The 549,808-nt window shown below is 40.1% G+C and overlaps 2 protein-coding genes across 7 annotated transcripts; both read right to left on the bottom strand.

Annotated features, from left to right (window-relative positions):
• Positions 1-192,852: 192,852 nt before the first annotated feature.
• Positions 192,853-485,989, bottom strand: NELL1 (neural EGFL like 1). 5 transcript variants are annotated; one of them, XM_063332728.1, is made up of 20 exons: positions 485,761-485,989; positions 481,433-481,561; positions 460,189-460,339; positions 445,213-445,383; positions 424,540-424,636; positions 418,504-418,576; positions 418,177-418,259; positions 412,586-412,720; positions 411,623-411,725; positions 408,159-408,232; positions 401,349-401,448; positions 391,932-392,060; positions 342,760-342,897; positions 308,058-308,180; positions 260,693-260,788; positions 213,035-213,175; positions 203,730-203,923; positions 198,059-198,235; positions 196,094-196,318; positions 192,853-194,844 (listed from the first exon to the last, which is right to left on the bottom strand). In XM_063332728.1, the coding sequence occupies exons 1-20, from the start codon at positions 485,807-485,809 to the stop codon at positions 194,794-194,796; spliced, it is 2,439 nt and encodes an 812-aa protein (XP_063188798.1). In that variant the 5' UTR covers positions 485,810-485,989; the 3' UTR covers positions 192,853-194,793. The 5 variants fall into 5 exon arrangements, with proteins under 5 accessions (XP_063188798.1, XP_063188801.1, XP_063188799.1 ...); XM_063332731.1 differs by having other exon boundaries at positions 213,035-213,109; XM_063332729.1 differs by having other exon boundaries at positions 342,772-342,897; positions 485,761-485,960.
• Positions 485,990-495,328: 9,339 nt separating this feature from the next.
• SLC6A5 (solute carrier family 6 member 5) lies at positions 495,329-529,618 on the bottom strand. Of its 2 annotated transcripts, none has more exons than XM_063332095.1 (16): positions 529,446-529,618; positions 528,751-528,754; positions 528,089-528,227; positions 526,601-526,732; positions 526,112-526,285; positions 525,125-525,266; positions 524,569-524,701; positions 522,305-522,439; positions 519,276-519,379; positions 516,130-516,254; positions 510,119-510,231; positions 509,700-509,831; positions 508,544-508,643; positions 501,992-502,092; positions 497,906-498,073; positions 495,329-495,484 (listed from the first exon to the last, which is right to left on the bottom strand). In XM_063332095.1, the coding sequence occupies exons 3-16, from the start codon at positions 528,156-528,158 to the stop codon at positions 495,329-495,331; spliced, it is 1,785 nt and encodes a 594-aa protein (XP_063188165.1). In that variant the 5' UTR covers positions 528,159-528,227; positions 528,751-528,754; positions 529,446-529,618. The 2 variants fall into 2 exon arrangements, with proteins under 2 accessions (XP_063188165.1, XP_063188164.1); XM_063332094.1 differs by lacking the exon at positions 528,751-528,754 and adding an exon at positions 529,174-529,181 and having other exon boundaries at positions 529,450-529,618.
• Between the last annotated feature and the right edge of the window lie 20,190 nt (positions 529,619-549,808).

The raw sequence follows: 549,808 nt of genomic DNA, 5'->3' as shown, positions 1-549,808 counted from the left end.
GGAGAGAAGGAGAAAAAGTTAAAAAATAGCATTTATAGGAGCAAGCAAGGTGAGCGTGTGCAGGGCTACCTGCCTTAGGGAAGGCAGTGTGATGGTCATAGGCAGAAAGGAAGGTGACTAAGGCGTTTCTGCAATAACCAACCCTCCCAAAGCACGCACAGGTTTTCCCAGATTCTTGCGGCTGTGCGCTGGCTGATACCATCTCACAGCTGAGCTGCGTGCTTCAAGGTGCTGCTGTCTGGAGATATGGATGTCTGTGCTGGCCTGTGCTGGCCGCAATGGATGTAGTAACACTAATATATAGAAACATGGAATCATCTAGGTTGGAAGAGACCTTTGAGGTCGTCAAATCCAACCATTAACCTAAGACTGCCAAAACCGCCACTAAACCATGTCGTTAAGCACCAGACCTACCCCATCTTTTAAATTCCTCTGGGGATATGATTCAACCACTTCCCTGGGCAGCCTGTTCCAATGTTTGATAACCCATTCTGTAAAGAGATTTTTCCTAATATCCATCCTAAACCCCCCCTGGCACAACTTGAGGCCATTTCCTCTTGTTCTCACTTGTTACTTGGGAGAAGAGACCAGCCCCCACCTCACTGCAGCCTCCTTTCAGGTAGTTGTAATATATGCTGAAAGGGAGCCTTTCTCATAAGAGGTAAATTAAATAGTGGATGATATCAGCCTTGATCCAGTACTACTTGATACAGTCTTGTTTTTAATTCTAACAAAAATGAGTGGGCTGGTAGCTCTTGGTTGTTGCAGCCCCTCAGTTTCCTTCTCATTTCACGGCTTTTCCACGCAACTGCATGAGATACAGTGACCGTATGGTTTCCAGCCTTCCCCAGTCTCTAGCCCTAGTTGATCCCTATCCCAGATCCTGTCTGAATAATGTAGTGCTTATCTCCCCACCCAGGGGAACCCTTGTGTGGAGTTGCCAGGGCTGCCCCAACTGGCCTGTCCATCCCAGCCGCAGCTCAGGCTGGGCATACAGATTAGTCGTGTGAGCTCTGTGAACATGATGAGCATCCAGGAGCAGCAGGAGCTGTGAAATGCACAGGCATTCAAATGCTTGACCACATCAAACAGAATCGGAAGGATCAGGCAAAAAGTAAAAGTGACAAATTTAAGCAGAAATGATGTATCTAAAAATCAGTGCTTTATAGGTAACATAAGAAGAATAATGGTAGGATGAAATCAATATGATCTAGTAACTTACGTACACATCCTAAACAGGGAAGAGCAAAGCCTGTGGGGGAGAGAGAGTGAAAAAAAAATAGAAGCAATAAATAAGAAAAACGTAATATCAAATTAAAATGTTCATTGGCTGGGAAGTATATTTAAAATTTTAGGGGAATAGATGAAAGCTCTCAAAATGCAAGGTGCTGCTTTGTTTCATCTGGTTTCAAAGCGGCCTACAAGTGCCAAAAACATAATTTGTTTTTTTGCTGTAGGAAAACCAAAGTGTAACACAAATAAGTCAGTGCATAATTCTGCAATTTCTGCAGAGCAAATCTGCTGTTTGAACACTTTTTTGGTGGCTACCTTTCAGAATATTAATTCTCCTTTCCTGTCAAACTGCTGAATTCGTAAGAGGAACTATGCCATCTCCAATAAAAGTCAAGTCTCTTTTCTTGAGATCTTGCTGTGTCTATAATATAGTTCTTCTTATGAATTGTAAATTGTATTGTTTATCAGAAGAAAAACTAGTTTTGCCTTCTAACTATGCCCTTTTGGATTTCTATTCAAGTGCATAATATATGAGGAAGTGTCTCATTTGTCACGTCTTGTTTCCCTCAATTTTAAAAGTTCTACTGGTTCCCACTTCAGTTCAAATGTGAAAAGAGGCATGAAGATAGCATGGTAGTTACTTATCCAGTAATTACTAATTGGATCGTTTCTGAAATCCTCACGTCTTACTGTATTGATTGTGAAGATTTCTCCTGATTGTTGAATTCATTATGTCTCCTATTAATGAGCATACAATATATAGTTTTGGATGGTTCCCTTTAGGTTAAATCTTCATGTAAGTCAGTCTGCTAAGATAGCTGGTATTGGCATCCCTGTCAAATGCTTGAAATTAGTGGGCTTATCCTTATCATCAAACATAAAAGATGAACACACAGACATTTGTTGATATGTATTGTAAAGGAGAGAAAGTGATATTTGTGTGATATGGTACATAAACTCTGGTACTGCAAATATATCAGTAGGTCTATTTTTCAAGAACTCCTGTTGTTGGTTTTTTTTCAAACTATACCTTTAAGTGTAGAATAACCTTTCCTTTTCTTGGACTAAACTTGGTCCTCAATTTTCTCACAGTTTTCCAGCACAATCATACTCAGCTTCTCAGAAGCATAGTCCATGCTTCACAATTTGAAATTGTGCGTGAATCAAGAAATGAGCCAGTATAAAACACCCAGCACTTTTTGACCTGGCTTTTAAAACCAGTCGTTTGCACAAGGACTCAGGGATCATATTTTCCTTCGTGCCTTTCCGTGGGTTACTGAAGGAGCTGCAGCATTGGGATTTGCAAGTGTAGAGGTCTCGCTCTGAAGCGGCTCATACTCTGCCCCATCAGTTCCAACGGGTGCATTAGAGGAGTGAATGTGACTTTACATAGGAGGGGTAACACCCTCTTTCCTGATCCATCTCTACCTTAATTAAGATAAGTGATGCCAATTAATTTCTCAATTCACATCTGTATGTTTTGATAGAAGTCTTGAATGATATTACTACTGTGAGTATCAAGGTCATTTACTCTTTGATTTTCAAGCAGTCTTTGGAAATAGAAGCAAAGCCTTGTCCAGTATCTGTAAGTACAACAGTTCTTAGTCCATTTTTGCCTGATGTTCTCCTAAAACTTGTCTGACTGAAGCTAATGGAGTAGGCGTTAGTTAATCTCTCCGTTAAAATTACTGAGGAAAAGTTTCATAAAAATTGGCCTTTCAGTAATAGGTCTGTGGCTTCTGATGTGATTTAATTTTCCTGGGTCTGACATATTGAAAATTAAAATAGAATGACATTTTTTAAAACTGTCAGTAATTGCTGCTCTTATCAATCATTAGCCAATGAGGCACCATTTGTATCAGCTAACTTTGCCTTGGCCTGCTGCAGCTTTTTCCTTCATTTCCTTTGTACTTTCACAAAGTAATGAAGTTATTAAGCTTCATCCCTCCATTTCTGTTTGTAAAATTGATATCCTCCCCACACATTTCCTGTCGTGCTCAAATGAAAGCTGAAACAGGCAGAGCATTACTCTTTACCTTGCACTTATCAGCATCCACTCAATTTTTAAATATTTCTGTCTGCTTATGGTTTAGTATCTCCATATCACAGCCTTTAAGAAATGCTAATGGTCTAAGAGTCCATCATTGTTTTTCTATCTGCATGCCCCAGAACTCATGTTTAAAATATCTTCTTCTTCTTCTGTTATAGTGGTTTTTAACCAGACATCTGAAAATCTTTGTTTTGAATTTATTTTCAAGATATGCTTTGCTGCCAGATTGGGGCTCATACTCACTAATTCAGCACGTTGTTGTCAGGGTCAACAGCAGTTGCAGCACTTACTTTAATCAGCCTTTCTTAACGCTAATCTTTTTAGCGGTGTTATCAGACAGTGGTGAATTGATTATTAGTACTCTTTTACTGTGGTACATCTTACTAAATCATACAAGAGAGCTTCCTCCTCCAAAGACCAGCAACTTTTGTATAATCCTTTCCTGAACTATAGTCAGCGTCCTACGCTGCTTCATGAGCTCTTCTTTTACATTTTGAGGAACCCGTTTCACATGTCTCCCATAAGCTTTCACTAATTTTTTCTTGTTTGTGTCATTCTTTGGTTTTAAAGCTAGGACATAGAACAATGTGATTCTTTCTATTGCTTTTCCATCCCAAGAAATTCTAAAACACAGTTATGTTCCCCACTGTTATTATGTGGTGCATCGAGTACAATCACCATGACTGCATACTATATGAGAAGCTAGATTTGAAACTTCCCCTGTGTGGATTCCTAACGATGACCCTTTCACCGCTGATTTTAATCCATATAAAAACCAGGCCCAGACAGTGATGGGATAAGCATTGCCATGAACTGCTCTGGGTTGTTCAGCCCGAAGAAGAGAAGGCTCCGGGGAGACCTTATTTGTCCTTTCAGTTCTTAAAGGGGGCCTGCAGGAAAGATGGGGACAGACTTTTTAGCAGGGCCTGTAGCAATAGGACAAGGGGTAATGCTTTTAAATGAAAAGAGGAAAGATTTAGACTGGATATAAGGAAGAAAGTTTTACGATGAGGGTGGTGGAACATTGGCCCAGGTTGCTCAGAGAGGTGGTAGATGCCCCATCCCTGGAAACATTCAAGATCAGGTTGGACAGGGCTCTGAGGAACCTGATCTAGTTGAAGATGGGGGGGGGTTGGACTAGATGACCTTAAAGGTCCCTTCCAACCCAAACCGTTCTATAATTCTATGATTCCATAACAGTTCCCCTTGTCACTACTCATCATTACTTTTGCTCGAAACAGTCCAGTGATATCTATCAACTCATATCTATCAACTCAAGTTTCAATGATAATGTTATTAACATCAGGAGCACTGCTCCCTGTTTTTATACCGTACATCTCAGAAGCTGCTTAGCTAGCAGGTAAGGGGTCTGTCAGGAAATAGGGTCCTGGGTGAGTTGTATGAAAAATGTGTCAGAGACTTTTCTTATTTTTATTACACCTGTTGTGAACTTGGCCAAATGATCTTGGCTTTATGCAACAAATAATTTCCAGTGATAGGTTTCATGCTACTATCAATTTGCCAGTGAAATCAGTTGGTTCAGCAGGGTGTAGACATATCTGAGCCAAATTCAAGAAAACAGCTTGGCTGAAGCCCTGTTTTGCTTGTTTCAAAATGCAAAGTAACCAGCAGGAATCATGAGGAGGTACAGGATTCACAATTGACTTAGTTTTACGGTCCATAATAGCGTTGTATTTAACTCCTGCCAGAGTAACTTGACCTTAGCTTAGTTTTTCTCTCCTACCTAAGTTTGTACCTTGATCTCTCCCACCTTGTATCTATCTGGGTTATCTTAAAACCTGAACTACCTCAGGTACAATTTAATGGCTCCCAGGTATAAAAACCTAATCTTTTCTCTTGCTAATTCTGATTTTTCACTTTTGCGAATTCAAAAGGCACCTCTTTGATGTGGTTTAGTCAGCGTTGTCCTTTGGGAGCTTCACTTGCAGACCACCTGCTGTGTTGTGGCCATGACTAGGAGTAAGGCCTTTTTCTGAAGGCGAGAGGCACATATAGATATCTCCCAGTACAGACCCTGGCTGAGACTTAGATACCAGAATTGGCAGGGTGGTGGTTCTTATACATGACAGGTATACTCAATAGCTAGGGATCATTGGGCATATACATCTAAAAGACAGATTTAGGTGTTCAAAGTGTAATTGAGAGAAGGAAAAGTAACAGGTTAAGATAAACCACAGAACAAGATATTAATCCAGAAGGTACTCTTTTTAATGGAGACTTTCTATTATTTTAAATTGTTTTTCTTAATATTTCAGAGTGAAAATGTTTTCTTCTCTGTATGTAAAAACATAACCCAAGAAAAACAAGTTCTTCCCTCTCTCTTTCACACTTCACAGCTCTTATTTTGTTCTTTTCCTGTTACATTCTCACACTTGTACACAGAGTTAAAATTATGTGTAATCTGAATAATAATTCATGTAGGTTTACTGCTGTATTGTGTACAGTGTTTTATGTCAGTGATTTCCGAGCTCTTTTTTACCAGCTATTCCTCTGGCATGTAACTGAACTTTGTGTTCTCCACCTCTGTTCTCTCTTCTCATGCCGCTGGTGCTACCTAGCTCTTCTTGCCCGCCTCCAGATCCCTTCCCTTTCCACTTGATTCTGATATCCCCTTTCTTCCATTCCTTCCCTTATCAGCCTTCCATCTTACCCTCAGGTTCATTTATCATTCTCTTCACAGCCAGCTCAGAATATCTTTTCATCTTCTCGGAGTTCCAGTGCTTTTCTTTTAAGAAGGAAATGAAGGTATGGCAACAGTACAGGAGTTTTGCTGCTTCCATGGCTGCCCTTCTGCTTTTCCTGCACAGCCACGTATTGTCCCTTTCGCTTCCCAGCAAAACCAGATTTCCTGCTGTCTGAAGCAGAGATGGCTGGTTCAGGGGATAGGTGGTGTCACAGTAGTCTCCTGGTGTCCAGCAGCTACCCTTGGGGAGCAGCAAGTATTTTCTGTCACTTTTGAATGCAACCCTGTCTCTTTGTCTGCAAGTGTTTGACATTTAACATTTGAATATATAAAATGTTTCAGCATCAGACTACTGTGGGCTGTTGCTGATACTGTCGTCCTTTGTTCCCAGCACAGTCCCTTTAAAGTGTTACGATATCATTCACCGTGAATAAATATTTATCTATTTGAATCTAATGATAGTGTAATTCTATGGACCTAATCCAGAAATGTTTAGTTTATCCATTTTCAGACAAAATTTGCACTGAAGTTAATGGCTCGAGATTTTTTGTTACTATTATAATGCCATTGAAAAAGAGAAAAAGCTTGTCAGAAGCATTTGCTTTTTAGATAGCAATGTATCTCTTTCTTAGATGAGGAGAATCAACCAGAAAACAAATATAATTGAGAAGATCTTTCGACATTGCAGGCATTACACAGTGAATGGAAATGCTTTCATATAAGGGTTTGATATGACAAGGTACAAATCATTTTCATTGCTTTTAAATTAGCATCTTATGTTCCCAGAGGCTTTGTCTTGGCTTTAAAGAGCACAAAGAAGAATACTGTCCCCAGAAAAAGCTATCCTATGTAATTTCTTTCTTCTTTACTTGCAATCAATCATTCTTTCAGCGAGGCTGATCTTACGTGCTGCTCCTTGGTCGCAGGGTACTTCTTGCCATATGACACCCATGCCTGTAGCTCACCATAATGTGATCATCCAATTTGCTAGGTTTAGTCATCTGTGGCTGGGTTCTTGAACACGGTATTTTGATTTGGTTTAATGTGAAGAAATGTGTTCTTCCTTTTCTTCGTTGTTAAATGCTTTTCGAGGAGTATTCGAGCCTTGTCTCTTGCTTTCACAGCATACAGCGGTGTGTAAGGAATGGAATTGCACTGCAGTACCTCACAGAGCTCCCTTGAATTGCTCCTCCTGTAGGCACACTAGTTAGGAAGGTGTGCGAAGGTCTCATTTAGGGAACATTCGGCAATAATTTTTCTCTCTATTTCAGCCATGAATTAGAGATTCATAGTCACTGACCTTTTTGGTCTCAGACCTGGAACAACAGACATATCATTCAAACCGAGAGTCCAACGTTGATTTTCAAGAGCTAATGTTCATCATTTGAAGCTGATGCTTTTAGTAAGAAGTTTACTATTCTTGAGATTCTTTTTGTTCTAGAAAAAGGATTTCTCTCATTCTGGCCGAAGCAAGAGAAAATTAGCACAATGAAATTGCGTAGGTCAATGACAAGGGTATTAACCCGGCAATGGAGAAATGCCAGATCACCAGAAATGGTGAGTTAGAGCTGTTGCTTATGAATATCTCCTACCCCACAGAGTCTCTTGGTATTAAAACTGTTTTGTTCTATAGACTTGTTGATGACAGAGTCAAGGTTAAGGAAGCTGACTGTAATCCACTGGTTTGGGCATTCATCTGGCAGATTGGAAAACCAACTGTGTGTACCAGCCCCACAGGCATAAAGCTTTGTGTTAGAAAGGCAGGAGTGAATTATGGATGACTCAAACACAGTACAGAAAATTACATTAGCATATGTTACACAGAGAGGGTTAAGTATAATTGCAGTAGCTGTACATAGAAAAGTATAGATGGGTAGAAAAACAGTGGGCCAAAGGCCTGCTGAGTAACCTCAGTGTGCTTGGAGAAACGGATTCCAGGCTTCCTTTGGTTTCTATAATCTGAATGTTTGCCTGGCACACTTTTTTGCCAAAGCCCAGTATGTAGCACAGATGTGGGGTTAATGATCGATTCATATTAGTCCTCGGATGAACTCTAGGATTAGACAGTTCAGATCTATGCCCCCAAATGCTCACAGACTGAATAAAAATCCTTTTCTTCCTTCACATGGTAATTTTTCAAGCTCTCAGTGGTTGCAGGGTGGAATTGTAGGGACGATCAACCAGGTTGCCACAACTCTACATTTGCTGGGGCACTAGGGTGTGGAAAATAAATACACGAGGCTAGGGAATTTTTGGAACCATGATAGAAAGGTATCTTAGTGCAGTTGTCAGTCTAGAATATGTATAGCTACCGCCCATCCAGCAGAGACTTCGTCTGAAATTGAAATACCTCAGACTTTTTGAGGCTTTTTTTTTAAGGGCATATTTTAAGTAAGTCCTTTTAAAAAGTCTTCAGCTTTTAGTTTACCTTCAGATAAGCTGATTTCAACCATCTCTGAGTACGTTATGTCCCTCCACTACCTATTGTTTCTTGGTGTAACAGGAATATTCACCAACCGTTTCTTTGGAAAGTGAAAGCCATTTTGACAGCAGCAATACAACTTTTGACTACTGACTTATGGGTTATGGCAATCAGCAAACAATGCTGGTGTAATCATGTAAACTTGATGCACTCCTGCTTTTCTAAAAATTCTTATTACCAGCATATTAGAGGAAGCTGGTGTCTTTGCGCATAGTTCTATAAATACTCTGGTGTCTGGGTGAATTCATTAGACTTATATCCTTTCCTGTCTCCACTTCCCTAGACTCTCTGTTTTTCTCATAATCCCTCAGAAATATTAGTTCTAGTCTTATCAGTGCTTAACCGTGTGTTTTGTTACTTGTTAGCTAGCCTTGTGTTTTGTGTTTTAATACCAAGAATACCTTTTAAACTGCATGACTGCGTGACTCTCATTCACCCTGTGTTTGTGTTTGCTGGAGCGCTTCTATTGTTTCAACATCCTCCTTATACAAGAATGTTTCCTGGTTTCTTTATGCTGGAAGAAAGTTATTCATAGATAGAAATCTTCCTCTCCCATCTTTCCTTCTCTCCCCACCTCACAGCCACTGCAATACATTAATGGAGTGCTTCTGTGAATATCAAGTGTAGAAGTTGTAGGGTTCAGCTCTAGTGCTTCCTCCCCACAGTAACCCAGCTCTATATAATAATATAGCTCTGTGTAGTAATCTTGCTGAAATTTATTGCTTACCAGGGGAGCAAGAGCTGCCTGCGCTGTGGGGCTCCAGGTTCTATCGCAGCCCTAGTCAGACTCCTTTGTGTATACGATTCATATAGTTACTATTCATTCTATAAATTAATCTGCTATATTCTTTTAACAATGGAAACTAAATGCATCACGCCAAAATCAAATCAATGTCATCCGTATCAGTCACCAGGGGTCTCTTGATCTCTTTCTAGCAAGGATTTTGTTATTCAGACATTCCCCACAAGCTGTCAAATGGTCAAACTCAATAACAACTAATAAAGCAGGCACCCCTTAAAAATTTCCCCAGGGAATCTTTCTAAATTGAACAGGGAGTAATAAATCTTGTAGTGTCAGTAATGGTGAAAATGTTAATTTGGTTGGCTCAACAATGTGCCTCCTCAAGTGAAATTTCAAATGCTGTTCTGGGAAGGTGGCTGCTACTTGAATTCACTCTGATGCTCTCTGCCTGCAGCACCAGCTTCAAGTCTACGGCAAGGGCTGTCTGAGATGGGCTGTGCGTGCGACACAAGAATGTTCTGGTGATCTGGTTGCTTTCTCAACCTTTTAAATCTCAGCTATCCTGAGTTATAGTGATGCCCTTAAATGCAAGTTAGATGACAGGGATGAATGTGCTGATAAGACTTTCTCAGATGGCTGATACAGTCCCTAGCATGTAGCAGAAATCTGTCCGTCTGATAATCATAGCATGAGTCTGATTTACTGTACCACACAGAGCCGGTTTAGCACTAGTATCAATACCATCATTTTCTTTATTATGCAAACTGGGAAGAAAAGGGGATTTATGGTGTAAATTTAGTCTATTAAGGGCATTTCTGTGAATAAATTGTACTAGATGTTCTTTTCATCCTTTTTAGCACAGATTTTTTTCACAGATGTCGTTTTTGGGCATTAGACAATTTTTTTTCTCCTGCTGTTGTGAAAGGAGAACTGCAAGTACTGACATTAAACATTTGGAGAAATTTGTTCTGTTCTTTTTATAACAAGTGAAAGCAGTCCTGACAGAACTCAAACCTTCCAGTGACTTAAATTTCTATTTTATTGTGTTATTTCTTAGGTGCTTGATATTGTCCTAAGGAAACTAACTAAGAGACTTTTTCCAAAGTCCCGATTGCATACTCAGTCCATATAATCATGCTTTTATTTTTTCATATATTTAAAAAAATTTATATCTGCAGTGGAAACAAAATGGCAGCATGAGTTTTTAACAAAATTAAGCATGACTACTGAAATGTGTCTTTTCAATATAAATGTGTGACATGAGATGACAAGTGCTAAAAATTTCTGATTACGGGATGTTAATTTCCGGGCTTTGGTTGGGCACCAGAGCAGCCTAGAGATGGTACAGTTAAGGACCTATGTGGCCGCTTTGAGATTCTTATTCATATTTTTAAAAACTATTTTATTCATTCCATCCTGCTAAATTGAGGAAGATTTCCTTTTCTTAGCTGTTTAATCCACTTTAGGGTTTATTTAAGCTCTTTGGGGGTGGTATAGGAAAATAGTTAATTTGCATACTAGGTAGGCAAGGAGACCTTATAGTCTTTAGCCACCAGCTTTGGTAATCAAGAACCAGCCCTGCGCTCACCGTGATGCAGACCTGCCCTCCGTGTTGCATGGGAGCCCGGACGTCCGGACCGCTGCACTTCCTTTCCTTTCCCTTTATAAATGCAGAAAAGAAGAAAAACCTGAGAGTTTGGAGGAATGCGGAAGCAGGAGGACCCAGAAGACACCAGACAAACTTGTCAGGGCTGAGGATACCACCAGCCCTGCCTGCCCCTGCCCTGCTTGGCCATGGGCCCCACCAAGATGAGCCTGGCTGATGTCCCAACCTGGCTTTGGCCCATCCCCATGGAGGTGCCCGATGACTGGGCCTGGGGCTGCCCTTCAGATCGTGTAGGGTCCCCATTGTGCACCCCGAGTGTAGCTGTGCAGATAAAGCAGGCGTTACTTAAAATCCTCTCCTCACGGGCAGGAAACTTGAGGAAGAAAACACTGTCCATCAGGATGAGCACAGGCAGAGTCTGGATGCTACCCCAGATCTCTCATATACGGGCGAAGGTCGCTCTTCCTCACAGATTATCTGTCATGGTTAGCACGGGCATCTGTTGTCATGCACATGGTGCCAAGCAAGCTGTTTCGGTGAGCGGCTCTGTGGAAATCGCAGCGCATGCACAAACATATGAAATTGTGCATATACAAAGTGAAAAATACATACATTTCAAAATACAAATAGATAAACTGTTGTGGTTTGAGGTAAAACAGAACCAATTTCCTGTTCAGTATTTCAGTTAAGCCTCTTCTAACTCACCGAACTCTCTGAAATTAATGGCATATTTTTAAGACAGTAGTCTGCTCCCAGAATGATAAGACATAGATATAATGATAAAGACACAGATAAGGTAAGATAAGATATAATTATGCCAAGGAATGGTATACAGAGAGGCTCCTGCTTATACTTATTGCTATAACAACCAAGGCTAGCAAAATTAATTATTTGCCCTGTTGGAGGGTCAGAAGCAGAAAAGTGTAGAGGGGCCGCACATGTGGGGAGGAGGGGACAGGACAGGTGACCCCAAACTGACCAACGGGGTATTCCCGACCACCTGCATCACGCTCAGTATAAAGCTGAGGGATCAAAGGGTCAGCTCTTTCTTCAACGGCTGGCGTCCGGGGAGGACTCTGTCTGTTCATCTGCCTTTGATCCTGACCGTGTGTTCCTGAATCCAGATCTAGAATCCAGTTCCCATCAATCGCTGAGTCCAGCCTGGGACTTTTCCAGTGCCTGCTGGTGAGGTGATTGTCATCCTGGGAGCTGGATGTGGGGTTTGTATGTATCGTATGTATTTCATGATTTTCTTTCTTTTTGATATTATTATCTTTTCTTTTTATTATTTTATTATTAATATTTTATTAAAGTAGTTTAGTTCCTTTTGAACTCACACGTCTCTTTCTCTCTCCCTCCTCTCCCCGAAGGGAGGTGCTTTCCCTTCTCTGGAGGGAGAGAGGTCAGAGAGCATCTGTCCCTCCTTTCAGTGGCCAAACCATGACACAGAGTTAAAACTACTTTTACGGCAGGTAAACCTCACTGAGACGGACTCCGGTTTGGGTTTTTTTTGTGGGGGGGGTTCGGTTTGGTTTTTTCCCCCCACCGAGCCGCCGGCCACCCCAGCGCTGCTCCGCGCTGCGGCGGGGCCCGCGCCCGCGGTGGCTGCGCGGCTGTGTCGGGGCGGGGCCGGCAGGGGGCGCTGTCCGCCCGCGCTGGGATGTTTCCTCCGCGATCGAGCGGGGCGCGTTTGGGGCGGGGAGGGTCTGACGGAGCCCCTTTCCTGGCAGGCGTGAGATTGAAGGTGACTTTTAAGATTAATTGTTGATACAGTGTACCTAAGGCTCCCGCTTTGCAGGGTAAAACTAAACGCTCCCTTTTGTTTTCAAACATTTTGAAGGACTGAGGTGGCTCAAGGATGATGAATAATTCTAATTCCAACAGAAACCCTATAATCTTGCCACGTTTCTCAGGCTGAGAAGGGAAATGGTTAGAAAGAATGAACCAGGTTAGGAGTTCACCTGCTGGAAAGCGGCTCTGCAGACACCTGGGAGTCCTGGTGGACAACATGTTCCCATGAGGCAGTAAAGTGCCCTTGTGGCCAAGAAGATGGTCTCCTGGGGTGCATTAAAAACAACATGGCCATCAGGTCAAGGGAAGTCATCCTCCCCCTCTACTCTGCCCTGGTGAGGCCACAGGTGGAGTACTGTGTCCAGCTGTAGGCTCCCCAGTTCAAGAAAGGCAAGGAACTGCTGGAGAGTCCAGTGGAGGGCTACAAAGATGATCAAGGGACTGGAGCACCTCTCTTATGAGAAAAGGCTGAGAGACCTGGGTCTGTTTAGCCTGGAGAAGATTGAGAGGGTGCCTCATCAATGCTTATCAATATCTAGCAGGCGGGTGTCAAGAGGATGGGGACAGACTCTTTCCAGTGGTGCCCAGCAACAGGACAAGGGGCAACGGACACAAGCTAGAACACAGGAAATTCCATCTCAACATGAGGAAAAACTTCTTCAGTTTAAGGGTGCCAGAGCACTGGAACAGGCTGCCCAGAGAGGCTGTGGATTCTCCTTCTCTGGAGGTACTCAAAACTCGCCTGGATGCATTCCTGTGCAACCTGCGCTGGGTGACCCTGCTCTGGCAGGGGTTCGGACTAGATGATCTCCGAACGTGCCTTCCAACCGCTGCCATTCTGTGATTCTGTGAACACTGACTGTCATACACAGAGCAGGTTCTGTTTCCAGAAGACGCCATGAAAAGCCTGGTTGGTGGGCTCATTTATTTATATTTGCACCAGAGAATTCCAGAGCCCCCGTGATGAAGTGAGACTGCCTGCTGTTCGGTGTGGCGTAATAAAAATCCACGGAAGAATAAGATGGTCTTTGCTGCAGAAAGCTCACAAGTATCTGTGTGCCATTGGGCCGTGTCCCTGGGTAAGGACCAGCTGTTGGAGGGGAGGGTGTTGCAGGTACTGTCCTGGGTGCTTTGTCATTTGTCACCTCTGTTTATAGGTGACATTGCCGATGTCTTGCCTTTGCACAATACTACTCTGAGGTGCTAAGCTGTAATTTACTTACTAGGGATGTACATAATTTGGGATGTACAAGTTCTTTTCCTGTTTTATTGAAGTTTTTCTTGATGGGGGTCACAAGGCTTGAAACTTTAAACTTCTTCTGTTTAAGTGTATATAAAAATAAGTAGCATATAGTGAGGCTTCATTTTCAAATACTTACTGGCCATCTATAGGAATGCAGCATCGGAGGAAAGCCCCTACATCGTTGATTCCAGCTGTCTGCTATTGCAAGCAGGTTGATTTTATCATCTGTTTTACAAAATAGTACTGATTGCTGCATGCTGGCAGTCATCTTTTACAGGTGTAGCAAAAGCAGAAAAAGGGAAAAAAAATATTGCAGAGTGCTATTCTTGGCAAGAAAGTTTCATGCATAGTAAAGGAGAGTGTTGGGTTTCTGCTCAATTTTTTGCTATGTTGCTACCTTTAAATGAAATCAGCGTTGGTTGGGATTGCTTTTCATGACAGGCTTTGTAGTGCGATGCTCCATCTTTTGCACACAGGGTACTCACAGAGATGTCACCAATAATAAAATATTAGCAAAACCCTGTGAGAAAGAATGTCCCAATTTTCTGGTAGCATGATACTACAGAAGGCTTCCTATTTGTCTCCTTACCATGAAATCATCAATTTGAGATCATCATCAACTTCTGTTCGCCCAGCCTCCAGCCTTTCATCTGAGACACAACAGTTTTGCTGTGTACTTTCACCAAGTGATTTTCTGCAACTGAAATTTAAAGTGACCCCTGTATCTCTCAATGTAGACCACAGCAAAGAATCAGGGTTAGTTGTTGTTCTGCCATTGTAGAAGCTGGATACACATGAGCGGGGAGAAAACAATAAAGGATAAATATTTACTTTTAGTTGGGGGAATCTTACCTCTGTGCACCAACTCTTGTCCATACTTGGTTATATTTTTAGGCATTTTTTTGCCCTCAATTTTAATCCTATCTGAGCATTTCCCGGATGTTGGAATATCTTTATGCTCATAGTTTTCTCTTGCTTTTGGTTCTGCAGCAGAGTTTTCTCAAAGTTTTGTTGTTTCATTTTTGAGAAATCCTGCTGTGCATTTCAAAGAGGTATTTCCAGTCTTCCTCAGGCTGTTTCATCAGCAGCTTGAAATACAGCAACAGCAAAGATTACAGGCTCTGATCAGACAAAGCAAGCATGGCAAGCACTGTAATGTCAGAAAGGGCACAAGCATCACTAAATTCCAATACTACAGCAGCTCATTGATTTAAAATATACTATTGACAACCTGTTTTTTTTCCACACTTGCTCTCAGGAGTAGTCTTCAATAACATTTATTTACAAGTTTAAGATCCCTTGCTGTGTATTTTTATGCCCGAGTACCTTAGAGCTCAGTTTGCAAACACTGTATCCTAAGTTTCTATCTTCCAAGTTCGGGTATGAATGCTGGCATTAGTTTATCACAATGTATGTGTTATATGAAACGGGAAAAGGTTATTGTCAACAGGTTAAATGAGTGCAGTTCTTTTAGACAACGTATCTGATACTGTCCAGAAACAAACCGTGCATTCATAGAAGCAAATTGGTTTCTGTGAGTTGATATATTTATATTATTGTCTCAAGCAGATCCTTAGTGATCTGCTATGTCCTCAAACGTTGTTGTGCTTTAGGGGATTATTTTTTTTTTCTTAGAATAATAGATTGTTGGAGGCTTGGCACAGATGTAAATGCTGAAGTCTCTGACATGACCCTTTCAAGTTACAGACTTTAGAGGCAAAAGACCATTAATATAATTACGCCCCTGTTGTGCAAAGCACAAAAATGAAGAAAAAGGGAAGTCTGTGCTCAAATAAGTAATCATCTGCTCCAAAAGTCAGCAGATTGCTGAATGTTAGAAAATGTCTGGGGATTTTTTTTTTAAATATGTAGCTGATGGTAAATCCTCTTGAGAAATTAAGGCACTGAAGATATTTCTGGATGCAAGGAAAAAGCAACATTGAAAGGCAAGTCCGCAACAGGCGGCTCCATGTTGAGGCTGAGGAAGCAGCGAGTTGGACCATTTATCACACAGCATGGCAAGGGAAGGAAACGCGGGTTTGGGTGCTCCGCTTCCCTTACCTGGCAGAAGGGGAGTGGGGCTTCTGTGCTAAGATTTTGGCAGACTACCTAGAATGGGTCTGTAGAAAGAAACTAAAATTGCCTTTCTTTTTCCCAGCTAGGAAGAGGTGCAAACACGTGCATTGCCACCTTCTTCCTTTAATGTCAGTTCCTTCCCATGGAAATGAGTATTTAAAATATTTACCCCTGTTCTAAATATAAAATTTTCTGGTTTGGTTTTGATGCTCTTTGAGAAGTCTACTACAAACTGCCTACAGCTATGGAAGTTATCTTGCTCAAATTGCAAGATGGAAAAAAATTACCCTTAACCAACTTCAAGATGAAATCATTTCAGATTTGGACATAAAAACAGGGTGTGTAGAAAGTATACATAGTCTCTTTATTAGCTTGAATATCAGTAGAAAAATAGTTGCCATTTGCAATAATTCCGTTCCTTAAATGATAAAAAGCTTAATTTACACTGCTTATGTGCATGAGAATTGGGGAATTCTGGTGTTGAGTCACTTATATTTTTAGAAGAGTTAAGCTTGTCAGTGCCTACCTCATTTTCAAAAAGGGAATTTAGGTTCCTAATTCATCAGTGTGCTTATTAAAATTTTACTATAAATGGCTTTTCCAAGCACACAGTGGCTTTGGAGTGCGAGTGTCTCCACGTTACACGCATATTTCTGAAAATCCTAGAAAAAAGTAAAGATGTCATTTAAGTGGACCACCCACCTATCCTTTCCTTCAGGAAGTTCAGCTGAATTGTTTTTGATTAGATTAGATTAGATTTTGACATTTAAAAACATTGCAGCATAATCTGCTAAGTATTACTCAGAAGCATTTTGTACAATGAAACCTTAGTTGCTTGCCAAGGTATTTTCTAATGTAGATTTATGGCTGTACTGAAATCTAATCTAGAAATATTCTGGAGAAATATGTACTTTGTACTGCTAAAAAAGTATGCCCTATTAATAAGATAAAGGTTTTTCAGTCTTCTCAAAGTCAGAAAAGGGAGAGAGTAGGTCATGTTTTTAGATATGGGATCAGTTTGTCACTACTGTTTCCCATTATACTGAACTGGGAAAAATGCTTGGTTCTGACAACCTGCAATTAGAGATTACAATTTGCATCTTGTCTCAGGCAGTGGTGATTTACATGGCAAAAAAAAATTATTGTTTTTATTATGTTTTGTTCTGTACAATAACCTGACCTGTGCCCTTCTTCAGGCAACACAGAGCTGAGACATTGAGGGTAGATTCTCAAGGGGAATTCGGTTGCTGGAGTACTAACCTACTGATTCCTCACTTTTCATACCCAGAGGGCTATCCGAGTTCACAACCCAGAGATAAGTATATAAATTCTGTCACCCAATCCTTGGATCTAATATTTACCTAAAAAATGGATTTATGAAAGTGAGCATGCAGAAATGGCAGAACAGCTAGGTGATGGGGAAGGCTAGCAGAGAGGATGGCCCAGATGTCGGTGCCTTTGGGGAGATCCCTGTCTCTCGTCGCCCTCCCCAGCTTCTCTCTACTTTTAAGAAACAAATATTAATTTCCTCAGGGACTTTAATTCATTTTGCTTTTATCCCATGTGAATTGCAAGAATTTATCTCAAACTAATGACAAATATTTTTAATTTTTCTATGCAAAAAAGATCTCCACAAGGAAAGATTAAGAATCCCTTGTCTTGTGGTTTCCAGTGGGATACTGTCCTGCGGGTAGGGCTGATAGGTCCAAGTCTTATAACATGATGAAGCTTTTTGATCTGGATTGTCCAGTGCCTCAATAAATATTTTAATGACTTTACGGAGAGTTCCTCTCCTCTTTCATTGCTTGAGCATGCTCAGAACATATTGTTTAGGTCCTATAGGTGAGAAAGGAACAGGAATGTCTGTGTTATGAATCACAGTGGTTTTTTGGTGTGAAGTGTCCACAGACTTGCACTGGAATATGTAGATGGGAAAACAGAAAGGGATTCAGCCTCAGGGTGGTCAGAAAAACCCTTATCCACCATTCATTGATGAAGTCTAAATGAAGCCAAATAGACATCACATATTTTTCTGGTTGGGTATTGCAGTGATAGAAGATGAAACAAAGCATCAACACAAAAAATCTTCAATTATTTCAGACACCAAGAGAGTAACAAATTTATTTATTTTTTTTCAGAAGCATCTTGCTAACTGCTACTGGAAGCCTTGCTATTGCTAAAATTACTCAAATCTGATATTTTATTTAGTCACTGAAATGACATAGTTAAGTAATTTTTTTCTTCTTACTGTGATTGGGTTTGCTCCCTGGTAGTTCACATTGTTAGTTTGGTGTTATTTAAGCCTGAACTATATCTGAGTTACACCAGTCAGTTACACCAGGATTTGACTTGAAAACTTCAATTGAATTTACACATCTTACTCCATTAAGTATAACTTAAATTCTGTATCATTAACCTAAGGGGGAGAAACCACACTCCACACCTGAGAACATTTTTTTCTTCCTTATATACTTAGTACCAGATTTCAGTGCTGGTGAGTTCTCAATTTTTTGTACATAAAATGGAAAATACGGATCAGATTGGTACCCTACCCTCATATTTTGGGGATCTGAGATCCAGAATCGGATTTGAGTGCTGACCTTTTTAAATAATGCCCTTTCTGATTTTGCATTTAAGAGAAAGGACTGTCCTTTGGATATTGCTGTATATCTCTAGAGTGGATGTGTTTTCTGTGCTGTCTGTGGTGATTCCTGTGAAATGCTATTAACAGCAGGAGATTACTCTGTGAAGTTTATGATGGTAGTCTTGCTGATACAAGCAGATACTTTCTATTACATTAATGTTCCATTTAAATAACAGATTGCCAGCCACAAACTTTATATATCTTATTCTGCATACAGGCAATATATGGGTCTCTGAGTATGGTTTTGTAGATTCATTTAGCACCTAATGACTTTTAATGAAAGATTTTTTTCAGCATCTCTTTGTAAGGCTTGTGATGCAATGACTTTTCATAGTGCTTCATAGAAGAGGTATTTATAATTTTCAAAATAGTTATGAAAGTCAGATATTAGGTTTACTGAAGCATACTGCACTAGAGGGGGTGAAAAAAAAGGAAAAATAAAAGTGAATTAGGTCGGTAAACCTTGCGTATAATTCAGTACAGCCTCATGACATTTCATCCTGCTCTTTTTCCTGAAATATATGAGCTAAGCTGATGAGCTCTTTCTGCTCAAAAGCACAGATGCAGAACTAGTCAAATATCCTTCCAGCTACGCATCTCATCAAAACCTATTTGACAAAATACCTAATCAAGGCCACTGATTTTTTCACAGTTCCAGAAGAATGGAAGTAAGTGTGAGGAGAAATCAGTTCTCCCACGCACTAATGTTGAACAGGATGCAAAAAACATTTGTGTGACTGCCTGTGTTGGGCTAACCAGTATGAAGATCTACTGCTTATGTTACAAATCTATGCTTCATTTCTGCTTTAGTAAACATAATGGAGGTGGGTCATGGGGAAATTTATCTGAGCAGAGCAGTCAAGAAGAAGGGAAGCAACGTGAGGGATTTGCATCTGACTTTGGGAATCTAAACCAAAACAGACAGACATCTGTTAAACAGAAAACTAATGGCTTGCTCTTCAAATGCAGACTGTAGTTAGGGTAGTTTGGAATATTACACCAGACTGTGAGCCTAAATAAGTTTAACTGGAAAAACTGGTGGTAATGATTTTCTAGCATGTTATTAAAAAACTCTTCAAAGATAGGGTTTTAATATAATTAAAGTATTAGATCACATTTGTTGGTTGCAGATGGAAAGCAGCCTGTTTCTCAATCGATTTAACTTGTGTGCTGGTGAACTGGGAGAATGCAGTACAGGAGTGAAATATTGTTTAGGAATATATAAGTTGAAATGGTCTCAGTATTATCAAACTGCCAGAACTAAAATTGGAAAGAACTGACAAATATTAGTGGGATGCAATATTTAAATTATTATTAATCATTATGTTCTAGGGCATATTCATCCTGAGCTTACACCAGGATTTTCTTATTGAGCCTGCTACTCAGAATTTTTAGTTAGAATTTCTTGTATCTCTTCCATCCTATTCTGTGTCAGGTAACTCATACAGACCACCACCAAGGACAGGGCATAAACCTACATGAACTGTTGGTTTGGTTTAGTAAATAATATATTTTTCCTCTCCGGCAGCAAATGCTTCCAGAGCGTATGGAGTGAAATGGCAAAAAAAGACAAATGGAAAAAAATTCTGTAGCAAGTAGCAGTTCTGTGAGATAAATTTATCATGGAAAATTCTTGTGTCTCTTTTTGCAGACCATGAGACAGCAGGTAGGTATTATTAAGATGAAATGTTTAATAGCTTCTTCCTCTATTAAGATCCTTCATAACCATCTACAGTAGGTGACAGGGCCTAATGACTATTGTTCCCAGTGGAATTTTGAACCAAGAATTTACTTAAGGTATTAACTAGTGAACCTGCGCTTCAGATTGGGCTTGCTTTGCTGGACTACACTTACTTCATAAGAAACCTGAAAAGTTGTACTGCTCATGACATTTTTGTTATATATTTTCCCTTTTTCATTTCTTTCTTTTTTTGTGAGCTTAAATATGCCATGAACTCATGCTTTTCCTTCTGTGTGTCAGGATTTGGACTCTGGTCCTTTGACTGCCGTTGGCTTTCAGAGTAGCTGCAACTGATTATACTTCAGTATGTTTCTTTTCCCTCTTCTGCCAGAATTCAGATTTACTCAGCCTTGTCCAGATACCAAGCTGAAGTAACGATGAATTCATAACTTGAGTTTGACGGGCTTCACATTCAAGATCCAGTAATTAGATAATCCTGTGATTAAATCTCAAAAGGTATTCCACCTAGTTAAGTGCCTCATGAGCTGGAAAGACTGGATGAAATCCAGTAGGAGATGTCATTTTCCTTTAGAAGGAAGATAGTCTCACCCTACTGTTTCCCTTATATGTAGTAGCCTGTAATTGCAAAAGAATTATGTTCACCTTTCTTTCCTGTCTTAGAGTTGAGACCCACATTGCCCCATTTTCTTGCCTAGTTTAGGTGTCTGCGGTTAATGGGGTATACACGTGGGCAGTGCTCTTCAGCCATCCTGTTGAGTCTGGATTGTTGTACAGGAATGAACTCAAGATTCACTGGGCCAGTAAGATAACAGGAGTATGAACATAGCTTCATGGGCAGGGCACTACATGATAGATGGATAGCTTGAGTTCTGCTCTAGGGATTCATATTTTATTCAATGCTGTTTCATCATCTCCCCTTTCAACTGTGTTTTAAAAGGAAAAGAATAGTCCCTGCTTAGCTGTTTCAAAGACAGGTCACAGACCCCTTCTTTCAGGAAAGGGCTAAAAGCTGTGGATCTGCAGTGGATAAAAGCATTTTCCTGCAAAAATGCGAAGCACAGAGTAGGTCAGGGTCACATTTCAAATGCGTCCTCGTGCTTAGTGTTGCCTAACCCAGCTGCTTTCAGAAAGTGCCTCCTCCCCCACCTTCCCCCATGGCATAGAATAACTTTCTCAGGACCCTGAGAAGGCTCAAGGAAAGATCATTGACTCTACCTTTCCCTTTTTCGACTGTCTTTCTCCCTGGTAACCATGTGAAAAGTTTACGCTAGTTACTGAGGTCAAATCATTCTGGAAGAAGGCAGCATGAGGAGGACCCAAGGCTCCACTGTGTCCTATTCTTGTGGCAGCAGCTCAGGGAAGATGGGCAGTCTCTCCTGCTCCTCTTCTGCCCGCCTGGCTGTGCACTGGCCACACCACCACCACTGGCAGATCTCTGCTTACCCACTGAGGTAGGGTAGCAGTGAAACTGGACTGTGAGAAAACAGTTTACACAAGAAAAAGGCAATTTTCAAAAGAAATCTCTTTGTGAATGGGGTTAGAAGGCCTGAAGTTATAAATGGGAGGCCATACAAGTCCTCTTTAGAGCAAGTTTGTCAAGAGTTTAGTTTTCTCGATCTCCGGGCAATAAGCGTCCCAGATGAGAGCTGCTGTGCAAGACCTCTTTTGCTGGAGCTTAGGTGTGCAAGAATTTTTGTGCAGGATAGAAATAGATAGTCTGGATGGTTATGCTAGAGGAGGGCTGGTGAAATGGAAGATGAGATGAATAGCTATAGCAAGCCTCAGAAGGGGAAGTGTGTGAATTTGAGAGAGAGTGGACACAGAAAACAAGAAGCTGGAGACAAGAAGGACTGGATTACCTTGAGAACAACCATAATGTTAGTGTCTAGCTTTAGTACCACACATTTTAAGCCCATTTTGAGGTACTTCAGCCTCTGTGCACTGCTTGTGGAGCAGTGGCACCTCAGGCAGGTATCTGGAGACTTTTCAGAGAGCTGGACATGTCCAAGCACAAGTTTGACTGTGGAGTGCCTCCCTTGCAAGTGCTTACTCTCCTTTTTAGCCTTGGCTGTGATACCACGGAAGAGGAAAAAAAAGCTGAAGGTAAACCAGAAAAAACTGGTACTACTTCAGTAGCGCATATTTTCATTGTTGGTGTGCCATCTAGTGCTGGTTGCTGTTCAGCTACTGGTTACTTTCTTCAGGTTTTTGTTTTCCCTAATACCCTTCAGGCACTGCCCAGTGCATGTCCTCCAGCCTTACAAAACCCAGTCACGGTACTTTGTACTTGTGTTATGTGATGGAGAGCAATTTTTTACTATATTTTTTCCAAACCAAGCCTCCCAAAATTAGATATTCTGCCGTCTAGCAGAGAGGATAAGGCTAACACATCATCTTCAACCTGATAGCTGACCTACATCTTGTAAGCAAGCAAAGAATGTCCATTTAATTGACTTTGTTGATGTGTTGAGGGGCTCTGTCTGCACTGCAAAGCAGTATAAGCAGTATGAGAAAATGAGTTGTAATAGTTCAACTGACATTCATGTGTGACTGTGTAGGTCATCAGGATATTCAAATGAAAGCTGAGTGACTTGAAGTATGATAAATAAGAAAAGGTTATTTCGTTGAGCAAATTCTAACTTCACTGTGCTTTGAGTTAGACTTTAAATAGTTACCGTAGGATAAAGTGCGTGGTAACAGACAGTGAAGGACAAAACTGCAGATTTCTTCTAATTTACTTTGTATCGCAAAATATTTGCATTATTGCATGAAACAATGCAAGGGGATGTGATGGCCTTGCAGCATTTTTATGATACTACCAAAGATATTTTCTTCTTCTTATATATGAAGGACCTCTGACAGAAGTGTAAATATATAAATTCAAATATTGATATAGATATAAGTGTAGTGATAATGAAAGTAGCTGTTGGGACTCCACTGTTTTTGAAAGCTGGTAGAATATTCTGGTGATGACAATTGCATCCTGTCTGTCTTTTTGCATAGGGCTGGAGAACAGTCTGGAGTGATATAATTTACCTTGTTGTATCATTGGAGAAGGGTGTTAGAACATGCTGCGTCTGCTTGTGTGAGCTGTGCTTGTGCTTTAGTTTTGCTCCCTTGTAGGCTCTTCCTCTTATCTTGGAGGTCGGGAAAGAGGAAGGACAGTGGGAAAGGAAGATAGACATTTCTAGCTGCTTAGTATCAGTGCATGGTAAAAGAAACATAAAATATAGAGATTTTTTTTTTGTCTGAATATATGTATTTGTAAAGATTTGAAGAACATTTGACTTTTTTTTTATCCCAGTTTCCATACAGGCATAATGATGAAGATAGCTTCACGGGTGTAAATAAAAATACGTGAAATAAAATAATGTAAAATACATGGTCCTATTACTCATAGTGTGTGGGTAACAACCTCAAAAAGAGAACATCATCTCTGAAATTTGCTGGTTCATGATTTTTTTTGGTGTCAGGTGTTCTACCTTTTGGGCCAGATTTTCCTTTTTGGGTGCTGTATTTCAACTATTTGGTAAAGTATAATGCATTGAATCCCTTTCAGTTTTTTGCATTTTTATACAGTTGCTTTCCTTCTATCTATTTATAACTTCTTTTTTATCAGAAAAGCAAATGCTTGACGTCTTTTCTTACCCTAATTACTAACAATTTTTGATACTAAAATTGTAAAAGGCAGGTGCAGATTTTATGATACTTCATGAATATTTGGCCTGAAACTCAGATAACAATGGTAAGATCAAAATCCAGTTTTAACAAATTTCCAATATATTTTCAGCATGTCCTTGATCCTGTCATCTGATATTGCAGTTGTCTCCAATGAGTAGACGCACGTCACACCATGGTTTAAATAACATATTGCCTGATCCTCTGCTTCATTTCTTTTCTGTACACGGAGAGGGCTCTGAACCGCTTAATTCCAGTTGAGGCTTTCAAAGGCATTATAGGACTTGTAGTACCACTGTATCTCAGGTAACGTAATCTTACCTGACTCATGGAACTGAGAGAGAAAAGGATCCCTGAGGTCATCTGTGTTTTCTCACAGTGAATACAGTATTGTCTTCTTATTTTGAAGAAGTTTTTTCTTTCGGGTATTACAATTGCCAAACAAAAATGCCTCTAAGCCTTCCTTTCTGAGATTATTCTGTAAATCCATGCAATTTACAATCAGGATTTTTTCTCGGGCTGAAATTTTTTCCCATTTCACCTACATACCTTTATTATGCCAAGTCCTACTCTTTTTTTTGAGTAAATATAAATCCACGCGTATATCAACAGTGATTTCCCTGTTTACCCTTCCCTTACTCTTTTCCTGAATCTGATGAAATGGCAACATTTTGGGGCTCCGTTTCCTGCATTTTGGTCAGCCCCAGTGCAGATTTCATCTTGATAACTCCCTTGGCCCCTTTTAGGACTCGCTGCTCGATTCAAGCCAGACAGACACTTGTTTTGCACAGTCGTTTTTTATACTTTGGAAACTGAGTCCAGCCCAGGTCTTAATTAGCAATGACATATTCCCTGAACTCTTGGTTGGTAAGCAGCAGATAAACAACTCTTGGTTGGTAAGCAGAAGATAAACAGCAGTTGCAGCATTCTTGGCTAGGAATCATGCCCTCAATGCCTATGCTTGATACGCAGACATGGTCCCTAAGCTGCTTATGCTCATGTCCATCTGCTGATATGGCAAAGTGCCTTCTCACAAGTTGTTTGGACTCTTGCCTTGAGGGCAGAGGTGCCAGGCAATGATCAGCAGCCTGCATGACAATGCAAGCGTCATTTCTTCTAAAAGAGCAGCTCCTTTAAGCAATTACTGTATTACAGGCTGCTACCATGGGCCTCTTAGAGCATGATTACACCTGTTGAAAATTATGTGCCAAGAAAAGAATACATGAACCATGCCGGAGAGCAGTCCAATCAGCGCGGCGTCATTTTTAGCTGCCAAGGAGACAGGTTGCGCTGCCGCAGGGGTACAAAACCTCATCAGTAGTTCTCAGGGTGTCAAAAAAAGATCTCAGCAGGCCAAAACTGCCTGGAGGCATATCTGAAACAGACAGTACGATGGCCCCAAGCAGCAACTGAAGCAAAATAACAGTAATAGAACCTGTGTGAGAGCTTTCCTCACAGAATCAGTAATTAAATCAAGAAAAAACAGGATAGTCTTGTGTTAACCCTCTTCAAAGAAAAATAGAAGACCCTGACCTGATTCTTCCTGCTGAATAAACACCTGTGATGTGGGCTATAAAGGAAAAGATACAGCAGGAAAAGAAGATAAAATTCATTTTTCATAGGCATAATTAGGTAACCCTACAGAGTGGTGGGACTCAGTATAGCAGTACTGAACTATTTTGCTAGCAGAAAGTTCAAAGGACAAGGTCTATGCAAGTGCAATAGAGGCGTAAGCACTGAGCAAGCCTGGTGGAAGGCAAATCCACTTTCAGTCTCTGTTTTGTCCCAGCAGTCCTGAACTTCCCCTCCATTTGGGGTACAGTATCTGCATGACAGAGGAGCAATTCTGTCAGCTGGGGTTACTAAACCCACTCCTCTTTTGTCTTGAGTTGTTTTTAGATCACCACAAGCCACTTGTTTTGGGAAGGGGTCCAGAAGCAGCTTGTGACACATTCTGCCAGCCTCATGCTATCCAAAGGTCACATCTTTCAAAAATGAGCTAGGATTTTTTTGACCAAAACTATTTTTGGGGAAATGATGTTTCAACAACTTTTATAAGCATTGTTCCAGTTAGCTCCTGTCAGAAATGGAAAGCTGTTATAAAAAATATTTTAGTAGATCTTAAATTCAAAATTACTTTTTTGTTTAACTCAATGATCAGAATATTTTTCTTTATTTTTAAACTGCATTGCAAAACATTTTAAATGGAAGAGATTTTGGCCTGGCTAGTAATTTTTATAATTTTAATTGTCTGGAAAGTTCATGAAATATTCATCTGAGAGAGGCTTGAAACAACATTTCATTTTTATTTTTCTTATACAGCAGAGAACTAAAAATCAGTTGTATCTGCACTGCTCAGCATTAGCCTCCAGGTAATTTTAAATCTCCTTTGAGTTGCTGGAGTGGACAAAAGGACTTGTGAAAGCCTCTGTGTGTTTCCAAGGAAGTACAATGAGCTGAAAGGCTGTTACCAGTCTGCTCTGGTTTATATGCAGCTGTCACATTCTGTGTCAGGTCTCATTGCGATCAGTGGGAATTCTGCCATTAACTTCATTAGGACCAAGATTTGCCCTAAGCCCCAGCTGATATTTTGTGTACACCACTGGAGTTATTCTGTTTTCTGCCAGCTGATCATTTTGAGTGCCAGATCAAGAGATTTTGGCAAAGACTGGCGAACAAAGGCTGTTGATTCCTTATTACGGGAAAGTTTTGGGTTTGAGATAGGTAATAGTATGCCTTTGGATCTGTACTGTACTGCTGAGTTCAGAAACTAGTCTCTTGTGTGTTGACTCATGATGAATGCCAGATCCTTGGATCTTTGACACCTGCAGTTAACATCATAAATGGCAAAAAAAAGCCTGTGAATGTGTAGATAATGTAATTTAAACAAAGATTGGACTTTGTGTGAACCTTTCCCTGTAATTCGAAAGAAATACAAAATGACCTCCATAACAAAAGAATATTCAACACCATGTAAATAACCCATTTCATTTCTTCTGCATGCTGTCCAAAAGACTCTGGATTGGTATTTCAACATCATGTCGTAGTTTCATTGACTGCAGAACTAACTTATATATTCATCAGGAAGCAACTTAGTCAGGAATTGTTCCAGACGGAAAGTAGAATTTACCTCACTCACTACACAGTTTTAGTGTGTTAATCTAAAATTATTATGAGAAAAACAATGTGAATAATTACAGCTCTACAGTGAAATGCTATCTAGCAGCTTTATTCTGCCCTTGGATCTATATGTATCAGCCTCACTGATAGCAATATAATTGCTGTATACAGAAACCTAGGGATAAGATTTGGTTAATGATGTTTTCTTCTTACACAAGATATATATCCCTGCAGGTTTTTTGGCTGCCCATGTCTTATGGTAGTAGAGCTGACACAGAAACTACGTGCTGGTCTCTGTGCCAGCCTCTCAGGAATGATGTTGGTACACAAGGAGTCATTGCTCATGTGACTAGCACCAGTATTATTCTGTTCCTCTTGGGTAGTTGAAAACAGAAGGAGATTATTGTAGTTTGAAAAACCTGAATCTGATCCAAAAGATAACCTTGGAGAAGGTGAAAACACTTCAGGTTCTTCATTGTACAATTTTATGTGTCAAAACCCAGTGCAACTTTCATTGAAGGCAACAAGGCCAATTGCACTGCTATGGTGGGAAGAATATCAGGCTTTGGCCTTCCCTCTGAGATCAACCAAAAGTATAATTTAAGGGTGACTGTGGCAACGTGAGGTACTTATGATCTACTAAAATTTTAGAAAAACATAAAAAAATATAACAGCAGCCATTGTCAGATCCATCCAGGGCAATAACTTCTCTCTGACAGTAGTCAACAGTGTGTGTCCAGGGGAGAGTATAAAGGCAGAGCAGATGGTGATACTTCATAGGATTTTCTCCAATATTAAAGGAGAAACTCAAACTCAGTGACACAGAACACAGAGAGTCAAAAGAGTAACTATTTTCAGTCTCTCATCTCCTAGTTTGAGTTCGAAATAGCAGAACATGACAGCTCCATATTCCATTACCACTAGCAGCTAGTTCAAAGCCTGAGCCGGGGTAAAATTATGTGCAAGGCATGTATCACACTCCACCTTGTGTGAAAAGACTGCACTGAAATGCTTTAAGATTTAGGAGGATATTGGATGCAGATTAAAAGGCCTTTTAAACCAACAAACAGAGACGTTCCCTGGGTGCCTGCAGTCCTTTTCAAATATGCCTGACAATGAATTCCTCCTCGGTTCATATTTGTGTTTGTTTTACACACAATCAGAATTTCATACAGTAATGAAATGCTGCAGTCCAGCATTTTACCCTGAAGAAAAATATTTACCATTAAAAAGAGTATTCATAAAACTTTTACTTCCTCATGTTTTTAAGGATCCCTTGCTAATTAATAAGCTCCATTAGTAGAAGATTTAGTTCTTTTAAAATGAAAGCTAATATCAAGACCTCTGTTGTTGCTCGCTTCTCTGCATTTTACTCTTCACCAGTAGGACTCAGAATGAGACAGACATTATAAGCTTTCTTGTGAGTCACAGAGCCTTTTAGCTGTAAAGAAAGCTGAAAGCAAAGAATGTGAGAAACTGATGGCTTTCTCAGTGTAAGTAAGAAAAATGGGGAGAAGGGGGGAATGTAAAGGATGATGTTTCAGCACTGATGATACTAATCACTCAGTCCCCATTTCCCAACTGAGCTGAGCAGTTGGATTGAGCAAGTGCAGATCACCCCAAAAATGGCACAGGGGAGAAAGCCAACAAAACCTCTTTTTTTTTGTCTGTGGGATACAGATGGAATTTAGATGCCTGGGGCTAGGAGGCATTTTCCAGTACCATTAAAGCCCTAGAGACACCTACTTTCTGAAGTGTAGCATTCTTGAGGTTTTTGAACATAAACACTAGCATGTTTGTAGAAATCAAAGAGAGAGGAGGATGAGATGCCTGGAACACCGGCCTTGCTCTGCTGTGATCCAAAAGGAAGGTGCAAAGGTTCCCCAGTTCTGTCTAAGTCTCTGAGTGGCATGCATAAGTGTCCTTCAGGTATAAGGCTTGCTTCAAGACTGACATACAATTTACTACTTTCTGTCAGACCGGCAACTGTATGCTTTACCTGATTTTGAAGCTTGCTCACAGTATGGTTTCTGTTTTCTTTAGCTGGTGACTGGGCAATTTAAAATACACAGACAATTGTGGAAACAAAACACAAGCCTTTTGATTTTCTTCCTAGCTGACTGACCTGTCTTCTACTCTACGTTTGTTTTGATCCTCTGAAGCTTGAATTTATGGCCTCACAGTAGTTTGTCTTCTACAGAAGGCATCAAGTATGCTTTTTTCCTTACTGCATTAGCCAGTGATGATGTACTCTGTGTGGCAATAAGATATTGACGGAAGTCCCTCCTGTTGAAGTGGGAAGCGTACTCAGGTTTCTTGTTTCCTGGATAAATGCTTTATGTTGATATTCAATAACTGAGGTCCAGCATCAATTAAGTGTGTTTTTTGATGAAGCTGACTGTATGAAAATTGTAACTGCAGGATTTGAATTACTTCAAAGGGTTTGAATTATTGATTCAGTCAGTGACTTAGAGTATGTCTACATGATCAACTTAACTCAGGAGTCTGTTTTTAAAGCAAATCCACCACTAATCTCTCCCTTTACCATGTTTTAGTGTCCAGGCCAGGCCAAACCGCAACACCGTGCTATGTTTTGTACTGTGGAGTAATCTCTGAACACACATTTCTTCCCTTCCCAGTGAAATTAAAGTAGTAGATATATTCAAGAATTGCACCTAACGTGCTGTAGTCATTAATGAGTATCCAGGTTTAGAGTTCCTCTGAAAGAAAACTCTTGAAACTTGTGTAGCGTGGATGTCAGTTCTCCAGCAAGAATTGTTTTGCTCTACAGGTATGTTCCTGTTGTGTTGCACAACTTGTAAATGCAGACATAGCCATATGCTGAGCTTTGACCTTCTTCTCCTTTATCTCTATTGAAGAAACCTGGGGAGGAGGAAGAAAAAAAATAAAAGACAGCAGAAGGAACGATGGAAAAAGGGAAGAGATAGCACTTAAGTAGGCAAAAGAGCACTGCTGACTGGGGTAGGTGAAGACATGGATATGGCCACCTCACAGAACATGGAGAAGAGAGAGAAATAGAAAGAGAAATAGAAGAATTATTCCTTCTTTCCATTAAATGGATTTAAGTCCTTTAAAAAACACACGGCTAAATATATTTTCAGTCCATTTCAAAAGGAAAAGTGGCAAAAGCTGGCAAAAAAGATTTCCTAAAGCAGCATTCACAGATGTGGTTAGGGAACAGGAAACATTCAGCTCTCAAGGACTTTGATTAATAAGAAAACCCGATTGCATTCTGGGGTAGGAAGTCTCCTCCTGGTGAGCCTTACAAGCAATAGCTTGCAGTCACCTGCAATTGTTGCAAAAGCAGGCTAGAGAGTTAGCACTGAGGGTGAGTGAGTGAGTAATTAAGTAAATAAATAGATAGACAGACAGACACCACTACCCCCACCAACTATGCACTCTGCTATTCTAATAAAACAAGAATATCCTAAATGAGCCATGTTTATAAGTAATTATGGAGTTACGGCTCTTTTAACTTTATTAAGGTAAATATGTAGAAGCAGAATAATTTTCCAAAAACACCCCTCTTAAATGTCATTAGAGAATTTCTTTTTCAATATTCAGAAGGAATGAAAAAGCAGTGGGACTATTGAGAAAGAAATCTGGGGGAGGTTTGTGCTGTTTGTGCAAGGATGCTTCTAGAAAGGGAGCTTTACCAGGCGATTACTGAGGAATGTGGGGAGACAGGTAAGCAACTTGGGCTACTTAAGGTGATAGCATTATAGAATATTTTTCTAGTTGGTATCATTACTCTACCGGCTACAGATAAGCTAAGTGGAATTATTCCACAATGCTGTTTGTTGTAGGTGCCGCTGAAGTCAACATATAGATAGCTGGTGCTGATATCTGACGTGTGTTTTTTGGCTGAAGCTCAAGGATCAATTTTCTGTCCCATTTGGAGGGCTGTGTGATTTTACATGAGATACTGTAAGTGAGGCCAGAATGTTTGGTTGCTCTGCCAGGAAGGAAGAACAATATATATTTATGCTGTCTTTGTTTTCTTAAAGCAATCTCGAAAACATTGGCGGTCTTTTTCTTGGGAAAAGAAATTTTGTGTTCTGGTAAAAATATTAGAGCAGGTTATCTAGCTACATGTCTCTTCGTCTTTGCAACCTTGGTATACTTGGTTTTATCATGTTTCTCTTATCCTGTGTGTCTGCACACTTCCTTCCCAAACTCATAGACATTTTTTGTGAGATACAACTGAAATATACTTGTGCTATCAGAAAAGGAAATTATTCCCACTTCTAAACAGACAACAGTATGTTAGTGTAAAGGAAGAAAAAGTGCCGATAATTGATATATCCAAAGGAAGGGCACTATGTTACCAAAGTGTATGCGGCAATAAAAACCTGCTGGGTGAGACTGTTTGGTAAGCCTTGTTATCTTCTTGGAAAGGAAACACCAGTGATATGCTGGATACACACAGTGTGGCTACGCTTGTAAAAATTAAAAAAATAATCAGCAACAATTAAGTTGGAATAGCAGCCATTAACACAGCATCTTCATAAGGCAAGCTAATGAAATAGTTAAATTCTAATAAATATTGCATACCAGACCACAAAATATAATCCCAATTGTCTAGTCTCTGAAAAGACCAAGAACGATGATATTATTAAAGAACATCTGTCAGAGGCTTAACAAGTCTGGATCCTTCTTAGTTACTCATTAAAGCTCCATAAAATCTCAGAGAGTTTAAGAAGAAAAAACAAACTAATCCTGTGCAAATTAAAGCAGAGGATGCCAGTATGATGAAATTTATACCCTTTAATGCAGCAGTTACTGGTAGAATAACAAAAAGTCACCACTCTGGGTGTTTGGGTGGAGTAGTTCAGCTTCAGGCAAAACTTGCCTAACAATTGTAGTAGGAAACTGTTGTTATGGGGGTTCTTCTGGACTACAGGTGTTCCTCACTCACTGTCAGACTTTTGCTAAGCTCCTTAACACAGCCGTGCCCACCCAAACTATGCACGTAGTGAAACTCAATCTGTTAGTCTTTATCTGCAGCTTCCAATTCTAGCTCTAATCAGAACTGAAACTGAATCATCCGTGGTATTTAGATTGAATTAGGACACCACTTTCTCTGACTTTTGAGAGGGACAGATATCATCCTGAATTGTGTAAGCTTTTTATCTAGAGAATGTTGTAGATGTCTGAATTGTAATTTTGTGTGAGAGCAGATTACCATAGATAACAAGGTGATTTTTGCACTTCATCAATATTTGGAAAAAAAGGAAGAAATGAGATGTGTTCTCGAGCTGTAAAAGTATAGAATGCTACCCAGTGAATTAAAAGTTCTGCTGGTTTGGACTGCAAAATGAATTGTCCTTGTAAGTAGTTCTGGGTGAGAGACAATTGACAATAGTAATAAATTCTATCTTTTATCGCATACAAACCTGAAGAGAAATAATTTATTCTTAACACAAGTGTCCAGGGAAGGAATTTTCTGAACTTTCGCTTATACTTTGAGAAATCCACTGGTTTTCATCCCATTAAGAAATAACTATGAGTCAATGATCTTGTCTCTGCATTTTGTATTAATTCAAAATAAGAATTTGGAGGCCAATAAGTAATATCCATTTTTCAATTGCTTCAGATTAATTTGGAAAATATTAGAGGACAAAAATCTAAAAACCCCTTAGATGAGGCATTTGGTAAAGCATGATGGGTGGATTATTTTTTTTAATTATTTTTTTCATTCTTTTCTTCTGTACCCTGCAATTCTGGTGCTGTATGCTTAAAGAGCAAGCAGGTGCTGTCAGAGGCAGCATGGGGCTTGGGCAGGCATGACTTGTGTGAAGGTAACAGCGAGGCAGAGCTCTGACTCTGCTGGGCAGGATTTGGTCCTGAAGTTTGGTCTGAATAGCACTGTCAGTACTTGGTTTCAAATCTCCAATTCCAAATTACATTCTTTCTTACAATGAAATATCCATCGCTCAAAAGCCAGACTGTAATTTGTAAGACAGTTGATGAAAAATGACACAGAAAACAGTTAAGTCACTGTAGCAGCCACACCAAGCAAGATAATGAGATTCCGCTGAACTGGTATGAGAGATGAAATGCTTTTCCATTCTTTACTCTTCTGCTGTCTGGATATGTATCAGGAAGGAAACCCTGCAGTTGCATGAGTTGCCTTCCCAAAGAGAAGTGTAAAAGAGGAAAGGTGATCCCTTCCATTTTAAAGAAGCAGTAACTGTTCAAAGAGAAGTCTAGAGGTGCTCAATGTTGGTCTGTTCTACCCACCTCTAGTCCTTTTCTCTGTGCTGGGGAAGCCCAATGTTCTTACCAGTCCTGCCCAGTTACAGATGTTGAGTATTTCTAGTGTCAATAACGTGGATCCCAGTTTGGTCCTAGTTCAAATTTGCCTAAATTGTCTCTTGTTCCCAGAAGAATCAACCCTCTGAGGTGGGAAGTGGAATATTCTTGGGGTGTTTCATTTTAAGTTCTACCTTCCTGAAAGTAGTACACTTGAGAAGGGATCAACGTTGGCACTTTCCACCCTCTGCAGTCCCCCAGTGCTCTCTCCCAGCAATGCATCTCTCTGTGCTCTTCTGTTGTCAGAGCATTTTACGCTCATCTCCATATCCACTTCAAGAAAGCACAGCCCCGGATTGCTGTAACACAGTCCTTACTATTTTATTTTTTTAAGGATCAGAGGTGGAGAATCCCAATATCCTACCTGGTAAGCAGGCATCATGTGGGATACTGTGTTTTGACACTTCCAGTCTCCATAGTTAATCTTACAGGTAGCCTGTGACTGATCATTCACTCATTCTGTTATGTTCATAGGGGTATTTGTGTGTCCTTTAATGCAGACATATAAATCTAGGGGGTTTGCATACTGAGGGCATCTTCCCCAGCATTTGATGCAGAAGAGTTACTGTTATTGTCTACAGACACTATAGAGGCTTTAACCACAGTGCCTTCTTTTGGAAGCCTCTCATATCTTTCTACATGAGAAAATCAAATTGCTTCCTTATTCAGAGTGATGACAACAGGAACTACCAGTAGCTGGATAATGACTATTCTATAGATGAGGCTTTCCTTCTCTCTTTCTTACCTTTCCGAGATGAACATTGGATAAAAGAGTTTCTTAGGGGGCAAGTGGATCCTATCTATAGGTAAAAGACAATCTCCTCAGCCTGAGTTCCTAGTGCTGTGATGCTCCATAACAATGCAGTTTAAATCTCTGAAACAATAATGTAATCGATCATTCAACCATACAAAGAATTGCTTCTTGTCTCGGCATGTGAAAAAATATCTTTCCTGTCTGAAAGCTTTCTAACCCGATACGATTTCCACTTGGCCCAAATCACAAATGGAACAAGACCTTGTAGAAAGCATTCTGCCAGCAGCCCAACTGTTTGTGACACAAAAAGTCCAGACTGAGCAGGTTTCCTGGCAAATGGAAATTTGGCACAGAAAGTGTACATCTCTGTATGACTGTAGGTCATATAAAAGTTTATAGCAGTCACGTGGTTCCAGCAAGATGCTCAAGTTAACAAATTGAGTCCTTCAGACTTACCTATAAAATTTTTAAAGAATAGTCCTATACTGAATATATTCTGCAAGCTAATCTTGGTAAGAGTGATACGGGTCACACGCAAAGAGAGAATCTGCAATGCTGAAGAGAGATGCAGACCGTCAAGTGATGAGGTTACTGCTATGTTATGGTTGTCAAAATCACGAGAAACTAACACAAAACCCGAGAAAATAAAAAGTTGTGTAGCCTCCTGCATTCAGAAAGCCTAATACTCCTTTGGGTAAAAGTCCCATGGCATTTACTGCAGCACTAGGGGTGTTAGGGCTACTGTTGTAGCCAGGGCAATCCTATTCACGAATTCTTGCCTTTATCTTTTCTGAATATTGACTTCTCCATTTTGTGTAGTTGTCAGTAAGTGTTTATTTACTATGTACAGCTGCTTGTTAAACACCAAGTAGTCATCCTGGTGATGGGTGAAGGTATCTTTTAATCTCTTAGTAACCTTATGTTATGCCATATAAGATTTGATTGTTTAATGAAATGATTTGAGAACACTGGCTTGAAGATGTTCCAGAAGAACAAATTTGATTATAATCCTTATCATCTTCTGCCTCCCTTTTAATTGCTGCATTTTAATGTAATCTCTTGGAAATCTGAGGAGATGTGTGTGATTTCCCTGCTCAGTACTCCTGCTCCCATGTTGTAAAACGTATATATTTATATGTATGTATAAAACAAACTATTTTTTTCTCATCTTCCTTTCTGAGTCTTTGTCTCACATCAGCCTCAGCTGAGCTCTAGGAATAATATATATTAGGCAATTGTTGTAGTTGAATCAGCAGGCAGAGTATATCTAGGTTTAGAGGTGTGTTGGAATAGTGAATTTATATTTCTTTGTTGACAGAGTGGCAAATTAAAAGCTGTGGAGAAAATGAAATTTAGAACATATAGCAACGTTAATGTAGGTTCAGTTTGAAAAACTAAGCTATCTGAATGTTCCTTCGAGTGCCATAATTAATAGCAGCTTACATTTATATAGCACTTTTCCTCCTGAAGCACTTTCATGCACACACGCGATACATGCAGGAATTATTAGCCATCTTTGGAATGAAGAGGTGGTTGAGGGCCTTCCTGGAGCGCAGAGAAGAGGAGATATTTTCATTCCATAATTTCACCCCTAATAAAAAAGGCTGTGACATTTTTGACTTAAACCCCAGGTTTTCAAAAGCACTCTCTTTAATGGGGGCTCAAATCAGAAGGTTTTTGTTGATGTTGTTTATTTTCTTATTTCATATTTAGATAAATCAGCAGGAGGGAATCTCATCCAAATATAGATGCACAATACAGACTTTATTCTGCAGAGAACCAAGGGGTGGGTAAATATTGTGATAAACATTTAGACTTACGTTTCCATAAAATCTCAACTAGTATTTAGCCCATAAGGTCAGAGAAAATGGACGTGTGCTAACTCTATGTCTTTCTGTGTGTTTTGGCTAAAGAGACCAACAAACCTAACAGGAAAAAGAAGGGAGGAGAACAAAGTTTACTATGCCAAAAAGTCATATCGAGTGTGAAGCTGTTGTATTGTTGGAAAACTTTACTAGCTCTTAAGACCTAACAGTTAAGGTTTGAGAGCTGTAAGAACACAGGACTGAAGGGACAACTGTGTTACTGAGCCTCATTGTCTCTACAGTGGATAAGATGTTAAGTCTAGAAAGGTCTAGTTTCTCCCCCAGTCTTCCTTGTATACAAGAAGGAAAAAATATCCTTGCCATTGCCTTAAACCAGTTCAATTTTCAGCAGGAAAGTGTAAGCCTGAAAATCAGGCACAGCAAGAGAGGAGGAGAGGGAAAAAGAGACATTCTAGCTCCCTTGCTAGGGTTTAGCAATGACGCGGAACATACTGGGTGAAATACTCTGACTCTGTTGATGGCACCAGCATTTATTCAGTGCTAGTTTCAATGAAAGTCTGTAAGGCTCTGTTTACTTCTGGAACAGTTCCTGGCATTTACCAAGACTGCAAGGATATTGTACAAAACCCACAACGAGAGAGCACTCTGGCAGCAGTGTTGCATATCCCACATCTTTCAGAAAGAATCATAAACCACAGTCCCAAAAAGAGGCATTTTATGACTTTTCAGACTCTTTATGTGTTCTCAGGTAAACATTTGCACAAGGAACTATGAGCAAAACCATCGGATTTATCAAAACAGTCGATAATCTCAAGAATGCAGAAAGCTGTATGGGTTGTTAGAAGGTGACAACATAGTCTTCCAGATCTACTCTACCTCTTTTTTCTTACATGGGAGCAGGAATAACATAAAGCAACACAGACAATTTCTAGGAGAATGATGAAAGGGAACGATAGCTTTTAATTTTATTGTGGCAAAAATCCTTGCCTTGACCTTGTCATCGCTGACGTTTTAGGCTGCTATTCTTTCACTTTGACTTATGCCTTCTCTGTGCTGATAATGTAACTTATGAACTTCCAGTTCTCTCTAGCCTTCTGATAGAAAAATTTTCATGAAAAAGTTTCGGGATTATTAATCCATTTTTCACTTGTAAGCTTTGTGTTGATAATTGTCGTACTCCTTCTGAGGTAGTCTTTGGCAGCCTTAAAGTTTGGCAGTCTTTTTTAAAAAAAAAGAATCTGAAAAGCAAATGAGTTTGTTATTCAGGCATTTTTTATTCCTGTTTCTCCTGGGTGTTGTTTAATTACATTATTCATCTCAGTACAAGTCATAACAGTAGATCTCTGATCTTTTAGGAATAAACAACAACCAAGAGGCAAGTGTCTTACGTGTGCACAGATCAATGTATGTGTTAATCTGTAGCTAGCTATTTTGTCATTTGTGAGCAGATATACCTGCAAGGATAGTCATAATGAAGATCAAGTAAGGGGAGTTTTCCTGTGCTGGAGAAATCATAGCATATAGAAAATATACTAAGATTGATCCTTTAAATTGCCATAAATTCCATTACATTTCAGGGAAGATAATGACGACGTGAAATTGGGTTAGATGCAGCACTGGAAGAGATAGCGATCTTATCACTGGAGCCTGAATGGTTTTATTTGAACCCATTTATCATTCTCATTAAAATCACTGTAATGAGAAAGAAGCTCTGTTCTATTTATAATCTTTCTTGTCAGACTCTAGCACGCAGCATGTGAGAAAGAAAGCAGCAAAGCACAATACTGCATCTGTTTTCACTGTTGCTTGCTCACTGAGAGAAAGAAGGGAAGAGTGATGGGTCGCCACAGTGAATGTATGTTCTAGATCTGCGTGCAGCATGGTTCAGCCATCCAAAGTGGGTGGCTTTAGCATCGGGGAGATAAAATGGTGGCACGTAGATTGATAACTGACAAAATAAAGGGTTAAATATATGACCATATGAAGTTGCAATCTTCCCTCTCATTACTTTTTCCAAGAGTGTCATGCTGGTGTGGAAAATGCAAAGTAGAGAGAGCCCTGGGGGATGAAGTCTTTCCTTTAGAGGAAAAGACTACATATCCTGTGGAGGGAATGTAAAGTTTCAAATTTTGTCCACCTGGGGACAAGCCAGTTATACAGCGTCATCTGAATAGCTTGCTTTCCTATTCAAATAAGTTCAACTTTAACATAGCCAAATACAATATTATGCATCTAGGAACAGTGAATGTAGGTCAAATTGCCAGACTGAGGGACGGTGTTCAAGACAGTATTGCCTCTGGATATATTGTCTCTGACTTTCAGGTCATACTGGATAATCAAACAGCCATGAACTCCCTGTGCAAAACTCCAGCTATGAGAACATATGTTGAAAGGGTTTATGAAGAAAGAACTTTCCTTTGGGAATTAGGAAATTATATTACCTATGTGTATGGCATTTTGGGCTATTGTGTCCAGCTGTTGGGCTACTATGTCCAGTTCTGTTGTTCAGAAGGATGCCAAAGTTGCTTTGGTTAAACCTAAAAAAAGCAGTCTATCGAAGAGAACTTTAAAAGGTGACCTGATCACATCTGTGTATTACATGGGGAAAGACTTCAGCTGATTGCAAGTGCAGCATAATCTACTGGCTGGAAGTTGATGTCAGACAAAACTCAGGTAGAAATTATGCTCACATTTGAAAATGAGTTTATAAACTTAAAAAAGCTATTATAGGATCTTATTCAAAGATTGGTGATTTTTCTAGTGATTTGCAATCTTCAGCGAATCAGTGATCATTTTGAAAATATATATTTCTTCCTTTTCTAGAAATTAGCATAAGTGACAGTTATATGTCATGCATTATGCAAGAACATAGATTATTTGAGTGCTCGTAGGTGGTCCCTCTTGTCTTCAAAATGTCTGTCATTAAATTTACTGTATCTGCAAGGACCAATTGTAGGCACAAGATGGTATAATATCATCATATAAAATCAATGCTTGTACTGACATTAAGGTCTGGTGTGAAATCTTTGTGCATGAAAGGGACACCTACCAATTTAAAGAGCAATGAAAATCTAGTGGTGCCTTTTCACATTAGGACACTGAATAGCTATCTGATTGTGTGTCTAAGAACTCTTGAATAAAAGTTTTCCTGTTAAGTGCTCAGACCACTTGGGAAAATTGGCACAAAATGTCGTATGTCTTATAAAGACAAATAGACTGGAACATAAGATTATCCTATTTTAGGCCACAGAGTAGTAATAGCAGTAGGAACATGAGGAACAGAGCCCCAGGAACATGACTCCGAGTCATTCAGCCATCCTGGATAAAAACTTTAAGGCAGTTGCATATTTGCTGAATGTGATTTTGTCCAGGTTAAGAGAGTTTCCAGTTGCTGAGAAATCTGTCTTTGCTGGAGAATAGCTCAGAAGTCAATATATACCCTTCTACGTGCCTTGAGTTACCTAGTGCCTTCTGAGGACATGCATTTCAATGTCAATACAATGTTTGTTGCTTTGCTTTGGAAGAGATCTGCAAGAAATGATTTCATCTAAATACAATGCAAATATCTATTTAAAATACTCTGAAGAAGTGTAATAGAAAATATTTTACCTTGCACATTTATAATTTTATTCTGTCAAGAAAGGTTCATGTGTGTGCATATAAGTGAAGCAGAAATTTTGCTGGTACCATGGCAACAATCTCTCCTTATTTTATAGAGTGAAATCTTGTAGCTTTTTTCATTGTAATAGAGTAATTTTGCCTTTTTTTTTTTTTTCATGAGAACAGATACTTTAGGCTGATTCTGCTCACCCCACTCTCTACCCTCTTTCTCAGTGAACATATCAGTTTCCTTCATGTACATCATGTAACCCTGGACAGTTTGAAAGGCCTATTTAAAAGATAGGCTTAAATGAAAAGTGTTAAGAAACCCCCAAATATTGAATGTCATCTGCCTCATATACGTGGGTCTTGGGCTTTTTGAATTTTCCCTTAAGATAATTAGTATATTAAACTATACAGAACAAAAGCAGAGGAGAGATAAAGGCTAAATTTAGCTTGAAGTCAAGGGTCAAGTGCGAAGAGAACAACTTTATAGTGTATGGTGTTCCTGTCATGTAAATATTCTGTTTATTAAATACTTTATCTAGAAATATGGAGTTGTTACTCAAAAAGAGAGCCCAAATTCCAAACAAGCTGGGACAAACGTAAAATTTGGCAATGGTATCAATAATTTCAAAGGTCTGTGGGAATAAAAATCCTTACAGAAAATAAGCAGTGGTTGGTTGCTATTCCAGCTTTCTAAAAATTTCCCCAGAATTCACCTTTGACAAAGAGTATATATCTGAATTTCACAATACTAAGGAAATTTAGTAATGACTCAAAGTGGAAGTTTTCTAATCATAATATACCCTTCCCTTCAATTATAGGTATATTGCATAATGCCATTATCCTGCTTTGTATTTATATACAACTGCCTAATCCTCAACTGGAGAAACTGGGCTCCTAATTTAAAATTATTCCTACTCTTATTCATTTAGAGTTTTGCAGTCTGAATTTGAGTCAGAAAGGCAAGAAATGTCTGTGTTCCTGTTGACAGGACTTGTAGTATCTTGCTAATTCAGCTGCTCTATACACCTTATGTGCATGCTTATATCCTTTCTTGGATTGAATTTCTGAATACATTACTAGTTTTCATTTCTAATATAATTAGCTACTCCACTGCATTTGCAGCACTCGCTGAGTTGATGGTAAGAGAGAGGATGGAATGGCTGGAAAAGGATATTGTACCTTTGCTAGGGGAGGCTTACACAGAATTCATTTAGACTGTGTAAATGAAAGGCTAATCTGACTCAGGGAACTGTGTAAAGCTTAAAATTTCTTAAAATATCCCCTTATTCTTGCTAGTAGATTTGAAGTGGGAGAGAAAGAGTGTAATATAGAGATCAGCCTGAAAAGTAAATATGGGGAGAAAGCCATTAAGAATGGATGAAGCACAGAAAACAGATGCTGAGAAATCAGCCAGCCTCGTAAAAATTTCCACAGTTTACAATGAATCCTACCCAGTAAAAGAAAAAAAAAATAATTCAAAGAATATTTCCCAGCAAATTATAAACTAGATGCATTTCTAAACTACATGCATTTCTCTGGGTGAGGACCTTAAAATTTGCTGTGGATTATAACCCAGTCCATCTGTACCTTGTGGCTGAAGGCAGGCATATATGTTTCAGAGCCACTGCAGTCCTGGGCAGAGAAAAAGATGCACCACTGAGACACCGGGAAGCTTTCCACTTGGAGAGTAACAAAAATGTTCTCTAATTAGAGTTGAAAACCTTGCTCCAAAAGGGTCATTATTTATGGTGAAAGTCACCCATGTGTAAAGGGCTGATGCACCACTGAAGTCCCAGTGCGAAGCTTTAATGGGATTTAAGTTGTTGTATAGGCCTTGTGAATTTTTAGGTAAACATATTGAGCATCTGCTGCACAAATCCAATGTCGGAGAAGGAACCAAAATGATTGAACTGAATAAAATAATGCATTCTCAGCTATTGTTCCTGATTTTCAAGTGCATCCTTGTACAAATAAGATAACAGCCAGATATTGGCTGGAGGCCATTACCAATAATGTCTCTGTCAAAGAGTGTATCTGTATCACATTATGATGAAATATGCTCGGTTTCATTTTCAAATATTAATTTCTTCCCATACATCATTGAATTTAGGAAACAATGCTGTAAGTCAGCATCAAAATGTCTGTGCAAATGATGATCCAGTGTTTCTCCATTTGTAAATTACTCTATTTGGATTAAGACCGGTGCTTTCAAATTGCCTGTGACAATACACTAATTAATAGATTGAATGCCTCTTGCTTAATAAAGAATTTAAAAATGTAATGATTATATATATTTAGTCAATTCTTCCACTGCATCATGCTTAGCTTGATTAAAATTAATTTGAGGGAAGAAACTGGATGGGTTTTAATTCTCTTGAATTGTGGCTATTACCTGGAGTGTATTCTGTGACAGTAATTCACAAACAATTCCCGGAGTAAGGGCTGGGACATTGACTCTCTTGCTTCTTTCACTATGACCTACCTATGTTCCTTTATTTCAGGAACCAGAACTCGTTTTGATTGCTCCTTCGTTTATAGTAGGGATTTTTCTCTGTTGATAAAGCTGTGGAAAAACAGATATATTTTTCTCAAAATTTGGGATTAGCAATTAATTTTTGCTATCTTCAAGTGAAAAATGAGATGCTACCCCATGGTTAGAGTTCTGTTCTGGGAATGATGCTTGTACAGATCTATTTCAGCTTGTCTGCAGACATTTAAGTCAAGTTATTTAAGACAAAATTTTTATATGTCTTCTATTGCTGGGTACCTAACAAGAGACTTCTAGGATAAACAGATTTTCGGAGATATTAAGAATAGCCGCTTGTTTACTATGTCTATGTCAGCAAGTGATGTGTACTGCAGGCAGCAGCTCTGTGGAACAGAGGAGCTAATGTCCATGCTTGAAGAATTTCAGGAGGTTCTACTTCACAAAAGTCTAATTCTGGGTCCCAGGGAGGGAATGAATGTAGGTGGTTCGATGTTCCTAGGTGTCCTCCTGGAGTACACCTTTGGCTTTATTTGAACCCGAAGAAGGACCAATTCATGCAGACCAAAACCACACTGCAGCGAGTGAAAGAGCAATAAATAGGGATGTTTAACAGATGGGCATCAAATCTGCTCTCCTGATGTACACTAAAATGCTAATGCAGAGGTGCCCTGTGTGTTGCATGTTTCTCACCAATAAAAAGAGGATTAGTGCAGTGCAGTGTACCTAGGTTTAATGGTAGAGGCTTTTATTTTGGTGGTGCTTATGGTCTCTTTCTTATAAGGTCGTTAGTTTAGGAAACATAAGATGATTTAGAATGGCAACATGTTTAAAAAAAGATAGCATTTTCATCAGGCTAACTGGTAGAGTTAGAAGGCAGACACATTGGCGTATAGTCTTTTATTGGGTCATGTTTGGAGATGTAAGTATTCAACCCTAGGGATCTAGGTTTTTGGTAAGTACCGTACACTGGTAATTTTCATTGTCTTAAAGTGGATCCATCGGTGCCAATTATTGCTAAAAGGTAGTGGAAAAGCACTTCAGGTTGCACCCAAGGCATGAGGGAAACATTTTGAAGACATGGGTCTAAACACCTCGAGACAGAAATACTTCCTACAAAAAAGAATTTTGTTGAGCAAAATACCGTGGTTTTAAGCAGCACCTTTCTGTCTTGAGAAAGAATATGAGCAGCCCAAAATATTCTGTATTGTTTACTGTTAATAACAAATGATGGCATCACGCATTTACCAAATCACCATAATTTAAATGAATGATGATGTCCTCAAACCAGGACAATAGTTTAATGCATTCTTCACCTCCACGTAAACCTGCAGCATTCTTAATCAGCAAAAGATTATGTTTACCCCAGGGTTATTTTGAATAGATGTTTATGGTATGTCAATGCACTGTACCAACCAATCAATGAAAACAAATGTGTTGCTGTATATATATTAAAAAAAAAAAAAAAAAGCAGAGAAAACATGAGTAGTATTTGCAACTAATTCCATTCAAGAATATACAAAGAAATCACAAGTCTCAGTTTTCCTATATAGTCGCAATTAGCACAGTCATGGCAGATGTATAAAACTGAATTGTGGCTCTGAATTACCATAAGCTCAAGAAAAAAAAAAAAAAAGGCATATTAAGTGTGAGCAACATAAGGTGTGAAAATGGGGAGGAAAATAAGGAAGTTGTATGTGGATATAAAAGAGAACTTAGGGAACCATGTCTGATAATGAGTTAAAATATAGCTAATCTGAATAATGAAACGGGTTACTGAGAAATCAGACTTGTTCACTTCCAGTACATTTAAATTAGGGTAAGAATGCGAAGTAGCAGGGAAAATCTCCACTTTTCATAATCTGGTAAAATAGGTGGGTGATTTAGCAAATACTCTTGCGTTAACAGCAGGAAAAGTTGTCCAGAGCTATAAAGTGAGCACAATAGGGTTAAGATGAAATGTGCTGAATGGATAAGTCTTTAAATCTCCTGTGTGGTTTGTTGAGGTGAACAGAATACTACTCATGTACAAAAAGCAGTTTAGATTAAATGTGTGACAAAAATATAGATTGGATAGGAAAAAGTTTTGTTAGCTGAAAATCTATAGTGCTAATTTACCCAAAGAGATCAGCTCCCTATAAACATTGGTTTTCTCGGCAGTGTTTGGTTATTTTTGATCAATAACTAAACATTGTCTATAGAAGCAGCAGGTTTTAAATATTTTTCAGCTAGGTAATTCTAGTCAAAGTTATAATTACTGCACTTGGAGATTCATTCAGGTTGTCTTAAATGGAAAGTTTTGGATTTGAATGTATTTCTGCTTCAGTAATCTCTGAAAACACCAAAATAGCTAAGTCTACAATCCACTTATTGTGGATTTCAGTGGAACACTTGCAGTGTTGTCATATTGTGTTTCTTGTGTAAAAATTGTCATATTGTGTTTGTTGCGTAAAATTAAAAAAAACCATATTGTTTGCCTTGTGATATAGTAGTTAATATGGAGAAGTGCAAAGAGCATAGGCATTTGTCTTGATTTTCAGTCTCATATTTTTGAATTTTGTACTTCTATAATCCCTATTTGCATAATAGAAAAGATGTCGCAAAAAAGGGTTTGCCTTTGTCTATATTAATTATTGGTTAAATCACATTTTATATTATTCAGTATAGAGACAAGTGAGAAAGATACCATTTTGTCTTGAGAGCTTGTATATTGGGATTTATGTCTGGGTTCAGTAAATGCTATTACATTATCAACTTTGTGCATGCCATTCCTCATGAGAAAATATATAATACCTTTTATTGCTGTGAGACACTCGGAGTGCTCCAAAGTATGATGCATTGTGCCAAAGTGTAGTATTTTTATTACTTAAAGTGTAGGAAATCTTATATAAAAAAAAAAATCTAAACTGTTTCTTTGATGTTACTTTATACAAATATTCACAAACAGTCCAGTACAAGATCTTTTTACCTAAAGCAGAATGGAAATTAAACAAAGTGACAACAAGGCTTGGAAACAATCAGCAATGAGAAATCTGGGTGGGTTTTTTTTTATTATTTTTTAATTGTATTCTCAGTTTAATGTCTTTGTGTTCAGATATTAACAACATACCAAACTGAGGAAAATGCAGAACAAGGCCACGAGAGTTCTGTGTATCTTTAATGACCAGAGGCTCCATTAAATTAAATGGGAGCATTATATGGAGCTAGTGGTAGATAAAAATCTAATTACTTTTGGCAATGTGCTGGTATCAGTGAAAGGAAATATGAACACAAAGATAAGATACAAAATGTTGAAGTTGATAGAATGCTGTGATCCTCTGGGGAACTCTGATGTTACCTTTATTTATGGTGGCGCTCTGATACTTACCAGGGATAGTACCTCAGAAATAAAGAAGTACGTTTGTCTTGTCCCATGGAACTCCACGGCAGTTCTGCTGCCTTACTGATTATTAGAAATCCCTCTTTCCTTTTCTTCCCTGTCCCTCTCAGCAGCCAGAATAGTAACTGAAGTTGAATATTTTAAAGATCATGGCCCAAATTGCTGCCAAATAGTGATAAAAGAAGCAACGGAGGCCCATTTTGTCCTTCGAGCACTTGTAAACTTTTGACACTTACAGCCATCTAGCTGCAACCGTGGAGAAATGATGTGAACAGAAGTAAGCCAGAGCAAATCAGATGGAGAACACCTAGGCTAGATGTGGAATATGGATCCCAACATTTAAAAAAAAATACGATATGGGAATGGAGTTTTCTCAAGTGCTGGAGGAGAAAATGAAAGAAAGGGTAAAGCTTGTGTTTCCCTAAACACCTATTCCATCTTCAGACCTTGCAGAATTTATGGTAGGGAAGAGAACAGGTCTATGTGTGAAAAACAGAAAAGCCTGTCCCTCTCCCCCACCATTTTTTATTTTTTCAATTGCTTTCATTAAATATAGTGGGTAAGCCCAGTGGTATGTATAATCATGGAAACAATTTTGGAATTGCACAGAGCACATCAAAAGCTTGCTCAAAGCGTTGCTTTGAAAAAAGCGGATTCTAAAAATTATGTTCTGCTCAGAGAATGGAAGCCTATGCATAAGTTATGTGATCTGCAAATTAATGAGTTGCACAGTCCAGGCCAAGAATTTCTCATGAAATGTTGATGACTCATGAGTAAAATAGAGTAAATATCAGCCTTCATACAGACACATGCTGGTAAATTTTGTAACATTACAGACTCTCATATGTCCTGAAATTTTGCCAAAGTCTTCTTGTCCTGTATTTAGCAAAGTGTGTCATGTTGTACCAGAGGACTGTTCCTCATGGGAGTTCACCTTCTCACACCAGAGCTGTAGTTGTTCTAGTATCTTCTGAAATTGATCTTGCAGTCTTTTGATTTTCTCTTCAGCAGTCTTAAGCAGAGTGACAGGAGTATTTAGTTTTATCCACCACCATGCTACATTCTACTCCAGCTCAAAATTTGCAACATATGGCCTTGAAAAATAAATTTCCCATACAATTTTTTTTTTCCCCACAGGCTCATTACCTTCCACTTCTCAATGCTGAATGCTTAGTGTGCCCATGCTTCAAGTCAATTCAAGCCATTCCAAATTTTATTGCCCTCTTGCTTTGTGTTGACTATTCTTCTCTTTGTTAAACTCATTACCAAATGCAGTTACCCTCCATCCCTGCTCCTTTCTTCTGATGGCTGACAGTTTCAGTTGATAATGTTTGTTGTGTACAAATGTAGCGGTCAATTTTCTGTAACCCCCCCTTTTTTTTTTCCCTTGACCACTAATTTACCCATGTTGTTCATCAACAATAATGTACTTATTAACTTCTCATTTAGTAATCTGTGGTTATTTGTCATTAATACTTTGTGAGTATAATTATATAACACTTTCTCAATTATACCAGACTAGCTTGAAATAGAACCTCTTCGTGGTTCCATTCTGCTTGTCCTTTTAGTATGCTAATGCTTACGATAATTTTGCTTGCATGTTTACAGGCTCCATGGTTAGTGCTTGCTATGGACATAGAGCTTGGGAGTCTTGAGATGTCATGTCTTGGTTATCCAATTGTTGTATGGGTAGAAAGGAAAATGTAAGTGGAGACTCTATAGTAAAATTATTAATATTGAAGATTGAGAGGTCTGGGTAAGAAGTTACTTTTAGTAAACGAACATTCCTTTCTGACTAAAAGCTGACAGCCTGTGATTGTTTCCAACTCCCCTCTTCTGAGCTAAGAGAATACTGAGCGTGCCACTACTGTAGACTCCATCAAGAGCCTCCATATTGTCATGTTATTTACTGTTTGATTCCTTGGCAGTTAGCACACTACTTAAGGAGTCCTTCCCTCCCAGGGGTGGATACTTGTCCTTTATTAACATTGACATGATTATTTTTCCTCACCTCTTCCTTTTCTGAAACAGTATGTAGGTTTCGTCCCTCCAATCACTTGGGAGAGAGCAGGGGAGCAGAGAGGGAGATGCTGTCCAAATGTTCTCTCAGTATGATCATAGTTAATAAAGTTTCTGTCTGACCTGTCCTAAATTCTACTTGCATTATGATGCACTTAGGGTCCCCAGATTCTCCAACATAAGAAAATTATACTTTATGATTTACTATAGGAACTCTGTTTATATATAGTGCTAGCTGTATATCAGGGAGAAATTTGGAAGATGTATAGCTCATGTTACTCTCTTACAGAATTCTTCCTGTATAGGTGATAATACCTATCAGATTTTCTGAGTATCTGAATGAGTAATAACTTCAGGATACTGAATCAGGTGAGGTGCTGAAATACAGGGGAAAAGGAGCAGTTTAACTCCAGAATACAGCAACTAGTATAAGAGTAATGCTTTTCAAAAAAAAATATTTGTTACAAGGTGTTGTAGCATTAAAGCTTTCTAAGGTGTTGTAGCATTAAAGCTTTCTAAGGTTCTAGGTTAGCTGTCCATGCTTAGACATCCTCTCAGTTGTTGACATTGGTAAGAAATGTTCTTTTCTGGCGATGTTAGCATCAATCCTAAAATTCTTCAGTGTTATGGTTGTATGGTCTGCACTGATGATGATTTCTTAATAACTTTTAATTGTTCTGTGTACAAACCTAGCATCAATTATCTGTTGAATACAATTCATAAATGGTTGAAAATACATTTGAATTTTATGGCTAGGTCAAGGATGTGCCATTGAATTGCACATCTTAATCTGATTAAATGCTCATCTTATTACCTACATTCATTCAGTCTCTGTTTCCTTATGTTCTTACTGTTTCTTATATTCTTACATGAATACATTTCAAGATCAGTTTGTTTGTCAATTCCATGTTATATTCCGGATAGCTGTAGGACACTTAAGTGTATAAAGCTTGTATTTTGGAAGAAGCGTTCTTTTATTGCTTTTGCTTCAATGGATTAGAGTAACTTTCACTCTAGTCCTTTGAATAGTTTGGTAAACTAAACTGAAAGCTGTCCTTTAAACTGTGGTCTCTCTTGGTGGGGAAAAAGTTGATAAACTTGTGAGGTTGTGTTTTTTCCTCCTAATTGCATTATTCAGCTGTTAGTAAACTCCGGGAAGCCCAGTATAGAAACTAAACTGAGAGAGATTAGAAATGCACTATGAGACTAAGATCTTAATTTCTTATGGAAACTTGTAATATGCTGTGTTTAAGCATGGAATCCTTTGAGGATTAGCCTGCTGGACAACACTGATAAGGAACTATGGAGCTCGTGATCACTTCAGGAATTCCGTCACCAATTTATTGTTATTTTGTTAGGTCTTAGCTAACTGCCTGCAGCTGCCATTTCATCCTAAGAATCTGGAAACTCTTCACTGAGGGCTGCATATTAAGTTATCATGTGTGGTGTGGGAACTGCCATAAAAAAAGGAATTGTGATTGATGTGGAGAAATTATTTAGTGAGGTATGTACATAAAAACTCATTTTGCTTGACTAGGGAAATTAAAAAAAAAAAGGGAGAAGTAAAAGATGACTTCTTGCAGTTTCATAATGCCACCAGATTACGTTTACATTGCTGGCAATAATGTGAGCCCTTATTGTGTAGATGTAGGCTTAGCCTGTTTTGCCTTACCTATTCATGTTATGCCAGTCCATCTCTTCTTACAGTATGCATCGTGTTTAGCTATCAAACCTGAGTTTTCATAATTTGGATGAGTGCACAATAAATCACAATAACTGTATACTTACTTCATGTTCTTGTTTAGAATACGCTCTATGTAACTGGAAGATGCCACAACTTATAGTAGTGGTACAGGCCAATATTGCAAACATCAAGAAAACTATTTGCTTAGCATTTCTAAAAATCACATTGATTATTCTATTGTATGGTATGTGTAATCTCAATATCGATAGCCACCTGAGGACTGAAAGCAAACTAGGGAAGAAGTTATTACAAATGTCAAAGTGCTTTCAAAACAGTCGTCAGTGGATGGAAAGTCTCCAGAAGCTAGTACCATTCAGCAGAATACAGACATTTCTTGAGCTTAGCAGAAACACTGAAAGCTGTTAGTCCCTTTTTTTTTTAATTCTAATCTCTTACCCTTGTGTAATGGACTTGAACTGACATTGGGGAAATGAAAGATAAATCAAATGCATTTTCTGTCTTTTCATCAAAGCAGTCCTTTGGCAAATCAAGTGTGGGTCTTCCTTGACCCATTTCCACTTGCAAGTTGCATCTTCAGGCAATGAATTCATGCCAGTAATATTTCAATGAATGCCAAGCTGAGAATAACTGTGGTATTATGGAACATGATTAAGGACTTTCTTTGATTTCCCTTGTCTTTAACTTCACTGGAATACTGGAAAAGTACCGAACCCAAGAGCTGATACAGAGCTGACAAAGTAATGAATCACCATTTCCATCTCTATCAAATTTTAAGAATTAGGAATGACTGCTTGATTCCCTCTTCTAGAGAAAATACAGCATCAGAAGGACATTAAGTCAAGACGGAAATTTGGAGGAGATATTTCTGTTTAAATAAATCTGTTCTGTAGGAGGGGGACATGAGGACATGGTTAATTTTCTTTCTGTGTAACAGCCTGATAAATGTCATGATGCTTCATGTTAGCTAGCAGATGAGACCTGTGTTATCCTGTTTACCTGTTATAGTACAAGGCACACAGCACATTTGAGCTCATTTTATAGAATATGCCAAACTCTATTGACTTAATTTAAGAAGACTGGTAACAAATAGCTAAGGTTCTGACATCCAAGCTCTCTTGAATAGTCACCACTTGGCACTAGGTGCTTGCTCTTATTTGCCTTGTTTTGCATAAACCAGTGTTTTATTTATTATTTATACTGGAGAGTTTCTGTAAATCTTTAAAGGTTCTCTTTATTGATATACTACAAGTTCAATTACTAGTTGCAAATAATAGTACAAATTCCTGATAAATACATACTTTTTTATCCCTGAAGTCAGTCTCTTCTAGTAGTTATATATTCTGACCCCCAAAAGATCTTATGACTCTTTTGATCTTCATAGTTTTGAATGTGTAGCTTACAAGGAACAATGTTCTTGTGGTCCACTGCCTTCACACTTCTGTACTGGCCAGGTCTGTACAGATATGACTTGAAGCAATTGAGGACAACCTCCAGAGTCAAGTTGCCACGTCGGCCTCCACAGACAAGCGTCACAAATCTGTCTCTTTACCTTATCTCGTGTTATACGTTTAGCCCACCCATAAGCAGAAAATGTTCAGTTATTAATAGTCTGCAATTTCTAGCTCTGCAATATTTGATAACGTCTTCCATCAAATACATATGAAATGATTTAAAAAATAAGAAAAAGTCTGCAACACTGATAGCATAGATTCAATTGGTATGATGTTGGGCCATTTGCAAGCAGTTTGATTCCAGGCATGTGAAAAATAAAAATGGCCACTGGCTTGACTAACTTGTGCCTCCACAAAGCCCAAGCAGGAGATCTAACTGCTCAGGACTTGAGTTCTTGCTCTTTGCATCCTCACAGCCCTAGTGATAATTGCCCGGATTTGATCTCTAGTGTTGGCCCAGTGGGAAAATGGAAGACTTTAACAAATAGATGGAAGGACCTGAATTAGGTTTTGTTTTTTTTTTCTAAATACATAGATCAGCAAGCATCATAATTTCCGTAGTAAGGCCAAGAATTTTTAAGCAAATTCTAACAGTTTTTCTTATCTTTACCCACATCAATTTTTGCATGCAAATATAATTTGAGGAAGCACAGACTTGACAATATTCCAACACAACTGTAGAACAGGGGAACCTACAAGCAAATATATATTAACAATGCAAATAAGTGTGCCAGGACTTTCTGGTTCTTTCAGAAATGAATCACACTTTTATACTACATGCTATGTGAGGGTTTGAAAAACACTCTGATTTATTTCAAAAGCTACAGGGAAGCGATCAATTCCCCATCATTGGACAGTTTTCAGATTCAGCTGGAGAGGGTGCTGGGCCATCTTGTCTAGACTGTAGTTTTGCCGAGAAAGGTTGGACCAGATGATCCTTGAGGTCCCTTCCAACCTGGTATTCTACGATTCCGTGATTTACCCTTGGAGCAGCAATGCAATATCTCAGAGACGCCTTTGTGTAACTTTCCTTGTAGTTTAGACTGTAGGCATACTTCATATGTTGACCATGCTTCCAGAAGGCCCACCAGAGATACTTTTCATGTTTTATGTTTTTGTAGGATGCTGTGATGATATTTTTACAAGGAAGTAGGTCAAATACAATTGTAAAATCAGGCTACCCGCTAGGTGGCAAAGAGAGACAGTGATTTGGAATGTATTTCTGCACATGGGAAAAAGAGGGTGAAAAGCAGCCAGCTATAGAACCAAGTTTACAAAAATATATTGTGTTTTACTGCCCTAGCCTTTTGGAGTGAGACTGAGTTTTAATAATTGTGATTCTGAAAGGCTGGAAGGAGCAGATTGATTACGGCAGTCCAGACTAGGGAAGAAGGCTATCTGTATGTAAGGAAAATGATCTAATTTCAGTTTGTCCATCTTAGTAACCTACTTGAAAGGTGTTTAGTTCTTCAACTAATTTCTTACAAATTGTAATATTCAGCGTAGAGGACCATGATGCTGTGGTCCGCTCAGCTGAATTGTTGAAGGCTTACGTTTTTTAAAACAGTAATATTTTTAATGAAGAAATTCCACTAGCCACACTACAGAATATTGGAAATATGGGCTATCTCTACTGCAGTTATTAGAGTTATCATAGAAATCCAGTGCTGGAGGTAAAGCAATATATATTCTGTGCATTTACAGCCCACACCCGAGAGGTACTTCCTTGACCGTGCAAGGTCATACCCCAAGAATGTGAAGTGGGAGCTTTCATAATGAAAACAATACAAGATTTTGGGGGCTTTTTTATTATTATTTTTTAGTGTTTTTCTATACCAACTCAAGGCTCAGCTGAGGTTTCCATGGGTTTGGATGTAAGGTGATTGTGACATGATAGTTATTATAAAACAGCAGCTATGTCGATCAGTCAGCATTCTTTTTGTTGCACTGTCCAAATAAATTATTTTTAGGTTTAATTGTAACTTTCCCTTGGAAGGAAAAGAAAGTAAGCTTTAGTTGTGGAATGTAAACACAGCACTACTATTGATATTGATAAAATTGTATCGTTTTTTGCAAAATTCAGCTTGTGTTTTGGGTATTTTTCCTCTTTGTAAGGTAATAGTGAAGCTCAAGAAATTTTATTATAGGAAAGGGGAGGAAACCTTATAGTTAGTTTCTCTGTACTTTCTCTTATGAAATTCTTTTTGCATATTCTGAAGAGCCCTAATATCTCAATGAATTATAATAGGAACTTGAAATTTGGAAGAGCCAAATAATCCTGGCATGCAGCTAGTCTTTTGTTCAGAAAAAAACCACCCTACTTCTCAGGAGAAATTTTGAGGTAGTAAAAAAAGTTTTGCACCTCATATATTTAAGAACATTAGGTTTATGTTTATAAACTTATTACATAGAGAATGGCAATAGAGCATGGTGGGAACAGATCATGGAGAAAGAGAAAAATAGTCTTAAAAGAAGATGATGTTTTGAGTGAAAAGATGTCATGAAGTTTGTTTTATGTCTTTTATGGTGAGGCACAGGAATAGATAGTACTTCTCACTATCTATTGAGGGAATTTCTGTGCTAGGAAGTTTAAAAAAGTGCGTTTGATGAGGAACTTGGAAGAAGAAAGATGAAAGGACTTTTCTTTTTCTAGGAAAAATGTTGATAGTTCAAGTGTAAGGAAGCTAGTAAGAAGAAAGGCAGAGGAGGGAAAAAAGGACTATGGAGATAAAGAATATGGAGGATGGCAGCAAGACGAAAGCTGAGACGTTTAAGTCAGTAGGTCTATGTATAACTTTTCAGCTAAATATGAGGAGTTTGATACTGATATGGGAAGTGTCAGAAAGCCTCGAAGACATTCAGACAAGTCAAGGTGAAAGGATGATTCGATGGGAATGGAAGAGCTGCAATTTGAACAAAATAAGGAAAAAAGTAGCAAAGGCAAGAGACTTCAGCATTTGACACACAAGACAATGTAGCTTGATTATAGAATGTGTGCATAGCAGAAGAGGAAGACACTCCTTTTAGAACTGTCGAGGAAAAAAATTGTTTATTTGATAGAAACAGTGCCTGTGTGGAATGTAAAATTCAAGTACAAAATTTCACTGTGCCTGAAGAAGAAATTGCTTGCTGAAAAACTCTCCCATATATTATGCAGAATTAACACAATAACTTTAATCCTGTTGTGACAAAGAAAAGATGGTTTATTATAGAGAGGATTGTTTTGGAAAGGCAGCTTCAATTTTCTTGCTAGATAAGAGAGAAAATGTTCTCTTGGCTTCCCACTGCTCTCTGAGCATCCAACAGAAGTGAACTAATCAAAGAGAAACCCTAAAATAACAAGAATAAAGCTTGTGTGAAAACTCATTCTTCTGTATAAAATATAAGAAGTTGTTCTTTTTTGAGGAATAACTATAGAACAGTATTAAAAATGTGTATCATCCAACTGGATTCATCAATATCAGATTCAGTAGATTTTTTTTCCATAACGGTACCTTGAAGAAAAAAAATCTCTTCCTAAATATGAAAATATCAACTACATAATTCACACTTACTCAAAGTTTTCTTATGTCTAGGAAAATAATTTTTTTTCCTTTGAAAGCAAATTCTTTGCTTATTTTACAGGCTCTTTCACCTGCTTTCATGTGGTTTGTTTATTTCCTTGATGACTGTTTTGTTCAAATGTCAGTCAAGATCTGGAGGACAACCAAGTTTCCCTATAATGTGCTTCTTCAGTAGAGAAATTTAAAATGCGCAGCCTATTCTTGACACTCCTCTAATGAGGAGATAACCTGAAAAAGTCCAAAAAGATACTTAGAAGCATGGTTCCGGAATTCCAGATATGCTTTGAATGCTGATTTCTCCTCAGGGTGCAGCAGCTCATTGGAGAACTAAATATTCAGGCCAACACAATCAACCTAACAGCGTGCTTTACGTCCCTTCACAGAATTGTAGAATCATAGAATCTTCATGATTGGAAAGGACCTTTGAGATCATCGAGTCCAACTATACACACAAAAAAAACCCCAAAAAAAACCAAAAAACCAAAAACCAACAACCTACAGTCTCTGCCCTTTAGAGCATGCCCTGAAGTGCCACATCTAGACGTTTCTTAAATGCCTCTAGGGATGGTGACTCAACCCCCTCCCTGGGCAGGCTGTCCCAGTGCCTGACCACTCTTCAGTGAAGTAATTCTTCCTAATATCTAATCTAAACCTCCCCTGCCGCAACTTCAGACCATTTCCTCTGGTCCTGTCATTATTCACCTGGGAGAAGAGGCCAACACCCACCTCTCTCCAGCCTCCTTTCAGGGAGTTGTAGAGGGCAATGAGGTCTCCCCTCAGCCTCCTCTTCTCCAAGCTAAACATGCCCAGCTCCCTCAGCCTCTCCTCATATGACCTGGTCTCCAGACCCCTCACCAGCCTGTTGCTCTCCTCTGGACACGCTCCAGCACTTGAACACATCTAGAGGATAAGTAAGGTATAAATTTGTGACTGAATGAATACTTACAGAAGCCCCCTGAAGTCATATTTGAATTTGACTTTACATCTCACTTAATTTAATTGAACTGTGTTTTAAAATAGGTAGGCAAAGATAACTTTTCCAGATTGCTGAAGGGTACTCAGGAAAACTAAACATGCCAATGTTTGTGAGCTTAAGCGAATAATTAGGGGAAGACATCTGATCGTACTTTCTACCTCCGATTTAGTCATATCATGTGACTAGAATCATAACTTACAGGGACTCTTAAAAGCTACTAGAGTGATCTAAAACTTTTCTCTGAAAATGTTCAGTTGTCGGAGTCCAATGATATAGCTCCAGGTAACGTACAGTATTACAGACAGGCTGATAAGTGTTAAAAAATATTTAATAGGACATTTTTGAAAAACAATAAAATAATAAAGAATCCCCCAAAAGCGTTGTTTCTAGGTAATATCTATGTGTGACTTTAACGTCTATACTCGGCTTATGGTGGAGCTGTGGCAGTAAAAGTCCCGTTGATCTCTATGGTACTCATTCTAAATACTGTTACAGTATTTATATTTGAAAATAGTGATGACGTGCTTTGCCTTAGAAGAATAACTACATAAATGAACATCTTAAAACCTAATCTTCGTCAAATGAGTTTTAAAACAGCTAGCAAAAGAGCTTTCTGGATTGTTAATATTGATTTTGCTATACATATTGGAAAAACACAGACATTCCAAGGATTAGAATCATGCTGGTACTATGAGAGTTTTGTTTGTTTAAGGTAAAGGACAGCCATCTCACAATGTGATCTCTGGCAAAATAGTGGATGCATTGATACAGGACTCAATTTATAAAGACTTAAAGGACAGATATATAATTAAAACACAAAATTTGATAAGAAAAGTCTTTTTAGTCAGGCAGAAAAGTCCAGGAAAAACAAAAGGCTAAAACTCAAGAGACAGAATTTTGAGAAAGTTATTCTGTGTATATTTTAGATGGTGAGGATAATTAAAAGTGGGAGCAGGTTATGAAGAGTTCTGATGTATTTTTTAATCACTGGGAAATAGTAAAATCAAGACTGGTTATATTTCTATAAGAAAATATCTTGTTCAAACTCAACTGTTGGACTGTGAAGCTGAAATTAGTGCATGAAAATCAGCTAGCACTAAACAGGAGGCTAGAGTACATAATTAAAATGGGATTTTCTGGACTTAAAAGGCTGTAATGTGTGAAAAAGAAGCATTGCCATGCCTGTGAACTGAGTGAATTAATCCCCTTTATACTCTTATATATATAGTAAGCAACAGTTCTGGCTTCAGCCTCACATTAATTTATTTTCATGACAATTCTTATCTGTCGGAATAATTCAAACGGTGAAAGTTAGTGTTCGAAGATGCCTGGTGTTCTTTGACTTTTTATGTTTAATTTGCAGTGGGAATACAACTTTTTTTTTTTTTTTAGTAGTTGGTACTAAACCAGTCATTTTGTAGAGAGCTGAGCTGAATTCCATTCTGTCAAAAATTGCAATTTCAGATTTGGACTGCAAAATTGTTATTTGTAATGGTGCAAGAAGTGCAATGAGCACAGGCTGACTTTCAGATCTTGGGGATTCTGTGTGCTAGATATGACATTTAGAAAAATCATTTGTTTTGCAAGCCTATCAGATTTGATGTGGAGTCACTGGGGGGAGAACAAAACACAGAGCCCTGTGAAGTAATTTCTGACACAGTGCTTTTCTTACTTGAAACACATTTTGAAGCTAAAACTTTGCTTTGTTGTGCTGTTGAAGGGCTACTGCCATTCAAACGATGCTAAGCTGCTACTGTCAGAGCAATAGGCAAAGGCAAAGAGATGCTGTCTCCAGCACGTGCCTAGACGTCCTTCTGTCCTGGCAGTGCTGAGGAGATCAGTGTCTTCCTCATCCCTAAGCCTTGCCGGGTTTCACAAGCCAGGCATTTCAGTGCCCACCTCAGCTGTAGAAAACACTTGATGAAATCTGTTGGAAAAGCTCTGCCAAGAGCATGCCTGGAAGGCGTAGGGGTAAGAGCATTCCTGCTGCATGTGGGAGACCCAGTCTGATTCCCCTTTGCTGAAGTGGGTTGTAGCCCCTATCGCCAGTCACCAAGAGAGTGCCCTCCCCCTTGCAGCACAGGTTGCATCTCAGTCTCAGATGACTGTTCGTATCTGTTACTGGTTTGTGAGTCTCTCTTTCTTTACTTATGGACTAACCCTTCAATTGCCCTTCCCGGATTTAAGAAAAAGAAAGCAAGCTCACTTGAATACACATCCTTAAGTCCTAAAGCTGATCTATGCCCTGCACAGCATTTGTTAACAGCATGTACAGGGCTGCAGTTGTTATTTTCTGGTCATCCTTGCACAGCTGCTGAGTTGTGTTGTGTCCTGAGTGTGCGTTATCACACTTTGCACAAGCCCCTAATTTTGAAGTCCTCGCTGTTTCCGTGCATGTTGTAAGGAGGACTAAATACTTTGCTCTGGATTCCAGTTAGTGTAATGTCGATCCCAGCACGTAAGTCCTGGTGTGAACCTCGTCCTTCAGCTTGTGTATGCTTTCATCTGATCATCCATTAAAAGCTGTGACCTGGAATAAACATCGTAAGATACACATTATAGCCCAGCAGACCATAACAGTTGCATATAAAACATTATAGTATATCATGAAAACATTTACAACTAATTAGTTTAAAGCAATCGACTACCATAATTATCATCTACTAAATAATTAGTATTAATTACTTAGAGGATTAATTAGTTTGCTTCTGAAGCACTTTGAAGATGCAAAGCAAAGTGTAACTGCCATGTATCGTGACCTATGTTCCCTTACAACTGAATATACCATATTGTCTAAAATGTGTCGTCTTGTTTATGCAAAATTGTATTTCATTAGGCCAGTATGTGGCAGCATTATTGACTGGGCCTACAAGGATTTTGTTGCTATGAAACCCATTCAGAAAAGTGGCTCCTTTCTCCAATCTAAATGAGTGATCGCAGCTCTCCTGTGGGGAGATCTGAGACTCGGAGGAGAATGCAATTAAGATTCATCACGCGTTGGGAGTGAAGTTCATCCCCGTGCATTGATCTGTAATATATTTTTATATGCATATTAGCATTAAGAATCTAATTACTACATACTGAGAGCAAAATTCACCCCTGGAAGAATTAACTATAACCAGTTCAAAGGTGCTGTTCAAGAATCCCTGTAGCACTTGGGCCCCACAAAGCCCCACATTAAAGTTCCTGATTTTCCAAAGTACCAAATGCCAAGATCTCTTAATAATCTTAGTGGGAACAGTGGCTGCTTTTCAAAACCCCTGCATCCAGGGCCCTTTGAGGCATGAGGGACATAGACAGCTTTGCATAGGCTCTGGATTTATCTAGTATGAAACAGAAATTTGGGTATGTGAGATATCCATTGGCTTGTCAGTGCTTCTTGGCAGGTATACAAGACAGCACAGAACTAAAATAACTGCTTAATTGTGATTTTCTTTCGCATTCCATGTATATAAGAAAGCAGGATGATGGGCAATGCTGAATGTTAGACATCTGCAAAGGTTTGTATGTTGACTTCTAAAAGCAGTAGTTTTCTGAAAATTTAAAATTATCTCACTTGTCCTTTCCACAAATGGAAAAAAAAAAAAAGTAATTAAATCCCATTGTACATGATGGCAAATTTACTGCATTAATATTAAAGAATGATTAATGGAGTTATAAATCTCTAAAACCAAGGAATGACAAGGAAAATCCCATGATAAATCTGTAACTTCAGCAACATTGACAGACAGCGTTATAACTGGATGTGGCAACAGTCTTGATCAGTTTATTGTCAAGAGACAGAGGCCAACTGCAGTATATTCTTTGATATGAAGGGTCAGCCAGTGACCTCCAGCTCTTTTAAATATTTTTAGAGCAATTATGTTAATGCTTGTTCTTAAGCACCAAAACCCTTTATGACAGTTACATTTATCCTTTCTAAAAGTATGTCAAAGTGCACCTTTTGTATAGTAACTACAGACAAGTGATGAGCTATTCATCAGGAACTTAAACCTCAGTGAAGAAGAGGTTTAATCAGCTGAATATGATGTTGGCATTAAAATGCTACAATCCTTAAATATTCCCTATTTCCTTCATTTTTTTGGTGCTGAGGATTAAAAGCACAAAAAAGTGTGTACTGCATGTGGCAGGAAACACTGAGGCCCAGTGTTAACATAGCATGTTTCTAACATCACTGAATTATATATCAGTTGCAACTGTATTTTTTTTTTTCCAAGTGAAAGCATACTGTGAATTCACAGGGAGTTCTGATTTTACTTATGGACTTTTTATAGCTCTGAGGAATTCATTAAAAATGTTTGTAACCCTTTGAAGTCCTACATGTTCTACCATACATAATTACTAAAACATAAACTTGTTCTTTGCTTTTTCCTAGTTTCAAGAAAGGCTGGTTATTTAATTTGGAAGTTTATAGAGACCATAGACTTAGATCATGGATCACGTAACATAGCTATCAAAAAATAAATGCTGAATATCTGACAGAGAGAGTATGTGAGCTGTTCACAGTACAAATTCTATGTAGCTAAACTGTGTACTATGTATTTTGAAAGTAATTAATACATTAGAATTGCTCTAAGTGATGAGAAGACTTACCCTAAAATGGAAGTCACAACTGAAAGCCCTTACACATTCATTATACGTTCTCACGTGCCTGTTCTTGGAGCATTTCCACCATTTTATTTCAAATGATAGACACTCATCAAGTTCTAAGGTCTCTGTTCCAATGGCAACAGCATCTACAGAATTAGATTCTCTCTAATTAACATGTTTGTTGGCAGTTTCTATAGTGAGATCCAGAACTGAATAGGACTGAAGATGAATATGTTCCATCCTTTTCAGAATAGCTGTTTCTGGCCACGGCTGATTTGCTGTGGCAGGAAGGAGAACTGGTCCAGGTTCTGCCTCTGGTGTGACAATCCTCTGGGTAAAATAAATAATCTGTCTTCAAGGCCATCAGATTGATTTCATCAATAAGCATTTCCTTTGCTTTTATAACAGGTAATAAAGAAGGAAACTATTTCTGGTATTCGCAAATTCCCTGCTATCTGAAGCATTACAGGTTCTTCAGTGAGAGCGATAACAAAGAAACCTGGCGGACAATGGTTTTCAGAGACTGCTTGCTGCTTCTGCTGAGGAGGTAAAGATATTGTATATCATATCTTTGAGTCACATAACTGCTGAATGTAAATCAGCATCACTACCTCATTCATCAGCATGATGTCTTTAATTGTGGAGCTGGAAGATTAATTTACAATGTCTGGAAAATGGCCCAATTTTCAGGGGAAGCATTTGTATTAAATGATCAATGCACTAATGAAAAAGTGATTGTACGTAACCCTTGGATCTTATTTTGATCCCAGAAAAAAAGCAAAGACTATAGCCATGAATAGCAACTATTTTTATTCCTATAGGTTCCTGGATCCATTAAGATTATCATGGTAATTAAGTGTTACATCATTGTACCTGACATCAAGTTCATTCATATGAATTTTTGTCGATCGAACAAAAAAAAGGACAGTATATTAAATACTAAGCTATGTTAAGAACTGGACAGCATTATTTTTTTTTCTTGCCTGAAGTCTTACAAACCTAGAAGCTTTGTTCTCAATTACTTAACTGTTATTAAAATGTCTCTTTTCCTTTTGTGACTCCCCAGTAGAAACAAGACAAACTCTGAAGATGGATCAACAGTAAGACATGCTTTCTTTTGACAATTAGTTGCAGTGACTTGGTCCTTCAGTCTGGTCCTGTCCATAACTGCATCTCCAGAATGTATGTTTTACTGTGATTAAAGCATATACAAATAACAACCATGTCCACATATGCCAGATGAGACTAGGAAAATATTTTCCTTATTTTTTCCATTTTAGAAAGCAGAACAGATAGCAGGATTCGCCTGAAAACCCCTTTCGTATCACTGGTGTTTCTTTAGTCATCCAAGCCTACATTGTTGTTCTTCTTTCATTTCAGCCGGTCTGAAATCCCAAAACGTTTCCAATACATAAATAAGCAGAGGGAGGAAGGAAGAAAGAGTGAAGTAGTATGAGTAAAAATCCATGAAACAAATCATAATAAAAGATTGGACAACTTCCATTGGCTTTGAAGTTTTTTATGATCTGTTTTTATAAACTGAAATGTTCTGGACTTTCTACAAGTAGACTGGAAGCCTTTTTCTGTTAGCAAGACCATTAGTGGCTATAGAGACACAGGCAGAGTTTACTGAAGAATAAAGGGTATATCTCTGCAATTAAGTCAGTCAGCTTCTATCTTACCAGCAGATAATAGAGTTTTTCTGGGCTTGGATTGCTCTAACCTTGCAGGAGAATCATATAAGAGCTGTATGGAGAACTCACAGTGGCTTGACATTATGAATCTTGGTCTCTTACAGGAGCACAGTCCACAGAGCTACCACCATCAGCACTTGCTTCTCCTCCCAAAAAGGAAGGCATTCAAATGCAGACATTAGTCTTCACTATGTAATAGTTATTTTGAACAACATAAGATCGTGCTGAGAAGTGTTTTCTATGAATCTGAGTCAGAAGAGACCTTTTCTCCTTTTTCTTATGGAAATATAATTCTACACAACATGATGTTGTCCCAGATATTTTACTACTGTTGGGAAAAAAATCACAACAGAACAGACTGGATGTGTATCTACTGCCTTTTGAGAACTGGTTGCAGTGATTCTGTCCCAGTGGATAGTCCTGTCCAAAATGAAACACAGGATATTCCATCTGAACATCAAGAAATGCTTTTTTACTGTGAGAGTGACCAAGCACTGGCACAGGTTGCCCAGGGAGGTTGTGGAGTCTCCATCCTTGGCAATATTGAAAAGCCATCTGGATGTGGTCCTGAGCAACTGGCTGTAGGTGGGCTTGCTGGAGTGGGCAGAGGGTACCAGATGACCTCTGGAGGTCCCTTCCAACCTCAGCCTTTCTGTGGTGCCTTCAAAATACTTTGCGCCTTACCTGAATGTTTCTATAGCAGCAAAAGCTTTTATTTATTTAGTTTGGAGATTGTTACTGAGAAAAATAACATATTGTTTGTAGCTGATCCTTGCTTAACAAAGTTGCTGTTAAGTGTATTAATCATATTGTTTCAGAAGGTATGGAATATAAAGAAACAGCAGCAGAAGAGCTGTAGCTGTTTATGACACCATCCTTCCAATTGTCTGCTGGGTGTCTTCATAGACGGTAGTATGGTGTGACATCTTTCCCTTGACACATTAATAAAGCAATATTTTAACATACATTCTTCACTCTTAAGCCTTCTCCTGATAGGAAGGTTCCTGACAACAGCTTGAAAGTTACTTCTTAGTGGTTTCAGAACCACTTTCATCACATACTGAACAAATGGCTCCAGAAAGATCACACTTGTGTTGTCGCCTTCAAGTTGTTGTTTCAAATGGATGGGGAGGATGTTAATGGTGAGGATAACATGATCCTAGTGGGCAGTAGAAAGGACAACATCTGTCTTTTTTCCCCTGCTGCTTGCAAATGCTGTAAGCACAAAGGCTTTTTGGTGTTTTTCATTATGTCCCTGAAGCACATAGAAAAAGGAGTTCCAAGTTTTAACTTCCAGCTTAGGTAACTATATTAATTGACTTGCTTCCTCAAGTTGACTCAAAAGTTTTCCACTTTTTGGGCACCAGAAAAGGGGCTTTATAGATGTTTACAAGGGATCCATAATGGATGTTCAACACTGCTGAACACTTGTTCAAAGCCTTTTAGCGTCATTTTTGGGATACAAGTCATACAAGTCACACTGAGTTTTTGTGTGGGGAATTCTAGATTCAGCTCTCAGCGAAACTGTTTTTCAAATGTTACTGTATGTTTGGATCTTAAAATTAGACTGCTTATAAGATAGGAAGAGAAAAGCACAAAAAGTATTGGAAATCTGAATTACCTTCTATTTTGTGTTGACATTCTTCTTGATTATTCTTTGCTTTAGACGCTAAATACACATATAATTTTCCCAATGTCATCTCTGTTTTCTCTTCTTCATTTGGCCCTTGAAGGCTGCTGGATCGGAGAAAGCTCAAGTTTTCTTATCATTCAAATTGCAGAACATGTGGAAAGCAAATCAGCTTCCATTGCTAGTTAGCTAACAGCGTGGGCTCAAGCCTGCATTTCCCTTTCGGTATAGACATACTTTGTGCTTCCACCTCACTAACACTGCTGCAGTCGTATCAGACATACTAAATGATTGTGAAAAAAGAGTTAAAGAGACTTGTTCCCTGCTCTATGATGTTCATTTAAGCAAAAAAAATAATAGTGTGTAACACATTCTGTCAGTCAACATGCAACAGTACAAAGAACACAATACCAGGCATTTCAGACTGTGCTGAAACCCATCAGTATTTTCGCAAGTGTTTTGTTTTTCACTTTTAGATTAACTGGCTTATATTATAGTGTAATGGACCTCATTTTGCACTTTGCTTTATGATAATTTCAAAATTTTTAATTTTTTTTTCTTTAGTAGTTCAGGATTTTATAGACTGGTTGTCTGGTCTAATCAATTCTTATCACATTTTCTCACACCTTTCAGTAGCCACTTAGCCGTGTTTTGTACACAAATTTCTCTCAGTTCCCCTTTGCAATTCAGTCCTATTAGCTGTATATATTCTTGTTGCGCTAACATTCTCCAGTTCAGTAGCGTTTTTCATGTATCAAGACAGAACACTGGAATGCGGCACGCTAAAAGAAATTCTCTTTACCTTGTTAAAAATGTTGTTGTTTGGCTCAGTTGTGCCTTCCATGTCCAGAGTCTTCCTCTCTCAAATTTCTCCCATCGCTACACAGAGTCCTTTAGCCAGATACATCCATTACCTTCTCCAGATTCTGAAATCATACAGCTCCCATTTAATTTTTTTTCAAATATTTTCCTAATATGGATTCTAGGCATCCTGAGTTAACAGCTAACGCTGGCTTCATTGCATAAGCTAGTTGCACGCATCTGGCTTGCAGTGTGTTCCTGGTAACTGTTTTATTTTGTCTCATTCTCCTGTACACATCCTACCTATCTTGTCTTTTTCAGACTGTGAATTTTTGTTTTGTTTGACTTGCTCAGCAAAAGTTTTTAGGGATTTTTTACTCAGCCTGGAATGTGTAGAGATTAATAATTATTACCACATAAAGCCACTTTCAGTGTGCTCCCCAAAATATTTTGGTTTATTTGTAGTTGTCTGTTAACTATATTCTTATGCTTATATATAAAACCACTAAAATGATGTTCGAGGTAGTGCAAGCATTTGATCTAAACAGTTACTTCTTTGCTGTAGCTACAAAGAGGGTTCTCTGACAGGATTTAAGAGAATGAATCCTTTGCGATTCCTAACCCTAAAATAATACTAACACAGTATAAATATATTTATAAAATTGGCAAAAGCTTTTTATAGAAGGTTCTAATAATTTTGTGAATGTTTAGGGATTTTCCTTCATCTAACGATGTGAACAATGTCTCCATGAGTCATCATCTGCCTTGGGAGAAGTTCTAGCCAGTGGCAGTGCTATCCAGTCAACTATCAAATGAAATAATGAGGTCCTCTTCATACACATTCTTCTAGGAATGAGTCAGATGTCTGGCCTTTCATAGAGAAAAGGTAAATAATGCAAAGCAAACAATTATCACCAGATAATACCATTTCTAAAAGGCTCCACATTTTTGTTTGAAACTTTCATTAGAAATGTATCAGACTTTTTCATGATTATGATTAACTATCTTCAAGTTTTGGACGCAGTCTCTGTGTAGAGTAGATAGAACTATTAAAAATACAGCACAAGATTTTACTACATGAATGTTAATAGAATAAGGCACTTAGAAACGAAAGGAGCATTAGAGAAAATATAGCTGTAATTTACAGGAGGAGGCATAACCTTTTAAAATTATTTGGCTATTCACTGTAATAAATTATGATAGCCTTGACAATTAGAGAGGATATCCCAAGTTACTAAGAATTCTGCTATCATTTGACATTACAAAAACCTTTTCTCCCACTGCAAGATGTGAATACAATTTCCTTGACCATCACTGGGAATTGCTGTGGTCTGCCATGATGGAATAAGACCTGCCACTTATGAAATCATATGGTACCTTTGCTGTAGTATGTCTGTAAGGTCTGAAAGGGTAGCATAAGCTCTGATACACCATGAGAACCCCCCTAAACTTTTGAGAAAAATAGTTAGCTAGATCCTAGATGCAAGGAAAAGCTGTAAAGTCTACCTGCTGCCTGAAATAGACTTTTTGTTTCAAATCAAATTTTACTTTCCCCCATTCCAATATAGTGCATGATACAGACTTATAACAGACTGAGCTGTCACCCAAACTGGGGCTAGGGAACTGCCCCAAATCATCCGTACCATTAAACTAGTTTTATTAAACTAGTGCAGACATAGCCTGGAAGTATTCACCTGACTTCAGATAGTGAATATGTTGTTTTAAAAAATCAAGAAAAAGTGAGGGACATACCTAGTAAACTTTGTATCTTTGCACACTATAAATAATTGCAACTTACATGCATTTTCTTGAGTGTTTGCATACTCTCTGGATTTGCATTTTTACCTCAATAAAATCTATCACTTCGACCTAGCAAGCATGTGTTCTGCTTTGCATTACCTACAAACTGCATTGACTTATTGTAAGTATTCTCCACTGTAGCCGATACAATTTTACATATTATAAATCAGGATGGAACTTGACTTTATGTCTGTCTACAGCTGTAATATTTCCTACCTAATTGTCACCTACAGTGCAATTATTTTATCCAGGGCTTCTTTGGATTTACTTCTATTGGGCTCACAAACATGGGTACTGCCTAGTGGAAGGTATATTAGCTATATGACGTACATGAATCTTTTCCTCAAACCACTCAGAAAAGCATGGTTTTCTCTGTGTGATATTGTTTTATGTTGGTCAGATAGTATGCTAAAAATAATGCTAAATACTTTCCAATTATATCACTAAAGTTTAAGTAATAACATGAATATGATGCCTAATAACTTGTTGAATATTTTCTATTATTTATTTCATGTTGATTAGTATATATTGTACAGAATCTTTTTATTTCTGTGACATATGGCCACCATTTTGTTGTCCACTTTTTAAATTTCAGCCACCATGCCCTGCATTCTTCTGTTTATTTCAGTTCTGCCAAGGTAAATCCAATAAATGAACAAGTAAACGAAGAACAACTTGTGAAACAATGTAAAAATCTTATATTTTTGTTTTGGAAAATTAATTCCTATGTGCAGTTTGGCATCTTTATAACAGACAGTTACAGGAAACCAAAAAACCTGCAAGCTTTAGTGAAGTACTTTAGCTGTCATGTGTGCTACTTTATAGTATAGGTTCTTTGATGGTAATGTTAAACGGAAATCATCCTTTAATCATTTGGATGGGTAGATCCAGATTCTCTGTACACTCTACCCATGAAGATCTACATGAAGCTGACATGGTGTGAATCACTATGAGAACTGGGTGAACATAGATTTTTTATGATGTTTTCTCTTGAGTGTTGCAAGGAGGTTATAGAAACACAGTGTTCTGCAGTTCCATTTTCTATGGCTGTAATTGTCACAACCAGCAATAAAAAAATTGTTAATATTGTCTGCCATTGAGCAGCAATATATAATATTCCAAAAGGCTTTCTAGAGCACCTGCTTAGGATGTAGAAACAATTATTTTTAGCTTGACAGTTATGGATTTGTAACAAGAATACCACCTTTTTACAGTTTATGCAAGTAAGTTTTCTAAATTCATATTGAAAAGAGCAAGGGAATGTATTCTGTGGGCAAACAGATTTCATCTTATGGCTGTTGCCCTGGTGAAATATTTTCAGTAAATCACAGTCTTTATGCCGTCCTTGGATCTTCTGCAATCTCAGCTGCCACTGCGGTATAATGTACATTGATTTCTGTTTGGTATTCAGACAGAGGGAAAGCTGTTTAATCATTTGGTTTCTGACTTGTTAATAAAAAATCTGTCGTCTTTAATAAGTTTATTTTAGATAAAACTACAGTCTCTGCCACAATTTGACATACTTTCTTATGTTTTTTAAAGTAACAAATGATGCTGAGGATGAGACAATATCACTGTAATTTCTTCTTAGCAAGTGAGTGCCTTTGTGATTTGCAGTGCTGTTCAACCTACAGAGAATGAAAGCTATTTAATCATTCTCCATATGAATTGTAAATAAAGTTTTACAGTTGTCCCACATCGAGGGAAATGAAAGAAGAAAAAGGAGAGAGAGACCTTTGCTCATTATAAGAAAACCTTTTCTAATAGTGCAGAACAACATGTCTATTCTAGAATGTGAACATCTTTTGTATCACTAACAGTTTTCCACCCCATCGCATCTCATTGATATTCTGCTTCATTAAAGTCTCATGATAGAAAAGTTATTAATATGCAGAGGTAATTTTATATCAGATTGGGGAAGAAAGCCCCAAGTCTAATAATATAATTATTGATGTTATATGATGGGAAATCACTAATATGATTAGAAGTGCCTGACAGATTTTAGTAAGAGATTTGATAAAGTCCACCTGGGTTTGGAGGAGTCAATTGATTCAAGTCCCAGCTACTGTAGGGAATAGGGAATGGAGGAAGCAGCAGGGTTGGACTCCAATTAGAAGAGCATAAATCAGTTTGTTTTAATGGGTCTGCAGCTGGTTTGCACTTTGTAGCCTGACTGTTCTCTGCGTTAAAGAAATTCCTCCAATTTAGCACTTGGTTCTGTAACAATGATTATGATCTATAAGTACAGATAAGACTTTGTCAATAAGATAATGCATTATATTTTGAAGTATTCCAGGTTAAAGTTTTCATCAACATCTACTGTTCCACATTTCATTGACCATAGAAGAAAAAGTAGTTCATAGAGCCGAATAAATTCCTTTTGCAGGTCTGCCAATGTCAACCTGGGAGATCTACAGTGAAATTGTAGGACAGCAACTGATCCAACTAAGAGGAGTTTTAGACAAAAAGTATTTAAAAGATTTGTTCAGTGTGAAGGCATAAGAATTTTGTTGTTTTAGATGTTAAACACGCATCAGCTCAATGGACCAGAATTCTTCAGGCATGTATAAGAATAATTTTTATACAAAACATCTCAGAGTGTGTGAGCTAATCGCTTCCCAGAGGTATATTTTGCATAGCTTCTACGTTGCATGATGTGCAACAACTTGACTGAAATTGCAGAATTTTCTAGATTTTGTGAAATCTCACAGGGAGTGAATTTCTGCCACTATTGTCATGCAGGTGACAAAACGGTTACTTAGAAATGTCTTAACATATTTTATATTTTTAGTTTAGATGCTATCGAACACTCCATACACATATGTTGTGTTTCTCAGCTGGAAATTTATAACACAATATACTTGGCATTGTGGAAACTTTGTCAGATTTGTGTAATGTAGTTGTGTTAGAAATCAGTTAATGGAGAACCAGGTTTCACAGTATCCATTTATAACAAATCAGAGAGAGGCAGATTAACAGGGGGGAAGACAAAATTGAATATCAGAATAATATAGCAAGGGAAGAAATTAGATATTATTGTCTATAAAAGGCTGGATAACTGGATATGTTTATTTTCTTTGTATTATCAGAACAGATTAAGAATAACCTTTCTCAATTAATTGAAATTGTATCAACGTAGTTCAGTTCAACATAAGACAATATTATCTCTGACTCCTTCAGCCTACACCCACCAGTTCAGTGAGAAGTTCACAGGCCTGTCCTTATAATGTAGGCCACAATATTTATTACTACTTTTTTCTCAAGAAAGATTAAGAAAATGGTATACGTTCCTTCTGTTATTGTGCATTTATGCACTTAAACTCATCAACTGCTTCTTAGTGATAAACAAAATAGTGCGCAGGCATGGTCTTGGACTGTTTCCCACAGTTGCTAAGTTTTAAGCACAGCTCTCGGCATGGTCTTATATTGTCACAACGAAGAATCTCCCAGACAATTACCAGACTCAGTCTGAGGATGAGCATGAGTTAGGGACTATCTACAACAGGTATTTTGTCTGCAACCTTTTGGTTTCGGAAGGTAAGAGAAATTAACTATACAGACATGAGTCATACTGTGCCAGATAGGTTCATGTCCATTTTGTTTACTAGCGTAGATGAGGCAACATAGCTACGAGATTCTAACCAGGAGAACAGCAGTGCAGCTTCTTGTAAGTATCCAAGGGTCGTGATTGAAAAAACATTGTCGTCTTTGAAGATCAAAAAAAACCCTAAAGCAACTGTTTGTTTGAAAGCAAAAGATTTCAAAAAGTAGCCTTTTGCTTTGTAATGGTCTGTGGCTCTTTTTTCGTTTCCCACCACCTTGGTTTAAGTTTCTGGTTCTGCATTGATGCACCCTTATAATTATGGACTTATGGAGATGGAGTAGCTACCAATTATGACATAATATGCATATAGCATACAGAAAGAACAATATTATACAAAAAAAAAAAATCCGCATCAGCGTTTTGGACATCTGTTTAAGAGATGCTTGCCTTTGATAAAACCCTCTTCTCTGCAGAGACTGAACCTCCTGTTCCACTTAAATCCCATTTGCATTTCCTGTCTACAAAGAGTGAATTTCAGATATCTGATTGAAGAATCCTCTTTTATTTCAAAATTATGAAATCTAAGAGATATAATTCCTATTATGATCCTTTATTTAAACACTTACTTCACCCAATTGGTCTGGTTGCAATTGTAGAAGGTAAGTAAAAATCACTAGATTTGGTTTTCCCTGGCCTCTCCTTTTGCTATCACATAACTGTTGTTTCAATTCCAAATAATGAAAAGTCTCTACTTGTGTTTTCCTTCTGCTGCTGCTGATTCCACTGTCACTTGATCTCAGATAAGCAGTTCTTTGGACTTAGTGGACATGGCCCTAGCTTAACAAACAAACTGAAAATAAGCCTATATTTTTCCTGCCAAACTCAAGGCGTGAAAGAAGGGGTCAGAGAGTCTCTCAGCTTTGAAATGATTCTGCGTGCTTTTCAAATGTTACAGTTTGCATCTTAACTCTCTCAGCTCGACGGCTAGCAAAGGAAATGCCTCTTCACAGTTGGAAAACAGTATAACATGAGCAAGCAAGGATCCAAATTTGAAAGTGAAAATAAAAATTTGCATGCTAATCCTGGAGACCTCGGAGTTTATTTCCTCCCCAAACAGAAATAATTGTAAGAAACCAGACTATTTGGGTAAACCTCTGCCGAGAAAGTGTGTCAACGAATGATTCCTGAAACATGTGTTTGAAAATATCATACTGAGGAAATATGACATGACTGTGAAGAGCAATTATTTTGCTAAAAATTGTTAGTTTATACCACTGTGAGATATGTGTAATAACTGTGGATCGTATCTTCACCTAGAGACAAACTTCATGCACTGCAGATTAGGGGACAAGGAAGAAAAAAGATGTTTTCAGGACACTTACAAAATTTCTTAATCCTTGGGACATCTTCAGCCTGTGGGAGTTCTGTCAGGCATCCCTTGAGTACAGCATTTTGAAATGCATGACAGATTGTAAAGCCATGCAAAGGTTTCCTACCTATTGAACAAAACCTGAGGATTAATTTCTTTCATGTTTCCTGCAGAAGTACATCTTCTAGAATTAATATCATCAGAGGCAGATACCTGTTTCCTTTCATTCTACTGTCGTGCACCACTGTAAATAGCCTGGCTCTGTATTCTTGAGTACCTCTTCACAGGTATTGGAAAGCTGCCGTTCAGTCCTTCAGTAGTTGGCTCTTCTTCAGGCTGAACAAGCCCTGTTCCCCAGCCTCTCCTCATAGGGCCTATGCTCCAGCCTCCTGACTAGCCTCATGGCCCTCTGCTGAATTTTCTTCAGTTTGTCGACATCTTTGCTGAATTGGGAGGTCCAAAGCTGGATCGAGTATTCTAGATGCAGTCTAAAATGTTCCAAGTGAAGGGGGACAATCACTTCTCTTGATCTACCGGTGGTGCTTCTGTTGATACAGCCCAGGATGCTGTTGGCTTTCTTTGCTGTGAGAGTACCTGGCTGACACATGCTCAGCTTGCTGGATATGTGGAGCCCCAGGTCCTTTTTGGCAGTCAGTACAGAGCCTGTTTTGTTGTTGCAAGGTATTACTTCTTCCCAGGTACAGGACTTCGCATTTATCCTTGCTGAATTTCATGATGATCCTCTTGGCCTATTCCTACAGCATGTCTAGGTCCTTCTCAATGGCAGCCCTGTACACCCTGCCAATGGGACTATCAGCTGGTCCCCCATTTATAGTCATCTGCAGATTTTCTGAGCTCCATCATCTCTTCCTTATTATTGGAGGAGGTGAGTGAACAATAGTAAAGATGTCACACATGAGAGGTCCAAATACAGCCCCCTGATGTACCACTTTCGCACACTGTAGACCCCTACCAAGTGGTCTACCCCATCCAGGTAGAGAATTACCATTAACTGCTACCTTTGAACCCATCCAGCCAGCCACTGATTTAACTCTTCTAATTGTTCGCCTGTACAGACCATAATGTCCTAACTGGGCAACCAGAGTATAGTGGGAGACAGCATCAGCTCTTGTGACAGTCAAGGTAAATGACAACCACAGCTCTCCCCTTGTACACAGATCTAGACATTTATTCATAGAGGGCAATCAGGTTGATCTGACATTTTTTACCTTTGGTAAACCCATGCTGACTGTTACTGATCACCTTCTTCCCCTGGATGTGCCCAGAAATGTGCTCCAAAGAACTTGTTCCATGATATGCTGCCTGTGTTCAACACCATAAATTCAGAAATTCTTTATCACAACCAAAAATGAGGCATATGCTTAAAAGATGAAGGTGTCATATATCTATTATCCTTCATTTTTTGGATACTTCAATAATGCAGGTGCTTCATGTATGATATTTTCTGGTCCAGTAGTCAGCAACAATGAAAGCTAGGTAATTGAAGCGAGTGTAATATGCCACTTGTCACTATCAAAGCTTTATAATTTTGATGCCTGGGAATCTCATATATGGGCTCTCATATCAAACAAGCAGATGCCTTCCTGCTGGAAACAGGGTCAGAGTTTGCATTGAAATCCTAAGGGTGTATATGGGTGTCCTACTTAGTGCCAGATGGCTTCTGAATGATATTTACCTAAGCTCTCTTTTTTATTGATATTTTCCAGACAGCAAACATAACTGAAAGTTCTATCCCTGTGACTCCAAGTTATTGTGGGTGATTGTCAGTCTGATGCAGAAATTCTCTGTGCCTCACTGATTCACCATTTTTGAAGTACAATACAAATTCTGTGGTCTTTGGGGCATGTAATTTCTGTCTCCAATTTCTGAAAATAATTTCCACCATTGGAAGAGAAAGAAAGCAGTAATTTTCATGTTGTCTTCCCCAGTAAGTATGAAAACACAGTTTATGCCATTAAGGTTGTGACCAAGTATCCCTAAAAGCCCAAATAATAAAATTTAATAGTCTTTCTCAGGGTAAGTCAACCAGAGAGTAAATCCAGATGGTAATTTAGCACAGTTTCTGGGATGCTGGAAGTTACAGTGACTGGAATAGTCCCTTGATGCAAGTCCTGTGACAATTACATTTTCTTTTTCATGGCACGTTCCTTCACTGCGATTTCCTTTTCCAAATATCATTTTCCCCAACATGGGAGACAGTGAGCTCTAGCATATGGATTTCCCAGTGTTTTTCATTGTCCAAGGGGCAACCATGAGTCATCACAAGGCTCCATGAAGAATTTATTGGCAGAGATTCAGTCTTCAGTATTTGCTTGTGCACAGATACTGATGGTGGATGAGTGGTCTAAAATGTACTTCTAAACCAAGGCAGACAGGCTTAATGTTTGTTTTTTTTTCTAAATCACATGTAAAGATAATTGTGGCAGGTATCCATCCATATGCTGTCTGAAATGAGGTGAGCAAAGATGCTGAATGTGGGTACTCCGGCAATTTTGTTTTGGGAAGGTTTCCACTTAATAGATCTGTGCCTGACACAATTGCTTTTTTATGTATGTTAAAAATAAAACCTGTGTATCTCAGATTTACATATACCTTTTTTTCTGTAGAACATAATCTACTGGTATGTCCCGTCAGAATATTTAAGATACACCACTTTTGCCTCTAGCAATGGCCTGAATTCATGTCTGCCATATATCCCTTACAAATATTAATTGGTGTTACTCCAGGGATGAATTTGGCTGCTCAGTACTGAAACGAGCCAGTTGTTCATCTGGATGGATGTGCTTCCTTGATCACTGGCCAATGCCTAATGTCTGAAAGGCAAATGAAACTTTTCCTTATAAAGCTGTTTAATGGTATCATAGGTTTGTGGGGAAAAGACAATATATTTTCCTATGCCCATTAGTGTTACTGATGACTTTTTCAGGTGAAAAATAGAAGCATAAATTTTCAAAGCAAAATACATAGTGAGAGCAATTGTTCTGAGTTAAATCCTTTCTGAGAGAAAGAGTGGGAGGAGTCAGAGGCAGCAATGGTAGAGGCAACAGTGAGGCAGCCACTTGGCCAGGCCCATATATATCCCTTAGATTTGAGGTAAAAAGACTTTGGGAGCCCAGGTACAGCCCTCAGTGACCTCTAGGAATTGCTGTGCACCTACAGCATAGTCTACATAGAACAGTAGTTTGTCTTTATGTGAGCCAGACTCAGGAAGCTGCTGTTATACCCTTTCAAAACAAAACCATCTCCAGATCTGCAGCTAGAAATAGGTGAGGTTTTGATCACAGCCCTGCTGCCCTCCTCATATTTAGATTTTTTTTTTACAGATTTATGATACAATCAAAGGCACATTTCTCGCATAGATAATAGCATTTGGTGTTCTATAATGCAGGACTAGTGGCTGTTTCTCAGCTCAAAATGACTCAAGAATACTCCTCTTCCCAGACTGGTGAAAAAATTAGATTTAAACAAAAGAAGTGAAAAACACCTGAGGAGCATGAGCTCTCGGGTGGGGAGCTACTAACTACCAGATCTCCCAGCTGATTCTAATGCCACCTTCTGTCCAGTTACGCCTTCTGCTAACGATCTCCCGTTTCATTTCAGCAGAAAAGCAAACAGGTGAGATTCAATCACTGAGGTGCAGCTATCGGATGCAGCATTCTGGACGGAGCAGTATCTCATCAGGCTGCCATATGTAGAAGCAAGCTCTAGGAGAGTCATCTTGCTCGTGAGGTATGTTTAGTACGGGTCAGGGCTGCTGAAGTTAAGGCAAATTTGTCTCTTTGAATAGTTTGCCTGTTAAGCATAAAGCAGGAAGGGAGTCCTGAATTGCATTGTTATCATACCATAATGTACTTAAGGAAAATTGAACAGCATTGTTGTGTGCTAAGAATGTGGAATTATATGCAGGAGTGGATTTCTTCCAGCTCTATGGTTTCCCAATATATTTTTGGTGGCAATTGTCTTGCAAAAAGGACCAGAAGCAATTGTGATATTTTCTGAAAGAAGCGATAAAGAAAAGGTTTGTTAGCAGTTCTGTTGGTCTCTGTGTGTATTCAGTTGGTGTAACAGCTGCTGGTCTCTCTTACTTAACAGTAATTGGACAGGTGACCTCTGAAAATTAGAAATGGGAGTTATTATAACTACTCTAGCTGAGGCTGTAGCACACTTCTACTGTCTTTGGTATAGAGAGAAGTCAATAATGTGTTATTTAATAGGGGCTGGGAAGAACCTGTGTTCCTAAAATGTTTGGGATTAAGACTATCAACAATTGTGATCTGATAAAGGACAGTAATCCTGCCTTTTATGCCTGTCAGTGTTCACTTATGGGTGGTTATTATTGTTTGCATTGCAGCATTACCCATGTATCCTAGCTCTTAAGACCCACTCAGGCTACATGCGATAGAACATACCAAGCGGTCCTCGCCTCAAAGGGCCTGAAAACTAAATAATTCAATGAAGCAGAGATGGGATGTGGTCTTTTGGAGAATGCGATGTATTTTTCTCATCTTATGTCCCTATCTCAAGTGAACAAACTATTTTTTTTACGACGCTGTAGCTTATGAAGTTCCTTTTTGTAGCTAATGATTCATGTAAATGCTAACATGCAGTAAAAAAAAAAATCTTCAGTTCAAACTGCGATTTGACTGTTTCATTCTTTCTGCTGTGTAGATCCTATTAGGAGACCCTTGATGAGGCAAAGAACAAGTTTGGGATGTGCAACGGCCCTCCATCAGGGCAGACTACAAAGATCCTGCTCTTTGAAAGGCCCCTACACAAGTTATGCTTAGAATAAACAGAACAGTTGAAAGATAGGTATGAAAATAGCTTAGTGGCTGGTTTGTTTCTGATGTAAAGAGTGATGACAGAGGTGATCGTTCTGAAAGAGGAGAGAAATTTGGTATTGTCCCTTTTGATGCATAAAATGCATGCAAGATTGTTTGAAAAGTGCAAGCTGATTAGTAGAAGGAAATTCGCAGTAATTGTAGTGAAATGAAAAGAGGAAACAAGACAAGAGCATTGGAAAGAATACGTTTAATTGTGTGTAATTACTTGATGTATATTTCCATCAGGGAAAGAAAGGGAAAGGAGCACAGTCAATAGTGTTGATGTGACAATTACCCTAAAATGATTTTCCCAAATGACTGAACTTTGCATGTTCAAAACTACTGTGAGTTCTTTCTAGCTATGCCTGAAAATGGTCATAAAAACTTCTTTGCTGTGATCAGTCAAAATGCTCTGCCACCTCCTTCATCACGTGCATTTGTTTGTTTGGACAAAATGAACTTTCTTTTCTGGTAATGCTCTGCAAGCATGTTAGGTACAATACAAGTTTAACAAAATTTTAACCATCAGTATATAGGTAAAATATTGTATGTTGTTCTGTGTTGCAAACACGCGTGCAAGTGTTGTATGACGGAGCTGCTCAGTAGTACAAGTTTTTGACTCATCAAGTTTTCTATCTTGGAAAAAATTGCAGCCTGGTTTGAAATAAAAACACATGTATGGCAGAGGGAAAAGTAGAAGCAGACTAGAGGTGAGGCAGGTTTCCCAGCACTAATTCAAATATTTTTGCCTCTAAACAAGTAATCAGACTATGCTAAATAATCAATTAAAGCTCGCATCCCATCTATCATTTTAATCTATACACCCCATGGATAATAAAGCTTAGGGGTATGATAACATTCTACTTTTAACCACTTGTTATGCTGGAGAAATTCTTATGAACAGCTTTCAGTTTGGATTTAGGGTTAATACAAGGTTAATACAATGTCTTGCAGCGACAAGGGAATATGTATGGTGTTGTATGATTTGGGACAGGACATGGGAATGCACTTTCTGAGTCATGAGGGGATTTTTTTTCTTTCTTTCTGATACCATATAATAAGCACATTATACATTTCTAAGGTGGTGAAGAAAATATACAGTACTACTACCCAGAGATGGTGGAATCTAAATGTAGATAGGTGTACAGTTGACAAAGTAGGGATCTCATCTTGTGCACTGACTTCACTGGGCATCGTAGTTAGCAATATTGATTGGAACACCTTGTGACTGACCATGCTTTCTTCTTCCTTGTGCCTTCCAATTGCATTTAATCCAGAAGAAAAGCTCTCCTGAGACTTGTATAGAAGTTGCATTCTGAAGGACAGCCCTTTGGTCTGTGGGCATTCTCAGCCTGGTTCTGGCCAGCACAGTGGGATAGCGGCAGCTATGTAGGGTCTGAAATACGGGTAAACTCTTTGCCTGCCTGGTGTGAGCCCTGTAGTGAGCTGCTACCTCCCTCTGAGCAGGGAGCAGTTTAAAACTCCCTAGACTGCAGTAGTGCTGTTTATCACAACTGAATTATATTCCAAATCCTGGGTGCCTTTTCAAACAGGCATCTGAATGCCGTGTTACCAAACTTAAGCATAATTGCCAAGCTGTGTGCAGATGTGAGATTTTGATGCCTGTCCTGGCTTATGAAGGTTGAAAGTTTGGAAGATCAGGTCTAATTCTGCTGTGGTTCACCCCCTCCCCACCCACCAAAGGCACGTGTTTCCAAAAAGATACATTGCAAGGAGTTATTTTCTGCCTACGGACCAAATGTGTCTTACAGCAAAAGCTGAAATAGAGTTATTGGGGAACTTAATAGACAATATATGCATCTTCCCTTTTCTGCATCTAAAGAGGTGACAAGAGCCCTGGGAGAATACCAATTGATGCCACCGGAAAGTGTTTTGAGATGCCTGTTTTTCCCTGCTGGGCCTCTGCAGCATACAGTGAACTGCATAAATATACCCTGACCAGAGAATTTGGCCCAGTATTTTAGATAACTGTACATCTGTAGCGTATCATTTGGTTGAAGAAGAATGCTGTGGAAACTTCCAAGTGTTTATATGTTTGAGAGAACACATGGGGCTCCAGAGTATTTTTCAGTGTCTTAGCTGACCAGGGAAATATTCCAATTTAAGAAAAATATTACATAACTTCTTGTTTCAGTGATATCGAACCTGTTACAAATGCCGTCTCATTCTCTAGGGAAGCCATATCTCATCTGAATATGACACTCCAAAAAATACAGAGGGCCTACTGAGAGATCCAATAGTTAAATCTGCACTTGTGAAAAACCTGCTGTGCAGGTAACTCTTCAAAGTGAACATCTTTCTTTCTCCCAGCCCGTGATGTGCAGATCTGGAGGAAAACTGAAAATAACAAATCTGTTACGGTGTCATAAAGTATCTTTATTGTCATCTTTAAGGATGAAATATCTCAGAGATACAACTCAGAAAGAGTTGATTGATGTGTCAGCTTTGAATGGGAACGAGTACGTCAATTCTCACGTGTATGTTCATGTGGTACCTATGTGATTTTTTCCATAGCATGATGTTTAGCTTACACCTACTTCAGAGTGACACTGTGACCGCCTTTTCTCTTGAGGTCACTGGTTTGGCTGTAACTAAATAGCTGAGAGCGGGTTGCAAGTGAGGGGACCACTGCAGCAGCATCCTGTAACCCTGTGGGAGAACACGCTTGCTGATGGGATCCTGGTGTTGGGCTGCGTTCCTTCTCCTGTCACATGCAAGACAGGCTTCACCATGGGGCTTTGGAGGGTGGAATTTTACAGTGTAAAATTTCAGTGTAAAACCCATCCATCAGCCTTAAGTAGGAATTTGGAATGGGCATCATCTGGTCAAGGTGATTTTTTGCCTTCTAGTCCTGTAGTTTTCATCAAAATTGATCTGTTTGCATTGTTAAGGACAAAGGGTTCACTTCAGAAACTGAGCCACATTTCTCAAATTCCTCACTGAGATTGGCTTTGCCCTGAGGTAACGGGGTCAAGTTCCAAGATCTTATTAAAATAATAAACAAGTAAGAGTTAAATGTCAGTGCTGCTAAATTACTACAGCTTCGCAAGGCTGATTAAGAGCACATCAAATCAACTTCCTACCATGGCATTGAAAATTGTTATTGTAAAAAACACTGTACGAAATTTGACAAAAATGTCTTGTTTCAGTGTGCAAACTCAGTTCTTTCTTAACCTTGCATAAGCATGTGGAAGGAACAGTTGTTTTCCTTTTAACCAGGACTCTTATTGATAATCCACCAAGAAGTGGGACATCAGCCCTGCTGGCAAAATAAATAAACGAGTCATTATCAGGGACTGATGGTGAACTTATCTATTTAATGATATATAGGAGGAATTAAATGACTTTTTTCAGTTTACCAGATAATACTTTCTCCTTATATATTGCTACTATTTAAAAAGCTATTGTTTACACTTATCTCTTAATATGTAACAGTGTCAAGATTACAAAGATTTAATAGATCAGTGATTCCCATATCATAACAACTTCTGATAATGCTTCACCTTCACTCTGGAGACTTCCAATAAGGAAGAGAAAAAAGTGGGAATCTGGAACTTCCCTTCTAAGAAATGTTGGTAATAATAACATGCGTCGACGAACTTACGCAATATTCATACAGTAGTGAAGCTGCTGTTCTTGTAAAACTTCACACTGTCATCTTTCTCCAGGACTCTTTGACACACATAGCTGCAGTTTCTGTACCGCTAGAACCCAATAATGGAGGTTGGCTGAAGCCTTGGGTACCCCCTGGGAAGCGATGCACTGGTCTGGTGTAAGGAACTGATCAGAGAGAAATAATCAGTGAATGAAATACTGTACTAGTTACTCTGCAATGTGTGTGAGATCTTCCTGGTAGCTTTCAAATGAGTATTCTTATCTTCTCTGTAGTTGTGAACTTCGAGGGCGGGGGGGGGGGGGGGGGGGGAGTAAATCACTTTCTTCTTATGCCTCAAAAAGCCATCTTCCTTCTTTAAGCCCAAGGCAGACATTCATGCTTTCTGGATTCAGTAAAAAAGGCTGATTCTCCTGCCTGTGAATGTCTGTACTCTTGAGATACTTGCTGTTGTAATTGATCTCCAAATAGAAAATAATAATGGGGAAAAAGCTAGATAAGGATGGAGGAAACTGATACTATCCTTCTGAGGAAAGAATTGAACTCCTAAATGAACTTGGGACTGTTCCTCAGCATCTTTTAAAAGCCTATCAATGTGTCCATTCTTAATCATGGCTATGACTCCTGTGCTGCGCAAGAAAATTAGGAGTAAATTCTAAATGGCAAATATTGAGGAACCAGTCCAAGACTTTAAACGTATGAATGCAGAATTACTTCTCTGTCAGAATGAGTTTCCTTTACTATAATGCTGTTAAAGATTTCCCAGGCCTACTAATGTAAGTTTAATTCAGTATGAATTATTAGCTATGTTCTAGTCGTGTTTTGTTTGGCAAACTTTGCTCTCTGCAATACTAGTGCCCGAACGGGTTCATTGGTGGAATTTACTTCTGCAGATGTGTATTTTCTTCAGGTCTTATCTGTTTTCACAAAGAAGAAATACACCAGATTATCACAGATGGGCATGTAGCTAAAAATGGGTAGTATTTTCCTGTTCAAATACAAACAATATAAGTATGTTCCTAGAAAAATGGAGACGGAATTTTTTAAAAAAAAAAAAAAAAGGGGGGGGCGCAAAACAAACTTAGGTCCTCAAAAAAAATTATTGTCTTCTGTGCTGCATCTCTGTATCCCTTTTTTTGTTATTTCACTATGATGGAACATCGTGCAACTGAGTGGGGAAATATTCTCTAGTTCAGAGTGTAGTTGAGTAGAATCTGACTTATTTTGGGCTGCACAAAAAATGTGAATATAAATCAAGGAATTAACAAGCCCAAGAGAAAAGACGACTTTCCAGGTCCCAGAGTGCCAGTTCTGGAAAGTTTATTGTTGTAGAATTTCCAGCCAGAATTTACAGACTCGAGAGTTTTAGATATTTTGGATGCGTTTCAGATCAGCAGAGTCTGCTTGGCATGCTGTCTGCTCCTATGGCAGCATTTACTTTTATGGCATTGTTTTGTACAAGAAACAAGATGGCCTGTCTCAGGAAACCTCAGCAGCTGTATTTTAGCAGTAGCATTTCCAAGAGGAAGACCCACCGCTACTATTCCCTATATCCATGGGTCAGTGTCTGTGCTGAAAATGGTTTGAAAGGATGTACAAATGAAAGGCCTATTTTCCATAGGCTGTAGGTATCAGCTCAGCTGCCGGTCACCTTTAGTACGTGTAGTGTTACGGTTTGTGGAAGTGAACTACAGACTTGATTACTCATCTTTCTGGCTCCTCTTTTTCTTTTTTCTCTACTTATTGCTCTGAGATCAGCAGGTGAACTATGGGGGCATGCAGCTCACAGAGCCCTGGGGAAGGAATACTATTAGTGGGAGTTCAGCAATTATACTTTACTGTGAGACCTGGAGTGGTTTCTTTGTGGTGGTTATCTTAGGAAGGTGCTCACTAGGGGATCCACATGTTCTTACTCACAGGCTTCTGAGGATGACACTTGCTAGCAGGGCCAAAAAACGCACAGGTTCACCGAATGCGAGCAGGTTTTTTTTGAACAGGCAGCGTAACCTGCTCTAATTGCATTTCTTTTTGTCTATAATTGGCAGAATTCATCCACCAGGGTGTTTCTTTCTCAATAGTTTTGGCGAGTAGACCCACTCTAAGATCTCACTTTTCTTATCTTTTCTAGGGTTCATCCAGTATTGAGTCCTTAATGCTGCATTTCTATGAGAATGACTGTCACCAAAGGTACTGTGAAACTTGTGATCTCTTGCCTTCCTACTCCCTCCTCTTTTCCCTAATCTGTAAAAGTTTTTAGCCATGATACTATTTCTATTCAGTTCATATCCTAAGAAGCATTGTAAGTGCTGTTTGCTGGGTGGGAGTGCTGAAGCTGTTGACCATGCTATTTTTAGATGAACTCTGGCATTCCTCAACTAACTGAAGTTAGACGCCATGAATTTTCTGCACGTTGTGAAGTAAAATGCAAAATCACTTTCAAGACTTACTGCAAAGCCTTCCACAAAATCCATTACTTAAAGGCAGAGATAAAAATATAGATAGTATATTCTTCTGAGATAGATTCTTCCAGCTGAGATAATTTTGCAAGGCTACTGCTAGGGGAGAAGTGGTGGTTCAACGCCCCAGGTGGATTGAAAGCAGCCTTGCTGTGAGCAGCTGCCGAACCCGGAGAGAAGATCTAGGTGCTTGTTAAGCTACTGAAAGGTGGATCTGACAGCGGCTCCTCAGGAGTATAAAACCATGGGAAGCATACGGTCTTTTGAGAAAAGGATAGTTGAATGTTCAGTAGTTCTTTCAAAGTGACTTTTTGTGCCAAGGATGCTCGATATGGGATGACGTTAGGGATAAAAAAAACGGAGAGGATTAATTGTGTATTGTGAATGAGGGAGGGCTGTGGTGTTCAAAATTGGTTTCTGCTTAGTTGTTAGGATGCAGAGATGTTAATTTTCCTACACTGGGATTTCTTCGGGCTGGTGATGCCACTTAAAAATGTTTACTCAAGCCTGAAACTAGTACTATGGTTATCTGGGGCTTATCTTTTGTCTTTTATCAGGTTAGTTTTAACATATATCCTAGGCCTTGGTCTCTTATCTCTAGGAGGAGCCGGTGGTTCTATTAAACAAATCAAAATCAGTCTCATAATATGATCTTTCTTTATTAAAATTTTTTTCCTGATGTGCCAAGTTGCTTTTTTGTTTCTTTCGGTCCCTCAGTGGCATAAGGGGGAAAATTCTTTTTAAATAAATGGATCTGGGCTGAGACTCTAATGCCTGTCCTTTTTCTGCTGGACTCAATTGCTTTCATACTTATTTTTACATTCTCTTTTCATGAAGAGGCACTGATGTTGTAAAGCATGTCCCTTCTCCTAAGATTCTCATCAGTGAGGAATTATATTAAAGTAATGAGGCAGAAATTAGCTGGAATTCAAGAGTTATAAAAAGGGAAATTGACAAAAATGAGGAGGTTTTCGCTGAGCACAAGTATCTAAATACAGTGTTCATATAATAGCAATAAAATACGATCTAGTGATGATATATCTGCAGAAGGAAATGATATCTGGATATATTTCCCATTTTCTTACTGTGATAGAGGAAATTGCAAGAAATTCATTGCTGTCATCACAAAATGATTCTTTCTGTTTATGATTGCTCTGCTTAGTATTACTAAAAATTAAAATTGGTTTACTGAAAAAGCATGCTATGAATAAGTCACAGCTCACTCATCTCCAAAATAGCACTATTACATATCCTGAACCTTGGGAAAGCGTGTGGGAAGGTGAGGGGGAAGGTGAAGCAGTGCAGTGAGAATATCTGTTTCTTGTCTGCTCCGTCTCCCCGTTTTCACTCGGAAATAACATAAGACAGTGTTCCTTGCTCTTTCCTTTCCCCTGCAAATGACTCCAATAATCACAGTGATATCAACCTAGCATCAAAGCGTAGGGTATTCATAATTACTGGTTCTGTGGATATTTAAAATGTGTGAGCTAGCTGTTTCTTCTTTACAGAAGCAGCAGAGAGGGGATGTTTATCCAGCCATTCTTGATCTTGTTCAAATTGTATTGCAAAAAAGAGCTCGATGAATAGCTCAAAAATCAGCTACTAAAATCCCTGCCTTGCAAACTAAATGGTCATACTTCTACGTTCCATGTGTGATCTGTAACAGATCTTGCGTATTGCATCACAAACACTCCTCAAAATAGTTTTAAAACCTTCATTATTATTGATAAAATATTATTATATAATAAAATATTATTATTAATTTATTTGTTACATGAATGTTTTCTGGAAATATCTGTGAATCTTCCATTAATGAAACAAAAACATAACTATGTGATTTATCTGACCAATCGCAATTGGAGGAAGCGTGTATGTTTAAGTACATACAAAAAATCAAATTGGGAAATATTAAAGTTGAAGGCAACTCCACATTTTGTCCTTGTGAGAACATAGAAATGACACATTTCTACACCTATAAACTATGCATTGTATGATTATAGGTCTAGTCCTCAGAGGTACGCCTACCCCTACCTACATGACGAGATACAATTGGGACACCCACTGTGCTATCTGGTTTCCCTTGGAATTAAACATGGGCACTCAGGGAGGGAGAGAGCCTCGACAAAGTTTTAAAGGTATCTTGATGTGAATGACTAAGAGGTGGTACCTCATGAGTGAACCCATAGTATCAATTTTCACAACTACAGGGCAATTTATTTTTATTCTTGCAAGTCATGAATCAGGCTAGAGTCTCATTTGGACCTCATTACATTAGAGTTACCTATACCAAATAAAGAAGATCAATAATTTGAATGTAGATGGAGGTGGAGCAATTCATAATTCTTGTGTTTCAATTGACTGAAGAGGAACTGTAATGAGAAATGAGTAAGTGGAGTGAAGGGAGTTAAACTACCTACTTCTGATCCTGGATTTCCTGTAACATAGGTGAATAAATTAGAGTGTCGTAGTTAGGCAGTGTACTGTAAAGCTAAAAATGTGTATACAGTGCACTGCCCACCTAGTAAGTTTAACAAAAACTCTGCACACCATTTCCCAAAAGCTCATAATTTTGTCAAATCAAGGCCTTTTTTTCCATAATGGTATGCCTGTCTCTCAGTAGGGACTATCATGGTGACAGATTGGAGCTCTTTAAATTTTCAGTTATTTAGGTTAAAGTGTTGCCCAGAAAATCTCTGCTTTTTTTTCTTATAATGTGGAAAGTATTATTTTTATTCTCATCACAACAAAAATGAGTGAAGTATCCTACTCAAGCATCAGAACAGATAATGGTAAATTATTAAATAGAAACCATTCTTGGATAGAGGCAGGAAATAGAAAATTTTGGACCAAGTAGTGACTATTTAGAGGAAACAATTTGGCAACCTCAGTTACAGTAACTACTGTTACCCTATTATAGTAAATTTATGGAAGATATATTTTCATGCCCACTTATAGTGCTACACCTAAGTAGGGCCACTACTAAACAGAATGACTCTTACAGGTAAAATGATGGATATGTTTGGAACAGGGCTGCATTTCTGAATCTATTAAAATACTGTGCATTATATTTCATGCTTCTGAATCATTTTGTTAAAATATGATATTACAGCATGAGTACCAGTGGCACCGTCCTTATCGTTTTAGCTAGTGTTGAGCAGTTCCACATAAATATTCATGAGGAAAGTCTTTCTTTCGCTCACACTGAATCCTTGTCCTCTGCTCTGGATTTGATTTCCAGCATGGCTGGGTGTCAAGTCCAGTGTAGTTCTCCGCACAAATTGTCAAGTCTATTATGGGAATGTGGTTGTTGTGGGGTTTTTTGCAGAGAACTTCAGTCCTGATGTACCTACACGTGTGTACACAGTCACCTATGTCTGCACCCACGCAGCGAATATGCATATGTGTAGGTGAATGCATATCCATTCATAGGTATAAAATATACATAAATATTTTTAGTTGTTTTAATATGCACCTGTCTACATGTACCTGAACGAATATGGGCAATATGTGTGGTTTTGGCTGGAGTGGGGTTGACTCTCTTGCTAGCAGCTTCTGTAGTGCTGTATTTTGGATGAAAATGGTGGTGGTGGCGCACTAATGTTTTTGGCTGTTCCTAAATGGTCAGGGCCTTTTTTGTTCCTCACACTGCCCCACCAGTGAGTAGGCTGGGAGGGCACAGAAGCTGGGAGGGGACACAGCCGGGACAGCCGACCCCAACTGACCAAAGGGATATTCCATGCCGTATGATGTCATGCTCTGTATACAAAGCTGGGGGAAGAAAAAGGAAGGTGGGGGGGACATTTGCAATGGTCACGTTTGTCTTCCCAAGTAACTGTCACGTGTGCTGGAGCCCTGCTTTCCTGGAGATGGCTGAACACCTGCCTGTGATGGGAAGCAGGGAATGAATTCCTTGTTTTTCTTTGCTTGCCTGTGTGGCTTTTTGTCTGCCTATTAAATTGTTTTTATCTCAACCCATGAGTTCTTCCTCACTCTTCTGATTCTCTCCCCCATCCTAGCAGGGGGGAGTGAGCGAGCGGCTGCGTGGCCCTGGCTGCTGGCTGGGGTTAAACCACAACAAGCATACACGTGTTTGTCCCTACACGTATGTGACATACTTAGGGCTATCTAAAACAGAGGGTTGTACCAGGGTGCAAACGTCACGCTCATTGAAGGAACACCTTCTCAATTTCACTATTTGCCCTGCCACATTTGATATCTTTTTTGGTAATTTAAAGTGGAAGAAGTTAAGTCCTATACATTGCCATGTGGTATAGCCATGCCCTACCACAAGGAGTGAGTGTGTGAAGAGGAATGCAGGGATAAGAAGCAACCTTTCTGCCCTGAAGGGAGACGGAGGAGGAAGACTTGAGTAGCTCCTCTCAGTGGTCACATTTAGCAGCTGGAACAAGGGCTGAGAGGAGATGTCGAAGGATCTGATGTGTACAATTAGAAATGATGTGTCTAGGGAAGATACTGCTAAATACTGTCTTAGCTGTGCACTTATGGCTCCTCTACTGTGAAAAGCTTGTGCTTTAAGTAAACAAAGATTCCTTTATTCTTTAATTTTGCCTTGTAGCAAAATCTGATTTACTTATCCTTCAGATAAGTAATTTTTGCAGCTTCATGGTGGACCACTTTTTCAGATCCCACAATGCTAATGTTAATATGGCTTATTTCTGTGTAACGAGGTCTGACTTACAGTTTCATAACACAGTAAAATAAGTATTTTCCAGTGATCAGCAGTGGATAAAAAATTCCCTTGGCAAGCAGCAAGATAGTGCAGGAGGGCACTTAAAAACAAATGTGGGCCTGAACCAGCTTGTAGTCATAGTGATATTTGTATCTTTACAAACAGTAGTAGTAGCTGAAGGACACAGGCAGGCAGTCTGTAGGTAGAAATAATACCATTTGGTAAGATTTTATTTTATGTGAATAAGCATAATCACCAAATGCATATGCCTGTGTATATGTAGATAGAATAATTTTAAGATTAAATTTCCAAAAGCAAAAAGTAAAGTGGCACTTCTATTATACTGACTGACATTTCATTATTTAAATGCCTAATGTGCATTTTGCTTTTGGATAATTAGTTGTCAGTTTGCAAAAGCAATTACGTTTTAAATGTTACCGGAGTTTTTCCAAAGGGAAACAGACTTTTTATCTTGTGGCTGAATTGGTATTCAGATCTAAGTAGAGACTTGCACAAAATGCATTTTCCTCAGAGGGCTATGTATTGGCAAACAATGGTAACACATGGGCAAGATTCTTGTCTCTCAGGGTAAAGAAAAGATAAATAAGGCTTTATAATCAAGTTTGCTTATGCTGCCATGCCAAGTACAAACTGGCTCTTCCTCATCTGATTAACCCCATACTACATGAACACATTGTTTCTTATATACCTGCAAAACTTTCCTCAATGTTATGTGGATGCAAATGGTTTTGCTTCAGTTCTTGCAAAGTGGTTTCTCCCGTGTGGCTTAAATGTGTTCTCGTCATTCCGCCTTCGGTTATGTATTTCCTTAAATTATTCTACTCTTGTCCATTTTTGATTCCTAGGGAAGATTATTCTTTACCCTTCAGTGCACATTTATACGTAACAGTTCAGCTAGAAGATATGAGCATAAATGAGGGAAGTTAAAACTATCGTAGTAACATTTAAATAACAATAAGCTTTTTTGCTCTATAGGACACCTTGTAGGTGTAACTGTCATGCGGTACGCGGGCCCCATCAAAACACAGTAGAGCTGTGGACCCAGTTATAAATGTAGGGAGACTCCTGAGAATTTACTTGTAATAGCCTTTGAAAGGCACAAAGGTGCAGCTTTGTGTTCAGATGTTTTCCCATTATTCAGAAGTAGCAGCATCTCGATTGCCCCCTGAGGAGGGCTTGGTGCACTGGCAGTAAAGGAGCGCTCGGGGCTCAGACACGCACAGCGAGCAAGCATGGCAAAACAGGCGAAGTCAGAGCTGCGGTACATGTAAATGCAGTATTCAGCCTAGCATCTCAGGAAGCTGTGTATAGGGAACTGGTTTTTCCTCATCTGGCATTTTTTCCCTGAGACTTCAGAAGTGATTCTGTACCACTGTGGGATAAAACGGAGGCTTTTCAAAGCTTTCCATGAGAAACAAAATGGAAAGCATATCTAGTGGTAAATACAATCCTCTACGATGTCAGATATCCAAGTCAAAGTTACATGCAAGTTGGACTTGAATTTGGCTTTTTTGGGTATATTTATGCCTTTATCTGTCCTCTTGGAGTTTTTCCATTTACTGCAAATTGATATTCCTTGGGCCAGAGAATACAAGTGAGATCGATAAGAGCACTTACATATGAACACTCAATTTCTGCATTCTCCCAGGTATAGAAGGTTTCAGGACTGTCCTAATAATCATATGGATTTTATAGTATTTCAAGAAGGCATTGGTTAAATATGAGGGGTTCTCTGCCTATGATACTCTTTTTGCTTGTCACAGAAATGGAGTTGAAGGCAGCAGCTTTTAAACACCCTGCTGTGCCCCAGACCAGAAAATGGAAGCTTGCCAATTAAGATTGTTTTGGTTTTGATGAACAAACTACCTGGCGGTGTTGAGGCAGGCTGATGCTAGCTATTATATTACCGGGCAAAGCGGGGTGACATTCTTAACGTCTGAGTTTGTTAGGACTTTATGTTTCTTTCTCATTGGAAAGGTGACAGCATCAGCACTGTGTACACGATCGGCATAGTGCTGAGGCATGAATAGCTGTTCTGTTGCTCCTAGATTTTGCTCGGAAACATGTTCCCTAAGGACCTGGTTATGCACTTGAATCTTGCTGGGCAGAGCTCTGGGCTTCCTCTAGGAGTGTATGCCTAAAATTGATAATGAAACTTCATACTTAAGTTTTGTTGTGGGATTTGGGGTCCTCTCCTCTTGTTGTCTTGTGACGTCTGTAAGGGAAAATTATATGAAAGCAGGCAAACATCTAAACTATTCTTAATTATCATTTGCAGAGGCAGTATAAATAGTGATCCTAGCTATATTCCCACTTTATAAATGATGTATATAACTGGGTTAAACAGACTCACACACCATGTTTGTTGGTCAGTTACCTCTTAAATTATGTATATTTTCTTAATTAGAAAATGCAATTTTTCTTCCACACATAAAGCCTTTTCTTTTTCTCCAAACGTGTACTTAGTATATCTGAAATGATTGCTTGTATTTGTAGACAGAAGCTAAATTGAAAAGTTTTCCTATTAAGTGTGTATGTTTCTGTAATCAGCGAGACAACTTTATTTCTGTACGTATGGGATCTCTCTCACTACGGACTGAGGAATTAGTGGATGTACACCATTCCTAGAGAAGGAAATCCTGAAAACCAAATGTGCTCATTCAATCGAGAAAGAAATCTGCATATTTATTAAAAGAGCAGAGAATGGATGTTATAAAGTTAATATTATCCTCAGGCTCAGTTATTTGTGAATTTACTGCAATTCCAGTAAGAAGGTTGAATTGTCTAGGAAAATGCATTCTTGCACGACACCTTTAAATACACAAACATGAAATCTCATTTTTACAAAAATAATTGAATGCCACCATGAAAACATTAACTAAAGATGTCAATATTTTTACATTTGTTTTCCCAACAAACAAAGTGAAAATTACTCTGACAACAATGTGCATGATGTGTATGATGGCTGTCTCCTCTATGAATCTTACCTTTGGAAATGTCCTTGAAAAATTTACAGAGTAAAGGTTTGCCACCTTTGCTTGCGTAAGCTGATGTTCCTTCTTTAGCACTGCTGTGTTTATACTGATTGGTACCCAATAATTTAGTACTGGATTCTTATTGTGAACAGCACTGAAACAAATGATGAATTCATCCCTAGCTTTTAAACGTGTGCTCAACCTCATACACATTTGAATGTTTTGTCCAGAATTCAGACTTAGTCATGAATCATAACAAACAGCAGTATGAATTGGCAAATAATATTTTTATTTCTTAAAAATGAATCTTCCCCCCCCCATAATTTCCGTTTATAATTATACTTGAGTTGGCAACTTCAATGTCCAAGACATTTGAAGAAAAGATTATGTATTTTATTTCTTCTTCTTTTCAGTGCAATCTGTCAGTTTACCAGACTTACATAAGTACCTGCATTAGCGGAGGGGGCAGAGGATCACCACAGGAAGGGAAGCTTGTAAATTGCATTGTACAAGCAAGATTCTGAAAACAAAATCAAATGCCATTTGTAATTGAAGGTTGACTCTTTCTAAGTGTTTGTTACTATACTATGGTACATAGTGCATGTTCATAGTACTATGGTACGTAATACCATAGAAATATAATTATCAATATTATAATTGTCTACTACATAAAATACTAGAAAAGCTACGGGATGGAGCTGATGACAGATTGTGCTGGCATTAAGCCAGGTTATTTTGAGACACACAGGGAGTTTTTGCTCTCCAGTTTATACTCAAGTCTATCAACGTGCTCTATCTAATGCCTGTGTTTGTTCAGGGTCACTTAAATCTGTATCCCCCCCAATCTCTTAATCACTTGCATCTGCATGTGCATGTCATCTGGAGAAGACTTCATTCATATTAGGTTTGCTCAGAAGTCTTTGCATTGTGTTTCCATGTTTTCTTCATGGTTTTCCTCATCCCTCTCTTTCCTCAGCACCTTTGATAAACTTAAGGTTCATCCATTTCAGAGGCTTTGAACAGGACGATACCATCTTGTATGTTTGACAGTTGTTTAGAACTCAATCTTATCAAATTATTATGCAGTTCCGTTATCCCTGTCCTTCCTCTGTAGTATATTAAGTTTTTATGGAGAGAAAAGAGAACATGCAATGAATTAGTTTTAGCAGTTAATCTCTACTTGCTTAAGTGCAAATTAAAACGTATTTCACTGTAGTGCTGTAGGTAAAAGTGTTGAGTCTCCAAATCACAATGTCTTTACAGTTGTTTCAGTGAAACTAGTATCTGAGTAGCCTTTCATTATTTTTACACTGGGCAAACGTGCTTAAGTTACAAGCAGTTACCAACATATTCTTGTTTAATGTGGATATGAAAAGCTGCTATATAAGTGTAAAGTATTTGGATTAACTTTCTTTTCTCATCCCTTTGGATTTCCTGCTGGCTTCCATGCTGTACCATATTTTTTTGCTCTCAAAGGGGGTGACCGGTTGTTCCACAGAGGCTACAGATTTCTCTCGAGGGATAGAAGATTGTGGTGCTAAATCCGCCCTTGAGTTTACTCCTACCCTGCTGACTGCTATACCTTTAAATTAGCTTTCTTTTGTATTTCTTTTAAAAGTAATATTTTCTCAGGGTCTCCCATACCCCTCTCTGCCAGAAGGCTGTGCCATAATCTGACTACACCAAAAATTAAGAAATTTATTCTGATTTCTTGCTGAACTTTATTATGAATGTCCTGTACCTATTTACATTAGTACTGGTACAAATATATTTGAGCAAGTAAAGATATTATACCCCTCAGCCTCCATTTTTATTGACTAGTCAGATCAGTCTTTTTTAGGTTCTGCTCCCAAACAGGATTGTAATTACCTTCCCAATTTAAGCACGTGTTTATGTTTGCGTCCTGGTTTCAGCTGGGATAGAGTTAATTTAGTACACTTTATCTATTTGTAAAACAGTATTCCAGGTGAAATCTAATCAGTGTTTGAGTTGTACTGATGTTTCCAGTTCTGCTGTATAATATCTTTTCTTTACTGTTGAAATACCAGTGATATAAAAGTAATAAGTAGGAGATGCTTTTCCGAAAGGACAGTACTTTCTGTTCAGTTTTTACAGCCACTTTTGCAGTTCTTGGTAGTTTTTGCTTATTTAACGGTCTCTCTCTTCCATAGCCATCTCAGATCAGTGAGTTCCCAACTTATAAAAGAAGCTTGGGGTTTTTGACCAGAAGTTGATGTGGCACATTGTATGTTTGAACTTAACTTCTGTTTTAGAGTTTCACAGCACAAGATATTAATTCTCTTGAAGACTGGGAATACCTCTTACCTGCTTATTGACCGCAAATTCTGTCAGGACGTTCCTACTTCTTGTTTCAAGACCAAGAATGGAAATTTACAGTCTTAAAAATCCAGTACTTAACGTCTTCAATTGCAGACAGATATTCCCCTTTTAGCTCTATTCACTGTATTTCCTCATGTTTATTTTTAGTTGTGTTTGTAATCCGTATCATTTCCAATCTTGTCTGGCACTGTAAAATAGTGATCTGGACAACTATAGTGTCATTAGTTTGACCTCAACAGAATGCAAGAATTTAAAAGAGATCTTGAAGGAAGAGATAATGAAAGCAGTTATAGGCTTGTTATAATTGCTGTGGTTGAAGGATATGCACCAGACAAGTTGTAATTAAAGAAACAGAGATAAAGAAAAAAGGGTAGAAAATGAACTAAGGATTTGCCAAAGATAGATTGTGTCTGAATAATCAAACAGCTTTAAGTATGCTAACTGATTTTCTGAGAAATGCAGTAGATTAAATCTATCTGGACTTCAAAAGTTTTATGACTCCTCTGTCTAGAAAATCAATTGTCGTTTTGAAGTCTGCCGCCGTGAAACCCACAAAGCAAGGAGGTTGGAGCTGCTTTCTGCTTCTACCTTGGCTCAGGTGCGGTGGAAGAAGAAAATGACTGTAGTTGGAGAGGAAGGTTATGTCACCTCTCACTGTTACTTTGGACACGTATAGGGCCCAGGGTCTGTGTTAGTTATTTTGTGCTTATGAGTGCACTTATTCTCTTCTGGGGGGACTACGGTGAATGTTTTTGAGTAATATATCAGTTAATCTGAAGTAGTACCTTAGTAAATAATTTCTTGGTGCAAGGCATTCAGTCGTATTCGTGATAGAAAGTATCCAGTTTGTACTGAAAAAAAAAAAAAGAAACTGCTGTTCCTTCACCTTTGTGCTTTGTCCTCTAATCATTTCTTATTTCTGTGTTAGTCCCCTTTCTCCTGTTCAAGGAAGCAGAGTTGCATAGCCGATGTCCCAAGACCCCCTTCGCTGACTAATCTCATTTTAAATCCTATTACTGTGTCATAATCAGAGACCTAGTCCTACCTCAGTGGTACAAAAACTATTCATTGCACCGTGTTTCTCTAGTATGTTTTTTTCAAAACTTCTAGTGGTGGAATCCATCTCCCTTCTCAGTGAACTATTGAAACTTTTACCTATGGTCATGGTTAGGAAGACTTTATTTTAGCATGTATTCCAAGTGTGTGCATCAATTTGTGTCCATCAATTTTTGGCCTTGTCCAGATGAATACAGTGAACAGTTTATCCCCTTCCTCTTTGTGTCAAGCTTTTAATACTTGGTGCTGTCTCCTCGATCATGTATAGTCTAGACTAGACTGAGGGTTTTTCCTGTTTTCCCTTGTATACGTTCCATCTGTGCTAGAATTTTGATTATTTTTGGTGCTCTTCCATTGATTTTCTTAAATAGATTCCCACATCTTTTAAAGTGAGATGTCCCAGTCTTGACCCAGGACTTCAGGCAAGACCTTATAAGTATCGTGTAGAGTAGAAGGGCTACTTTGACTGGTTTGTTTTTATTTATAATGCTACTTTTGTGCCATGTCAGAAGAATTACGCTTTTCTCAAGCACAATACTACTGAAAATAAGTAAATAAAATATAGCTTGCTTACTATGGGACTTTTCCCCAAGCTTTCACAAAGATTTACAAATACTGCACTAGCAAAAATGACTAACATGAAATTGCACAGCTCAAATCCTTCAGATTTACCAAGGACCCCAAACCCTGTTGACAAATGCTATTTACACAGTCCCCGCAATTTATTACTGATAATGAAACCATAGAGAGGCATAATGTACTGTCAGACTAAAGTAAGATTAGTTGGCTCAGCATTTCCATACCTGCCAAATCCTTGATCAGCATTGCTATCAATAATTCTCTTCACTGGCATTAAAATGCAAGAAATACACGAGGTATCATAACAATAGAGCATAACTTCCCACTAACAAATACAATTAAATAATTTTATTACAAGAAAATAAAAAAGCAAATACAGAAGGTGTGTTGGGAAAGTGAAATACACTGTTTTACAGGAGGACTTAACTAAATATTTCTACTGTGTTCACTCCCTGTTCATCCGCACATCTCCCTGTTGTGATGGCTGCAGATGTACTAATAAGTAGAAATTACCTTGATGCATGGTCTATAAGCAGAAACAAAGGGGAAAAAAATCAATTTAAGGAAGTGTACCAAAGATGTTGCAAATCTTGTACTTTTTTCCAGAAGTTAAACCCAATACTTTATCTAGAAGCAGTTGTAAGTTTTCCTCATACCATCAGGTGCTGTACCGGCCTAAGAGGACAGTTTCTCCCAGTCCAAGTTATATTTGTAACAAACTCTGTATTTGTACTAGCCGCTGGATTCATGCAACTTAGAATTTCTTCCTTTCTGTTTTATCCTTTCACAAATCCTCCACTTTGGAGAATAAAAGTTCACCAAACTGTCAGGAGCATTACAGCTTGTATGGCGCTCTGGTTCTTTTGTTGACAGTCCCCATCTTTGCTCTGAGAAGCAGTATTAGCTTCCCAACAGAAGCCGATGAAAGTGGTTAAGTCAAGGACTGTCAAGTACAACGTGACAGACAGGTGAGTTTCTGCTTGGGAGTTTGCCCCTGGGAGTTTGAGGGAATAAAGTTTGAGCAAAAAGGAAGCAGGCTGGAGGATCTGGGTCTGCACAATGCCAGCATATCCCTCTGGAAGTCATTTGTTAAGCTCTTGGGGCTTATTAATTTTATCCTCCTCGCAGACACAACGTTGTTAATGTGGAGGAACTTAACAGAGTTGCTGGGACATGATATCTAGACAGTTCACCTAAATGTTTGAGTCACCCTTGCGACCTTCTCAAAAAGTCCCCCATCTGCAGATTTCCCGTTTAAGCAGCCAGAACCCTGGACGCAGACGACTTTGCTGGATCATTTAACTTTGGTTGCTTTGCCCCATCATCATTCCCTGGAACCTCAAGTGGCACTAGGGACAGAAGTGCTTCACAGAGGAGAAAACAATCGGTTTTAACCTCATTCTCTCAGATTAACCACAATGCACAGAGAATAACGGGCTTCCATGGGCTCAGAGCATTGCGTGTGATGAGGGAATGATGTCAGCTGCTGCTTGGGCTTCTAGAGTGTTAAGATTATAGCTTTTAAATAGCCTGGTACACCAAACCACACTTAAATAACTGAAAACAGAAAAATCCTTTTAAACAGCATTGCAGTATGAACTAGACTTGGAGATACATATAACTTCCTTAACATGCATTAATTACTAAAATATGTCTGTCTCTTGGAAGCAGACACTGGGCTGTTTGCAAATGTGTACGTTTAACTGTGAGTTTCTTGTTCTTTCGTACTGATATTCTTTGTAGATTGCTGTGGTTTTGCTATTTTAAGAGAGTATTGATTTAATGGGGCTCCCTTGTCATCCACGTACCAAGGATGTCAGAGAGAGAGAGGACCGTATAGTGAAAATCCAGTATTATTCTCAGGAACGCTGTGTGAGGAATATAGTTGCTCTCCTGGTAAAAACGTTGATCCCAGAGGCACACAGAGGATGTGCCTGCACTCCCCATGCAGCCCCTGGGTCACATAGCCAGGCTAAATCCTTGGGCAGTGCTTGTATCAGGCAGTTACTGCATCACTGGGTTTCGTTTCGCGACTAGGTTTTTGATCGTCTTCAAATAAGGCAAAATATAATCTGTCTGTGAGTGAACCTGCAAACTGAAGTCTGTTCTGTAATAAGGTTGTGCCAAAAAAATGACAGGTGCCGTTTTACAAGGTGCTGAGCCCACTCCTAGCGTAGTTTATGGCTTTCTGTTCCCACTGTAATCAAGACTGAATATATCAGCATTACACAGAAGAGCTGGGCTCCACTCAAATGCAGTTTCAATCTCAACTCCCTTTTGATGGATTGTTTTTGTTTGCGAATAATTCTATTTATTATCCCAAGTCCTTAATAAACACTGCATCTTCATTCACAGCCTCTTAATCTTTCATGCGATTGCATCTTGATGTGATTCTTCAGCCTTGTTCCTTATTATGTTTTATTATATCTGCTGGATTGTACACCGACTGGAAATAAAACGAACTCAGTGAGCACGTTTCAGACAATCCTTTGCTACCCAGTCTACGGTCTTGGACAGTAGCTCAAAATACGTAGGATCTTATTATGTTCTTCAGTTCACTTCTCGCAGCCGAGCTGAGGTAAATCCTTAAAGTGTAAATAAAATGCAGAAAATTACTACCAGACAGATAGAACAATATAATCTCAGAAATTAGAATTTGTTTCCAAGTTCACTGTCTAGCAGTTACTAGAATTCCTCATATGGAAAAAGCATTTACTCCATATTGCTTTAATAACTTGCAAGACCCTCTGCAGGGAGTTCATATACTCACTTCATATTAGAATTCTCAAAACCTTGCTGTATAGTAATATGCTCATACTCTCCCCCAAAACTAGATTAAGTAAATAAAATTTAAGACTTTTTTTTCTTATCTATTTCTTCAGCAAAATAGTAATGCTGGCAGGCTTGCTTGTTTTGTCTGTATTAATGCAATCTTCCCTTGCTGTGTAACGCTGATGAATAAATCACTAAATGTGTAACAGCATCTATTTACTCTGAATTGGCAACATTTTAGTCCAGACAGGAAAGGACTATTCTTGGGTATTTTTTTCCTTCTCCTACTGTCTGAAAAGAAATTAATTGTATTGTGTGCTGCCATTATAGAAATATGTAAAATTACACCTTAAAATAAAGTAGCGGTGTATTTTCTAGTCTCAGTGTGAAGGTATTTAGGTTCTAGTTTGCAAGTAAATTGCTTTTCTCCCTTTTGTTGCAGGGTGCCAGGATTGTAACAATTCTGTCAAAACAAGGCCTTTAATTACTGCACCTTTGTGATGATAGGTTATTAGTGTCCAGAAAATTCTTGACAGATTACATGAGAAACTCAATAGAATAAAAAGTTTAATCATCACTAAAATGTGAACAAAACGGATTCCAAATCTGATGGACCTGTCGTAGGAAAAAAGTTATTAACTTGATTTTTATAGCTTTTGCTTGTCCTTATGTTCTTACTGTACCAGTGACAAATGTATCCGGTGTACCAACTACTATTCTACAGGAATACAAAGGGGAAAAGGAAGGTCTGTTTTAGACTCTTTGAAGTCTATTTAATTCATAGCAGTGCACGTGAAGTCAGTGAGTCCGGAGGAACTCGCTGTCTTGCAACTCTCTGCAAGCTTCTGTTGAGTACAGCTGTTTTAATTCCTTACAATGAAGCACGGCCAGTTTTATTTTTAAAATAAAGGCTAAACAGTACATGATGCCAAATATGAAAATGAATAGCCACATTAATGAATTCTGCTTTTTTCTTCTGCTTATGAATTGGCCAGAAATGGGGATCACTTCATTGTATGAAATTACTGCTCACAACATTTGGACAATACTTGATCTGCTTGAAAAAGGTCTTTTATGACTATTTGGTACTTGGTTTTTGCATGTGATGTGGGGTTATATTCTGATCTCAGACTTGTACGAGCGTTGGATTCTGTAAACTACTAAGTCTACAAATTTTAATTTCCTGTGTATATAAACACCAGTTCTGTAATGCACTAAAATATGCTGATTTTTTTTTTTTTTTAAGCAAATGGAAATACTATTCTTGCTTTTGGAAGGACCACTCTGGTTTATTAGCACCTGTAAGAAAGCATGAGATACTTCGTCGTCCCCCTGTCTTTTACTTGTCATTTAGTTTTCATATGTAGTAAAAAGGCTGAAAAGGGAGAACAGTTGCAATTTCTAGTAAATAAATTGTCCATGATGAAATTCTGGTTTATATTGAGTAAAGTAATTTATCTTTACAATTTAGCTACATTTTTCTTTGTCATTGGTCCTAGTAAAAATTTTCACCCAGAATTTTATTATAGAGGGGAAAAAAAATATAAATATAGATTTATAGAGAGAGAAACAGCAGGAAAGCAAAGATAAAACAACTGGTCATTAAACTTTCAGAGTGTGTTACTGTACAAATACAAAGCAGTACCAAAAAAGTGCACTTAAGTACATTAAGTCAATGCCAAAAAGCCCCATCTGAAAAGCCAGAAGAAAAACAAAACTTTCATTAAGCATGACATTTGTTGCCAATGTTACCTGCCATAATATCTTTCTCCCTGTTATATCATATATTCTGTGAGCATGCAGGGAGTATACGTGGGCTGGCATTATCCAATATCTTATGCCATTTGTGGACTGGGAAAAAAGCTGGATGAACTTGTGCTGACAATGACTGTTGTGGAACGGGGACAAGTCCATACGGGGATGGGTCACTGTGAGCAGGTGAGCTTGCTCACATTTTTTCTTCTCTATTTTGAAGAACAAGATCTGTCTTTGTTTTCAGGCTGCATGTTCTACAGAAGACAGAAAGTTATCAAAAGTTTCAGAAAGGTGAAAAGTTGTGATGTTTCAGGCAAGGCTTGCTATGCCAGTGATATATAGAGAGGAAATTTTTAGGAGCCTGAGGACAGAACAGATTATTAGAGGGGAGAAGGGTCTAATGGTTTGCAGAAATGGACCTACCAGCTACTTTGATAGACTGACTAGGACTTCTGCTCCATGAAAAATTTACAAGCATTGCCTTCCAGGATTACAGAAAAATCGGAGAACTTTGATGAAATGCTGAACTAAGCAGAGGGTGATTGATAGCCAGAGACTGCCACTAACCCTTCTCCTTGCAAAAGCAGCGCAAGTTTCCCTTGAAAGGACAGAAGAGAGTGGCTAACAGTTGAATTCTGGATGTTTTACTGCCAATGACTTCCTTAATTTATGTTCAGAGTGAATTTTATTCATGCCCCAAGGATCTAGCAGGTTCGTAGAGCTCATAGAAGAGAGACCACTGGTACCTTGTAACTGAAGCAGTTAGAATGAAGTCAAACTGATGAGTCCAGTAAAATGTAAACCCTGATAGTAAGGATATAAATAAAAGCTAGTGCATTCGTGCAACCCATTCACAAATTGCAGGTTATTTGCAGATAGTCATGCTTATAAGACGGATGACTCCATAATCACTGATAATGGTAAAACTAGTACTATGAAAGCAGGCATGCTGGTTTTCTTTATTCTTCCTCATACTCGTGAGATGGTTTTGAACACCTGTGAGGTTGGAGAGAAGACTTTAGCAGGGGAGCTTGGTGGAAAAGGGGAATCAGGCAGCAGGAATATATTGTATGCCTTATATGCCTTTAACTGAAACTGAACCTGCTTGCAGGAATATAATGATCTCCTTAACAACGCAAGCATTTCATATAAACCAGGAAATTCCCCTCTCTTTGACCCATAGCTTCCTAAGCAGTGGGCAGATGTGGGCAATGTTTCCTGTGTTACACTCGTGCCTGCGAATTTTGGGGCCAGACCAAGATTCCTCCTGGCACAGAGGCATCTCAGAGCACATAGCAGGTCAGCTTTGCGGGGTCTTTTTGTTGACATCAGTTGGAGAAGGACAAGTATAGTCCCCTCTAAGATTTCTTTTAAAGACTTTTCTCACTGTGTATCTTGGTCAAGATCAGAAAAAAGGAGGGATCTTCTGCAGTCACTCGGGTCTGGGTAGTGTCAGGAGTTGTCCTCTGCCTTCCAACCACCTGAATTTCCATTTCTGAACAACTTCTTACTGTTCTTAATTTTACTGTGTGGTTTCTGAAGTACACAGTCTGCTCCTGGCTTTGGAATTGGACATCCTGGATGACTCATTGTGCCAAAATAACTTTGTAATGGTATATGTTATTTCTTCTCCGTTTAAGACAGGATAATGGGAATATTAATTCCATGTATTTGTGAGCTCCCTGACTTCTTTTTGACCCTTTAGTGGGACACAAGATCCAAAATTGATGTTAGCAGTGAGGAGACAATAAGGAGTAGGTGAGTGATGAATGGAACACCAATTAGTGTAACATAAACTAACTGAAAAGCATAGGGAATAGAGGGGAAAGGTAAGTAAGCAGTAATATGTGGAGGGTAAATGATCTGTGGGAACGCCATGGAAAGACTCTGTATTTCATTGGAATAATTTAGTACAGCAAAATTTCACATGCTGGTCCTTTAAGAGTGTTAATGTGCTTATGACAAAAGCTACTCATCTTACAGAACAGAGCACTGACTGATCTCAGTAGGGCTATTCACATAAGCAGGATTTATCCACCAATCTCCTCCTTTCTTTGAATAGTAATATCGTACAGTATTAACCCTGAGTAAATGTCAGATGATGATACTTTTGTGGCTTCTTTAGGTAAATATTTCATGATGTATTCTAGTTTCTGTTTCTTTTCTCGGACGCTTCAGATGTGTTTTATTTTGCTTTGTTGCTCTATGCTGCTGCTAGCTTCCTTTGGCTTCTCTTTTTAACATTATGTCCAAATAAAATACTAATACTTTTAAGAAAATTACCTGTACAAGCAGATTTTGATGGCAATTGCTGTGAAAATAGTTTTATCCATTTGGAAGAAGCACTTTGCAAATTGCCAGGCTATTTCAGTAAAACTCGCTTAGCATCTCAGTGAGTGAAATGATAGGCTTCATTTTTTCCTGTTTCCAGTGCTGAAGAGTGTAGACTACCTAATTTGAACCTTTAGATAATTAATAATAGCCTTATATCATTAATAATTATATGCGTGTTTAAGCGCTACTTTCTCTTTTTAAACTGTTGGCCATCTTTAATTAATACAGGTACAGCAAAGAGCACTTTACTGACATTTAACTAATCCACACAGTGCTGCAGTGATATGCTGGGTAAATTACATCTTCTAAGGTTATAGAGTTTATATTAGGACATAGTAGCACTTGGTAACAATTGATGCTCCAGTTTTGAGCTCCAGTGTCTATATAGAGGTTTGAGGGGCAGGATTTTTCTTCTCTTGAATAACAGACTTTGGGTATTGCTATCAAAATAAATGCTTTCCTCCGATTTTCAGTGTCGGTAACCGAGTGACTCGAAATGGTATTTGTTTGATTTGTAACTGTGATTGTTAATTGATAAGTCTGTGATCAAGTTTTAGTATTTTATCTGTGTCTCAGACACAGAGACAGTTTTAAGAAATACATGGCAGAAACAGAAGCACAAGTTTATTTGAGAAATGTGTGGTCTCTGTCTATTCCTTCACTTTGGCTAGGTTAACAAGTTGAGAGAGAAATGCTCGGGTAACTCTGGTAGTTTAGTCTTCCTCATAAAACTTTTTGCTTTAAATTTCCTTCATCGTGACAGGTCTCTTGGGCTTTCCACCTCTTCCCCCTTGTTTAAGACTAACAGAAAAGTCCAGGCATCTATTCTTTCCATTTTTCTCAAAGGTATCACTGAAATTAAGTAGACTCACCTCAGCTGAAACTAGTGGAATTACTGCCACAACTCTTCTTAATGGGTTGTGTCTGTGCTGTGTACCTCAATCCACAGACTCACCTCTTCTGAGCCATTCTATGCTATGCAATGCATCACTGCTGTTTTACACTAGCAGTTTCTTATTAACATCCAATTTAAGGGAGATCCACACTTGGGGAACTTATCCTTTCCTTTATGAGATAATTATACATAAAGCACTTAGTGCAGAAAAGAACTTATTTTTTTCCTATCTGGAGCTGAGGTGCTGAGACTGCTAGACTGTTACTTGTAGGGCTTTATGCTTAAAAAGCAAATCCGAAGTAAGTTGAGACATTTTTCAAAATTTGTTCTCTTTATATTAAAAATAAGCAACACGATACTTAATTTATCATTATGTTTTTTGATTAAACTAATAGTTGTCTTTGACTATGTCTTACAGATTTATGTTCCTAGTAAGCATGACTAAGCCAAATTCTCTGTTTGCTGAACACCAGTGCTTTCAATTAATTTTATGCAATTGTAGCTTTGCATAGTTGTATTTTAAGGCTAGACTATTTAAAGAAACATCAGGGAACTTCAAATTTAAGGTCCTCAGTTTTCCTCCCTTCTAAAAATCTGTCATGCTCTAAACATTTGACTTCAGGCTTCGTACACATATGTCCTTGTTTTAAATTACTAGCCACAAGCAAATAAAAATGAAACTTACAATGTAATCTAGTTTACCAAGCAATTGTTTCACTGCAAGGCACAGGTGTTAATCTTCCACAATCTGAGCAGTTAATATCATTAACTATTAGAGCAGTGATTGTTGTTGCTCACTATCCCTCTTCAGATGCGTATTGAGACTGCTTTTCTTTTTTTTCTGGATATATTATATGACAGAACCATGCGCTTTTTTTTGATAAACAAGACCTTGAGATCCTCCCTGTCCTCAGTTTCTACTGAAAAAGCTGTACTTTTTTAGCTCCTGTGCTTTTCTTCCCTGTTGAACTTTTTTCCCTCCCCACAGTTAAGGTAGAAGGCAAAAGGAAACTACCCCTGCCTGCAAGCCAACTCCACTGCTCTCTGTCTGTTAAACACCTTTATCGCTGGCTTTTTGGCCTTCTAAACCTTTTGCAAAGTCCAGTTGTGTCCTTTCAGAGAAGTTCAGTGGTTGACAGTCGGATGAGCTTTGGTGCCAGAAGGCTCACTTAGAACATCAACTGCTTCTGCCTATTATTTGGAACACATGGCTTTGAAACAAGGTCTGCGAGCTCTGTACTGCGCTCCTATTACGCTTCTACAAACGTCAACAAACACTGACACACACACAGCAGAAAACCAAGTAAAACAAATTGATTTACATTTTGGAACACCAGGCAAGTCTATGCTAATATTTAGGGTCAAACCTGAGGTCACCCTCAGGGTTTCCATGCCAGGTAACGCAGCAGTTTCCCTATGCAGATTTTGTCTTTGGGCCAAAGCCAGCCATACTGTGATGGCCAAGCAAGGCCAGCCCAGGCAAAGCAGGAGGAGCCATCTGCAATTTGCTGTTTTCCCCTTCAGAGATTGGGTGGGGTTGGAAGATGGATGCAGAAAGCTGGGATTGTTCTGTACCATTCCTGTGTGTGAGATGTACAGTGCAAGCGTCCTTCATAAAAGGATGGACGATGGAAGAAGCTGTTTCAACACTTGACCTCTTGTCTAAAAAATTAAATAGAGTTTTACAGCCTTGAGAGAGCAAATGCCTTAGGGTAAAACTTGGGGATTTATAGTATTACGGGAAGGCAGATAGGAGTTGAATAAGATTTCATAATGAAGCTGAAGGTCAACATAGTCCAACACTGATCCTTCCTTACAAGTGTCAAATCACATATAAACTCCTTTCCTTCCTGCCTATTTTTGGCTCCATATCCAGACATATGAAAGATATAGCTGGCTGTGATTCATCTGGAACTGAGTAACATTAAAATACAAAGGAAGATAATCTTCTAAAAAAAAAAAAATCTTTTCTGATTATTGTGTTCATCCAAACAATTTCACTGAAAACAAACGGTGTTCAAATTTCACAGGAAGTATTTAAAAGCTTATAAGACTAATCAATAAATGTCAATTAAACAGAGTTTTGGTAGAGGTTTTTGTCCCTATGGTTTGAAAGAGAACATCCGTGCCCATAAGTATAATGTCTGTATGTTGTTGACAGTAAAGTTTCAATGGATTTTAATTTCTCTAATTGCCCCTCCATTATTCAAGAATCTTAGATAACAGACTGTTAAATTCTCTTTACTAATTTTGTCCTGGACTAATGTTGTAAGGTACTTAACTCTGTTAATTAAAGATACCAGCCAAGTACAATGCTTAAGAATGATGCTGCCAGTGACATTCTCTAGTCTAAAGAACCAGGCTAAGGTTTTTAACCAACTGCTCTCTAAATTCTGTGGCCAATTACTAGATACTGAGTTATAACAGAGTAGAAGACCTTGTCTGCATATCTGGATAGGAGTCATGCATAAAAAGCCAGATTGAGAGTGAGCTCGCTTGTTAGAAGAAAGCTATTGTTTAATCAGGGTAGGTTATATTTTGCCCTGTCTATTATTTCTTTGTAATCCTCTTGAAGTACTTGTCACTCAGCTCCTAAAATAATTTTCTTTATCTATATTTGATACTTCTGCTTCCAAATTGCTTCACTGGCTTCTTTCAGGTAAGTCCTAGTTGATAGTAGACTTATTGCCAGGTTCACATTCCTTATCCCTCAGCATGAAGTGTGTGAACAGCTTGATCAGTTTTCAGCTTGAATCTTTTTTGTCCCTTATTCCTTTGCCATGCGTGCCTTATACCTGGAAGTGGTTTGCAGTCTTATTGCACCAGTGTCTGACATTCATTTAATCTCCTCAAGATTCAGTCCTGCCAACTACCCCAAAGCAGACCCAGACGTAATCTTCTATTGAGGTTATTGTCAGTAATGCTGTCTCATTTCATGTTTTTGCAGCTCCAAGCACAATTAGGTTTCAATCTTGACTGGCACCTTTGGGCACCACAGAACACGTATAATGCACAATAAGTGAGAGGATGGATATTTCTTCTTTTTTTTTCTTTAATAACTCTTGTACTTCTATCACAGCGTGATCATAAGCTAATGAGAAACACTAGATGACAAATCCAAAATTGATTTTTTTTGCCAACAGAAAAGGGATGCTGCTTTGGTAAAAGCTCTGTAAGTGACCTGTAAATCCTAATACTTTTAATGTGTAAGACAGCTATGAATGGCCGGGTACACTGTCAATGCACACAGTAATATACAATACAAAACATATTTGACCTTATTAGTCACTCCATATGGCTAAAAATTAGTGTTGGATCACAGGATGTTATTTGAGAATGAACACTATAATTCTGCACTGTAGCATATTCTAATAATTTATTTCCAGAGTCAAATTTGTGGCAAACGTGACTTAATGTGAATGAAAGATAATAGCTTAACAGCCTTTTTTTTGTTGTTTTGTTTTGTTTTTTCCAGCTAAAACCTTCTGAAGACTCATGCAGATGTGCTTGTTTTCTCTCTCTAGCAGTCTGTGTTCATCCTTTTCTCCACCTTTAGCCTTTTTAAAGTTCTCATAATTTCTTGTCTTTAATTGCTTTTAGTTTTTCTAAGTTCCATAGCTTTATCATGACAGTCTTCTGGGACGATTGCTCTGCTCGCAAATATGGGCCATCTACTGTCTATGAACTGAAATATTTACAAGGGAGAATACTGAATCCTTATGAGAGTTGAGTTCTATAATAAAACAAAAGCTATGTCATAAAAGTAACTGCCATGCATCTTTCAATAGGTCAGCTGTTCTCTGTTCACTAATATATCTTTGCTGATAACTTCTGAAACACTGTAACCCTCTAAGGCACTTCAAACAGCTCACAAATCAGCCTTCCACTTTTTACTGTTTCTTCCTTTTCTCCACAAACGAGAACTTCTCCCTGTTTGTTCTCTAAAATTTGTCTGAAATTGCGTTTGCAGGCTGGCGTGAGACCGTTTTCAGTGTAAGGTAAACTGAAGTTCTTTCTTGAATCTTTGTTGAGGAAATGGTGCAATTTAAATCTGTTGGAAGAACTGGCTTTCAGAGGAAGAAATACTTGAAAACAGTATGTGCCCATTACGTATATAAATATATGCACACACTGACATGTGTGACGAGCAACTGCTCTATAACTGTTATTGAGCTGCCAAAGCAAGATTTCACAATGCATTGAAAGACAAGCCATGAAAATCAGGAGCTGTTGTGGGGTTTTGTGGTTTTGTTTTGGTTGTTTGTTTGGGGTTTTTTTTCTTGGGTTTTGGTTGGTTGGTTGGTTTCGGCTTGTGTGAGTTGTTGGTTTTTTTTTTTGGCAGAATGTATAATCAATTAACAAACTGATATGATAATAAATTTTAATATAGCCTTTAAAATAATGACCTTGCCTGAGATAGACAGCGTTGCTTAAGGAAATTGCTGGTTATAGTCACTGTATGAAGAAATGGAAGCTATTAGGAACAACCTACCTCCTAAGAGCAAAAAGAAGACAATTCCCATTAAATGCACCACCACTCAGAAGTTTCACTTTATAGGAGTTAGAAATTATGTCCTTGTGGCACAGAAGACAAAGAAAGGCGAGTGGCCTTTTGGAGGGGACATAAAGTAGGGACAAAAGACTGCATTAGCTCTATCAGCCAATGTCCACAGCTGCTGATGGGGTTTAGAGCTGCTGTTTACAGAAACATTCTGATTTCAGGTACCTGTCAGATGCTTAGGGTTCTATTTAAACCAGGCTACAGGTTGTTGTGTTGAGGGGATGTTGGTTTCATTTTTTGTTCTTGGAGTTTTTTTACAGCTCTTCCAAAGTTTCCATTTATTTACTAAAATCTAATCTGGAGATATAGAGACAGTGCCAGATAATAGAGGTTTTAGTCTATTAAAAGAAGAGCACAGTAACACATTTCTATACCATTTTGTGATTTGTGTATGTCAGGCATGCACTGTATTGCAAACTGTTTCTGGTATTAACCACTATAGGATTCAAGCTGTATTTGTTTTGTCACACAGACTTATTCCTGCTATTAACTTTTGGATAACACCGGTGCCTCATATAATGAAAAATAATGGCCTAAACAAAGGACTCGGAATAGTTTGCTTCTGGAAGAATCCAACTGTAGAAGGGAAGAACATCACACTCGTTTTGCCAAGTATTTTCTACGTTGCTCTTTAACTGTGTTCAATTTATTTTGTGGGGTTTTTTTTGGTTTTTTTTATTGTAAGGATGCATAAGAGAAAAATTTGTATGAATACCTTTTTTATAAGTCCTCCAGTCTCTAAGGATCTGAGCTTTTGATATGGTTGATTGTAACCTTCTATTGGATAAATTAGGTTTGATGGTTCAACTCTGCAATGGATCACTGCATATGCAAATCTAATATGCTAAAGAGAGAATAGCCTTTTCAGGGATTTTTCCATTCATTTTCTTTTAAAATAGCAGAACTGGTGAAACTACTACCTGTCAATTTGTGTAATACGTCTACAGTTGTGTATTTTTTTAATCTTATTTCTGTGCTGTGATATGCTTCTGCTTGTTAATTGCATAAATGCCCGTGCGCTGGCAATTCTATGAAGAGAAAGGGGGGAATGTAGAAATGCCCATTTAAAATAGCCAAAGAATTCCCTGTTTATTTCTTCCATTCTAAAACCGCAGTTATTTTTGAAATGGAACTGTTCGCCATTGATTAAAAATGTTGAAGCTGAAAGATCTGGAGGCTGCTGTTCTCTGTCTATGAAATCAGTAAAGTCAGCAGCAGCAGCGCTAGTTTCCCTCATGTTGTTCTGCTAATGCACCTTAATCTGTCCTGGGGGACCTGAGCTAATCACGGCTTTTCTGTTGAGGCTGTCAGCAGGGATTTCAGTCGCTGCTAGTGCTCTACAGGTTTCCAGATTTGGACGCTTGCCTTGCTACAATAAAGTCATTAAAAAGACAATGCTCATTAAGTTTCTTCATAAAATACTATTCTAGATCTAGAGATACCATTGTCAACTATGCGAATCCAGGTCTTGATCTGTGTCGCAAGGTGCTCGTGGCGGGAGACGTGTTGAGTTACTGGACTCAGCAGCTCTGGGGCTTCTCTAATTTATGCTAAGTCAATTCAAGCCTCAACCTGTTGAGAACTCGCAGAATCTTTATTTGCTCTGCTGCTGATTTGCCCTTATCATCGAGCTGAAGGCTTTAGATCTAGGAGGAGTTGGTCTAGGATTGTTCATGTAATTTTATGCCAGCTTAAAACGGAGCACCTTCGCATCTGGTGAGATCAGTCTATGTTCCACTGCTCTGCACCGTTTGGATGGTACCGAGCATCTAGAAAGTGCAAGCAAGAATCTGATCTCGTATAAGTAAGCAACAACTTTAGTAATGAAAGCTGTGCAGGTAACTAATCTCACATTTTGTGCTAATTTTAAAATAATTGTGACCTTTGAACATTTACCTTTATGCTATTCATAATTGACTTAAAGCAAGTACTCTCATGCAAATAAGATAGCAACCTCTTGAATTATTTTCTAATGCATCTTATGTTAATCATCTTACCACATTTTTTAAAGTGAGGAATTGGTAGGATTGAATTTATTTACATCAGAAAATATTTGGGCTCTTGAGAGTGATGGCAATATCCCATCTACGACCAATTTGGAGGCAATACCCTTCTAGCTGAAGCTGATAGGGCTTTAAGAAAACCCTGTTGACTTATCCGAGCTCAGGATCAGGCCCTTTTATTTTAGTGCTGAAAACTGACTCCTGAAATGTATGTAACCTAGAACCCCCAAGATTATAGGATATATGACATTTCTTCTGCTCTGTCCTTTTCCAAAAAGATGATAGAACTGAAACAGAATTAACTGCTTCATAATTTCCCATGTGGGGAGGGGGTCGTTGTCCTGTAGAGTTACCGTGTCCGTTCACTTCTTGATTGCTAGATGAAGGATATAGAAGGAAATGGAAAGAAAACGTTAGGTTGTTCTGAAATTTTAAGGATTTATTTCTACTGGAATAGCTCCTAAAAACCATTGACAAAAGTATGCTTCAAGAATGCTAATTTCAAGGCAGGTAGCTAAAAACCCCAAAACACAGATATATACTGTAAAAATAATATCAGCTTTGGATGATTTTTAAATTCTCAGATTTGTATGCGGCTTTGGACTCAAAGAAAAAAGCAGAAATGGTTCATAAAGAATACTCATTTGTTCTTTTGATAATCTCAAAAGTATGCTACACAGCTTGCAAATAGTAAGGAAGGTGCAATCTTTTTCGAAGAATAGGAATTCAATCAGGGAATCCAATGTCAGAAAAAATGCTAAATTTAAAAACTCACATGCTTGAATAGCACCATACTTAGGGCTAACCGGGAAAAACTTGAAGTCTTTCTTTTCAGGAAGAGTGGACTGGAAATGGCTTTTTGGAAGAATTTGCTGAAGCAGCTGTAAGCTATAAGCCCTGGCAAAATGGAATAAGAGATACGTGGAAGAAGCCTAAGATAAAAGCAAAAGATCCAGTAGAAAGGTTAGCTGTATGGGTGAAGTGATTGGCAGCAACTCAGAAGTTCTGTTTGTATTGACAGATGTGAAATTTTACAGCCACTGTTTCCATACCACTGCATAACTGATACGATTCTTGTGCAAATTTCTGCTTCTTAGTATGCGCATCATTTTAATAAATACATCTCTTGGCAAGTTTCGCTTTCTAATGGTTTTTGAGGTTCATAGCAATTAGAATTAATTTGCCTTTCAGGATATCTCCCTCCCTCTCCCTAGTGCCCTAAATAAAGCAACTAACATATGGCGTGTGCAGCAGATGGACTGACGGTCACACGTAGACAGCTGTATATATTTGACTTGCAGGTGCTAATTGATTTTGCTGTGAAACAAAACCTGTCTGATGTCTTTGGTTCATGAGAGTTTGTATTCTTTCTTTGCTGCACGAGAGCTTTCTAATCACGTTCTCTAGCATCATACCTGATCCTCAGGGCTTTGTACCTTTTCAGGTCTGTGGGTTGCTACAAAGATGTTGATGCACATGAGAAATACCTTAATGGGTCAGGGCAAAGGAGCAACTAACTCCCCAGTCACCTCTGATGGGTGATCACCAGCAGATGCTTAGGGAAAGTGTATCAAAATCAGAACAAATTTATAGTGATTGTGCCTTGTACAGCTTCTCAACGTCCAGCAACCAGCAGTTCAAGAAATTCCTGAGCCAGAAATGTCACCTGGACTATGATATTTAATTGGACCTAATTTTCATGAATTTGTCTCATTGGATTTTGGGTTTGGGTTTTTTTTGACCACAGTTGTATTTTCTGGTTTTCATGATAGCTCATGGCAGTGCCCCAATTCATTTGTGTGGAAGAAAACATTTTATAGTTTCTTTTAAGTGTGCTGCCTGATACTGAGGTACTACTCAGTTATGTACTGTGAGAGAAGGCAAATAAGCATACCTCAGTCAGCTTTTCCAGATCATTCATGATTACATAGATCTCCTCAGCACTTTGAAAAATCAATTTAATTGTTCATCAGAGAAGCCATTCCATACCTTTGATCATTTGTGTTGTCATTTTATGGTAATGTTTCAAAGAATGTATTACAACTAGAAAAACACAAGTACCTATAAGGTAGCATTATCAATGTATTCTGTTTTGTTCTCTATTCCTTTCCTAAAAAATTATATCATCATTGGAATTTCTTCTGAACGTTCAGACTGCATATCTAGAGATTCATGCAGAATGTCTTCAAGAACTCTTTTCCACAAGAAATAATTAATTTGAGCCAGTCATTCTATATATGGAGTTAGCCTCTGATAATTTTTTCCCATGTTTAGTAATCCAAATTTACTGATGAGCAACTTCAGTTTATTATTAGCCATTCAAGTATCATGAGACCCTTCTGTGACTCTTCACACTCAGCTTTTAAATTTTATTGTCTGCGGTAATTCTCTATCATTAGTAAACTTCACCACTGTAACTTTCACTCCCTTTGAAGTTTTTTCAAGAGATGCCCCCCAAGACCCTGGTTTCTTGATGATCTCCTTGTTTTGTGAAAACTATTCATTTATGCATTTTATTTTTTGATTGATTTTGACCCTCATGGTTGTTGTGTACATATGAAAAATCCTTCTCTCTTATCCATTGTCTGCTTAATCCATTGTCTTCTCAAAAAATATTTGGCATTCAAAGTATTCTATTGAAATCTACTCATCTTATTAGTATGACTACTGACTCCTTCAAACTTCAAGAGATTTGTAGGAAAGAACTTTTTTCTACAAAAGCTTTGTTCGCTCTTTTCCATTATATCATGTCTATCCACATGTCTAATAAATGCGTTTTTGCTTGTTACCCTCTGTTCTTCTGAAATTGAAGATCATTTAAGTGGTGACTTACATACCACAGGTCGTTGCTTGGAAGTTTCATATTTGGGTTCATAAGATGAAGACTATGGAGTAGTCCAGGGGATTTTTTTAATTGTTCGTCTTGTTGATTTGATCTTAAACCACTTCTACTGATAGTTGCTGTTTAAGATGGCTCTTTTACTAAAGTATCTTTGAATTCTGTGATAGAGGAATCTCACTGGTGCCTTTAGTGAACACTAGTGCAATAAATTGATTTAGCTTTTCTGCTTTTGCATTATTTTTGAGTGCTCTTTTTATGCGTTGGTCTTCAAATAGCCCCGCAGGGGAGAATTCCTTTTTCTGAAGTGTTGTGAGAGAAGGTTGAGTATAAAGTAAAGGGGATGCGGCTGTTTATGCTTTGTGTTTTGCTGCTCAACAGCTTTTTCAGTCTGACATATCTGGTTCCGTTTTAAATTAATCAGTTAATCTTTTCTTCTGTTTCTTTCATTTTAGCATTTAACTTTAATGATTGAAATGCTATTTAATTTTATAGTTTAAGTGGTTTATCTCATTTTTGGTCTTGTTTTACTCATTTCTGAAATGAGATATATATCACCGTAAGCAGATGAAACCCCATAACTAACTCCATGCTGCTGTATTTTATCCCGTAAGCTGTTTATTTTATTTTTATTGTAACTATCTAGTTTTTGCATAGCTCTCCTTTTTATATATATATATTTTTTTATATTTAAGATAATTTTTCGTAATCTTAAGAGTTGGAAGGGACCTCTAGAGATCGTCTAGTCCAACTCCCCTGCTAGAGCAGGATTGCCTAAAGCACATCCCTCAGGGCTGCATCCAGGCGGGTCTTGAAAATCTCCAGAGAAGGGGACTCCACAACCTCCCTGGGCAGCCTGTTCCAGTGCTCTGTCACCCTCACCGTAAAGAAGTTTTTCCGTGTATTTGAACGGAACTTCCTATGTTCCAGCTTGTGCCCATTGCCCCTTGTCCTGTCACTGGGAACCATTGAAAAGAGCCTGGCTCCGTCCTCCTTAAACCCACCCTTTAGGTACTTGTAAACAAAGCTAGTCCTTAGTTTTCAAGCTATTTTTTCTCTCTCCTTCAAAAAAAAATAAAATTAAATATTTCATAGTCATTATTGCCGAATGACTTTTGTAAGTTACATCCTACAAGAAGCTTTTGCGTACACTGTACTGGCTGTACACTATTCAGCAGGGATTGTTCTTCTTCCTATGGGTTCTCTGGCTAGTACAGTCATTTAAAAAAAAAAGTCATAGAAAAAATGTTGAAGAAAAATTCTTTATGATGTATAAAAAATCATATGGTACACATTAATATCTGACATTATTTTTTTGTAGTTTACCTGGAGATGTATTTACTGATTTTATACCCTCTCTGATGTTCCTTTGAGTTTCCTTGTTAGGGTCCCATTCTGATTAGGTATTTTAGTACCACAAAATTTCTGATTTGGGCACTGGTTGGCAACCTTCACGGGTACTGTATTTTAATATATTCGCTTATTTACATTGCTTGACAATAACTATTCTTTAACTGTTGTTTGTCTTTCTCCTTTGTCAGTATGATCTGTACTTTCGCTTGGACTTAGGTTTTTTTCCTGACGTTATAACCCTTTCATTAAATTCCTGGGGTACTTTTACCATTAGTATCTTTGTTTAAGGATTCTTCTTGATACTAGACCTTTTAGACACCTAACAGTTGTATTGGATATGCTTGGTCTTGGCTTAGCTCCCTATTTTTGCATGTCTTGCTAAATTACAGTTTCTTAAGAAGTGTTCTTCATTATTTCCTACCTTAGTTGGTTTATTCCATTTGCTTTTTTTTTTTTTCCTGAGGTAGAGTTTTTATCACTTCATTACTAGAAAAGTACCTCATCTCAACCTATATGCTCCAACTATCAACTCTTTCAGTCTCTCCCATATTCATATTCCAACTTTATAAAAAAGCAAAACCAAAAAAATGCCTTTTCTATAATCTTTTAAATGCTAGTGCTCTGATTTAGTTTAGGCAGCCTGCGCCTTTTGTTTTGCTTTTTTTCTGTTGAATTAAAATTATTGAAATTAAAATTAGTTGATAAAACACAATCCCTGATATTTAAGGATTCATGGGGGGGTGTGTGTGTGAGTATTTCCACAGACAGCATCAGTAGCAAGTTAATCTCACTAGAAACAGGATAAATTCTTACATGCTAAGGTATCTGCTTGTAACTTCATTGTGCTGCTGGGAATCAGGAAATAGTATACTTTAATCTTACCCTGATAGTGACACTGGGTCCTAATATTTCAGCTTTTCAGATCTAGGTCGCTATCATAGTAGCACCTTTGCTAGGCAGTGTGTCGGGACAGTCTGTAAACTGATTCATTTTCATCCCCAGCTAGATGAAATACAGCTTAACTCCAAACAACAGAGAGGTGCTGATTTACAGCAGGCAGAAGCGTAGCCATGTATTTCAAATGTATTTTGAATACTGAGGCTTTCAAAACTGAATGCCTATATTTTTCAGGCCTCCTTGAATGTGCAGAGTCTACAAAAATTCAGGATCGTACAGATTGCAGTATCAGAGGAAATGGTCCCAGCTGCCTGCTCATTCCTTTAGTCGTCTGTAGTCATCCAAAACACACAAGGGTGACCATATAGACCATATAGGTGCAATAAGGATACTTATATTTCAAGACTATATCCTGCCTGGTCTTTCACATATATTTGTTGCTTGTACTGTCTATAGATTTAGAAACCAGCAGCTCAGGGTTCCTGTTCTGAGCCTTTGTGGGACTTTGTGCGTACCATTGGTCTCGCAAGGATGGCGCTCTCCCAATGCATCTGTTTCTTTTCTTTGAGTCATTATAAAGGATATCTCATCAGGGAATTATGTGGACACCTGAAAAAAGGAGGGAATATTCTTCTGGTGTGTGGTGTAACTATGATTTGCCTCAACTTAGTGCTACAATGAGGTAGCTAGGTTGTTTCGTTTCGAAACAACGAAAGACAAAAAGAAGAAAGAAAAAAAGAGAGAGGAGAGGAGGAAAGAAAGGGAAATTAATACAAACCAAAACCAGTGTGGAAGTGAACCTGGAAAAAGGATTCTTTGAGGAAAAGAAAAAAGGAGAAAATGCAGGTCAGAAAGAAGGGACAGATGAAACTTGTACATCTGTCACTTTAGTAGCTGAATTTCCTGTAAACTTCCATTGAGATCCGATTAGCTCTGCAGGGAGCAATCCAAGTGGGAAAGCATTAGATGTAGCTGAACTTGTGATAAATCCTCCTGCAGCCAAGCATTAGTCAGAAATATACTGATCTAATAACAAGTCATGATTACAGTTTAATCCTGACTGGTACTTTCAGAATTACAGATAAAATGGATCGTTTAGTGTTGACTTTTACAATTCCCCAAGGTAACAGTATGGGGTTCTCGTTAACTAAAGGAATTATTCAATTTGCGGCTGAAGCCATATAACTGCATGCTCTTTCAGGACTGGGATCATTAGTATTGTCGCAGAGGTGTATGCGAGTGACTTCTAAATCAGGTACTAGTCACATGCCATATAGTAAATTCCTAAGCATCTTACTTAACATTTTTCCAGATGTGATATTAAGTTTTAAAACTTCAGATGGCTTTTTGATTTCCAGTCTGGGAAGAATCCTTCCTGCTCCACCTTTCCAGATGTGATAGGCATTGCTCAAAGCCTTCGTTCCTCCAGTGCCCGAAAATAGAGATGGAATATAATGAATCTCTGGTGTTCTTCATGATGTTGGGAGTGATGAATAAGAGAAAGTAATAATTTATATTTATGGTTGGTTGTATGCCTTAAAAAAAAAAAAAGTGCCACTGATCATTAGAGATAAGATTGCTTCTTTTCTTGTCTTGCATGTGGGATCTAGACTACACCTCTTTTGATTTGCTGTGGTTAGGGTCTGTTGGTTTTTATGGGTCAGCAAAAGAGAACATTAGGGAACCCATTTGCTTGAAAATTGAGATTTAACTGCTCAATTGTCTCTCGTATAAAGTATTTTTTGAATTAAAATTCACATTTTTCTCATAAAACTCTTGGTTTTCTATCTTTTTACCAAAAAATAAGCCCTTTCTGGAAGATATAGGATAAACCAAGTCTTCTTGAGTGACTACACGTAATTTTAAGCAGCCTGTAAGATTTAACTGAATTTATTTTGTGCTATAAACAGACATTATTGTTGAATGCTTCCTGTGCATGTATGTTTGATTTCTACAAGGGTTGCATGCAGTATACAGTCTAAGATTGTAGAGACACTTAGTATTAGACTTATTAGTAGAAAGATTCGCCCAGGATGTGCCATGTCCCCCGGAGGTTAACTGATTTCTTTGCTCCCAGTTGGCACCTGGGAACTAACTGACATGCACACGTTGAATCTGGTCCATGGGACCAGCGCGTCGGAGGAAGAATGGGCCAATGGTACAGAGGGATCCAGACGGGTTGAGAGGTCCGCTGAAGTCCTGTCTCGTGTCTGTTTGATAGTAGAATTACACTGGCTTCAGTAAAGCAAATCTTAATTTAAAATTGTGTAACTGCAAATCGAGTCACATACATGGCTGTAATCAATATAGGTGGGGGTTTTTCCATACGGACATTTAAATGTTTATTTGCTTATTTATTATACTAAATGTATAGAATGTCACTTACAATATAATTTTTTTATTTAATTTCTTAGTGGTGGTGGCAGCATTCCTGCTGTCTCATAAGGTAGTCTGTTTTCAACATAAGCACTGTTTAATAACAGAATGTTTAAAATAAGAATACATACAGCCTGTCTTTCCAACTTTTGTGCTTTTCAGCGTTAAGCAACAAATTGTTTTTTAAGATGCTCATGGCAACAATTGTGTTGCTACAAATATATGAGTGGATAGAAAGCATAAACCAATTTTTTAAGGTACAAGTTCATCTGAAAATCTCTTCAGTGAATTTCACATAAGAATAAAAAGAAAGCAAAAGGACCCCGACTCTCGAATAGGTTATTCCTATGTTGCACACTTTGACGCATTTGTCACTGTCTGATGAAATGACCCTATGCACCGAATAAAAGATTAATTTTTCAGACATTTTCTTTCATAGCCATAGTTCTGAAGGATGAAAAAAACAAAGTGCTGAGAATTATAATGTATTAGCCTAACTGTGAAATATTTTTTCTAGTATGAAGTATCCAGGATTCTGATTTTGCAGGATGATTTACATTCAACTGTAACGTGGCCTGTTGCAAAATTGCTCTAATAGGAGTTGCAAATATTTGTCAAGGAAAAGGGATGAATTAAGAAATAAAAGCCTATTGATGAAAATCCAGTGCCGTGGATGAAAATGTAGATCCTAGAGTCCAGATAAGCTGCACCTGAGCATCCTCTCCTGAATGTTCCACCACGTTCAGGTACTCAATTAAATTGCAAAAGATGACATCATATCTCTGGAAAGCCAGCTGCTCTGTAGCATTACTCAAGGAAACCCATTTAGGTGTGAAGGCATCATAAACATTACTCCAGCAGCGGGCTTCTGGTGATATAATCTCTCCTTTTGTAACCAACAGTAATCTTTCTTTTAAAGGAAACCTCTGATGTCAGACGTTTGTTTTAGCAACAAAATAAATACTAATTATGTGTTTATGTCTGAACTTCATCCTTCTGCTGTAGTAGTGGTTTATCTTGCAGCTTTTTTAAGTTTCCTCCAGCAGTCATTTTAAGGAATGTTTTGATATTTTGTTATAAACATAATTATTTTAGATAATCAAGAATGATTTTTTTTTTTTTAAAAAAAAATGAATTGAAGCAAATAATAAAATAGTTGCTCTAAGAACAGCTATGCTGCTGTTAATTTCCTAGGCACTTCCAGAAACCACCTGTCATAGGGTGGATTTGAGTTGTCTTCTGGAGTAAGTTGCCTTCCTGTATATAGATATAGCATAAAGAAAAAATACTAGTTTAGATTAGACATGAAACTTTTAGACAGCTAAAGCTGAGCCTGACTTTCAATCATTATGTTAAGAGTAGTTCTTCTTGTTGTTCCAGAACCTTTGATTGCTTCGCAACTACGTGTGATAGAAATGTATTTAAATCAACCTTTTTCGATATTCTTATTTCAGCAGCTGAAGGGCTGCCATTTGTCAAGCCTTTTCACTAGCAGTGCTGGTATAAATTCTTTTATGCCTATGTTGATGCCATCAGAGGAAGAAGGTAGCTGGCAAGCTCATTAGTTTGGAGATGTTAAAACTTCATATAGGATCAAGATATGAGATCTCATAGAGAGGTTCAGGGAAGAGAAATCCACTATGGGTTTCTATCTACGCAGAGATGATCTCTTGATCTGCAAATAGTGAAAGTACTTGGGATATAATACAGTGTGATTGCCTTCCCTAGCATCCTCTCTTGGCACCTGGTACAGACAGGATCCTGTGTTCCGATGTGCTGTGGCCTGGGCTACAGGATCTTTTGTTCTGATGTGCTGTGGCCGTATTCCTGTTTTTAAAGAAATTGGACCTTGTGAACATAAGAATTAACAGCTCTAGATGTGACTTCCAGATCAGTAAAGACAACAAAGTGAAGGCCTGGATTTTTCCCCTGAGAAAACTGATTTCTAGAAGGTGTGACAAGGCTTGAATCTTGCCAGATTCATATGGAAATAAATCACATGGGAGGTGTCCGTTGCTTTTGGATAGGCTGCAAGGACCACTCAAGCCATCTGTTCACAAACTCCCTTCCGATGAGTGCTCTTCATAGTTCTCCCTCCTGCAGCCAGTGTATATTCCCTTTTGAAAGGGCAGACCTCATTGTGGCATTTGTGGGAAGCGTGGAAAAGTGTGTGGAAAATGCCTGAGTTGGCAATTAATTTGTTTCCCCCTTGCTTGGATCAAAGGCTTCTGTAATTTCCCGTGGTAGAAATGATTTGCTGTTACAGAGATCCATCTAGTAAAATCGAGCTGGTGTGTTCTTGTGCGCGCACGTACGGATGTACATCTATACCCAGCACACAGGCATGGACTCTGTTCTTTCCTGTTGTTTTCCCTAATGTGTTTTGAGGATGAAGTTATACCAGGGTTTTTTTGTCTGTCTTGTTTATAGAGAGATGCTGAAGATTTTAATGGATCTCTGTGCTTTGTAGACTCCTTTTTAATACGTTGTTAAAAAAACAACCAGTGCAGATTGTTGGAAACACAGAGTTTCAAAACCTGATTTTATTCTATGTGTCTACAGTTTGCAAGCATAACATAGAAACAAGTTGAACAAATATGGCCTTGGTTCAGCTACAAACATTAGTGGTTTTAAATGCTCTTGATGACCTAACAGCCAAATATACAGGGTTCCTAAATCCCTCAGTCTCCTTCAAAAATCCTTGTTCTCATAATACTCGTTATTAAAAAGTAGTGACTACGTCGGTTAAACTGATGGTTTTGATAAGCCTAGATTGAAAATCAAGTTTATCGTCACAGACTTTGAAGCTAGGATTTAAAATATCCATAGGTTTCTGTTGTTTACTCTAAGCTTCTGATTTTTCTGACTCTCTCACCAGTTCAGCAGACGTGCTTCATTAGCTCCACTAAGCGAGACTGTTCAGGTCAGGTGTTTTGGGTCATCTGGTTCAGGGTATTGTATACAAGGTAAAAGTATATACAAGGTATTAGTGTGCCTGTCAGAGAGAAGTCAACAACAGCGAAAAAGCAGAGGAAGTTATGAAAAGAACGTAAGCTGCTCTCAACCTGCCACCATCACCTCATTTGGAACTGTTCCTGTGAGGAACATCATTAGCAGGGTTTCTGCAGGCAAAACTCTACTTAAAAGGATTCCTTAGGTCCCTTAAGGTAAAAATCTTAAGAAAAAGGCAGCTAAATGCAGAGATATCTGCTAATGAACATCTAATATGCTGGATAAACAATGATTTGTTATACTCAAAATTATTCTTATAATCGTTAACTAAGGTACTTTAAGTTAAGCATCCAACAGTAATGCTCACTGCAGATAAAACACTGCAGTTTCTGGTACTGGTGTTTTTTAAGGTCTTTTGTAAAATCACGTGTCTTTGCTTGTACATTGCTCATAGGTTGCTCTTAGCTAAAGAGTTCATATCATCTTCTCAGTAATCTCCAAACAAGTAGTTGAATTCAGGTGGTTTTTTTTCCCCAAAGAAAAAGGTATCAACCACTGTCAACTGGTGCACACTATTCCAGTATTAAATATTTTTATGTTCCTGCCTTGTCCACAACAGAGAATATTCATCATAAACCTCACCACTTTTCTAGCGGTCGGTTTCCCTGGTAACAAAGCCGATGATACAAGTTTCTGCTGCAAATTAGACCAGGGCAAATATGGAGCCATATTACTGACTTAATTTGAAGCTATATTCTGACGCACCTGGAAATAGAACTGGTGTTACTAACAGTAAGCGATCTCTTATTTAAAGCTTTTTTCACCTCAGGTAGCTAGTTCATGACCAGTGAGCCACCAAATAAAACCCCCACCCACTCCATGCCTCCTTCTGTCTTTGGACCCCTGGCTCTTTACCCTGTCAAATGATTAAAATGCAAAGCATGTCCAGTAATTTGAAAAGGCTTGTCTTTGTTCCTGGATCACTGCCGTATTGGTCCCAGGATAAGGCCTTTTAGCATGTCTGTAAGGAGGGGAGGGTATGTGTCTGTTCTGACTAGGATACATTAGGTGAGGATTTCTCTCAGACGTAACCTAATTCCCTTCCACATTCTTTCTAGAGAGCCAATCCTCACATAATCCTATTAAAATTAGACTTATAAGGCATAACTACCAATGAGACTTAACAAGGTTTTGGTGAGATTTATAGTAGCAAAATTTGAGGCCCCAGCAATTTATGTCCTCCTGCCCTGTTTCCATACCACCTGGATGTTTACCCAGGCTTCAGGCATGCCTTGTCAACTGACCCTGCCATGTGTCAATAAAATGCCTTCATTTAATTCTCTGTCCCTTCCATGCGTAGCAGCTAGCCCTTCATTTCTTATCCTCTGCTCTCTCGGCTCTGACTTAGAGGAACATTGGTTCAGGTCTTCATTTTATGATTCTTTACTTGCTTTTTCACATGCTTTTGTAAGCAGTGGAATACCATTTGGCTTCATGTCAGCAGCTGCTGAATTGAAGTTGCTCTATTCAATCCAGACTGCTCAAAAGAATAGCCAAATAATAAAACAGCACATGGTCTATGCTTAGCAATTGAATTTGCTCACTTCAGCTTGTAATCTGTAGCTGCTTTTGCATGATGCTGCTAATTCAAACATCAGCACTACTTGAGCTTCGTTTCATGTTTTTTTGATAGGCCGGCTATTTGGAGTTTATAGAATTACTTAACTCAATTTTGTTGTACAAATGCTCAAGTTATATCTTGACTCAACGCTGCACTGAATAGAAGCCAAGATTAGAAATATTTGTAATTGCAATACCATCGTTTCCATCTAAATCACTGCCCATCTAAATGAATACATGCTGCAGTGCACGATGCATAGGTATGCAGAGGTATAGTTTCAGACTCTGTGCAAATTCAAGCATTTCTGCATATTTCTGTATCAGCTACACTCATTCAATTGTTTACAGTTTACTTCACCACACCATAACAGCTGGAGACTTGCTTTGCTTTAAAGAACATACAGTAACTGGGAGAAGTATCCGGGCCTGACACACACGTGAAATGCTGCCATGCTCTCAGGGCTCCAAGCCAGCACCAGAATGGCTGCTGCAGCGTCTCCTGCCTTGCCTTTTCCCCTGCTTGCCAAAATTAGGCTTGCGTGAGTGCCAACATCTGGTGCAAGCCATACTGTACCTTGGATCTGTGCCTTGCCACCACCTGGAGAAAAGGCTAGATTAAGGCCTGGAATTTTGTGAGCTGTAGGGAACATAACATTTCTGTCTGTGTCTGCTCCTCTGTGTATTTCACATTAGATAATAAACTGAGAGGACTGCATGTATCTAAATCTAAACTATCTACTTAATGATGAAACTTTCTATAAATTAGTCAACAGCAGCTAGCAGTCCAACCTAGTGGCAACAGATGGACTTCATGGTGCTTATTCCAAATTCTTTGCTACTGTGCTGCTCCCTCCAAATTCCGTTCTGGTGGTGACCTCTCTGTTTTAAATACAAGCACAGTTGCTTTCTTTTTCCTAATATTTGCTTGGTTGCTCCATCCAGAGAATTCTATTGCAAGGGATTGCAAAGGGCTTAGTCTGCTGCTGGACCACTGTATCCTCTCTGGCTTCGTTGTCCTTCCAGTATGCTGGCTTTTGAGCAAGCATCCAGCTTCTCCTCTGTATTCTCAAATTTGATGAAGGATTTTCTCAGCGCTATGACTGTATTTCTTCTTTGGAAGGTTTCTCATTTGTCCTTTCTGGTTGCATCTACATTGCCATATGCCCTGCAGTGCTAATCCCCTCATCATTCAGACCTGGCACGCTCCCTGTCTATGAGTCAGGGTCCTTTACAACAGAGTAGGTAATAATAAAAAATGGGCCCTGACATGGGCCTGTTGTAATGGTAATAAATCGTTGTTTCGCCTACCCACAAATATGAAACCATGGAACTCCACCGCTTCTGTTACACTAGCTTCACTTTTTGGTTTTGGTGTGGGGTTTTTTTAAGTTGTTTTTTTTTTGGGGGGTAGGGGGTGGGATGGGTGTTGTACTGACCCACTTGATGGCTAGGAATTTTGTAAGCTTTCTTGTGTCTCCATCTGCATGTTAGTTGCCCAACCCTTGGCAGCAGCGCACAGTTACCGTTGGTATTCGCAGCTCCCTGAGCATGGTGATCACTCAGCTGTTGAGCTGATAGCTGGGAGAGCAGTTCACATTTGTGCTCACTATTTGAATTCTGCTGCTGGGAAGTGGGCTCATTGCCTGAGTCCAGTATGGTGGCTTTCCTGTATCTTACAAAAGGGATCTAGAGTTTCTCTATTATGCTTATTGTCTAATCCGAATCCAGGTGGCCTGAATGCCTCCTTATCTCTGTGCCTTACGATGCTTGTTGAAGAGACAGCATTAGTAGTAAACACAAAGCACATGGAATCAGACAGAAACTGGGCAATCTGAATTTAAGTACTAGTTTTTCTATCTTACAAAATGTATTAATACCATTGTAGTTTCTTGTCAAACTATCCCTGGGGGTTTTGGGGGCCTTCCTTGGGCAGTGAAGGAGCTATACTCTTTGCACATAATCTGCTGTTCCTTACATGTGCCAGAAGCAATAAAACATATTATTCCAGAATATCCCAAGAAAGTATTGAATCTGATATTAGACGGCGCTTGTGAAAAATTTCCTGTGGCATGCTGAACAGTAGGGCATGCTCCTTAAAATCTCAGTGTGTCTCATGGATGAGTACAGTGCAAATTGAATCATCCAACAGAAAGGCAAACCCTCCAAAGACTATACTATTCTTATTCTGTGGGCAGGCCGTTCTCCTTTGTAACCAGCTAATGAGGAGTTATCTCTCAAGTAGGTCACTTCAGTTAATGCCATACCATGGACACAACTCCAAAGTAGATCAGATACCGAGAGAGAGAGATTTAATTTGTTCTTTGCAAGACTCTGAAGTAAATGAGTACATTAAAACAGATTTTATAAAAGAAAAAAAAAATACACAGTATTATCACAGAACTGATTTTGCTAAAATAAATCAAAGTGTAAGGAAATTTAGATAGGATTAAGCATGAAAAACTGCTATGCCATTTTAAAATTATTTGGTACAACACAGAAAAAAATAACACTGAGATTATTTCTCTTGTTCTTGTAAAAAGAAGATCCACTTCTGTGAGCATCAGACTTGAAACATTCCTAGAGTATCTGATGTAATCAAAGGGATGGGAATGATTTACTGGCATTTGCAAGTAGATGTTGTGCTCTCCTCATTTACAAAATCTTCTCAGATGTTGTACTTCAAACCCTCTCTGGATATTTGATTCTGTGAACGGCTGCTGAACATTCAGATTGATTGCTTCTCCTCCACATACTGTTGAAGAGTTCATTTATGCTTCTGAAATCTGGTGTGGTTTATATCTGAGTGCCAGCCTGAGCCTGTGTTCAAGCACAAAGCCATTCTGTAGATTCAACACGCGTCCATTTTGCTTGGGCCTAAACCTGTGGTCAGCAGCAGACCTAAGGAGGCCTTGAGGGCCCAGAAGAGGAATAGGCCAAGAGCCCTGAATGAAGGTCTTCAGAGTGTAAAGGGGCTGGACATGGCCTGGCCAAGTCTTCCACCAAGTATCTGTTACAGTTGGGTAGTAACACTAGATGATCGGTGTTGGGGTAGTTAAGTTAGGCTCCATCATCCATCAGCATAGCATGCAGATGATAAAGCACTCAAACGTGAGGCATCCTTTTGCCAATGAAGTGGACAAATGAAGCATGACTAAGGGTGTGTGCAGTCCTTTCGCACCTCGGTCTGTGCTCACACAGACCTTGGCATGTGGCATGGCCCACCTTAGTAGCAGCAGTGGTTGGAGGTACCGCCATGCCTCTGGACACCGGACAAAATATAGAATCATAGGATAGAATCAAAGAATCATCTAGGTTGGAAGAGACCTTTAAGATCATCGAGTCTAACTATTAACCCAACACTGCCAAAGCACGACTAAACCATGTCCCTCAGCACCACGTCTACCCATCTTTTAAATACCTCCAGGAATGGTGATTCAACCACTTTTCCTGGGCAGCCCATTTCAATGCTTAATAACCCTTTCAGTGTAAAAATATTTCCTAATATCCATCCTAAACCTCCCCTGGTACAACTTGAGGCCATTTCCTCTTGTCCTACCACTTGCTACTTGGGAGAAGAGACCAATTCCCACCTCGCTACACCCTCCTTTCAGGTAGTTGTAGAGAGCAAGAAGGTCTCCCCTCAGCCTCCTTTTCTCCAGGCTGAAAAACCCTAGCTCCCTCAGCCACTCCTCACAGGAGTTGTTCTCTAGACTCCTCACCAGCTTTGGTGCCCTTCTCTGGACCTGTTCCAGTGCCTCAATGTCTTGCTTGTAGTGAGGGGCCCAAAACTCAACAGAGTATTTGAAGTGTGGCCTCGAATGTGAAGGTAGGGGAAGCATGCTCAGCAACCCACATGTGTAGAAAACGTGGATTCTTTCAATACCTCCTCAGAGGCAGCATGCAACAGGCGTATCTTCTGCTGGTTCCTTGCTGAGCTTACCTGGCCCAGGTCTTCACGTGGCTTAGCTATTCAGTTGGCTCAATAATTTAAAAACTGGAAAATAGTTCCCAGTACTTTTCCAAAATCTTCATGCTGGCATGAAGTTTTCTTTTAAAAGCAGTTCTAAAAGAATTTATTTATTTATTTAACCATTTATTTTTAAAGGCAACGATGCAACATTTAACAAAAGGGCTGGTTGACAAGATGCGGTAAAGAACTTCTTCAGCCCCAGCCAGTTTGTGCTTGGTAGTAATATGCAATGCTGGGTTTGGTTTAGCGTTAGAGCTAAACAGAAGGTCCTGTAACTCCTAGAGATTGGGTCAACTCTTAACTGTGGCTTTTATCTCCAGAGCAGTCATGTAGAGGTGCATGCCTAAATATAAACCTATATAAACAATGAGGCAGCAAACATAATAATATATCATTTCCCTTTCCTTGGCACAAAGTCTCATCTTCTTAGATGAAGGAAGATTAGATGGATTTTCTACCAAGATGAGTTGAAATACAGCAAGACCTCAGTGTCAGTACTGCCCAGTTGCCAGAAGCGCTTGGCTCATCCATACTGGCTGGGGCTGGAAATCCCCTGCCCAGGGCGGGAGATGAGCACGGTTTGGCCTTTGTACTGGTGCCAGGTTGACCAGAAAGCTGCCACCCCTTGGGGATTGCTGCCCCCCACACCAGGGAGACAGTCCGTGAGGCTGGAGCTTCTGTGGTGGAATATATGTCGGTCACAGGAGTGCAGGCTGTAGAGGGCTGTAAAAAAATGGTTGTACAAGGCAAAATAAAAACGGGGAATGCCTCTGTAGAATTTATTTCATTAGTCTAAATTTCAGTACTAATTGGTTCCAACAAATTAAAGCAGACTCAGAGACCCTAGGTCCACACAATTTCACATTGTGGGTTTCTGGGGGGAGGTTGTGGTTGGTTTTGTTTGTTTGGGGTTTTTTTTGGTTCTGTTGTTTTGATTTGTTTGGGGTTTTTTTATAATTTTTTTTTCTTATTTGCAAGGAATAAGGAAATGTATTTGAAGCTGCAGAATTCTTATTATTCTTAATTTTTTTTCACCAATTTGGTTGTATCAAAAATAACGCCACGTTAATAGAAATAATTGGAGCGCAATCTACCCTTCTCCTCAACAACTTCTAGCTAGTAATTTTTTCAAGAATATTTTTCCTTCTTTTTTTTCTTTCAAAAAAATTAGAATCAACTCAAGCTAAAGTGGTAAGAATAGTTCTTTCATTTCCTCTTGAAAAACCATAAAGCCTGTAGTTATTTTTAGCCAAAAATATAATTTTTCTTAAATAATAGTGATAAAAAGCAGGGATTGGTGTGGTTATTTTAACTGCTGTGATGCTTTGGTGCATGGTTTGATGGGGCTTTTAGACTCAATCAATATTGCCACACTACTGAAATGGTTCTGGCAGCTAACGCAAAACTACACACTTTTGAAGTCCTTCCTTCACTTTTTCCTATCTTACTTCATATAAAAGATTTTTCAAATCTTATAATTAGCTAAAATGTTTGCTAACTAGATACTCATTTGGAAATTAATTTTATGTTATGCAAAATGTAATTAAAAATGTAAATCAATAAAATGCAATTGTCGATGGCCATTTTATAACTTTAAAAGCTAACTAATCAGTAGCAAATAGAAGCAGCAATTTTTAATGCATTCAGTATTATTGCAGAGGTTCTCAGGCAGGGGACATTAATTTTCACATTAGAAATGGGCTGTTGGAGAAAATGTAACATTTTAAATGTAGCAGCGCTTTCTTTCAAGGAAGGAAGGAAAGTTCAGAATTTTTACTTGACACAATGGTAGATTAGTTTAAAAGTTACATTTTATACCACCGCATTTCAATACAGGAAAACTTACGGATAAAATTCTTTGTTTCCTTACGAAATATGAAACAAGCTCTTTTGTAGAGTCTTCTGCCGACTGGAATCCTGAAATAATGTGTCATTAATAATAATGTGACACATTAATAATAATGCATCATTAATAATGTGTCCTTGTGTCAGGAGGATGGGGCCAGGCTCTTTTCGGTGGTGCCCGGGGACAGGACAAGAGGTAACGGGCACAAACTTGAGCATAGGAAGTTCCATCTAAACATGAGGAGGAACTTCTCTCCTTTGAGGGTGGCAGAGCCCTGGCACAGGCTGCCCAGAGAGGTGGTGGAGTCTCCGTCTCTGGAGACATTCCAAACCCCCCTGGACGCGTTCCTGTGCCACCTGCTCTGGGTGACCCTGCTCTGGCAGGGGGTTGGACTAGATGATCTCCAGAGGTCCCTTCCAACCCTATGATTCTATGCTAATGGAAGTCATTTAAACACAGCAGCCTATTCAACCGTGCAAGTGGGTGCCTGGTTTTTAATTTTAGCAATGGGACAAAATCTAGCAATGGAAAAAGTAAACGGGGAGGCAAGTTGTAGGGGTGACTCTGTTTCGCAATGAGGCTCCACAATAGCGTACGTTATCGTGTACTTCGTCTGCCTGAGTAATACTTTGCACAAAAGCCAGTTAACTGATTTCTCTGTCCAGGTTGGTCTTGTGTTGCTTTGCCGATCCCAGGGACCCCAGGGCTTTGAGGTTTAACACTGTGCACTCTTACCTGCTTGTGGAGATCTCCTGTTCACAGCCACAGACAGTCAACTTCTTGTGTTCTTTTGCCTAAAGCTGTCCTCCGTTGCTAAACAGGTGTATTTTAAGGTGGATATTCTAGCAAGTCTTTCAGCATATATTTTAGGTGTATCTTCTACAGAATGTCCTTATGTCCTGTGTTTTGCTGTGAGCCCCAAGTGCCCTTATTTGGCCGCTCATTTAAATGCATGATTCAGAGCATATTGCTGTTACTTATCTCTTTTTTCTTTCTTTTTCTTTTTTTTTTTTTAAGACTTCAGAGTGTTTCATTGCAGTTTTGTGCAATACTGGTAAATGTAAAATCTATTCTTTTATTGCTTCATTTTTTGACTGTCAGCACTACCACTTTGTTCTCTGATACAGGCATGTAAGAGCACAGAGCTACCCTCACTGCCAGTTCTGTTTGAAGGTTTTTAGTTATTATTTGCAGTCCAGCAGCATCAGTGGATCTCAGAGGGAGCTCCATTGCATCGGATACAGAACAAATACAAAGACATATTTTGCTCCCCAAAATACGTAGTCTAAAGGAAGTCTACAGAAAGAAGTCAGGTAGGCCTAGATTGCTGTCCCGATGGGGTTTTTCCAGTGATCTTTCAGTAAGGTGATGCGTGCCTCTTCTGGCTGGAAAGCAGTGTGGAGCGCAGTGAAATGATCTCCCTACAGGCAAATTTAGACACATGCTTAACATGCAGAACAGAGTTCAGAAACTGATGTTGATACTGCTCCGCCGGTGTGGAAACCGACACCCAGTTATTTGAGATACGAAGAAGTGATGGATCTACGTTTTCCTGGTTTTTCATTTCCAGTTCTGAAAACACCTAATCTTAATATCTCACTAGCCTTATAATAAACTCCAAAAATCTACTACTACCCTTTAATTAACAAGAGAGAAAATTCTACTATTTTTCTCTGGTATAATTGCTCTTCCCAATGAAGCCTGAATAAAGCCTGAATTCTGAATAATGTTGATATATTGGCTCACTTAGAAAAGCTTTGTTAGCAGCTGATTGCTTATATAATCTCCTTGGCAATTTTTTACATTTAGGTTGTCCTTATTTTGTTACAAGAAAAGAACATAGAGGTTTTTACTTCAATTGGCTCCATTAATTTTTGTAAGTCATTTGGACAGCAAGGTATTTAACCAACCTCCTATGCAGTTTCAATGAGACCCTATTTCTAAAGAACCTAAATTGAGTGCTTTTAGTCTGAGGCTTAAGGCTTTCATTAGAAACAGGCCACGTTACCCGTGAAAGATTAATGCTCATATGAACAAGAAGGGGTAATGTAATCAGGAACAGTAGTCTTATATCATCATAAAAAATGGGCCTTACTAAAAATCACAATAAAAAAGATTCAGATTTAAAAAAAAAAAACAAAAAAACCACCACTGGTTCTTTTATCATTAACAACAAATTAAAACTAATTACTTTCTAATCACAGAAAAACACAGTCTGATGTTCCAGTCATACTTTGTGGTGATTATAAAGGCAGGTGTGGAGCAATGGGAATGCTCAAATAATACACGTGAAAGACATGAACGACTAGAATTAGTTCTGTGTGTTGTGCTTATTTTCTTTCATGTTTTCCAATCTGTATGGAAGTAGGAGGATTTCTATGTCTCTTTTTTTCCAAAGATGTTCTCTTTGGAGAAGTACATTTTGGTGATTTGTAGCCACACAGCATTTCAGCCAAATAATTTGAAGATGTATTCAAGCTGGATACATTTCCCTGAAATTCTAGGAACGGTAATGATAGAGAAGGTAAAGAGCAACTACAAAATTCCTCATGCTCATTCATAGAATCATAGAATCATAGAATCATTCAGCTTCCTTTTGTTAAATTTTCTAATATTATGTTGGAGAATGAAGAAGCGTTTGAAACAGCCAAACAAGCAAAAAATCCAAATCAAAACTTTGATTACAGTTTGCTGCAAAGTTTCTTTCTAATCAGTGTGCTTTTGATTTTGCTCTACATGGTATATAATATTTTGCTGAATATTTACTTTTCTTTTTTTCTCTATGAATGCTTTTCCAGTGACACTGTTCATCCAAGAAAGGTCAACTTTTCTGTCCAAGCAATATCTTCTTGACTCCCAAGTAGGGAAACCACTTCCTAGGGGAAAAAAGTCTGGTCCAAAGACCAGATTTTAGAAAAGCCACTTTACTAAGCTGATCATTAAATATAACAAAATATCAATAGATATTGCGTTAAAATGTGTAAGAGATATAATTTTATAAACTTAATGGAATGGGAAAGTCCCTTATGCTGGATATTTTAAGAGGTTGAGACACACTAGTATGTAGTAGGGTGTCATTGCACCTGCAGGTGGGAACCTCAGCATGGATAGGAGTTCAGTGTCCGAGGAACCCTGCTCCAGGATAGATTGCTTCTCTGGTTATGTGACCAGCAATATAAGGCATTTTATTCCAACTACGGTAAATGGATGTAATAACGGGTGTGGGTTGTGGCTTTTTTTCCTGGGTGTTTCTAAGCAGTTTAATTTGACCCTTCTGTTGGGTGGTTTCCTAAACCAGTCAGCTCTAAGTGTGGAGGTAAAGAGTTCGTTCTTCCTACAATCGTTTGCTTAGGCTTTCTTTGTATTCTCCATCCCCTGATATCTCTTTTTGACTTAATTTAAACTAATTTTTTTTACTTATAAAGTGATACATTATAAACACCTTACTAATCTACAATCTACAAAATCTACAAAAGTGAATTTTCTCTGCTGTTACGTGTGTATATTTCTAATTGATTTTTAGAATACCAACAAGGTTTTGATTTTACATTTGCACGGCTTCTAGCATAACAGAATTGTGGTATATGGCTTTGATTTCTAGATATTTCTCAAGATCCGTGGTCCTTCCATAGAGAGATATTCCTAACAGATCATCTGGCATTTTTACATGAGTCAAGCTCTCACTTCAGATCAAACTGTGTTTGTGCTATTCATGCAGTGCCAAAGATTATAGCTGAAGAGAGGCATGGATTCTGCCAGGAGCTGTCTGAGGAAGGTGCCAGAAGGATGCATTAGTGTAGGACCCTCTCTCATCTCAGTATAGGAAGTATGTTGGGAGTGAGTTCAATTGGCTAAACTGTGCTGAGCTCCATTGGTCCTCCTACATCATCTCCTCTCTGCCATCTTTTCTTCCGTAGCCTAAACTTATGGCCAGACATGCAAAGACCAACTCTGGTAATCCTGTCTTTCACAGACTTTAGTGGAGTTTAGGTGCAAAAGAGAAATTATTTTGCTATTGTATCTTTTGTGTTCTTTGCCCCCATACTGCATTATATCCTTATTGATCACTAAATAACTTAGGCTGGAGGGGACCTCTGAGGGTGGTCTAGTCCAACCTCTTGATCAAAACGGGACCAACTTTGAAATTAGAGCGGGTTGCTCAGGGCCATGTCCTGGTCGGATTTTAAATATCTCCAATGGCAGCGTGGGAAACCAGCTCTTCACCGCTCCGACTGAAAACACTTTGCCTTATATCTAGTTGGCTTCCCTTTGCTATAAATTGTGGACATTGCCTCTTGTCTATTCTCTGTGTGCCTATGAGAAGGATCTGGCCCTGCCTTCTCTCTATAATCCTCCTTCTGGCAGTGGGAGACTACTGTTAGATACCCTCTTAGTCTTTTTTTCTTAAGGCCAACCAAACCCAGCTCTCTCGTTGTACCTCAGGCACTCCAGACACCTAACCATCCTCATGGCATTCTGTTGGACATGTTTTGCTTGTACTGGGACAATTGGATGATATACTGTCCTAACTGGACAATATTTTGCTAGTACTTTTCAGTATTTCATAACATCCTTGTCAATCTGTTCCTCCAGTCCAGATAAATGTAATCCATGTCTCTTCCCACTCACAAGGCAAGTCATTTCACCATGGAAGGCAATCAGATTGATCAGGCACAAGTTGCTGTTAGTAGATCCATGCTGGCTGTCCCCAGTTACCCTCTTGTATGACAGGTCTGTGGTTCACTTTATCTTCCTTCTTGCCTTTCTTAAAGATTAGCACGATGTTTGCCTTTTCTTTTTCTTTTCTTTTTTTTTTTTTTTTTCTCCTGAGTCATCAGGAACTCTTCCAATCTTTAAAATGTGGAACTTTTGAAAAAGTGTTTACTGAACAATGTGCAATTTCAAGCAGAGTAACTGGGTGAATGTATTATTAATAACTCAAGCAATCCTCTAGGTGCAGGATAACTGTGTTATCTATGCTATGAGGATCACATATACTGGATCCCAACATCAGATATTTTATGTACTAAATATGTGGAATTGAATGAAATGTGTAGAGTTTTTTGCATGAAGTTTTCCATTGTTACTTCTCGCTTTCGTAATTCTACTTGCATTTCAAGTACTCAGACATTTTATGAATCAACTGCAAGATCTTTTTTGAGGTTACAGGGTCATGATTTAGGATTTAATGACATCTGAAATGTCACACAGAAACAACAACTTTGGCAACGCTGACTTAAGGTAAAAAGGATGGAGAATAGAAAGGATTCTCTGTCACAGCTAAAATCCACAAAAGAGAAATTCTTCTCTTTTCAGTTTAAATTTCATGCGGCCTTACAGTTGTTTTGACTCTTTTTAGCTGGGCACTGCTGTAAGGAGCAGATTTAGTTCATGCCATAAACTTGGTAAGTTATGATACTCTCAGCGTGCCAAATCCCCGTTAAATCCATGTCTTTTAAGCTCTTTTGTAATTTTAAAATTCTCAATAAACATCACACAAAGCAATTACCAATGGACCATAGTTGTTTTTTTAAAAATAAACAATTATACTTGAATGTTCATTTCATAAGTGTCTGGTACTGATAAAATATTAAAAAAAAAATTTAAAAAGCCCACAACAAAAAACCACAAACCACAATCATGATTGGGATTAGTTGTCAGGCAATTATGTATTTAAGTAATTAAAACTATCATCCGTTACATTGAATGCTCCAAAAATTCAAGCATAATTGATGTCGGTCTTGTCCAGAAGAGTAGGTTTTGTCTCCAATGGAAGACAATATTATTCCCAGATTTGAAAATTAACTGTCTGGCTTTTACTGCATCCTTTTCTTCCCTCAGCACTGCGTCCCCACCCCCGCCAAACAAGGATGCAAATCCTAAGTGGCTTGAAAATAAACTGTGCTCTTAAGCAAATGTAACTTGAAATGTAGTAAAGCATTTTCAGATGCTTCCCAGATCCTATCCCTGTGTAGTATTATAAAGAGCACAATGATATAATTTTCTTGAAAACGCTAGAAGTGGTGAACAAGAATTTGCATAAACAAATGAAAGAAACTAGGTTGAATGTCAGAACATAAATGCAAATTTTGACCAAGAAATCAATTTCTTCTTTGGTTGTATTCATATGAAACATACCAAAAGTAGAAAGGTTCTCAATGCCAGCTGCAAATAGAAAAAACACTGACAGCAATTTCAGACTTGTGTGTATAGCAGTGAGCTGTGAGACATCGAGACGACACTGTTCTGTCCATGTTTTAGAAATGCCATCTGGGGTTGGAACCTGCGTTCACATAGAATTTTCAGAGGGCCTGCACTCAAAAGGCTTTTGCTAATTGGTTTTATTAATATGCTATCTCTCTGCATTCCTCGCCTAACTGAGGAGATCCACCTTTCTCCAACCCACCTTACCTGGCGTTGTGCTGATTTAATCATGGTGTATTAGAAACACAGAACCCAAACTCGAGTGAGTAACGAAACTCCCAAAGATGTGAAATACTGCAGAGGATAGTGGAGTTAGTAGCAAAATATCCCTGTTGGCTTCGCTCTAACTGTTCCTCCAAGCAGATGCCAAGTCGGTGCCTGCAGTACTAACTGTCTGGGTGAAAATTTCATGTCCATACAGTATTATGAAGAAGCCTGCTGAGGACAGTCCTGCCTTTCTTGAAGTCAGTAACTCATGTGTAGCATTAAACAGAGGTTAATAAAGTAATTACCTACCTTCAGTTATTTGCTTTAATTTCTTTGTTTCAAAAATAAATAATAATTTAGAAAATGAACAAAACCATGGAAACCATTTGATAGTGAGAAGGTGGTTGTTGAAGATATAAATAGAATTATGAAGGTTTCCTGTAGCTCTTGATTTCCATGAAGGACAAAAAATATTACTTCATTGAAATTTCCCCTATTTCTGTGTACTAAAACTCAGTAGGAATTTAGCTTTCCACATGGCTTCATTTGATGTTTTGTGAGATAGATATATCTGCATATTAAGATACTGTATTGAAAGATAAGTGAAGCGTGCTACTGCTGTAGTGCCAGCAAGGGACCATCATTACTGTTTCATCAGTTTTCAATATGTTGTATATAAGTTAGTTTAACTTGGCTCTTCGTAACTTTTTTTAAATTTACATTAAAGGAATGGCCTCCCTTTTAAATAGTGTAGTATGCAGATAACAGGATTTCAGTTTCTTCTCTTTAAAAAATCATTAGTGGCAAAATAATCTTGCTATGTTGTCATAAACACATATCTCATTAGCAGCTATATGTTTATATATTTAAAACGGCTAATAGCTTGCAATGTGATCATTATGGCTAATGCTCTTGAACTGTATCCATCTGATCTTTCATTACCTTTCTCATAAACTCCAATAACCACCCAACCAAATATCAGCCCCCATACACAAAAGTACATGAATTAAATTAAAATTTACATTTTCTGGTATTTTTTTCAAGGCGCTTGCTTTCCAAACTTATCTATCCTGCATTCATTAGAACCGTAGTGTGGTTTAAACAGCCTGTAAGCAGCCCTTATCTCCAGGGAGTTTGAATGGCTGAGTAATCTAACTGGACAGTTAAGGATTTTCTGCCTAAACTGACTGATGTTAATTTTAATAATCCTAGACTTTTTTCCCTTAATGTTTCAGAGAGTTGTTAGCAGAGTTCAGCCCTTTTTTTCCACCATTAGGAATAACTCTGTATACCTGCTGACCCGTAGGGTAAGGAGCTGCCTCGCGTGAAAAAAGGTGCGATGATGGTAGTGTAAAAGAAGAGGGATGATTTCACGCAAGGACTTTTGCTTTTAACGGCATATCTTCAGTGTCTGTTTTATTATCTGTGTCCCAGTGGATCAAAAGTGTTTTTCAAATTCCCAAAGTTAAATATTAAAAAAAAAAAATAAAACTGAAATTATACAGTACAGTTTATATGCAGGATGAATTTGAAAGCTTTTGTCGACAGGTCGCTGCTGTGAAACACGAGATCCAGAACCAGCATATTCTTAAGGAGATGAACTATGTTCATTTGTAGTCACTGTAAGTTTATATTCATCTGCCTAAAGAAAGGGAGTTTAATGTTCTTCAACCCGAGTAACACATAAAAGTACTTCTGACAACAACAGTTAGTCATAAGATTGATATTACTTGTGATCTTTTAGGATGAAATTCGCTTCTTTAGATTCCAGAAATTGGCTCAAATTTCATCCCAGTACTCCTGGAGTGTAGAATAATTGAAGCAAAAATTCACACTGTGTTTCCATGCAGGCAACAGTATGTGTCTCTTTTTAGGACAGCGCAGGTACAGGGATATGCCATTCATCCCACTTTTGCGGTGATAGGCTTCACGATAGTATTAGGTGCAAATGTCCTGCAGGCGATTGCTCATCTGCCTTTTAAAAAAAATAATAAAAATGAACACATAGGCCTACACTTATGATTGAAAGTGAGCTTATACAAAAATGGCATGTCCTTAACAGTATATGCATTCAGAGTAATTCTCTGATTCTGAACCATATTTGGCCTGTTCATTCAATAATGACTTTATGCTATTTTTCTAGTTCTATGAGTTACTATTGAATCGATTCATTTTAGCCAGTCAACCTTCAAACACAGAAATATCTGATTTTGGAAGACCAAATTAGTTTGTAGATTGGCTCACACACCAAAATTGATAGTTGAATTCAGATCGCAGTCTTCTATATTATTTATTCATGCTTTTAGAAAGTACCCAGCAGGACTCTAGGCCCTGAGTGTGTAAACTTATAAAATGAGTTAACCTGATTTAAGACATGAAGAGGAAAAATAAACTACGAATTGTCATATCCACACACAGTAATTTTTTCTCCAAGTACAAACCTAAATGTATATATAGGGACCTAACCTGCATATAAAAATTGTCAGCTTTCATGCTACATATATATTAATTTATGTCATGAGGATCTAGCAGTTTGTGCTTAACAATGTATATCCCCGTGATGTTAATTTTTTAGATTTTTTCCAGTTTTAGGATTGTGTACTTTAGTAGCTCTAAGGATCATAAGTATTAGGAGCAAAAAGTTTTCTCCACTGTGTTTTAACCTTGATGTTCAGTGAGTAGAAATGGGAGTAATGTGTTGCATGATCTTCTTCAACCTTGTATCTTTTTCAAACCCGGGGCTGAAATTCCACTTTTTTCATATCAATTTGTTCTGCTACAAATGGAACTAATTTGATTGTAATTTTTATTTACTTTGTAGAAGGAGGTTGCACTTCTTAATCATGTATCATAGAAACTCATTAGTTTAGAATGAGTTTTTAGCTGAAGATGAATTGGCTAAGAATCTGCTTTATTCTATCATTGAGAAAGAACATGTTCTTGGTGTCTCTCACACCTGTAAGTGCATTTTCTGACTCCTCATTTCTTCTCTAATTACGTCTTGATTGTGGGGTAAATTCTCTAAGCTGCATTGGAAGGAAAATCATTGTCTTTTTATCCTCTCTGTGGGGAATTCATTCCACTTGTTTACTGATGTGTGTGGCAGACTGAATAAAATGATTCCTAATTAGCATATATGAAATAATCATTGGTCTATCTGGAGTCATAATTAATGCATTAGGAAGAATTTACTGAGTGTCAAGGAGAAAGACATTAGCATAAATGAGCTTATTTTAGATGGGCTGCAATTGAGACACTACTTTCCGGTAAGAATGTTTACCAAAATTAAGCAATAATAACATATCAATTTACTAAGAACCATTAGCGTGCATGATCTGAACTATTAACTTCTGCAAAGAAGCTCCAGCCCTGCTTTGAACACCTCGCTAGCCGAAAGATTTTGTTGCCATCCTAATAAAGTCCCAGCAGCACCAAAGGGTGTGGGATGAGGAGCAGAGACAGCACAAAGCGGCTTTCTTTAATATGCTCATGGACCTTCGGAAAAGCAGATGCTCCAGAATCTTGTTATTATCCTACCTGGTAACTCTGAGGCTTTATTGATTAAAGCATGTTCCTACTGAGAGTGTAACCTGTAGGCAATAGCGAAATGAAGATTATCCTTACACAGGCAAAGGTGTTTTAAATAACTTTAATTTCCATATTGATATTCTGTGAGTGGGGAAGTGAAAAACTGTGATAGACTTTAACTATTTTCATTCCTTTTGTCCTTAGTCAGTCGTCAGGCATCTGATAGCCTGAAAGTAGATTTTAATCTTTAGAGGACTCTGTACATTGAGTGAGGAATGAATGCACTACCCAGGGAAGAGGTGAGATTCAGGAGACTAAAAATAGGCTTAGTCTTGTAGGCCTTAAGTTTACAGAATTTATATATAATATTTCTTAGCATAATCATCATGATACTTAACATTTAAGAGATGTCATTGCAGATAGAGCCTGGCAGTGAGTCTGTAAATCGTTGCGTTTGGCCCAACTTCAAGCATGAGGAACTGACTGAAATCTGTTAAAACTGACTTATCTGACTCCAACAAGAGTCACTTTAGTCAAGCTAGTGTCAACTTAGTAGAAGTGGACTCCAGTATTGCACTTGCTTCAAGAAACGGTAATCCATTACAGGATTGTAAATTTACAGCAATCCACCAAATTCATGTAAAATTTTTTAAGAACAATCCTAACTACCGTCATTAATTCACGCGGCGAAAGCAACAGTCCGGTTGATGTCTCCTTCACTGTCCCCAGCTTCTGTACCTCTTTCCTTGTGTGCTTCCAGTAAGACAAATCACTGTTTCGTACTTCAAATCTTTGCAGCAGTTTTTGCTTCATATTCTTTGCTATTGACTCTTAAGTGAAAGACCCCACATCAGCAGTATATTGGCGAGGCTACTGACGGTGACAAACCCACAAAACGTGCCTAACCATCTATATAGTTAGCAAAGCATAGTCTTTTTACAGCTAAATTAGAACAGACAAGTGTTTTGTCAGTCATAATAATATTTGTGCCTCACTAAGTGGTATGCAAGATGACTGCTAACATGGGAAAATGCCTCTTTTGGTTAATGAGGTCTTTGTTGTTATAGTCAGAACACCCAGTATATTGATTTGGTGTGGTATTGGCTTTCAAAAATGAATTGAAAAGCGGCATTATCGAGAGGGACTCAAGAAAGGAAGAAGGCAATCCTAATAATGCACCATGGTTCAGATGAATGCAGCCATTTGGATTATTGAACAAATCAGTACAAAATGTAAGAAAAGACAGGGAAACTGTCAGAGTCAACAGTACTGGAAAAGAAAATCTGTTCAGGCTTTCTTCCTGACACCTTTATTGCCTTCATAGACATATTTAACAAAAACAATCTTCCCTGACCTTTTTTCTAATCAAGTTGTGAGTCTTTATGCTGAGGAAAAGCGATTGTGATATTCCATTTCGTTTGTGGCTTTTCTGGGGGAGATACCATATCTACCAGCATGTCAGAAGCTCCATTTCCAGAATTACATGCAAGCCATTGTAACAAGTGCTGTTAAAAATCACCATCTACAATGCTGACATTTTGGCCCGGTGATAAATGTTGTAGCAAAATAAGACTTTTTCCTCCAGAAAGGTCAAAGCCAAGGTAATCGATTAACATAGCACCTGCTTAAGGAAGACCGTTGGTGCGTTGGAATAAAGAATGGTCTTCATTTTTCTTTTGTCCTTTCATATAAGATTATTATTTTTTGCATCCATAAAGTAAACTAAGAAGGAAGAATGGAAAGGGATCCTTAGGCTTGATCCTGCCCATCTCTGTAACTGCTGAGTCCCAGAAACACCATGGGCTGTGTTTCTTCATATCACTTGGTCTGAGTCCTGTTCTGCAGCAGCAGCAACAGGCCTATTCGTTTCCAGCATCTACGTAAGCTGCTTCCTTAAAATATCTTCAAGAGATTAATGCGTATGGAAGAAGGATTAAAGAGAGTCTTAGTTACCAAAAGAAGGGTAATGGTCCTCCAAAAAGCTTTCTTTGTTCTTCCCTTCCCCTCTCCTCTTCACATCTTAGCCAAAAAGCTCTCTCTGCCATTGTTCTCACTTCTGAAGGATATGCCGGTATTATGATGGGGGCGAGCTCTTCTGTCTCACTTTTGCTACTAAAAATTTAGGAATTCATCCACTGGGTTTGCTCACCTTGAATGTTTTCAATTCAGTAAACAACTGACAAGTTATGAATTTTTAGGCACAATCTTCCCAATAGGTGGATACAACCTAACTCCAGGTACTTGGCACAAGAATCAGAACGCGCCGTTGTACATTCCTGTTTCGCACTGACTTTCTTTTTAATTGCAGTTTTCAGACACTGCTATTGCTGGGTATTTTTTTAATATTATTTCCTTGCTTTAATGTGTTCTGATGTATTATTCTGAGAATCTTTGACTTTGCTGCCTGAAGCTAGGATGACAGGTGTGGAGAATTATCCTCAGAAAATGTAAGACTTTTACATTAAAAAAAAAAAAATAAGCATTTTATTCAGAGTAGTGAAGATGTCACGCCTCACTTGTGGGAGACTGTTATGGGTTCTCTGTGTAAGATTTTCCTGTCCCAAGAGGAGCTTTAACAGATCTTGTCATTACTGCTGTTCTGTATTCAGAATGATACCCTTATCCTCTCTGCGCCCATTCTCTGACAACGAGCATGAGGATCCCCCTCCTCGCGGTAACGAGAGCATTGCTTTGGTAATTCTGCTCACTCCTCGTCTCTGCGCTCTCCTCACCCCAGCTGAACAGCAGAAGATGTCACACAAAAGGCAGCAAACTTTTTACTTCAGGAGAGAACTAGGACATGATTTTGTTTAGTCCATGCACAAGAGAGATGGTGAATGAGGGATTCTGGGTGGCAGGAGTAAAGAAGCAGCCATACAGGCATCCACAAACCTTTGTCGATCGGATACAAAGCAAGTAAATACCTTTCCAAACAGTGGCTGAATTTACCGCTGCCATTAAGTCGACTCGCAGGAGTTGCACCCGTTTGCAGCTTTTGACCCTGGAGATGGTATCTCTCTTAAAGACGTATGTATTTCTGCTAATCTGACTTCAAACCCCAGCGTTCTCATTTGATTCCACATTCACTGCGTAATTGCGAAATAAGAATGAAAATGCTTTTTATAATGTAATTCATAAAGCAGCTTATGGCCTTGCATAATTAAAACAGCTAAACGGAAACAGCTCACTGCACTTTGAAATGCATACTAAGCTAACCAGAAATTTATCAGCGAGAGCAGTGTCTATGAGGCTGGGGAAACTTTGGAAATGTTTGATAACGGTGCAACCTAAATTAGTCCAGGAGGTGCATAAAATTAGCAGTAATTATTACATGAGAGTTGTATCACTGTATCATCATAAATGGCCTATTAGATCTGGCAAAAAGCCTTTCAGTTTATAAGCAAATTGGATCGGTTCTGCATTTGGTTCTCTGGCTCCCAACTGCTTTTAGCTATATGCACGTTGATCCTGCGCTTCCAGGCTGTTTGTTTTTTAAAAAAAGAAACTCAACAGTGATTGGACTCCGATACCTTGTTTTTAAGAGGCCTAACCGTATATGCGAGTGATGTGAGAAAATTTGCATGATTGACTAGAGCTTCCTCCATCCCATCAAATTCACTTCTTTCCTGCACGGCTAAGGAGACAGAGAAGACACAAAAGCTTTGCTGCTGTGACTAATTAATTAGGAACCACGTAGAAGACTGCAAACTGAAACTTAGCGGTGTACTTACCATGAGCTAGTTGGACTCTCGTCTTGACGTGTCAATCTTTGAAGCGTATTTTCAATGTATAATGCAGCATTAATTAACACGATTAAATGTTTAACTAATCACTCAAAGTCATTATTTTTCCTGCTTCCAGTATGAAACTGGAGAAACTGGGACATAGACCTTGTCAAGTTACAGTGTACCCAGAAATCAGGACCTGCTGTTTCTCAGCCCGGTATTCCTGAGGTGTTGCATACCATTCTTCTCCTTCCCCTTCCCAACGGGATGCCGCACAGCGTCTCCCATAGCTTTATATGTCACTCTGAGGTTAAACAGCACCAGGGAATCCAGTTCTCTGTGGTCTGCCACCATCTCAAGGCTCCCCATGAGGTTAACCGGCCCGCTCAGAAGCTACCGACAGCCTGTTCCCATCTGTGGGTCTCCACTCCAGTTTTTACAGGCAGCTGCGTTAGTCTTTTTTGAGACATGAAGATTCAGAGAGCAGCTGTACTATTAAATCCTGAATAGTGTGGTTCTGAACACACAGATATTTTTTTTTTTTTTAAATTAAGCCCATTTTCATGGAAATGGGAGGTTTTGTTCTTGGAAAACAAATAAATGGTGTATTCCCCCCCTTCACCCCCCTCAGTGTGCTGTCACAATTCATGAAAATTCTTCTTCTTCTGTCCCCCTCCCAGTTAATGGACTCTAATTATCATGCATATGAGGGATATGAACTTCCAGCATAAATGGGTGGATACTGACAATAAAAATCCTACACTGCTTTCAGTGAATGCTGTGCATGTGTCACCTCCCCCCATCATTAATTTTCAAGCACTGAGATTGCAGTAATTTCTGCTTATAAGTGGCATGTTGATGTGTTTATTACTCCGCAGTTGAGTTCAGGGCTGTTTCTCATCTCTTTTTGCAGTGCTCATCACCACCTCAGTAGCTATAGACTAACAAACCGAGGCCCCACCTAAGACCCAGAGGAGCTGGTGCCTGGGGAATTGTTGATATCAACCAGCCGTTCAAACAAACTTTCTCTGTTGCTAATTCTTCAAGCAGTCACAGTCTTTCAGACCTTAATATGAGGGCTGTATCATGGAATTTGAGCTTCATATTAAGCATTTTTAAGGATTATTCTGTTTCAAACAGTGATTCCTTATTGTGTTTTAATTGTGTGTTCTTTGGGAAATGCTGCAGTCGTATTCCTGGCTGTCCTAGAGCTCCAAGTGTTCTCATAAATGTTATAGGGAAGATACCGGTCTTAAAAAAAAATGTGGTGAGGCACGGCGAAGAGGGATTACGCTACCTCCGTTGTAACCCTTCGCTAGTTTCCCAGATATTTGATGCATCATCTGTGTTCATTTCCCAGTAAGCGTTAGCCACTGTTGAGCCAGCACGGGTTCTGTGCAGGCCTCGGGTGCGCAGGACACTGTAATTGCTGCAATGCTACATTGCCTTCTGCTAGAGTCTTTCTGTTGCAGAGGTCTCTCTGCTGGCCTTGGCAGAAGAACCTGGCCTAGCTCCATTGCTACCATATGGCAACCGGTTGATACACAGATGCCTCTTAGTCCGTGCTGCAATGGGATGGTGGACTCCTCTGTCAGTCCTCCGTGTTAGCACATATTGAAAATTTGCTCAAAAGCCTGGACTCCGAAGGATGCTTAACCTTGATTTGCGAGTGCTGCTCTTAATTCCAGACTGTTGGCTGGAGAGACAGCCGCCCTCCAAAGCGAAGCCCCGCTGGTAACGCCAGCCCTCTGTGGATGGCAGAGCGGGGTCCGTGCCCCTGGCTGACGAGGCAGCTGCTTGCCTCTGCCATCAGGGCAGGTGGGGCACAGGCTGTTCCCGAGGCACCCATCTGGATGGCCATCAGGCAGATCATGTTGTGTCCGTGAACAGACCTTGAGCTTTTACTCTCTGTAGCCATTGATTTCCAAGGGGATGTGCTAACCCTGCGCTGCTTTGCTAGCAATCAAAACAAAAAAGAGCTAAGGTCTGCAACTGAGAAATCTGAAAGGAAACCTAAGCAGCACATTACGTTTTAGAAGAAACTTCATGCTGTGGCTTTCATTGGGATTTTATTGGAGTTTGAATTGCTAGTAAAAGAAGAATCACAGAATGGGAAGTGAAGTCAGGCGCTGGAGCTGGAGCACAGTTCTCACAAATGAATTTTATTGCTAGATGTTCAAACAGGACTGATCTGAAAAGTACCAGAAGATCATTACCATTCACAGATTGTTGATAGCATCTTGGTTTTAGAGACTGATTCTGTAGGATCCTTCCTGAGTAAATTGCACGGAACTTATTTTACTGCTCCAGAAGGCTAAAGGACAGAGGCAGCTCTGCCAGGCCTGGAAGCAGAATTTTGCAGGGGCTCAGGAGATGGAAGCCTCAGGGCTGGGCCAATAAATCCACAATGGCATTCTTCAGTACTGTACAACTTCGTCGATAGCTCCCCCTCGGATGGTTTTAGGGGGACAAAGCTGTTTCAGTGGTAACGGATGGGATGGGAGCACTTCAAAAACAGCATATCCCATCTCGACGGTTGTCTAAGTTTAAGATTCCAAGGTATAATAGGCAATTTTAAAAGTTTACGATTTTCACCTACTATGATTACGCATTCCCATTCCAGGATTCTCCCACATACAAATGGAAAATTATTGCACTCTTAGTTCAAAAAGCTGAAAAAAAAATACAACACGGTTTTGGATAATTTTGTAAGCCAAATTAAATAATTTACATACATGGGCAAACATATGTCCACCTTCACAATACATAAAAAAAACCTTTGAAAGAACAAAATGGTATGAAGTTGCTGTGACTGGCCCACACAATGTAATTGTTACGATTCTGGCAGTTCTGTACTCGGAGTGGTACTCCAATATCGTCTCATGACACCTGAAATTAACTCAGGAGCCTATAAAACTATGTAGCAAACAATGACTGCCTTGAATATGAAGACGAGAGGCGATGGTTAAGACTGGACAACCCTGATTTTTTGTTACTGTCACGTAGCAGGCATTCCCACGCAATTAATGATAGTCAGGTGGTGCTCAGCACGTCTGAAAATTAGTCTTCAAGTGTAATTTCTTTTCTAATTAGAATGAACACATTTCTGGGATTTCTGGGAATTTTAAAATGAGATGCAGCAAAAAACCCAGTAGAACAACCATCTTCTCGTGACCCCAGAAACAAGTAAACTTTCGTAGCCGGCTCTAGGATTAAGTAATTAAGTTATTTTGCAATACTTTTATGATAGTCAGAAAACTTTAAACTTTGCTTATGAATAACGGGCAAATTATCGATGAGGCTTGAGGTGCTTGAATAAATCACGCTATTTTGTAGTTTTTGGGAACCAAGAATGGAAACGTGTTTCACTTCTGTCCTCTCCTCTCAAGCAGCCTCTTTGCTTCCCCACCTCCTCCCTCACCCCCAACACTACAAGACTCAAGAAGAGGAAGGCTTGGGACTTTGTAAATACTCCTTGCTTCATCCTAAATACAGTATTATTGGATATCTTATCGTGTACAAGAAGTATGACCCCAGTTCTGCCTTCGTATCCTAGGTCTACCACAATAAAAATTATCTCCTTACATTTCACGTAGTATCAGGAGCACAGATGGGCGTAAAAAGGCTGAATCTGACTTTCTCCCTGTCTTCCCTCTCACAGAATCAGAGAGTATAACAGGTTAGCGAAAATGCTGGATGGAAGAAGAGAAAAAAGGACTGGTACTCTAGCAAAAAAATAATGGCACGTGAAATATTGTGTGGTTTCTGAGGGGTGGAGTCTTCTGCACAAAGAGGTGTGAGGTTTCTGAGATAGGTGAAGAAAGACGAGAAGGAGCAGGTTTGTAAAGAAATCACCCGTAGAATCTGTGCAGACATAAATGTTATCTAAACCAAATCCAAATTTAGAAAATGGTTTTAATCACCATCTCCTCCATAGAATTTGTGTATTTCAGATTTTAAAGGGAGTATTGTGTAGCACTCCTCTTTAGAGCTTACTTATATACTTTATGTGTAGTAGTCCAAAATTAAAACCTTGCTGTCCTGTTCCTCTGCAGTTTGGAAGGAATGGAGATTATTCTTCCTTTTCATTCTTATTTTCAGAAGGTTGTCAAAATCTGAGAAGTGAGAACAAGGGGATCTGAATTTGGTGCTTGATTTTGCCACTGATTTATTTACTTTGGAAACTTACTCTATTCGGTGCCTCATTTTGCCATTAAGGGGGGGGTTCAGTGCATCCGTACTTCATATTGCAGATAGCGATAGTTTATTATGTGTTATTATTACTACTATTTACTATCATCTTGTGATTCTTAGGTAGAAGGCTGTATTCAGATACAAAATATTACTTCTCTGCAATTATTATTTCCATGCCAAAAGGCTACAGATAAGCTCTGTGGAGCCAAATCGCAGTGTTGTTGGCCCAGCTGTAGTTAGTACTGCATGTCACTGTAGAGAAAAAAATTGCACTTCTTGTTCTTCCTCCTACAGAACTCCTGATAAACATTTCAAATGGCAGTGGTGTAATTATCTTTGATTAGTGACTGTGCTAACTTTAAAATAAAAAAAAGTAAAGTAGATGTTGATTACCAAGCACTAATGTAGTGCTTTCATGCACAGCTATAATTCTACTCATGAATATACATTAATCTTATGCATCAGTTGTTATCTTTATCTATAATCAAAAGACACTAACCAATGCGGCTTCATTCTGATTTATGAAACGTAGAGGAAGCATAGCAATGACCACAGCGCAGGGTATTTCTGGATGATATAAAATCTTTAAATGTCTTTCAATCTTTGCTGTTTGAAATAAACCTTGCATTATTTTTTTTTCCACAATCAAAATGTTCCGGAATAAACTGTTGCAGGGAAGGTAGCAACCAGAATAACAGTGAGAGAGAAGAGAGTGCAAGGGAATGTGAAAACAGAGGCTAAAAGCAGCAGGGCTGGGAAATTATGTCTGTTGGGGGAACCAGGTAGTGCCTTCCTCTATGGTACATAAATGCTTAGCAGGAAAAAAATCTCCTGGAGTAATCTGTGGAGGAGGGGAGAAAGTGACCTACAGGTGAAAAGGTACGAAAATAAAGTGCTTGGGTTAGGATTTATATCATGTAATGGCGATATATCTATTATTATCAACATCTGAACTAATCGTCAAATTTCTTTTCTAGTCAGAGGAAAGGAAAAGCTACTTATAGAGCACGATTCGTTTCTTCTTGGAATTAATATGTAAATACAAGCAGATGAGTTATGCTCCAGAAATGCTCATTTCTCTCCGCTGACTCTCATGTGAGTTTACTTGACTGGCCAAAATGCAGATGGCTGCAGTTGGGGACACCTAATTCTCATTCTCAGGCTCCTCCCCGGCTCCAACACTCTTACTGTGGTTGTTGTAAAGTTAAAAAATAGCAATGAAAAGGCTGCAATTAAAATCAGCAGGTTTCACGTAAAACCTTGAGTGACAACAGGTTCTAGAGAGCTTCTGCTCCGCTGCCATTTTCCAGTCCTTTACTGCATCCTAGCTCAGCGCCGTGCAGGCTGAAATGCTGGGCTTGAAATAGCGTGTGCTGCTCCTGCGAATTTCCAGATCAGATATAACTGTTGCATCCAGCGTGGTGGGGGCTCCCGAGGGACTCGAGTGCTGCGGGGCTCAAAAACCCAGAAGAGCTCGTTGCCATAGTAGCCTCCCGTGGAGCATTTGCTCCTTTGGTTGCTTTTCTGATACGTCTCAATCTTGTGCTGTTTCAAAGTTAGTTTTTATTCTGTAGTAGGCTGTATCACATTTGATTGAACCTGTCAGATCTCCCTAATCAATTTTTTAAACATCAGTTTTGTTGTGTGATGTGTTAGGGAAATCTTAAATGTTTGACTCTCATTGGAAAGGTGCTTTTTTTTTTTTTTTTTTTTGCTTTTCCCTTCAAACAGTCACAGAAGAGAAGGTAAGAACAAGAGCTCAGTGAAAACTAATCTGGGAAGAGTACAGTCAGCAGATTAAGGGGTCTGTTCTGAGTCTTCATTTTCCACTCTCATTATTCTGACTGATCTTTGGCAAAGCAAGGCAGGCGTGTGGGCTGTATTTCCAACCCGAATTTTTTTCGGCAGCCGTGCGGCAGACTCTAAGATGGCAATTGATTGTAGCACTGTACAACTTAAACATGTCTGTGAATGGCAGTAACTGTGCGACTACTCCCCTGGGTTTTCTAAAACAGATCTCAAAGTTTCTTACGTACGCTCTGTGTTTTCCCGCGGAGCTGAATCTGACAAAATGCTCTCTTTGCAGTGACGATGCTCGTAGTGCTCATCGTTGCGGTGGGGACAGAGACACAGGACTCCTCCTCTCCTTCAAAGAACAGTGCAGAAAGGTGTTTGCATTTCACAGTGTGTTGCTTCACCACCCAATTCAGTCCCATCCAGCTGCTGTATACGAGAAATGATCATTTCCGTCACTCTGAAGGAGTAAAGCCAACTGCCTCATCTTTTCATATGGGTGTTCCTTGCACCTATCCTATTGAAGTGCAAAATGTCATGTTATTGCTTCCCCAAAAGATACTGTGAGTAATTCTGATTGATAGCAGAGGGAGGGGAAAATATGGTTTCAAAGCAAGTTCTGCTAGCTGTTTTGTGACAATGTAGATTAAAAAGTATTTACAAGGAGAGCAGTGGGATTTCCTCTACCGGCATGATTTGGCTCCACGGTTTTAAGTGGACTTGGTGTTTCGCAAGGAGAAATCAAATTGTTTTGTACTTGTCTTTAAAAGGGGCTAGACCAAGAAAGTAATGAGGTAGAATTGGGAAGCGCAGTGGGTTCAAGGTTACTGGCTGCATATGTTTAATCCATCAAGATAAGCCCAGGAAGCACTTGGTTCTGATTTTTCTTTCGGTCATGTCACATCTATTTGCTAACTCTGAATGCAATAGTAAGACTCCTAATTTAAATGAATATGAAATGAGTTTCAGGTCTTATTCACAATTCTGACTTCACAGCTCAGGCCCGTCACTACTGAAAGAGTGAAGAAATGCACAAGAATGATTCATTCCTAAGAATAAAAGCCCACAATGAAAACCCAAGCCAGCAGGTCTGTAGGATGCTTGAGCCTGGGCCAGCATACTAGCTTATCTTTGAATTCAGCAAAAATTGCCTTTTTTTCTGGGTGACATCCAGGACACAGCTTTTCAAGGTCAGAGGACTGCTAAAGCTCATCCAGCCATTCTCTTTCTTAAACATTTTGAGAGATGGGAGGGAGCAAAAGGAAGCTATTGCCTTTGTGACATTCTCAGTTTGTTAAACTAGATTCGCAGTTACATCTGGCCCCATTTTTAGACTTCTTTATTCTTCCCAGACTTCCAATTTAAACCAGTGACTGAAGGCAGCAAAATGCCAGTTTTACAGCAATGACAAGAGAGCTGAGTACAGATAGTTTTTCATTTAAAATCATCCTACGCCCCCAAACTGGATTCGCTTTGGGCCTGAATCCATTCTGAATAAGATTCTTGACCTTTCTGAGATTATCATGGTGTGGGATGGACAGGTTTTCTCAAATTCATTGCATTCTACGTGTAAAAAGAATAAGGTACAGATGCTTTGTTGGAGTTACTGTTTCTGGGAATGTAGTTTTAAACTGCTCCTAATCTGATTTAATATTCACACGGACAATGTATTTCCTTTGCCTGCAAAATACAGTTGTACCCATGCAGCTAATTTGATTTCTAAATATCTTGTAAAACCAAGCAGAATTTTTCTTCCTTCTTCTCATTAACTGAATTCAGTATGTAATTGTTGATATTTTCTACATGGTGGCAACATGCCTGTAATGATGGGGTTATGACACTAGCTCAGTTGGATTTAAAATAATGCTTTACAGTCAGTGGCTTTGAAATCAGCATAGCGAAAATAAAGAAGATTAAAACCAATTGGACTTCTTTTTTTCCCCAGTTGCCATAATAAAGCCTGATATTGCCTGACACAGAGCACTGACATAGAGCACTGCAAAGCCTGACCTCGCTTCTGTAGGCGCAGGGGAGTTTTGGACTCAAGAAAATGGTGCACATTTGCTCCACTATGGAGAACAGAGTGTGTTATCCCCTGGGGCTCGACAGAAAGACCTGCTTTTTTTGTGTGCCAAAAAAGGAACAGAATTACCGTGTCCTCTAGTATATGGGATGTCAAGTTTTCTCGCATAACAATTAGTGCAAACAAAGGGATAAAAATAAATAAGCAAAGGCTGTAGGTTCATAAATCGGTGTCTTAAAGTGTATCAGTTAACAATAGTTCAGTGTTAGACCAAGAGTATATATATGAATGCAATTTGACTTGTAACATTGAACAAAGCCTGGTTATTTATGAGCCAGAGAGGCAAAACTCATAACATAATTGCACTTGCAAAACAAATGTGCTATTATTTGACTAACGTTCCTTTCGAGCTACCCTTCCTGAATAAGCAAGTAGAATATTTATACATTCAAATCTCTGTGTCTAATTGTGTTTGTGCGTGTAGTTACATACTGCAATTACTGTTCATTGATGCTATGCATGCATTTTTTAAAATGTAACTTCATAAATTCACATCTCTAATTTTATTGCCTCTCACAGATGTATCTGGGGCTTGTGAGTATATATAGATCAATGACTTCTAAGCAAAGGTGGCAGAGTCAGAACCACTGGTTTCTCTTCAAGAAAGAGTCATTTGGTAAATGAATAAACCAAGAGAAAGGTCAGCTTAAGGACTGACCATTGCACACGCAAGTGACCTAAAGAATGCTCATATGAAGAATCAGGAGAGACTGAGCCTTAAAGTTTGGGATGGGTTTTGGTAGTAGCTGGGATTTTTCCTCAACTAGTGGCAATTCGTTAAGCTCTGAGCTTCAGATGACCCTGAGTCTCACCACACAAGCATATATGCTCAGGCCTCTCATGTGGGGGTAAAACCCACAACATTTCCCCCTTTAAAATTTAGGTCTTTTTTGATTTACCCATTATGAAATTGTAGGTAGTACATAACTAATCTTCATACCAAAAATTTACCTTTTGCCCTCAAGCAAATAAGGTTGGATTTTGGTTTAAAAACACACATCACTTTAGAGTTACAGTTCAGGGACTGTACAGGATGATACTTGGACTCCAAAATATAGAGTAAAAATTAAAATAGTAGCTGGTGAGGTATAATAAGGCAGAGCACTTTTTAAAATGGCGTTAGTCAAGATAATCAAGATATGATTCTAGGATAAGATAAACTCTGAAGATGTACTTTAATTCCAGTACTTTAAAAAGTAATCAAGTCTGTAAATTAAAGGTTAAGGAGGAGAGAAGTGATTTGAAATCTGAAAGACTGCAAAGTCACCAACAACCAGAACAAGACATGGAATTCTTAACTAAAACCAAGCTATTAAAATTTGGAAAGTGCAGACTCTGGACAGGTCAAAAGAGTAAATGAAAAGCCTTTATGCCAAGTTGTAGCCGATAAAAATGATGTCATCAAAAATCTTCAAGCTTCCTTTTTTACTTCTTTTCTCTTCTTTAACATATCTATGGCTATAATAATATATATAACTAACCAAGGAATATTAGTGTTTCTGAATCTTTTGAAAGTCATCAATCCTCGCTCATAGATCTACGTGAACAAAAATCTGAATTTCTGTTCACGTTGTCTTTAGCGTTAGAGAAGGAAAATTTCAAGGGGGGAAAAAAGAGTTCATTTCTTGTCACCTACTGACTTCCCCTTTTGTGACTGAAAATCTTTAATTCAAGCTTGGACGTCTCTATTCACTTCTATTATGCTCCTGGAAAGACCTATGTTTTTCATTTATTGCTGAGCACGAGCACGCCAGAGGGGCTATTTGGATCACAATGTGAAAATTTCTCGATGTATTTTCAGAATCAAGTTGCAAAAAAAAAAAAGACAATCAGTAGAGCTAGTTAGGGGAAGAGTTTCTATGATGTGCTTCGTGGGAGTAGGGTGAAACCAGCCAACATCATAAAATTACTGAAAAATCACCAGCAAGTAACCTCTTTGATCCCTTTCCATCAGGATATGTGCAATCTGGACTACTACAGCCACCTATGCTCATTTTCCTAAAGCATAATATTGGGGTACATGCTATAGTATTTATCAAAACATATTGTGATATATGAAATAAATTTCAGAAACGCATTTCAGTAGACAGGAGTCCAAATCACTGTACGTAATCATTTTAAATGAGTCTAGAAATACAGAGGAAGTCTCTGTTGGTGCATGGGGAACCACCTTATCAGCATTCAGCAACACACAGATCCCAATTACTAGAGAAACCCTTGACTCCATTTGATGTACACACACGAAGGAAACCGTAGTACTGCAGAAACCACTGCCTGTAACTGTGGCTAGTGAATTTTCTTGTAAACGCAGAATGCACAAAGCTTGACTGATATTTTTTTTTAAATGGCTAAATCCAAAATATAGATTCTCCAAAGCCTTCTCAGAGTCTAACTGGTTAAGCCTGCAGAGTCCTACTTGTCCGCTAACTAGGATACCTCAGTACTCATCCAATGAGCCAACATAAAAGTCTTTTCTTTAGTGAGCAGCATGGTGCTTAATCTCCAGCAGGATTCAGAAATGAAATTTTCCCTTCTCCATAACACCTGCAAAGACTGATCAAATGAATACTCTTAGAACAGAAAGCCAGGCGAGACTTCATACTGAACACAGGGGAAAGGAAGAGGAAACGTGCTGTGTATTTCCCTTCTTTTTTACTTACAACCTGGTGTTTATAGCTTCTACCTGGAGGATGAGAAACTGAGCTTCAAATCCTCCTATTGTTTGTTTAAAGCAGGAGGCTGCTTCTAGGAGCATGCGCTTGCACAGTCTGAGATAAAGTTCTTAAAATTTCTGCTATCAAAGCCTTCCTGCAGACCTGTGCTTCTTAGGAGGTGAAACTTAAGCCCATCTCCTTAGGATTCCCTGCCAAGAGTTTAGATAATTGAGAGTGCCAGCTTCTCTGGATTAATACAATTTTAGCACTTGTATCGGGAAGATTGTGGCGTGGACAATAGCGGGGCACTTAGGGTTAGGTGTGGTGAAACTGTGCCTAGATCTCTCACATGTCACTGAGATTGCTTTATTCCCCCATCAGTAAAAATTCAATTGGTGTCTCAAAGATTTTAACTTATACAACAGTTCATGGCAGGAAATACAGAAAAACATTTCCGATATAAATTACAGGTCGAAGGGGAGTGAACAAAATGCAAAATGAAACGGCTTAGGACACAGTGGTGAACACACCTCTTCATGCATAAATTTTTTATCTCAATGATCGTGAGAACCAGGATGCCTTCAGCATGTGATCTCTCCTCTAAAAAGATGGAGCTGTCATAGTTGCCTAAGACCTGATTTGCTTCTGTTTGAGATGGAGGATGCAGTCAGCTCCTGCACGACCCACTTCTGCTTAGCTCTGGGTTTGGAACATCCTGAGAGAATAGCAGGACCATAAGGATGCATCTAGATTCTGTGCTTATTTCCTTTCTCAGCTGGAAAGAAAAATAAACCTTTAAAGGGACTCTGTAATTAAGCATAAGGTAGAAATCACAGAATCATAGAATAGAATCATTGTAAAGGTCATCATCCAACCCCCCTGCAATGAGCAGAGACATCTTCCACTAGATCAGGTTGCTCAGAGCCTCATCCAACCTGACCTTGAATGTTTCCAGGGATGGGCATCTACCACCTCTCTGGGCAACCTGGGCCAGTGTTTCACCACCCTCAGCGTAAAACATTTCTTCCTTATATCCAGTCTAAATCTTCCCTCTTTTCATTTAAAACCATTACCCCTTGTCCTATCACAACAGGCCCTGCTAAGAAGTTTGTCTCCATCTTTCTTATAAGCCCCCTTTAGGTACTGAAAGGCTGCAGTAAGGTGTCTCCAGAGCCGCCTTTTCTTCAGGCTCAACAACCCCAAATCCCTCAGGCTGTCCTCATAGGAAAGGTGCTCCACCCCTCTGATCATCTTCGTGGCCTCCTCTGGACCCGCTCCAACAAGTCCATGTCTTTCCTACACTGAGGGCTCCCAAGCTGGACGCAGTACTCCAGGTAGGGTCTCACCAGGGCAGAGAAGAGGGACAGAATCACCTCCCTCGGCCTGCTGGCCACGCTTCTTTTGATACAGACCACAATACACTTATATTTCTGGGCTGAGAGTGCACACTGGAATCTCATGTCCAGCTTTTCATCCACCAGTAGCTCCAAGTCCTTCTCAGCAGGGCTTCTCTCAATCCCTTCATCCCCCAGCCTGTATTGATATTGGGGGTTGCCCTGACCCAAGCGCAGGCCCTTGCACTTGACCTTGTGGAACCTCATGAGGTTCACATGGGCCCACTTCTCGAGCTTGTCCAGGTCCCTCTGGATGGCATCCTGTCCCTCAGGCATGCCAACGGTACCACTCAGCCTGATGTCACCTGCAAACTTGCCAAGGGTGCACTCGATCCCACTGTCTATGTCATTGATGAAGATATTAAACAGTACTGGTCCCACTTGTCACCGATCTCCATCAGGCACACAAGCAGAGAGAGTCAGGAACATAAGGGCGAATGTCAAAGGGCACTGGTGCCCTCAAACAGCATTTATACTCTTTGTACTTTATCTGGTGCTCGTCACAAATATCACATCATAATCTAAAAACTACTATGGTCTTCTCAAAGAATTTTTAATATCAGAAGAGGAAAATTTTCCCAGCTTGGGCCTCCGTTCCCCATCAGAAAACAGACGTATGGCTTGCACTATGCAGGAAAAGGAATGTACCCCAATAGAAACTGTGAACATTGTTTGCTTGCATTTATAATTGCAAGGTGGAACAGATGGTGACAAGTTAGTTGAATGTGAACAGTCTATTGAAATAATCTAAATTGTTGAGCTATTCTTCTATAGAAAGTGGTCTATGCACCATTCAAACAAATTGAAAGTAGCCTTCACGTTATTGAATCAGTTGGAATTGCCTTACTTTGTGAGTTATTCTGGGCTTACAGGGTTTTGCAGAGTATAAGCTGTTTCATTTTGGTAGCTGTGAATGCTCCAGAGCCAGGGAAGAAATCTTGCAAGTTAACAAAAAATCCATAACCGTTCTACTCTCTGACTCATTTTGCTGTAGAAAAACTTCTGGGCAGATATCTAATGAGATTAACAGCATTAACAAAAATGTCATGTCTTCAGTTTTAAGCCCAAGGACAGTCTGCTCTTATCAATAGGCTCCAGATCTGCAAGGCAAGGCAGTAGCCCAGATCCAAACAAGCTCCATCAAAAACATTGTTTTCTACTTTTGTTAACGTAGTGTGTTTACCCTCTGCATTTTGAAAGCAGGTGGCGGAATGTCTTTGTGTAGGCATGGCATTCAAAAGGAGAATAGGCTGTTTGATTTTGGTGTGACAGATTAAACTTTCAGAGTCTCCACGCAGAAGCAGGTAAGACACTGACAGCTGCTTACGAAGGTCCTACTTCATGAGCAGACCTCGGTATAAGGGACCTAGGCTCTCCTATACAAAGCGAGAAGAAAATTGTACTTGCAGGACCAGCATGCATGATAAAAAACTCAATTGCATTGAGCAGAGAGCTATCTGAGACAATCTCTAAAGATCTTAAGGAGAGGCTATGTCTTAAATCCTACCTAGGAAAGTAAGGAGGGCTTTGAGATATAAGGAGTTACCGGGAGGTAACTTGCTGATGATGTAATAAAGCAGCTGGTTTTGTGATAAACTTCCATGTGTGTGTTTCCATGTGACAATTTGGTGAATGCAAGGTAGTTTATTTCTTTTTCATGCTGTTATGCCTCTCTCCGATCAGGGATATAAACACTTAATTTTTCTATTATTCCACAGTAGATGTTTCTGTGCTTGTGCCGTTTTACTGTCTTCGATTCCTCTCCTGCATGCAGTTAGGTGTATAAGTGGCTCCCATCCCTCCTCAAAAATGAGAGAGGTGCCAACATTACCCCTCTACCCACATGCCACAATGCTCATCTGATATTTTGATATCCCTTTTCTTACCTGGTCAGGAGCAGAGATTTGAACCAAGTGGTCCAATACTAAAATGAATGTCCCAACTATGACATCACACATGATTTTGTACGGAAGTCACACAATCATAGAATGATTTGGGTTGGAAGGAACCCTAAAGATCATCTAGTTCCAAGCCCCCTGCCATGGGCAGGGCCACCTCCCACCAGACCAGGCTGCTCAGAGCCCCGTCCAGCCTGGCCTTGGACACCTCCAGGGATGGGGCAGCCACAGCTTCTCTGGGCAACCTGGGCCAGGGGCTCACCACCCTCACAGGAAAGGATTTCTTCCTAATATCTAATCTAAAACTCCTCTCTTTCAGTTTAAAACTGTTACCCCTCATCCTATCACTACACTCCCTGATAAAGAGTCCCTCCCCATCCTTCCTGTAGGTTCCCTTTAAGTACTGGAAGGGGCTATATATAAGGTCTCCCCGGAGCCTTCTCTTCTCCAGGCTGAACAACCCCAACTCTCCCAGCCTGTCTTCATAGGAGAGGTGCTCCAGCCCTCTGATCGTCTTTGTGGCCTCCTCTGGACCCGCTCCAACAGGTCCATGTCCTTCTTGTGTTGGGAGCCCCAGAGCTGGACACAGTACTCCAGGTGCGGTCCTTTTGAATATCTCCTTTAGAAATGACTCTACTGAGTATTTAACCAAGTAGCCACTGGAAGCTTACTGCAACATCCAGAGCCAGTGCAGTAATTTCTGTTTTCACCTGCAAATTGCATGTGAACAGAGGAAAAATCTCAAATATTTATTTCATCAGTCTTTAACTAGGAATTACGCATCTGTTTCTTATACATGGAACTGATAATTTGTAAGATGAAAAGAGGGAATGAGTTGGAGATAGAAACCTGTTGTTTCAGTCTTAATCCATTTATACTTTAGAGCTTTTTATTTCCTGTGTTTCTGTGGGCATGTCGAGTACTTGCAAAAGTACACTAAGGTTTCAAAGTTAAGGTGGAAAACTTCCCGAATTACTGCTCAAAAAGAGCGAACAAGTATATTGGCATATTCAGCTATTTTCTAGTGACACATAATTAATCCTTCATTGTGAATGGCTAGCAAAGGTCTAACATTACTAATCTTTAAATAATGTACAGCATATTCTTACAGAACTGTAAGGACATATATAAATTTTGCATACTGCGTTCGTTTAGCCTGTTAAATTGCATTTAGCAGTGGTCAACAGCTGTAGTATATGGCACTCTGCATATATTTAAAATAACTAGTATTCTTCCTCTTGTCACTTTTGACTCCGAGTTAAATGGAAGCAGGAACGAGCCCCAGATAAGTAGATGGTTTCTTAGTACTGTGTGTTTAGAAAGGGGTGAAATTCCTTCCCCTGTTGTCATTCGTATTTGCTCTATGTGTGCCAGGAAGACTACCTGTTAACAACCCTTGTCCGAGCCCAAACAGATACAAAATGTAACATTCCTGTATTTTGCATATATATGTGTGTGTCTGTGTGGTTGTGTGTGTAAATAAAATTATCTTCAGGCTCTTTCTTTTATCCTGAATACAAAAATGCCTGTGTTGCTCAACTGATAAGGTAAAATGCTCTTTTAAAATTCACATGCAAAGGTTTTTTGAGATATCTCTCAAGAATAAACACACATCTTTGGCCACTGGGTTTAATAAACATAGGGAAAACATCAGTTTGCTAGCCTGTAGGACATTCTAAGTCTGCATAAAGAAAAGGTGGCTTAACTTATCATCATAATTGCAGTTTCTTGACTAAAAAAAAAATAATACTGTGAAATGTAACACAAGGGCTTCTTATAAGGGCTCGTTTTTCCTTTTAGAAGGAAAGGAACCCTACTGACTAGTATGATTTGTTATAAATGCCTCTGTCATTTGAAGAGCTCTTCTATAGATATTTCAGACACACATTCCCCTGAAAACCCACCGAGTTGTGTTTTTTAAAGAAATGCAAGCATTAGAAACAAGAGATACTTTCAGGCACCCTTTTGGTTTGGTGCCGTTACACACACAGCTCTGTGTGTTACACCAGGGGAAGGATGTTAACATGAATGAGAGCAGAGAATAGAAATGCAATAAAAATGGAAATTAAATAAAAACAAGATTAGATCTATTTAATAAATGCAAAGCCTGGGTCCCTTCAATCCTGGGAGCCAAAGTAAGGATAGAGAAAGGCAAGTCCTTCAATTATTCATGGATACACATCAGCAGCAAGCAATTACTGCCTTTGGTTATAAGGATTCAGTTGGCATTGAGCACTTAAACCAGATGTCTTTTTCAAAAAGAATCTCTATAACTTTGACAAGACATTAGCACCTATCCCTAGTTATCTCCTTATTGGATCCAAGCTGTCATCCAGGAGAACATTTGTATTACAGTTGTGATCAAAATAAAATATAGTGAGTTACATTTGTGTTTATGTAGAATAGTGGTCCCTATGCACATATGCCTCCTCTTTGCTGTGGTTTAATCGTAATTTCATTGCAACAAGATTCAACAAGGAATCATTTTAGGAGAAAACTCCATTTGTCCCTCCCTACTGTGAAGGTCTGATTCAATCTTCTTCTCTCTTACAAACTGGATAATTGTAAAGAGGCCAATGATTCAGACTTCTCGGAAGAACGTATGAGTATCTTTAAATTGCCACAAAGAGTATTCCATAAATACATGAAGGGAGAGAAAAACAAAAAACCTCTCTGCTTATTGAGAGCGATAACAAAGGAAATTAGGTTCAGTTAGTCATTTAAATTCTCCAGTATGTTTTTCTTTCCAATGTATTCGCAGGAGATTTGCATTTCTTTCTGTCTCAGAGTACCTTATCTGTCTCTCTAAGCTTTTGTTTTCACCCTCTGTTTTCTTTATATCCAACTTCAGTGTGCTTTGACACTCCTTTTCAAATAAAAATGTAAAACATTGGATTAATGAATTAGATGAAGTGTTCAGCTTACTATCTGCTCCTGTCTGTTGTGAGTTTAAAACTTTATTGGGAATGCAGAATTAAATAGAGATATTAATGAGGTTTACACAGAATCATCCTTCCTTCTTCCAGAAGTGCTCTATAAAGTCCAGCGGGAGGAGCAAGGTGCTCCCAAAGGCAGGTCTCATTTAAGACTACGGGGATGACAGGTGTACACTTTCCTTTACCTTATATTCCCAATCTTTGTAGACAAGCGTGCAGATGCAAAGTAGACAAACGTGGCCTGGGGCAACACGTAGCATAACAAAGCAACCTGCTTTGTGAGAATTGCAGGATGGAGTTTCAGCTAACGTGAACTCTCCTGGCTGCGGTGACAGTCACAGGTCCTTCTACATGAGGAAGGCTCCTCAGCGGAAGGCATGAAGGAGCTTATATTGTGTTGCATACATTTTACTGCCTCTAGAGGCAAAATTCACTCAGTTTGGCTTTCTTTACTTTGCTGTTTCCAAGTCAGGCCACTTCCTGAGGACAGAAAAGTACATTTTAATATATTCTAAGCAGGGCCATGAGGACCCAAAGATAGTTGCCACTGTTGTCTCCTCCTTCAGCGCTACTGAAATAATAAAGGTAGAGTGTTGAGCTTAAAGGCTAAGTTATTGCTTTGTAGAATAGAAGAATACACCTCTCACAGTCAAAAGCATTGCATATTTTCAGCCAGGTAAGGTTTACCTCTCATCCAAAATCGTAAGGTTATAGACAAGTGCTAAAGATTGTACTTATGAAACTGTTGAAAAAATCGGTCTCAGCTTGATAGACAGGTAGACCATTTGGTATAAGTGATTTTTCTTTTAATCTTGCTTAGGACCACAAGGAACACAATATCAGCCAGCCAAAGCAGATATTTAAGCACCTTCAGAGCATCTGATGGCTTGTGTCATGCTGAGTGAAATGGAAAATTGCTACTGCTAAACCAGAGGTCTATAATTCTGTCTCCAGTTTTAAGGCAAGAATACCAAGTTTTTAGATTGACTAATGAAAAGGGTGACAGGTCACAAATAGCTTGTACTGTCAGTTAAATGACACCCAAAATAGGCCAGGTATGTCAGAGGGATGTTATTCCCGGCTCTCATTTAATCCTTATGGACTTTTCCATGGAAGTTTAATTAATACCCCTGGTAAACACAGGGCCTGGCAAAGGTCATTTGAAATATTTACTCTTGTTAGCAACTCTATTGCAAAGGATGCATGTTCAATATATTCTGCCTGAACTATTTCAGAAAAATGTCATTTGGGCTTTGGGGATAGACTGCTGCCTCATTAAGGTTAGCGAAAAGGGAAGGCTTGGTTCTCCTGGAGACTGAAGCAAAACAATGCATTTTTTTTCCCTTCTAGTTCAAAATAGCAGATCTTTAAACCATAAGAAATTTGAACCTACTGTATTAACAAGCATAATCCCGGAATTTGATTAGTAAACTCTTATAAAAAAACCACCCAAACCAACTAACAAATTAAGATCTGTTCAATAAACAATACGGATCAAAACTTAGTCCAAGTAATAAAAATCTATGAATGTAATTGAGAAAATTGTTGGGTTGCAAAAGGCAATGCCACAGTAATATACACTTCAGGTCCCAACGCATTCGTGACTGTGACACCTCGGTGACTCACAGCAGCTGTGAGTAAGTGAAACACAAAGGTTATAATCTGGGTCCCTGAGAAAAAACTGTAGTTAATCTGTCTGGAGTCCCACCTCTCAGAGACTGTAAATCTACTGGATTAACAAATTAAAATCAGGGGATGCAATAGTATTTTACCTGCCCCGGGAAGTCTATATGCCCAGATAGCCAAGTAATCAAACACAGTTTATAGCCCATATTCCTTCTGCCTCAAGCCGTTGTTTGTTACCTTGGAGAGAATCAGCACAAAGATTGGTTCCTCCCGTACAGACTTCCCAAGTACATCCTCTCTGCAGCTTGTTTCTACCTCTGTGCTCTGGCACAATAAAGGTAAAACCACTTTTTTTTTCTTTTTCTTTTTTCTTTTGGAGCGTATCCTTTCAAACAATAAATGAGCATCCAAGAAAGCAACACTTTGCATTTGAAATATAAATCTGGAGGGGGAGAAAAAAAAAGCAACAAATTCAATCCTCCTCTTCTCTAGCAGAGAATACTGCTTTTGTCTTAGTGAACATCCTTTATCATTCAGATATGCTGCCGCAGCACTCAGCCATGCCAAACATCTATTCAAAGGGAATTCCTTTTGATTTTCCTTTTATTCCATACCTCATACAATGTTCCAGGACAGCAATCATTATCTGAATGATTATTCAGCTGGATAGTCCCACCATTATCTTAATTGTTCATCCAACCTTGATGCAATTCTTGCAACCACCGCTGCTTATTTCAAAACTCCCTTTTTGGCTACTGGGTGGAAATAAAAAGCTTTAACCTTGGGCTAGAAAAAGCGAAGGAAAAATCTTATATTAAAGATTTAAAGGATATTAAAAAGAGTGGAGAGAAGAGGGAGGAGCAAATGATGTGGCTATTAGTAACCATCTTCAATCAATTTTAACACTGAATGAATAGATACTGTAAGATGCTGATACATATGCATATTCTCAAGCTAAAGGCTTGGAATGTTTTATCTGAGATCTTCCCTACTTTTGTAGGAAAGGATATATCTGTTATATATATGTATTATATATATTTAGTCATGGGTATTGCTGATGGTTTTAAATGTATCATCTTTTATGAAAGGATCATCTATTAAAAAGAGCATAGTGCTCCTGACAACTTTTTAGTTTAGTTTAGTTTTGAGTTAACAGCTTATATTGATGAAAAATCCCTCTGCAGGCATATCTGCACCGATTCATAGAATACAGAATTGGGAGCAAAGGAAAATCTAAGAAAAGACTGGACAATCTGCAGAAAATTTGGAACCAGTAGGATTAGCTGATTAAAAAAATATTACTGCCATAACTGTATCTTATGAAGAGGGCAGGTGTGCTCTTTCTCATCACTCATAGTGTGCCAACTACTACATTCTTCTAAATGTTGCCCTTTATGTTCTTCCAGTTTATAGATTGCCGTCGTGAAGGAGCACAAGGGAGGTGACAGCAAGGTGGGTTTTTTCCTTCTCTGATATATTTTAGTAACAGCTTCGGCAAAACAGCAGTCTGTGGAAATTTACCTACATTATTCTGCTGAAGTCAAAGCCTCCGATATCTTCCCCTGCGTGCACATACATGTGCAGCCTCTCCTAGCAGGACTGCAAAAATGCAAATGTAGTTAGTGTACCTTTCCCGGGGGAGGTACGGGACGGAGCTACAGCCTCAGGCCACCTCGTTCTCACTGCTGACGGGTACCCAGCAACAGGGCGTCTGGAGCATCTTCCCACCAAGACAAACAGCACCTTAGGAAGCAAAGAACAGGGAATCTCTGAAGCAGGTGATGATATACTCAATAGGGAATGCTTTCAGAGAGAAAGAAGTCACCTTTGCATCCCACTCAGATCTCGGGCTGGGTGAAGCTGAGCCAGGCACGAGGACTATGCCCAAAAAACTCTGGTGTCAAGTGGGACTGCAGCCAAGCCACCTTGGTTATAACGCTCACACGAGTTTGGTGTTGGAATCAGTGTGAACTGTTTGCAAAATGGTTGGAGAGCACAGAATAATATTTTTCTTACATGATTCTGCTTCTTTTCCCCAGTGTCCTTCAAGGATTTAGCTGACTGAAAGACTGAGCTGTGATAAGCAAAATAGTGCTGATGACAGAGTGAATGGAACCTACAGATCCCAGTAACAATCTTAGAGACACCACACGTATTGTCCCAGAAGTGTACTCTTACTTTCTCAGAAATTTGTCCAGGAGAAGAAAAAAAAAAAAAGAAAATAATAATTTATTGATTTACCTATTGAGATGGTAGTTTCCACTGAGGATGGCAGAGAAAAGCCATAGCCTATACCCACATCAGCTGCTCCACTGAGCTGCACCCGTGCAGTCATCAGATTTTGGCCACAGAGTATGCATGGAGTTCGCTTGCACGTCTGTTGCCAACTGGCGTTGCTCCGCGTGGGTGCTAAGTCTGGTGCTTGGGGACTCACGCATGTGTTAAGCCCTGGTGATGTGCGTGCACGGGGCTTGGGCACGCCGTGGCACGGGCCTGTATTGCTGCCCAGGTTCTGACAGATGAAGAAACAGATTAGTGCAGATAACGCCTCGTGCACCCCAGCACCACAGGAAGCCGTTAATCCAGGTACGATTCACTCTTCCTTAAGGGAAGATTGCCTCTGCAGTGGTGCAGTCTCATTTCTTCACCCCCTTTCCCAACTCACACCTTGCTTTCTGAACAACTCCATAGAAAATGATGACTTAAAAGAGGTGGCATCTCTGCATAACATTTTGTCATTTTCTCTAATTTTCTGTCTCTACTTTTCTAATCACTGCCAGTGAGTGCTGTCTTCAAGTCTCAGTTGCTCTATTTTTTGTCTAAGCCTACACAAGCTATTTCTACAGTAGTCTTCTGTTCATTTTCCCATTATTTCTTAGCTCAAACTTTCCAATTATTTTGTCTTTAGTTAAAAGACTTCGCTGCTTCAAATTCACCCTGGGCAACTTCATTATTTTTCTTTCCAGCTATCTATCCTGTGTCAATTACAGGACCGTTTTTTGCTATGTTACCAAAGCAGTGATACTCCAGTCCAGCTTTCTAACACCGTGATAATGGTGTTTAACTCACATTTTTCTTAATTGCTCGTGGATTTCCATCTAATTTCTGAAATTCATTCGTATTTTAAATGTGATGAAGTGGAAACGTGGTGATCTTTTAAATGAGCGGAGGACGTGAAGACAGGTGTCAGTGCCACCCTGTCAACTTTGACCTCACTTTGCGTGCTGGCAGAGCTATCCACTGTAAAAAGGGCTCAATACAATCGGCTGATTTTTATTGATAAATGTGCCTAGTTAGCGGCATTTTTAAAGCACTTGACACCACTGAATCACAAAGAGCTGACCTTGATATAAGAACATCGTACCTCATTACAGTAAGAATAATAGTGAGAATAAACGGCTATTTTATAGATGCTTATTTCTCCTATTATTTAGGAATCCTTTATGTTTACAATACATAGGTCATTAATGGTTAAATTCAGGCTTAATTTCCTTGAAATTTCATTAAATGTTTCAGCCTGGAGCCAAAATTGTCGCTTTTCAGATTCCCCTTGTGATTTTCATTGTGAGGTGCTATCTGCAGTGGGATGAAGGATGCTGATCCGTGTTTCTAGGCAGGAAGGAAAACAGGAGGGAGACCCAGCTTGTGTCTCCTTGAGTTCTGAAGCCTTCCCATGAAAAGGACAGTCATGGAGGATGTGGCTCCTATGGACAGATGTGACTCCCACCTTGCCCGTAAGTAGACACAATTTCTAAACTACTAGGAGAAGCTGGAACTCTATATGAACTAAATATTTAAAACATTACCTTTTATTATTTAGAAATTCAGTGATTTCCTAAAAATGCTGCCAAACCCTAGTGCCTAGTGCCAGGGCTGTAAATTTTTTCATGGAAAATATACTTGTTTTTTCAACCTTTAGAAGGCCATTATCACCTATACTACAAATACCACACTATAAATACTGTACTGAGACAGCATGAAGTTGCCGCAGGTGACTGACCTGTTTTAGTTTGCTTGAGAGATCCTTTTTAGAAAAAACGGTGTTCAGGAGGGGCCTTATCCCATGGTAAAAGGAAAAACAAATTAAGGGAAAATAACTGCATTTTAGTCCTTGTGACCCTGTTGTGTTGACAAATGCCCCAAGCAGAAGAAGTACAGCCTTCAGCTTTCCTTGATGGCTCCAGCAGGTCTGACAACACCCATTCCTCTCTGTCAGGAATTTCATAGCCTGCTTTGAAAGTGCAAGAACTTTGCCGCCAACAAAGGCACAAAGTGGGCCTTTATTTCAAGCTCTTAGAGGTTTGGATTTCTACCGAAAAGACAAACAGGTGTATGTCCTTCCCTTCAGTGGTGCACGCTGTTTGGAGCTCCTACCACGCGCACTGCTGCTCTCCAGTACATGTCTATTTTCAGATAATTGGAAAACATCGACCAATCTGTTAATTAAATTCCAATGGAGTATGAATCAGAACACGGCCATACCTGCCTCGCACGTTGTTGTTTCCTCTGCAGCAGCTCCCTGTGAAGTGGTACAAGCCAGGAGTCTGCAAAATTTCAGTGGTGTCAAACTTCCCGAGCTGATTAGGAGACAGGCTTTTTTTTTTCCTCCCCTCCTTACCTTGCTGTTTGTCATTCAGTGTATCTTGCGGGGTCTTTCACAGCTTACTAAAATCAGTGCTTTGCTAGCATGTTTCATAGTAACATACGTGCATAGGTTTTGTGTGTCCTGCCAGACACTGCTGTTAATTTACATCAGGAAACAATTTTGCTTCACGATAAGAGAAAGTCATTGCTCAACGTCGCTGTATCCTGAGTAGTCATATTAAGAACTGTCTAATAGTGAGCTCTCTGGAAAATAAGGAATTTGTTTTAAGTATTGTTATCCTTTTGATGCAAGTGACTAATGAAAGAACGGTGTATGTTGATTAAGTGTGGAGACTGGTGACAGAGTCAGACACCCCTGATGACTTATGTTCAGTCACGAGAATGTGCCGTTTCAAATGCGAGAGGGACACAAACAGCAGCTCTCTGCTCACGGCTGCAACCCGTTTCTGCAGCCAGGACGCCAGCCCTGAAGGCGGTTCCTCATTCTCTTCAAGTGTTCACTCTCTTGAGGCGTTTATGGATATACATATGCACAGATATATACATATATCTCAGTGCTCAGACTCTTCTGAATACATTGAAGCTTTCCCTTCCAACACTCTTTCTGTTGCTGATTCCCTTCCTGAGCTACTTCTCTTTTTCGTTGCAAACCAGTTTCAAGAAGGTTTAGCTCAGAATCTACCCAAGTTCCTCTCTTATTATTTTAAATGGCCAACAGGAGATAACTAGCTCATACTAAAAATCTCTCACTGAGAAACTTGGAATAATTTAGGAGAGAGTTGAAGAGTGTGTCATTACTCATAGCTGGGGGAGTTTGTATTTGAATAATGCCAATTAAAAGTGCCCTTAGAAATAGCTGAAATAGGAATAACTTCTGAGGCCTGTGTTGCTTTCTAATTATAGCTTGCTCAGATGTTGTAGTCCCACCGCACCCAGCACTAACAGAAGTTAGAAATGGCACGCACTTCTAAGATTACTTGCTCTGAATAATTTTTTCTGTCTTGCCTTGAATTCCTAGTGGTTCCATGAGTTTGGCTGCTCCATCTATGGGCTGCCAGCTTTTCCTCCAGGAATCAGTTCTGTACACTTACACATCTCTTCTGTCAGAAAGGTTTTCTGCTCCGAAACCAGCGCTTCACTGTTCTTTGATATCATTCAGTTATTTCTGTTTTTCTCTCGTTGATGTTTGTATTTTTAGCTGCTGCTATCTCATTTAGACCTTACTTACTCACATTAATTCTGTTTAGCCCTTTATCATTTAGTAACTCCTGGCTCTCAACAAGTTTTGCTGCTCTTGGAATAACCACCAAAGGTTCAATAGTAGCTTTAGTGATGCAGAAAAGGCAGAGGAGAAGAACTAGCTATTTTTCAAGTTGGAGATGCCGTGGTATGACTCAATTTTCCACATATTGAAATACTCTTGGTAGATCTGAAAGGCATCCCATATCCATAAGAAAATTCTTCTGGAGTCATATCAAGGCAGGAGAGGAGATGGGTGTTGTCCTTGTTACTGGAGTCGTCATCACTAATTCTCATCCTTTGGGATCTGTGACCAGACGGCAGAGCCTAGAGCAGCCTTTGGGGTGCTCTGAGACCACGCTGACGCCATAGCAGGGACGGGAACCAGCTGTACCAGCTCTCCTGAGCTTCTTTCTGATGCAGCAGCTGGTACTTGCTCAATAGGAGAAAAATCTGCTTTGAATATTCCCACTTCAGTCCTTCAGTCAACCAATGCATTTAAATAAGAGAGAGTTGCACTCTGCCTCTTCAATGAATGTTCTTCCTTTCACAAGGCTAAGTAGCTACGGCTTCCCCACAAGTAACCCACTGAATTTGCTTTTCAATGTATCTTCCACCACCGCTTATTTCCAGGCTTCTTCCTTCAGCCTTCCGACTTCCATAGGGTTTTATCTGAGGAACTAATTTTATTTAGCTCCTGCAAGCTGAGATATCAACACAGACTAAGCCCAGAGTCCCGAAGGAGCAGCTGGGATTACCAAAACATGAAATTTCAATAAGATGAGAAATCTGTAACCAGAGTATATAGGCCACATCATCTACTTGGCTCTGTTGAATAAACACGGATCAGCAGGGAACATATTATGTTTCGGGTGATCTGTTGTCTTCTCATTTCATTTCCAGCTCACGTGGGTGTCCGTCTGGACAGGCATGGCCACAGAGCACTTCTGTGTGGTGGTAGTGAGCCAACAGGACAATTCAGAGTGACATTTGTTCTTGGATGCTTGTTATTCAAGCAACAAGTAACTTATGTAAAGGGTTCTGCAGCTGCAGTGTGTTGGGGGTTCTCCCCCAGGAGAAACTACAACAGACATGTATGTTACTGTGTGCAGTTTTGGGGCCCTCACCACAAAAAAGACATTGAGGTGCTGGAGCATGTCCAGAGAAGGGCAAGGAAGCTGGTGAGGGGTCTGGAGCACAAATCCTATGAGGAGCAGCTGAGGGAGCTGGGGTTGTTCAGCCTGGAGAGAAGGAGGCTGAGGGGAGACCTTCTCGCTCTCTACAACTACCTGAGAGGAGGGGGTAGCCAGGGGGGGGTTGGTCTCCTCTCCCAGGTAACAGGCGATGGGACAAGAGGAAACAGCCTCAAGTTGCGCCAGGGGAGGTTTAGGATGGATATTAGGAAAAATTTCTTCACAGAAAGGGTTATTAAGCATTGGAACAGGCTGCCCAGGGAAGTGGTTGAGGCACCATCCCTGGAGGTATTTAAAAGACGGGCAGACACAGTGCTTAGAGATAGGGTTTAGTGGTGGGTTGTGTCAGTGTTGGGTTGATGGTTGGACTCGATGATCTGAAAGGTCCCTTCCAACTTGGGCGATTCTGTGATTCCATCCATAGACGTCATCTGGCTGGAGGCATCAGTGCGGAGGTAGCGCAGCTGCATGGATTTTCCAGCGATATTCCAGGCTGACAGGCAGGTTGCTGGGAGCCGAACATGACTTCGGATCTCCTGCTGACCAGGTAGGTGTTCGGTTTCAGTTCCGTTGCTTTTTTCTTTCACAAGTACATGGCTCTCCTGGGTGTTTTATTATTGAACTCTAGCAAAAAAAAAAAATTACATAGGAATAAGATGCCAGAGAAAAGCCGAACATTTATAATTTAAGGATAAATAATAAAGTTGCCGGAGGGTAAAAATACCATGAAAGTTATTAACTACAGTGGTAATGTCTATTTAAAATGGTAATGAAAAGCAGTCTGCTCTGTAACTAAACTATTAAATAAAGGCCCAAACAACATTTTCAATGAAACCGCCACCACTGCGTTACCCACCTTGCCCAGGGTTTACCTGAGGACCTGGCATTTTGCTTTCCGGCCTATTGCATTCTGAAAAAGTGTCTGGCAGATTAGTAAAGAAGCTCATGGACACCATCTCATGCTCTGCTCTCACCACTGGTTTTGTTAGATTTACACCAGAATACATTTTTTTTTCTGGCGGGATGAGTAGGCCTATTAAATACCGAGTGGGGGCCAAAACTGGAAGCTGATGGTGTTTGTACGGTGGTGATGTACTGGTCGCAGCAGTGCCGGTAGGTGGCTTTTTGCCGTTGATTTGAAGGGAGCAGGATCTGGTCTGTGGTATGTTTTATTGCGGGGCATGGCCAAGCATGCTGTAATTTATGGGTCTACTCAGCCTCTAAGAGGCATCTTTAAAAGTGCTGCAACGCTATTTCTTATCTTTCGTAAGGTTGTACCTCCGTTATGTTTGCGGATGGGGTGGGATGGGGCCTCGCCTGCGGTGGTGCCTTGCCCCATGCCTGCCCTGCGCTGCCCCAGTTCCCCCCGGGACTGGATGCTTATGGTCGTCTTCTGGTTTTTCAACAGGGTAACACAAGATAGAGCATCTTCATCCTTATTTTGGTACCTGGACAGAAGCTGGGGCGTCTTGGGCTTCAGGGTTTTGTTGTCTCCATGCTCTGAGTAACTCCAGCAGGATGTGGCTCACAGAAAAGCGAGGAGGGGAAAGCTGGAAGGAGCACTCTTTGGGCTTTAATTTGTGCTCTTCAAAGCCTGGGCATTTAGAACCGAACACTTGGACTTTGCGTTGACTGATTTTCTTCCCTGTAGCCAGTCTCCCTCCTCCCCTCTTGGAATAAGTTGCATTCTGGTCTTTTTCCCCATCCAATCACCTCACTCTTTTGGGCGTTTTTTGGTCTTTTCTTTTTTTTTTTTAATTATGTAATGAGAGCTGGTGCAATTCATCTCAAAATACTTGAAGCAAAGATGAATCCAGCTTTAAAGAACTCGCGGGGTTGCCAGAGGGCGCCAAGGGTTTGTGAAAGGCAGAGAGTCTCCAAGCAGATGTTGCTGCTCCTCCAGCAACATGCACGGATATCGGGAAACGTATTCTCTTTGTAACTTCCTCCTAAAAGAAACCGGTGAGTAAGGTGCCATCAACTGGTTTTAGTAGCCAAAACCAGAAAGTGGATGCTGGGGAGCTGAATGGACTCGAGCAATGAGTTACAAGAGACCCAGAGAAGAAGGGTGCCATGGCGAGAGGTGGTGGACCCAGACTCTGCAAGAGCTTCATAGACTCTGCGTGACGTGAAGAGGTGGCGCAGCTGGAAGATGCTCTCTGTCCACCTCATGACACTTAGGAAAACAAGCCACCTCTGACCCGTCCCTCCTGAAATAAAGAAGGGCTGACACCCGTGTGCCGTGTTTGACATTGCCCTCTCGTTAACCTGTGCTTTCTGTCAGGGGGAGTCGAGGGGAAGGTCCATGGGGGACGCTCTGCGCTCTCATCTCGTAAGATGAGCGCAGTGGATGCCCTGAAGCACTCTTGGTCCCCAAGTGACCTTAGGGGCTCCAGTGGACTCACTGGGACACCTCAGGGACCTCTGAGCAACAAATCCAGGAGGGGGTTGGCTGAGCTGAGCTGTGGAGGTGAATTTGGGGGGAGGCTGAGCAGAGCTGGTCCTGAGGAGCTGCTCTGGTGACCCCCAGTCACAGCCCGGGCAGAGCGAGGGGAGGGAGGCTCAGAGGGGAGAACGAGCACAGCGTGGGGGGAGGATGGTGCGTCACCCATTGGCACGCGGGGTTACTCCAGGTCGTCAATGAGCATCTGCAGTTACTCGAGGTCAACTTCAACCAAAATTTCAGCTTGGGGGTCACAATAGGTCATCAATTAGCATGTGGGGTTACTCGAGGTCAATTTCACCCCAAAATTTCAGCCCTGGGGTTACTATAGGTCGCCAATTAGCATGTGGGGTTACTCCGTGTCAACTTCACCCAAAAATTTGAGCTCGGGGGTTACTCCAGGTCGCCAATTAGCATGTGGGGTTACTAGAGGTCAACTTTACCCCAAAATTTCAGCCCTGGGGTTACTATAGGTCGCCAATTAGCATCTGGGGTTACTTAAGGTCAACTTCACCCCAAAATTTGAGCTCGAGGGGTTATTCCAGGTCGCCAATTACCATGTGGGGTTACTAGAGGTCAACTTCACCCCAAAATTTCAGCCCTGGGGTTACTATAGGTCGCCAATTAGCATCTGGCGTTACTACAGGTCAACTTCACCCCAAAATTTGAGCTTGGGGGGTCACAATAGGTCATCAATTAGCATGTGGGGTTACTAGAGGTCAACTTTACCCCAAAATTTCAGCCCTGGGGTTACTCCAGGTCGCCAATTAGCATCTGGGGTTACTTAAGATCAACTTCACTCCAAAATTTGAGCTCGGGGTTACTCCAGGTCACCAATTAGCACCTGGGGTTACTAGAGGTCACCGTCACCCCAAAATTTCAGCCCTGGGGTTACTATAGGTCGCCAATTAGCATCTGGGGTTACTAGAGGTCACCGTCACCCCAAAATTTCAGCCCTGGGGTTACTCCAGGTCGCCAATTAGCATCTGGGGTTACTCAAGGTCAACTTCACCCCAAAATTTGAGCTTGGGGGGTCACAATAGGTCATCAATTAGCATGTGGGGTTACTCAAGGTCAACTTCACCCCAAAATTTCAGCCCTGGGGTTACTCCAGGTCGCCAATTAGCATGTGGGGTTACTACAGGTCAACTTCACCCCAAAATTTCAGCCCTGGGGTTACTATAGGTCGCCAATTAGCATCTGGGGTTACTACAGGTCAACTTCACCCCAAAATTTCAGCCCTGGGGTTACTATAGGTCGCCAATTAGCATCTGGGGTTACTAGAGGTCAACTTCACCCCAAAATTTCAGCCCTGGGGTTACTATAGGTCGCCAATTAGCATCTGCGGTTACTACAGGTCACCGTCACCCCAAAATTTCAGCCCTGGGGTTACTCCAGGTCGCCAATTAGCATCTGGGGTTACTAGAGGTCAACTTCACCCCAAAATTTCAGCCCTGGGGTTACTATAGGTCAACAATTAGCATGTGGGGTTACTAGAGGTCAACTTCACCCCAAAATTTGAGCTCGGGGTTACTCCAGGTCGCCAATTAGCATCTGGGGTTACTAGAGGTCACCATCACCCCAAAATTTGAGCTCGGGGTTACTATAGGTCGACAATTAGCATCTGGGGTTACTCAAGGTCAACTTCACCCCAAAATTTCAGCCCTGGGGTTACTCCAGGTCGCCAATTAGCATCTGGGGTTACTTAAGGTCAACTTCACCCCAAAATTTGAGCTCAGGGGTTACTCCAGGTCGCCAATTAGCATCTGGGGTTACTAGAGGTCACCATCACCCCAAAATTTCAGCCCTGGGGTTACTATAGGTCGCCAATTAGCAGCTGGGGTTACTAGAGGTCAACTTCACCCCAAAATTTCAGCCCTGGGGTTACTATAGGTCGCCAATTAGCATCTGCGGTTACTACAGGTCACCGTCACCCCAAAATTTCAGCCCTGGGGTTACTCCAGGTCGCCAATTAGCATCTGGGGTTACTAGAGGTCAACTTCACCCCAAAATTTCAGCCCTGGGGTTACTGTAGGTCGACAATTAGCATCTGGGGTTACTAGAGGTCAACTTCACCCCAAAATTTGAGCTCGGGGTTACTCCAGGTCGCCAATTAGCATCTGGGGTTACTAGAGGTCACCATCACCCCAAAATTTGAGCTCGGGGTTACTATAGGTCGACAATTAGCATGTGGGGTTACTAGAGGTCAACTTCACCCCAAAATTTGAGCTCGGGGTTACTCCAGGTCACCAATTACCATGTGGGGTTACTAGAGGTCACCATCACCCCAAAATTTCAGCCCTGGGGTTACTATAGGTCGCCAATAGCACCTGGGGTTACTCCCCAGAATTTTAGCTTTGGTGTTTCTCGACATCACCCAGCCCATCTGGCTGGAACACGCTGTCGCAATTTTCTTCTCTGCTTCAGCCTGGGTGCTGCACAGCTCCAGTTTGGGCCTTTGGCGGCTTCTGACTTCAGTCTTGGCCCCACGTCAGCCACATCTGGCCGCACTCAAACTCTGAGCCCAACTCCTACTTTCACGGCACGTGAGACACAGATTCTTGTCCCCAGGGCCAGCCCCTGGGTGTACTCCCTTTCTGCCCCGGTCACATGCCGAGGTTTGCAGTGGCCACCACTGACTGCTGGGAGTGGGTGCTTACACACCTGCACAAGCCCCCGCCCCCCCCGTTTTGCTGCTGCGCTACATCTCTGGTCACGTACCCTCTCCTGGCTGCGCTTAGGCCTCTCCTTAGGAAGCACCAGCCCTGGGGTGCTGCTTCTCACCAGCAAGTGCCTCCTGTTCTCTTACAGTTCACTGGGTCATTGTGTCTTTTATTCTGCTTTTGGTTTTGCCACTTCGTGTTATCACCCTGCTTTTGCCTTCTGCCTTCACTTCCCCTCCATTATTTGGCTGACTCCTTAAAACACACAGATATTGGTATCGTGCCCAGGGAAAATGGAACAAACCCAACGCTGCTCGGCCATGAACAGGTGACTGGTGGCCTGTAAAGAAGCCTGAGAGGAACTGATTTACACAAAACGGGCAGGTTAATGATATTAAGAAACTGATCTCACTGGCAAAAGTGAGGACCTCTTAACGGCTGCAGTGATCTCAGATGACGCTAAATAAAAAGACATAATTAGTATTTCTCCTCACACATCCATGTCATCCTCAGAAATGCAAGGCACCAAGCCCTTGATTAATTTATAAAAACAAGAGTCTTTGATGAGCATTATACAAAGACATAAAGCAGAGTTAGTGCTGGGGAGAGTGTTGAACACATGATTATAACATCACGATTTTATTTTGTTCCATTGTTATTTATCTCAAAAATCACAGACATTTTCACTATCTCTCCAGCCGCTTCCCTCATCGCTTTTATCAGCCCTTCCCTTCCATTCACCCACCACTATTTTAATGCTCTGTATGTGTATCTTCAACTGCATTGTGGGGTGAAAGCAAATGCCTCATATTTTGTTAAAATACTGAGAGTAAGGACAGGAAAAACAGATAAGACTTAGTACTAATAATCTTAGGAAAGATAATTTTTCCTTAGCAAACTATGGCTTTCTAGACTTCATCGTCTACTGTGCAAATAAGAATGCAAATACTCGTACAGGTGTCATAGACAGTTTTATTCTAAACAAGGAAAATCATGGCAGATATTTGTAATCCGTGCAATAGTACATACACAGGTCCTGAAAAATTCAACTTAAGATGGGCTTTCATCAGTGTAGGAACTTACGCAAAGCCAACAGAAAATCAAGAGTCTTGCAGACTACCGATAATTTCCTCCGAGTACAGACGTCCCCCTGTGCAACCAAGCTCGTACGAATCTGCAACAGCAGCTGCCGTTACAGCTCAGCGACACACGTTTTGTTGCTAGATATTCTCTGCAGCACAGAATTCAAAACGCATTTTTCAACCATAAAAAGAAAACCAAACCCTGCTGTGCTGAGATCTCCTCATCTTTAGCAGATAGGTTGGAGATGACTCGATTCCAGTGAAACTGTGTGTCAGCGCAGGGATGCAGAGCAAACCGAAGTCCTCTTTTACTGCCTCAAGGCAGTGATGGCTGCAGCAATGAGAATAAAGGCCTGTCTGCAAGGATGAAATTGTTCGATCAGTTCAGAAACATTTTTCAGGAGCCTAAAACTCAGAAGCCAGGGAGCAAAAATATTATTTTATTTTTTTAATGAACCAAAATGAGCTGAGCCTGGCTTGGGTATTTAGAGAACTGAGTAAGCTGTCAATACTGAGTCAGCTCAGTTCTGCAACCCAGAGACTAGGTATGATTCTTCCCACTTCAATTAGCCACAGCATGTTCATTAGTATCAGCTGTGATGCAGCTGGGACTTCAGCCTACAAACCATAAATCCCACGAGGAGCCGCTGCTTAAGTTAGTTTAGTGCTGAACTAATTAATTGTAGGCAGTAAATAAGAGCAATCCTAACACCTATGGTCATATTGGCCAGATCATCGCATACACCGATTCAGTGATTCCGGCTGTGGTATCTATCGGCATCCACAGTCATCGGGTAACTCGACTATTTAGATGCCGATACTCTACTTGCCCACCCGCATCCCTTTATGTGAAACCCTACTGCACAAAGGCAAAGTCTCACATGCCAGCTAGAACCCAGCAGCTCACAGAAAGGGGGTCTTGCTGCTTCATCCAACACATAAATCCTACCTTCCGCTTGCCCCCTACTTCCATCACAGCTTCCTCCTTTCTGCGCTGTTCTCCAGCTCCTCTCCTTGAAACCCAAGCTCCTCCACCTCCCCCCTTCCCCTCTGGGCCAGCACATTTCCTGCGGTGGGAACAGGACCATGTACTGAGACCGCGCTAGAGCTCCCCAGCTCTGCAGCCCCCCAGACGTGAAGAAAACAGCCCCCGCAAAGGAGGGAGCCAGCCGCCGGTGCTGTGCTAATGAAGGGCTGTGGCTGATATCATTGCAACGCTTAAATAAAAGCAGAAAAGGTACGCAGCCATGTGCCCAAGGGAACGGAGCTGCTTCATAGAAATAAGGGAAGGGAGGAGATGAATAGGTGAGACAGTCTCTCATTACCAGACATGACTTCACCTATAGGCCTTCCTCTTGCCTCACAGCAATGACACTGCCTTTCTTTCACAGCTATTCATGCATTTCAAAGGGCCAACAGCATAAAAGGAATCTAAAAATAGGTTAAAGCCTGAAACCAAAGAGCAGCTGTTTCATTAGCAACAAGAGAAGCAGAATGGGAAAGAATTGTAGGACAGAGCTCCCTAAGTGTGCCAAACGACTGGTATTTTATGTATTTTATGCTATTTTACAGAAATTCTTCTAGTAGCTGGACACATTTCAGATGTGCATAACTGCTATAGCTAGGACCTGCCATGCGCGTGCTCTTCTCTGCTTATGCTGAGGAAGATGGCTGGGAATCAGGGTCCTGGGACATGGATGCATATCAGCTCTCCATATTGTCAGACATCCTACAAGATCATCTTGCACTGGAACAGGAAGCCTGAAGGAGCTCAGGTGGTGGCAGGAGGTCACCTGTTGGGGAAAGATCCCGGTGGAAGAGAGACAGAGCCTGCCGGGAATTGCGTCGTTCCTGTGCTCTGACACAACAGCTGGACACACTCTGAACTCAGGTTTATAGAGTATCGGTTGCACAAGGTGGATTCTCTGCATGCCACACATCCCTGGACATCTGCACTTCCCTGGCAGAGAAGAAATCCTTTCCGTGCAGATCAGTGTTCACCCTTTATCCAAAGACTCTACAATTCATCAAAATGCTGATCCCAGCCTTAAAAGAGCCCGTTCAGGCCAAGTTCTTCAGCTATCTTGGAATGACGGCCTGAAAGCAGAACGCAAATGGTGAGCGGAACGAAGCGGGATTCAGTGTGCTCAGTTCAGCCAGAATTCACCGTGTTAGCTGAGAAAAGAGCAAGCAGAGAGCCATCCTCTGCGTCTGTGAGTACCCAGATATACCGGTTTAGAGCAGGTATTGGATTCAATAAGACTGAGTTTAGGGACGACAGCTCTCAGAGCTCGTGATTATACCCTCATTAGACAGCTGGTATGGATACACAGGCCAGGAACGAGAGTGAAAAAAAAAACAACAAACAAGCAGAGTTTTAGGCCACTGACAGCTATGTGGTCAGAGAAGGGATGAAACAAGTTGATGCTAAATTCTTCAGATTACAGAGCACGGGAAGGAAGAGATACACCAACATTCAGGCTATAAGCAAGGCTCAGAAAGAAGAAGTTCAATCCTAGCTGTATTAGACACCCAAATTTATCAAGAATGCGTCATTCTTCAGTCTCCATAGAACCAACCTCTAGGGCCAGCTCGCCCTGAGACCATCATAACAGAGACCACCGCTGGGAGAGCCCATGCTGTTCGGCCAGCTGATCGTTTTGGTGATTTGTGGGGCAGGGTATGGGCAGTCAGCAGCGACTCATGGTTCACGGCCTGTGGTGTCATCAGGAAACTTGTGCCCATGTAGCCAGAGGCTCAGAGATGTGCTATGTATGAATTCTGCCCACAGGAAAAACATCATGGTCAGAAAAATGATAGAGGATGCCCTTATTTGTATCAATAGGCAGAGAGCACATGCTATGAGAAGGTGATGGTGTGTAAGACATCAATCTTTCATCGTCTTTGTACTTCCTTCCTATGGATAATGCTTTGCTGCCTACACCTGGTCCCAGGCTGGTCCCTGCACATGGACCACCTGGGGAATTCCTGCTGTTTTCATCGCTTAGAAATGACCTGGCATGACCCGGCCTTACCCCCTGCTGCCTCTTCCAGCCCACAGCAAGCTCTCTGTATGGTGCAGGAGGCAGAAGAGGGTGCGGGACACGTGTGGGGGCATGTTGTTGCAGATCTCGCAGTGGCTGCACTAGTGAGGTGTAGCTGATATTCTTGCCTCCATGCCAGGGAGTCTCTTTGCTTAGTTTCAGCACAAGGTAGGGAAGATGAGCAACCTCGGAGGACCTACAGAGAATTAACAGGTTTGGCTGCAGCCGGAGGGATCAAGACAGAGAGCCATAAGGAAAAGGAGGGTAGCGATAGGGCAAGAGAGAGGGAGGAAAAGCAGATGTTTGAGAGGGAAGGCAACTAAAAAGCCTTTTTCTTTTTCCAGCTGGATGGAGGCTGTACGGACGGAGACTGCATTGCTCCTAGATTAGGACCACAACACTTTTGACAGTACCAAATGACCACAGCCAACTCAAGCATTTGGCTGCCGAAGTCACACCTGAAGAGATGCTGCTATCTGGGAAAAGCAAAGCAAAAGACAGCTTTCTGCACGGCCTCTCCCCCTGTTTGCCTCGGCTTTAGTGTTGGAAGATGCTTTAAAGACCTTGGCAGACACAGGCAGAACTCATCCAAATAAATCAATTAAGAGGTCCACGTCTGAGCTACTTGGATTAGACTCTCTTTAAAGTTAATGGACATTGCACAATTCATCATGCACTGAAATAGAGAGCTAAAATAGGGCAGGTGAGTCATACCTAAAAATACCTAATCACCTCCATTAACTAATAAGGGAAGCCTAGAGTGCCCATTTCAGCTGCAGATGCATGTACATCACAGGCTTCTGAGGTGATGAGAAGTGAATCCCACCCCAGGTTCCTGTCAGTCACTCTCAGTAGCGGGAACTACCCTTTCTTTTCCAACACTTCCTGCAGATCAGCTGGCAGAAATACTTGTGTGATGCTTTGCTGCCTTTCTCTGGCTGCCTCCCCCCGCACCAGACCCTTGAGTGCAAAGCCCAGAACGTGCCGGCCCAGGCTGAGATCCACAGCACAGCTCCTTTCTCCTTTAAGGTATGTTTGAGGACTATGACACCCCCGGAGATCAGAGGTACTGCAAACCAAGGCTTTCAGTCCTAGCTCTGAATCCACACCACCGCAGAAGTGCTAAGCGCCATGTGTCAGATGAGTGGGATAAATCCCTTCCCGGCCACGGCGCACAGTGCTGCCTGTCGTGCCTGCCAGTCCCCTCCTGCCGTTAATCAAAGATGAGCCCCGCAGTCGGCTCCCGAGGCTAATGCTTTAATGTGATCCGGCAAAGCAGGGGAGAGGAGCGGTAGCGAGAGAGATGGTTGCCTTGTGATTATCTTCAAGGTAGGTGGGGAAGAAGAGAGAGGGTCCCGGTGTGTCGGGGCAGGAGGGTTTAAAGACAAAACTGCCTGGCCGTGGCCTGCAGGGATCATTATTGGCAGGAAAGTCACCTTTGGGGATGAGAATCACATAGTGCTCTTAGAAAGAAAAGCTCTTACAACTGAGAAGAAAAGGCTTTCCCTCACAGGGCCTGAGGATATCAGTAGGAAGACTTGCGTATATTTGAAAGCTTAATTTATCCAGGTTGTTAGCATCACCTCCAGAGAGGCTGCGATGGGGGACAGACTTCATTATGTGTGGCAGAGCTGCCAGGAAAGCATGGGAAAATGGTTTGGGCAGCACAGCCCAGCCCAGAAACCATACCTGACTTCGGTGTCAATTCCAAAAATAACAGTTTGTTTTCATGAAACCTCCTTCCCGCATGCCTCTAATATCACAGCGTATTTCTCATGATTAATGCTCCTCCATGACTACGCCAGTGCCCAAGACCTGTTTTCACCACGGGAGACGACCACCTCCCAAGATCAGGATACACTGAGTGCTACTGGAAAAACTCTTGGTTCATGCTCCGTGTTGCCCAACCCAAATCCTTTTCCTCAGACATAAGACACACGATATTTTTGCTGTGTGCTAAGATTTTATCTTGGGTTACTATGGGCAGTTAGCTTTCCTTCTCAGCACTCCAAGACAACTGGCTCTCAAGGAACATATATGACTGCTGACTGTTTGCCTTCCTTCCCGCCCACGTTTCCCTGCTCCCAGCCTCTGGACCATTTCTATCACCCAAGACAACCCTCCGCAGAGCATCTCCCAGCATAGTGCTGAACTCCCCCTAGGAAATCCCACAGTCCGCAGTCCTCTGCTAGCATGCGGGAAGGAAGGAACAACACTCACTGCGTATGCTTCCAAGGGAACGATGAGCACCATCGTAGACATTTCCACTTTTAGGTACCTGTTTGTTCATATACTTAACATAAAGAATCAAGTCAAAGCTGCTTTGGAGTTATCAATAACGTACCACGGCAAAAATGGATGCCTTATGGTGACTACCCCAATGAGTGCTGTGCAGATTCTTGGTAATTAGCCCTACAAATACCATCATTAAACTTTAAACTAATATAAAGAAAATGTGCAACTGAGCCTGCTAATAATAGCACCAGCCAGTTTCTGATACTGAATGTCTCCATAAAGATATTCTTTATAACACCTTTGGCACAACTGGGACCTTGCATAATTAAATTTGATTTCACTTTCTTCCAACTCTAAGCATAACTGGAGATTTCTAATTAGTTACAATTATTCTTTTCAGAAATGTGTTCTATTTAATATAATCTCGTATTCATCTAGCCAAATGCCATATGTATTTATTATTATTATCTGCCTCTGATAGCTTTTTAAATGAGACATTTTGACCGAGATATATAACTACATGCCTCCCAACCACAACTCTTTGTGTGGCATCTGCTTTGGGTGGTAAAATAACTTACTAAATGAAAAACAGCAGTTTATGGAGATAAGATAATTTTCCATTCTACTATTTTAAGTAGAGATAAAAATGCAGGCTGATTATCTTCTAAATCTAACGTTTCCGCACCCCACCCCACCAAAAGCTGCTAATAAAGTGGCCTCAAGAGAACTTCTGTTCTTATTAATGAAACTTCCTCACCTAATTGTGTTTCCCTTCTGCTAGAAGACAGCAGACAAGTAGGCTACAGTTTTCCTCCGTGGCTACAAAGCCTGGCTGGCTGGCATGCCCATCGGCACTTCTCACGCCGTTCAGTGGGAGACGCCAAGGCCAGGAACATTCACGCCCAAGAAGCCCACCCTGGTATCAGTAGAGGAGGTATATTGGCCTGTGTCAGCGCAATGCTCGGTGAGGTGCCCCCAGACACGACCCGCCCCCGTGTGCTGCCTGTGCTCCTGCAGCCACGTGGTGCCAATTACAGGAGCAACTAGGCAAAAAATACCTCTCTCTTCTGCACAATTGCGCCCTGAGCTGAAAAAGCCCAGATGCGGCCTCTCACAGAGTTCGCTCAAGCAAGAGGCAGAGGTTGAAGTACCAGCTAAAATGGAAATAGGCAAAAAGTGATAAATTCAAGAACAAAACACCGGAACTTATTTACTTCCTGAGAAACTAATGAGGCTCATGAGCTCATAGGTTGCAGAGCAAATTAAATAAACATCTTTCCCTTTTAAGATCTGGGGGATTACAGCAAGTGGAATTGACTTTATGCTTGTCTTCCCTCTAATTCACTACAGCTACCATTCTGGTGAAATATAGAAGGGAAATGGCGAGACATGAAAAATTAAAGGAGGGAGTCGGAGCAGGCCAGGGCACGGTGCAGAACTTTACATATTATGTAAGTTATTTTGTCACAGCGATGCTTACCATTTCCTTAGTGCTTTATACTCACAGATGTAGGACACAGTATGCCTTTGGAGGTGATTCTATCACACATGAGGCTTGGAAAAGATCCACGAGCAAGTTAAAAGTAATTGAATTTAGAAAAGCATTTGTACTTACCAAATATACTGCAGGGTCTCAATGCTTTCTGGGTCACTGCTGTACCCGACTTAGTTTGCAGTTTTCTCAACACCAAGCATTCATAAATCCTAAATATAACACCAACATCATGTTACTTAAATAAATAATGAGATCATCTTATTTACTTTCAGATTTTTATACATACAGGTTGTTTACTCTCCATGTTTTGCACATTCTTATTTTTTTTTTCTGAGCTGGAGCATTAGAAATTTACCCGGGGGGGGGGGGGGGGTAGGGGTGGAAAGAAGCTAAAGTTTTAGGTTACTGTATTTCAAGTTGGGACATCAAGAAGCATACCAAGCCCTTCCCCCAGCAGTTTTAGCTTAATGATACAATCACAGCAATGGACAATCATTTGAAAATTACCAATTAAATTGGTTTTTGCAGGCTTAAGTCTCAGACTCAGTTTCTTTTGTCAAGAAATATACTTGATAAAATTCATTTAAACAATTCAAAAAGTTAAAATACTGAAATTTAGTGTCTACCATGACACTTCTGGATGCATACACTTGAAAGGCAACGCCCTGACTGTATGAAAATTATTACTGGTACCAAAAATTACAGGTTTATGGAATACAGCAGAACCCAGCCCACAATTTTTAATATGCCAACGTCAAAAATCATAGATTAAACAAGAGGTTTCATGTTCGGCATATAAAGCTCTCTATTCTAGGTCACTGACAGTAACCCTGCATCGTAAAACAGTAATGAGCTTTATAGTTTCATTAAAATATTACTTCTCCTTTTGCGTAGTAAGGATGATTTCTTATCCTGTTCTCTTTATCTGTTTGTATTTGGCACAGCTATTTCATTATTGATGTAAAGAAGCAATTCAAAATTTAATGATTAATTTTCGTGTAAATCTTTCATGTCTAAATAATTGATGGGAAAGACGAGCATAGGCATTTGGAGTCAGCGGCTGTTATTCCTGCTGCCTGTTCTCATCTTTGTAGTAGTACTCTCTGTCCAGCCCCCCAGAGAACACACCTTTTGGGGGAGATGGCTTGAATTCCCCAGCCTTGTATCATTCCAGATGGGGAATTATCTGAATGCAAATCTCTGCTCTGTCCTCCAAAATCTATACGTTCATCCTGCCTCCCATATGGTTAAGTACCTGGTTTTGCATAAAGTCCTCAATCTTCTGCATCACGAGGAGCCTGGAAAGCCACAGACAGCTGATCCTGCAGCTGGCCTGTTTGTCCAAATGCTGATCTGAAAATGCTTGAATTTAGTAAACTAGGCAAAAGGCCAAGCAGCAAAATGGTATTGCCCCACAGTAAAATCTGTGCTTGTCAGGACTGAGTTGTGCTCTGCTCCTTTCCAAGGATTTTCCTCTGCTGGGTTTGTGGACGTTGTTTCTGGAGATCCCAAACTACTACCGTAGCACTGAAAGCTACTCCAGTCTCCATCCAAACTCTTCCCACCCTGCTTTTCATTATTCACTAATTCTTATTTACATGCGTGGCTCAAGCCTGTAAACAAATCTCTGATGGTCCCTTAAAACCCAAGGGAGAAACTATCTGGATCTACCAGGGTGTCTCCTGGGAGAGAAACAGAGTCTCTTCCATGGTTTTAATACAGCTTGCATTATATGATTTTCACGGCAATTAATATATTTAATAAACTCATAGAATGACCTCCTTTGATAAGGTTTAAATTTAAAATTTCCTTACAATCTGAAGAAAACACTCTGGACTAGAAAACAGGTTATTCTGAGAAAGATAAGTTAGCGGCTTCCTCCCACTCTGCCTTGCTGACATTTTAATACATAAGTATTTTCTTTAAAAGTTAAATAGAACTGTAAGCTGTAACAGGGAATAAATGGTATAAAGATAGAAATCTCTACTGCCATTTACGTGATAAGTTAAAAAAAGTAACCATCTTTTCATGCTTGGGGGTACTTTTCCCTCAGAAGTCACTTTTTAATCTGATTTAAATCCAATTAAGTCTGAACATCTAAAATGAAGAACAAGTCTTTGAATTTATGTATAACTGATTTAACTAATCACTGTCTTACTGCAGAGCCACTAAGCAAACAAACTATGAAAAATAAATGCGAAATTAGATCCAAATCGCAGACAGCCTTGATTTTGTTTTTAAAATAAATAATCATTCTGCACAAAGCATGGGCCTCTGTTTGCTACCAGCAAGTCAAAGCTGCAGTTATTAGATTTAAAAAATAATGGTGAAAAATGATTTTCAAAATCAGTTCAAAAAAGACACTGCATTTTTTACCTTCTCATTTATGACAGAAAGCACTTGTGTTCCTTCAGAAACCCTCCTCCAGACAGACTGGGGCCACCGCAGCAACTGGGGGAGACCTTCTGCTTCGACAGCTCTACCCTGATTTTGGCTGGCCACGTGTTTAGCACTTGGCTTCTTCAATTTCTTACACCACCTTAACCAAACATGCTGGGACCTTGCTGGCCGGTTGCTCCCAGCCGTGATGCCAGCCTGGGAGGTGTCCCTCCATCCCTCGTACTCTCCTTACCTCCCAAAGGAGGGGACGGGCATCAGAGCCCACTGGGTACATGGCTCTGACACGATGGGCATCCAGGTGCCCCGCAGGCTCCCCGACCCACGCTCCCGTATCACCCAATACCCCAGCAACGCGTCTCATCGCCGGGCTGACTCCTGAACTGGCTGCAAGCGCTGCAGCGGGGGTTCGCTGGGGAGGAGAGTTTGAAGGACAGGTAGGAAGCGCTCCCCTTTCATCTTCCTGTTGCTCTGTTAGTTTCTGTTCTTCCTCATTTGCCAGCACGGACACTGAATGCTAATCAGACCGGGCTTTAGCCGGCCTCAGGCTGCCATGTCCAGGTAATTAGCCCAGGTATCCCACGCTTATAGTCTGACTTCCTTCTTTATCAAGCAACTTTGGTAATCCAGGGATATTTCAGAAGCGTGTCCGAGACCCAGAATTCTCAGTTCCTGCCACATTTGATCTATAAGTTGAAGAAAGAATGTGTCACTGTCACCACAACTGTAGCATGCTGCATGTTACAGCGTATCATAATTGTATAACTACAGGATAACAGAAAAACTTTTAAAGCTCCCTGTCATAAAATATCTTCCATTAAAGTCGCTGTCTGCTTCCTATGTGGATACCGCTATCTCATCAGCGCGATGACACGGGAATACTGCCAGACGCCGTGTGGCTCAACGCCTGATAAAGCAGCTTTCTCACTGTGGATCACCAGCTCGGTAGCTGCAGGCTCAGCTCCTCCCAAACTGGTTAGTACAAATTAACGTGTGCATCCAGCTTCCTCAAAGCAATCTGGCTGACATTTTTCCTTCCCCTCTCACACACTGGGACCGGGCTCCCGGAGATTGCATCTGGAAAAGCACGTTGCAGAAGCAGCTCATTCCTGAAATACCTTTCGGCTGCCTATCACAGCTCATATCCAGCTGCAAATGCCGCTTGCCAGAGGGGCAGAGGCTGGCAGCTCGGAAACCCTGCAGCTATTCAGCTTGGGCAATAAAAGCAAAGATGACAAGCCCAAAATGACAGCTCTTAACTCATTGCCTTATTCCTTTCCATGAAATAAAGTTTTTTCTCCTCCTCTTTTGAACTATGCAACAGATTACACAGCTTTCAGATAGCACAACGTGGGAAATCTCACAGATCTGCCTTAGAGACATGTCCTAAGTGTACATACTGCGAAAGAAACTTAGATTATTTGTTAAACCCCGGCACGATTCTGTGCGTCCAGCTTGGTGCTGTGGTTGCAGGCAGCAGGTTGTGCTGTCATTTGCCACTGAGTTTTCTCAAGGTTTAAGTGAAAGCATTACTCAGCTAGAGGTCATCTTAATTTTTTTATGATACTTGCTTTGATGATTCAAAATTTACCACAGGTTAAAAAAAACCCAACAACTTTGAGATTTTTTAAGCCACTTAGATTTTCCCATTCAGTCCATAACACATAAACGTTTCAATTTCTCATCTTGTTTGCAATCCCTACCTAATAACCCTTGGCACTGAAGAGGATTAAGCAACAGGATGATTTTTACAAATCATATCATACTTGCCAAGCATTAACTGAATGCCATTAAAGGTCCAAGCATCTGAGTTGGGATTGCAGGTATTCCTCTTCCTCTGTAAACAGCACTGAGGAGCCCCCAGGCAACAGCAGAAATGCACGAGGCCGATACGCAAACAAACCCCAGGTTAGCTCCCCACGTTTGTCAGAGCTGGTTTTTAGTCCTGGGCCTCTCCACCACAGGAACCAGCCAGCCACATGAAATCGGATTCCTAAATTGCCATGGTGCCCTGTAAACTGCTCCAATATTGACATTTTACCTGGGATGTTTAGGTTTGTTATACTCCAGTTAGTTCAGGTGTCATGAGGGAACATATTCCCGTCCTTCTTTCCTTTAAGGTTGATATATCGGGAGATTTTTTTCTGGATATTTTTTCCCCCTAAATATTGACAACCAGGAAAATTGAAAGAAAAACATACCATTGAGAGATTTGAACCATTTCCTCCCCGTTCTGGAAAAAAGCATAATAAAAAAAGCGTAGTTAAAAGGTAATAAAAAGTGATGGATTTGTGGGAGAGCAAAATTAGCTATGATATATTTTAAAGCACTTTTGATTTATTTATTAAAAGTCAAGATGTGCTTCTAAAGAAATCCCAGTGCACTTTCAAAAAAATTGCATGGCTTAAAAAACATGCACTTAAGAAATGAATCAACACTTTTTTTTTTTTTTTTAAATTGCATTGGGATTTATCAGTGTGGTACCAGTAGTAGGGAAGGTTTTGCTGCAGCATTCTAATTAGCACAACCAGATCCTTCTGTAAACTTGAGCACTCCAGATTTACAACAATAGGGAGAGATGGGTTTATGCACAAAGTATTTTTACAGTATTTATTACGGAATAGTTTTCCCCTCCCCTGCCTACACTGCAGTCACTGGAGGAAACGCAAAGAAAGGAAAACGGGATGGACATTGCTAATGGCAATGCACCTTACCGATGAGGTGGCATTCATTATCTTCCCCTGCATAATTGGATTCAGGTATGTCATCATTTTAAATATAGCATAAGCAGTCAATTAAGTTCTATTTCCCACTTATAAGTCCATAAACAGAATAAAGGAAGCCAATGGCGGGGGGGAGGAGGGGCGGGGGAGTGGGGAAGGGAAGGAGGAAGGCACAATATAGGAATTGCTGGGGCCAGCATTTGATTAAGAAAAACAAGGTATGGCAATTCATACACACACAAACACCTCCTATTATTCAAGGCTCAGCAAATCTCTCAGAGGACAGTTTAATGGCCACTATCTACCCTGACCAGATGAAGTCCCTTTTCTTAATCCCCAGTCCTCCTGAACTTTAATCCACTGCTATTTAAATTTGTCATAAAATCTTTTCTTTGCCTTGCCATGTTATTACCTAATCAGTAAGTATATTATGTCCTAATAACTCGTATGTGTTCACTTCGGCACGTGAGTAGAGGATACGTTACTGTGCCTTCCTCAGCCAGCTGTGAATAAAACCACCATATTTAAAAACCAGAGAAGAAACCATACAGTAAGATCAAAAGACCCTGGTCCTCATCCTGAATTAGTATCATGAAAAGAGAGATCCTTTCTTCTTTTGCAAAAACATTTTTTTTCTCTTCTTCCCACTATTTACTCAGTGCCATGTTAACCCTTCCAATGCCTGTACCAGGCAGAACAAGCCATTTACCTCTCGGATGTAGGAGCCACGTCTAGGGGTGCCTTGCAGGGGCTTCGCAGGCTGGGGCAGAGGGGAAAGCAGGGTAGAGGTACCGAGGGACCAGTTCTCTGGCTACCAAACCACCACCTACCAGACCATCCTGCTCCCCGCACCATACCACAGCCCCCAGGAACGTGCATCGGGATAACACCACGCAACAAGTCAGCTCCCAGGCTGGCTGGAGCAGCACCCAGTGCATTCGAGAGCCTAACCTGCAAAAGAGGCAACGATCAAAAATTGAATTAAATTGATAGCGAAAAACCTATTAGCGTTCCCATGCCCGCTGCAGTTCCGGTGCATAACTCATGGCAGGTGTATGGCACTGACTTGCAAAACGTCTGTTTTCTTAGAACAATAGCTTGAGTGAAAACAACCTTGCCAAGAGATAATGGTCTCCCTTCCCCCAGCCCAAACTGAGCAGCTATTACAAGCTACCAGAATACAAGGGGCAAAATATTTACTGCATGTTTATTTACACATGCTACGCAGTCACCTTGAATTATAATATCAATCCTGCTTCTAGCTGCATTTTTAACCTTCTAGAATTTTCTTTTCTTCAAGCCAAGAGAACAAATTAGGCAGGGAAACAACACTGAACCTACTACTCCACTGTCTCCTCAGTGGCTGCTAAAAATCCCGTGACCTCTTGCATTCTGCTAAAATAGAACATATTTATTATTTTGCTAAACTAACTGTATATATTGAAAGTAAAGGGTAAAACAACTGGGCTCTGACTATGGTATTAGGAGAACCGTGAACTTTTGATTTGGAGTTTTTTGACAGAGGCAGAAGTTATAAATACCAGCAAGTGCTCTGCAGTGCTTCACTGATGTTCCCCCTGTGCGATTTGTTTACTGCTTCAAGATATTAGACAGCCATATATTTTACTTTCCCTGCTAGTAGCCAATTTGCAAGAAAGCAAGTAATATAAAAATAGCTATTTACTCTGTAACAAGCAGTACAGTACATTATCACCCGGCATTGATGTTGTTAGAGGATAGCAAATCAATAATCAGTTCTTATTCAGTAACTTTATAAACCATCTGCTTCTGTCATTGCAAAGCATGTTCTGCTGCAGCAAAGCCTTTACTTCCAGACTAACAATTTCTTTTATAAAGTCTAAGACAATGTTGTATCAAAAGCTTTCTAATTGCCCTACCATTTAAATAAGTGAAATGGTTAGGTTATACAGAAGTTCTGCAGAAAGAGATAAATCGTAACTCCCTGTGAAAGTTCACCCTCACTAGAAAATACTTTGTTTACCTTTCAAACTCAGAGTTTGTGATTATATGATATATTACATTATTAGATCCTACACGGAAATTTTATCATTATCATTTATCATCTGAGCGGAGCGGTCCCAAGTCCTGCAGCTGAGAGCACCCTGCACCGACCGCGCTCCAAAGAGTCCCCTGTCTGCGCAGCTCTGTCTAGAGGTCTCTGCTCTGCTCAGCTCTCCCATGCGCTTCAATTCAGGCACCCGGGATTCCTTGGAGAGGTCCTCAAAGGTATCTACCGCTCTTCACTAATCATCTAGGCACCTCAGCACTCATTTTAAGGTACCTTTTCATTAAATAGCTAACATGTGAGAAGAACTTGGGAAGAACTAGACAGTCACTGTAAAGTCCCAGGCATGCCATAAGATTTAAGAAATGTTCTACCAGGGATGAACATGGGGATGTGGGATGAGGAGGGCAGAACTGCAAGCAGAACTTAATTTAGAGGTTTACAAAGCTTCAAGCCTCCCGTAATCACTTTTAAGCTGCCAATAGAGTCACTGGTTTCCTCAGCGAGTTGACTGCTCGTTAGAAAGAAATGAGCAATGTAGAGACTCGGGATCCCAGTCCTGCTCTATTTCACTCCCAGCCCTTTGCTTCACCAATAAATCTTGCCTTTACAACTCCAGCCAGGCAGCCAGGAAATGCCACGCTGCTGGCTGGCTGCTCTGCCATCCCGGCCCCCCACCCCGACCCCAGCCCGACTCTCACCGCACTCATCCCAGGCAACTAAACCTGAGACTCCATTAACCTTATAAAACCAACAGAGTTTTTCCCCCCTGTATCTTCTGTAAATAATTCTGCCCACACATCTAAATTCAAACACAGCAACACATTGCTCCAGCCTCCTGCTGCCATGGAGGAGCAGAGGGCACCCACGGGCCGTGCCCACCCCCAGAGCATCCTCCCCAGAACATCATCCTCCCTGCGGGGAAGCTGCCACTCCAAGACTCATATTCCTGCTCTTGGACCTTCTCCCAGTGTCCAGGGTCAGCGGCCACTTACCACAACCCAGCCAGCAGGCGTTGTCGGGATTTATTTCTAAATAAAACCGCAGCATAGGAGGCTGATGCAGTTTAAAACCTCGATTGCCCATGTTCTAAAGACAAAGAAAAAAAAAAATCTAATAATCTTTTAGTGTATTAACTCCTTTGGACTACTTTTTTGGTTTCCTTGGCTTAGGAGTCTTTCCTATAAATCACTTCCACATTTAGTGTCACCAGCTTCATGAATTCATTTGTCTTTGCTAAAAGCATCATTGCCTGTGTTTATATTACCTGGCTCTTCAACCCATGTGTTTCTCTTGCACGCTCCTCTTGTAAATTAAACTGCCCAATGACATATTTCCAACAGTAAGTAATATTAGTTTTATTTGCTTGATTTCAGCTCTACTTTCCTCTCATGCAGAAAGCCAAAAGAATGTTTGTAACCCAGAATATTCAGTGATGTCCCATTACATGTTTGATAATGGCTTTCCAGTTTGTGAACTGTTACCTCTTCTTTACGTCTGGCGCCAGCCTGAGCTTAATAAACCAGTTATTTTTTGCTATAGGCAGTACTCTCACGTCATAAAAAAAGCATAAATCTCATTCTGGAGTTACTGCTCACTTTGACATAATGCTTTATTTTCCTTTTGGTTCTCTACCTTCCATATACAAGCTGTGACATTATGATTTCTTTTGCCTCGATTACTGAACATCACCCCAAATAGAGAGAAAGTTCCATTAATCAGGATCTTTTTTACTACACTCCTTTGTGATTCTTTTGTCCACCTCTGAACTCTCTGAGCAGCTTCATTCAAGCTCCTAAAACTCTTATTTTTAAGCTATCACAAATCATTGATCACTTTAAAATTAAGATCTGACAATCACACGTCACAAATTCTTAAATTTACTGTTTTGCTGATCAATTTATTTCACTTTGATTACACTTGTTGAAAGATACTTTTTGGAAAGGATGTATTTTCCGAGTTGAAAATGTTTCTGCATGTACTTTATGATACGCCACGGCGCAGTTAGACCACACCACGACTTACCGGCATGGCGCTAGATGACTAGTTTTTCTGCATTTTGTATTTGTCTGCTCACTGACAAAGATTTACTGTGTTTCTCCTCACGCTCTCTTTTTTATTTTCTGGGGGTTTGGTGGGAAGGTCTTCCCTCAAAGTTGGGTTTTTTTCTGCTTATGCTTAGGCACAAGAATTAGTCACCTTTTGGCATAAATTCAGAGCAAAACTACTAAAAGCGAAGCAGGTCAGCCCAAGCACTATGTTTCACTCCTTTCCAAACACAGACCCGCCTCCAGCATCAGGTGCCTCCCAAAAGGTCTCAAACTCCCATGAAGGGAGTTAGATATCTCTAGCCCATTATTTTCAATGAAGGCTCAGATGCACATTCAGTTTTGGCACATTGAGCTTGGCCTGGACCAGAAACATCAATCTTTGAGACCAAAGCCTGGACCGTGGCCCCTCCTGAAGTTGCCCAAACGCTGCCTTCCTCGGAGGGCAGCTGGGCTCATGGGTCCCCAGCCCAGCCTGCCCCTGAAGCCCGGGCTCTCCGCAGCCTACACCGCCTACACGCAGGGGTAGGCACACCCAGACATCAGCCTCTTCTGCTCTCATCCCTCACTTACAGGCATTTTAGCTACTTGGGCATCTTCCTTTCCCGTGGCCTCTGTGGCCCAGGGCAGGCTGGAGTCTTACCAACAGTAACAATACAAGTTCAGCATCAAAATCCCTGGATCACTGAAAAATGTACATTTTCAAAATACAGCTTAACCCTTAATTTTAGCACAGCTGGGGTATAACTTCTGAACATTTGGGACTGACATTTCTCATTGCTACCCTTGTAGTGCATCAACTCACCTGAAATAGATGGCATACATCTATTTTCACTTGAAATATTATTACTTACGCTAGACAAGCTTGCTCTGTAAATACTAACTCAAATATTGACAACTGATACAGAATGAGATGGCTACTCAGAGGTGAAAAGGCCATCAGGGATAATTCCTTTTTTTCCCCAATTGTAGAGGATCTATAGGTGCACGCCATAATCCCATATAGTTTACAATAATGCTTTAATTCGGGAAGAGAAATAGCTTTGAACTTTCACGCTAAGCAATACTTAGACAATGAAAACCTTCAGCTTAATGCCTCTGAACTTTGCAGGCATACAGAACTGCAGCCAACAGCTGTGATTTACACCATCCCGCACGTCCCTAAATACTTTCTGGTGATGCCTGAAGTCTTGTTGCCAGACTGCTATCAATTACAGGCTCACCTATCCTCCCTTCTATGGGTCTATTGACTTGGCTTCAGATATAGCCGTGTTCTTGGTTTACCAAATGCATTTTCAGATACTGCTTGCGGCAGTTCTGAGAGCTCCAGGCAGAAAGGACACAGAATGGACCATGCTCAGGGACAGTCTGGAGTCACTCTTTCAATGGCAGAGATATAGTTCCCTTATTCCCTGAGAGAACAAATACTTAAATGAAAGGTCATTAAAGAAAAAGGGGGGCGGGGGGAGCTACAACTGCAAGTTGTTAACCGATTTGGCCTGGCTTGCTTTAATAATAACAGGTTTTTGAGACTGAGGTCCAGACTACACATTAATTATAGCTATGACTAGTATTTAAAAAAGTGACATTTGAATGAAAAAAAAACCGGTTATGGTTCCAAATTTCCTTTTACTACAGGCATGAAAGCAAATACTTCTTTTGTTTAGTTTTCATGTTCACCTGCTCAGTCTCTATTCAGGTTGTAAGACTGTGGTGATGAAAAGGCCTAAGAGATCAGTAAAGACTCAAGAAAAGTGAGAAATAAACTCTAAAGAAGGGAACGGTCACTTTTTGTTTTAAGTAGAATTCAAATATAAAAGACAATTTAGTAATACCTGTTGACATCACTAATTAGCCCACTGAGATCAGGATTGCTTTGTTATGCATTTAATTACTTCCATCCTTTCCATCCAATCCTAGATCCTCCTCCTTTCAAGTCCTGGGAAGCTCCTCCTTAACATCCCACACGCTAAGAAAAGTGGATCATTCCTGGCATTTATGACGTTTCCAAGGCACCAGCAGAAGGTACCTTCCAAAGACTTTTTCCTGATTTTGGTGGAGAGTTGGAAGGAGGGGAGGAATTAAGCTTATCGCTCTGCTCCGCTTCACCTATTAAGAACAAACAACATGTAATTGCTGCCGTACTGCTGCCAACAGCTTTACGAGGGCCTCCTCCAGACCCTCCAGCACACCAGCCACCAGGGCCACCCTCAGCACATCGCGCCCGCAGCACTTACCTACTTCCACCACCGCACTTGTGGGCAGTGGTAGCTCATCCAGAAGAGCCAGAGCAGCACTTAAACAAGTTGGTTGCAGCTGCCCAAATGCTCTCCAAAGACTTGCCATGCTGTGCCAGCATAACATGACGCAGACTATGGCAAAAGCACGTTGCCCAGGACCACACGAGACCTTTGCTTCTCATTTTGAGAAAGTGCTGGTGGTGTTTCTGTGGTAGTTTCTAACAAATACTACTTTTGCATGAAAACCTATTCATTGGGATGAGTTCATGCAGCAGTTACCTGGTTCTCAAAGCTGTCTTCTACCCTGCAAATCACAGAATAAATACGTGCGGACAAAGAATGAACTAATCGTCTAATGACTTAATACAAATGTGAGTAAATGGCCAAACCTGTGGTCAGGCTGAAAAATCACTTCTACAGCTGCAAATGCACTTTTAAAAGACATATTTGGTTTTCCTTAACCCTTCTCTTACCAGGTAAGAGTTTACCTTTAAAGTTAATGCTTTCCTAAACATACTTCAGTGATTCTCTGATTCTAACTTCATTGACATTGAGTAAAGAAATGCCTACTTTGAGTCTAAAGACACAACAGTAGCAAAGCCCACACATTCTAGCACCCAGATGAGAATTTTGCATCATATTCAGGTAAGGAAACAAATCTGCAGATTTAATACTGAAGTGAAAGGGAATCCGTCAAAGCTAGTATAAAGAAGCACCAGATTAAATCAAATACATTTGAAATTCTTGTGACAGAAAAAGTAGGTTTAGGGTTAATCAAACAGCAATCAATCAACTGCATTATTAGAAAACAGGATTTTTTCAACTCTGGTTTAATTCCATGATAAGCTCCCGGTCTCTGCTTTGTGTTGGGGTGATGGTGCGATCTGCTGCAGAACCTTTAAGCCTCTCTTCACTGAAGTGCCTGGTGGATCTACACGTGTGCACATATAACCCCACCGGCATTCGATAATAAAGAGCTTTGGGAGAGGTAAATATATCACGGTGTATGGATGACATGACTATAGTCGTTTGAAAGAAACTGCAGAAGAGAGAACGGCAACCAAAAGGCACTATCAGAGGGTCTGCATATCTATTGCTGTATCCAGGGTAAATACTACCCCAACCCTGTAAAACCCCTGGCTGTAGCCACAGGACGCCCCAAACACAATGGAGCCGGCTGGGTAACTCCGTGCCTTTTCCCAAGGCGGCTTCTCCCCGTCAGAGTAGAGGCATGTACAAAAAAGAAACCTGAATGTCTCCAGATCCTGTTGTAGCGACTTCAATCTCCAAGAGGACATGATAAGGCTTGCTTCCAAACACTGCTCAATTCCAATCAAACCACTTAAAGAAAACAATGTCACGTACAAATTTAGGAAGAAAAATAATTCATGTGTGAGGTACTGCTGAAGCAAAGATTTGGTTCCCAGCCAGAAATCCACTCATCAGAATTCAGTGCATCCCTCACACTGCGCAGCTGAAGTAGCACTGAAGAATTTAAATGACACATATATAGTTTTGGGGGTGTTTTTTTTTTTTATTTTTGACTGGCCCACGGGGTTTTTTAACTGGCTGTGACTTTTGACATCATGTCATGTGCCCATGTGTTGTGAATCTCCTGGTGATGGTTTCATTAAAAAACCTGAATTTGACCCTTTTTTAATAGGTTATTGATATACACCCTTCTCAGGCACCCCTAAACCTGCGTATGCAGGACTGTTCACTGGCAGCTACTGGCAAGAAATAATTCCTTAACACCTGCAAGTAGTATTTGCAGATTACGAGCAACACCAGCACTTCACTAACACCCCTCGGAGGTCGATGATCAGCTGAAACAGAATTATTGCTGATTTCTACCAGTAAGAAAGAAGAGCTGAATGTGAAGCATCCAGACACCCCAGGTTGATTATTATTTTTTTTAATTTTTTTTTTTTAAATTTATACCACCGTAAGTCTTCCTTACACCAGTTTAAATTTCAATGAACACCAAAGATCTACTTTAGGAGGAACGGTAGCTTGTTGGCAGGTACGTATTTCTGATGGCGGAGTACGTTCCTCGAACAATTATGTCTTATCACAACACTCACGTAAAATTTTACATCAAGCTGTACCATGGGGCCCTTTTAAATTCCCTTCATTAATGATGATTATGTAAGTACCACTAGATGTGAGACATTCATATTGCTTGTAGGAGTTATGATTTAATTCTATTACAATCTACTCCACCATTCGTGTAATCACTCCTGACACTTTACCTTTTGTTTCGTAAAACACTATTGTCTTCCACAGAAAAAAAACCAGATAATATTTTGTTTGTCATTGCAATCTGATTGAAAAGATGTTATTAATTAAATGTTGTACACAGTTATACCTGAAAACTCACTGACAGCTCTTGGGAGAAGATATATTACTGGAAGCCAGTTGTTATTTAGGTCTCTGAGGCAACACAGAGACACTCATAAATCTCCCACACGTTCCTGTGAGTTAGGCAGATATTATTCAGCATTTGTGGGGAACAGTTTGGATTTTCTTCGGCCTTTAATAGCGATTAGTATGGCTCGGTGTGGTCCCTGACTCCGGGAGCAACTGCAGAGGAACACCTGCGCTTGCTTTATCTCAGTAGGTGAGTTTGCAAATACACAGGGAGCAGAACTGAGAAGTTGCTTCCCTCACAAGACACAACACAACGTTCTGGTTTAGTACCTAGACTGAGCTTTTTGCCAAAAGGAGGAGGCAAAGACATTTTACCGGAGCTGGAATTTTCATTTTCTGTTTCTCACTCATTTATTTCTTGTCATCAGAAGTTTTACATACGGAGAAAATATTCCTTTACAGGACAAATAAGTAGAAACAGCTACAAAATTCCCACTGCTATAGTGTGAGTTTTGACCAAGTCCCTTAACTAGGAGCAAATGTCCTTTCACAGAAGTTATATTGGTAGTACTCCTCACATTAATACTATTGTTCTTATCTTCTGAGCAGAGAGAAAGTCCACCTCACAAACAAAGAGGAGATTTTTCAGAAATTATTACAATAAACTTGATATTATTTTTTTTCAGCATTTTCAACGTAGGGCCCATCGGTCTATAGAGAATAGGGAATTTCATCGAGAAAGGGGTTTTGAAAGTTCTTACCTTGGTCACAGAGGAACATAGAGAATTAAATTTTCCTCCTCAATGTGCTCTTTGAGCTGGGGCTGTGGCTTCTGAGTGCTCTGAAGGTAAATGGGATGTGACTAGTGATCAAACTGCTTCATAAGGAAAAGTTCATCACAGTCAGGGTAACTGCTTAAAATGCAACATAAACAAACAGGTCTGTGTCAATATTTTGACTCTGTGTAAACAGTTCAAGCTGTATCACTCTGGAGATAATGACGCATAATGCCGTATAAAACGCTCTGAAAGGGTTTTACTGAATTAATCTGCATTTGAGTTCTGGAAGAAAATTGGTCTGTGCAGTGGAAAAATGTGAACTTCTGTGCTCCGGTTAAATGTGATCCTACCAAGGTCCGGAGCTTCCAGAAAACATCTTGAGAAAGGGCTTCATTACTACCGGGTAAATGGGAAAAGAATGATTTTCAGACCCTGCACTGTCTTTAATCCCATTCACAGAGCTTCAGAAACTGGTGTGTATGACAGACTGGAATACATCTGATTTTGGCCAAGTAAGTATAAACGAAGTATTTCTTACAACTCTGATGCTACCTTTCTGGGCAAACTCTTTCTCCTCTCAGCAACATCAGGAGTTCACGTCTGGAAAGGACGGGGATTAGTGGTTTAAAACTCTGCTAATAAAACTAAGGGAAAGCAATCTGTACATAGGAGTTTATTTAGATGCCCACAAGTTTTAAATCATTCCCCTTTATATCTCAGCCCACTGGATATCTCGTCCAACTGAATTACCATTGGGTTTTACAATGTGATATACAAAATGAGCTGACGGTATGATTTACAAACATCCTTTGAGTATCATATAAAACACAACCGTTTCCCTTATTATACAATCACCAGGGCAATGCAAATATAGTCAATGCATTACTAGCTGAAAATGATGGGGCATTTTAAGAAAATAAATTTAACTTTACCACACAAACCTGTTAGATAAAACAAATCCTGTTTAAAAAAAAATGGGAATAAAGTTGTCTGGATGATTGCAATTAATTTTTATATCATTTTGCCACTTCCCCCTTATAAGAAACATAATAGTACTTCATTTAAAAGACGACTAATTTTTTCACTGTATAGTCACACTTCATTCTTATTAATCAGTTTCACATTTTCTGCATGAACCTATGAAAAACTCACAAATGTAGACTTTCCAAACTGTAGCCACTATACTTGTTTCTGCACTCTTTTCCATATACTCAGTGTTTAATTAAAGAAACAAAAAGCAAAAAACACTACACAAATGAGCAGAACAAAACACAACAGCACGTTAAAAAGGTGACATGTAAGCTGTAGATGCCATCATCGTAGAAATATATTCTTGTTCTAATGCCACAAACTTTCTAGCCTCATGAAAAAAATAGACGTTAGCTGAAAAGAATCTAAACTGTAACCTCAATGTAGCGCTAAGAGTTTTAATTTGTATTTCTGCCTAAACTTAGGTAGTAAAACAACACTGCGCGCATGGTAAATTTAAAACTATAGATTTTTGAACGTCGTAAAATATGAAAAGAGTAGATCTGTGTCTAAGCTGTAAATTGGGTAGTGAAAGTTACCAAGCGTTAAGGTCTCCTGTCGCGCATGTCACTGGTACAGGTGCTCCTGCACTGTGTCACTATGGTAGCAGTAACTGAGAATGGCAGACATCTTTACTACTGTAAATACAAAAAAAGGAAAAACTCTGAACTCATCAATGATCTTACAACTGAAAGCAAACTGTAACCTAGTCAATTTTAATTATATCATCTTAAGGCTCTCTGACTGTTTTATCACGGCACGACCCAGAGGGATTATACGCTTTTTTCAGCATTTGCGGTTTCTCTTGCAAGACAGAATACTGATAATGACTGGTGACTCTTTCCTGAATGTGTGTTGAATTGAGGGTGGAATGCAGTTTTAGTTCCATTTCTCACTACAGGAGTCTTGCTGCTGCTGCTCCGCATGTTTGGAGAAGAAAGTGCTTTTTTTGCCATTTCGTTAAGGTCATGGCATTTAACTTTATACATTTTTAAGACAGGCTTATTTTGATCGCTTCCATTCTGTCCAATCAAATATACCTTTGAATGCTTTAAAATGTTGGACAGCTGTGAAATATAAGTACTATGCAATTTGACTGTACATACATACATATTTTCATAAATACATCTGACAGGGACCTTGGAACTAAGTATGTGATATCATGGGACAAAATCACAACAGGCTGTCTTATTTGTAAAATCTAGATCCAAAGTAAGAAGAGTTGAATTCTATCATGTTGTCAATACACAAATTAAACCAAAAATACAGCATTAGTTTACCCATGAAATAATTTAAACATATTTGCAAATGTCTCGACAGGAAAAGTGTGTCATTTACAACACTGAAAACTTTTAACAACCATTGACTTATATGCGCTGTACTGTAAGTCACCCAGACAAGGCTAGCAAGGATGAGCATAGTGATAGGTCCCAAAGGCAACTCCCAAACATCTTCCTCATGCGGAGACTTTGGTAATTGTCTGTTGTATAAAACGCCAACGCTTATGACTTCATTTCAGGTGTTAACTTCATCGGTTTTCCTCCCTCGGCACAGTCCAGTCTGACTACGTCAGTTATTGTTGAGACACTCTAAATCCACCGAGCAGCAGACGTTCCCATTCTGCACAGACAAACAAGCAGGCGTCAATCACTGCCGCAGAAGAAGTTAGAAACAGCAAAGGGGCTGGTGGCATGCAGAGACAGAGGCATCTCTGACACATCTACCGCATACAAAAGTCTGCTTAACCCATCGTCCCAGGGTGTCCGAGGGGTCTGACTTTGCCAAATAGCACGGAACCGGCCTGAACTACACATGAACTAGAAACCTGAATGTGAGAGACTCAGCGGTCCCCATAATAAAATACACCACAGCAGTGGCAACAGACACGACTGGACTTTCCTCCCATGCAAGAAAGTTGATGGAGAGAGTTTTGACGTGATCCATGCAGGGAAGCTTTCTGCTCGTCTGAAAGAAGCAGACAGTTCAGATTCTTGATTCATGGCAGATATGGGGGAGGTGAGGGGGACATAAAGCTTTGGAGTTTAATCCGTTGTTAAATATCTTTCTGCAACATCCAGTCATTTACAAAACTATCTTATGTAATAAAAACCTACAGCAACCACCAAAACCCCAAACGAGCAATTTTTTTTTCCTTTTTTTTTTTAATCCAACACAAACCAATAGGAAAAACTCTGAAGAATGGCAGAAAAGCTACCTTCAATAACTTAAAGCCCTGGAGCAACAGCTTGGTTTCCCACAGTGACCAGAAGAACATTTTATATAACCCAAAACAACATTTTCATAATTCTGATATTAGCACAGTGGGGTCATCACTGCACGGAGTGAGGGAGACAGACTGCGCTTCTGCATTAGAGCCACTGGATTAAATCCATCTCGATGAGATCAGGGAACAGAAACTGTGACGTTCCCTTCCCACTTCTGTTGTGGGAGTGCCTTCATCTCTGGGCTGCACTGCATTTCTACTTGCGTACTTGCTGATGAAACTTTGATTACTTTTATTGCCTCTGCTTACCAGCTCTGTAAAACACATTTTCATGAACATTCACATTAGGCAATTATTAAGATATTAGCCTAGATTCATACTGAGAATGCCCAAAGGGCTCTCCAACAGAATGTCTGGAAGTGGCGCTAGGATATTACATATCTGTGCTCAACGTTTTCAACAAGCACAGAATTGTTTTGTTTCCACCCTGCAAAAAACAAACGGCATGAGTTTTCTGTAGGCTTCTACCATCGGCTCTCATTTACCTCCCCGAGATCTGACTGTGAGCTCCCCAAGGGCAGAACGCGACCCTGATTTTCTGCAGGAACATACATTTCCATTACCGTTCTGCCTTGCCCATCGTACCTTGCATTTGCAGGTTGTACAAGGCGATCCCACCATTGTCCATACAGCGCCGCTAAGTCTCGTGATTCCATAGCCATCTAGACAGGTTTTCCTGATGTCGTAGGTGATGCTGTCAGCCAGACAGGGGTCACTGACGCAGTGGGGACAGCACTCTCCTTCTGCGATGGCTGTGTACTCGCAGTTTAGATTTGGGCACAAAAGAGGCCAACAATCCACCTCTCCCTCCTGTAAAAATTGAAGCAAAGCTCATTCAATTTGTTGCCATTTATTAGCCACTATGAAACCTTCCATCCTGTTGAATGGAAAAGTTTTATTTTGCCAAAATTGAAATAAATTTAATGGATCAGCTCTGTTTGGTTGATCATATAAATGCACATTTGAATACTGAGCTGACGTTTCCTAAATGTAGCAGACTATCATTTGTTTTTTTCTTGACTAAACACCACCACTGTCACCATCGTAGCAGGGGAATTTGAATTCTTTGGGGTTTTTAAAGGCAGCATTAAATCCTGACTTCCAATATTTCCCATAAATTATAATTTTTGCAGTGATCACCTTGCAGAATCATGCCCTCTTTCTGCGTCTGGTCAGATAAACATCTCTGCAGGATCACAGCAACTGTTCAAATAGAAAATTAACACTGCAGATAGACGTGGGTTAGTGTGTTCGAGAAGCATTGAACATAATCTAACTAGGAACGGCCAAAATTGATTTTACTGTCAACTCCTAAAGGAATTGTTAGAGGAATACCAGTTATGTTCCACTGAGTCATTTTATTTTATTATTTAGCTTAAAAAAAAAAAAAAAAAAAGAAGTTTAGTAGATAGAAACATGGAGAAGAGAGAATCATCAGGTCACTTCTGTAGAGTATTGCTGTGTGCGTCTAAACCTAACCTGCGAAAGACTCCAGTAACGTGCATTATGCTACTCTGTAAGCACTTCAGCTCTTGAGAACATCCCACACCGCACAGAACCTTACATGTAGCATCGATTTAGGGCATCGCTGTCTTTTAACTCTGTATGTTAATCCAGTCATAAAATTAGGCAAAGAACTGCTAGTCACAAACTCAGTACCCCTTGTAAAACACGTCACATCTAACCGTTGCCGCTGGCTGCAAATGTTTCTTGCTCTTCGTTTGTGAACATTAAAAAAAAATAATACCGTCAGAGAATACAAAACACAATACTTACTGCTGTACTTTATGGATAATTATCTCTTAAGAGTAACTTAGCTTTGAATGTAATTTGTATCCCGATGCTCAGACACCTCTTGATTAATATCATATATAAAGACTATGTTATACAGACAGCTATAAATGGAAAACTGATAATTTTAATGAAGTTCATTGCTGCACTAATTAGTATATCTGTGCAAAACTTAAAGCTTTAGGGAAATAATCTACAGTGCCTAATGAGAAAATAAATGTTCTTCACTTTGCATGTTTGTCTAGTAATTTCAGTTTTCTTTATCCTTCTCTTTTTCGTTACTTTTTGCTAGTTCACCACGTGGCACTGGCATTCCTTTTTTCCAGCATTTGCTGAATGAAAAAAAAGAGAATTGCATTCTCCATTTTGGTAAGGCAGGCACACCGGCTGATGTAATTAAAAGCTGAAACTCCTCCAACCACATCCATCGCATGTGCAAAAAAAAATTTAAAAAGTCAAAGATCAGACAACCTTATAAAAGTTCTCAAAAGCAGACTAATGCTAAAGCTAATATAGTGTCAAGGTTCCCAAGCTTTTGTCATGCTTTTCATTTTGTTCATTAGACCTACTTATTCAGCAGTAAGAGGAAAACTGATGGTGTAGCTTTCAGGTCTCTGGTGCTCTGTAAGTGCTTTATCACCATTCACAGTCTGAGAAGCAGGTAAAGAGAGAGCCAAGAGCCTGCTTCCAAGCACGCTTTGCTAAAAATCATGGTCCTTGCTATTATTCTTGCTCCCTTCCAAAATGCTTTACTCGTACCAGGCAACGGCACTGCTGACAGCTGTAGGTCCAGTTGTCCCCACTGCGGTAGAGCTTGTGCCCAGTTTGGTCGAGGCACTGGCTGGTGACGCGGGTGTCACACTCCGGGCAGCAGAAGAGATCAGCGCTGGGGTTCTCGCAGTCGCAGGCTGTCCTCCGGCAGAAAATCCTCCCGTCCTGCAAGGAGACATCGCCCTGATGTCAACCACAAACTGTCAGACAGCAACCCGGATAAGGTCACAGGGTACATATACCAAAGGGCACATCTTTAGCATATCAGGAAATGTTAAGTTCTTAATATATTCAATGTTACCGCCAAAAAGGACTGGATCCTGCCAGTTGTAATACCTCAAATACCAGTATTGTCCCAATTTCTATCAGTGCATGGATCCAACACTGTCTGAACCTGAGAATACTGTTTTCCTGTCTCCAGCTAATTGAATTTAAAAGAAATCAGTATCTCAGAAGAAATTTAGTGAAGCATCTTCAAATTTCATTGGTTATATCAACGAACTCTTCAAGCAGTTGCCACTTTAATAAATATAGTATTTGTGTAGCACTATTTTGACTGAATGTATCACTGTGAAGAAAATAACTTGAATAAATAAAGTTATGAAGGTGGTCCCTTTAACTTCAGAGGAGCACAATATAGCAAAAACCAGAGTAGCACTAATCATCCTTAACTCTGAATTCACCACTGGTTCTGTTCTGCATCTGGACCTACAGTACACCAACTTAAAGCTAAATGGACTTATCATCATCCAGTATAATTCAGTTCATCTATTAAAGAGGAGCTGTATTCCATATTCCACAGGCTCTCCAAAATATGATTGTGCTCAATATTTGCTTACAGTATTGGATGTCCCATTTTGTTAAAGACCATTAAATAGAATTGGTTGAGATAAACAGAAGAATTGCTTCCGCAGGTAAAGAGAAAAGGATATATTATCATCACAGAAAAAAACAAATTGATTCTAATTCTAGTTATGAAAATTGGATGGACTACGGTGTTTGAAATTATACCCCTTATTGCAGGTGAGCCAAAATATTGATATGCCACACATAGACTGGGAACGGAAATCACGGCCGACGATGAGGAGATTATTGAAAAGTTCTGACATGCACTTCTTCTGCATTCAATGCTAGTTACTGGATTAGTCCTTATTCAAGAAAAGCACCCCCTGCAGCCAACTTGAAGGTAGAGCTGTGAGAGGAATGAAGCTATATTCTACTTTGGATCACAACTGTAAATTCCTAAAATAACCCAAGTCATTTCATTTCAGTTTTTCCATATCCTCATCAGAACCTTGTTCTGAGTCTATAAACCTGCATCTGATGTAAGAAGGAAAAGGGTTTTTGTCATTGCCACCAAATAAAGGGATACCTATATAAACATAAAGCAAGGGACTTTACTTCCTCTCGATCCTTTTAAAAGTGATTGCTAAAAAGAGTGACAGCACCCCAGGACATCTTTTCCGCAGGCAGACAAAATAGCCATAACCACAGCATGTAGCATGGGAGGTTCTTCTGTTTGTATTTTCATGTAGGAATCTGTGTTTGGGTGGTGTTTTTAAGCAAAGCCAGTCTTGGCCACAATGCAACACACACAAAATCCCAGTACGCGTGTCAGTCAGTGTCACTGCTGCATTTCATCGTATTTTGAATTGATTAGAATATTACTTTCTGTTGTAAGAATAACAAAAATGATTTCTTATGCCTGATAAGGAAAGCTGAAGAGAACACAGGATTATGGAAACGTAGAACACATGCTAGGCTCACATGGATCTGACCTGCTTTTGCCAACCACAGGGCATAGGACCAGATCCCCCTACAGTCTTTATTCAGTTTTGTGTCTACTTATGTCTAGTTTGGTGTTTTAGACGTGGAAGAAGGAATAAACAAGCTTTGTTTCCCTGCTCAGCAGTTTGAGTAACTCATGAGGTAGGGACGACTGCCCATTTCCTCAGCCACAGCTCCGGCTAGGTCCAGATTGCAGCGCTGGGAATAAACCCTTTCCACTGAAAAAAAAAAAAAAAAAAAAAAAGAAAAGAAGTCATCCTTTCAGCACGTGGTGAAAGAAGAGAGCCAAAAGCCTTTCCCTGATGGAGAGTTATAACTAAATCTCTGTTCTTGCAGGTGGGAAAGCACAACGGTCTTGTCTTCCAGCCCTTGCGGAGGGCAGACAGGCAGCGGCAGTTCAGCACAGGAGCTCTGCCAGGCGTCCCAGCTCCAGGCACGAGGGGCTGCACCAGGCGTCCGGGCAACCCAACGCCCTCGACGACGGCTGTCTCTCTCCTCTCCATAATGGAGTGCTGATTAATAATGGCTAATCCAATTCACTTGCCAAGCTTTTCAGATTAGTTTTCAAATTCCCCTTTCAGCTGATGACTGCTGGTAGTTCGGTGCTTCTCTGAGCTCCCGTGCTGTTACCTCTGGGGAGCAGCTAACCTTTTACGTTGCCTTTACTCTCTGCATTTCAGAACGCTGACAAAGCCTGATGATTTTGCCAGAGACCTTTTGGTAATCATAATACACTGCTACTCTCTTTATTCTTTAAGCATTTGTGTTTTATCTACAACCTCATTAGCTCCATGCCTTTCAAAAAACATTTTTATCCCTATACTGCAGTGACACAAAGCCTCTTAAGCTACAACATCTCACTTGCATCTTTGCAGCTCTACAGTAGCATTGGGAAATATATAGAAAACTGAGAAATACATAGAAAGCAACTTATTTTCTTTCAGTGGGTAATAGCATATAGCATCTCATTAGTACCTCTCCCTGCCCACCTTCCTCACTGAATCGGTTCTACGTGCTTCGTAAGCATCAGTGGTATGAACACAAAATTGTTCTTACCAAAGGAAAAACTGACACACAAGGGAATCGCTGTTAAGGGTGACTCGAGTTTCCCCAGAGCCCAGAGCTAATTTGGACAGAAATCAGACCCCGCAGAAACCAAACAACCAAACCGTTCTCACCATCAGGAACATGCTTCACCTTGGCATATCTCTCTGTTCCCAGCGCCGTGCTTATCCCCCAGGCTTTTTCACACAGGGAATGGAGGGCTGTCTTAATTAGAGGACAGACTCACAAGCCCAGATGTAGCCGGACTGTACAGCCAGGCTTAGTTTTCTCATGGGAGAGAGAAACAGCTGCCCACCCCCAACAAATTTCTACCGGTTTTGTGTATTAAATCCACAAGAGTTCAGGAAGATGCCTGTAGAAGACACCTCAAAATACTGAAGGTACTGTATTAATTTATAGTTTTGAAAATTTGTTTTTGTAAACTTTTTTTTTACTCAGATGAACAAGGATGGTTTGAAGAGACTGGGTCTGATGAAACACTGAAATAATCTGCTGTGCTTCAATAATAGAACTTTCCTTCATTACATAACTGAAGTAATATAATTTCTCATATTCCATAGTATCCTACTCCACAAATAACCTTACTTAATGAACTTCGAAGTTAAGTAAGGTAATTAATTTTCTTTGCTCCAGATTTTAAATTATTTTCAAGATGGGATCTATGTGTTTCAGCCAGTGCACAAAATACATCCATCTGACCTTTCCTAAAATAACAGAAGAAAAGCCAAAAGAAAACGTATTATTTAAAATCTGAAATGCTGATTTGTTTCCTAGATAGAACAAGCGAGTAGGATCATTTCAAAGTTTGAGTAGGAAGTATTAGGAATGATTTAGTTACACTCTGCCCTTTTCCGCACTGAAAACTGAGCGGGCTGCAAAAAGGTCGAGCAGGGCCAGGTCCCTGTGCAACTGCATGGAAAGAATGGAGTCTGGCAGCGGGGCTGAGAATTAAGCTGGTATATCGGAATCTATCACAGTTTATAAAATATGTTTCAATATTTCAATAAACGCTGAGTGAAGACTTTACGTCCTGCCTGGGATACGACAGAGGAGGAGCTCTCCCTGTTTTCCTTGTTCTATAGTCAAGAATTTGGCTCTTGAAACAAGGCAGCTACCCCTGAAGTGAAATTAAATGCAAATGTTAATTCCCAGAGGAAAAAAAACAGAAAGCGGGGAAGATAACGAAGGAAGAGTCATAGCAACAAACAGTGTCAGGCTTAGTTTAAAATATCTATGTACTAATCATTTTGTATATTTTCATATACTAATAAGAACATTCAACGTAAGAAATAAGTGCAATGAGAAATGGAAATAAAACAAATTACAAGCAATCTAATACTAATAGTTGTAATTCTGCCAAAAAATAGGGAATACTAATAGTTGTGATTCTGCAAAGGCAGACCAGATGTCTTCACATATATTAAAGTGTTTATTCTATGGACTGGAAATCCTTTCATAAGCCAGCCAGTTCCCCAAGATTACAATAAAAGCTTGATATATATTCAGTGGAGTTGTACACTTCAGCTTCTGAAGGGAGGAGTTTTAGGGAGCTTGAGGCTACTTGAGGTAAAAAATATAGCAACTAAGAAGAACATATTCCCTTTTGAACCCAAAAGAGCAATGTACTTTGCAGGTTCTATTCACTCTGAAGTTCTTGATTTTCCCTTCTGCTATACTATTGCAAAAGAGAAATGGTGAGGCTTTCAGCTTCTTGCAACTTCAAAACAACTCTTTTCCCTTGTCCCCCGCAGCCACTCTAATGCTCCTCTGGCTCATAAGCATCGAGACGTGGGGATTGATAAGGCCAATTCTCACGCTCTATGTTCAGCTTTTCGCAGTGGCCAAAATCTCATTTTACTTGAACTTATGCAAGGGCCAATAGTGTTCCACTGTGTCGAAGGACAGTTTTACCAGTGCTATGAATGCATCAGGTCAAAGTGGCCATAAAAGACCAACTATTTCTCAGATTGGTGCGTTTCTACAATTCTTCTAATTTCAGTGACAGCACTCCTCTTTTAACTAATGAAAATGAAGAAAGATGAGTCAAATGTTCTTTTAACTCAGTTACAACACTCAGAAAAGAACTGGAAATTTCCAGGGGGAAAAAGCCCAAAAAACCTGATCTAAGTATCAACTTTAAAGTTGATCTACTTATACTATGCCTGGTTTCTCCAAAGGTGCAGAAAGCTGCACCGCTCATGGGAGAGAGCTGCCAACACAGCCAAGCTGGGATCAGGAGGAGAAACCTGTCCTTCACCCTTCTTCACTTGAGGAAATTAAGTGCCTGCTGCTAGGTCCTCTGCCCTTTGACTCTTGCTCAGGTTTCCTTCTCACCCAGTTGATTTACACGTATTCCAAGTAAGAGGAAACACCACCAACAGGAAGATGGCTGACTACAGTACTTGTCCTGAGAGATGCACATTCATGTAAAAGAGAAATTAAAACCAGTTTTCAACATTTCCAGTAAGCGTGCTGATCGCCCACACGTTCCGTTCAAGGGTAACGCAAGACCCTCATCAAGGCACGCTCCGAGTGGCTCTGGCCCATGGGGTGACATGGTGGAAGCTCAGCAAGGTTAGCCATTATTCAGCTGTGTCAGTGATTGCACAAAATAAGAAAAAAGATGACTTCCCAGAAGAATTTCCCCATCGCAGCTTCAGTGCCCACGGCAGAGCTTACCTTTCGCCTCAGCGCTTTGGGCTTCCGCTAGTATTTTTGCCAACACCAGTGGCACTGCAATATTGGGTTTCTGACGTGAGCCCAGGGAATTAGAGGACTCCTGAAACCCAGACCAGCTGGATCTCACCTTGCAGGAACAAACGGAGCATCTGTCCTCCCTCAGGGTCCACACCTGCCCGTTCCGCTTGAAGCCGCCTTCATGGGGACAATCTCCAGTGCAAGATGGTCCAGACGGACAAAGGCAATCAAACCCTCCTGCCAGGTTCACACAGGCTGAATCATTCCAACAGGTGTGGGTCTTTAAGGCACACTCATCGATATCTGCAAAACAGCAGATTTATAATGCTTGGACATTTTTCTTCACAGGGCAAATTTTATTTCTGTATTAAGTAATTAGTGCTCATCTGCCTTGCTGGTGGAAGAGGCACCAGCAAGAGGAATTCTTTCTGATATCTTCCGTATTTACTTGCTAGACATTAAACACTGATATTTTTTTTTAGGTTATTCTTCAGTGTTTATTTGGATTCCACCAAGAATTCTTAAACTACCTCCAGCAGGCCTAGTTGTAAATGCTGAGACTGACAAACCCAGTGGAACTGTATATCAACAATGAACATTAACCTTCAGCCAAGGGTCTATAGCGATCTCCCAGGGACTGGAAACTAGGGAACAATCAGATTGACTTTCTATCTATTAGACCACTCTCTGTTCTGGATTTCACACCAAAATAGAAGTGCACTACTCTTCATAAGTTCCTAGCATAATCAACATTTCCCATACTAGAAGGAGTCAACTGCATCCTTTCCCGTTGCTGGAAGGAATAAGACAATTGGGGAAAAAGAAAAAAAAAAAAAAAGAAAAGAAAGAAATCAGAGGCATCTCATGCAGAAAAAGAGCCTTAGAAAAAAGCTATGCAGGAAAAGTATGATTTAGCAATGACACAAAGAAATAAGTAACAAAAGAAACTCATTACACACTAGAGAAAAGTGAATTACAGTATCCCATTAAAATTGCTTTTGGAGGGTAAAATATAATTACGCAATATGAATTTATCTAGGGAGTTAATGCAGCATTCTTTTTCTTGCAACAAAAGCCATGACACATTTAAGCGCATTGTTAAAAACAGGTATTTATTTCAGAACATAACTGTGGACTATTCTTAAACAACATATTGACAGACTGACCAGATAAAATACCAGTAAACTGGTGGGCCTCTTTTGTTCCAACATGAACAATGAAAACTGTAAGCAATAGTGTGAAGAAGGGTGAAAAATAAAATCTTCTAGAAATAGGCGATGGTCTCTTTCATGAAAATTCCAGAATACTATTACATAAATTCAGAAATTACAAGGAAGAACCCTCAACACTTACCAGTTTAAATGACCTTATTGCTAGTATGAAATTTATAACCGCTCAATATATCCCAAGAGTACTTTTAATTCCTCTCTAAACCAACAAATTTAAAAATTCAATAGAATTTACACAGAGAAATTACCAAAAGTCTAATTCAGGTGGAGTGTGATGGCCAGTTGCCCTACTTTTTGGACAAGTGCCATGGCTTTGCAAGTCATCTCCTCAGAAAGCCAGATCTTAAAAAATGGTAGCAATTCTCTCAATCTGCTGAAGGAAACTCTCTATAACAATCGAATCACTAAATTCCCTCTGACCTGGTTAGTAAAATTACTGATTTCAATTCATAAATAGCCCAGGAACAAGTGGAAACGTGGTAGTGCCCTTGACCAAATGCAAAATCAACCTGCACAACTGAGTCAAGGGCCTGGGCCACCAGAAAATGGCTGTTCCTCTTTCTGCTTATAGACCCAAAGGGACGCTGGAGACAATCCCACTGCAGAAGGACTTCACTCCTGGGCTAACCTGGGGGCCAGTCCTTTCTCAGGGATATTCCCAGTGGCCTGATAGCACGATTCAATTACTCATCACTCAGACTTCCCTAAAAATGGGGTACTTTGCTGCACTGACAGTCTTAATTGCCAAAAAAGAATGTTATGGCTCTAATGTGTAATGAGTACTTGAAAGCTCCACTCTCAGTGGTGTAAAAGGTGCTGCACTGAGAGAAACTTAAATTTGCAGTTTGTTGTTTAACAAGTGCCAGAGTATCACAGGAGGTAAAAACCATGAAGAGCGACATGAAGAGAGCTATGAATGAACTGGTGTGAAATGAATTACATTCAAACAGCTACTCTAAGACTTAAATTATTCTTTAAAACATCCCATTTTTCTTTCAATAGACTATGACTTGTATTTTATGTTGAAGACAAAGGTATAAATGAAGCATTCTCTTTGTCTTTGGTGAGTTCACCAAGCTTCGTCAATATTCTCTTCCCCACCATATTAAGGGCTCCTTGAATAGCAGATATGTAGGATGTAGCAGGATCAGAGTGCAGATTAGAAGGGTAGCTTTCACAGTTCAAAACTAAAAGGATTTCACAGATGAATATAAAGGCATATTGCCTACAGAGTTCCATGTAATTGCTTTACTTATGACACAGAAATCTAATTCTGTTTCTATGTAATTTAACAGATTTATGGAAAGCCAGATGTTAGCAATTACAGAAACTAACATTATTCATATTCGCACTAGTACAGACCTGTTCACACTGCACAAAGCCAACTTAATCTGTTATACATATCCAAAAGGGAAGAACACAGTATTTACGTACTGCTACTGCTGTTCTCCGTTTAGCACATGGAAAAAGGCTGCCCCATTAAGAGCAGCCCAAACTGGTAAATGGGACATTCTTGACAAAGAAACCAATCAAGCAAAGCTGAGTAACATAGCGTGAACATAAATTCCTAATTGCTACTCAGTTTGCTCATTTTTTTTTCGTTCTTTATGCAAATGATGGTTTCTTATTATTTTATAGCATTTATTATTTAAAAGTTTTAGTCATTAATCAAATATAAAAGGCTTGGACACTGCACTCATTTCCAGCTGAACTTTTAATAGAGCTAATTTTCTGAGAACATCCCTTTGGCAGTTTTTTTTCTTGTCACTGATTGCATTTCTAAAAGTCAGAACAAACAGCCGATGTTCCCAGTAACTTGAGGAAAAGAAGTTGTAAGCGTAACGTGTTTTTGTCCCTTTCACTCTTTCAGCCTCAAACCAGATCGGGGGAGATGGGGAAGGGAAAAAAATCACAGACAAAACCTCCTATGCTGTTAAGCTTAAGAAAGTGTTTCAGTTTAATGGAGATCAAATGAACTTGCTCGTATTGACACGAGATCAGCATGTAGATGGCTATGCAAAACATGGAAGAAAGTACTCATATTTAGTGTGAAATTTCTGCTAACAACTAGAAACAACGTGTCTACCTAGGTGTTGAAAAATTAGGCTACTTTAAAATTCTGAACATGTCCAAAACAATCTTCTAATGAATATGAAAATTGTACGATAGGACTCTTGCATATAGATTATTTTTATATTATTCAAATCCTTTCTCAGCTCAAACTCCCCACACTCCCATCAGGTTTCCTGCGCTTTTCCACAACTGCTCTCAGAAGAATCGGGCCCAAAACTGGAACGTTTAAAGGTGGGCAAGGCAAAACTGTACACAAATCGTATTTCCTATTGTAACAACACTGGGTAGGAAGAAGATGAAAAATTCATTTATAAATCAAGCAACTTTGAAGAACAATAGACAGCTACGTATGTGAAATAGCAAGGAGACTCCATAGCCTTTCCCTGCATATAGCCCAAGAACAAGATGTCTGTCTTGAGCTTTGGGGGGATTAGTTCTTCCATGTATCCCGTCAACCTGTGAAAACAATCTTATTTTCACACCTGGAATATGACTTTGCAATTCTTTTCATTATGTTGAGACAATCTGTAGCAGGCTACTAATTAACCCAAGTAAAAGTGGCAGAGCTTTACTTGCCCCCCTCCACAGAGTTCCTTTTTAAGGAAAAGTGAGGATATAGTGGAAGTGATCATAATCAGAATTTTGCTTGTCATGCTAGCCTTACGCTATTTCCTATCAACAACATAGAGCCAACAGCAAAGTGATTGCTGCCAAGATATGCCACGTCAAACGTTGCACAGGACTATCGTAAGACTGATCAAGATCTTCACTCTTCAAACACTCCCAATCTGTGCTGCTTTTAATAAATGTACGGCAACAAGTACCTGATCATTTGTATTTTAGCCCCGATGCAACTAGTCACATTTTACGGATGGGAAAAGAAAGACCCCAGATGCGCTCATTTCCCAGTATTCTCTCAAGGTACACAGAGATAGCTTGGTAACGTGGGCAGACAAGAAATCAGAATCAAAATGGAACAGAATAATCCCCTGAGATGCAGGGGATCCTTTTCCATCCTTTTTGGCTGTAAAGAGAAGTAATTTGCCTCAGATATTATGAGAGGTCCCATGGCCACTGTATTTGAATGGGGTAGAAGACAAGCATGACTGTACATATCAACACAAGTTCATTAACTCGGCTTCACTGAAATTTTAAACAATCCCCAGCTACTTCATTTCTTAGTTTTCAAGGCTATTCAGGTTTTAATGGTATGACTTTTCTATAGAGCCTTAATAAATGTGTGCAAGCAAGTCATGCAGTGTGGTGCTCTGTGATATCATGATAAGCTGTTGCAGAAGAAAGAACCCTACTAATGTGCTGATTTTAACTGTTATGGTACATTAAACCATTACAGTATAATGTTAATGTGAAAAATGTATGCTGGGCTCCCAAGCCAATATATACACAAGTTAACTAAACACTGTTTTGACATATCATTTTTCACAGGCAACTTGTCACTTAACATATTTGCCTTCTTTCTAAATCAAAGTGATTTGGACTCGTCTGAAAAAAAATCATCACTAAACAGATTCATTTTTAGTTAGAGAATATTTTATGATAGTACTTTTATTCTACAGAGACATTAATGGTCTATTAAAGAACATTGCATAGTAAATTAGACTCTGAATATAGGATTTACTAACGCTTTCTAGAAATATAGAAATGACTAAACACTATTACCTTGAAGACATGTAAAGCAACTTTGTCTCAGAATACAAGAATTGGAATTTAGTAAATGGAAAGTAAGCACAACAATTTTTATTTTGCAGGATAAAATCCACAGACACAGACATTATGAGCTTTAAGAAATTCTAAGAGCAGAACAGAAGAAACTCATAAAAGAGCTAGTTCTAGAGTTGGTCTTGGATACTCTGTACCATACGCAAACCTTTCTGTCTGCTCTATAGAAGACCCTTCTGTCTTCTCTAACGATAGATAGAAAAGCAATTCCCAGCCACACAGGAAGATTTTCAGAGAGTGAATCTAGTTTTTTTCTTTGACACAGAAAGGGGGCAAAATGAACAAAGGAAAAACCTCCTTTTCGCTTACTTTCTAATCTAGGTAACAGACACCACTGCAGCATACCATGGAGTATACGAAAGCTCCAAGAATGGATTTAAACTCCTTCAGACTTGACCCTCAAGCATTGCCTGCACCCAGCTTTTGTGGGAGCCTAACACAGGGGGAGTTGTCTCTCACAAGCTGCTGGCTCCTACCTTTTTCCAGCCTTCGTTTCCCCACAACAGCCACTCTAACCCTGCAGTGAGGTCTAGCTACGCAACCTTTCAGGACGAAATACATGGTGAATCCCATGGTTCTTTGGTGGGAGAAGGTTCCATACTAAGCTTCCCTACAGAGTTTGCCCTGATTCTTAAAGAAAATTAAAAAAACAACCAACAGCTGACAGGGACTGCTGCCTTGGTTGATTTTCCTTCTGTGTGCTTGCAAGTCACAACGTAGAGACTCTCAAAGATGAAACATCGTGGAAAAAACGGAATCGGGAATTATGTACTCCATAGTCTGAACAGCTGTCTACAGAATAGAAGCACCTCTCTTAAAGAGAGATGGAGATTAAAAAGTATAATTTAATTTGCTTTTATTTTTCTGCTGTTGACAGGAGCAAGCTTTGTGGGACATTATTAACTTCCCAGAACAGCATTTCTTTGCCAGTTTTTTCCCTTCTTCTGGTTCTGATAATCTTAAAGGTTATCACTGAAAATTCAGTGGTGAGGGTATATTCAATGACTACCTTACGAGGCAGCAGTATTTGGCAACAGGTACTTAGTGCAGGGAAAAAACAATGTATGCCAGTTCCTTCAATATGGTATCAGTAGATAGTTAATACAGGAATACGTATCAAACAGCAACTCATAGCTCTCTATAAAGTATTTTTGCCTGTCTGCCTTAAAGCCTAGCAAAGCTCCTATTAAAAAAGAAAAAAAAAAAAAAGAAAAACCAACAACCCAGCAACTATAGCCTACATGTTTTAATTGCCAAGTAAACTTTAGTAGCAGCTTAGTACAGCAATTGTCTTTTGTCTGCAAGCAGTATTCTTAATAACATATTGTGAAAGGCCAGTGCCTCATAAAAACACCAATGCTAGAAATTAAATTATATTTTCTTAATTCGAGCCTGCTCACCATCACCTTATGAAGCTGACATCTTTTATAAAAGCATGGCTATGGAAACATATTCCCTTTTCAAAGCTGCCTTTGGTTGATATTTTGAGCAATAAAAAAATTCTCCCAAGCTTGAAGTGGCCTGGCCAACTCGTACATCCCGATTACCCAAGCTCTGGCGCAGTATTATGACCTTCCCTGCTGCATCCGTTGATTTACTCATTTGTCCCTTGCCAGGTGACAAACTCCACTGTTTTCTCCTAGTCAATGAGAATAAAGCTTTTAGAAGCACTGACCTATCACAACACTTCCCAAATAGATGTTATTTTTTAAAACGTTCTGCAAGCACTGCAGAGAGGCTGCAAGCAATGACTCAGCTCCAAGACCACCTACATATAAACGGAGGGAAAGGGGGTTAAACCCACAGATACACAAACGCACCCAGCAAAAGCAACCGGCTGCCTGGGCTTTGGGCAATCTGTCAGAGCCGAGCGCTCCCTCCCACGGCCTTCTGATTTTCATATGTTATGATTATTTTGTGGGGGAGGGTTTAACCTTTTTTACTTACGTTCTTAGCCTACTTATTGTTCCCCAAGTTTTATCCTTCAGGGAGGAAGAAGAAATGTTTCAAAACATACTGAAGGGCAATGGCCCGAATCCACCTCAGGTACGCACCAGGATTTCAGTATAGACTCTACAGAATAGGACAAAATGCTGTTGCCAAGCAGATGAACCCTCTTTTATCTGAAATAGAGTGAATGACTCTGGCCCTGACCCTAAATACTCCACCATGCAAACAAGCTCTGTAACGTGATGAAAGTCAGCGTTCAAGAAACTGAGTTTTAGCTAGAATAGAACGTGTAGTGTTATCTATCTGTCATTTTAACCAATCCTTAGTTGCGCTTTAAAATAAACATCATAGTTTGAAATTTCTTTGTCAATATGGGTTAGAAGAATCTTTCAATTAATTTTTAGTTGGTAAACCAGTATAATGAAATAAAATAAACTGGTTCATTCTCTTCCTCACTGGTACCCTGCAGCAGATGGTTCAGAAAAGCTATTTCATTAAAAAAGCCCTGCTAATTTCACATTCTGTTCACAACTTGCATATGGAAAGACTAGCACCTCACCTTACGGACTTCCAGCATGGTGGGCAGGTCAAAACAAGGGCAGTTTGTTTTCAGGAAAACTCATCCCTTCAGTCTCCACAGAATATAGAACATTTTGGGCTCCTTTTTGCTGCGAGGCAGCCGAGAGCCCTTCCCTTTCACAGCGATGCAACGCAAGCGATACTGACCTTTTCAGCCCAGCTACGGGCCATTCCAAACCACAGTCTTCTTTAGGCATCTGTCTTTTCCTGAGACCACCCTGAGCCTTAGACCTTCTTCGTCCCCAGCCAGCAACATCAGGTCAGCCTGACAAGGGACAGGGCTCCCCACGCAGGCAGTACAGGTAGCCATCAGGACTGCTACAAATGCCCCTCGTCCCCAGTTGCCTCAGGCTTTTTGAAGGTTATGTCATGTTGCTTTGGCTTCTCATAGAAGATGTATTTTCAACACTGCTCTACCCATCACTCCCTTTACAGTATTTTAATAAGCCAGAGGAGAACTCTTAACATTTGAAAATCTGCTTAGAAATATACGGACTTTCACAGGGTGTTTTATTTATTAAGTCAGAAAATGCTATATAATATGCCTTTTTTTTTTTTCACAGCCTCCCAAATGAAGTTGATTGCTGTGATTTTATTGAGCTCCCCGTCAGCTTAGACAATATGTAAAAAGCTAATATAGCTGGGCAATCTACAAAATGTTAGTTTTGAAAATAATTAGTGTTCCTCTACATTCTTAAATCACAATGCTATCTTATCACAAGGACTTCTAATAGCCAAAATTTGTAAAGATGGGAATGTTTGTTACAAGGAAATGTATATATTTTTATTACAGTTTTTTATTTTAACTTTTACTTTATCTGTATACTTTTCATCTTAGAAAGATCACTTTGCGCTTAAGGATACGACAAATGAAATTTACTGTGCTAAAAAATAAAAGGTCTTTCACAGAAGCAACAGAAAAGCTTTTATACACAATACATAGAACTGAGTAGAGATGAAGTAACTGAAATTCCAAAGAAAGGACACAGAACTATGAGAAGTTGATCTGTATCTCCATAGAAGTTAAAATGGGATCCTTTCTAAATAGTTTTAAATTGATCTGATAAAATATCCTATAGAAATTTCGGATAAGGCTTCTAAGAAAAGTGAAAAGGTGAAAAAATTGTAAGGTAAAGGTAAGCCACAAGTACCATCTTCACTATGATATTATTACTGCTTACGCGCTGCAGCGGCACACAGTCTTACGTCCAGTCAAGGCCACCCAGACTGCCAGAACCAGCACTAAATCCTCATGGAGCCTCATCCTTTGCCTCCCACAGAAACAACTGGCAAACTCCTCCACATCCTTTAAAACTTCCACTTGGTTCGTGCTCTTAGGGCCTTATTCTGAAAACGTGGTGCATAAAGAGCTTGATGCTATTTGCATAATTCTAAAAAGAAAATGATGAAGATGCCAAACAATGGGAAACAAACAAATTAAAGCAACACAGAAAGGCCCCAAATGTGTTCTCATATCGCTCTGCTGAAATTTGAAAATGGCAAACCAACCCTTCCCCTTCTGTGGCCTATTACACTCCCCAGAAAGCCTACTTTCACTTCAGGTTTTACAGCAACTTATTATGATAAATGGCAAAGCACAGTAAGTCACACTTCGGATCTCCGACTGCATCCCTCCTGTAATAACCATTCAAAAACGTGACACATCTTGAACTAGCACCCACGCTGCGTGGCCGGGGATGCTGACAAACACGGACACGCTCGCTTGCATTCTCATTTCAGCCTTAAACACAGTAACTGCTCAGGACAGTGTCTCAATAGTCACTTTGTAACACCATGCAGAAGGAGGAAAAAACAAAAAAGCGCTATGCTGATCATTGCTTACCAACACAGGACTCCCCGGAAAGAGAATAGCTTCCATTGTCATGGAAACCGCTTCTGCACTCACAGTGGTACCACCCTGGGAGGTTAACACAGCGTGAATGGTTGTGACACTCAATGATCCCCTCTGCACACTCATCAATATCTGCCTCAGAGAAAAACACAAGCCAGCCAGGAAATTAATTTCCTTTGACACCAATGCTTTAGGTTTGTTTTTTTTTTGTTGTTGTTGATGGGTTTGGTTTTTTTGGGGGGTGTTTTTATTTTTTATTTTTTTAGATCTTCCTTTAAGAGGTGGATCAAGGTTTATTATTACGGTTCCAAACAACAGACACTTAAAACATAACAACAATAAAAAAGAACAGTAATACATCATGGAATGTGATACATACAAGATGTTTGTTTACACCACAATTTGTTTAAAATGCAAAGCAAACATGCAGGGTTTTTTTTGTTCTTTGCTTGTTTTTAACTCAGAAGTTACATTTGTCTGTGCACATAAACCATTGCAGAGCAGGTTCTCCACTGAAAAGGCAGTTTCAGCAGTTTTCCTGCTTTACAAACTGCATGTCCCAGGACACCTTGGAAAGAAAGAGCATTTTCTTCAGGATTTGTGATTCTAGCGTTCAGCTGCGATATTTGCAACTACGTAGCACTGAAGGTGTTCAGAGCACTTTGCAAACAACAGTTAATCTCTCTTTTTTTTTTTTTAATATATGATCAAAATAAATACCTAGTCTCTGTATAACGGCATGTGACAAACAGAAAAAGCAGTCCGTGTTACAGCTGCAATAAAACATTTAGCTGGAAAAGAGTGAGGCAAATGACAGCAAGTCTGCAGCAATGGAAAGGTACAGCAAGATGAAAACCCCACGGAGTTTCAATAAATGTGCTGTTTTTGTAAAGCAGTTTTTAAAATTTCTGTAACGTGGTTAATAGAGCCCTCATAATTGCTAGTAACCTTGGTTAATCACGGCTGGCACCTGGCGGCTTCTCCCCTTTGAGCATTTTTCAGCACATTTTGTAGGGTTGTAATTAAAATTAGCAAATTAATTATACGTTAACCTTGCGGTAATTTAAGAAGCTATTATATTTTCATTCCTCTGTTTAGCTCAAGCTTTTTTTTTTTTTTTTTTAAATCTTGGACAGTTTTCAGCTGGGTACCTCATCAATTAAAATGAATCTCAAATTATCCACAAATATAAACCATTTTCATCCATTGAGATTTTTCTTTTCTTGGCAATCGGCACATGTAAAATATGCATAAAATTTTGTACACCAAAGACACAAATTTGGGGAAAACAGGTTCTGAAACTGCATTTAGTTCTGCAAGCATCAAAGTACCAATGTCTTGTGATCCTGATGCGAGACTGACTGAGTTAAGGTTATTAAGTAACCACGGAGTGTAGTTTTCATCTCAATTTACAAAATACATACACCAATACGGTTTCATGGACTGCAGTGGAGTCACATTGATGTACGGTGACATTGATTTGAATGAAGTATCTTGCAATACAATTCCATTTTCGTACATCTTACAAGCAATACTACAGAAAACTTTGATTTTTCCTCATTTAAGTAACAATATTTATTCTTGGTGAAATACAGCTGGGAAACCTAAACAAATGCCTTTTTCCAGTTCTGTGTTCACCCTCACTCAAGAATGAAGCAAGTTATCTACATAACAGGGTTATAACTATTATATTTCTAGCCTTATTCAGCTTCCATCTAACAATAAAGTCAATTTTTTTATGCTTTAAAATCTGTCACTGCTGCCACCTTTTCTGTACTTTTTATTTTGTAGAAGCTAATTTTAGTGTTAAAACACTGCACAAATCTAGCTGTCCATCAACGATGAGTGCTGCTTGCAAACTCCGACACTTTCAATTCATTACAGCAAATGGAATTTATAACCATGATCTTTTCACATGTCATGGCTGATGGAACAAGTTTAATCCTATTTGGAAAGTGAATGACTTTGCTATTGCAGGTCAATTGCAAATGAATCCTCCTTCTTGCTTTCTTCTCTTTCCCAGTGTTGAATTAGAGAATGCTCCTGTTTCAAGATTGCTTCCTCAGGTCAGTCCTGTATGGGACCTCTATCCATTCAATTTTACATTTTTAATTTACAAAATCAATAGAGTTTTCCTAAAGTTCATTTCTAAACTTGAGCCCTGTAGAGTGTATTTGATTTAGGCTCATGGTATAGGATACTAATTGCCCAGTAGATTACTCTTCGGAAAGCCTGTCCGCCAGGATACTGAAACTGAGCAGCAGTTTACTTAATGGAAGAAGAGTGTCAGTGTATGAGTCTCTCTAGATTATTGCAGAAAAGTAAAATACAAAGAACTATTTCAAGGCTAGATTACTTTATTGTGGCAGTACTGTACCTGTCTACAGCTTCTGCCCACTGATATTTAGAATCATAGAATTGTCTAGGTAGGAAGGGACCTTTCAGATCATTGAGTCCAACTATCAACCTAACACTGGCAAATGCACCACTAAACCGTGTCCCTCAACACTACGTCTACCTATCTTTTAAATACCTCCAGGGATGGCGACTCCACCCTTCTTCCCTGGGCAGCCTGTTCCGATGTTTGATAACCCTTTTCAGTGTAGAATTTTTTCCTAATATCCAATCTAAACCTCCTCTGGTGCAACTTGAGGCCATTTCTTTTTGTCCTATTGCTTGTTACTTGGGAGAAGAGACTGACCCCCACCTCTCTACAACCTCCTTTCATTTCACAGAATCACAGAATCTTCATGGTTGGAAAGGACCCTTAAGATCATCGAGTCCAACCAAACAACCTACAATCTCTAGTGCCACATCTAGACATTTCTTAAATACCTCTAGGGATGGTGGCTCAACCCCCTCCCTGGGCAGGCTGTCCCAGTGCCTGACCACTCTTTCAGTAAAGTAATTCTTCCTAATATCTAACCTAAACCTCCCCTGCCGCAACTTCAGACCATTTCCTCTGGTCCTGTCATTATTCACCTGGGAGAAGAGGCCAACCCCCACCTCTCTCCAGCCTCCTTTCAGGCAGTTGTGGAGGGCAATGAGGTCTCCCCTCAGCCGCCTCTTCTCCAGGCTAAACATGCCCAGCTCCCTCAGCCTCTCCTCATATGCCCTGGTCTCCAGACCCCTCACCAGCCTGGTAGCTCTCCTCTGGACACGCTCCAGCACCTCAATGTCCCTCTTGTACAGAGGGGCCCAGAACTGGACACAGCACTCGAGGTGAGGCCTCACCAGTGCCGAGTACAGAGGCACCATCACTTCCCTGTTCCTGCTGGCCACGCTGTTCCTGATACAAGCCAGAATGCTGTTGGCCCTCTTGGCCACCTGGGCACACTGCTGGCTCATGTGAAGCTGGCCATCCACCAGGACCCCCGGGTCCTTTTCTGCTGGGCAGCTTTCCAGCCACTCTTCCCCAAGCCTGTAGCGTTGCTGGGGGTTGTTGTGACCGAAATGCAGGACCCGGCACTTGGCCTTATTAAACCTCATACAGTTGGCCTTGGCCCATCGATCCAGCCTGTCCAGGTCCCTCTGTAGAGCCTTCCTACCCTCAAGCAGATCAACACTCCCACCTCGCTTGGTGTCATCTGCAAACTTACTGAGGGTGCACTCAATCCCCTCATCCAGATCATTGATAAAAGATATTAAACAAAACTGGCCCCAAAACTGAGCCCTGAGGGACACCACTGATGACTGGCCGCCAAGAGGATTTCACCCCATTAATCACAACTCTCTGGGCACGGCCATGCAGCCAGTTTTTAACCCAGCGAAGAGTACACTTGTCTATGCCATGATTCGCCAGCTTCTCCAGGAGAATGCTGTGGGGGACAGTGTCAAAGGCCTTACCAAAGTCCAGATAGACAATGTCCACAGCTTTCCCCGCATCCAGAAGGTGGGTCACATGGTCATAGAAAGAGATCAGGTTGGTTAAGCAGGACCTCCCCTTCCTAAACCCATGCTGGCTGCCCCTGATCCTTTGGCTGCCCTGCACTTGCCGTGAGAGCTCACTCAAGATGATCCTCTCCATGATCTTTCCTGGTACCAAGGTCAGGCTGACAGGCCTGTAGTTCCCCAGATCCTCCTTCCGACCCTTCTTGTAGATGGGCATCACATTAGCCACCCTCCAGTCATCTGGTACCTGCCCTGTAGACCAGGATTGGTGATAAATGATGGAGAGAGGCTTGGTGAGCTCTCCCGCCAGCTCCCTGAGTACTCTTGGGTGAATCCCATCCGGCCCCATAGACTTATGTACGTCTAGGTGCAGAAGCAGATCATTGACTGCTTCCTCCTGGATTATGGGTGGGTCGTTCTGCTCTCCATCCTTATCTTCCAGCTCAGGAGGCTGAGCACCCTGGGGACAGCTGGTCTGACTATTGAAGACGGAGGCAAAGAAGGCATTAAGTATCTCAGCCTTCTCCTCGTCATTGGTTGCAATTTAGGGAGACACGAACCAATTTCTTAAACCAGCAAAGCTGGGGAAATGGGACTCACTTTCAGTTGGATAGGTTCTTCCTTTACTTCCTTACACCAGTAGAGGTACACCAGTACTGCCCTACCCATGCCAGGGGGCAAAGGAAAAGGAGGTGCTTTGCAGGCTGCTTTGGGAAAATCTGCCACAAAAGACACCATTGATGCAGAAGCAACTACTAAAAGAATAATCCCTTAAGCTCTGCTCCCTCCCATTAGCTCTCCCAGAGCCATTTCCAGCTCATGGGAGGTGCCCTGCTCCCCTCCTCTTAGGTTAAACTCGGCACTCCTCCTTGCTCCCCAGCCCAGCCTTCTCCTGCATGTGCGTGCTGGAGAAGGGCTGGGATGATGGTGCAGGAAGAACAGGGAAGGAACCCTTCCCCTGCTTCTGCAGCAAGTTAGCATTCCTTTGGCAACACGTCATTAGCAGCACCATGCATTCCAATACGCATGAAGAGAGGCAAAAACAAGGAAAACCATTAGCGGCTTCTCCATTTGTCTAAGACATTGCAGTTTCTTATTCCCACACTTAAAATGATGTACCATAAGGAGCAAAAGGGGAAGAAAATATTGTGATTAGGTCTGTAAGCTTCTCCTGTGGTCGTGTGCATTATTTGTAGCAGACGTATAAACACATCTCTGCAGGTATAGGAAAATAATATGGATTTGTTTTAGAAATTCAAAATGATTTAAGGTGCTCGTAATACCAAGAGGGAACTGCAAATAACAGCTTTATAAAATGGTGTATCATATAGCGTGACATTACTTAGTTCACCTAACATATCCTTTCATCTAGACATACTATGGCTTTTGAAAACACCTTTGAGGACTTTTTCTGCATAGGAAGATGTTGCTATACATAATGGCCAGTTTGGAGAGTGAGAATCAATTCACCTTTCTTCATCTTTGCTTTTCCATCTTTAGATCCTAGCACTATATTTGCATACTTGCCTCAAGATTAATATCCTTCTGTCAAAGTCTGCTTTGGGGTTTTGCTACAGAATTTGATCTATATATGCACTATTCTATGTGTGTGTGTGTTTTGTGTGTTCAGATGCTTACCAGAATACACTATATATACTTCATAAAGTTATGGTAAGCTGAAATGAAAGTGTGTACCTCTGACCTGAGAGTGAAAACAGTACAAAAATTAGGATCGTTCTTCAAAGGAGCACTGAAAACCTGTTGGAAATTCTGTAATGACACAGGCCAGAGGAAACAACGGCTGGACATTTTTTGGCTGTGTTCCCATGCTTTAGGTCTTGCCCACCCTCGGGGCTCCCGGCAGCAGAGTGAGCACACGGCTCTCGGGGCTCCAGGCTCTGCCTTCCCGCAGCATCCCGCCATGGATGGAGGAGCCCCGGTCTTTACATGCACATCTTCACCTTGACATCCCACACGGCTAAGCCGCCCTCACAGAAGTCAGTGAAAACACATTCACTGACTCACAACTTTGTATGGGCTTTCTGTATATATCTAGGTATATTAATAGCCAGTCTAAAACAGTGCTTGTGAGAAATGACTAATTTAATATTTCATTGGGAACTGAAAATTTTCCATAACCTTAATTTGCCTCTGTAGTCTTTGGCTAAATACCTGCAGTACCTTTGGATTGAGTATAATATTTTTTTGTTTCTAGCTGTAATTCAACATCAGACATTGCTGCTCTTACGCCCGTTGAACCATTTTTGCAGTTTTTTCATTCAAGCCTTCTTACAACGCCCATGTAAAAGGAGATCCTGTATAGACTGTTCATTTTACCCCACTCGGTTATTTAACTGTCATTAGTACAGAATTGTTAATGGATCTGGCAACACTCCACTATAATGGCTTTGCAAAAGCTCAAAAATGGCACATTTTTGTATTGTAGAATAAAGGCACCAGTTGGTTTTGAATAAGCTCTTGCAGGATGTTAATCCTGTCCTTCAAGGACAGGTCTGTAATTTTTACTTTTAGCATCCCAGCTTCTTGCATTATTCATAAAGGTATTTATGCAGACAAGATAAATAGGATAATTTACCTCAAAATAAAACACAATGGCTTCAGAACCCAGTGAAAAAGTAAAATTAAAATAATTCAGTCTTTTCTAATGCCTCATCACATTTAAGTCACTGTGTGATAATACTGAAAGGAAAACTGTTCAGTGTCATGTAATAGCTAGCAATCTACGCTTTCAATGAGACAGAAGAGTTTTATTATAAAAGTGTCTGTTCATCAAACTCTTACTGTGCTCTTTTTCATGCAAAAAATACAAGATCCTTATCTTTAGTGCTCTGTTGATCAGGAGACCTATAAGCAGGGAAAGCATGTACTAACAAGAAAGGATCACACAGGTCTCCAACTTCCTGAATTAAATCATACCCTGACAGTTATCTCCGTTAGTTCCAGAGCACACAGCTTTGTTTTCTACCTTGGAGTATTTTCCTTCAACATAAAAACACCAGGAAAAAATCGCCCAGCCAACCGAGACATAAGTTCAACGTAACATACAGCCTCTTCTCATCTCCTGCTCTCGCACGAGCTTCGCTTCCACGAGACAGAGATAGCAAGAAAGGGATGGCACCGACGGCGCTACGCAAGCAGCTGCTTCAAATAAACCCCGAGAGTGAAGACAACTACTTTGGACGAGCGGAGATGAAAAATTCTCTCTCTCTAAAAAAAAATCTCCCACCTGCCTACCTTTACACAAAGTTCTGTTGATGTAAGCAAATAATAATTCTATTGTTTTACATAAACTGAATTTTATCCTTTATTATTAACTCTTACATCGGCTATACTATTAAATCTCTACATTAGCTTTGACAGCTCGCTGAAGTTACCAAGAAGGGCCTGGAATACCAACGATACAGCAGGAATACTGCAATTTAGCTGTTACACAAACGGTAACTTAGAAGCACACGGATAACTGTATAATTTAGTTACATTTGAATAATGACTCATGGCTGCCGCTCCGTCTCATGGGGCCAGTTCGTTCTTAAGGCTCCAGAGATACTAAAAATCAGCAAGGACAGGAAAGACATCTGTCTGAGCCCTATCTATTGACATTTTTAATCATCAGTTTCTTGTCTCGTAGCTTTAGCTGTCTCAGGTGATAGAGATTCCCCCTCTCTCGGACTGAAGCCAGTAGCAGGCTTTGGGAATAGCGGCTCAGGAAATTTTTCCTTGACATTTAGCCTCTTTTTTAATTACTTTCATTTTAACTCATTAGGAGATTTTGGGCAAACAACAGCACCAAATAACATATTTCTCTTTCCTCAGCAGCCACGTCTGTTTTCGCAGACTGATTTTAATTGCATTATATTTATATTGGCCTTTGCAGTTCCTTCTCAGGCAGGAATAGTTTTGCCTGAATAAATGATACAGGCTTTGGTCCATTTTTCTATTTTGAGGACACAGCAGTAAACCATAAAACTTTAAATTTGTAGAGACAGTGAATACAACTCAAATTCATGAATAAACAAACCCACGCAACAGTTTAATGGTACTAAATGGCTTTCAGGGATGAAAGGTGTTCCCACCACTCATTATAATTAAAGAACAGCTGTAATATGCTTTATTGTGTAATTCTGGATTGGTGTTATCAGGATTTTTCATCATCTGAAACTCATGCAAATTTAGAATGATGAGTTTAACAATAATAAATGGAATTAAATTGGTATCAGAATAATAACACAGACTAGTTGTACCAGCAATTTTAAAGATTAATTCTTTTAATATATAACATCTAATTTACTGAAATTAATTTTTAATGCACGCTCCATGATGATGTCTTTACCGGTTTAGTGCATGTCTCTCTCATACCCTCATAATCATGTATTTGAATGCTAAATACGCAGCACGCTCAGAGTATGCAACCTAAAGGTCCTGGATGGTCCAAATAAATGACACTTCACAACACTGGAGCTGAAACAAGAGGGGTTTATTCTCGTAATTAATGATTGCTGGGTGATGTAGGAAATAAGAATTGCAGCCAGACTGCCCAGTGGAAAGCATGGCAGGAATATACTAGGCAGGGTGAAGAACTATTTCACATTTAGTATTGCATTTGGGTTTCCGTAGCAAACAGGATTTTAACTACCGCTTTACAAGCCAGAAACAGACTGACTTCACAATTAGACTTTCTGTATAATTTGAGGCCTATAGTCAACGTGCCTTTCAAATTACATCATCCTGAAAGGAGCAGGGCTATTAGCCCTGTGTCTATTGTATCTGGGCTCTTCCCATGTCACGTAAGGGTACTGCCATCATGTCACGTAAGGGTACTGCCATCGTGCTTGCTGTAGCTTGCAGAGAGGTGCGGGAACACATAGTTCAAAAGAACCTGCTTGCAAACTCCAAGCGCTGCTGGACTGATGCGTCACAACTTCAGGACCAAAGTTTAGCTCATCGCTTACAAGCACCTTGTACCTGCTGGCAACAGCCCCCAGTTCTCCAGGAATGCTCCTCTCATACTCTCATAACGTCATGCTCTTCCTGAACATACCAGAACACTTTGTCAGTTCCCTGAATTTATGATTTTTTGACCTACTTAGGTAGAAATATGCAGAAATAGTGTGTGATCTCCATGCTAAATTTACCCATGTAACTCAATCTGGTATTTCTCTACAGAAACTCAACTGCAGACACTGGTACAGCCGTATTTAATTTGTTTATAACATTTTCTACAGTAGAATAGAGAGATACCATGTGCAATTTACAGGTGAGATAACTAAGGCAGAGAGATACAGTGAATTGCCCAAAGTTGCCCAAACCAATGTGCGAGAAGCTCAGTTTTGTAATTCCAGGCCACTGTCCTGTCATTTAGGTCACCATTTCCCTATTCCCTATAAAGATGTTCTCATGTAACCAGACAGAGGCAAGGCCAACTGTCAGTCCCCTTCTGACTTGTGAACATGGGCTTTATTTTTGAAGAATGTTCAGTATCTTCATCCCTGATTACTAATTCAATTAAATTGTGATACTGGCGTTGTATCTGCATATATTATACATGAGCAGCTATTCAGAATATTAGATATGCATACTAGAAGAAAATGAGAGAACAAGATCAACAGGAGAGGTCTATCATGTCAATAGACTGTAATCAATGAAGCCCTCAGCACACAGAGGTATACTTTTACACAGCTAGGATTATGCAAATTTTTTTTTAAAAAAGTCCAAATCCACCCTTAACAGCACAATATTTTTATGCACAAAGCTGCTTTAAGCCAGTTCAAAGCATAGCTGCTGTAAATTCAGATTAGTTTAATTTACAATGACTGGTAAGATCATACTAAAAACATTACAGACTGCAGAATTACATTTCAAAAAATCTGCGTGGCAAAATACATTAAATACCTGATTAGAAGGTTAATATATCAAGCAGAAAAATAAATAAATAAAAAAAGACAACTGATTTTGGCATTCTGCAATTAAAGAGTTGCACATTCTCTGTCCAGATCACAGAATTTGAGAAGAACTACCTAATGGGGATATATGTTAAAACTAAATAGTTGATGGGGGCCAACCAGCTGGAAAGCAGATTGGCAGAAAAAGAGCTGGGGGTCCTGACAGACACCAAGATGAACATGAACCAGCAAGGTGACTCTGCTGCAAAGAAGGTGAATGGTATCTTCTGCTGCATTAGAAAAAGTACTGCCAGAGGTCAAGGGCAGTGATCCTTTCCCTCTACTCAGCACTGGTGAGGCCACACCTGGAGTGCTGGGTCCAGTTCTGGCCTCCCCAGTACGAGAGAGACATGGTCATACTGAAGAGAGTTCAATGAAGGGCCACAAGGATGAGTAAGGGTCTGGAGCATGTCACGTATGAGGGAAAGCTGAAAGAGCTGGGACTGTTTAGCCTGGAGAAGAGAAGGCTCCAGGGAGACCTTACCAAGGCATATAAATACCTAAAGGGAGAGTACATAGAGGACGGAGCCAGGCTCTTTTCAGTGGTTCCCAATGACAAGACCAGAGACGATGGGCACAAACTGAAACATAGGAGGTTTCCTCTGAACATCTGGCAACACTTTTTTACCGTTAGAGTGACTGAGCACCGGCACAAGTTGCCCAGAGAAGTTGTGGAGCCTCCATCCTTGGAGATATTCAAAAGCTCTCTGTGCAACTGGTGCCAGCTGGCCTGCCCTGAGAAGCAGGGTTGGACAAGATCACGTTCAGAGGTCCCTTCCAACCTCAACCATTCTGGTCATTCTGTGATCCTTTCTCAGAAGGAATTCTCACTCCAGAGAAAACTGCTAAAGTAAACCAGATGCAGGCTGCAAATTGGTTCATCAGAGCTACAAAAGATGAATGTAACCTCTTATAAAACAGGACACTGACAAACAGCATTCTCTGCCCAACGTCCCAGTTGTCTGCAATCCACTGCACTGCACTCGAGCTGCACTCTATGTATAAAAGCTTCATGGATGAGCCTTAGCATTATTATCCAATGCTAGCAGACTACTTCACGCGCAGTCTTTAGGTACAGTGCTGCATAACCAATATATCACGCTATCTAGCACTTGAAATGTTAAAGTTCAACATCAAAAAGTCATAGAAATAGCCTATTATCTTATCTAGGCACATCCCGTGACAGAGAATAAATGCTCCCTACCATACATTCTTCAGTGATTTGCCTCAACCAATTTTAAAATGACTCACATGATGAGTCCTTCTCCACTTCATTGGGAAGATTGTACTGCAGCCCAATAGTCCACTATGTTAGGAAGTTCTTCTGATTAGTTTGTGCTCTTCCATAATCGAATATGGTTCAGACAAAATAACACTTGTCAAAACAATTTCATTGCTAACAGGAGGCAGCAGCTGATGAGAAAATGATTAAAAGCACATTTTCTTCACCGTGGCTGGTGTGGGGGAGTGTCAGCCAGTCTCCTTAAAATTCCCATGTATACCACTGTGCCAAAGGGCACAAGAAGCAAAGCCAAATTGCAGGTTTAGATTATAATAGTGTGCACGCCCTATAGCACCCCTGAGAGTTTAATAATAATGGGAAATATTCTCTATTAGTTTTTTTTTATATTTTGAAATGATTAACAGCTTCAGAAAAGCATTTTCATTCATAGAGTAATAAACTCTCCCAAGGAAGCAAATCCCAAACAAGCAGCGTAAAAAGAGCTCTTGAGATCATAAGCGGAATAATGTAAAGCTCTCTGCATCCTTAATTAGGGAAGAAAAAGGTTCAGGAAGTGCTGATCAATACCGTGCAAATGATAAAAATGCATACTTTTGGAGAATGCATGAACACAGTTTCAATAAAAAGGATGAAATTCGTGGTGGGTCCTCCACACACAGCGCAACTTGCAACTGCTCTCATTCAATGGAAGGTCCCCATCCACCTTGGAATATATCTATTTATTTCTGATAATAAGAAGGGTACACAAAAAGACCCTACACAAAAGATATCAAATAACAAAAAACTGGAAGGGCTGTTTAAGAAGAGATATCAAGGTTCGTGCATCACTTAGCCTATCTCTTTTTATTCCTAATGCAAGTAAAAACCATTCTCTACTTCAGTCTGCTTCAACTTTCTCCAGTCCCACCACCTCCCAACTGTTCCCTGCTCCCTCCAGTGCAATTAAATTCACCCAGTTCCGAACTCCATCACGCCACGTGCACAGTCATAAGAAGCAGTTTGCTGTTGTGATTTCCCATGCACAATCCAGTAAGTCTGAGAAACATAAAAAAGTGCGTTTTCTCAGTTAACTTGGACGGCACCCTATTTCATTGCACTAGCTAATCAGAGTCAAAAAGTTGTAAAAAAATCTAGTAAAATTTGCTAATCAAACACAAGAGTCCAAATGTCTCACTGACACATCCCGAATGAAGGTGAGGATTCATTCCACCTGACTTGAGATGCTGAACATCTCTCCTGTGCATCCTCAGTAGTCAGTGAGCCGAGACACAGACTTTCAAAAGGTAACACCGACTGCTTATTACCTTCTGTTCTGTTTTATTCATCAGCTCGAACCAGAATTCGTTTTCCTATTAAACTTGTTTGCCTTATTTGTTCTGTATATTAGAACACATTTAAAAATTTTAAACATTTATATGTACTTTCAATCAGGCTAAAAAAATTCCCCCACAGAAAAGTCAGAATTCTTGGTTTCCATTAAAAAAAAATAAAAAATAAAAATCTTGAAACCCGTCTTAAAATGAACTTCCCATTTTACATGCAGTTCTAAATACAACTAAAGAGAGCAAAGTATCCAGCAGGTACGAAAGTATAGTAAAATCTTCCATGTGAAAAACTCAAAAAATATTCAGGATTAAAAACTTCACTTGTTACTGTTACCCTTCTTTTTAAATACTGCAATGAGCATTTCCAAATAAATAAGAAGTGACTGTTTCCCTAGCATAAAATGTACGCTTTGAAAGCACACGCTCTCTCTTTCATTTTTTAATTACAGACTGAATTTTTAACTTCACTAAACCATTAGTTGCAGACTTTGATCAGACCCCAGTTTTCCCAGCCTGGGTGCTGCTTCAGACATCAATAATTCCAATTAAATCAACTCTGAGATATGACTACATCATTTCACTAAGCAATTAAAAACATGCAACTGAAATAAGTAGAAAATCCTGAAAGAAAAGCCAGGGGACTCATCAAATGTTAATAATAATAATAAATACATTGCACTTCTATAGCATCTTTCATCCTGTGATCTCAAAACATTTCCTAAGTATTATGTAATATTACAATACTTTGTAGAAAAGTAAAAATGTAACAGAACTTTGTTTATTTTTCTTAAAGGGGGTTGATTATTTACGATGACGATACAGTCGCCAACACTTACTGTGCGAGTGAGACCTCCAACTCATTAAAAACCACACATTTATCCAAATTGGGTCTGTGCCCCCCATTTCATTGAATTAACTAAGTTTTATTATACGTAAGTTGAATGTAATTGCTTTTCAACAGCGTTCTCAAAGTCAGGAGTTTCTCACAATAGTTGATTTTATTATTTGAATACCACAATTTAATTTATTCTCTTAAAATGCACTGACTGCCCAAACCCATACAACTATTCTGCAAAAACATACCTGCAAAAGCTGGCATATAAAACTCAATTTTATTGCACTAGAAGGATCATTTTGAACTCTGTAGAATCTCAAACAGCTACATATCTAAATATTAGTGCTTGAGGGTTTGGGGCGGTTCCAAAGACTCAACGAATCTAGCTAGGTGAGTAAATTGAGGATTAGAAGCAACAGCTACCTGAGGCTTAACACTGGTGCTAATATTGCTCCTGTGTTCAATCTTAAAAAATATCTCTGCATTTCTGTTTATTTGTAAGCAAAATTTATTGCGACTACAGAAACCTTTAGTAGCTCTTCAGTACAAACTTCAGATAATATGTAGATTAATGAACGAACATACAGATGTGAGGTCATTTGCTCAGCAAGCCGAAGATGAATGAGCAGAGACCATCTTCAGGGCAGTGTTGTTTGGCTGGCATGTAGGCAAGTAAGAGACTGGGGCTGTTTTGGCCTCATTAATGGTCCAGTGGGAGACACTGGATTGAGGAAACAATTTGAAAGATATGAAAACAGTGCTTCTAACAATGCTTTATGGGAGAAATATATTTTACAATAAGCCCTTGCCTGATTTTTATTGTTCTTTTATCCATTTTTATACCTTCCTGTTTTCTTTCTCTCTCTCTTTTTTCTTTTTTTTTTTTTCCTCCTGGTGTAGAACAAAAAGTTCAGATGACAGTACAAAGAAAAGTTTCAAAAGCTGTCAATTTGATACATTGAGGTGTTCCTTGGTATAGCAGCTTCCTTGTTGGATATGCTTTGAGGCTTTGTCTTAGGTTGGGTGTTTTTTTGGTTGCTCTGCCTGTTCCAGAGAAGTATTCCTGCCCCTTCCAACCCACACATGCTCTGCTGGCAAATGCATGACCAAGCTCTGTGCTTTCTTGCACATGCCAGTGATCATTCATCCCTCCTTCTAATTCTTCTTTGTAAAAGACCTCTGCAACAGAGAGTTTGTGGCATACGCACTCATAGAACACTTGTCCATTTTTGAGGTGGGACTAGAGTTTTCTGAACTGCTTTAATAGCTTTCATATTTTATAACCTTTCTCATAGAAGTTTAAATTTTTTCCTTCACTTGTATTGCTTTAGTCAAAAGTGCCTCTTTTTAAGTTGTTAGAATTATGCCAAAGACATGAAGCACGAATTGGGCTTCCTGGTCAGAACTGAATATTTATGTGTTTATTTTTCAGGTTAACTGTGACTCTTAATTCAAAAATCTTTTAAGAAAAATGCTTCCTCCATTAAAAGCCATTAAAAATAGTAGACAGTATACCAAGAAATCCCTTCACCAATCACTGCCAGCCCTGGAGCTATCTACAGCAGCTATTTCATGGCATATAGTTACGCAGGCAAGAACAAAGAGAAAGCGTCCTTGACCATACACATTAGATGTACTTTGTGAAGTGTAATTTTCCAGAGAGGAATTTTTCAAGACCCCAGCCTCGGCTGTGTCAATACCATAGGCCATAATGTGGTGAAAAAACATTCAGCCTCCCATCTCAAATCTGCCGTGCTTTCACCTTAGCATAACATAACAACTGTAAAGGTACCGTGTGTCCCCTGATGCAGCCCCCATCCTGAGGTGGACGTACAGGGATATGCTTGAGCTTCACGGACCACGCTTTCAGGAGGGAGATCCGATACCATAGATGGAGCACTCCCTTCCAAATATTGCATGTTTTTAAAAAATAAATTAAAAAAAACCAAAAGCCAGGATGGAAGACTTAGTTGTGAATGAAATTTCCATCTTTTTTCACCACATCAAAGAGCGTCCTGTTTGTTGCAAAGGAGCAGTTCGACACTTAGATCAAAGGATCTCCTGGCTGCGTTGTACTGAAACTGAAGTGTCAAACTGTTTCAGTGCAACACTAATAAGAAATGCTTTGATGTACGTGTGTGTCTGTGTGTGTGTATAAAGCACTTCAGTCATTACTTAGTAGCTACCCATAATATTTTAAAAATAGATTACCCAAACTGTAATTTCACATTATGATACGTCACTGGAAGTAACCCATATCATGACATTACTGTTACTGACATGTTATTATGCAAGATGGAAATGAACACTAAAGCAACCTTTTGAAATGTAGACGTTTCCTGAGGAAGGGTATTTGGTGTGTCCATCAGAGAATGCTGAGCAAGGGAACAATGACAGGGCTAAAGAATATCACTCAGGTACCCTCAGATTAAATCAGAGTCAAGGGACATGCACATCCTGAGCCAAACATCAAGACAAGGAAAAGCGTAGAAAGAATTGGCCTGGAGCCTGTCCCCAGACATGTCCATCAGAACAACTTCACAGTACTATCTTCTACCCTTGGTAAAAGTGTCTCCACGGCTTAACATCAAATCGTATCTGACCTCATTCCAAATACACACTTACAAAAGCCTACACAAAAAGTGTGGCTCCCCAATCGCTTCACTGGACAGCAGAGACCCGTCCCTTGGCAGAGCCTCCGCTCCCCAGCACAGAGCAGCTCCTGCATCTGTAAGGGAGGAGAGCGCATCCCTCCTGGAGCACCGTACTTCTTCCCAGCCCTTCCCAGCTCCGGGAGGCAGTTACCCTTCCATCAGCCCTTGGGGGCAGCGTACGGATTTGGCTACAGCGGGAAGCAGAAAGGGAAATTGAAACATTTGCCTGACCACGAGTCAGCCTTGCATCTCTGGGGAGAACAATTACCAAATATGTTCAGTCAAATATCTTTGCAATCTCATTTTTTTTGTGTGCAAAATATTAGAAAGTCAATTTCAGGCAGCACATTAACAGTCTTGGAAATCTAATTAAAAATATAGCCAATGTTATAATAATTCTTCCGATTTTTTACTACTGCTTCTTAGTTCCAGTGCAAGGACTACAAGCGAGGGAGAGTAGAGCCCGGTGGTGTTTTAGCTCTACAGAGGACCCAGCTCTGAAACTGCTGAGAAACACAGATCATGCTGCCAGTTCCTCCTTTTAACTTGAAACAGTTTTAGTAATTTCCAAGAAATCTGAAAAGACTTTCATGTGCAATTAACCAGTTGGATTGCTCAGATTCACATTAATTATTCCTCTTATTCACCACCTTCTTATTTGTCTGCATGACTCTTTTTAGCATAACACTATACATTCCTCTTGATTTTAGAAGTCCCCTTCAGCTCTATAAATAATAAAATTCTGCCTCTTGAACAGCATAATGTTATTATTTTGTCTTTTTTCTCTACCACTGCACAGCTTATCTCTAAAGCTTGTGATCTTCATTGACTTATGATTGCCTACCAATTACCACATTGATAATTAGGGACGATTTACTGATATGCATTAGCAAGAGGACAGCAAAACACTTGTCTATTTCAATAACTTACTGCAAATATACCTGAAGAGTATCAGAAAACATCTGACCCATATTCTGTAGTATTGATTGTCAAATGCTGTTTTTCTCTTACATCAAAAAACCCATAAATCGTATATTCCATCGCTGTCTTTTGAAAAGCCATTGGCAATTTTATTTTTTGAGAACTTTGAGCTTCTATATTTTTCTTGGTTTGCATTACTTCGTAACACAGTACGCAGCCCTAGTTCTGACATACAGTATTTTAGTTAATTTTGGGTTTTTAAGATAATTTGGGCAGTTGCTACTTGTTACCGATTCTCCAATTTGTACTATAATTACATGGCTTAACACTAATATATGCACTAGTATCACTGGCAAGCCACGAAAAGCCAGCAAGAAAAGCAAGATATAATATACAGCCAGCCACGCCAAAAATGAAATTTTAATATTCCCACTCCTGAAGAGTATCCAAAAATATTTTCAGATTCATGGGACAAAATACTTCAAATCATATCAAAATTTAGGTTTTGACACATTAATATTTTCTCTAAAAGCAAATTCCAACTTCTTAGTTGCATCGACAACCGAAGCCATTCACCCAACGTGTTATAGGTACTTGTCATGATATATGTTCCCTACGCAGGGAAAAAGGAGCCTGGAGAAATGAGGGAAGCACCTCCAGTCACTTAAGTTAGTGGCCTAGTCAGGACTAAAATCTATACTCTACGAATTTATTTCCTGACAGCAGACATTAAATTACACCCCTGCATGCTGCACCACTTCATAAATGTGACAGTTTGGGTCCCACTTAATATTTAATATAGAACTTTAAACTATATTAAGCAGCCTGAACAAAATTTGCAATCCAGCAAAGACTGGACAATTTCATAGATGGAAAATAGAGTAATTTTCATTCCTGCTATTTGGTACTAAATGAAATGTCTTTTCTAGATATAAATCATTTCCTATTTGCATTATAATTAAACTATGTGACACTTTCGGTGAATAATGAAATAACTTTAGGGTGCGACATTTTGGACCTTTAATCTTTTGACAAGCAAAGAGACGGAAGGAAGGTGGTCAGAGAAAGAAAACAGAAGAAAATGAGAACAAATGGTGAAGTACGTGTGAAGTTATGGTAATAGTTCAGAATCAGCCCCAAAACAGCCTATCATTATAAAAATACATTTCCATGTATTAGTACTTCTAATAAAGATGGAATTTCTATTCTGAAATAAGCCTAATTGGAAAACTTTGTTTAAAGACTGCTCCATGCCTCTCTCCTTCAGCTCCAACAGCAGCAAGCTAATCCATCTACCAGGAAAGGAGGATGCTTCGAAAGACAAGGAACATCCTCACGCTCTTGTCCCAAACCACTGGGCTTTTGACAAATTTTTGAATTAAAAAAAAAAAAAAAAAAAAAGGCAAAAAGAAAAGCGCTGCAGTGCTCGAGTCCTACTGCTGGCTGTGACACTGATCTGCTGGATACCAGTGATGGGCGTATTAGGTTATTTGCATTTACATCCCCAAAGACTATTTGAGGACGCAGAGAGGCAGAGCCAGAGTGCAAACAGGAGCATCACTCTCACTCCTCAGGCAGCACATGAGAGACAGGGAAAGATGAGCAGTGAGAGAAACACAGACGTGTAACCACCCCTGGATAAAAGCGTTATTGCTACTGGAGGCCAGCAGAGTCACCTAACCACTCTCCTAGGGAACTATGTCCATGTTTATTACCCTGGGCAAAACAATCTTTATTGGTTTCTGCAGTGTGGAACATCAACATCAGGAGACCTTACAAGGGACTCTCCTGCAGACCCTTCTCCGGGAGGAGAGAGATGTGCAACATCTCAAGCACAGGGAGTCATCCGAAATCAAAAAGTTGAGGTTAAAAATATCATTAGCCCCTCTGCAAGCCACGCGCACCCACAAACAGAAATGCTCTGCTTAATGTCTCTAACCAAAACAGTCGAGGGTTGGTTTTACCAAGAGCCCACTTCTGGGGCTGGATCCTTGGAGCGTTTTGGGTTTGTGTGTTGGGTCTCAGTAAAGCTTATTTTGGGATTTTCACTACAATGCTTTTGGCATGAATTAAGTGTAGGGCTGGGCATCCCTGATAAGATACATAAATCAGATACATACAGAAGTACAACTTACAGCCTCTAGGACATCTTACCTGTGAAAATAGGAGTGTTCACAGACATCTAATTACAGAATTCAATGAGAGACTGCACTGTAGGACATCTAACTTTACCTTGTCACAGCTCCATTACAAGTGATTCAATTGCCTTGGAGACCTAGGCTTTTCCAACTATGCCATCTCAGTATACTCACCAATAAAAACAGAATAACTTTATCCTTAAATTTCCTGGAAGTCTATTGATTAAAAAAAGCGAACCGGAGAAGGTAATTTCTTTCAACATTTGTCTTGGAGCTTATCTCATATTTTCAGGAGAGACACAAAAAAGGGGGCACAATTTTGGTCAACATGACTGGTACAACTTTCAAAAGCACTGCCAATGCCAGGGAATACTGGAATTTCATTCTGAAAGAAGGGAAAGGCCATAAGGACTTGACTAATAGAAACGGAATGAAAAGTAATGATATAAAGTGCCTTGTGAGTCTGCTCGAGAGCCTGGTAATAAGCATTTCTGCTAAAAGACGGGAAATTATCAGCGAGAAATGACTGGGGAGGACAAAAACCATATTAATCAATCAGAGGATCACAGGATAAGGAGGATTAGCTTTGCTGAAAAAGGCAAAAGCTATCTAGAATTCATCAACGGAAGCATTTGTAACAGAAACACAAAAGTATTAATGCCATAAAACAAGGCATAGTGACACTTATCTCAATACAATTTTTTTCAACTCTGCTCCAAAAATAAAAAGAAAACAAACCAAACAGAGCCACTAGGACATACAAGTGAATCAATAATCTGTTTTATGAAATGTAGTGTTCCCTACTTATTTCGCCTAGCACTTTCAAAGCCAAGAGGAGATACTATACCTTTGTGTAAGCTCATTAGGAGCAAAAATTAAAAAGATTTTTTTTTATTTAAGACAAAGAATGACAAGTGGCAGAGCACCAACACAAGTGAGTATTAGTTGTCAGGAAAAAGTCTAGGCTGGAAAGCAGTGGAAGGTTCCTAGCCATGGGAGCAGCAATGTCTGGAGTATCTTTGCAGGCTGAGTAGCAAGATTTTAATTTATTTTATTTTAAGAAATAGCTAATTTTAGGACAGATCTACAAATCCATAAAGAGGATTACGTGACAGCCACCCGTGGTAAGTAGGAACTAAGTTAGATCATCTGAAAGCCCCTTATGCGGTATAAAATGCTAGAGACTTTATTATTTTATTAATAATAATTGTTAATATAGGATAAAATTCCAAAGAAGGCAGCACTGTTTATTCTTCATAATATCAGATACACCACAGGGCAAACCCTGTGATTCGCCTTCCCTGTGTAAACAGACCTTGCCCAGTTTCCATTATAATTTTGTTGTTAGCTATCAAGAACTAGTCACCCCGCACTAAGAACACTTGTTTATTCCCAGGCTAGCCTAACAGCACCTTGAATACGAACCATGGGTTTCTTTGAGACAGGAAAAGACAGGAAGGACCGAGGAAAGGAAAGCTACTGATGATTCCATACTAAACTGTTTCAAAACTGTTTGTTACGTTTGCAACTTCTCCTACAACGTTCCTGGGAATCAGCCAGGTCTGTCTATATATAAACCACACGGCTTACAAGCGACTATCTTCTCCTTCACATTAGACCCAATAGATCGTAAGAGCTAATTTAAAAACATTACGATTTCTTGTTCAAATGTGCAATTAAGAAGAGAAATGAAGACTGAGATTAGCAATGGCAGAAGATCTCTAAACTTTATATTACACAATTAACATTTTAAGTAGAGCGGGTCAAAATAACTAGGCTTGCAACACTGAAAAGTGAAACAATCATGCTTCAGGTCAAATAATGCTTCATCTATTTTTTAGCACTATTTTAATGTTTTCAAGGGTTTGTAATAGCCGTTTCACATTTAAAATTGGAAACATTTACAGGGGTTTTCAATGTTGCTCATAAGTTTACACAGAGATACAAAAGTACATCAGACATTTACACCTGGAACAGCCACACATGAAAACTTGGTGTGTTGTTAATTAAGCTCCATGTGTGTGCACAGAGAATAAAGATAATTCTGCTGGAAAATCATAGAATCATAGAATCATTCAGGTTGGAAAAGACCCTCTTGGGATCATCGAGTGCAACCATCAACCCCACTCTACAAAATCTAAACAGTTCATTTAACCAAACACAGGTCCCTGTCACTATCGAAATAAATGGAAGTTAAAGGCTCAGGATTACAAATGATAATCTTGTAATGCTCATTAAGAGTACTGCTAATCACTAGTGTCATACCAAAATGTTCTGATTTACTTAGCAGAAAATGGGTAAATAATGCGGGCCAATTTTCAAGAAATTAATAGCGATGACACAGAGGTGAGTGACTGCACTCAGGCTGTTCTACCTTGAACATTGCTGCTGACCACCCTCGCAAGGGGAGCTACGCAGCAGAGCAAGACCTGGAGCAGATCGCGACCTGAACACGCCATACCAAAATGAAATCAAAGCCATCACCACCTTGGTGGAACGGACAAAAGTACTGTGTGTCCTTCCCTTCCGCTCAGCCCTCCTGATAGGGTCTTAGCTGCTGTAGTATGTTCACCAAAGAGCAGGCAACGAGCTTAAAAGCAGACATGGACCAACTGAAGGTCCAGGGGAGAGGACAACAAGAATAAGGAGAGGTCTAGAAAACATGACTTCAAGGGAATGCTGGGGGGAAAAAGATGAAAATAATATACAGATAAATATAAATTTGAGATATGAAAACAGGCCTTAATTCTGAAAAGGACTGAAGTAGGATGCTTAAATTGTAACAAAATAGATTTAGGACATTAAGAAAATACTAATGAAGATAGAGAAGCACAAGAACAGCCTATCTAGGGCAGCTGCGCAATCTCCTTCCACGAAGATTTTTTAACGTTACATGTGAAGAAAAGGGGCAGCTCATCCTGCAACAGGGCAAAAAGACCTGTCTAAGGTCCCATCCAGGCTTATTTTCTGTGAGTCTAATTTTGTCTTTTGACCAGCATATTTGGTCCTAAGCCATTCTTTTGTCTCAAGTTCTTATTCAGGTACTGACTCCAGCAAACTCAGTACCAGGAAGCGAGTTAGCTAAATGCCGCAAACTGGAGGGGAAGAAGAGACACAGATTCCTGAACTCAAATCTTAGCATTGAAAAAAAGGAGCCAAACGTGCCAGATATTGTGTTTAAAATTCTTTCTGTCCCATTAAGAGACACATTTATGTATTCTACTTACTGTGCGCTCAAGCACAGTTTGGCATTTGTAAAAGCCCTCCTAACCATCTTCCTACTGACAAAAAAATCACTAACTCGATTTTGTTACTAGCTCACCAGGTCCAACTGGGCAGGATTCTTTTCTGTTTCAGCTTTTTACCCTGGTTTTCCATAGCACCTCACAGATCATTAAGTGTCTGGGATTTTGCTGAAGAATATTCCTATTAAAGAGTTTTCTCAGAGAACCAGAGTTTGCCAGCTCCCTAGAACCAGGATCTAACAACCTCCTGTGCTGAGGATGACATTTCTGTTCAGCCAGGTTCACAGATGAAGTATTAGACATCGTGTCAAGGAGAAAAACCAATGGAATGATGAAAAAAATGACCTCACAGATTCCAAGAAAATTTACTCCACTATAATTCATTATTGCCAACTAACTCTAAGGCAGAATAAAATCAAATTCTTCCCCTCAAAGACAGCAATATATTTGATCACATTTTAAGGCAGTTATCTGCATTCTTTATTTAGTAAATATCAATTTTAAGAGTGTTAGATGCCAAGTGCCACAAACCATACATACGTAAAATGGAATATATAAATTACATTACAAGATATTGAAGGATATCACTGTGACATTTTCACTGAAGAAACCGACAGTTCTGTTATTGTCTAGAACGGTGTCTGTTACTTCCTAGATAACATCTGATTCTTAATTAAAATAACACAAGCAAAATACATTTTTTATGACTTTCCCAAAATACTTTGGACTTTAGCTAGCAAGGCGATATTGTGGGTGGAAAGAAATACAAGCTTTTTTACGTGAGTAGCAATGAGAGAGAAGAATCGGAACTGTAAAGAGGAAAGTTTAACCACAAACCCAGCCAAGACGGAGGCGCAGTGTGGAAAAAGATAAAGAACAAATGCACCCCCCCGCACTGCCACATGGATTTCTCGACTGCTAGAAAGCAACTTGGTTTTTGGAGTGGAGTGATACTGTAAAGGTGGCGTTAAGCCTGAGTTTATGCCCTTTCTAATCACATTTCCCAGCCAAAGCATTTAAGCCATACCACGCCTTCCCAAGCAGTGGCTGGCTGTCTGAAGAGGATGGCCGATGCTGAGAGGAAGTTTACGAAATGCCTCTTAATGCTTCTCTGCCTCTTCTGAATTGTGCCAGGAAAGGAATGCAAAAGTCCTCCCAACTCCGAGAGGTAGCAGAGCATCTCCACAGTGTCTGGCTGCAAGGGGGCCTCAGGCTCTGCTCCTGGGAGGGGAACATAAGGAGTGCTCCCACCTTTCCCGAGCAGCACCGAGCCCAGCCAACCTGCAGACGGGCCCTCCGCACAGCAAGGAACTCAACCCTCTTGAGGTCAACTTCCAAACTCTCCAACCTCCCAGCTGGGCTGGCCTTAAAACAACAAGCAGAGATAAAATTCAGTGCAAATTAAGGATATAGTTCTTTCTTCACCTTGTACTTGTATAGTATTACCTAATCTTCTAAAAATCATGACAAATCACCTGTGAAGGTTATTCATCAATGTTCTTTCAGAACATTTCTTTCAATGTTCTTTCAGAAATAAAACTAACAACTCATAAAACCTTGTCAAAATGAACAAGCTGGGGGACGGTATTTTGAATTGGAAAATAATAATTGCCTTTTAATTACGAGGCATTTTCTAAGAACTTTTTTTTATGTGAAAGAACAACGCTCTTATATGAATTAATTGCTGTAGTTCTATCACATCTCTTCACGTTCATTTTGTCAAGAGAATTACATTTTTCTCCAGCTCATACATAACCCTAAATGACAAAACCCCCATGATTTTCCCCAGAGCTCTGGCAAGACCAAAGGACCTCCATGAATTGTTTCCATGGGCAACTGGTCACACTAGATTTTGCAATAGCAAAATCGGATGTAGGGTACGTTGCAGAGATTTCAATTTTTAACAACAGGAATGATACTACTGCATTCTTCTGTACTGTAAAGAAGCAGTATTGTCTGATCTTGCTCATCTCGATATCTAAAAATGCATCAACACACTGTTCAACGCAGATAGTTTTGAAACACACACAAAATCAGAACTGGCCCAGATTCTTTTAATTAAAGAAAGAAAAATACTGTCCAACAGCACCCTGTTTCCAAGCCTCAGACCAGGTCAGACCCCTGGAACCTGTAACCTTTGTGACCTGCCCAGAAAGCAGCTCTTCCCTTCCCCATCACTTGTTCTGGGACTGAATTTCCATCAAACTCGCCCTGAGACTGCCACCTCCTCACACACAGCCTGGACAACACTTGGAAGCAGAAACAGGGTAGTCTTGGGAACAAAACTTTGGTTAGTCAGTGGCTGTGCGTTCTGCACAAAGTGACATTTCTGTAGAATTTTCAAGTTAAAAATATGCAGATAACACGCTAACCAGTGACAAAATGTACTTGCCAAGTCTCTACTATTATTAGTATACTTAATAGCCTATCATCCAGCTAAACTTCCTGCACTGACCGTGATTTTTCTAAGGGAGGATTTATGCCAGTTCTTTGTCAGTGGAGTAGATGAGGTTTGAACCTGAGCTGTTACTGATTTGCCCACTCCACACACGACCCTTTGGGTTATTTCTTCCCAGTGAGCTTCCCTTCAAATTTATGGGTCAGCGGGAAAGAAGATACAGAATGTAAAGCTGCACACCTCATGTAAGGCAGCCCATTTTATACCATTTCTTTAGCTCTCCTGGTGCTCAAGTGGTTTGTTTAGACGTCACTAGACTCAAAGATGTCCCCAAAATAGAAAAATACAGTGTTTCAGAGAAAAGGTTAAATCACCCTATGTGTTCTGGGTGAGAAAACCACGTAAAAACAACTCCATCCATACCTGCTATGAAGAAGTACAACAGTAATAAATGAATAATAACATTTTAGCTTCCAAAATACTCCAATTCAAAGCACTAGATGAAATGATCTGATATTCAGGCTCCTGGTTAGCACAGCCAGTACTCTCGTTTTGTATTTTTGACTAGAAGGACCAAATAACCCACAGTCTTATGGTATATATACATCAGCTTGTGGGTCTTTATACATATAGACTCAAATTTAAGCCTTCCTTAAATCTGAGATTATTCTCCTTCCTAAATATATGTATACACACACACACCCACACACATATCTATATAACTGACAATGATACAGTAATTTGGCATGGCAAAATACAGCCGCCTTTTCTTTGGAAGAAAGGAATTCATCTGGAATGCTAATCAACAAGGAGGAGAGTGCTTTCTGAAACTCAAGACCTACAAATCTCCTTGATATGGCCATCCTTTTTCATTATTTCTCTGGTACATGGTCTCAGACCAGATGAAGAAAGATCAAGAGACAACCTGGGGCGGCCAGGGAAACAGACAATAATCTTATTTTCAGCAGAGGATCAAAACAAGCTTTGAGAAAACTAACTCTGAGTTTTATTTTCTTAGAGAAGAAATGCATTTGTAACCCAGTGTGCTTGAGCAGCAGGAGATCTATGAGCAACCAAAATAATCTGTACCTCAAGCCCAAAAGAGCCGTAATTTATTTTAGTCACAGAGCACAAGAAGCTGTCTTCACAAAGCAGCCTCTTCCCACCTTTCCACAGACAGACTACTCGCTGCGTTTTAAGGACGGACACACAAAAACAAATCGAGAATCATATCTAATTAGTATTTGTTGAAATGCACATAGCATTCCCTGAGCATTATACAGATTTGAAACAACCTAAGCCTCTTGTTCAGCTGTCTGTTAAAGTTAAAATTTTTTAAGTTAAGGTTCCCTCTTTTTTTTCCCCTTTCTCCTATGTTGATTCTCTAAGATAAGACAAATGCCAAAGAAATCCACTGTTTAGCTGCAGAGATTAACGGCAACAGTCAAGGGCAAAGGGGATGGGTAAAAGAATCACAACCAGCTCAAATTCTCTGGCTCTCCAAAAGCATCCAAAATCAAGCAAAAAGATCAGTAAATAAGAGTCATCATCGCAACACTCCTAATCCAGACCCAAGCAGGCTCCAGTACAGTTGAAAGTTGTCAATCACAGAGTGCTTAAAACTGATGAGGCTGCCTCCTTTTATCAGTTACACGCCAACACATTCAATCCTCTTTTCTAAACTGGAGAAAGCATCTCTCCTCTTTCCACTCCACGCAAATCAGTCTTTTCACACCGAGACAACAGCCCGCAGAAGAGTGAGCCACAATGGAGATTGTGGTTTTGTCAGTCCCGTGAAGAGCCATGTCTAGCTCTGCTAACAACCTCCTTTCAGTAAAAATAACAATTTCAAACAACAGCAGCCAGGAAATTCACAATTTTCAGTGGCATGAACACCAAACTGTCACGGAGAAGCTAACTACCATCAGATTTATTAGATGCTCCATATCCAGATAGGCCCCTACAAAATCTAACACAAAGTTTGCAGTAGGAAGAAACAGGAATAGGAGTTGAGACCTTTGCTGACAAAGCAAATCACACAGTCTCTTTTCAATTATGGGACCATTTTTTATCTTATACTTGCACAGGAAACAAGGTGGAGGCAAAGAAGAATGAACATTTATAAGTTTATAGCTCATATCAAAGGGGTTTGTATAATCCACGTTTCAGCGTTGTTTTTCTTTCAAACAAACAAAAAATAAATATCAATAAGCAGCTAAATGTATGAAGTTGAGTGAGTTTAACCGGAAGCCAGGAAAAGAAACATCACATGTGGGGTACGGCAGTTCTTCATATTGCAAGGATTTTGTAGCACACAAGTTATGATTTTAGAGGAGTAGCTTCCATAGTGCTCATGGAGATGAACAATCTGGTTTCAAAGAACCAAAACCATGAGGACAGTTTCAAAGAGTTCTTGCTCAGACTTCCAGCAGCCAAACCACTGATACACCTCCTATACTTTCTTCCTGAAGGCATCCTGTTGTAAGTTAAGAACAGATACTAACATCCATCTTTCACACAATAAAATAGGAGTTAGAAAGCAGTGCACGTCGTTGGAGAAATATGTCCCACAGTTTCAATTTCGAGAAAACACTCTAGTACTCTCACTGCTATTCTGTATGAGGAGGCTTCTCTGTGTTTATCTCCGTTATATCTCGCTCACGCACACAAAAGGACAAGAGGAAACGGCCTCAAGTTGCGCCAGGGGAGGTTTAGACTGAACATTAGGAAAAAGTTTTACACTGGAAGGGTTATTAAGCATTGGAACAGGCTGCCCAGGGAAGTGGTTGAGGCACCATCCCTGGAGGTATTTCAAAGACGGGCAGACACAGTGCTTGGAGCTATGGTTTAGTGATGGTTTTTGTCAGTTAAGTTGATGGTTGGACGAGATGATCTGAAAGATCCCTTCCAATCTCGGTAACTCTGATTCTATGATTCCATGAGAACCCAGACCAGATAATAATGGCCCTAAATGAACATAAAGGGCAACAATGAACATGTCTGAATTTTACTGCCCTTAACACAGTATTAGTCATCTCCCTGTTAAGTCAGACTAATTGTACAACCAATGAAGACACTTCCCTACCAATATGGTGGAAACAAGAAGTCACAAGATTATCGCAAGAGTTTTCTTATGGAGAGAAGTTACAAACCATCACATTCGTAATCCGACAGTTTGCTCCACCCTCTGTCTCCGGACCGGCGATTTAAAAACCCTCCCCTTTAGAACAGAGACATATATTCAAGCCTTGCTTCAGGCAGGTCACATTGAGCAGTGTATGGGCAAGCCGCAGCCAGCCTTTGTCCCCAGCAGACAAAAAGCACCAGTACAAAATGTGGCATGAAAAAACATCACGGAAGTCTGACGGCTCAAGTAACAAGAGCCACACGCAGGATGTTTACCTGCCACTTGTGTGTGCATCATATTGAGTCCTAACCATTTCTACGGGTACTCTGCTGTCAGAAACTTCAGATCTACTCAAGACAGCAAAATAAAAGTCTCCAGAATACTGAAGAATAAAAAAAATAAACGTAGGCAACTGTCTGCATTCTCTGAAATAAGAGACATAAAACAAAGTGGGCTTTTCCCTCATAAAAATTTTGGGTCACAAGACTACATTGGTTTTTGTGAAAAAAAATGTATTCTTTTCAGAGGTCTTGAAAGTCAATATAGAATATACTTTAATATTAGAAACGACATATAGCATTTGAAAGCGTTATTTAATACTAATGTATATAAAAAGCAAATTACGTTGAGTGAGAAAGTCTGCCAAAACAGCTTGAAGCTAATCAAAGGAAATACACATCTTTTAATTTTGACACCTTGAGCGTTCATTGCAGAAATGTCTTCAGCAACATGTTCCTCTCTTGGGTTTAGTGCGAACAAGTAATATGGGTAGTGTAATATAAGGGCCTAAAAAGTCACACACAGATATACATGCACGAAATTACTGGCTTTTGTTCTGAGGTGATTTTCCATGATATTAAATTCTTGCCAGCTTCATTATTTATATACTTCTGATGTAAGCAGATTTCAGCAATAAAGACATGAAAAACAAAGGCAAGATGCAGGCTAGTGCTATATCTATCTCCCAGAGTGAGGGGCCTATGAGAATCATAGTCAATAACTTAAATTGCATTATAGTGTAAACAAAATTTAACCCAGGTGAAATGAATAAAGCAGAAAATGACTGTATTAAATGAAGATGACAGGGCAGAAATGTTTTCTATAAAGATATAGCTCTATAATATATTCATAGCCAGCAGCGTTAGGACAGTTCCACACCAATAGACAATTTCTCATTTTTAAACCTCCTTGCTAAAACAAATAATTACATCTACTCATTGATTTTTAGAGAAAAGACTCTCCTTTTAAATATTAATAAGCTGGGTTTCCTACTGAATTCTAAATTACAGTAAAAAGTCCAATATATGGGTTGTTAGGGTTCTTTAAACCCAAAATATTTTCACGGTATTATTCACTTGATAATTCTTACGCGGTTACAATACATGTTTACAGTCTGAAACCAAATTTGCTTCATCATTTTAGAAATCCTCACATCTAAATGCTGTAATACTCTCAGTATCACTGCTCAGAGCAAATGAACAATGAAATCAAAAGCTCGATCTATGAGGCACCACAAGGATACAATTATCTATGCTACATTATCTACCCACGTGACCATGTAATCCGTCTAACCAAAGAGGCAAAAGTAAAAAAAAAATAATAAAATGATCACAATTCAAAAGCATCTTAATTCTTTCCACCGCTCAGTTAACTATTCTTCAAGCGTTGCAGACACCCTCCTCAGCTCCAAAGAAAAGGAATTCACAGTCCTTCCTGACGCAAGCCCACCCAACACGCACATTTAGCCATTCACACAATCATCTTAAGGGATTTTATATTCTCATTACCCACATCGGGATAAAATAATAAATCACAGAGAGAAGGTTACACAGATAACTATAGTGTGTTTTGCACCATATCAGCGTGTTATTTTCTTGCGGAGCTGACTTCACAGCTACCGAGGTGCTATTAGAGAAACAACATCTCGGAGAAGCGCCACAGGTCTTGTAAAAATCGGGACACCAGCGTTGCAACTAATGGTGCTGCCTCTGACACCACCGCACACAGGAAGACCAGATGAAAAATGCCATGAGTTCTCCTTTCCTCACTTATTTTTACCCGATGGTGCAGCCCTTATGTCCTTTGTCAGGCATCCTCTCCCACCTAAGCCACTCTAAGCGTACATGCGTGCATGAAGGTTGCACAGATAAAACGCAGAACTAGAATAACGAAAATATGATATTTATTCCACTTCTTCACTCCTATACAAGAATCCCTCCCCATGAAGGCTAGCCAGACTCACCTGCCTCGTTCCACAGATCTAGGATATGTTGTTTCAGCACAGGTACACGTTATTAGAAAACACAAGAAAACTACATCAGAACTATATAGTATTTTGTCTGTACTGATCTCCATAGAGCAAACACATACAAAAATCACAAATTACGGTTCAGAATTTGTGATATACAACTTAGACAGAGAAATCCTTGTTTTCTGAAAACAAGCAATGACCTACACCCCACAGTATACATATAATCCTACAGTAGTCTGGAAAGCATATTTTAGCAGTATTCCTATTTACACTGAATTTAGATTAGATTATCTCACTTTCAAATTATTTTCTGGAAGTAACAGAATGCTCACAACAACACTGGGTATTTTTGAGAGGGAAGTAGAAGAAAAATAAGTGAGAATTCATGAATACTGTGATTATCTGCCAACGTTTACAAGCAATTTTTGCACTCCTTTCTCAGGAGTTCTTAAAAGACACATCACTTCAGTCAAATACAAGCTGTATTATACATACATTACATATCCACAAAATGTATAGGTGTGACTAAAGGGATTGCTTGTGTTTTTCTTTCAGAAAGTAGGAGGAACCACGTACAGCCAAGTCAGCCCTTAATAACAGAGTAATCAATTCACCTTTCCAGTATAAGCTTGTCTTTTAAGGAGGCTTTACCCTGCCTTTTAAAAACCTAAAGAAACAGAAAATCATTTGTCCATCTGTCTTAAGACAACTGTGTCCTTGAAGATGACCTCGCCAAATCCCCAGGATCTTTAGTCACGGAAGGGAACCCAAGACTTGTGATAACTTTATACCGGATCTTTGTTTATCCCTTGCCTTATAACTCGTGTGCCTGGTGTCTTAGGAGAATGGCTGCAGGGAATTTCATAAAATAGCTAATTATTAAGATGGATAAACAACTATAAACACCACCCCTTTTATACGACAAATTCATTAACAGTTGTTTCCAGAGAGGAAATAATCTCTATGTCTATAAATTGGTCCCTCGTGTTAGTGCTGTTTTACATGGTGCAACAAAAAAAGATGCTGTTTTAAATTAAGAACATGACAATCAAGTTCCATCGTTATGGCTGACCTGCTCAAAATTGGAATCTACTGCGAAAGTATGCGTAAAATATATAACTTCTCAATATATTTTTTCTTGTTTATAGTCCCTAAATGGGATTACAAACAGACTATATATAGTCAGGCAATGTTCTACGCTAACTCCTCAATCAACTTTCAGGAATGTCAAGGGGTTTTTTTGCCCCTTCTTCTATCTTCCTTCTATGCTGTAAAAATAAACTAATAACACTCCAAACATACTTAAAGACGGTATGCTTTTCCACATAATCTAGCGTAAAGATGCTCTGTGCCTTACTTGTGACAGCATTCCCAAACAGTACAAATATTTACCTAATGTGCCAATATATATGATATATACGAGACAGAAAGACTGGAATTAGACCCTCTATTCTCAGGTGCTGCCTCTGTGCTTACATTCCTCAATAAGCATAACTTAGTCTCTGTGTGCGTGCGATCCGGTATGTCAGAACGACAACATTACAGGGCATTCATTCTCTCTTTACATCTCTACCTTAAACACTTTACAACACCCTACACTAATACAAAGTTTTTTTCTTGTAAAAATTAAAATTCATCCATCCAAAAAATTCATAGCCACGAAATAAAGTACTCGGTGCCTCCGAGTTCCAGCCAGTGCATTTTCGTCACTAGAACAATTTGAACTTTGAGGATCAAACAAAAAGACAAACCACAACCTTACAATATACCCCAATATTTATAAAGTTGACATTTATAACATCAGATAAATGACTCAGATATTTTGAATAAAATGTTACTTTCAAAATGTCGTTATGAAAACGTATTTACCACTGTATATTCCTTCTATTAATTATGCTTTTTGGATTAATTTATCCTTGGCTAGCATTTTCAGCCACCTGCTTTTACACCAAGCTGTGCTTTACACCATTACTAGACAACTGAAATCAAGATGACTACTCATGGTGTAAGACAACTCAGTGGGGTGAAGACTGACAAAGCCTTTTATGACTCTGTAAAATAAACCGAGATTTTATAAAATCCCTTTTCACCAAATTTAGTAGGTCAAGATTCTCAGCCTGTTTCAATACAACTGACAGTATAAACCAAAAGATTATAGAAACCAGAAAGCCCGTAAGGCTTTATATCTTCACAAAGTATTTTGGGGTTTACATTATGGTTCAGATGTGGTCATCCCTTAGGTATCATGTTTGGTTTGTACTCAAAAGTGATATATTCTAATAGAGAAAGGAAAAAAAAAAAAAGTAAGGACTTATTTCCTGGTTTGGTTGGACCCTTTTCTTCATATCTCAAAAATACTATCTTTGCTTCAGTGGAAAACTGAAATCTGTTGCTGCTTATATAGGTAGTTTATGGAATTTGTAATTTTGAACTTTGATTGACACGAAACTCTTCCCTTAATTATTTCCTAATTTTATGTCTCAATTTGACTTAGAAAAACTGTCTATGCCCTTTAAGACTGGCACTTAATATACAGTAATGTCAAGAAGAGTAAACCACGAAATCTAGAAATGTGAATATACTATATATAAGGCTCTTCAGCTAGACTGAATTTAGCATTCATAAAAAATCACATTAAATGCAATGAAGTGAGGTGTCTTCCACTTTTCTACAAAAGTCAACACAGTAGCAATGTCAACAGTATTACATTTCCCACTTTGGATGTTCCTTCTCCCTGGAAGACTTTCCTCCAAAGGAGCATTTGCAATTTATTTTTACAGTGAGTCAGTTCACTGTTGAAACTATTCAGCAAATGGACTAAGAAGTGTAAGAGACAGACTGTAAATTCCCTGACGAGGGGCACAAGGCCCTTCAAGCCTTCGGTGGAACGCCTCAAACACTCGCAAGGAAACAAATAATGCAGGCCTGGCCTTCAAAGAACTGATAAGGCTAACACTTCTGGCGCCTGAAAGCGTGGGAGAACTGTCTTGTGAAGACAAGATAGTTCTACCACTTGTGTGGTGAGCTTGCTAGTTCTCTGTTCTAGAGGCCATTGTGTCCGATGAGTGACCTTTGCTTCATTATCCATCAAATGCATATGAAAGCGCACACCGCTGCATATGCTAATGAAGATTATAAAGATCATACTAAACATGTGGCACTCATCCCTCCACCCAAATCATTCTACATGTCATCTGGGAGAAGGGAGAAACCTGAGACAAGGCTATCCTCGGCAAGGGCGATGGACCCTGCTAATTCAGCAAACATAAAAGGGGAAAATAAGTGCCCCTGAAGAGGGAACAAAGAAGAAACAAAAGACGACCATGTCTGGGAAGATTCTTCCCAGCAAAGAAGACTGTACCTGTGAAGATTTTTCCAAGAAAGAAGATTATGCCTGGGAAGATTCCCTGAAAAAGACGTTGGAACCAGGACCAGTGATCTCTTTATCTCTATCTTTTTCTCTGTCTTTTCTTTTCTCTATCCCTCAGTTTCTCTTTTCTCTTAGAATTGTTAAGTAACAGTTAGAGTTGTTAAGTAACGACCTTAAGTACCGCTTGCAATAAGTTGTCCTATACCTCTTGTTCAGTATATATGCACCATAGGTGATGCATACCTCACCATTTGCCATAATTTGTTATATACCTAACCAATTATCGTGGACTTGTTAAGACCTACACTAATAATTTTGGTAAGCTAATAAATGTTTCTATATGGACCTTGAGATTTATCTCACCTTAGTCCATGCTGTTGGGAATTTATGCATCTGAAGTCCCTCACCCCCCCAGCTCTTTCCTAAGAGTGGGACGTGACAAGAAGCGACCAATTTCATTTTGCTGATTGTAACAAGAAGATATAATAATGGATTTAACGCACCAGCTAAATTCTTTAATACCCAGTAAGAAACACTTAGGAAAACCTACAACTTTAACAGAGAGATAGGTCTTGTGGCAGCTGAACAAGTGAGTAACGGGCTATCTCCTTCTTACGTAATTTTGTATTTAATTCTTTTTACATTTGTAAACTATATACCATGGGAGGATCTGAAAATATCCCCCACAGTCAAATCAGTGAGATAGACATTAGATATCACGAAATTCTGGTTATTATTGATCAGATTCTCTATCCTCAGCGACCTACCACCATCCATCTACACGTGCAACTTTGATCTTACTCAGTAACGAACACACCTCATAAAGCCTGCTGAGAAAAGATGGGGGCAGGGGAGACACACCAAAAAAAAAATAAAAATCAAAGCTCTCTTCAAAAAAGAAACATATGACTCAGTTATCTCAAAAGGGAGGCCTTAGGAATAGCTAGGCATTATCACACTGTATCTGACTCCCTAGCCTATAAATGATTAATGGGGCCACTGAGGGAGTTGTTATTGCTATCAGCTCACGCATCTTTCAAACTGCATCAGCTGTGAGCTCCATAAAAGTTGAAGTAAGATTTCAGATGAGAAAATGGAAGAAAATTTCTGAAGTATGAATTAAACCTCTACTTTTGCCACGCAGTTAACAGAAAGAATTTAAAAGTTCTGTGTTGGACATTCCAAGGGTAAGAAAAAAAAAACATTTACAGGTGGGGGACAGAAAGATAGGATTTAGCAGACGCTAATTCATTCATTTTGGGCAGACTGATAAACTTTCCAGAGCTAGGGCTGTCACAAGAGGTGGACAGGACAGCTGCTGTAGAAAGCGACAGAGTGAGTATTTGGCAGAAAAAAAGAAACTGTCTTGTCACACTACTCAACTTACTTTCTGCAGGGGCTGACAGCTCATGGGACTTTTTTTACTCAGCCTATGGTAAAGAGAAAAAAACCAACCAAACAAAAAAAAACCCAGAGAAAGCACTCGGTCTCTTTCTAGGAATCATAATCACAAAGAATTGCCAGAGAGAATTTTTTCCTTACATAACTTACATTACTAATAGTTAAACATCTCTCCCATACGGTAGTACCAGCTGTGCTCCAAAGCATCGAATGGGAAGCTAGGAGATCTTCATAAAACACCTCTTCATTGGAATTCAGTCTTCTTAAGTGGTCATGTAAGCACATAAAATACATGTCCTGGCCATACCTTCTGACTGATCAACAGCAGCCCAGTTTCGATGTTCTGGTAACACTCAAGAACAACCAGACTTCCTCGTGGCTACAAAGCTATTTCACACTTCCGAGCCTGAAAACTTGCATTGGCTTTCAAGGTCAATGGCTCAACTGCAAAAGGAAGGACAGACCCACCTGGCTACTTGTTAAAATACTATCTTGAAAATGAGAACAATCTATTTAATCTCTCTTAAACCAAGGAGTACCTACACAGCCCAAGTCGTCAAAAAACCAGCAGGCTATTATAAAGAAGCTGGGTGGCTCCAGCACATGCAAGGGTGATGCATGGGATCCTAAGCAGAGTTTGAGCGCCCCTCTGCTCTTCTCAGCTCAAAGAGCCCCGCTGCCTACCAGCTTTACAATAAGAAGATGCGGTAGGTGTGCAAGAACCTATGACTGCCCCTGGTGAACTGTGCCGTCCGGATCAGAGATATCACTACTTCCAAGACAGTGCAACGAGAAGGACAGTGGATGAGTTGAGCTCATCCTCACACACCTACACACTTGTACTCCACCTATGAGTCATTCACATTTAAAACCATGTAATTACCATCAAAAGCTGTAAGGATCTGTAACCTATCACAGAAACGTCGCCATCTCTGAAGTTAAGGCACGGTGCCACTCCATGCCAGACAGCTATTTCAAATGAGTAATTTTCCTGACCGACATTGGTAAAGAAGGCAGAATGTGATTACCTGAGCTGAAATAGGATACTGGTTCAACTGGATCTTTAATGAACAGAAGTGTTTAGGGCTTTCATTTCATGTCTCATTCAAAAGATAAATGAGTACCATTCCAAAGATTAGATTGCCAGCTACAGAGAATGTCTCTTCAGAAAAAAAAATGAGTAAGAAAGGGGATTTCACTCTTTCACTAAAACCTACACCATTTACGTTTGTCTCTGAAATGACTGATCTACTTAGTAGATATTACATGTTGAAAGAAATAATTCAGATGTTACATAGCTTAAGTAGTAAAAAACTCCAGCTATTGAACTGCCAGGATTGCTAAATCAGAGGTTCTCTTTTTAAGAGCAAAAAATGATTGATGTATTTAGGAAAAACTCTATTTCTGCAAATGTGAAGGACTGAACAGATTTTTATCATGGCATTATAAAAAGTTTGAAAATAACTTTGACACATAGTTGCTTGAGTTTGAGTATCACTGCTATTTTAAAGCTACTTCAATCATAAGGGAACTAGTGAAGAAAACATTCAATCAGAACAATCCAAGTTGCTTTTATGCTTCCTATGTACCTTACATTAAGCACAGTATTATTTTAACATCTTGCATGTTAAAAGACATGGCATGAACAAGGCAGGCATGAACATACAGGCATGAACAAAAGCCTACCCAAAGCAGCAGGAGCCTGCACAGTGAGTGAGCGAACCCTGAATCTAGAATAGGCTTTAATGCCCCACTTTCTAGGATATAGGTTCATAGGCCCTTTTCACACCCAACAGGTATTACTCTATTGAATTTTTGGAATTTCACTGGGCATGATATGGTGGATTATCCAGAAAAAAGTACACTGTGAAAGGTAGTCTTCGGGTACCTCACGTACTTCCTACAGCAGAACAGACACATCACTATCAAACAGACTACAGACAATAAAAATGTTTCGCCTGATACAGAAAAAGCTTTGGAAGGGGAAAAGAAAGTTTGTTAAGGTTCCCTATCAGCAAAACTTCTTATTTCATTTCTTCTCTGTACATACACAAGTACATTCCTAAAGGAAAACTTGTTTTCTTGAGTCCACACACTGATTTTAATTCAGCAGACTTTGCAAAGAGCTACCTCCTTCTGTTGTAAGCTTTTTTCCACTGTAGTGTTGTATAACAACCACGCAATTCTGCAGTCTTCCCGGGGCAAACTGTTGAAAACCATGGGTGTTAGTCTTACAAAAACAGATACTCAAAAGGACTGAAATTCAACAAAATTGTAGATGTTACATAGGCTGCCTCAGTTAATAAAGAAAGGATGATACTCCCTTCAACAAGGGGTTAATTCACATTTTCACCCTGACTCCTAAAGCAAAATAATTTGATTACTTATCCTTATTGCACATAAGCGGCAATCTACATAAATCACGTGAGAGAGAAAGTTATTTATGCCATTTTATTCACCTTCCAAGGATTACATGAACGGGGACACGATCTCTTCCTCTGAGTGTCAGCCCAAAGAAAGCAAGCGGAGGTGGCCATTGCTTTTCTGGTGATGAATTCCTACCAACACGGGAAAAGATCTTGCTGGCTACACCTGCTTGTTTCTCCTGTTGCATGACTTCCATCATCTTAAAGTGTTCTTCTCATGCCACAATTTTTCAGGGGGGAAAAAAAAAAAAATCTTAAGTTAAAAAAGAAAAAATGCAGGAAAACTGACTTTTTGTCAGAATTAAATACACAATAACCTCTACAACTTCAGCTTGGTTTTTTCGCTCCATTCCTTTCACTTGTCACATAATTTCTCTAAAGAAATTGTTTTCTGATGCTAGTTCTGATGACTGAGGCACATCTTCTCTCACGACACCTTGATTAACTTCAGTGAGATCACTCGTGAAATACGTTAGCTTTCACTGTATTAAACTTCAGCAGAAATGGGGCTCTATACAGTAAAATTCTCAAAGTTGGACAAATTTTCTGAAAAGACTGAATTCTCTACCCAGTTTGAATAGGCTCTTACTCCTGGATTAGCTAGTTAGACTTGTATCATAGATCAAGGGCTTAAACGTGGCGTATTTATCATTGGTAACTGCAACTAATACAGCTTGCTCCACATAAAAACCCCACTCTAAATGCTCTTTTATTCCACTAGAGCCATTTATTTTTCATTTCACCTAATTCAATTGTACCAGATCCCAAGGCTTTCACTCAGGTGGAATTCCCCCTGAAACCAAGAGGATTTCTGTCTTAATGTGAGTACCTCTCTGCACCTGCGCTGCACGTCTCGAGTTATGTTTCTAGGCTATCAGCAAATTTAAATACTCATGGTTGATTCTCCAGTCCAGAGCCGGCTATTAGTAGGAAAAAGGAAGGTGACAAAGAGCTCATTAAACTCAGTAATGTCCCCTAAATACTGCCTGTAGTTGGACAGACTGAGGTAGTTTTTATTTAATATTTAGTTAGTCCACTCCCTGTTCTGATATTTCTCCTTTCAAATATTCTATTTTTCACTGATGTAGGCATCTGCCTGGAAGAACCAAAAAAGGGGGTCAGAATGTCCTGACAAACTAGGTTACAACATTAGCATTACTGCGCTGCACTCAAGGCAGAATCGTTGAGTTTTTTTAAATTAACCATAGTAAAATGAGAGACATGGCTTGTAGTTAAGTCATCATCAAGTCGGTATTTTAAAGCAACTGTCTTTTCTGTACAGCTCAGCACATCACAAGAAACGCTTCATATACGGAAACTTCTTAGCTGCAAAATGGAAATTTCATTACTATATGAATATATCTATTTGCTCAAATATAAATATTTGCTCACATTTTTGAGTGCTTTGTAGTTCTCTGTTTTCTTTAATATAATTCAAGTGGTGATTCTGCCACTTGAAATAAATTTAAATCCCATTGCCTGGTCCTCAGAATCCAAGAGGAAACTGAAGCAGACACGACTGCACAGAAGCTGTGGGAGATGATCCTGGTGATAAACTGGATGAACGCTTAGTCAGGGACAGAGCACTTTAAGAAAAGGCCAGAGCAACATGGTCTCCAGCAGGGAACAAATTCCAACACCTCAGTTTGAGCAACGCTTTTGCACAGAATTCCGCTATGTAGGCTGAGGCCTGTAGGAAGTCCAGAGGGAATATGGGGCTTTTATATTTACAGCTTAGAATAGTTTACCTGTATCTTTCTAAACATGATGTTCCTCCTGTACTACATGATTAGAACTTATGGATGAATAAACATCTAACAAACAATCTAACACTGTGTATAACAGCAGCCGAAACAAACAAAGAAAAAAGGAATAAACAAACCTCCCTTCCCCCAGTGACTTCCAAGTACTAAGTAGGGGGCAAAGAGATGCCCTAACAATTTTTACCTGTTTAGCTAAAATAGCCTATGTTGCTCGCAGCACGCTTTTCTCTCACCTCGGAAAGACAGGCACCTCCATTTTGCCTGTGAATACTGTCCTCACCCCCTGCGCCGTGCTCTGCATCTTCCAGGCACATTATGGGAAAAAACCCTACAAGCATCCCTCCGTTCACATAGTTACATTCAACCCAAGGAAAAGCACCGTATCCTTTCGCCATGCATCTCTTCGGCACCGAAAGAGTTGTTCTCCTTCACAAAGGCGTGCCGCTGTGTGACAGCGCCCAAGAATGTAAGGTGGAACTCCAGGAGTGTTATCTTTGCTGAGAGGCTCCCTAAGGAGCAGGACGTGCAGCCAGCCCAGCACCAGGGAAACACAAGGACTCTCACTCAACTTCTCCCTTCGCTTTGCTCTGGAAGTTACTCCAAGCCAGACAACAGCTGGCTGACTCCACTGGTGGCCACATACAGCTAGCGACATCGGGAATGGGGACACAGGGGGCTCACAGAACACGTTTGGGAGAAGGATGCTTGCAGAGACACTCCAACTGGTACAGCTCCTGTGAGCATTCATAAAACGGTGCTCTTGCACTCCAACATCTTCTTAAACTTCACAGAGTTTACGGAGCCTTGTTCTGTGAAGGGCCTTTTGAAAGTTCAACTCAACTGTGGCAGTGGACGCTTCTCATGTAGAACTTGACTGAACCAATCGCTAAATCCTGATGCAGTAAAGAGCCATGTTCTTTCAAGTGGTTCTATGAAAGCTATGTTTATTAGTTCTCAGTAATAAAAATGTCGATTTTTAATATAAATTCAATCAGTTCACCCCACACTGCTACAAGGACCACCCATCCCTAACTTCAAGACAATTGCTAATAACCTTTTAAGAGACTGAACATGGGTTACTATCCAACACCTTGGCAGGGTACCTGAATCTATATGAGAGGGCATAATTTTGTTTGGAGTTTCTCCCTCTGTTAATTGCTTCTTTATCACTGGAGGTCTAGGTGAGCCATCAGTCTCCTCCTCAATGTCACCACTCTTTCCTTTCCTTACAAAGCACTTACTGTCATTTTCTTTTTAGATTTTTCATTGCCTACTTTTCAGCAAGGAATAGAGAGTGAAGGAGCCAAATCTATTGCTCCATTACAAAAGGAAGATGCAAAGCCACTGACTTCATGAAATCACACCCATTCATTTCTTTAAATATCACATATATTTTCATTTCACTACTAAGGTAACTAAGGAATAATAAAACATAGCAACTATTTTTGTAAGCTCTATAATAAGTTCTATCGTGGGTCTTCACAAGATATTTTTCTTAATGTTTAAGGCAAGAGAATAAAGATTTTCGAATCTGGGTTTGGAACTTACATGCATTATAAAGTTCGATCAACAGAAATTACCTCTTGATTACATTGTTTTGCATGAATCTAAATGCAAATTAAATGTCATCTAGCTAAATCTTGTATTTATCTTGTATAGATAAAACTGCATCCTTCAGCAATATTTGACATGTCCAACTGGCATATAGCCATTGGTCAGGGTGAATAAAACAGGCTTTGAGTGGAGAAATTAAAAGCGAAGGAACCTAGAATAGCAGGCATAATCCCAGCCACGATAAGCATATAATACTGTCCAATTTCTAAGTGCAAGCTTTGGGGACTAAAGAAAAAAAAAAAAAACAAACCAAAACAAAAACCCAAACAAAACCCCACCAAAATCCAAACCCAGTGTCTGCTTAGTTTTTCCCACCTTTTAAAAATAAATTTTTACAGTATATGAAGCAGTGTAAGCACTACAAAACCGAGTCCAGTCTCCTCATGCTATGCTCAGCTGGGGGGGCACGAATGGTGTTCTTGGTCCAGGCAATTTCACTTTTCTTTGGCTTGGCATTGTGAGATAGAGCAACTTTTTCCTTCCACTGAGAGTTATTTGTTGATTTGCAGACAGATGTCCCCTTGATCCTCAGAGACAGTCTTAATCAGATTTTTCTAGCAGATATTCTTTGATCTATTCCCTGATATCTTTACAAATGACAGCTTTGTTTCTTCTATCACATTAAGATATCACCCCTTGCCATTCTGCGATAAGCACCACTGGGGCAAATGCTGTAAACAGCTTGGCAGCAAATGGAGCAGGATAACCTCAGCCACCTGGAGCATCTGCCTTCTCTGGATCCGTCACACCCTCAGGAGTGTCACATCAACCACAATCACCGTTTGCTGTAATAACCATCTTCACTCCAGCCCTCCTATCTGGCACTACACTGGCTTTGCCTCACCTTGAAATGAGAGGCTTTAGAAAGAATCTCATGCAAAGCCTTGTGCCCACAGCTGCACAGCTGGTTTGTTTCCCAAAATAAACCTTGCTTCGGATTTTACAAAAGATCTCAGATAGGGAAAGGTAGGGAGCTTTGACATTTAGCTTACCATACTCACTGAAAAATCTCTTTCTTTGCTTTACTTTAGGTTTGCTTATTTTTTTTAAGCTAAGTTCCTCAACTGAAATGTCTTTGATAGCTACACACCTAAAGATTGATCCAGCTCAGGAATAAAAGAAATAGCATATGGAAGTACAATCCACACTTTTTCTTCTTTTCTATCTCCAGGGTCCAAAGGAATACAGACTGTAGGGAGATTTAACCAAAGAACTGCAGGAGACAATATACTCCAGAAGAAGCAATTTAAGAGATGAGTACACAAAGTAGCATGCAACTTCTTAGACAATAACTCCAGATACTGCCAACTATTACGAAACAAATCAGCTAAAGGCCTCCTCATTTTCACGGAGTATACATGACATAGCCAATTTCAAGATAGCAACATTTCATTGCACACCTGTGGTATCTGTGACTGCACTGAAGAATCCATATGTAACTAATGCATCACTGCAAGTGTTGATTTGGTTGGGTTTTTTTCATACTCTCAATACAATTATTGGGATTCAAAGCACATTCCTCAGCCATGGTATGCACTGAAAAATGACCTCTCACCCCAATATCAGACAATCTTTTGTACACAGTCCAAAACAACAGAAAGAATAACGCCAGTAATTATCACATCCTGATGCTTCATTTACCCTTGCTTCTGACTGTTCACAATCAGCTGGTAACTCTTTGACAGCATTCTATCATTCTGTGAGAAATAAACATGTAGCTACCACAAAAATATTGACACCTCTGATTTCCAGCCTACACAATGTCATCCTAATCTACCAGAATCCTGTTCCCCATTCATTGTGTACCAGCTCAGAAGCAGACTTCACGAGCCAGGGGAGCAAAGACGTGGTGCAATTGTTTTGAATCCCCTTTGGAGGCGATGCCCCACCACTGCCAAAAGCCTTCCTGGAGCTTCACAAAAAATATTGCAAAAAAAAAAAAAAAAGAAAAAAAAAAAAGATATATATATTCCCTAACCAGGGACCCACTGCCTCAAATCCTCCTGCCGTTTTCCTGCTCATTGACCAAAGTTATAATTTGCACAGACAGATATTGTAACTAACTCCCTTAGTTGAAATCTCTGCCACCACTGGTCACCATCCCAGACAGAAGTTGGTCTGTATTTCTCAGGCCCATGCACAGGACTCTACCACATGCAGGGAGGTGCTCAAAGAATGCCTGCAATTTCTAGGCACTCAATCATCCGTTCACTCCTGCCTTTGATATCGTTGATTGCCCCGTCTATCTCATCCTCACCACTTCATCAGTGACAGTAGTGACTAACATTCCACAAATACAGAACAACAGCAAACCCTGTTTACAAAACCAGCATTAAAACTCCACTGACCCATGGCTCCTCCATAGAGAGAGAAAAGCAGCTCAAGGAATTATGGGATTTGGGTTTTTTCAATGTTGCAAAAATATGAGGTGGAGAAAACATCACTGGATGGAAAATCAGGGCATTTAAGTCCATGCTGACAACAACTCCCTGGAGTACCATGTTTGCATTCCTCTCTGCACACCAAATTGTCCCTCGGAAGCCTGTAACAGGGGTCCCTGCCAAGGATGCACCTGGGCTTGAGCCAACAGCGTTACACGCAGTTAAGGATGCGTCTCTCCAGCTCAGCCGTCAGGCACGGACATGCTGGAACCATACAGCAATATCAGCAAAAATTCCAACATAAAAACTTTCCAGCACAGGTATCACAACTGTATTAAATATGATCGCAAATGGTAATGATCACAGAGATCATTGATTTCAGCCCTGGCCAGCTAATCACAAAACAAACGAACTGATCAGAAGATAGCATCAGATCTTAAATAGAAAACGATAAAAATTCTGTACGAAGCACCAAGCACATAAAGAAACAGCATTATAAAGAATGGATGGAAGGAGGAATTACTTGACAGTATCCCTGGATATCAATTTGCAGTTCACCTTCAAAAAGAAATGGCAGCCCCACAGCCGTTACCATGATTCCTCATTTCAGGCAAAGCAACTGGCAAGAGCCAATTCTTCTTAGTCGCATGTTGAATTATGTATTTGTACATAAGCCTTAAATGTGTATTTTAATTTCACCTGAGTAAATTACCAACATAAATCCTACCCCTCTCAAATATCTCTGAATTTTTAATTAACCTAATATCATCATTTCAGCCAGGCAGTCAGAAACGATGAGTAACATACAATTCATATTCAGAAGTAAACGCACCTGCTTTTCAACAACATTTCTAATTTCTGGTTCATTTTCCCCTTTACGTGATGTTGAAGCCAATTTGGGTCACACTGTTTTTAGCCAGTGACGAGTCCTTTCAGCTCACAAATAATGTATAAGGAATTGCTGTGTTGTCGGTTTGAAGGACATTTTTAAATGCACCGTGGCGAATAGAATACATTACCAAAACACATCATTTTACTTCTGATATGCATCAGTTCACCACGAGCTTCCATCAGACAAGGTTCTACCAGGATCATTTAAGCTTTGATTTAAAGTGATGTCCCACCATTTCACCATCTTTGGTCTGTGTCATAATGATTGAGGGAGTGCTACCCTATGTTTAATATAACAAAGAGCTTCTTTCTAACATTACAGACAACAGGGAAAAAAACCCAAACGAGCATGGTTTTTGAACACTTCAGACGTCCTCTAAAAACACTGCAGCAAACTGCAATGATACTACGAGGGAGGTCTTTACTGAACGGCCCCCTCTTCCTGACAGCACTGCATCTTTGAGGAGCAAGCAGGTAAGCAAAGGGAAACCTGCTTCCAGGGTGTTCCTCACCTCTCTACTCTGAACATCTAGTTTTTCCAGGACATGCACCTTCAGCTGGCTGAAGGTGTTCTCACATGGATCCGATACGCACTTAGCCGCTGAAATATGCATAGGACATAAGGTATATCTGCTGAAGTTTTCAAACCCTCTGCCACAAAAAAATGTGACAACTTCTCATATGCAAAGCCTTAATCATTTTCAAACCAGTCTGCACATCAGGTTTCTCAAAGTCACCATAATTAACTTGACTTGAAGCATACTGGTAAGTCCTATACATCTCCAAAGAAAAAAATAAACTTCCTTCTGGTTCAAGTCGTATAGATTTTATACACAGAAGCTAGCTCCTTCTGACATCCTCCTCTAAATTTCTTGATATAATGAGAGTACCATACCTGCCATGTTTCCTTTCCTTGCTGTGCTAACTCATATTTTAGATCAAAACAATACAAAAGACTTGAAAAACACAGGAGTCAACAATGGTTATGTCATCCACTTATCAATTTTAAACCACCACTTCAACAGTTTAAAGACTCTGTGTTCTAGTTATGAAAGTCCCTTTACAGCTGTAACACAAAAGATAGTTTTAAGATTCATGGGTGAGAGAAACAGAGGCGGTCGAGCTGAAAGCTGGCCGAAAGGCAGCGGCTCCTGAGTAGGCAGGGCACCTTTGGGCAATCACAGAATCATAGAACGGTTTGGGTTGGAAAGGACCTTTTAAAGATCATCTAGTTCAACCCGCCTGCCATAGGCAGGGACATCTTCCACTAGATCAGGTTGCTCAGAGCCCCGTCCAACCTGACCTTGAATGTTTCCATGGATGGGACATCTACCACCTCTCCGGGCAACCTGTGCCAGTGTCTCACCACCCTCAACATAAAACATTTCTTCCTTCTATCTAGTCTGCTGGCCACGCTTCTTTTGATACAGACCACAATACGCTTGTCTTTCTGGGCTGAGAGTGCACGTTGTCGGCTCATGTCCAGCTTTTCATCCACCAATAGCCCCAAGTCCTTCTCCTCAGGGCTGCTCTCAATCCTTCATCCTGCAGCCTGCACTGATACCAGGGGTTGCCCCGACCCAGGTGTAGCACCCTGGACTTGGCCTTGTTGAACCTCATGAGGTTCACATAGGCCCACTTCTTGAGCTTATCCAGATCCCTCTAGATGACATCCTGTCCCTCAGGGGTGTCAACTGTACCACTTAGCTTAGTGTCATCCACAAACTTGCTGAAGGTGCACTTGGTCCCACTGTCTACGTGAAGATATTAAACAGCAACAGTCCTATGCAGACTCCTGAGGGATACCACTTGTCACCAGTCTCCATCTGGATATTGAGACCTTGACCACTGCCCTCTGGATGCGACTATCCACCCAATTCCTCATCCACCAAACAGTCCACCCATAAAATCCATCTCTCTCCAATTTAGAGAGAAAGGTGTGGTTGGCGGACTGTGGCAAAGGCCTTACCAAAGCCCAGAGAGACGACATCCATAGCTCTTCCCTTGTCCACTGATACAGTCACTGCATCATTGAAGGCCACTACGTTGGTCAGGCAGGACCTGCCATCGGTGAAGCCATGGTGGCTGTCTCAAATCACCTCCCTGTCCTCCAAGAGCTTTAGCATAGCTGCTAGGAGGATCTGTTCCATGATCTTCCCAGGCACAGAGGTGAGGCTGACACAGTTCCCAGCGTCCTCCTTTCTACCCTTTTTAAAAATGGGTTGCAATGCTTCCCTTTTTCCAGTCACTGGGGACTTCACTTGACTGCCATAACTTTTCAAATATCATGAAGAATGGCTTTGGAACTGCATCAGCCAGTTCCCTCTGGACTCTGGGATGCACCTTGTCAGATACTGGTTTTGCAGTACCATATTTTCACATACATAGGACACATCTCAGGTATCCTGCAACCCTCTGAAAGTACTGTTTCCTCTGAATAACAAAAATTAAGGAAAGAAATGAGCAAACTATACATGGGAGAGGGTAAATAGCAGGATTAGAGGCTGGGGAGCTATGGTACGTGACGGGCTCTAGGGCAGGTACTTCTTGTATTACTTCCCCCCATGTACTACCAGTACTTACTGCTGAACGTCAGGAGGCTTGGGAGCTTATTTCTATTTAAAAGACTACAAAAGACCACAAAGACTACAGGCAAAAAAAATAACGCAGTACTTAAATTTATTCTATACGAAAATATTAACGTCCTAGTTCATTCCCAAATAATTAGAAACAAAGCTGACAACTAGGAACTATGGGATTTCAGTATGCAGTGATTTGAGCACAGCCATAAAAAGCTTTAGCAGTTTTCAGAAGCTACTGAAAACAGCTTTGTTGATGACTGAGCTTAAATTACTTTGTATGATAGCAGAACAGCAATGTGCTAAACAGACACTGCTACACACGCATTATTGAATAATTTCCGGGTAACAAGTGGTTCCAGTGATTTAACTTATCCTTTAGCAGTTTTTTCTTGGGTTTGTTTTTTTTTCTTCCTTAAAAAAACCTCATCAATTATAATCTCATCCATCATGCAACCTGTGTTAACAACCCACTTTATTTCCACCAGTAAAGGCAAGTGCAAAAAGGTTTATTAACAAACACGCAATGCAAAAAACTCTAGCATTGGGTTATTTAAGTGAAATACAACCTTTATAGATGACAACCAAAATAAAATCCCAAATCTGCTGTATAAAGAATCTAATGAGAGTCCTACGTGGAATTCTGTAAGATCCCTTCCTGCTTATTTAAGGTAGACAAGGAACAAGATCTTTGTGAAATGAACAGAAAGGTGGGCCTATGACACCGTCAGAAGCAAAACTTCAAATGCAAAGAAAATCTGGGAAAAGGCAGGATCAAATCATCGCTAGTAAGATATATTTGCATAGGCTGCGATTCTGTGAAATTTGGTGGCCTCAGTGACTTGGAAACAAATCACATTTTAAGAATTCAATAACTTCAAGTGAAAAGCAAGCATCCAAATTCTGGTGTAATTTGCAGAACATTCAGAAAAAGCAGGTGACCTTGATCTTGCACCACAGGAAATAGGTGGAGTAAATATTTTTCATTTGCCTTCCCCTCTAATTAACTAAAAAGCGTCCACTGGAAGCAAAAGCAGATACATCCCTGATTGTCTAAAATTTTCCATGTTTAATTTCAGACTAGCTTTCAGTTAGGAAAAGGCAGCTATGGAACACTCATATCTTCAATGACGAGAGAACATCAAGCAGAATGAAAGAATGGAAAGTAATTATTTCTTAATTTAGCATATCATATTTCTCATTACCAATGAAGAAGGTGTTGCAGTAAAGCTTTACCTTTCTCACAATGACTTCCTGTGAATCCAGAAGGGCAGACGCATTTGTTAGGGGCTACACAAGTTCCACCATATCTGCACCCCTCTTCACAGAATGCTGAAAAACAAAAGGAATATATGGGTAGTACTTAATTTTTAAAAAAATTTATTATACATTTGCAAGATATTACGAAAAACACCTAAATTCTAAGCAATTAACAGAATTCAACTTATTAAAATTCAGTCCACCTGCAAACACAAAGAAAAGTAACTCACTTAAATGACATGAGGAAAAATTTCCTATTACACCGTAGGCAAACCACCTCACCAATAAAAGATTAATAACCATCTGGAAGAAGAAGAGAGGGAAAAATACAACGTACAATTTTAATGGGGCTGATCTTCTGTCAATTATATGAGTATCACAATTACAATGCTCTGGCAATCCACAGAAAACAGGCTGGTCAGACGGTGTTAACTACTTTGTTTCTCACTTCTATCAAATACACTTTACTGAAATGTCTCTAGACATAGAGTATTTTCTTATTTTTTTAAGTGTAAAGTACATTTTGTGGAATTGAGAAATGAAATAGGGTGAAGTTCATGACTGAAAGCAGAGAAGGGCTCAACCACAAGATCCTCTGCCTCTACTGAAGCGTGATTCTTGGCAGAGTAACACCCAAGTACTTTAGAAGTGCATTTGTCCAATTACTAGGATTTGAAACAAATGATGGATCTAACACCTTTTCTTGTGGTGGTCCTCTCACTTCGGTTTAGCAGGAAGTCTAGTAACCGTGCAAGAAGTATGTTTGCAGTTTTACATTATTCTTTTGTCTTCCTTTTTGTTGTGCCTGTACAAGGAGGGCAACTGAGGTAAGAGGAGGAAAGGAAATGGCACACATCAGGCCGTGATCTATTTTGCACTGTTAACTCAAGTAAGACCTTTGCTAAGACTAAGAGCAGGCCCTACCCACAAGACGCTCTCCTAGATATTTATTGAACTTCACAAGTTACTCAGTGGGTTTCACTGCACTTACGAGGGAAGTTACAATTAATATTTAAACAGCAGCTCTCTGCATCTAAGCTAATAACAGAATTGCAAAGTGTTTCCTGCAAGCTAAAATCACAGATGGAGTGTTGGCAAAGAGATGTTACAAATGCTATGAAAAGGCTTGAAGTGCTAGATAACAGAAGAAATATTTAAGATTTATTTTCCAATGCACTAAAAAGAAAAATAAAGTGAATAAAGTGCTAAGCATTAGAAAGAATCTTTTGCAATTGTTAACCACTTAGAAGCAAAAAACCACATCATCGTATCTCTTGACTGAATTGATAGATGGTTCTGCCTTTCTCTAAATATATAATTTGTAGCATGTCATACTGTTTTGTGGAAGATAACATGGGGAGAAGAACGCTCAAGTGGTTTAGAGAAGATGGTGGTCGAACATCACATAAGCGCTCCTGCGACTGGTGCAAGGCAGTGGTGTGGAGAAAATGTCAGTCTTGCCCAGTGACGCTTCCTGCTCCTCAATCCACACGCTCCATAAGGGAGTCTTCTGAAATATATCTATGTTCAAATCAGTCAATTTCTACTGTGCGTGAAAAAGAGAAATATGGTTTAAGAGCAGCATTTTGGGCTTTCTTGCATATAAGTATTTGTAGATACGTATAACTGTGCAGAAAGCTGAAAGTACCGGTATGAAATACAGCTGGAAAATGTATGAAAAACGTGATGAGACTCCAAAGATTTGCTCTGTGGCCCTTGAAAGAATGTTTGCTCATTTCTAGGCTCAGCACTCTGAGCGAAGGTGCAAGTTAAAGTCTCCATCTACATTTTTTCTGGTTTGAAACTGAGAGTAAGTAGAGACTTCTGTGAAGTAGTAATACATTTCTGCATGACATCAAAAGAATTAGAATTTGTGGCAGAGAAGACATAAAGGGCAACAGAAGAAAAATATTGGCAAAAAAGTGAATAGTTCATCAGCAATATGTGCCACATCGCACTGGGAAAGAAGTACACAGGGGCCTTAAAATAAAAGAAGTCAGAAAGGGCTTAAAAAAATAAAAGTGTTTATTGTCTGTAGCAATCATGCACATCCATTGAAAGTCATTAGAGGTGATGGGCACAGGTAGGTAAGAGGGCTTCAGTCAGAGCTCTCACACACATTCTTTGCCACCGCAACCAACACTGCCAACTCACTAATGTGAAATGTGTGCTTCTTAAAATAAAGCCTATTCCTAGGTCTGCACATTAAGGTGGTGTTTTCTTCTGTTCTCTTTTAAGATTACTAACAGAGGAAGGCTTGAGACAGGGCTGGTCACGTAAAAGACTTTCCCATTAGTGCAAAAACTGTGTTATGCCAGTGCAGCAGCCAGGTCTTGTCAGCTACCGGCACAGCTAAGCACGCTATTCCCATCCCAGAGAGAAAGGCTGGGATGCCTGCCACGGGTCAAAACTCTCTATCCTTCTATTCCTTCCTACCTGTCCCTATCAAAACACACCTCCTAATGCATATCCAAACGTGCCGGCAGTTACTTGTCAAGCATTCGGAAATTCTCCTGTCCTTTGGGTATCACATCTTAGCAACTTAAAAAACCCGCTAATCTGTACAAGGACACCCTGAGGAACTGCTGAACTACAGGTTCCTGTAAGAAGGGACTCTCTACTGCCCAGTGCAAGAGGAGTCACCCAGGGACTAACTTGTTATATGGATGCTGGAGGGAGGACGGAGTTGGGGAAGAAGCTGGGCAATAGCTGCAGAAGGAAGAAATTCAAATCTTTTCAATTTTTGCAGAAGCTGAAAGGTCCTCAGCAATACAGGCTAACTGTGCTTGTCTTTGTTGCTCAGGCTTTGGTGGATTTGGGGGAGGTTGTTCATTCTTGTGGTTTTATGCATAAAAACCCCAAGGAAGAGTGCCAGAATTATCCTGCTGTTCCCCAGGTACTTCTTCTACAAACCCTCTAATTCCTGCATTGTAGGCTTGCAGGAAATGGGAACATCAAAACCGTAAATCTCAGAATGTAGTTACAAAATCAAAATGTTTGTCTAAGGGCTACTTTCCTTAGCTTCTAGAAAAAGAGCTAACAGTATTATATGCAGTACCGATAGCACTACTCTGAATTTTAAGAATGCCCAATACCTCTAATAATAGGAACTCAGTTTCAATTGCTAGCAATTTTACCAGCCTTCACTTATTTGAACTATTTTCTCTAATAGTTCTGCCTCTGGCTGAAGCCTTTCAGAACATTTTATCAAAATTCATTCATTTACAACAATGAGATTTTTCCTTAGCAGAAGAGCTTCATTAAGGAAAATCTTTACATCACCTATGCCTTATGGACAAGAGGACTCCACAGGGAACAGCTCAGCGACTGAACGGTAAATCAACTGCAGCGTCCATGCTCTCATGAAACTACCTGCTTTGGTGCTTATGCTTTTTTATATGTCTTATGGGCTGTGGGGTCTAAGATTTCCGTTGTGGTTTAGACCCTTCAAAATCAAAACTCTGTTGCAGGGGGGGTGGTGGCGACGCCCACAGAACTAACTAGGAGTTATAAACCTTGATCGCAGACTCCCTCCTAACTCAGAAAAAGTTAACACAAGAAAGATAAATCATGGCTAGATCGTATTTTGCTAATGTATTCCCATTAATAGATCCTTTCTCTGAAATTATTTGCAGGCTGGCAACCTTGTTAAAAAAGAGAATGGTTACTGAATTTGCAATAAAGGTTTTATCAGGAAAATTAAGTGAAGATGCCATTAGGGTAAAGTCTACGAAGGTAAATCTCCATCATTAAGAGTCTTATTCAGTATTCCATACGTAAGAGAAACAGAACCTATTGATTTCAGCAGGCTTCTGCCCAAGTGAATAGATCTCTGTGATGCTAACAGATTTCTTTCTCTAAAATAAAAGCCTTTATCATATAAGGACCTTTCCGAAATAGACACCATTTCTCTGTAGAGGAGGATTTTATTTTTGATGCATGTCCTTGATGATGGATCTGTAGGGAATGGAAATAGCCAAAGTTATATATCCGGTGGCTATGTCATTTTTGTGATAACGTTGGAGAGACAGGGCAGTCTCGCTGCAGAGCTCCACAAAGAGCAGGATGAAAGTACCCACAGACTTGTCACCATGCTCCTGGACACGCACAAGCTGCATCCCCACTGCTTACGTATTTACAGGGTACAGTGTCTTTTCCCCGGTCCAGTTAAATAGAGCTATCTCCTCTCCCAAAGAGGCTATTGTGGACATCCCCAGGAAGGAAAAGAGGTAGGTCGGAAGGTGTGGAATCTATCTGACATTTTTGTAAGTTCCTTTTGTTCTTCCCTAGATCTAGGCAGCAATGCGCAAGAGTGCCCGTGGGAGGGAGGCATGCCAACGGTAGCTTCGAATATTTTGTACTGTCTGTTAATGAAAACTGTAGTGTCTTTTTAGCCCCTCTGCTTACAGGACTCGGGGAAAGCTAGACAGTTTGGGTTCCAGCCTCTTTTCCTACAGAGCGGAAAGAATTTCCCCGAGTTGTCTAAATTTTTGTATGGTAGCACAGCACAATACTTCACTGCGTTACTACAGAAAAGCAGGTACTGCAGCATGGAACCCTCATGTTGAGAAAATACCTCTTACTTCCACGAGTAATACAGTAATTACTATAAAATTAAAATATTTATCCTTATAAATACTTAAAAATATTTTTATTAAAAGAAAAACAGACGTAGTGCTTAGAGATATGGTTTAGAGATGGCTTTTGTCAGAGTTAGGCTGATGTTTAGACTAGATGATCTGAAAGGTCCCTTCCAACCGAGGCAACTATATGATTCTAAGTAATTATCATACAAATTTAAAGGAAAGTCACTTGACTATGAAAAGACACTAAAGTCACCTTACCAAATAAATCAGATATACATTAAATATTATTTCTTCATATACAAAATAAATTTTTGATAAAGGTATAAAAAACATTACAATATTAATATTACTGCTGCATTCATATTTTATAAAATTTCACATACTGAGCAATATTTATTAAATGCACCTTTTTGTGTATTTGAGCTGTAAATGTACAGCATAATCCATGCTTTTACAGCTAAATATAGAACCATAGAATTGTTAGGGTTGGAAGGGACCTTAAAGATCACCTAGTTCCAACCCCCCTGCCCTGGGCGGGGACACCTCCCACTAGATCAGGTTGCTCAGAGCCCCATCCAGACTGGCCTTAAGAACTTCCAGGGATGGGGCTTCCACCACCTCTCTGGGCAACCTGTTCCAGTGTCTCACCACCCTCATGGTGAAGAACTTCTCCCTAACGTTTAGTCTGAATCAACCCATCTCTAATTTTAATCCGTTCCCTCAAGTCCTACCATTACCCGCCATCCTAAAAAGTCCCTCCCCAGCTTTCTTGTAGGCCCCCTTAAGATACTGGTAGACCACTAGAAGGTCTCCTCAGAGCCTTCTTTTCTCCAGACTGAACAACCCCAGCTCAGTCTGTCCTCATAGGAGAGGTGCTCCAGCCCTCTGATCATCCTCGTGGCCCTTCTCTGGACGTGTTCCAGCACGTCCGTATCTTTCTTGTAGTAGGGGCTCCAGAACTGGATGCAGTACTCCAGGTGGGGTCTCACGAGAGTGGAGTAGAGGGGGAGAATCACCTCCCTCGACCTGCTGGCCACGCTTCTTCTGATGCGGCCCAGGATACAATCGGCTTTCTGCGCTGCTAGTGCATACTGACGGCTCATGTTGAGCCTCTCGTCTACCAGCACCCCCAAGTCATTTTCTTCAGGGCTGCTCTCAAGCCAGTCACTGCCCAGCCTGTATTGGTGCTTGGGATTGCCCCGACCCAGATGGAGGACCTTGCACTTAGTCTTGTTATATTACCCACTAGAATGTTACCATAGACATATAATACAACCTACTATAATGCAACCATAGGTACAATATACTGAACTGCCTTCTTTTTCCTTTATCATATCTGCCTGTTATTTTTCAAAAAAAAGGAAACCCAATTAAAACAGAAGCACCTCATCTATTTAGAGTTGATCTTCTCCCATTTGAGAATGAGCAAATTCTGAGAATTTGAACTCGGAAGCAACTGACTAGAATTCTATCCAGTGGATAATCCCTGTTTCCTCTTCATCTCAACACCACCAATAAGTAAGAAACACCAATGTTTTAAGAACATCTGTACAATTTGTTTACTAAGCAGCTGACCTCTTCAACTTGACAGCAAAAAGAAATGGAAGAGCTTCAAAAGCGAGTGCCTTTCAGTGGGTGCTTTTTGCTTCTTCCACTGCTTTTCTCTTCCTCCTGAATTTCCGTTTCTTCTTTAGTCAAGAAAGAGAAGTGTGTTGCAAAAAATAGTTCCATTAGTGCCAAAAGGAACACCATTGCAGAAAAAGATAAAACGTACCATAGCTTGCATAAGAGGGAAGCATATAGCAATACCAAAAACGCAAACTCCTGCACCCCATATCACAGGGAAGAGAAGCTCTTAATTAAAGAAAGCAAACGCATTTTTGTTCAATGGGGGTATACTGTATACGCTTATATGGGCCAAAATCACACCTACTCCTGCATTACATTAGGTTAATTACAGATAAAGCCAACTGCTAGCATGGTTCGCGTAAGCAAGGTGGTCCACAGCTTGCCAGGACAACGGCAGTGCAGAGTGGCCATAAGCCTGTTCTGCAGTGGCAATCGCAATGCAGCTCAAGGGGAGAGCACGTCCCTCAGACACGTACAAGACAGCAGCTTCTACTGGGTAGTCGCGATAGACTAATCTGCAGCTTTTCTGCATTTTGCCCCGAAGTACTGAGTATTCACATCCATCCCAAACTAGCTGGTAGGTGGCCTCACATGCATGTGTCAGCTTCAGTGGGTGTTAAATACTTGTGCCGAAGAGCATAAGTTGTACTTCACGATCAAATACAGCAGCAGGTATACTTCCAATGCTGCCCTATAATTAAGCCCACAGCAGTTTTCTAGAAGACTGGAATTCAAAGGCACTTCAACCCTACACTTTTACTTGCTCAAACATTGTGTACAGACGCAGGGAACTAGTGGGGAAAAAGGTGGGTAAATCCATCCTTCACCAGTGCTCACCGGAGGCTCTTTGCTCTGTGTTCCCTACCCAAGATGCAAACCACAGCTCCTCTTGGTCACTGCGCGGCAAGCAACGTCCTCTCTTGACACCATCATTGTCCACCTTGTAAATCAGCAGGTGTCTGGGGCTGCCACACTGGGCAGCATGAGAGAAAAAGTCATACTGGCTTCTCTTGTACTTTTGAAATGTTTTTTTACTGATTTATTTTCAACAGGGTGGTCAGTAAAGTGACCGTGAAGTTCACTGGTATTTGGCCAGACTCAAAAGACTACGCGCATGTCAAGTGAAACAAGGGACGTTTAGGAAAGGCAAGGAAGGGGTCAGGCACAGACTGCCTGGGTAAACAAAAATGTGCAGCTTTGGAAAAGCAATGGGCTAGCTGACCTGTACAAGCAATTTGATAATCAATTGATGAAGACCACAATTTCATTAGCTGATTGAATTTACTCATCCAAGTACACACAAGGTCGCCGTTGATAACAATCCAACTATGTAAGCCAAACACCAGAATAATCAGATGATACCAGTTGCTGAGGCGGGTTTAGAGGACAGTTGAGAAAGTAAGGAGACAGCACACAAGCAAAATAAGGGAGCAGCAGAGGTTCTGCTCTTTTTCTCTGTACTCAAGTGTGACGCTCTCATCTAGAAAAGTACAAAACTCTTCTTGGTTCAGTGAACTGAACCACCATCGGACACAGGGTGCGACTTATTTAACACAAAGCCTGCCAAATGCCACTGGAGTCCTTTTACAGCCGGCTGGAGTCAGCAAAGGACAAATCTGGCAGGAATGAACTTTGGGCAGAAGAACTGTCCTGGAAAATTTTCATCCCACGTGTTGGAGCAGGAAGGAGAGTGCGGGTCAGTCTGGCAATCAGGATGCAAACACATCTGAGACCAGAAGACAAACCCTTAGCTGGGCAGTTCATCGCCTTTGTGAGTGGCTTCCAACCTAAGCTATGCTGCAGATTTTACACGTGGTATGTATGAGGGTTAGTTCAGTTCAGGAAGAGCCTATAAATCTCAGGCCTTCCAACATCTGATGGTAAAGTTATTATTCCTGATTTATATTTCTAGAGATTTTGCATGTAAGAGGTACTTTACAAACATAATTAGCATAATGGCTGCCTACTGCAGTCACAGTTCCAAATCCTGGTAGCACGAAACCGCTACTTAGTGCTAAGTCTCAACAAGGTTTGGAGACGGGGTTTTTTCCAAGCACTCAGAAAAGCATGAAGGAATTCTTTCAAATTTGGGAGGCAATGCACAGTGAAAGTAAAGGAAAAAGGGCAAAACAGAAGAGTACCTGGAAGGATTGTAAAGAATAATGAATATATCAGGAAGAAATGGCATCAAAGATATTGGATACAGGCACACGTACATACTGTGGGTGAGTTCGTACGTGTCTGTATGTATTTGCGTACTATATAGTATTTATCAAAGTGGTGAACTAATATTGTAGAGTTTGTCACTAGGCTCTTTTAGCTGATGTAGCAGTGAATCTTTTCAAGTACCCGGTGCTCTGTCATACAGGACTTGCAAAATTAAGATTAAGGTGAACTTGGAAGGCTGAGCATCTCTCTCAGAAGGCACCGAACTCTTAGCAGCGCGCCCTTTCTTTGCTGCTATATGATGTTAAATCCTCTTGGTGCTTGGTGTTTTGCTTGATTGATATGCGATCAAGTTGTAGCCATTTGTACGCCAGAAGCAGGCCGTTCATCTGGATGCTCTCAGGCTGCTGTTTGGCTGGAGATGCTGGATTATTTTTTTTGAAAAATGAAACATCAGCTCCTTAAAATTATTACAATGAATCACAGTGATAAATACTGATAATTTCCTTTGTATTATCCCAATAATGGAACTGACTTTTGAATGTGTAAGATATCCATCTTGATTGATACATTTTCACCTAAAATCTTTTCTAATGAACAAACAAGCTATATTTTATTAAATTAATTCAGAAAGCATACTGAAGGGACAGAATCTGGCCATTCTGTTTTATTGGTAAAAAGACATATACGAAACGCTGATTGATGTCAAGTTTACTTTATGGCTCCGAGGACAGACATGTGACAATTTTCTAAAGCATATATGAAAAAGATCGATAAAAGCAGTAAGAGACAAAAGTAATATAATAAAATTTGCCCTGTGATATATTACACTTTTGAAAGCATCTCTCGCATCCCCAGATGATTCTGTGCTAAATAAATATTCTTGTTGCCATTTTACTGCTCTGCTTCCTCAAGGCTAGACTCTGCAATATTTTTAGTGCACCGTTTTAAGCCAACTGCAGCTGTCTGTCTAGTAACCTAATAGTAAGCATGACAAAATAGGGCAGAATACTTCTTCCACACACCAACTGAACATCATCTTTCAAAATTCAATTCAACACTTAAAACCAAACAGAAATTCACTTTGAGAAATGACATGACATACCATATTATTGAAGTTTTTCTTTGCACCACATCAATGTGCTTACTATACTCACTTTTTTAAACAAATGGGTATAAAATAATTTATATTTAAAAACATAACACATAAATTGTAATTTTATATATTCTAATTTAAATTTCAATGGTATTATCAAAACAAGCCAGAAGAACACGCAATCATTACAAAGCAAGATAGATAGAATGTGAAACTTCTGACCTGCGTCCACTTTGGCTGTGATACTACGGCTCACAGTTTCTTTAGAAATCAGTTATGCTTAATCAATCTTAATTTAAGGATAAAGAAGCATGTTCCAGAATCACAATAGAAGCATTCTCCCTCGCCCGATCTATTATCACAAAGTTAGAAAGACCTTGATTCAAATCCCGTTGAACTCATTGAAAAAACCCTGAATTCAATAGACAGTGGATGCAACCGTAGCTCCGTTTGACCTTAGTACAGTACAGGGAACATTCAGACAACATAAAAATAGTTTTCTAGCTGTGTGTGTTTTACAGTTCTCTGTACAGCCTTCCAGCCTATACAAATGCACTCCAGACACGTTCGGCACAAGACTAGCTGGATTCTACCCCAACGTAACATGGATACAGTCTTTAAATTCACTCTTTTTGCTTTACCCTGTAGTACTGATACGTGCTTTCACCAATAAAACACAAGTCTGATTTACCTGTAAGAAACATTCTGTGTGAAAGTGTGAAAAATTTACTCTGTATTGCTTAATGAAAAGCTACCTAGCATCCTCAAATAATCGTGTGTTATTAAAAACACCAGAATGTTGAATAAGCTCTAAGAATGTCAGAAATGTTACAAAAACATCATTTTATGATAATTCTCTATACGAGAAACACTATCTTTTGAAATTGTAAAGAAGCTTTGAGAAAGTATTTTTAGTTGTGGCTGGAAGAGAGCAAGTTGCTTTGGCGCAATCATAGGCACATAGACACAATCATACATTCAGCAACATTTTTTTTGAAGGTTGCCGGTACCTTATTGCAAGTATAACAATTGAAACTGAAAACAATTACTTGTTTTGATAGCTGCTCAAAACATGCAATAGTAAATCATGGAATTGCGATAGCATTTATTTATCTTAAGATGATATTACTGGGAGGGAGAAGAAGAAAATATGAAACAAAACAGCAATGAGTTTTTCTGGCCTGGGTCAAGGATGTGTAAAGACAAACAACTTATAAATATGAGACCTTAAGCAGCGTATCTTTTCACAAGCACACTAAAACTTAGGTGTTATCTATTATTAATATTGTATTTCTGGTACACTGCAAGTAACAGCTATAGTGGTATCTCTAAAAATATTTTCTAATGGGCTTTTGCATCATCTTGTAAATCTCACTCATTCTGCCAAGACACTCCACCCAAAATAAACTGCCGGTTTCAGAGCACGATCGCATTCTATTGACCAACACCAGAAGGATGGAAATTGTCAGCGGCAGAGATCAGAGCTGTCTGACTACACAACACGAAGGACTTCACTATGTGAAGCTTTCAGAGCTCATCCACAACACCCGCCCAGCCTTCACTCTTTATCAAGAAAGATGCCATGTTAGATATAGACGTTTCCCCATTAAGGAACAGAATTAAGAGTTAATCTCAATTTACAGAATCTAGCTTACCTTGCAGTCTCTAACAGACAAAGGGTTGAATTCACTAGAGACATGCCAAGAAGGCAATCAAGAGATGAAAAGCCCTGTATCCCAACAGCAATGCCCCAGGGCATTCTGTCTCATTCAAATCAAGTTTATATAAAAGAAAGAAAGAGTAACAAAGAAAACAATAAACCAGGAGGGGGTTGGAGAGGTGGGGGAAGAGAGAGTCAAACACACTGCTAAAACATACCACACTAAATAATGGATTCTTTTGGGTCTGGATAACTTTTGCAATCTTCTACACTTCTGACCTTTACGTTTCTTGGATTGAAAAGAGAATGCAAAGAACTATTAATAGGACACAATTAATCTCAGTGCTTATCTACATTTTAAATCAGAAAGTTTTTCAGTAGCTAAAATATTACCACATAAGCAAGAGTTTTAAAAAAAAAAAAAAAAGAAAAAAGTCAATTTCTAGCCATTATTTTCATTTTCCCAGTGGCAAAAGACACATTAATCTCAACATCTGGATTTACCTAAAGTGATCTCACCAAATAAGTTTTATCCTGAAGTCTAAGGCTCATCAAGAAGAAAGGAGAAAAAACTTAAATGTTTTGACTCATCTGAGAGGGCCACCAGATTTTTCAAAAGGGAAAAAAGAAGTAGCAAAAAGTGGTATTTTTCTCACCGTTACAGTGTCATGGTTTCGGCTGGGATGGGATTGACTCTTGCTAGCAGCTGGTGTAGTGCTGAGGTCTGGGTTTGAGATGGGAATACCGTCAGCACACTAATGGTTCTGGTTGTTGGTAAGCACCCAGGGCCTCTTCTGCTCCTCACGCTGCCCTGACAGTGAGGAGGATGGGGGGACACAAAAGTTGGGAGGGGACACAGCCGGGACAGCCAACCCCAACTGACCAAAGGCATATTCCATGCCATATGATGACACGCTTAGTATATAAAGCATTTATACTTTATATATATATAAAGCATGAGGGAAGAAGAAGGAAGGGGGGGACGTTTGGAGTGATGGCGTTTGTCTTCCCAAGTAACTGTTATGTGTGCTGGAGCACTGCCTTCCTGGAGACGGCTGAACACCCGCCTGTGATGGGAAGCAGGGAACGAATTCCTTGTTTTGCTTCGCTCGTGTGCACGGCTTTTGTTTCACCTATTAAATTGTCTTTATCTCAAGCCACAAGGTTTTGGTTTTTCCCTTTTCTCCCTCTGGTCCCTACCCTTCTGGGGGGTGACGTGGGGTGAGTGTGTGCCTGCGTGGTCCTAGCTGCCAGCTGGGGTTAAACCACAACACACGGACATTTCAGTCTAAAGGCAGAGGTTGCTTTTGCTCAAGCTGGTGTGACAGCAGGTGTGATATGCATCACCATCGGCCTTATAATCATCATAATACATTGCTTTTACATAAATCCTTTCATCTCAAGCTTTTACAGATTATGAACAATTAAGCCTTACAACCCCCCAGCGAGGAAGACGCATTAAGAACCTGAACCTGCCAGGCACTTTTTCAGAACAGAGTTAACTACAGAAATATAATTTAATAAAGAACACATTTAACAAGTAAGAGCAGAAAAGCAAATATAATCTTTCTGTGCATAATCTTTGACTGAGCCAAGAGCATTTTAGAAACCCAAGGGGCCACACTCTCTGCTGGTGTCAATTAGTAAATCTATATCAATTTACACAGTGACTAAGAATTTAGCCCCTAAATTCTTAAGCTACAAGACTCTAAGGAGCGCATCTCTGTCACTATTTATAAGACCATACTGCTGACTTGTGTCCTTACGTACACACATAATGACACAAATATTTTAGCTAATATCTAGAAGGCATGCACCACGTCGACTTAAGTTTCTGTCACCTCTTCCCCCCCTCTGCTATTTTTCTATAGAGAATTCACTGGGTAGTAACATGTTGAGGAACAGTAAAGGGAAAGGAAGATGAAATAGAGATTCTCAGTCGCTTCCCACAGAGCAATGCCAACTTGGTCACAAATCTCACTTCAATGATGCTGCATCTGTATTTTGCTGTATGGGCCCCATCAAAACGTCATGCACTTCAAGAAATCAAAGTAATGAAAAATCTCTACAACTGGCTTGAGCATGTCTTAAATGCGCTGGAACTTTTCAAAAGCGCACTACTTAAAGCTTGGATTGTTTGGCCAAAATTTTCTTCCCCAATGCCTGCAAAACATTCCAGATAGTGTTTGTTTGCCTCACAACCTGCTAATAGCGCTTCAGTAACACCACAGAGCATATGCACTGAGATTTTTTTTTAGTACTTTGGATTCATTTAGAATAAGGTTCAACATAAATGTGAAATATCCTTCTTACGCTTTAGTCTGTTAACAGTACACAGTATATTCTTCATGTCAAAAAAATAAAGCACCGTAAATGGTAACCATAATCCTTCCATCAAGTACAGTGTGTGTTCCTAATGGAATATATTTTCAAAACAGATTTCCAGCACCGCCTTCTTATAATATCATTTTACAATGTTTAGTTTGCAAAAATTGACTACAGGAATACTTGCTTTATTGCTTGGCAATGCAACATTTAATTTTATGGTGCGTAGAATGCATTTCTCTTAACAGATGTATCAGTTCCCTGATATCATGACTAAACTGCTTCACACCCATTAAATGCTGTGTGGGGAAGCAGCAAAACCATGGTGTTTATTTCTGTTGTTGTAGCACACGCTTCTACTTGCTTATAACATCACGCTTCCCCAAATAACAACAAATAGCTTTGCCTGCCCTTAGCAGACTTGATCATGTACGTACCATATATATTCTTACATACAGTTGGTGGTTATGCCCAAAAAAGCCCCAGCTACGCATCCTAAAGCACAGAATTACAAGAGTGTTTGGAGATAAGAAATTACTAAAAAATAAATAAATATTAATATTAAAACCTTTTCCACAAAATGAAATTCAGTCTTTGGCTTGGGAGAGGTTCGCCTCCTTCCCAGGTCTGGGCTAAACATCGCATTTAATCATGTCCTGAGAAAAAAATTAAATTTTGCTCTATGTTTGGAAAATTTTAGAACAGAGAGAACGTAATTTAATTGCAATATTCCCTGATTAAATTCAGGCAAAACCACGTGTGTATGTTTCACAGTTCTTTGAAATGGGTGGCTTTGGGGATCCACCACAGCCACACAGCAGTTGTACAACACAGCGCAGTCCTTGGCAGACATCGTACTAACATCACGGCTTAAGAAGTGATTTGGAAGACAAAGTCACAGTTATATGACATGATTTCTGGAAATTCTACACAAGTTGTGACATGAAAGAAGGTAAGATGCATTTAATTGTTAGCTTTTCCAGCTGCCTGCTGTGACTCGCTTCTATAAAGGAGAGCGAGGCAGTTTCGCGTGTTTCTGTTCTCAATATCCCTCAGATCGAGGTTTCTGCAATCTGATAAGAGCAGCTCTAGCAGATGATGAGCTCCTGACTTGATAACACAGAAACAATCTTTGCCCCCTCACATCATGCCCTTCAATGGAGCTTCGATAGGTTTCACTAAAATCTTTGCTCTAAAAATAGTTTCAGCAAACATATTCTTTGAATCTACAAGTACCATCTTAAAAGAACAAGCAAATGAGCTCCACAAAGCACACATTCTTCGAAACAAGTCACAAATAGTAGGAGTCATTTCTGTGAGAATTAACTCACTTAAAATACTAGGGTTCAAGAATCAACAGACAGCTACAGAGGAAATACGTGAAGATGAAAAGAAAATTATTAGATTTATGCATTGATGCAAAGGCATCTTCAAGTATTTCAATGCTGTGAGCAATCAGAATCTGGCTAGAAAGGAAACTACCTCAGGTCATGTTTATTTTATCTATCCAGTGTAAATGACACTAGAGGAGAATGCACTTCCCAACGCAATGGTGCGATATTTTGGTACTCAGGTCGGTATTAAAATGTCACTCATTGGGTATGAGAAATACAGCAACACTACACCATGATTCGTAAAATCATCATAAACATAATACGCTGGAGCATATTCTCTCAGGTAGTACCTACTCTTCATGTATCTCACTGGAAATCAGTGGATCCAAAGCATAATTGTAAACGACAATTCGCTCAACACCAAAGCGTATTACTCAAGCCACGAATCAGATACAGACGTGCAGCCTGGAGTCATATCAGACACAACGGTTTTCTTTATTTTGAAGACATTCGTGTTTCAAATTACACATGTGCTAAGCTGAAAACATACCTAAAAATGCCAGGTAGAAAATAAAATCAAAGCAGCAGCACCACAAGTTCTTAACTATTCTATTGCCTCACACGACTAACACCCCAGGCAGAGAAGAGAAACCTGAAATCACTTCATCTCCACTCAAATGAAATGGACATTATTGAAAATTAAAATAAAATTAAAGTCCTGATTCTCACACAATTAGCTGAGTAGAGAAGTCCTTTTGCTTAAAGGCACTTTTTGAGTCAAATAAGGTTTGACCTTTTGAAAAAAAAAAAAAAAAAAAAAAGAAGTATGGTTTGACTGAGCAGCAATCAAGCGGTCATCTCTAATGTACACTGACAAAGCAAGTCAAAGTGTGGGGAAAAGATGCTCTCTGAACAGCTCTGTGAACCTTTCTATTGCTATCTTGTTGCCGTTTTCTTTTTTTTTTTTCCAAAAAAAAAAAAATTCTCAGTAAAATTACTAGGTTTGTTCTACACTATGAATAACTGCATAGCGAAAGGAAATAAAACTTACAGTGTATATGATCAGTCATTAATAGCAAACAAATACTACTGCTGCTGAATAGTATCAGAATAACGGTGTCCTGTTGTTATGTGAACAGAAAACTTTAAATAAAAATATACACTGAGCAGAAAGCAAGCTTCCAGTTAAAAGAAGCATCATTCCTGTGTGCACTGCAGCTGACACGTCAAGATTTCAGGAGCTGACACGTCATTATGAAGCCAGAGTTCTGGGGATTGTCCAGACACCAAAGGGGCTTAAGGAAAGTAATGGAGAGCAGCGCCGAACCGTTACAGAAAGGAATCTACTGCACAGCAGCCCGCAGCCTGGCGGGGTTGTGGTTCCTCTCTTCTGCAAGGCAACTCGAAGTCTGAAGTCATCTATTTATCCTCGGAATAGTTAGTGTCAGCAACAGGGCAAGATTCCTCAGACTGCCATGCCTGTAGCGCCCTGCCACAGACTATTACATCTATCTAAAATAAGCCTTTTCCATTGTGGCCTATATGGCACGTCAGCCAGCACGGTCACTCGCCAGCTCTAGGGGGTTGGCAGAACATCAAAAACTATAGGGTAAGATAAAGACAGTGCATTTCTTACAGTGGAGCATCAGATACAAATAAGACTGGGATTTTGCTATTTCCATTAAAAAGCGCTGCTTCTTAAGGATCCGCAACCACATTTACTTAATTGACCGGTATTAGGGCATTTAAATACACATTTAAGGCATTAAGAAGCTGAACAAAAATACTTAAGGGAAAATTGATTTTTGTTGTTTCCAAAAGAAGCATAAAGGAATAAAATACTTCTATATCAGTGAGATATTCAAGGGAATTCAGTCTAGGTCATTCACCTATTGCTTTGTATCTTGTTATTGTTGAATAAATCAACAAATCCAGCATCACAATACAATTTTTACAGTGACTTATCTCTACGTTTATCTGTATTGTGCCACTGAGAAGGTACTTCAGTGAAATGGGAATGTTTCTCGGAGCTGCATATGAAGTTTGGTGAAGCAAATGAGATTACAAGACTCACCATGTGCAAACTTGTAAGTAATCTGTGTCAAACTAAAAATGTTGTGACAGACCAGAAGCAAGACAAATAAACAAGGCATCCCATGGGAACAATAAGCACTCAAAACATCCAGGCAAAATGTGGTACTATTCACTCATGAAAAAGGAAAAATCACAGTGCAATAACACAATATAACAATCTCCAAAATAATTTTGCAGCAAAGATAAATAGAGGTACTTTCTCCAAGTTGAATCGTATTCTCTGGCAGATAAAATACACGTATTGCAACTTGGTACTTCAGTAATGTACATGTCCCAAATAAAACTGTAGCAAGCATTGCTTTACATTAATAACTACAATTTGATGCTGCCAACACTGTTGAGCAGAGGGTAGGAACAGTTGGTATTAGGATCTGAAACTATACCAGATATACCCTATTGTATTTGAAATTTGAATTTGTGTCTCACATTGGCTTTTCATAGCAATCACTTCTCTAAACCAAAAATGAAACACAAACATTTAGAGTAACTTTGACCCCCTTTTATGACATCCAGTTGGTCGCAGAGATCCAACAAAGCTGAAATCTAACATATTAGCATTTTGATTACACACCGAGTAAGATCACGCAGCTCAGGTTTGGAGAGGTTGCCTCCTCTGCTGTCCTGAACCCTTGGTGTTTTAATCTCCAAGAAGAAAATGCAAAGAAGCTTGCTGACGAAAGGAAAGCTGAACGGGATCTCAACTGGTTTCTAACAGCATTACCATCACATCAAGAAGATTTTCCATATCCTTTGGGGTTTTTTTGCTGAACATTCTGTGGCTCTACCTCTATTATTATTAACTTGTGTGTATTCCTGTTAAGTACAGTCTTCATCAGTATATGCATATTGGGAGGGGAAAATCCTGAAGCCAAGGTGTTGGTAGAAGAATTGAGAAGTCATTGGAGTGAGAAAATAGAGCCACTGGACAGTTACCCAACACGGAATTTTTGTTTCCACTTGGGCAGCCTCTGAGATTGGCCATTCGGACTAATCGGAGTCTTTGGAGGCACTCCAGATTCTTTAATACACTGAAAATCCATCCTCTTGTTTCTCTTGTTTTAAACAGGCAGAGGCAAATAGTGCATTATCATCAAGTGCACTAATTGATCCAAATGCAGTGTAAACTAAATTAATGGGGCTGGAAATGCTGGAAAAATTAAACACAGCTTTCTTAATAAAGCTGAAAATAGCTTAATAAAGCTGAAAATAGGATCCAAGCATCCTAAGGCGTGTTTATTTCTGTTTAAATAGATGTCTTCCTGTAGACTGTTATCAGCTCAGCAGGAGCCTTACAAGAGAGGCATTTTTCTCATTCCGTGCATTTTAAGTTCTGTTACTATGAAGTTCAGCCTGCCTGTAAAAGCTGCTGCCAATCCATATAAAAAACTATAACTGTGGCAAAGTAATGCTAATATCCTGAGAGCAAGTGAGCTGCAATACTGAGCTGAAAATTCAATCCAAACCTTTATCTGAAAAATGGAAGTTTGCTGACCCATCTTCCAGAAAGTGAGTTACCGCGCTCAAAAGGGAGAACACACCTAAAGGAACAAGGAGGAATCAATCCTCATCAGAAAGATTTTTCCTTTATATAAATGGATTGTGGAAGTCCTTGGCTAGCACTGATTCCACCTTTCGTCTCTGTTGCTGAAAAGGGCCCACAAACATCAGCAGGTGTCACAACAGAGGGGGCTGAATCAAGCTCTTCTTGGTAAGCACACGCTAAATGAGATGTGAAAGGACAAAGCACCCCAGACCCAAGAGAGAAATGGCCAAGGGGGCTCTTTGAATAGCATTTTGAATACAATCTCTTGAGCTATTTCTGAAGAGAAGGAATGCCAGCTGGGTTTCAAGAAGATTGAGAATTTCCAGCAGGAAACTTGGAGTTTTGCTCAAACTCTGTGCAAGAGAGGGGACAGATGTATTGTATTTCTCTTTTCCAAAAGTTTCAGGACGTAACACAAAGCAGGAAGGAGCAGGGGAAGAAGAAAGCAAATGAAACAAAGAAAGTTGGGATGTGTGAAAGTGTGGAAGAAGTGAGAAACTGAAAATACACACAGAAAAAAGGGAGCACCTTTAGATGCTTTACATCTGATTGACAACTAGTCTCCAGATAAACAAAATACTGTTGGATACATGTGAGTTCTGCTCACATCTTTTAATAGCTTAAATTTTAAAAAAATCAAAAAGAAGTGCCTGCTGACTTTGAAAGGCAGAAGAATCCCAAGCAGGGAAGAACTAACCTGCAACACCTAATATTGTACAGAAATTAAAAGAAAAGGCAATTATCTTTGGATAATTATCTTTGTGTCATTATGCATACGATGTGCATAAGAATAAAACGTATGCGAAAAGAGATTCTCTAGTATCACTAAAAGGGGACCAGAATAGATATAAAACAATGGTCCTGACCCAGTTTAGTATTATAATTCTCAGCCATACAGATTATGAAAGGATTTCACCTGTAAGATTACAGGTAAAGATACCGCCCCACTACTACTAGCACTTACAAATCGATCATTCACACTAGTGACTATGGCTCTTCAAGACACTTTGTACCAAAGACGTCAGATGCACATGAACTTCATAAACTGTCAATGCAGATGCCACTAAGTATTTGAAAAATAACCTTCTGCAGGTCTGGTGAGAGTAAGAAATATCAGCTCCAGCAACTGAAACGCCAATGCCTGCGCTCCCAAATAAGCATCTGAGCTGGCAGATAGTGTAAGGCATTACGCTTTTGAGTCCAGAAGGCTGGACTGTCTTCTCCGTTTACGCCACTGGCACATCCCCAGCACAGATACAGTACTGGTTAGTTACAGCTTGGCCTTTTGCACAGTTAATGATGGCCACAGATGTAAGGGGTGGCAATCTGAGTGGTACAGTCCTGTAATAAAGCTGACATCATATATTTCTGATATGCATCAGAGCTTTTCCCCAAAGCCTACTGCAGCTTTGATAGTTCACGTACCACTGATGGACAAAATTTAACCTCTAAATTAAGTTTCAAGCGAGATACTCACAACAAAATATTTACATTGAAAGGGGAAAGGCTAACTATTATCCACAGGAATCTACACTCCAGCTTGTTCTCTCCTAGAAGAACTGAGGAAAAAAAAAAAATCCCAAGCCATTAGGGAAGAATCATTAGAAGTGAGAAAAAAAAGCCCGCACAGAAACCCGCTTGCTAAGGACTTTCAAGGTCATGCCTAGAGAAGCCTTGCCTGTCTGCCACAGCACGTAATACATACCTGTCCATAACCAGGAGGTCACCTGGCACATGAAGTCATCTATCCACAGGCAATCCTACGGATGGGTAAAGAGGGCACAGAGCACAACACCTTTGACTGTTCAGAGGCTGCCTTCGCAGTGTCAAAATACATAAGCCTCAGAAGAATTAAATAGAAGCAAATTTTCTTAGTACTGGATAATATGAAATGGCCCCTAATATACTGAAACAAACAAACAAACAAAGTTACAACAATATGAACGTCAATGAAGCTGAACAAAAGGCTCAGAGAGAGTAAAGCACACTACAAACTGGTATAGATCTAGGCTGGTGTTCTAAGATAACCTTTGAAAAGTAGGAAAGCTGTCACAAATCACAGCTCCACTACTTCTAACTAGTCTGGTCTATCTGCACTCAGAACCTCTTCTGCTACTTCCACTCTGACCTTACTTCAATAGGTAAGTCTTTCTAATAGGGACTACCCTCATTTAAAGCAGGATTTCCTTTCCTCCAGGACACAGCTGCTGCCTGAACAAGTCGATCATACACTGTCAGGAGAAGCACGAGCTAAAAAAGCCTGGCTGCACCAATGATTCCTAACCTGGAAGATGCAGGAGCTGAAAAGAAGCTGAAAGGGTATCTCTGGGAAATTCCAAACAAAAGAAGTCTCAACAAATTTAGAGTACGTCATCTTGTTGGTGTTTCCATTGAGGTTATCAGCTGCTATGAAAATGAGTGCAGTAACTGGGAATTAGCCAGAGCGCTGACAAAATGCCTCAGTCCCTCTCCAAGAACAAAATATCCAGCAATACTTCTGGATAGGCATCATCTCCCCAGCAGAAGTTTTCAGTCTTGGTATTGACCAAGATGATCAACAAGCATATTAAAAAGGGGCTTCAAAAATGGAATAATGATATTTTTCCAAGAGTCCTACTCATTTGCTGCTCTGACGTCTTTTAGGCAGCTATATTTTCTTTACCAAAGTAGTACAGAAAGTACAGAGGCTTCAGAAATAGTCAGATGGACATAAAGCTTCATCTTACTGCTACAGAATGGAAGTGGAATAAAGGAGGGTATACTCACTGAGCCTTCAATATTATTGCAGGGTGTCCTTACTGAACAGGTGTCTAAAGAACTTCTACATTTCACTTCTGTGGTTTGTCTAGCCTTGATTATGTTTGAATCTTTTGAGAAAATGACACCTAGAAATATAAGCAGCCAATGCGTGTAGGCAATCCCCAGGATTTGTTGTTTCCCATATGTGATCCCTCATGCAAAGGTGCCCTCACGCCAGGATCTACACTGTCTTTTTCATTTGGTATCACAAGAACAGACATGAACATTTGGATCAGGGGGAAAAATGATAGGATATCACTGTGATACACTCACTAGAAAGCGTGCTGCTGGATTTCTGAGAATTTCAGTGCCTCTGATAGCGGAAGTACTTAAACTCTGACAGGGTGGTTAAAAATGGAAAAGCAAGATACTGCAACTTAGCTTTCATGCACCATGTTTTGCTGTTCAGTTTACTGCAGACAAATATTTATTTTACATCGTAATTCCCAACTTCTTAGCTGAGATCATAGGCCAAGGTCCTATTCCTCCTCAGCAGCCATCATGACAAATATCATACTTGCAAAGGACCACCTAAATACCAAGCTCACACTGAGCAGATACAAGAACCAGGGAAGAAGAAACTCTCAATCACCATGCACAATAGTATTTTTGATAGCAGAAATCATTCTTCCTTTGAAATTGTTACATTTAATTAGCGGTAGACAGCCAGAGAAGTGAGAGGGAGGAAATTGTTCTGATGCTGTATAACAAATTACAGGACTGTGCAAATTAGAGGACTTGGACAACTTCCAATGAGTCCACTGCCAAGGCACAAGAGGAGGACTCCAAGGGCTACTGTCGCAAGCCCTTCACTTTGTAAATACTGCAACAACAAAAATACAATTAACCCACAGAAACGATTTCTATCATAAAATACTCCTAGTAATATTGCCAAAGGGATGTTTGTCATCTTCTGAAGTCCAGATCTGAGAGTTAAATTAAGTTTTTCCTCATGGTCCAAGGAGAAACCACAGGGAGGAAGTGTGATTGTTTCTGTTCCAAACTTGTGACCTCTTTGCAGGGTTGGTGGTGGGGAGGAAGGAGAGGAGAGGACGGGAGGAATTTCTACAGCCTTTATAAAAGCTGGCCAACTCCCTTTTGCCTCCTGGCTCAGCCCTGCCTTTTTCTGCTGCTTGCCTGCCCATCTGCTTGAGAGCACCACGCACTCAAGCGCTCGCATCCCTTCTGCCCAGATCCATGTTAGAGCTGACCTGACATTGTACGAAGCAGAAAGGAAAAGCTTTCTCCATGATAGATACTGTATTAGCTTGCTCTTAGCTCTGGAAGAGAAATCACATATTTAGAATGCTGACTGGAATTAGACAAAATATAATAGATATTGCTTAGCCAGCCTCTTAAATAGCAAAAATGCATTTTCCTGAAACGTTGACTGCATTTCTTCCAAAGAGATCCCGGAATCCTGTTTGTTAACCCAACTGCAGCTGCAAAAAATGATGCTGGCTTTTGGGATTTTTGCACAATAATTCTGAAATCTCTTTTCTTGTCACTCTGCCACAGCAACATTCCATTTAGCAGATATTCACTTTTTAGTCTCTTCTGCAACAGACATTCATTTACATCTATTTTACATGAACTAAATTTGGCATTAACTGTCGTAGACCAGATGCTTAAATGATACAAGAGCTGAATGCAGTGCTCATCTTTATTTACTGCTCTGGCTTGATCTGTATTGATTTCTAAACATTTGCATATGTGCTGGTAAGATCTGGATCTTTTTCAGTAACTTTTATCCCATTAATTTCATTTTTCCTCATTCAAGTCAGGTCACTGACTGATTTCTGGTTTTAGCTTCCCTTTGCATAGTTCAGAATAAACATAGCCATGAACAAGCATCAATTTAATCTACACAGTCAGTATTTTTTTCAGCTAAGAACAGGACGGGTGTGGGGGGAGGTTTTGCTTGGTCGGCTTTTTAAGCTCAGCCTCAGTTAGGCCACTTTTCCTCATTTCTCTCTTTAAAGTCTGTTGCATGTGACATTGCTTGTAACAGCTGCACTTCATCACTAGATGAAGTAAGGCTTTTTTCATTGAGAGTTTTCATTCAATGAAAGAACAGGGTAAGCATTTTCTTGGGTTTTTTTTTTTCTTTTCTTTTCTTTTTTCACTTGCTTTTTTCATGTATCTACTTACATAGTGAGATCCATGTATGTACCGCAGATACACGAACGATAACAGCCACGTAAAACAGTAAGATAAACTACCATCTTAAACCACAACTACCGTCACATTGATCACATCTAAATTAACACATGGAACATACTCTGAGGAGAGTCAGATTTCTATCACATGCATCCTTGCACTACCTCATCCACACCCAGTATTTGTGCCACAAAACCAAACCTTCTGTTTCTCCAAAATTCTTGTTTCTGCCTGAAATAAGATATAAATGTTCTCATCTCTTCATTTACTGCTCCCCCCAAATAGTTTCATTAATAGTTTCATTCACATCTATGTTTGATTTCTTACTCAATAATCCAATTACTAAACATACACCGAGATTTTCTCTTTCTTGATCCTTTCCATTGAAATGCAAACCACGTCTTTATCATGTATTTTAACACCTTAAAACAGCACAGTTCACCTAAAAAGCAAAGCACTTGTCATTTTGCACCTTCTCATTAGCAAAAGACCTTGACCTAGTAAATACATCATAACTCATCACTGTCAGAAAACGGTTTCTTCCCTGTGTTTTGGAATCATGCTCACAGTCTGATAGATACTTGGCATTGTCTTAGTCTGGCAGATCAATCACCTCACCACCTTATTTGTCATCAAGTAGAAAATACCATGTACCCGTCACAGAGAACTTACACGTACAGGGCTGGATCCAGTCATGGTGCCTATGAACATGAGCAGAGATCGTTCCCATCCCCAAACCACCCCAACTGTTGCCACCAAGCAAGGATGGCACCGCAGCTGGTTTCATTCCTCCTGTGGTGCCAGGGGATGCGGACGGGACTGCGGGCCAGACAAGCTGGTTGGTGTAAAATGTCAGCAGATATCATCCCTCACACAGATAACGTTCTATCCCTCTTCCAGATTCAGACAGAAGTAGTGAACCACTAAGACTTTACCCATAAACATTTTTCATGAACATCACCACTGTGACTTTTAATGATAATCACCATCTCTCATTCGTACGCAGACAACTAACACTGAAGCAAAACACGTGAAGTTTTGCTCAGAAATGCTGCTCCAGCTGCAACTGTGGCAGCGGAAGAAATTACCAAACCCTTGAAGCCTCTATCTCTGCCCTGTCCTGTCCTGTCCCAGGGCTATTCCCCCTTCAGATTTGTCAATGACATAACTGCATAAGGAGCCATTCATTTACAAAATTCTTGAGTAGTCAGAAACCTTCTTCTAATTTCCAAGTTGAATTTATTCTTTAAAATTTTGTATCATTTGCTCTTATAAAAACAGTGTCCTTTAAAAATTTTCTTCTTCTTCCTTGATATTTATCTCTCACTGAATTTGTACACGGTACAAATATCTCTTCACATGCTTCATTCTGCTAGGCTAAAAAAAGCAACTCTCTTTATCTGTTTTTATCAGATGGATTCTGCATTCCTGCACACATCCTTGCAGCCATCTCTGGACGTGCTCCCGGTTTAAAACCATCTTTTTGGAACAGACATGACAGGACTATACACAATATCTCCAATGATGTCTTCCATATTTCTTGTACTACTTTGCTTCTAGTAAAAGTACTCCACCTTTCTCTCAGCTATGTCACAGTAGCAGCTCACTCTCACCTGCTGATCAAGCAATAGACCAATACCACCTCGCTTTCTATGTTACTTCAAAATGAGAAGCCCCAGTTGTACAGAAAAATTCCCTGTAATCAGCTTCTAAGAGTTCTTAGACCATTATAGTATTTAAAGTGGATGATTACTCTAATCCACAAGGTCATATAATTCTTCCTGGAGGAGAACTCAGGGTGAAAGTCTTCACAAAACCCCCATAAGTCATCATTACTATATTAATTGTTAAGATTAATGAGGCATTTCTGGTATTTTGAATGGCGACCTACCATGCTATCTACAAGCTTTCACACCACATTCTCAGTACTACTTTCTAATCAAGTAACACCCTGCAACAGACCAAGATCCACCCTCACTAATTCAGTGCAAAGGCTTCTCCTGAATTTCAAAGACTTGACCAAGGCCCATAGATGCTGTGGCACAGTTAATATTGGCGTGTAGAAATAGCAACATTCCCAGGAAGCATTTTGAATTTAGAGACTACTTAGACCTACAAGGATCAATAATTTCAGAGATCTCAATACACTTTGCTCAATGGTCATCCGAACCACCACAATAAAGAACTTAACCCAAAGACCAATGTCCACAGGGTAACAAATGTCAGAAATGCCTGTAAAACCTTCTGGGAACCAGGCTGCTAAAATATAAGCAGCAGACACTGAGTATGTGTGTTTTTCCAATGCAAAACATAAAAGAGATTTTATACAGGGCAGCCATAAAGATATCTCCGAAACAAGGCAAGACACTTTCAAGTTGCAAGTCCATGCCTCAAAGTTTAGGAGCACTCGAGCTTTCATAACAAAGCTCTCTGCACTTATTTTATGCAGAAGTTGTAGTAATGAGGAAGCCTACTGAGTGCAAAGTTTTCCTCCTACAGCACCATTTGTCGGCAGAGATTGCTTTTTAAGATTACTGTCATGCTGCCGATAGACAACAGAAATCTACTATTATTTCTCAATTCCACATGCAATTTGCCACCAACAAAAAAACAGTGCAGTCTTTCAAAAAAATCAATCTTTCCAATTCATGTGTATCAGTACGCAGCAATATCTAAGTAAATTTCAAAGCAAAAATCTCTTCATAGGGAAATTTATTAACATTCGATTCTTTGGATTTTGTAATCTCCAATAAACATGGCTACTAACATGTAAAACCACCGTAACGGACGCCTAAGCAAAACAGGCATTGCCAAAACAGGAGAGAAAAAGGGTAGTTAAACATGAAAGTTTCAACAGACTGAGCAGTACTTCTGATCAAGAAAAAAAAAAAACAAAAAAAACCCCAACAACAAAAAATACCCACAACAACAAAAACACAACATCAAAACAAAACAACAACAAAAAAAACCAGAAAACACAACAGTTATAATAAGGTAATACAAAACTGATACATTCCTGCACTACAACTCTGACTACTAGATCTATTCTTTATGTTCATCGTACTAACTCACTCATTAACATCTTCAGATAAGGTATTGTTTTATCTGCACCTGACTTTCCGATAATAAAAAGAGAGGAGATCTGTAAACATGGCCAAGGCTCAGATGCTACAAATGGGATCGTTTCTCTAGTGATACAATATTATTACAAGAAAGCCGTGAATTATGGACATTACAGAGGACAAAGTTTTAACCTTGCTGTAACCCATTTAAGTCACTGTAGGGTACAATGATCGAGTTTTCAAAAAAGAAACATCTGTTGTACTACAGCGGGTGGTGCTGTCACAACCATTTGTAAGTTTTTCTACCAATTTTTGTGCTTGAGACACAAATTTTGCTATATAACACACGCAATAATAAGTTATTCCCCATTTACAATTGCTAGAAACACACAACACGAAGGCATTTGGAGTGGTAAAGGTGACAAGAAAGAATCTAAACCAAAGCTGAGATCCAGGCAGACACGCAGAATTCAACAATTGCAAGCCTCTCATTAAGAACCTTCTCTAGCTCCAACTTCTGTGATTCCCAAGACCTTACTCTTTAGGTGACTGGTGAACACAAGGATGTAGAAACCACTGCACTCTATAAACATGTCATTGTCCTAAATTCAGATGGGTTTCTGTCCTTTTTTTCCCCGCAAGCTTCTGGACTGCTATTTGCTGTACTACGACATTCAACTGTGCAGTTTAAACCAAGCCAGCATGGGAAGCAGTAAGGTTCTAAAGTTACAGTTTATTTATTATCACTAAAATACAGTCTACTAATTTGGCTTTATTTTTTAAACAGTCATCTACAAAACAATACCTGCGCTTCCAAACAACCACCTTGTGTTTCCATGTGCCTGCCCTGCTCTCCAGACGCGCACAAGCAGGTTGGCCATGCCTACGCCAAACCCGGAGAGACTCTCAACAGAAAAAACTACCAGTTCACTGCAACCCACCCAGGAGGATCTTATGTTTGTTCTCAGGCACTTAGTCTCTTCCCATATCTTCCTATAACATGTAGGCTTTTAATCCAACACAAGTTTTATTGGCATGTTGCCTCTATGGAGTATATTGAACCACTCCTAAGTACCTGCGATTAAGAATGGCATTTCATGACCCCAGGGAGAGGGATATAACGAAAATAATCGTGCAGAGCTTTCAGTAGCAGCACAGAGATCCCTGCAATATACCAGGGCAGTAGAGCTTACCAGTTTCCCCCAGCAGTGCATGGCGCTCTCCCACGTTTCCACCAACTGAAGAAAGCCCCTCACAACCCTGCGAGCACATCAGCCATTCCTCATAACCTGCTTATAGCTTGTATTTGCTTGGCTCCTCCGTGCTTCAGCGTCCAACTCCACAAAGTATATTAATGCAGCTAAAACGCTTACAACCCCACCTCATGCCCTGCTTCTGGATCCTTTTGCTGAATATGTAAGATGTATTAGCACCTCCAATTCAACTTAAAATCCCAACCTGTGCTAAATATAGACCTTCCACCACTTGAAGGTCAGAAACAGAAAAAAGGACAAGCTTAGTTTATGTGAGGAGTTACTATATTTGTGCCATTTCCATCCAGACTCCAAGGAAGAATAAACACGGTCTCTCACAACATAAAACAAAAACATCACTTGAGAGAGAAAATCTGCTGAGATACAAAGCAAACCCCAGGGAGACATATCCCAGCAGTCTCAGCACCGCAGATGAGTGAGTAGAGCTGTCAAGACCGAGAGAATTGCTGAAATGGTCTGCATCTATCACCACCGTCAGCTACGTCTTACTGGTGGATCACTCCCTTTCAGGACAGATTAAAATGTAAGAAGTAACTCAGAGGTTGATGACTTCAGTTCATACTGTAGTGGGTATCATTTCTATTACTATATCTTGTTACGAGAGGCAACTAGAGTAACCTTAGCCGTGCTTTCATCAAGGTAAGTGTACATTTCCCTGTAGTACTTCATCCTTTAAACTTTTAATTTGTGTGCTTTCAATTGTATGCTTTATCTCACACAGCATCTTACTCGATAACACTCCTTAAACCTGAAAACATGCTGTAAAAATGTAGCAGAGGAATTGTTTCATCCACTGCGGAGATACAGATCTCTGGAACTCATCAACGCCGAACTGGAATTTCCCCAGGACACTCAGGGATCACATCTGCATGATTCTAAATGCTCTCCATATTGGATCTTTGATGTTTATGTTTCACATCAAAGATGGGACAATCTACAGAACAGTGTGACCCCATGCCAACACCGAACAGCATGAACTGCTACATGGCGGATCACATCGGTATCGGCTGGAGTTCTGCCAAGCAGCTTGGCCTTGTACACCATTACAATTCATTTCTTTTCTTAAAGGTCAGATATTTAAGTCCTCCTTTTTTCCACCTTCCTCAGCTTCTACCGCTGTTGTTTTTTTCAGTATGGCATAACGTAGACAGTGTAGTTTCTTCTTGCTCTCGGTTTGCCCAGACTGTGAGATTTAGAAGTTTTGCTTCTTAAATTCATACATTTTAATTAAAAGAAAAAGTGTAAAATACTAGACTTCCAGACATAATTAAACCTAATACACTGTTCCAGATCAGAAACTCTAATTAAGTTTCAGTATCTCCTATCGCTAATAATCACCCAGTCAGCATATACCACTGACGAATTCCTCCCTCCCCTCGCCTTTCTGCCCCCAAGGTATTGCTGCCCCAATACTTAATTGGAAATTAAACATTTTCTCTCTGTACAAGCTGGCCACACTTGTACTCTGATTTAAAGTTCACAATTAGAGATGCTTCTAATGTTGGAAAAGAAATAATCAGCCTAAGAGAAAAATGTCTTTCTTGAAATGTGTAAAATTGACATTCTGTGACCAACGCTTTGTGGCAAAGAACTCTGAAATGTAAGTTTCCAACCAGAATATTCACAAGTTTCTTGCTTGGGAAGAGGAAACAGAAGGTGAAGAACCAAAGACTAAGACGCATGAGAAAGACGTGAAGGTTCATGCAGATCAGAAGATGAAGATTCTAACACTAAAACAGATTGTAAAAATAAAGTAATCCTTTTAGCGGTGGCCCAGTAACAAAGCCTAATAAAAATAATTGACTATATTTTACAAGTTTGTTGCTAAGTCATTGAAGACTAGCCTCCTGGAGTTTATAGCTCGCCCCTTGCCAAGGGAATGGCAGTTTTCCTTCTTAATGTCAGTGTTACACTCTGTATAAACAGAGTTGAGGACTTCTGCCTTTAGGACTGTCAATCTAGATTTCGTTCACACTAGATCAACTAGCAAAGAAAAAGCATTTTAAAATAATTGTATACTTGGTCTGTGGTGGCATTCTGAATTTAAAATGGGAAGTCTTTGTCTTGATAAATTTTACTCTAAAAGACACTACAAGGGCATTTCTTCCTAACAGTTTAGTATTTAACTATTCATTTAATTTCACAGCATGTATTTTTCAAAAATCAATAAACCCAATACACAGAAGTATCCTTCTACCCAACCAGCTTAAAAAGCCAGGCTAACCCCCAGCACCACAGAACAGCAAAAGAAATGCTGTCCTGGTGGTGAAGCAACATTTTATGTTGCCAGCTGAGAGACTCAGGAGAAAAAGTGACCTTAATATACTCCTTTACTGGAGCTAGCGGAAAATAAATGCACTGAAACAGTTAATAGGCTTCATTCTGTGGAAAAGCAAACCTAAAGCCTTTGCTCTGCAACTCAGAGTTACAGCTCAGCGGTTGTATGAACACCCGCAGGACAGTCCACGGGTCTCGCCCTTTCAGCAGAGGCTCCTGAGCAACGATGGCAGCAATTTGGAAGTCAGAATGAAATGAAAGAAAAAAGAAAAGAAAAATCCAATAATCGAAGACAATTTGAAATAACTCCAAGGTCTAGAGTCTGTCCAGAGGAAAATATGAGACAAGAAGGGAAACAGACAATTGCGTTATGTTGCTTCCTTGGATTATCCTGTCTTCTGTTTCTCACCAGTCCACGCACTGCAGCGATGGCTGCGGGCAGTGACAGGCATTAGTAACAGGCTTGTTTCCATGCCCTTATTAACTGGTGTTTTAAGACACTGACAATAACGTGTATAAGACACAGTCTCCATTTGTTCTGCGTATAGAAGCACTGAACAAACAGATAAGTTGGGGCTCCCGCAGGGGAGAGGAGACAATTTTGACCTGATGGATCCGATTGCCTCAATGAGCACTGAGCAGAGCATGGATGAGGTTTCCGTATCTATCTCACAGAGGTACCGAACTTGCTCAATTCTCCCTCCCCCTATATATTTATCAAGTCAACATTGACCACATTACACAAAAGCACGTAGGGACCACGCTACTCAGGAATACACCACAGCAGCGCAGAACTCGCACAACCTGGATTGGAAGTGATCACATGAAAAAGGCTGACGATAGCAAAGACAGCCCATCCAGAAAGAGCCTGCATTCAACAAGCCAGGTTTAGTATCGCCCTCATCTGATCACTGCAACCACTTATGGTTGGGCTCGATGATCTTCAGGGTCTTTTCCAACCTAAATGGTTCTATGATTCTACAAACACCACCACAAAAGCTGGTGTCAGTTTCGGAAAATTTGTCCTAATGCCAAAATTCCATAGAATACATTATTGATATAGCACGTCTATACAGCATAACAAATGCCTTGGTCAAAAAAGAAAACATAATAAATCATACTTTTCCCTTGTCCCAAAATCTAAGTAACGGCTGTCACAATCACACATAACTCAGCGCAACAACACTGCAGTATTGGGCCTTACAGGCCTCCTAATAGATCATTTTGTGATTTATTCTTACACCTATAGACAAAGTGGAAGCTATTCAAGTGATACAAGCCAGGAAAGCTGCTCCAAATCTTAAGCATCAATCACAGTATGTATTTAACTACACAATGAAAACACTTTCATGTCAAAAGAAGCTAGAATCAACTCTCTCTTTGATTTGTGGATTATATAGTTCTCATTTCTTTGAAAGCAATTGACCAGCTCAACAAATTATTACTGTTTTGCAATGAAATGTACTTGAATTTCCTACATTTCATTTAACAATACAAATTCCGGCTTCTAACATACATCTCTGAAGAAGCAAACTTGCAATAAAACCACATTTTGGCAATGCAGCAGTCACAACTCAAGCATAACAAGAAAATTGCAATTGTCTTGCACAAAGGCTTCTTTCAGCATTGTTTAAATGCACAACTACACAGTGAGATTAATAAAGAAGATCTGCAACTCCTGAGGATCGGATTTGAACCTTTCAAATGCCTGCGCTGATTTTGGACTTGGAAAACAAGAATCACATTCGGCTTTGTGTTGGTTCAAACTTACAAGATCTACATGTCTTCACGTCGTTTTATACCCAGTACTGACTTCCCTGCATCCTTCAAATAATGCGATAGAAAGCAAAGAGATTTCATGTCACCTAGTTGACACCACGAGTGAAATGCAAATAACCCTGCTAGAAGAAGATATTTTTATATGATCTATCAGCAATATGATTATCATACATTCATGAGAAAGTCTCACCTGACTTACTGGAAGACTTTTCAAATTATTACAGTTTAATGAGAAATACCTAACATGACTGAATAAGGCTGATCATTTAACCGGGGGCTTTCATGAAAAGCTGGGTAGGCTGGGTTCAACAATAACTCTGGTAATTATATTAGCATCTTAATTACAATAATAGTGGAAACATGACGGAAAGTATTAAATTGACTTCAAGTTACGGGATACAAAGGAAAAAAAAAAAAAAGACCTCGCACAATGTTCCAGAGATACTGGAGGTAGAACTGAGCAAGCAGCAAGATGTGACACTGGAGGCAGCAAAGCAGCCACTGACTTCACTCTGCGGACACCACTGAGCCAGCGCAGCTGGGCACAGCCCACCACGCACAGGGCTCAGCAAGTCCCCAGCATCCCGCACCCAGCACCCTTTGTGTGCTCTGGCCACCACTGCACAGTGGGAGCTGCCCACGATACTGGGCCGCGCTCCGCTGCACAAGGTGGAGATGCTCTCAGTCTTACCTATTTGCTAAGCGTAAGCAGAATTTCAAATACCATTGCATCAAAGTTTCTACTTCCCTCCTTCCTAGAAGGATCACTTACCTTTCTGACATTTCCACATCTACAGCCATTTCTCACCGCACTCGCTAAAAAGGCCATGTTAAAGCCTCCGAATGTGTGTTCAACAGTCCTCATGAACAAATGTCACCGTCCACATAAATGTGAATAACTGCCCGCTTAGGCACCAACTTCAGCATCCTCCATCTACCACGCATTTTATAAAACTAGTATGTTACCAGCTATAGGGTTAAAATAGATTCCCTTAAATTAGAAGTATCTTCATCCTTGTACAGCAGAGTCAGTCTGTGGATGAGAGGAGTGCTTAAGTGGCACAGCTAAGTGGAGATAAGTGTTTCTTTTGCAGTACGTTGACATCACCAATATGAGACACATGAATGCAACCTATGACACTTCAGAGCCATCAGTCCTGCAGAGCATCTCGGCATTGCGGTATGCTACAAATAAACAGTGGTAAGTGTCAGAAGAGGGCATGTAGTCTTTGAAGGGCACGAACAAATCCTTAATGAAAATGCTTTTTCTCACAATACCTGCACAATTTCATGAGAAGCAACAGCTTAAGCTCTTGCAGCAGTTTGAAATATTATCTGTCAAATGTAATTTTCAAGGCAAGAACAGACTACCTGTCCTCTTATGGATTACCTCATTAACGTGTGCCTAGCATGCCTACCTAGAACAGATGGGAGCCTGACTGGACCTGACTGGTATGACCTAGGAGACAGTTTACAAGGTTTATCAGAGTTGCAATATCAGAAAAAATATTAAGGTTTAAATAAAAATTAAAGAAATACATTCAGATGCAAATGCAGTATGCCAGGTTTGCCAACATTAAGCTCAGCCATATTCTACAGCACAGTTTATTTGCAGTGAGGGCCAGCATATTTCTCACTGACAGCTGGAAAACAGCAATAGAAGAGATTTTGAAGTCTATACAAAAATCACAGTTCAGAGCTTAGAAACACATCATAAAAGTACCTGAAATTATATTTCAAGATGCGTATCACACTTCTGTTTAATGTGCAATCTTCAGTTTTAAGTACTCAGCACAAAGAAACATTGCTTACAAGTTTCTGACGTCTACCTTTATCAGTGACAGTTAATTACACTTGTTTTCATGCATCTGATTTTATGCAGTAGGTATAATTTACTGTATCACTAGGTGTAACTCTCCCAGTAGACATCCAGACCAACAGGAACAGTAATATAAGCAATACATAGAAGGAAAACATAAAGGGAAAGATCAAACAAAGCACCCGCATGCCTCAAATGCAATGCAGACAGAATTGAGGTAACCACATCTGAAAATGCCATTCAGCATTCTTCCTCAGCTCTTCTCTCCAGCCTACTCACCGAGCCCCATTAGACATCACAGAATACCTGAAGTTGGAGAGAACCCATAAAGATCACCAACTCCAACTCCCTGCCCCTTGCAGGACTACCTAAAACTAAACTATATGACTAAGAGAACCGCCCAGACCCTCTGAACTCCGACAGGCGTTTTGCACAGAAACCTTGAGACACTGCATAAACCTTTGGCACCGAATGAGGCCCTGTCAGCTGTAATAAGCAGAAAACAAGCTGCCACAGTCTGTGGGACTCCCACTGTCCTCAAGCCCAATGGCCCAAAAGCCTGCCAGGGAGCCACACAGAAAGCACCGACTTCCACAAAGAGCTTCCAGCCTGAATCTACCCAGGTCCATGAGAATCAAGGCGAGAGGGACACGTCAACACGAATACCCTGCATAATTGTCTGCTGCTGAAGCACTTGCCCAGGAGCCGGGGAAGCGGGAGGGTTAACTCTCCCTCACTCTAAAAGAAGTGAAACCCAGAGCTCCGCTTCTTTCTGAAGAAAAAAAAAAAAAAAAAAAAAAAAAAAAAAAAAAAAAGAAAAAGTCTTTATCCCTTTGATCCCACAACTGAACCTGGGAAACATGGGAGCAGAAAAACAAGCACAAGGATGTGTAACTCCCTGTGTTAGTGGTTACAGCAAGCAGCCATAAGGTGGGAAGTACACTGCCTGTCCTCTACTCCAGCTGGGTGGAGGTACTTTTTTTGCTTCCTTTTCTTTCACCTGATGAACATTTGATGCAACGGGTACAAATACTCAGTGGATCAAACCTAAGCATCTGAGCTATTTCTGAATTCCAGTGCTTTTACAGCAGTAAAAGAATAAATAAATAATGGAGCAGTCAAAATGACTTGGCAATAACCATTAGCAACCACTTACAGATTCCCACTCACTTTTATTTTGTCTCCAACAACTTCTCTGTGATGTCACTGAAAATTAGTTTCTAAATCTTCTGCTAAGCCGACTCTATTTGCCGAGGATTCAGAGATAAGCGATAGGTGGATTTGGCTATTCAGTTATCCTTTCTTCAGATACGATGAATTCAGCCTCCCCTTAATACCCGCAGCAAAAGATGAATGCTCACTGTCTGTGTTTATTCTAACCTGTGTGATATAAACACAGCAAGGCATATTCAGCACAAAACTAAAAAAAACTAAGTGCCTAATTATGTCAGAAGTCCCACTGGAGTCAATCACTTACTTTTAGTTAGATACATACCTTGCTCAGTCAGGTCTAAAATTACCACATTAAGAATTTTCTCACTTGTCTCTCTCCGAAGGCTAAGGGAATACTGTGCTGTGCATGCAGGACTGATTTGATTACCTCAATCTTTTACTGGGAAATAACGTATGTCATGGCAATGTCAGGCGACTATTGTTTCCTTTGTTCTGTTCAGAGGGAGGAAATAATAGGTGTCAGGAAAGCAGTACAACCATGTGTCTCAGTAATAAACGTGGCATATTAATGAGCATCCGTAAACCATTATAATTAATGCAGGGGAATGGATATTGCCTACTTAAACTCTGCAAGTGTTCTAGTAGCTCCACACCCAACTGCCGTCTGATTCCATCCCAGGGCTTTCCACTCACAGGAGCTCCTTTGCAAAGCCATCAGGCACTGTGAAATCATCTGCTCAGGGGAACGGGTGGATACATTTTAATAGTACAAGTGACAGTTGAGAACAGCCATCCAGCCTCTTCATCAGTGGCAGCAAATGCATCCCGTAATCTATGGGAGGCATATACTTATACCCTTGAGGCTACAACGTAATTAACAGGCTACAGAGGAAGATGGATAAGATGGCCGTGCACAAAGGTATGGACGTGTATAGCTTTTATTTATTTTTTTTTTTAAACAACAAAGGTACACTTGTGAATTTTACATCATTTTAAAATTTCAAGCCCTGCTTGGTGTGCCTGTGTAGCCTGTAGCCTTCAAATAAATAGTCAGGTTTGAAGTTTAGCTTCAAAAATCCAGCCTGACAATTCCCATCTTTAGGCACATAACTGAAAAAAAGAAAGAAAACCGCAAGCCCCATCAAGGTGACACACTAAGACGATTGAGTATTTATCGGCAGAATAACAACATAGGTCACCCTTCAGGAATACCTAAATAAAAACTCTTAGTCTTTATGAGATACAAATTGTTCATTTGTACTCTTGGATGACTGAATTTCAAGTCATGTTGAAAAGTGGGACCCCTTCAATTCCCACCCCTACTTGGTTAACTTCTAATTCCCTCTGCACTTTTAGTGTCCTAAGCTATTTTAATTCACATTCTTCTTGTAGTTCATGTACTGAATTCACCTTATAATTCATTTTGATGATACAATCTTCAAAGCACCATTTGTTTTTTTTAGAAGGTTCTGGAATAGGTTCTTTTCCACGGCAACATTTCTTGCAGGTACCATTCGCAGTATACTGTTTAAGCTCACCATTAGTCTTGTACTTCGCATATGCTCGCTTAGCATAGCCCCATTTATTATTTTTATCGTTGAACGCTTTAGATAAGAACTCTTTACACACACAGGGGTGCCTCAACTTTTCAGCATGTTGCAGAGGCTAAAACACCAGCACCACTGCGAAACAGTCAAACTGGAGAATCTTTCCAGATAAAAATATGCAAATTGCCCCATCAAACATCCTGCATGGCTTCCAGATTTGCCATTCCCAGTGCTCAACAAATAAATGCAACCTCCAAAACTAGTAAGCCAACCAACGTAACTCACGCAAAGTAAGCAATTCCTACGCGCAGGGCAATCCAAGTTTTCCTTACTATAAAATACCATTTTATAAGGTGGGCAAGTAAATCATTTGTAATTACATTTTTCCTGTGCTGGAAATCTACCAGAAGCTGCATTGTAGCAAAAAATCCATGCATTTCTCAAAATAAGTAACAGGTAGATTTATTACTTCTTTTTCTTGGACTCTCCCCTGTCCCTAGGTCCCCACTCTGACACACAGATTTGAAGGACATGCCTTTTGCCACGTCTCTGAATTATTGATGGTTAATCACACTCTCTTAACTTTCTACCAGCATTCAGCAATTTTCACAATGCTGCACGAGCCAGACCAAGGCAAGAGAAGACAAAGCCACAGCGGAAAGATGCAGCTGGAGAACAGAGGGAACAGGAAGAGAATGAGGACTGCAGGAGCTGCAGAGAGGAAAGTCAACCGTAACATAGTTGCCTGGGAACCTGGAACTGAACCCCTTTTCCATATCCTCCTCCAACGGCAAGACCACAAAGAGTAACATCATCCTCCTCAAGCCATGGAAAAGCATATGAAGGACACCACTACAGCCCCCTTCCAAAAACCCAGACAAATGCTTGAATAACTAAACCACCACACTACACTGATACCAGAGAGGTAATGTAAAGGCAGCTAAAGTACATTTTCACTCCATTGCAATCATTTGATAAGAACAATATAGATTGGTTTCTGAAGGACCCAGTAATATCCTAAATTCAGTACAGATACTGGGGCAGTAGCTAATAGTAATAGGGTGACACAATGAATGACAAAAATAATAAATACTGAATACCTACTTTCAGGACTTCATCTCCTTCACTGATTGACAAGTCTATACTGGGCACTGAATGAGGCAGAGGGACCGAAATACCACAGCACCTGTGATTTTATCAGTAAGGACTGTGTTTCAGCTGTGGATGCAGGCAACATAAGATTGAATAGGTGACCTAAATTTTAAATATCCCTTAATGCTTGATTTTGGAGTCTTAACCTTTCTTTTGGTTTTCCGAAACCAGAAGGCATTGGTATTTTTAAAATTCCTTAGTTATTTTTAAAATATTTTTGATAGTTTCTGTGGAGAAATCACAGCCCAAGGGCTCAGGAACAAGCCTACCATTCTGGGAAGAGAGTCTGAATCCTGGATCCAGGTACTGATGGTGTGTGTCACGTCTGACAAATCACTTAATGTTTTTACTTTGGTTTATTGCAGTGTGGGAAATTCATAGGAACAGGCGGCTGAAAGAAGTTTTCTGGCTGGAGTTTATTCCACTGCTATGGTAAAGAACAGCCCCACAAACACCCTGTGAAAATCTTAGTGACCCCTTTGTAAAAATAAAACAATACATAAATAAATGACTAATATTATCCTTACCCTTACTCTCATAATAATCTTGGCTAGAGGAACGTAAAAATAAATCAACTCAGTCATTCCACAGGGCTTGCTATAGCCCAACATCCTCTCTCTGACTACAACCCATAATGAACATCAAGGTAAAGAACAGGGCAAGGATCTGGTGACGCTTCCTAGAGATTCCCCATGACCTTCCACAAACCAAGGATTGTGCATCCACCAGTTGGGATCTTCTTCGGATGTGCAGCAGCTTTTTCAACTCTGTCTAGCCTCCTCACCACCCTCTGACCAAGAGTTTCCACATTAATTATGTGCAGTGTGAAAAAGTACTCCCTTCTGCATTGGGGTGACAGCGCAGTAGTACTCCTGTTGCCAAAAACAGTAACCGCAACACTCTATTTTACATTTGGGCAAGATATTTATATTCAGTTTTCAATCTTGTTTGGTTATGGTCTACAGGGAATAGAAAGAATTTCATGGGTTTGGTGTCCTCTTGCCTTGTCATGTGCCTGTGCCATATCCATTAATCCTGAATCGGTTGCACACTGTAGCTGACTTCACAAGAGAGCGAGCTCGGTGCTGCTCATGCTATTTTGCTCCTGTTGCAGCACAGAGTCAAGCCCACGCTGCAAGAGGCTTTGTGCAGCGCTATATTTCAAGAAGCTCTTACTGAACTGCTTTGTCCCACCTACCATGAGAAAATAAGTACTTTGTTCCGAATAATTGCACAGCAAGCTCCCAGAGCAGGCAGGAGAGTCACAGATCTAAACAGACTGGGTTTCCCAAATCATAAGGATTACAAGTTAAAAGCCGACAGTACTGCAGACCAAATGACTAACCACGATGTCTATTGCTCTACTGTCAGAAAAGCAGTAAAGCATAGCAAACTAGTTCTTTGAATGAAGGGTGTGTTTGTGGACTTAATAATTGATAATTTTTGTTCAAATTTTAGATTTTCATACTACAGGAAGAAAGAAAAAAGTACAAATTGGGGTAACACGAATGAACCATTCCAGTAGCATTAGAAAGCTTCTTCTTGACTTCAGGAGACCCTGGATTGGGGTCCTCAAGGGGTTCTGTGACAGAAACCTGGGAGATGACACAGCTACTGCAAACAGGAGTTACTGATTGAGACGATCTTGAACAGCGTGTGGAAAATAAATACAATATATGGTGCAGATATTAAATATAAACCAAAACCGTCACATTTTTTTCTATTATTACTCTTTTAAAAGAAAAAGCAATGAATATTGAAATAGTCCCATATTCCTATACAACCCAGTTTTACTGCCCAGGAGATTGCGGGGAACATAACCATTAACTTGTCGTCACCTTGTCATCACCTTGTAATTCTTTTGTACATGCCGTATAGGACCGTGAATCCAGAGTCAACTGCGGATTCTAAATGAAGGAGCGTAAACCAAAGCAGCAGGAGACAATAAGCAACAGAGTCAACAAGAGAATCTCAGGTTCGGAATCTGAACCTAGAAACCCTCATAAACATTCATGAGTAGGTCTGCTGAGCCCTTCGGACTTACCCATAGAAGCAGAAAAACCTGTCAGATCAAGTTTTAAAATTTTTCAGATAAATACAGCGTTTCCTTCCTTTTATACAGATACAATAGTTGCTCTGGACTAGACCGCTTCTTCAGCAAGCGCAAATCAGTACTACGCTCTTTTTAAATTAGCTATAAACCTAGAGCAGTAGAGACAATCTGTGACAGCAAAGAGATCGGGATCTGGATTCTGACAAGTTACATTAATCACGGGTTTTAAATGATCTATTTCCATAACTGATGTGCATTCTAAATCATCTTGAACAATCTCACACACAGAACAGGATCCAATCAGCAGGAAATATTGTGCCTTTAGAGAGGCTGTAAAATTGGACTGAATAGTGCCGGATATGTACAGCTTAGCTCTTAATATGAAAATAATTACGCCTGAATTTCAACATCTCACACAACTAAATCTAGGCGATGATGTTTTAAGGGCAAGAAAAAGTTATCCTATATCATCTTAATTTCATCAAAATTATTTTAAATCATTACAGTCCAAAATCAAACCGAGAACATTAGAACTGAAGGGGCTTAAAAAGTATATGGCAAATAATTTACAAAGGGAGTTTATGTAACTCAAAATCCAAACAGAAACATAGCAACTCTAATGTACGCACCACCCTCAATAACTAACTAATCATGAACAAAAACACAAAGATTTTTACATTAAAACTTCAAATTTTAATTTTTATTAATAAAGAATATCTAGGACTACATAAAATTTAGTGGCTTCTATCAGACTTTCTTGAGGGGGTGGGATCTTATCAACACTTATAAATACTGAAAGGGTGGGTGTCAGGAGGATGGGGCCAGGCTCTTTTCAGTGGTGCCCGGGGACAGGACAAGAGGTAACGGGCACAAACTTGAGCATAGGAAGTTCCATCTAAACATGAGGAGGAACTTCTCTCCTTTGAGGGTGGCAGAGCCCTGGCACAGGCCGCCCAGAGAGGTGGTGGAGTCTCCGTCTCTGGAGACATTCCAAACCCGCCTGGACGCGTTCCTGTGCCACCTGCTCTGGGTGACCCTGCTCTGGCAGGGGGTTGGACTAGATGATCTCCAGAGGCCCCTTCCAACCCTATGATTCTATGATTCAGAGTCCAACCATGCTAGAATGAAAAATCTATAAGAATTCTAATTATGCTGTTGTGTAACTATGTACTGGTTTAAAATTATTAGATCAGTTACATCTAGAATGCTTCACCCAAAAAGTGGGACTATCCAGTGTCTTACACTTGCCATGGCATTTTCCACATGTGCCAAGTGACACCAAAATGCACGTGTATGCACTTACCTGCTTTTGCAGCGATTTATTCACTACTTATTAGGTACAACGAACTACACAAAGCTCAAGACTGAAGAATGAAGATGAGAATCTCAGCACGAGTCAAAACTCCAACATTCTTTCATGAGACTTGTGAATATTACACCAAAACAGCAATTAAAGCCCTGATAAGGCGTATCAACCATTCAAAGCCTTACAGCTACAAAAATCGAAGGCTATAGGAAAAGACGTGTTTGTTCCTTTCCACTTTAGTCTTGGCCTACGTATTATAACACACTCCAATGCTCCATAAAGGCTTTCAACTCCATCTCCAACAGACACACACACATGCAAAAAAAATAACCTAAGCAGCAGTTAGTCGCCTTACAGTGATCTGATACACTTTAACGTCAAGATATCAGCACGTCTATCTCACGCCGCTGGAATTTAGTTAATCTACCTTAGCATTGCTGACATCAATGTAAAAAGGACACAAAAAAAGCAGATAACCCAGCACAGAAATAACCAAAGAGACTGATTTATTTATTTATTTCTTCTTCAACTCTTACTAAAAATACTCTTGAGTACTTTTCATAGCAGGAGAAATTTCATAACAGATCAAAATTTCTTTGTCTTTAGTCATCTATTTACAGAATCACAGAAACTTCAGAGTTGGAAGGGACCTCTAGAGATCATCTAGTCCAACTCCCCTGCTAGAGCAGGATTGCCCAGAGCACATCCCTCAGGGCTGCATCCAGGCGGGTCTTGAAAATCTCCAGAGAAGGGGACGCCACAACTTCCCTGGGCAGCCTGTCCCAGTGCTCTGTCACCCTTACTACACTGTCACGATACTGCAGACACATTGGAAGATATACAGTTTCTTTCATGGGCACATTTTTCAGATTATTAAATATATGTCAGACTAAGAATTACTTTTAAAAAATACCTGCTTGGAAACAAAGATGGAAACGGCAGTGAAAGAAAGCTCTCAGACTGCCGTTTGTTAAAACAACAAATCCATCTGATTACAATTGGTGAATAAAACAGTGTGAACTAGGCCAACTTCCTGATTTACATCAGCCAAAAGCAATTTTCAAGCCTGTGATGTATTCTTGTTGTCAATAAACATTCTGAGTGTATTATGAATAAAGACTCCATATGATTATTCCCATTACCTTATAAAAGATAAGAGTATCTGTACTTTTCACATCAGGTTAATTATACAAGTTATTCATGAAGTGACCAGTAAGTTCATCAGTAACAACCGCACTCCCAAACACATCTTCCAAAGCAAATATATATGAAGAACCACGGTACAAGGAAGTAATCTGGATTTCCAGATTATACCAGAAGAACTGACCCGCTTAAGAATAATGGCTTTCATCTTTAAGATTCCACCATACACTAAGTTGTAATCCCTTAAGTATCTCCTGTGAAATGCTGCAGAAGAATATAACAGGAGCAAAAAAAAATAATATCATACTCTATAGTCTGGCAGAAATAAAGCATTCTACAGCCTGAATACTAATTAGAATAAACACTGTCTTGATTTTTATTTCACAATACTCAATGTTTCTCTGCCATCAGTCATATTGCACAATTTGCTTTAAGGTTTATGACTGTAACTGAATCCACCTCATTTAATCATTCTAATAAATCTACACCTCAGTAGAAACCACTAAATGAGATATTAATAGCACACTAAATATACCTGTTAGACAGACTATAACGAGTAAAATATAGACGTACAATGAAAAATATTTGCACTTGTTTAAGAGCTACACTTCTGTTCGTTCCCCACTACAGAGATATATGGAAAAAAGATTAGCAAACAGATCTTGTCTGTTTTCAGAAGAATTACCCCTGTTTACCATCTGAGTACGTTCAAGGCCACTTCCATTTTTCTGATAAGATAAAAGGACTTCTATGGGCAGAATTTATACATAAAAACAAACGTTTGGAACAAAATACCAAGAGCCAGGACAAGGCTTGTATAGTACATGTAGGGCTCCTTGTACAAAAGAAAAACACTGATTCCAACAAAAACATGATGCACGTTGTTCATGCTGAAAAGTCAGATCTATAGCCCCTACAAAACCTGGTGGGTGAGGTTTTGTTTGTTTGTTTGAAGGCATTCTATCCCAAATGTCATCAACTATTTTAGGAAACCTGCTGATGTTTCAATATACCTCCGCTCCTTTCTTTGACTTCAGTCTATGGTACAAGGAACAAGCTCTGTAATGAACTTCAACTTGTAGGACTGTACAGCCCACAGCAGCTATTCTCTGGCTTCCATCTCACTAAGGTAAAGTAGATGGTGGAGCACAAAGTTCGTTGTATTTTAACAAATGGCACACCCTGCTTCAGCACAGCATTTCCACAGCACGCAGAGCAAGGCCGCTAAGTGGAAGCGCAACTTGAACTTATTAAGACAAAAAGCAGAGAAAAATATTTGCCCTCTACACATTTTCCAGCCTCCCAGATTCAAGCCCTGCCAAGATGTCAGACAGAAACACTGCAGTAGTGCACAGACCAAGTGCATCTATTCTCTAAATACAGTATTTATCTCTGTATTCAATATGCCCGTTCTTCAACTAGAGTCATGACAGTGGGTTTTCACTCGTCTTATACATGACAAAAGTTCTACTCTCGCACACTCAACCCTGTCTACAGGTGACAGGTTATTCATAAACCTGGTCGTCCTTGGAAACTAAGACTTCTTTCATCTAACCATTGCCACTGAACACTGATTTCCCAAAACATCCACCCTGACAGGCACGCTGCAAAGTGCCATGTTGTACCAGGTACTCATTTGCCCACCACACCTTTTTTCTTTTTTTTAACTAGAACATTCAGTTGCTAAACCAATTTTTATCACCTTTTCCTTCTACCCTAAGTTAATTGCCTTTATGCTGCGCTATTAAATCCTACCCTGAAGCTTAGTGAAATTGCTCCAATTGTCCTCATTCCACCCTCACCCATGAATTCTATAATTCATGTACAGAAGTCAAGTAAACAGGCACAGCGTGAGTCTTCGGTTACCCTCCTACAGCTTCTCCCATTTCCCAAGTCATTCTTAGTTCTTCTGAATTTCTTCAAAGTTTCCTTCATAGAAAAAAGTAACTTAACAAATCTGTAGCTTCAGAATCTCTCTCTATTCAACAAGTTATTCCTCTGTCCTATGACTTTAATGCTGTAATGTCTTCCAGCAAAGATCTCCCTATTTTACTTTTCTTTTTCTGAAGAAATCCTAAAATATAATCTATCTGATTCTGGGTCCAGTATTCTGTCAAATTCACTAATGGTGATGGCACAGCATGGTCCTGCCTTGTCGTTTCAGCTCACCTCAGCCTCCTTCTCTTCTGATCTATTGCCAAAATTCCAGTGTCTTTCTGAAGGGCTAAAACCCCCTTCTTACAGTGAAATTGAGAGCACCCACAGGAAACAAGTCTTATTTGTCTCTATTTATGGTCCATATATCGGTAACTATGTATTTATAAAGATTTTCTTGTGTTCGTCTGCACTTGTCTTTCCGTTTTTGTGTCACTCAAACTGTGGCAGTATCTATTTTAAAACAGAAACGCATTTGGTCTCGGTCTGCGCCCTTTTCCACCACCTTCCTTCATGACAGGTTCCACGTCTAGTTTGACACAATTCAGTCTTTAATTACATAGTCTAGTCTGCCACATTTACAGTAAAGCAATTCCTTATGCATGAAATTTATTTTTCTACTCAAGAAGTGTGACAGCCTAATTATACAGATTTTTAAAAAAAAATATTTGCTTTCCTCGTCAACATTTGTTTTTATTTCTAAATCCCCAGCAATCACAATATTCATATCCAGATTATTTCTGTCCTTTTTATTTCTCCATACTTTTCACAAAAAAAATGCAAACACCACGAATTCCTGCCAGAGTAATTTCACTGTATTTACCAGTAGTTCACCACGCAATTTAATTTAACTACACATAAGTTTTCTTTTCTAAAATACAAATAACAGTACTCTGGGTTTTTTATAAAGACTACCACAGTCTTATCCAGTAAAGTCAAAGAGTAACATTACTCTGATTTTATTTTTTGTACCATTGGTAAAATAGATTGCTGAAATATATTGTAGAATCAGACACAAAGCCAGTCCTTTTCCCTCGCCGTAAAATTATCGTTTTCCTATTTATGCTTTTGCTGGACAATATTAATAATATTTCTTATTGAACTACAGAGATACGTTATTTCAGCAGTAGTTGGAACAATTGTTTTGTGTATGCACACATCTATAACATATAAACATTTATAAAGCACTTACAGATGACTCAAGGAGAAGAGAAATGTTTGTCCTATCTTCAGACGATATTACATTAAGCTTATCACCTTGGCTTATATCTACTCTTTTCCAATCTATATTGCCTGAAGATAAAACCCCAAAATTATTACAAGACAACATAAGCAGTTTGTAGTTGTCCTGACACATCCACGCCTCTTTCCTTGTGCCTATCCTAGCATTTGCGCAAGGAAACCGCTGCGAGTGGTAACTGAGAACTTACCACTGTTAAACTTGGTAAAAAAGAGGCAAAAGTGGTGCTTCTGGTGCTACCATAGGCAGAATGGAAACATTTCTTAAATTAGCAGTCCAAACTTGTAAAAACCTCAAATGACCACAGAACCCCAGGCTGAGAAACCCAGACCACTGCTTTACATTGAGTGTTTTTATTATTCACTAAAATGCGCACGATTCTAATAGTAGCTGGCGTGCAGTAGTAACTATTCCATGCAGTGCCAGATTATTCTTACCCATAGTGACGTTAACAGCTATTAGAATGCAAACACCTTTCTATAATCTCCACTTTCCTTTTCAATTTGTGCTTCCCAGTCAGAACAAGAGAATGCACTTCGTTTCCTCTCCTTCCATGTACATCTATCTCAAAAAGGCAACTATAACTACATTCACGTGTGCAATTCAAGGCATACTAAAAAAATGTGTAATATATATTTTTATCCATAACTCAGATTTCAACAGAACTTTGATGTGAAAAACATTATTTCATTTCTCCAGCACAATTTCATTATTTCAACATTACTAGATTAATAAATATGCAGTAGGAGTTTCGCTTTGAGTTTTTGGCACATTAACCCAAACATCCAGGTGTGCAAACAAAGAAACCAGTGTGAAAACACAGGTTTTATGAACTAATCCAAACATCCCTGTTTCAAAGAAATATGATTAAGGGTTTGTCTTGTGTTATCCTCAGAAAAACAAAATACCACAGTCAGACAGGCTGTTCGCGCAGATTTCCCTGAAACTCTCCTTGTCTGTGCTGCAGTTTCCATTCATTGCCATCAAAGGCTGAAAATATACTACAATGAGTTTCTCCCCAATATCACCTGTTGGTCTTCAATATAGACAGAGCAAGATTTAACTTGCTCACCATTCTTGTAACATTTCTGTATTACTTCTTAAATCTTTACAAACCATGTACAGTTTTCAATACAGCGATGCTCTTGTGCAGACGGACAGTACCCAAAGAAAGGCACATCAAAAGCAGGCAGATGGTATACGCTAATTCCGCAGTTGACAAGCTAACCTCAACAAAGAACTTGAGCTTGAAACAAGAACAACGTCAATCTTCCTTCTCCTTTAAAGGAACTGCTCGGCCAATTCACACCACTCTGGAAAATGAATATCCAGTCTCTTGTACCCCCAACCTAAATACAGACTATTTTACCCTTTACGTTCCCCAATTTCACTAGTTGTCATTTGAAAAAAATCAAGTTAGTTTTCTATTACTGCAAGTCTGTTTAGAAAGTCAGAAAGCATGCACTCCCAGACAAGACAAAAAATAGCTTTTTAAGAGACAAATATAACTCATAAATGCATGAGTTACAACTCAATAGTAGTTCATGACACAGGCCTCACTAAGCCAACTAGTTTAATATACGCCCTCCTCTCTTTTTATATAATGTATTTGTTTCTTTCTCTACAGAAACAAAACCCAAAACAACCCTAAATAAATGATCTACCACTTCAGAGAAAGCATGGCTGCCTATCAGTATTTCTTGCTTACGTAACAGAGAAATCTTCAAAGTACACATTTAAAGGTAAAGATTTTTTTAAAAAAAACCCACCCTGATGTGATTAGTCAAATAACAACCATATGATGTTAGCATAAAAGACAATTTTCTTAATTCAGAAGGCATGTGATTCAATTTTGAAAGCCAAAGGTGACAGTGCATACCATCCACGGTTTATAAAACTGTGAACATCACTTAAAACCTGAACGATACTGGCTCAAATGACAATATTTGGTGACAGTAAATGAAAAGTGCTTTGCTCCTAGCGTTCCAAAAAATATTTCCTGCTTGCTGTGAACTTATGCACAGATCAATTCCCATCATCTCCGTGCATACTCCATTTTCCAGATGATAAATCTTATAGCAAATCATTGACAGAATCCAGCCATCACAAGTTACCAGAACGTAGGTGACTGTCAGAAAATATTAATAGAGTCTGCCACTTCTACCGTGTTGCTAGAGGAACAGACTTACCTCGGCAGATGGTCCCGTTCCCCACGTAGCCGGGTTTGCAGGTGCAGCTATGTCCCCTGACAGTGTTCGTACAGATTGCATTCTCATCGCAGTTATGCTGTCCGCTGCCACACTCATCATGCTCTACAAGGGGGGAAAAAAAATAAAAATAAAAATAATTACGAGAGAGACAGTGAGCTTTTCAGTGTGATGATGTGGCATTCGAAAACCAAGTGGAATAACGAGGTTGCCTCAGTGGCTGAATGCTGGGAGTTTGGTGGGGGAGTCAGCTATGGCTCTGCTTCACTAGGAGACCCAACAACACGTGCATGGTGTCAGTAGATTATTTAGGTACAAAACCAGGGAGTGGTGGCGGGGGGGGGAAGAGTTGGTGAGAAAGCAAAATATGGCTATGACAAAAATCCATGAAGAAGAGTATCACAGAAAAATAGCTGCTGTGAACACTAACCTGTACATCACTGTCCGTCTCCAAGAGTAATAAGCATAAATAGACAGTAAGCGAACACAAGAGAGGCCTTAACAGCACGGTCTTTAAATACACAGTTCAGTTATCACAGCCACTTGCTCTAATGCACACTGAGCCGACTCTTTCTCTAATAGCATGTAATAACATTTTACATTTTTAGAGCACTGTTCCTACCATCGAACCCCAGAAAAATGGGCCGTATTTCGCTTTCATCCTGCAACTCTAACTGCTGCCACCGAGCCTCATTTGCTGCAGGTCCTGCGCTTTACTCTCCTGCTACGTTTTGTTCTAGGAAAGCCTCAGTTAGAGGTGGCGAGCTACCTGACCCTGAAGTTTCTCGCTTCTTCCTGCAATTATTAGGAGCTTCCTTAATGCAGTAGGACAGCAAAAAGAAAACCTGGATATTTCACACTTTTGCACTGGTGGGTTTACTATTTTGTTCAGTGGAATCAAGAGGATGCAATGAAATTTCTTAAAACCACACAAAGCTTCCTGTCTGGAATTAAGGATTTGCTGAAATATAGCAGTGAATAAGGGGTGTTCAAAGGACTATGGACTAAATTGAGCCCTCTATAGACCACAGAGAGAGGTAGTGCCTCTAAAATATGAGTAAAATACTCATTTATACAGACTCTGAATTAAGCCCTTTGAAAGAGCTTCTCCATTAAGAACACCACGATGACAGTCTTTGTGAGGCTAAAGTTAACCTCTGCAATGCCCTCACTTTACCGTAGTATAGATTGACAGCCAATTTCAGGATAACACAAGACACATGAAGATTTGAACGGTGGATTCCAAGGAACCCTGAAAACCAAATAACTTGTGGAATACCATTTATAACTACTTGCAGAACATGTAACCGACATAGTTTTCTATTTTTCAAATACATTTGACAGCAAAATGATATGGATTACAACCATTTTCTTTTAAAGAGCATGAAAGCAATATATCACTCGCTCACTCTTTGCTTTTAGCAAGAAACTCGCACGCACACACACATGCTCAAACGTGCCTGGCTTCAGCTGATAAATTCAGGCTTACATTTATACTTGTTAGTTTATGTTGGTCCCTAGCTCTGCTTAGTAATTCACTTCAGCTCCTTGCCAATTTTCAGATGCCTTACATATTCTGAAGGCAAGGCTTCTTCAAGGGCTGCCTGGTTCCTTCCTTCATCTTTTAAGAAGCTGTACCACCGCCCGATTCTTGCCACTCCGGTCTCATGGTGCTCAGGCTGCTGGGTCAGGCACAGAAAGTACTGAGCTCCCCTCCAAGGAAGTGCTCGGCAGGCAGCTGAAGCTGAATTACGCTTCCTTTTAAGAGAGACACCCTCTCCATAATCTCGCCCTCCTCTTACTACTTTTATTAGTTATTGCCATTAGCTTTCATGTGCTCGTATTCAAACTATAATGAGAATGCCTTTGTGATAGGCTCACGTACACACAAGAAGATTCCTACTCAAATAATTGCCCAAATTAGTTGATTACCTTCCCAGCACTTCAAGTACAAACAAAAGATTTCCCAGTGGTAAAATATGTGTTTTGCCAAAATACACAAGGGATTATGCTCCGCTATGTTGCTCTAGGACTTTGACAATGTAAATCATTGTATTTACCTCTCCTGCAGATGTACAGATGCTGGCGATATTGAAAGATTTAGCACTGACAAAGCTGCTTTCCCACAGTCATACTTTAAAAAGAGGTCAGGTTTTTTTCTAAGCTGATATAATTTGAAGAGTTAGCAACAAATCTGACCATGGGAACCTGCCCTTCACGAGACATCCTGATGCTGCCAGCACAAGGAGGACTAAGGGAACCTTGTCTGCATGAGGAATCCCAAAATTTCTTAGCAGCAATATGGCTGCAACGATGGGAACTTTAAATGAAGTTTTCCCTGGTGTAGAGATGTCTATAGATGATGTTGCTACAGACCTAATAAGAATGAGAAAGCATTGATTTTCTGTCAAGGTACAAAAAAATCTTTTAGTCCAGATGGAAAAATCCTTAAGATGCTGTCAGTAGTGATCTACCTTGGGTTTCCTTCTCCCTCACAAGACATCATCCTTTGGAGCACTTGGTGTTCATGTCGGGAAGTGAGCATGGAAAGCAGGCTCACGTTCTGTTTAAACTCAAAGGAGATTATGACTAATTTGCAAAGAGCATCCCTTTCTTACAGACATCGCTTTCCAAAATCCCCCATTCAAGCACATCAGACAGAACTTGCTTTTGCTTTAATGTTATGGTAAATACTATCTGACTAGAAAGCAATCAAAGATCGGAAGAGAAGCACACTCTAAAACAAGTGAAAGGAGTCACAAACTATCAATCCAAAGCACCAAAGAGGGGAGAGCTGAGACAAAAATCTCAAAGTCATACCTTAGAAATTCTGACAACTTCCCTTTCAGCTGAAAATGAGAAGCACAAGAAAGGGGACTCTAAAAGCCAAAAACAAAAGTAATTTTAAATTTTTTTATACAGACGCATATACATGTAGATATGAATAAGTATGCTGCCTTGCTCAAGAATTAAATTGTCATCATTAGGTATGACTGAAGCCATCCATCTCTCTGCGGCTTCCATTTGTTATCCAATATACACAAAAGGAGCTCATGCTCAAAGACAAAAAGAACCCTCAGGCTTGCTGAGGAGGACAGTACTGGAGGATACAAATCCCTGACCCACCAACTCATTCCCCTGGATTATTAATATCCATTTCAAGAAACAGGTACCATTTCAGAAGAAGAGTTACAACAGCAGCACCATTCTTTGCTTCCAGTCAAGTTAGTTTGTTTATGAGATCTCTGGAAATTATCTTCAGCGTTACTGTTTCTCTTACTCAGGAATCCTGGTTATTGCCCCCTCTATTCTGTGATTGGTCATGGTAAAGCTGAGAGATCAGTTACCTTTTTGTGCCTCTGTTTCCCTCTATAAAATGAGGATATTACAGGATTCTATTTTTTTTTCCTAGTATTTGTCATTTTTCTGAAATCCTCAAATACTAAACATTTTACAGAAAATTAAAGGATGTCAATCTTTTATTGCAAAAAAGAAAGAATCACATATCAACTGCTTTGATCATCTTCTACTTCTACTACTACAATCACCTTCTACTTTATTTATTTTTCCTGCAAGCAGAGATGAGGTGTGACAGGGCACATCATCTCTGAGGCTTCAGCTTCCCCTGTCGCTGTTTCCTGGCCACCAAGCTACAGCTAAGGCCAGCAAACTACACATTTAAACCTAATATTTCCCTTCTGGATAAAAACCTTCTCAAATTTCCAAAAGCTTTCATGAACTTTTCCAAAATCCTCAAGAGCATCTTATTTTCTGAGTTCACAACTTAACCGGTCCAGCTTGTGAAGCAATCACTACAAAATTCATTCTTTCCTCAGCCTTTACCTGAGGATGGCCATCAGCCTCCAAAAGCACTGGAAAGATGACTGCTTAGAAATTAGTCATCCTTTTACAAAACCATCTCTCTGCCCCCTGCACGGTATGACTGTGGCATCGTGACTTGTATCAACTGTGGGTGTCCTCTCTGCATACATTAACCAACGCTTCAGCTTTGAAGCAATAATGCCTTTAAAACAAAATCTCTACAGAAAACTTCTATTTGAAAAAGCTGCCAACCCCGGTTAACTGCTTGCCGCAGGCAACTGAACCTGCATCAACTGGGACAGAATTCCGCTCTGATAGCACTACAGCTCTGGGGACACTGATGTTTTTCGTGGGTAGCGTTACACGATGGCACATGCACAGTAGTTGAAGATAAGTATAGTTATCTCTACTTTGTTCACAGGCAACCTAATAAAAATAAGTTTATCTTGATGATTAGAATACTCGGGAGCTGACAGAATTTGTTTCAATATTACATAGCCTTATAGAGATAACAATCGCATAAAAAGCAAAGTTAATTCACCAGAAAATAGTTTCAAGTAGATGGTTAGTTGCACATCCTATCATAAGAAGCACCAATGCGTCCTACAAATTGCAGAAAACCACCTTATACCAAAACACAGGCTGGTCTGTGAGGTGAGCACATTGATATTAGGACAAACACAATATCTCCTTTTTCCTGAAATCTCGGAGAAGAAAATACTTACAGTACAATGGGTAAACACGGACTGTTTCCTGTTGAAGCCTCAATCACATGAAATGAGTAAGAAACTGCTGAAACAAGCACAATTACCAGACTGCCACAGCGCGAGCTGTGACCACGCTGCATCCCCCTGTACTGGTGTGGTGAACCAGGCGGCTGGACCCCAAGCAAGCAAACAGCACACCAGCATCTGCAGCATCAGCAGCCAACATCTACTGCCTACATATGTAAAAAAACAACAGCTGAATAGTACCTGAGGCAGCAGGAGACCAGGAACACAACTACGCTCCACGTCTGCTAACAGAACATTCCCTAGAAAAGGTCAAGCCTCTGCTAACAGCTGTATTAGCTACACCTTTGCCAACAGCAGAATAATCAACCATGATGCATTTCAGCTGTGAAGCCACTTGCTTAAATTTTAAACAGACCTGTCGCTTTCTCCAAAACACAGGTACCTACTTAAGCTAATGAAGTTAAGTTAAAGCATCTGCAGGTTGTAGCAGCTCCTGCACACCTCAAATGAGCAAGCGTTCCAGCTGCTCCCCCATGACTATGTACCCCTGCTGACGGCTCATCGCTTCAGTCTCAACTGTAAATAGGAATATTCAAACAAGGACAAAAAAGTCAGCAACCTTCAGGCACCCATATTCCAAATCTTCCATATCCCCATTTTTCTAGCCTAATCTTACCGACAAATCACATAACCACTTTTCTTTTCTGGTACTTGAAAAATACCTTCCGTTCTGGGCTAAATGTAACTGGAAAAACGCAGTAGGAAAAGCACTGGGGGCAGGGGGGAGGGTGCCACGCAAAGATTTTGTCTGCTTGAGGTAGCGTATTCTGCATAAAGCCGCCCACACCATACAAACAGCTTTGCAGTAAGTAAAAACAACCACATAAATATAATTCAGAACACGTGCAAAGTAAAAAAGGATTTATTTGTCATGTATTTGTAAATATAGATGCACAAATACCTAAATGTATAAAGAAACCATTATAGGTAAATACAAATTTTCTCTATTCATAGGTACATGAAATGTAGTGTTTGTGAAAGGTTCCAGGCAGCTCTGACAATTAGCATCAGAAGAACTGTCAGTAATAAAAAATGGCATATTTCTACACTCTTGAAGTTTTGAGTATTATAAATACCCACATTTTTTACTGAAGCAATCTTTTCAATAGAATCTTTTTCTATTTGTTACACAAGAGGAAGATGGTCTTTGGTTATATTTTGCATGTATATTTTTTTAAAATCATTTTTCAGAGGTACTATAGAATTTCTAGGATGCTTCTGCTTTCCCACGCCGAAAGAGACAACACCGTTAGACTCACTGGATTTGTATGGGCTCTAAAGGCAGGATCTACTTGGCTTTAGCTTGCCTTTTTTTTTTTTTCTTTTCTGTACATGCTTGGAATAACTCAAGTGCTTGGACTGTTGTACACTTTGTCTAAAACATTTAATAGAAAATTAGAACCATAGATTGAAAATGTATAACAAACAACACCTAGTAAAGCTACGAACCTTTTGGTGAAGAGTCATAATTCACTGTAACATCAGGATAGCTTTCTCTTGCACAGTTCAAAAGCCTATAATGGATTCCAAACTTAAAATTTCTAAAAGATACATTTGACACAGGATTTATTTTTCAGCAAAAGTGCTAACCTTTTTATCTTTATTTTCTTTGAGTAAGGCCGCTCTTCAGAAAAGGACTGACACTGGAATGCAATTACTGGAGACATATCCCATTGAATGGTCTTTCACCATAGTTACTCTCACTTCTCATTACAAGAAAAGGCCCCAATTTAAACTTGCTTACAAGATGGAAACGATTTTCTTATTGTAAGGATTTTCTTCCATTAGTTCCTCAAAGCCTTCATACTTGAATAATAAAACATTCATCTTTGGAAAACGCTGCGCAACAATTCTGACTATTTCTATTTATTCTCATTTTTACGATATTGAAAGGAAATCTAAGTCGATCTCTAAGTTGTTGAGATAACAGTCTGCTTCTGGGGTACGTAACCACAAACACAGCAAACGTTTCTAGACACCAAGAGACTTACAATAGAGACAACTCACTTATGGAATAGCAAGGTCATCAGATGCTACCATTGCTTATTAATACAGAGGCCATTTGAATAGAATGCCTGCCCTAATGTAAAATTAGTTATCTGTCTGGTAACAGTTAAGCAACAGCCTTTGAAAACTCCAAAAGGAGAAAGCCATCTCTCCAAGTACTTTTAAAAAGAAGCAATGCTTTGTTGCATGGCGTTAGGATTCATATGCCTCTGCAATAACTAAGGCTTTAAAAATGAGAGATTAAAAAATTGAATTTCGGAAAAATTGTAGACTTAGCTGAACCAGGATTTCAGCTCATAAGACGTTCTGGTGAAACAAAAGGGATAGCTGTTAAATAGACTGCGTAAAAGGAAGCATTATTCTGAAAACACAGGAGGAACCTCCCCCAGAAAACCAGGGCAATTAGAAACAAGATGCATACATCAAAAAAGAAATTACCTTGCAGATGGTAAGCTGGTGAAAGATAATAGCTAATTGTGGATCCAGACAACCCTGAAAGAGGAAAACAACCAAAACCACCCCACTGTATTTTCCCCTGCTCGCGAGAATTACAGAAACAAAGTAAAGTTTATGCCCATTCTGAACTTCATTCATCCAAGCTCAGCCTGTCCATTTCCGCAAGGAAACAGGACGAAGGAACAGGGCGCAGGACAGAAAAGCCCCACCGTTCCCTGACGTAAGGACAGAGAAGCCCCACTGTTCCCTGACGTAAGGACGCGCTGCAACTTTATCCTTAGGAGCAGTTAAACATACAAAGTACGGCAGAAATACTAGATTTGCAGCTCTTTTAATAAGAAATTAAAATGCTATTGTAATTTACGACACAACAAACAGCTTCTGGTGTTAACTATGAAATTATTTAGACTGCATTCTAAAAGAGTAGACATATGCTGCTCTTGGGTAATTAGGAAGAAATAGTGGAATTTAATTTGAGTATAAAATTCTGAATGTGCATGCAGTTGCCTGTCTGAATAAAACCTCTTGAGTATTTCCTTTGAATCATAAACTAAAAATTCTTCCTTTGGTTTTCTGGCATCTGGTTACATTTGAGTCACATTCACCTATCTACGATCAAGTTTATAAAATAAACTACTAATGTAAGCCATGCTTATTCTTTTTATTCTATTCTAAAGTAATCTGCCTAGAACTGCCTAGGAACAATGTAACAAAATAATATTCATGTTCCTAAACTGATATTTAGAGAGAATCCCTGAGATTTGTCTCAGTGACTCAATTTCAGCTTTAATTATTAGTTGGTTTGTTCAGTTTAGATTTTTCACACCACAATGAAATCTTCTTTATAGTCACGTATTAGAAGATCATAAACAAAACCAATGTAGTCTTATTCACATACTTAATATGCATCATAACTAACATGTGGATATATCTAGGGGAAAATGGACTTAAAACTCCTGTCTCATCCTAAAGAGGCCAGTACACAAACGTGGGCAACAATGAGATCTGTACATCAGTGGTATGGTTTCAACGTTCGGGGAGTGAAGTCTTTACAACTCATCCCTTCTGCACTGAGGGGCCTGGCCTTCTGTATTTCCCCTCAGCAAGAAGCAGAAAGCAGATACGAATGCAAAGGTCCGTATTATGTTCCAGTACATAGAGACTTCATTATTTACTGCCAAAAAATTGACCTTACTAATGATCCTTATTTCTATGAATCCCGTAAGTTCCACTCTTACGTTATATATATGGACAGAAAAAAGAAAAAATGTGGATGACAAAAAGATACACTATAAAAAGAAGAGGACCTCAATTTTTCCATAAACATTTGTAGTACACAAAACATTTCATAAGCCAGTATTTTTCATAAGAAGCTTACGTTTTCCCTTTTACGCTTACCTTAATTTAACATACAGAAACCTAAAGTGTACTGAGTTAGAACTATTTTTGAATAGTCAATGAAGAAGTATTTGCTATTAAGACTGGATGGTCTACCCTCATTAGTATTCGATTCGGTTTACACTTTCAGCATTTGCCTTCACACGTTACTGTTTAACCCCATTTTTCATATTATACTTTTAATTATGTGACTAAGCCCACTACATAAAAGCAAAAGTCAGGTTCTGTTTGAAAATAATAAAGTATCAGACACACTTTAAATTTTTTTTTGTGTCAACACAAGACCTTTTGCTGGCAGCTATTCACATCGTAATTATGCTGAAGAGCGTGTGCACAAGCACGCATAGGATGTATCCAGTTCTGCGATCTGAAGGAGTTCTGCTCTACCATGTCCCCTCTTGCACTGAAGGTCCCCAAGTCATCCCCGCAGTTTTTGAGATGGACAGACCAGAAGTGCCCACAGGATTCAAGACAGACTCAATACCTTTCCCAAAGGATCTCACCATTCTGCTCGTCTTTGACCACGGCTGAGCAGTGAGCTGACATTTTCAGAGAACTATCTGCAATAATTCCAGTATCTCTTCTCTGAATGGCAATACCTAATTTAAAGCATTTGTGTATATATATATATTTTTTTTTTACTTTTTTTTTTCCCCAAGGGAAAAGTACTTTATGCTCTGATCCTCTGTTCTGCCTCACTACGTTATAAAAACAACTACCAATAATACCCAGTTGAATTTCCATGAGATGAATTTATTGAGAAGGGATAGGAAATTCTAAACTGTTACAATAAAAATGTTTACTTTTTGCTAAATCAAGATGAATAATAGGTAGCCTTGCTGACAGTAACACTGCATTTGTTTTCTGCAAGAGACGAAAACAGAAGTGGATCTCTTGCTAGCACAGTGTGAAATATTTGCACATATATCTTAAATGCCTATATAACATTGTTAAGAATATAGACATTTGGTTTCATTGTTTTCTGATCATGATACTAAAAAAGAAAAAAGATAACAAGAAAGCAAAGGAAAATGAGAAGAAACTAAAAAAAAAGTGAAACCCTGAAAAACTGTGTTTAAGGCTTGGACACTTGGCACCCCGATAAGAAGCTCCCCAAGGTTAAAGAAAACCAGCATTGAATTCAAGAATCTTTGGAAGCGTACACCATTGTTACCTTTACATTTAAATTGTATTTCCCTGATCTTTTAAAGTTTAAGTTGAGTAGACATATCAAATTAGTATAGAATATTAAAATCATTTTATTAATATAGAAGAACAGCTACTAGATTATTAGTGTGAAGAGCTGTATTATCAAGGTGGTTTTGACACTGAATTTCCGTGGCATGTATACCAGGGCAATACTCACAATCCTGACATACACAGAAATTTCTAAAGCGTATCCTTAACAAGCAAGAAGGTTGATAATTAAATGGCAATCCACCTGGCATACTCTAAATTGAAAAGGGACACTGACGCAATTTCATGGACTTCTTTTTGAAAGCTAGATTATTCAGTTTGGTCTTGTTTTCTAATGCTGAAAAGTGACCTTAAGAAAAAAAACATATGTAAACACTACGCACTAGGACAGCTTGTATGATTGTGCTGGAGGATTAATAATCCATTACAGTTTCTACCTCTTCAATCTCATCATATTTCTCACATAACAAAAATAGTTGAGGCAACTTTGTCATTAGCAATGTATATCTTTAATTCTAGAACCTGCCAGCAAACTTTGAACGCAATCATGAAGACAGGTGCCAAACTCAATTCAAACCACATCTAGATGAGAAACTCAGGACTGGAGTTTGGAAGGGTCTGTATAGTGCAGATTTAGAAATGCAATGAAAAAATTCCACTAAGAAACCACACTCCATTGTCAAAAAAGTTCTTTTGTTATCTTTATGCTTTGAAGAGTTGGCAAATTCATACCATCAAAAGAATAAACTCTTTTGCAAGTACAGTTTCTGACTGAGCAAAGACCTGGCACATCCGTACTGCTCATAGTCTTCAGGACTGAGGCTGAACTCAATGAAGATCAAATGATCATTCGGAACTAGATCTAAATAGTAAAGATTACCCATGTTCAGTCTTACAGACTCAGAGTATTCCTAATTTTAATGGTAATAGAGCACACAGGAGCTCCATTTCTGGTCCTACAGCTCAGAATTGATCCCCGTTCTGTAAACCTTTGCACAGGGTGAAGGGAGCACATAGTGTAATATTAATGAAACACACCCCAATAGAATCCATTTTTAAGACTAACGGCTATCAATGATTAAGTCAAAGTCTCAGAGAAACAAGAAATGGTTCACAAAGTTCTCAAAGATGTAATACTGTACATATTGGAAACATGTGGTATTGAAGAGCAAATAGCTACACCCTCATCTGCAAGCACTAAAAGATCTTAAAAGCATTTCTCCTAATTGGATTCATAAACCAGAATGACCAGGCTATGCAGCGTATGTCCAGAGGTTTGCAGTAACCTGGTCTGCGTGCCAGACTCTTATTTATTTATTCATTCATTCATTCAAGGAAGTCAGATGAAATTCCAGATTTCCTAAAAGATACAGTGCAGCCGTGCGGCGCCATGGTCAGAGCACAGGTCCACATCCTGGAAGCTCGTTCTGTTCCGAACACTGCCACACACACACAGTACTTCACCCAAGTCACGTTATCACGCCTGAACTATAATGCATACCAACATTTTTTAATGGGAGCACGCTAATGAACATGGTCATCTTGATTATTATTATGGGATATTAAACTTCTAAAACAATCCCTGTGTTTTCCACAAACCAGTTAAGCATCAAGCCATTGGACTTTTACGAGGCACCTTCTATGACCTTTAGCCTGATCCCAAATGGTCAATGTGATTTTTACAATTGACTTCAGTGGAATTAGGAGTTATCCCACAAAAAAAAACAAATCCAGGCCCAGAAGCACAAACTGATTGTGTATTTTGGTTTGTATATTTGTAAACCAGTACTTACTCCAAATCTCTGTAAGTAGTTTTTGCTTTTCTTGACACAGATAGAAAGCAGAGAATTTCATACAGAGAGAAGGAAAGCCCTGAACTCAACGTGATGTACCACAGTGAAAGAGAACAACTGCACTGTTCCAGCTAGGCCGGAGCAGTGATATTGATAGAGGAATGGTAAAAACACAGTTCTATGAAGTTCTCAGCTTCTCTAAATAATAGGACATTCTCTTAGGAAAATAAAGAAATCACGCATAACAACACAATCTGAAAAACTGAGACTTTGTCCATCAGTTTCCACTGCCTAATTTACAGTTTTCAGGAGAGATGCCTGTTACCGCTACTTCTTAAGATAAAGTTTTATTTTGCCTCTGTGTTGCTAAAAGCTGAATATTGTCCAAGTACCTGCATTGTGTCAGAAAAAGAAACCCTAAAGCAATATGGTACTGATTTATTTATATAGCAATATAACTTAACCTAAAAGGACAGGCTGCTTTTTATCCATAAAATTGTGAAAGCTGCATATTTTATGAAGTCGATATCAGAACCTCATCTTTCAGGTATTTTCAGTTCAACAATAGCTGCAAGCTTTATCTTGCAGAAATCTCAAAATCACTAATACAAAAAGTATGAAATAGCTCTTTAGATGCGATTTTTAGCCAACATTTCACCGTGGCTTGATTAACTTGTATTGGTGATAGAAGTTCAAGAAAGTTTCAGATTTCAGCACTCGATGATGCTTTAACTTCCACATTAAAAAAAAAAAAAAAATACAAAAAGCAATACATACCCCATTTCAAACTGCCACAAAAGTCTATTAGTGCTACTGCAATATACTAAGGTGGAATTGTTTCTAAATGAACCCGCATGTGACAGATGTGTCAATCTGCTGATAGAAGAGCACATAAAAATCACAGTTAAGGCTCTGCAGCAGAGTTCAAGTTATAATGAGAACAGGACACGTATTATTTCTTTGCGCCTATCAGAGACGCAATGAAAAGGCTTGCAGAGTGCTGGAGCGTCTGTTACAGGTGATATGAAAGTCACAAAGACTCAGCATACTTTTCTCAATTTTCTCTTGACAAAGTTAGACAAAGTAGAGACATTAGGTTCCCCGTCAGACTTAGCGCCTTTATGATTTACGTGCAAGTTTGCAATTAAGCAAATGGTGCAAAAAGGATGGACTCTAGTACATTTGAAGCTTTTGACAGAGCAGAGATGGATTGTTGCTTCTTACTAAAAGTAAACAGACTATTTGCCTAGCTGCAGCTTACCCAACAAAGCCGGAGAGTGCTGGCTGAGATTCTTAGAAATGGATGTGTCTAAGAACTGGCTTCTAAGACAGTATTTAGGCATCTAAATTACTAAATAGTTTTCTTTCTCAGAGTGCTGAAAACTTAACTTCCCCCAATGCATTGAACTAGGACAAGTGGGTTCTCAGCGCTTTAAAAAAAAAAAAAAGTAAAGTAATAAAAAAAGTAAGTCTAGTTCTTTATGTCACTCCTGTGTATTAGTCTTCAGTTTACTCCTTTAGCCTCACAAAAATACTATAGAATTTTTACATGGAAGGAAGTGATCAAATCATTTTACCCTTCAAAAAGTGCAACTTCAGCATTATATTTACTCTTAACACACAGAATCAATTTTTATTTGAAAGCAGAACTGGCAACTGGCGCATCACCTTTTCCTAAGGCACCTACGTTTTTCTCTGGAGATATTCTACCATAATAGTGATCACAATAGACCACACTTGTCTTATGAGATCTGACAAGATCACAACCTGAGTTCCTTTGGCTGCCACTATACCTTCTTAGATCAGCAACACTGCGGAGTATGAAGATCCCACTGCTGAGACAAAACATAGATCAAACAGAATTTATATGCTGCACACTGCTCAGGCTTTCCCAACTAACTTACCAAAGGGTAATGACAGTACAACTTCATTTTGCATTTCATCACTTAAGTAAAACTTAATAAAAATTACTTAGATACACGACCGTATCATCCATGAGACTGAAAAAAAGATCATGGTTGGTAGATGTTCATTCAAACAGGGAATTCTTCTCTGAAAGACTTCTGCTCCAGATGCATTCAGAGTCACAGTCACAGAAAAGTGGCAACAGTACGTATTACTACCCAAGAAAAACAGGGATTTAAGTACAGGATTATCCCAGAAAACTAATGATGCAAGAAAAGTGCCTTTTCTCCAAAAAAACTTAGAACATCATTTTAGGAAAGACAGAGTCAGTAACCTGAAGTACCCAAAAATCATCAAACACCACAGAAAGCAGTGCAGAAATACACTGGAGATGCAGAGCAGGGGACGCATCCCTAGGGGATGAAGTCACATTCAGTTTCTGGCTCATTTTTCAGTGTTAACCAGTGACTGACTCACAAAGTGCTGCCCGAAGTCTCCCTGCTGTGGGTACTGGGATACTGCATTCAGCCTTTGGCAAAGCAGGAGCTAATTAAGAAGGAAAGCAAACACCAAGTGTGAGGAATGTCTGCAAAAATAAATTTACAGAAGGAGGCACAATGAAATTCTGTGCTTAGCTTTAGTACCTAATACTAATAAGACAAATCCATATATATATGCACTCAATGAGAGAGAGAAAGTGGGGTTAAATGACCACAAAATATGAAGGAAGCATGAAACTTCAGGAGGAGGATTACAAAGTTTCACCAGAAAGAGTTAGACAGAAGTCAAAGGGGAGAGAAAATGAGAAATGAGAATCAAGCGATAGTGAACTTGGAAAGAAGCTTCTTGTTCACAAGAAACAACTTCCACAAAGCACATGTAGCTATGATTACCACACGCTACTGTACTGCTTAGAATTTAATTCCAGAATATATTCCAGGGAATAAAAGCAGGATTATATAGAGCACTCCAACTCAGATTAGGAAGCAATGATGCTGCTAGCTAAACTGGGCACAGATCTTCCTGCAGCACGTGCCGAGAGGAGAAAGCACGATCCAGCAGTGAGAACATCTGAATTCCATCTCATGAACTGACTACATGACTTGGTCATGAAGACAATTTTGCCACCTCTTCTGTAAAGCAATGGTTCAAAGGTGTTACATCACTGCAAAACTCATCTCATACAATGAAATTGTTTACCAACGGACGAGAACGGGGAAGAGAGTGGATTTGGAATATTTGAACCATTTGAAACAAAAAGGTAGAAATCTAAGCAAAACCTGACATTCATCACTGTTAGGTGACAGGTAAACATTATGACATGCTGGGACACCACTGACATTTCAGGGATCGCTTGTATGTACAAAAGCTAGCAAGTAGTCAAGAGAATTTGAAGAGGGTTGCTGGTAATCACTGTAGGAGACAAGGAACGGCTGAAACAAGTCTGACAAAGTCCATTGAGAAAGCAAAAGATGTAAACTTATTGTCACAGGTTATGCATCAGACAGACGATCACTGTAAGATTATTTGGAGGAAGGTGTCAGGAGGTACATACTCAGACATTAGCTTCACAGAAGTTCAAGAAATAAAAAGATCAAATGCTTTTATAATTTAAATTAAGACATACTTAACACATCAAATAATATCCCTGCTCTAGATACTATCTTTAACCCATGCAAAGGCATTTTTTGTCTTCATTGACTATTTCCTAGAAGAACACCCCTATATGGAGAGGAAAAGACACAGTTCCTGGTTCCCCTGCCTCCCGCCCGCCATGTCCTACAGACGGGAAGGAAAGGAAGTGATATCAAGTAATGCTTGCACGTAGGTTTGATAAAGACTATAATTTCAGTCCTTTTAACATCTTCCATTTAAGGGGCTCAAACCCAATCACAGTCATTACTGATCAGTGCCTCATGTGTCACTTTTGTGACACGTGACAGATGTCTGCGAACAGAAAATACTGTGGCAGAGAAGAGGTGTATGCCTCTCCAAAGGATCCCAGAGCTCGGCTGCACAAGCGCTGAAATCAGCACTAAATTAGCATTAGAGTAATTAAGTAACTTTTCCCCCAGAAGACTATGGAGCTTTTGATTGTAACTACTCCTCAGAAAACCTGAACACACAGACAGGGCCTGCAGCATCAGGGTGACAAATTCCCTGGAGGAAATCTCCTGCCACAAGCTCCCATACGTACAGATCGGATGTCAGCTAGGAGCCCTCCGTCTAACCTCCATCGTACAGCGGCAGAAGCAGGATCCTTACAGATAAGTCACAAGCACTCCAATGCCACAGAAGAAGATCAATGAATTAAGATGTTAAAAATTAATAGCAATTAGAATAATTAAATATTCATAGTTTAATACGGAAGGAGAAAAAAGGATTTCTTTTGATACTAATTTGACCCTGCATCCTAGGTGACTGCATGACGAAGATGAGAGGTGAAACAAATTAGTGTAACGGAACAATTGCCTGGAACCACAAATTGAAATTCAGTGGGATACTTCATACCGCTACAACTCAAGGAATTCATCTTTTGGGGCACACCTCACTGGGTTCACATGCAGTTTAGAAAATTAATAGGATAAAAATGTGTTTTAAATATTTAACAAGAGGCAAGATAAGGTCAACCAGGAATAATCTTTTAGCTGAAAAATTATACACATACAGTATTGATTCTTTTAGCTCTCGTGTAATGAGAGGAAAGTAATCTTTTTCAACCAGAAAGAGCTATTCTAATTGATACACGTTTGGCATCCTAAAAAGTAGTCACACTGGGAAAGATGAATGATATGTCACTAGTCCTGTCACCAGTGACCATACCAGCACTGGCAAACTGCTCTATTTCCAAAGAGCTTACAAGAAGCAGCCATGCAAAGTCAGAAGAAAAGTTCAGTTGAATTAACCCTGGGAAAGCCCTGAATTACAATGCCTAATGCAGCCCAGTATTAAATCCTTACTTCCAACAAGAACTGCGTCTAGGCGTGGGCCTTCAGAAAGAGCGTGACACAGCTCAGCAGACCCCTGCTGGAGGAGCGACACTGAGGGATTATAAGGAGAAAATAACATCAGGAGATCCCTCCTTTTCTTTTCACCCCAAAATGTGACTAAATAACTGTGGCAAAATACAGGGGAAATGTCCTTTAAAAATTGAGGATGTTTAACGTGGGGAAGGAATGGCTTAAGATAAGCCTGGAGCATCCTGTAGCGAAGAGTCGGTTACACAAGGCATTTTCTGACTTCAGTGTTTCTCCGAAACTTCAGTAGGCTAAGCACCCGAGGGGAAGGGGTACATTTGGAGTGGGTGAACCAATGGTTAGTTCCAGACCTAAAAATAATTTCCATCTTTTGTTTCTAACACAAAGAACAGTGACAATTTTTGGCTCATGATGCTATTTTCCATTCTTTTTCTGAACAATTCATGGGGAAGATTCATATTTTAGGTTTATTCTCTTTGAAATACTTACTTGGCATTATTACAGCCTGTGACTTTGTGTTGTAAGGTTTTCAGAAACCCTTTCAAAAAGAAACATTTATTATTCTGTGATGCTGCTCACTGAGTGCCATTTCTTGCTTGAGAAGGCACAATGTAGGCTGTATAATAATAATAGAGCTATCAAAAAAAGATCATTAACTACAGCAGGATTACCACCTCACCTTGGGACAGGCTTTTCTCATTTTCTGTGTAGGCTGGAAGGGATCTCCACATCTCTGCTCAATGCCGGTATGATAACCGTTGGGCCAGTCATAGAAATACAACGGGATTAAAAGACGACAAATAGCAATAAAGGAAAAAACCTGAAAATGGGGTCCTTCTGAACTGCGTGTACAAAGGAGGAAACCTCATAACTCAGATTTCTATCAGCTGTACACAGAAAGAGGAGGCGGCATGGGAATAAGATACAAATTAGTTCCATTTGACAGTAAGAAAAGATACAGGAGAACAAAGCCATGAAACGTAATACAATAGAATGCAAATAGCTTTAGATTCTCTGAAAGAAAATGAGCTAATGAGTAACAAATACAACTCAGTGCTCAAAAAAAAAAAAAAGGTAATGCTGAGGCTCAGAAAGAGTAAACTGGAATGAAAATGAAATGAGATGAACTAGAACAGAATCTTTAACAGTATTTTCTGTAAAGCAAAACAGAAGTGTACACTTTGTATGCTAACTGAAAACATCGAAAAATGCAAGAATGTTTCTCTACAAGAACGACTGCAATTCCTACAAGGTTTTGCACATTATTTCCAGTTATTAGAAAAGAAAGATGAGATAGCATTTAAAAAGCAGGGGACAATCAGGAGCATCATTGTCTGCACCAACTCACAAGTGTCAAGAAACTACAGAAAAAAAATGTAGACGTCATCATTACACAATGTCTGAAATTGATATTTCACTAATGCTAAAATTTCCTGCCCTCCCACCGCAGTTATATGCACTTCAATGGTTATCATTTGAACAATTACAGACAGAAAATAATAATAATAATAAAAAAAAAGAGTTTACAGATATTTACAGGAGAAAAAAAATCCCTGCAATAAGATTTTGTGTGTAATCTGCGCTTCACTGTAAAACTAAGGTGACTGATTCACAAAAATACTAAGACACTCAATACGCACTTGTTTTGAAGGATCATGAAGGATTCAAATGGAAATATCTTAGGACTATAATTGTTATTGTTGTTAAATACTCTCTGGCTGTTATTCTTCTTTTACTGTTGCTTCTAACAGATTGGTTTAAATCACATCAAGTTCAGCTAATCTCATTAGATTAGATATTTCATAATAACCTGACTGCCTTTCCCGACACAATTTTACTTTTATCATCTGTTAAGTAATCACATTTTTATATTAGAGCTTACCATGCAAGGGCATTGAAAATAATGGATTGTGGCCAATTGAAATTATACCAACAAATAGCATTTGAAGGATTTAAACAGATAGCAGCAATTTTCCTCCTCTTTGTGGAGCGTGAAAGTGATAAAAATGATTATTTTTCCAAGATCGCTATAATATTCATGTATCCACTTAACTTTCTTCCTTGGAAGGTCCCATTTGTTTTCTTTAAAGAAATGAATAAAAAGATTTAAAAGATTATGATTACTCAGTGCTTATGAGAAAATGAAGAGCAGCTACGACAAAGGTATGTAAAATGAGTAACAGAATGTAGAAAAGTCTCTTACCCAATATTAATAAAAAGGCTCTCTTGCTTGGTGAAATTAAAGGGGGAAAAAATCAGGGTGGACAGACAGAAAAAGCCATTTTACAGAACAGGCCTGATAAAAGACTTCAGATGGTATTGGGTTTAAGTCCAATAATATTCAAAATAGTAGCCCCTTAATGTACATGAATAGCATGAACAGTTTTGCTAGCTAGGATTTAATTATGAAACTATTGATTGTTATGGTTCAAGGCACAAAATGATCATTAGACGGACCCAAGGAAAGAGTTTCCTTCTATGATATATTATAGTTGCAGGGAGGCCTGCAATTTCTCTGAAGCAACCAACCTGGCTGTCACAGAACAAACACTAGGTCAACTGCAGATCAAGATGCCAGGTTCTAATAAAAAGGCAATTAATTTTATCTGAAAAAAAAAGAAACAATCATGGATTTTAGACTGCTATCTGAAGAGATATCGAGTAGGAGGGTATCCAAGATTATTGAATTACACCACTTCCAGTTTACACCACTTTCATTATTTGTTCTTCGTGAATTCAGCTGACAGAAGACCAAGTTTACACTCAGTTTGGTTGTGGGAAGGAGGAGTGGGAGCTGGCCTTCTTGCCTTCATCTCTGGCTAGCTAAGCCAGTTCACACAGCAGTACAGGACTACTCAAACTCATTCAAGCAGGTGGCACACGAAAGGAGACTGAACGTGCACTCCGTACTCCTCTTCCTGCTGATTTTTAGCTAACAAAGAAAAGGCAGGCGGTGCGGTTACCTGTGAATCGTGCAAATATAGACATCATTGAAGGCAGAAGGACAGCATGTACCTCAAAGATTAGATTTGCCTTTTTCTTTATCAGGAGGCATTGAGTAAAAGGAATTTTCTGATTGCTTTGCATTAGAAAAGGCTAATGTCGCACTATATAAAGATTTAACATACTCAATAAACAAAAAAAGATAATCTTTCATTTTAGGCAAAGCAAGCAACTGGGCGGAAATCATTAGATCTTTCGTAACAGTGGAGAGGACTTTTAGTTTTAGTCTCTGCAATGCTGGTCTTAAAGAGGTTACACAAGAGCTTTGAGAAGCCACGTAAGTTTGCCTGTGCAGGGCACTGCACTGGTTCAGTACTTCATTTTCAAGCTACCCTTGGCCACCCTGCCATACCAGTGGACAGTATTTTGAATTTATTCTTCCTATGGTACCTATCACTTTTTATCTTTAGAATGTTTGTTTCTAAACGGTAACATTATATTGCATGGTGAGTAATCAGAGAGTAAAAAAAGCTATCACAGGATCTTCACACCACCATTGCTTATATCGCAAAGCTGATTTCTGTAAAAATGCACATCTAATACTAGGAATTAATAATACTGATAGTGAATAGAAATAAGGTAAGAAATGCCACCTGTGTAAATTTCATAGCTTAAAAAGGGACTCTGACTTTATATTCCTAAGACTTAATGGAATAATATAAAAAATTATTCTGAGATGATCACCCAAAGTGCTATTTTCAAAACATATAAAAGAAAAGATAAGGTCAGAAGACCTTTCTCTGCACAGAATTATTGTGGCTGTCAGCGCAGGCAGGATTCGTTAAAAAAATCATTGGGAGAAGTCCTCCATGCTAGCAATTTACTTTTTTCTTTTTTTTTTTTTTAACATCATAAAAGAGTTGTTGCCTTTTTTTATAAGCAACTTCTGTTCATAAAGTAGTTTGCACTCTTAACTTAAATCCATTTAGAGGAAAAAAAAAAGTTTGAGCTATTAAAAGACTAAAATAATAATATAGCCCGAGGCCCAGCTGTTTACAGAGTTAATGCCCTCAATCACTTCCTAAACTTGCTTAATTCCTATTCCCACGTAGCACATCGAAAAGAGAGACAGGAAGGTTCATCAAAACCTATATAGCACAGAGTCCTCCCAGAGATTTGCTGACAACCCACTACCCACATTAACGTTCTCAAAGGGAAGGAACTTACAGTTTTGCAGCAGATGCCTAATACTTCTGCAGGCTGAGATCCAGCCTGACAAGCTTGACTGTTGCCTGGAAAGCCAACGCCTCCCTGCAGTAACATCCAGTAGGAACCAGCAGCTCAGTACCTTGCAAAATCTTTCCAATAACTCGCGTAGTTCTTAAGTCTTATCCTGACTTTCTCTAAGGCACATTTACATGTTGCATTTATTTGTTTAGTATACGCATCGTGAACTGGTAAGAGTTGCACCATGCTAATAAAACAGGAGTAACAGCTTTTCATTCTGGTAGTGAAATGTATAACTGTATAACTGGGACAGCACAGGATTCAAAATTGATCTGCTAATGTCCTTCAAGAGCTGTCTGAATGTACTCGTATACCAAGCACAATAAGCACTTAACCTTAATGTAGCATTAGTTTCTAGTTCTCTGTATTTTGCTAATCTGTTTTAAACTCAGCATTTCAAGTTACCCGTGTTAAGAACACTGAGCTTTCCACTGGAACAGAAACTTCTACTATAAAGGCAGTTACCCCATTGAAATAACGTACGAAAACCATCTTTACAGACTTCAGAAAAATATACCAGGTAAGGGCTTCATATTTCATACGCAGCCTGAATTCATATTGTCAGTGAATTAATTAGCCTCTTTTCTGCAGCGCAAAACCAAAATCCACATAGGGTAATAACTGCTCTTGGTCCCCGATCCAATTTATGGATCCTGACAGGCAGTCTAATGGCACAGATGATTTTTAATAAATCAACAATCTCAGAGCAACAAATCAAAAGCAACAGCAACTAAAAAGACTTCAAAATCCCGTTTGACAGTAGACCTAAATAAGCATGTATAGTTTGATTTCTACCACTATGATCCCAGCCTCTGCATTTTGAGGATCTGTAGGTAACCTCACTTTTAGCAGCCTCAGTGTTAATTGTTACCTGACTATTTCGCTTTTTATATGAAGTCATGGGTAAAGAAAAAAAAAAAAAATCTATTCCCTGCCTGCTAATTTTCACAACTGAGTTTGTTCCAAGTCAAAAATACTTATATGACTATTTATTGATAAAATATATGCAAAAGGCTGCATCCTTGAAAAAGAGGCCTGAATATATTACTTATGAGAGTATGAAAGGGCTGTTAAATTCTCCAAGCTCATTACAGCTTTTTGTTTCCAAAGTTCCTTTAAAAAAAAAGTTACATTTCAAATTCCATTAATGCCTTGGATTAAGTCTTTCCAGCTGACTTTTTATATAACTTCTTCAGTTTCTGTGCAATAAAGAAGTCTCTTGCTGTCTTTACAAGTGCCATCAATAATGTTCAGCTGTGGATACTCAATCACTCAAAACTGGTCATAACTTTTAGCAATCCAGATGGAACAAGGCTGCTCTGTTGCCCTTAAAAACAGGCCTTTCTGTTTCGTCTGGAAGCATCAACCACAAAAGACAGCATGTGCGTTTATACGTTTCACTCTGCCTCGTGCCCTAAGCAAATCATTCTGTAAGATCTGCCATTTCTGTTGCTGTCACACATTTCACATCAGCTAGGAATTTTATTTAAGGATTTTTTTTTCCCTTAATTTTCATCTGTAACTTCTTTAGTTTAATAATCCCAGTCAGTGGTCCAATTCTAACAGCAGCAACAAGAAAAAATGCAAAGGAACCTTCATCCTCAGATGCCATTTACATCTTACTTGAACTTGCAACAGTCACAGACCCCAGATCTGGGCAGAGAAGAGTCATTTGGACGGTGGATTTTGCATCTTCGCTGAGGAGTAGAGCTACTTGCTGCATTAGGTCACAGAAAGCCTGCAAGAGGTTTCCATTGCGCTACTGTGGATATGCAAGCTCTCTTTCCCAAAGGTGAGGGGGCACTGACCATGCACTGAGGGCAAGGAGTGAAGGGACAGACCTACATAGAATAGAAGGATGTACAACAAGCAAGATTAACGGAAGTCTACTTTCTTGCTTTTCCCCATTCTGTTATGAAGTGCATCCAGACACTGCAAAGCCAGGCAAGATAACTATTTACCTTTTCTATTCATAAATCACTTACAATTGATGATTTTGCATAATGCATCATCGGGTTTTTGAGACCTTTAAAAGCACGTAAAGAGTGAATTAAAAGGACAGAGCATTTATTTAAATTTGTCCTGAGCAGATACTACTAGCACATGCAAAAGAAACAATAACATTTTATGTCGTGGTGGAATGCGACTACATTTGGAATGTCTTTGCTTTATTGCAAAGCCACATTTACAGCCCAAATGAAATACAGGATGCGGTTCGGAATTGGATAGATACCAAGGAATCTATCTGAAAGCAAAGGCTCCAAAGATCAGAGGGCTCCCTTTGCCCCTTTGTGGGCTGCATGTCTGCCTAAACATACACGTTCTTAACTTACTGTTTGCAGAAGAATTTGCTATGTCAGATATTCCACAGAATGCCACTTTCAACATTTGTGCTACTTCTAAAGCAAAAAACCAACAACAAACAAGCAAGCCAAAAACTAGCATAAAGTACAAACGTTGGGAGATAGTTCAGCATTATGAAAGCTCACATACATTAAATTCTGTGAAATAGAATCCTCCATTATGAGCAGCACAAAGCAGACTAAATCAAACCCCTAGGATCCTGAAAACATGGAAAATTATCTTCACCATAAATAAATAGGAAAAAAATATTTTACCCTTCCAGGTCATTAAGCTGTCTCTCCATGGCCATCCTTGTCCTTTGCTTGGCAGCCCTGTGGTCTGGCCCTTTCTGCTCTCATCTGTCATAACAGGAAAGCCTTCCCCCAAACACCTGATTATCTCAGTCTAGCAGCATCAACTGTATTTTCTAAAAATTAACTTTAGTTGTAAACTCGGAAAAGAAACAACAAAAAATCTAAGCGCATAAAAATGGCAGCAGACTATCCTAATGGGAGCACGATTAGCAAGACTGGGTCATTCATTTGCCAAGCTCTGTCCCACTTCACCGACAATAAGAGTTATTTCCGGGAGAGTCAGAAAAATCCCCAGTTTGAGCAATTATTACATGCAATCATGTAACTAAATTAGGAAGTTTCATACTAGGAGGCAAAAAGCCTACAGGAGAAAGCATGAAAATATTAACTACAAAGTGATAGATCAAAGCAACTCTCTTTTTCCCCCTCCCTGCACTATTCCCAAAGGCTATATTTCTTAAGGACCAAGCAAGTCTGCTTGCCAGTGGCAGTTCCTCTACACCCTTTAAAATTATTTCACAAATATTTCAGAAAGGTAACACTACCCGATTTGTGCTTATTCACTGATGTTTACAAATCCAGGAATAAATTTAGGATAACTAGATTATCAGACATATTAGCATTCACCTGAAAATATTATCCGTACTATATCTTCATATTCTTGTTCTCAGACAGAACATAAAGGTCCTCCAAAACCAGAATGAGACCATCCAAACAGAGAAGCCACATTGCACGCCTTCAGAGCAGTAGAAACTCTGCCCCAGCCCTCACCCCCAGCACACACATTTCTGCTGAAAAAGGCATTTTTTAAGTTATCCCGGAAGCTGCAGAACCAGCAAAGTAAGAGTTGGCCAACCTACAACGCATGTCTAAACACGGCTTACACAAAACCTCAGCCACTTCAAACAAATAACAGATGCCCATCATTGAACCAGGGTCCTAAGGTCTTTTCAGTATCTACGATTGCTCAGAAGGTGATTCTTTGATCACTTGTATACAGTAATTGATACTCAAGAATCAATAGTTGTTAATAAAATATTAGCTTTCTCCCAATCAATATGCACACATCTATGAAATATTCAGCACGGGTATAAAAATGAGATCACAGCAAAGTAAAAAATATTAATATATTATTTCCTTGTGTATTAAATACATCTTTAGATTAAAGAAGGAAAAAACCAAGACCTTCAAAAGCCTCTGTCATACATATTTCTCACTGCCAGAAAAGCCCATCAGACATAAGCACCATGAACTTTATGGAAAATTTTCTGTTGAGCTTAACAAGCTTTATATAATTCCTTTGTTTCAGAAATAAAGACCTTACTCTAGAAACCTTAAATCCAAGCAGCAAATACAAAGATAAACAGCAGAGAAGCAAAGCGCTGCACATTTCACAGATATGCCAGCTGTTCTTTGGCAGACGAGTCTCATCTGCCATGACACACTGCCTTTCAGGAGGAAACCCAAGTCACACACTTGTCAAATCCAAGTTAATATGCTGCAAGTTCCTGGCCTTTATAGAGGCCCAGCGATTGCAGCCCTGATCATTTCCACCATCCCTTAAATCGAAGTGGTAGGAATTTGGCACTCCCACATTCCAATGTGAATGGGCTCCTCTTCCTCCGGATGGGTTTTCTTTGGAAGAAAAGCATACGTACGTGCCATACACTGTACAGATTTTGGTCACACCAGACTCCAGATACTACATGCTGCAATATGTACACAGGCATATTGGAGGAGCATTTGAGCCATCTTTCCTAATATTTTCCAAGAGTAATGTGCTCATTATTACTGAAAGCAGACAAGCCATAACCCCTTCGAGCTATTTGGCTATTAGTCATCCATCTGACATTTCTTCTTTGTCTAGCTGAACAATGTGTTTGGACAGAAAGAGAGGGTATAGCAGGGCAAATAGAGAATTCCTATCCAGCGTGGTCAGCTTGTGCCTGACTAACCAGCCTTTGGCAGCAGTCCGTAACACAACCCAGGACTCTGACAATCAATATGGGAGAGGTTTAGGCCACATCTGTCTGTCTGACTTGCCGACCCCCCACGGCACACTGAGCCACTTATCTGGGACCATTCTTTAGAGCATCTTCCTTGACACACAACAACAATCTTGCAGCTCAGCCATAAAAATATTTCTGTGAGACACCAGACGTTTGGGGGCACAGGCCCGGAATTCTCTGAAGGGAAAACAGGAAGGTACGGAGAAAGACCCTTAGAATATTTTTGTACTGTTCAGCCGTAAACCTAAAAATAGGCTTTTAGGTTACAGATGGAAAGAATAAAGCATTTTCATGAAAAAGAGATCTTAAATATCTAAAAGGACTGCAAATAGAAAGGTCAAAGCATTCTCTGTGTTCACTGAGAATGACAAGAGGTGACAGGCTTAAATTTTGGCAAGGGTGATTTAAGGTAGACTTTAAGCAAACCTTTCTAAACAGCGGAGTAAGTATTGCTGGGGGTTGGGGAGTGTGTGGGGGGGAAAGAACACGACAAAAGGGGGATTAAGTTTTTTGAGGTTTTTTTAAGAACAGATAGGACAAAGGATGTTTCAGGGTCCATGGATCCTGCCTGCCTTCAGGACTGGTGACCCAGACGCCCTTCTCTGTGATTCAGTTACTTCCATGATTTAGTAGGAGAGTTCAATTCTGCGTCTGAAGAACAAAGAGTTTGTTACAAATGGTTTCTAGAAACAGAGTAGAGCACGGGGCAAGTTTTTTGCTTGTATAGACAAAGAAGGTGACAAACCCTCGCTGTTAGAGCTCTAAAAAAATCAGAACTTGATTGAGTAAACTCTTTCCCAAAAGCAAGTTACACTCCTGAAGGCATTAACGCCTTCATCTGTGGAAGCAGATGACTAAAACATGAGAGCTTTTTGCTTCCAGCCACTGACATTGATCCTGCAGCTGCTGCATGGTTTCAAGAAAGCATATTCCCCCTAAGAAATTAGCGTGGTGGCCCTCATTGCATCTCTCAACCCCACGGACTGCTTGTAATAATTACTAGACTCAGGAACAAAGAAATTTTTGGGCCATAGAAAGGGATTTAGTCCTATTGCAGCAAGGAGAAATGCTGCCAGAAGAGAGCTCAGGACAAGTGCTGACCAAGTGACATGGAAAGGCTTGCCCTTGCTTGTTCTGCAGACAGACAGCTTCATTCATGGGTCTCAAATGAGTAATAAATAAATAAATATTCTATGATTATTATTTTTAAGCATTATCTTAATGCTTAAGTTTATGCATAAGCATGAATATGCATATGCAAAACAATTTGAAATACTAAATTTTTGTGATAGCACGTATACCAGCACAAAAGGCTGCAGCTAAGAAATCATGTAAAAATGCTAATTATGCCTAAGTCAAGAAATACAACTATCCGCATGATTTGCGGTCAGCTGCTTAATGAATTTTAGTATTAATAAAGTTACAGAAAATCAATGTGTCAAAAGGGCTTGAAAGGATTACCAACTACTCTGGACAAATTAGCAATACTTCCATGCCTAGAGCACAGGAAAGCACAAAGATGTTTAATTAAACTATTTACCAGTGAGGAATTTAAATCACTATAAATATTACATTTTTAGTACATTTTTTCCTCAGATTGAAAGCACTTAGGAACAAATAATACACAGTTTCCCAAAAGCTGCTTTTTTTTTTTTTTAAAGGAAGGAATTAAAAAATGTTGCAGTTAAACCCAGTAAGTGAAGGTGAAGTCAGGAACAAAAGAATGTAACACGGCATTTAAAATTAGAAGACTGGGAAATAATTCAACTCCAAAGTAACAAAAGATGTTACAAAACTGCATGGAAAGAGGAAGGAGAAGATTTAAAATGTGAAGGTCATGTGGCTATTCAGGGCCCATGCACACTGTGCTTCAACGAACTGCTACTGTTTCTTGTGAAAATATCAATACCTATGAAAATAAACCTCACTGTTCGCTGAATTCTTGTTGGTATAAGTCTGTGTTTTTCCCACGTCTAATTTTTCTGACTCTGTTTACTGGATACTCCAATGCTGCCACAGCCTCAGCATGAATTTGGGCAAGATGCTCCACTTCTCAGTGCCTCAGCTTCCTCTTCTCCAAAACAGCAATTAAATACTTAGCAGCCTCGTAGGGATGCATTGAGAAGCTGCCTTATCCATGGTAGTACAGCATTCTCTGACGATACAAAAGAATCATCCTTTTTAGTATTATTATAAACAGAGCTTCCCTATGCCAAGAGTGCACGAGTTATCTCTCTATGGGACTTATCTAAAGCCAAAATGAATGGATTGAAAGCTTTCTATTGAGTTAATGGGTTCTGAGTCAAGACCTGCGTATCAGTCATCTGATGTGGAATCACTCCGTTTTTGTTTTGCTGGATTGACTTCTAGTTTTCTGTCGACTTGTCCCGCAGAGCAAAGAAATGCTCTCTGATGCAGGCAATATCCACTGGTGCATAGATTACCTGCTGCTGAACTTGGCCAACAGCCCACTGAGGGACTCGAAACAAATGTTTCTGCATTTCAAGGCACCTGGAACTAAACATTTCCCTTCACTGTTCTGGGAATAGAGATGCTCTTGACTGCCGTTCAAACAAAAGACTATGGCCTAACACTAGGAGCTAAGGAGCTAAGTCCTGGCCTGCCTTTTAGCACTTTAGCACATAAGGATCTCAGGAAAGGAAAGACCAGCATAAGAGTATTTTGTGCCTGCTGAGTTAATATAATCACAGTGTCATCCATTCAGGTTGGCTTAAGACCAATTTCCAAATGTATTTGGAAATGCCCGACTGTTGCCCTGAAGATACAGTGCAGTGAGAAGACAAGCACACAAATCAAGATGCAGCTCGTAGAAGGACCATGGGCTGTCCTCAGCATGTAGAGGACAGAGCGGACTCCAAAGCAGGGAATGCTTCAGAGCAGCGTATATCAACGTATTAGAGCCAAGTAAAATCAGGAGGGTCCTCATCCCCAGTCATAGACATTGTGCTGAACCTCTGCTACGTAACCTATAAATGGTGACACATAACTATGACCCCAACCCAATTAATATTTTCATAACGTTTCTTTAAAAATTACATATTGCTAGGCAAGATACTCCCTAATGATATCCTTTAGAACAGCAAGATCTAAAGGGGGCTCTTCCCCAAAACATACCTGACAATTACTCCACCACAGACCTACCTTCACTGCCTACTGACCCAGACTTGGGTTTTCAGCAAGCAGATACGTCTATCAATTCACCAGCTCTGGGCCATTCATGTGAACAGAGCTAACATTTGTTTACTGACCTCTGTGAACATCCAAGACCCTGCACAGTACTTCAAAAGTTCAAGTGCCACACCAAAATTATTAATGTTTCTCGAATGCAAATTTAGTTTACCAAAAAGGAAAAGGGGGAAAAGAGAGTCAGTAGATTAGATTGCAGATAAACCACTGTCTTTCAAAAAGTGACTGTATTATCAATTGGCTGCCTAAAAGCTTCTATTCAGGTCTTTTCCAAACACATACAGTGGTTCTGGATAAGAGGCCAGTAACCTGCCCTTTGAGATTGCCACTTCCCCATTGTGAAACTTGCTGCATTATTAGTAGTATTACAGGGTCAACTACACCACCTTGAACCTGACAGGTAAACTCCAGCAACAAAAATCTAAAGGCATCAATTTTAGTGACAGCAAACAATTTGAACAACATTTGTTCTCACCGAAGCAGGAAATTTCTGCAGTTGACTTGCCTTTCACAAATAGGGGAGAGGAAGAAGGGAAGACCTGGAGAAGGGGGCTGCTGTTTTTTTCCCTTGAAATTGAGGTTTCTCAGAACTTTACATTTTTCTATGCTTTAGGCACAACTTTTCCAATAACACGCTGCAGAAGAGCTTGTTCTGAAACGTGTGTTAGATTCAAAACTGAATGCTACTCCAGAAGCCACATAGGACAGAAGTGAAGGGACTTATGGGATATCCCATCAAAATCATTAGGTTTTCTTACTTCCTCTTCTCTACCCATATTGTACTTCAAATTAGCATATAAACTACAGACTAACATTTAAATTCTAAGACTTCTTCTAAACAATATATCTCTATAGAACTTCAATTTTGCCACAAAATTAAAATACTGAATGATGTATTTTGCAAATATTTCCTCTGTGGCAGATAAAGGCTTGCTTTTTGCAAGTAACATATAATTATTTTAGTGACTCATTACTGAGAGAAGCCAAAGGTGAAACAAGCTCTGTGAACATTATCACACAAAACGAGGACTGAAAAAGGGTTAAAAGCACAGACATCACGCAGAACTACACGATTCCACAGTAAAATCTGGAGGTGGATTCCTTTCACAGAGGAAAAACATCTGACAGCATAGCTTGGGGCATAAAGAGAAGGATGTTCGCATATAGGTCGCACCACGTTTTGGCAGAACGTGCTGCTGACATATGTTGGGTGGCCAGATAACTTTCCATGCTATTTCTTGAAAAGAAGCCCCAGGGGCAAAACGGGCCAAGTCATTCTCAAGTTCAGAGGAAGTTTCTTCATTTTGTAGAAGGGCCATGAGTAATACATGCAAATAGAAGAATAAAAATCTCTTGGCACTCTCATTTGTAAAGGTTTTTTTTTAAGCTTTAGTACATAATTAGAGAATATTTGTAGGATATTAAAAAAAAAATTAAAACCCCAAAATAGAGCATTGAAGCCCAGGAGTGACTACACAAAATGACATAACTTACTCTTTGAATAGCTGCAGGATTTTAGGAAGTTTTCAGTCTCCTATGCAGCCCCAAGGAAAATACCGCAAAATGAGGGATATTTTTTAAAATGTTTATCATAGATATTAAAGACCAGGAATCTTCATCATGATTGTCTTCATAGCAAATGCCAGTACTATGCAAAAAGAGATGAGACCCACCTACGCTCTTTCCTCTTCATATCAGCATAATATACCTGGTTATTACAGATAACTTATAGCCTATTAAGATGAAACAGCATTTGTTTACCTGATTGAATGGCAGTGGGACATAGAAACTATGTATTATAGTTTCAAACTACAGAAAATCATATACATGCATTTTCAAAATCACACCAGAGAACAGATGCAGCCCATCAAAACTAAAATTACGATATTTTTATCATGTAATTTATAATGCTTTGAAAAGCGTTAACCTAAATAAAGCACTTCTGAAGCAAACTCCCAAACTGGTACGTTAGAAGAAAGCAACCCAGGAGAACTTATTTTCAACACGAAAGCAGAGTGAAAACCTGTGGAAGTCAATAAAATACTTTAAATCAGTAGATTCCAGTAAATAAGAGCATCTGGAGCAGCAAATTTCGCTGCCATTTCAGAATGGGCAAGACTGATTTACCTGAGAACAGATAAACAACCTGTCAGTGTCCCAGGAAGAGAGTGAAAGAAGCTTCCTATTCAAGGGTAACTTCTCTTAATAAAACTGTCTTTCACTAAACAACTTAATTCAGAGCTCAGAGCTCTAGGAATAGGTGAGCTGAGAAACACCAGTGTACTCTACTTGGTGAACGTAGGTTAAAGTTATTGCTAGGCTGAATATTGATATTAAAATAGCTACCTCCTAACTTGAAATCATAGTACAGAATTTAATATAACTGTAGACTCCATCCAGAATATTACTTTACTCACTCTGTCTCTGTGGCTGCATTTTCTGTGCAATCAGCGCAGCTTCTTACTGATAACCACAGGAAGTTCCTACTGCACAGTTCTCATGACCAGAAATGGTAAAAAATTTTCAAAAATTGTTTTGGGGGAAAAAAAGGTTCACCAACACCAAAGCAGTACAAATTAGTTTAATTTGAGAAAGATACAGGGTTATAAGAAAACACACTGGAAGCTGCGTATTTAAAATTCAGCAATACCCCAATGAATTTAATTTTGTTCACTTCAAGTCAGCCTCGCATTTCAATATTCACTTCATTTCTTATTATAAAGATAATCCCCTCAATATCAAATTGAAATATTCCATTCAGCTTAAAAATTGTTTCTGACTTACAGCTTCCACATATCACTGCGTTCCACCTTTTGAAAGCCACTGGAGCACAGGGGCCAGCCCCCAGGGCCACCAGGCACAGACCTGCCAAGCCACACACAGAAACTGCGCAACTGCAGATGATGACTTTGTGTGTCAATGAATTAGACTCAGACTTCCCAAAATATGATACCTCCTGCTCTGTGGAACAACTCTCCTTCTAGGTCAACAGTGTACAAAATACATGCAATGCTGTGCACACGCCTTAAGTGCTTACATTTGCAACTTGTTAACTTGTTCCAGATAACCTGAACCCATTAGAGCCTGACCCCATGTATACACAACTCAGTTGTAACCAGAACACCAACTCATCTCAGGCTTTCAGATTTGTCCCCAAATGCATGGTTCGATAACAAGACAGTTTCTCACTTATTTTGTTTGAATAAAGAGAAATAAATTTTAAGAACTTCGTAATACCGACAATTTATTTCACTTGTGCCTGCTATACATTGGTGCCAGCACGATGGGGAACTAGTTAAGTATTTGTTGCCTGATTTTTTTTGTTATTGTTAAAGACAAATTTGGTGGGCTTCTACGATGGCAGAAGCGCAACTGACATCAACTACGGGGACTTGAGCAAAGTGTTTGACACTGTTCACACATCCTTGTCTCTAAATTGGAGAGACATGGGTTTGGTCCACTTGGTGGACAAGAAATTGGGTGGATGGTTGCACTCAAAGTGTTGCGGTCAACGGCTCAATATCCATCTGGAGACCAGAGACAACTGGTATTCCTCAGAGGTCAGTATTGGGACCAGTGCTGTTTAACATCTTTGTTGGCAACATGGACAGTGGGATTGAGTGCACCCTCAGCATGTTTGCTGATAACACCAAGCTGTGTGGAGCAGTCAACACACTGGAGGGAAGGGATGCCATCCAGAGGGACCTGGACAGGCTTGAGGGGTTCAAACCTCATGAAGTTCAACAAGGACAAATGCAAGGTCCTGCACATGGCTCGGGGAAATCCCATGCACAAATATAGGCTGGGTGAAGAATGGATTGAGAGCAGCTCTGAGGAGAAGGACTTGGAGGTGTTGGTTGATGAGAAGCTCAACATGAGCCAACTGCATCCTGGGCTGAATTAAAAGAAGCGTGGCCAGCAGGTCAAGGGAGGTGATTCTGCCCCTCTACTCTGCTCTAGTGAGACCCCACCTGGAGTACTGCATCCAGCTCCGGGGTCCCCAACATAAGAAGGACATGCACCTGTTGGAACGAGTCCAGAGGAGGCCAAAAAGATGAACAGAGGGCTGATGCACCTCTCCTGTGAGGACAGGCTGAGAGAGTTGGTGTTTTTCAGCCTGGAGGAGAGAAGGCTCCGGGGAGACCTTGGAGCCCCTTCCAGTACTTAAAGGGGGCCCTACAGGAAAGATGACTCTTTATCAGGAAGTGTAGCAATAGAACAAGGGGTAATGGTTTGAAACTGAAAGGGGGGAAATTTAAATTAGAAATTAGGAAGAAATTCTTTACCGTGGGGGTGGTGAGACACTGGAACAGGTTGTGGCTGTCCCATCCCTGGAGGTGTTCAAGGCCAGGCTGGATGGGGCTTTGAGCAACCTGGTCTAGTGGGAGGCGTCCCTGCCCAGGGCAGGGGGATTGGAACTAGGTGATCTTTAAGGTCCCTTCCAACCCAAACCATTCTGTGATTCTATCATAATGCAAGATTAAAAAACAGGACTAGTGCTTCTATTGCACAATACTTACTTTAAATACATTTATTATTATAACATACAATTATTTCTAGATACAACAGGCAATGAAACAAGTTTCTCCTCATCTGTGTTACATACTTGTTGTGCTTTTTAATGGTGATGTCAAAAAAGAAGTCATTTTAGCAAGATAATAAACCTGCAAGAAACAGTTATCTCACTCATTCTATTATTTTGTTCTTATACCTGTTGTAGATTTTTTTTGTGTGTATGCACTTTAAATGAATATTCACCCATTACTGTCAAGCAACTTGTCTTTGTATTTCACACTTTTGCTGTAAATCGCAAAAACCCTGCTTTCTAAACTATTTGCATTCCTAATAATAGCGCCTTGCTGGAAGGAAAGGAACATTAGGAAATCAGTACTGCATATATGGAAAGCAAGTGTCAGATTACCAATTACCCTTTCCCCATCGCTGAAGGCCGCTACCTCACACAGCACACAAATTTAGAACCAAATTTAAAGTCTGAAACTTTTCCGACATGGCAGATTGTAAAAAATCAAGAAAACTCAAAAGTTTACTCAAAAGACAGAGATTATATAGAAACAATGACTCCCTGGGCAAAATAAAAATCCGTTTCCTGATCGCTATTTAGTATCATCCTCTCTCAAGAGGTGGGCAGGACTTTCCTACAGTTTTTATAAACTGCATAATCTTAGCTACAAGACATGCTGTCACCACGAAAGTCAGCATTTCCTATGACCTTCCCTAAGGATAATATACATTACAATGTAATTATTCCGGGCTGGAAATCATTCTTATATTGAATACTCCTGTGCCATCTTTCCACTTGAGAAAATAGCTCACCCAACACAATTCTAAACATGGTATATTGTGTCAATCTGACTTATTTTCATTTCAATAAATCTGCCCGATATTTTCCTCCTTTGCCAGACAGGTGCACCATCAAAATAATCCTGAGATCAGCCTTTCTGGAGCATTGTGATTGAAAGATGTTATCCAGTCAGGTATAGCTGGGCTGAGCATTTCAGCAGCTGCTCACGTTTTTCACAGAGATTGCCAGAGAAGGTCCCTTAAAAACCTCTAGATGGAAATGAGACCTACCTACTTTCCAGTAAGAATTTTTAGACCTCATTTTGCTGACAGGTATTAAAAAAGAATCATGAGATTTACTGTCTAATGCTATCACACTTGTTCTCTTTTCTAAATAACATGTGTCATAGTTCTGGAGACGCTAATTCTCAGCATTAATAACAACAATTTCCATACCACCTAATAACAATAACTGGGTTTGAGGACTTTACATGTTTTCAGTTTTCCTTTTACGTATTTGTTTTAGCTCTGTCCAGCAAACTTCTCCTCCTGGAAAATTTCTCATATTTCAATCCAGTGACCAGTTTCAAACCACGGGTATAAAATGTTACTTCTCACTACGCTACAGCCTTTGCACCTCACACACACACGCCAGCTGTGGGACATGAAGGGACCACGTCCTGGTTGACAACAGCACTCAGTGCATGCACCACAGGGCTTCTTGAGCCACCTTCCCAACTAATCCCAAAGGGCCCATACATAGGAAAGGTACCTCATAGCACATTTACCTATAGAATCCTATCTCACTTGTGCCTAAATTTTATGCCAGCAGAGGGCCAGCTAGTATGTGGGATTTGGTATGGCACAGGGACTAGTTAGAAGCTAAGTAATACACACAACACACAGTATAATACCATTATTGCTGTATACCTGAGAGCTCACCTGTACAGGAGAAATCATCCACACGGACATATCCCATGACACAGTCACAACGATAGGATCCAGGCAAGTTAACGCACACAGTATTGGCATGACAATAATGCATCTTGGCAGCGCACTCATCAATATCTGCAGGGAAGAACCACCAAGGAAAGTTACAGTCAGGCTTAGTAAATGAATAACATGATACAATATTAGAAAATAAGAGAAAATAAATTCCATTTACAACTCCAAAGGCAATCTGGTTTAACTTTAGCGTTAAAGAACAAGGTAAATTTAGTAGAATTTAGGGGTTTTTTTCTACAACAATGTTAAAAAATATAAACTGATGCAGAGTCTTCAAACATAAAATAGTGTCAGAAGCATGCAACACTGAAAATCCTAACTCTGTCTCACTGCTAAACTAAAGCACAAAGGCACAGTAACTCTACAGCGTGGTATCAGATGCAGTGCTTTGACAGATATGACATGGCAACGTTTGTCAGGCCAATGTAGCAGATTTAACCGCTGAGTTGATCAGGGAGTATTCCAGCCCTCCAGATTCATCCAAGTGCTGTGACAATGCCCTGTCCTTGAAAACCACTTCTGCCACAGGAGTTACTGAACAGCGCTCTGCGCCACTTCCGCATCCCACACAAGCAGATGATTGAGCCAGTCATACAAGCCTGTTTTAAGCCTGTTTTACATCATGCCAATTGAAAAAAAAAAAAAAAAAGATTGCTAAGGAGCGAGTGGAAACTTGATCCCATATCTCTGTTTGCTTGAGCAATCTCTACTGCTGCTTCAAATCCAAAATTCAAAACTGTTTTCACAACAGTGAATCAAACCTATCATTTCCTTGCCTGTTTAAATATCCCAAGGCTCTGTGATATTGTAAACTGTAAAATCTTCCTCCTTCCTTCCCCACAAAACCAGATATTATACTGAAGAATTCTCTTGATTTTTTTCTCAGTAGGATAGATTTTCCGCTAAGTAGCGCAGATTTTACATAAAGTAATTCATGGTTTTCAAAAGATTAATTCTAGTGTTACATACGTCCACACAAAGAAAGATGAATCAGATTCATTTTTTCCCCTCTATTACTTTCTCCTTGTTATTGATTGCTCACACTGAAGAATAAGTATTAATTGACAACCCAGCTGAAGAAATCGCTCAGCCCGTGGGGTACAGATGGGTTGGTCACCCCACAGTGTGGTCTCCTACCACACCCCTCTGCGCAGCCACCTACAGGGACCAAGCTACAGTCTCCCTTCTCCCTCACCACACGGTGCTTATGGAGACGCAATGGAAGTGCTACAAGGGGTTAGCACCATAACGTCAGGATTTAACCCCAGAAGGTGGGGGGGCGTCTAATTGTGCACATTCTGAGTTCTTGGTTGCCTAAATTCAGGTATCCTGTTTAACCTTCACAAACCAAAGTAGCTGCGGTTGAGATACAGCCACATTTTCCAGTCTCTGAAAATGAAACACATGCCAGCTATACTCAACACGTTCTATACTACAGACATCTGTCCAGTAGGAGCTACTAGCTAAATCACTTCGTGTTGGCCACCAAACAGCTGTCATTTGGCAGTGATTTCTGACTGCTGCCAACTTGTGCGGAATTAGAAATGATGGCCTGGAGGCAAAAGACTTCGTATACCACTGCAAACACCTTGAACTATCTCATTCTTGCATTTCCGTTGTTTCTGTTGCAGCAACACTCTATGAAATGAATTTTAAAAAGTCGGGAGCATCAATATATGGAAGATAAAAGCCAAGAAAAATCCTCCCACATGTCTCATTATCACACCACTGAGTGCTAGAGCCACTTGGGAAACACTCAGGTGTTGACGTGCGTTCACACTGTTCTGCTTGCAGCCTCTTTTTAATAGGCTTTTGGAGCATTGCTTTGAGGAGTTTTGTTCTTGCATATCTAATAATTTTCTAGCATGAAAAGGAAAGGAACGAAAAGATGTCTGAAAAGAAAGCAAGAATGTCAAAACAGCAACCAATTCACCTGAAAATTAACCTTATGAAAATATCACCGTGGGAGAATTTCTCAAAAGGAGACTAAGGACTTCAAGTGATGCCTTGACTATGAATAGAGGATTTGAGAACAACTGACACCAGGTTGCTGCAGAAGTCCTTGAGTCCAGGAAGAAAAAGACTGGGCCTAGCAAAGGAAGCAGAAGGAACAAAAGATCTTCAAACTTTGCTCATTTATTTAACTCTCTTCTCAATCTTTCTTGATGCATTTTCCATAAACCCTTTCAGTATTTCCCATTTTCTTTTACCTTTGCAGTATTAGCCTTCTACTAATACAAGCATTTCCTTTACAAAGAATAATATTGAGAGGTCAAAACTGGTCACAGTATTTTCTTATTAAAGCCTGTAGGGCCACACTAAAGCTGGTTGTTCTGGACCACAACTCTACAAATCCTTGTAAAAGGTTAGGTATTCATCACAAAAAGGTTTGGGTTTTTACTTAATATTGTTAGGAGTAAAATCCATAAAGCACATAGTGGTATATATCAGCTCAGTTGTAATGGAACTCAAATTGTGATTCATGTGTATAGATTGCTTGTCGCATTTGAAATATTAGAGCTCATCTTCTAGTGGTCTTTTGAGGTGATAAAAATATGTGATTTATGTTTCTCTCTAGACTGGTGAAGTAGTTTGTTTTTCTTTTAAAAAGGTATAGTTATGGTCTTTAAAATGAGACTTGACACAGCATAATGATCACTCACATATCACCAGCTTCCATCTACATAAGCTAGCTCTTTGCAACAACAAAGACACTGGGGCTTCAGATTTTCAGTAAGGACCATTATGTTACAGGGTGGGTTGGTTTGATAAGTGAGTGCCATTCTACAGGGTTCAAGTGTTTCCGTAAGTTAGCGAAATAAGGTTCATTGCCCATACAGAGCTCTTTTTACTGCATTACTCACCTACCCTACAGCTAATCAGTTATCACCATTACTCCTTAGAGTTCTAAACAGTGTTTGTGAACTTGCAAGGAAATATACACAAATTATCTTTTACTATTTGTGCCATGTTGTGAGTACACCGGGACAAAACACAAGAGAAGTATCCCAGTGGAGCTACCTGCTTAGCACCTGACATGCTTTTTGCTGCACAGCAGGAACTCATCATCTCTTATCAACCAACCAACCAAGCAAAACAAGATGGGATGGAAAGATGATACAAATGGTGTTCAACCTACAGCCAGTGAAAGAGGTCTTCTCATCTGCAAATGTACTTTACAAATCACTAAACTCTTTTCATGCCTGACTTGGAATCCTATTGCTAAATATTGAAAATATTTAAATGCGACAATGAGACACCAAATCACAACTAGAGCATCCTTTTCCTGTTTGTGTCCTCCAACAAGTCCCATCAAACCAAATTAATCTCCAGTGTAAAGAGGGCACAGTTCCTGTTTATGGCAATGGGAGTTTTGTCCATTCACCCAAAAGGTGAAATGGACCTACTGGTTTTTTAAACTGCTAGTCCTGCAATAATCAGGAGTGAAAAATCTTGAAACAGTGCTCTCTGCCTCTGGAACTGCAGAGCACTGTTTGCATGCATTTAATAATAATCCATCTGGACGTTGGCAGTATTATCACCTGTTGTTTGGGGCTTCATAGTTTAACTACTGGAAGACAATAACATTCAAATAAAAACAAAATGAAACAAACTCTGAAGTGTTCCAGAGCACCAACAGATGATGTCACTGGAAATCTGCTAAGTATCAGAATCACTTCCTCCACTTGCAACTCTCTCCCCATTACTCACTTTCTGGTTGGGGAGAACATTTTCCCAAAGTAAATTCTAATTTTCAAGCACTCTGTAAGGAAGCAAAGACAGAGAAGCAAAGACGGTGGAAAAAAATGGAAGAGTTTTGCAGAAAGCTCTGATCTCTAATTCATGACTCTCAACTAGAAAACATTATTAATGGGGGGGCAAATTCCCCTCCCCTCTTTCAATTGACCTGCTACGCCGCTTGGATGCGCACAAGTCTATGGGACCGGATGGGTTACATCCAAGAGTGCTGAAAGAGTTGGCAGACGTGCTCGCCAAGCCACTTTCCATGATCTACCTGAAGTCATGGCTAACTGGGGAGGTCCCAATGGCCTGGAGGGTAGCAAATGTAGCGCCCATCTACAAAAAAGGCAGAAAGGAGGATCCAGGAAACTATAGGCCTGTCAGTCTGACCTCGGTAGCAGGGAAGTTCATGGAGCAGATCATTTTGAGTGCCATTATGAGTCATATAACGGACAAGCAGGGGATCAGGCCTAGTCAGTGTGGGTTTAGGAAAGGCAGATCCTGCCTGAGAAACCTGATTTCCTTCTATGACAAGATGACCCGATTATTGGATAAGGGAAAGGCTGTGGACACTGTCTACCTAGACTTTCGAAAAGCATTTGACACTGTCCCCCACAGAATTCTCATGGAAAAACTGGTGGCTCACGGCCTGGATGAGCATACGATCTGCTGGATCAAGCACTGGCTGGATGGGCGGTCCCAAAGAGTGGTGGTCAATGGAGTTAAATCCAGCTGGCGGCCGGTCACAAGTGGTGTCCCTCAGGGCTCAGTGTTGGGACCATTTCTGTTTAACATCCTTATTGATGACCTTGATAAGGACATACAGTGTATCATCAGCAAGTTTGCAGATGACATGAAGCTAAGCGGGAGTGTTGATCTACATGAGGATAGGGAGGCTCTACAGAGGGACTTGGACAGATTGGACCGATGGGCCAATGCTAACGGTGTGAGCTTCAACAAGGCCAAGTGCCGGGTCCTGCACTTGGGCCACAACAACCCCATGCATCGCTACAGGCTTGGGGAAGTGTGGCTGGAGAGCTGCCTGGCAGAAAAGGACCTGGGGGTTCTAATTGACAAGCGGCTGAACATGAGCCAGCCGTGTGCCCAGGTGGCCAAGAGGGCCAACGGCATCCTGGCTTGTATTAGAAATAGTGTGACCAGCAGAAGGAGGGAGGTGATTGTCCCCCTGTACTCAGCACTGGTGAGGCCACACCTTGAGGATCGTGTCCAGTTCTGGGCACCTCAATACGAGAGAGATCTCGAGGTGCTGGAGCGAGCGCAGAGGAGGGCAACGAAGCTGGTGAAGGGCCTGGAGAATAAATCTTATGAGGAGCGATTGAAGGAGCTGGGGCTGTTTAGTTTGAGGAAGAGGAGGCTGAGGGGAGACCTCATCGCTCTCTACAACTACTTGAAAGGATATTGTAGAGAGGCTGGTGCTGGTCTCTTCTCACAGGTAATCAGCGATAGAACAACAGGGAATGGCTTCAAGCTGCAACAGGGTAGGTTTAGGCTGGACATTAGGAAAGAATTCTTCACAGAAAGAGCGGTCAGACACTGGAATAGGCTGCCCAGGGAGGTGGTGGAGTCACCATCCCTGGATGTGTTTAAGAGTCATTGAGATGTGGTGTTGGGGGATATGGTGTAAGGGAGAACTTTGTAGAGTGGAGTTGATGGTTGGACTTGATGATCCCAAGGGTCTTTTCCAACCTAAATGATTCTATGATTCTAATTCAAGTTAATAAGTTGGATTTAAGTTAAATAAGCTGGATTTTTAAAAAATGTAAAATCAGCCTGTGTTGTTATTTAAAGAATATTAAGTTTTAAAATATGTTCACAAACTGACAGAATCATATAAACAGTTTCCAAACAGTGGAGCATAACAGCGGTGAAGCACAAGAGAGGTCCTAAAATTTCAGTCACCCTATGCTTATGCAAAAATGAATATATGCTGGTTTCACTCCACTGACTTAGCAGCTCCTTGTTCATTACACTTACTTTTCGTTCTCCAGATTCTCCCTGATTCTGTCCTCTCCTGCTCTTATCTCCTTTCCACTGCCAGACTTACTTGACTTCATCTCACCTTCCCTTTTTTTTCCCCCTTCCGCTGCCCGTCTTTTTTCGCATATATCCAACATACCCCGCACCTGGTTTTTACCTCTCACACCGGGTGGATTTCTCAAATGGTGCAATACAACCCTCAGGGAGCCAGAAAGCATTAGACAGCAGCAGTCAGCAGTTCCCTGTGAGCTGGCAACAGCTTAGCCTCCCCTAGTTGCCCAAGTGAGAAAAGACTAATTATTGGCTGCAAATGTTTAGGCTAACCTTAAAACTGTTTAGCAACTTGGGCTCCTTGATAGCAATTAATCTCCTCCAAGGCAGGGCAGCAGTGCAAACGTAGGTGACTCACCATTCCTCTGACTTTGGGGGACAGAGCTGCTGCCCAGGCAGAGGGTGGGAAACAACCCAAAACAAAAGCAGGTAAGCCAAAGGAAAGTTTCCCTTTCCATAAGGCTGAGAAACATTACCCTACTGTTGTTAAGTAACTAACTAGCTAAAACTGCCTTCATAAATTAGGGCTGGTGTAGCACCACCTGGGAATCCACAAGCAATAAAATAACTATCAATATAATAACATCAGGAAGTACTATCGCTTTGACTTTTAGAGCATCATTAAAATGGTTCAGCCTTTTCCTCCGGGCACAGCGTAGAAGTGCTTTACATTGATATACCTCTGTTATGATCAGGACAAAAGTATCAATATTCCAAATCTGCGTTCTATCAATTTAACTGTCCCTCTAGCAATGACAACTTATAACTATCAGGTTAAACAAACAAACAAAGAAATATTTAAAAGCACACACTCATATGCAAATCAGACTTAACCAGTCATACTCTCCAGTGCAGACCCGCCCTGAACTAATGTAACATTCCTGAGAAGGACAAAAATAAAAATTCAAGTGAAGTTACCTTCCTTCTCTTTATTTCAATACTGTTAGGCTTAAATTCTTTTACCAGTCGTTCTCCATAGAGAAACTGGTCACTCTCAAACAAAGATCACAACATCAGCACCCCTTTGCTACCTGTTTCTCAGCTACATTGGTAAACAGTCCACCCAGCAGCCATACAGGAACGCTATTGTTTCCCAAAACCCTAGGCACAAGATGAGCTCCTCTTCTACATCCTTACAATAATACACAATCATTAGTGTCCTTATGTTACTTTTTTTTTTCCCCTTAAAAAATTTGAATGAATTTTAAAGAGAGCTTTTCATAACCTTTCCAATAATCTGACCAACTTTTTGGAGCCAGGATATTTCAGCTGCAGTCATTTTGCTCATCATTCCTCAAAACATCACAATGCTATCGTGAAAGACAGCACCAGACTTCAAAGCTTGCTGTCCGGACTATCCACCGTCCCTCTAAGTGAGATTTTCCTTTTATTGTTTGACTAAATTCTGCTCCTCTCTAAGAAAAACTAAAAATTTGCAGTTCCACTCTCCCTTGTGCTTTCCATCATTACGCCGGCAATTTACGATGCATTATTAAATGCCTGTGGTTGGTTTGGGGAATGGTCCTCAAGAGCCTTGAGATCTCTGAGGATAAAACCAGTTTATTTAAATTGAACTTTTCATAAAAGATCGTTTAAATCAGAAAGCTGCCACTGACGTGTTAGTATTAGAGAAAACGCAAGTGATGTGGTGTTGTTTATAACAGAGAGGAGCTGTTTTCTTAACCCTAAGTGAGTGACTGCATTCATTTGATAAATACATTAATAGAAAATGTTCACAGACTTATAAATATTACTTTTTTTTAAAATGTTTGCAGCTATAGCTCTTAGGGATTGTTGATAACTTATTCATAAGGTATCTCTGACAGTTGCAAATAAGTTATTTTAAAAAATACGCAGCCAGAATTCACATATGATAATGCAGCTTAGAGAACATAGATTAAAAATAATCACAAAAAGCAAAATGAAACATTTGGGGGAACAGGTTTTGGCTAACGGCAGCAGCTCAGTCATTTGCTCAAACACGCCAAAGCAACTAGCAAAAACAAGTCAAGATTCTTCTTGTATAATAGCAGCCGCTATGATGTTTAGAACTTAACTGAAATCCAGATTGCTTTATCCGGGATTATTCAAGCCTTTTAATTTTTTCTTTCTAATTATTCTTTGAAAATATGCTGATATTTGTCTTTAGAATGCACGACAGCAGAACGGGCTACTAAGCTGTGTGCCTGAGTGGGTGTAAAGACTGTTCTTTAAAGATGCTGCTTAATTTGCTCTTCCACTAAATGGCTTCTGAGAGCCATGTAACGAGCAAGCTAATTCACTGATTCGGAGTCTGTCTGGCCAGCAGGATCCAGAGCTTTTACCTAAGTCAGTGCCACCGCCTCTGTTCCCCACCTACTCTCTGGCCTCTTGGACTCAATCAAAGCAGATCAATGTCTTTGAGGACACTCTGTTATATAAGGGATTCATGGATTCTGAGGAACATTCATTACGTTGCCTCATGGATATTATGGCAGAGAGGTTCTTCCTCAGCCCCGGATATTTTAACATCCTCAGGAATACCAGCAGCTACTTCAATCAAGAATTCTGTATTTCAGGGAGATTATCTGGTCTCTATCAGAAAAAAGCAAAGAACGCTTTTATGTCCTCTTGAGCTGTATTAAGCCCTCTGAAGAGTAAAGAGTAAGATGTGACTGCTCCTGATTATAATGAGACCACTTCAACTAAAATGGAGTTAATCTCAAATAACCTGGTACTGGCACTACAGGAACTGTTGACTCTCAGAACTTTGCAGGAGCAAGCTTACAACAGGAGAAACTGTCCACTCTTTGGTTCAGAGTACACAGGGCATTTCATGGGTCACAGAACTACCGCTGTATCCCTCGAGAACAAGACTATCTAATGAACCAGCAGGCATCTATGCTATCTCTGTCTGTAGTCAGAGCAATATTCTTGACAATATTGCCAAGGACACTGCAAGAGGTAAGAGTTAAATTCAGAGAAAGATAAAAGATAAACTCAGAAAAAGGATGCAATTCAAATATGATGCATTTTGAAATCTTCTCTTATAAAAATGTGAAATTAGAGATAAGTCCATGAGGCTGTAACTCCCATGATGGCGTTACCTTGTTCTTTCATATTAGTTTTGTATTGAAAACAGCTGAAAAACTGTCTGTTGTTCTTTATTATTATTGTTTTCTTAGAGGTGGTACGTTCAGTAGCTCACACATAAATTCTTTCATCCATCACCCATACTTATTCAAAGTTAGGAAATCATATTTGTACGTGTTACCCTTCTCAGAATAGAAGCGTTCTTGAAGCTTCATTCCAAATGCTAATTCTGGAATAAATAAAAATTCCTACAGATGTGATAAGCAAAACACTGGGGTACACAAGGTTCATCCTTGGAAGTGTAATAAATGCCTGCATGGGTATAGAGACATGTAACTCACTGAAGAAAATACTGCTTAACTTCACTAATCATGTTTGGCAGTTCATCAGAAATGAAACAGCACACAAAACATGAAAAGCCACTGGCTCTTTCCGTCCTGCAGCAGGCAACAGACTCTGAAAAAACGATGAGGTTCCTCCCTAGGCATCCTATACATCTCTCCCTAAGCAGATGATGTTTTGGGAATCTCCTAGCTGCTGAGGAGAAGATGGTGAAAAAATGAGGTTCATCACAAGGCATATGTGGGACAAATTCTTGCCACCAAAGGTGATTTGGTAAACCAAGCCATAAATTCTGAGCTGTACTGTCACAGCACATCTCTGGGCAACTGTGCGCTTTAAAGTTTGGAATCAGCAATTTGACCCTGTTGTCCATTACTCCCTTGCTAAAACCTTGAGTATGACAACAAGAGCCTGATCTCCACCATATTCCTCCATTGAATCCACACAGATCAACAAAAGTGTGAATATCTGTGAAGTCTACTCCCTTACATAAATGGTGCTCATCAGTGCAACACAATTTGCCTATCTGGGACACAGAGGGAGTTAATCGCTTTCCCCTGGCTAGAATCCATGACAGAAACCTCAACAAATTACTACGGGGATGGGAGAAGGAAGAGTTATAGATAGTAAATCTAAGTGGACTACTCTCCCTTAGTATTTAGTACCACTCTTTCACCCATTTCTCTTCTTCAAAGGCTCTTAATGCATGAGATTTCATTCTAAATCTAACTACTTCACGCTTGGCTGTAAGAGTAACCATTACATAAGTCTACGTCAAATAAAAGGTTATGCTACTACTGTTCCCAAATGTATTACAGTCCATTAGAAAACAAAGCAATATAATCACCTCATTCTTAAAAAATAGCTCCGTTCCCTAGAAAGACTGCTTCTAGTTTGCTGATTACACAAAGGTACTCCCAAAGCCCTGCTTGCTTTGGCTTTGATTTCACTTATGAAAGAAACTCCTATAGGGTCTCAGTAAGCACTGAAGAAATAAATACTGCTGTTGGAAAAGGAATTTCAGATTTCTGTAATAGATTCACCTCCTTATTTATCATTATTTATTAATCTTTCCAAAGATTCTTAGAGATACCGGTGGATGCTTATATGGAGAGGAAGAGGGGAAGGGAGGAGGTGAGGGGAGCATTGCTGTTCTCTAGTCTTCTATTCACGTACATTAGCCAAGCAATACGATACACTGAAATAACTATATCCATTTTCATTCAGCTAATACCTTACCCTTTCAATCCCTTCTATCTGATTTTACTAATGGCTAAGGGTGAGCAATGGATTACTATATCAAAATGAATAATTCTTTCTTCATGCTGCTATGCCGAGAGCAATTACATTAAATACCTGGTTCCATCAGCACTTGTCTTATACCATTGTCCGCAATTTTTGCTTCACTGTTCTATTTTTATCCCTAATACTCTATCCAGTTTGTCTCCTTCTATCTATGTCCTGCAATATTGACTGGCTTACTCTTTCAAATCCACGCAGATGCTATCTTCAAATGATAAATTGTAGAAGGCTACCCATATAATTGATCTGGAATCCCTGTGCCCACGGCAACCTTTTACTGTGGCATTTTGAAGGACACTGTATCTCTCTGAAAAATTAAATGCTGATGAAAACTGTAGGGTGGGGGGATTTGGGGGTGGAGTCTCTAACATGTCTAAAAAACCTATTAGTCCCTGGAAAACTACTGGTCTTGCATTTTATAATGACTTTTAATATATACTGTGATAATAAATGAGATGTGATATGTTAGTAGCAAAAAATCATACAAAATTAATACTCCACCATTTTCACACTAAAGTAATTTGTTCTCTCACTGACCATTTGCGCAGAGCAAAAGCAGCACACAGGTAATAGAAAAATATTGTCCCATGTTGGTAAACACTCGCTGTGCTCTACTTCTCAATTTATGGCCTTCACAACCCTATTTGCATTTTCCTAAATGTTCTCTCTTAACATCTTTTCAGTCATTCATTATTCATCTGGTTCCATCACATCTTGTTCCTCTGTCCAACTCTGCTGAAAAATCCACGTGGAAACCATTGAACTTAATGTGGCAGACTCATCACCGTTGCTAAACTGGCAATTATACCTCTTCAACGCCACACGGGCCAAACCAGGTGGTTTGACGTGCTAGAGGATTTACTGATTTTGTTTTCATGGGTCCAGACTACTCCCTGTTAATCTGGTTCCACGGAGGGTTAGAGCCAAATATCTTATTCAGGTAAGAAAAATATAGATCATTGAGAAACAATTCCTTTCTAGTTTCCCTCTAAGCCATGCTAAACACTTTTCTTTGTTCTACATCATTGCTACACACTCTAGTCTTATTTCTTGTGTCTTTTTAAATTTAATTTAATCTATAATGTGAAAATAAATAAATAAGCAAACATCAGCAGAAGCAAAACCCTTAATTTTAGGTATTATAAATATTTTCCCCTATAAACATAACCCTAATTGACATAACTGAAAAATGCAAGATGCATTTCTCATCCAAGCAAACGTGGTAATCAGGTGTGATTTATAGCACTAGTTACTGAAGGAGGCATTTCTGATTTGGAGATTGCAACAATACTGCATTCCTTTTGCATAACCTGAGGTGAGGAACAGTAAAAGGGGGCGGGGGAAATCCAACAGATGATCATAAAAAATATTATTTACCTGCAACCCTAATTCCTGCCTCAACAACCAGTATGAAACTTTATTTTAATTGCTTTGCTTTTGGATATGAAATTGAACTAGTGATTTTATGCTTTCCTCTTTGATAACATAGTCAAAGCTTAGCTGCAGTTAAAAAAGATGAAATTGGGATGCTCAAGTCCTTACTGTTTTGTTTCTAGTAACTCTGCATCCAAATGACTACATCCTCTATCACCATAGTGAGTCAATGATGTCTCGACTCACATTTGCTTTATCAGTATCAGCTACCGAGGAATTCATTCACACAGATTCCTTCAAGTTCCACCAAGACCAGTGGTGAGAGCACAAAGAAAGGAGGGAGCGGAGAAATGCTGAGCCAACCCTCCCCAGCCATGAAAGATAACTGCGAGCGTGTCTGTCGTTTGGATGATGTTTTAATGCAAGGTCTTGAATGGGCCCGTGCCCTCCTGAAAAAGAGCCTAACTGCAAACAAGCTTTCTAGGACTCTTCCAGAAGCAGGACTTTAATTTGCAGTGCACAGCACCCTGACTTTTGGGAGTGGAGGTCAGGAACAAAGGCAGCATTACAGTGTTATTCATGATATTAAATTACTATTTTATTACCAGCACCATTATGTACATTTCAGAGCACGTTATCAGCAATAAATCCCAATTCTAGCAGGACCAAGACAAACTTTTACCGACTATAAGCAGTTCTCTCAAAACCCAGCAAAATTATCTGTGAAATACAGGACTGTCCAAGAGGGCAGTGGCAGAAGCATACAGCAGGTTGAAGTAATCCTTGTGGAAGTGAAAGACACTATGAGTTCAATGGGCTTTGAACCAGCCTGCTGAACAGTGTGTGTACATGCACGCGTGTGTGTGCATACACATATTTGCACATTGCAGAGGGAGGAGAATCAACAAAGATCTCACACTGAACAAGAAGAAAGAACAGGAGAGTTGAACCAGCATTACTGGTTTCAAATGCTGTGCTCTGTCTCAATTTTTTAAGCTAGATTAAGTTCAATTTAAAAGCAAAATAGTAACTCTTAGATTGCTGTTGGTGAAAGCTTCGTGCTTTTTTTCCCTGGAGAGAACAATTATGAAAACAACGTGAGCTTCCACTATCAACATGAGGATGCAGACTTCTGTAGATATCTAAAATGCATTTTCACCACCTCTATTAATAAGCAAAATTCTAGCCTGATTTCACTCATCATTCTACATGAGTTGCAAATATACTGTGAAAAAAACAAAGACAGCAGAACTAGACAAGTCGTAGAAAGATAGTCAATATCAAAAATCAGTACAAAAGAATCCAACAGTTTCCAATACTCTCTCTTCCCTCCACATACACTTCGAGCTATTGTTCTTTTTTTATGAACAGCAATGTAACCTAGTCACATTGTAACACACAGCATGAAGTCACCCACATCGCACAGCCAGACAGGACACTATCTGCTTTATGAAAACATACCACCATCGCTAGAGACGTCTAAAAACACGAAAGGCGATGTCAAAGTAAAGGTACCCTACATACAATTCATGAGATTATAAAGACCCTACTTTGAAGTGTCTTCGAGATTTGTTTTCATAACACAAATTTTCTCATTTTTGTTACTGAAAAAAATTCTGAGAATACAAAGCCTGCATCAGTGAAAATCAACATGTCTATACTAGCATATAATAGAGAATGCCAATTTGTAGCTGCCAAGAACGGAGAAGAGAGCTAGCAGGCACTGGTGGGACTTGGTCCTCCAACAGGCCTGGCTGCTGCAGATTACTACATGACCCCTGAAGCCCAGACAAAAGGTGTTAAAAAAAATCCAAACCCCCCACTTCTTACCTTAGTAAATTCCTGGACTAAAGTGTGCTGTTCCACTAATCTGTGCTCTGTTCACATGTCCCTGTCCTGGGTATCCTTTGCTTTCCTAAACCGCTATCTTGTCTACCTGCTATTCCTAGGATAGTGGCCATCAAAACATGCCTCTTACCACCTGGTCTACAGGAGAAGCTATACTTGCAATGAGCTTTCAGTAACAGGGTAAACAGGCTAACAGCTAGTTAATTCACCAGCATCTAGCAAAAATTGAGGAGAAAGGCAGGCACAGGAGTAGAGGACACAACTTCTAACACGGACACATCCCCACACAGCAGCACAGAACTGCCTCCACGAAGCCAAAGCCAAAGACCATGAAAACCTCCTCCTTACTCATAACAGCACTTTTAGGATTGGTGTAAAGAGGAGTGAAGGGAGAAGCCACATTGTGTATTTCCATCCTTAATGTGTGCCCTTTGATGGAAAGCAGAGGGAGCATCTCAAAATAGGTTCAGAATAACAATGTTAACAGAAAGAGAGAAGTTTCCTTAATGTTTGTGAAAAGACCAAAAAAAAAAAATATATATGAAACAGCTAGAGAGGGAAGAGTTTCTATGTTAGGATAACAAATCCAAGCAGTACATATGTGGAAAGAGTTAGGGAGCAAAGGGACGGGCTGTAAAACAAGACTGAAATGGCTGCATAACTGAAATGAGACAAACAAACACCATTCCATTTCCACAACAGTCAAAGCCCTTGTATCATGATCCAAGGGTGTTTTTCCTCTTCAAAACCATAATTAGAACGGCTCCTTCTCCTGAGAAAGTGTAGAAAGAGAACTATTTCAGAAGTTATATCATGATCGTGTTTTTTAGATTTGTTCTTATTTCTCATTACCCTACTCTGATTCGATTGGTAATAAATTAAATTTATTTCCTCAGGTTGAGTCTGTTGTGCCCACGATGGTAATTGGTAAGTTATATCCCTTTCCTTATCTCGACCCGTGAGCTTTTCATTGTATTTTCTCCCCTGTCTTGTTGAGGTGGGGAACTGACAGAGCAGCTTGGTGGGCACCCGGTGGCTAGCCAGGGTGAACCCACTCTATTTACTTATCATTTTAAACTAAGAATTTTATTCCCTTTAACCTGTGAAAAAGTAATCTAAGTAACTATATCACCATGCTAAAGAATGAAGAACCAGAGACCCATTTAAGATGCAAAGGCAAAAATCAAGATTTGTCAGGTTTCCGCTCTACTTAAGTCCTGTAAGAATGATGCTAATAACTGTAATTTTAACAGCTGATAGATGCTGTTTAATTAGTTAGGCATTGTTTTTCATTAAGGTGAGTGATGTACTGAAACCCTATTGAGTCATAAAACCATCATTTAACACAACTGCCAGCCTTTTTGAGGCAATTCATATGACATTCTATTAAATCAAAGGAAAGGTGTGACTACTGTATCTAGACTGCATCCGTATTCTGGGTATAATAACTGTCAAGGAAAAATTACTAATGTACGATAATAAGATTTGTACATGGAGCACATGCTGCTTTCTCACAAAACATTGACATTCAAGAAAAAAAAAGATTTTTTTTTTTTTTTAAGTCATCCACCTTCTTCCAATAAAGAACAGCTTCTTGTCCTCCTGTAGCACTTTCACAAACCCAAATAAGTGAAAAAATGTATCGACACGATAGACTGATCAATCCTATGGTCTAACAAAGATGAACATACAGAAATTTCTCCTTAGCAATCAGTTTCTATGTACTGTCCAGTTTTTCAGAAATCTTAACAACTTCATTCTTTGGTTCTACCTTCTCGTTATCTCGGCAGCCCTAAAACACTTATTTTGCCTAGTCCACAATCCTGAATTCACAAAAAGCTGCTCTTTGACTGTTCTTGCACATATTTCAGAAGAGTTATTTTCCTTCTATCCCTTCAACCAAGCTATACATATCTAACTTCTGGTCTTGCCTCATAAATCAGTTCCTACAACCCCTTCATCATTTTTACAGTCCTTTCTGAATAGCTTTCTATTTATTAATTTTAAATTGTCTAACTGCATGTGCCATTTGCCTCAATGCGTCACATGCTCTGAACTCTGCTTCTAAATCTTCACAAAGATTTTGGAAGGGTAGAATCATACGCTGCTTTGACCTTGGAAAATTATCCCAGAACCAGAATGCGTTAAAACGGTTTTAGAGAAAAATATGACAGGAAAAAAATTACACGGGAATAGTGAAATCGCTGTGGTTAAATTATTTTGAGGTTTCCACAGTGGCATAAAGACCTCCTAACCAAAGGAAGACCGATACCGATTTCTTATAAATACAATTACATAGCACAGAATTTGCACTGATTCTAGGTTATACAAATCTTCTTGCTGTTTTCCAACTAGGTACTGATTCTTGTACTCTGATAAATCCCCCATAAACTGGCTATTACTTAAAACACAAGGAAGACACATCATCCCAAGGATGATGGGTAGAGGATGTTCTCTTGGGCTCAAGGACAAGACCCAGCTCATGAGGTGCACTAGAACGTCTGCACGCCAGATCTTCAGCTGATAAAAAAGTAAATAGATGGCATCTGTACTATTTAAGAAATCGGTGTACACACACACACACACATATTCATATATATGTGGATTAAAACAATCTTCAGTTCCCCCAGGCAGATGCAGGTCCCTGTGCATGCTGTGTTCATCTTAAACAGCGGCATCCTTTCACACTTTAAAACCCTGAAGTCTCTATCTGAGCATCCTAAGCACAGGCATATAATTAAAGGGACATCACACACTGCAATTTGTTCAGGAATCAGTAACAAAAGATAAGTGCTAACACAAAGTAGATAAAAATTCAAAAGCATCCATCTTCATTCAGTCACAGAGAGGTTTTAAGACTTGGCTAGTAAATACTAAAAGCACATCCAGGGTATTATTACCCATATGCTAAAATCCGTATTTGGTTCTATGTCAGTAAATTACTTTGATGCAGCATTACGCATGAAAACATCTGATTAGCCATGTTGTTGATATAATAATAATAAAATATTTGAATAATAATTCAAATATCTCCTTACAGATGAACAGCTTGTTTCCAAGGTGACCAAAGTGAATCATATTCCTCACCAAATTTCCCTTAGGTATAGCCAACTTATTACTACCTTGAAAAAAAAAAATTCTTCTTCTACTCAAAGCACCTCTCAATCACCAGTCCCCAATTCCTTTAATAATTTTTTAGTTCTCTTGCTGTTTTCTCTGATGGGCACTGGTTTATATTTGTGCAGTGTTGCAATTTATCAATCTTACTTTAACATGCCATTTTATCTAGCATTCGTACAAATAAATAGTGCTAGTTGATGTCTTACAACCAATCCAAAAGCCCCAAATATCTGGAAGGCATGGAGGAATTGGTTTGACAATAGCTATTGTTGCAAGCTTATGTACAATAGGAAGAAACATATATTATGGCTTAAAACAACAGTCTCTCTGACCGCCAGACTTCTGAATTAGCCATAAACCACAGAAGATACATGTCTGAACTCAAAAGCACTTCTGGACAGATAGAATTCTATTAATTTCAGCGGAGACAATTGTAAGCTGTTTTGTCTGTGCAGGTAAAAAGAAGAGCAGGAGGCAAAGAAATCAAGCCTGCCATGGCAAGGCCACTGAGATGGCTGCAGACCAAAGCTATGATCTCCTTCAGAAAGAGACAGACTCTCCACCTTGGCACCTTCCATCCAGTTGGACCTAGACTATCCAACTGTAGATGTCAGCCTGGCATTGTACCTGGAGAACTATCCTCCACAGCGTATTATACAGAAAAAGGAAAGTTCTGGTGTCCACAGTCTGGGCTTCGATGTCTTAGTTATACTATTAAACATAAAATCATCTCATTGCATTGTTAGAGAGAAAAATTACACAATTCAAAGATTATTTGGTTCTCTGCTTACGAGCCTACCGTTTGCCCCAAACAGCAAAAAACAAGGGAACGTAAGACAACAGTGTGGTAACAAAGCCACAGGAGTCAACAACCCCATTCCCACAGTAAATAAGTGAGCTGTCAATTTAACTGCCATTGCTTCCTGGGTTGGTCACCGCAGTGCACAGACACAAGATTATACTCCACCTCAATACATTTCAGCCTTGCAAATTGTAACAAGAGTTTTTATGCAAAAGACTCCTGTGACTCACACAGGAAAGGCCCTCCTAGATACAGATTTGACAGGGCACCTAGACTACCAGACACGTGGTGACGGGCTGAGTCCCAACTCAGCGGGCTTCACCAGCAGAAGTTGGCTGTGATGTTCTGTTCAGGAGAGGAGGAACATGGCCGTATCTGCCTTTTCTCATTCTTCACCTCCATCAGCCACATCCTTGCTCTCACAGCATTGAAGGGCACTGGGGTCACGATGGCAGGAGGCTGCAAGACTATCAGCTTCCTTTGAAAACAAACCACCAGGAACAGGCTAAGTCAACGTGGTGTCTCACACGATTCAGGAGAAAGTCAGGCTAACTCCTTCCAAATTTAAGAGAAAGAATAGACAACCTACAAATGATCACATAGTCACTTCAGAAATCAGTTCAGTAAGTTTCCCCAATTTACCACAACAGCCCAGCCTATTATCATGGCTTGTAGAAGTGGTTTTAAAATCAGTCTTTCATAACCCTTATGTCTCAAACCTGGAGCTCAGAGAGATACATCACCTCCAGTCTCTCAGAGGAGGTGACAACTTCTGAAAGCTCATTAAGAAATGGTTTTTACGCCGTGACACTATTTCACATACTATGAACTTTGATAAAGTACATTTGCCTCAGCGTTCAGATGCCATTTTCCTCTTATAGCTCTGAAAGAAAAAAAACAAACAAACCCACACTCATTTTACAGAAGAGGGAGGTGAAGACTAAAAGATTCAACATTGTTGAATTGTCCAGTCCTTCACACTCCCTCACTGCCATTATCGTTTCTTCTCCAGGGGCAAAAGCAGATGGTGGGGGGGCATGGATTTTTCTCTTCACAGCTACAAATTCTCAAATTTTTGAGATGATAGCCATATATGTTTAAAATGCAGGTGTTCCTCTTGGATTCCCATCAGGCTGCTTTTTAAAAAAAAAAAATAAATAAATCCCACTATTCACATATTACTGTGACACTTACTGCAAGGCAGTAGCAATATCTTGCTTTATTTCTCCAAATGTATATTTCCATAGCTTATTTCAGGGGTTGTGAGGTTCACGGTATAGTATAGCGTGTGTTATTATAGCTGTGGTAAGTATGAAATGATCATTATACTAGACCTGTTTCTCCTGACTAGCTAGTTATGCTCAAAGTACCCATTAAAAAAAAGTGTACAGACACACTGAAAAAAAGTGTACAGACACATTGAAAAAGTGTAATATTTATTTCTTACCAACCTGACATCCCAGGTTTGTACTGTTAGGAACAGAGAGATTTTCAGTCATTTTCAGACTCCTAAATATTTTAGAAAGCTTTCCAAAGACCACAGACACAATCTGGAGTCCCTCCCTGAGGAATGGAAGCAGACAAATTTGGTACAAGAACAAGCAGGGGATAAATATGGACGGTCTGTACGCGGAATGCAGAATAGGCAGCAATTCAGAGTTCACAGAATCTGAATTAATCTCTTACAAACTGAAAAGAGCAAAGACGACCAATACTAGAAATTATTTATTGGGGTTTGGGGAGGTATTTAGCAAGGCTAGACGACTTATTTTTATTTTTAGTAAATGGGTCACATGTCAAAAACAGTTTTAGCTTACCAGAAGTCATCCATGACTTTAAAACAAATTAAGAAAGCAGAGCTCAGTAATACAAATAAACTACTTTTTGGGGAGCGTAACATTTCTGAAACAATGTCTTTCAGCCTTGCGAGCAAACAAGCACCACACACAGAAGAGAATGTGGAGAGGCTTCAACAAGGGTCTCCCACCAGGAGACCATCCCAGCCACAGTTTGGAGAAGCATAAATAGAGTGTGCTTGGGGTGCTGAGTTTAGTCTCTTGGGAATTTTTTTGCTGTTGTTGTTTTACAACACTCCCCAAACATTTGCAGTTCTGCAGCCCATTTCTATACATTTCTTAACATTTTAATACTTGTTAATTACTCTATAAACAGCTGAAACTCTACTGATTCTGTAGAATAACTTTGTGTAATAACTTCAGATACATGTTCAAATACCTATTTCGGCGATATTAATGCCTATGCAAATCTAGCGAGTCACAGTGGGCTTTATACAAGTAAACAAAAGTAATTCAGATACGCAAAAAAAATGTGTAACCACCATTCCTAGAACTGGGAGTTTGGCCCTCACATGACACTAAATTATAACCTTTTAAAAGCAGGTATTATGTGGGGCACCTTTTAATTGTTATTCCTCTCCCAAGAGCAGACATTTTCTTTTCTTTTCTTGAGACCACTGGCTCCCCCAATATTCTAGTCTCTCTGGTCCCTCCATCCTGGGTGTTACATTGCTTGCTATATTAGTGGTGCTTACTATTTGTGGCAATGATTTCTCTCAAAGACAATCTCTTATGAATTTTGAATTCTTCCTTTCTTTCCTTCAACCTGAGCCTGTCTTCAAAAGTAATCTCGCCACTACATTCATCTCTTTCTGGTCCAATCTACGGATATGAACATACTATAAATCTAACGCATAAAATCTGAATGTTTAAAGTCCCCTGAGTAGGCCAAATCCGGGACACCTGAGCAATTTCTGTGACCTGGTCTCTCTCTTGAACGCTTACTTCCTTATATATTTCATTTAGAAATATGTTTTTAAGATCTAGAGTTTGTCACTAACTCAATCTTCAAAATACAGTTTAAGCAGAAAGAGTGTGGCAAATTTACATGCAAAAAGCCTTTGCACACATGCCTATGAAGTTGTCAGATTTCACAAACTCATTCAGGAAAGTCTGGGCCAGAATTTACATGGAAAACTTCCAAAATACTGGGTAAAGTAGATCTCGAATGAAACAATATGTTGAATCACCAGCATTCAATGCCCGCCCCATGTGAAAGAGAGCGGTTCTGGTTCTGGGAATGAGCTCTCTTAGCCAGGCCCTTAATCTTAAAGGTTAATAAGAACCAATGGGTTTCTTTCCTTTTGCCATACATCTATTACAGCAATTTACATTTAATGTTCAAACTGTGATTTCAGTGGGGTTTGGCATGATTTACAATGGGAAACAGAAAGAATGATGCAGCATAGCCACAGAGTTGTTACACTCTGACTAGCCATGGCCTTCCACAAAAGTGAAAGAATTGTGGCAACAAGTGAAATAATTTGACTGTGGATCCAATAATTATACAGAAAGACCCCATTATAATTTTTTCCTGCTTATAATAGTGCATAAAATAAGTCCGTATACCATTTGTTCTCACTTCACTTGTTATCTCATTTTTAATTATGTGTTTTAGTACTAAGAAGTGTGTTCACTCTCCAGATAATGTTTTCCTTTAAAACTACAGGTGGGTCAAACAAAGGTTCTTCTGAATGGCCAAATTTTAAAAATTCATAATCTCATTACTAAAAACTATTTCAAAGTGAATTAAGGTGCAACAGAATTTGATTAACTACAGTTATAAATCTGAAACTAAAATGAAGACAGTTCTAAATCAAATAAAACACCTTATTAAAAGATATAACTTCAGATATTTATCAATCTCCAGAAACTAAGAGCAGGAAACTATACAATGTATATGAAGCTGGGAGTAATCCTGTCATCAAACCCTACTGACTGAGGGTAAATCAAAAGACAAGAATAGACCAAAAACATCTTCATTTTTTAGTGGGGTTTTTGGTGGTAGTTTGCAATTTTTTAACCCGCAATGTGAATTCTTCGGGCTCGTTCTTCACCTCTAATCACAGCTGAGCCTCACTGGGGACAACATTAGGGGTGAAGAATTTAAAAGCAGCAATAATCCTATAGAAAAGCTGGCTAAAAGAACAAATGTGTCAAATATTGTGTCCTGACTCGTCTTTTGATGAGTTAATGGATATATAACAGGATATATAAAAATAAGTCTACAAAGAAGGTTTGGGATTTAACAGGGCCAACTCTGATTTACCAGAAAAGTTAACACAACTGACTGGACTCCACTGAGCTCAAGAATATAGAGAGATAACTTCGATAAAAGGTTGAAACTATTCAGAATGTAAGTGAGAAAAACACAGCAAGGACGCAAAGCACTTCAAAGAAGATACCAGGAGTAAGCAAAAAAACTTACAAGGATGAGAAAGACCAGCAGAGAATGTGGAAAATAAAGAGAACGACTAGTTATGGGTTCTCTTTTTCTCACTGGATTCAATGAGAAACTAACTCCGTGTAGCCTCAAACCTGGGCCAATGTCCCAGTTTCTCATAAGAATGAAGACACACAGACAGGCACATTTCCAGCATACTGAAAGAACCAGAAGACGAAAATACAAATTCAGTAGCAAGTTTTTTAATAAAACCTATAAACTAATGGGAACTACAGATTTCCTATTTATACCAGTTAGTTTCATAAACCTTTACTTGAAAACTTCGTTCTTTTTGCATCCCAAGTCATCCAAGCATCCAACCATCCAAGCAAAAATAACACTGCAGAATACTTAACACAGGACCCACGTTCCAAGAAAAGAGAAGTAAAAAATGCATATTCATGTGATTTTGACACTGCAGACTTTGGAAGAGGCAGTAATTGAGAGCGTGGAGGTAGACTTGAAGTGGGAAAAAATAAAATATATTCTCATTACTAGTAGATCACCTGAGAAGATATAATGTGTTTTCTTAGTAAGATTGATCCTGCTTAATATATTCAATAGCAACCTTGGTTCAAGGACTACATTAAGAAATGGAAAGATGACACAGTTACCAGCATGGAAGAGGACAAGATCGTCACACAGAAAGAATGAGATGACCTTGTGAGCTACAAAACTGAATGGGATGAAATTTAAAAGCAAGAAGTACAACATCATGACAAGACAGACTAATGACAAGGATTTCTGTTTTAAACTGGAGGTTCATCAATTGTAAGAAATGGAGGAAAAAGCTGGTCGACAGAACGATTATGAGGTACCAATGTGCTGCAGCTGCAAAAAGGTCTAATGAACTTCTTGGATGTGTAAGGCATTTTCAGTCAACTCAGAGAACGACTAGTCAGGTCTCACAAGAAGTAGTGTAGAGATTCCTGATCAGCTGTTTCCAAAACAAAATGTGTCCACAAAAGGGTTTCTGACGTGATTATAAGCATGGGAAAATAACCATGAAAACAAGCAAGAAAACCCTGGCCCTTTCAGTCTAGTTAAACAAAGACTGAGAATACATATATATATAATATTTTATTATATATATGCTTACTATGCTTAGCTTTCTCTCTTGGCTAGCTCTAAATTACGGACATCATGAACAAATATTAAATGGCCGTGCGGAAGCTAGGTCTAATCCATCAGGGCAGAGAAGACCTCGGACAGGACCCAGCAGTGCCCGACAGCCCTGGCACTGACTGCACAGAGTCAGGATCTAGCTTTTACTCTTGAGCTCAAGCACCTACCTGCCAACTACTGTGAGATCAAAAAGCCCACACCTGCAGACTGTAGTCTGAAGCTGGCTTCAAGTGGGAGCAAGACAGGAGAGAGCACCAACTAAGCAAAAAACAATCATTCACATACACATATACAGTAACAATAAGCATCTCGCAGCAACTGAAGAGTTACTGAGCCCAAAATGGGAACCCCTCACCTTTGTATGATTTTTAGTGAATCAACACTCCTGTAGGCAACAGCTTGGATTATGCAGTGCAACAAAACTCTTTCACACAGAAACATATATCCCCTCTATGGCTAATATGAGATTTGTCTTAGTAACCTGTTCACCCATCAAGTGTCACCTCTTTGGCTAATGGTTTAGATCGAAGGAAAGAACACACCTCATAATGCACATAACCAACTGTGTAATGCTGCTCAGCGGGGAAATATCCCTCCTGCAACACAGCAGTGATTACCTTACGCCTTCAAGCATGAGAGCTGATGATCTTTATCTTACCTTTCATAACTACGAATGCTGCTATTGGTCATAAAATTATCCAAGCACTTCAAAAATTCAGCCACAATATTTGACTTGATGACCCTGTGCACTAGGGACCAGCACAAGCTCACTAAGCATCCAATGTCTGGCAATCCATTTGTTTTAAATTACACTTTTCTTTTCATATTGCAGAACAGGATTAGAATAACCTTCTGAGTAAGTTTCGCTACAGCCTTCATAAAAAATTGTGAGCAGCTAAATCAAACCTTGCTTAAGGGCTTGACTGTGACTTCAGCTTATGCTGTATGTCATAATAGATCCACTCTTGCAGTAGATGCCAACACCTTCCCACCCAGAGCAGTTGGACTAGCAATGTGGGGAATGTGCAGAGACAATATCCCCCTTCCCTGGCTTTCCAGATACGAGCGAGCACAACCCTCACAATTTGCTGCAGGTGTGTCACCGCTTCCCTGCTGCTTCGCAAAACCCTGCAACACAGGGACAAGGTCTCAAGGAGAGAGAGGTTCCTAGGCCACAACACCTTCTGTGATAATCTTTAGCTATTCAGTTTAAGCAGCAGCTCTTGTTCAGACAAGTGTTAAAAGGTACAGTTTAGCCTTAAGTCCTTTCCTTTTAATTCCATTACCTGGAACGCTTAGGTGTGAAGAATACCAATATCTTCATTTTCAAAAGAAATCCCCACATCTTTTTCTTTGCTTATTAAGACACAATACTAACCAAAAACCCCCTCTGAAGAAAACACCTTTTTTTTAAAAAAAAAAAAAAAAAAAAAAAAAAAAAAAAAAAAAAAAAAAAACACTTTTTTTCAGGCAGCTCAGAACATAATAAGGAAAAAAAAAAAATCACTCAGTTACTAAAGAGCAAGTAGCTCACTCGTCCTCCTACCCACCCTCCCCACACACACACGCCAGCATGCCTGCACAGGCTGTTCTTCTGCTTTACATCCCAGAACTTAACAAGGGAAAAAGGACAGATTGCAAACAAAATTAAAGCAGGTATTCTCAACAAGCAAATCACACATCGGAAAACTCTTTTTCCAGTGAGATTATGTAAGGGAAGCCAGCTTGGCTCCATCACGCTTGCATGCCAGTTATCAAACAGTTCCTAAAAAGGAGGAAGACCAGGGGAGAGGGGATATGAGCTTTACATATTTATCGAATTAACAAAATGCAAAGCTAACTCAGAAACTTATTTATTCAAAAGTAATGACCTTACAGAAAACAGAACATTCTATTCTAAAAATCAAACCATTCAACGTATAATATTCCATAAAATGAGCATCTGTCAAAGTGATCAAAAAGACACCATTTCTTTGCCAGTAGTAACATATTTAAGAGGTTGCTTGCTAGCAAACTGCCATGGCAACCACAACAGCACCTGGGCTACAGCGTTATCCTGAGAACGAAATAATCCTGCGAAATAACATAATTTTGCAACGGGGCAACAGAAAAGTAATTTTTAAACAAGATAAGTAACTTCAGAGTCACTGAAGTCCAGAATCAGGCCCCTATCAACTTTATTTCTTTCCCCATCAACATCCACACTAAGCCCAGCTGTGATGACACAGCACAGCAGAATGCACGCTTCAAGCATATACCAACCATTCTCCATTTCCGTATCTAATTTCATTTGGAATGGCACAACTGTAGGACAGCCCAATACCTCTTGGAAACAAGTCAGTAATACCAGATGCCGTTTCAGTTTCAAAAACAGAGCAAAAATCGGCCACAAAGAAATGGTCAAAACCAGTTTCTAGCCAAGGCACTGGGGCTAACAGTCCTTAAAAAACCCGCCGGGAGGGGGCACGCGCCTCGCTTCCTGCCGCAAACGCAGCTTAAAATGCAAAATGTAAGCCGGTACCAAGACTTCTTTCTGCAATTTAGAAATATTATACCCAGAAATAGCCTAACCCAATCGAACTGTCAAGGGACAGAGGAAGGAAAACAAAAAGGAAAATAGCAGCTATAGATCCTCTGTGCATGTAATAATATTTTTTTGCGCAATGGAAAAACTAAAAATACCAGAAATAAGAGCTTTTGATGTCAAACTGACCAACAGTGCACAGGCCCTAGCTCAGCTCTTTTCGACAGCAGGCTGCATGTAGCAAATAAGTCAACTTTTGAGAAACTACAATTCAAAACCCATGTTATTCTGGAAAGCAACTTTATATAATGCATTATTTTTGAGTGCATTCTATCTCAACTCTCATTTTTAGAAGACTCACATTATTGTATTATTATATACCACCACCAGCAGGAGAGGAGGGGAGCGGGTTGAAACCCATCACTCTAAGAAAGCTTCCCTTCCCTTGCTTTTCTGGCTTTCCTTCTATTCTCCATTCTCAAGGCTAAGGGAGAAAGAAATTACACAGATCATCTCAAGCAACAAAAGGGAAAATACTGGAGATAAATAATACTGCTGACAATGGCAGACACCAATTACTTTCTTTTTCTGATACCAGAGAAGCTTCCAGTGCTTTTAACTTGCAATTTATGAATGTCACTGACTGACATTCAACTTTTGTGTTTCTAGCAGACTCACTTATTGTCATGCTAACATTATTAAGCTTCTTTTTTTCTTTTTCTCCCCTTTTACCTTAACTTTAAAACCTTGCCTGGAATCACTGTGCAGGCTGACGCCACTAATAACAAAGACACGTTGGAACCCAAGAGATTAAATATTATTAGTGATCCCCACCTTCCACTTATTTCATAGGGGGCTTTTGTTTGTGTGTTTTTAAAAGGTGAAACAATAATTTATTCTAACCATGCATTCAGGAACAACATTCATTTACAATGGGTAAAATATTTCTTGCTCTTTTTTTGCCGTTGGTCTTCAACATACTTTAAAATCACAATTTTACATACTATTAGACACTTGCTATTAACAGGTACCATACATGAAAGATGATTAAATATATACAATTAAAGTGTTGACTGATTCTCTTATCACTGTGTCGAAAAACTAGAATTAAATCAAATGTGTTCTTTGAAGCAGATTTTAGTATGCAATTCTTGAATCAAGCATTCATCGATGCTTTGAATTTTTCATTTCATTTATGAGTGGAAAAAGCTTAAACCACACAAGATGGTAAACACTGACTTGATGCAAAAAACTATACTTAAATCTACTGCTTTTTAAGCATTTTGAGAAAAGATTATTTTTTTTCCCCATGTAGGCCAGCTCTGAGAGTACTTGTTATCTGAACTTCTGTTTAAGTTGCAACTCTGCTATCTGCCTCACACAGCACTAAAAGTGCATGGCATCTACAATACATAGCACTTGCTTATATAGAACATGTAAGATTTTTTATTTTATTTTACTTTAACAATGCAGTACAGGGAAGCTACAAATACAGACCAGCCACCGTAAGGACTCCCTCCAAGACTGACAGCCACAACCGACAGTCCAGTCAGGCCTCAATACGCATAGGATCTCTAGCCATCTCCACCAGTACCTATAATTAATCTGCTTTAATTCCTCTTAGACACAATGCTTTCAATTCCAAACTGCCCACAGGTGTGAACTTGTTTAAGCTAAAAAGTGACAACCCTGGTGACAAATGTGATGTTCAACAGTGCCTGAAAGAGCACAAGGGAAGTAAATTCAGATACAGCTTCTTCATAGTATAAAGATAGCTCCAGTTTTCTCTGCACCACTACAAAAGGAGGTTTTATAGTACGAGCTTCAGCAGCTAGTAGGAGTTGCAAGCTATTTAGAGTTCCATGTACAAAAGAGTTTTCTAATGTCAGAAGTTCAGAAAGTCATGATCCCACAAAGCTTAAAATTTCGATGATAATACCTTCATTTAACAGAAATATTTTCAGAGTGTTTAACACTCGTAAAGTGCAAAGGTACAGAACGGTGAAGCACTTCACCATGTATTCAACTTTAAGCACCTGAGTCATTCCAGCTAACTCAGTGGGACTATTCATAAGATTAAAAGCTAACCCAAGGCTGATTTAACTGTCTGAACTGGGACACAGGAGTCAGACACTGAAGCAACTATTCAGTTATGTCGACTGAGCATCCACCTTTATAACTCCCAAAGGACGTAGCGATCACCTGGAGCATTTACACAGTCAATACAAAATCTATTTTTGAGGTGAGAATGAACAGCATCCGGAATCCCTAGTATGGACATTACTTTATCCATGATGGGATGCAGGACATTTTAGCCCTTTTCCTCTTTTATTTGTCACTGAAGTCCCCAAAGTTATTTCAAGACACTGACAGATCAGCTAAGCCTCTAAGGATTTCTTGTGACATACACTGTGTTCTAAAAGAACTTCTGAACTGTCTGTGAAGCTCGTATTTGTTTTACTAATCAAGCTTAATACTATTAAGCACTGTTTCCACAGGGTTTGTCCTGCCTCTCATATTATTCAGCGCTTTCACCTGGATGATGAAATAAAGGGTGTACAGACAAAATTTGCCAACAACGCTAACCTGTCAGGAATTACAAGAATGTTGTTGGACATAAGAATTCAAAGCTGTCTTGACAAATTGGAGAAAAACAATTCATTAAAAATAGAATGTAATTCAAAAAGAGCGAGGTTATACACCTACATAGAAATAATAAACTACACTGATACTGGGTGGGAGCAATAAATGAGATAACCGTTTTGCAGGAAAACTCAACCGAACAAAAAACCCTGCACCAAAGACAAGGCTTAAAAGGACTATTTCATACTTTTTTTGCAGCAGCCTTTTATGCATTTGAAGATTGTTACAATGTGTCCTCCTCATCAATAGCCTAATGCTATCAGCTCTTTCAATGAAGATTACGTTAGCCTAACATCTGCTTATTCCCTGGACTTCTTCCAGTAAATCCAAACCTGACATATAGTGTCCGGATCTGAGGAAATGCCCCAAGTGATGCATTGCAATGCTGAGAGGCGCATAAAGATTTATTACATTTCGCTCTTCTTTCATGATGGAGCTTGCCAATTTTTGCAACAGTATGACACTGACTCATTGGACCCTCAGATATAACATTGACTCTCTAGACCCTCTTTTTTTTTTTTTAAGTATTCTATTAAATTGGGATTGCAACTGCAGCATAGATTAGGTATCAGAAAAGATCTTCTAATGGTAAGAGCACAAAAGCACTGGAACAGATTTGTAAGTGGAAGCTGTAGAGTTTCTACCTCTAGAGGGTTTTTAAGACAAGGTTAGGCAAATACCTGTCAGGAATTGCTTTTGTTCAGCTAACCCATTGCTGAGCAAGCAAGATGCACTATACTGATCTCTCAGACCAGTTTTCTATCTTTCAGCACTGGCTTTTCCTGTAAAAGTGTAAGTGGAGATACAAAAATATAGGAAGGAAATTACAAGTGAGACTGATTAATAATCTCTCTTTAAAATACCCATGAAGAAGATCTGCAAATAGCCTTTTGAGGTAATGATTACAAGAAATTATGAGGAACTGTACACAGCTCCTCAGGACCTGACTTCAACAGCAAGAGCTATTTGATGTGTGGGTGGAACATCTACTGGCATTTTCACAAATCTCAGATCTCATTATGGAGGTGAGGCCACATAAGCAGTGGAGTAGGTGCTAATTCGTGAGAACGGGTACAAAAATCTTAGGTACTGGTGTGGATTCTGCTAAGACGTTGTTGTAATGTGTAAAACATGGCATAGACACGAACTCTGTGCTGTGAAATTGTCTCCAATATTCAATTTCATACGATCCACAAAAAACTGGAAGGACTTCTAACACACCTTGGATCTCTGTAGGTGGTAAAGAAAAGCACTTTTAAATCCAGCTCTTGAAACTTGGCATTAAGAAAAGAGTATTCTGTTCTCAAAGGGAATAAAAGAACTCAAACGACCAAGCTTATAAACACTCTGAGCCAAACAATTTTCAATTTTACTTTTGGAAATTTTTTTTAAGTTAGGATATAAAGCTACTCAGCCTTTAATGAAGACAGTAAATGAAGCATGAGCCATAAAACAGCTGAATATTATAGAAGTCTACTGAAATTAAAATTCTTTCTTTCTAACATAACACCACGTAACACCAGCGTCTTCTATTTCAACATGAAGTTTCTACTTCTGTTGTTTGCTGCTCCTAATACCACCAATTAGAACCCACATTCATGCTATCAGTGCAGGTAATGAAAACATCACCTTTTCATATAAGAAATGCCAGGACACCCATAGATACAAATTTCTAGTTTTCTGTCACTGTTTTGGGATTTTGGTTTTTTTTTTCTGGGTAGGACTTCACTTTTTATGAACAATTAAGTCCAAAAATTAAGGACGGTAGTCAAGTATTGCATGGGGCATTTCCTTAAATTTTGCACACAGAAAGTATCTGTTCTCGATGTGCTTATTTCCTGTTACCTTCTTTTTTCACTAATATCAGTAAAGATGGCAGGTTTCAAGGTTTTTCAAGGATGTTACTACATTAAACGGGTAAGCACATGAACAATCTTTCAACTGGTCACCACTCATTCATCTAAGTCATACGTCACTCAAATATAATCTGGAGGCCTGCCACCCATCCTTAAAATTGATCCAAATGGTACACTAAGTTCTACAAGAAATTATGCTGAACTTTTAGAATGTCAGGATCTTACATTGTGCACCTAATTTAAAGTCTTAAACTAGGACTATTCTCAAGTGACATTCACCTCTCACAGAGAAAACTGCCTGTGCATCAGCTCGTAACATGAGCACATGAGTCCATCTATTGAATTTATTTATTGATATGTACGTTTAATGCAATCTTTTTGCTGGATTGAGTGACCTGTTCAGTAAACATACCTCAGAAAAGGCCTGGCTCGCTCCAGCTCGCTCCAGTTTCCCCATCTTTAAAGATATAGACACTTACACACTTTCTGAAGTGCCCACATTTTGTTCTTTGTGCTGAGTTGGCCAAAAGGAGTATGACACTGTGCTATCTTTAAATAATTATTGTGTTTACTACATAGGCTATTAATAAGAACAACTCATCTCATGTGCACATAATCTTTCCAAATATTAAAATTACATTGACAAGTAACCTAGAGGTACAAATAATCAACGCTTGGGTCCAAACTGCTATTTGAGAGGTCACAAATCCCACATAACTATTACTAGGTCCCCAAGATGTACAGGTGTCTGGTTCCTGCACCAAAATCTCTAACCCTGAGGTAGATACCCAGGGTCCATGTGTAAGAGAAGGGCAACTCACAGCGTAGGTTTCACATCAGTCAGCCTGCTCAGCAAAGGTAATGGCAAGGGTTTAGCTCAAATCCCACCTCTCCTCCTCCAGGCTTAGAGGACTCACTCCATCTGACAGGGAGACATTTACCTCCCTCACGTTTTCCCAAGAACGTAGGCACAATGGTCCAAAGTGAACAGGCTCCTAATTCCTACTTAAGCACTTAAAACACCCATTAAAGTCATGAGAATTTAAGGATTTAAACTGAAGATTAAGAGCTGAAGTGTCTTTAGGGATTGATCCTCCCTTCCTCCCTCTCTCTCAAAAGGCGACAACCTTTTTTTTTTTTTCGTTCACCCCCTCCCCCAAAAGACAGAGAAGGAAGCAGCTTCTTCCCTTTGTGTAACAGCCCAACCATGAAATGCATTCAGACGCAATTGAGCGTCCAGGTCACTCCTCCACTTTAGAGGATTCACACTGCCATTTCCCTGGCCACCATCCCAACAATCAGAGCAAACTTGTCTGCAGGTGAAGTTCAAACTGTTTTATGTTTGCTCATAAAAAGATTCATCAGGAGAGAGTGAAATTTCCTTTGTAAGGCCAGTGGTCAAGGCACTTACCAAGGCAAGGGACAAGGACTGACAGCTGGTCTCTAACATGAGAATTGTACGTTTTCTGTATGCTGTGCTCATTTCCATCACTTCCTGTAACCGCTGCACTAGCTGTACACAAGAAAAACTCAACTCTTTTCTCCCCCTCATATAGCATGTTCTTATTTAACTATGCCACAGCATTTACTGGATACAAAAAGTTTTGTCCTAAGAGGGCTGTGAGCCCTCTCACCCCCTGGAGAAACAAAACTGGAGAGGATTGTTTAGCTGAGGATCCTAAAAAAAAAAAAAAAAAAAAAAAAAAAAACAACACTTTTGTAGACTTCTTTTAAAAATCCAGACCCACATGTTTCCAAACGCTAGAATAACGCACTGATGAGGAGAGACAGAAACATGTAACAAAACTGAGAATGACTTCATTCCAACTGCCACATCAGGAAACTGTCGGCAGGGAAGCCCTGTTACAATTTTAACAATAGTTTCTTACTATATATTGCATTCACACGAAAATCCCACTTGCTGACCTTAAATGCAGTATCTCACGTGACTTCTAAATTCAATTAAACCAACATTCATTGACCCAGGCTGTCACCACATCTGTGCAGATTACTGTCATTTGAAGTGTCATAATAAATCTTAGATAACTCGATTCAAGTCTGCCTTACTGACTCAAAAGAGCCATGCTGGGGTTTTTTAATCATGTCAAATAACTCATGGAGTGTTTGCTTAATTTTTTCGGGGCTGGCGGGGGAGGGGGGGAAGACGTCAGCAGTCGCCAATTACCAATTATGCTCTTAAGTATAGTTCTCTTTTGTGAAAACTTACCATTTATTCTGCATGCACTGCACTTTTTCATGTGCTTTGCTAATAGCACAGACGAGATTTTTTTTTTTTTTAATCTGTTGGTTGCAAGCACTGCTCCTGTCCCTATGGCAATCAGCAAGTCACTGTATCATTACTGCTTTGTGAAGTCAACTCCAGGTACCCTGGGAGACGCGTTCTTGGGATCCAGCATGTAGGGAACTGTAGCAACACAACAATGCTGGGCCCCGGCAATCAGCTGCCGCTTTTGTTGGACCACACTGAGCTCTGGTTCCACTGGAAGTGGAATTTAAGGAGCCCGTGGAGAGACTAGGAAGCCTTTTCAGTAACTTTGAAAAATAAGACATTAGAAAAACAATGTCAACGCACAGACAATGGAAAAAAATAACAATAAAAGGCTTGGGAAAGTATTTGTATTCTGCTTAAACCACTTGTAAATAGCTCTTCAGCTCTCACATCACACCCACCTAGAGACAGTAAGGCAAGCACAGTTAAAAGCAGAATGTTTAACTATTCACTTCTAGTTCCAGGGCCAGCGACTAAAACTGCTGGCCTAAGCTTCAGAAAAAAATATATGCTGATCACAGCCTACAGCAAAGTTCTCAGAAATCTCAGTTAAAATCAAGAAGCCTATCAACAAAATAAAAGATGATGGAGAGTCTACACAGCTAACCCGTCCAAACAAATAAAAAAAAGTCAGTCACACGGCGAGAGCCTGGGGTTTGCATCAAGTCTGATGAGACATTTTAAAAAAAAAACATGACTGGCACCTTTTGAAAGGAAAGATACCATTTGCAGTCAATAAGAATTTAGTAAAGAATGCAATGAAAGCAGCTGGTGAGTAACTAGGTTTTGCTCAAATGTGACAAATGCAGCCTCTTAGTACAACAAAATACCGGGAAGGAGCAAACAAGAAAACCCAAATGTGTCCCGCATCAGTAAGTTCCATGCAGTTCAAGCGTACTTAACGCCTCCTCAATATACAGTTTGGTTAGCGTGCAGTTTTGATAGCATTCCCATTGCATGCTTTTCATGCAAAAATTAATTACTCCTATCTGTTAGGCATCATAAGCTCTATTACACTAAAATGAGGTTTTGTTTGTTTGTTTCTCTGATGTTTTAATTATTGCAACATGATTACAACAGACGAAAAAACAGCCTAAAGGTACAGATGTAGCTAACATCTAAAATACACTAGTGTATAAATATGTATGAGTATGCATGCAGCTATGGACGATGCTTCTTTTCATAAATAAGGAACTCACATAATCAAAGCTTAGAACATTTTTCTGGTACCTTCACATTTAGTTTATTAACATCTTTCAAAACTGCTCGTCATGACAACAAAGTGACTTTGAGTTAATGACTAAACATCACTCATTCTTTTACAGGGGTAAAAAAGGCGACAGAGGGAAACGTGTGAAGCTTGGTGTGAGATACCTGTAGTCATTAAATGGAAATACACAACACACTGAAGAACATAATGATTTGATCATACACCAACGTTCATCCTCATGCTTACATCTCAGTATTCACACGTCACTCAACCAACCTTGATCTTTAAATATTAAAAGAGTTGGCTTCTAAGTGCAGAGGAACGTGAGAACAGAACACTGCATTTAAGACAAAATTCATCTAAACTCTTCAGGCAATGTTCAGTTCAATACTTCACAGCTGCAACCCAAGCATAATCCCTGCCTTACTACTCATATTGAGGACTCTGTTGTGTGGTTCTCTTGCACTACAGTGCTAGATACTCACAGGAAAAAGCTGTTAAAACTTTTAATAAGTCGTACTTCATCCATGCAGGTACTATCACATCAGCACACAGTTATCACAATCCATCTCATGAGCAACAAAGCTAACCGGCATACAGACAGCTGAGCTGAACACCAGAGCACAAAAAATGCTAGAGAAATCAAGAAGTAGGGCGAAGCAGAGAAGTCCTCCCAAATCTAACCAACGCTAGTTCTCATATCAGAGAAGTCAGCAGAAGTGTAACAGGGAACAGCTTTCAGCTCTTGCTTCTTCCCCAATGGCCAGCGGAGGAGAACCAACACATGGAGAGGACATACCACACAGCACGTAGCAGCCCTGCTCTCAGCATTTTTTATCAGTTCTATCATATGATGCTACACAAGTCAATCGTGAGTCCAAGTTCACATGATTTAGATTCAATAAAAGCTTTAATCATACCTTCTCTATACTTTTCTTGACTGATTTGCCACTTCCTATCATGTTTGTCTTCAATTTCAAGGGCTATCACATATTCTTCCTATTTTATTTATAATCACTCATTTGATGCCAAAAGATTAACTCCAAACTAGAATCAAATCACAACACTCACCTTTGACAATTCATTACTTTAAAAAAAAAAAAAAAAAAACCACAAAACACCCAAGCACAGTCACTTATTCTCTCACATTGCACTTGAGATTCCTTCTGCATTAAGAAGCATATCATTCCCTTCAAAACATTCCTTGGAATAATCCTTTTCCATGATGCCTAAAAGCCCTGGCAAATGGTTCAGCTAAAGGTGTACTCCGAGAAGTTCCACATTTTTTCATTTTTCCAGCTGTCCGTGGTTTCCTGTTGGTAACTCCTGGTGGTGTTTGACAAGGGACAGTATGCCACGCTGCAGCTCTCTCTTGGGTGGCAATAAGCCACCTCTGCATCCAAGCGATTGCCAGCCCTGTGGAGCAGGGCAGAGAGGAAGCCCTTGCCGAGATCTGATCTTAAGTTGGGGATCGCAGCCTTCTTCACTTGGGGGCAAAGTCTGTTGTAGAGGCTGACAGCTCTCACTGAAGTAAGAGCTTACTACAAATTCCTACTTTTCAGAGAGAGAGGTGTCTCTGCCTTACTTTCCTCACTACAACCAATGCATGGCAATAGAATTACTCCAGGTTTACAAAAATTAATTCTAAAGCAGAAACTACTCACTTAAAATAGCAGGATTTTACTTAAGCATAAAGGAAGCTTTTCTAGGATTTAATTTGCAAACCACATTCCCACATATTTTTCCTCCTACTTAAAACATAGTGTCTCATCTTATACCTAGGTTATGAAGCTTCCTGGAAACGAATCTTATTTTTATCATACATCTGAATAACACCTATCACAGTTACAGCCTGTGTCCAAAAACGTAAGTCCTAGACACTGCAGAAATACAAGCAGTTATAAGCACATATAACTCCTCTATCTTTAGCTTTTCCCATGCCATGTGATATATACACACACTTACTGATGTATCGCGTCACGAGTAAGAAAAACCCCCAAGACTACAATGGCATCCTACAGCTACCCTAAAACTGCAATGGCATCTCTTAAGGAAGGCTAACCATAAAACTAGCAAAAACCAAAACACTGGAACTTTAGTGGCACACCGCAAGCACACTGATTCAGGTTAAGTTAATAATATATATATACTTATATACATACAGAGGCTATTTCCTGTCTATATGCCTACTGTAACATCGCATTACTCCTGCGATTCAGGTAAGCATTACAAAGCAGTTCAGTCCTGCTGCTGGTTAAACAACCGCGACAAAAATTTATTCGCTATTTTTTCAAGAAGCAAAGCATTTTTTTCTTGATACAGCCAAGCAACAGTTTAATATGCCCCATGACATAAAACTGACCTACGATAAGACATACAACTGACACGTTCAAACAAAATTCCCCGAGGGTTTAAATGCACCTCTGATCAGGAATATCAAAGAATAGCATCTGACTCTGCTGGAGTTAAGACGGCCCGAACTCAGTTTATCCCCTGTAGCTCCAAACAGTTTAACAGATGATACCAGTCTTTCTATCTACGAGCCAAAATACCTCCTACTGCTCTACACATATTATAAGGAATAACAGTGCTAGCTCTTATGCGAGTTGTTGGATACTTATTTTTGTGTCACAACTAAACAATTTCAGTATCACCTCTTCAACTTTAAGTAATATTATTTTCCAAGACATACATCAAAGAAATTGCACCAATCAACCAAGTTATAGATCCAAAAGTTTTTTTCAACTAATTCAATTTAAACAGGAATAGACAGCTCACGCCCCTTGTACCCTTAAATCAGAATGAGGGTATAGTGCCTTTGGCCCAACTCTTCTGTCCCAAAAGGACTATCTCAGTCTCCTTTAGGTTTTTCTTTGAAGGATAGGGAGCTATCAACTGTAATAAAAACTCACACAAGCCAAAATAAAGAAAGTACTTTTCTACAAATGGGTTGCTTTTCCCTCAAGATACCGGATTTTCTTGCAGATTCTAACTTTGACAACTTCTGGCTGTATCAGGTTTTCTCAGCATCACCAGTTCTTGAGAACTCAATATGCCTACTGGTTCCACAGGAGTCAGATTACGGCTGTGAACAAAACACGCGAGCATTTCTCTGTTTTAGTAATAACATTGAGGAAGAGTTCTCAAGTTGGTCACTTTAGAATTAATTAAAATACAGGAGAAACTACCAGAGAATGATTTATATTCAAAGGAGATTATGGCTAACGATAAAATGTTTACAAAATCAATGGGAACCTAGCACAAAACGGATCTAGCTCAGGGGAATTCATATTGATTAGATTCCTGTGTAGTCCAAGATACAGTTCTCTTTTCCATGTTCCTCATTAGTTCATTTCAAGATTTACGCGAATTGCAAACTAGATATAACTGAGCTCCAGTTATTTATATTGTGTTAACTGAGGAAAAAAAAGAATTCTACTCACCTGAAACAGAAATTCATTTGTTTCCAAATGTTTAATGAGAGAGGATGGTTCAGTCCGCCTCCACATTTATCATCTGTTGCACATTAATGAATATCCAATAATGCCAATACTAACCAAGAAACAACTGACAGAATCTGTTAGCACTCGGACCGAGTTGCTGCTTTCCCCGTGTACCCACAACACAAAACCAAGTACTCCTGGCAACTGAAACAGCGTACGGCAAAAGCAGTACATCTCTATAACATCCAATATTTTGTAGCCTTTTATGTAGGATAGCACTGACAGTAAAATCAGCAAGGTGCTAATTACTAAAAAGTGTGTTAGTGCACTGCAGCTGTTGTGTTGTCAAGCATCAGCTGCCCTACCAGCCACAAAGGCGTGTCATGTTTTAGACAAATTTGATATTACTGTTTGTACAGAAAAATCATTAGATGAAAACCACACACAGTGGCAGTGCCAGGCTCTGGATTGATTCTCATAGAAAAGACAGACTGGACATTTTGCCTTACCTTCTTTCACAAACTGAATGCACTTCAGATCGCTGCTGACCTTTTCACAATAGCACTGATCCAGCTAGCTAGACTGAAAGCCACAAAGCAAATAAAGTCACCTAAGGGGTAACGGGTTAAAGCAAGCTCCAGAACAGAGCAGAAGGCCTGACATTCAAAGGTTAATGTCACTCGTGCCCAAATAAATGGAGGAAACTTTTCATTACCAATGTTGTGGTTCTTAATAGACATAATTCCAGTGAAACAGAGTGCTTAACTGCAAAATAATTCATGTGCATGAACCTGGCATCTCTAAGACTAGTGTCTTAAGAGTCTGAATCGCAGACAGATTGTTGGTTACACAGATTCTAATATCTAGCAATGATCTTGATCTTCCCATACGCTAGCCCAGTTTTCCATTTTGTCAGTTAAGTTACAATACAAGTCTGTAGAAAGACTGCAAAATTCTTCCCGTTTTGCCTACAAAACTCACAATGGAAAACAATGCTCAAATTCTAGTGGTAAGGAGGGGGAGAAAATAATCAGGACCCTTCCTATACCTAGAAACAGCAATGCATCAGCAACAATTTCAGGCTGCCACAGCATCCCACATAAGCCAACGAACAGCATAGTCATGACATCACAAAGCACTGAATCAACTCTGCACAACACTGAGTTTTACTGCCTTATGGATGGGGGACTGGAAAGCAAGGAAGCAAAGACCCGAGTGATCCGCTCCTGAGGAAACTGAGAAAGTGGGAATGGCAACAGCTGCTTCTTGAACATCCACCATGATGACAGGCCCTACTTTATAATCTCTCCCCTGGGCAGCAGGAGCACCACTAGGCCCTGCACCTTGGGCTCCGACATACGGAAAGCAGAGAGAAAGCTCGCGGCCAAGCTGCCATGACGGAAGGTTGCTGCCCCGGGAAACCACCTGCTTTGCCTATGCCTAGAGCCAGCCGCGAGGCCAACAGAAATTTCTCAGTGCAAACTCTTTGCAAATTAGATTTTCTCTCTTCTTGCAAAACACAGCGTATCTCTGAGCTAACACTAACTCACATTCACGTCTGAAGATGCTACTGTGTATTCATATAATTATCTCAGCACTAATAGCTACCAATATGTACAGACGCATTCTCTGGTGAAAGCTTGAAGGGAAAATATGAGTCATAAGAATTAGGGAAACAAAATAATGGAAATGAAGATGAGGGGTGAACAATCCTAAGGGAGATGAGAGATAAACAGGAGTTTGCATTTCACAGGAAAGGGTTTGTTTTGTTTCATTTTACTGCACATTAAGCACAACAAGAACATATTTAAAGAAATCAGATCAACAGAAAAAACAGAACTAGAACTGAGAATATTTAAGCCTACCTTAACATCTAATATAGCCAATTTCATCCTAATCATTTTCAAGCACTTTCTTAAGTCCATAAATAGAGAGAAAATCATTTTCTACTACTGAAACACAGTGATCCCTACAGGGACAACTGGCATGAGGCATATACAGCTGCAGCGAGGGAGTTCAGGACAAGACAGAAAACACAGCGACATCCTCAACAGAACCAATACCAAAAAAAATTAGGTTAATAAAATGCAACTAACCAGAAACTCTCAAGAGTGAGAAGGAAAACTGAGATGTCTAATCTAGAAATGAAAGGTGGAAATTAAGAAAGTGCTAAGAGCAGACGGTGAAAAAATTTCTAGAATGCCCAAAGGGTATTTTGAAATTTACCTTTTAGATATGACGAACAGACATGCTAACTGGAAAAATGGTAAGGTATCTTTTTGTAAAAAAACGTGAATACTAAAACTATTGTAATAGTCAGCAAATCAACGGGAAACTAACATCAATGTAAGAGTAATCTTTGTAGATGCTGTACATACCTTTGTACTAATTTCGATTACTTGAATCAAAGTCTCTTTCTAACTTTTTTTAACTCTCTTCTCCAGCCTCAAAGGTACAAAGCAGCAGATTATTAAGTAGAGATAGATGTCTTAAAAAAAATGCACTTTTTGAGTTTTTTTTTCAGAGGCAGCTACCTACCTAAATGAAATTGATTTGTCTGTCAAAAATCTTACAGAATAAGAGGAATTATCTTTCTAAAAATTAAATATGTACGTGAATATTTTACAGAATGCCTTTCCTCAGCTGGCAATAACATTTAATAAATAAAAATGCGGAAAAAAAAGCCAACTTATTTCTTACTACATAAGCAGTTTGCTTACTTTTGTACACTTAGTCTATTTTCTGGTATTATTCTGCTGTCCCTTACCAATTACCTTCATCCAGTAAACCTCACAATACCCCAGCAAGAAAGCAAAGGATTTTGTTAACACTTTTATCCCAGTTTCCTGACAGCAAACCAAAACAGAGAAACTTGCACAGATATACACCAGGAAACAGACAGATCCTACATCCGTGAAGGCCCAGATAAAGCTTCCTTTTCGTACTAGGACAGTGCAATTGGACAAAGCAGTCTTATTTTTAGTTTCAGTTCAAATGTAGCTCCTCATGCAATACACTAAGAAGATACATTGCTCTTTTTCATCACTAAATTTATACATGTGTTTCCATAAACGAATTTCACTGAAAAAAGGGGAATTTATTTATTATTTGAAAATAAAACTTAATACAAATATATAAAACAAATATGCCTCAATTTCAATGGTGAGCAGAAACAGAGATATTAAAATGGCTATACACCGGTGTAACCCTACTACACCTGCATTATGTCAAAAGCTCAATGCCTCTTAATAAATTCAGAATGGTTTACATTTAATACAGACACACCCTCTACAACCAGCGTACAACTCGATTCCAAATTAATCTGAACAAAAGCCATAAGGAGAAATGGCAAAATATGCATGCTGAAATCCTAAAAAGAAATTAGAGGGTTAACTATATAGAAAAGCCATAGGTTAGCAGTAATGTCTTTTCCGATGATTTCTAAACTTTTGTGCTTTATTTTTATATGCAGATTAGCTTTGAATACCCAGAACCATATCAGTAAGTTTTTGTCATGGATTTTGAGACTCTTGCACTTTCAGAACCAATTTCGTTTTTCCATCTACTGGAAACAAAATATATCCACATAAGGAAAAAGACAACAGATAATATTTACTGGAACAGCCCCTAGTTATGCTATTACCAAGAGAAAAACACATTTTCTATTAAAAATAATAAAAAAGAAATATTTTTATGAGAAAACAGATTATTTTTCCATTTAGTTTTTTTTTTTGACTGAAGGATAAAAACTTAATTCCTTTCAGTAGTTTCCAAAAAAAATTAACAGTTGCGGGGAGAAGGGGGTTGTTTGGTTTGTTGCCCCTTTTTTTTGGTTTTCTTTTGCCACTAACTTTAGGTAAGTCAAAGCTTATAATTTTAATCATACAACTGGCCAACACAAAACATCTGGCAGATGTCCTTTCTCTGGATGCAGCAAAGCTGCTGTATTTGTGACCTATTTTACAGACCCGGGACACCGTAAGTTTCCTGGCTCTCCAAAAGCAACCCTCTCCCCTAGCCTTTCAATTTCACCGTCTTTGTACCAACATTCTTCTCTGCTACCTTCTCCCAAGATGGGATGCTGTGGCTTTGCGGGCAGGCAAAGCGCCACTGTGTCCCACAGGGTCCCTACCTGCTTACGGCTCAGCACGTGTTCCAGAAGCACCAGAGCCTCAGACCCACTTGTACAGAAGCAGTTGAAACTGCTTAAAAGGGTTAAAATATATATTTCTTTGACACACCACAGCAATGAGAACATTCCTGAGAAGTTTAATGCCATTTTTCCCCAAGATACCTGACATCTATATACAAACCTGAGCAAAATTATTCTCTACACATACTTCGCTACGTCCATTACCTCAGGACTCAACACTCCCTAGGCTGAGATCAGAGTCCTCTACATGGGTCCTTCACATGGGTCCCTCTAGTGAATCACGGGTTTTCCTGTGTTCCTGGAACTGATGCGGGGTGTTCATTTCAGTTTGGAATAGGTCTTGTCGTAGGACAAGTGCACATCCTTCCCTCTTCTGACCTGCCCATGACAACTTTATAGCTACATTTAGACAGCCTTTAAATTGGATCTGTTGTTCTACCAGCATATTGCCGCAGAGACCTTGAAGCAGGTAAATGACACCATTTACAACATGCATTTTCATATGGTCACAGTCGAGCCCAATCCAAAGAGGTTATCTATAAACTGTCTATGAGAACTTCCATTTGGACAAGGGACTCCACACCCGCAAAGCTATTCTTTAAGAGCAACGGAGAGACAGTTTGAGCAAAACTGTGCATCAATTCTCTTTCAAATAGCTCAAAAAAAGTTTACGTGTATTGGCATTTAAAAGAGACTATCTTTTTCTTTTTTCAAAACTTTCAACTATGCAAAACAGTTGCCCTCTCTGTATCCCCAAGCACTGCAAAAGGTACATAGAGTGCCAAGAGCATCTAACGTCCCTCCAGTCCTCTCAACACAAAACATGTTAGAGGATAAGAGATAGAATCACTACAAAAATTAGGTTGGAAGTTACCTCTGGAGCTTTTCTAGTGCAAGCCCCTTTTGTAAGCAGTGCTAACTTCAGAGTTACATTTGGTTATACAGGGTCCATCGAACGCCAGGTACACAGTTGTTCAAAATGCAGCACTTGCCCAGCCATAACCAGAACCCACTCCAGAAATACTCTCCAAATCATGCTAGACAAGACTTGCTCAGCCATCCAGGAAAAACCTGCTGGTCCATTACTGGCATTTGGTTTTCAGTTAATACTTTCCGTTATTGAATTTTCTTGTCAACTTAAATCGTGAACATCCACTAGCTTTGAAAAGAAATCACCTTCCAGGCAGTGAAAAACAATTAGCGATACACTCTAGAGTAATGATGTCCTTTACAAAACAGGTATCATAACGGAAGAAAAAGACAGCCAAAGTAATCTTATCTCATGTTGATTGACATTTCCATTTGCTAGAGCTTTAAAATCGTGTTCTCCAAATGTACTGCTCTTGCTGTTGTGTGATATTGAAGCTAGTTGGACTTGGCTGTAGTACTTAATCCCATAGCGTCTCCCAAATATTCATGGAGTGCTCAGTAAAAGCAGCTGTATAAGGTATATTGAAGGTATTGTTTTTGAGCCCACTCTGTATATTTCTCACAGTAGAAGCTAGGGTTTATGATGATCCTGCGTCCATGAGAGCATTCAGAGACAGCTTGTTTAACACTATTCTACCCAAAAGATTTTTAAGTCAGCTTCAATCGTTAATGGTCTTTGTTACCAGAAAGGAAGAGCCTCTAGAAAAGATCTTTTCTTATACTTTCTGATAAAACAACAGTACTTTTGGGGAGGAAGAAGGGAACCTCATCTGAGTTCCTCTCTGAAGTGAGCAGACCTCCAGCTGAAAACAGCTGGCCACAGAGCTGTGCTAACGCACAGCTAAGAGCCTGTTGCCTTGTCATAGCCCTTTCCCATATACAGGGCCTCTTCCGAGGCCAATGGATCAAATTTAAAAGTAAACACATCACTGGGCTCCGTAACACAGAAAGGACCCTATGACTCAAATGCACATTTATTATTTCCATCAAATTGCCTAAAACACAATTTAAGTGTAATCCTTGCAGTCTTCACACTGAGAAAGTTGCTATTCTGTCAGATCCTGGGTAACTAAAGCCTTTTGTGCTGCCAAGAGGAAAAGTGGTTTGCATGTATGCATAGGCACACATCACAGACACAAACACACACCTGTCATTTTTTGAACAATTCTAGTTACGTTCCAGATTTTAAAAAAGGCAAAACCTCAACACCTCAGCATCTAAGCTTTAAGAGCTAAGTCCCCAGTTTTTAGCAACTTATATAAAAGTACTGGTAAGTGGCTTCCATTCAAGTCCAAGCAAAACTACCTCATCATATACTAATATTTCTCAGAATTTTACAGTCCAGCTCTACCACAAGCAAACTTCTGATCATTGCTACAAGAACAACTCAGAATTTTTTCTTTGCTTTGCTGCCAACTGTTCAATGCAAGCACTTACCTGGTCTAAACTGCCACAAACTCTTCCAAATTTTTCCTTTCTTCATTGATGCCAGCAGAAATGTGCAAGGAGCCACACTGCATTGTAATTCAGAGGAAGAATTTTGGCAATATCAGGATCAACACAAGGCCTAAATGGGTAAAGAGCAGCAAAAGCTCTTTCTGCACACAAGGGTTAGTACAGACTTATCACGTAACCATTTGTGGCATGGCTTTCTCCCTCTTTCAGTGATGGAACATGTGATGGGGACAATTTACTGTAAAGGGTCATTGTAGTGTAAAGACAATGACGCTGACCCAGCAGGAACATACAGGTGTTTGTTGTTTTTTTTCCTATGGGTCAGCTTTTAAGTCAGATTCTGCTACAGTTAGTAGCCAGCAACATGTCACTGGGCTTTTCATTAACCCATCTAAAAATGAGATAAAGTTCTATTTTTAGAAAGTAGTTAGAAGCGAAGGCTGTGAAAGAGCAGTTTATAAGGCACTCAAACTCTATGCCACCTCCTAGAGAGGTTGTCCAAGAGAGAGGCAGTCTGTTCCACCTCTGCTCCTACCCACCCCTCCTTACAAACTCAAAAATACACAAACGCACCCCTGGAACCTGGAATGTGGACACACAAAGAGATATTGATTGCAGAAGCTCCCTAAGTTACTGTCTTGAAGGCTGAATGCAAATACAGATTGGAGAGACAGTGAACTGCTTATAGACAGTGAACTAGGCCAGTATTGTTTCATTCCGTATCAGAAATTATCAGCCTATTCTTGGCAAATAACAAAAGGCAAAAAGCAAAGTTTATATGCGAGATATCAAACTATGTCCAGTACAACTCAGAAGAACAACCCTACCATGTAAGAGCACTTGCTGAAGGGGAGATGGCATCCCCAATCCCTCCATGTGAAAAACAAAAAAAAAAAAAAAAAAAAAAAAAAAAAAAAAGAAAGAAAAAAAATCTCAACAGCCTCAGCGCAGCGGTTTCATTGACATTCTGAAGGGGCAAAGAGGATTTTTTTTCCTTTAATAGCAATGATTGTAAATCTATTCAAATGCTAGTTACTAACATATGACCTGACAGTTGCAAGGCTGAATTTCTTTGGAACCATAATTATTTATGACACTTCATTACAATAACTCCATAACATATGCTTACCTTATTAGAAATTAAAATTTATTTTCATATAAAACTCAGCATCACATTACACCAAAAGAACTAAAGTTACTCCAGGGAATGGCAAATAATTTCACTTTCCAGGGTTTGGTATTGGAATATCAATTGAAACTAATTCACTTGTAAAGATAAAAGCCATTTTGATAACACAAATAATCCATCTAGAGTCATATAAGGCATCTTCCAATGAGCTCCCAAATCTTCTCAGTATAAAAATTTTAACATTTTGTTTGAAAACTTTCTGTCCACTAGCAAGTACATCCTCTCTGCCTTTGAACATATGCATTTATGTGGCAGGGAGAAGGATTTATTTTGTTTTTAATTCAGCCTCCTCCACCAGCAGCTCACAGCACAAGGAAACTGCAATCTCATTTGTTAGAGTCCATAAACCCACAAATGCAGGAGACCGACAAGTTTCTGCCTTTTGATCATTTTATAAAAGACGAATTTGAGTTTATGCAATGCTTAAGATTATCATTTAAAATAAAAAGTCTTTCTCTATGAAAACACTATGCAGGACAAATGTATTATTTGCACTATATCACCAAGAGAAGGGACTTTCACTGACAAACGGGACTACAGACATCAGTGGACTTTGAAAATTGACAGTGTCAGGTAACCAAAATCTTAAAAAGTAGGTTAACAAGTACCTGACAAAGAAATTGTGAACTTCCTTAAAAAAAATAAATAAAAAAACACCCACACAACCTGTCACCAAGTCACACATTTATAAAAAGGCTGGGTAAGTGGTTTTGTTTGTCTGGGGTTTTTGGCAGGGGGGTGGGTGGTTTGGGGTTTTTTCTTGTTTTGTTATGGGTTTTTCGTTTGTGTTTTTTTTCTTAAGTCTCCATGGGAGTACTTGGTTCTAACTGAAACGCTGCCATTGAGGTAGTCTTTGTGGCAGAGATAGTGATCTTGACTGTAACATTTTTAGATTCTTCCCCTGCCCTCCCTTTTCCCACAGTTTCAGGGTAGAGAAAAACTCAGTGCATTTGCAATGAACAGTCATTTGCTATCAACATTTGTCCCATTTTCTTAACTTTAGGTAATTTCATGAAGTATCTGATATGTACAGTTACGCATATACGTACCTATGCAGCACAGAACGTAAGGTTATTATTCTAGTTAACAGTGAATATTGATTGCAGGAAATGCAGACACCTTGTGAGGCAGGTTTTTTGAGAGTACAACAAACGGAAGGACTATCATTAGAAGCTGATCCAGAAATCAAGTCAACAGACACCTTCCAAAGCCACAGTCATACATCACTGCCACACAGAAGGTTTATACGATACCACATAACACTAATGTCACCTCCCAAGCCACAATGCAGTGAAATTAAAACAGCTGCAATGAAATCACCACAGAGAAGGGGGGGAAAATTCAACAAAATTCAACCTACTTGATACAGCAGGAAAAACATCAGCTGTGGAAAGTCAGTGGATTGCCAGCAGACTTTTACTCTGATGGCTGTGTGCAGGGCTGGGTTTATTGGTTTTCAGTTTAAAGTGCTCGTGAAAAGTTCCGCACATTAAACAGCTATTTACATACAGGATACGATGAGTCAAAGGATTAAAGGTAGGCTTTACGAAGCCTACATTAAAAGTAGGCTTTACAAAGCTCTCCTCTCCAGAACCATAACAGAAGCCACATTGTACGATAAAAGATTTTCTTGTTCCTCTGTTTTGCATCATAAGTAAACTTTTACTTTTGTTTTTCATTACAGCATTCCAATAGCAAGGTCTTTGCATTTGGAACTAAATCACTTATCTTAAAAGGCTAATTTTTCTTGATTTCTCTGGGGAAAACCACATCTTTTTCCTCTGCATTTTGCAATTATTATTTTTCTATATGACTTTCAGAAAACAAAACATTTTCTAAACAAACTTTAATTAATTTGAGTATCTTCAGAATGGATTTTTTTCCAGCATATTTACGTATCTATTTTTCTGTAAAGAATTTCCTGACTACATCTGATATCTTCAAGTTCAAAGGAGAAGAAACAGAAACCAGTAAAGACCATTGTATGTCTCTGGAACACACTTAGAAATTACAAGGAAATTAAATGTGGTTTAACTTTTAAAATAAATAGCAGCAGAATCCTGAGGTTTCAAGCTTTCTCTCTCTGAGGTTGAGAGCTTGATAGCCTTATGAATCTAAGTTAACCAATACACCGGTGTTGGGAAATGATACCGTTCTCCAAACCAAAGATAAGTAAGAATGGGATCTCTTCCTTTACAAGCTCAAACACTGAGACAACTAACTCGCAGAGCTCTAAATCAAAATACATAGAAAACAGGCAAAAAAAAGTAAAAATAAGTGAAATACATTGGTTTTATAGAACGCAGAGAATCTCCACTTAACTCCTTCATTCATTACAAGCTTCATTTACTTGTTTTCCACAAAAAAAAAAAATCCACCCCTATACTATACCAACATCCTGCCAAGTTGTACCTTCAGATATATGCCTTTGACCTCATTTAAATTACAGCTTCAGCATGTGTTTGAGAACATTATACAGCCAACTATGAAATGATTTTATTTAGCAGATGAAACACCCAGATGACAGAAATGAGTTTAAAGAGGCACAGAAATAAATTTGGCAGAAAACCGTTCTGAGGAGTCAAAGGAAGCTCCTCACAGGGCTGAAAGGAGTCACCTCTTGCCTAATCAATTTGTCAGTGTGCAATTCCCCTTGCTAAAGGGCCTTCTCTTCTCCATGGTACCTGCTAAGAACTACTCTCCATCTAGCAAATTTAAACTTTCGTAACACACAGAAAGCGCCTCGTTCATCTATCCCACGGTCTCAGGCAGAAAAAGCAGCTGCGTGTGTTCTGCTGCCTCATGTTTCACCCATGTGCACAGAAGTCAGGGATTTGACTTGCCCACCCAAAATGTAACGCAATATAGACCAGATATGTTGTAATTCCCGCTAATTTCTTCAAAAAGCTCTTTCTTCCTCCACCACTACCACTAACGCACTGCCAACAACTCCAAAATTATTTGAGTTAAGAAGTTTAATTTTTATCCATAGCGGAAAAAAGGGATGGTCTGCTACTGGGCAAATAAAAACACTAAGCACTGACTTTTTATATAAAACATTAAAAAAGAACAAATACTGGATTCTCTATCATTGCTAATAAAGAGCCTTGTTACTGTCTTCTGATTGCTAAGTAATCCTTGCAGTATACATAGAGCAGCTCTTCTCGCAGTTTTTTGTACAAAAGTTTCTCTATATACAGTATATCTGCTGCCTACTTTTAAAAGAAATGCGTAAACTGCTTTCCCAGTTAGTCAAAGTGCAGATATAGGACCATTCCAATTTTTGTTTGTAGAGAACTGAATAAATACCAGGAGATTTATAGTTGCAATTTGCTGAACAGCTTTATAAACTGTTATTTAAAGTAGTCCTATTCACTTACATACACTAAAAAGTCTTTTTATGAAAGTGGGGTCATTTCAGCCCAGTCCATACATGTCTTTTTTATTCTTTCATCCTGTCCTCCAATGCTCACAGTATATTTTAACAGCTTGTCAAAAATGCCATCTCCCTTCCATCACCAGTACTATTGGAAAAAGAACCTAGGGAAATATTTTTTTACAAAGTTGTTCAAAAACTTCCTATGACGGCCAAAAGATTAAATATTGCAGCCTGACGTACAAGGGCATTAAAATAACCCACAATAAAGAGGCAGGAAGGAACGTGGTACATGTTGATCCATCAATTTAGTTTTTAATAAGTATATCATAGCTACGAATAACAGCAAGCTTGAGAAAACACAGAGAAAAAAGAAGGAGAATAACGCCCCATTGCATTTGTTCCTGTGATGGAATAATATATCAACAGAAGTACCTCAGCTACACTCTTCTAAGAAATAGGTCTCTTCTGCACCATAGGAAAACCATTTCAGTAGAGTACCAGCCCCTCAGAAGTACTTTAGGAAGGGCCGCAGATCATCATTTCTATATTCAAGCCTCAGTACAACCTTCACACTTACCTTTCTCACAAATGTCAGCAGAATTCCCGCTTCCTGAATTAATGCATCTTCTAAAGATGTTGTTCTCCAAAAAACATTTTAGAAGGTAGGTGCTACTGTCTGAAAAATGGTATTTTAAAAACTGTAACGACAGCATGGCTGCGGTGTTACCAAGGCACAACTGCAACAATGAAGTATGCCCACAGACAGGTAATCTGCATGGTCCAGCACCACTTGTAATCTTCAATCCATATTTATGAACAAAAAAAGGGCCCGTGTGATATTCACTATCGTGAAACTGAACTTTGCAATGAAATTAATTCGCCGACCATTTATTTAATACTCCATTTCTGAGCAGGTTATTAAGGGGAGAGGTCTTTGAATATTTTGTTTACCTTCACAATACGCAGAGTCCCCTTGGACAGAGAGATAACCATTCTTGCATTCACAAGTAGCTTTTGTGTTCCAGTTTTTGCACTCCGAATTTTCACCACATCTGTGTCCCTCTGCACAGAAGTTATGGCCTGAAACACAAGAAATATGAAACCTGGTATATTAAAACATATTTATTTCAGATATTTTAGTTTAATATACATTGACTGTATCACTCTGAAAAACTTGGCATGCTACGTTCCAGAAATTCTCTCTATAAACCCATCTGCTGCACACAGGCTTTTTGGAGTCTTCCATCAATTCACTCTCAGTAAAACCATTTTGTTCAAAAATATATTTGTATGACTACTTTTAGTCAGGAGAAAAGATAACTTCAAAGCAGGAAGCCATGACAATACGTTAGTCCACTGAACCCACGTAGGATAAAATACCAGCTTATCTCCAGTTGCCAAGAAGTGTAATACTAACTTACACCAAAATGATAATAAAGTGTAATATCAAAAAAAATCCTTCACAATTCTCTTATTACACATAATCACGCATGCTTTTAGAAGAGCAAAAACGAGACGTTGCGTTAGAACATAAAACTGTACTGGTAGTCAAAACAACCTCATACACTGCCTTGTAGTTCTGTCATCAAAAGCTAGCTGGATTGTTTCTACAGTTTATAATTAATCCATGCATCATGTTTTGTAGGGGAGAATTTTTATTAATCGCTCCTTTTTCCTTGACAAATTCTCAGTAGTTTCTTTGTGAACAGTTTCTTTTATCCCATACAAAGTCATTTCTAAAAACACAATGAACTTTACCACTTCACTCTATAAAGGCACAGCTGGCTGAAGTTCTTTCTTCCTGAGTTTCAATGCTTCTCAAAGATGTCTCGAAATATCTCTCTGCTGAAGTCTAAAGTGAAAGTAATTGCAACTTTACCTCTTTAAAGGCACTCCACTGGAAGAACTCTAAGAGACAGCTAAATACCTTACAGAATTTGACAACAGGAATTTTCCCCCCCTCACATCCGCGTATTTTTGATGAATTTTTCTCTATTAATATCCAAGAGTCAATATCTATTTACCTGAGATATAAACAGTCATTTTTGTACTTCTTGTATTTTCTGTATTTTCTCTCCTGGAAGGAGGGAAACCAGAAATCCAGTCACACCATCAGCTACTTGTATTCCAGCTTACGCTTATATGAATACAAGAACCGCTTCCGCCAATTCTGCCTGGTCATAAAGGAGCAAACTCCTTTAGTTCTAGTTCACTGATCCTAACCTTTCTTAACATCTCCTAAAGACAAGTAAGAGAAAGATAACCCAGACTTCTAAGATCTAAACGCCAGATTCAGGTCTTCGTTCATATCCCTTGCTTTGATATTCTTTAAAGACCTTCAGAAGATTTTAGCTTACTAAATATAGTTTTTCTCTACAGTAAGCACGTTTTCACAGGGCTATCCTGAAGCTGTTGTTCACTGAGGGTTCTTTTATTTTTTAACATGCACTTCAGTCATCTACTAATTTAAAACTCAGATTTTGTCATTTTAGTGCACTCCAACTTTATGAGTTTGATCATCTAACACTGGATTGCGTGATTGTTTTTAAAGAGATGTAACACTTGTTAGCAAGGAGGACACTATCTCAGTGTCAGCGTCCAACTCTACACTTAAACTCCGGTTTAATTTTATTACCAACCGAGTTATCTTCCTTGTGCTCGGTTAGCTCTTTCTTTCATTGTAGTTCAACTTGCGAAACGGAACGAACTCTGTTAATGAAAACTGCAGATATCCCTTCTAGTCTTCATTCATTTTACAGTCTGGTAAAACCCACTCAAGTATTCCAGATACAGCCTCATCAAGCCTGGGTACATTTTATACTGGTAAAAAAGGGTGCAGTTACACTGTCTTTAGCCATTTATGCAATCACAGTATTTGACTTCTCATTTTTGCCTTTATAATCATAATTGAAACTGAACACTGGAACCCATCTTCCCAAACTTACCCATTCAGCATCTAATTTATTCTCCCCAAGCAGGATTACTGTTCTGTTGGCATTCTAGATAATATCCAAGAGGCAACAAATTTTATAACATTTTCTTTGTCACTGTTTCCCCTAAGACTATGACATCTTAATCTATTTCCTGCTTCTTTAGACTAATAATTCTCCTTTGAACTCATACACAGTATTAGTTTTATATTGGATTATTACTGGTAGATACTACTACTCAGAACCAATGTAACATATCAGTGTGTTAAGCTAGGCACTATAAAAATACCACATTTCAGTGTGGATTGTTACTACTGTCTTAGGATGTTTTATTAATATTTATTTATTTACATTTCCCTCTCATCCAAACCCGTAAAAAATATTTCATCTTTCTCAGAATCTTTTAGTTACAACAGTCTTTATACAACTTTCTGCACCAAAAAAACCGCTTTGTTTCTAGGCTTCTTTTATTACAGTGAGTTAATATTTCACCTTGTGATCAGTTCATGGCAAATTTAACACTTACAATTAGCCAAAGGGATGGCTTCTCAGGGTTAACTTTCATGACAAGTCCCAAGTCCCAGATCAACTGCTCTTCTCTAACAGCACTTTCTCCCAAGCACAAGCTGCTGATTGGTTTTTAGTATCACACCATAGCCCTATGAATTCTTCCCTGATTATTTGCCACCTCTGAATTCATCAGTAGATACGACGACGACCCTAACTATCTATTTTGTACCACTACAAGCTATCACCTTTTTTAAAAAATTCTCTGGAAAAAAACTCTATTGCTTTTGTTCCTTTGTTATCAACTCAAATATGAACTGTCTCCATTCAGAATCAGACTCTTTCTTATGTTTTAAAGCTTGAAGGCTGCTAAAAGAGCATAAAAGAAAAAAAGTAACACTCCAGTTCTGTAACTTGCATAACTAGAGGCTCTAAAGAACTTTTCATTGTTCTGATCATTAGGAACACACAATGAGAGAACACCTACTACATCCCTAGATTGCCTTGGCATTTATTATTATACAAGTCCCATGAAACACTGTTTACCTTTTAAAAAATGCTGACTAAAAGTGACTCAACTTCAATTTCCCATAGCATTTCACAAAACTTGTACAATACCTCTGTAAGTGGAAACTGGAAGCCATTCCTGTTAAGAGCAAGCACGGTGTCACAACACTCTATGTTACCAAGCTTTTACAGAACAAATTAATTTAAGGTGAACCAGCAGAAAAAAAGTGTACTTAATGGCATAAAAGAGTAAGGGTTCACTGTGCCTCTATCAGACTAGGCATACCATTGATTGGATCAGAGGCTTTTCTGAGTGCTTTTCTTTTGCAGTGAAGACGTACATTTAGCACTTCAAAAGAGTCAAGAGGTGCGTATCAAGGAAGCGTGGTTCGTTCTTGCATTTCTTAGACCCTGGTCTACTTTCTGCCCAGCTGGGGTTCTGGAAGCAAGAAAGGAATAAAATGCTATCTACTTTATCTTAGTTCATACTGGGCCTGAGTGCTCTTCCTGCTCTTCTGGCAAATAAAGGCCACCTCATGTTTGGACTGTAAAACAAAGAAATAAGCTAGCTGTGTTCTTCTCACCTTTAACAATACCAATTCAATGCCTAATTTAGCCAAATATTTTAAATCTTTCTTACTCAGCAAAACAATCAGGAATGTACCCAGGGCCACTGACTGTGACGATCATGCTTATATTCCTGACTAAACAGGGAGGGACCTAAGCACAGACTTAAACATCAAACATGGCCCATCTACTCATCGGAGCAATTACTTATCCCCAAGCAAGCAGAATGAAAAAGAATACAAATGCCCGATTTTTATTAATTGTTTGGTGTGAAATGGATTACAGGGTTCCTTTAAAATATCTACACAGATGGCAAAACCACCCGTTGATACTGCAGTAGGATGTCTGAATCTCAACCATGGGTGGCAGCTAGCAGAGGGCACGCATTCTGATTGCCCAGGTGAAGAAACTGAATTACCGAGACTTCAGAATTCTCAGATAAGACTTTGCTGGGTCAGTCAGCTCCTCTCTAAATATAAGAAATGGCTTAAAATAGAATCATCACATCTGAGCAGGCAGGCAATTGGAGAGAATTTGACAGAAGCGCACAAAATCTTAAATAGTTCTGATAATCTAAACTCATTTCAGGCCAACACAGATGACAAGGCAAGTGAGCATGAATTAAAATTACAGATAAACACATTCAGAACAGATGTCAGAAACCATTTTCCCCACACACAGACACACAAAGTCATAAATGTGCACAACAGCCCTTCAAAGTCATTCAAGATACAATTAGATACTACCAACAGGGGAATTAAATATTGAAGAGTGTGTTTAGATTTTTGATGGGCCTGATGACCTCTGTTCCTTCCCCAAACATTTCTGATAACATTGCTCTCTTCCTTATCAAGGCTGCTGAAATGTTTGCTCTGATTTTTCTTAAAGAACATATTTGTATCTTTCTACTTCTTTCTTTTAACTGCAGAATAACTATTAATAAATGTATTAAGACAAACATGAAAAAGATCAGATTTCATGCTAGCAGACATAAAACTATAACTTTTGCAGCATCAGGGACTGCACAACTGGCTAGGGCTTAGTGGTCCCAAGTCAGATTATCTAAAATTAAACATTTTATTGATGTTTATTTTTCCAAGGTCCTCAACATCTTCAGGTTCCAGTTCCCAGAATCCCCTTTTCCAGAGCAGTATGCTAAGCTGGTTTGTGCTGTCATCCAGTTTTTTAAGTGCCTAACATGTTTGGTAATTTGGCTTAATTATTGATTGAAGAATGCAAGAACTCATTCAAGACTACAGCTGGAATCAATGTTTCTTCCTACTTTTTTATGGGCAACACTAACGTGCCTCCCAATTTTCTGAGCGTTTCCTTGTAACATCTGTAATGCTTTCTGTACTTCTTACAGTATCCCTAGCTGTTCACCTCAAAAACTCTAAACCGCCTGTTCTCTTGCTGTTCAAGAAGCTACCCTTCAGCAATACACACTTCACTGTTTCACATTTCAGAGACTTCTAAAAAAAAAAAAAAAAAAAAAAACACTGACGATGCTTCATGTAATGGCATTAGCAATGTTCAAAAGGTCCAAGGTAATTTCGACCTCAAAATCTTTACTATTGTTATGATTTAACCCCACAGTTACTACATAAATGCCCAAAGTAAATCTGGGAGACAACTCATAGGAAGAGTCATCAAACTTGCGCTAGCAATTATGCCCTTCCGTGATCTGAATCATTTTTTAATGACTCAGGAGCAATGAAGCACTTTGAACAGCAGTTTTCACACCTTCAGAGACTGTGGCCCCAGAACTCAGTGGTCTGACATAAAACAGTAACTTCATGAATTCTTTCAAGCTGCTCTATCGATGCAGCCATTATTACATACTGCGTATTTGTGCGCTTTAGAACAATGGCACTGCACAGCCTAACAAGCTTATAATTTTTTTCAGATATAAAGCTCTTCTAAATCCTAAGTAACGTTATAACTATGTTTAGAAATTAACTAATTCATATTTATCTACCTCCATTAAATCTTAATAAAACTAAAAACTTGAAATAACTCATACCTCACAGCAATGAATGAGAAACATTCGATTTCTGAAATAGCAAAACTCAGTTTCACAGCTAGACAGGGAGAGATGAGAACCACGCTAACTGAAGAGCCTCCTCATCCTCTACTCGCAAGAATAAAAACATCCTTAAAACAGAACAAAGCAATACAAGTAAGGGTGGCAGAAGCCCCACTTTTAGATTTAAATGCTCTTCCCTGCCATAAAACGCACACTTCAGCTCACCAGTAGGATTCTGCACTTCCTGTTAATCAGAATCAGCAGTCAACCTCAAACCATCAACAAAACCATATTACAGGACAGCAAATAAAAGTTACTTTCTCCAGAAACCAAACAGCTCTCGCTACCTCATTATTTCCTCACACTTTCTCTTTTAAGGAGAGCATGACCGAAGCTGCTAGAGCTGTTAACGCTATTCCTATGTACTGAAACTGTGAGCATAACAACATAAAAATTCTCTCATGAAACTTTATTTGAATCACTCATTCAAAAGAGGAAAAATCCACTCTTTGAAAATTATACACTCTCTTTGGCAAGGAGAAAAACAGCTAAAGGGAACAATAAAACACTTTTATGACACTATTTTTTTTGTATTAGATTTGTCCCTGGGCTATAAAAAATGTAGCAGGCATGCTGTAAGAAAAATGACTGATTCTCAAAAAGTAATAAAAAAATATATTTTATTACCCAATGATTCTTTGTAAAATTTTAAAATTAACTAAAATTTCTGTAAGCCTAAAAAGAGAACTTCATAATACCACACTGTCCTGCCGAAAAGTACGAAGTAGCCACATAGTTCAAGCAGACATTTATATTAAAGCACACAGATGAAGGGCAAAACTAGACATACTCTACGTAAGATTCAAGGACAGATCTATACACAGATCTGGTGAGGCCCATTTTCGCATGCAGGTACATCAAATCACAAAACTAAGCTGTCATTGTACAGCAGAGCTCTTCCATACTGTGCCTGCCTTGCTGTACCCCTTATACAATCGTTTTACTGAAATCTAGAAGTTGGTTTTAGAAAAATATTAACTTTTGCTATACTACAAACTCACGTAGCAAACTTGAGGAAGAAGAGGTATTATTTCCCGTCTTTACTTTTCTAACCATTTACAAATAATAATGACTATCTAGGAAGCCCACCAGCGGTGTACATTACAGTATTCAACTCAGCCCTTTGCTGACTCACAATTTCCATCACCATAAAAACCACAGGTTTATTTGTTCCCTCGCATACCCTATTTTATTTTAGGCACTCGTCTATTATTGTAGTAGATATTACAGAGATCCCTGAAGAGGTTACAGTCTCATACCACAGCATCATGAAATTTCCGTATTTCTCCGTGCTTTTTTCCTTCTGTTGATCCCTCACATTTATCCTTTCATTAAATGGAAATTCCTTTGCTGCAGCTAGAAAAGCACAAGCTGCAAACCTCCCACCCTTGCCCAATTCAGCAAAGGTATTCTATAATTTTACAGAACATGAAATTCAAAAGTAGTTTTCTGTTTCAACAACTAGATACTATAGCAAGCACAGACTGACAGGAAAACAAAACCTACCAGTCACTAGTACGCACTGATAAACCTTACACAGAATTATTGTTCTCATTTAACATTACTAGTAAATGCTTACTAATCATCCTGTTGACTAATTAAAGGTCTAGCCAAGGGCTAATGCAAAGAATTCTCTGTATCATCATACATACAATGTGAAATTTGCACATGACGTGCAAACGATCCGTGTGGGCTTCCAGTAAACACCCTGATTACTCAGAACTATATTTACTACAATATTCCTTCCTCACTACTTTTGCTTCAATAAGAAAAGCTGAATATAGTCTGAAAGAGGTCATTATTGCAAAACGGAGAAGCACTCTCTCCTTTCCCAATAAAGAATATGTTGGCGCAGGACAGGACCAGAAACTACGGTCTGCTTGCCATATCAGAGGGCACCTGTTTGCATGATAAAACCCATACCAAAAATAGAACTCTTAACAAATATCCATTTTTAACACCGTCACTCTACATTTGATAAAATTATATACTACCAATTCGGGTTGCATGCAACTGAAGCAAAAATGTCAAGCAGCATATATTCTACTTCAAGATATAAAAAGCCATTTAGGGGTGCTAACTTCAATTTATGCCTTTGTAAAGTTGACAAAATTAGTCACATCTTTAAGCGTAATTTTCAAAAGAATTTTAAAGAGCAAAGATGAAATACAAAAGGAGGCGGTACTGTTTTAGGAGTCAGCTAAAGCAGAACTGAAGTGGAAGTTTAATGTATCAATTTGAAAGCACCATATATCAGAATTCATAGGAAGTGAAAGTACAATTCCATCCTTTGCTTCTAGGGACCATCGCATAAGTATACATATTCATGCTACTTTATAAATAATAAAAATAGTTTGGGGATGAATATCTAAAACGAGTACCTATCATTAACAATAATATAGAACTGAATAATTACAGAACTTGTCCCTCATCAACTTTGAAGCTTTCAGATTTCTAATGCTTTTAAGTAATGAAGATAGTTTTTTCAGTACTGCACTACATCAAACTGGGCCATCTGTTAAGAAGTATCATTAGGACATCAAGCCCTCTGAGGGACAAAGCAGCAACATTTACTGCTTCCTTAAATAGTTACAAATGTTTCTAGAAACCGCTTAAAAAATTAATGTGTATATTCTTAGACCGTGACCCAGCAAGTAGTCTCAAACATGCTGGCCCCTGCAACCACATGCATATGATGGCAAGTTCAAGGCCTTAGTAAATATTTAACTATGCGTATTTATTAATTAATATTTACCAGGTAAGGGAGAGATTCAGAGCCCCTTCATTAGCATCTACAATGACACCAGAGGATTTTACAAACAGGCAAGAGAAGTAGTCCAGCAGGCCCCGATAACCATCCAACACTGGACATGTCTAACGCTTCTTGCTTGAAATTTCTGAGGTGCACCCCTAAAGGCTGACACACAAATCCGGCTCAGAGAGACCAGGCTCCCCTTAAGCTCAGCTGAGACTCAGCACCAAGGGAGAGGTGTGGAACAGAGGTACAATACAGACATACACAGCGAACAATTATTCTAACACCTTTCACCCAACAGCTCACTGATTACAACACACTTTAAGAAGAAAGCTTGTTTGAGATCTCTAGCCTTGTGATAACTGCACTTAAGGGGATTTCCTCAACTAAGATTTTAGCTATTGCTTGTTCAGCGGTCCAGCGTGCAACCAGGATTCACTAGGGCTGAAGGGAAACAAGCAAGAGGAACCTGCATCTCAACACCCTGCTAGGAGGAAAACTGGCATTCTGGGCTCTAGGGTTATTTTTTTTCATTTTTATTCTGTACCTGTTCAGCCTAATTAATAAATGAGTCCTGAGAGTGCTCAGATCCAAATCAACCTCAATATTCATCAAACTAGAATCTTAATATTATTATTGTAATCTTAAAATAAAAAGCTTAAAAACCCATTTCCAAAACCCTGTACGTTCAGTGCCGTTACAAGTTTAAGCAATATAAAATATCTCTTTTTCAAACATAACTTCTTCCTAATGGCATTCTTAAGAGATACTGGGCCGTTTCTCCCCTAACGCTTCCTTTTCTCCTTCCCTCTCTAATTCGGACGAATTACAGCTTTGTATCTGGCAAGTCTTCTACCCAAAGAAATATCAAATACTGGTTTTATGTGAAGGCTAATTATAGACTCAGGTTTATAGAGGTACCTCGTATCTCATTAAAAAGGAATTGTTCCTTCCAGTGTATCCCCCTGTTGAATCAGCAACTTCTATTCCTTCCAAGCATGCATAGTCTGACTTACCTCTACAAACACTGCAACACTGGTTCTCTGGAAGAACGTGATCCTTTTCTGAGCAGTTCAATGGCGGACAAGTCTCTGTTACTTTTACTAAAACTCCATTCTGAAAATAAACAACATTTTTAAAAAAATTACATTGATGAAAACATATGCAACGGCAAGGATCACATAATTTTCAATCTATAAATCTAGTAATCCCTAGTAACAACACTGATAAACTAGCAGGCAGCAAGTTAAAATCATTCTTTACACCATAACATCGAATATGAAGTAATCTATTTGGACATTTCTATGCCCAGAGTTGAAAGAAAAGAAAAAATAAAAAAAGGCACTTAAGCTCAAAATTCTATAGCAGTTTTTCCAAATATATTGTCTCCAAGTATACTTGTTCTCCTTCCGAGTATTTGAAGGAATTAAAGAATTTCACTCCAGGTTTTTGTTAAAGACAGTCTTCCTGCTTTATGCAAGTCCAAGTTTTACTCCTCTTACATATTCTACGTAATTCACTGAGAAGTTACTCAACTCAAACACACAGAGCGGATAGAAGACTAACATTTTCAAGTGTTGTGTTGTTCTGCTGTGTCCTGTTAAAAGGGTCTGTTCTTTTGAATTACTGATCACCTAATTGCCAAAAATTTGGTCCTTCAAAGGTATGGCAAGGCAGAAATCCCACCTTGAGGTATCCATACAGAAATTGCTGTATAAACTGTAAATCAAGGTCAAGATATTTCTATGATCTTGATTTCTGCTACATATAGAGTAAAACTGTGCATAGGAGGTCTAGCTGCTGGTAGAAATGTTCTAAAATGAGAAAGACAGAGCCCTTCTGGAGAGATTCTACACCAAATTTTTATTCCATCTTCTTCCCATCCAGGAAATCAGCTTCACCATATCTCCAGACCAAACAGCTGTTTTGCTCTTCAATTAGTTGCTTTTTAACATCTTGTCCCAAAATAGCCTCCTTTTTCCCTTTATCCCCCCCCTCCAGCCTTCTCCATACCATAATTTACTACTTCAGCATCCTTTCTGCAGCTATGCCATCACTGCAAACTGGGAAGAGGAGCAGAGATAAACAACCAGGATTTTTGCTCAGTAGGAGCTACAATAACTATCCCACCACGACTGTCCACACCTGAATAATCCCATTTTCCAAAGGGCTGTGAAACTCCACTAAGAAAGCAGACAGCCTGCGATATTGCCAATACAGCTCTTTAATATGAATCTAGTCCCCACTACTCCCAAAATATTTTTCATGATGCCTGGTGGCAGATGGTGGAACGAAAAGACGGAACGAGAATTTCTGCTTTCTTCAAAGAAATAAATTACATTTTCTAGCTACTGTCATTGCAGAGAAAAGTTTAAAAATATGATCCAAACACATCTAGGGCTAAGAAAGCAGAGGAAAACCAATACAAAAAAGAGGACAAAGTATGTTATTAAAGCCACCATTCTCATAATATGAGGGATCAGACAGGTGACTTTGAACAGAGGATATTGGCAATACCTATTGTCTACCCTGTATTAAGAAATACCCCTATATAGAGACCCCCTTGCTAGCCAGATTGATTTCATATCTACAAGACACCGTGCCACACCATGCCAAAAGCCTAGCTCAGGTGCCAGAACCAGTACAGGCAAAACTCTTTGCTGGTAATTAGTCTCAGCAGACATGCCACACCGATTCAGCTCCAGCATTAGCTCTCACAGCATCAAGCCGCCCTGCGCAGCTATGTACCCAGAAACACCTGCAGAGTCAACAAGGTGCAAATGATGCACAAGGTGCCCAGCAGCTCACAGGACTCACAGCTGAGAAGCGCAGCAGACCCAGGGAGTGCAAACTGGCTGTTCTACAATCACTCCTAGTCACTACCCCAGAGATTGCAATTTTAAGACTAAGCAGGGCCAAGCCGTTTTTCTCGCTTCCCAATTGTTGCATCAGTCACTATCACAAAAAAAAAAAAAAACCAAAAAAAAAAAACCAAAAAACAACCACACACAGGCATCAGTTTTCTTTTTTTTTTTTTAAAAAGAAAAAAAAAAAAGCAGCTCCCTACAGTATCACATACAGCATGCATCATTGAAGCAAGTGCCCACACAAGAACAGTGAAGTTAATGGAGGTATTAGGTCTCCTTCTGATCTTACTTCCGTAAGCGAAAGGGAGGAATCCCTCATGGTTGCCTGTGCAACTGCAGCAGCAAAGGTGATAAAAGAACCAGACACGCTGAGCCGTCATTTACTATCATGTTATCAAACTACCAGCTGGAAAAGCTCTGGCTATAACTTATCCCTTATTCAAGCTCAGACAAGGCAACTGCAACAGAAAGGGTACAGTATGTCAACATATGGAAAAAAAGCAATGACTGACAATAAAGCTGGTGAAAAAGATGGCAAGAAATCGTATGAAAGTCATATCAGTGATCCAGATGAGTCAAAAAGCTAAAGACAAATTCAATCCAAGCTCATGCCTTCTTTAGTGAATCATAAGGAATAAAAAAAAAAAAACCCACAGAAATTGAGAATTGCATTCATTTAACGACAGTAAGAATTTATTTCCCTGAAGTTTTCCATTTTCTGCAGAATTTGCATCTTGGGAAAAGAAATCGAACATATCTCTAATTAAGTTTTTAAACAATTAAAATGTTTCCACGTTGAATATTCTTTGGATTAAAATCAATTTGTTATAAACTAGTACAGATCCAATTACAAGAATCATCATCATTAGATTTCAGATTTTATCCACTGAGATAAGTAACAATGGTTCACACTTCAGAATTATTGCTTCAGGCAGCCTTAAAAAACTTACTGACTTTTTAATACTCAATTCACATATGTAATCATAGACTCTGGACAGAAATAGATGTCAAAAAGACATTCTTCTGGAATAAATAGGTCAAGCTCCAACTGTGACATACAATCCACAAAGAACGAGATCCGGAGACAAACATTTACAACAAGATAATTAAATTTCGTGTAATTACAAAGGTAAGTACATAAAAAAGAATTGGCTATAAGCCTAATCAGTGACATGCAGTGAAAATCTGAACCACAAACAGCTCATCTCAGATGATCCCCTTTGGAAAATAATAGCAAGATTTCAGATAAGGTTATTTTGGGGTTTTTATTGTTGTTTGAGGGCTATTTTTCCCCCCTTTTATTTTAGCTGTTGTTAATCAGCCTTTCAGGAGAAAGTTCTAAATAGCGTCCTTAGCTGTCACTCTAGGAACCACATTGTTCCTTATCTTTATGAAAAACTTATTAGTCAAGCTTCCTGGAAGTCACTGGAGCCCTGTCCATCTTTCTAGAATTTGTATGAAACACTCTGACTGCCTGCTCCCAGCATTAATGAAGAGGAATTTATTCTTGTACCCTTTGCTGTCAAACACATCGTCCAGTTATGAACAGACATCACGTCCTTCACAGGCATTAACCCAAAAGTCAGCTTAAACTGTAAATTCTCAATCCAACAGAAGTTACAGAATTCTTTCCATTGACTTCAAACGAGCCACGTCACCATACTGGTGAAATCCACAAGCCAAAATAACCACTTATGGAATGCAGAAAGGTGCAGTTTTCTAAAGCACAAACACACTTGCATTTTCTAGAGGGTCTCAACACGCTGGAGAAATGGGCTGACATGAACCTCAAGAAGTTTAACAAAGGAGAAGTGCAAAGTCCTGCACGCAGGGAAGAACAACCCCATGTGCGCTGGGGTCACCCTGCTAGAAAGCAGCTTTGCAGAAAAGGACCTGGGGGAACTGACAGATGCCAAGTTGAACACAAGCCAGCCACGTACTCTTGCGTGAAAAAAGGCTAGTGGTAACTTGGGCTGCATTTGGCAAAGTACTGCCAGCATTTCGAGGGAGATGATCGTTCCCCTCTGCTCAGCGCTGGTGAGGCCACACCTGGAGCAATGGGTCCACTTCTGGCCTCCCCATTACAAGACAGATGGAGAGAGACCAGCCAAGGGCCACGAGGATAAGTAAGGGACTATAGCATCTCTCACAGGAGGAAAGGGTGAGAGAGCCGAAGAAGAGAAGGCTCCAGTGAGACGTTACCAATGCATATAAATACCTAAAGGGTGGGTGCAAAAAGGACGGAGCCAGGCTCTTTTCAGTGGTTCCCAGTGAGAGGATCAGAGACAAACTGATCCAAACTGAAACACGAGAGGTTCTATCCGAACATCAGGAAACATTTTTTCAGTATGAGGGTGACCAAGCACTGGCACAGGTTGCCCAGAGAGATTGTGAAGTCTCCATCCTTGGAGATATTCAAAAGGTCTCTGGATACGGTCTTGGGCAACTGGCTCTAAGCGGCCCTGCTCAAGCAGGGGAGCTGGACAAAATGACCTCCAGAGGTCCCTTCTGTGATGAACCATTCTCTGAGTCTTCAAAACACCTGGGCACTAATTTTGTCATTTTGCCATTGTAGATTAATCTAGAGAGTGTTTGTGGGCAGGATTCCAGCTGGGAATGGCTGTCCATCCATAACATCTGTGCTTACAGTTAAGAGGATATGCATCATAAATACATTTTTAGTCTGGATTACTTCTCCGAAATAATAAAAAAAAATCATCACAGCCTAATAAGTAAAATCTTTGATCTATCTAGATCCATCAGTATTATTATTCTTGTTGTAGATGGAAAAAAAAATATAAAAGTTAATAGCCTCTTAAACTTGGATAAGTACCTATACAAAGAATAAAGTAACTATCTTCAAATAAAAACTGAAATGTGAAATTTCAACTTTATCTTTTTGACTTTGCCCCACCTACAAGTACATTCTCCTTTACAGACACAAGAGCTATTCCCCAAGATTTTTAAGTCATCTTTACCAACACTAATAAATTGACAGTTGATTTGTACTCTCTGTTGTGTTCCTTCATGGATCTTGATGTCTGTTTTTCAGGTCTGGAAAATTAAATCATACTAATTTTCTTATGGGTCTTTCCCTAGCACAAAGCCCTTCCTTTACTCATACAACACTTTGTCCAGCAGTAGGCTTGCATCAGATAAAAAAAGATGACAACTGCCACAATTTGACTCATCACCATTCATCCTTCATCTAGTAAGCATTCCTAATTGAGGCAGTAAATAAGCAGGTGCTTTGCCGGTCATGCTGAAGACACATTGAATGAACTTCCTGTCTAGAGATATATCATGTCATAGAAATAGAGGTAAACACCCACTTAAAAACTCTTCTGAGTCAGAATGACAAGCTTTGCCAGTGAGGTTCATTGTCTTCTTGAAACACACCCATGGAAATACCATTTTTGGTTTGTTTGTTTGCAACACGGACTCATTTTTTTTTCATGGTATTGCATTCACATATGTTGTTTCAAGTACTTATCAATACTCTCCATTAAGATGTAAATAACAAACTGCAGCGTTACTGCAGTCAGCATTGCCATATCAATTTCCTTTAACAGTAAGTAAAATGCAAAAGCTCTTTCCATTATTATTTTAGTCATTTCTAATACAACAGATATTTGATGGTCAGTACTTGCTTTTAATCTTCATGAACGTATTATCATACTCATAACGATGAATATAACGCTCTCGTTCACAGCACAGAGAAGTTACACTGTCATAATTCAGATCACTCTCTCTGGTTTCACTTTAATGTTCCTGTTCTCATCTTATTTCATATAGGCACTTTCCCTCCCAAATAAACATTCTATGTCATATTATAAATAATAACAGGCACCTTAGTATGTCTTCAAGGCAGCGACGTTGCCCATGTATTTGTATATACAACGCTGAGGACCCCTATACAGCTAAACACTAATAACAGCAAAGTAATTCTGCATAACAAGTTGCTTTTACAACATCTGCAACCAGTTATTGTCCATTTCCATTAGTGAACATAAAATTGCTACTCTGTACACTCAGCTACAAGCACAACAATAACCAGATCATTGTAATCTTTTCCAAATGTTTTTCATAATTGTTCTAGCTTACTTATCTGTCAATAACATTTGTAAGCCTCCTATTTATCACCCTTCCCCCTCTACAAATTCAACAAGATGTAAAGCCAAAAATACTTGAAAATTACATGTGAGAGCAAATGTGTTTAAAATAGCTGTGCCTTTCTGAAGCGATAAATCATATTTAAAGCACACACATACTCACGACCAATACATGTCTCAGGACAGCAATGGACCTTTTATAATCATCTACTACTACTCTCTTCTTCTAAGGCTGGTTTGGACAACAACTGGTTTCCTGCCACACTTAGACACCACGTAGCGCTCTTATATTCACTAACACTCCCTGAATGTTCCTATCTAATGCAGTCTCCATTTACCTGCATTCTTCAATGTTGACTATAGTTGACTAAGTGTTATGAACTTGCCAAGAAAGACACCGGTCTACTCCAATACTTAGTAATTTATCTCAATTATTAGCAGGGCTACATATAGTTTAAGTAATACTAAGGTAAATCTAGGGTAACTCAACAATATAAGCCAGGTTGCTTCAAATTTTAGCAATTTGGCTGAAATTAATAAGTGGCTCAAGATGTCACTGCCTTTTTCTCGAGCTCATGAAAGTGGAGATAAATGAGAAAACAACCCTCCAAGTCATTATGCCCTATTTTTTATTACCCTGCAAGGGTCACATTCCTGCCTTGCTTTCATATTTGTGGTTTTCACTGACTGCAAGGGCTCCCCCTTTAAGACAACGGATGTCACATTTGCATGAAGGAAGCCTAAAGAAATGCACTAAGAAATGAAGGAAGCCTAAGAAATGCACTGTCACTTTTGAACACCACATATACATTTAAAATCAGGAAAAGTTTATACAACTGAAACTTACTCGACATTCCCTGCAGCTCTTGGTTAATACTCGTTGACCTTCTGCTAGCACTTTGCCTCCATAGATACACTTTGCTGTAATTTGAGAAGGCGGCAGGAGATAAAAAACAAATAAATTAAATAAGTATTTAATTAGTAACCAAATGCAAGGTGTAACACAAAAGTAATAATGGTATTCACATACACTGAAAAAATATGGATATGTTAAAAATATGATGCATTTTGCTTTCATCAGAAGTCAGCATTATCACAAATCACAAACAAAGTAGCTAACAATAAATTCATTTTAAGAGCAAGTACCATCTTTACCCAAACTGAAGAGGAAGAATGAGAGCATAAGACAATATGTACTGCACCAAATTCATTAGTATTTGATAGAAAATATTTTCGATACTGACATTCTGTAGATTAGCTACAGCATTTGTGTTACCAGAGGTCTTCATGACTCACTTCAAGAACTGGAGACATTTATTAGTGAATAATATAAGCACAGATTTCAATTAAACCTTCAGATTTTTGGGGGACACAAAGGTGAACTCTTTGGCTTGCTGGACCACTACAAAAATGGATTAGATGCAGCAAATGACTCTAAGTCAACAAACTGTAAAAAATATACTTCAGAAAAATATTCCTAAAACACACATGAAATAAGCAGATTTCCCAGGAAACTGAAAGCTCCTACTAAAAAATTCCTGTCTGAAGATTTGCCCCTTCTGCTAAAGATAACCAGCTCCCCAACCGAACCAACAGACTAGAACCCATGAGCAGTCCTCATTCTGTTCAAGACACAGACAACCACCTTAGCTTAGGACTACGGCCACCCTGAAGAAGGTAACTTCCAGCAAGGCCACAGTAGCATACACCTCAGTCAAGTATTACCATAACGATCCCAGTCCTCTTGGAACTAGCTGTCTAAATTTCAGTTCCAGAGGAGGATAGTAAATCCGTTAATTAAAGAGAACAGCTGGACTACTATGATCTTACACAAATCAAGTATCCACCATAAAGGCACTCTACAGTACAAAAAACTGACAAAATAACTTTTTGTTGTGGTGTTTCAGCTTGACCAATAACAGTCTGACCTACGACACTGAAAGGAGAGCTAAAAGGTACCAATCCTGTGTTGCAACTTGAACAAAGCCTTAAAAGTTTCCTGACTCAAGGCTCAAGGCACGTGTACAGTGAAAGCGTTCAAAGTACTTGGTTCTTAAAAAAAAAATAAATAAAAAAAAGGTCACAGACTGTCTAGTAACTGTTTTACCTCAATTTCTCTCCTAAATACCAAGGTAAGGGAACGAAGCACTTACAGGTGCATGTGTGCAACTGTCATAGCCAGTTTGATTCCTAAATTTTAAACATAAAAGACGGCTAGTTCAATCTTCATAAACTGTCAGACTTACATTTGCTTTGTTTTGCTTAAACTTACACTCTCGAAAATGCTCATTTCCTTAAAAAAAAAAAAAGAGCACAAGATTTTCAGAACAACCGTTTCTACCACCAACAATACATTTAAAAAACAGGCGGCTTCTTTGTGGTATCCTAGTTTTCTTCATTTTTCTAAGACTGCCCTAGTTTTTATGCCTGAGTTGTTGTGATCTCACTTATAAAGAAAACTTCAGATGAGGACGTTTGTTTAAAATTAGGAATCCTGGTAACTATTTTTGGGAGAAGATGAATTAGAGCAATTCCTTCTCTTCTTTCTCTCTATCTTCCTGACATGACTGCTTTTAACAAAAGAATGGACATGCCAGAAAGCAAGTTAATGCACAACTCAGAAAAATGATGAGATTTTAAGCAAAATTATAGTCTTTTGTCAAATATTAGTCGGAAGGCTAACACAAGATGGCAGGGATCAAAACAGAACCACCTCATTTTTAAAACCCTTATACATATGAGACATTAGAGCTACTTTGTCTGTTAACCCTCAGCTAAGGCGGGACACTGCTCAATAATCCAGCCGTTCAATAATCCCCAGAGACAGCCAATTACAACTGATGATTCTATCAGAGCTAAATAGGAAAAGCACGGGGAAATTAGCACCTGCAGTGCAGCTCTTTGGAAAGCCTCAGCAATTACTGCTATCTACCCAAAAATGACTGACTGTGGCCCTAGCACATCATTCTGTCAAGGAGCTGGCATTTACAACCAATTTCAATCAACTTCCATACATCTCTTCCCATTGACTGACATGCTGAGTTCTTGTCAGAATAACGAGTCAAGTTTGTGCCAATCACTGACAAAAGGCAAGTTTGATTGTTCATCTTTCCATTACAAATAACAGGAAAACAGTTTACTTATGGGGATTTATGTTTAATCTACAGTTTTGTGCCTTGGAATTCCTTTGTGTCAGATTTTGACCGTTGTGCATACACGCACGTCAGCAAAGGCGTGTTAAGAGAAGCATCCAGTTTCATAAAGAACTTTCTAGACTCTCAACATTACAAATAAAAATATTTTGAGATGAAAAATATGGGCCAGCATAGCCACTTTACCACCCAAGCACTCTGTTCATAAACATCTTTTAGCAAGCAGAATACTCATGCCGACGTATAGCTGAAGGAAATGAGATGACACGAGTAAACAAGAGCCAGTGCAAGATCGCAGCTAAAGGACATTTGTGCATGGAACTCATGAATTCAGTGACTGAAGAAAGGTGACAGAATGCTAAAAAAAGTGTTATTATTTTCCTAATAAATCTTAAAATAATTCATAATCCCTGTCTTAATGAATTATTGAAAAACTCATGATGAAGTTTACTCTTCTCCAAGAATAGAGGGGCCAGAAGATAACCTGTGCTTCTTAAGGTAAGACTGGCACCAGTATTCAGCTAAAAATTCCATATATAAATTGTCTTTGTCCCTTGTACTATTACTAAGGCAACAAATATTGAATGTTCCTTCCAGGAATGTTACAGCTTTCATTTCCAGAAGGAACTGAAAACTGACAATAACACTGATTACACAACTTCCTTTTTTTCTTTCTTCTCATTAATTTAGTTTGAAACTAATTACAGCAAACTATCACTCCACACAGTGACAGTAACCCAGGGTCTGAAATTCTGTCATGTTTATTTTAAAGAACAAGCTTCCAATGCAAAATAAAAGACAAGAAAAAGATGACAGCCCAGTTTATTACTCATCACTACAGAAAGTTCAGACCATAGGCTTGATGCTCCTCAACATCAGTGGAGATACAAGCTGAAGCCAAGTAAGGCTTCCCAGCCGCAAACAAATACATTAAGAACTTTACACTGACAACAGGCAAAAAAAGAGAACCTTAAAAATTTGCAATGCATGTTCATTTCTCAGCAATTATTTATTTTCTTCTTAAATCAAGTTTGCCACTGTGACTCACGTTACCTGAATTACAAGGACCCATGAAAGTAATTTTAAAATGCGCCTGCTTTGAGAACAAGTTTAACTCTGCTTAGAGAGGGCAACTAAAAGGTCTGTGAGATATACTTACCCTTACATATTTTGCAGCACTGGCTTTCCACGTGCACTGGGAGAGCATCGGGAGGACAATCGAGAGGAGGGCAGGACATCCTTCGGCACTCCACAACTCCACTCTAAGCAAAGGTTTTGAAGACAAAATTCAACTACAACTGTTGCAATTGAGTATTTGTAAGAGAGTATTTTATACAAAATACAGAAGACAGAAAACTACTTAAGTAAATGAAAATAGCATTCTGGATTACAGACCCATCCCTCAGTAACAAGTTTAATCCTATCCAACTACAAAACTTGAATCAAAATGCATCTGAAGATGAACCACCCCATTTTGATACACATTACTGGTTTTGCCTCACTTTCCCTTAACAAAGCGCATTAAGCGGAAAACATAGGCTCATCTTTACAAGAACATAAGCACCACTTTCTGCAGGCTGTGCCAATCATCTTTGATATTTTTAACAATCAGTTTTCTATTTTCTTGAGCAAACAAAGACTCTCTTCAGATATTTATCAAATAATTTCAACAAGACAAGATTTACATACTAATTCTCTTCTGTTCCTCAGGTTTTCAGTCACAAACTGAAACCAGAATCTGCATGTTGTTACCATGCAAGATGCAACTGAGCATCTATGAATACTATTAAGATAATGCTTCCTTTCTGAAAAACTACTGCAGTGAAAACAACTCTAAACCAAACACACACAATGCCACACTTTCACCCCAAAACCATAAAGTCCTCACAGATATAATTAGAACAAATAAGAAAGCGTTGTCAAGGGAAAGCAGATTTTATTTATGAAGCACATAAGCAATGCCAAATTTTTATTTATTTTTTTTACTATTTCCCTCCCTATTGTGCATACTGCCACTAGATGCATACTAAAAACATAATTCTCAGAGTTAACATTACATATTCAAAGACCATTTTCACATTTTAATTAGGTCCTACTCCTTAAACTCTTTAGAAATTCTTACTTTGCATGTGCAATTCCTGCAGTGATCATCTTCAACCCATGAGTCTTTGTCTCTGTAGATCAATCCATTTACTTGACAAGTCTTCTCACAATGACAGTCTTCCAATTGACTCAGTCTTGTTTCTGCATAATTTAACTGTAAATGAAAGTAACTTGATGAGATTTCTGCAATTCAAACACATGATTTAAAAAAGCAAATATGAGAAAGCAGTACACTTATTTTTAACTGAACCAAGTTTGACTTCCAAACACTAAACCAGGACGTCGGCAGGTATAATCTAACGCTATTCCTCAGACTTTGATGGAGTCATCCATGCCAACTGACAACAGTGTGACTCACCCAACTGTCTCTTGTACTGTAACAAACCCCACTAAGTTCCCCTCAGGATTATCCGGGCACTTCCAGAAGTACACAAACTACAACTGTTTTTTAAAAATATCTAATTGCTCATCAACCTGATTACAGGTCCTAAAGCACAAAGACCAGCAGACGGACCTTTCCTAATCATCCCTATCTCACCATTGTCAAGCATCAGGCAGACTAATACTTTCTGACTTTTAGAAAAGTCTTAACCTTACAATAGCAAGTGAGATTAAGAAGGGAAAGAAGGCATTTTAATTCAGTGTAGTACAAAATATTCCCAGACTGTGCTTAATGAAGAAGCTACACTCCTGGTGTAAACCCTGGGCTGGTGGCTAGTTCTTAACACTTCTTGCTGTTTCCATTACCTCCTCAATTACAACCACTAAAATGCGTATCAAGAAGCTAAAACTGACGCATCTTTTCTAAGTATTACATCTGCATGCTAGCAATTGCTATGTTTACTGATGAGATACTATGCAACAATAAGAGGGGACAATACTAATTCATGTAGCAGCAGCAAAGGACAAGGCTTTTTGAACGACCCTCTCCTAAACTATATCACAGACACCCCCGCCTTCATACAAGGTACCATCTTCCCATCCTCCAGAGAGGAACCACCCCACCTACGCACACCTTGTACCCAGTGCCATCATCTCTAATCCCTAAGAGCACTCAAAATGATTTTCCTATTTACTAGTACTAAGAATAAATAAATACATACATACATATTTAACATTTACAAGTAAATATGTGCAGTCTTCAGGCCACAGAACTGCCATTGCTCTAAAAATTACCCCGGTGCCAGCTGGATAAGAGTTTCTCGAGGTCTTGGTTTTTTTACATTCACATTTGTCTTACGCGTATAAGTCATCATACTGAAGCCACTGCAAATAGCAAGGCTACCTAAATCTGGCACAAGACAAGATGCATGCATACTCTATTCTGTTATAAATATGATGCTATTATCCTACATTATAGATTGCTACATTTTAATAGTAGCCAATTTTATAAAAAAAAGAATGTGTAGTGCTATAGTATTTTTTGCATAATGGCATATACGTGAATTTCATATATTTCCATCCTCTAAAATTCCATCCACTTTCAATGAAAGTATTCTAATACATCCTTTTTCATTCCTGACAGTAAAAGAGCAACATATTTAGGGGGAAGAAAAAGAAAAGAAATACCAGGCCAATTTCTGTGATTTTTTTTTTTCCTCTGCAGTCCTCTTGAAAGCAAGTCCTGAATAAAAGCTCTTTATTTCTTAAATTGTTATTCTGGCATAATAGGGGATTGATACTCATCTCCCCCAGACTCAGCATGATCTGGTGACTTCCAAACTGCTTTTCACATTTTAGAGGTAAAAACTATCCTCTTACTGAGCTGCTGCTTTTCATCAGAAACCCTTTTCAGGTCGTTATATTCAGTCATTATATTTACAGTATATAAGACATATTCAGTTTGTTTAAAAAGGTGTTTGATTTGTCTTATACTTTCTTTACATATTTTTTAAATTTTTTTTTAAATAAGCTTTCCCATATAAATGGGCTATACAAACTTTGGAGAGAACAGACTTCAGACATACTCAAATTTAATAGTAGTACTTGATATTGTCCTTTGTCCTAAAAATTATTCCCTAGAGAAAGAACAAAACTCAGAAAACAAATATTTTAATTTCATTAACATTTTCTGTCATTTGCGTTACCTTGGTAAGTTTTATTTGCTTAAATATCATTTACCTCCTGTTCTAAGAAATATCTCTAAACCAGCAGATCAAGTAGACCACCAGAAGGAAGGCATGCAACAACAAACCCTCTGATACACAGAGGTCAACAAATGTATCACAGCCCACAGAATCTGTTCAGAAACAACATTTAACTGTTACCTGCTGCACTAGTGACCAGAAACATTGTTTGTTTCTAAACTTCAAGCCTTAATTGGGAAATTTCTACTGAGCTCAATAAAACCAGGAATTCCTAAAAATTAGCTGAACTATCCTTCCAAATGCTGCCAAAAGCATACAACTGGATTTGCTGAATGTTTAAAACATCAGTAAAAAATTCTCAAGTTTCAGACATTTTTTAGGTTGTGAATAGAAATAAACTAATGAGGGAGAAGAAGCCCACACCATGCCAAAAGTTTTCCATATACTAACCAAATCCTGAATTCTTAACATTCCAGAATATTTGGCTAGCTATTATTCACAAAACTTATTTAACACTTTCCTTGCTTCTCTTCTGCTCATATAAATAACTGAAAGACTTCTGTCAAAAATGTACTGTTTCTGGAAAAATTAATAACAAAAATATAAAAAAACACCAAAATTATCAAATTTACATGGAAAATTTTGTTAAGTATGAAAGTATTCATGGCAATATAAATCCATGATGTAAACGAACCAGATTAATTAGTCCATTAATGAACCCAAGCACTTGACTCTTCTTGGTTTCAATCAAACTCAAGCTTTAACCTTTCTCACCTCAACCAAAGAAAGATTCCGTAGGAAGTTTTGTGCTCTTCATGTAACTCTTCATGTAACAAGCACGTCTGAACAAAAAGCACGCCCTAGTGTGGCCCCATAATCTACCAAAAAGAAATTATATTCCACTCAATTATATTCCACTCAGTCTGGGAGATGCCCAGACTGATTTCAGTAGATTGTTAAAAGTCGCATGAATTATTTTAGCCATTATATTTAAAGAAGAATTAGCGGCGTTCCAGAATGGCAGTTGGGAATGCTGAAATAGAACATGATCCTTTTCTCCTGCAGCAAATTAACAGTTTTAGCCAGATTTCTAACACTCTGACCTATGGTGTCTCTCTATTTAAGGACAGAAGTTTAAATCAATTAAACACATATACTGGAGAGATTCAGAATTAATTCAAATGATGACAAAAATAAAATAGGCTTTAAAAGCTAGCATTTATTCAAAAGCTGTGTCCTTACAAGACATCGGTAGGAAGAGGACATAATGGTGGTTAGCTTGCTACAGGTCATGATCAAATGTTCCCGTACACAGCACTCCATAACAATCGGCTACAGACAATGCTCAGCTGGGCCCCTTACACAGTCCCCATGTCCCATCCGGACCCAGCACTAGACACACGCAACCCTGAGGTAAAGCCCAAGGCAAGAGGGTACTCTCTCCTCCTGCCTACTTACTGCATAATTTGCACTGCTATCAAAATTACTGGAGCCTGAAGACACTAGTCTGATGATTTCTTCCCAGACAAGCCCTGGTCTGTGTCTTCATAGTTTTATGGTATGTAAACTGCACGTACACAGTCATTGCAAACAACATTCACCGTCTATTCAATGCTGTAATACACTGTAACCAAACAGAGATTGAGTGAGAAACTGAAATCCTAGATACAGCAGAACCTAAAATCAACAACTAGACATCAAGCCACAGGGTTTGCTTTTCCAAAACATCATGTTCATGCTGCACATCTCTTGGTGCAGGACCAGGTGCTGGGGTTCATTGCTCACGTTCGTTAGCAAGTTGTTATCTGACCAGCTGCCCTGCTAAACAGGATCTCTGCAGGCAGCTGCCCTTCTAAGCCTTGCTCTTTGCCTTGCCATACATCAGCCCCATACGATATACTTGTACCTACATTAGTACACCACTTGTGGCTATTGCGGCTAGGACTAAAAAGGCAGATACAAACCTTAATGCTTCCCTTGAGTCCCTCCATTTTTAACTTGCATTTGCCTACCAAATTAACTTCCTTTCCTGCTGCATGCATTTTTCCTGGACAACAATATTTCTGTAACAACTGTAATGAACCAGCCAGTGCACTGCTATAACACAAAGGGAACTCGCAATGAAGGATTATCCCAGCACCACTTTATGGAAGCAGAGTCTTTGCAGTACAAATACTGTGTTATTTGCTTCCCCTTCTAAAGTACTAGCAAGCAAAAATATAATTAACAGCAGAGAAAGCAAGTTACTCAGTACAGTGCATAATTGGAATTTGCTTATACCACCAGCAGGGCTCAAAATAATTGCCTTTCTTTCACAGTATAAGCAGCAAACTGAACTAAAAGCTTCACATTTCGCATTTGGAGTCAGCCTGTCCAAAGCATGTCGGCTGAGTAAGTGGATTGTCAGTATAATGCGCACACTCTCTAGAAACAAAGTTTCCCCTTTCTTATTAGGAAAGAAAATAACACTTAAAGGCAGCACAGTAAAAAGTATAATGCTTTAAGCTGGTAGCACTACTATGCAGATCCTATTTTTGAAATTCCTGTTTGGTAACTACATTGAGATTAAAGGCATCTACAGCTTGGTTGTAGTTGCACTTATGCATTAATTACTCAAAAATTTAAGTGCATTTTCAGATGAGACAGGTGAGGTAAATTGCCCTTTACCACAGACCAGATGGTTCGCCAACATTAACCTCAAAAAGTGTTCACAGATTGCCCTTTAACACACATCAGGGGTTCGGTCACCTCTAAAACACAGCTGGCTACCCCAAAACTTCACCACAGCCTTAGCTGAAGGGCCTTGGCTAACAGAGAGGTTAACTGTGTATTGTGGGAGCAGAGCCTAAAGAAATTCTCCAAAAACCCAAACAAAAAAAATACCACTGTAGCTTCCCATTCATCCTATTCGCAATCCAAACCAGGATGGGTAAAAAAAAAAAAAAAAAAACAAACAAAAACCAAGAAACCAAGCACACACCACACTACCTGGGAGCTGGGTTAACTTTTACACTGGTAAAAGCCATTGATCAAAGGTGATGTCAAGATCAGCACAGCCAGCAGCTTCACAGGCATTTCCATTTTGGGGCCTCATTTCAATTCCCAGGAAGGAGACCATGCCAGTCCCGATGACTTCACAGGACTTCCCACAGGCAACCACACACCCTCTTGCAGCATCACATGGTGAGGAAATTGTTAAGGGATTTCACTCCTTTGTTTCTGCATTTATCCCTCAGCATGAAAAGAGAAATCATGCTAAGGCTTCTTACAAAAAAATCAGACCCTGGGCATTTTGTCACTATCTTACAAATAATAAGGCAGACAACAGCAACTGTATAAGGCTTAAGTGACATCCATGAAGCTATATCCATAAGTCTATTGCAGACAGGGCTACTGGCAGAAGGAGGAAAAAAAAATGGCTCTACTATGAAAGTGTAGAGTAATTGCAAAAGGAATAAACATTTTCACACTGGTCTTAGCACAGAAGGAAATGGGTAATTGACAAAGAAGCTTAGGTACCTACTTTTGCAGTCATTTTTGCCAGGAGTTCTTGCAAATCCATGATTCCTTGCACCAGACTTAAGAAATCACTGCAGGTCGGGCATGCTCAATAAAGGAAGAGTAAGAAGAAGCAGAAAGGAAGAGAAGGAAAGACACAATAACCCATAAATAACCAACAGTATATCAGATTTGATTTACCTGAACGTAAAATGCAATCTGTTTACACACAATTTTTGCCTTCTGGAAGTCAGCACACAAAAATTACAAGCCTGAAAACATTATTTTTAAAACAAAGGAGTAATTTGTATGAAAAATCTAAAACAGAGACAGTAAAGAAATTGCTACTTACTGCGATTCAGATTAGGACACTGCGTTATATATCCATTAGGTATAAAGATGACTTTCACATCTTGAATAACACCCTTTGTGAAAGAAGAGAAAACTGGTAATAAAGATTACAAACATTCACTTGGATCTGTACCAGCTGTTTCACAAGTAATTTCTTAAGTGGGTACAAAAAATTGACCAGCTCACTCTTCCCATGAGAAAAATAACTGAAAATAGACAAAATATAACTCCTCCCATCTTCCTGTGTGTTTGGATATTAATTTTCATAAAACACAGAAATGATACTGCTCTGTCTTTTGCAATCGCCAAATATAAGCTGCTTAAATGTCTTAAAATGGGATGAGACTGGTGAAAAAGCAGTGCAATAATATCCATTATTCAAGCCTATGACACACTTTTCCAAAAGACAGAAAGAAAACACAGCAACACACTTTAGTGATTCAGCCAAATAAAACTGTGAAATAAAACATTATGAAAAGAGAAGTATATCGTGCACGTGGTAAGTAAGAGTCTATACTTCAGTTGTTTGGTTTAATTTAGCCTACTAGCTTTGTATCTCAAAAGGCAGTTCATGTAATCGTGCCATCAGTTAGAATTAAATCCTCTCTCTAATCCAAACAGATGGAAAAATCCCCTACCCAGGACTGGCAGAAATGAGGACTCCAAGGTCAGAGCCAGCTAGTGCAGGTTGTATGAGGTCCGGAAACCAAACCAGGCAGGAGAGGAGAGAGCAAGGACCAAAAATCCAGTGCCAGCTGCATCCTCTGTTGTCCCTGACTTGCAAGGATATCCCTGACAGAGGCAGCAGACACAAAGGGTTGCCCAGTATCCCTGCACACCTGGGTCCTGAAGAACCCTAGAGCCTTCAAACAGCCTAGAAAATGCTGAAGCTTGCGTTTGCTCTTTTAAGCTCAGTACAAAGCTCTTGCTCCATCTTTGACTGTGTAACATACTTAACTCCACATCCGCTAGCTTTGATAATGTCACGGTCACTAAGGGAGGGGAGCAAGGGAAAACAAGGGACTTCTAGTGCTGCTATTTGCACTTTCCCTGACTGTTAATCAGATGTTATGACATGGCTCTATCTCCTCCCAGACACAGAACTTCTTTAATTTGAAAGGAAATTTATCATCACGGCAGTCATTATCTAATTAAATTACTGATTTGTAAGACTATATTTTAATTTTCAGTTAAATTGCAATAGAGTGAATTTTGCAGACTGAGGACACAGTCACTTGCTGAAAACATTGAACTCCATCCGTAAATAAAATATAGGCCTCAGAGAGCCTTTGAAGCCTGACAAGTACAGCAAGTAACATTTAACATTTACATGCTCATTTGCTAAAACAGTAGAAGGTAATCAGCAAGCACTGATTCCTGCTTACTGTTTCATGATCAAATATTAACTGAAAATATTAATAGACATAATCAGATCACGCTGTCTTTCTTGCAGAAGTATATACATTTATTAACCTTTTCATCTATGAGAATAATGAAACCATCATAATAATGAGAAGTAATACTGTCACTGGAAATGGAACATCCTGAAAGCCATTTTACATACTGTCTGCTAGAAGTCATCAGTGAGAAATTAGGTGAAGCACAAAAATATACTTCAATGCTTAAGCCTCTCCAGTGAAAAGCTCAAAGTTTCACCAGACCATATCACACCGCTAACAAGACATCATCCAGAGAGACGCGATGTTTGCCTATTGCATATTGAAGTGCATATTGAACTTCAAATATGTTTGCTGCATCAGAGCCCCACCACTCAATTGTCTTTTGGATAGATTTGCATTTAAATACAACCTTGTCATGGTCCACACGGTTGTTTGCTTACCCCTCCCCCCCAGAAGCAGGATGGGGGAAGAATCGGAAGAAAAAGGCAAAACTCATGGGTTGAGATAAAGGCAGTTTAACAGAACAGCAAAGGAAAGCGGAAAACAAGGACAAACCTGAAGAGGAAACACAACTACTTTTTGTGTCTTAGTTTCTGGCTACTTGAAAGCACGTTACCATGGAAAAACATATGAACTTCAATTCACCAATATAGATGCCTTCTAAGTCTATAAACCCTCTGAAACAGAATTAATACAATCAAATATAGAAGGGAACCTTCAAGGAGCAGAAATTTTGCTGATGTATTTTTTTAATAGAAAGACTTCTTTATAGGCAAACACTTATTACAGCCATAATTATTGTAACACATATGAACAAACTTGGACTATTCCTCCTTCAGCATTACGTTTAGGTTGCCGAGAGCACTCTATGACCACTGCCAGGAGGAGAACTGGGTTATGCACAACTCCCTAGGGGAAGCCCAGGGCCCTGGTTCCCTTTGGCACAGAGTGGAGCTCTTCGGCCCACGTTCTCGGAAGGGACATCAGTATTAGGCCTTGCCAGGGAGATATCACCGGTCAAAATCTCCACGGTTTTTCCCTTCCGAAGCAGATACCACATTTATGTTATCATTAAAGCTTCAGTTCAGCATCAGGACTCACTAGCTTGAAGAGCTTTCATCTGTGCAGGCAGATTACCAGCTACAAGATTAAATTCAGGCCTGCAGCACTAAATATCAAGGCCATCCCATGAGGATGTAATACAAAAGCCCTGTTATTGCAATTTTCATGTCTCTTTTTAATAGAGGACTCCTCCCACATTCTGTGAAAAGGCTCATCTATTCCACGAGCTCTCCACTTTTGCGTTTTCATTTCCTCCGTTGCCTTTCACCCTCTTTAAAACCTACTTCTCCCACAGAGATAACACGTGCCATACAGCTGTGCAAGTGCCATCGGCCAGGGCTGGTGACAGGCTCTGCACAGAGGCACATGCATCAAACCCTGTGCCTAGGCAATGCTATGCCAACACCACTAGATCTCCAGTAGACGAGTACTGTGCTCCTCTACACGGGGCAGGCATGCCCCATGCCAGGCGCTTGAACAGCTGCCCTTGGCACTGTATTTACCTGTACAACTCTGAGACCAAAATGACTACAGAGGCCCAAGTATTCATATGATGCTGTGCAATCTAAATAGCAGCACACTTCTCAAGCACCTACTCTACAATCCCCCGACACAGCAGCAGGATCAATAGAGCCTGCTGTAGCAGATATGAAAATTGCCGTCTTTCAACATGAATCACCTAGTCAGCAATGCATTAATAAGCTCATTTCTGCAGCAGCTCTTTGGAGGGAGCCTTAGGGGGAATGGTTCTCCCCAGCAATAAAATGAATTTTGCAGATAATTCTGATCCTGAGCACAATCAGATCCATCCTAGAGTGAGGGTTCCCTGGATGTCTGGTGTCACTCTCTTCCTCCTTTCAGTTGCATTTACTTTGGTTTCCTAATCTGATTATAATGGTATTCTCTAGCCCAAAAACAAATCTTGGGTTTGAGATGCACAAAGAAACCTGAAGGGTCAGCATGTATTTTTTTTCAAAGGAAGTAATTCATGAGATTTCCTTCAAAGAAAACAGGTAAGTCTATTTTAAGTCTGCTCCACATCTGCTCCCACCACTACTGTGCTAAAACCATTCCATCTTGTCTGAACTCCAAATGCTTGGTCATAGCAGGTAAGTTATAACCAGTTAAGAGATACTAGTTGTAAGGGGCAAGACTTTGATTCCCTTGATTATGCCATAGAGTACTTCATTCCCCAGCAAGGCCACAGACGCAGCAGGGCTACTTGTGGAATAATCACGGTAAGTAAGGATGTAGAACAAAAGCATAAATAAGAAAAATGGCAGCAACTAGCCACAGCGACTTATGGATATCATATCTCCTCCCCTCCTCCTTCTTCTGATATACTGAAGAATTATGATCTAAAATAGGCATGAGACTGTGGCCCAAAATGTGCTTTAATGTTATTCATTTATGTAGAGACACAACAATTAATCATCATTAAAGTAAGAAAATTTTTGGAACAGCAAAGATGATACTCAAAACAGTATCCAGTGCTTTTCGTTACATACATTATCATGGCTCCAACACACATACAAAAATGTTAATTCTTTTTTAACGCTCTTATTTCCCTACAGATCTCTGTTTACATTAAGGAAAATAGATCTATTTTTTAATATGCTAAAACAGTGAAACAAATTGCTCTGAAAAAGAAAGGGAGATCCTGCTGAGCATGTAAATATATGGAAAGAGATGTGTACTCTTTACAAACTGGCAAAATCCCAAGTTTTTGCAACGAGTAACATAAAAAAAAAGTAAGATTTCTGAAACTCTCAAGCAGGTTTTAAAAAATACAACCAATTATATTTCTGCCCTGAAGAAAGTTAGTAAAATATTCAAGCATGCATAAAGCAAAGTAAGGCACTTGTCGACTTCCATTATGATCAATAAAAACTGTCAGCTCATTAGCATATCATTAGCTACCCTGCTGTTTCCAAAGTGTTAACGCGTAGAAATATTAATTTACAAACATATAATATCCCAGAGTTCTGAGGCTCTGACTGCCTGCATAAAATAAGAATTTAAGATGGGTGAATCCAATATAACTTCTTTTTTTCCTATGTAGCTATAAACATATGTTTACCATCTGTGGAATTATGGGAAGCAGCTGAGGTAAAAAAACAACAGCTGTAGAATAAAATAATACTATCAATTTCACTTCACAGTGACAGCTCAGCTTCTGGAGGATGAAATGTACTCTAGGTTCAGAACAACTCTCGGACAATCATTTAAGTTAAAAGTTAGCTTTTACCTCTGTTCCATTATTAAAATCGTTAGTTGCTACAACAATCCTACCATAAGTAATTTTAGCATAAAATAATTGCCCGAGCTTGTTAAGTCTGGAGACTTCGAGGAGAGGTCCTCAGAAAAACAGCAACTTGTAAAATTGTCTTATGAACTGACAGCTTCAAAGGGAAGCTGAGCGGGTGGTAAAATCACCTTGGCAACAAATCCATGCCAATATCGCGGATAGGCAGATTGGCCTATCACTGCACTACGGACTCTTTCACTGATAAACACTTGACCGTGGATTGTTATCCAAAACTGGAAGAAATATCAGAAACTTTTCTGTAGGTTGCCTACAAAGTAAAAGAATTAATTTTCAGGTGCAAGGTGTGGTTTTCATTTGTTGGTGGATTTTGTTTGCCAGTTGGTTCAGCAATTCTGCCTTGAGCAGAAAATCATATAGCCTCACCAGGGGCCAAAAAAACCCAAAAGGAAACATACAGGAGAGGGCTTTTCAAGTCGTAGGTCATTTCTGTCCTTTGCAATTTCAGAAACATACCGCCACTAATTAAATCTGGGATATATTGCCATTACTTGAATCTTTTTCCTCTGAAAAGTTCCTCATGCCCATACTGGCATACTCAGTGATGTTGTCTTGGGGAGCCTCATAAATGGAAAAAGACAGGCTTTCCAGCTAGGAGGTAGGAGCAACCCAAGTCCTGCCAGCTAGCCAGCCTTCCAGCCTGGGCTGTTTGGAATCAATCAAAGCTCCAAAGGACAAAGAAGCTCACGAACAAAATTCAGTGACCCACCACTGACTCTCGGTTGAGAAACACAGTGACAAACTTAGTTGAGAAAAAGAGAAAGAAAGAACAGTAGTCCAGGAACAGAAAAATCTACTGTTTGGCAGCAAGGCAAACTCACTGCATACAATAGCTAGTATCTGCTACACTCATAGGATCACAGGCCAGAAGACCTTCTCTGCTCTAGAATTTAATGCTGACGGGGCAAACAGGGAAGAGTCACCCGAGGCAAACAGCAGAAAGGTGAGGGTATTCTGCATGTGAAATCGAGGAGGAAATGGCCTCCAAGAGTGATTAAGACCACCACTGTTAGCCAGGAGACCAAACAAAATTCCCAAATATTGGGCACCGCAGTCAGTGACTACATCACCCTACCTTGCAGGAAAAGACCCTTTTCTCTGAGTGTTGGACCTGCCTCAAATCCCAAGTCCACAGTTTCTATTAAAATTCATACAAAGCAGTTTTCAGGAGTGTAAGACAACTAATCAGAAATATCTTGATGACTATTTATTAATTTCCTTCTTCATGAGCCATTTCATATCTGCTTACCTTAAAAAAACCATGTTTCCTGTTTCTCTGTCCGAGCCATAAATTGCTTTCAGGTGTCAAATTCGTTTCTGGAGGATCAATGACGCGTTCATAAATCCTGCAGAGGGAATACATTGCCATTACTTGAATCCTTTTTTCCTCTGAAAAGTTCCTAGCCAAAATCAGTTAACAAAAAAAGATGAAAAGTAGAACCAAAAAAAAAAATTCTTTTCATTAAACACTGTATTTATCATCAACAGTTATAAAGGTATATTACAACTTTAAATGCAAAAAAAAAAAAAACCAACAGGGAAAAAACCTACTAAAATCACTAACATATGAAGACTGCATGAAATTGAAACTCCCTTTGTGCAAGTATGCAGCACTAGGTTAAAGAAAAACAATGCCAGAACCCACCATAGTAGGATAAACAGTAAAATGGGACCATCCTAGCTCAGGGGCATTCTTCAAACTCAACTACCCATTCTGGAGAAAAAGTGCAGCCACACACAAGATCCAACCAGAAAAAAACCTTTGGGGATTTTCAGACTGTTTAGAACTTTGAATAGATTTCACAGAGAAACTTTATTCCACCTCTACTCCTACGGCCTTTACATCTGGCATTACTCATCCTTGCACCTCAACCTTTCGTTTTCTCCAGTTCTCCCCTATTTGCTGCTGTTATTGAATTCACCAGGCCCGGGTACTCCCATGTGCTGCCACTACTGCACGTCCAGCTTGTCCGTGTCACTAGCATAGGTCTGGTACAGAAGGAGACCTCTTTGTATATGTTTGGTACCTAGCACTACAGGGACGTTTCCTTGGTTCTTCTTTGAGGAAGTAGAAATAATAGCTATAAGAAATAACAACGACAAGAAGTAACATGAGGTCCGTAAGCAAACTTTATGTACTGCATAAACTTGCACATGAATGCAGTGATCTACGTACCCAATTTCTAAAATTAATTCATGAAAAATTGCTGTAACACAGCATTTTTAAATTCACAAAAATCTGGAGTTTTAAAAAGGTTTTCCTTGGGGTTTTTATTTGTTTATTTCTAGGAAAGTTGTAATGAAGTTTCCAGACCACTACAACAATGATATTATTTTAGAGTATAAAAAATTCAAGACTAAAGTTACTGAACCTGGATTCTCATATTGCCACGTCACATCGGTGGGAGCCATGAACTTACTGCTTCATAATAAAACCAGCATGCTTAGTAAGGATTATTGAGACACTGATTATATATATTTGCATTCCTATCCAGCTAACAGGGAATATGTATTGCTGTGTAATCACACCAGCGTGACAGCCGAAAGACTCTGAATGTGTCGAGACCTGTAGCTTAAAGCACTGAAATTATCTGTATGTTTAAAAGGGGTTAAATTCTTTTTCTTCCTTCTTTAACGCTATGGCTTTAAAACGAACATGAAAAATTAACACCAAAGAAAAATACAAGTCATTCAACACAATTCATTACACAGTTATCTTCCCATTTACGCTCCAAGTGTTTCTAGCACAGGCTCACCAACTATAATCATTGGGTTTTGTGTTGTAAGTTGCCACATATATTGGGTTTGCATGGCAAGGTTTTGATAGCAGTTGGGCTACAGGGGTGGCTTCTGGGAGACACTGCTAGAAGCTTCCCCTATTTCTGACAGAGCAAATGCCAGCCAGCTCCAAGATGGCCAAAGTCAAGCCAGTCAGCAATCGTGATAGCACCTCTGTGATAACATATTTAAGAAGGGAAAAAAAAAAAAAAACACTGCTGTGCAACAAACAGCCAGAACAGAGGAGTGAGAACGTGTGTGACAAACAACTCTGCAGACACCAAGGTCAGTGAATCATAGAATCTTCATGGTTGGAAAGGACCTTTGAGATCATCGAGTCCAAGCAAGAAGGAGTGGGAGGAGGTGCAGAGATTCCCCTGCAGCCCAGGGTGAAGGAACATGGTGAAAGCAGTTGTCTTCCTGCAGCCCATGGAGATCAATAATTGAGCAGATATCCACCTGCAGCCCACAGAGGGCCCCACACTGGAGCAGGTGCACATGCCTAATGGAGGCTTTGATCCTGTGGGAAGCCTGCACTGGAGCAGGCTCCTGGTATGACCTGTAGACCCATGGAGAGGGGGGCCAGCTGAAGCAGGTTTACTGGAAGGACTTGAGACCCCATGGGGGACCCATGCTGAAGCAGTCCATTCCTGAAGGACTGCACCCTATGGAAAGGACCCATGCTGGAGCAGTTTGTGAAGAACTACGGCCTGTGGGAAGGACACACATTGGAGAAGTTCATGGAGGACTGTCTCCTGTGGGAGTGGCCCCACACTGAAGCAAGGGTTGAGCATGAGGAGGAAGGAGCTGTACAGACAACACGTGATGAACTGACTGTAACCCTGTCCACCTGTGCCATTAAGGGGGAGGAGGTAGAGAACTGGGAGTGAAGTTGACCTCAGGAAGAAGGGAAGGGGTGGGGGCAAGGCATTTTAAAATTTGGCTTTATTTCTCCTTACCCTATTCTGATGGGATTGGTAATAAAGTAATTTCCCCAAGTTGAGCCTGGTTTGCCCATGATGGTAATTGCCAAGTGATCTCCCTGTCCTTATCTCCACCCACGAGCCTTTCACCTTTCGTTACATTTTTCTCTCCAGTTGAGGAGGGGGAGCTATAAAGCAGCTTAGTGGGCATCTGGTGTCCAGCCAAGGTCAAACCCATCATACCACATTATTGGAAAACTCATACATTTGCAGAGTCCAAGAATACCCTCCCAGTACTAAAGAACTTCAAGAAAGCCCTGTAAAGTTTTTTATGTCAATGTACAGAGAGTCATATATTCCACCCACTTTTGCTTATTCAGAAAAGAAAACCATTTGTCAAAACCAAATGGAAGCAATCTAAAAAACTAGAGGCAAACAAACTTACTATTTCCTTAAAAAGAAACAATCTCAAACATAAGAACAAAATAGTTACATGAAAATTCCAGCTTAAGAATGTGAGTAGAGTCAGAAGACTTCTAATACTCATGATTTTATTGCTCAAGTTTATGATAATAATCATCAGCCCTAATTCATCACATTTCACCAACATGATACATTCAAAGCTCTAGGAAATTTCTGCCTCTACTAGTTAATTACTTCTCACTATCTATAAAATTGCCATGCTGAGCTGTTTTACCTGTTCAAACAGCAAAACAAGAAGATACTCTTTTAAACTATGTTTTGAGAATTATAGGAATTTTGCATGCACCATCTCTATCAATATTTTAAAGTGTAAGTAGAATCATAGAATCATAGAATTGTTGAGGTTGGAAGGGACCTCCAAGATCATCGAGTCCAACCTTTAGCCTACCCTGACAAGAGCCACTTCTAAACCATGTCCCTAAGTGCCCCATCTACCCTTTTTTTAAACACCTCCAGGGATGGTGAATCCACCACCTCCCTGGGCAGCCTATTCCAATGTTTAATAACCCTTTCAGTGAAAAAATGTCTCCTAATATCTAATCTAAACCTCCCCTGACGTAACTTGAACCCGTTTCCCCTCGTCCTATCACTTGTCACCAGGGAGAAGAGGTCAGCCCCCATCTCTCTACAACCTCCTTTCAGGTAGTTGTAGAGGCTGATAAGGTCTCCCCTCAGCCTCCTCTTCTCCAGGCTAAACAACCCCAGCTCCCTCAGTCGTTCTTCATAAGGTTTGTCCTACAGACCCCTCACCAGCTTTGTAGCCCTTCTCTGGACACGCTCCAACACCTCAATGTCCCTCTTGTAGCGAGGGGCCCAAAACTGAACACAGTACTCGAGGTGGGGCCTCACCAGTGCCAAGTACAGGGGGATGATCACTTCCCTAGTCCGGCTCACCACACTATTCCTGATACAGGCTAGGATGCTGTTGGCCTTCTTGGCCACCTGGGCACACTGCTGGCTCATATTCAGCCGGCAGTCAACCAACACTCCCAAGTCCTTTTCTGTCGAGCTGCTTTCAAGCCACTCTGCCCCAATCCTGTAGCACTGCATGGGGTTGTTGTGTCCCAAGTGCAGGACCCGGCATTTGGCCTTGTTGAACCTCATACCATTGGTCTCAGCCCAATTGTCCAGCCTGTCCAGATCCCTCTGCAGAGCCCTTCTGTCATACCTCATGCAAAATTGAAGACTACTCAAATGCAAAACTGCTGCCAAACGCTGAACAAAGAACAAAGAATTGACATGCTCCATGAGAAGACCAATCACTGAATTACACTATCATAGCAGGAATTTCTCTTCGGATACATAACACAGCTTTATTCATGGCTTAGGTTATTAATGTCCTCACCAGGAAATTTCTAATCTAATCTAATAAACTCATTATCATAAAGAACTCAATTTGTGTTAACAGATAAAATCCCAATGCTGACCCAGTTCAACAACACTACTTATTGAAGAATGTTTGATTTTTATTCACCTGGCCTAGTTAAAGGAACTCTACAGTATCTGTCTGCAATTACTATATGACAGTTCAACAGCAGCAAGTAAGGAAAACAAATCAGAGACAGGCTGAAGTGCTTTATCTTGTCCTTTCTGACAATTTAACAAAGACTTTTTAAAGGAAAAGGCTGTAGTGACCTTCCTTCCAGAGTCTCCTCAGAAAGTGCCATAAGACACGCGCTCGGGATTCCCCATATTTCTCTGCTATTCTAACCTAATTCCAATTCTGAAACAGGTATTTACCTTAAATTAAGGGGTTAATTAAAAGTTGGTTTGTGCCTTATTCCATATATGTCTAAGAGACTGGTTGGTTTTCTTCTCCATGGATCTGCCCATGGAGTAACAGGATTAGGATTCAAGAGAAGGCACGAGATGTAGATCAGTCCTTGCTTACCTTCCTACGTAAAAAGATGTTTTGGATGACACTATTTGGTTTGCAAACAATGTGAGCTTACTTTATTACTGTATATTCTTAAACACCAGCAAAAAAGTCCCAGCAAGCACACACAGAGCTTATCGCTACCCCTACAATCCCCTCTATACTCATGGGAAATGAAAAGATCAAAAAGTACTTTTGAATTCACCACAGCTTTAAAAAAAAATATGGTTCACCATATATTAATTCTCTGATGAAGAAGAATTAAAATAAAAAATAAAAACCCCACACCACTAAACAAGAGTCCTACAACTCCCGACAAAAAGGGAGAGTGATGCAAAACTGGAAGCTGCTACACAAAGGTAAAACAGCTACAAAAAGATAAAACTGGAACTATATGGAAAAAGTTTTTGAATTAATATCAGCAAAGAAACATGATAGCATTACTAACTCTCAATCGGTATATTTTAATAAAGATGAAAACAAATGTTTTCAAATATCAGTGAACAGAGTTTCACCAGCTACACACATTGGCAGCTGAAAGCCAGCAGAGCTGACTGATGTGCCACTGGAGTAAAACCAGGAACTGGGCACGTCCCCTGGCTGCCAGGTTCATGGTTTAAGTCACAAGAACGCTGTAAGCAAAGCAGCATTCCTAGAGCAGGTTTTTGAGAAGAAGACCCTGTCCATACAAAATTATTACGGTGGCACTTGAGTAACTAGTTAGGAATAGGGTTTCATCCAGACATTAGTATTATCCACATACGTATGCCACTTAAAAATTGATCAAATATTGGTAATTTTTCAGGGCTTTTTTTTTTATGCTCAGACAAACCCATAAAGCATGAACATTTTGTAACATATCTCAAAGTGTAATGAGAAAGCATTGGTTTTATACTGAAAGAAAATAGGTGTTTTTCAGGCTGAAAAACTACTGTTGCTGAATAGACACAAAAGGATCCTTCTTTTTTCACAGCTACATTAAACTTCCACATCATTCTCGCTCCCTCGCTTGATTTTCTGGGTTGAGATGTGTCACCTTCTATAGCTTTATCCATGCTTGACCAATACTTTGTATTTGGCATATGAATAGCTAAATTATACCTGCTACACTTCCAGTTTATGAAGTGCTGGTCTAGAGGCTCCTTGGAGATCAGTTTCCAATACACTTGGCTTTGATACCCACACAGAGAAATGTGCAATACACTTCACAAGAACAGGAATGCTTAGAAAGAGGACTCCAGGGAACTGTGGTCTCTAAAACTACTGCAGACTGAATAGCCCCTCCAGCATGAGGAGACCCAGGTCTCTAGGTTAATGGAAGCTCTACTCCATACTTCAATCTTTCGGATTTATGACTACTGCATTCACTTTCTAAGAGAAAGCTTGATTTGCCCCTACTTTATGCTGACATATTTCAAAGGAACCAAACCATAAACCTGGAGTAATACAACTGTGAACCAATCCTTCTTTCTTGAAACGTTCATGCTCAGAATACATTCACTAACCACTGATCCAATTTATCTAAACATGGTAAGGAAAACATCTGTTAATTGACAAAGACCAATGATAGCCTTGTGTTTTGTATCTGTATCTCTACCCTATCTGCACACTTTGGTTTATTAAGTATTCTTATGCAATCCTCACAAACACCTTTTTCAAGGACACATTCCAAGCAGGCGTCTGTGACATAATGAATACAATATACAGAAAACAGAAAATCTATAAAATAATCAGTGGATTCCTGAGAGGAAGTGCATCTAAAATATTTGCATGCAAATACACATACACACACACACCTTTCTCTGCATAGAGGAAGACCCTCTCTAGAAATCAAGCTCTGTTGGACAAGGAGACAGTTCCCTTCCACGCACTCAATCTAAAATTATTTTTATCATCTTTATAACGTTCCAGTAAAATAGGGAAACGTTGTCATTTTACATGCATGCAAACTGAAACACAGAAAGTCTGGTTAACCAAGATCACAGAGACTGAGTCGGGGAGGACGCTGCCCATTAGACTGGGCATGACTGAGCCGTAACCACCTCATGCATTGGGCCACATTCCCTCTGGAAAAAATGTGACATGGAATTGTCTCTTGCAGGGAAGAAGATTTCTTACACGCAACTTTAACAAACAAAAGTAAACACTTGGAGAGTATCCCCACTTTTGTGGAGATGCAGCTCTACTTCTTACATATAATATTTGCCATGCCAGAAGCATTTTCAAAATAGCTGAAATATTTAGTATAACATGAAAATAAACTTTGTGTCTGTTTGCGTTCGAATACATCAACCAACATGGACTGATAGGAGATGCAACTACCTAAAATTCTGAACAATAAAATAGATTACAATTCCAAGAGTTACTACAAGTGGCACAGAAAATCATGACATTTCCAAATTCTTTCAGGTCCAAAACAGGAACATGCCTCCTCAAATTTGCGGGCTAAATATGAACCAGAGAGATTTATTTTATTAGTAGTACAATTAAGAAACAATAGCTGCAGTCTAAATATTCTAGCGGCACAGCAGGAACCTCATTTCTTAGTTGCTGATCTCTATTAATCCAAGAACCGGGGGTTTTGTTCCTGATGTGGCTGCCACACTTACTCTCTTGAAGCTATAAATCTCCATGTAGCAACAGGTGTTGAATTCATCACACCTAATTTTAGATGTCTCAAAAGTTTACACCTACAGTGAAGCTAGTCCTCTAGACTTACTAATTTAATGAAGAGACGTAAGTGTTTCTAGGGTGTGATTCATCTTACATTAAACGAATCCCTCTCCGAATGCCCCTCCAATGACAGCACAGGAGCCCTTGCTAACATCAGGGTGAATCATCAAAACAGATTTTTGCAATTCGAAACCTGATCCTCAAAACTGACATTCTGTTGCAACCATTCATTATCCTGTATACATCCATCTGGATCCTCAGATCCTTGAAATAAACTGAAGGGTATGAAGAAGTCACACAAAATATCAAACTGTTTATGGCAGACGCTTTGAAATAGCACTCTCAACTTTTGTAATAAAGTCAGAGGAGAGAGGGATGTTCCCGCATGTTTTGCATCTGTGTTTATCCTAATCTAATTTGCAGAGGTGTTGACCACCTTGACAATTATTATCATCTCCAGCTGAGGCTGCAAAAATTCAGTACAACTGAAAAAGCAAACGTCAGACCTCCTAACACAGGCCATTGTACAAAAATAACAAGTCACTTCAAAAAGTTCATCCGACATTTTCTGAATCACAACTGCGTACAGAAACTGATGATTACATCGGTCTCTAGCTTTCAGATACGATATTGGCATTTGTCTTTATGTCTATTCTTCTGAAGGGATTAAGAACTGATTTTGAAAAGAAATACTAGGATATCTTCACATATTTCTCCTTCAACCCGCTTTCTATTTGCCTCCCAATGAAAATGTGTCAATACCAATGTGATTGGATTTTCTTGATAGTGTTTACAGATCAGATGCATTATTTGAAATGCATTCAGTTCTGGAGTTACTTTAACTGAATTATTCATTCAGTTTCCAGTGTTCTGTTTCAGAAAAATAATCTTCCTGAGGGAAATTTTGATTTTTTTTGGTGGTATCTCCTCTGTCATAGTACAGGAGTTCACAATCACTTAACTGAGGAAAGCAATTTAGATTAAAATCTCAGCTTTTGAGGGAAGCCTTTTGTTATTAAATTTTGAATATACAATAGTGACTGCCAACTATTTAATCAAAAGTTATTGTTCAGCTCTGGGAGAAAAAAATAGGAGGTGTCCAGTAACAGTATATAGAATCATAGAATGGTTTGGGTTGGAAGGGACCTTAAAGATCACCTAGTTCCACCCCCTGCCCTGGGCAGGGACACCTCCCACCAGACAAGGCTGCTCCAAGCCCCATCCAGCCTGGCCTTGGACACCTCCAGGGATGGGGCAGCCACAGCTTCTCTGAGCAACCTGGGCCAGGGGTTCAGGCTCACCACCCTTACAGTAAAGAATTTCTTCCTAATATCCAATCTAAATCTGCCCTCTTTCAGTTTAAAACCATTACCCCTCATCCTATCACTACACTCCCTGATCAAGGGTCCCTCCCCATCCTTCCTGTAGGCCCCCTTTAAATACTGTTAGGTAAGACTCAAGAGTTCATGCTCATTTTTTAAGTTCTCTTCAAACTCTGTCACCCAAACGACTTCATTGATCTTCCTACATAATCAGAGATAAAGTGAATGTACTCTAATTTTAGTTTAAATATTCCAAGTACAAATCGAAATTTAAAAATAAAAAATGTATCTACATAAGACACTATAAACAATCTCTTTTTTTCATTCAAGAGAAATGCAACTTAACTTTCAAGACCCTCTAACAAACAGCAGGAAATTAGACAAATGCAAGTAAATGTGGTTAGAATAGTAGGTTTCACTGCCAAGTTCGGAGGTTTATTCTCCACACATAAATTGAGAAGGGTAAATTCACAGAGATATTAGTTGCCCATGGGGTTTTCTGTACAAACTTATCAATGAATTTTAGCAGTATTTCTTGGGCGTAAAAGTAAAACCAATCATTGTTAGTGATTCAAAGCAGAGGACTGGAGCCACTAAGTGATATGACACTGGCAACATGAAGGGCAGAAATTCGTCTCTCTCAGAATATAACACCTGTATGGTATCTTTCATCTGGAAATCCTGAGGTGAATTCAAACACCTTTACAAACAAGGTCCATATTATTAACTTTACTTTGCAAATGACAAAACAGATACAATTGGTTCCTGACGATAAACAACAGTCTTAAGAGCATCTAAGCCCTAGGCTAACAGCTTGTGTACAAAGCTGCAGTGTTTACCCATCTTCATATAACAAAAATAGCATTCCCGAAAGTGCAAGAAACCTAAAAAATAGTTTGAGTCAGACTCTAGGCCGAAATAGAAATTTGGCCACTTGCTTAGGATTTTCAAGAGTTGTGGAAAAAAAAATTAAAACAAACTATGAGGTCAACCGTGTCTTACATATGATTTATCCCGAGCACTTTGCACTTCACTGCACATGCACTATCCATAATTTTCCAGACAGAAACACAGGATTTTCAGTATTAAGACAGCTAGTTTGACACCCAAACAGTTATTGCACATTTCAGCTTTGGGAACTGTACTGCTTTTGGCTAGGATAGAGTTACTTTTCTTCAAACCAGCTGGTATGGTGCTATGTTTTGGATTTGTGACCAAAAGAGTGTTGGTAACACACCCATGTTTTAGCTAATGCTGAGCGGTGCTTACACTAAGTCAGGGCCTTTTCTATTCCTCAAACTGCCCCACCAGCAAGGTGGCTGGGGGTACACAAGAAGTTGGGATGGGACACAGCCAGGACAGCTGACCCCAACTGACCTAAGGGATACCCCATGCCATATGATATCATGCTCCGCAATACAAGCTGAGGGAAAGGAGGAAAAGAGGGGGAATGTTTGGAGTTACGGCGTTTGTCTTCCCAAGTAACCACTGCATGAGATAAAGCCCTGTTTTTCCTGGAAACAGCTGAACACCTGCCAGCCGATGGGAGGTAGTGAATGAATTCCTTACTTTGCTCTGCGTGTGCACACAGCTTTTGCTTTACCGATTAAACTGCATTTATCTCGACACACTTTCCACCACTCCCCCTTCATCCTGCCAATTCTCTTCCCCATCCCACTGCTGGGGCCGTGGCTGTACAGTGCTTTGCTGCCTTTCAGCATTAAACCATAACAGCAACGCTTTTGTTTTAATAGTGCTCCTGAAAGTCCATGTGGTTCATGGTCCTGGCATTGCTCATAAAACTTGCACATAACCTACAAGTAGCAGAAGCACAAGAGGAATGTACCCGTCACTGTTTCTGGTGAAGATACCAAGTTTTCCCATATTCAGCCTGCTTGGCTATAGCAGTACCAAGGTGGTGTCTGGGTCAAAAGAATGCCTCGACTTAAGGGCTGCCGGAGATGTCATCTACATACACAGATTTTTCTCATAGGAATCAATGTCCACAACTCTTACAAATTAATGTAAATTTAGGTACTTATCTTTAAACATCTCAATATAGAGAGGAGAGCCACATAGCTCAAATACCACTTTTCAAATAAACATCTGACTCACCAAAGGTATTTTGGCATCTTTTTACCACTTGTGAGCAACTATCGCTATCCAAGTACCAGGGCATAAAACATGTAGCAGTAGGGGTTTTTACGATGCACACAAGTATCCACTACAGACAGGGAGACAAATCTACTTAAAACTTTGGAGAACAATAAAACTCACCGGGTCACTAAAAGACACCCTTTAACCTCAGCAAGCTTTGAGTCGGGTTCTAAACCAGAACACTGAATAAAGCAAACTGTTAACAAGAAAGCTAAAAGCACAATACTCTCATTTGTTACCATACCAAACATCACACCAAAAGCCCATCTCAGATGAATCAAATGTTCAGAGTACATCCCAGATGCCAAATAGCAGTAAATCAGACTGAGCAATTCAAAACAGATTCTAGAAATAAGAGTGAGAAATTAATTCAATGGGTTCTTCTAAGATACAAAAAGAAGAAAAGCTCCTCTCCCACAAATTAAACAAGAAGCCCTTAGAGCGAGATGGATAGGAGATTAAAAAAAATATATTAAAGTGTCTATGAAACAAGAAGTAAACAATTAAGCCTATCTTACATCAGAAAGCAACAGGGTAAAAATGTGTATCGTAATAATGGCACAAAGCAGCACTGGCACTTCAGTTCTTGCAGCAAAATTAACCCCAAAATAAAATTCTAGCAGAACAAAGAGGTAAAACCATGGTTACATGGTTTATGTCATCTCCATTTTGTCATGGAAAAAAAAAAAATAAAAAAACTCCTAAGATTACTGTTGGTGTCTGCCACAAGACATTCGTTGAATGAGAACTGGCAAGTGCTGAATCTTTGCTTCTATTACATCTACCTGCATTATACAGGGAGACGTTGCGGTCCCTGGCCCAAGATCTGCAGCACACAGGTCTTCGTAACTGGCAGTTACAGTAGAACCTGAAAGCAACTTACAGCTGAGAAACAGCCCTTCTTCACAAAGTATATGCAGCCTTCCTCCTTTCTGTCTCATGCTACTCTCAACCCCAAAGTCACTTTACTTAGTACATTAAGAGAGGTGCAACCGCAAGAACAATCAGGCTTTTGATTCCAACTCCTTTCTGCACTGCTACAAAAATAAATTTAGAAGGAAGCCAGCCACAAGCAACCTTTCTACTAAACAGCTTCTTTCCCCCCTCCAAAAAATCATCTGCTGAGAAGTTAATTGCCTTACAGTGTATCTTGTCACAGGATCATCTCATCAAGGGGTTCATGTCATCACTAAATGATTTGTGTATAATCATAAAATAATCTCATCCATATTCCAGAGCCAATTTCCTTTCGTGACTGAAGGTAACTGCAGGGTGAGGACCACAGGCTTTGCTTGTTAACATCCTGCCTTCAGTGCTACGCTCCTGCCAGAGCCCTCCCATTAGTGTGGTCTCAGCACTGTGCAATGGCACTGGGCTCTCCCCGGAGCTGACACTCCTCCCCATTAGCCGCTGTCTCCGTAACTCCACAGAGGGACAATTCATTCTGTGTTCCTCAGTTCTTACCACAGGTTTGGATAACCCACATCTCCATTTTCCCATGGTATTTTTCAACTGCCCATTTTAGCCTCAGTGGTTTGAAAGCTAACATTGCACTCCACTCTCTCCATAACTAATTGGCCATGACTGAGGAAGTGTATGAAACATACAGTAAACATAGAACAAGCCATTATACTGGTTCTAAAATTAAGTTTTGATGGAAACTGCCAGGCAGATAGACAGAAAAGCACTCTCCAGGGACAGCACTCAGGTTTGGAGCTCATTTCTCACAACATCTGACACGCTTGGGAGGTGAAAGCACGGCTCCGCTGAAGTCAATGAGAGTTTTCACTGCAGCCTCCACCGGGGCCAGGATTTCACCCCAGGGATAGTGCAAGGCACATCTTTCAGTTGAGTTTAAGGTAAGTGGCTGGCGTGACACAGAAAGATTCAGCTAGGGCTGAGGAAGCCCTTCTAGTTGCATTCGTTGACACAGTGCTTGTTACTTGCTTTCACTTTTGACATGCTGAAGGGAATGCCACTAAAATTGCAGCTCAATTAAGTAATGCAGCTTCCACTGATTCTTTCATTACTGACTGGTCTCAGATGTGAAAACAACTTACAGGACTGGAAATTGCATGTTACCTTACTCCTATGCTGAGGATCAAGCTATCATCTTTCACCTTATGTTCCTTTGATGCATCATTACATTGGTAATACAGATCACAACAATGGTTCTCCACATCATTAATATATTTAAACTAGAAGCAGTGAACAATACCTGATGTTTAATTAAAAAAAAAAAACCCACAAACAAAAAAAATCAAACCACCAATCATCTGTGTAGGAATGGAATACTTCCTCAACTCCCAGAAATATCTCACTGTCTGAAGTGTATGACTGAACTGCCTTTGCCGTTCTCTCAATTAGTACATTACCAAAGCAGCTCTCACCCCATGGCACCAGAACCACAAGCTCAGTTGTGCCCACACTCACTACTGAGACCACTTGACCCCCTTACACGCTGCAGAACCATCCAAACGTAATAGAGGCCGGGATAAAGCTCTCCCACACACAGGTAAGGCTGTAAATATGCCAAGTAGCTCTGCATGACACGTGAAGTGAGAGGACACCACACTGCTGCTGCAGCAAGATCTGTGCCACCACGTAACATCCCAGAGCCATGACAGTCACACTCACAGCATTTCCAAGCCTTGACAACTTCCACCCCTGAGCCCACATGCCTCCAGCTCCCCACGCCCGAGGAACGAACCTGACTGCTCCTGCAGCACTACCTGCCATTACAGCGTTGTCAGTTTACTCTATCACCAAGTGGTGCAATGATGGGGACTGTCAGGTTTTGGGTAGTAATAAATGCAGTTAACTGCATTTATTTGTAGTTGTTTGCAGAGCTGGAGTTAACTCCATCTTCCTGCAGTCAACTTGAGGATTTTGACAAGATAGGATTTCCAAAAATAATTACCTTTTGGAAATTATTGCTGTTCTAAATTGTCAAAGAAAGATTCCCCAAGTACTAAACCACTCAAGAAAACCCTGGGCTCATTTCACAGACTTCAGCAGTCTCAGTCCTGTTTGCTCAGTCGCCCTCTCACACCCCACAGCACTCAGGAGGTTTTTAGATCATTTGGAAAGACTCTGTACTATTTGCTATATGGCGATGCAGATCTCAAGTCACCTTCTGAATAGTTCAAAGGGGTTCTCATCTGCTCTTTGGCAAAGGTCCAATGGTTGTATAGAAGTATTTAACTAAAATTATAGTACCATTTTTGAATTCAGCTCCACTATTACCCTATGTGACTTCCCATTCTAAACTCCAGAGTGCAGCTAACCACTTCAAATGGAAGAGTTCATTTATGTTTTGGATCTCAGTTAATCTGCCTGGCTGGAGCAAGATAATTGTTTTTATAATCTTAAAGGAAAAAACCCAAAACATTTGCTGTATCTGGTTGATTCTCAAACTACCATGATCACCTTTCTGTCTGTGTGACCCCCATCAGCACTCCACAAATGAAAAGAAAATAGAACCAAGTAATAGGAGACCTCCCCTGAAAAAAATCCATAGGGAGAAATATTCAGATACATTTCAAACTAGGCAGGCTAAATTTCAGAGACTGCTCTTGTAAGTAAATCACCTCAAGTTAAGGGGTTTATTGCTTTGACATTAAAAAAAAAAAAAAACACACAAAAAAACCCACAAAAAAACCCCTAAACGTATATTGAACCAATGCAAAAAGTATTTGAGAATCAGATAATACACCTAGTCACACACTTTAGGAAATGACCAAATCATTTGAGGCTTGCCAGTCTTGATTTAAGATTATTTCCTCTACCATTATCCGTCCTCTCTCTCTCTGACACACCTATAGCATACAAATAAAATGAATTCAAGATGTCAGTGGTAAAACATAACACGTTATTTCTGCCCTGTTGAAGTCACCAACCTGTCTATCAACATTTTCAATTCACTGGAAAGCACCACAAGTCCCCAGTTCTAAATTAGAGAAAAAAGAAAAAACACTGTTAACTCTATATTCAGCAGTAGTTGGGCTTCGCAGCTACCAATCTCTGGTTCCACAGGTCCCTAAAACTCAGGCGAGTGCCACAAAAACCCATTCAAGACCCTTAACTGAGCCCCCTGAGGCTGAATTCTACTCTTCCGTAACTGACATCAGCAGGACCTGGATAAACTCCTGAAAGAAACCAAAGCAGATGCCTGCTCCACTCTGAGCAGGAGCTATGCGAGGCCTCTCTGCTGCAGCACAGCACCCCAGGTACCTGTACTGACTATAAGCGGTTGCTGCCTTCTCAGGGTGGTCAAAGGATCTAACCAGGTAAAGATTGTTATAATTTGCTTTCTATAGTACTTTTTCAGCACTTTGATAAATACTCCTGGCCTTCTCCCAATTCTATCAGCGTAGTATACAAAAAAAAAGTTCAACTGATTCATCTAGGGTGAAAGAAATAAATTTTCATCATCATTAGGGACTGGGTTAAGACATATCATCAGTCTTTGGTCACACCCACGCTTCCATTCTGCATTAGCCATTCAATGAAAAATCCTGGCTATTAAAAAACTTCTTTAAAAAAAATAAAATATCTTTTCTCAAGTAATGCTGAATGCATCCTGAACATTTCCTTGCAGCTTAACTACAATAACTGTAATGATACAGACCTGACAGCAGCTGACGTGATATGCCAGCTGGAGATCCCTCTTATGCTAAAAAGTTTATTGCCTTTCTGTCAAACAAAAGGGACAATGGCTAGGTGAAAATTAACTTCCAATCCACAATACCACAGATCTGAAGTTGGGTAAACCTGTAATGCACAATTATAGCACTCTACCCAAGCAACCATTTCTCTGACAGCTTCTGCTGCAGCTTAAAGAGCACAGAAGCAATCTGGGTCACAAAATCATATTCAAATGTCGAGAGTAAATTACCTAGCTGCTTAACACTACCACCATGCCATCTTCTCTCTCAAGAGAAAGTGTTTTACAGTAAGTAAAGCAGTGAAACCCTCTTTTAAATACATCTCCTAACCTTCTTTAAATTTATTACATTTTAATTAAAGTCATAGGACTTTGTTTAGAAAAGTTGAAAACCTCAGGTTGGCAGCCAGAATATCTTATTTATAAGAACTCTGAGGTCCTGGATTCCCATATTTGGATTATGTTGCTTTAATTTATTTATTTTTCCAATTAAAAAGTTCTTGCTGCGCATGCATTTTTTATTCCCTAATGCTCTGTTCTATCAGGAGAAACATAAAAGAAGCAGACAACATGTTTTTCAGCTGGAGACTACTTCCTAGCCTGCTCCAGTTTTATAATCTATTCTCTTACGCTCTTACTAACCCCCTCCATCAAACAGCTCTGCGTAACCATCAAAACCACAGGCTGTATTCATAGTAAAAGGCACTCCAGCACATATTTTCACTGTAAAGCATTAGTTTTTGTGACAAAGTGCCTTTCTCCCTTTTACACCTGCAGACAGAGTTCAAGTAAAGGAATAGTGATACTGTCTGAACTGTATCCTTTGTAGCAATTTGGTTAATGAGAACTAAAACAATAAAAATATAAAGTAAGCAGCCTTCAGGCTTACCTCCCCAGATTAATTAGACACACTGAGTGCAATTTGGAATTTCTATTTCTTAAATAAATTGTCAATAAATACATTTTCATACAGTACCTACCACCTCTTAAATTGCAGGCTCCGTGCTATTCTCTCACTCTTTTCTTAACACTATTAAATGTAACATTTTTCTAAGCTGCTCCTGTTGTAGGGGCAAGCATTGCAGCGGACAGTCGGGTACCACAGGCAACATTACAGACTCTATAGCTGAAATCAATTCCCAGAAAAATGAAGACAAACCCCAGCTCTTGTAGGACTACAACAGACTCCTGGGGTTGCAAATCTCCTGCCAATGGAGGTATGTACAACAGGATCGTTTACCTCTGCTCCTTTAAGAGGCGAAATTTGGGAAGGTGCATGGCAGAGTTTATTTCATTATATGTTGATTCTTTAATGCCATACCTTATTTTAAGGACCCTCTGACAATGATACAGTTGCACTCATCAGAAAGCCCCTGACAGCTCCCTTCTTCCCTAGAGTAGGGGAACAGAGATCCTACCCATAACCAATATTTTAAAACAAGATTTGTTCGCCATTAGTGGACTCAGCATTGGAGATGCAAGGAAATTAACAGCAGCTTACTTAATTTCCATGTTACTTCCAGCACAGGTTTTACTCGTGCATCAGTTGTACATTCACAATTAACATCTTCTTTTGATTTTTATAAGCTTTCTGAACCTTACTAAAACGTTAAAAGCAGGTTAGCAAGTACACACGCTTCTCATTATGCCAGTTGTCTGAGATGTATCCCTGCCTAGAGGTTACTGCCTATGCCCAGCACAAAGACTCTGCACGTCAGCGAAAAGAGTCCAGTGACATTCAACAGGTTTTTAGTCTGGACTCTAATGTATCTTCCTGTGTCAGCAGCTCCAAGCTCTAGCATCAAACTCCGCTACAATTCTTACTCCTTGCTCTCCAAAAGGAGAAAGAAAGATGCAGCAGGAGCTGATTTCAAAAGGACACGAACTTGGGCAAATACGCATGCCTCCCCCACCATATTACATCTCATTAGAACAGAGGCAATTATACCGTTTTAAAGATGACTCTTAAAAGCACTAAAGGCTTTTAGCAGTTCTCAAGTACTTTTCCCTAACCTATCCAGGTCTGGAAAACAAAGTCAACTTTGATTTGAATCCAAAAGACAATCAAGTACCAAATGTCAAAGCAATTTTACAAATCAGAGTAATATGGGTGATAAGGCTGGGAAGAATAAAAGTAAATTTGACTACCTGTTTACAAATTAAGTCACAAATTACAAATTCATCTCAATGCCTTCTGATCCACTGCAGTTTTTGGAGGCCAGAGACTAGCTTTGGGTAGCAGCACAAATCCTGTAGCAAAATTAGGTTGCGTCTGGATATTTTTCCCAATGCAAACACTTTCAAAGCACTCTCAGATACCGGTTAACTTTAATAACACTGCATTCACAAATCACTCAGAATAGCCCTCTAAGTGTATAACGTATTACCATAGCAGTCAACAAAAGGAGTAGTGCATTTATACAGATTCATGCATACTTGTAAGGAAGCAATGTTGCAGCCCCTTTAAAGAAATCCAGTAGGAATCTGTGGGATTGATTTTGTTGGTCATTTTTTTCATTTTTGCTGTGGTTTTTTTTTTTTGCTTTGTTTTTTTGGTTTTTTTTCTTTTTTTGCTTTGTGCGTGGGTTTTTGGGGTTTTTTTGTTTTCATTTTTGGTTTTTTTGTTTGTTGTGGTTTGTTTTTTTTTTTACAGGGTAAAGAACAGTTAGTAAAAAGCAAAAAAAGCATAGGATTTCTTTAACTAGATAGATACACCTCAAGCTAAATTCTTGTTCTGATGACACCAAATCTCTGCAGGAGGTACGGCAGGGGAATCTATTGACTGCAGCTGTATTCTCTTTCCCAGTGACTGACTTGTTCAATTAAGTCTGCAGAAGTATCACTTCTCATTAGGCATCCTGAACTCTGCTGAAAGCCACTGACACCACACTAGCCCTAAATGGTGACATTTACACGTAAAGTCTACAGCTCTTGACACCGGATTCTGTGCATACTTTCAGATGGAGCTTTCCCAACACTAGCATGAGGATTTTCAGTAGTGCTCAGAAGTACCCCTCATTGACTTACTCTTCATTTTCACTTCTTCTGACTTCTGTTATTGTAGTGTCATCAAGAAATGCTAGTGCAGAGATGAACAAGATGCTGACTTCTCTTCTGAGTGCAAAGATGTAGGGGCTTAAGATACAAAAAAGGAAACTATAACACAAATGTTCACAAAATTCTCTAATTAACTGAACAGAGGTACTACAGCTGAGTCAGGAACTTAAAGACCTCCCCCCATTTAAACTTCTACTATGCTCTGCCCTCAAGTCATGCTTTCAAAACTATTCCCATTGCTTTTCCACAGGAGTTGTCATAAACTACCATAAATACACAGCCAAATAGAGGCATTTAGGTATGGATTTATGCAGGGAGCAGCCTTGAGATGTACCACCTTAAGGGAAACTCTTAGATGGATCAGCCCTTTTTAGGCCTACCTGACAGGTACACTTACACACATTTATCACCTCATATAACAGCACAGCTCATTCTGTAATTGTATTTATCTATTGTTGCCTGTTGCTGTAAAGAAAATCAGGTCACAACCATGACTCTCTTGTCCCTGGATAGACTGCTGCACCATGCAGGCTTTTTGTGTTGTCTTCCTTTCACATTGCGTGCAAGGAGGCAGCCAGCAAAACAATCTGCTAAAAGGGGTCTGCCTAAAATACATTTGCTGTTCATTTAAAAAAAAAAAAAAAAAGAAATCAAAAAAATCATAGGAGATAATGAAGAACCTTTCCCAAAACCCAGCATATCAATAAACAAACAAAAAAAGTACACTGTTGTGAGCAAAGAAATAATATAACAGAAACAAATAATGGTAAGATAAATAAATCAGACCGAAATGAAGACAATCTTTACAAATGGTAGATTTCATGCCCCAATGAAATTAAAATTGCTCTAAGCACTTAATTGCTTCTAGGGTCCAAATAAAAGGATTCAATAAGCAACCGTCCCTCAGATTAGATTTTTACTGTCAGTAGTTAATGCAGTTGCAGAAAATGGTTTTAACCTTCTTCTCAAACCAGTATCTCATAATTACTTCAGTCAAAATTTAAACTTTTTCAAATATTCCAATAGCCGCATACTCCTGTAACACTCACATAACTTTATTCTGCTTGCCTGAACAAAATGAAGACTTTAGGAAAAAATATCTGCTACCATCAACCTATCCATTTAAGTGCCCCAAATCCAAAATGCATACGCTGATCCTCCCACTGAAGATATTTTTATATTCATTTCAGTGCAAGAAGACACGAAAGTAATGGTTCATTTTCCTCATTCCTAAAGGCTATTTTGAGGGTTCCAATTTCAAGTTTTCTGAGTTTCCTCATCAACCACTAAGTAACAAAAGCTGGAGTCTTCAATACATTGTGAGATCAATCCCATGGGAAGAGAGATTCAAGGGAAGAGAGATTCTAGGTTTGCTGCTTTTTATTCCTTGAAATCCTGACAATCTGCCATCTTGCAGTCTTCACAACTTTTAAAGGAAAGAAAGTGCAGTGAGAGACAGAATACCCTTCAAAAAAAAAAAATAAAAAGCACCATTTCTAGACGTGCAAAAAGAAGCTTACAGGTTTCTCAGAAATTTCCAAGTGGGACAGCGGGTGGAAAAAAATATCAGTAAAAAAGTGCACTGCTTGATTATGTAAAATAAAATTAAAATGCCTCTGAAACATCTATCTGTTCTTCAAGTCTTCAGGTATGCTGAGTGAAGCAGTTCACAACAGAACAGACTGCACACTAATCTATCACACTTAAATGCAATCACAGTCAAACATAACATCATCTAGTACCTCAACTACAGAGATGCATTTAATACTCTCCAGTCAGCAATCAACCTTTTCCACATTTGTTCATAATCACAATGAATTGTTCCATTTTAATGCTTTGTTTCCCTTTTTTTATCCCATGGCAGTTTACTGTGCTTTTTAAATTAGATATTTAAAGAAAAAAAAAATCTCCTTTTCCAATTTTATTCCTGTGTGTAAACAGAGTGCATTTTTTAAAGAAACAGAAATTGCTGAACATATTTTCTTACCTGTTGCAGTCCACGTGGAGCAGAAGGTGGGATGCACTAAGTGACACGGCAATCTTATGCCACTGTCCATCTGCCAGACGGTACGGGAACACCTCTGTTCTTGACTTCCCATTAAACCTGTAGTGATATCTAATCTCATCCCGTAGACCACTGCTCTCCAGTTCAAAATAGCTGTATTTAAAACAGGAAGAAGAATCAGTTCCGTTTTTTGGTTTATTCATTGCTTCTGTCATTTCTTCCTAATTCATAGATTTCTTTAAGCAAACACCACATGGAAGGTCACAATCTAAAGAGGTTACTCAGCATGAATTACGTTCTACTTCATTTTTTAAGAGAGATAGAGAGACAACATTATACATTCAAGTACATTACAAAAATAGCAATACCACTTATGTGAAAAACAGCCCACATTGAAAACACCATTTTATAGTCCTGGAAAATGAGGTCCTCTTTTTACCCATAGAACAGGTTAAACTACAGAAAAATTACCCCTATTTTTTCACCAAAATGTTTTGTATGAACGTAGGATTTGTAGGAAATGCAAAAATAAAGATCTGTACATATCATTACCAATGTACAAACAAAAAGCCATTAAGGAAAAAAAGCACCAGGTAATCATTAAATTTACATTTACTATTTGCAAATCCACTTTTTAAAAAACTGATTACTTTTAGGATTCCCCTACATGCAATTTTGCTTAACTCCTTTTCTGACTTTTATTGTTACAGCTGTAATTGTTCAGCTTTACAAGGGAACAAAACCTCCTGGCTGGACTAGGTGTCTCAACACCTGGCACACAGAAAACCTTCAGATGGTTGTCACCAGAGAACAGTCATAGGAGAGCTAACGAGGTACAGCTATTAACTGGCTTCATGCCGTCAGGAGGAGACAATTCTTGCAGGGTGAATTTAGCCCTTACAGGCAGTAGCACATTGACAGTGCAAATAGCGAAGCCTTCTCTTGGACCTCAGATCACAGAGAGTATTTACAGTGTATCAAATGAAGATGCTCTTTTTCCTGTTAAAATGAAGCCCTGGATATAGAAGGGCAGACCTCCTGTTATAGTAGAAATACCTCGTCAACTAAGTGCAGATGTCAGGTTGTCCAGGCAGATGTCCCCATCTACCTCCACAGTGTCTCCCTACTGGAGAACTCCAATTTAACATGGCAGTTGAAAGATGGGTGCTAGTTTGGGGAAGGGGCGGGGGGGCCGGGGGGGGAGAGGGGCTAAAAATTACAGTAATCAAAACCACTTCCAAAAAATAAATGCAACACAAAACAATAAGTAGACAGTTGCTGATTTTCATTTTCGCACAAACCTTTTACGCTGCTTGGCTGTACACAGACCTTAACAGACGGTATGAGCAAGCATTACATGTGTGTAAACTTCATCAAGAATAGCTATTACCAGTAAAGTGGAAGCTGTTTAGATCATAAAAACTGAAAAACATAGTTCTTTGAGAGGAACTTACTTAAGAGATAAAACACTAGCTGGGAACATGTGGAAAAGATCACAATAGACTGGGAAGGGGAACACCAAGACAATAAATCTTGACCAAAAGAGAAACTCAAACCCTCCTCCATCCTGCCAATGCCTTGCCATTACAATTTTCATGCAACATGTGAGTGTTATCAGGTGACTCGAATCAAAGACTCAAGTGGCAAAGTGAAAAACAGTCACAGGCAGATAAAGGTAAAACCAAAATTGAATGAAAACACAGCAGGCAGACGTACAAATAAAATACATGCAGGACAGAGTGTAAAAAATAAGAAAGGCTGGTGGTCAAGGAACTGGCTTACTTCATGAACATAAAGGGACAAGGAGGGCAGAGAAACAGCAGCTTTCTGAACAGGAGAGCAGATTGTTGATTAATGACTACCACCGCCACCACCACCCATTAAAATAACTAAATTACATTCATAAGAAATCTGGAGAGGATTTTTTTATTATTTTATTTTGATGCTCAGTAAGAGCACAGTCAATATACAGAACATACTGCTGCTGGCGTTTTCAAGCCAGGAAAGCACTAGGACAAGTACTGTCGGTGAAGTCACACCTACAAGTTAAATGCTTCATAATTGCCATCTGCTGTCAAAGCACAAAAGGAAGTCATTAAAAAGACTTTCTTTCTCTCGTGTTCAGACAAACAGCAGTGAGGCAGAAAACTTCAAAAAAATGAGGGAGAGCTACATAACAGTCTAGTATCTCTCTCAGACACAACGTATTTGTATACATATATATTTATACATATTTACACAGTTGATCATAGAAGCTTAAGAGCCTGAGAGCAAGACAAGCTCCTGTTGCAGGAAGCACATCGCTTCCTGCAGTCGTTCTTCCTAATCTCTTATAGCCACAGAGCTAATCGCTTACTACACAATGTTTTGTGTGTTAATAAAAAGGCAACAGCCCAGCCCTGGAAAGGTCAGTCAGATAGTGTACTTAATCACATCTCTGGTCTATTATTTGAACAGCACAGGGAATTGCAAAGCAATGTAGTTTCTCATCTGACAAGCTTTAGTGACAATAGCAACTTCAGGACTAAAACCAGCTTGTTGCTGGATGCACTGAGTTTGACTAATTTATATAATACAGAAGTGACTAGTTAAAATATACTGCAAAATCCAGTACTAATGTTTTTATATATGTACACCTAATGCACTGCTAAGTGCCACAGGACTGTATAAAACACCACATTTTACCTCTTCAGTGACAGGAAAGGAGGATCACAGCAGACCTATTTTTCACCACCCTTCAACAAGTGCAAATCAAAAGCAGTTACATTCAGACAAACATCAGTAAACAACAGTCAACACAATCCCAACAACGGAGACTGGCTGAATTAGTTCAACAACTCTCTCAAGTATTTAAAAAGCGCAAGGCAAACCAACACTCTTGCATTGATTTTTTTTTTTTTTTTAAGATGCACAAATTCACATCCAGATCTTGACTACACGCATACTTCACCATGTTCACAGCTCAGAAGTTGTAGTTGTCTTTTCTCTAACAGAATATAATTCATGTGCAAATAGTTTTGTCAATAGCAAACATCATCTTTTCTTTCCTCCTCCCACCAGACTCTGGAGGAAAGCCTCTTCAATAGCAATGACATAAAGGCCATTCACTCCTGGAAATAAATGCACCTGCTCTATGTTCAAGTTCTAATCTGCAAATTGTGGAATGGAAGACAAATGAGTAGAAAAACATACGCTTAGGCAAGAAATCATCAGCCAGTGAGAAAATAATTAGAAAAACAGAGAAAATAAATGGATTTATTTATTTATTTTAATATCTATCTCATCTCTGACTTGAAATGCCATTGCAAAAGTTTTTATTTACAATAAAACAACAGGTAAACAATGGGGGGAAATTAACAGAAGCTACCATACAAGAGACAAGAAAATGAACTAATCTCTATCAGGCATTTTGCAGGTACTTCCCAGTATTTTGCACGGAAGAAGAAAACATAGGAACAGAACGAGTAAGGGTTCCTAAAAGGATTGCAGCATCTGAAACGTATCATCATGTAGGCAAGTGTGACTTTAAATGTTGCCATGAGATCCATATCAAAACCCAGGAGAGATCCTGGAGCATTACAACTACTTCTTCTTCTCCTGCATCACATCAGCATGAAGCCTGTGTCAGCTTGCCGCTGTCGTTAGCTCCCGCCACCCTCCTCAAGACCTTTTCCAAGAAAGAGAGATGAGAGACAATAATCTACTTGTCAACTTGTTAGCACCAAGTGATGGTTTCTTGTTTTATTTGTTATTTCTCGATGAGGATTTTTTTATATTTTTTAAACAGGTGTAGATCAAAAGTAACATGTGTTTTGACAGATTAAAGTCTCAGAACACATGTATTAAGAAAGCTCACTGTTTATGGAACAGCAATACAATATGACCTTGGCTGAAATTTTCCCACTACTAGAATTTCCATATTTGTTAAGAATGTAAGCTACTGCTGGCTTCTTTTATACAATTATAGAATTCAAATGCTTTTTATAGGTCTGTCTGCAGCCTCTTGTTCAAATCCCAATGTGTAAGAAAAAAACATGTTGCTAAATTCAGATTAATTTTATGCACCTCAAAAAAGTTGGGATAATTTAAGACCGTGCAATGTGCTTTACAGAACAACAATATTATTCCACAATCAACTCAAGATGCTTTGCAATTCTTTCTGAAAACTTTTGCAACTCCTATGTACCCTCACACACTAATATTGTTATGAGAGGATAAAGCCTGACTCAGTGATGTTTAACGTTTTCTTTTTTTCTCCTTCTTTTAGTCACAACCATAGTGAATATTTAACTGTGTATTTGAAAGCCCATTTCACTCCAGATCCAGAGGAAAAGGTGTCTAAAATTATACTGTAAGTTGGAAACAGCTGCTGTGGATGTAATGATCAAAAAAATTGGAAAAGTCCTTATCAACATTAAATAAGAGCATGTAAGACACCTGAAGCAGAAAAAGCAAAGTATTTCTATAAGGTGAGCCGGCTTAATACATCATCTGCACTAAAGAAACATATTCATCTATTCATCATATCTACCACAGCAATGACCTTAACCTGTGACAAACAGTACTACATTCCATTCAAAGATTTTAACTGCTGTCAGGTTGTGGAAGCGGCAAAAGTAGGGAGGGCTCACAGACTCCAAATAAGACACAACCTCAGGAAGAGCTCTGGGATACACGTCCTTCTGAACCTCCTCAGTGTATACAGCACTTTTTAGTCTTATCTTTAGGATGCTAACACCTATCGCAAGACACTAAAATATCCCACAATGAAGACAGGGCACCATCTGGTAAGCACAATACTGATTAAATGCTCCGATAAGAGCTCTAAGAACTAAAGCAAAACTACTTTTTGCATTCAGTTCTGGAAATCTCCTTTATCACTTTCAAACATAAATAAACCAGAGTTATCATTCTGACTTTACAACTTCCGTCATCCCTGATCAAGTGCCAAATGAAGCCCCACAGCCTCTTTCAAGGAGCAGCACCAGCACTTATAGCAGATGCTCTTAGAGCTACTGAACAGATGTCCCAGGGCAAGGCAGCAGGCACAGATGGCATCCCTGTGAATATGTACAAACTTGGGGTTGCCATCTAGTCAAAACACTCATGCATCTGCTTAACGTTGTGTGGGAGAAGGTCACAAAACCACATGAGTTCAAGGATGGAAGCACCGTTCACCTTGCACATGCTGCAGCAACACTATGATATCGGGTCTGCCAACTGCTGGAAAAAAAACCACTGCCATAAGAATCAAGCTGTTATTGAACAGAAGCTCCTGGAAAGTTCTGCCAGTCTGGTCAAGGCACAATTTCTTATATTTTTTTATAGCAAAGCAAATTCAAAGACAGTTCAGACATCAGCCCATTTGATGTCATCAGCTCGAAGTTCAGGAAGCTTCTGCACAAATTTGCCTATTTGGACATGTTTGTGCACATATCTTTTTCATTTCACCATAGCATCACACCAAGCAGAATATCAGAACATGTAATGATGTTTAATGATAAAAATGGCTTCAGGCAAGACTGTGCTTTAGCATATTTGCAGGAACACTTCTTGATGTATGCAGAGACAAGCAGCCAATGCATCTGCATCCATTATCACACAGATTTCAGGATTTTCAATCTACAGAGATTCTGTGATGAATCACAGATCATTACACTTTTGCCCTTTCACTGCGCCTTACCACTGACTGAACCTGCGTGCAGCGGTATGCACAGCACATTGTTATTCTGGTTGTGCTGCCAAGCGGCTCAGCCTGGACAGCAACATAAAAGAAACTGAGATCTTGTTCTAACTCTCCCCAGTGGAAAGCAAGTCAGGCCAAGAGCACGCACTGGGTACACTATGCTGCAGATAAGGTGGCAGGCATATGCCCAAGACCATCGCCACTGTCAGTGAAGCCATACAGAGAAAAGCAGTGCCTCTGAAACAAGATAGGCATCTGATTTCAAACAAAAGTAAACACTCACTTGCAGTTGTCACCATGGTTCTGTATGGGTGCAAAACTAGAACAAGTTGCAGCTGTCACGGCAAATATTTCAGTTGCTTCTGCAGGCGCTGTTTTTGTACCCTAGTTACTATAAAGTGACAGGGTAAGATCCCAAGCTCTGAAGCATTACGCAGTCAGACACTGGATTTTGAAAAAATGCTCTCAACACACTCAAGTGTACAAATCTAATCCTCTACTATATATGCATACTTACAAACCATACAAAGCTACTTTTTACAGCTACTTTAAATATGGACAGGTTGAGAAGCTACAGAGCAAAATTACACATGGCAAATCTTCACTTATGTGGCACTAAAGACTTACTACTGTGGCAGAGATTACATACTGATATCATCAAAGCTTATGAGCAAAATCAGACTGACATCAGGTAGCACAAAAAGTGTTGTGAATAGAAGGATCATCCGTGACAATGAAGGTACCTCACTGAAAAATCAGATTAACTTTCCAGAAAATAAAATCCAAAAGCTGAATCCCATATGCTGCAGAGACAAAGCCTCTATCATCACCTACTGCATTCCAAAAGTATTCCTCTTATACAGTCAAACCCAAAACTTAATACTAAATTTTTTCAAAGCTCTCAACTAAATGCCTGAAAGTTCAACTTCACTGTGCCGTTGGCTACCTAAGAGGATTCTTTCAAACATTTGTATCCTTTCCTTTCAAACAAAAGGAACTAAACCCAGTCAATTAAACAACTTTATTTTTCCATTCTGACCACTCTGAGGACAAGAGGAATCAGTTACATCAGCCTAGCTTGAAACTTTTAGCAGTAAGAACCCACACACAGACATTTTCTATAATAAACATTTGGTCTTTTGTTCTACAAATCTTCTACATGGCAGCTGGGCATGCAAGCTGCAAGGCATTAAGCATTTATGATGCTCAAAATATGCATTTGTGTACCTGCAACTAGGCAAAGGTCATCCAAATATAAATTTACTTTCCTCTTTGATCACGTAAAGAAAAAAAGTAACCCCAACATCTGCCTGCCAGCTAAAAGACAGCTTGAGTCAGAGCTGGTACAAAGCAGCTACTCATTTTCATGGCACGTGTTGTAAAGACTGACCTTAAGCATTTTTGTTTCCATTTCATGTGTCTAAAAATTTATCTTCACTGGGGCTGCTACCTGCCTACTATTTGAAAAAGACCAGGTCTCTCCCCTATTCATAGTAAACTAAGTAGGTAGTACCACACTGCACCTAAAAATAGTACTGCACCTTACCAGGCTTCAGAGCTAGCACAGTCAGCAGGACACAGAAGAGTCTATCATTTGAAGTCAGGTGAAGTTTTGACTCCTTAGCTGCTACTTCCAAAACAAAACAAAAAAAAACAACACATATATATATTTATGTCTTCATATAGACACGAACACCTACAAAAACCAAGACATCTCTACTAAAGGTATGTATCTGCAAGAAATGGCCAAGTAATTGGAGAAAATTGATTTTATTCCATCACAGAAAGCAGAGGTTGATCTCACAGTAAGGGAACGCAGTCTAGTGGTATCACACCTGAAAGAGAAGGCCTCACCCTCCTGCTGCCTGCTTATTCCTATCTCATCCTTAGCATCAGATTTAGCCATTCAGTTGCAATAAAGCATGTCAACCCAATGAACTAGTCTGACAGAAAAGTAACCTGACAAAAGAAAAGAATCATTTCTTTACATATCACCACTCCAAAACCAAGTCACCTTGTACTCGCACTATCACTGTAACTAGCAAGGAACGCAGTCCCCAGTTACACTCTGAAGTTGTCCTTGAAGAGCTCACCATCCAGAACCCTTGACTAAACATTCGTTTCCCCTGTGGACCATTCGCACTCCACATAGCATTTGTATCTGAAGACTTTCTGAATGGGGGCACTCCATTATTTAAGGGTACCCTGGGACTCTGAGCTGGCATTAGCTCAGGGATCATGGTAGGTACCCAGAAGCCCGGAGCTGCCAGTGTGACCAGAGAGCCCCCAGCAGAGCTGTAACCAAAGCAGAACATAGCCCCGGTCCCTCCCTCCCTCATGCTCATCACCGCAGCAAGAACTCAGCTCAGGGGATCCCCAAGTCCATAATCTCTAAATACCAGATTTTAATAAAACAAAAGAGGATAACATAGCCTTTTAAGCTAACAAGGTCTACCACTTGAGTCAAACAACAATATTTGAAAACAAATTACCCTAATTGCTGTGTCCTTACAAGGAAAGTTCTTCCCTCTGATCTTGCTCTCAAATTCAGCAGCTCTTCAGTGATTTCTCATGTTATGACAAATTCCACACATTTGTGGTAGGTTCCCAGTAAAAAAAAAAAAAAAAATCTCTTTTCCACTCTCTCAAGGCCCAGCCACACATCTGCTTCCCTGCTGCTCTCTGGACACCCTCAGTCTCCAACCTGCCCTGCAGGCCACCTTCTTCCCCTCCTTCCCTCCCCGCTGCCACCTGAGCACCGGCAGCTTTCCACAGCTAGCAGTCATTAGGGCAGGTACTGCGACCCTCCTGCCTTTCAGAAGGCAGTTCCTCAGGCAGGAAAACACACAGGCATTGTTACTAAACTGAGAACAAAAAACAAAAGCCAGACACATCACCCAGCCTAACGTCCAACCAAGCAAATGACCATCTATGAATAACACATTGTGAACATCTAAGCATCTTATTAACTAGGAGAGTTACACTCTTAATGAGCAGCCCAAATTTAGCAGGCACAGTTTTCAGAAAGTTGCCTTCAGTGTAAGTTTGAGACATTTCAGTGCTTTGCCTGTATCAGAGGATCATAAAACAAGCAAACAGAATAACTCAGCATGTTGAAGACGACTCCTGGGGGACCCACACATCCTGCTCCTGGCTGACCACAACATTTCTACACTGTCCAAATTCAGTTTGAAAGAGTTTCAAACTGTCAGCCATTCTGCTCCAATTGCCAACAAGGTCCAATCAATGCATTTCAACAGCTGGTTATCAGCAGCATGTTAATGCTTCAGAGAGACAACAATTGTCAGCCTAGTGTACATAAAACACCTGCTGTCAGCAGGCAGCAGCAAGATGGAAGGTAGCTCCTCAAGCAGTAACTCCTCTTTCAGAACACTTAAATCAGTGGAAGATGTATACAATCTAACAATTCTGACACACTTTCCTCTTTTGCGTACTTTAACCCTGAGCACAGATGCAGGTGGGCCCAATTCTATTTGTATTTGCATGTCTAAAGACCTTTCGGGAAGAAGAAAAAAAAAGTTCTGGAAGAAATAAAGCTCACCTGCTTGTCTCACTATTAAAAAAAAAATAAAAAAGGTGTAAATGCCTCACATATTTCACACCACCTCATTCAGAGGGACTGAAGTAAGGCTGGATCTTTATATTCTCTATACAGCTTTCCAGTTCAGCAATTCTACATATAAATATTAATGAAGATGTGACCTTTACCCTAAAAGAAAAAGGTTAATGGATACATTTGCAGAGTTTTCCCTTCCCTTTTTGAATAGTGGCCATCTCGGAATCCAACATGCGTATACACATCTTGCAGAGAATAATCTAAAACATAGCATGGAGTAAATCCAATCTTTCAGGTTTACAACTATGGTCAGAAGTCACTTGCATAGGTTTCTTTTCATTAATTAGGTTTCAGTGTTTAATTTAAGTAGCTTGTTAGTCTTCTATGTTTTTAATCAAACATATTATGGCCTGGAAGACTTCCAGCTGTTATTTGTGAACATACAACTTTCTGTCTACTCCTCAACAGTCTCAGAAGCTGTTCATGGTGTAACTGGGGGGAAGAGCTCAACAATATACTAGAATCCCATGCTTGCTTCCCCTCTCCACCCAGAAGTGACTTGCTAGAAACAAAAATCTTTCACTACAAGCCTAACACATTTATCAGAATCTTCTTGAATATTTATATCAATACAGCTTGCTGTTACATAGTGAAGGGCCAAATTCATCATTGCACCGCAGTAGTACCATTAGCTTGCAAGTTTCCAAATATATGGTGTGGCAGAAATTTTCTGAAGTTCAGGTCCTAGACATAGGTTATAAGTATTAAAAAAAAAAATCATAAATTTTAGAAAAAAATAAAGTTTCTAGTGCTCCCTGTATGAAAATCTTAGAAACATTAATCTTTTGACTGGCTCCCTAATTCTATCATGGTGGGATCTCCCATTTTGAAATGCTCTTCAGAAAGAATGACTACACATGGATAGAAAGTTAGTACTAACAAACACGAAGCAAACAGAGAAGACAGACACGGGACAGACACAAAATAGTAGGGAGGAATAAGCAACTCATCATTTTACAAAACAGTTTTTCATCCTGCCTCTTTAGTAACCAGTAACAAAAGCAACAATGACTTCTTTGGGAAGGCAAGGTGGGAAGGGGACAACACAGAAGACTCAGGGGCCTTGGAAAATGCACATAACAAGACCTTGAGGAGAAGGTGAAGAAGGGTATTATCCTATTTCTAATGGATAATTCATGGGTAATGGCTTTTCTGCTTACTAGTTTAGGTTTGCATATTCTGCATTACAATGCCCACTTTCTGCTTTCCACAAAAATAAACCAATGGTTAAGAAGAAAATCTTTCTTTGGAGGGCAGCTCGTTACAAAGCAAGCAAATACCTAACAGGTTACTTTGAAAAAGTCAAAGGGAATTCTGCCTGATGAAAGGTTAGAAAGCCTGATCCAGAGTTATTACCTCCCACATCATGACCAGATGACGGCTTGGCAGCCAGCTGCCGGTTACGTGTGACATACTGCAAAGATTGTATTTCCTCTTACTTCCTTTCAGGCAAGTACCAGAGTCCCAGGTGATGTGTACTTGCACTATTTGTCTGATTTGAGGAGGTTCAGAATCATACATTAGCAGAAACATCATTCTGGACTCAATACTTATCTTGATTCCTTACCATGCTTAGACATGAGTAGTGGTTCAGTGGTGGCTGCCTCCAAAAAAAAACCCCCAGCAATTAAAAGGTCATTATTGAAAGTTTGGGCAGTAAATGATCTGAAGATATTATAAGCTAGTCTGTGGGGTAATTGCTCACCAAAAGAATACTCGCCACTCTTTTCCAGGTGCCTTACCCGTTGTTTCCAAGTGCCAAAACCCTTAGAATGCATTCAAAGTACACAAATGCTTTCCTTCCCCACTCACTGTAATTCATTATTTTTATAGACAATGTATAGGAAGAGTTTATGGCTAATTTTTTCTTTTTTGGGGAAGAGGGGGGCACAATTTTCACATCAACAAGAAAAGAAAACATTACAGCAGTCAGTTGCTTTTAAGTTGTTCCCCAGAGTATTCGGGAAATCATAGTCAGCTCCTGTGGTGAAAGCCAGCATTTCAAAAGAACGCTAGCCTGGGTACCTGAACATCCTTGACAGACTTGTCCAGATACTGATCTTGGCCAGCAGTGGGAAGGAACCATCAATATACCCAACCCAGCAAGTAAACAGCACAACAGCAATGCTGACTCCTAATTTATATTCTTGGGCTTTGGACCATGCAAAGCCAGAGTAGGTAAGGAGCAGGCAGACAAATTTGGATGAAATTGTACCAAATCACTGTTGAAATAAGGATTCATTATGGGTGGGATTTTAAATATCTTCAAGGCCTTTACCAAGTGTCTTGGCAGTCTGAAGAGCCAAAGGTTCTGAGCAAAATAGCTCATAAAGATCTTCCGGGAAGAACTGGCTAGCATAATTCTCCAATAAAGAAAATAGTTGCTGCCTTCTGCATCCCCAAGTAACATGTTTGTCCATGTTTGTATTACATTTTGTTGTCTACAATTTAGAAAAAAAAATTATCATCTTCAGATTTACCACTGTATTCCAGATAACTATGTACATAGTCTGCACATACTATCAGACTGTTCAATTAGACTTAATCTGTGTTAATTAAGCTTTCCATTTTCCAAGCTATATTTTAATACATTTGGATCATGAAAACAAAGTCCTTATCATCATTAAGCTGATTCAACATGATAAAATATTAACAAAGATGCATTTATCATCATTGTAGTATAAATCCTGTCCCATCAAATGATGGTATAAACTAACACCAAGTCTCTAACTGCTGAGAAATAGCCATACAGCATAACAAAACAGCGAATCTGAATTACTGACTTCAAGAAACTTTGTATTCATCTTATTTTAATACCTTTAGTTTCAGAGTCCCGTGCTATTAATGGAAAATAAAATCCTGCTAAAACTTACTAGAGAAATGAAATATAAACCAAGCATTTCATGTATTACCACCTTATGGAGATCATCTCCACTACATACATCATGCTAAACTGCGTTCTGAACTAGTTATGCTGGCATATGTAACTTAGGATATATAGACATGTGTGTGTATACACAGATATACACACCTTTTTTGTTACTTGGAATAAAACCTATTAAATCTGTGCACAGCAAAAAAGACGTCTCCCATAAAGATATGAACTCTTGTACCAACAGCTAACACAGCTTCTTTTATTCAGGCGTTGTTGACCTCCTGCAAGTTCTGAAGTCTCAGACTTTTAACTTTGCCACTTTTGGTATGCTGATAAGTTAAAAAACGTTATTTCCTTAACTACAATGTCTCCTATTTTGTGCATAAGGAAAGAGTTCTTGGCTTTTCCATAGTCAAAAAACTATACTGGTTAGGTAATACGTGTATCCTTATACTTGTTCCTGCAGGTCTTAATCATGATGAAACATAATGATGTTCCTTACTATTCTCTTTGCATTGTCCATTTCCATAGACTTTTTGAAAAAAGTTTGCAAAAAACCTGGATGTCACCAGAATAGAACCATGATAATTACCAAAAGCTTAGTAGGAGCAACAATTTTAAAAAGGCTTCCCCTTTAACAAAGCTAAAGACTAGAATGACCTCAGAAGTTAAAGCAACATCAAAAAAAAACCACCAAGCTGAAAGTTCTGATCATGATTTAAGCAAGGTCTTCTTCAGTAGTGCCCCAAATCTTTGCCCTCTACTCCTCATCAATGTTAAAAAGTATCTTCTCCACTGTCGTCCACTTTATTAAGTTCTATCATCACAGATGTATGGGTTTGAAAGCATTATCCTTATCAAGGCCCAAGCAGCAACTTAAGAAACTAGAGAAACAAACAGTGACTGTGTTTTAAGTGATACGCAATGAGTCCAGAAAAGAAGGATAATTGCAGTAATCCATCTGACATTCAGAATGTAACAGCAGTCAAGCAGTCATAGCAACACTGGACATGCCTATTTCGATTCTTACACAGAATTACACAGGCTGAAACTACCTCAGTTACTACACAGAACTACAAAGGTTTAAGTGAGACTAGCACCAATCCTTCAACTATATATATTTTTTAAACAGATGTCTATTAATTTGAAGTACTAGAGATAACCCCAGTGCCAAGAAGGACATCAGAAGCACATTTTGTTCAATCAAGATTACTCCTGCGTAGCACATCTCTCTATGACCCTCTGTCTCTGCCCGTCAAGATAGAGGAGTTAAGTAGCTAAATTCAGAAGAGGCCATATCTAAAAATCCACGTGCCTTGCATTGTATAATCATCACTGCCTGTCTAGTTTGACCTTGGATTTTGCTGAGTCCATGCATGTGTCCCTACATGTTACAGTATTCCTCTGTCAATGGCTCTCCTTGATGTCCTCTTTCCTTTAACATGGCAAACTTATCCTGTTAACCGTGACTTTGGAGAGTTACGTAGCCTGGAAAAGCTTGGAGAAATTAAAAGGTAATGACAAAAGGAATCAGAGAGAGATAGAAGGAAAACAGGAAGAGTTAGAGGGAGTGATCCTTGTGTAATGTAAAACAATATTCTTATATATTAAGACAATGGCTGGGAAAATGAAAGAAGGAATAAAGTAAAAGAAAGAGACCAATAAGAAAGTAAAGGTGACAGAAAAGCATGATGATAGAATAATTAAGTAGCAGAGTCCTCCCCTTAGCTGTCCTTGCCCAGACACCTCTGCTGTTGCACTGGCAAAAGCATCATTGATGATTTGGTCATAATAAAGCCACTGCCTTCTCCCCTTCATATACTTCCTCAACAAAAGGCAAGGCTAACAGTTGTGTATCATGTACATTATTAACAAAATTAAATACCAATAGGATCTTTTTATTTTCCTAAAAAAAAAAAAATGCTGCAGAATGACTGGTATTAGATTTGAAATGGGAGCAACCAAAGTCCTATTGCTTGTATTAAAGCAGAAAGGCAGACTAGATACACAGGTCCTTCAAACCCTAAGAAATTATGAAAAAAAAGCATTCACAAAGTTACAAGTAGGACGCTATTTGATGCGACACACGCTCTGAAACATCAAAGCATCATTGGAATTGTATTATGGGCCATAATACAAGATACACTTTTTTTTTTTTTTTTAAAACTGATGTCTGCCACTATAATAGCTAACCAAAGAGACCTCTTTTCTTCCTCCTACACTGACAACAAAAAAAAGGAAAAAAAAAAGACACACACATGAAATAAGAATATACTGCATTTATGCCAGGAAGAAAACATACACATCACCATACGGAATCATAAGTAGCTTAATTCCTTAATAGCTTAATTGCTGAATCTCAAAAAAGAAAACATATTATTTTAAAATGTTATAAAACACAGTGAAGCGGGAAACATGTAAGTTTAACTTTTATGAAAAAGCAAACTCCAAAGTGCATATGATAAACTACTAAGGGAAATTGCATTACAAGGTTTGTAACTTCCAAAGTGCATTGCATCCATACTACATTGGTTTTGATCTGTCCATTTAAGTTATTTTACAAACCAAGATAACATAAATAATGCACTCCTGTAACAAAAAGCTACTAGCAAAAAGTAACAAATTGCAAACTAGAAAGAAAGGCTTTAACTTACATGTGAGACCGTACATCTACCATTTCAACACACTACCAAAATAAACCACTGAGCACTCAGTATCTTTTATGTTGCTACCGCTACAAGAGAGACAATTTCCTCTTACCTGTGCTCTAACTCTCGGATGGACAGTATAACTCCAGAAGTCGATGCCTTCTGTTGCAGGGTGGCCAGAAACGTGAATTCACTTTTATTTCGGAAGAGCTGTATTAACTTCTCACTCACATGGGGCGCTGCATGGATTTCTCTTTCTATATCTAAGAATTGTATTAAAAAAAAAAAAAAAAAAAAAAAAAAAAAGAGGGAAACGACAGTCTAGTGAAAACGCTAAGGCAGAAAGATTCAGATTACATTTTTCATTTTCCCATCAATATTTTTCATTTTTGAGAGTCATCTACCATGCTCCACCACTGCATTTGTTTCATGAAAAAAACCAAATGTCACCTCTGTCAGCATGCCCACTTGTCACTTTGACAAGTTCACAACTGGTCAGCTACTGATTTTCTGACAGAATTTTTAACGGGATGGTGAGCCATTTGTGTCTGCTGTGAGCAGATTAAGTTGCTGTAAATAAGGTGTGCTGCAGTCAGATAAATAGGCTCCTAAATTCTGAGAAATCTCAGGCATTGCCCCTCCCAACACAATTCACCAAGCTCCAATTTCAGTTTTTACCACTGACTTTGTTACCACCACTCCATCGTACATCACAGGAAACCTGTCCTTGCACTGTGTAAGGCAGAGATGTATTATTCCTAATAATGCTATAACGGCTGTGCTTCTGCCCAAGAAATAAATACAAGACACGCTTGCAATCCACTATGGTTTCAGGGATTTCTCAGTTTAAACAAGCAAAGCGTGACAGCTCATACAATATTTATCAAACTACAGTCTGACCAGGCAGATCCAGAAATATTTTAGTCTTGCTAATCCTGCTGATGTCCAAGCGGCAGCATGCCTTCTCACATTTGATCTTCTAAGATTCAAATGCGCAGTCTCCCACCACATTCATTTTTATCTCATCCTTTTATTCACAATGTGTCATCACTATGAAAGATGATTAACGACAAAAGGGAGAAATCACGGCATTTCACCTTCCCACCCCTTGCCATGTCTGTCATGCTGGGCCTTTGTCACACATTTGCAAGACCTGTGTCACTTGCGGTTCCTGGATGTCACAACCAATTAGAAGCCCAGTGCGCTTCCTTTCGAAAGGTTTACTTTGAAGCCAGAAATGCCAGGACAAATTCTCAGCTGGTAGAAAACCATAAAACTCTACTGAATCCTGAGAATCTGGCCCAGCATGAATGCTTTAACACACAAAGGAGTGATGAGATTTACAATTCAGAATTTCACTGCAGGAAAAAAAAACCCAAAACATTGTGTCATTAAATGAGGCTTTGCAGACAGAAAGAGGAGAGACTGCCTTGAAAAACAACCTGAAACTCAGAAACATAACTACTGAGGGAATGCCATGGACTGAAACCAAACTCCAAGGAAAAAGTATTCAAGCATGTTTTGTAATTGGTTGTCTCAATTTTTCCTGTGCAGCTTAAAGCCCTTCAAATGAGCCTACACACTCAGAATCCTTAACACACTCTAAAAAGCTCACCTCTGAAAAGTACAGCAAATCAGACATCAAAAAATCACTAGTCATCATTTTAAAAATCTTTGCTAGAGGCTCAGATTCACCTGATAAATAAATATAATGCCCACTTTACAGCAAAAAACTATTTTTCTGTCCAACACCACTTTTATCACAGTAGAGAATAGTTTCAAAGAACACAAATCATATCCACTGCCACCAGAAAGGGGAATGGAGAAACAATCCAGCACAGAAGACCAGGTGTTTGGTTTTTTTTTTATCTACAAGATTTCATTATCTGTATCATTATCTTCACCTAGCAGGTGTTATTACTGGTCATAAATACTATCTAGTTTCTTTTAAAAAAGCTGATGCAGGAGACACAAAACTATGTGTCCCATACACCATTAAGTTCTCCAATACCCAGTTTGCCATCTACACCGACAAACCAGCCACTGGTACTAAGTTGCAAGGCATAAGTAAAACTCAGAAATAAAATGTTCAAGAACTGACAGTTTAAGATAATTGCCCTTGTTTTGAAGGTTAAGAACCTTACTATCTTAAAAATTTTATATTTTTTTCTTAAGGGTGCCACAGTCACCAGAAATAAGATACGATTTATCAAAGCTTTCAAAAATTCTTTCACATGAAAGCATAGGCTGTCTTCTCAGTAGAACGCATATGGTAAAATTTCTGTTAAGCTTTGCAAAGTCCAACATTTTCTCATTATAGGCGGACACAAATATAAAGCCATATTCCGTCATCTATCCACCAAATTTTATACAAAAATATAGGACTCCTTGGTCAGAATCATGAATGAATAATCAATGTATTGACTACTTCAGTTAGAAACATACTTTGAAATACTGTGCTTTGAAATATTGTGATGTACTCTACCATCTCTTCATAGCCATGAATAAACAAAAACCACATGCAAAACCTTATATTCATTCTCTGTTGATTAAAATCAGAAAGATTCAAAGTTCTGAAATTCCAGATTCTTGGGTTCAAATTACTAGATAACAAACAGCATTTATGTACTGCTTTGCAGCACTATTCTAGCATAATTTGTACAAAGGATGTTATATAAACAGGTTTTTAAAAATTAACACATTTCTAAGTATGGCGGTTTTTATTTGGAGTAGGTCTACTCATTACCAGCACCTAGGAACACCCCCTACCACTAGAAAGCTGAAAAATGTACTGGCAGATGCAAAAACATCTACAGAAATGCTGCTGTTCATCACTCAACGTCAGTACCTACAACAATGGGAGTTTCCCAGCAATTCCATGGCAACATGGCAAATGCCATCTGATAGTCTGCAACTGGACTCATAAGCTGAGGAGCTCACCAAGGATGCAGGGGGCACGTGAACTGGCATCACAGAGATGATAAACTTGTTGGGGTGCTGAGCCCAGCCCTGGGCTCACAACCTGGGGCCCAAACGCTGGGAAGGAGCCACATGAGGCCTTGCTGAGAGCACGACCCAGCATCACCCCAGCTCCTGTGCCTCATGGGAGCGGCCCCCCTGCACCTCTCTGGCAGCGCCCCTCCTCATGCCGTGCGATCGCTGGGTATGCCATCTGTTTGGGTTTTGCTCGATTTCTGCAGAAAGTACCACACAAATGAACTGGGAGTACGATCCATTTAGAATAAGAGCTTTCTATTTCCAGCTTGATTTTCACACTTCAAAAAAAAGAAAAATTGAGAATACATACACCCCCTCACCACAGGTGCCTGAAAGGGAAAATACTTTTTATGCTCTCTATAAAAATAACTGTCTGCTCGTAATGAAATGTTGTATTTCCTACATAATATAGAACAATATAGGTTTATACAGTAATCTTCAGTGAAACATCGCTTCATGCTTGAATGATAATGCAATCTCAGCAAAATAAATAAACAAACATACATAGATACGACTTTCATATGCCCTTCTATGTGATTATATTTTCTTAATTTGAAATACTGACTGTCTGGAGGGGTTGTTTTTTTTAAACATACCAGAGTGTTTCTAAAATAAAGCAAGAAAAAAACAAGCATACACACTTATTTAAAAGTACAACAGATACAAATCATCTCAGAGCATCAAGTAAAGGCAACTCTCTACCTTCAGCAAAACAGAGAAGTAGAACACATACCTATGTCGGAAAGAGAGCATCTTTGCTGCTTGATTTTAATTTCTTTTTTTTTTTTTTTTTTTGAGCCACAGGTCCAAGGTGAAGTGTCAAACACAAAGCAATGTGCACTTTGCCAGGATAGCCAAGCCCATTTAGCCTCTGCCATCCCACTTTTCCCTGCCTGGCACCATCTCCCACGTCCCCAGGGACACCACTTTGCCTTCTCCTGGCTGCTTTGTCCCACACGAGCCATTCAGCCCCCGACCAGCACAGCCCTGCCAAGCCAAAAGAAGCTACGAGAGGAACCGGCACCCAGGGCTACACTTGTGCAGGGGCTCAGCAGCCACAGCACAACTGGCCAGGCTCTGCAAAGGAAGACCACAGTACCCTGCTTAGCTGCAGCAAGCTCTTATATGCTCAGCCACCTTGATGAATCTTACCCACACCTGCAATTACTCACGATACTCACTTTCAGCACCTTCAAAATAAGTCTCAAATTTTTATTTTTGCATGGTTTGTTTTCACTTCATCATAAGATCAGTGCAGATGAATGGCAATGCTGCTCTGGGGCCAACATCAGGGCAAGCTTTACCTTGTGCAGGTGTTTCAGTACACGCTAACCCTAATGACAAACAGAATTAAGAAGGTACAATAACTCAGGATTAAGATCGGTCCTTACAAACCTGATTTAGGCCCTTAAGTTACATCTTCCTGCTTGGATCCAACTTCTCTATGCATCACCAGCTGCGGCAACTAAAAATTAAAACCAAAAGCTTTTACCACCTGTAGCCCAGAACATATGAGAGGCCTCAAATAAGAGAAAGGGAGAAGCTGGCTTCAGCTCCATTAGAAACAGTGCAAGGAAATTATCACCACACAGAAGCAGACAAAATGAGTTAGAGAAAGAAAAGAATCATGCTAGGAAAGCAGGCAAAGTTCTTGCCAAACTTGCTTTGATGATCGTGTCAATAATCCATGGTACAAAGGGAAGTACGTGACCATTTGGACTCAAATTTTAAGCAATGAAAAATGTGCACCGGTTCTTACAAGCTGAATCCCAATCATTCTGGGAAATCACTATTCATTAATAGATGGTCCCATTAGAGAAAAATACTAAAATTCAGTTCTAACTCAACTCACGTTTTCTAAAGCAACAGATACATTTCATCATTCACTAGCCTGCTTGAATACCTATTCCTTTTACTTCCTTACTTTGGAAGGGAACATATTGCAGAACACATTGCTTTATTGGTACCTTCAATCATTTCAAAGCGATATGTTTCAACATGCTTTCAGGAGAACCTTTGCACAGTCACTCTGGAAAAGCAAGCAGAAATTAACCCTGCAACAACAGAGAATGTGGATTTCAGCTACGGCAATTAAAGAATAAAATATTGCAGCATATTGGCTTTTACCTTGCTATGGGCAAAAACCTATAAAACTGAAATCTCTATTAAATAAATAAATTAATTCAATCACAGTGCCTCATTTTAAGTCATCAACTTTCCAAAAACCGAACCAAAAGTGGGAGGAGGATCCAAAATTAGCAACTCTCAGTGTAGACAGTTTCTAAAAGTTACTTAGGATGAAAACACACAACAGCGTCGCAAAACCCTTCTGCTCACTGAAGGCAGGTACTTCAAAGCCTCTGATTGCAAGTTGAATCCAGCGCACTGACTCCTTTCTGCACATTGGTCCCACAAATCATCTTTCGAAGAACTGGTGGAAAAAAAAAAAACCAACCACTCAAAACACTATTGGTGACAGATGCCCACTCCTTTCTGCTCCTCTTAAAGCATATAAGTCACAAACAGATACAAAAGTTCACAGAAGGATGCTGACACCAACCACTGGGATCTTCTCCAGAAAGAAGTCATTTCACTGCCAAGCAGGGAAACGCTTCAGGTAGTTGTCCCTCCCTGCCTAGCAAGGGAAAAATGCAGTTATCTGCAAATAGCACCTATTTTTTGGTTTAAGCGGTGGGGAGAAAGTTCACATAAATTTCTCCTTACACACAAACAAAAAAAAAGATTTTGCAATATGCTCCTGTCACAGCAATAGGCACGGAGCCACGTATATCTCTCAGAGCACTTTGGGTGCTCAATTTGGCTATCAGCACTAAGGCTTGAGACAGCCCACACCGTGCTACGGTGACCCATCAGCCAAGTAGCAGCATACCTAAACATCACCTAAGCACAGACCCAAATTCATCCACCATGCCTGCCACTTGCCTACACTGCTTCCAAGCCAGGCCAAAGCATGGCTTTTAGCAAGCTGTGGTGTACTGCCATGGGAAAATATATGCAAGCTTACATTTAAGGTCCTAAGCAAGCACCAGCTGCTCTCTGTGGCCCCTGCACTGGCACAGTGGGAACCAGCACTGCCTGTTCTACCTGCCAGCAACTCAGAGGGAGGGGTGAAAACACCTTGCCCTTCTCTTTAAAACTATGCTACCAGGGAGGACAAAAAAAGGTGCGATGTTTTCTCACGAGCACATCTCTGCTTCTAGGTATTCTCCCTGGTAGGAAAAGACATTGTAAATGCTTTTGCCTTGCTAGCTCCACTTGGAGTCAGTAATAAACAGTAGGAAATCATGTTCAACAGCACAGCTTTCTAAATTACAATTATTCATTATAAATCACTTTTTACATGTTGCTTCAAACACTGGTTCTCAAGAATAAGATCCGTCTGCAGTGAAATGCTTGGTGATTTTAATATGCAAACCTCCTACAGAGATGATGTCTCATTTTAATTATTGTTTCGGTTTAATGGGTTTTCATTAAATTAGAGGATGGAGCAATTACCAGGGTGAATAGCTAATGTTACAAAGGTAAGTTCCCATGACTATACAGCAAAAGCAGCTCTGCTAGAGAACGTGGAAAAATAGTATAATTCAATGTAAACTCTCCTTTTGCATGATGCAAAACCACACTGGCAATAAGTGTTCATATATTGCTGGCATTTTGATATACATGCTTGTAAACTAATTTACAAGTAGGTCTCTCCTAAAAAAATTCATCTAGCATTTAAAATTATATTTATATTTCACTCCTTTCAGGAAGCTATTGCAAACCCAGTCCTTAAACTCAGATACCACGGACAGCAGAATTTTGAGTCACTAAAGAAATCAAACAGAGACTATTTATCAAATCATAGTTTCTCCCCAACCAATAATTTAGCTGATTTTAGTAGCTTAATGTTGGACTCTTCACTTCTTGAAAATTGGCCCGACTTGAGCACTAGCTAGAATGACCACACTCATGTTAATTAAGTAGTTATCAGAGAGTCTAAGTCTTTTGTTTGCTTTATCAGCATTTCAAATCAAACCATGGAAATGGAGTACTCCGGAACAAACAAAGCAGCAGATATTGCACAAGACTTGGAAACGAATACATGACGAGAGAGAAGGCGGCCACCAATGTTCCTCAAGCCCCAAACAGTAAAAGGTGCCCTAAAGTGACAGAAAAAGCAGGGTGACAGAAAGCTGTAGCAAAGCCTACATTGAGAAGCTGCCCCTCTTTTTGCTGCATATGTGTTTCATATCTCCAGGGCCCTTCCTTGTCTTTTCCACCCAAACAGACAGAATGAACCATGGAAAACGCTGGAGTCATCTCTGCAGCAGCAGCAGGATGAGCAGCAGGCCTGGGCACACAGGTAGCACAGCAACTGACACCGTCTTCAAACCGTTTGGCCATTATGGAGCAAAATCAGAAAACTGGAGTAAGCCAAATGGCTTTGCAATGAGCTTCCTGCTGAGAACAGTGGTGATCGCCTTGCTGAGGCTACATATCACCTGCAGCCACTTTAATTTGTTTCAAATATTTTAAGCAGCTACTGAGCTCAGGCTCACCTTCTCAAGTAGAGCCTGTTGTTCCCTCAAGGGACTCGTGCTGAAATCAAGACTATTTACAAATGGTTGATCCCTTAAATTAAGTGCTTGATAGAAATGCTCCAGAAGTTACACTACCACTAAAAGCACATAATCTGCTCTTAAATCATGTGAGTTAATCAAATTACATGCATTGTTAGTTAATTAGTTCAGGAGTCACTGATTATAACATCTTTTCTACTGTTTATCTGTATTAGATAAGGTATCACATCACTGTGACTATAAAGATTGCTATTTGCAAATTTGGAAAATAATAACAACACTTTAACAGAAAGAGCATGGACTACACTTGCAACAATGTCATGTTTGAACAGAGCCAGTGGCAATGTATGCAATGTCGAGGAAAAAGCAGTAATTGCTAAGAATCGTTACCGATCTGCTGTCCATTTTGCAGGAGTACTGTCCCCTTCAGGGATCTATTTAAAGAGTATATTAAATGCTATCATCACACAAAATAATGAGCCCCCAGAAAAATACTGTTTCTGTTTTGGCTCCGTGCAAAAGCAAGCTAAGCATTTTTCCTCCCCTTCTACAAAACATTTTCAGGTATGCTCAAATCACAGACCCAAAAAATTGGAATGGATTTTTAAAACATTATAACATATATTGAACTTGACAAAACGTGTTCTTCAGCTATATTTGTTTAAAAGAAAACTTAAGTGAAGACAGTGCCAGAAGGTGAGGAGCATCTAGAACCAAAAATCAGATATAGAAGCTAAGTTTTGCAAATAACTACTAATTGTAGTTTGGACTTACTTCCTCCCACTATAACCCTTAGTGTGTTTGTAATCTAGAAGCAAAATCTAAGCTTTTTCAATAGAGTATGCAGAGAGATTGATCATTTGTTTTTTAAGCAATATGTAATAATTCTGATTTCTCATTTAGCACTCTTCCTTCTTTCAGGTAATAATAAATGCTGCTCATACTTTATGGCAACAGTATTACAAATAAATAGTAATATCAAGTACTTCTGAAGTGCTTTAGGATTCCTAAGTTTAACATGAATGTGACACGTATAGTCAACGAGTAACCCATAACCTGGATTTTCAAAGTAATTTTAAGTAGCAGATCCCACTGAAGCAGGAGAGAGGCTGAATGTCTAAATTATTTTGGCTCTGTTGAAAATAATAGTCTAACTTCAGCGAAGCCACACAGAAAGCAGAATTTGCCTCCCTGGTGAAAACCTGCATTCTTAACTGTGTAAATCAAAATACCAGTTTTAAATAGTTCATTAACAGGAAAGTTTCAGCAAAACAGAAACTTCTGACTCAGTTTCTTCACTTGCAGAGAGAGGTTATAATGCCTAATGCTACTTACGGCAGCTAACAGACCTGGCTACACTGACGCAAAGGTTTTAATTTCCAGTTCAGTAAAGCCTTTTATCACATGAATAATCCAACTAAAGGCAATGAAATTATCCATAAAGTTCAAAGTAAGCATACGCTGAAGTGCTGTCTTGGTTCAAAAACTCCCAATGACTTGGCGCTCCAAATAGTTTATTACTTTTAAAGCATTTAGATCATTTATTACTAAAATCTTATGGTTTTTCTTTATTCTCTATATATGGTTTGTACACTCATTAAACAAATGTGTTTCACGAACTAATTCTCCCTTCTGTTTTCTTTCCCTCAGAAAAATCACTTCTATGTTATTGCTAAAGCAAATTAAATCCCGGGTGTCTGTTTTATTTATTAACTGCATGATAATACCATGAGGCATAATACATTTGTCAAAGCCCTTCTTTACTGAAGTATAATTTCTGCTGTCAGCCTCTTTACGTTTATATTCAATATTCTAGTTGTCTTTGTTTCTTGGAACACACATAAGCACACATTTATGTATTCTCCCAAAACATGTATAAATTCTATTTGTGAAGTGTTCCACACCCCACCCCAACAAAGAATCACAAATACAGCTAACATACTTAGTCATTCCCCGCAAGTATTATATGAATTATTTGAGAGATTTAAGAATTTTCAAAAATGTCACAATAATAACTGCTTTATCTTTTTACACCATAATTATGATTTGGAGCATCGCTTTTCTTATTTCACCCAAGCATACCACAACTCATGAATAAAATATGACAACTTTGATAGCATCCATTGCTGTGGGTTCATCCGTAACAGCAAACGTGCTTGGGGTACTAAGTGGTCCCTTTTGCTCCATAAGCCTTTGTTTCTGAAAATAAGCTTTTATTTAAATAGAAGTGCCACATGTGTGCCCCTTTTTTGCATTTCTTGCCGTTAGCAATAACACCAGCAATAATGTTTATTTTTTTTTTTAATGACTACATTTTGAAACAATTAGGATGGCATAATGCTAGAAAGGCAGACTATCCCATCTGAAAGCTGGTACTCACAAGACATCAAAAAACCTTAAAAGCACTGCCAGCATCAGAGAACAAAAGGCTAACACACACAACCATGACTTCTAAATGCGTGGGCAATACTATTACAAAAAAGAAATTCAATTTTGTTCTGGCTTCATAATTAATTACAACAAAGTAAAGCTAAACAACTTCCACCATTTCCCTAATAAGATTACTGTACCTAGCACCGCACAGAGTCCTCCTACCACAACTTGTCAGTAGATTCCCTTAAAAGGAAGACTTGAGATAAAGTGCAGTACATGAGGTTTCCAAATCATCGGCATTTACCGAATTATTCTACAGATTTCATGTTTTAAGGCTGTGCTGCTTCATTTTCCAAACAGCATGATGAACATCCATAGAGACCTCCACAGAACAAGAAAAATCATGACACACATGCACAAACCCCACTCTCCTCCCACACATCTTGGCTTTGTTATTTTCCCCAGTCCCCAAGAATAGGCTTTAAAATTTCAACATTGTTATGCACAATGAGCCAAAGTGGAGAGAGAGAAGCAGAGGCAGGTCTGAATGCCATCTGTAGGTAGTCTTTCATCATAGAAGCAATGAGTATTTAACCTCCAAGATCGAGTTTTATACATGTTGCACTCAGAGCATCTTTGCTACCTTCCAGTTTACAAAAGATTTTAAAAAAAAAAAATAAAATAAATTAAAAAAAAAAAAGACAAGAAGGGGGGACACAACTCAGAACTAAGCTTTACAACACAAACTTCTCTGCTGTAGGAGGTATCTGTTTCCACTGATGCCAAACGGAAAACTCACAGCTTCAGAGGGAGGAGTCACCCATATGTGCAAGGGGAGGACAGACTCCGTAAAATAATCAGTGCAGCTACAGTGATCCTATACTATATTTTCCTATTTATAATACAGAGGGCCAATGGGAAACTCAGCTGGAACTGTGTAAGAAATGTTCTCATACAAGCATGGAGGACAGGGGACAGACTGCAATGAGAGATTTTTAGGAAGCCAAAACACCAGTGCTCAGCTACAGTATTTATTGCTCAAAAATAGTGATTCACAGATCCCTGTTGTCAGAATTACAGAACCAACTTTGCTTTTTTAGCAAGTATGCAACCTATGTAACTACTGATTTAGATGAATGGTTTAGTGGACATCAGGTGCCAAAACCAATTCTTTTGTCCGTTCTATTAAAAAAAGTCTAATGTTCTGCATTTTATATCATTGAATAGGCCACAAAAGGCAGGGCAATCACATGATATAATGCCATAAACCAGCACAGTACGACATGATTACTTCACACCATTTATGTGGCAAAAATGAAAAATAAGAGAAAAAATGTCCCCCTCGTGTCATTTATACACCCACACTGCAGGTGGCAAGATTAATCTAGAATTTGGCATAGAAGTAGGCTGAGGTCTGAAGTAGCATCTAATTTTTATTCTTGATAGGTAGTTCAAGACAGCAGGGTTTTTCACCACAGGAAATTGTCCGTGCCTGGCTCCTGCATTAGGTCTGATTATATCTGCCTTTGTGTACTTTTTAAAGGTACAAAATCTTTAAAAAAAAAAATCATTGTATGTGTTTAAAAATGTGTGATAATAATTTCAAATAACACCACTTCTTCTTAGGCAAAAGATATAGCTCTGTTTAGAAGTAATTTAATCAAGTAGGATGAGTGTAAATATTCTTATCAAACAGATATTAACGCATTTCTATTAAAATTGTTTAGAAAATTAAGAGATCCCTCATGGGATCAAAACCAGCCATAATGGGCCAGTTTGTTTCAGTGCCTAACAGTGAGAACCCAATTCTTCAACGTCGCTTTTCCCTCGCTCTGCATTTCAAGCAGTTTTAACTCAGCAGTAACACTCTAATTCTGCTCTCTTTTACCCCAGCATCTGCCCAGCGACCCAGACCTGCAGTATCAGGTGCAGGGACTTGCCCTGATTGGGCAGGATTCTCCACCCAGGGCTGCTCAGCACTCTGCAGGGACTCGCCTCAAGGCAGCACAACTCAAGTACCAACTCTGTCTCACCTCAACTTCCCAGGGCTCTGACTAGCACGCGGACCTGCTTGACAAGACGTCGTAGAACAATACTCTTACTCCAGTCTAATACTCGTTTGCTAAACAAGAAGTTAATAAAACCTGATTACGTGTAGTATGATACGACTTAAGAGTATCAGTTTGCCAAAATCCTTTGCAGGAAAAAGACAATTTCTGTTCTGATGAAGATACAAGAAACTCAAACGGTTATTCTTATTTTCATCTAAATTGATTTACTTTCATTGTAAGGACCAAGATGCTCACATGGTGTGGAAGTATGCAACACTTACTAGCAGTATCAGAAACTAATTTCTGCATCCCCCTCTCTGCCCACTGAAGAGCAGAGACCTTTTGTTTCCTTTCTTCTTATCTTCGTTACAGGAATTTGTCAACAGGTTGCCAGAAGCATTCAAGGCCTTTAGCATACTACAGAAATACTGAAGTGCTTCTCCCACTTCCCCCCCCACCCGTACTTACCACCGTGGCAATGAAGATAGACAAGTAGCACAATTATTGTCTCCCAGGAAAGCAAAAATAACTGCCAAGGACAGAGGCAATGTGTGCTCAGAATTCTTTCCTAATCATTACAGACATGATAGGAAACACAAAAAATGTCAAGTAACAGAAGGCAGCATGACAACATTCAGGATGAAAAAAAAAAAAGTAGAAATTGGTCACTGTCTTTTAATGTGACTAGGTTTCTATTTTAGTCTACACTTACTTTGCGGGGGGGATAGGCGTGTTCGAAACAAGAGGATATGGAACGAGAAATTCTGCAAGAATTTACAAATTATACCTTCACATCAATATGCTGGATAAATTTTAATCCTAGACAGGCTTCTAACATAATTCTAATATTGAACAAGAGTGAAAACAACCAACACTGGATGGCTATATATGAGTATTTTAAAAACTACTGCTGGGAACTGACAAAGTTAACAGTAGTTTATGTATCTTCAAAGCCTCAAAGCATTGTTCAATAATTATGTCTCAAGTGATCTTTAATTTCTTCCTTTGAAGATGATTCATCTCACTCATCCCCTCCTAGCTCATTCTATTCCAACTCCAGATCATTCCTCTGTTCTGAAAATGGTCAGTTTTGCAAAGGAAAAAAAAAAATCCTTAGCCTAATGATTTCATTGGGGAAAAAAAAAGTTACTTTGTGCATACAAAACACATTAAAACATTAGCTATATTTATAAAACAAATATAAATGATAAGTTAGACAGATGTTAGGGTTAAAGTCTCACAGGCAAACCTTGCTTAGCCCTCCAGGGATGTGCATTCCAACACCATTCCTAATTGTTCTTAATTAGAGGATCACACAGCTTTCCAGAGGTGCCCCCCATCTCAGTCAGTACACAAAGTAAAGAACAAAGAGCAAAAAATATTTACTTAACAAACAAGGATCTGGATTTTTGCTTTATTTTTATTGTTCAAGGCTCACCTTGAATCTACCGTATTCGAATCTATCTCTGAAGACAGAACAGACTATGACCAAGTTAACTATTCCAGCACAGTATCGGAGACCTCTACAAATATTAATTAATTCTTTCACACCACTGTTAGAGGAAAGGGTAATAGTACCTCAACTTTACAGGTGAACAACCAAAGCACAGCAAAATTAGCGTTCTAAATCACTAATAAAAAAAAAAACCCCACACATTATCCAAGTTGTGTCCTCCAAAAATATTTGTTAAAAATTTCCACACATCACTGATACTTTGCAGCACTACCAAATCTGAACTTTTAGTGCTTTTCCCTATTATGCTGCCTCTACCGTAAGAAAACCTTTGCCCAGTCCTACCCACCCTGTAGAAGACTGCAGTCCTCGAGTTTCCCGTCCAGGCCCTATCCCCTTGCCTCTCTCTCCAGCCTGCTTCTCCCAACTGCTGTCCATGGCTCCCCTTACCATGCTCTTCATCCCTGCACCTCACTCCCTTCCAAGTCACAGTCCTTATATCGTCCTTGTCACAGCTTCTCTGCCCAGCCATCACCCGCTTCCTTCTTGGCCTCCAGCTTCTCATCACAGCTGTGTCTCTTCTCTCCCCTCTAAGTCTCCATTTCCTTGCCCTGCCTGTCACAGTTAATCTCATCTGACTGCCTCTCACCATCCACTGCCCAGCACCAGCCTCTATCGCACCCTGGCTCTCAGGGGAGCCCATTCATCCCAACTATATTATTGTCGCTTTATGTACCCATTCCTTGCCCCTAAATTTCCAGTTTCATTTCCCTCTTCTTTCCAGCTTCCACAGAAGTCTGGGAAGGAAAGGGGAAAAGCAGGAAAAGCACGCAAGATCACAAAAAAGAGATCAAGACCTTGCTCTGCATCCTGCTGATGGATGCAAGCCCAGAAACCATCCCCACCAGAGAAGTCACACTTTCCTCCATCCTCTTGGGTGCAGCCAGGCCAGCTGTCAGTATCTTTAACTCCTCTTTTAGCAGTGCTTTACAGAGCAGCTCTGTAGGGGCTGTACAAAGGGCTGAAAGCACTGAGGGAACTTTCTGGCGCCTTTCTAGGATGGTGGGCAGCGGCTGCAGCTCCTAAGGGCCAAGATGGAGCTCGTAAAAGCATGGGGACGTCCCAAGGGACGAATGTGGACAGTGGGCGAGGATCCCGCTCTGTTCAAGGGAACAGACAGGTCCTATTTGTCACCACCCCACAAACCTTGGTCATGCTGGCCTGGTCCCCACCGTCTCCGTGAAGCCATGGTTGTGAGCCACCACCATGGGCGAGCAGAGGTGCCCCTCACTGCCTTCAGAGCCAACAAGCCCTGAAAGCAGATCGGCTTCAAGTAAACCACCAATTCTGCTGTCACCCTGCGAGAGCAGGATTTCAGAAGGGAGATCTCCGTGGAAAGAGAAGGGAAATGGTCAAAATTTAGCACCAAGGAAGCAGCAACGCCAAAAATGTTACCTCATGATCAGGGCAAGAGGCTGACCCACACCTCAAACGTAGATACTATTTTTGCTTACACACACAAAGGCACAATTTTATGACATACAAAGGCCTAATTTTATGACATTTTTCCCTCCCGAGGTCCCAGAAATCCCCACAGGCAACGCAGAGTAAAACCCCAAATTAACCCCGCCCTTGTGGAAATCAGCACAGACCTGCATGACAGGGCACATAATGGGGGGGGAGAAAAACCCTCACTCCAGCCTTTTCAAAAAAGAAAAAAAGTTGAAGAGTTTGAGGAGGTTGCAGAGTTTCCATGACGATATACCTGTATGTGAGGTGCAGGGCCCTGCCTCTGTGAGGAGAGACAGGAGCTGCCCCAGGCCAGACAGGGCCGGTTCCAGCCAGTTCCAACCGCCCCACCTCACCTCAGGGCGCCTCGTCCTGGCTGCTGGCGCCTCAGGGAAACCATATGGCAAAAGGGCAAAAAAACCTCACCCAGCTGGAGGGAAGCAGCAAGCAAGCAGCTGCGAGCCCAGGTGGGCAGTATCTGTTAAAAAAAACCCAAAAAGTTCCTTTCCTTTCCAACAGCACACGGGGCATTGTCTGCTTTGCCGACCGTGCCAAGCATGTGGAGGAGCAGGACGCTGGCAGCCCGGGGAGACGTGCCCAGAGGCTCTGCACCACTGCTGTCCTGAAACCTCCCAGCATCCAAGACAGGGTATTCAGGTACCACTAGACATGGAAAAAGTACTAGAGCCACTCTCTTTTACAACACTGAAGGCAGCACACAGATTTCAAGCCACCCATGTTGTGCGCCTTCTTCCTAATTTTTCTGCTTCTGTAAGGTTTCTGCTCTGTAAAAACGACACTGCTTACACTTAATATTTGCTATAAACATACCAGGAGAGATCACACAGAAAGCAATGACTCTCATTGCATTATCTCGTGTAAAGAGGGACCGATGCCCTGAACTCTCAAATTAAAGTTTATCTCTCCTCCTCACTGCAGGCCTCCCTGCTGTCCACCCCCAGAAGAGTAATTGCATGTTTCCTCCTTGAACCGTTATCTGCTTCCTCTCATTCAGTCCCCGGCTCTTTTCTGCGCTCTGCAGCTCGCACACCTTGCTCCTTACGCTGGTATAACTGAGCTTTAACACTTGAAGTGGATTAAAACCTCAGCCATCGCACAAGGTCACCGAGAATCGGGTGAGAAGACGTTCACATGCTAACAAATGAAGGCAGCAGCCTACTCACCCAGCCTTTGAATTTACTGAGCACAGCTTGGTGCTGAGCTACTGCCCCACACACATAGCCAGGGCATAACAAGTGCGTCCCGAAGACTTTCCTAGCAGAAGCGCAGCTAACGTTCCTGATGTAAAGGGTATGTGCCCACTCTTGACAACAAAATCGAATCCCTTAGACTTTGTACTGCAAAAGCTGACTTTTAGGACCTGGACTCCTAGAGTGGGATCTGGAAACACCTCTACTCTCTAAGCGAGGGATTAGCAAGTCAAGGAGGAAGGTGTCTAAAAAAAAAAAAAAAACAAAAAAATCAGGATCCATAACATACTGAGAGGAAACACCAACAGAGAGGGATGTACCACATCTGGAAGCTCAAGTGAGTCTGGTGGGAGTCACCTCTACTCCCTTGGAACTGCAGCTTTGCTCTCTGTTTTGGCCTGAAGCAGCATGGCCCTTCTGTTTCAGGAACTCAACAAGATTCACTCTTTTCTCACAAAAAACATTGCTTTTCTCTGTGCTTTTAAATACATGTTCTTCTTTTACCTTTCCTGGTGAAGCCGCGACTGTACAGAAAAGAACTTGGCAGTCACCTGTACAAACTGGGAAGAAGGGGCATGACCAAGCTCTGTGTTGCAGGAGCCACAGGCCAGCTGTTTTTCTTATAAATCCAAATCCAGCAGTCATTTAATACAACTAAAGAAACGGTCAAGGAAGAAAGGACTACGTATAGCTACACTTTTAACACTACTCTGTGGTCTGAGTTACTGAGTGCTATACATAGTATACATAGTAAAAAGACCATTTCCAATTTAAAGACTAAATTGAAAAATACTGACAGATTGTTAGGAAAGGAAACAGCAAAGCGTTAATAAATTTCTTGGAGCAACTGCTTTACAAGTAAAGGCTTTAAGCCTCTGTTAGTTCAAAAGAGATGTTGAGAGAAGAATTAAGAAGAAATGCGCATAGCTGACAGGTTGTAAAAGGAATAAAATTTTACTTCCCCAACAAGCACTGAGCACAGGACAAAAGTCAGACTGGTTGAGGTAATCACGTAATGTAATAGCTAGGCTAAAAACTGGGCTCAGTCTACCTAGAAACAGGACAACCAGTTAAGCACCTCATCTTGCCTTATTTATAATGACAGCCTTTCCCTGCCACTGAACTCAAGATCCTGCTGAGGTTTCCACCTACAGGGTCAAAACAAGCCCTGCTTCCCTGCTATCCAAGACATAGAACAGGACTGAGCCCCACTAATCGAGCCACGGCTCAGTGTTTCTTAATGTGCTAAAATTTATACTGTAATCCTGTTCTAGGAATTTCAGTATCATTTTGTCATGTTTGTAAGATACTATTTACAGATGTCTTTCATGCAACGTTTGTAAGATGTTATTGTAATGCATTAGGTGGATGATTAATATTTTCAATATATTTCTTTGAGGTAGATTTCCCATGCACCCCCAGAACTGTTTCCTTGAATTCTTTGGAATCCTGGTTGGAGATAAGGAGATCTGGGATCAGACACCAGGATCCTGGGTGCCCCAGTTCCCCAAGAGCACTCTAGTAAAGGCTCTCCACTCCCCCTCCTTTGTCCCTTCATGCTAGAACAATCCACACAAAGCCTTTTTCCCCCCCTACTCTTGTTCATATAAATAAATAAAAGATAAATAATTAAGACACCATAATGCTAGGGATCTTAAGAGTTAGACTGCAGAATTGCAACTGAAAGTTAGATATCTACATTTCATCTAATTCACACTGGCAGCACTTACACTGCTGTTTGGATTCCCTCATCCACATTTCACAGAAAATGGAACTGAAACACACAAATAATGGAACTGATCAATCAAAAATCTATCCGAAATACTCTAATAATCGAAGTCCGTGCCCAACAGGACCCCTCAGATGACTATACTTAATCATAGGTTTCTACGTTTTTCTGAATTAGGAACAGATTTGCTTGCCCAAAGGCAACCCACATCTCTCAATTGCCACTTTGGTTCTATCATGCTGTCACACAATTTGCAATGGAGCCGAATTTGTTTCTTTGCCTGTAAAGCCGCTTCACTTGGAAATCTGAGTTTCAGCTGTTGCTGCCAATATTATTATAAAATCAGAATACTCCACTGGCTTCACTGAGGTTGTCTTGGACTGAAATTGCTAACTCTCCAGGGAAAAGAGTCTTTCTACGTTTTCTGTAGGATAAATCAAATCATGACATCACTCCCCAGAAACTTTGTAACAAACAGTATGTCACTTAAGGTAAGAGAACTAACATCACTGATCAAAAATCTAAGTAAAAATAGTATTATTCTTTCTTTTGTGCACGTCTTCCCATCATCGCCCTTCTTCCTTCCCCCCTTTTGCCTCTAAATGCAACTGAAAAAATGCCAGAAACTTACAGAGCTTTCGGTTTCAAAGAGTTTAATTCATAGAAAAAGAATCTTGCTTAGGAAAACAATCCATATTTTCACTACAGCGGTATACATAACTGTCTGGGTTGGGGAAGAATTACCATTTCTCTACCTCAAAGATGTAGACTTCCAGGGACACACCAAGAAACACTCTCGGTATCAACAGCTTTAATAATGCCATTTTAGAAAATACATCTTACAGGACAGAAAATGATCCACGGGGAACCTTTGTGTAAGCTCAGAGCCCTATTACGTTGCTGTAAGGACACTGCCAAAGGCAGCGGGCAAAACTGTCCCTATGAAAACCACACACCAAAGAACACACTGATAAACTCTTCTTCTCATTTACTAAACTAGGGAATCCTCAGTGGTCAAAGCACACGAGTAAAGAGGTCTTCTAATGGGACTCCATGCTCAGCAATCAGCCTGCCAGGTGAGGTCCTCCCCTGCCCAGAGCCAACACCGGACCAGCATGGCACCACAAGGCACAGCGTGCGTTAACTACTCACATATGGTAAGAACTAATCAAAGCAAAGCTTTGCTGAAATTACCACATCTTGGAGACTGGAATATGTGGTCCAAGAGGATACAGTAATTTTGAAATTAAGCACTAACTTCCAGTCTCCTCTCTCCCCCAGGGGGTGTCACGTTGGCTAGGTTTTTTTTGTGAATCTTTACGGAAAAAAGTATTATTTCTAACTTAAACATAGCAGTTGCCCATACGTTGCCCTGAGTTCTATATCAGTTTTACCGTACGGCAAGATAAAAATCAAAATTAAGTATCTCCTGGTTCCAGCCAAAGGACCTGGCACACCGCCAAACTGTGGCTGTAAAGTAAGTCACCTCTGTTAGTAAAAGGGAATTCATACAGCTGCCGACACACTGCTGACATTTAACAAATAACAGATATAAACAAGAAGGGAGGAAGCCAACAGCGTGGCTTCAGACTTCCATCCCGTCTGACAGCAGCAGCAAGAGACCCCTCACAGACCTCTCTCAGGATGGAGTAATAGACCAAAGGTCTTCAGTCTTCTCCCAGCCCAAGGGCTGATGAGCTTAACTGAAGAGAATAATTTTTCCCCAGCCATCTTCCAAGAAGTTTTAAACTAGAGGCGATATCCAAGCACAGAGCTATTCCTGTGTGCATAAGCAAGAAGAATTTCTGTTATGGGAATTAAAAAAAACTTTATTTACCTAACTACAGACTGAATCGTTTATTCACTTCGCACAGTGACTTTTTGTTCATTGCTTCCCATCTTCCAATTTATGTGCTCATGTGAATTTTACAAGTTCTACCATTTTTATACCAGTCTTCTCTAAGTTTGTAAACTACAGGTGGAGTCCTCCAAAGCAAAAACAACTGAATATCCATATCTTCACCATTAGCCTTTTAAAGCTACTTTCAGTATCAATGGTTTCAGTCGGTGTCCTGAAAAACATATCTCAGTCTTCTTCCCTGCAGCTCTGACCACCAGTCTGTGAAAACTCACCATGACAGTTCATCAGTGTGTTTCTGATTAGCTGCATGGAATAGCAATTGGAAATACCAAAGTATTTTAAGTCTGCCAGGCCATTGCAGTCCTTAGAGGAATGACCATACTTTAATATTGTTTGTCCGTAATACACAAACCTGGAGTCAGGTGTATCAGAAGAAAAACAACTGATATCTTTAAATGAATAAATTAGTGCCCTTCTTCTAGACATTAACCTGGGAATCAGTAAAAGTTATGCTATCACTGTATCATAAAACATTGGAAATATGACTAACAATCCTGAGAAGGCCTCCAGAAGTCTCCCGGCTCTGGCTTCTAAACTGGCCTTGGCCAGGTAAACTAAGATTATGGACCTGCTTCTTTTATTTCTTACAATAAAGTCAGTTAGCATTGCAGATCCAGAACTAAAGCTAGATGAGATCACAGCTGTTTGCCTCTAAAAACAGCTACAGAGGACAGATACCAAAATGACACTAACACGCACACTTCAGCACAGAGTAAAGCACAGTAAAGAAAAAACAAACATAGGAAGTCTCCACAATAAAAATGTTCCTAACTGTGCTTTAATGTGCATGCTAATGTCAATTGATGTCAATGTCTTTCTCGCCTAATTAGCATACTGTAGCAACTCAGTGCTTCCACCACATGGGACATTGTCTCTTAATCTGGATATTACTTCAGTCCATGGTAAAACCTGTTAATTCATCCAGAACTTCATTCGCTCAAAATACCAAAAAAGCCACCCCACAACATTTTAAAACACTTCATCTTAGAATATTGAAAGAAAAAAAAAAAAAAAAAATCACAATTCAAAGTGACCTATTCTGTACCTGGTGTTCAGTTTGGACAGTTAAACGCAATACTGCTCAATTTTCTCACTTTAACAGTTTTCACAAAGCTGATGAAAGACTTGCTACATGTTACTAACCAGTGTAAACACATTAAACGCGTTCTCATAGTTACATAGCTTCAGCTGTGTGTGTCCCTGCATGTCTACAGTCACAGAGAGACAGTACACAAGAATACAACTCAGTCCGTGCCTTGGAACCGCTTTGACATATTTAGTTAGAAATAAGTATTGGGGAGTGTTGAAAGCCTACACAAAAATACTTCCCTAAAGATCTCTAACCTCAACTACCTGACAGCGCACAAAAAAAAAAAATACAATATGTATTTCAGGAAATTAACAAGGACTATTTCCAAAAATTAAAAATAAAAGACAGCAACAGTTAAGTAAGACCACCGTTGCAGGAAATCAGTTAGGCATCAAAGCAGGCAGAAGCAAAATAAGAGAACTGAGGATGTTTGTCTTACCTTGGAATAAAAATGCTTTGCTGGCATTGTGTAGTCCTGACACTTGTGTTACGCCAAGGGTTGTATTCACAAGATCCAGTTCTGTGATGATATCAATTTGTAAGTCAGGATCCATTCCAAATCCTACAGCTGTTGGAGGCACAGAGAAAGAAACAGAGAGAAGGTCAGATCAATTTTTATTTCAAATCAAGCAATAAAAAAAAAAAAGAATGAAGAAGAATCTCTAGTGCAGATATTTGTAGTACCTTCACACTCACACTGTACACAGTAATTACTTGTAAGACAGTAACTCCACTGTGGGAAAGAGAAGGTATACTTTTCCAATTCTTTCAATTACACTATTTCCTTTCCACAGATTTTAATACACACAAGTTAAAAGATTCTAAAACAGATACATTAATCCTGTATCTTCATAAGGCTAAAGAGTAATAAATAAATAAAAGCATAACCACCTATACAAAAAGATGAAAGAGATTTACAGCATTCATCTATTGGCTACACGATTTCCAAGGAGACACAAGAACTGAAAATTCCTCTCACATTTCAAACCTAGCTGCGACTTGCAGATCAGGCCCCACAGTTCCTAGTCTAAATGTAATCTTTTTGCCCGACCGGAAAAAAATGAGATAAACGAGATATGGTAGCAGGGCAAAAGACGCCATCCAGTAATCCAAGAGCTCTGGGTGCCTCACAGAACTGTCTGATATTGCTTTGGAAGCGCACCTCCGTATTTCAGCACGGACGGTGCCTGTGAAGCGTGCCAAAGCCTACCTACAAACAGCAGACATCCATCCACCTGAACCACGGTAGCGCCTTCTGGTCTGCAGGAGCACCTACAGGAGACGCACAAATCTAAACCTAAAATTTAGAAATGGCTTATGCCCAGGAAAAGACTGAGCACTCCTTGAACCTGATGGGATTGACAGAAAAGACACACACTCAAGCAGTCTGAAATTGCTATGTTCAGAAGTTCAGGGCAACTTGGTGGTTATGGCACACCAAGTTCATTAAATACATCTCCTTTTTCTAGGGATGGGAAGAGGCCAGCCTGAACACGGTGTCTCTCCCAACATAAGAAGTGTGGCATGAGATCTGTGCTTGAGACATAGGTCAACTATCTCATGTGGGATCCAAGCACTTTCCTAATGAAGTTTTTCACTAACATCATTAGTAACGGCAACAGGCTCCAAGAATTAAATCCTGACGCAGCTGAAGTCAATGGTAAAAGTCCAACTGACTTCCGTAGAGCAAGGACATTACCTGTTAAGCACATCCAGATTGATTTCCACTGAGTGGACTTTACATTCAGGTCTAAATTGATTCATTTTTTATTCCAGGACTGTGCTTCTGGATCAGTTGAGCAGCAAATACTTTAGTTTGATTCTTTGAAAGGCTCTAAGAAATTACTGAGGTGTACAGAACGAACAAGTAGTTACGTATTCTACTCATAAATCATCTGTACCATGGCACTTTCTCCTTCCCTTTACTCAAGAATTAAAACTTGTTGGAATAGGTTAGATGTGCTAATGCAGAGGATACTACTGCACAAGGGGCAAAGTAGTAAAAAATATTGAAAAGACAGCTTTAGGGGGTGTCTAGTAACCTTACTCTACAAAGAAAATTAAGATCTAGAGGCACCGGCAGAACTGAAGCTCCAAGAGTGCTGACATGCAAGTGAAGACATACACAGTGCTTTTGTAAGGATGCGTGTGTAAGTACCCTTTTGTAGAAAATCAAAATTAGAGAATACGAAACCAGACAAACTTCTCCAAAGGTAAACATCCCAGATAATCAGCTACATCATCAGGCTTTTACTACTATCTTTGACTTCACTCACCCTAGACACTCAAGCACTGAATGACCACAACTGACGCTGTGCACACTGACGGACCAACTGATCAACAGGAGAGAACTTATTTACATATCGGTTCCCAACCTACAGCAACTCTTCAGTGAAAGGGCTGCAGCCTACAAACTCCAGGCACAAACACACATATATATATGCAGGGAGCAGCCTTTCGGGGGGGGGGGGGGGGGGGAACAAAACAACAACAAACAAAAAATACCCAAACAAACAAAAATTTAAAAAACATAAAAGCAAAGGTTGTTTTAGAAGAAAAACAGGAGGACTTGTTATTTCTTCTAAGGTTTTCATTCAGAATAAAAGCAGTACACTGTAAATCATGTGAACTTATCTATTAGGAAAGACAGCATCTGCTGTCCATGCCAAAAACAGAGTATGCTGTTCCTCATTTGAAAGGGGTTGGATCTATTCAGATCAGCGAAAACCTACTAATATGAAGGGAGGTCGAGCAGGGACTAAAACTCGCTCAATGGAAAGGACAAACTACGTCCAGTAAGACAAACCTTGACCCCATTAAAGTCAGTGAAAGCTCTGCCACAGACATCAACAGGGTGAGGACAGAAACCGCATCTAGCAAGTATAGGCACTCCCATAAATCACAGTAGCTCCACTGCTCTATTAAAGCTGTTTATTCCAGCCTGAATACCCGAGGCTCAACAAGTATAGATCACTGTAGCTCCACAGGCTTCGATTTACGCCAGTGAAGGATCATGTGTGACAACTTCAGTGTGCCCCCTTCCAGCTTTTAAAACGCTTTCAAAAACAGAGACTATTTCTAATGTCACAGCAGCTATTTAGCAAGAGCCTACACTGCTTTAAATACCTAGCTCTTCAAACTGCAGCAGGCACTCAAAAGCCTAGTTAATAATTAATAAACAACAAATCAGCAGCTTCAGTATGATAACCAAGTCTCCTTTTCCCCTGTGGTCTCCCACAGTCTATCAGAAAAATACCACAGGCATATCAAACACATTTGCATCTAGTATTTTATGCCGCCTGTCTTCAGTGGAACAAGAAGCTGGAAATACCGTTTCTTTCTGAAGTAAAAATTAACCATCAACCCGTCCGCTCTCACTGGAGAACTGTGCAAAGCTTGTGCCCGATCCTGACTGATGTTGCTTTCAATTCCTATTTAAAGTAATTGGGCCATTCCCCTTAAATCAGGGGCTTACACAAGCAAAACTCCAAATGATTCAGTCAGGTGGGCGGGAATAGAAATCATTTCAGGATTTGGCCCAATGTGAACTGAAGGCACTACAGTAGATTAGAGGATTAAGCCATATAATTATGAATGATGTCACTAGGAAATTCCTAAAAGAAATTAATTCTGCCTTACAGCTCCGACAGCTTGTATTCTCTGCTTGCACCTGTATCACTTACACCCAAGCACCAGCAATCATGCCACGCTCCATCTAGCTAATGTCCAGCCATGCAACATATGCAACACATTTAAAATTTTCTCGTGTGTGACGTGCTATTTGGGAATGGTAAAACTTCAAGTGAAAGCACACTCCACACAATCAACTCATTTCCACGTACCCATGTGCAATCATTCAAACGGTCAAGCGTAGGGTCTAGGAGAGGCATTTTGCTCTGTCCTCTCACAGCTTTAGCGGCAATTGTTGCACACAAAGAACTTTCTGAGTGGCTTCACAATTCCAAGTAGTGGAGTTTCGAGTCCTACTGACCATTTCAAATGCCCGTGTGCGCTATTAGGTGGTAACACCACTACCAAAAGGACAGGCGGTATTTTCGTCCAACTTCTTTATGTCATGCCTTTCCAGATCTCTGGATTTTGATCAGGTAATAATTATCACGAAAATAATTATCATTTTAAAACACGGATTCCCTTGCACTTGTGATAATCATGCTGGGTAATTTCCTTGAGAACAGCTACAAGCACTAGGGAGAAACGTCCCCCTCGTGGGCTCCAAGCGAAGAAGAGCGGTACCCGGGGCAAGGGGAAAGAGAACAAAGCCTCCACAAGGCACAAGAAACGGCACTTCGGTCGCGACACGCTGGAGGAATCACGTAGCGGGCACAGCACCGGCAGGAATAACGCACCTGCGACCCACCTCCCGCCTGTATCGCGGCTTCTCCCGGCTCCGCTTCCGCGGGCAGCACCGCCCGCCCAGACCCACGGCGCGGCCGGCCCCGCACGCCGCTCTCGGAAAACTTTCCCTCGCCTACACCACGGCACCACGGAGCGGCTCCCCGCTAGGGACAAGCCGGGCTGCGCCCTGCAGAGACCCGCGCCCCGCTCCGCGAGGGACGCCCGGCCCCGCCGCGGCGGCAGCCGGCAGAACCGGGGCCGCTCCCGCTCTCCGCCGCGGGGACAACCCGCCGCCCCGCAAACTTTCCACCCGCCGCCAGCGCACACCCGGGCGGCGGCCCCAGCCCTCGGCCCTTCTCCCCGGGGAGGAGACGAGGGGCGGACACCGGCCCCGCAGCCCCGGACCCTCACCTGCCCCGGCGGCGGCCGCACACGCCCAGAGGAGCAGGAGGAGACCCATCGGCGCGGCGCGGGCGGCGGCGCCCGCCTCCCCTCCCGGCAGCTGCTGCGGAGCCGCGCCGGAGCCCAGCGGAGCCGAGCGCAGCCTCCGACGCGCCGAGCGGCTCCGGCACTCGGCGGCGGCGGCTCCGCCCGCTGCCCAGGCGCGGCCCCGACGCCCCCGCAGCGGGGGCTCCCCGCCCGCCCCCCGCCGTGACGCGCGGCCCCCCCCGGGCCTCGCCAGCGCCGCCGCCCGGCCACGGCCACGCCGCGGAGCCCCCCTATAAACGGTTGGCGCGGGGAGCGGAGGCTGGAGGAGCGGACCTGGTTCTTCCCCCGCCCCCCCCCCCCCCCCAAAGATGAATCCCCCTACGAAGGGTCCTCGTAGCCCCGGGTGGGTGCGAGGTGCGGCCACGGAGCTCTGCCGGGGGCTGCGTGCAGCTTCCCCACCCCCGCCTCCCTGTCGGCATAAAAATAGTAAGCATCGACCCTTATTAACTATTTAGTCTTAGCAATAATTTATGCCTGGTATGAATAAACAAAAAGAAGTTCGGAGATATAATACGGAAATCTATACCATTCCTCAGGCTTCTTGCATGTCCTTCCTCAAGTCACTTAACTGCTCTTTCATGCCTCTAAAGTGTAAAAGGGAGGTAAAGACTCACAAATACTTGTGAGTCATCTGAGAACCTGCTCAGATGGCTGTTTTAAAAACCTGTCTTCAAATATTTCTTACTTCCAGCCTTTAATTTGACCCAATCCCTGGCAAGAAACAGACCACCCCATGCATCCATTATATGCAATGACTCTTCCCCCCTAGAACACCTGATTTAAATTTGAAGTAGAGATTCTAGGCCCCAGATTAAGTTCCCATCCCACTGAACAGGAGCAGAGTGAGATTTCCAGCTGATCTACATGTGCCCCTGTTCAAATCAAGCCATTTCAGCTGAAAAGCCAGGATCGTCCTCTCATCACATTGGGGTTTGGTTCTGCACCACGCAAATTCCAGCCATCTTAAAAGTAAAGTAATTAATTGGCTGTACCTTTGGATTAAGTTAGGATGACATCAAAAAAATCATGCCATTTTAGGGGGCAGTTGCATTTGCACACCTTTACATTATCAAGAGCAAAGAGTATGACTTGGTTGCCTAATTACTTCATTAGTAAGAGCTCTGAAAACAGCTGTTCCTGGCTGCAAGCAAGGTAATGCACTCCAGGAAATCTCTGGGGTGGTCATTCCAAAAGCATCTCAGTAATTTATCTCCAGTGTATCAGAAGAGCTTTTGCGCAAATATAACTTTGTATCTTCTTACTTTTATTTAGGGTGCTGTGTTATTAGCACCACTCTTACCCATGGGGCATAGGGAGAAGTATAAACATGGTATGTAATATATGTGTGTATACATAGATATATATTCATAGCAACAAGAAAAAGAGGCAATGGCACCTCAGCACGTGAAGACACGCCCTTCTATCCCCAATCCTGATAAAATTATTTTTCTCCATAGTATTTACTCTCTGATTTAAGAAGAGATTTGTTTATGTGAAATAGGTCTATGCATCCGATTCATATTAGCTTAGCTATGTTTGTGCTTATCTGGTAGTAAAACCAGGGTCTATCTACACACAAAACTGAATCCAATTCAACTCAAGTTTTCCATTTTCCACTTGGTGCAGAGTCTTTAGTGGCTATACAATTTAAACTGGTCATAGATAGAGTCTTAAACAGACCTGTTATTAGCTTAACCTAAATTTGGATTAAATGCTATTTTAAAAAACTTACTTTGGGTACACACAAAAATTTGCACTGAGCTAGCGGCTCTACAGCACAGCTTCAAACACATCTTGAATAATCTCATGGGTGAAGAATGCCCTCATCATTCCTGACTTCTTATTCTGTTGATCAGGAACATCCAGAGAGCCCACAGGTACTGCAAAAAGTAACACAAGCAACTTGGTAGGAAGCTCTCTGAACAGAGCTGCTCCCACAGAGGTGGGACTTCCTATAGTCCAGCTCCGTGCCCCAGTGATCACACACTGGGAGAGCATTAGTAATTTTACAAGCATTTTCAGCTGTTCATATTGCAAAAGGAGAGGGCAGGTGGATGGAAAGCAAAAAATCCCATTCTCCCAGCCAACACTATTCTTACACCTTCCCTAATGGCAACAAATCATCTTCCTTAATCTCCAAAAAATCTAATATTCTGATATGATCTTATTGGAAGTCTAAATAGCTGAAAGGCGTGACATTCAGATAAGAATAAAAACTGCGTTCCTGAACATTCTTCGCAATTAAAAAAAAAGTAAAATTTGATGGCACTTTTGCAAGAGTAGAGTAAAGCGTTAGTCCTGGCAAGCTAGTTGGATTTCAGCTCAGATAATATTCCTGTCAAAGGTTGTTCTTGCACTCTCAGTTGGACCTTGAATGCTTCTTGATTTCTGACCCAAATTATTGTGATGGTGCCAACTGTGTGGTGTTAAACTGTTAGTCCTGTCAGCCACAAAGCTTGTGGCACTTTGTCGTTTGACGAAGTGTTTTTGACTAGGCCCAGTATCTCTCGGAGCAGTTGTAAGGTTTTTTGCCTTGAAGAAAAGCAATTAAAAGTGCTAAGTATTACTTTAAGAGTAGCTGAATGTGTGGATTCCGTTGCCAGATGAAAAAAAAACAAAACAAAACACTTTGTAGCTCATGGGATAGAAAATCTCAGTTCCCAAATAAGGCTCCCATCCCCAGAAAGCCTGGCTCGAACGGTAGACTTGCAATCCATACGGGCAAAGTTTACTTTGCAGCCAGTAGGGGGCAAGAATTAACAGCACTTACACCTAAATATTAAGAAAAAGAGTAGATGTAAAGGGGGGGGGGAGAGGGGGAATACCGTATGCCATACCCGTCCTACCAACTGATAAATAGTTGTAAAGGACTAGATAATCAGTCCAAGAGGCTGAAAGTATCCATGTTAAGGTTTATAATTACATAAATAACTGACAAATGTACCAGAATGAGGCCTTACAATGATAAATCATTTGTCTACTTCTGTACTCATGGAGCAATACCTACTGCTTTTTTTTATTATTATTCCCAAACATAGAGTTAGCTAATGTTTGAAGACCTCAAAATCCAAATTAAACTTTACAACTGATTAATCTGTTAGGTTGGTATAAGATGTGCCCTTCAGTCTCCACCCTGGCCATAGGAATTTCAGTACCCAGAAGAGTAAAATTATTTCAAACTAAATGCACCTGCCAGCACTGCAAGGGAAGATGTGCCCATTTTATAGTCGTTTAAGTGACATACATTGGTTTAAAGCATGGCCTGGGTGAATCCATACCCCCAAGTTCAAAGGACATGGATTCTTATCTGTTCCCATGAGTTTAAAGATTTAAAGCAGTAGTGCCTAATGATGACAGCAACAGACTGTCTCTTACTCCCAAAAATCAATGTGTTGTATCATTGACTCACATTGGTTGACTGGAGATTTGACAAATTCCATGTGCCTCAGTTTTTCCTCCTGAAAAGGGGACTAATTGCACTTACCTGCCTCTGAGGATTCTTACGATGCTCGCTGGTGACTTCAGACTTCTCCAAGATGAAACTGCCTTATAGGTGCAAAGAATTACCATAGTCTTCCATCATCAGGTCCTGCCATTGCCTTCAGCTGCACATACCATACATATCTCGGAGAAACGCAAGTTCACAGACAGCACAAAGTATCTTTTTTTTTTTTTCGTGCGGGGCTGGGGTGGGAGGTGGGGGGAGGAAACTGATTACCAGAACTGCTGAAACAGTCCTGCCACATAGCTATTGAACTGTCTTCAGGATTAGGCCCTTGCCTAGATCCCTGCCACGCTCTTGGCGCCATGCTAGCGTCTCCTATGTGCCACCACATTTGATGCCACATTGTGATCAGACATTGTACTTCTGCTCTCGTATTTGGGGAAAGCTTGTCAAAGGCTCATGTGCCAGCAGCAAAACAGGCTGTATCAGTACCACTTCCATCGCAGGCTGCTGGGAAGGATAGAACCTGCTTTACCGCATCGGTGGTGTGGCACATTGCCCTCACCACACTGCAGGAATTCAGCTTTAAATGAAAGGTACAATAACATCCAGAACGGTGTCCTTACACTTTCCTTCCCTTACACCTCTCATTTGCATCTCCAGCAGATATGAACCTCTATTGTTTTTAACAGTTCAACAACCTTTGGGATGACTGAATTGGTAGGATAAGAAGGATTTAAGCAAATCCAGTTGGTTCCCTAATAAGCAATCAATTATTCCACAAGCTACAGAGCACTCAAATAGTTAAGAATCCAAACATTTAATTGATACTTGCTTCTGCAGCTGTGCAATATCTCTGTTTCCCAAGAGGGCTGTTTCCAGTTGCTGCTCAAGGTTTCTAACAATCAAATGGATCAATTCTGCAGATACCTTAAGGCTGCGTGTTAAGTAAGAATGATGTTTGTGGTGTGTGTGGGGTGGGGAAGGAGGCGGCGGAGAAAGAGACATTTCATTCACCAGAAAAATGCTGACGTATTTTCTGTTTTAAACACTGGACATTTATTTAGAGTCTTTAGAGCCCATACATTATGGAATAATTTTAATTTATCACATCCAAATATAATAGGCAAATATATAATACAATAAATTGCATTTGTACACATAAATACAAAATTTGAGGTAGGGCCTCAAGAATAATGAGTTCTTAAATTAATAACATACAGCATTATAATATGCACTGCATGAGATATATATGATGCATCCTTTGTAACATAATATATCTTCTCCACGTATAGCTAATGAAAAAATTATAATGACCTGGTTAGGGTACAAATCTTTATCCATAGGCAGCAGTACCCCATAGAATGCCTGTAAATATATATATATATATTTATATATGACATTACGCAAGTAATTAAGATTTAACCCATCAGCGATGGGTCCATAATAAAGTGCCATAGGACACAGGGCGCAAATTCTCAGCTGGTGTAAATTGTCACAGCTCCAAACAAAGCTGTAGCAATTTATACCAGCTAAGCATCTACCTTACAAGGTAATACTACGTAATATAAATGACAGATAACAACATGTTTTAGTCGATCAATAGATTTCCTAACAATGGAAGGTAGCTATAAGGCAAATGGTTACCTGAAGATGTATTTAAACATTATGGGCAAATAATAATATTGCAAACAATAAGGTCCAGCCTGGTTCTCACATTATGTTAAACCCATCAGGAAAACCTTCTCTCTTTGGCAATAGGCTGCCTGAGGGTGACAAAGGCAGAAACCCCAAATACCCGTACCCTACCCCCCCGAGTCATCAACCTGAGTCCCTCCGGAATATCAAGCTCTGACCATTTTACAGATATTTTACGTGCACACCATTTAAGTACAAACTAAGAAACGAGTGTCTCTTACAGTGTTAATAGCAGAAGGGAGACACTTTCTGGGATGCCACTTGCCGAAGCTCTGCAGCCTGCAACCCACAATCCCTACAAGCCTGTCTTTGATTGCAAGAAAAAGTGGAGCTGCAGAATAAGAAACCAATAGGAAACCATAAATAAAGGATAATGCCATAAATAAGCAATTGCTTTAACACAGGCAACAAGAAATCGTATTATCCATACAACTCTGCATATACTCAAAAAGACCAAAGATATTTAAAATAAATCAGGCATTGGGATTTCATGGTAAGAGATAGCCACACAGTGTATCGGAGGCAATGATCTTCAATGCTGAGGCACATCTAATGCGGTCAGTGGAACAGAACCTAATCGAAAGACTACTTTGACCCAATTGAAACATCACAAAAAGACAATCCAAGTCTTTTTCAATTAACGGTCATTTTGTTAAACCCTTCTTTTGGAAACAAAGTGCTGCCATGTCTAGCTGAAACACAGGTTTGGAATATTGAATATTAAAAACACTAGGAAGACCCAAAGAATTTGAAGATGGCAAGCATTTGCATTAAGAATAATCTTTAATGCATACAATAATGCATCTCAGCTCATCCAGAAATTCAATTTCATTTCAAAGAAAAAAATATGCAACATAAGTAATTTCACCAAATTTGAACATTTTTTACTCACAAGATAGATAGATCTGCAAGTACGTACATCACATTTTTACTAATATGGCTTTTTCCCCTCCTTTTTTTTTTTTTTTAAAGATCTTTACTGGTATTTAATTAGTTACTAAATTTATTTTTAGAAAATTATCAAAGTACATGCAAACTTTTCCTAGAACATGGTAAATGAAGTGCATTCCCAAACTTCAAGGTTACTTCTCATTTAAAGAAGACACTGCTGGTTAATTTAATCTCAACATTCAGATTTGGCAAGTAAAATACTTTAAAAAAGCCTAATGCGAAAAAAAAATCTGCTTTTAACATACAGTGAAAACATCATGTCTTCTGTGATTTCTGTATTCATTTCTCCCCCCTCTCCAAATGTTTGTGCAAGCCTAGTAATAGAGGTCAAAGCTGAAGACAAATATCAGCTAGAACAAAATCGCTATCATCTGTGTTCAGAGTTTCAAAGTCAAGCCTAATCCTGTGCTAATGACTTAGCAGGCACAGGAACAACATCTAAATTAAAAGCAAGCAGATTAATTACATAAATCATGGAAAGCAATTCAATTTTTCATATGCATTCTGGTTTGGTAATCCCAGCCAAAGGAAAGGTATCATACCTAGCAGTACTCCTTCAAACGACACCTCTTTTATACTTAAGGTAGACAGCAACTGACATCCTTACACCGAGGTAATTTTATTGCAATTAGTTAATCCCAGTTCCAATGCATGTCCTGAGACAAGTTAGTAAGTGAAAGGATTCAGAAAACTGTTAAGCGATTGAGTGTGTTTTCTTTTTTTTTAAAAAAGAGGAACAAACCTATGGATTTAGTTGTTTTGTTAATCACAATAGTAGTGAAAAGAAACTAGCCTGGACTCCAGAAATAAAACCCAGATGCTAGGTAATATTGGTAAAGAGAGGCCTGAAGCTATTTATCCTGATAAAAATACATAATTCTCACTAGAGGTGCTGACTTAGGTTCCTTTCTTCACCCAGAGAAGGCCCCTCAGCCCCACGCAGACGTGAGGACCAACTTTCCTCTCATCTTTATGGACCTTCATTACGTCAAACAGCACGTGGCTTCTCGAACCTGCCTCTGCCAGGAAAATAAAAGCCAGAAGTAAGAATAGCAACCCCCTGATTAAAATAGCAGGCAAAGCTGGAACCAGGGGGCACAGCTTTAAGGCAGAGAAGCTCACAGAAGGGTCCCGGTCTGGCCACCGAGCGAGACGAGAACTGGCAGAGGTGGCGGAGTGGACATGCAGGGGCCAGCACAAAATGGTGCAAAATCTGCCCTCGCTTCGCTCAGTGACAACCCCTGATGGCGCTTCGCTTGTCCTGCATGAGGATTAAAGGTCTCCAGCAGTGCCTAGAACTGGCAACACTAATTGCCCCGTGAAAGAGGAAGTTCAGCAAAATGATTAATATATTTAATATACATATATATATACACACACACAGAGAAAATAAGTTAGTTTGTGGAAGTGTTACATTAAGGTTTAGATTTTGTTTTCTTCGACGGGATGGAACAACACGTCTGCTGATCTACGGACACACATTAACTGAAGATTTACCTGAGACCCTGTAATATGAAGACAGACAGACAAAAGAACGGGGTAGAAACAGTCCCCTGAAAGGAAAGAACATTTACTGGCTACTACAGTAGTGTGTGTGGGCAAGGAAAAAATAGGCTACACTACTCTAAGCTCACCATCTCTACACTGATTGATAAGATATTTATAGGGACATAAAACATCACTAGTACACACTACATGAACACTGATCACTGTTAAAAAATATCATATTTGTATGTATAGGATATAACAAGATTGTAAAGGTTACAGTTTTGCCAATTCTTGAAGATATATTTTTCTCCCTCATTCTAGTGCATTTACAGTAAATTGGGCTAATTTTATATTCAGATAAATAAATGTACTCTTAAAAAGCGCTATTGTTACTCTGCCCAATAGGTAACAAAATTATTTAAGTCTAACATTCCTATCACCACTTATATCTGATTCCTAAAATGTAATGATTTAGAACGTCCTATTGCTATGCAATGTCGTAACGGCCACCTACTAAATTGTCCTCTCCCCCCAACCCTCACATTTTGCATATCTAATGTTGCATCCGTGTGCATGACTGCAGTGGTTAAGTGCTGGGGGTTTTTGGTTTATTTAATGAAAATGTTTTAAATGGAAAAAAAAAAAAAACCCAACTATGTACATTTCAGAGAGAATACTGCTTTGAAGAATTTACGTGCTATATATATAATATATAGACAAGTGGGGTTCTGCTATTTCCCCATTAGTTGAAAGAGAAGAATACATCATCTAAAGGTTATATAAAGATGTTACAGGAGAATTAATGGGGAGTCACAAAGTTGAACAGCACATCTAACTTCTAATAACTGTTGTCAGGTGGTAACTAGACTACACTTACCACTGTAAGAATACAAAGTTAGGCACAAATTATATGATGGCTTCTTGAGGAGATACTGTAAACAAAAGCAGAGAAACAAGGAAAACTATGTTCAGAGTGTTGGAGTGAAGTGAGTAAAACCACAGTCGCACTTAGCGCGGAGCAAGGTTTTAGACACTTCCTATAACTGAGGCATTTTTAATTGAAATGGCAGCTATCAAATTATCAAAACAAATATATGACAGTACTTTAAACAGTGATGCCCATACACCTCAGCCTCACGCCATTTCCAAACCACCTCTAGACTGAAATGCAATTTAGTCCCAGTCTCCAATGAGAAGTCCTTTAAATTTTGCTTTTATTTTTCTACTTGAAAAGATCGAATGGATTATCGTGTTTCTGTTCTAATCTTGCATATTGCTTCCCGGGGTGCTGCTTAAAGGGTCTCCGCTCGTTTAGATAACAAGTCCTCAAAGTTAGTATAATTCATGCTCCCAAAAGCGGTGCGCAGGCACAACGGGTCACGGTCTGCTCTCAGTGCAGACAAAGCGACCTCGCTTACTGTGTGAGCCTTATGCTGGATTGATACCAGGACTACCGGAGATCCCCTTCTTTGCTCACTTCCATCCCATCTGAGGCCTGAACTGCCCTTTGATTACACCGGTAACAAAATCCTAGTCCTAAAGATTACCTACCTGTTACAAGGATGCTTGTGTGAAACGGGTCAAATTCTGCACATAACTTCCTTCGAAAAATTTTCCATTGTGCTTTTGGTTTTTTCCTACATCACCTGACAAAACCTGGTATGTCACTCGTTGCACAATATGCTTTTGCTATTTCACCGGGTGCAGAACACATCATGGGCATCACCTACACCTGGAAGTGGTCTAGCTAGGTCTTCCCTATGGCATGCAACAGTAGTCCTACTTTCCTAAGCAACCACTTTCAGGCACTGTGAAAAAGAAAAGAAGGAAAGGTGGGGAAAAAAAATGTAAAAATAAAAAAAATACCAGAAAAAGCTGACAATGCTATTGCCACCCATGTAATAATTATTAGCATTGTGTCCCCAGTTCTATATCCTTCACTGGCAGTTTAAGTCCCAGGGAAGAGGTTCCCAGTGGATCAATCATATTCATGTAACGTTCACCACGGTGCTTGGCCAAGAACGGACCCCAGTCGGGCTGTGGAGAGCACACCAACTTGAGTCGCTGCAAGGTGGGAGAGAGAAAAGAGAGTCTCATTTGAAGTTACAGAGCAGAATTAGAGTGCAGAAGAAACGAGGATAGGCTCATTTGAGATTATTGATGATGGCCCTGCAACGCTCCACTGCTCAGTGTTTGTTTTGCACAAAGTTTGCAAGATTAATAGAGGATAAAGTGCCCAGATTTTAATTATACATTCTCCCCCGCACCATACGAGGGGAGCCCAGAACCACCGCTACAGATTGCGCGGCTCACTTACTGAAGGACATGTGCACAATTACTTAGCCCGATGGTCTAAGCAGTGGGTAACTGCATTAAAATAATTGGATTTCTGTTTAGCATATTTCCCAAAAGTATACGAATGGCCAAAAAGAAGTACATTGCTATGAATGAACAAAGATTTTTCATTTTGAGATGACAAAATGTTTTATTTCTATCTACAGGAAAAAAAGGAAGAGGAGAACGTTAACCTGGAAAACAACAAAAATCTTCTAATCTTTCTGCTGATTTCTTTATTGAATATATAATTTGATTGGCACATTTACAGATAAAAAGGAAAGAAAACATATTTTTGATGACTTAAGAGGGAACAATTATATGTTTATTACCTAATAAAGTGAATCAGACCTCTATATCAGTTATTTTAATCTCTGCTTAATTACCAGTTTGCAACTCTTACCTCCCAAATCAACCATAATAATTTTATGCAGCAGACTGAGTATTCAGGAAATACCAAGCTACGTCTGGAATAGCTTCAGCAAAAGCCTCTTCAAAACAGATCCAACTTTTTGGTGTTTCTTTGGGTGCACTACTAGAGGGACAGCAAGGAGAGCACCCTATTTTTGTGGCAATGTATGTACTAGTACTACATTACTAGTACTACACTAGTACTACACTATACTAGCGAAACGACTTGCCTGAATGAGAGAGACTTATGAGACGATAAACAAGTACATTCAATTCCACATTAGCTCATTTCCAGTAGGAGCAGTTGTCTCCTGACCTATGCGCTCCAACATGCTCCACACAAGGGCTGAATGGCCCTTTAGACAAGTGGCCTCATTGCCCAGTGCCAACTGTGTGCTTGGATGTTCTCCCGAGGGTGTCCCACCACTTAATATTAAACTCCTTTCCTCCATGTGAAGCAGAAAAGCTTCATCTTTTCCCTTAGGCACGTGTAGTGTGACATATTGAGAGACCAAAAGATTATTCTATTTTACTACATTTTCTCTCCTTTTCACTTTTGAGGCGTCTAACAGCCTCGACGGGTTTTGCGGGAGCGCTGAAAAGGGGAGGCGAGCGTCTGTTCCTTCTCCCCAGGAGGGAGCAGCACAAGCCGTGTGCGGCAAAGAGAGGACAGAGCTGAGAAAGCCTCAAAGGCCAAAAAAGAGACCATTGAACTTCTTCAGATGACAAGGTGAATGCAACGAAGGGATGAAATGCCAACATGAGAAAGACATCGTTGTTCTGCGCCCTGCAAGGAGCTGAGGAGCTATTTAAAAGATGGGTAGACGTGGTGCTTAGGGACATGGTTTCGTAGTGACTTGGCAGTGTTAGGTTGATGGTTGGACTCGATGATCTTTAAGGTCCTTTCCAACCTAGATGATTCTGTTCTATGATTTTGTGGCGGCAGCCGGGGTGGCAGGGAGGGCCAGGGCACAAAGACAGGGAGCAGAAGGGGACTGCCACGTTTCTGGAGTGGCGGGGGGAAGCATCAGGAATCTGATTTGCAAAATAAACAAAAACAGCATAAAAATAAAGTGTCACCTAGAATTTTTTTAAGCCCAGGTGCCAGAGATGATCAGCGTAGTCAAGAAAAATAAAGAGATGAAGGAGGGAGGCAAAAAAAAAAAAGATTGCCAGCTAAGTTTTATAGCGAGCAGTTTGATCTGTAGAGCATGGGGTCTTTGCATACGTCTTATTCCTGAACTTCATCAAGTGGCACAACCCCCTGGGGCGCATCCTGGGTGACTTGGGTACCCGACCATCTCGCACTCTGCAAACAGACGACTCCCAATTGACGTCTCCTAGCGCTGAGCTCTGGGCTCGCTGCGACACCACGCACACCACCAGCTGACGCTTCCTACGGCTACGCGCTGCTTTTGCAACAAGGCCAACAGAGCCAGGAGAACAACTTCATCTCAGTAACACCATACCAAGGCTCTGGAAATTTGTAACTCCTTCTAGTTCTCATAAAAGCGGTTGCTTAACAGTTTAGGAGCTTTTTTTTTTTTTTTTTGAGGAACAGGAAATAGAAGGTCTTCATTTTAAATCAACCGAGCATCTCTTTGCAGCACAATAACTAGCTTACCAGAAAGTAATCTTAGCACTATTAGGCATTGAATATCACAAAAATCAATGTAAAATAAAACAGACAGTCTCCTGTGACCATATTTTTAAGCGGCAAAAAAACGGCAGAAGAATTACCTCAATAAATTTGCCTGGGGCTAGATGCATTTTTATCACGAACATCACTGGGATCCAGATAACCGAGCAGGCCAGCATCAGCCACCCGAGCACCATGGACCAGCCCGGGTAGTGGTAAGCTCCGTAAGTCATCGGTTCCCATTGGTAAAAACTGAAGCAAAGAATAAACTGGAAACAAGGAAGGAAAACAAATATGTTTGAAGAAGCAAAACAAGCCTGCTCTGCAGCAAATGGTAGGTGTCCTCCCACAGACCTATGGAATACAGATAAAAGTACACGCTCCTAAGGCAGGGCGCTGCCACAAGCTGTAATAAACAGGTCAGAGTCTTAATCTAATGAGTTTCATGGAAATCTTGCAATATCCCACAAAAATCACTGTATTTATGCCAGAAAAATTGAAATTAGAATCCTGCCCCTAGAGTAACACGCTTTATTACATGGTCTGTTGGCAGTTTTACCTAATGTCATTATGCTAAGTTACTCCATTTCACTTACTGTATGAATAGCAATACATCTGCTTACATTTGTGCATAATTCAGTAACTTTTGGGAAATGCCCGTGCTCGCAATAATTGCACACAGAAGATTTATGGCAGTATAACTAGGTGAAGGCACGTATAAAAATGATCGGTTTTATTTCCAGAGATGTGGAGTAATTGAAAGTCTAATATTAGACTATCCAAATGTATCAAATATTAGCTTTACGGAGGCAATAACAGAAAAGAGTGTATTGCTTGGTTTTGCTTTGTCTGTTTCGATTGCATAAAAATTGAATTACGACTGATCAGTATCAATTCATTTCTCACCGTAAGTTCACTTAATATCACATTTGGAGGGAACAACAGCAGAACATGCAAGTTTGAACTGCCCTTGTTTGCTTTCCAAATTTGCTTTCCTTAAGAGACAACATAATTTCCTGTTCCCTGGTTGTGATTACTGGCGGTAGCGAAGAGCGTAAGTCTGGTCAGTAAAGGAATCGAGCAATTTGCAGAAAAGCCTTACAGTTCCTTTCAGAAGCATAAAAATGGGGCTAAGGCAGCATCTTGAAAACAGCCATTGGAAGGAAAGAAAGAGATTTAAAAAAAAAAAAAAGTGCACACGTCCTCATTTTTAGCAAGGACCTCCAGGAAAAAAAAAAAAAAAGACATATTGCCATTTATGTTATCGTAATACTATAGATTAAACAGGGCTATGTCTTCAAACTTTTAAAAATGGATTTACAACGATACCTGTATATTGTCACAATCAACCAACAGTTGCCACTGGATAGGTAAGACAGAGCTACCTGGGTTTCACGCACAGCAAAGAGAATCAGTAGAGAAAATCTACGTGGGAAGGTGGAATATCTTCATTACGCCCATTGGAGAAATTGTTCTCATCATAGAAAATTTCCTCACAACTCCGGACTTTGATGGGCTCACCAAAACTCACTAGTGCCTTCACACACTCCTGTCTGTAAAACTAAACCTTTTTCACTTTTCAAGAAAAAAAAAATAAAAATAAAAATTACCTCATTCCTGAATTAACAATACCAAAAAGAAGTTGCTAACTTTATCCAGAGCCCTTTTTTTTTTTTTTCCCCAAAATAAAAAGATTTACCGATGTTTATGCTGCACTAAAGAACAGCACAAGCGGGAACTTGCCAGCACGTAAGATGAAATACAACCTCTCTAGAAGAAGGGATTGCAAAGGATGGAGTCACCTTTTTACTTCTTCACCCCACCCAGCTGCCACCACACTGCCTCAAAGCACGTGTCTTAGCAGAAATTCTAGTAACTTTTCGTACCTCATCCCTAAAAATCTATGAATACTTGTAGGAACTATTTAGCACTGCTGTGAAATGATGAGTTTTTCCAACCCTAGGCAAATACCAATAATCTCGCCACCCCTGTGGGCCAGGCCTGAGGACTTTGAGGCTGAAGAATGTGCTCTCAAACGTGACATCCTGGTGAAAGAGGGCTCCGTGCTTTTATACTGACTTACCGGGCTGGAGGCTTTTGAAATGGCTAAAAAAATTATTTCATTCTTGTGCCAAAACATGATGTGCAATTAAAGATTGTATGGGTACTTGGGTTAAAATGTAGAGGAAACATTGAGCTAGACAGAGAATGTAGAGGTAGTTATTATACTTTAACTTGAAAAAAACATGTAGCAATGGTAAAAAAAAAAAAGAATGGTGAAAAGTGCCATCTTTTAGATTAAATGGAGATCTAAATTTGAAGTAAAGCATTATTCCAGGTTTTGGGGTAGCTATAAAAAGAAAATTAAAAAACAAAACAAAACAAAAAAAAAAGAAACACCGAAAAAAACAACCTCCAAAAAGAAAAAAAAAAATACAACAAAGAAAAAACCCCAAACCATCCCCCTTCCCCGCAATCTTCCTTTAGATTTAAAACCCTATTTCTAATTTTGCAAGTACGCCTGAGCAAGTGAACGCCGTCCCCGCCTCCCCCGGCCCCCCGCTCTGCCCCGCCCGGGCCGTGCCGCCAGCCGCTGTCGCACAGCGCCCCCTGCCGGGGCCAGCGGGGAACCGCCGAGCTCGGCCGGGCGGGCCCGGGCGGGGACACCACTGGGCGCACCACTCGGTGCCCAGGGAGTCTGGGAAAAAACCTTCCTTTTTTTTTTCTTTCTTTATTCTCCTTTTTTCTTTCCTTTTCTCCTCTTCTCCTCCCTTTTTTCCTTTTCTTCTTTCTTTTTGCCCCCTTTCTCTTTCACTTTCCCCATTTGTTTTCCTTTTTTCTTTTTCTTCTTCCTTTTCTCTTTCTTTTTGCCCCCTTTCTCTTTCACTTCCCCCATTTGTTTTCCTTTTTTCTTTTTCTTCTTCCTTTTCTTTCTTTTTGCCCCCTTTCTCTTTCCTTTCTCTTTCACTTCCCCATTTGTTTTCCTTTTTTCTTTTTCTTCTTCCTTTTCTCTTTCTTTTTGCCCCCTTTCTCTTTCCTTTCTCTTTCACTTTCCCCATTTGTTTTCCCTTTTTCTTTCTTCTTCCTTTTCTCTTTCTTTTTGCCCCCTTTCTCTTTCCTTTTTCTTTCCTTTTCCTCCTTCTCTTTTGTTTCCCCCCTTTTTCTTTCCTTCCCCTTTTCTTTACATTTTCTTTCCTCTCTTTCCCCCTCCACTCTCCTTACTTTCCTTTCCCCCTCCACTCTCCTTAACTTTCCTTTCCCCCTTTTTCCTTACTTTTTTGTTCCTTTCCCCCCCTTTTTCTTTCCTTTTTTTCCATTTTTTTTAGAGAAACTGAAGGGATCTATATCTGTTATCCAGATCATAACTATATCAACCCTTGCAAAAATATTTCCATCTCTGCAGCTCAAAATTTGTCAGTCAGATTTCCACGTAAACCTTTCTAAAGTGTATGTCTCAGATTAGTTTATGACTCAGTAAAATGGTTTTTCCCTAGCTCAACCTGAGAAAAGACAGGAGGATCATCTCATTTCCTCTCCCTATGTGTGTACATACATACGTATGTATTACACACGTACACTTATATATACAATAATCCAGAATGCTGGTACGCAATGGTATGCCATAGCAGCACTTTGCACAGCCAAGGAAAGGCCACAGCATTTGGAGACTCACTGTCCCTTCTCTACCAAAAATAGCGTTACTTATGCTCTTTTTTTCTACTACACACACGCGTAAGAACACATGGGGCCTACAGGAGAGATGGGGACGGACCCTTGATCAGGGAGTGGAGCGATAGGACGAGGAGGAACGGTTTTAAACTGAAAGAGCGGAGATTTAGATTAGATATTAGGAAGAAATTCTTTACTGTGAGGGTGGTGAGCCCCTGGCCCAGGTTGCCCAGAGAAGCTGTGGCTGCCCCATCCCTGGAGGTGTTCAAGGCCAGGCTGGACGGGGCTTGGAGCAGCCTGGTCTGGTGGGAGGTGTCCCTGCCCATGGCAGGGGGCTTGGAACTAGGTGATCTTTAAGGTCCCTTCCAACCCAAACCATTCGATGATTCTACATGCACACACACATGCGCTAGGTATCTCCATCCAAGATCTAATTACTACCCTTCAGAAACATCATGTCTGATGAAAAACTACAATGAAGTGCTTTGGAGAAGACATTAAAATTTTTTTTTGCTTACTGTTAAAATAGTCGGGGTCACAAATGCCCAACAGACTCTCCAGAATTTACTTGGCTGGAATCCAATCATCATTTCTATATCTTCACAGAATCTCTGCAATCCTGTAAGGAGCAAATGTAAATGCAATTAGGTGTGAAAGAAACCAGCTGCAGCTTGCAACACAGCTCCTGTGATCTCCCCTGTGTCTAATTACGAAAACAAACTCTGACTTGTGGGTTGAGAACTTCAATGGAGGATCTAAGCACACAGTAGAAAAATGAGACTATTATGGTGGGAACCGTTCTAATAAAATATTTACTTCCTAAGGATTAAAGCAAAATTGAGGTTTTACATAGAGATTAAGTGTTCAGTATGTTTTGGGTTAAAGCATTAATAGTATGCACTGGTTAGCTGCAATTATGTGTACACTTGTTATATTTCACAGTGAAGATGAACCTTATTAATATCTGTGTATCTATTTCAGCACAGACAATATCCGAGCTTCTCTATACCTACTACGCGATTGGGCTACGACTGTATCGGCATCGAAACTGGTAATGTCCCCTTATTTTTCATTTGATATGTACGCAATACTTAGAATTATTAGCAAGCACCCGTAAATATTTTAAATTATATTCAACATTGTTTGAGCAAACAGATCAACCGGCATGTTGATTCTTCAGATTATTGTATTGATTGCATCTATAGAGTTACTTGAGTTAATAAAACACGCAAGGTTGGAAAATGGTATTTCAGCCGTCCCCGTAGCTGTCTCGCTGGCCGTGCCGTGCGGCTAGAAGAGGTTCTGGCCCAGCAGCAGCAACCACCCCACTGATAACAGCCAGTTTGTTTTTCTGCCTTGTTCTGCAGAGCTGGTTAGGTAAATGGCCCCTAATTTATCCAAAACTCATAACAACAAAATTGGAATTTGTTCCAGCTTTTCTAATGATGATAACAAGAGGGAGGTCGAGGGTCCAAGGCTGAGCTCCTCCATCACACAAACAGTTCCAGTTTGGGCCAATTTGGGATTTATTCTATCTAATAAATAAATGTCTCTGTCATTGAAATTTTACAAAGTATTATTCTACAGCATTGAGTCTGACTTTTATGGTATGGGGACAGGGATGGAGCTCAAATATTGGAGCGAAGTCTTCGAGCAAGGCAGGAAATACTTGGAACAAAAGTAATAAACTGCTTTATGTTTTCATTGCCCTTACAGCCAGGCACTGCAGCTGCTGAATATAAGAAGGGATAATCCCCAGGCTTGATCCACCTAATTTTGAAGCCTTTTTTTGGTTGAACTAAATCTACCCACCAGGCTGTTCCCAGAATTAAGAAGGTAAAAAATAGCAATGGCTCAATATTCAGTGTCTTTTGATGCACCTCCAAGAAAGGCGCGGGGCTCGACGATGCTCGGGCAGCCCCAACGGCCCAGCTCAGGGGGCGAGCACAGAGCAAGGCAGTTCAGGCAGACAGTGTGGCAGAGTAAAGCTCAAAAACTGTGTTGTGAGAAGAAATAGAGGAGAAAAAACCAGAAATTAAACCAGAAGATGAAATCGCAAAGACCTGCATTTACGAAGGGGTGAGGGGAAGTACTTCGGCTGTGCTCTCCCCCTTTCCCACCCCAGCTCAAGCCATAACCACCAGTGAGGGTTGTGATAAGTTGCACCCGGACTTTGGGGGACGGCTGGCAACACAGTCAAAACACTGTCTGGAGCCGGGGAGGGGGGGACCTAGATATTTTGTTCCCATGCGAATATGACTATAGCTCAATTATCTTACTCTATAAATAGCGGACAGGCCAAGAGCCCTTTGAGCTCTCCTGCACGGCAGCGGGCTGCGCGCCGGGATCTCCCCTTGAGGGAGGACACTCACTTAAGGTTCTGCTCCGCGAGGCTGAGAGATTCCTTGGTGCAACAGATTCTCCATAAGTGACTAATAGCATGCTGAACTTTGATATCTTAGCTAAGTGATATAAAGGATCGATTGCGCATATATAACCCTTTAGACATAAACCGTTGACCAAGTCTGGGACCGGGATTGGATCCAGCTGCACCCAGACTCCTCTCTGAGAAGGAGTTTAGAAAGCCAGGGGTCCGTTCTGAACCTCGTGACTCAACGGGAGGGTCTCCCCAAGAGCTTGTCTGAGCCTGGCCTCTATGCAGTAAATAATCAAATGCACCCTTACATCAAATCTCGTAAAGCACTGTTGCATTCACTACTATCTTCGTTAAATCACTATTTTATATTAATAAATATTTCACTACTTCGCTCTTACGAGTGAAGTTAATCACTCCGCCCGCGACAAGTGCAACCTGCGGTGGATGTAAGCTTAGAAAGCTAACTCAACAGGACCCAGATGTTGCATTTTTTTTCTGGAACTGTAATTTCTCTCCCTCTTTTTCTTTTTTCCGCTGATTGCAACAAATGCTCTTATTCAGAAAGCCTCTTGTCTTCTCTATAAAATACGGGTAATTTTTACGACCCATGGGATCTGCATCTGCCTCACTCATCGCGTGATTCTCCATTTTGTAAGAGACTTTTGTACGCCTGGACCAACTGTAACCCCCAGGGTCACTGTATTCTCTTCAAAAGGAGATCTTAGCTGCAACTGAATGATTTTATGTGTTTTGTTTACCTGCTTGTTACAGTTCAGTGGACCATCTGCAGTGGGCTACCTGGGAGCTGCTCACACAGCGGGCGTCCCCGCAGCAGGAATAAAACTACTTTTAAACTAATTGCAGCAGCACAAGGGATGGGCTGAAGGGTCTTTCCACAAAGTTTAAAGCTCTTCCAAGTGTCTCTACTGCAGCCACACTTACGGCTGCAAAGGAGATCTACGTAACTAGAGAGTTACCAGGCGCTTCTGCCTCCAAAATTCGTGCACGCTTCATGCAAATCTGCACCGATTTGTTTGAAACTCCAATTACAAAATTTAGTTCCTTCTTGGAATTGTGAGTGGGTATTCACAGTTTCAGACACTTTAAAATATTAGCAGTTCAGGAGTAAAATACATGTAAATGGGTAGAGGGATTACACAGTGCTCATCTCTCCCTGTGAAAGACTGAAAATAGGTTCGTCGAGTTCCACAGAAAAACGCAAAGGATGCTTTAGTTAACCGAAAGCCGATTAAATCTCAGTATATCTGGTCTCCCCCTCAGATCAGTCAGACCTGCTGAATAACTTTGGGAAATAAACAATACATGATATTCCATATCTCAATTTCCACTCTCTAAAGTTGGATGATGTATTCATAAGCGCTGCAGACAGAAAATCCATTAAAAAGGAGAATGCAAACCGAGACAGACAGCTGCTTCAATATTCTGCTGCAGGTAAAATGTTCAAAATTACTAACGCTTTCTACCACTCACTCTGATGATGAACCTTCCCAACAACAGACTGTCAAAAAAGCAGATCTAGAAGGCGCACGAGTAAAGTATAGGTCACACGTTTTCAGCTTCCAACAGCGTTTTGCTCAAGCACGAGGTTCTTTGTATTTAGCTTCACGCTACAAAATGCAACAGTGGGAATTATGCTGATGATTAAATTAATACCCGCAGCTCTAAGCTATTCTTTACCAATCATGCATCATAATGTAAACATCTGGAGAATAAACATCTATACCAGAATGTGAAATAAAACCCAGCATTTGACTGGATTATGTAGCACCGACTCCACTGAAAAATAAGTGATCGCAAGGAAATAACCAAGTGTGCCTCTCCTTAATTTAAAAATCTCAACAAGCTCAGCAAGCAGAACGTGTAACAAGAACTAAAGACAGATTTCTTTCATCATAAAAGCACCTGCCTCTATTGTGCCAACCTGCTTGCTATGAAGAGTACAAGAATACAGAGAAAGGTGTCAGTGGAGTGTAAGACGGCAACTGTCAGAGCTCGAAAATATATTATGCCAATTTTAAGCACTGCTTGAAGGAATATAACAAGAGCAGTAGCTTCACTTGTATTTACAACATGCAAATTGCAAATATACAAGCTGTACGCTTATGAACAGTCCTTAGAAAAGTAGCTTTAATGCAGCAGAAGTAGCTATGAAACATTAGTCAAGCGGATGACGACTGTAAAGTACATCTTTCCTTTTTTGTGTAAAAGACTGGAAGCTCTTTAGTCTAGCAAAAGGTTAATTCCAGGGAATAATCTTTGAAACAGTTTATATCAAAGGCTTTACTAACATCTGTTGATCAACAATCAGATGGTACAGAAAGCACGGGAAGAATGATTTGTAATTTGTCAGATCTTTTCCAAGTCCGATTACATTAAAGTAACACGTAACTAAAAAAAAAAAATATTCTCTATCCAAGTCATTCCTTTGCAGTGCTATAATTATTTCTGTGTTTATGTTTTTCATAAAAGTTAGTGTTTTTAAGGATACCGAATTTGTTGGGCAAAGCAGGCACTAGGCAGACCAATTTTGCTTACAAGCCCAATAAAACGTTCCACAAAGGCAGGTCTGTAGTGCTTCTGCCACACGGTGTTCAGAGGAGGGACAGAGCCAGTGTTTGCTCCACACGTACCTTTGTTCTTACTTAAAAACATACAGAAGAAAGAAATTTTACAGATTTAAGTAGTTTTGGGGTTATTTCAAAACATTCCAAGCAAGGAATTTTCATCTTGCACACCGATGGCAATGGCTTTAAAAGGGGCAATCTTTTTGGCGCAGACCAGGTGATGCTGACGATACTGCTGGCCAGAAAGAGAGACAACATCTAGTGCACAGCATTGTCCAGCCACGCTCTCAGCAAACAGAGGAGGAGTGTGTGGTTTGGGAAGAAGGAAAAAAAAAAAAAAAAAAAAAAAAAAAAACCACACACACCAACAAACCCTTATACTCTTCCTGAGCATTCCCACTCACAATCTCTTAGGGAATTGTTTTGATTTTAGGAAAGCTGAGAAATTGGTCAGTACAATTACCAGACACTAATGTCTCAGACGACATGTACCCGGAGGTGTTTCCACAGGAACAGGTAAAAGGGGGCGGGAATGGGCAACCTTGCATGTCTTCATGGAAAACGAAGCACAGAGCAATGGCAAAACTTGCCAGCATTGATTTTTCAAACCAGGAGCTCTGCTAAATAACCCCCAAAATCCATCTGTAGACTTCACTTCAGGAGACATTTCAAAAGATTGCATTCAGGTCCTTTGAGAAGAGTGGTTGAGTGTAAAGCTGACAGCAGTTACCAATATCACTTCACTCGCAGAGATGACACTTCTAAACCTACTCTAATTTAAATACTTACATGTCACAGACATAAAAAACAACAAGCATTTTGATCAACCAAAACATGATCGGTCTAAATCAACTTTTCTCTCGGTGTTTTGACTTTTTCCATTGTATTCTGTACCATTTCCTCACTAGGTCCTATCGGACTTAGCTTACAACCACCCAGGCCTGCTCATTGGATTGGATATCAGTGAAGATAAAATACAAATCTGTATTTTCACAAAATTAGAGAAAACCAGGAAGGGCTGACTCCCTGTCCTTTCTATAACATTAATTTTTCAAGCAAGAGCAACAAATCCTACATTTGGAACTATGCACGATTTTTTTTTAATGCATTTATATTACAGAGTAGAGCCCACAATGTAGGTAGATCTAGCACTTCAGCGTCCAGAACTAGGGCCTAAGGTCATACTGCTATATACGTACCTTCAACAGAACATCTGGGATTGTTTATGTCTAGCTGATAGAAATACCTAATTCATTCCTGTCCACCCCAACAGCAGAAACAGCCTTATCTTTGTTGTCTTTAGCACTGAGATTCAGATCTTCCTTTGCTTTTGAGAACAAGTCTTGAGTGGCACCACCACACCCCAGACATAAATTAATCATCTATTATGCTGGGAGATCTTCACATTTCCTACTACAACCATCTGAGATCACGCGTTTCCGAGAATCAATCTCCTGAAAGCACTGGACAAGTTTGGGAGCAAATCACCAACTGGTATCCACTGTCGTAGCTACAGTAGCACCAAGGTAATTGCACTGTTTTATATTAGCTGAGGATCTTCCTCATAATTTAATGTGCATCAACATGGATTAATCTAACCAGTGTTGCCACTGTGCATAATTAATCACTCTTAGTAGCTGTATAGTCTTGATCCTGTGTTATGGATAGATGGGCTAAAGGGAAGGCTGGATGTGTACATGGAAAATAAAACCTTCAAAAGTTGTTCAATGCAAAGATACCACCTCTGGCTCGGGAAATCTCTCAGCCTAAAACTGTTGCAGCGTAGAAAGTGTAGTGTAGAAAGAGACCCTGGAGAAGCATCACTGAATATTTGGTCTATTCTTATACTCATCTTTAAGCACTGGCTTTAAGCTACTGGTGGAAAATGAAGTCTTCTGAATACATGTATTTTTAAATAAACCTATAGTAACGAAGTCCCATTATGCTTCTGTTCAAAATAAGGAAGTTCTGAGTGTTTCTATTAAAAAAAATAAAAAATAAAATAAGGTGTTACTCCTTTCCTTAAGAATTTCATGTTAGCAGCTACTTTACCATATACTAAAATGTTTCTGTGACATCAGCTGTCCAATAACAGTATCTTTTCTTACCATATATATAGGAAACTCCAACAAGCTCGAAGATGGCAATGATGACAAGAGAGTAAGAAGCTGCGTAAGTGTCCACAAGCTGTAACATATACATTCCACCCTAAAGAAAAAAGGGTAAGAGTCATTACTCGTGGCATACAACTGATGTCTCCGTACGTGTCACAACTCTAACTGCCGCTGAGGTAGGCAAAACAGACAGAAGCAGGACCCAGGACTCTATCCCAAGTAAGCATCCACACATTGATCAGTGACAGGCTGATAGCGCACCATAGTCTCCTCCTTGTGGCTGAATGAATATCAAATCCAACAAGAAAAAAGCAGAAGGTACACCCGAGTCTGGTATCTAATGCACCTTGGGAAGACATTGATTTCAGTCCTTTCATATTAAGGACTGAATTGCAACAAGACCTTCCACCGGCTGCGTCTCTAAACGATTAATACTATGGCGAAAGCAAAATCACTGTTGAAACCAGAAATAGTGTAATAGTGAGTCCAGTTCATCTCTTTGGGAAGGATATAATGCCCTGTCTTCAGGGCAGAGGCTAAGCAGCACAATTCAAGTGAAGGAAGGACTGAATCTATCCTGGGCTTGGGAGCAGCAAAGTTGGGCTGGTAGGTGATGAGGTGAGGGGAAAGAAAGAAAAAGAGAGGAGAAAAGGATGAATAAAATAGTAAAATAGATTTTGTGAGCCTCTTGAAATTACTGAGAGTTTATAATGCTGGAGGAATTAATGGACAAAAGACACTGAAGACTATCAACAGTAGATGAGAATGTCATTATTAGTGCCGCAGTTTTCCAAGACTATCAGTACATATCTAATCTGGGAGGGAAGGCACCCAAAACTGGTGTGGATGTTTACATGACATACAAACTTTATTATTTTTTTTCTTAAATGTGTACCTAACTTAAGTGATTGCTCTGGAGGTGTTTGGCTAGAGATAAATTTTGGAAGTCTGATTCTCATAAAGATTGGAACGGTGAAGTCTTTTAGCTTATATCTCCGTCAGAGCATCCATTAAAATAAAATAAGGCTTTCAGGCTCACTTGGTGTCTGCCGCAAAATTCAGCTTAATATTTTGCAACTTGCACAGGAGGAGAACGGCCACCAGAGGGGGACTGGGGACAGACAGTGATGCTCGAAGACAATATCATTACCTGAGTGATCATAGGAAATCCCATGATGAAAAAGGAGATGCAGCACCCAAGAGTGAACAGTGCCTTGTGCGTCCGTAAGTATTTGGGGAACTCATCCGAAACGGAGGTCACTATAGTCTCGATAGTGGCAAACTGAAAGACAAAACAAGAGGATTTATTTCAGTGCACACAACGTACGCAAAATGCTCCAACTGGGAATAGAATATAATGGAATAAAAGAGAGTATTTTGAATCCTAGGTCTTAAATGCACAGACCTAGTTGCCAAAGCTTCACCCAAATTATTTCAGCATCGATGGCCTTACTTCGCTCCTCTTTTTGTAAAACTGACCACATGGAAAACAGTGATTAATCTCACGGTCCTCCAAACAAATAAACAGGAAAAGCAAGAGGAAAAGAATGGGAAACAAAAGCAGTTTACCATAGTGTCCAATCCAAGTGTCAAAAGCATCAAAAAGAATATTATAGCCCAGAACGGAGAGAGGGGAAGCCTAGTTAAGGCTTCTGGGTAAACCACGAAAGCAATTCCAGGACCTAGAAATGAGAAAAATAAAGGCTGTGATATCCTGCATCCTATTAACATTGTCGACTGAATGGAAGAGAGGGAGAGGTGAAGAGTCACGTTTCAAAATCTAATACAATATTACTTTGCTTGATAAAAGTAAAAAAACATTTAACCATTGCAGAATGTAGCCTCACATGATTAATTTCTATTTTGGCTGTAAGTTTCGAAACACTCATACACTCCTACTTGCCAAGCTGCAGAATACATATTTAACCAGTACATTAATAGACTGACCCGGATTTGAAAAATAAACAGAAATCGTGTACTGCAGCTACGTTTCTTTCCTGCTCTGTGATCAAATTCCTGCTACTGTCCCTGCTAATAAGCAACCCAGCCTTAGATCAACATAGCCATCACCCACACCTCAGCACTACAAGGAAGATCGGGAAAGTAAATACTCTTCTTTAACTCATCAGCACACAGTCGAACGAGAAGAAAAGAACATAACAGATGCACAGAGCTGATACCAGACACAAGGTAATAACTACCGTGAATCTAAAAAAACCTCATAAGAAATTCTGAAATAATGCACAGCAAAAAAAATAGGGAGATGGGGTTCTTGTAGAGCCTTACCCACGAATTTTCCTTTCTCTGCTGGTTTGATTTCTTGGGCTATAATTTTTATCGACTGTAAAGAAAAATTATTTCTACAAGTATGTTTAGATTTGCTTGGGAGAGAAGGCTGCAGGAATGTGGCGGTAGCATTACAGTAGATGGCACTTCTTCTCTATTTATCCCAGCTAAAGGAATGCCCACTTCAAACGCTCAGAAGGATGTTGCCTCTCAGGCAAGATACACACGAGAGCCAGGCTGTGCTGCTAGAGCCGTCAGCGTGCACTAGCAGCCCAGAAAGCCGATCGTATCCTGGGCCGCATCAGGAGAAGCGTGGCCAGCAGGTCAAGGGAGGTGATTCTCCTGCTCTACTCCACTCTCGTGAGACCCCACCTGGAGTACTGCGTCCAGTTCTGGAGCCCCTACTACAAGAAAGATACGGACATGCTGGAACACGTCCAGAGAAGGGCCACGAGGATGATCAGAGGGCTGGAGCACCTCTCCTGTGAGGACAGACTGAGGCAGTTGGGGTTGTTCAGTCTGGAGAAAAGAAGGCTCCGAGGAGACCTTATAGTGGCCTACCAGTATCTTAAGGGGGCCTACAAGAAAGCTGGGGAGGGACTTTTTAGGATGTCGGGTAATGGTAGGACTAGAGGGAACGGATTAAAACTAGAGATGGGACAATTCAGACTAAACGTTAGGGAGAAGTTCTTCACCATGAGGGTGGTGAGACACTGGAACAGGTTGCCCAGAGAGGTGGTGGAAGCCCCATCCCTGGAAGTTCTTAAGGCCAGTCTGGATGGGGCTCTGAGCAACCTGATCTAGTGGGAGGTGTCCCTGCCCAGGGCAGGGGGGTTGGAACTAGGTGATCTTTAAGGTTCCTTCCAACCCTAACAATTCTATGATTCTATGATGCCATGACCCATGCATTGAAAAGGGGCTCCAAACCCACTCAACTTTGGCCATTTCCAATCCAGGTTATCGCATCCCATTTCCCACAGCTCCCCACACTGTTTCTGATCAAAACAGAACTGTTACTGTCTCACGTAATGGGAAAAACACAGTTGTAGCAGCATGTGAAATAATCTCCACAGGCAGCTGTGAAGCGTGGGGATCCTGCTGAACAAAAGACAAATATGAAAGATAACAACACGGTAAAAAAACCCAAACCCACTGTACGTGACTCAGTAAGCGTTGCTGCCTTTAAAATACGCTGCAGAAAAATGGCTTTTTGGAACAGGAAGGTGCATGCAGAACTACTATGTATTCATGAACGTGTGCTTTTGTCTCTTGATTAAAGATTTCTTGACGACTATTAGAGATAAGGGCTCTGTTTGCACTAGCTTCCTGCATGTAGAAGTTTAATTAAGTCTCAGAATAATGAGTTCCTATTAATCACAATTTTAGGGGAAAGTTTAATTATGGAATATGAAAGCACACATCTCTCCATCTCAGCCCCTCATAACTCTCCAAGGTATCACACACCAGGGAGCATCCGGGCACAGGTGAACAGTCATGGGGAGGCTGGCTCCTGTCCTCTCCGTCGTCAAAGATTCATAGAATCATAGAACTGCTGAGGTTGGAAGGGACCTTTAGGATCATCGAGTCCAACCTTTAACCTACCCTGACAAAAGCCACTTCTAAACCATGTCCCTAAGTGCCCCATCTACCCTTTTTTTAAACACCTCCAAAGCTTTTATATGTGTTGAAGCAAAAAAAGTCAAATGACCTTGAACTTTCAGTTTACTAAAATTTTTCAGCCGCAGTATGTTCTTCAACAAACTGAGACGGTAAAATAAAAATAAGTTGTCCTGTCTTTCCCTCCATGAAAAACAGAGAAAAAGTTTCCTGAAAAAAAAGTGGACAAAAAAAAGTCTTCCTGAAAGGAAGATTCTAAATGAAAAAAATACTAGGTATTTCAGATTAATATTTTAGGAGGGAAAAAGAAAAAAAAAAATCCCTTCCCATTTCCATTAACAATTACATTCAAGGTTTTAAAAACTCGAAGGGAGATCACCATCATTTTTGCTGTTGCCTCTTTCAATGCAAACAGAAATAATTAAAAAAAAAAAAGGTAGGCAGGCACAAGGGCTGGGTCTTTTCCCCGCTTGCTGAGTCTGGTTTTTAATTCTGTTAATTCAATGTGCTAACTCAGCCTGCAGCTATCCCTCATCTTCACTCTCTTCCTGCTGTACACTTGCCTTTTCGTATGGGACTAAATTTTGTTTCCCCTATCATGGAGAGCAGTGAAGCCTCACCCTCATGAAATATTTTTAAATGGCCTAAATGGGCTCCTACGAACGCACTGACAGCCCTACAATAAGATTGTCTCGTGACAGCTTTTTTCACATCCCCTTGAACAGCTGCTGAAACAGCTGGGCACAGAGAGCTCCAGCCTGTGACTAGTCGCTCACTCAAAGACCACCAACAAGCACTCAACGGAAAAGGGGTTGCGATCCCCTGTGCTAAATATGATGCCATCTCCAGGGAGATGAACCAGCTGAACCAAGCGTTTCCTCCACCATCGCTAGCAGCTGTGTCTCTCCGTCCCCCCTCCATCCATCCCTTCGGAGCTTCCACTGCAGTTTCACTCGAGCACGGCTTCTTTGAGTAGAATTTGAATCTAACTCCTTACAATAGTTTCTGTAACCGCAGAGGGGTTTAGATTTTGGGGTTGAGGTTTTTTTTGTTTGTCATTTGTTTCAGAATGAAGGTAAAAGATTAATGGAACCATTACTCCTAATGCACACAGTGTTTTTCAAACATAAACATCTAATCCAGACAGAAAATGGAGATGACAATGAATCTTTTCTGTTCCCACTTAGCTGACTGGCAGATCAAAAAGAAGAGATGAGACATTGAAGACTGAATTGACATTACATTAGCTTGCAAGTGCAGTATTCCCTACCACTTGACAGGGACTAAGACACAGACCTGTTGGAGTGAGTCCAGAGGAGGCCACAAAAATGCTCAGAGGGACGGAGCCCCTCTGCTGTGAGGACAGGCTGAGAGAGTTGGGGTTGTTCAGCCTGGAGAAGAGAAGGCTCCAGGGAGACCTTATTGCAGCCTTTCAGTACCTAAAAGGAGCTTATAAGAAAGATGAGGGCAGACTTTTTAGCAGGGCCTGTTGTGATAGGGTAATGGCTTTAAACTAAAAGAGGGTAGATTCAGACTAGAGAGAAGGAAGAAGGAAGACTTTTTTGCAATGATAGTGGTGAAACACTAGAACATGTTGCCCAGAGAGGTGGTAGATGCCCCATCCCTGGAAACATTCAAGGTCAGGCTGGACGGGGCTCTGAGCAACCTGATCTCACGGAAGATGTCCCAGCTCATTGCAGGGGGGGTTGACTAGATGACCTTTAAACGTCCCTTCCAACTCAAACCAATCTGTGATTCTACTTGCTATCAAGAAACAGTTTGCCAGCTGACCATCTTACGAAATTCTCCTCTCAGACCTTCTAGCTGAATCCACAGCCCATCCCACCATGGGCACAAGTCCCAGACTAACTCCCGTGACTGAACTGCAGCTCACAAGCTTCCTCTCAGCTCAACCTCTGGGCTGCCACGTACCGACCAAAGGAGCTGCAGAAATTGAATGTGACCTGGCACCTTTATTTGCATCTCTGAGGTCAGAAGTACTGCAAGATCTGTGGGATTATCCATGTTTCACTTTACAGAGAAGGAATAAGCAAAAGAAACTAAGCCCTTTTTTTTTTTTTAAGCCAGCAGAAACATCTCATCCCCTCCTCTGTTGTTCTCCTCCTTTCACGTGTAGTAGCTGGTTTCTAATAAACAATTAGGAACATCGAAGTTCTGAGAAAAAGTATTTTTCAAGAAAAAAATAAAGAATGCTTCAGTTCCTCTTTTCCTGCAACTACAGGATTTCTGTGTCCCCAGCTCACATTGTCTGTTTTGAATTTAGCTCTCACAACATTGTTAAATGCATATTAATCTTAATACCTAATTTGTCCAGAACCACCTATGAACATTACCATACAGAAACTACGGAAAGTTGTCTTCATTTCTATCCCCTATTGTCAAGTCACTGCTACAGTTTCTGAATTGTGGTGCTCAGTCAGTCAGGTACCTTAGGCTACAGGTAGCGCCTTGTAGCACTGACTTCATCCACACAACAAACCTGTCAGAAAAATGTTTAGTGTTAACGCAGACAGTGAGATACGTCATGTATAGAAGCCATGAGTATGCAACATTTGGTTTTTTAACTTTGCTGTCCTCCTGTTTAGAGTCTCCTCTTGCTCTGTGCTACCGTGGGTTGAGGGGGATAGCATTGGGAACCATCCCCGTGGCTCACGGAGAAGATATTAATCACTTCCCTTCGGTGCTTGGAAATGATTGTATCTGTGCTGAAAGCTAATACCATACACGTAAGACCCTCACATGCACGCAGAACAGCTATGCTGGGGGAATCTTAAATACATATACAGGTTATTACAAAGTTATTACAAATTCATCTTTTTAACACAGTTTGAAATGATCTTAAATATCTGGGAGTTGGCTTAGGGCCAAAGTGCTGCATGTTTCACAGGAAATGTAGGACTAGACTAAAGGTAACAATTATCCCTTTGCGGTCCCATCAGATTTTTCCAATCTTTTAAGCTTCTCTGAATCTTATCCCAAAAGCTTCTCCCTTCCTGTCTCCTGCTACTTCACATCATATCGTACCTGACAGCACCAATTCTCCCATCAGCCATACACTTCCCACGCACATTCAGCTCTACCAATTAAGACCTTTCAGATCCCCATTCATGACCATCTCACTTCACCAACCAAAATCTTCTGAGCAGTTCTTCAGAAATTTTTTACTTCCCCATGGAGGCAGCTCCTTGCTCCCCACGGTTTAGAAGCTCAATCCACCTCTGACACCGCATTTTCCCCAGAACCACCATTATGAAGCCGACCATCCTCTCATCCAAGATTCCCACCATCAGGGACAACTTTTGCCTTGGGGACTTGACAAGGCAGTGACACAGACAAATGAGAGGGCCAGTGATCGCTTGAACTATGTGAAGGAGACATCTCAGCCTACCCCCTTCTGTATGTCATTTACATAACGATCTGAAATGAGTCTCAGCTTGCTTCCTTGTCTTACCAAATGACTGATAAGGAGGCTTCAAGTAGTACCTTGACTTCCCAGTTGACTTCCTAGTGTACCTTCTCCCATACAGAAATGCCTACAAGTAGTTTATTAATCCACTCCAGTTTGAAGTCATTATTCCCACCTCCAATGTCATCATTGACAATAGAGCTGAAGTTGCCACCAGGTGCCTAAGTAACGAAACAGCAGCGTACCCTACCTTGGTCTGCCACAGCTTCAATATTCACTTTGAGCTCATTTGCCATGAAGCCAATAACTGAGAAGATGACAAAGCCTGCAAAAATACTTGTGGCACTGTTGGTACATGTGACTATCAATGTGTCCCTGAAAAGAAAAAACAAGAAGCCGCGTTACCTTGTTGCAAGACATGCAAAGAAAGGTTTTGTACACATTTCAGGAGTCTCTCTCATGAGCACACACATCCTGTGGGAACGCCGCTGAAGGTACACTTTTACACTTATCAGGTACGTCTGATGCCAATCAGGTGCCAGAAGTCTTCACAACACCACCAAAAATCAGCTGTGCAAGTTTCCATCACCCACGTGCCATGTAGGAAGCCACAGGCGGATATGCACTTCTGCTCTTGGCCTCTCTGACGAGGATAGCAATGATGACATGATCTGTAACGCAGTGTTTTACTCTTTGCCTGATGTGGATATCTGCTCACTGTATTACGTACGCACTAGCCACCACCATCCAGGTAAGATTATTTTTGTCCTGTATCTTTCTTGTATTTGTACACAAAATTTCAGAGCTAAGCTTGCTGTACCTTGCAGCACTCACTTCAATGCCCACCCATCTGTAGATGATTCCCTGCTACAATTGCCTGCTGTTGTTAAGGGAATCTGAAGAAATCCACACCTGAATGTCATACTATACTGGGTAAGTAGATGTGACTTGACAGGAAACCAGCCCTCACAATCCCCATCCATAATTATTACATTCTTGATAGAATTTTTATTTTTAGTTCCCAATATAAATTAAAATGAGGGGCAACGGTTTTAAACTAGAGCAGGGCAGGTTTAGATTAGACATTGGGAAGAAGTTCTTTACAATGAGGGTGGTGAGACACTGGAACAGGTTGCCCAGAGAGGTGGTGGAGGCCCCATCCCTGGAGACATTCAAGGCCAGGCTGGACGGGGCTCTGAGCAACCTGATCTAGTTGAAGATGTCCCTGCTCACTGCAGGGGGGTTGGACTAGATGACCTTTAGAGGTCCCTTCCAACCCAACGCATTCTATGATAGGTGTGTTCAGAAGACTTCCCCTTAAAATATTACAACTTAAGAACAAAAAAGTCACTTACCCTAAGTGTGGTTTGGTTTTGTTTGTTTTGTGGTTTTTTTTAAGTTGACTAGAAATCCTTATTCCTACTGCTCTTTGTTTGTCAGGAACAGAACAAAATACAACCTGAAAAGCTGTCAAGAACCTCACAGAGCTGGCAGAATTTCTGGAATCTCTAACAGAGCATCTCTTAAGGCTCTAATGATTAGGTTAATTCTTCAGGTCTACAGAAAAAAAAATAATAGTCTTCTCTTTGGAATTACAATGTGTTAATCTTCTTCCAAAACCCAGAAAAGTTTTAAGGAAAATATTTTAGGTATGCATTATGAAGTGAATTTATGTAAATTTATTGCAATTCTAGATTATTAAATGATGTTTAAATGAATATGTAACTGAAAACTACAATTTTATCTGCAGTGCTAGAATGTAATGAACATAAAAACTGAAAAAGAAGATAGCCATGCTTCATTTCAGTATTCAAAATGTGTTGTAAAATTAACAAATTAGAAGTAACTAAGCTTTTCTAATTATTTCTGCTTCGGTGTCCCATATCCCTCTCTAACATAGTGAGGCATGTATTTGGTATTAGACCTGTAAGATTTTTATACTTTATTACCAAACATTTAATTCAAAGTTTTTGTTAACATTTTCCAAATGCCACAAAACATTGCTAAATGAATGCAGAAAGATAGCATGATGTTTCTCTCATTTTTTGAATACCATTTTTTGGTATTCTGAATGTATTCATTCATCAACAAAAAAAAAAAAAATAAATGAAAGCATTTTCAAAAATAGGACCCAAAGGATTGCTGGGTAGGATTTACTGAGAAAGCAACGCTGTTACTTATTCATCCATATTTTGGGATAATTATATTAAATTACGTTCGAACAGCAGTAGGAAATGTTTTTGAAATTCCTTCTTAAAATCCTGATCTGCATTTCTTTTTGAAGGTAAGTTTTTGTATACAGTTCTTAGAAGTTATAGGATATGGGAGTTCAAATCCCAAGGAGCGTGTGCTTTAGAGGTCTTGATTCAGGAAAGACCTTTAAGCATACCCTTGGGACAGTCCCTGTGCCACCCCGAGTCAGCAGCTCTGCCATTGCAGGCATCAGTAAAGGTTTGCTTCAGCTGAAACAAGATTGGCTTTAAGGACAATAAAACAGCAGTGAAACATTCTACTAATGCCACTTGCTTTTGGTTTTTTCCATCTGCAGACATATGTCTGGCACATTTCTTTATGGAAAACTATACTATGCCACCAGAACGGTTACCTTTTCCTTGGAAAAATAACTTTCAGTGATTACAAATAAGAGTGATTTTAAATTTCACAACTTGGAATAACTTTGTGCATGTAAAACCATGCTAGGGGTAACTGGAAAAAATAATGGCGTTTAGGAGAGACAAAAATCACATATATGGAAGTTGCACGTTAAACTCATGTATGTCTCACAACGGCAAACTTCAGCCCATTCTACAGACGGGATGTTCTTCAGCCGAGGCTGCCAACTGGCTGGGTTTCATACCACTGCTCACGGCTGTTGACAGCTTCCCAGGTTGCCTTTCCACCTAAAACTGCTGATTCTGAAAATTAAGAGTCAATAGGGACTACAAGAAGCCTAAATCTCATCTTGAGACTAGTAGATTAGGACCTGGGGAGAAGATACAACATACAAAACCAAAAAAGATTAAAGAAACAAAACGAACAAAACCCCCCAAAAAAAAATCAGAGAGGGGGAAGAGAGAGGGGGAAGAGAGAGGGGGAAGAGAGAGGGGGAAGAGAGAGGGGGAAGAGAGAGGGGGAAGAGAGAGGGGGAAGAGAGAGGGGGAAGAGAGAGGGGGAAGAGAGAGGGGGAAGAGAGAGGGGGAAGAGAGAGGGGGAAGAGAGAGGGGGAAGAGAGAGGGGGAAGAGAGTCTAAAAAAAAAAAAAAAAAGAAAAGGAAAGGAAAGGAAAAGGAAAACATGGAGGGTCTTTCAAACCAGATTTCTGCAAGTTGGTAGCTGACTGTGTTTGGAGAAGACCTGTTTACGTTTAATAAGACCGATGAGTTTCACTCTCACATACCTGTAGCAATTATTATGGAATTTGTTGTAGGAAGAGAGAGTAATTAGGCCTCCCCATGCTGCAGATAAGGAGAAGAAAATCTGAGTGGCAGCATCCTTCCAAACCTAAAATAGACAGGAGAGGAACTAGCATCGGCTTCAGGAAAGAGTGTTAGAAAGACCAAAAGCACTTAAATGTTACTGCTGGGGATTAACACATAAGTAGTTTAAATGAACTTTAGAGCAACGGATGTCAATAGAACATTTAAAAGCAAAATCCTACCCTGAAATACAGAGTGCCCATTCGATGGGGAGTACTGTCCTTGTGAGCCCATATAAAATGACAATAATTTATATTTTAAAATGACAAGGTTGTATACAGAAAAACTGTTGCTGTATATGGAAGGCACAAATACTCAGCCTGTATTGCTTGATGAATATCAGTTCAAATACATTCATCAAAGAAAATACAAATCAAGAGGAAAAAAAACTGCATCAGGTGCTCATGGTTTACCTGCCAGTGGCCCTAAATAATACTTTTATCTTCTTGATAAAAGTAATTATGTTGCTTGATGTGCTACTTATGAATGAGATCACACTAAAATTAGGGTAAATTTCCACCATTAGGCATACATCAAACAGCACAGTGTAAGTTAGGGTTCTTTAGACATGAGGGCCCATTTTCCTCCCATCAGAAGAAAAGACATGCTCAGCCAAGTCTCTCTTAAAAAAACCAAACCAAACAGGACTGCTTGTTCTGTAACAAAGTTCTTCAAAGCCTTAAATGCGTTTAGATTAAAATTGCCTGAAATTTCAAAGGAGCTGTTCTTACTTATCACTTGCAAAATGTTGGAAGCATTGGTATTTCTATTTACAGGCTTTCCTACAAAGTCTAATTTTCCACCCAAGTCCACAGTGCAGAAGTGGAGATAAACACACGTGCACAGATCGATGTACCTATACACACCCCAACCAGTTTGAAGATACTTAAACGCCATTTTAAAAGTTACCAGCCAGCAAGCAGTCAATCCTTCACCTAATTGAGTGCAATACACAGCTGTTAATTCATGTTACACTGTAAAGAAAATTGAAAACGGAAGCTCGCCGGAATATTATTGAACACTTACCCAGGGTGACAGAGACACTTAGTGTATTCAGACAGGCCCGTTTTGCAAAAGGCAGCAGTTCCCACCTCCTTTATTGCACAATGTGGGATCCAAAAATGCTCATATTTAATGCAAAATTAATTTCTGTATTGTTTGCAAAAGATCTAACACTCCCATCACCAAAGGGTCAAAATACCCATGATTGCAGAGATATTAAAGAATTTAAGATCTGCGCAATTAATCCAGGAAAGTGGTTTCAGCTTTAATTATCTATCTATCGGTGTGATATCACACAGCTATTGATAGAGGAAAAGAATTCTTAAGGGGAAAAAAAAAAAAAATCACCAGATTTCCTGAGGTCTTGCTAAAAAAACCTCTTATATTTCTAGAGAAAAAAGTCTGAATTGTAACTCTCAGCTCAGGCTTCAATTCAGTCTCCAGACTCCTGCCTGAAGACTGACACACATCAGACAAATATATAACACATAGGTTTGCTGACACAAACATAAATCCATGTGTATTTTTGGAAAAAGTTTGACGGGCTTTATTGACAACAAATGGCTGTTTAGAAATCGGTTGAAATCCTGAGTGAAGCAGCTCAGCTCCTCTCTCCAAGCTGTGCGGTGCAGTCAACACGCTGGAGGGAAGCGATGCCATCCAGAGGGACCTGGACAGGCTTGAGAGGTGGGCCTGTGTGAACCTCATGGAGTTCAACACGGCCAAGTGCAAGGTCCTGCATCTGGGTTGGAGCAATCCCAAGCACAGATACAGGTTGGGCGGAGAATGGATTGAGAGCAGCCCTGAGGAGAAGGACTTGGGGGTGCTGGCTGATGAGAAGCTCAAAACGAGCAGGCAATGTCCACTTGAAGCCCAGAAAGCCAACCACATCCCAGACTGTATCAAAAGCAGCATGGCCAGCAGGTTGAGGGAGGGGATTCTGCCCCTCTGCTCGCTCTGGGGAGACCCCCCTGCAGTGCTGCCTCCAGCTCTGGGGCCCCCAACATAAGAAGGACACGGACCTGTCCAGAGGAGGCCACAAAGATGATCAGAGGGCTGGAGCATCTCTGCTACGAGGACAGGCTGAGAGAGTTGGGGTTATTCAGCCTGGAGAAGAAAAGGCTTCAGGGACACCTTATAGACTTAAAGGGGGCCTACGGGAAAACTGGAGAGTGACTCTTTACCAGGGAGTGTAATGATAGGATGAGGGGGAATGGTTTTAAACTGAAAGAGGGGAGATTTAGGTTAGATATACAGAAGAAATCCTTTCCTGTGAGGGTGGTGAGCCCGTTGCCCAGAGGAGCTGTGGCTGCCCCATCCCTGGAGGGGTTCAAGGCCAGGTTGGACGGGGCTTTGAGCCGCCTGGTCTGGTGGGAGGTGTCCCTGCCCAGGGCAGGGGGCTTGGAACTAGGTGATCTTTAAGGTCCCTTCCAACTCTATGATTCTATAAATATATGCTGCTAGGAAGTTAGATTAAGCGAAATTAAATTATACATCCTAATCTAATGTTTCATATGCATTGTTCCGAACAAGCTTTGCTCAATGAGTAAAACACACCTATTTGGAGCATTTCTCAAGAAATGCAGATAAGTTTATGTTACCTATGGAAAGCTTCATGTGCTTGTTCAAGCCAAGCCAGCATCCAAAAGGCAGCAGCATACATATAACTATACTTCCTTTTTAATTCACTATTTTCCAATGCACTTGCTCAGAGTTTCGGTTGAAATACTAAATGTGAAGTGAATAACATATCTATAATCATATAGGTAAAACACGTTACGTGCACACAAATAACGAACATCCATTGCAACAACACCCTGCGTAAGATGAAGAACAAGTTTCACAGATGACAACACTGCCTCTGCACATAGAAAACGCTTGCAGCAGACACCAAGAAATCTGTAGGACTTATTCACCCTCCAACTTATGAATGCAATAATGAGCCCACCATAGCATCAATGAGCTTCTCCCACTTGGGTGTGATGAAGTACCAGATTCCAGCTCCAGCTCCAGGTAGAGTCACTCCTCTTATAAGAAGGATGATGAGAACTACATAGGGGAATGTAGCTGTAAAGTACACCACCTGGACAGACCAAAAAAGAAAAACAAATATTAAAAAGGCTTATTTGGGTGCATAAGAAGAGAGGGGGGAAACACAAGTGCTACGCGATTGCCTGAACAAAGCAATTACTCAGGCTCAGAGACAATAGGGGGATAAACTAGGAAGACAACAGGGTTATTTCCCAGGAAATCTGAAGTTTCACAGCTCATCTTGCTGCTGGAAAGAGGAATAATATCATAATATCAACAGAGGTAAGAGTTGGATTCTAGACAGAGGGGGGAAGAAAAAGCAGAAAAGGAAGTCTGGAGAGGAATAACAGGAATTTACAGCTAAATGCTTGAACTAACAGAGCACAATGGAAATTAAATGAGCAATCATTCAATAACACTTGAAGTTCTGATTTATTTTTTCTATATATTTCTCTGTATTTAACTAAGCCTAAAGAATTTTTATTACTATTTGTACCTCTTAACAATTACATATCACCACGAAAATATCTATGGTCCCAATGCAAAAAAGGAAAGTCAGTGAAATGATCCAGATAGTCCTAATCATCATTATGTCTAAATACACAACAGAAGTTGTCTGTTTAATGTCTTAATAATTACCTAGTACAGAGCAGAGGTCTCTGTAGTCAAAGAAAATGGCTAGATTATGGTCAGTTAAGCTGTACACTCTACCCGAAAGCATTTCAAATCCCTTTCACATTAACCTCTGAATCTTACAGGGACCAGAATCCTCTGATCTAAAACAGCTTTCCCGACTTTGTCTTTGCTGTTTCAATAAGTGTTTCAAGAAGTCACCCCAATTAGTTTTTGTGCAGTGAATACACTGAACCCATCTATGCATAAACAAAGGTTTTCTATGCCTGTGTCGTGGTTTAGTTTATCTCACACCAGGACACCCTGACACCAAGGAGTCAATATTTTTCTTGGCCCCTAAGACTCACTTAAAGAAATACCTATTGCTACATCCAAACCCAAGTTATTCTCCTGTACATCGTCTGTTCCTTGGCTCTGGCCTTTCATGAAACAGTTTTTCCTGTCACACAAAGGTAGGGGGAAAAAAAAAAAAAAAATCTCAACTTTCCCTTGGCACTCCAAGTCTCTGGATTTTCTGCTAATTCCCAAGCTGCCTCCCAAGAGATGTTGTCAGCTTCTAGATTCAGAGGGATGGCTTGGAATCAGAAACCCCATGCCCAGCTCTAGAAAACTCACAGCTATCTCTGCACATCCCCTGTCTTTAGCCTAGGAAATATCCAGTTATTCTGCTCCAGCTTTTTTTCTTTTTCTTTTCAAGCTACTCTTCGTAAATAAGCTAGATTTATGTCATGTCATCATCTAACATTTTAACCTGCGTGCTAATTGCAGTGGCATTGATGGAGAAGTCTCAAATATTGTATTCCTGCAGCTTTCACCAAAAAAAAAAAAAAAACCCACACCCAAAAAAACCACCCAAACCAGTGCTGCCGATGAAGAAAAAGCTGCGTCTCTCTGCTCAGATGGCTGCCTGGCTAATTCGTATACCTGTAATTCCACGCCAATGAGAGGACATGTTCCCTCTTGACACGGCTGTTAGTTAGGAGGCATGGCAGAAAGCTGCAGGTTTGAAGGGCAAGGGAGAGAATGATATGCGAGGTGTCAGAGAAGGAGCAAGGAGCCTGGTCACTGCAAAGAGGAGCTTTAGAAAGATGGCACACGAACACTCGGGAAAAGAGGATACACGCTGTCACTGCTCACACCCACCATAGACCAGCTTAAGTTCAGTTATGATTTTAAAACATGTTACTTAAATTACATCAAAATTTCCCTGATTACAGTGAAATGCGAGGTGACGGCAGAATTTTAATGCACACCACACAGAATAGGGAAGGATGCTGAACGCACCTTTTTGCCATCCAACCGCCGAGCGCAGCTCAAGGGCTCATTTTAAAGTTACTGAAGGTTAGGAAACAAATGCTGAACCAAAATGATCCTTTTTTTATGTTTTGGGTAGTCAGGAAAACATGGACAGGAAAAGGGCATTTCACTAATACTTAGCCATTTACTGAAAATGATTGTCAATAATTCACTGCCTTAAACAAGAGCGTGATTCCCTTGAAGCAGCACACTGCTTTCTTGCAAATATATGATCACAAATATTTTTCTTACTTTTCCTGATGACTTGATTCCTTTAGCAAGGGAGGCATATACAATCACCCAAGCCAGGAAAAGAGATAGTGCCAAGGGCCATCTAATCTCACCAGGATATTCAATCCCTGCTGAAATCTTCAATACAAAGTACCTGAGGAAAAAAAAAGAAAAAAAAGAAAATTTAAAAAAGAAAAAAAATTAATGACAGCAACTGCAGGCAGTAATTCAGTACGAATCCCTACAGTGTTTTGTTTTGCTTCAGTGTTCTCAGTGGTTCCTCTAGAAGGTTCCAGTGATCCTCACCATGTATTATTTTATTTATCTGCATTGCAGTAGTAGATAAAAATGCTAAGCATGGGCCAACACCCCAGCTGTGCTAAGCACCGTAGGAACAGACCACAAATAATCCAGCATTTGAAATTTAGCTTTCATCATTCCTAGGCATTAAAAATGGGTATCATTTGTTGTCCTTAACTATTGTATTTCTAGTCTTCCAAATAGTGATTTGCGGTCTGCTAGCAGCGGATTTTAGAGAAAGATTAACATAATGTCTCTAGGCAAAGAAAGATCTTACTTGAAGTATTCTTCACTTCCACTGACAAACGTTTTGTTTCCTTCACTGGTGAAGTTAACCATAGTCAAGTTTGGATAGGCACTCATACAGAAAGTGGAGTTCTTGATTTGGATTTTCGGGTGGTCACCGATAATGCAGGAATCTAGGAAGAAAAGAAAACCAAGAGAAAAATTACTTGTCTGGATTTTCTTTTCAGGTTGTGTGTAACATGGCAACAAAAAGCATCAGGTCACACACACGACTTGAACTTTGGTCCTGTGTTAGATTTCTGGAACTCCTTGCTTGCAGAAGCTATAAGGGTCTGACAGAACTCGGTTTTAGGATTTTCCCCTTTATCCCAAGTGCCTAAGGTGTAAAAAGAGTCTGAGGAAGTGAAAGAGCTTCTGCCCGCCCGCGGGGAGCGCTCGCTCCCCGTCTCAGGGCAGGATTAGGGAGTCCCGGGGCGCAGCACCCAGCCCGGACGGCCCGCACCCCCCGGGGCAGAGGCCGGGGGACACCGCACCCCGCTGCCGGTGATGGCGGCTCTTCCAGAGGGTTGTTTGCCCGGTTTACTTTTCATGTTTTGGGCCGTTTGCAAAAACGGTTTTCGGGGGTTTTTTTCGTTAATTCTCTGTGAAGCCCAAGAAGTTGTTTTTAACAGAAACCAGAAGTTGCAGCATCATGTTCTGTGCTTTCTCCCCTACACAGAGCTTTTACTCGAAAAAAAACAAGTTGGGCTTCTTCTTAGCATTGTAGTTGGGAAAATCCTATTTATCCTTGATGAGGAAAAATGTAAATAAAAGCGGGGGGAAGCGCCCATATGAAGGGGATCAATTCAAAGCGCCTTGCGTTCCTCCGTGTTGGGAACCTCGCCCGGCCACAGGCATCCGCAGTCTCCGCTGGCATCTCCCAGGGGCGCAGCCGAGCCGCGGAAAGTTCTGGAAACCCAGGGCGGGGGGGGGGGGGGGGGGGGAGGGGAGGGGAGAATTAATGCCTGTCCCAACTTACCTAACAAAAGTTTGTTTTTATCTTTACAGTCGGGTGTGTTCCACGGGTTGTTACAGGAAGCCCAAGGTAGCACAGGTACAAAGGACGCAAAAAGGTAGAAAAGTGTGTAGCACAGAATAATATTGTAATATATGGCTATTAGAACCGAGATGATCAGCATCGCAATGCCGCAGCCTGGGAGAAAAGAGAGGGAGAGAGGAAAATAATGCTGTTAATCCCAGGCGGAGGAGGGGGGCCGCAGCCCGTCCCGGCTTCCTCTGGCGCAGGTGCGGAGCGCATCCCCCAGCAGAAAGGGCTCCACGCGCAACCGCCGCGCAAGTTGCGCGCCCGCGCTGCTGAGCCACCAGCCGGAGAGAGCCCGTAGCATGCGGCTGCGGAGCGGGGGCGCAGGGAGGCGGCCGTGCCTAAGCCATGCAAGGGGAGCCGGGGTGGGGGGCTGTGTGCAGGTCATGCTCCCCCAAAAACCGGGCCGGCTCCTGCTCCGCTCACCTTGCAAGGCGGGGATGGCTTTCCAGACAGACACGGGCCCCTGACTAGCAAACTGCCCCAGGGAGACTTCCAGGAAGAAAATGGGGATCCCAGCTAGAGCCAGCATCATCAAATAGGGGATGAGAAACGCACCTTGGGGGGGGGAGAAGGAGGGGGAGAAGAGAGAGAACAACCTGAATCATCGCGCGTAGGCGAGGGGGGGCCGCTCTGCTTCATTCGACACATCGGGGGGGGATCTCGCCTCCCTCCGCGGCCCGGTGCGGAGAGCCCCGCGCAGCCTCCGCGGGGCAGCCCCCCCGCCTCCGCTTCCCCCCCCCACCCCCACCCCCCACCCCCGTGGCGGCTGCAGGCTGGGAACGGGCTCTCCTGGGGCCGAAACAGGTCCATTTTTCTGCCCGCGATGCTGGGGATAACTTACTAAGACCTGTAGCTATTAGAAAATGTTCTATTTATTATCGATTCCCGGTGGCCCCAGCCCCGCCAGGGAGGAGCAGCTTGCTGCATCTCTAGCATTTGCTCGAGATAACATTATCGTTAAATGAGTATTTTAACACCTCATACTTAGAAGTTCTTAGTTCTTACGTGTAAAGAGAAAAAGAGCTTACCTTTTTTTTAAAAAAAAAAAAAATCGTTTTCGTTTTAAATCGCTAGTTCTTCACATAAAATAGCTCTTACAGCCTCTACACAACCGTTTTCAATGCTCACAGCACCAACATCCCCTGCTGATAGTCCTGCGCAGAGGGAAGAGGCTTACAGCTGCAGGAGGCTGTGGCAGTAACACTCACCGGTTCCCACTTTAAATTGGAGCCTCTGTTAGGACAACCTCCCAAATAAACTTTTTCTTCCCCTTTTATTGACGGCACTACCTCTCTTCCAACCTTTTTTTTTTTTCTCCTTCATTCTGCTGAGCAGCATTCTCTCTATTCTCGAACGATTATTTTCCAATCGGATCATCGAGAGATTGAAAAGAAGTTTCCCAAACTTCACAAAAGGGCATAACGCCTCCACTCGGGTTCAAACGCTCTCGTGGGACTTTCCCGACTGGAAAATCCTTTGTATCGCCCTCTTCCCCCTTCCGCTTCCCATGTCCCACCGTTTGCGGATTCAGACCCGATTGCGTTTAAATTAGGAGAAGTGGGGCCCGGAGCCCTCACTCTGTGCCCAGGCGTGATCCACCCGGCTTTTTATATTCCTTCCTCTCCGGCCGGCACCAATTGCAGGTGTTTGGTTTTTTTTAAGGAAAGCGCTACCTTCTAACGAAATCTTGCCGGAATTTTCCTACTTTCAGAGCTGACCGTCAGCAAAACCCAGTTCTCGCTAAGTCGCTGACGGTCTGGAGGTGCACCCGGACCTCGCTGCCCGGCTTTGCCAGGCAAACGGGCACCGCCGGCTCCCGCTTCCCCCGTGCTTCTCCCCACCAAAAAGGCAGGGACCGGGCTCAGCCACGTACGGTTCTGCAGGTAGAGAGACAGGAAAAAGCCATCATACCTCCCCCATTCTTAAAGGCCAGGTACGGGAACCTCCAGACATTGCCCAGCCCCACTGCATAACCCACCATGGAGAGGATGAAATCCAGCTTGCTAGACCAGTTCCCTCGGGCTTTATTTTCATCCCCTACATCGTCTTCCTAAAAGGGTGAGGAAAGGGTGGGGGAGGGGAAAAAAAAAAAAGAAAAAAAAAGAAAAAGAGAGATCGGAAAAGAGCCACTTCTGCAAACAAGCATCGCGGTGCTGCGGCTGCCGGGTTCACCGCAGGGAAACACGGAGAGCAGCGGCCGGAGCGCGGGGGCGGGGGGAACAGGAGGGGGACTGGGGAAGCCCCCCCGCAGCCCCCGCCCGTCTCTGCCCGGGCTCTTTCCTGCCAGAGAAAACATGATGGAGGGCTTTTAACCCCTGGCCCTCTCTCAGGCTGCTCCCGAGGGAGAGGAGGCAGCGACGGAGGGGTGCTGGGGGGGGGGGGGCGGTGGGGGTTTGTGTGTTCTTGTGTCGGTCCCCGCTGCCAGGGCACCCCCCGCCCAGCTGGTTCCTCCGGGGACGAAATGCGCAGGGCTTTTGTGGACGGCTCCCTCCCGGAGACTCCGGCCACTGCAATGCGCATCTCCCGGCGAGACTGGCATCTACACAGGGCCTCCGGGGGTGTGGGGGTGTCGCCTGGCTCCTAATTCTCCGGTGCACGGCAGGTCCCATCGCCCTCTCTGGGGAGCGGAGCCCTCGGTGCCCTTGGGTGGGTAAGGACCGACCCGCCGGTCCCCAGCAAAGCCCGCAGGGGCCCAGCCCTTTCCCCCGGCATACACAGACGAAGTAAAATTTTTTTAAAAAAAAAAACGGTTTTACAGAATGAACCCGCCCCCTCCCCTCCTTTCAGGGTAACCCAGATACGCAGCAGGGCAGGGAGAGGGCGCCGGGGGGGGGCGGGCGGGCCCGACGCCTTCCCCGCCTCGCACCCCACAAGGGCAAACCCCTCCCGGGCGCAGGGTCAGGGTCTGGGAGGGTTTGGCGTCTTGTGGGGCTGGGTTAATTGATTTCACCTTATTTGCAGTTCCAGGCTCCAAGCCGGAACCGGGTTATACTGACAGGCACGGCTCAGTGAACGCGTTGGAATTAGCCGGGAATTATTGATTGTCGTTTATACCGATATTACATTATTAGCAGCCGCCAGCAGTCCAGCACTTTATCTAAGACCCTCTCTCCCCTTCCTCCATCCCCACTCCCAGAGGCACAGCCCCATCCCCGACAGACTTGGACCTGATTTTAGAGCTTCAGCCCCAAATCGGTGCTGAGTGGCAAAGATCCCTCACTCCCACGAGCTGAAGGGGAGGAGGGGAAGAATAAACCCCCTAAGGAACCAACTTACCCCCTCCACTCTGCCAGGAAGAACAGAAGTGTTGCCATCTGTGCCCAGTACCACGGTACTCTGGCTCAAGGTCACCCAGGCGCCTTTGGCGTTGTTTTGCTCCAGTGTGCTCTTACCAAGGGTTAGATTAGCGTCCCCGTCTGTGCTTTGCAAAGCGGGAATTTTGCAGTGAGGGATAGCGGCTTGCCCGGCGGCCCCTGCACCAGGGGTGTGCTTGCAGGGAAAGGTTTCCACAGATTCCCTCCGGAGAGTGGAGTTGGCTTGCACCGGGGTGCTGCTGAGCTTGCAGATCCCGACTTTGGTCCTCTCAAAATCGTTTGGTTTAGCTTCTTCGGAGGAAAGGGTTTTGTTGTCGTTAGAGAGCGACCGGGGAAGCCTGGACATCGCGGCAGGGGCTGGCGGTGGGGCATTCTGCGGCTCATTTTCGGGGTTGATTCTTACAACTCCCGCACCTTCATTGGCTCCAGGAGCAACGGTTTCAGGACTGTTCACAACCTGCTTGCTCATATCCCTTTGACTGGCGTAATCCTAAAACGACAACGTCACATATTTTACCAAAAGGGGGAAAAAAAAAAAAAAAAAGTCAGGACTGCAGAGATTCTACGAATTTCTTTCCTCGTGCACAAAACGCGTGCGCTAGAAAATCTGGATACAAAACTGTCGCAGAATTTCGAGGTGCCCCGGCTCGCCTGCTTGCCCTCTCATTCAGTGTTATTATTCTGGGGGAGAAAACAGTAAAGTATACAAAAAACTCAAAACAGACAAACAAAAAAACCGCACCAGCGTCTACAAACATGTAATGAGAGTTTAAATAAGTGTTGCTACAGCACTGCGCCGCCAGACCTTGTTAGATTTCACATCACGACTGTAGGATGCTCCCTTCGCTATCACCAGTGTAGAAAGATTCTTTAATTTTACGCCCCATTTCCTTTCTGTCATTCAACAATGCACATCGGCTTTTTTTTTTCTAGATATATAGGCAATAGTCAAGCTGCCCTGTAGGCAGCCGGAGATGTTTAAAAAAAAAAAAGTGAAATAGTGCTGGTGAGCATTTCTGAGCTGGCTGCCACCCTTCAAAACCCTACAGCAAGACAGTGAAACGCAAAAATAACCACACCACCACAGCGGAATTAATGACATTAACAGCTAGCTTTCCCTATTCTTTTCGACTCGCACACCTCTAAAGATTTTTTTAAGCATTTCAGTATTCATTAAACAGATTACTGACAGCAGTCCCACCCCTCCACCCCGCCTTTTCTTCTAATTTAAAAATTATATTTTAAAACGCGTTTTCTTTTTGTACCTTAAACAACCCGCAGACAAACCCTACCTTCTCCATCAGTTTAATACTAGCTTTACAAATACACCTTCTTTTTAGAAGGAGGTTTCCCAAAACTATTCATCACCTTTTCCGTAGCAAGTTTTCTCTTCGTCTTAATGCCACCATCCCAGCGTCAGGGATTACACCTGCAAGGACTCGGTCACTATCCGAGTGCAATTCGGGGTACCACCGTTCCCTCCCTAGCCCCCTTCCCCTGCAGCAGCCCTACCCCCGCTCCTCGGAAGGCTTCCCGCGTTGGCTCCGCACGCAGTCCGCGGTCAGCACCGCGGACAGCCCCCGCAGCACCGCGGACAGCTCCCCCCCCCGGCATCCGCTTCCCTCCCTCCCCGCTTCCCTCCCTCCAGCCCTTTCCAATACCAAAGAAACGAAATCAAACACTTACCTCGTCTTAAACAGCCACAGACTGACTCGGTAGAGGTAAAAACAGCAGTACAGGCAATTGACGGACTGGATTTTGCCCAGTCCAGAGCAAAGCTTTCTATACTTCCTTGGGAAAGACTGGGTTTGCGTCAGTGCATAGCAAGGTGCCCTTCGTTTGACATTTTCTTGATAATAAGAGTTTGATAAATCATTACCCTTGGTTTCAGATTTTAAAGGGACAACAAGAAGCCAGAGCGCCGGCTAGCTGTCACTCAGGCGGCAGTGGGATTGCGTGGTCCCTGTGACTCATATGGGGGATGATTACTAAACCAAATCCAGCAAGAGCGCTGAAGAACTTTCTTGCTGGTAATTGGAGGGAACATGTGAGAAACACGTACTACTGCACCCAAAGCAAGTGCGAAATGGGGAGAAACCTTCCATTTCTACCCCTCTCCCCCCCTCCCGGCTACTGTAGTGTGTGATTCCGCTTCTTTTTTTTTTTTTCCTGCAGTTCACAGTTGGATTAGACGTTATAATAGCTTTTAAAAATATATTTAAATTATATATATTTTTAACATATCTCCACATACCTATACACACAGAGAGAACTTCACTGCCTATAAAGTATACCAACACATTTTAATTGTTTCTTCCCTGTTCTCGTTGTCCCAGACAACACTATATCGTTTATTTTTACTGTGCTTCGTAGGGGGAAGCCCTCAGCCCTGATTAAATTGAAACGATACACACAATAAAGCAATCTTCGCTTTCATCAAAACTATCTTAACAGTCAAGTGGCAGCAAAGATGACGGCAACCGCAGTCAAGTTGTTCGTGTTCTTCCTCCACCCATCAAAGCTTTTATGTTTGAGAATTGGGGAGAAATTACTCATCATTAAAAGTCAGATGTTAACGCAGAATTGTTTTTTTGCAACGAAGTAATTCACCCAAAATCACCTCTCGTAAGTGTCATTTGCTATTTGAGGGGCTTTCTCAAAAATTTATTGCGCACGAGGTAACTTTGTTCACACTGACAAAATTAAGAAGCGTATCGGCAAATCGGGATGCTCCCTAAGCAACCTTTCCAGTTGTTTTCAGCGTCAGAGATGCTGTTCCTCCGCATACAGGCTGCTAGCGTCAGCTTCTCCGGAGAGTATTTTATATTTTAGCGTAAGCAATGCGAAGTGTGCGCCTATGCGGGGGAGGGGGAGAAGAGGAGGGGGTTAAACTCGCCAGCACCCCACGCATTTCTTGTACGTCCTTGATTTTACGGGTTACTAACGTGGGTTTCAGCGGAACAGAGCAAATAAAAAAATTCGCAGTAGCCCAGAAGATTTTGCAAAGCCTCTGGCTGCCCGGCGCCGTCATGAGGAGGGGACTGAAGAGCTTTGTTGCACTGCAGGCTGTTGCCCGCAGCGCCAGGCTGCGGCTCGGCGTGAAGGTGGAGCTGCGGAGGGTGCCCCCATCGCCCCTAGAATTCAGCCCAACTCCTTTACATTACACCTGGTCATTGCGGATGTAAGCAGAAATTCCCCTGCAAGATTATTAAAAGCACCACGGAAGTCAAGGAAATTGGGGCTAGCAAAGCAGAACATTGAAAATTTTATTTTTTTTCTTTTTTGCAGAAAAGATCACCCCGTTTCCCAACTAAAAAAATGCTTTCGCCTTACAGCAGAGCTTCAGAGCATGGTTATAACACAGCTACCGTTAACTTATTATGCTGTTGCTTCGCACATACAGAAGCATGAGAGCCTACCTATACTATAGGTATATATTTATTATACACACGTATAGGTATTTTTACAGATATACACTGTAGGCGTAGATTGTTCTATGTTCCTCTTTTCAGATACAGTCTTCTGCCCCTCTTCTACCATATACCCTCCCCGGGTCTATTCAGAAATCGAGGGACACACACAGAAGTTAGTTTTGTTGGGGAGGGGAAGAAATCGGTGGTGTTTTGCGGTGTTTCTTTCTCAACCCATCCTCCAGCCGCAGAACAATCCCTTCGGAGCCATGGAAGGGAGCAGGGTCGTTAGCTCAGTTATGCTGCCCTTCAGGTTACATTAATGCCTCTAAAGGCACGGGCCAAATCAAAAGCGACAAGGCAGCAGTATTTTCGTCGTGAAGACCCCCCCAAACCTCTTCTAGATTCACAGGGTTGACCTAGTTCGTTTTTCAGAAAATGGAAAAAAATAATTCTTCACGTTTTATTTTTTCAAGCGATATTTTTACTTTCTCCATCAGCACTGAAACGTGAAATCGAAGTTTCACCCCCGGAAAAGAGGAACTGATCTCCTTTACTTTCAGAAAAGGCAGGAGCACCCCTCTTTCCCCTGCACCCCGGGGAAGGGCGCTCTCGGTGGGGCACGGTGGGAGGATCCCGCTGAGGACCGGAGCCACGGACCCGTGGCTTGGGCGAGAGGGAAGCCCACGGACAAACACGGCTCGGATTCCAGCACTGTCCCTCTTCCTAACACCCCCGTGTCCGGCTATCGAAACTGCAAAGCCGAGCTCCCCCAGAGCCCCGCTGACCCTGCCCTTCCCTTCTCACACACGGGTTCAGATGGAGACACCTGCCCTTGGTCGAAACTCCTCGTTTGGAGTGATGGTTCCTTTCAAAAACAAAACAAATCCCTTCGACATCGGGTTTTAACGCCCCAGTTAACCACCAGTAAGTTCATTGAAACGACTTTTCTGAGTTCCTTTTTGGTTTCAGACCATCCCTCCCAAACGCCTGTCCTGGAGCCGAGCCGCCCCTTCCCAGCCCCGAGCACGTCCCTAAAGGATTAAGGAAAAGGATCTGGCTGCAGCTCACACCAAACACACACCAACCTCCCCCCCTCCCTCGGGGGGGGTGTCACCCACCCCCGACATAAGCTTGCCCTGCCTTGAGGCGTCTCTGCCCACTTCCCAAAGCCGTGGCCACCGGCAAACCCCCCCGGGGCCGTCCACACCGCCGCTGGGAGGGAGGGCGGGCGGCTGCCCCAGTGGTGGGCTCCCGATCTTTCAAAAAGAAAAAGAAAAAAGAAAGACACCCCCCCTTCCCTGAAAGAGCCCCCTTGAGGTCAGCCTGCTTACGGTGATCCCCCCGCGGAGGAAGGGCTGCCCGCAAACCGGCGCCCTCCGCGCCCCGCGGAGCGGCCGAACAAGCGCCTGCGTCTTAATTAGTTTGTCAGAGATGAAAAATTGCAAATTATTTCTTTATTTCCCTCCTTGCTCGCCATCCCTCCTCTTCCCCTGCCCCCTCTTTGCAGATAAGCAAATGCGCAAACGAAGCGGGGGGAGCCGGCACCGCCGGGAGCGGGGATCGGGCTGTGCCGGGACCCCCCGGGACCCCGCCCCCTCCCCCCAGAACACGCACTTTCCCGCCTTTACGCCGCATTCGGGCCGTGCCAAGTCACGACAGGAGACGGCGGTGACGCCTCTCCACAAACACCCCGACAGACACCCACGCGGTTCCCATCCCTGCGCTAAACCCCCCCGTCTTGGCTACTTTATGACTAGGTTAAGCACTGCAGCCATTGATCTTCAATCTGCCTCCTTCTCCTTCCTTCCCACTGGAAAGTTTGCCTAAAATTGGCGGAGGCAGTCGCAGCAAGAAACTGTCCCCTCTTCCCCCCCCCCCGCCCCGCGTTTTCTCCCAGGACTTCCAGCCGCAGCCTTCGCAACCTCCGCAAGCGCCACGCTCTGGAGTCACAGCTTGTCCTGGGGTCCTCACTTAGACGAGGAAATCGGCTTGTGTCAAGCAATTCACACAGCACATTAATCCATGCAGCTAGCGGGAGGTTTCCTTCTCCCCTCCTCTCTTTGGTCTCACCTTTTCTTTTTTTTTTATTTTTTTTTCTTTATTTTTTTCAGGCAGCCTTCCGGCAAATCCAGAGAAAGCCGCTTTGGTGGGAGTTCTCCACAGAAGACGGCCATTTAAAGTCTTTTCTCCCTTAAAGCTAAAAGGGAAATACAATGGTAAGGATCAGGAAGGGCGTGAAGACCTCGGGGAATGCCTTTAAATGCTCAGTTAGGATTGCAATCGAGTACCCTTTTTATTAAAGGTAATTAGATTAGAGAGATGTTAAACGTTAGCTGTGAAATGCACTGATTCCATCCCTACCGCGCACTGGGTGGATTCGACTCGCAGTCCAGTGTGGGTTTCCTCTGATGGTTAGACTCACGGGGAGGTGACACGGGATTCAGGCAAGTCCCCAGCAAGTGCGAAGAGCTCTTGCTGCAGCTCAGGACAGTCTCATCATTCGCAGCCCGACAGAGGGACAGGTCCCCGCGGCTTCTCCGAGGACGCAGAGCTGCAAAGCACACCTCGACCTGGCGAATGAACCAGGGCTTTGAAATCTTGCAGAGAAATCCCAGTTTGAGGTAACACGGAAATGCGTAAAAAAATATGTGTGTAAAAAAAGATTATGGCTTTTCTTATAACCAACAGCGGTTTTAAACCATTGCAATGATTTAACTATAGCAATACATAATGCAAAGCCAAGAACAATATTGGATTCACTCGGCTGAGTTAGAACTCAAAACCACAAAAATAAGCCAGATCTTGCAAAGTGATATCTCCCCTTCGATTTCTTGTATTTCCCTTTTCTTTTTGTCTATATATGTGATTTTTTTTAGCCTTAATTCCACTGAACAGTTTTCCCGTGCAGAGAGCACGGAGCCTTTCTTAACACAAAGATTCACCTTATCAGGCTGCAATATTTTGCCTCTCTCGGTTAATTACGTCCAAATAATGAAGAGACTGTAAAAGTCTTTCAAGTGATAATTACCTGTTATTTTTCTCCTGTGAAATGCCTCAGGCTCACCCTGCTATTTATTAGCTCTACTGTACGCTTTCTGATGAGCTTGCTGCCAATTGCCTTAACCCATATAACTCACTGGATGGCCCCCGGATCTTCAGATAATTGTCAAAGTCTGGTATTCTCATTGTAAAAAGGAATCGGTTCCCTGAGAGATTTAACTCCTTCAGTGGAGATCACTGTAAATAACAGAGAACTAAGAGAAAGAGGGATCAGGTGGGGGGAAAACAGAAGCATCTGGAGGAAATTTCTGCACCGCTGGCCAGGCATTTATGCTGCTAACAGCTATTTAACCCATACATAGATGTTTCTTCATTTGTTCAGACATTTGCCTTAACCACAGGGCATAATCTCAGTACAGGGCATAATCACCACAGGTTTGAACCTCCGCTTTGCGATAGGACAAGGTTTTAAAAAGCAGCACGTATTTAATGAAAAACGATAAGGAGATGCTGTTAAGAGTTCGAAATATATTTTGATTATTTACCCGTGTGCAAACAAGTTAAGGATATTTTTTCTGGTGCCACAGTAAGCTCCGGGTTTAGCCCAGTCACTGAACTCCACTTCTCCCTATTCAGGTAAGAACGTACCTACGTCGTACCAGGACAACTTGTCCTTACATCGCAAACAAGATAAATATACATCTTTTTGAACTAGTGGTGCTCAAAATTGTATTAAGAGCGGCAGTTTCTTCTAACTGTACAAATCCATAATAAGCACTGTTAGCACAGAGAATACACAAATGAGCCTCCTTAAATCCATGCCGGCTCTGTGCAGGGAGAGCTGCAGAAGCCACACATAGAGGAGCCCTTTGTAGAGCAAGCCAAGTGCTCCTGGATGTCATCGACCGCGTCAGTTTATCTCAGTCTTGGCACCAATCTAAGAGGGGTGACAGTGGCTGTGGCAACGGTGGGACAGAGAGGCTGGAAGAGAAGCAGATCCTGGCTGTGAGAGGAGCCTGGCAGCAGCCCCGGTACCAGACACGGCGGGTCAGGGAGACAGGGACAAGGAACTGCACATGGAGGGACGCTGAACCCCAGCATGTTCACAGGGGAGGTTCACCTGCAGAAAGGTGCCTAAACCGCCTGCAAAGTGGTTTTGCTTGGCAAGGGGGGGAGTTTTGGAGCGCACAGAACTCCGGTTGTTCAGCCGGGAAGCATCAACTCAGCTAAATTTCAATATTAATAAAGATTAACACACTAAACAACGCTGTCTGAAAAGAGTAATTCTCCAAATTGTGGTATCTTAGTCGCTTGTTACCCTGTGAACATACCACACTAAGGTCACAAATTTGGAAAGAAAATATTACAAATCTCACAAAATGAGAGAAAGTTGATTTTCTAGGCAGGTGCCCTGGAAGGACACCACAAGCACCACAGAAAATACACCAAATTCTAGCAGATAACAAGTCCATTTTAACACCTTTCACTCACTGCCTCATTCACTTTTATCTGTTGAGTCAAAACCAGTGAGAATGAAAAATTGTGACACGCACCTCTGTGAGGCTATGGGAGCCTTTCCAGGAGTCAGCAACAGTGACTACATGGTCCCATTTTAAGAAAAAAAAAACATAATAAACATACTAATGTTTCACATACTTCAGCGTTCCACAAGGCAAGTCATGATAGTCATTTGGATTTCTGCTTGAAAAAAAAAAAAAAGAAGAAAAGAAAGCCTTAAACTTTTTCTGCGGTCTCTCGTAGGAAGTTCTTGATTTGTTTAAACCAGGGTGCTTCACATTCATTCATTTTTACATTTTTTTTTTCCCTCTTTCACTGTGGAAGAGGAAATCCCCCAATACATAGCGAATTGGGTATTATGGTGATCGTCATACAGAGATAACAAAACTGTGATCCCTCTGTCAGCATGAAAAAAATCCCACAGCTCATCTTGCAGAGTGCCAGATGAAGAAACCCATCTGTACCGGGCTGATGAGTCAACCCAGCGTTGGGATGCAATTCTGAATCAGTGAGTGGTTTGTAGGACATCCATAGGAGCAGTGAACTTTTGAGGTCGCAGGTTAAATCTAACTTTATTTTGGCTGAAGTATAAACGCTAGGGGCAACTTTTCAGCTACAGCTTCTCTCACTGGGACACCCACTTGGATGACGTTGGTAATGACACCCTTTTCTCAACCAAAAATGGTCCCAGTGTACTTGGAACAGCTCTGTGGGAACATACTGGTGGAAACGCTTCACCTAATCACATCCTCCTTACCAGACTCCCAGTGTAAATCCAGACAGAGTCCCTATTCTGGGGTCTAAGCCTTGGGTACGAGGGCGCCGGGTATGCCAACACTGTGGCAGCTGGGATCTACCCTGTGGTTGAGGAACAGAAGACGGGGATATATTACATCGCCACTTTTCAGCTCCATTACACCGTCAGATGGCTCAAAGGGGCTGGCATCACAGCAGAGAATCTGGCTTACAGCTTGTACACATGTGGCTGTTATTCAAAGCCTTCTCAGCTGTTAGTCAAAGCGACACAACCCCGTAATGTCTGCACTTCACTAAGCGCAGACCTACCCTCCATAATCCTCCGGTCAGGCTGAACTGCACTTGAATCGTAGCATACCTTCCACTTTAATTCTGAAGAGAAAACTCCAACATTATTTGCAATAAAATACAACATTACAAGTACTATTTACTCCCCAAGACTGTGCGTTCCATTTAGGTTATTGGATTTAAAACAAAGGCATTGAATTGCTTAAAACCAGTTAGAAAAAGCAAGTAAAATTCTACCAGTTTACATATTGAGATCAGGTTTAAGCATTCCCTTGAGCACAAATCTCCAAGTAACTAGGATGACACCACTCTCCTAAGGTTCAAAACTCATTGCTAAAACGACCACTTTGTTAATTCCTATGGTTCATCTCCTGAAATTCTGGGTAGCTTCAACACTGAGCTCCAAAGACTCTTAATGCCTTGGTCACATGAAAAACTCAAGGTGATCCACACCCCAAGGTGATGGAAAACTGGAGCCAGACTTCAGTATCAAGACCATTGCTGATTAAGCTTCCCAGCTCGCTCCTACGCTTGTCAATGAGATGGTAAGAGATGCAAAAAAGAGATCACCAGGGGTATTTCAATAGCCAGTTTCTCCTGAGTACCTTTTAAATTTAATCTTTCTTTACTCTTTCCTAATAAAGCCACATTTATCTGGGATATTCAGAAGATGCTTTCTCATTACATTGTGAGGGACTTAAAATACCATTATTTCTCTGCAGACAAAGAAGGAGACACGCAGGCCCAGCACAGGGGATGAAACTGAAGAAGGGAGGAACCTACCAAAGATGAGGTGAGACTGGAGCTTAGCTCTGCCACAAGCATCTCAGGTGACCTCAGGCACATCACTTCAGTCGAGACTATGAATGAACACGGGCAGTGACCTCCGTTTTCTCTCCTCCTGTTCAGCAAAATCTTCTTCTGAGATCAGATCTGACTCCAAGGACTTAAACCAGTTTCATACCCTCCTTGTGTGACCTCTCACCAGAGGGCCCAGTAGTCTGGGGTAAAAGCATTCATGTAACCAACTTTAAAAAGTATTAGCCATCTTAAGTTTATGCAAACGCATGAGTATAAAGTACTGTTACGCTGGCAGACAGGATGAGGTTTCACAGGTTTAAGGAACTAGGTTTACCCCTTCCCGCTTCTCGAAAAAAAGCCTTTACTGAAAGAAAAATTGGTACAAAAACCTATCTATGAATCTATTACATATTTTCATAGTCTCTATAAAAATGACACTGCAATAAAACTACGTCTCGAGGCGATGGTGCAATGGTTAACCCATATTATGCGTTCCAAATTGCATCATACCGCTAGAAAACCTCCCTCAAAACTTCAGCATTTTTAGTACCTTGGCCTGAAATGTCTCTTTTCCAATCTGGCAGTTCATTCATTTCTTGTCCTTTGCACAGAACATCAATTGACTTGGCTCTATTTGCATTGTTCCTTCACTGTAGCATCCCACACCGACACCAGAAGATTAACTCTGTGTTCAAAAATAGCTGGATATTATTAGGAAGAAATCTGAATCAGCAAAATCAGATTCCTCAGAGTTGCGGAAAAAAAATCTAGTACTCCAGCAGCCAATTCTGTATGGATCCCGACATCAGGTAACAAATCAATTTCAGTGCAAAGCACAAGAAGAAAAAAGCCTCCCCTTTGTCTAAGGTAACAGTTACCCAGCTGGACTTGTACTTACAATTACAAAGAAGTCAGCAATATTCTATAGCTGAAAGACAAAATTCATCCTGAATCTGAAGCAGTTTCAAAATCATATTTGGTAGAGAGGCACAAGGGACTAGAAATTAATGGAGAAATTGCCGTCAAAAAGTAAAGTTCACCTTTAGCTTGTGGTCTTTAATGGTCAAGCTAGTCAAGTGACAGTAGCGCAAGAGGAATAGACTCAAAAGGGTAAGACTTAGCGCTGCACCAGCCAGTGCCTCCATGCACCGGGGTCTCAGACCTCCATCTGTCTGAAACGGGAAGTAAAGCCCTAGATGGAAACGACCCAGAGAGATCCTAATGACAAGCCGGCCTCCACCAGCTTTGGCAAAGCAGCCTTATTGTGCTTTTTAATTTATTTTTTTTCTTGTTTTCCTCATTGCCCAACATTTTGCAAGTAGAGTCCCATTCACCATGACAAGAATTATTGCCATCCATTCAACCATTCATTCAGCGTCTGACCAGCAGCTTAGGCCACCAGAGATGCAGGCTGAATTCTTACACTGCCCTCACGCAGCTCTCCCTCTCCCCCCTGTCTATTTTGCAATCCTTTTCTGAAACGCCTGGCCTACCAGCGCAGCCTTGGCTGGTGGATCATTGCCACGTACTTCTGACCAGTACCTAAAGGAGGCCCACAGGCAAGATGGAGAGGGACTCTTTATCAGGGAGTGGCACAACAGGACGAGGGGGAACAGTTCTAAACTGAAAGTGGGGAAATTTAGATTAGATACTAGGAAGAAATCCTTTCCTGTGAGGGTGGTGAGCCCCTGGCCCAGGTTGCCCAGAGAAGCTGTGGCTGCCCCATCCCTGGAGGTGTTCAAGGCCAGGCTGGATGGGGCTTGGAGCGGCCTGGTCTGGTGGGAGGTGTCCCTGCCCAGGGCAGGGGGTTGGAACTGGATGATCTTTAAGGTCCCTTCCAACCCAAACCATTCTGGGATTCTATTAAGGGGCACTTTCATATTTTCCATGTTGGAGTACGGATGAGTCGGTGCACTGGGTCAGTCTCTTATCATCAGTAAGACTGTAGACATGAATCGGCACAAGACAGAGAAGCTGCCCTGTCAATCTTTGCTTTCTTTTTTTCCCCTCCTTTGTGGTTCATTTTGCCTTGTTTTGTGATTTTTCACATTGTCACATTGTTGTTTTAGGGCTGTTTTTTTTGGGGTCTGTCTGTCTTTTTTTTAAGTTGTGCTCTTTTTTTTTTTTTTTTTTTTTTAAAGCAGCATCGGCTTCTAACAGCAGCAGCAATGGAAAATATCTCCAACCTCTCACCTGTTTTTATTGTTTTTCCCCCAAAAGAAAGTGTTTATCATTTTTAAAACCTCTGGACACCTAATGTTATGTTTCCCATTTTCCATGTGTTTTCTAAACATATCTTAAATAAAAAATAAAAAAACCCCAAACCTTTTCAGTTAATCCTATACAACCTTTACTTTCAAAATGTCAGACTTACCTAACTATTTTATGTTGTATGGCAAGACACCCATGCAAACCTCTTTCCTTCTCCGTATTTGTTATGTTAACATAATATGGTCATATTTTCAAGGAAAGGTCTCTTCTGAGATGAGAGGTCAATGCTCAGCATCTCTTACAAACGTATTTGGGCTCCGGCATTCCCAGCTGACTACTCCTCTTTTCCTCAAGAAACACATTGGTAATGGGGGAATCTCCGATGCCTTTGACATGTTGTCCTGCCACTGCTCAGACGTGACTTCCCTTTTTTAAAAAGTGAAAACGTGACTAATTGACACAAGCAACATCTATGCAAAACCAAGAGACACCCCAAAAGCAAGATTTCTCCATTCAGAACACCCCAAAACACAGGCCCTCGAAGCCATTTATGAATTAACTCTCTGCCATTTATCTGCTATTTTATTTTTTTCTCTAGACATTGTGCAATGAGGGAGCATGCTGCTGATGCGCGCACCTGACATAACCTCTTCTGTCTTGCTGTTATGGGGAGAAATCTAAGATGACTTTTGGGGGCCCTTTTATAGTTTTAACCCTCAGCTTTAAAGTGTGTCTGCCTGGAGCTCAGGCACATCCGGCCTTACCCAGATCATGCACCACCAGTTTTTACACACCTGCTTCTTCATGGCTAGCTTCAGAATAACCCCTCTTTACAACAGGTAGCCGTTTTTCACAAAACACCAAGTTCATAGAATGGTTTGGGTTGGAAGGGACCTTAAAGATCATCCAGTTCCAACGCCCCTGCCCTGGGCAGGGACACCTCCCACTGGACCAGGCTGCTCCAAGCCCTGTCCAGCCTGGCCTTGGACACCTCCAGGGATGGGGCAGCCACCCCCAACATGGAGGTGGATGTTACAACAGCCAAGAGCAGCAGAGAAAGGAAAACCTTGACCTATTAAGCAGGCAATTTTCTCAACTAACTTAACAGCAGACTTCAATAAACCTCATACAATGCCTTATCCTTTCTTGACTGTGCCCTTACCAGCCACCACACAGTGCAGCCCAAGCTGGGAAAACACATCTGCCTCACTCAACCACACCAGGGGAATGCTAAAACTTCCGATATGGAAGACAGGAGAGCCTTAACAAAACCAGCGCACATGCTACATGAGAACAGATCAACAAACAGACCCTCAAGGCTGTGGAAACCGGGAGTGGAAACACCCACAGTGCAGATTTCACAGCCCCGAGAGGCGACCGGCCCCTTTGCCTCAGCAGCCTGGTGAAGCAACCCGCCACTGATTCACTCGGACTCTCTGGATTCAGGCAAAGCCCGTCGTCTTTGCTCTACCCATTGCAGACGAGGAAGGCAAATGGTTCTTTCCTCTTCAGAGCAGGTTTGGTTTTTTTAAAGTCATATTTAAAGTTTCGTCTCCCTTACTCTTCTCTACCTGGAGGTAAATCACCTCACTCCATTCATTGCTTCCCTCTCACTCGGTGAGTCTCTGCTCACTTTTGTTTATCCGTACTTACTTCAATTGTTCCATCTATTCCTGAAATACCACATCCCAAGACACTTACACATCTCTAGCTACAAACATAAAATTAAATGCGACTTCTAAAGCATTTAAAGATTTTCCAACGTGGTTAGAATTTAAGCAGTGCTCAGTGGTTTCCAGCTAAGTTAGATGCCCATCTGCCTTAGAAATTTAAAATCCATCTCACTTCAAGACAAACCTTTACAATGAAACTATTTAAATCATATAAACAAGCTCCCTCTCCGATTTAGTTATGTTAGATATTTGCCTTTTTAAAATATGTGTAATAACACAAGCCAGAAAACTAAGGTGTGTGTTTTCAGTTTGAATTTCGCAGATTTATAAGCCAACCAGTTACTGGATTTTGGGGCAATGGTAGCCACGTGCATTGCAGCTACCAATTCACGTGTTACTGAAACATACTAAAATATAATTCAAATTACAGGCATTTGAAGCATGACTCTCATATTTTAACAATATGGTTTGCCCTCGTTATCGCCCTCTTCATTTTACTATAATTATACCTTATGAGGTTTACTTTTTCTGAAGGTCGAAGAATCTTACTTGGTGCCACGTGTGTGACTGGCACCATTGGCTCGGTGTGCAAAACGGTGATTGATTTCATCTCTGCCTCTGCCTCTGCGTTTTCCACTTCAGATACTGGAAAAATTAAAAGAATCATATTACTTACGAAAGACAATCATAAATATTCATAGACGGGAATTTTTATACATAATACTTTTCAAAGTACTTTTGATATTTCAATCCAAACTTCCCATTATTTTGACGGGAGATATGCCTAACATTTGAATAAATGCCTCAACTAAAAAGCATATTTTAATATGCTTTTGTTCCATGACGAGATACGATGAAGGGGTTACAATGACTTTCAGTACCCCTTGCACGGTTTCTAAGGAAACAAGATATCACATCAAATTCTGCTTTGTTGGAGACTGCATATTAAGGACTTTGCTGAAACTCAGCACCTAAGCGTCTCCAGATATCCGTACTGCAGAACTGGAGCTTTTTGGATTACAGGCTTCAAGTATAGCGGTTCATCGAGCGACGCTATGAAGCATTTCCCCCCCCTCCCCTTTTTATTTTTTCTTCCTTAAAGTCTTTTCTCTGCTGCTCTGAGACTAACCCCCCAGTTCCCCTCAAGTTAATTAAAAAAAAAAAAAAATCAGAGGGAAACCTATAATTGGCATATGTGCATCTCTTGCATTGTGACAATAACCTCTCTCTCAGCATCACAAACACAACTTCCCTCAGTTGTGACCGGGCAAACGGACAGGAAAGACACACTTAGCAATACGATATGCTTGGAAGACACTTTTTGACAGGGGAAATATTTGCTTTTTCAGTTCTGCCACCTCCGCGTGGGCTTTGGCCAGGTGAGGAGATGAGGTGGGCTGGCTCACTCGCACTGTCACCATTCCTGTCCCCAACAAGGAAACAGCCATGGGGCCATCCAAACTAGGGCCTGGCATGGTACGGTGAGCTCCGTGGTCAGACACCAGAGATGGCTTATACCTGCACCAATGTATGCAATATATCCACCTGGACGAACCAGTTACTTCAGTGTCAGTGTTCTCATCTCTCCTGTGTCAGAGGAGATTGTTCAGAGCAGGAGTCAGGACTTTGTAGGAGTTGTTACAAGACAGATGACACAGGGACATCTTTGATCTAGAGGATGGCTCCTGCCTCCTTCTACCCAACTTGCTTGTCTTCGAGCAACACATCATCACTCAACTTTGAGCAACAGCACTTAGACAGACAAATGAAATTGATTTTGATGTCTGGAGACTTTAACCTGAAGAATTTCACAGAACTTGGCCAGACGCCCTTTCTCCAGCTTCCTGCTGGGATTGACAACTAATAGTGGTTTCACTTCAGACATAAAGAAACCAAATCTGCTTGGTCTGTAGCAAACAGGGAAATTCCAGGTATCACACAGTCCTGATCCTGAGGAAAAGCAAAGAACCTCCAAAGAAAGTGAAGGAGCACACAAACACACACTTCAACACAATTTTGATCAAGACAAATACAATTTGGGAGCACATGTAAGGCACAGGAAAAACAAGAACAAAACTAAGCCAGACTGGAAATGAATGTACAGTCCGAGAAGCACCAGCAAAAAGGTCTGCAAGACAGAACTGTTCCTTCTGCAGGGATGATCTGGAAAATACCAGCAGCTCCTGCGATCAGCTAACAGTCAGCAGTGTTTAAACAGGGCTGACCCAGGATCTCTTAGTTTGTTGTGGTTTGTTTTTTTTTCCAGCCTAGCAAGATCATCAAGAACTGCTGCAAAACTCCGATGTAGTTACACGGGCAAGAGGACCCGACACACGGCTTCCTCTCGGATAATCCCAGGCAAGAGAAAGAGGGATAAGTGCATATTCAGTATCTACTTTTGGTGTGATTACCACCAAACATACTGTGCCTAGAAAGCTTATACATGGAGCAAGAATACTAATACCTATGGTAAGTTTTTATATCCCTCTCAAATCCCACACAGCTAGAGGGAATCAAGCTACTACAAACCGCAGTCCAGAGGATGTACTGCAAAAAGATGAAGCCTCATCTGCAGGATCTACAGCTGGCCTTTCATCAGACCCACGCATAACCCCCTGTACAAACCCTCCAGGTGACAGCTCATACTCTCCCTTCTGTTTCCATGCTACTGAGCATGAAAAATAGCTTCGCAGTGTAAGACACAACAGGCTGGTAGGGGGCGAAGAAGAAAAAGAAATTAGACTTGTAGAGGCTTCTGTGAAGTACAGGAAAACATAATAGGATCTGATGATATTTTCTTAAGCCACATGGAGTTCTAAGTTGAGGTAATTACTATACCAAGTACCAGGTAGGTGTTTTATTGCCTTTTATTAACCTTCCCTTTCATCTACGTTCTTGTTACCAGCTAGGCTTATGCATCTCTTAATTCAGCTTCAGTTCTAGAGAAAAAGATAAATTACACTTGGCTAACTCCATCTAAGATTTTATTCTTTATGGAAGTCAGGGAAGAGCAGGTAGAGGTGAGGCACTCTGGAAAGAGACTGTGTATTTAAAATATTTTATGCAAAAAAACCACATGATAGGTCTAACTGATCCCCCACCCTCTCTGGTTCTCCACACCACCATCTTTTCAAACACACTGGTGAAGTATTGCTTCATGCATAGTAAATGTCAAACAAACAAGTCAAACAGTTTGACTCTGGAACAATTAGATTAGATATAAAGAAGCTTTTTTTTTTTTTTTTTTTTTTATGTTGAGGGTGGTGGAACACTGGCCCAGGTTGCCCAGAGAGGTGGTAGATGCCCCATCCCTGGAAACATTCAAGGTCAGGCTGGACGGGGCTCTGAGCAACCTGATCTTGTTGACAATCTCCCTGCTCATTGCCGGGCGGTTGGACTAGATGCCTAGATGCCTTTAAAGACCCCTTCCAACACAAACTATTCCATTAGTCTATGATCTGTCCTCTTCCAAAGGATCAGTACGCTTCACTATTTTAAAAACATGGCTGGTAACTACAGAATTTGCTGAAAAACAGATTGACTAGCAATGACCTACTGAAAACAAGGTCTACAGTACTGCTAATGTGTTAGCCAGGCACATTGACTAATGGGAAAGGCTTCCCTTTTGCTCGCAGCGCTACAACAAGATGTACAAACACGTCAAGTTATTGAAAACATTCAAGCACAGAGTGGTCCCAGAGGAGCAATGGCAGAACTCAGGAAAACCAACCAAGTTCTGGCAGGCGTACGAAAGAGTGGTCTTTTACCAGATTTTTTTACCCATTAAACTCCCCTGTAAGTTTATTGAATGCCTTTTCCCAACTCTGTAGATGATCAAGACAGTTCCTTGCTAGGAAAACACCCACGTGCACAGAGAAAGGGTGAGACCGTTGTAAGAGCTCAGCCATTGCTTGCTGATTCCACCGACTGAAGCAAGGGTTTCAGACGGCAACTACAAAAGCAGACTACACGATGGTCTTACGGCCTTGATTTTGCTAAGATTTTCCTGTTGACAGCTCTCTTACCCACTTCCTTCAATAACTTCTCAATTACTTCAAAAGTAATTAACTGTCATACGGATGAATAACTCAGGCATGAAACATATGATTGAAAAAAAATAGTTGTGTGTGAAAAACATAAAATTCCATTAAGGGATGGGCTGAACCACAACCATAACTCCATGGTAAATTCCTTAGCCAGATGTCGCACCTAGGTTTTTTCTGAAGACTTGCCCAAATTGTGGATTAAAAGGCAATCTGAAAGCGATGAAAAACTGAGACTTTACTACCGCCCTCATAGCATGTCATCTGCCTGTGGTTGCCTGTTTGTTTTTAATATAGGAAGATGAGAAAAAACCATGACACTTTTAAAGTATTAAATCACAGATGAGTTATCATGAAGAAGGAATATTTAGGGATCCTCTTTTAGAGAAAACAATCTTAAAGTATCTTTCAACTAAGACACTACAATGGGGCCTTCACTTAGGCTTTTCAGAAAGGCAAACTCTTGTAAAAAAATAAATCTCTGTTTCAGCAGAGCAATAAAAAAAGAAAACTGAAATCATTAGTCACTTCAGAAAATTTTGATCACAGCTGGATGGTTTGATAGTTAAAGGAGGAGCTTGGTATTTTTTCCTCAACATCCTCTGTTTCTGCCAGCATTAACCTTCTTTGGCGTGTGCATGTTTCCATGACACCACTCTCCTTCCATTTTCCTCAGATGGCAGTGTGTTCCATACTCTTTGCTGTCATTTGCAAAAGATACTCGTTTTTTCTACGTGACAAATAAAAGACCGGGGCCACCCATCTCCAGCTAGGTTGCACAGTCCAGGGTCGTTGTCATCTGGTACCCTAAAGGTGGTCAAAATTACACGCAAACCAATTGCAAGAGCATTATTTCTGCCTCTAGGGACACTACATAACATCTGCTATTCTCTAAGCTAAATCTGTTTTGGGGTCTACATAGATATAACAGCCCTGAATGCTCTAAACACACCACGCTTCCAAAATTAACATCAGTGCATATATTAGCAGGAGGTAAGAGACCCGAGTTTCTTACTGCTTTATCTTCTCGGTGTAAGGCTTTGTATTAATTCACAAGCAAGCAGCGTAGCGCAGCTGCAGCAGCTGAGTTGCAGAGAAGTCCTCCTCCTCGCATCCAATTTTCCAGTTGAGTAGACTGTGTTTCAAGAACGTCCAGCATTGTGACACAAGTCAATATTATTAAGAAATTCCCCCTCTTCAGTGCTCTTCTCTTTGCATAACTCATCAGAAGGTTTAATCAAAGTTCAATTCTACTTACTGAATCCTACTTGTATTTCAGGCTTAATTACCTAAACCATCATTACCCAAACTGGATCAACACTCCTTCAAGGGAGCTCTCTTTGTGGTACGTGCCACCCAGGACCTGTAGTTCTCCGTCACGTCTCCCACCAGCTCACCTTTCCCTCCTGCCACCCTGGAGCTCCTTCTTCCATCCAGGGAATGCTCAGGGAAATATAAGGCAGTAGAAGTTGGTAATTCTTAGCCAGATTGACTTTTTAATGAAAACTACTGCAAAACAGCGGTACTGGAGAGTGATGGTACTAAAGAGCTAAGCAAACGTGTATTAATTTGTTTGGATAGTACTGGATGAACTGTGTTGATTTTACAGATTTATTTTTTTTTTAATTAGATCACTAAATATATACTGTGCATGTCACCTGCTAAAGTGGAAAAAAATTTAAGCCAGGTGTGCTGGTACAGAGAAGAGCCTACATAACACAGATTACATTCTGGTAACGTGGCATTATGTCCATGAGATGGGTTTATACCAGGAGAAATTTCCCAAATGTAGGTATCTTACGTACTTGAATCAACGACATCCTTGTTACTCACTGCACGTTACTGTTGTGTGCAGATGTGATCTCCCCCAATTAATTCAAGTCACTTTGGAAAAATCTACCCCCTATTTTGTAGAGACCGTAGCATACCTCAAGGTGCTAGAGTGGTAAGAAACAAGAAAACAAACTACAAGAAAATGGGCATCACCTGGCTCTCTTGGGAAGAAAAACCCAAAAATTTGAAAAGCCTCTCGATCACCATGTAAAGCAGGATTATTTTAGCATCTGCCAATTGAATCCAAGGAGAATAATTTCATTTGTGTTGTAGCTCTCACTTGTGAAAGGCTAACTTCAGCTAGTGGCTTTTCCATGGGACATATTTGCTCTCATTGTTTCCACTGATGTTTTGAGTCGTACCCAAGTGGAAAATAGAATTAACGTGTTGAGTAAGCTTTATTCCTCTTTAATTTGTTATTGCTGTCATTAAGAGTCTTTTATTTTACTTTGCCTAATTGTTACAGGAACAGCAACAGAAACATTATAAATCTGTAAGCTGATTGTTTCATAGTACAGTTTTTTCCATGGGGCGAGTCTTTTTCATTATCATGGAGGAGTCCAGAGAGTGCTGGAACCCAGAGGCATTAGTAAGGCAAAGAAATTGGGTAATACTCCTGCCATTCAGAAAGGGATATAAATAAAGTTTGTTTTCCATTTTGATAGTAGATAAAAATGCAGAACCAGTTGATAGACATCAGGAGACAGACTGTTACTTACAGATACACGTACTGGGAAAGCACAAGCTTTTGAAATACTCTATTAACAAAACTTCGTTTCTA

Source organism: Chroicocephalus ridibundus, chromosome 4 (assembly GCF_963924245.1).
Source record: "Chroicocephalus ridibundus chromosome 4, bChrRid1.1, whole genome shotgun sequence".
Classification (NCBI taxonomy): Eukaryota; Metazoa; Chordata; class Aves; order Charadriiformes; family Laridae; genus Chroicocephalus; species Chroicocephalus ridibundus.
The sequence above is the reverse complement of the archived record's forward strand: the minus strand, read 5'-3'. Positions and strand labels throughout refer to the sequence as shown.

Coding starts and splice junctions, on each gene's coding strand:
- NELL1 (XM_063332728.1), bottom strand. CDS start 485,809: ATGGGTCTCCTCCTGCTCCTCTGGGCGTGTGCGGCCGCCGCCGGGGCA. Junction 392,061..401,348: donor GTGTTGCAGTGTTTGTAGAG/GTAAGTCAGACT, acceptor CTTGTGTTTCAG/GCCATAACTTCTGTGCAGAG. Junction 198,236..203,729: donor GCTCCGTTTGTTCCTGCAAG/GTGAGATCCAGC, acceptor GTCTCCTTGCAG/GACGGGAGGATTTTCTGCCG.
- SLC6A5 (XM_063332095.1), bottom strand. CDS start 528,158: ATGGTGGGTTATGCAGTGGGGCTGGGCAATGTCTGGAGGTTCCCGTAC. Junction 522,440..524,568: donor GAATCAAGTCATCAGGAAAA/GTAAGAAAAATA, acceptor TGGTCTGTCCAG/GTGGTGTACTTTACAGCTAC. Junction 519,380..522,304: donor AGAAGCTCATTGATGCTATG/GTGGGCTCATTA, acceptor TGTCTATTTTAG/GTTTGGAAGGATGCTGCCAC.